Genomic DNA, 576,716 nt, shown 5'->3' on the forward strand with positions numbered 1-576,716 from the left:
TCATTGCACCAAGTACCTTCGAATAATATTGGACAGAAAGCAGCTGTCGCAGAACAACGTGGAAGAAAGAGTGAGGAAAGCTAGCAACTCTCTCCGTCCGTCATGCTCTGGTATTACACAGCTGTTGTAAGACCAATTCTGCTCTACGGTGCGATATGGTGGTCAGGCGTACGGAAATCCACCTACCGAAAACCAATGGGAAGGGTTCAGAGCCTCGCTGCGCTGTGCGTAACAGGATCTTTAAGAACAACTCCAATGGCGGCTCTTGAACTGGTACTAAATCTGCCACCGATAGACCTCTTCGCTGAAAACTGCGCAGCAAAGTCGTTGGAACGACTAATGGCTGCAGCAGAATTTACATATAGAACCTTCGGGCACAGCTCTGTGGGTAATGGTGGTTGGGCAAACACCGACTACATGATCCCACTTTTCAACTGGGAAAGAAGGTTCAAAGAAAACATAGGAGAATATGCCTGGCTCATAGGTGTGTTAGCTACACGTAACATCTATACGGCTGGCTCGAAAATGGATGCTGGAGTTGGTGCTGGAATATACTGTCCGGAGTTGGGCATAAGGCAACCTTTTAAGTTGCCGGACCACTGCAGTATATTTCAAGCTGAGCTCTTTGCTACTGCCAAATCTGCGGAGCTGGTCCCCAATGCACCTGCAGCCAATTCCAAAATCAACATCTGCGTAGACACCCAGGCAGTAACATCGTATCGCATATCGACCAGAAGTCTTTTGGGAATCAAAGCAACAGTGGAAAATGTTACCAGATGCAAGCAACTTCACTTCTTCTGGGTGCCAGGCCACAAAGGCATCGAAGGCAATGAAGAAGTGGACGAGTTTGCAAAGAATGGTGTACGGTTAACATCCGAAAACGTGATCAATGATGGGATACGTCTATACGACGATCTTGACAGAAGCATGGTAAAGAAAATCAAAACCCGATTGAACGAGCTCCCTGTGTGCAAAACTCCAAAAGTCATGTGCAAAACGGTAGATCGGAAGTACACAAAATTCCTATTGGCACTCAATAGAAGAGACTGTGGGAACAAAATGGGAATACTGATTTGTCCCTGTCTGCTGGCGACACACACCCGCAGGATGGGGCTGATAGAAAGAGCAGACTGCAGGAAATGTCTAGACCAAGGCACCAGAGAAACAATGGAGCATATCTTGCGCACTTGTCCCGCATTGGCAAGACTGCGCTGTAACCATCTCGGTCCCCAAGGTATGATACACTGAAGAAGGTATCGATAGTGATACGCAGAGTGTGTTAAAATTCGCGTCAAGCGCAGGCATCCTGAAGGAGGAGTAGTCATCCATCTTGGACCGTAGCAACTGAACTTCCATCAGGAATCGCAAAGGATCAAAACTGACCTCTACCAGATTAACCTAACCTAACCTATACATATTTTAAATCGATATCAGAAATGGTTTTTTCCAAGATTTCCTTGAGTTATTACTTAAAGACGAATGATCTAACCTTTGAGCTTATATAATAGATCACGCGCTCAATATATTAATCGTATAAATTGCTGTATAGCCGAAATATATATTATAAAATCAACTCCACTAACAAAAATTTGCAATCATATTAGTACTATAAAAAAGTATGGACCGATACCATTCAAATTTGGTATACTACGAGGGTTGCTATATATATTCTGGCCTAGGGCAACACTAAGTGTTGCCAGGTGCAATCTGACATTTCGATTGGAAAGTTTGACATTTTTTAGCATAACATCACTCAGAACGTTTTGTCATTTAATCGTGAATTTACAAGGAATTAAAAAAAAATCATCTCGGCCAAAAAATGGAATTAACAACGTTTTCGTGCGATCATTTTTCACAACTTTCGACGTGGATTATCACGACAAGAGTGCATCGATGAACTAAAATCTTTGTATGGCTATGAAGCACCATCCTATAGCACTGTGAAAAACTGGTACAACGAATTCAATCGTGACCGACGCTCGCTCAAAGACGAATTCCGTGAAGGTCGTCCAAAAACAGCCGTTGTACCAGAAAACGATGCCGTACGTGAACCGCCACCAGCATACATTCGATATTGCATGAACACCTGGCCGTAAAAAAAGGTTTGTTCTCGTTGGATCCCGCACAATTTGACAATCATGGCTCGTGTGGATTGGTGTAAAGAAATGCTGAAAAAATACGATCGTGGTGCTTCAAAAGACGTTTATAAGATCGTCACAGGTGACGAATCATGGATCTATGCATATGAGCCCGAAACAAACCAGCAGTCAACATAAAAAAAAAAAACATTTTCGTTGATAAATATGCCTATTTACATTATTAGGCCAGAAATATATATAGCAACCTACGTACATATATGTATATGTATAGCATGGTCTAAACACTTTTAATCAGGTTTTTGCACTAAACTAAGATTCCGTTAAGGAAAATAAGTCTATTAATACGCAGCACTAAAACAATTTTCCTAATTAAAAGAAGTAAAATTCCTTCACACCACAAAGCCCACAACAAATTGCTTGCTGTCAAGCTAATAAATCAAATCTCAAAGCCAGCTGCCAATTTCCAAATCGACGTCCGCCATCTCCGTAACATTCGCCCTTAACACACACACACACACACACTGCCATATAAATTTTAACTGTGTCATAAGTTGTTTCACCACTTTATTCATTTGTGCTCTCACGACTTTTTAGTACATAAATTATGCTTATGGCCTTTGTCTTCGCCCCGAAAAGATCTATTGTAAATAAATTGAGTACTAAATTTGCATTTTAATCGGTTTTCATGTTTTATTTTTGCCAAAGCTCGCATGCGTATGTAAATACAAGTCAATACAAGCATATTTATTCAATACTTGCTACAAGCATACGCAGTGCTTGCGTTCATATAAAGTGAGAGTAGCTCCTAAGAGACTCTTCACAATATTGAAAAACTCTCGAATTTCTTAAATTATTAACATATTTCAATTAAGTTGACAACTTTTAAAATTTATTTCAACTAAGATGGTGAAGCTGTGTTGCAGCTAAAGCTAAGGAGTCAAAGCAATTTAAGCGCTACAAATTGCAATTGCGTAAGAGTTTAAGAACAGTGTGTGATGAAAGTATTCGAGGAGTTTAGAGAGCAAGACATTTCTGTTGAAATTGAAAAGGAGTCCGTGGATTCGTTTCTTGCTCTGAAATTTGAAGCTGATCCGCGATTTGGGATAATAATGTCGATGAATTGAGAAGACTGCTGGAAATGTCTAGAGCAAGGCACCAGGAAAACATTGGAGCATCTCTTGTGCACTTGTCTCGCATTAGCAAAACTATGCTGTAAGCATTTGGGGTCCCCACGGTATGATACACTGGAGGAGGTAGCTAAAGTGAGACCGCACAGTCAGTTAGGATTCGCGTCAAGCCAAGGAATCCTAAAAGATGACTACTCCTCTTGGATCTAGCAACTGAACTCGATCGCACGGGACCAAACTAGTTTATGCGCGACTTATTGGCCAACCAGATTAACCTAACCTAACCTAATGTCGAGTTTTTATGCCATTAAAAAAACTTTTTTAGAAACCGCTATTTTCTCAAAAATGAAAATTGTGACTGAAATGAAAGGAAAAAGAGAATGCCACCATGGTTGGGATAATTAAGACTGAAATAAAAGTGATAACATTGCCACCTATAAAAAAAAATTAAAGTAAAATACACACTAAAAGCTTAAGGCTTACAATTGTAGAAAAAAGTTAAGAAGGGTTGCCACATTTTTCAATTAAATAATGAAAAAACTACAATAAAATGCGTATTAAATTAAAAAGTGCTAAAAAACCAAAAGTTAGATATATTTATGCGGAAGGTTGCCACATGTTTTAATATTTTGGATCAATAACTCATAAAATATAATTACTAATAATAGCATGAGTATTGAACTGAAAACGGGTTAAGAAAGCAAAAAGTTGAAAGTAATTTTTGAGAAAAGTTGCCACCTGTTTTTTATTTAATTCAGATAATAGAATTACCAATAATAGCCTGAGTATTGAACTAAAAACGAGCTAATAAAGCAAAAGTTTTTAAAGTAATTTTTGAACAGAGTTGCTACCTGTTTTTTTTAATTGAATTCAATTAATAGAATTACTAAAATTAGCATGAGTATTGAACTAAAAACGGGCTAATAAAGCAAAAGTTTTTAAAGTAATTTTTGAGCAGAGTTGCCACCTATATTTTTTAATTTAATTCAATTAATAGAAGTACTAATAATAGTATGAGTATTGAACTAAAAATGGGTTAAGAAAAGAAAAGATTTAAAGTAATTTTTGAGAAGAGTTGCCACCTGTTTTTTATTTTTAATTTAATTCAATTAATAGAATTAGTAATAATAGTATGAGTATGTAACTAACAATGGGACAAGAAAGCAAACGTTTGAAAGCAATTTTTGAGAAGGGTTGCCACCTGTTTTTTTTATTTAATTCAATTAAAATTAAAATCAATAAAACTGTTCAAACTAAAGTTAAAATACAATTTCACTTCAAAAATAAAAAAGCCAGAAATATTTTTTTGAAAAAAGTTTGAAAATATTTTTTGAGGGGGCCACCAACTGTTTAAAAAAAATATTGAATAAATTTTTTAAAACTAAAAGTTACTGCATTAATAATAGAAATTCAAGTGGTTTAAAGTTGTTTATAGTGCAAAATATTTTTGAGAAGCATTGCCACCTGTTTCAAATATTTTATGCAATGAAATTAATGAAATATAAACAATTAAATTGCCAAAATATGTACATTTTGAAGCCTGAGAATTGTCAATTCGTACTGTATGTAGACATACTCGTACATATGGAAGTTTATGCAAATCTTCTTATGTAGCTTTGTATTAGTATACCTACATATGTATTCATACACCTACGCCTTCACATGCAATATGTTAAAAGAACCGCTTAACTTAGAAGATGCTAAAATTCCGTACGGTTTTCCTTCTCATATATTCCTTTGTAGCATTTCATAAGAAGCTAAGCAGCGTACAGCCACTTTAACCAGAAAATCTCAACAAAACAAATAACCAGAAATTTATATTATTTTTGTCATGCAAATTGCGTGCGTGTGTGTGTACGTTTATTTGTGTGTAGTTAGTTAATTAAAATAACGAGGATTTTTGTTGTTGGCTGCGTTGAAGATGGACAGTTAGTTGACCTAAAGCATAGTTAAGACACAAGTGACAAGACGAGCGCTTGATTGCTGATGTAGCTTTGAAATATTTAGTATTCATATACACTATATACATACATATATATGTATGTATATACAAGGTGGCAAAAAGCAAGGCAAGTTTCAAAAACCGATTTTTTTTTTGATTTTTTTACAAAGTTCTACAACACCTCTAATATATTGTCCTAAATTTTCAAGTTGATCCGAGTAATAGTTTCGGAGATACAGCCGTGAGAACTCGAGGTTCGAGAGTGTATGTTTATAAAAATAAAAAATTCTAATAAATAATAATTTCATTTACAATAAAAGAAAGAAAAATTTGAACAAAAACTGTATTTTACCCGAGGAAACCCATTAATTAAAAATAAGACATTCGAATCTAATCCTAAATATTTCGTTATAAAAAAAAAATATTTTTAAAATAAAATAAAATAAAATAAATAAATTTATTATTTGAATTAAAAATTGAGAAAATATTTTTTTATATTATAATTGGAATAACAAATAAGAAAAATATTTTTCAAAATATTTTGTATTGAAAATTTAACGAATTAATTGAATAAAATTTAATTTATTTTTAAATCCAAAATCATAATTCGAAATTCCAAATCTAGCTTTTCATCCAAAAATTTATGAGTTTAAAAATTAGCACTCCCGTATATACTATATGTACTAAGTATATAAGTTTAAGTATATTAATGAATTAAAAACGAGATTCAATCTTTGCTAAAAGTAAACATATTTAGATAGATATAACAAATGGCACATAAGTTAAGGTTAGCATCTCCAGCATTTAAACAATTTCCAGACTTTGACTTTAAGCAATAACTACGCCATTCAAACTCAAACACAGCCACACAATTTGGTGTGGAATCCTAACTTCCTCTATATATTCACCACACTTTGTTGATATACATGTTTGTATATGTATGTATATAAATACATTTATGCCGTTATGCAGCCTTTGAACACTTCGGCATGCTTGTAATGCTTTAAATATTTCGGAATATTAAAATATTAATATGAACTTGCTTAACGCCATTATTAATATTAATGGAAGTGCAGTGAAATTAAATTTACAGCTCATTTCTTAAATAAATAATAGTTTACATTAGAAATAACTAAGCGTTAATAACCGCAAGTAACATGACCAACTGTGCGACAAAGCGAAGAGCTCACTGATAATTGATGACCTTAGGCTGAGCGCATACTGAAGCGAAGCGCCAACAAACAGAGAGAGCAAAGGCAATACTTCAAAGCAAAATAAGTTTACAAAACTTTTTTCTATTTATGAGAATCGACATGGTTTTAAAAGTTAGCAACGAAAAGCAAAGGCCTAATTATCAAGCCTTTCTCAATTAAAATCGTAATATATAGTGAGATAAACCTCTTTTACCAACATTGTGGAAGCTCTGGGAATAGCAAATAAGCACAATATTTTATATATTTTCCGACCGAAAATTTGAAGTGATTCGATTACATTTAATCTACTCACGAATCTATACTATATGTCCTCACTATTGTGGTGCGCCAACTACCGTGGGATAAGCCTGCTCAACATCGTCTATAAGGTTCTGTCGAGCGCATTGTGTGCAAGACTAAAGCGCACCGTCAACAAACTCATGGGACCTTATCAGTGTGGCTTTAGGCCTGGTAAATCAACAACTGACCAGATATTCACCATGCGCCAAATCTTGAAAAAGACCCGTGAAAAGAGAATGGACACACACCACCTCTTCGTCGATTTCAAAACTGCTTTTGACAGCACGAAAAGGAGCTGTCTTTATGCCGCGATGTCTGAATTTGGTATCCCCACAACATTAATATGGCTGTGTAAACTGACGTTGAGCAATACCAAAAGTTCCGTCAAGACCGGGAAGAATCTCACTGAGCCGTTCGATACCAAACGAAAATAGAAATAGAAAGAAAGTAAGTCCAGCTGCAAAGCTAATTACAACTCCTGGCGGGCGCCGATGATATTGATATCAGAGCCCTCATAAACGTGCCGTTAGTTCTGCTTTCTCCAGACTGGATAAGGAAGCGAAGCAAATGGGTTTGGTAGTGAACGAGGGCAAGACGAAAAATCTCCTGTCATCAAAAAAACTCGTCGCACTCGCGAGTAGGCACCCACGTCACCGTTGACAGTCATAACTTCGAAGTTGTAGATAACAGCTTAGCCATACAGGCAATAAAAAAAGTTGGGATAACATTTCTTACGTCGTTAAATAATTTTAAGCATGCCTTAGCGCCATCAGTGGCCTTGAAAATGTCTGCTATAATGATATTATGCAAAAAAGATATTTTTGCAAATTAATATTTCATGCACTCTTCCTTTGATATCCTTGCAGTGGCAAAGTTTATCCACTCATCCATTTCACCACTAAATATTAATTTTTTTATTTTTATCAAGAATTTTTGAGGCGTGCAAAGTCTTTTAGATTACTCACAGCAACGAATATTTAGTGAATATGAATTTGAGATTTCTCTCATTGTCATTGCAATTTTATTTTAATCAATCAGGAAAAATATTTTTTTTTTTACTTTTTTCACATGTGTGCGTATGTGTATGTGTGAGTAAGTATGGTATTTCTATTTTTCCGATTTCAGAAAGCGTTTCATTTGAGCGTTAAGATATTTCTAAATAAATTTTTACGAATAAGATATTTTTGTATATATAGTATGCATTTATTAGGGTGGTTCGATTTGATTAACTTTTCTTTACAGCTCTATACTTGAAAAGCAATTAGGGACAGTGAGAAATCAGAATATTAAAAAAGAGTAGCTGAGGCTAAAAGTAGTATTGATGCTTGCTGCTAATAAATTTCTACAGACTTTCGAGAAACTTTTCGAAGATAACCTAAAAAAAATTTCGGGTACTTTAATTTATGTGTCAAGCAAGCGAGCTATATTAGGTGAAGTTCTCTTTTGGAGACTAACTATTAATAAAAAAAAAAATAACTCGAAATGATGAGAAATCAGGCATTATGGATAGTAAAAGTATAAACCGAACTTGGAGCATTTGTATATACATGTACATATATCGGTTTTAAAGTTGGTTTTCAATTCATAACAGCGAGGAAATAAGCTAAAATATAACGCTCCAGCAGAAAGTGAGTAGCATGAGCCTTAACGAATCGAACAAACCATTTGTATAAATCGGATTTGGTGGCATAATAAATTTGAATAGAATAACAGGCGCTTATACAACTTTTATGAGGTCTGAACCTTAGACTTTTTCCTATAAAATAGGACTGTTTCGCGTATACCGGAAATGTTCCAGGGATCATTCTAAAGAACTTGGCCTATGCAACGATGGGTCTAAAACCGGCTTGGAGCCAGCAATTTTTAAAGTGAAGTATAAAAAATCTGAATAATCGGTTATATAGGCGATATAGATTATAGTTGTACGATCTGAGCGATTCCAACATACGATCAACAGATAATCAAAATGCACCTACATATTAAATTTCATTCGAATATCTCAAAAACTGACAAAAAAAAATCGCTGACTCGAAACCGGTTTTGGACCCATAGTCTTCAAAGCAAAGTTGTTCGGATTGATCCGTAGAACATTTTCTTAATAAGCTTCAATCAGGATAAATCTCTTAAGCCCCCTGCCGACACTGTCAAAATAGTTGAAATCAAAAAATAAACTCGTCCACTACCCATATAACGGCACTGTTAAAAACTACTAAAAGTATGTTAAATCAATAAGTAAATATGACAGAGAAATTAAATTTTATTTCCGAGATGTTATAAGGTACAATCACATATCTCCGCACACGACCGATGGATTTCGGGTAAATTTGGTATTGATAAATTTGACATTCTCCTCTTATTCTTATGTCACAGTGTGAAAATGAGCTAAATCGGACTAGAACCACGGCTACTTCCCATATAACACAATTTCAAAGACCTTTTGATCCTTTCACATTCCAGTACACAAATCAAGAAGCAATTGATATGACGGGATAAAATCTTGCACAAATAATTCCTTTAAAGTATACCACGTTATGACCAAAAATTTTCCAAATCTAACTAAAACTCTTCAAGCTCCTAGGTACCGAATATGTGGACGCCAGTACCTATATTTGACTTTTGACAGAAAATACCGGTGAATGTATAGGATATACAATTGAAATTCAGAGAAACCTTTCCTGCCAATAATAACTCTGTGTATCAAAACAGGGTTGAATCTGGTCAATACTTCTCTGAGCCTCCATATACCTAATATTAAGGTTTTCGAAATTCCGGATGACTTTATACTGCATATATCGGCCTATATGTGAGTTATTCCAATGAAAATAAGAGAGGGCATTTCACTCATAAAAGTGGATCTTCGTGCGTAAAATAGATACAATTTGGCGAAAACTTGACCTAGCCCTTATTAATAGTTAATATCAGAAGTTTCGAAAAATTTACTCCATATGATTGTTTATTGTATTTAAGGTACCTTAATGAAACCCGAGGAATTTTTTTTTAGTATGTGGCATGTTAGTAGTATGTGTTACTGGCAAAAATAGTTAAAATCGGGCCAATACTATCCCCAACTCCCATATTTTCCTGAAGGAATTTCTCAGACTTAGATTCTGGAAAGCTGCAAAAGTATAAAATGTTCGGTTTCACTCGAGTTTAACCCTTCCTTACTTGTTTTAATTTGTAATTTAAAAAAATCGATGAAGTTAAAGAAGCTGACAAAAAGTAGACCTCTATTTTTGATTAGGCGCCAGTTCATACAACAATGACATTTATATTAGTCAAGCATTTGTAATTTTTTTGTTTTTGATTAACCGCGAACAGGCCGCGGCCTTTTTCTCTTCAACTCCTCAATGACGCATACTTTTATGAAGTTTATTTTTCCTTAAAGAAGGTATATTAAGTTGACCATTACGTTTGCTATACGGAAAGGAAGAAGTTGGAGACTATAAAAAAATATATATAAAGGATAACGTTTCGAGCAGAGTAAACTGATCCATAGCCGTCTGTCTATCTCTCTGTATATACGAGATACACGTTCTTTTCTTCACAAGAGGTTGCTCATTTCCGCCTTTATCGGACTACTATATCATATATATATATGCCGACAGATATATTTAAATTCTTGTAAAGAAAGCAGTTTTATTTCACAAAATATCTTTATGAAATTTGGTATAGATTATTACCCAAGCCTACGCCACAATCTCCGAATATCTTGTTCAGATCGGATTTTTATAGCACATAAATAGCTAATATATAATCTGCTCAATCAAAATCAAGTCCTTGTATGGAAAAATTGTCCATTTGAGCAATTATTTTCAAAAAACTTGACATAGATAATAGTCCAGGTCAAGACTACAATCACCTAACATAGTATGCAAAGCGAACCACAATTAACTTAATATAATAGCTGGCATGCAAACTGAGCGATAAAAATCTCCGAAAAGACATCTGGTTTTAAAAAATATGACTTCATTTTAAGCTATTGCTGATACGTAATTTTTCTTTATTTACGCCACAATATTTATCAGCACTTCGCCGCACCTTAATGCCGCAACATTTGTATACAAACATGTAGCCAGAGCCCTTCTATGCGTTTATTTGCATGTTTGAATATTACTTTATTTATTTACATATGAATTTATATTTTATTAACTCATTGGAGCGCGCACTGCTATCATTGGCATTGGCAGGAGTAAAAGCACAACAAAGCGCACATACATGCATACAAATGCAGGAGTGCATAAGAGATTGCGTATACGCCTCGCTGGTCCCACAAAATGCACTCTCAACTTGCATGTCGAAGTTCGTAGTGCGCAAAGACTCTTCTGCCTCAAATATGTTGCATGCATTGGGAATGAAAGATTTTGAGTATATATAGGTATGCATATATATGTATATATGTATATTCATATTTATATTTGTGAATATGATAGCTCTAGAAACATGAAAGCAGCGGCACAACAAATGTGAATGCGTGTGTAAGGATATATCTATATGATATATATATTTTACTCGCTAACAAACGTGTGCATCTTCAGCTGGTTGCTGTTCGACTTTGGCGAGCAAATAGTATGATCGTGCTTCATTGGAAATTTTCACGAACATCAAAGCGTTATCTGTCGCTATGCGCTGCATGTGTGCCTGTGTGTTCAATGAATGGCGCACTGCGATTCGCATCTAATTTTCATTGAGGCACACCACAGGAATTATAGCGAGAAGACGCACATTTGTAATTTGCTTATGTGTGTGTTGATGTGAGTTCAGTTAAGTGAGGCGCTCATTTGCCTGGCATTGGATGCGCTCAGCTAGAAAGTTTATATTGATTATGGCAGCGCAGTGCATTGAATTGCTTTCACCCGAATTTGTAGTGGTGATAGGCAATTACTACGCTGATAAGCTCAACTATTATTTTGGATTGCATATATTGCGAAATTTTCAACTATTCGCCAAGCTAAAGGGTGATTGCGCAGCTTTATCAAGCGAAAATAACGGTGTTTTTCTGGTCGGAAAATTAACTTAATAAATGCAGTTTATTACGAAACTCAACTATGAGTGAAATTCGATATTAATTACAGGGTGGAAACCACGGAAAAAATAAAAGAGAAAGATGAAGAATGGATATAAGAGCGGAACGTAAAGAAATATGAAGAATATGTGTGCGATTATAGTACAAACAGTTAATGCTTAGAATAAAAGATAAGGAATAGAAAGAGATAAAAGATAAAATTCACAGGTTACAATTTTGAGATTATCAAACAAAATATTAAAAGTATATATAAGATAATAAACTTCAATCTAAACTATATCTATCTATATTAAATCTTAAATCTATATGATAAAATATGAAATTTGTGAGATATTAGATACTCGAGAAACTAGATGCTAGAAATTGTTTGTTAAATATTAGACATCAGAAATATTATAATATGCTATAGGTATGCGTGGATATTAGATGTAAGATATTAGGTATAAAATTTTAAGTTTTAAACCGTAAATATTAAATAAACTACTGTGATCAATTTCAATTTGATCACTCATCTTTCTGTTTGATCAATTCACCCTTCAAATTGATCCTTCACCTTTCAATTTGATCCTTCACCTTTCAATTTGATCAATTCACCCTTCAATTTGATCAATTCATCCTTCAATTTGATCAATTCAACGTTCAATTTCATCAGTTCGCCTATCAATTTGATCAATTCACCCTTCAAATTAATCCTTAACCTTTCAATTTGATCAATTCACCCTTCAATTTGATCAATTCATCCTTCAATTTGATCAATTCAACGTTCAATTTCATCAGTTCACCTTTCAATTTGATCAATTCATCCTTCAATTTGATCAATTCGCCTTTCAATTTGATCAATTCAACGTTCTTTCATCAATTCTCCCTTCCATTTGATCAATTCGCCCTTCAATTGGACACCACCGCAGACAAACTAGGGTCTCGATTCCGAAACTAATTATTACGAAACCACAACAACAGCCTTGGCATAATAATCGATTCCAAAGGTAAAGACCCACGCAAAATTTGAAGGCCAACGATAAGAGATTTTCGGTATGGAGTATAAGGACAATGTTACAAGCCGGAGAAATGACAGAAATTGCAAAAAAAAAGACAGTATTGCTTAGTAAGAAGAGGAAGAAGGAATATCTAGTACTTTAGGTATTCGAATTTATATAGTAGACATTAGCTAAAACTGTAGAATTTATTTTTAGCAATTAGGTATTAGGTACTAAATATAAGAATTCATAACGGCTGATCTATTTTACCATGCGAACGTTATTGCGCCATGATAACCGACCATTTGATGCCTCAAATTGAAGCTCGTGATCTCGGCAACATTTGGTTACAACAAGACGGCGCCACTTCCTACAAATCGCATCAATCATTGGATTTATTGAGAGCACATTACGATGAACAGACAATTTCACGTTTTGGGGCGATCATTTGGACATCAAGTTCGGTTATATTACACCGGCAGACTTTTCCTGTGCGGATATCTAAAGTCTATGCGGACAATCCCGCTCCGATTCAGGCTTTGGCGCAAAACATCACGCGCCCAACATTTGAAAGAGGTAATCTTCAAAAAAGAAATGCCAAGGAATGTTCTTTCGAACGATAATAAACATTCCCCGTTAAATTTAAAGTTTCTGTATTTTTTCTTCAATGTAGGGAACTTTGAGAGGGATCACCATTTATATTAGAGTATTGACTTGAACAGTGAATCCAAAGGCAACATTGAGATATAGGTATCTGAACTTAAGCTACATCGATTATGTGTGATATGTAATCACTTGGATATCAAAGCTTTCCAAAATATCCAGCTCAAGTTATTATACGAGGATTTGAAGCTGGGCTTAAGTTTGGACTTTGGTAAATTTAGACAAATTTTTTGGAAATTAGCACTCAAATCATAATTTGAGCTAGGCTTAGACATGGAATCGAAGCGAAAACAAACGCCGCGGATCAAAATTTTTTCATAGACATCAATTCTGATTTAATCGTCGAATATGTCCGAACTCAGGTTTAAACTTAAACACCGAATAATGGAGAGTAAGAAAACAATGCAACAAGCCCCATAATTTTCCTTAAACTTTGTTGAAAAGCACATAAGTTAAAATTGAAAAAAATGTGTGTTTCGACTTAGCCATTAAATATGACCGAGAACTCGACTTGAGCTTAGGTTTTTATTAAGACAAATCTTTCGGATTCTGCCGCTAACACAAGTCCCCTTTGCAACCGAAACAATAAGTATGATCATCCGATTACTACTTGTTTGCAAAAACGTATCTAAGGAATAATACGCGTATTTTCTGTTCATTTGCGCAACAAAGCGCGAGCGCAACAACAACAACAATATTAAGGCCAACTTGGCGCGTGCATACATGCATGTGTATTAGTGAAAAATCACGTAAATATGTGTTTTTGTGTGCGCTATGTGTGGTAATGGTGATAAGCTGCTAAACAGTCAACGCATTTTCACGTTGAATGCGCGCTGGCACACCTGGGCGTATACGCAACAGTGCAATTTAATGCCGCTCTATTATTTATGGGTTGAAAATTGCAAAACGGCCACAGAAAAAACGCGCAGGCAACGGAAATTACGTAGCGCAGAAGCTGAAGCATTGGACGTGGCAACAGCAACAACAACAACAACAACGACAGCGACACCGGCGGAAAAAGGCAACTAAACGGCGTGTTGTTGATATTGTTTCGGCTTTTGTTACTCAATTTTTCTCTGTTTGTTGCTGTTGCAGCATTTCTCTTTTTTGTTAGGCTTAACCCTCGCGGCTTTGGCGCAGCCAACTGGGAGTTGCAGCAGTCGCGTGCTAAGCTTAAGCGTCACTTTTGTTGCGACCGCATTCGCAATTGTGGTGCATTGCTTTGTAATTATTTACACCTTTTGTTTGCGTGCATGTAACGGTTTGCATGCATACATACTTATAAACATACAGACATATTTTGTGAATAAGTAACCTGCATTGGAACTTGCTGATTTAAAATTGAATAAGTTCTGGTTCGCTTTCATGCTCATTTTCATTAGTTTGGAAAATTCATAACTACGGTCCAAGGTCCATGGATGTTTACGATAATTTCCGACAGTTTGAAATCAAAAATAGGAAAAATTCTTAACTTAGCCTCAAAAATAAAAAAAGTTTCCGTACAAAAATTCGATAGTGATTGATCAGTTTGTATGGCAGCTATATACTATAGTGGTCCGATTTAAAAAAATTTATTCGGAGATTGTACCATTGGCTGTAGAAATAATCCATGCAAAATTTCGTGAAGATATGTTGTCAAATAAAAAAGTTTTCCATACAAGAACTTAATTTTGATCGATCACTTTGTATGGCAGCTATAGCCCAAGTGGTCCTATATCGGCGAAACCGATAAATAATCAGTTTTTCAGAGAGAAAAATATGTGTGCAAAATTTCAGATCCATATCTCTAATATTGAGGGAGTAATTTGCGATACAGACATGCCTAAACCAACACAGCTCGTCACCCTGATATATTTATGTGTATGCTTTATACTACATAGGCGACTACACGTCTTCGTAATTTCCTTCCGAACACATTAAATTGTTAAATGAAGGAAGTACTCGCTTAAAACAAGCGTTTTAATAAATTATTGCGTCCAGTGTCCCCCCATTTGGCATGCTAGTACTTGTTCGAATTTTTCAACACTACATGTGGTTGCAGCAACAAGAAAAACAAGTAATTATAGGCACACACACTTTCGCATTCTCACATGCATTTACCGTTACATATGTATGTATGTATGTATATACAAGCAAGCGGCCTCAAACTCATTAACGCGATACCAACGCGCTGTAACAAAACTGTCAATTTCATTTTCACACCATCATTTCGTCGCTATGGGAGTTTGCACTATAATTTTTGCAATATATTTTTTGTTGTTGTAATTTTTATTTTCAGTTTCAGTTTCGTTTTGCCGGCCTGAGGCGGCCGCAGCTTGATTTTTCATATGAAATCGTTAATTATTGAGCGAGTGAGAGTGTTTGAAAGCATGTATGTGTCGGTGTTAGTGTATGTGTATAGGTGTGTGTATGTGTTTGGAAAATATAAATTTAATAGACATTTCAATATTAATCAACCACAGCATAATGTTAATTAAGTGCCAGGAAAGCGATTTAAAATACCATAAAATATCTGAATAATAGAACGAGCTGAGGCAGCTGAGCGTGTGTGTACCACATGGCGTATGAGCGATAGCGCACGCTGTAATATTGATGCGATGAAATGAATATTAAATTCGTGGAATGACGGCGATATTTTATTTGGTGCTCTCAATATATTATATGTTGGTGTAGATGCATATGTGTGTACATCATATGTATGTAGGTAGGAAAACTGAGATCGGGCGGGCACAAGGGGCATTTAATATTCCGGAATATCTATTAAAATGTTTTGTGATGAAAGTTGAAATATCGTACAACGAATTTAAAGCTCAAGTTATTGTACATGGACACAGAGTCGGACTGAAGTTCTACTACTGTTAATCAGGCGTATAAAAAATATTTTGATATATAAAAAAGTCTACATTAGACATTCAAAGCTCTGTAATTAATAAGCTTGATACAATAGGCTTAAATTAATAGAGAATTTCAATATCAATGGAATATTCTGAGCGGATTAGATTTTTGTCAGCTTATTGCTCTCTCTCTTGCTTTTTTATTCCTCTAGCAGGGTTTCCAACTAATCAAGAGGCCAAAGAGACCTGTTTACGGTAGTCTTTTTGAAAGAAATTCAGCTTTATCTGGACGAATCGACGAAGAACGCCGGGTACTTAGTGCTTAGGTGACTGTCGCGCCGCGATGAGATGTGATTTAAAAATCAAGCGGCGACTTTAGTGGAAGCTGGTCGACAGCTGGCTTTATATAAGAAAGGCAGGCAACGTGCCTGGCCAGTGCTTAGGTGACGGTCGCGCCTCAGTGAACACATATGAAGTACAATATATTCAAGAACGATTATTTATAAGCCGGTCGTATGCTGGTATGCATTCTAACCTAACATTTTAATTAGCAAAATTCAAATAGAAATTGTTTCATTCAGTTATATGCTGAAGCTTGTATGTATATATGTGTGCAAATCACCTAAATCACAGCAAATAAATAATAGATATTTATTGACACAATCAATTTGCCAATACAATTCCAGCACAATCGACGCTGCAGCGCTTAAATTCACACACATGCTCTATATGTGCATATATGTAGTAGTATGTATTTATATAAATATAAATGTATGTATGGATGTATTTATATAAACATACATTTCAATGTTCAAATAATACATAATTTTGGAAATAATTCACAGTTTCAAACACTTAATTTGCCTCATAAGACACTTGTGGAGTGTGTCACTAGTTTAATTGAAAATGCTTATTTAAATGAAGGGACATATGTTCATATGTAGATGTATACTCATACTCATACATATATATATTTAAAATAGTGTATTAGTTGAGTTAATAAAATAAATATATAAATAAAAAAATAAATAAATAAATATATAAATAAATAAATATATAAATTTTATATAATTGGATGGTCGAGTCGCGATTTGCGTCAGTTGTGGCTCGTGGAAAATATTGGCTAGTCGAAAAAGTATTTTCGTATTTTGTCAATAGATGTCGTTGGAGTTGTATATCTCCTGTGCTACCAATCACTTTGTGTCATACCATATAGTGTTGGAAAGATGAGATTTTAAGCTTCATTTAGCCAAAATTTAAATTAATTTCGGTGAAGTTGAAAGAAGTTACAACTGTTCAAAAATTAGAGAAAATAATTAAGAAATTCGCTATATTTTGACTTTTTTTTATAAAAAGAGAATAATGCCACGCAAGCCACCAATGAAAGTTGAGAAGTTTACGGAGACGATGCTGTGTCAGTTCGTGTAGCACAACAATGGTTCGCTCGCTTCCGTGCTGGAAATTTCGAAATTTCGATTTACACTGATGGAATAATGTCTCTAGCGGAAAATGGCAAAAAGTGGTCGATCAAAATGGTACAAATTTGTTTATTTATTTATTATTATATATATAAAGAAAATAAGTTGAAGTTTGATTAGAAATACGAAAATACTTTTTCGACTACATCAATATAGGAATTATGCAAAGTGGTGAAAAAATTATCTACACTTTTTATAAAGAAACATAATAAAATATCTCTTTCATATAGTAGAAAAATGCACTCTTGGAGTCAGAAATTAAGGACGAGTACAGAAGTGCACACTAAAACTTCTGAAGAATGAACGGTAAAGATAGTGTTGTTGTTGCTGTTACTGTTTTTTTTTTTTTTGCAGTTATTTACCTTATTTGGTTATATGTTACCGTAATTGACTCGGACTTTACTTTAAACGATCGGTATAAGGGAATGTATGGCAATATACTGAAGTAGCTGAAGACTACTTAAACTGAAGAATGTACTTGGATTAGCTTTAGCAATTTGGTTCCGATTTCTCAGCTTCCAATTTTTAGACATTTTTAAAGTTATGCCAGTTACACAGAGTAGTTGATCAGAAGAGTTCAAATTTCTCTCATTATCTCAAGTGGACTTAAGCTACCTTGACATATCACCGCAGATATACTCATATAATGCTTTTATACAATTGCTACGTGACTGACTAAGCTTCGCCTCTCAATTGCAGTGTGCGCTTTGATATAAACCCACAAATGTAGTGACTTTTATAACAATTTTTTTTTTTATTTCAACCATTATTTTCAAAAAAACCTTTCATTAAAAGCAAACCACCAAGAAGTACAAAGACTAAATCAACCTTTTCTAATAATATAGTTCTTTATTCATTAATTTATAAATTTTAAATAGAACTTATTAAAAACAGCACGCTCTCTCGCTCTCTCATTGAAATGATTCGTAAATCATTCACACTATTCTAGCTAACTCTTTCACGCTCTAATTCGATTTCTTCTCTCTGGCGCACAGGTGCCGTTAAACATTAGCTGCTACTATTTGAATTTATTTAATACAGTTATGTTTCATTCAACTAAATAAAAAAATTTTTAAGTTAACATAAGTTATTAGTTAGTAAAATACATATGTATGTATATATATACACATGTACTTTTTATATTATTTTATTTTTTTTTAATTTTCTATTCTCTGTATTATAAATATATATTTTTATATAGTAAACGCAAATAACGGAAATTTTTAATTTTACTGTTATGTTTCTCTGATTATATTTTTTTAACTTTTTATATTTTCATTTTCGCACACACGCTACATATTTTTTTATATATTTTATATTTTACTTCGTTAAGTAGTTTTATTGCTGTTGTAACTAATAGTTTATACACATATACATATACAGTTGTATACATATATATCTATCTGTTTGCCTTTATCGTTTATCTGTTTTTGCTATGCACTTTCAACAACACTACTACATACATATATAGGTATTTATATATACATATCTACTAACCAAATATTCTCTATATATTACATATTTTTGTATGTATTTCTGCTATTTGCTACATTTGCTCATTTTACTCTTAATTTTAGTTTTGCCGGTGTATCAATTTCCTCACGATATATACATATATATGTATATGTGTATTAGGGTGGGTCAAAAAAGAATTTAATAATATATTTTGTTTAGCTTGATACTGGAAAAGTAGTACCAAGTAGTCATAGTTTTGATGGAAATTTACTGCTCTACAAAATTGGACTATTGGAATATTCTTAAATTTTTTACCCACCCTTATATGTACATATAGTCTTTTTTGCTGCTTTTCTCTAACACAATTTGCTAAATTTCTTTGAAATTATTTGTGGGTCGTTTGATATTTACTTATTTTAAATATTTTGTAGTTTAATTATATAAAATTGCTTCTTTTTTATCGTCTTTCAGTAGCTTTAGGAGCATTGCATGCACTCACTGGTGTCTTTTTAGAGTATTTATTTTTGGGTAATAACTGTTGTTTCTGAATTGTCAAAAATAAAATATGGTTACTTATTATATGGTTGAAAACATGATACAAACGTGGGGATATCAATGAGCAGTTTCAAAATTAAATAGAGAGAATTAGAACACAATATAATTTAAAATGTCAAATTTTGGATAAAAACAAAATAATTTAAAAAAAATTGGAAATAATAAATAACAAAAAAAAATTATTTGAATAAAATATAATATTTGAAACAGAATGAAATATTTGAGAAAAATATCCGAGGAAAAATAAAAAAATAAAAAGAATATAAAAAATATAAAAAATATAAGAAATTTAAAAAAAATATAAAATATTCAAAATAAAACATTTGGAAAAAATGAAATTAAAAAATAATTTGAAAAAATTAAATAAAATTTTTTTTAATAAAAAATTAAATATTAAAAAAAGATATTTAAAAAATACAAAATTAAATATTTTATGATCCACAATCAACATAGCTACATATGTATGTATGTATGTTTTCAAAATTCATTTACGTATTGAAATGTCAAAAAATAAATACAAATAAAATAAAAATAAAAAAGGAAAAATATTTCACTTTAATATACATACATATGTTCCTTTCAAAAAAAATTTGAGTAATTGATAATTTTAGAAAAATATATACATATGTACATAGATAGCTTTCCGTAAGAAATATAAAAATTATTTTAAATATAAAAACAAATTACAAAAAAACTCGGATTAAAATAAAATATTTGAAAAAAAATAATAAAAATATTAAAACAAACTAATATAAATATTTTTGAAAAAATTAAAAATATTAAAAAAATAAAAATATTAAAAAAAATGAAAATATTAAAAGAAAATAAAAATACTTAAAAAAAATAAAATTTATATATTTGAATATAAAAAATAAAATATTTGAAGAAATATTTAAAAAAACATATTTTATAAATCACATCAATAATAAAAAAAAATTCAGTATTGAAAAATTTATAAAAAAATATTATTTAAATTTTACTTATTAATTAAATTTAATAAAAAAATACTAAATAACTAAAACTACCTATCGAAAATCACGAATAATAAAAAATCATAAAAGCCAATTTAAATTTTTAATATATTTTTCGAAAAAGAGGACTAATTGAATAAAAAAAATTAACTATAAATTAAATAGCAATAAATAAAACACAAATATTTTTGCAAGCAAACAATTAAAAAAATAACTAGTTTTTTCAAAATTTCCTTCCCAAAATCTTACTTAAAAAGTATGTGGAAAATTAAATGCAAAAAAGTCATAAAATACAATATAATAAAAACTGGGAAGCGCTCACAGAGATTGTGTATGGCAACTTGACAAAAAATTACCAAACTTAAAATAAATACGAAAAAAATATAACAAAAAAAATTACAAAAGGGTATAAAAAAATTACAAGAGTATAAAAAATAAAAAAATTACAAAAAAATAATAAAAAAAAAAACAACAAAAAAAATAAAAACTAATAATTTACAAAAAAAATTAAATATACATAAATAAAAACTAATAAATAGATAAATAAAAATAAAAAGGAAATAAATAAAAAAACGCAAATAAAAACTAATATATAATAAAAAAAAAAATATTTACGGAAAAAAATATTAAACTATTCAAAAAAACCTTAAAAATAAATAAAGAAAAATTAATAAAAAACAAATAAAAATGAATATATGTATGTATAAAAAAACTAAAAAAAAAATTAAAAATATTAAAAAATATTAAATATATTAAAAAAAATTAAAAATATTAAAAAAAAATTAAAATTATTAAAAAAAATTAAAAGCATTAAAACAAAATTAAAAATCTTAAACAATTTTTTTTATTTAAAATTAATTAAAAATGTAATTTAAAAAAATTGTTTTTAAAATAAATATTTTATCAAATTATGTACATATACATATACATATGTACACACAAATTACGTAGTTAAAACTGTTTTACTCATTTAAAGAGCGAAAAAAATAGCAAAATATATACAATTAACCCAAAAGAAGACAATGCATGCGTAAAAATACCTAAACAAGCAAGGCGGCTCTTATCTAATTAAAAACGAAAAATTAAAAATTTCGTTAAAATATTTTAAGCGAAATAATGCAACCAGTTAAGCAATACGCAGATTTAATTTAAAGTAAGCGCACCAGTAAACCATTATAAGAATTTTAGACACCCCAAAAACCAATACACACCCATTATTTGTTTTTGTGATATATTTTCCATTATATTTTTAAAATAAATGTTCGTTAACGCAGATTGTTTTCGAATGTCTTTTGCCAATAATTATACATATGCATTTTTACTTAAGTAATTTCAACAGCTTAGCTTACATAACTTGCTAAGATGCCACCACATATACATACATACACGCGTACACGTTTGTATGTATGCATAATAACAAACTATCAAATGTAAATTAACATAAATATATGCCATTAACGTGCGCTATATACAAATTTAAAATTAAATTACGCCAATTTAATAAAATATGCACAAATATATTAATATATAGTATGTATATGTATGTATATATGTATGCTAAAAATGATATTAAATTAAAGTTAGGTTAGATAGGAGCATGTGCTTACTGCAAGACGGCAACGTTACTATGCGATAGTTGAGAGCACATACACCCACACACACACACGCACATGAAATGTGAGCTTAAGTATATGTTGTGGCTGTATGTGTGTGTATGTGCAACTACATACACACAAATGTGTTTTACATTTCGTACGGTAAATGTATAACTGATTAAAAACTCCCTACATTTGCATACATATGTATATATATAAGTATATAATGTTATATTTTTTAAGTTCCTAAAAAATGAATAATAAGTCTAATATATTTCTAATACAATTAAACAAGCGCTTATAGTTTTTTGTTTGTTTGTTTCGTTTCAATTTTTTTTTTATGTTTGCTTTCTGTTTCCCTTGCACAAAAACAACGAAATGATATGCGTTTGAAAATAAGCTTAGCAACAACAACTGCGCGCCAATAAGACAAATATATATATATGAATATATATAAAGAATACAAAACAAAAAAATCACCACAGATTTGTTTATACACACAAGGAGCACATATATGCGTGTGTATGTATGTACATGAAAAACGGAACTCATACTATGTAATGTACAAGAATATAATAATGACAGTGCGCGCGCATTTCGTTGCATAACAATTGTGATTATATAACGTTGCAAAAATATTGTTTGTTTTGATTACAACAACGCACCGGCGGCGTTGTTTGTCAAACCACATTCAGCCGCTTAGTCGTTTAGGCGCTCTACTCTTGGCAGAAGCCCTCAGTCTCTTCAATGGCAAATGTCAACTTCTCCACCAGCTGATCGTAGCTCTTGTAGGGCGGTAAGTCCAGCCGATTGAAGCAGGTATGCGAACGCGGCAGCCACGTCTCCTTGCCCACCTTCTCAATGCAGAAGCGCTGCGGCCCGTTGGAGCCCATAAGTTCCGCAAAGCCGCCGACTGGCACACGACATGTGCCCGTGACGAATTGCAGCAGGCGCGCACGCTTCTCATTGTCCGTATCGCGCACGAACTGTTTGTGTGGGAGAAAGAGAGAGAGATAAAAACGTATGTTTATATAATATATTGTTACTTGTACAACAACAAATTGTCTACGCACCTGCCAGAACCACATAACTTGTTTGGAGCCGCGATTGTAATGTCGGTAAATTGTGTTGCGTTGCCAATCGTCCACGTCCACATCCTGCATGCCGCACAGTATGAGCTCTAGTTCGCGTTCATCGAAATATTTGAGCCACTCTAGCGGCACGACCTCATTGAAGCCTTCAAGGAACGTTTTCGTCTGCTGTTCGATACCTCTGGAATGCGATTATTTTTTGGTAAATTTTTTTTGTTATGTCGCAATATCAGCGTTAACTCTTTTGTAGGTGTTCACTCTACTCTCGCTCATTCGTGTCTCTCATTCTCTTGTTACTCTTATCTCGTTGTATTTGAGTTGTGTTACTGTTGCTGTCTCACTCACACTATCACACATTTTCATAGTTTGCAATTGCTGATTTCACTAATTCTCAAACGGTTTATAATAAACAATAAAATTGAGTTCTTATAGACTCTAATTAGTGACAATGAACTCTTTTTGAGAAAACTATGTTTTTACGGAAATTGAACATATCTTAAATCAACGACCCGTAATCAATCTGGATCAGTTAATTTAATAGAGGCCTCCAAAAGTTTGTCGGATATTAAATTGAATTAAAACTCCAATTTATTGAAGAATAACTTTAAAACGAACAAATACTTTGAAGGATGCCAAATGCAACTCTTGAGGGAATCGATCTTTCATCTACAATTAATATTTTTCGTTTTGCGCCGAGAAACTTGTGGAACTCAATGCAACCCTGATAAGCGTTTACACGGCTTGTTTTCGGAATTTTAAAATTTCAGGAGGGAGTCGGAATACATCGGTCTCGACGGTTCGAGAGATCTAGTATGTGAATCACAATTCATCTAATACTCAACGAACGGGCTCACGGCTTGGCCTGTCGAAATTTCTATAGAGACATGACAATCAAGTAGTTTGAATTGTGGGACAACATCAAAGCGCACAAAGAGAGAGCGAAGCTAATGCCGTTCCCACGTCAGTCGGGTCTAAGTAACCGGAACGGAGGCGGATTTTTATCCGGGCAAGGACTAACAACTCGGCACCATTCCTCGAAATTACTTCAGAAAGGTTTTCGGCCACTACAACAACAACAACATGAGAAATGCTGAATTCAGCCCTAATACATTTGTATACGGGTTTCTTTCGCAATTTTGGGGAAGCATCTTCATCGTCCTGAATTTGGAGTTTTAGAAAGATAGCATCTTTTGGTTATTCTTAATACAAGAAAAAATCCAATCATTTTCATAGACTTGGTTAACAAGTGTGTGGTCTAAAAGATTTTAGCCCGCAGCAACCACCCTAATGAGTATAATTTTACTAAATAAGCCAACAATACAATTTTCACTCCCAAACTACACTCACTACATACAAATGCATACAATTAGCGAAATGCACTTACCTCGTCATACGCCATTCCGTCATTAATGTTATATACTCCTCTTTATTCTCTTCGGTGACGCGCTCTTTCTCGCCATTCTCCTTCAATTCGTGGTGTATTATCTGGCCGAGCACCTCAAAGTCCACGCTGAACCACAGCTCCAAGCCACACTCGTCAATATTATTATCACGCACCCAAATTAATGAATTATAAAACTCCGGATCGATGGTCTCAATGTCTTTTATGGTTAGTTTCTTGTTCAGCATACGCTTGTAGAAAGGCATCGTAAAACCGGAATAAATGAAGCGACCATGATACAGCGCCATCGCAATGAAACGGCCGATGAATTTGAAATATTGCAAGTGATCGGGATTCACATACGAGGCCGGATTAATTTGTAGACTGTAGTTATTTTTGTTTGCATATTCGAAGAGGCAATACATGGGGTTGAGCACTTCGTGTGATAGTAAAAAGAACCATTCACGCGACACGCCACCATAGTCGAGACCCTCTTCGCCGCGGAATATAATATAGAGGCGGCGACGCAGTTCGTAGGCAGGCAAACGCATAATTTGGTGGTATGAATCCTCGAAGAGCGTTTGACGCGTCACCGTGATCTTAATGTGCGACGGCAATGCATTGCTCTGGCACAGGTAGCGGAATTGTGAGAGCTTCCAGCGGAAGGAGCGCTCATAAGCGCGCGGCACACCGTAAACACCTTTAGCACCCTTCGGTGCACCCGGTCGCGGATCATCAAATGTGGTGCGACGCGTATTGTGATCGACAAAGAAACGTTCGCCGGTTGTGGTGTAGCGTATCTCCCAACCGGGCGGTAATGGACCCTCATTCATCAGACTGACCTCTTGACCTATATTTACAAGGGAGAGAATGTATAAAAAAAATAGTTTCAGCTATTTGAAGGACTCACCTTGTGTGCGCGGATCTTCCCACTGTGTGGTGCGGTTCTTGTGATTCACAAAGTACACACGATTATCTGATTGCACCTTCTTCTCCCAGCCGTCGGGCAGCGGACCCAGCGCATCCTCATCATCTTGCGTCACAGCGGCTGTTACCGCTGTAGGTTGTTGTTGCTGTTGTGAGTAGAGGAAACGTTGATTGCCCTGCGCCACCACATGCGCACGCTGTCCCTGCCAGTGTTGGAAATGCATGAGCCGTTCACTGTTCGGTCGCTGCCAGGTAGTTGTGCGCGTATTGTGATCCACATAGTAGACACGCCCACGTGGATCTTTGCGTATCTCCCAACCGGGCGGTAGAGGCGTCGGTTTCTCCCAATATGTAGAACGCGTATTGTGATCTACGTAGTAACGGCGACCATATTGATCGAAACGTATCTCCCAACCGGCTGGTAGCGGCTCATCATCCGCTTGAGCAGCCTGCAGTTACAAAAAAGAAACAATATTAAAATTTTATAATTGGTTGTATGTAACAACTGTGACCACTACTTACCTGCAACTGCTGATCGGCCACATTGGACACAGGCATTGCGCCTTGCGCCAACAGCGCGCCCTGATCGCCCGCCGCGCTCAACAGCGCGCTATCCATCAGTTGCTGTTGCGTTTGCGATGGTTGTGGTTGTGACGGCAGCGGTAAGGGCGCCAAGCTGCTAGCACCACCACCGTTCGCATACATTTGCGACATTGGACGCACTTGCGCACCGGCGGCGTTAACCGCCACGGCGCCGCCATTCATCGATGGCATGCGTTGTACTTGCATTTGTGATTGATGCGGTTGCTGCTGCTGCTGCGCCTGCAACTGCTGCTGTTGTAGTGCAACATGTTGTTGTTGTTGCGTTTGTGGCATTGGCTGTTGCTGCTCCCAGACGGGTGGCGGCAGCGGTGGTGCGGCACGTCGCACGGCTCCACTCTGCACGTTACCACCACTGCCGCAGCGCTCCAAATTGCCATTGGCAACAGGTGAGCGTGAGCCACCGCCGACCGTCAAGTGCGCCATATTGCCACCACTGCCCGCCGCCGCTGATGTAGCCATAAGCGCGCCATTCTCAACATTGCGCATGCGTATGCGTCCACGTACGCCCGCGGCTGGCGTGAATATCGAGCCGTCGCCGCTGATCGTTGGCGGCAACATTTGCATGCCATTACCGTTTTGCTGCTGTACGCCGTTGGGCATTTCCAGCTTAAGTCCATTTAGCACTGCGACGAGTTCGCCGATTTTTGTTTGCCGGTTATCTGATTTGGAAGTAGCCAGCAAATCCATGGTCAGCTCGAGGTACTCGAACCGACCGTTTAACTGTTGCAGCACATGCGCTAAATTGATGATGCGCTCGCCTAGTAGAGTGTCTTTCCGAAAGCTTGAGTGATCGAGTACTTTGATGTGTAACACGGAGTTTGGTGTTACCTGAAAAGACGGGGAAATTCTTGTGTTTATGTATGTATATATTTATCGATATTTATTATGTTTAAGCAGTTTCGGTCCATCTGTCTTTGGTTTAGGTATACTAATATGAACTTGCCACATCGACGACTTTCATGAGACCTAAAGTTCATGATAGCCTACTTTACTCCTGTGACCAGGTCTATAAAGTAGCAAAAATCTTCTCTTGAATGATATATCAAAATATTCAGAACTCGGAGACTTTGGAGACCATTAATGCAGATAAAACTTGTCGGACTAAACTCCATCGCGTTCATCTGGTTTCATTGAAGGAATTTTTTGGCTTCTGCTGAAGAGTCCGTGTACCAAGCAAAAGAGTTATTCTTCAATCAATTCTATAATACTGAATGAGAGTGCCATTGGTATGTTAGAAAAAAAATAGAAGGTTATTGTGCTCTCCCCTCTTGCAAAAGGTCTAACCTAGACTCATCAATCTTATACATTCAAGGGTCGCTAGGGAGTTTGGTATGTTTCAAAGATTTATGGATTTAATGGAAACCAAAAACACGGTCTTAGTGACTAACTCAACAAAGGTACTACCTTTTAAACCAAAACAATAAAAATAATATACTAGATTATATCGTCAAAACAGCTTCCATAAACTCCAGTTATTAAGATTTCGATTCTAATTTTAGCAGAGGAAAAGTAATGCTTCGGAGAGAGCAATAGGATATTTTGAAGCTAAATCTAAGCACATGCTAAGCTCCTTGACAGTCCCCATAACTGGCACAGATCCTGATTTATATGAACCAAGTTTTGTCAACTCGACAGCATTCCTCAAAACCATTTCGGAAATATTTTCTGCCGCTACAACAACTGTAGTTATAGACAACAGAGTCACACTACCAACCCAAGCCCATTTAAAACTCTGGTGCAAGTGTAACCTAGAAACAATTCCAGTAAATTATATCCTAACCTCACTTAGGCAGTAGAAGTCCCTCTCTTTCTATTTATTTAAAAATAAACTTTATAAGCCACGATAATTATACAAAAGAGCTAAGTTGTAGATCGGCAGGGTAGGAATGAGGGTAAGGAGCATTCGATACAAATAAACTTATTTGGTTTTGTTTTTTTTTCTGTGACACTCATACTTGTCGTACTTTTAAGTATACTATAGCATATACGCACGCACAACAAAAACAACAATTTGCAATCAGATCTTGGTATTCAAGCAATTATTGTCGCACTTCGCCGATAAAATTACAAAACAAACAACACAAGTGTATAATGGCACATCTTCAAAAACAATAATAACAAGTAAGGAAGGGCTAAGTTCGGGTGTCACCGAACATTTTATACTCTCGATTTCATTATACGTCATTTACATATTTTTCAAATACCGTATTTGTGTAAAGTTTTATTCCGCTATCATCATTGGTTCCTAATGTTTATACTTATTATACAAAGAAGGCATCAGATGGAATTCAAAATAGCTTTATAGTGGAAGAAGGCGTGGTTGTGAACCGATTTCAGCCATATTTCGTACATGTCATCAGGGTGTTAAGAAAACATTATATATGGCGTGGTTATTATCCGATTTCTTCCATTTTTGAACTGTATATGGAAATACCTGAAGAAAACGACTCTGTAGAGTTTGGTTGACATAGCTATAATAGTTTCCGAGATATGTACAAAAAACTTAGTAGGGGGCGGGGCCACGCCCACTTTTCCAAATCACTTTAATATCTTTATTTCATCGAACTTTCCAACCTTCTTATGGAGCCAAGGAATACGTGTACCAAGTTTCATCATGATATCTCAATTTTTACTCAAGTTACAGCTTGCACGGACGGACGGACGGACGGACGACGGACGGACGGACACGGACGGACAGACGGACGGACGGACAGACGGACGGACAGACAGACATCCGGATTTCGACTCTACTCGTCGCCCTGATCATTTGGTATATATAACCCTATTCTGACAAAAACAACCGTTAATGAACAAAAATAATACTAGCAACATTGTTGCGAGAGTATAAAAAAATTATCATAAAACAATAAGTAAAAAGAAGAAACCATAAAACCAAGGTGTGGTGGGTCTGAAGTGTGCGCAGCTTGTTGGGAGAATAAGGAGTGGGCACGCGTTCATATTTACCTGCCCATCAAAACCACATAAAAGTCAGAAGTTATCAAAAATATGATTTTTCTAAGAGCTACTCACTTTCAATCGATGCTCTAGTGAACAGACAATCAATGTGAAGTGAGTTGAAAAGCAATTATTTTGAAATCAATAAAAAAAAAGTTGAAGTAGCGGAAAATAGCAGAAATGAGTGAATGTGTGTGTGAATGTGTAGAATATAAGTATTTCCGTTTATTTATGCGCGTACATATATACAAGAATATATATATATGTACAAACGTACGCATATACTCGTATTTACAATAACAACAACGGATGAATGAGCGCCCTTTATAATTTTTAATAATAACAAGCTATTTGTATGTAATTACAGCAATATCTACTTCTACTAACGGCACAGAATGACAGCTGTCGAAGTTGACTTTTAAAATTCTCAACAATTATTCAAAATTCAATGAGTATTTACAAATTATATGCATGCACAAATGTATATGTGGGTGATTTTGAAAGGTCAGTTTGTTTGGAAGCTATATCCTATAGAAGTTCTATTTGAACGCTATTTTCTGTATTGCCTGCATTGTTTTCCGTTTCCTGTTTGTCCGTGTACCGTTAATAGAAATTACATTTTCTATTTCTAAACATACTACTCATCAACATACCAGCACTGTGAATTCCTCATTCCATTTCGGTAGATAAGTATTCTTCACCACATCAGTTTTGCGTTTACTTTTATTATCGATTACTAGTTCCACGTAAGGATTAGGCTTTAGAAATCCATTATTGCGCAGTGAAGCTTCCTCAACTGTGACAAGTATACAAAAGAAAGTAGTCAATAAATAATTTAGTTTATTTATATGTATCTGCGTATGTGTTGATATTTGGTTCTACTTTTAACTTACTAGTTACACTCAACTGGTGATAACCTTGATTGTTGGCAGTGCTGCCACTGGCCGTTGTGCCCGCTGCCACCGCAGCAGCTGTCCCTGACGCCATTGAGGGTGCATTCAAATTAATATTGCTACCACCCATATTGCCACCAATGCCACCGCTGCCATTGCCGCCACCAATGCCAGCAATACTACTACCACTGTTATTAATACTGCTGCCCACTGTTGAAACAGTAACGCCGCTACTGGTCTGCATGACGCCACCTACACCGGCATTCCCAGCCATGTTGGCTGCCTGTGTTGCTGTTGCTATTGCTGTTGGTATGGGTGTTGGTGTTGATGACACTGTCGCTGTTGCTGGTGCTACTGTATAGTAGTCAGCAGCTGCATGCCCTATGGAAGCTGCTGACATAACATTTCCATCGGCCATTAACGTCCGGCACTAACTCTATTTTAGCACTTTAGCACTTGTGCGTGCAGCAATTACTGCGTGCTAATGCTCACTTCCACACCACCGTATGGTAGTAAGTGAATTGAGGCTTTTAACAGCAACAAAAATGAAATAATAGCAACAAAAAACGTTGAGTTGAAACACTGCCAAATTTTTGTCACAATTTACGTGCTAATTGCGCCAACTGCTATTATCGCTTTACTATTTTTTTGTATGTTGTTGTCGTTGTTGTTGTTTTTGCAATTACGTACTATTACCACGTTAAATTTATTGCGTATATTTATTATGCAGTTGACACAATTTTTTTTCTCACTCACTTATATTTATTTCTACACGTTTGGCTGAAGCTAAAAAAAAACACTCCACAATTCAGCTGTTGAGCACCGTCGTCTGGCCACCACCGCTGCCAGCAAACAGAAAACAACCTGTAAAGAAAAGTGAGTTGAGGTTAGTTCACATTCAGTGGATTACTAGCATATAGTGCATCGTTATGTCTATGACGCCAGTAGGTAATAAATATTATCGCGACATATTATTTGTTATTATACTAAATATACATACTAAAGAAAACAAAAAAGCTTGAATAAAATAAAAAGATTCTTTACAGTGGTATATAATGTTTTTTTTTTTGTTTATTTTTAAGCGCTTTTGGCGCACACCACTATAACCTTCGGGAAACAAGAGTAAATATTTTATTAATAGAATGTAGTTGCGCCTAAATAGGCAAGAGAGGATTATAAATTTATTGTTCCCCCAAAAGTTATTAGAATATCAGTCGTTGAATATCGTATAGCCATTCCGACCTTCATCGCTTAGACCTATTGCTAACTAGAGGAGCCCTTATGCCCACCAATATTACGACTACCTAGCTTCAATATTCTCACCAGAAAGGAAACTTGAGAGAACACTTGGCGACGAATATCGCAACAGGAACGGAACAAACATATGTTTTTACTGAAAGTTCGTTCTTATCGATTTGGTTTAGTAAACCAATTTCAATTGGACCACTAACCTCCCGAAAAAAATACTATGAATACCACAATTATTGTCCAGAAGTTGTTTAATTTATGGTATGTTACACTTTTGAAACACACTGTAAATAGTTGTTCGTTATTTCGGTTGCCGAAATACATACTTTCGCCGGCATAAATAAGTTCGTGCGTCATACTAGATAATTTGCAACATGAAAACAACAAAAAAAATTGCTTATTATTTATTAAAATATTAGTTGCTATTTTTTGATAAACACGTTAATTTTCGACTTTATGACAATTTGGTTATATGATAAGCTCCGCGTTGGCGTTTAACATCACTTCATAATCATAATCGTGAGCTTAGATAAGCGTAGCGAATGTGACATATTTGATGAGAGCTTGGGAACAATAAGTAATTTTTTAGGCAAATTAAAGTCAAATTTTGCTTATATAATGATGAAATACGTATAACACGAGGGTTAATAAAGTGGTATAACAAAGAGATGAGTGTGTGAAAGTAAGAAATGTGATAAGTGAGAACCACGGCCGTGGAGAAACTTTTTAAATAAACTTGAATAAAAATATTTATAGAAGCTTATCTGAGAGATTTAAAATTTATAACATTGACCAAATAAGTTTTATATATATTATGTATGTACACATTTATTTAAAAAAATATTTATTTTTACATAGCTATCTTTCCGTTAATTAATATTAAATAGACCAAGGAAATATAGTAAAGTGTCTGCTAAATACCCTTCATGAATATAAAAAGAATACACTGAATTTGCTGGTTATGGTAGTTCTATTTTAAACAGAATCTTATCAATAAGATTTCCAGAAAAATCGGAAATGCTTTTGCACTTTGGTGTGCTTATTGTAGTATCAGCTACTGTAAAATCAGTGTAGCAACTACTATATTTATTGTGCAAAGCAGATAATAGAAAATCAAACGGTCATTTGACTGATGGAAGAGTTTTTCTGCATGATTAATCCACCTGTGCCTATTATATACCCTAGCGCTTTTTTCGATAAATATTAACCGCCAGCAGCGTGATTTTAACCAATTTTATCACCAACAAGAGTTGTGAGCACATTAACAACTGTTATCAAGCCCTATCACTGGAAGGAAGCTAAACATTGCAAAAGTAAATTTTATGAAAGTCAGAATGAAAAGAAAGTATAATCAAAGAAAATGTAAAGTCCATGATAAAAATTAACGGATATTGATAAGTGCACATAAATAAGTATTTATGTAAGTGCATGCAAGGATCATTATGCCAGCAACACGCAAATCGAGTGAACAACTCATCAAAGTCACAAAGTCGATAGTGTAGGTATTTTTTGTGAAATGATTTCGTAAGCAGTTTATATATATGATTATAAGCGTACATACATATATACAATTGCACTTATTTATATCAGTTTCATGCCGCTGAAAGCCTTTACAAACATTATAAATACATACATACATATAGACAAAGGCAAAGGCGGAGTCATGTAGGCGGCAGGAAGGCAAGTTATAAGTATATTACCGACGAGTCATTGATAGCGTACACTTTTAGTTGGCAAAACGAAAGCTATGTATATAGTAACACAGAAACAAAGGCCCCGCCACCCCGCCGCCATAGTCAATGCACTTTACTCAGCAGTACATATTTTTAAGCTCAGACAGGAGATAAGCTGCCGAAACAAAGTATGTGCAGGCAAATGAAGCGCTACAAACGTAGCAAAAACACAACCAGCAAGTAAGCAAAGTAGTGAATAGTACATATGTTCGATTACAGCTACAAAGGAATCTTGGTTCCTAAAACAATATAGTAGGTATATAAAATATTTAGGTATTTCTTTAGATTACATTTGTACATTGTCCAAAGAATTGCCTTAGAAAGCTGTCGTTAGTGCGTATGTTATACATATATTCAAGTAAATATTGCAAAGGCGTAACCACAAATGTTCTCTTGGCCAGAAAGGCTAACAAGTGAATAGCAACACCTGGCCACTTTCAACCCCATCCAAACCTAAAGACTATATGTAACTATGAAACTTGGCTGCCAAACCATGCGAAACGTTTCCGACCAACTGACCAACTAAGTAAAACAACATCATGTCAAGTTAAATACCATACCACCTTAGCTGCATTTACATTCCAATGAGAGGGGTACCTCACCCTATATTTTGTTTGCCAAGTCTATGCGCGACATTTATATACAATTTGCAATAAAATGAAGGCAAAGGTCATACCAAACCATCTAAATTGACCAACGTATACTGGCTAAACAACAATATTGTCCTAATAGAAAACTTTATGGTATTGTAGATGGAAAATTTATACGCTTAACAATCCAATTGCACGAATACTTACACATCAATTTTTCGTTGTATATTGTAACCAAGCAATTTCTAGCACTTTAGGCGATAATAAATTACAGAGATTATTAGTTATTGCTGATTTATAGTTTAGGCTTTTTAGGGCCTTTCTTTGTTTTTTCTTCGATTAACAATTTAAAATGTGAAAGGTTTTTTGCATTTATGATTTGATTACAAGCAGAAACTTTTACAAGAAGATTTCAAGCAACACTTTTCACTAAATGTACAGAAGTCACCACGTCAATAACTGTTTTCTATTTTAAATATGTCAATAATATTATTTTTGTTTTTAAACCCAAAAGTTATTATTTTTCACAAAAAATTTTCAGCTTCTCGACCCGTGAACACCACAAAAATTCTTTCGTTTCAACGTCTGTTCTCTATCTGACATTCGCAGCCTTTTTATTTTCCTATTGTCACAGATTCGCTAAAGTCAACGAATATGACGATGACTCGTTCAAATTTAACATGGTTGTATTTTGACAAAAATTTTAATTGCCGTACCAAAAATATATATGTATACAGAAAAAAATAAGTTTAAACATTTTCTTAAACCCACTAAACAAATATGATAAATAAGGTTTGCAGGAAATAATTTAATTAATTATTATTTAAATTTTAAGAAATATTCACACATTTTCTTTTGTTTTATAAGATTTTGTCCACTTCTGCCCACCGTGCAAGCCTTGATCAGCCGTTTGCCCGAACATACTACGCGGTAGTATTTGTACGTATATATTTTCATTGAAGAAATGCCGTGTTTTTGTTTACATTCAATAAAATGACTGAATTGATAAATTTGTTTAAGAAATTAAGTGAGTTTTTTGATCGTAAATTACTTTGGGAAAACATTGAAGAGGCTTACGAGGATGATGCTGAAAAAGAGCAAAACAAGAATAAATCGAATGCGGAAGAGCAGCCTCCAACTACTTCTCGGCAAGCTAAGTCCACTGTACCTGAATTGCCATTTGTGCAGCGTGCACTCAACGATCCGCAGGTGTTGTCCACTCTACTAGAACTATGCTCTGCCATACGTATTTTGCGGAGTGAATCAAGTGCCAGCTATGATAATACCTATGATTGCTGGGATGAGGTGGTTAAAGTGTCACCGCGTGACTCCTACTTAAGCTTCGTGTATGCTTTAGCGGGTCTAGCAACATTGGATGCTGCTTGTGCCGCATATACAAAGCTTGCTCTTGCTGCCGTCAATACATATTTTCTTTCGCTAACTATCCCTGGTGCAAAAGGATTTCATATCTTTGAGCCCGAGGTAATAGCGCATTGCCTTCAGGTATTCGGTTTGATAGAACGCATACAACATCCTGACATTCTACGTCGAATGTCGAAACAGCAACCTATCGAGATATGGGTACGATTCTCAACGTTCTGCGATGACTTCAAATTGCTGCTAAGATATGTGCATTTCAACGATCACAAAGCCACACGAGACATCTTGCTGAAGAAACTAGTGAATATATTGTACATGAATTATGAGCGTGGTTATGCCAATATGTGTAAGTGAAATTTCGTCATGTTTCCCACAAATCGTATTAATTTCGTGTTTTATTTATAACCAAAGTAGCAGAACATTTCTATATATCTAAAATACAAAAACTGATAATCATTGTTATTGATATTTATACGAGTAACTTAATTGATAAAGCCATAAAGTGTTTAGCCAATAGCACGTTTCATAAATAAATTTTTTATAGGCGAAATAGTGTCTGTGAGCTGTAAACCTAGGCTGCGCAGCAAAACCACCGGCGTGAATGTGGTCGAGTAGAGTGTATGCAAACCATGCACACCCACCATTATAGGCACGTTCTTCGACAAGCTACGTTGTTCGTATTTAATAAGGTAGTGATTGTCACTGAGTTTTGCACCAGCATACGCCGCCTCAGAAAGCACTTTAACAAGTTCACGCACATCACTGAACCCTAAATTCACACCTTGACCTGCGAGTGGATGTACTCGATGAGCGGCGTCTCCAATCAAAGCCGCACCGGTGCATACATATGATGAGGCATGTAAAAAGCCCAAAGGAAATGATGCACGTGATTTTTCTATAACTCCATTTACGGCAGGCGGATATTGTCTCAGCATATCGGGATTACGTCCAATAATCGAGTTTAATGTATTCATTGCATTGACAACAACTCCATTCTTGGGGTATTCCTTGAAAAAAGCTTCATTTAATGCTTTAGTGAAATCCGCGTCAGGCAATTCCAACAAATGTTTAGCATGTGGAATGGTTGTACTCCACACCACCGAACTGAGTGTGTCGCTTAATGGTAATAAGGCAACCGGTCCGGTAGGTAAGAAACGTTGCCAGGCCACCGTATTATCACAAGCGTCTTCTAATTGCACGGTGGCTACCACTCCACGACGTTGATACTCCAAACTAAATACATCGATATTCATTTGTTTACGAACCAACGAATTGGCGCCATCAGCGCCTATCAGTAGTTCACATGTTAATATTTTGCCATCTTTAAGGTTCACTTGCGAATATTTATCGCCAGTGTCTACAGAAAGTTGTACGCCTTCAATGCGCGCATTGTTACGTACCTCCACATTCTGCGCATTTGTGTTATCAGCCAGTTGTGCATACAGAGCATCCAACATTAAATCATTTTCAATAATGCAAGCCACATCAGCGGCGAAATGTTCATCTTGAAATTTGATTAAGGCATCACTACATGCATCCCACACTTGCATCTGTTTAACATGTTTTACTCTACGTTCTTCCATGTAATCCCAAGCGCCGATCGATTGGAAAAGTTCTACACTGTTATTATTAATAGCGGAGACACGGTTGCCATATTGCGCTTCGACATTGAAGCCTCTGAAAGGCGGTGCGCCCTCAAGCAATAATATCCGTTTGTCATTTAAAACTTTATTTTTGCCCAAAGCAACTGCGAGTGCTGTGCCGACGAGTCCACCACCACCAATTATGATGTCATAGTGTTCTGCAGAGGATTTCGGTTTTTGTCCATGGTCATCTGCGTAGCTCTTCGAACTGACACAAATTGAACGCACAGCATGCAGCTGCTTGAAAAGCATACGCAAATTACGTGTGCCAGTTGGTTTTCTTAAAGCGGACATTGTTTTGATACCGCGGCTAAAATTTAAAAATATTTGAAATTAAATTGTGAAATCTTTATTTTGATTTTCTACCTTTCCAAAATTATGCGGCACTTTGATTACTTTCGGTCTTTTTCGGTTCTCTTTTGATTTGTTTCAATGCTTTGATTTCTAAATTTTCTGAAACAGCTGATGCGAAACACAGTGTTGCATTTTGTGCAGGAACTGATTTCTTTAATTATATCGAATGCTCTTTTTATTTCCAATTTCCTTTTAACCATTTCCGTTGTAGCAAATTTAATTATATATTTTTTAACGCTTTTAAACGATTATGTTTTTAGATGCTGCCAATCTACACGCCAAATGCTTCGAAATTTTTGACGAAGTAGTAAACGCGCATAACGGCGAACCGGAGGATACACTGAAGAAGCTAATGAATATGACAGTTTTCCTGCACACTTACCCGCCAAAACCGAAAAGTACAAGCGGAACTGTCATTAGCGGTGATTGCGAACATATCTCCGATTGGTTTATCAAATGTATTTCGAAATATCCGCGTCTGCTTGTAAAAGTTTTGAATTTCTATATCGAATGCATAGTCACCAATCCAATAAAATCTTGGAAAACAGAGCAGACACAACGCGCGCTAGAATATGCCGCAAAATATGATGCTGCACTTTATACCACCTGTAATGAGTCATCAGTGGAGTTCTTGTGTGAAGCCATCTATGCCGATGAGGTAATGATACGTACACGCGCCATAGAATTAATTTCACGGATTTTGCAGCTGGAGGCTCATGTAAATTGGCAAATGTTTCGACACGAAGTATCGGACATACCACGCGAAGTATATCTCATTAATGAACTCATAAAGAGTTTGCAGGATTTTAACAACACTGTTAAACTGAAAGCAGTACAAGCGCTGCATCTTGCGCTCACCAAAGGCTCACCAAACACTGTGAAAATACTAAACGAAGGTATACGCTATACACTTTATCTCGATCTTGGTGTCAAGCTGCCAGATGAACCACGTGTACGTAAGAATGAAATACGCTACGTGAAACCCTCTGCGCTGGAGCCGAAGTACAGTTTCGAAGGACATGGTTTGGTAGAGTTGTCATTCATGCATTTGCCAGAATATGTTTATGAAAATCTCTTTCAAAGTCCCCAATCATATATCAGACGTGCGGGTGTAATGTTTATGGAGCAACTAATCAAACTAAATCCACTTATTATTTTCAATACAAATTTTGTAAAAGAAACAACGCGACTCGTTGATGAACCCACTGCCTTAGTGCGGAAACAAACATTAATCAGCATCGACAGCATTCTCGGCTGCTATCCGAACTGTTATCCGGTTGTGTGGGTGTGGTGCAAGGTTGTGGCGCCCATGTTGCGCGATGGCGATCCAAAGAATATTGAATTGGCTATGGATGTAAGTGGGTAATATTGTGTGCATTTATTTATGTAATCCAAAATTTGTTTGATGACAGTGTTTTCGCGCACGCGTATTAGCAAATATGCGCGGTATCGATCAATCCAATCAAGCGGAACACTTTATGCCTTGGGTGATTATACGCACAATGCTGTCAACGCAGCCGCGGCTCTATCTGCAAGAATGCTTTCACATGGCTTTACAGCAACGCTTGCTAAAGTAAGTGTTTTATAATTTGTTTGATTTTATACGAATTTTATCAAAAAGTTAAATTTAAATCACATAACCTCAACATGTAATCTTTATAAAATCTTGCAGTCCACAAATACTCAGCATAATCGAGTCACATTTACTCACCTCGAATTCCACAGAAGCTTGGATCGTACTCAACTTCGTTTCTGGAAAGTTGAAGAGTAAAGAACCCGACGCACTCATACATCTTTTCATATCACTGAAATCGGTATTACACAATATGTTCCCACAACTATACATACTAAACAAACATTTTACTATGTATTTCTTCTCCATAGTGGAACAAAGAACAAAATATGCTTATTGCTCTGGAAGTGCTCGCCAATTGCATACAAGACTTCTCGCATACAGCACTCAATCAAGCTTTCAATCACATACTCACGCAAATACGCGAAGGTCAAATCTTACCTGTACTCATTGGCAAAGCATTTGATCTGCTCATACACATCGACAATTGCTCGCAATCGCAGGCGACCAAAGGCAAAAACCTCAAATGCAATCCACTTGAGTTAACCGAAAAAGCTTGGTTGCTCGAATTGCATGATTTGCTGGAATTTCGGATACTCTCGGGCATAGCAGATTTTCCCGATAACCGCGCCACATTTATGTCTCATCTGTACTCCTACTCAGAAGTGAATTTGCAGACGCGTTTGCGCCCACATCACACTATTGTCTCCTTCGTGCACAAATACATGAGCGTGTGCTTGAAATTGCCGGAGTCGGAGTTGGATTTGGAAAATGAGCGTCTCTTCAATTCGATGATATTGATTGCTGGTCGTCTATCTCTACGTGATGCCGTTACGGCCGGCACTACTTGTAAACTTTATGGTGCCATATTGAAAATCATCGATCGTCCACCAATCGTGAACACAATAATCGTTTCATTAACGGATCTTTGTAAGAAGCATACGCAAATTGTGGAACGTATCATTGAGCACGTGCTGGCGAAGTTATCATCGCCGTATGTCATGAATCGTGTGGAGACATTTAAATGTTTCGAGAAATTGGTCTTGCAGGATCAGTTGAAATTGCGTGGTTCCTTGTTGTTGGCGCTTATGTCTGCTATTTTAGATGAGAATAGAGAATTGGCTACGCGTGCTTGTGATTTTTTTGAAGAATTTCTCAGTAAGAAGAGTTCAACGCTCTTTCAGAAGTGTTTAATCGAATGTCCATTCGTCTTCAACGAATACGAGGTGTGTCCGGGCGCATGTGGATGCTTGGGGAATATAATATTATCAAGTTTGTATTTTTTTCTTTTACAGAATTTCGACGGTTTGGATAGCTTTTCGGATACAAGCATTAAGTCGCCTTTGAAAGGAGAGGCAAAGCGTAAGAGTCGTCAATTGCTTTATAATCACATGCTGGCAACGGTGGATGAGGTGAATTTGGTGCTCTATTTTGGGCAACTCAAACTGATTTCAGGTAAGTCGGAGTAGCAAAAGTTTGAAATCAAGATGAACTTCTTTATATACCCTTTTATGCTATAAGAAATGTACCTGTGAAGGGTATTATAGCTTCGCTCCATATTGTTGTTTATTTTTTTAGAAAAATCACTACGTGACGCCTGCATGAAAAGCCCTGAAGGCATCGCATTACTCAAGGATGTACTATTCATTTTAAAACGCGTTTGCCAACTGACCAAGGAGCAAAAGCCCAACGCTGACAACAAAGAGGGCGACGGTGAGGATAATGCTACGGATGATGCAATCGCGCAAGCAAACGAAGCAGGTGTGGCGGATGAGGCAAGCACAGCAAAAGCTACAGGTGCCACCACCGCTGGTGGTGTCGGTCGTGGACGCGGGCGAAAACGTGAAATAACTATGCCGGATGCGGTAAGAAAGAAAAAACCAATTTCATAACAAAATTCATTCGATTTGTTTCCATTTTTAGCTGAATCTACTCGAAAAGTCTTTGATATTCATACCCACCATTCACGGTTGCTTCACTGCCCACGCCGATGATGCATTGCAAAAAGCGTTTGATGATTTGGGCTTTGCATTGGCAAAGCGCTTTCCCAATCTGGTGCATTATGCGCAGCCAGCAAAGTTTTGGTGCAAGTATCGTGAGAAAATAATCACGGATTCGCCGTCGAAACAAAAGAAAAAGTCAAAACGAAAAGGCAAAGATGCCAAAACACCCGATAAGCCTAAAGCGAATTCAACGCAAGTCGAAGGAGATCTGGTTATGGCTGAGGAAATCGATGATGATTTGGAATGTGACTCAGCGGATGAAAGTGATTTTTGTTCGGACGATGACATGCCATTGGCGAGCACGATGTGTGCCGGCGCTTCACCACAGAAACGTGTGCGTTTAAGCGATGCCGAAATACCGATGGAATATTTATTTAATCCGAATATCTGAAAGTTGGAGTGCTCCTCTAGCGCATGTGTTGACACGTAGAGGAGCGATGGGTAATAATACTTGCAATATACTTATGTATCAACTATGTTATATAGAATGATTTAAGGTTATGCAGAGAAGTTTGTTACTATTATTTGATTGCCTTAGTTTAATGCATTTATTTACTTTTATTTTATTTTAAGTGACAGAAAAGACTCGAATAGTTGGTATGCTTATATATTTTTTTATATTCAATTAGTATTCTAATTTTTAATATTGACAGAGGAATGGAATAAAAAGGAATACGTACGTAGACGTAAATATTATGTATAATATAAATGAGGTTAAGTTTCTCATACAATTTATTATATAAGTGTTATATAATACCAATTTGTTATATATTAATAAACTAATTCTCGAATTAATACTTACATATATACTTGAGATACACTTACATATACATATACATATATGCATGCCATTACATAAATTATATATTGAATATTTATAGCTCAGTAATATATTGTACGCATTAAATTTCATATAATAAAATGTTATATTAGCAAAATTTTAAGTTTCATGCATAATACTATTTACATATGTATTTCAAAAATAATTGTTTTTTATAAGAAAAACTCAACGAATTTAAACAAAAAAAATAAAAATTTATTAGAAATAGTATAATAAACATAGAATATATATTTTCAGTTTAAAAAAAGAACCCAAAATTCGAAAATCTCCAAGAAACATTAACGCGGAAACAGTGATATGTATACAAGAAATTTAACACAAAATTATATTAGAAACGAAATACGGTTCTGGGATCAAGACTTTATGAAATAATAAGACCAAAATGGAATAACAAGGTAAGAATTCAACGTAAAACATTTACATATATACAATTTATGGAGACAATGTTTTTATGATGACTGGAAGTAGCTTAGATTTTTGTTATTGGAAAGCTTGCTATGACGTTTGTGTATCAAATTTGACATCAAAATTGTGATGCTCCACCAAAAAGATCAAGAGAAAGCCATGTTTTACCAAAGAGCTTTGAGTCTATACCCAAATTTTTTGAGGCTGTTAATAGAAATTTTTTGTTGTTTTTGTAGCCGCAAAAATCATTCCTGAAGCAATTTAGTGAAATGGAGCTGTTTCTAATATACACTCTCGTGGGTCGAATTTTTCGCTTCAAATGTTTCTCAGTTTTTTTGAGAGTAGTTGTGCGCAAAAAAAATCATTTGTTAACCTAATTAACGGCAATTTAGTGTCATCAAAAGAGGGGTTTCTCATCCGAGGCTGTTTGGTCTTGCGCGTTGGCGAATAAAATTCGATGGAACGATGAGCCATTCGACGTTAATTTCAGACCAGCGACTCGCTGGTGGTTGTCCGAATGGACGAAAACACTCCAGCTTCAAATGTTTCTCAGCTAGCCCGCAGCGAGTTTTTGGATATTATGGAGAGAACCTGGCTAGTTAAATATACAAACCAAAAATAGCCTCAACATTGTTAACCTAATTAATGACAACTAAAAAGAAGAAGAAGGCCGTTCCCACGACAATCGAGTCTAACTAATCGGAACGGTCCCGGATTATTAAACGGCCAAGGACTGTCAACTCGGTCCCATTATTCGATATTACTTCAGGAATGTTTTCTACCGCTACAACACTAACAACACTATTTCCAGGACAGTTGAGTCTACGTAACCGTAACAGTCTCTAACTTCTATCCGGTCGAGGAATGTCAACTTTACAGCCTACATGAAAATTATTTACTAATGCAACAACAAGAACATACTTCTAGCAAAACTTCCAATTAATTAAACCCTTTTCTTTGGTGTATGTTATTGTAGAATGCGCGATGTACTCGGACATTAGAGATTTAGTTGGTATGGGGATTAGCTGGACTGATGAACGTTGAGATGTTAGCAGTGTGATCTCCACTAATCAGAATGCCCTGCAATAACGGTCATTTGCGCATGAATTGTTTAGACATCGCCTTTTGACTGGGAATTAGGGTTAGCTTCTTGTGTGAGTGGTTTGTGCGTATGGGGTTCAACCCTTGGTCAGCAGTCAAGCAGTATGCAAGCTCAACTGGTATTAGTTTCGGCTAAGAAATCTGAGCGGAAACTTAACTCTGGTACCACGGGGAGCAGGAGCCCTTGGAGTTCACTCCAACATGCTCATGCGTACTGGTCTCTCGAGGAGTATCGTGGTGGTTGTGGTTACGAGCGTGAGAAGAATTGACACTTTGTCAGATGAATGTGGAGTTGTAGTGCAACCGGGTGCCACACACAAAGTACAGCCGAGGTTTTAGATGGGCCTCGAACCCTACCAAGGTGGTTAGTGTGTCAATTCCATAATGCTAATTGGTACAGAAAATGCCAAGCACTGATTTGATACACAGTGCTTTTAAGCGCCGTTGGGTAGGGCTGTCGCTAGCAGGTACCCACTTTAAACACATCGTACGTTGTCTCTCCCTTATAGCCAAGACCAAAACGAAGTTTTAATACCATTTTCTTTACTGATCTCAGATTATAGTCCCAAAAAGAAAAAAATATTGAACAATTCACGGAAAAAAATTCTGAATACCTCGTAGCCCTCATTCAAGTACCCAAGTCTCGTTAGTCTCCAACCCGGAAAAAACTCTTTCAATTCCACTAACTTCGTAGTTTCAACAGTTCAGTCCAGGTAATTTTTTCTCAAAATAATTGACTTAATTACTGCTAGGTCAATATCAATCAAATATGTAGACATATTACTGCAGCGGAAATTCTGTAGAAAGAATATTTGAAATAACAAATGAGCTTTTTTACGGTCCTAATGATTTCGGATTCTGATGATTATATTTATACATCTTATCTTGAACTCCTTTAAGACACGAGGGAAATCGCTGAGCCATCTACGAGTAGTTCTATATGCACCGAACGCTACACCCTATACGAGTTATTGTGGCGTTTATTCTAACCTCTATGATTTCCAATCGAAAAGTGGTTCGCGCTTAATTTCACGTGTCTCAATTCAGCGACTGCGGCACACTTCCAATTGACCAGTATTTACCTTTTCGCAACTCCTCTTTCCGCACAGATTCGTGCAAACACCCTAAGGTGATAGCCAGAAAGCCGTTGCCGGTTCGTAATACAATACGAGTTGCTAGTAGCACGCTGCAATGGCGAAGGCGTACGAAAACAAAACTAGAAATACCAGACTAATTAGATTAAATGCTATTTTTCATGTCAAGTTCTACAAAACAGAAATTATTTGAATGCATCGCAAAGTGAATTCGTTTCAGTGCGAGATGGACTTTACTTAGCGACGCGCGCGTTCAAACCACACACACTGCTCAGTGTAATTATTAATGAGCTCCAGTTAGTTGTTATATAAATATCCAATTATTTGGAAACACCCCAAATTATAATGAATAATAACGAATATTGCTTCGATGTGCAACGGAAATCTTACGAATACGAGCAGAGTTACGAAAACGACTCGAAACTAAGTCCGGACACTTACGAAAGCGCGAGTGAAAACTTACTCACCGATTATGAAGTTGTGAGCAACGAGGAGGCGGACGACGACGACACCGTCGAAGTCGCATATCGAAAGTTACGACGCGAAAAGACGGAAAGTGCTGTGCTTACCAAGAACTCACCGCTTCACGCAAGCGGCGAGCGCGCTGAACTCTGTAAATTGCACCTGAGTTTGAGCGCAGAAAAAATATCGTTGAAATCACAGTCGGAGAAAATCGATAAATCGAACGCGTCGCTGGCAACGGAAATTGCGCAGCAAAAACAAAGCGCAAGCGGTCGCGAGCGTTGTGGACGTGTGGCGAAATCTACAAGCGCAAGTGGGTTCTGTCCGCGGCATAGACGCCAACAACCACAGACGCAGCAACAGTTGGAGAAGAATAAGCCAAAACAATATGCGCCGATTAATTTCACAATAGTGCCGATTAATGTGGCGACGCAGAGGCGTGTTAACGAGCGCAAGCAATACGAAAATGGGCGTGATTTGCCAGAAATTGTGTTGACATCCTTCGAGCAGCAACAGCAACAACAACCGAAGCAACAAAGCTTCACAACTGGTAAAGTACCTGCGTCGCCCGGTTACGAAGCGCCCGCCACGTCTAAGCGTGGTACAATGCCGAAAGGCGGCAATACAACGTATTTGCAACAAAAGGAACCGCAACAACAATTCCCGCAATCACAGCAATATCGCAGTGTAATGTTAACGAAAGCGGAAATAGCAACCCCACCACCATTACCGCCACCACCACCATCGCCTGCACCCTCACCAACAACATCCGCAACAACAACAAAAGCAAAGAAAGTCACCAGATTTTCGCGTGCGCCCGAATTCGCCAACAATCATTTTGAGCTGCTACCAGCTGCAAAGCTCACCCCCACCGCCGACGCGGCGGCTGTTGCACCCGCGTTACCAGTGAAAAAGCTACCGGATGCCGAGGATACGAGCATAAGCGAGATTAATTCGCAGCCTGGCAGCTCTACTTCACCGGAATCCCTAATGGATAATGTGCTAAGCGCTGCGTCATCGGTCTCCGTGCGCAGCAGCAGTCTGAGCAGCGCTGGCGGCGGCAGCGGTAGTGGCGGCAGTGAAATTCTAAAATTTCTCAATGTCACACAGAACGAAAGCTTAACGCGTAATGTGCCACATGTTGCTATGGCAGCCGTGGCCATAGAACAACAGCAACAACCGCAGTCACATCAGCAACATGTCGTTGCACAGCAGACAAAGGAATTGTACGATAATCGCTCATTGAACTTAAAATCGCCCGTTACGAGAGGCTTGTCGCCGTTAATGACAATAACGGCGGTAAAGCAAGCCACAACAGCGGCACTCACACCCGTGCCACCAACGCCAACCGCAACAACGCCGTTACAACTGTTGTCGCCGGCGCGCACTCTGACGCCCTCTCCCTCCACGGTGTTGGCATTGGGTGGAGCGTCGTCATCGCGTTCGGGTGAGACGCGTGCGCTGCAACCAACCGAACTAATCGAGGCGTCAGCAAATCGTTCAAGGTGCGTTAGACCGTATACACTTCAGTGGGTTTGCGTATGCGTGCGGTCAGGGTCGCAGGGAAATAGGGAAATTAGAATTATTCATATGTATGTATGTTACATACGAGTGTAAAAGCATGAAACGGACATAAAACAAGTAGAAAGTAAACAAAAGAGAACAGTGTTTTGCTTGGAAACACTAAAAGATTCTTTAGCGGCGATACTGAGCCGAAGATCCAGTTAGTCTCGGTGCGCGTTTAATCATACCATACAGTTATTTTTAGTGCTATAACAAAATTCGAATCTTAAAGTCCTCCATTTCCTTTGTTTTATGCAGAAGTCCATCGCCAAGTTCCAGCATCTTGATTCGCGTTACTCCGGATGCCTCGTTATTTCCCGATGATTTGAAATGCCGCATCTGCAGTGAAATATTTCGTGATCCACGCACCTTGAATTGTTTACATTCCTTTTGTTTCCAATGTCTGGTTGATGAAAATTTCAAACAAGACTCCAGCATACCATTTTGGTCGCAACCTGGCGCCGAGGACCATGATTGGAAGGGTAAGCGGAATATAATTTTTTTTAGTTCTTTAGTTTCCATAAGCTATGAGATGCTTACAGGACATTTTTTGTTAAATAACAGGAATACCGATGTGGGAGAAAAGTGAGTTCCCAACCGATGACAGCCTTTATAAAATCTATAATAAGGGTCTTGACTATATTGTTAATCTCAACTATGAAAACTGACATAAAATTACCTTTCCTAAGACCTAAGGTACTGATCGGAGATCCTATCAGTGAACTCTAGCCCTAACTCAGTAAATAAGGCGAATTCAAGAGTTCATATCCATTGTCACGTGTATATCCTAGTGAAAACTATGATTTCATCGGTGCCCGCACTTTTGGCCAGCTTAAAATTAAGACCTGCGCAAATTTTTTATTCGCGTTCCTTTGAAATGTACCATGTACCTCTATCTCATGCCAAGCTCTTTAAATAGTAACGTAGGGCTTAAGAAATATTCGAAGTATTTCCTTTTAATGCAACATCCGCAAGCTTCCCCGTTTCATAAACTATAAACTATATGCAAGCAAATATATTGACTTCGAAGTTTGTCAGCGCAGCTTGCACCCACTTCGATTGGGCTCTGGGAATTTTTCTTTCGGCATCTCCCTCATCCAGCACACCAATGAAGTTGCGGTTCCGGGCCACACCGGCAAACGATTTATCGTGTGCCACACTCATTTACTTCGCCACTTTGGCTGACCCCTGTCTCTTGGCTGCCACTGCTGGCGTTAAATAAAGTAGAGCCGCTTTCGCACAATCAATGGAATCCTGAAGCTGCTTTGTAAACTTATTATTGTTTGGTGGTTGCAGCTGTACCCTTCTTAGCAGATAGGCAGACCGACACTTCTCCGCGTACCTGGCTTTCACTGTATCATTGACCCTAAAAGTAGGCCATTCTTTGGCAGTTGGACTACTGGTAGCTCCACTTGTGGCATCACCATTCCCTCCCTTCTTTGTAGCCATACTTTGGCTACTGAGTTTGGTTACAGCTGTCGCTAGTCCTTCCTGGAGCTACACTTAGCTTCAGCTCCAATGTTAATGCCATTACTTGCACCTTAACCAAGCTTAGCTTCTGCTTTTGTAATGGCTACTTCGAATCTTGTTAGGAACGCAGCTCTCTCCTAGGAACAACTAGTTCCCTCCAATTCACCAGGTATCCGTAAGATCCATCCGAGTCTAGGCTAGCCAGGCTGATCCTCCGCATGGGTCGCAGCCCTTTTTGGTAATTCCAACCGAAGTAAGATTTCTTATTTGAATGTTATACTATTAACGGGCAAAGACCACTCAACTAAGAAGTCAAATCTAAGCTAAATACCTCTCAACTGCAACAGAGGCGAACTATTGCCGTAGAGCTGTGATACCTATTACCATTCGGCACCCAAGCGGAGGGTTCAGCGGAAGATCTTGTTCTTCTCTCTTTTGTCTTCGAAAAAACTCTCACAATTTTTAACTGTTATTTTAATATTTAAATTTATTTATTTTTAGTCGCGCTACACTATTTAAAGCTATTGATATATGCCTGTATTTATATATTATATAGTAAAGTACTTATGTATGTATATGTATATAAGAGTATAAACGAAGTTATTAGTATTTTAGTTATAGAATAATAAAATTTGAAATTCTACAAGGTTTCTTTATTTCTCGTAGAGATAATGATAGTGTGCATGGTTTATGCTTATCAGCAGAGTAGCTTAAGATTTCCTTAAATAATTGATTGAATTTGAAAAAGGTCCACTTTGTGGCTCAAACTTTCTTATAACAAGTGATTTTACTAAACTAACAATTGCTTTCGAATGATTTTTCGACTTTTTAATATTATCTTAGTTATATTGCGATTTTATTTAGAATATTAGAAGAATTTACTTTTCATATATAAGTAATATCTATTAGATATTATGTAATATAAGAGTAGCTAATACAATTGGCAATTATTGGAGTTGATTTAACACATTTCGTCTTATATAAATACGTGAGTATTTAAGTATTGTTGTAAAGTATTTAATAGCTTTATTTCGCTGTCTTCCAATCGCCAAAAATTTGGAAAGTGGCGAATCGAACAAACAGCTGACTTACTGACTTACTTATAGCTTGTTGAAATATCCGCATACTGTCTTGTATTTATTTTGATTACCAATGTTAATGTCTTAACACGGGAGTTTAATGAGCAGAGTAGTGGCGAATCGAAGACGACTATTAAGAGTGTGTGCTAGAGCAGTTGGATGGCAGAAAATTTGATTATTTGAAAATATATCTGGCTATTAGATGCTTAGAGGTCATTTTATGTTAAATAAAAGGGAATATCAATGTGTGAGAGAACCGATAGCAGCCTTCATAAAGCGTATAATCTTGGGTCCTGACTATATTGTTAATCTCTGCTATGACCACTGTGATAAGAAATCCGTCCTAATGCCGTACCAAAATTAAATTATACACACTTGGTACGTTCTCTTATCGGTCTACGTTTAGTAAAAATGCATATAATTATTTATATTCGACTTAGGACCTCACCCCAGCAGCGGCCAAAAAAACATAATGAACATTTGGAAGGAACAAAATTGTTAGGGTTGATTTTTTCACAATCTCTATACTATTTTACATATATCACTCACAAAAATCCTCCTTGAAAACCTGGTTTATATTGCTAGACTCGAGAAAGCTGACCTTGCACTCTCTATTATTTCGAAAACTTTCCCTTTAATGTTTAAAAATACTATCTTAAACGTATTAAAATTTAAAATCTGGTCTCTCCACGATTATGGAACATAGATCCTATCATTTATTGAATGATCTATTTTGGTACACAGATTATCTGATAAATAACCCAACTTTGTTTGATTCACTGTAGAAATTTCATTGATATATAAAAGGAAGCTATCAAAAAGGACTTAAGTAACCAAATATATGTAGCTCAAAGGTCAGTAGAAATTTCTTAACTCAGTGATACTGAACGGAAAATAAGGAATGTGAGAACCCAAGCTCGCTGTGGCTAAATTGGGCTTATTTCTGTTATAGACGTTTGAATCCACGCTTAACATCTCTAAAATTTACCTTTGGACATGTACTTAAGAACACAGTATAGTTCTACTATTACAGCCTCCATAAAGAAGTGGAATTTTTAGAGAAATAATGAAGCCTCATAGTTCAAAAGACTCATGGTGGAAGCTCTCACTTTTTTTATGGCGTAGATTTGGCATCAACCTTACACTGAAGAAGTGGTTAAGCATTTTAACGACTTAGAGAAGCTCGAGGGGGCGATCATAATGGAAATAAAAGAATGCTTTCTTTCAGGATTCGCTGAGAAGTTTATTGTTACTTTATGGAACCTACTGGAAATTGCACATTACGTGGAAATCTCAAACTTTTTGCGAGAAACATGATTTAAAAAGGCGATATTCTGAATGATTTGAGGAAGTTTTCGGCAAAATATATATTCATCTGACATTGATTGTTTGGTAGACGAGGAATGCACCGCGACGATCTATTGCGCCCTCTGCTAAATCACAAAGTCTCATCGAGCCCCGGCATATTGATAAAGTCCAATATACTGCTGGGTGCTAGCGAAGCGATCTGATCCCTATTGGAAACATGAATCCAATGAAGGTTTATATATTTTATATATTGATACAATATATGTATGTATATACCAGTTATATGGAAAGGGGTCAGCAGAAAAAGAAGCATAATAATCTCTCCCTGTCACTACAGTCTGTACAGTCACGCCTTCAAAAGCTCAAAATTGGGAAAAAAAAATTATTAACTGTCTAGGAAACCACCCCGTTGAGAACTACTTAAGGCTCTCTAGCACACTTGCTCAGACTACCTACTATTTATAATAATTTTTATAAGTATGTATGTAGAGTATATAAATGTTTAGTATACTAGTTATTAATATATTTAATCTGCATATTTTAGTATAAATATAAAGTTTCTAATGCACAGCAAAATGTTTAATGGCGTCGGCCAATTTAATATGACTTCATTATATAAAGTTATTGTTTATATATATTTTATATATGTATATATCTCAATTAATTTCGAAGAAAGTAATATGATCATTGAACTTTTGTTGTTGTTGCCGTAGTTGCAGATAGTTTACAGAGCTCACTTTTAAGCAAAGTGTTAATTTTTGTAGTTAATTTTGGATTTTTAAAATGTTTTATATATATGTTTTTTTTATTTTTAGATTTTTAATTTCATTATTTAAACTGATTTTTTATTTACTTGTATATTTAATTCAATTTTTATTTGTATTTTTATTTAATTTTTTTATTCGTATTTTTTAATATTATTTAATAATAATTAATTAATTATTTATTATGCTTTTCAACTTTTTTGTCGATTTTTTTATATTGTTTCCTCTTTCTGATTTTTTTTTTTAACCCAACTGGCATTCAACAAATTGTATTATTCAAGAATTCATAACAACTTGGCTGGCCGAGAACAGCAACAGCAGCCGCCTCATGACGCGTCTTTAAGAAATTACCCACCCAATGTGTTGTCAAATCGATATACTTAGTTTTCGCCCCCGGATTATAGTCCAGAAATCCTGCTTTCGGTATGACCTCCTCGATTTGACTGCCATCCGGCCAATTATTGTAGCTGGCGATGTTAATGAAACCCACGTGGTTGAGTATGGCTGTGCGCCAAGCGACGCCATAATACTGTAGGCATGTTGAAGAGAAGCAGCGTTATTCGGTTGTTATCATTTTGCTACAATCTTTTTAATTATGCCAAATATAGCCCTCTCCACTTACCCTGCCATTGCTGCGATGCCTTTGTATATCACCGTGTCGTGGGAATTTATTGCGTTCCGCGAAACCTGGTCCCACTGTTGGCACAAATAACATTTTGTATGTTAATGCGAAGGACTTCAAATATGACCAGTTCTTCCAGGTGCTCGCAAATGTGGCGCCATTACTTGGTAATTTATTGTAGAAGCCCTCGAAGCAGAGTCGTCGCATGATATCCACATGGTTTTTGAGACTGTGGGGGGTAGGAAAAAATATTTGAACTTTGTTTATTTCATTAACGGTTGAATGGTTCAATGTTCCTTAACAAAACTTATGTGTAGTTAAGGAGTTTTGTGGGATCTCTGAAAAAAAGTTAATGTTGGGTAGTCGAAAAAGTCTTTTCGTATCTTGTCAATAGATGTCGTTGCAGTCGTTATCTCCAGTGCTACCAATCACATTGTCATCATCATCATCATATCATATAGTGTTAGAAAGGTGAGATTTAAGCTTCATTTAACCAACAAAAAACCTTCCCCGAATTTAAAAATAATGTGCGAAAAAATCTTGGTCCAAGAGTGGTGAAGCTCAACAAATAGTCGCAAAGCCATGATTGACGCCTCGAAAGGTTATGCTGAGTATTTTGTGGGATTGGAAAGGAATCATCCACTATGAGCTGCTCCAGGCTAGTCGAAGGATTGATTCTACATTTTACTGTCAACAACTGATGAGATTGAAGTAAGCAATCGAAAAAACGGCACCATCGGACTACCATTTGTTTCGGTCAATGCAGAACTCCCTTAATGGAGTAAAGTTGGCTTTAAGAACTATACGACTTCTATACCAAAAAACTATATAGTCATTGATAAAGTCTTTAAATTTATGGAATCCACCAACTTCTTTTCTTTTTTAGTACTACAAATGAGAAAAAAAGGCACTCCCGAAAATCTAGCAGAGTTCGGAACCCTTGATTGTAATTTTATTATCAGTAAGGGTCGTCTCTAACATTTTCTTGCTATCATCAAACGACTTTTCTTTCAAAAATATAACAAACTTACCGAATATGCCCAATAAAGTAGGCATCGAAAATGCGCCTCAACGTCTCCGGATGCGTTTGACACAAAGCACGACCAGCCGGCGTTTCATTCAACTTATAAGCGTTGCTTACGTAAATCACTGGCACCAAGCGCTTACGCGCCAACGAATAAACACGATAGAAACTCTCGGCGGTGGCGTAACGACGCACCGCCTCCAATTGCTGCTGCAAAAACTCCACGCTCTGATTGCCCGCCACACTGATCTCAAAGGTAATGCTCAAATTGTAGCTAGGCGCCAGTTCCAACAGCTGACGATAGAGTTCCACCTCGCCCGCTTTGCCGCTACAGCTGAGTATGAGCACACCAATGCCGCAATTGTGTATGTTATCGAAATGCTTCTGCAGCAAACTGGTTGTGGGCTTGTACAGCCCCAAAGCCGGATAGAATGCGGTGTTAAGTATACGCACTGGTTTCACCGTCGTGGTCGTAGTTGTTGGCGATGTTAGACCTGAAGTTGGTGATGATGAAGCTGATGATAGGACGGCGTCGGAAACATCGTTCAGCAACTCTTTGGCGGCGCCACGCAGCTGCAACTGAGGTGCGACCAGCTGCGGCTTCTTCGTCTTATACCAGGCGACAGGCGCGCTGTAGAAAATATGCACACCCGTCGTGACGGCATCCAGTTTGGTGCGTTCCTCACCCGCATCAACGGCGTTACGCTGCTGTTCCTGGCGCAGCTGCAGCACACGCTCCTGTGCTATGCGCGCCTTCACCTTGTGTTCGTCATACTTCTCGGGCACAATAACGCCATTTTGGCGCGGCGATTTCAGTGGTGGCTGCTCCAAGCGGCCGTCTTGGCTGCCCACACCGCTGACAACACCACCGCCGCCGCCACCGCCATAGATGCGCGCTATGAAGCGTTCGTCGAGCACGCGTTCAGTGGAGCTCACATTGGGCGAGATGTTCAGTATGACCACGGTAATCACAATCAGCGCTATGACCATGAGCAGAAAGAGTATTTTCAACTTTCGTCGATTTTTGACATATTTTTTCAGTAGCATTTTGTAGCTGCGCTTGCAATTGATGCAGCATTTTACAAACGTTTAAGTTAGTGTGGCAACGGCTGGCCGTCCCGCGCGCGGTCCGTGTGAGCGACTGACGAAGACTGCGTTTGTGCCGTCGCCGACGTCCTTGCGGAGGACTATAAAATCACTAGATTGCGACGTTGAGTGCGTCGTGTGTATACGTGTGTGTGTGTATGTGTATGCCCAAGTGTTTTGTGTACTTATCTATGGTGGTATGTGTGAAGCACTCGAGCGTTTTATTTTTAATGCACAGCGTTCCGCTTTGCCTTTCAACTTGCTTTTTTTAACTTTTCGTACACATAATTATGCTTGCTTGCTTCCTCTTCTTTGTGTGCTACTTCTATTTTCGTCTTTTAATGATTGCCTTTTTTTACTGCATTTCTTTTTAGCGCAAACACCCCTGCTCGGCTTAATAGCTATATCGCTGTTCGTATGTATGTGTGCTTGTGTGGCTGTGTTGGTGTGTACCATGTGCTTCCTGTTTACGCTTTTGCCGTGAGTGAATGCTTCCATTCCTCTGCCGGTGGACCATTGTTTACATGCAGTGCGCAGGCGCGCTTCCAGTCATAAAATTAAGTTGAAGAGAGCAGGAGAAAGAGAGAAGTAATCACTTAACTGTCATAAGTATTTTAGAGGAAAATGACAAGCGGCAACTGTTATAAAATGCTGTTCCATAAGTTCCGGGTCTAAAAAAAATTATCAGCCAAAAATTTGAATATGTTTGCTTGCCCAGATCTTTTCAACCGTTCAGTGTTATTTTGTTTATTAGATATATATATTTGTATATAGGAGTTGGAGCTCAGAACAATCCTGTTTCTAATTTTGCTTAAATTCCGTTTTAAAATCCACTTCCTCATAACCCACTTTCTCACCGATAAAAGAGTCTTGCTGACGAAATCTGTCAAGAAAGAATGAATATCAGAGATTCATATATCGGTTCAACAATGTGAACAAAGTCTAATTCATTATTGTCACTGAAACAGTCTAAAGTCTAGAAGAAGTGGCCTAATAAAGGAGGCATTGCTGTTTTGTCCTTCAAGCCGTTCTTTTTTAAATCTAAGCAACACTTTTTGATCGCGATCTAAGATCTGCTGTGCTAGAGTAATACTACATTGGATATTAGAGCCATCATTTCGTTCGATGCTGAAAATGATTTTTCGACAGATGTCATTGCTTTCAAAGACTCAACGCATAAAGTCATCTTTCATCGTCGCCTCCATTCGCATTACTTCCTTATCTAAGTAGCTGAAGCGACTCTCATGAATGAGACGTCATCAAAGTATGCTTAGAACGATATTTTAAGGTTAGAAACCGCTTGTTTCAAGATGGACGTTCATTACTGGCGTTTTTTACGTGGCGCGTCCCAAACCCAGCGCACAACTCTAAGAAGGGATGGTTTGCCTTCTCACTTTACTCGCCTTCAAACGGATGTTTTATGACTACCCAGAGGATTCTTGGTCTCTATATATCGTATCGGCTTTTCTAAAACTCTCTCTATTCCAGTCCTGACCTTTGGGTTCCGACGAGTTGACAACCAAATCTTTCGCCTTTTTTTTAAATAACCTTTTCTATGATTTTTAATTCATTCTTTATTGAGAACTGTCATCTGATATATTCTAGCACGAACTCTACTACCCAGCGGGGGAAGCCAATTACACATCCATTGCATTAAAACCGTCCGAACTGGCTTTAATCCCCAAAAGAACACCCTTACATTTATCGGGTTTACAAACTCCTTCCAAGTCCAACGTTCAGTTTATGACAGGACTAATAATAATTATCTAAAGTAAATTTCTCTTACTCTTTGGTATGATTTCTTACAACTTCCGCGTCTAATGCAAATATTACTTTCTTAAAGCCACCAACAAGTCCAACTGTAGCGCGCAATCGTCTTCACCGGAGATGTCTGTGCGTAGCGGTTCCACCTCACCTTCGCGAACACGACAGTCGTCATTCAGCTTTAGGCGTAAAAAATCGCTCGAACGGATTTTGCTGAAAGTAAGGGTGAGTAAAGCAACAATAACAATACAAGTACATTGAAAAAATATTAAAGTATCCACTCCAACAGTCAAAATCGGACGGCAAGAGCTCGGAAAGCTCCACATCGCTGCGTTTAAGCGCTCCGCCCGAAGAGCGTCTACGCTACATCAGCTGTAAGATTTGCAAATACGCAACCGTAATACCGTTAGGTGGCATACGTCAGTTACCGCAGAACTTTCTGCTTGTGCGCAAGATCGAGACCATACAACAGGAGCTGGGCGATGAAGTGATAACAAAGGTTTGGTGCAGTCTCTGCTTCGAGGAAACCAATGTGAGTGGAAGAGTGTGTATTAAAAGGCATTTTTAGTTTTAGAAAAGTCTACTTTCAGGCGATCTACCACTGTGTTAGCTGCACGCTGAATCTCTGCTCGCTCTGCCGGGATTCACATGAACGGCAGCGCAACACAGCCAACCATAGTATACGGAATATAATGGAGTTGAGACGCGCGCGTAAAAAGCAACAAACTCTACTGGATGATAAAACGAAATTTACGCTGAAATGTGGCATGCATCCGGGTTTCGAGATGAAAGCATTCTGCAACAGCTGTTTGCAGGTGAGTATGAGATGCTTAAATGCGCCTAGACTTTTTCTTACCGCCTTTCTCCTTCTGAAGATCGCTTGCGCCGATTGCCTAGTGCTCTTACACAAAGGCCACAAACATGAGCCGATACCAAAAGCCTTTGTAAATTACTCTAAATTACTGCACGATGCTGTGGATCATACGCGTCCGCTCTGCAGCTATGCCGAGCATTCGGTCGAGCGCATGAGCGATATATCCAAGCATATAAATAAGAAATGTGATGACATACAAGCGCAGATAGAGGTGTTCATGCGGCAATATCTCGAAGCGATCGAAGTACATCGGAAGACTTTGTTACAGCAGGTGCATCGTGCACGCGAGACCAAAGTGGAGATGATACTCGAGCAGCAGTTGGACTTAGGTGTGCGCTGAAATAACTTTCTTTTCTTACTTAGTGCTTAAATGGAGTTTTTTTGTTGTAGAAAAACGCAATAACGAGTCCAAGGAGGCTTTGCTCTTCGCGCAAGAACTCACCGAATGCGGTTCCCATGTTGAAGTGCTTTCTTTTCTCAATATTTTGCTTAAGCGTTTCGAATACTGTCAACAATTCAAAATGCCCACAGAACCAAGGGTAAGGAATATCTCATATATACTGACAAATATTTATAACGAGGTAAGCAATGGGCTTCGATGCCTGCCTCTTTATTTTTCTGCTGTCACACATGCTGTTGACAGTTCTTGATCCGTTATAAATCCGGGTCCGTTCTGGTTATGAAAATTCGGCCGTGGTCAGAACGGGCGTGAGCTCAACTCTCAAAGACTTCCTATTCCAACTTGAATTTTCTCTAATATAATTTATGTGTTAATTGAAAGATAGACTCGCTTTTGTGAGACAAACGTTTAAGCTCAGAGCCTTGGACTTTCTTAATGATATTTTATCAATACATGAAGGCTTGCTCTCTCATCAGGATATTGTCAAACATGGTCTCTGTTCCCTCATTTGCTGCGTTAGTCCTCGGTACCAAATATGATCTCGAAATCGCGATTTTGCTTAAGTATACAAAGAAGGTTTTCTGATCTTCCCTTTTCCCATTATAGTTTACGGATACTCTACAGTTTTTACCACATATCCGCGCACCTCCGATGAAAGCCCAAAACGACATACCACTCTTCGGCATTATTACAATGCAAACTGTTGAGCCTTCACTGTGCACGCTGCAATGGGAGGGTGAGCAAATGAGATTTCAACAACTTGTACTTCATAACCCTGTTACGACTTTCAGGCTTCACCCAATTACGTCTACATAAACGTGTAGAACTTCTGCTGCAGTCACGTGACACTGATGGTGCGGGTCTATGCCATGGTGGCTTACAAATACAGACTTTACTTAAGTACAAAGAAACGAGTTCAAAATTTTTACCAGTGGAGGTAAGGGAAAGTGAAAGTCTAAGATGCGAATTTTTTAAATCCTTCTCTTTCACAGATCGCAGATAATCGCGACGGCACTTATGGCATCGGCTTTACACCCGACGCTGAGGGGACACTAGTGCTGCAAATAACTATTAATGATAAGCCCATCAAGGTAATTATTTTTATGTGATTTTCAAAATCAGACTTGAAGCCTTCCAAAATTATTTGAGTTGTTCCTCTAAACTCAACTCTTTCGTTTTCAGGGCAGTCCCTTCACATTCCTCGCACGCAATGCACGCCCGCACAGTGGCATCTATCATTGCTGCACCTTCTGCTCCAGTAAGGGTAATAAGATGGTGAAATGTTCCTGTGAAGGGCGCATGCCTGGTTATAATGGCTGTGGGCATGGTCATGCCGGTCACCCAGGTTGTCGTCATTGGTCGTGTTGTGGTAATATTATAGAGATTTCCGAATGTAATATGGCAAATAAGTTGATGAATTCATGAGTCTATTTTAAAGTAAGCAAATACCATAAATATTTAAAAGCGGCGTTGAAATAAATTCAAGAAATGGATTTCACAAAAACTAAGTGGTAAAGTATATATACCATATTATTATTTTGCTTATACGACTTATGCAAAAAGTCTACGAAAACCCCAAGGGTTCAAAATTAGGTATTACTAACTGCAAATTCCCATCAGCTTCGTTTTCTACTAAATCGGAGCTGTCTTCTAAATACACAGTGGTTTCGAAACGATTGTTTGATAATGAAAAAGTCCCCATGAAATATCAACTGAAGGGAAGTATATAAAGTGGTCTTAACAGATTAAATTTGCAGTTAGTATAGGCGAGCAGTTCATACAATGAATACCCATACAGAGACGCACTAAAGAAACTTGCAGTTTTGTATTTATTAGAACTCTCAAGGAATTTAGCACGAATTACTACACTAGCAATATTATTCGCGATTAGAAACTTGAAATTAAGGTTAAGTTTGTGGTTATGATAGCAGCAGAAAACATTCCCCAAATACTTTTGAGGAATGCGGTCGAGTTGAAAGCTCTTGGTCGGATATAAAATCGGCCTCTTATACATACCATAATGATTAATTTGTGCTTGAAGCTATGAAATAATTATTGCGTTGAGATTCTCAGAATATTTACTGTAACATATAAATATGAACAAAGGCGTCTTATCTACATATGTATAATACCGAGTAATGCGTAAAAAATAACTCTGACTCGTCTTCGGCATGTAATCTACTGTTAACCTATATTATAGGTCTTATAATTTGTACAAACATTAAAAACCGCGCGGAAAAAATTTTTTAGAAAAATTACAATACATATCTTAATTTTTGCCACCAACATTACTTCTGAACGCGCTGTCAAAATCGCATAAGCTTTACCGTCGCCATTATTTAGGTATGCACCAGAAAAAATCTACGGGCATGTGGAATTTTTGTCAGTATTTCCCCGCTGCCGCTTTCATTTAGGGGCGGCAGTTAAGGCCCATTCACATAAAATTTTTCTCGCTTTGCGTGACAGTTCATACTGAAACAACGGAGCGCTGAGAACTAATGGCTAACCAGAATGAACGCTTTATTTTCAGAGAATTTATCTAATAAAAATGGTAACTGTTGCTTGACAAAGCGTAAAAAGTCGAAAATTGCTTGGTTTCGCGTCAAAACTTTCTATGTGAACGTACTCATACAAAAACGTACTTCGCACTGTTCTGTCAAAACAAATGTCTGACGTAAAGCGAAGCAAAAGTTCTATGTGAATTGGCCATAAGTGAGTATATTAGTAATACGCTGAGAGTTGGATAATAAAAGAGAATATCAGAGGTATCTTAAAATTGAGCGTATTTCGAAATGCAAATGAGGTACTCGTAATAAATATTCTCAATACCACTCACTATCCAAAATAATTTTACCTACAAAACTATACATATGTATGTATGTACATTTGTAGGTAAATATTGTTTATATTCAAAACAAAAGAGCTAGGTACTGCTGTTAGTAGAGTACAAGCAACGGAAGTGAGCGGTTGTGTGTAACGCGAAAGACTGTGAGTTCACGTGCCTACCTACGGAAACTGTTTACGAAACACAAGAAAGCGCTGCAGAATTATTCCTTTATTGATTTTTAACTCGAAACTCATAAATTTCAACAAATTAAGTGCGCGAAAATCTTCAATTTATGAGTCGATGATTATGTAAACGTCAAGTAAGCGAGCAAAACAAAGAAAAAGTGTGGAAAAACACTTTGAGTGGGAAAAAACAGAAAATACAATTGTGTCAGAAGACGCCAAATTCTCTTTACATGCAAGCATTTGTGTGTACACAGTTGTGTTCGAAGTGACAGCGCTGGTATTTTACAAATGTGACAGTAACAATCACTATTATCAGTTCTCGAATATAGCAATACCAAGAGAATATAGCAAGAACCGTAGATAGTTTTATCTTGAAGCGTGTTGATAATACTGTATCTATTTAAATTCAATAGATTTCTGCTACAGTAAGCGCTTGATTTCTAAAAATAGTGTGCAAAAGTGGCGTTTGGTTTCTTTCAGTGCTTTTCCTATTCTTTGTGTGTCACTCACTTGATTAATTAACTCAAAGTGCTGTTTTTTAAAGATGGGCTTCATACTTTCAATTTTGCTTGGATTTTTAATAATTTTATTTTTGTGTTTGTTTATGTTCGATTCCATTCTTGTCTATTTGTTGGTTAGGGCAGTGATTCGTTCCAATGGTTTTGAAGACTAACTCTCATAGTGGTTTGCCTAACCTGCCACGAATATGAAAAAAAACCTAAAGTGTTATGTATTTATTTATAAGAAATTATCAGGTGGTTTTCAGAACTGCAGTTATGTAAACAAATCTCCGTATCCACTCACTTCCGTATCTGCTCACTTCCGTTTAGATAAACGAGTCTAACATTTTTATTGTTGTATGATACGTTCAATAGAGCGCAAATCTCGACAAAAGCCACTACCAGAGTATATGTACCTTAGTTCTTCGTTCGTAAAACATTCATCTAAGAATTACATGGCCAAACTTTGGCTCTATAATTCGTCTGGGTTTTTGCTTATTGCCCGATGGTTAGCATCCGACATCTTGTTGTTTAATGTTTGTCAGTGAATCGTCATCATAAGGTATATAACCGATCAGACAGAATAGTATTTACATAAGTCTCTCATCAATTTGTCAGCCTTCTTCGCAATTCCAGTGGTCAGAAACTGAGCAATGCTCAAAAACATCATAGAACTCATAGCAACTGTAATTAAAATAATTTCGAAGGAGAGATAGTGTAATATTTTGTTCCTCAGCACTTATGTGTGTATCTCAGCTAAAATCAATTTTTGATCCAACATCCATTTAGAGACGATCTCAACTACAGACCATCACAAAGCATTTTTGGAATTAACGTAAGTTATTTGGGATCCTAAAAATGAGTGAAAAGTTGTTAAAGTGGAGTAACCGTGTCCTACTAAGCAAGCAGCGTTTTTACAGAAGCTTATTATCAAATCCTGAAACTACTGAAAATACCGAAGTTCAAAAAGCCGGCCCATCAAAATACCGACAAAATTCAAATATGCAGCTAAATCAAAATACCGACAAACCAAAATGCCGACATATCCAAAATATTTTATCGCGTCCGTATTTTCACTTTGTGAGGCGAGCCCTCATTTCTGCCGAAGCACAGAAAGAGGATTCTTTTGATTAAGGGTTATAAGCGTGTTCGTGGCCGGAGGCCGAAAGCCGCCGGTCCTCGAACCTAACACGCCACCTTTCATAAAATATAACTTTTTTTAGTTTTTAGTTAGGTTAGGCTAGATGAGGTTAAACTGGTAGACAATAAGCCACGCATAGACCAGTTTTGGTCCTTGCGATACCAGCTGGAGATCAGTTCCTTGGTCCATGAGATGTAGACATCCTTTAGGATTTGTTTTTAATTACTCAACTAAAATTCAGAAATTAAATATTCGGTTAGTGGTGTTTTCCACTTTGGGATCTAGGAACCATATTAACCACTTTTTTCATAAGAGTAGTACCTTATTTTAAAATTTCTCTTGTCCATGTCTAGTTGTCTCTGACGGTCTGTATATACCGAACTAATTTCTAAGTTTTTGTGATATCGATCACCTCACCAAGAAGCTGCTCATTTGTCGGAACACCCAAAATCGGACATGTACAACACATAGCTACCGTAAAAACTGACCGATCAAACTCAAGTCCTTGCATGGAAAATGTTCAAATAGACGAGATATCAACACAAAATTTAATTCAAGAAAAAGCGACATTCTCTGAACACATTGTTCAGCTCAGACCACTGCAGCATATAGCTGTCTTTCAAACTGACCGATCAAAATCAAGGTTAAGAACTTTATGCTATAAAAACGCACGTGTGAAGGGTATTTTGTTTGCTTATACTTTCACTTCAATTTGAAAGGTATTCCGACCGGCGTACCTTCAGCGTAGAGCCAATGAGCTGCCGCAAAGAATTTACGCATATCTGCACTTTATCGCCATGAGAGCATCAGGGCTTGTTAAAATTTAATTAAAAAAGCCCAATTAAAGTGAAAGCCTGTTGGAGATTACAGATCTGTCACGTTTCAATTAAGTTAAAAGCACAGAGGCCTACAACAACAACACCAGTTGTGTGTATTAAGTTGCAATTAATATTTGCAGGCAATCGGCGAGCGCCACGCCATTCCCCAAAGGCACTAACAACAATTGGCAACGTGTTTAACATGTGTAATGCTGAAAACTGATCTGTAATCTCAATTAAACTTCGAAAAAAACTAAAAAATGCAATAACAATTTAGACACGTTCGTTGCCTGTCCAGCCATTCAACAGCTTTGGCGACGCTGTTGCTTCTTTTTGTGGTAGGCATATACCACGTCCGTGCATTTGCTGTTTAAAGTCACCAAATGTTGCTTTGCACTTTACTCGTCATATTTCCCTTGCTTTCTGCTTTCTGCTTTTATTTTTTGTTTTGGTTTATAATCGAAAAGGTCTCGGCAAATAGCTATCCACCATCAATCACAGCCACGAAAAAACTCTCACTTACGCATGCGCGCGCATTCCGCTTACGCTCGACTCATTTGAATGAATGCAATATGCCGCTAAACGCTTACCCACTGGCCATTTGCGTGCGTTGCGTACCGAAGTGGTAACGCGAATTTCACTACGGCGCTTAAGCGAAGCTTCCGTTTCTGTTTTGTTTGGCAAATTGCATAAGAAAGAAGAAGAAGACATACATAAATAGTTAGCATTAAGACGAGCTTTGTCGCTAGTTTTCGATACATAGCTACCCTGACGATTGTTCCAACCTACCTTACACATTCGAAAAACTAATTTTTAAACTTTAGATTTGGTCTTAAAAAGGGTATAAGTTAGTCCGTGGGGACTTTTGATCACATATCAGCCCTTGAAAATCACTTTAGGTAACTGATACGATCCTTTCTTTCACTGTCACTACCAGCTGGGAAAAGTTACTTCTGATCCACGTTCGCTGGCAACAGTCTTAAGTCGGAGGAACTACCATTGTCTGCATTTCTTAAAGATTATCCGAAGGTTTGCAGTTCATAATAGCGTTCAAATCGTTTCTTCTTTCTCTCAAACACTTCAAGAACCAGTTCGTCGAGTTAACCATCGTTCCCACTCCTAAACAATATTGATATTGGGGTACGCTTTAAGATAAAGAAAGAACTATCAATTGTCAAGACTAGACTCCTTTACATTCAGACTCCTGCAGTTTTACCAAATTTAGTAAGACAAAATGTTATCATTGTCACTTGAGCTCTTATAAAAGATTAACTTACGCAGACTTGAACTTTTTTAGAGACTCGAAGTTTTTCATACATACAAAGAACCTGCAGAAAAAATATCAACAATGCATTAAGCTTCGCGATTATTGGTCTTTTTTGTTCGAATGCAAACCTAACCTTCTATTCACTTGAAAAAAAGAGGGCTCAATCTTCCTCAAACCAAGACATATGTAATCATGCCTTAAGACACTTTTTTCTATATCCACTCTAAGAAACCAAGGTCTCAATCCTCCATCAAACACTTTTTCAATATTCACTCTAAGAAACCGAGGTCTCAATATTCCATCAAACACTTTTTCACTATTTACTCTAAGGAATTGAGGTCTTAATCTTCCCTCAAGACGCTGTTTTCACTATTCACTCGAAGTTATCGCGGTCTCCATCAGATTGCGAATGCCAGGAATCGCATAGGAATAACATAAACCTCAAATTGAGTAACCATCGCATGGCTTCTTTTAGTAAATTATATCGAGGAAGGCCTGGTGTGTCAAAAGATGGATACAGTCTTATAGTATTCCGAAAATAAAGCATAGTTACATAGCTTTAAGTGAATCAATTGTGATAATAAAAAGAAATTAAGTAGAATAGCATAAAATGTGTACAACAACGACGCAACAATGTACAACAGTCGTTCCGAGCTTCCTCAGGACCATTTCGATTATAGGTAAGAAACCCAAGTCTGCCTAATATTTTACTTCCTCAAAACCAGAATTTATTCTTTTTGTTTTGTAGTTATATTTTCACTAGTCAACTGCCATGCCAAGTCATTTCTCAATCAACTCACGGCGGTGCCAACGACGACAACCCCAGCGCCGAGCACCACACCCGCGCCAACAATGCGTGATATAGTAATTGGACCCTGTCGTTGGGTGATCGGACGCAAATGCCCCGATAAAGATGTGCGCTTCTACTTGTACACTCGGCGCAATCCACAGCAGCCTCAGTACTTGAACATCGACGAAACATTCGATAAGTCCAATTTGACCAACTCGAACTTTAATCCGCGTTATCAGACAAAGATCATCATACACGGCTACAATGCGGATATGTATATGAACACCTTGCAGCGCATGAAATATGGTGAGTGCGCCTTACTGGCAGAGTCTCTATATCTTAGTTCGCTGGAACGCTTACCCGGCTTTGCCGTTGTTCTGTATTTTTCTAGAATATTTAATGCGCGGTGAGTATAACGTCATCTTTGTGGATTGGGCTGTGCTGGCGCCCGGTCCATGTTACGTCAACGTCGCACATAATATCAAGCATGTGGGTGCTTGTGTAGCCCAACTTGTGGAACGTATTTTGGAGACGGGCACCACCGATATGCATGTCATCGGCTTCTCGCTGGGCGCACAGTTGACGAATTATGTTGCGCGAAATTTGGGCTCGTTTCAATTGCCGAGAATAACAGGTTGGTACAAAACTCAAATACTCTTTGAACCTGAAGTTCATCTAAAACCAATCTTCAACTTCTTTAAATGTTTATTTCTCGAAAACATTCAAATTACAACATAATTTTTAACATTGGCTGTAAAATTTTCAGGTCTCGATCCGGCCATGCCTTTTTTCATCACCTCCGGCATCGATGACAAATTGGACCCCACTGACGCTGCTTTCGTCGACGTAATACATACGAATGCCTTGGTACAGGGCAAAATAGAGCGCTGTGGACATGCGGACTTCTATATGAATGGTGGCATACTACAGCCCGGTTGCAATAAGCAAAACACAAGTGAGTACGCCGTGAAACTATATTCAGACCATTAAAATTACACACTATAAATTTTTTCACGCAGATCCATTTGCCTGCAGCCATCAGCGCGCTGTCGAATATTTTTCGGAATCGATACGTTCACGTAAAGGTTTCTGGGGTTGGGCTTGCAGCTCGTATATCTCATATTTGCTCAACATGTGTCCGCCTACGAATTATCTACTCGAAGCGGGCGAAGATATAAAGCTCAGCACAAAGGGCATGTTTCTAGCCGAGACTAATGATACAGCGCCGTACGCCTTAGGCAAGTGGACCGACTTACCGACATTGGGTAAACATAAGCCTACCATTAACAATGGGCGCATCACAATAACGTTGCCACAACCGTCGGGCTTCCGTGATCCCTTGTTGCAGCAAGTGGATCAATGGAATAAATTGGACTCACATTTCAATGGCATTGAACCCGAACCGACGCCGTTTTCACAAGATCCCAACGGCGAAAATTGGACTTACTTTAGTGGCGTTGGCACTGGTGACATAACCGATACTTCGAAGACCGGTAACGAGCTTGCCGGCTCGGTGGAAGAGCAAAGTTCGGAGGATGTGCAGAAAGTGCATGAAACGCAAATTGAATGGCTGGAGTATCGACGAAATCTGACCAATGGCCATATAGAAAATAGTATTTTTAAAGTGCCTCATATTGAAGGTGCAGAGTTGAGTAGCAAGAAGCTAAGCAGACAGCCACGTGGAAATGAAATAAACTGATAAGTTATAAAAGTGATTAAATGTTTAAAAATATAAATTATTTGAAAACAGTATTGGATTTATAGAAGGTATAATGTGTGAGGGTAGTAAGCCAGATGTCTATGGAGTTTAGTGCTGTCGTAAATCTATAAAGCGTTTTTTATGGTTCGCTGCTATAAATTCGTGTCGTTCTAGTTTTTTGAGCCCGAAAGCATTATGTGGAAATTTTGAGTCGGATTTGGGCAGGATTTTTCGAAGTCTTACAGTTTTGTTGAAGTAATTCCAATTGAACAACTTGATAAAATCTGAGATACTGTGTGCATTCGTAAAGCTTGAACCACAGATTGAAGATTTTTAGATGTGATCAAGTTAGGACTGTGCCGAAATTATATTCTGATTGAGAACAGAAAAGAAATACTCGACAGTGTTTCCGAATTCTAAACGAGACGAGAGTCTTCGTACAATTCTCACAACAGCCGCTACCACGTTCCCGAAATTCACCCGGATTTCATCCCGCCAAGGAATGTAATTTGTTTCTGGTAATTACTTGATTTCGTTCAGTTTATTTCAGTCACCATCTTGAACGAACACAGAGTAGGGTGCTCCCACCTCCTCCAAAAACTATTTGGGGAATGTTTCCTGCTGCTACAACTACAACAATAAAGATTTTTTCCAAATTACAATACTCTGACCATTTTCCACTTATAATCCCAACTCTTAAAACTCTCCAAAAATTAAAAAATAAAAAAATTAAAAAAAATTAAAAAAAAATTTAAAAAAAAAAAAAAAAAAAATTAAAAAAAAAAAATAAAAAAAAATTAAAAAAAATTTAAAAAAAAAAAAAAAAAAAAAAAAAAAAAAAAAAAAAAAAAAAAAAAAAAAAAAAAAAAAAAAAAAAAAAATTAAAAAAAAATTAAAAAAATAAAAAAAAAAAATACAAAAAAAAAAAAATTAAAAAAAAAAAAATTACAAAAAATTAAAAAAAATTAAAAAAAATACAAAAAATTAAAAAAAAAATAATTAAAAAGAAATGCAAAAAATTAAAAAAACTACAATAAATTAAAAAAAATACAAAATATTAAAAAAAAAAATTTAATTAAAAAAAATTAAATTAAAAAAAAACTAACAAAAAGTTTAAAAAAAATTAACAAAAAAACATTAAATAATTTAAAACAATTAAAAATTGAAAAAAAATTAAAATAAAAAACTCTCTCTTTCTTTTTTGGAGTACTTTCTTTATTATCGTCCCTTTTCTTAATTTCAAACGATTTTTTGTTCAGTAAATCAATTAAATATGAAATTACAGTTTTATGTGAAATGTCAATAAATGTAAACAAATAGTTAAATACGCTCCTGCAATATGGGTAAAATTCTTAATACGTATACATACAGATATACATACATATGTATGTATTTGTGAAATATTAAGCTTCCAATGACTTGCTTCTTTTTAAAGGGTAATATTATAGCAGGAGGTTTTTTTAGTTTTTAGTATATAATCAGTATATATATATATATATAAATAATGTGTAGATAAAACTATGCATAACGGCATGATGCACGCTAGAGAAACTTACACATATGCATGTGTATCTTTGTGTTAGTTAAAAATAAGCAGTTTACTTTCTTATTGCGGCGGCAACGCCTCGCTTAGACTTTGCGGCGGCTTTGGGAGTTGTTGTGGGTGTGGGAACAGCAGGAGCAGGAGATTCGGAAGTCTCTTTTTTAATCGCCTTTTGCGTCGCCACGCTCTCTCTGTCGCCCAACGAATCGACAACAGTTACCTCGTCTTCAGCCGACTCCGGCTTCACATCTTCATTATCGACTAGCATAGCTTCTCTGGAGGGTTCCGGTGATGGTGTGCTGCGTGCGGCGTCCGGATCATCATCTTCGATTGCATGCTCGGTAGATTTGTTTGGACTCTCTAATACGGCTAAATGATAGAGCGCCTTCTCTTCATCTGAAATGGGTACGGGCGCATTCGAGAGCGGATCACGTCCGTTCAACGATTTCGGGAATGCAATAACATCACGCATTGAACGCGCTCGACATATAATGGCAATTAGACGATCAAGCCCCAGTGCGATGCCACCATGTGGCGGACAACCAGACTCCAATGCGTTCAACAGATGATTCAAATGCTCATGTGGAATCTTAAGGATTTGTTCAAGTACGAAATGTTGCATATCACGATCGTGTATACGTATTGAGCCGCCACCGATTTCCTGTCCATTCAGTACTAAATCGTACGCTTGCGAACGCACCTTCTCCAATTGGTCATCTTTGGCATTCATGAAGACTTCCATATCATCCGGGTGTGGTGCAGTGAACGGGTGATGTACACTTTCCAATTGATTTGTTTCTGGATTACGCTCAAACATTGGAAAATCGATTACCCAAAGGAATTTGTTCTCTTTACGCTCACGCTTAACATTTTCGGCATTGAAATTGTGATAGTCGAGGCGTATGCGTCCCAATAGTGCTTGCTGTAATTAGAGAGCCGAATACAGAGTCAAAATGAGTAACCAATTTATACTCAAATTCAATGAAAGACTCACAGTTTCACGCTTTTCACCGATACCGAGGAACAACAGGTCATTTTCTTCTAAATCGAATTTCTCAATCAATTCGTGCGCTACTTCATCGCCCAGTAATTTGTTTAAACGATCGAGCACGTCCTTATATTGCTGTTGGTAGAAAGCGAGAAGCTGATTTAGGAGAACGGAGTGGAGAACGTCAGCGGCCTACTTACCAAAAATTTGCGTACAAATAATGTGCCGTTAAATTCTCTGCTGATGCTCTCGTAATGTTTGCGTGCCGTGGAGTTCCAAATGGCCTCAGAGCCACGTATAACGATGGCATAAGCACCCAAATTCGTAAATTTCTCAGCGAACTTCTCATTTTTCTCAATTATATCTGTAACATTTTGCAACTAGGATTTTGAGCATAGAAAAAATGTTTTTTTAAAGCAAATTTTATGGATAAAAAAGCACATTATGACACTCACTGTGAAGCCGAAACGTATATCTGGCTTGTCGGTGCCATACTTCTCCATGGCTTCCTCATATGTGATGCGTCGGAAGGGCGTCTGAATGCCGTGGAATTGTTTCGGCCACGAATAACGCAACAATTCCTCAATCAATTTCATGACGTCGTCACGTGATGTGAATGACAACTCAACATCGAGCTGTGTGAACTCCGGCTGGCGATCCGGACGCGTGGCCTCGTCACGATAGCAACGTGCCACTTGGAAGTAACGATCAATTGCGCCGGCCATCAACATTTGCTTGAACTGTTGTGGACTCTGCACCAGTGAATAGAAGTGACCCGGTTTGCGGGTGGGCACAACGAACTCTTGTGCGCCGCCTGGAGTACGACGGAAGAGTGTGGGTGTCTCCACTTCGACGAAACCCAAAAAATTAATCAGATACTCGCGCATGCGCATTATGACGGCGGAACGCATGCGAAGATTTTGCTGCATATCGGTGAATCTACGAGAAAAAAGGAAATATATATATAAATATGTATATGAATTTCAAATCAAATGTGTAACGCACCTCAAATCTATATAGCGATGTGTCAAGCGTAAACGCTCACCAGCGCGATTATAGCGCCGCACTTCAAATGGCAAATTCTTCTTAGCCGCATTGAGCACTTCCACATTTTCAGCCTCGACCTCTATGTGCCCGGTTCCCATATTTGCATTTATAGTGGCGGCTGGTCGTGGTATAACCGTGCCTTCGACACGTATTATGGACTCCAGCGAGAAGCCATTTGGATAATTCTCTAAACCTTTAGCTTTGCTTGTCATCAGCACTTGCGTTTCTCCGTAACCATCACGCAATATGAAGAATTTGCCCATACGTTGAAACTCCAGCCAGCCACAAATTGTCACCTTCTCGTTGACATTATCTATTGTCAATTCACCGCATGTATGCGTACGTCCAGCAAATTTATTCAAATCGGCTATTTTCGTCTTTTCACCAGCACCTCCTTGACCGCCGGCGCCGTTATTAGCTGTATTGCCATTATTAGTTGCATCTTCAGCTTCTAAATCATCGATTGACATCTTTTGCACCTTCTCCTTGTTTTTAATGGGTCCTTCATATGGGTCATCAGGATTTAAGATTCTTACATTATCCACCAATATCTCTACTTCGCCTGTGTCGTATTTCTAAATTGAAATTAATTAATTATATAAACTAGGCTGAAGCATGTCGCACTTACCAAATTTATATTGGCACGCGGCCGCCCCAAAACTTTGCCTGCAACTAGCACAACGGTGCCTTCAGGTGCACTGAGACAAGTTTCTTGCAACTGTTATGAAAAAGAGTTAACAAAAAAACTACATTATTGTTTAAAATATATATATATTTTATAATCGTCTACCGTTTGGTCCTCAACTATGATTTGCGTCTGTCCGTAGCCATCTTTCAACTGTAAAAATTTTGCAGTTTTGGATTGTGGTATCCACCCGACTAGCGTAACATTCTTGCCTATATCTTCCCGTCGCAAATCATTGCATGTAAAATCACGATTTTCAAAATACTTCAGTATATTTTCGCTCTCTGCAGTTTAAAAAATCTATTTAGTACACACATGCGGGTAAATTAATATTTTTTACTCACTAGCTATCTTGTATTCTGTGCTGGTGATGCCACAGTTATTCTGTTTCGCCATTGTGCTGTAAGTACGCTTATTGCCCATGCTTTTAACACCGGTAGGAAATTCAATATTTACAATTTCTTGAACCTCCACTTCGATTTCTCCGGTCGGCATTGTTTGATTGCAAGAATTTTGTGGTCGTCGGTGTACTACGCCAGTTATGGTTAACGTAGTATTTTCCGGCATATTCTGCATGCGACGTGCTATACGTGGATACTATGGAGAATAGAAATGACATTAGCATATCAAATCATATTTCAATGTGTTTTTTACGCGAGTATACCTTATCTTCCAAAATAACCAATTGCGATGCACCACCGTGTCGATCGCGTAATTCTACAAATCGCGAAACACGTTTTTTAATAAGCCGTCCCGTTAACTCAACCAACATGCCCATATGGTTGGCGCGCAGCTCTCCGCATGACATGCGCGCTGGTGGTGGAGGTGGGGGATTCATATTGAAATTGTTCGCCATTGCGCTCATCAATTGCATGAGATCGTTAGGTACTTGCCCTATACAAAAAGATAATTTCATACAGTACATATGAAATAATTACATCATAATCATACTCACTGTTAAAGGGATTGATATCGTTGGAGCCGCTATAATTGTTATAACCGTTATTAAAACCACCGTTTCCACCATAACCACCACCTGCATAACCGCCGCCACTATTTCCATAACCACCGCCACCTCCTCCATAACCGCCGCCATAGCCTCCACCACCATATCGCCCACCGCCACTTCCAGTACCAACACGATTGCGACCGCTCATTGACTGCAGTTAAATAGAATGTCCGATTTTCAATGTTAAAATTCGAGTACTACCACCCTTAAATCGAAGCAAGTACTTACGTGATTTACCGGTACTGCTGCTACTGCCGCTTCAGAGATTTTTATGAGCGCAGTCTGCTTTGCTGCTATTGTCTCGACTGTTGTAAGTCTATTCAAGTAACTGAATTGCTGACTACGCCACAAACTCCTAGAAATTAAGAGCATTGTTTTTACATAAACAAAATGTATAACAAAATAATAGAAATATATTTAGTAATATGTTCCCCAATCACATGGGGAGTAACTAAATATCAGTCAGCGATAAAAATGTATCCCCCTCGTAAGCGCTGCACAACGAAAAAGCGATGCAAAAGGAAAATAAAAAATTAAGCAGAATAATACAAACGTTGACGTCGGCGTCGACGTACCTTTCTTGAAATTTAAACACTAATTTAGTGCAAGTTTATCTTCTTATTATAATCACTAATCGCTTATAATGTTTGTAACTTCACTAATGTATGAAATTATTGCTAAATTGCACAATAAAAACAATTACTATCAGCAAATAGCGAATAAATTAAGGGCACAAGAGCGGATACCGAAAAATCGCACAGACAGACCAAACGACGAATCACGAAACGAAACAGAAACGTAGTGAACGACGTTTACTTAAACAGAGTTGCCAATTTTCCTTAAATTCTTGATAATTTGCCCAGTAATAAATTAATCTATGAAATTTTGAGGTTTTTGATTTCGGAATCTTAATTGTTAAAACATATGCTTATTACTGTGGTGTTATTCTTTAGGAGTGTATGCATCTCTTAAGAATTAGGGAGTTGTTTCTTCCATACTTGTCCATGTACATATATCTTTTCTATTCCCTTACCAAAAAGAAGTAAGGTATTCACTTAATGAAAAATCAGAAATATTATCTCGTTTTTGAGACAAACAATTTGAGACACCTAGGGTTCTATTGGGCCATCGAGACAAACAATACTTTACACTCTATTTTTTGAGCTATAAAAGCATATATTTGCAAAAATTTTAAATTAAACTTGTCTTGGAAAAGTTATGGAATTAGTCTGCTATGGTTCTGACAGAGGTTTGGCTGATTCACTTCAATTTTTTTTTGACATGGTAATCGTTAGGAAATGCCATCACTAGTAACGAAAATAATTTTTGTCATCACTAACAACTGTCAAAAATCTAATCAGTCATTAAAAATATACGCTGTTTCCTGTTTTCATAATTGAATTAATTTTTTTGAAATGCAAGTTGCACATATGTATAATCAAAATTCTATACATTTACTAAATATATCGTAGCTTTGCAAAGTGTTAGAAAATTAATTGAAAGTGGTTTTGAAAGACGTCTATTAATCATTTTGTATGTGAGTTCAGACATATTTGTAGTTGTGCCATAAAACGGCCATTACGAAAAGCGATAGAATTGCTATAAAATGATAAAATGAAACAAAATGTTTTAATTATACATATATTTGTACGTGTAAGTACTCTATATGCATATTTATCACTCTTCAATTTTATATTTTCTTTTTAATGTGTGTATTTTTTTTATTTACAAAACTTAATTCAACACTATTACATATGTATGTACTTTAGTTTAAAGCATGCAGTTTAACTTAACAATCAAAAATTTCTTTAAATGCAAAACAATTCATTTTATGTCTAAAAGTCTATCAAGTAACGCTAAAATGTGCTTCAAAGTCATTGCCCTTATCAAATTTGTTACTTTCTTTGTAGAGTGGCAAAAGTATAACAGCTTAAATTAACATGCATTATTTTTTTTTATAAAAACAGCAAATAATAATAACAATTTGCCGACAAATATTTTAGCCGTTTGCCTATTAAAGCAAAGTCTGTCATTCACATGTGCTACCGCTCTCACAAAGTTTACTTGCATTACATTCTAAGTACTCGTTTCTAATCGCTTTCCAATGTGGTATAAAACGTATTAAATTATAATATCTAGCCTTCAGTGTAAACGGTACTATTCAACGCATCGTGATAATGCGTCACAACGTAGTCGTGGTAGTACATCATTATACATAACGGTTGTCCCAATATTATCGATGCCCAAACAATGATGTTGCCCATGCGTGGACCCATTTTACGTTCAATAGATTTTGAAATCGCCGATAAGGGTATCTGACCCATCATACCGAGGAAAGCCCATATTTTGTGAGTTTGCAGTGGTATGGATACCTGAGGCAGGAGAAGTACACAAATAAATATGTATGTATATATGTATATGAAATAAGAAACCAGAAATTCCCTAGAATAATTTCATACCAAGTATTCATGGAAGAAGGCGCTTATTAGGAAAACGATCGTAGACGCTTGAGCGGATGAATATCCCATCTTCACAACTGGTACATATAAATGCCTCACACACCATCTAAACGATATAGACACGAACTTTGAAATTATTTATGTTAAACATGAATATGTGATTCGAGTTACCTGTGCACTGGCATGTTCCATGTGCGCCAGAATGTATCAATATTGTTTGCATTCCACCAATCGCAATAGAAATTGCGATCAGCGAAATGTAATAATTCACCAACGGCATTCAAAAATGAATGGAAGAGCAAGTAAAAGAAACACAACCAAACCAGGTGATTAGGTAGCTGTTAAACAACAAAACGTTATAAGTAAACCGTATAATTATTTAAACCTTTCACGCTTACCGCCAACTTAAGCAGCCTTTCAGTGGCCAACCCAATTTCCATGTTGGAGAAGGGTATAAGTGAATTGCGTACCGACGGTATAATCCACTGTTGAAATAAAGCCATAATAACATTGAAACCGAATAGCACTTCCAATAGACGCTTCAACAGGAAACGCTTGCGTACACGCGTAGTTCTGGGGAAGTTTAGCTCATAACACAATGTTGGTGCAAGTAGAAAGTAGAATAAGTCTTTATAGCAGAGATTGTCAGGATACTGCACCAGCTTTGGTATATCCTCATCAATTTCATCACCCAAGTAACCATTTTCTGCAAGATTAAAAAGGAGAAATGAGTTTAGTGGCTTTTAAAGCGGTTCGCGTAAACAAATGGTAGGGACTTACGCAATTCCGCCACTGTTATACTTGGTCGCCTCTCACGAGGATTGTACTGCTTAAGGTAGTAGGTCTGCCGACACCACATATTCGTCTGAACGTAACTCCACAGCTTCAGAAACAGTAAGGAATAAATAAAGCATACAGTAGAAGCGCCCACTAGGAATAAGATAAATTTTTAATGCTTAATTTTAAAATGTTTTACAATTTGTTTATTACTTAAACTGAATGCTTCACCCTTCAGGTGAATTATGATCACCGGGAAGAAAACGACCAATATTATATTGGTTACTTGCACGAACATTCCAAAGGTTTCTGAAAGGATTTCCTGCAAAAAATGTGTAATTGGTTTTGTTTATTATTTAATAATATTATATATTTTTATTATTAGTACTACTGTAAATCTAGTGAAATTTATTTTTAATTATTTAAAATATGTCGCGATGATTTTACATCCATTTCCTGTACACCGTTTTCTAGAGATGTGTTTATATTTAGAACGTATTCAATAATTGTTTGTATATAATTCCACAACATATATACATACATACATATCTTCCAGCCAACTACGATAGCTGCTTTTATTGTGTAGAGATACCACATACATAAAGTAAAGAAACGAAATATACCTATATTTTGAAATAAAAATTGAAAATTTCATACAGAAATTAAAAATATTTCGGGCACAGAGTGCACACTCTAATCTAACAGCTGCCAGTTATCGGTGGCATCTCAATCGCAGCCAAGTTCATATGCGGTCGCGCACAAAGGCGAATATGCGTGTAAAGTAAAATCGCAGAACAACGGTTTTCGCTACACATTTTATAGCGCGTTTCACATTTCTGATCATTCGTTTGCGACTCGTTTCTGATTGTGTGATTGGCGAATTTCGTCACTCGTATATTTTCTAATTGTGTGTAACTAAGTGAAATCATCTAAAGGAATTTATATAAAATATAAAGTTCAATAAGTATACTTATAGTTGTGTGCAGTGTATTCTGTAAATAAGTAAATAATAAAGAAAAGATATGGAAATTAATGAGACGAATTTGCAACAGTTAGGCGGCTATTTGCAGCAGACGCTCAGCCCTGATCCCAATGTGCGGCGACCAGGTGCGCGAATTTTTAATCAAATAAAATTGAAATCAAAATATTTATTGTGCTTTTTCGGTTACAGCGGAAAAGTTATTGGAATCAATTGAAGTACAGCGTAATTATGCGGTACTATTATTGAATCTCATCGACAAGCAAGAGGTGGATATGACAATACGTATTGCCGGCGCCATTGCATTCAAGAACTACGTGAAACGTAATTGGGCAGCGCATGAAGTAAGTGGTGCAACACAAAATACGTTACGCATTTTAAATTGCAATTTTTTTCCTAACATATTACAGGATACAGATGGGCCCGACAAAATACATCAAGACGATCGAAATACGATTAAAACACTGATTGTTACGCTTATGTTACGTTCACCTACGGCATTGCAGAAACAACTTAGCGACGCTGTAAGCATAATTGGCAAACATGATTTTCCAAAAAAATGGCCACAGCTTATCGACGAAATGGTGGAAAAATTTGCTACTGGCGATTTTAATGTGATTAACGGCGTTTTGCAAACGGCGCATTCACTCTTTAAACGCTATCGTTATGAGTTCAAATCACAAAGTTTATGGGAAGAAATCAAATTGGTTTTGGACCGCATGGCCAAACCGTTAACTGATTTATTGCTTGCCACAATGCAATTGACTAAGGTGCACGAGAATAATACAGCAGCGCTGAAAGTTATTTATGGTTCTTTGGTGTTGGTTTGTAAAGTATTTTTCTCATTGAACTCCCAAGACTTACCAGAGTTCTTTGAGGATAATATGCAAACGTGGATGAAATCATTCCATGAGTTGCTCACAGTTGATGTACCTTGTTTGCATACGGGTGATGACGAGGATGCAGGGGTTTTAGAACACTTGCGTTCACAAATCTGTGAGAATATTGGTTTATATGCACAGAAATACGATGAAGAGTTCGGTTCGTATATGGAGACCTTCGTGACAGCCGTTTGGGAATTACTTGTAAAGACCGGCAATCAAACCAAATATGATGCGGTAAATATTTAAAATAATACATACATCAAATTGTAAACATTAAAATATTTTAAATTCATTTTAGCTCGTTTCTAATGCATTGCAATTCCTATCGGTGGTCGCTGAGCGCAATCATTATCGCAAAATTTTTGAGAACCCAGAAATACTCGCCAATATTTGTGAGAAAGTGGTCATACCTAATTTGGATTTCCGTCAATCCGACGAAGAGTTATTCGAGGACAGCCCTGAAGAGTATATACGCCGTGATATTGAAGGTTCCGATATCGATACACGCCGCCGTGCAGCTTGTGACCTCGTCAAGACTTTGAGTCAGAAATTTCGAGGCGAAAATATTTGCCATATTCGGTCAATATTTAGAAATACTCTTGGCTAAATATAAAGAGAATCCTTCAACGAATTGGCGCGCCAAGGACACAGCCATTTATTTAGTCACCTCGTTGGCATCACGTGGCGGCACACAAAAACATGGCATTACACATATTTCCGAATTGGTGCCACTACCACAATTCTGCGCCCAACATATTGTGCCCGAACTGGAGCGTCCCAATAGTAAGTATGAAATTAGTTTTTGAAGTGAAAAGTAGCCTAATACACATTTTAATTTTATTACAGTTAATGAGTTGCCGGTTTTAAAATCTGCCGCCATTAAATTCATCATGGTATTCCGCAGCATTTTGGGCCCACAAACTCTACTAGCTTGCATTCCACACTTGATACGTCATCTGCCGGCAGAGAGCGTTGTAGTGCACAGTTATGCGGCCTGCGCTATAGAAAAAATACTGGTGATGCGCGACAGCAATCAGCAACCGTTGATTACGGCACAACATTTAGCGCCATTTACAAATGATTTGCTCACCGGACTCTTCGGTACATTGTCGCTACCCGGTTCCAATGAAAATGAATATGTGATGAAAGGTTTGTATGCGTAAATATATTTTGTGTGGCATCTAAGTGAGTCCTTGACATCTTTTGCAGCTATTATGCGCAGTTTTTCCACACTGCAGGAGGCCACAATGCCATATATGGCCGTTGCATTGCCGCGTCTAACGGAAATTCTCACTTTGGTTGCGAAGAATCCATCGCGTCCGCATTTTAACCATTATCTCTTCGAGACGCTCTCTTTGGCAGTGAAGTGAGTGAGATTGGATTTGCTTTATTTCATTTTTGTATTTGAAATATATTTTCTTGCTCTTTTCCAGAATTGTTTGCAAAACGGAGCCCGCTGCCGTTAGCTCCTTTGAAGAGGCACTATTTCCCGTCTTTCAGGGCATATTACAGCAGGACATTTTGGAATTTATGCCTTATGTGTTCCAAATGCTTTCCTTATTGTTGGAAATACGCGAGGGTAGTGGCTCCATACCCGAACCGTATTGGGCGCTTTTCCCTTGTTTGTTGGTGCCTGCACTGTGGGATCGCCCAGGCAATGTTACGCCACTTATACGTCTAATAACGGCATTTATCAAGCAAGGCTCAGCACAAATTGTAGCCTTGGGCAAATTGGTAATATTTTACAGCAAAATTGATATCTTAATTCCGAAACCGTTTAACACACTTTTTTGTTTACAGAATGCCGTTTTGGGTGTATTCCAGAAAATGATTGCCTCCAAATCGAACGATCACGAGGGTTTCTATCTCATGCAGAATTTACTCGCCTACTATCCCACCGAACAGCTGCAGCCCAATATGCGTCAGATATTCGCCTTGCTCTTCCAGCGTTTATCACTCTCGAAGACCACCAAATATCTGCGCGGCATTATAGTTTTCCTCTGCTACTACACGGCCAAAATGAGCGCAGTCGCTTTGGTGGAACTCATCGATCAAATACAAGCGAATATGTTCGGTATGGTAATCGATCGTGTCTTCATACCGGACATGGCGAAGGTCTCATCGGAGATGGATCGTAAGATCGTTGCTGTGGGCATTGCCAAGATACTCACAGAATGCCCCGCAATGTTGGCACCACCCTATGTGCAACGCTGGTCCCCACTGCTGCAGGCATTGGTTGAACTCTTCGAGCTGCCACCCGATCAAACTACTTTGGATGGCGATCATTTCATCGAGGTCGACGATGCGCCCGGCTACCAGGCGGCTTTCTCACAACTAAGTTATGCACAGCCGAAATCCCAAGATTTTCTCGCTGACATAACAGACGGCCGCAAGTACTTGGCCGAGTCACTGGCCAAGTTGGCGCAAACACGTCCGGGCGAAGTGCCCACCTTGGTGGCCGCCATCGGCGAAAATCACAAGCAGGCTTTGCAAAAGTACTGCGATCAGGCTGGTGTGCGCATAGTTTAAAGGCGTAAATTGTTAAAAAATTTAATAATAACGAATATATAAATAAATCCTAATAAAGTTAAGCTGTAGACGGCGATAAATTGGCCAGTTAAAAATTATTAACCTTTTTATACACACACGCGCATTTGTATGCATTTATTGTTATAATTATTTGTTGTAAGCGTGTGAAATTCTATATATTATCACATTTATTGTCGTAATCTGTCCGTTACTTCAAATATAATTACTGCGTTAATTTTTAAAATTTAATTTAAAACAAAATTAATATAATAATAACTGTTGGCGAGCAAATTCGTTACTTAGTCTCCACGTGCGAACCCATGTGCGATCCGGTTATGCGATTTTGCCAAGTTTTATTTTGTTTCTTTCAATATTTGATTTTTCAAAAAACACTGAAATAAACTTGAAATCTCTCGCTTGCTTTCAACCAAAATTGCAGAAACGAAAAATAATAAAAATTTTCCATTAAACATAAATTTTTCAAGTAAACATTTTCAAAAAATCATAAAAATTTCTAAAAAAAAACAAACATTTTCAAAAAATCATAAACATTTCTAAAAAAACAAACATTTTCAAAAAATCATAATTTTCAAAAATAATAACAAATTTCCAAAAAATCAAAATTTTGAAACATCATAAAAATTTTCAAAAAACTAAAAAAATTGGAAAAATCATAAACAATTTCGAAAAGTTGTTATAAATTTTCGTGTTACAACAATTTTCACCATAAACATTTTCAAAAAATCAAACATTTTCGTATTATAACAATTTTCAAAGAACCATAAGAATTTTCAAAAAACCATAACAATTTTCAAAATATAACAATTTTGAAACATCATCGAAATTCAAAAAAAGTAAAAGTTTTCAAAAACATTTTCAAAAAATCATAAATTTTATCATAACAAATTTCAAAAGCCCATAAACATTTCCGCAAAATTATAATAAATATTCCAAATTCAAAATTTTCGCTCAAAAACAAAACAAAAACACAAATTGGAAAATAATCAAAACACCAAAAACAAAGAATCGCAAATTTTACTTGAAATCAACAAATACCAAAACTCAATGCAACTCTAGGAAAAGCCGAAATCTTCAGTTAATCATCATTTTCTAACAAGCAATGCATAAATTTTGGATACAAATTCTATACAAGTCAAGAAATATTCTCAACCGCCAATTATCGTGCATGCAAGGTGGAAAAGGTAAGTAATAACCTAATTATTTAATGCATTTATTGTAGAGTAGGGCGGTAATGATGAAACACACAATAAGCAATAACCAATTATATACTGTTATTTGTTCTAAAATATATTTTTCTGGTAAACTATTTTTATGTGAGAATGCTTAAAGGAACATGTGACTTGGTTTTTGTTGTTGAAAGAAACCATAGTGAAGGTATGATCGATATCGGACCACTATAGCATGTAAAAACTGAACGATCAAAATTAAGTTGTATAAAAAACTTTATTATTTGAAATGATATCTTCACGAAATTTAGCACAGATTATTTTCCAAGGCAATGTTACAGTTACCGAACATATCATTCAGATCGGATTACTATAACATATAGCTGCCCTACAAACTGATCTATCAAAATCAACAAAAATATTTTTTTATGCTATAAGAAAAGGTGCAAGGTCAGTGCTATATGGTGGATGCATCAAAACTTCCCAGCCAAGCTCTTCCAGTTTTTGCCGAGTCATCAAAGATGTGTGTGGCCTAGCGTTGTCCTCATAGAATAGCCGCTCATAGCGGATGATCTCTCAGCATAACCTTTCGAGGCGTCAATTCTGGTTTTGCGACCATTTATTGAGCTTCACCACGCTTGGACCATGATCTTTTTCGCACATTATCGTATTTGATCCATTTTTCGAATTCTGTTACCATTCGCTTCAGAAATTGTTCGATTTCATTTCGTTTCAGCTAAGAATCGCAGATGTTTTTCACAGACAATTCATGTGGTACCCAAACTTCGAGCTTCTTTTTGTAGCCAGCCTCTTTTAAATGGTTCAAAATCGTATGGTGATGAATGTTAAGTTCCTTAGCGATGTCATGGCTGCTTATGTGACGGTCCTGTTCAATATTTTCCATAATTTCATCGACTTTCAACGATAGGTTGACCAAAGCGAGGTATATACATACATATTTCACATCGAAGTTTCCAGAACGGAAGTGAGCGAATCATTGTTGTGCTACACGAACGATACAGCATCGTATCCATAAACTTCACAAATTTCATTGGTGGCTTGCGTGGCATTCTTCCCTTTTTATACAAAAATTTCAAAATATAGCGAATTTCTTCATTATTTTCACTCATTTTTGAACAGCTGTAACTTTTTTTCAACTTTTCCGGATTTTTTTTTCTGGTTAAATGAAGCCTAAAATCTCACCTTTCCAATACTATATGGCATGACACAATGTGATTGGTAGCACTGAAGATATACGACTGCAACGACATCTATTGACAAAATACGAAAATACTTTTTCGACTACCCAATATGTTGAATAATAAAATCGAAATTGCCAAAAAAGAGCATTTCTTTTGAAGGATACCATATTTTCAGCCTGTTTGGTATAATTTCTGATGATCTTTGAGTAAAGATCACATTGACATGCAATGCTTATATTTTAAAGTATTAATTTTTTACTTATTACTTAACATATTCTAAGCATAGCGGTCCCTATATACATACATATGTATGTGTACGTGTCTAAATTCTAAGCATGCTGGGTAAGTCTAGCTTATCTCGTAATACGCTGCCCAATTTCTTTTTAAATACATAAGCATTCAAATATAAGAATTCAATGAAATTTGCTTACTCACCATGGCTAGACCCTTTTCCACAATTAGACATATTGAGATGTGCACGAAAGAGTCTGGAAATAAATATTTTTGTTTTTTACAAAGCGAATATGTAGTTATGCAAGCTTTATCAAATTTGTTACAATCTTAAACTATTATAATTTCTTAACTGTTTGTTCTCGCTGCCAATATCGCTGCTGTGGCAAAATAAACTCATTGATCCATTTAAATGAACATTGAAATATTTAATTTTTTTTTCTTATCCCTTACTATTTATATGTATTTACTACATTCGTAGAACTTGCTTCAGAGCTTCTGTACGTTGGTCTCATATATGTAAGCGATATTGCCTTCTTTTGGCTGTATGAGCCGACTTACTGCCTCTTAGCTCGCACTCAAAATTTAACGATTTGTTATAAAATTTACTGAAGTTATGCTTCTTCTTGGAAAGTTTATTAAAGTTGTTCTTTCGTACTTAATACTTACATAAAATCAATAAAAGCGAAGCGTGACCTTCTTGTCCTTGATCTTTGCCACTCATAAAGTAATACCAATCCAAAGGATTTATTCTGATGCCATATCTGCAAGATTAAATTAGAAAAAAGCTAATTTATAAGGCATATTTTCGATGATTATTAACACTTCCTGAACATACATATGTACATATGTATTATTCACGCATGAATCGATAAGAAAACTATTTTTTTTTTTAATTTATCGGCTGAACGTTTATCTTTACTATTCTTCATTAAACTTTTTTTCAAATCCATTATTTGTACATATACTTACTTGAGCAGGTTTTCTAAGCACAATCGGAATCCCCCAATTGTTAAAAGCAGGAAACCCCAATTAACGAGACCTGTGAAATTACTAAATCCCGAACTCCATGAAAATAGTGAATCACGTGGGCGGTGGCAACTGAAAAGAGCAAATGTATTGTTTAAAGAAGCAAAAAGCACAATATTATAAAAATTTCGAGAGAGCTCAGTTAAGTTCAGCCTCGTCCTTTTCTAATTTGAAGTTGATCTCTTTAAGAATTCCACTTTAAATTCTGCCAATTTTTTCTAATTTTGATAAGGAAACGAATAGGTAAAACTCAAAAGTTTTGAGTAAGCTTTCACTCAAAGTTTATTTAACCTTTTACTATTTCTAAGCTTCTGTCATATACCATAAGTTCATTCAAAGCTCATAAGTTTTTTTTTTTCAAAGCTTTCAGCGCTTCAATAAACCATTATATACACTTAAAGCTACCAAGTCTAATGCATACTTATTTCAATCAAGCTTTTGATTACGTAAAAATTTTGTAACTATTGAAATATTTGTAAATTTTAAAGCAAGAAATAGATATCTTGCATAAAATGTTCACTAAAAAGCTTTCAGTGGCTTAAATTTAAAGCCTTAAACCTTGCTTTACCAGCTTTCGCCTATCTAATAAGCTTTCTATACAATCGCACTACTTACGGTTTATCTGGCTGTTCTTTACGTTGTTTCTCCTCTTTGCTTTGAATCTCCTCGGCACGTGTCACACTCTGCGTCCGCCGATATCTCTGCTTCTTTTCACCATTTCCATTGCCATTGTCGTCTTTGTCCAAGACTTTTCTATATTTATTTAGATCTATGGGTATGCCATTTTGATCTAACAATGCCGAACTGGATCGTCGTTTGCGCAATTCACTGAGATTGTGTTCGGTGGCGGAGGCAGAACGACGCAGCTTTTTAATGATGCCCATACCGCCATTTTGCTCACGCTGCGGCATGTTTTGGCTGTTGTGGGGGAGAGGGCGTTCAACAGTTAAGGTAGTTTTTTCAGTCTGGAAATAATGAAAAGGGAGAAAACAAATTTAATATACCAGAAAATACATTCTTTGATTTTTCAGGCATTGGCGACTATTTTTTGGTTGGATTACTGATTATTTATAGTTGTACAATCTGAATCACAAACAAAAACAAAATAGATTTTCATGTATTTTTATACACAAATTTATTATCTTCTCAAAATAGGCTCTCGCGATTAGATTTCTAGATTGTTGGGACAGATTCGCCGATATATTGATTGATAAGCCACGCCTCGTAGTTTCATGAATGTATGGTCCTTAGCTACAATGTCTTTTTTGAAATCTCTACTCGGAGACATTTTCGCAAGAGATTCAGGGCTTTTTGGTACGAGTTTTGCATTGACTTCTTACTCAAAGCATTAACCAAAATTTGTTGAGCCGATCTATGCCCATAAGTCAAGCTCCGAATTTGATCTTAAACGATTCATGTGGTTGTGAACAGTCGCGTTAGACAAATTTAATCTCTTTACAATCTCTCGAGTTGTTATTCGACGATTTGCATCGGCTTCAAGAGCTCTTTCAGGACGTGGTGCTTCCTCAAGATTGAAATTGCCGGAATGAAATTTCGCAAACCAATTTTTGGCATTCGGTCCACACATCTCCGTACATATCACATTACTTTCGCCTTGCTTGAACTGCATTTTATCCCTTTTGATCATAAAACATTAAAATATGTCGAAAATGCTATTTTCGATCTTCCATCTTCGATAGGGCACCAAACCAAAATTGTTCTAAAAAAATGTTTTGTTTTCAAACAAGCCTTACTATATCAGCTGTTCAAATATATAACGGTAAATCGGTTAAGTGTGAAGTTGGTTGCGAAAAAGTTCAATAAGATCAGCTGTTGTCATCAAACGAAATTACTTAGTGAACGAGGCAATATTTTTATTTCTTAATGTATGTATGTATATAAACGATTGGAGTTATTTTTCAAATATACTATTGCAAAATTGCAGTTAAATATTTTATGAGCGCTTCTGGAATGCTACATTTTAATGATCATGTTGTTTTGCTATTTTTTGTTATATTTTTAGCTAGTGGCCGATTAGCCAAAAAATAATTATCGGTTTACTTAATCAGCACTTGAAAAAATATAAACTCTGAGTATTGTGTTAAAATTGTATAAAAAAACAAAGGCAAAAAAAGTATTTGCATTTTTAATCTTTATTATAAATGACCGATAAAATTCCATTCCTATTGATAAAACCTGTTAAAAATTGCAATTATATTGACTCTAATATTTTTTTCAAGTTTACTCGCTTGCATATGTATTTTTCTTCTTTAAATTACATTGATGAATCGACTACTTACTTGTATATCTATTCATGGAATATCACTTAAACATGCCTATAAAAATCGAAAACGAAGAAATAATTTTTTTTACTTCGTTTAACCACAAATTATTGCCAAATAATAGAGGAATCAATACCCCACGAGCATAATATCTTATTATATCAATGTTGTGGCTTTTTATGGGATTGCATTTAACCACAAATGGTTGTGCCAGCTTCATTTCATATCGCATATCACTTGAAAATTCGCTGCTTTTGCATGGGATTCTCCTATGACGTCATCACTAAGCGATACTCTCTATTGTTTGAGAGGTCTCTGTCAAAGTGTGTAAGCCACTTTAAAGTGTAGCTTTCGTATTTATTAATTTTTTTTACAGAATTTTTATTTGTTTGGTTGCTTGAAGGGGGAAGCACAGTGGCGCCAGATCGCAACTCCATTTTCATTTACTCAATTAAGATTATGCTCTCATAAAGCTCATCATTGGCATTTTAAATAATCTTTTTCAATTCTTCAATTTCAATATTATAAATACAACTTTACAATTTTCTGAAATAATGGAATCTTTTTTTGAAAATATTGTCTCCGTGAATCTCGAACTAAAATCCACAATACAACATTAGACTATTTTATACACTCAGAACATATCGTATCTATTTATACCCTGAACAGGGTATATTAAGTTAGTCACGATGTTTGTAACACCCAGAAGGAAGCGTCGGAACCCTATAAAGTATATATTTTAATGATTAGTATGTTGAGCTGAGTCGATTTAGCCATGCCCGTTTGTCTGTCTGTCCGTCTGTATATATACGAACTAGTTTTTAAGATATCGTTTTGAAATTTTGCAAACGTCATTTTCTCTTCAAGAAGCTGCTCATTTGTCGGAACGGCCGATATCAGACCACTATAACATATAGCTGCCATATAAACTGAACAATCGGAATCAAGTTCTTGTATGGAAAACTTTCACATTTGACAATGTATCTTCACCAAATTTGGTATAGATTATTTTCTAAGGCAACAATGTAATCTCCGAAGAAATTGTTCAGAAATGAACCTGTGAAGGGTATATTAGCTTCGGTGCAGCCGAAGTTAACGTTTTTTCTTGTTTTTATTTATTTTTATCTGACTAAGTGTGGCTACTTTTCGCTTGACCCAGTTTATTAATGCATTTCTGAGTACTTAGTTAGAATAGTCAATATTTGTCCCTCCGAGGGTAAGTTACTACTAACCTTATCTTGAATGTATTCAGATGACAGGGATGAAAATCTGAGAATTTTGGCAACACAAAAATTTTTTATGGAAGTCTAGTGGGATCAGATGACATAATATTGATGATTTCTAGTCTATCATCTTTGTTTTTTGTGATTTTGCTTAAGTCCTTGCTAAAATCGAAAATGATAGCAAAAATTTCTTAACACATAGAATTTTTTTGTTCTAGTCAAAGATCGAGGGGATCAAACCATTTTTTGCACTCAAATTCGTTTTCAGGACACCTCAAATACCCCTCAGACCTTCTATCACATGAGTCGCAAATTTTTCCTTCAGATTTTTTGAGTAGTGTAATCAGTTCAGGCGCCAATTATATTATTTACTAAATTTAGAGAGTAAATGCATATAAATATTTTAGTAAAAAGCCATGCAATTTCAGAGTTCATAACACGATGTAATTGCCTACATATTTATTAGAAGTAACTATATATTATTATTATTAATATGTTATCAACGGAGTCCCTAGAATTGCAAGTCATTTTCTCATTTAACGCGAAATTGCGTGCGTCATCCGGCGGGGTCTTTATAAACTGAGAGCAATACGTATACATTGCATATACACATATACGTATAGCGTATGACAATATTTCTGCATATATCGAACAAATATATGTTCATATGCATATATCTTATGTTTTTTTAAAGGTCACTGCACTGGGATTTATATTTAAAAATAAATTCCCGTGTATATTCTGTATCTTAATATTTTTAATCAATGTTTACATTTTTGAGATACATTTAAGTAAGTGGTTGTTTAATTATCATTTATTCGCTTGACCACAATACGTTACAAATGTGAAGTGGCAGCGTGCTCTCGGCACGTACACAAGTGTTTACTTATCCACACACGATTTTCATACAAATAAGTTCAAGTGAGCCATAGTCATTATCTCAGTGACGTCACTTGAAAGCGTTCTTAAAGATCATGAATCATTGACGAGGCTCAGACTCAGGCTCTTTCAACAAAACAAATAATGGTGACGTTTTGGAGCAATAAAATATTTAGTTAGGCTTGCCATGAGACGTTTGAACTTGAGATGTCTTTTCTTTATCGAAACGATTGATTTTTTAAGATCTTTGTGATTGAAATAGTTCAAAATACTCGAATAAGTGATGATTTTGAAGAAATTGGTACCCTAAAAGTGTAATTAACGGAAGGTACGATTAATGTTTCCAGGACGATCTGAGATCGGAAAACCGAAGGATGAATTTTTAATATTTTTTTTTAATTTAGCACAAAAATTTTGAATTTAAAAATTCTCATTCAAAAGTTATAGATCTTTTCATTACCTACAATATCGCCTATACCTTTTTCCATTCTTAACCCTTAAAAATTCAGCCACGCCCCACTTGGTTTTTCCGACTTGGTTTTTCTTATTTTTTTTTAACAATGAATTTCAAATTGGACTGAAATTATTTTACCCACATTTTATTTTTTTTTTTAAGCAATGAATTTCAATTGGCAACCCTTCTCAAATGGTGTTAAACTTTTGCCACATTTTATCAGTTTAAGTGAATGAAAATTTTGTAAACAGGTGGCAACCCTTCTTAATATATATTTTTTATAAACTTTCGCCACATTTTATCAGTTTAAGCGAATGTAAATTTTTTTAAAATGGTGGCAGCACTTCTTCAAATTTATTTTGTATTTTTAAAAATTTATCAGCCTTGAAATTTTAACAGGTGGTAACCTTATCAAATTTATTTTTATGAATTTTCTAAACATTTTTTATTCGTTTCTCTTATCTTCTTACCGAATTAAAATTTTCTGGAAAGTGGCAACTCTTTTCGAAATTTCTTTAAGGTTTCTTAAATCTCGTTAAGGCTTCTTAATCTTATACATTTCTTGCTTTTAAATTTTGCTTTTAATTCTAGAAACGGGTGGTAACACATTTATAAAAACTTTATGAAAATAACTAACCTCTATTTTTAACACTACTGTTGCGCAGTGAGAGATTTAGTAAAAAAATAATGATACCTGTAAAAGTATGTTAAAAATATGTTTGAGAAAAAAACAGACTTTTCTCCATACTTTAACTCTTGTTCTTATTCCTTATTAACTAACAAATTTTTTTATCGCAATTTTACACAGTTTTTGCTGCCACAATGCTAATAAATGTGTAAATATATAGTAGTAAGAAAGAATTTCGAAAACATCCTAATTTGGAGTTAATAGCTCTGGAATATTTTTCTGGATGGCTTAGTTTGGTTCCCTAATGATTTGAGTACACACCGCATGTCTAACATGTCTATATATAGAAACGTGTACCTGCACATGCTATATAAAAGAAACCATAGCAAATGATGCGAATTTGCCGGCTGTCTGCCCGCCCCATTTCATTACCACTTCAACCCCGACTGCATAATTTCGTGAATACAGCCGTAGCAGCAATGCAGCGAAGCGACACGTCTTCTGCGCGGTTTGTTGAACCATCGCTGCCTTTCAAGGGCACTTCTTCTCATATTTGGCGCCGTGCCGGTACGCAAGTGCGCAAAAGCACAAATATTAAAATAAAAAGGAAATGAACATTAAAATTAACGAAAACGAAAACAAGCGACACCTCGTTTTCTCAGCTGTCGGTGTATTCTTTTTTTTCGTTTTTTTTTCTACTTTTGATGTTTGCATAATGCATTAAATGGTAAATTTGAGGTGCATAACTTGAAAAGTTTTGCATTTTTCAAATTAATTTTCAAATTTATTTGAGTATAAAACATTTTGAGGATCGTCTTTTAAGTTCTTGAACTACAACTCGAACTGAATCTACTGCGTTGTTTTTTTTTACAAATTGCCTTCAGAGCTCATATATGTGAATAGATCTTATTAAGCGGAAGTAGCTCACCAGAAATTTTGTGATGCACTCAGCTCAACATAAACCGCAAAAAGTTTAGAAAACTTCCATCTTTTCTGCGCTTTCAGAAGACGCGGAAGTCTTTATTTAAAAGCGCAAATTCTTTAAGAAATTCTCTTGGCAGCGCGGAGATCCTTATTTACAAGCTCAACTCCCGTGTCCATAATTTTTAAATTTTTGTATATTTTCTTTACATTTTGTTTACATTTTTATAATTTTTATTTTTTGCTAATTCGATCCAAAAACTTCAAATTTTTTAACTTTCCATACTCACAAGCTTTTGTCCAAGGTCACTTTCATGTCTTTTTTGTAACAAATGCCTATGTGCCTTACAAAACCCTAATTACAACATTTATATGCTGTGAAATCTGTACAAGAAAAGAGTCTGACATACTTCGGTCATTTTATGATAAATAGGTCAGCAAAACAAGCGAAGCAAAAGCCCATGGGTATATGGACATTTTGTCTGCCTCCTTGCTAATTACTACTTTGATTGGCAAGAGAGCTGGTTATACCTGCATTCCATACATGGTGGTGGTCCTTTCGCAACGAGGTTACTTTGATAAATCAATAATCTATTTACTAAAAAGTTTTTGCTACCAAATATATCGTTTTATTTCTGGTCCTAGTGATTTTTTACATTACTAAAGGACATTTGTTTGTATGTATTCTTCATTCGACACAAATCTACTAAGAACTCTAATCATTCTAATAATTGGCCTTATAAACTATGTAATTCATGAAGTATCAAATTTGTTAATATTTTTTTTTCGAAACTTGTCTATGCTTCTGTGGTTTTACAACCATTAAAAATCTCTATAAATAAAACAGACTATGAATGTTAAGATCTTATAGTCAACGACCTTGGTATCTGGCATATTGACAGTCCTTCTGTGAATATAAATCTCCGCATGCTTCTGCAAGGTATACTAACTCTCTTGCGAGAGGTGAATTCATGTCCCATTTGCGGTTTTCTTATTTTAAAATGATCGCCTAGCTATTGCTTACATATACGGCTGTGTAAACTGACGTTGAGCAACACGAAAAGCTCCGTCAGGATCGGGAAGGACATCTCCGAGCCGTTCGATCGCAAGCTATTGCCTTCGTAAAATTTACAAGTCTGGTTTACTCTATACTAATTCTAAGTCGTGTAGTAAAACGATCATTAACATGTTAATATTTATTAAACAAATGGCGATTATCTAAAGTGCTTACATCACAAAATATTGTTTAAACATCGCAATAACAACAAGTGATCATTAAAAATTGTAGCTATCAGTGTGAACGCCGGCTTCTGTTATGATCGCATAGTACTCGGTTTAACAACCCACCAAAGCATGTGCAGTTCAAAGCCATAATAGAACCAGTGTATTTCTGAAAGATACTATATAGATTTCTGTCGTTTATCTGCTGTTGAGAGCTTTGCTGGGGTTCTATCTTAAACAGCGGGTTCTTTCGTAAACAGTAGCAGATGACAAGAGCTGTGCGGATCGGATACAACAGAAAAAAGTTCAATGGTAATCAAAACAACACAAAATCGCACAAATTACCCAATGATGAATGAATTTTCAGTCGAAAGCCTAAGGTATTCCGTAATAATCTCTAAAATTTGATTCATGATTTTTATACCATGAAGTTGGCAACACCCAAAAGGAAACGACGGAGACCCTATAGAGTGTAAATATACAAATGACCATCATAACGACCGATTTAACCAAGTTCTTCTGACTGCATATACACGAATTAGTCTCTTTGTTTTTGAGATATCGGTCTGAAATTTCTTATACTCCTTTTCTCTCCAAAAAGCTGCGAAGAAGAAGATGATATCGGACCACTTCCATATGCTTAAACTGAACGCTCAAACCCAAGTCCTTGTATAGAATATTTTGTATTTATGAAGGGTATATAGACTCGGTGAATCGAGGTTTAAGTTTTTTCTTGTGTCAACTGCTATATAGTCCAGGGCGTCAATATTAGTCGCCCGCCGGTTTAGAAATTAAGGGCACCTTTTTTAGCTTTGCTTGGTCACTTCTATGTTCTTCTGTTCTCTTTTATCGGCTTTGCTATTAAATTTCGATTTGATTAAGTCAATATATTTTTATACCAGTTTGTTCGGTTTGTCACTCTGCAAGTTTTGGTCTTGTCTTTAGTATTTTCAAAGTAATCTCAGATTTATCACTGGGTATGTTCAACAAAGTATCTGATTGATCTTACATGCGGTGACGAGCACATGTTGTAGATTATAAAGAAGCTGTGCATATATAAATGAATATAAGCATATCGACGAATATGCATATATACATATATAATATATGAATAAGTGCATATAAAAACGTGCTTACATAAACAGAATATGCTGTGATAAGAGAAAAATGAATGAGCAGAGACTTTGCTAGTGTCGTTTTTACTACATATGGCGACCGTAAAAGTGAGTACACAAGTAGGTGTATTACCTTGTTCAGCTTGACAAGTCCGTATAGGATTGCTTTTCGGTAATAATTAGTTATTATTTTGCATTAATACTGGTTAAGTTGTTACTGCTCGGCCTCAATTAGACTTTTGGTCGAGCTTATAATTTTTACTTGATGATTTTGAACCATTAAATTCTACTACAAGTTTAAAGAAAAGGTTGAGTCTATGATGTATTGATACCAATATTGATTTTTATCAAATCTTGCATGTTCTTTTTTATAAATATGTATTCACTATCGTAACTGCTCAATTTCTGTATCATTTATCCAATAATAATAGTATAAATCTCACAATTTTCTAACTAGTCCGTTTTTAGTCAGGAAACACTGTTTTAAACTGGTAATTTTCCTGCTTACATCCAAGTTTTACTTATGGTACATTTAGATACCCAGATAGCTAGGTGTTACGTATTTATCTGATAGCTGCTTATTTCTGTTTGTTCAACTCTTTAAAATCATATCTACGTCTCATATATTGTTTACACTAAATTAATAATGATGCACTTAGCTCACTCAATCAGCACAGGCAATCACGGAACTTATGTACATATGTATGTATATATATTCTCTGTTCATGGAATATCTTCCAAAGTGTAATAATAGTATTTACTTGTTGCACAAGTTGGGTGGCACAATTGGCTCACGTAATGTCGTGAAGCTTGTTGCAATAATACTGTATATATGTATGTTTGCAAGTAAGCAATGATTGCGCCGAAAATGCGCGGAAGTTTCATAATTCTAAAGAGTTCTAATTACCATACTTCTGTAACTGAATCAATTATTGTCGTATATACTAAACATATGTACATACATATACATATGTGGAGTGGAACTGGTGGCGAATTTAAACTGTAAGTTCTAGGTTGTTTCGAGAGGCATATGTTATCAGTGAGATAGGAATAGTTAAAGAGAAATGACAGTTCTTTGACTGTTGACACAGCAATTTAAGTCACACATTTTTATTAAGCTCTGTCTTTGCTAACAAGAAGATTTTTCTTATCAAATAGCTGGGGAAAAATCGGGTTTGAAAACCTTTCTATCAATAAGCACTTATGTTGATAAAATTTTTGTCACACTGTTATCAACATTGGCTTTATCAAATTTTTAAGTGTTATATCCATTATCGGCTCTTGTTTTTAAAGCCAGTGACCTTTATATTCTTATATTCGGTGCTTATGTTGATATATCGATTTCTTATCTTTATTTTTTATCATTATAAATACAGAGTAAGTATGTTTGTAAGGTATATATGTGACCACTTCAGTGTTGTGCATTTAAGTGTTTACTTACTTGCATATTTTCAAGTGCAATAAATTTCAAACACAACAAAGATAAGCTTAATATTCTTTGCGTTTAAAGAAATGTGATTAGTGTGAAATAAATATAGGTTTATCAAGGAAAAGATCGGTGTAGCAAGTTGGAGACTGACAATGTGCTGATTACTCCAAAATAATGTGTTCTCTCAAAAAAAAAAGTATTGTCTGGAGGGGTTACATGGGTTTACGGGTTTCAAAAACTCTACTTTTTTAATTGTCTTATTGAGATCTGCAACACCTCTAGAATATTGTCCTAAACTTTCAAGTTGATCCGAGTTATAGTTTCTGAGTTACAGCTTTAAGAACTTGTGCGCTCGAGACTAGCTTTTATTTTCACTGAAATCTTTAAACACGTTTTTCTCGAAACTGTGTTTTTGAAGTCGATTGGCAAGATTGCTCGAGAACTACTCAACCGATCTTCATGAAATTTTACACTGGTCTTTGAGATACAGTTCTTAAAGACTTGGACGAAAGATTTTTTTTCGATTACAACTATTTGGAAAAAAATGTCGCGGAATTTTTACTGATTTTTTTTTTTTAACCCGGGTACATGGGTTTCGCCTTAAAATAAGCTGATACTTAAAATACGCCATCGATCTGATAACGATCACTAATTTCCGACGCCACATTTTTGCAAACATCCCCAAATATCTGACGCTCTTAAATTCTCATAATTTAAAGAAAGGAGTTCACGGTATAGTCCCTCAGTTAGTAAGAATCGCCAATATCGCTTTACTATAGCATATAGCTATCATACAAACTGAACAATCCGAATCAGGTTCTTCACAAAATATTTACGGTAAATTTCGGGTTTTTTCTGACACACTGTGCGAGTAATACACTTGTTAAATTTGTATTAGTATAAATTATTTCAAAATCCCAAAACGGATTCTTATACTTTTTCCAGACAAACCGCTGTAGTGGTGCTTAAACATTACGACAACAATTAAAAGTTATGCTCACTTTTTTATAACACACTGTAAGAGCTATAAACTTGCTAGTTAAATGAAAATTTTGAATTTAAATAGTTTCAGGTCTCGCGCAACTGATTATTTTCTGTTTGCCAGACAACCCTGCGCAGTGGTGATTAATCATTACAACAACGTCGAAAGAACTCAATTTTTTTTATTAAACTTATTATTGATCCATATAAACAAACTATATTAACACAAAAACAAAACTAGCGATTTAATTAGGCAAAGTGAGCCTTATCAATTGTCCACCGCCACTGTCTGGGTCGTTCAGTTCCGTTTGTTACAGAAACCTTTGTTATGCGCGCTTACATTTTTTTAATGGCGCGTTCAACAATTGCTGATTACATGCATATATAGCTGTGTGTTTGTGTGCATGCGTGTTGTATTTGAGGAAAATTTCTACGACGATGGATTATCGCTCTTCTGCGCAAGTCTATGGCGTCGTGCCGAAACTGAAACTATGCGGCTGCTGATAGCCGCCTCTGGCTACCTTATCAACACTCGTCTGACTAGCCGGCCGGCCGGCGTGTGCACGAGGTTTTTATGTCCACGCCGTTGCCACCACACACCGTAAGTGTGTATGTTGGGGCAGGGCTATCTATTGACCGATAACCGCGCCTTGATAAGCGGTAGCGCTAGTTGATTAGGCATGATTACAAACGAAAAAGCAACAGTGTGAAAACAAAGCAGCAGTGACAATCAATAGTAGAAAGTAAATATTGGGAATTAAATTGAGCACTCGCGGATGCTTTAAATACTCTATTGAATGACCGTTTTGTAGGTCAAACTGTTTTACAATTAAATAAAAAGAAGAACGAGGCAATGCAATGAATAGAAAACGACATTTGCACAACTGTTCAGAAAAATTTAGTAAGCATAGGAAGAGCTTTTGGCCCGAGGCGGAGCTTGTATGCAATTTTAGTTAGAGGTTTTGGGTATTAAAGATCAGATTTGGTACAAGGATTTCCTAAAAAAGCCCTGATGTTTTTTAGATATCTAATTTGTTATGCAAAGTGATACTAATATAGATATGCCGCCCTTGTATAATAATACAATTTTTGGTCATTGATCCTAATTTCATTTATCCGGTCTATATTTATTTGAATAGTGTTAGTCGAAGTCGAGTTAAAGAATTTGTGTTTAGGATTATATCTCACAGATCTTATTTTTCCTTAGACTCCTTAGAATTTTTTTTGACCGCACAAATGAATTCTATCTTTGAAAAAAATCTTTAAACATATTTTAATGTTCTATAAAAATCTCGGTAGACAATGCTAAACCTTCGAGCTTTTCCTAAAAACAATTTGCGGTTGGGAGAAAGAGACTGGAGACTGGACTATTTAGATACATTATATCTCAGAAAAAACGGTTTATATCGGCATTTTCACGTTGTAAATAGACATATTCTTCCATCAATTAGTTATACTGTGTATCTAAAATTCGATTTAAAAATATTTATTTACGAAAGGTAAGATTTAGTATAGTTGAAGAGAAACCTATAAACACATAATCCGCTTTTACTGCCTCTAACTAGACAGGAGTGTCTTAGGCATGTCCTGCTCAAAAAGCAACAAAATTTCACTTCAAAATCTGACAAAATTTCAATTAGTTAAGAATAAATATGACATGTACAGTCATGTGATGCACTCCAAAGAAATTCTTCTATTCTATTTTTAATTGATTAGAATTATTTCAAAATTTCATTCATAATCTGGATTTCCTACGAAGGTGACACTGAAAGTTTAGTGTATTGGCTATATGCTATAATGATATCTCAAAAACTGATGACTAAGACAGACAGACGAACAGACTTTACTCGGCTCGTCACTCTTGTCATTATATACTACTGCGCTCAAATTGAAAGGTGAATTTTATCCATTTCATCTCCTTCAAAGTAATCCCCTGCGGTGCAATACACTTACGTCAACGAGTTTTCCAGTTTTCATAGCATTTGGAAAAATCCTCCGTCGGGATGGCCATCAGAACCTCGGATTGGTCATGTGAATTTGCTGAATAGCCAGAAGTTACACGAAGGTAAATCAGGCGAATGCGGTGGTTACGGCACGATATTAGTAGAAATGTGGCGAAATGATCACGAATAACCAATGCAGTATGAGATGGTGCATTATCGCACTTCTTTGTTCAATAAATTCAGACATAGTAAAAATCGAAGAATTCACTTTTAGAGCCCCACAAAATGACGCGTATCTCAAATACTAATGAATCTTTTGACGTGAAATTTAGCATAGATGTCACTGGTAGTTAAGCTAACCCAGAAAAAAATATTTCGACGAATGGGTTTTCGCGCGAAATTTAAAATAAAAAGTCTTACTATTTTTTGCTCAAACGTTTCCTTATATATGTTACAAATTTCTTGAACAAGTTAATATACACTGTTCAGAGTATAAATACTTAATTCTTTCACGAGCTACTTTTTGTCAGAATATTAGTACACTTATTTAAAAATACTTTAATCAATTTCTTTTGACCTCTCACATAATTTCTTACTATATTCTAAAAACTTAGAGAGTGACCCTAGTATTTTTAATTTTCTAATGCTTTCGCTATAAAAATTATGGTGCTTATCAAATTGAAATAAATATAAATAAATGCGATTATACTTATGTATGCTTTTATTATTGCATAAGAACTTCTGCATCCGGGATGCTCGTATATGCGCAAGGTCGCAAGGCCAATTGCAGATTGTTATTGGCAAATGCGTTCACTAACCTTTATGCTATTTGCTTTAACGCTGAATTTAGTTAGCAACTGAATTTCATTCACACATTTCATTCCACATTGGTGATACATGTTGAATGATTGTTTATTAGGGCAGTACAAGCTTATATAAATCGATATAGACCCTTTTGTAGGTGGGCTCTAAAACAGCTAAGTGGCTTATAAGATTTCGGATATTTGGCCAAACTGATCTACTTTTAGTTTAATTATTATAAATAAGTAAACAGTGTGGGTTTTCTTTTTTATATATTCGATTTCACAATTGGTGAAATCTTTAAGATTATGCATTTTTTGACACAGAGTTTTGAACCTAATATGGTCCAACTCTTAATGGACCTTATTTTGAAATGTAAGGCGAGGGATCTGGACGAAAATTTGTTGCTTTTTATTCCAAGAAATTTTGAAGAAATGGAAGGAAATTTGATCCGAATAGTATTAGTCCCGCCATGGTCAAGAAAACTGATTTTTACAAAAAAATTAACACCAAAAATTCTATTTTACAAAACACTTGCAGAAAATCTTTATTTGACTATTACCATCAGAATTTCAAGTAGCAACACCAGCTGTTTTACTTTTAAGATACGTATCGATCGATCCTCGTACAGTATAATAATTATATGGTATATATAATATATTATACATATGTATATGTTTTGGTATGTGTGTTCCTAAGTAAAATACCGGTATTTATGAGTTTGTAGAAACGCTGCTGTTCTTTGTCCGTTTGTTTTTGCGCTGTTCATCATCGTTAAGTACACGTGCATGAGACAGGTTTTACAACTGACCAACTGACTATAAAAACATACTGGATTGACCGTATTCTACATTTTTCATTTGCCGCTTTCAATTACGCATACTCAAAAGAAACCACCAAAACGAGCAGACATACAAAAAAAGAACCAAAAAAATTGTTTGTTTTACGTGCTTTTTGTTTGGTACGCAGAAGCGTAAAACTTTCTGTTGTTGTATATATGTACATATGTATGTGTAAGAAACTTTTGATATTCTAGTTTAACTTCCTAATCAAACATATCTTGAGATACGTACATCTGTACATATGAACAGTCATAATAAATGTCTACAAATGTTTTTTTTCCATGTTTCTGCTTCTTAACACTTCTCGTTTCTTGTTTATGATTTTAATATTGACATAATGAATGAAATAAGTTTGTTGTAGTATTATGTTTTTTTTAGGTGTATCTTATAGGTATATTTTCTTCAAGTTAAAATTTTTTGTTTAATTTTCTCATAAATTCGGTAATTTATTTTCGTATATTTATTGGCTTAACTTATCTTATTTTTGCATTTATAAAGCAAAAAGTGTTATAATTTTCTGAATTTTATTTTTTTATGGTTATTTCTTAAACATACATATTTTGTTCAAGTTTTTTTTGTTAAATCTTTATGTTAGTTGATTTTTACAAAAATATAAATATTATGTTTTATTAACTTTTATTTTTCATTTATTAAATATATTTACCACATTAAATATATTTACCACATCTGTATATTATTTGCTTTTTTTTAGTTTACGTTATTTATTTTTTTATTTCAATTTTGCATTCTTTATTTTCATTTATTTTTATATTTTTATTTAATGTTATTAATTTTAAAATTTCTGCATTTTTGTTATTTAGTTTTTTTTTCAATTTTTTTTCAATTTTTATTAATTTTTTATTGTTTTTAATTTTAATTTTTTTGCATTTTAATTGTTATATTTTTACTTTTTTAGTTACTTTTGTTTCATTTTTAACAGTTATTTATTATTTTTTTTTGCATTTTTATGTTTATTGTTTCATATATGTATATATAATATATTTTTAATTTTTTTAACATTTTACAATTTTTTATTAAATCAATAATTTATGTTTAAGTAATAGCTAACTTATAAAACTCCGTTTACTTCCATATTATATATATTTTGCGCCTAAAATAAAAAAAGAGAGATTTATAGCCAATATTTCTTTGTTTTTATTTTCGGATTGTATATTTTCCGTTTTTTAACTTTTTTTATTTATTTGTCATAATACAAGATAAATATTATGATTTTTTACTTTTTGTTTAAAACAATATGAAGGTATTGGATTTTTTTATTTAATAAATATATTTATATATTTTTTGATTTATTTTATTATTTTTGAGATTTTCTTAATATTTTTGGATTTTTAGTTTTTAATTGTAATTCAGTTTTATACTGTTAATGTTTACTTTTTTACGAATTTTTAACTCTTAATAATTTTTGTTTGTAGTTTTTTAGTTCTTATTATTTTTTTAATACTTTTTTTTATTTATATCTTATGTTCAGTTAGTTAAGTTTGTTATTTTTGTACTTTATTTCTTGTTTATTTTTTCCATTATAAATTATTTTATTGTTAATGTCTAATTAATTTTTAACTTTTAATAATTTTTTATTAAATTTTTTTAGTTTTCCATTTTTTCTTATTAGTTTTTTTATTTATATTTTATGTTAAATTAGTTACTTGTGCTATTTTTGTATGTTATTTCTATTTTTATAATTTTTTTTATTTTTTTCTATTATAAATTATTTTTTTTGTTAATGTCTATTAATTAATTTTTAACTTTTACTAATTTTTTGTTACATTTTCAAATATTTTTAGTTTTTTCATCTTTTTATTTATAAATTATGTTTTCTTATTTATTTTTAGGATTTTTCCTAATATTTAGTTTTGTTTTTTTTAGTTTTTATTTATTAACTTTTATTTTTATTTTTATTTATCAACTATACTATTTTATTTTCTAATTTTATTATAATTTTTATTTATTTAATTCGCCACTTTTCTCCTGTAATATGACCACTGTTATCTAATGTATTTATAAATTATTCTTCTTCATTTATGCCAACCACAATTTTCGCATCAAATCGCAATCTGCATTCGGTTTTATTCCAATTTATTTTATCGTCACTTTGGTGGCACCTCTTTGTTTAAGCAGTCAATTTTGCATATTTACTTGTTTATTATGCCATTGTTGTTGTGGTTTGCCATAATTTATAAGTAGTAAATATACACTTCCTTGCTGTCTGTCAGTGTTCTCGCTCTTGTCATGATCGCCTAAATTGTCAATTACACATAGCACAATCACATAAAAGCCAATTGTTCATTAAAAAATCGTTTTATCTTCTCCAGCGCAAGCTTAATCCGGTCGCTGCCAATTATATATAATTTACATTTTATTTCTACCTTTCATTTCGTGTATTTTCCCAGATTTTGTTTGCTGTAGCTTTTTTATTGCGCTCGAGCGTCTCATTTAGCTGTCAATCTGCTCAAACAACTACAGTGCGGAAGTGAGGCAATGCCAAAGTTCGTTGATACGAGTACCAGCAACATAAACAAACGTTAAATAGCTCGTTTGTTGAGTGTCAAAGGTCGTGCAAATAGCGGCTTTTAGATCAGTTAATAGAAATGTGAGTTGGGCTTTGTTGACACATATCAAGAGTATTTAAGCAGTTAAAAGATTTACTGTTGTATGTACTTATGTATATGGCTATGTATGCATATCCAAAGATTATTAAATTAAAAAGGAATCGAGAGAGGGTACAAAATGTAAAGGATCAACCGTACCTGTTGACTTTTGCATTATTAGATGTCATTTAAATTTTGTTGATTTAACATAAAATTTTAAAATTTTACTTTTATTGATTGGCAACGTCACAATTTTGACTTCTTCTGTGTTAATATTCCTAACGGGTATCTTTAGTATTATTGCAAAAAGTTGGAGAACATTATCATTAATAACTGTGCGATAAATAGAGTCATTACTGATAATTATCACTGTAAATATCGACTACCGAGCTTAATTTGCATAACACCTGCTGTGCTTTACATATATATGTACATATGTATATACTTCTTTCGCTTTTTTGCTTATTCTCTGGAGGCAAAAATAAATAAATGAGAAAAAAATCATAACAAAATGGAAATAAAAGTACTTGGGCGCACAATAGGCCAAGAAAAACGTTGCTATGGATTGTGATTTATTGAATGTTCTCCGACATAGAAAGTGAAATTAGTATTGCCTCATTTAACTATTAAAATCCGCGAGCTAGGTTGTTCGGGAGCTCTTATTGTTTTTACCGAAAATTGTTCAAAAAATCGATCAGTCTACATATGTATATAGTTAGTAAATTTTTAAGATTCAGTAAATTTGTTAAAAACCCCAAATATTTGGTTATGTGAATTTTTCACATAAATTTTGAGGTTATGTGAAAAAAGTCTATACACAAAAGTCATATACCTTTTTATTACCTACAACATCGCCATACAACTTCTTTCTATAGGATTCGTAGTTTGGCCAGAAGTCGAGATAAAGCATTCCTAACCCTTAAAAATTGAAGCACGCCCCTTTCCTTCCTTTTCCAGACCTCAGATCGCCCATAAATTATTTTCACCCCTAATGTTTGCTAGTTATCTTTCGTTTCTGAAGGGTTTCAATATATAATACTATGAACATCTTTTTTTAAAGGCTCTACACCTGTCTTCCTAGTATAAGAAAATTGAACCGAAGTTTTTTTTCGAAATTTGGAAACTAGTTTTCAGAAGTAATTCTGTTTAAGACGAAAGCTTTTGCAAGAGCTAGTCCGGAAAATTACTAGTTGTTTTTGTTGTAGCGGCATAAAACATTCCTGAAGTAATTACGAGGAATGGGGTCGAGTCGAGAGTCCTCGGCCGGTTAAAAAACCGGATCCGTTCCGGTTATTTAAACCCGACTGTCGTGCTAACGGTGCTTACTGTTGTTATAACAACATTTTTACTTGCCTTTCGAAAGTGCTGTTAAGCCACAACAATAACAATATAAACCAATTGTGGAAAAATGAAATATACATAATAAAAAAAAGCTAACAATAAAAGCAAAAACAAAAGTTTTTTTTGCAAAATCATAAAAAAAGTAAATACCGGTATCCAAAAATACGTGTGGAAGCACAAATGTAAACAACAAGGCAGTACGTCTGCCGGAAAGCTTGCTTGCTTGTCAAAGCTCAATCAAGTTTATATGGGTGAGGCGTCCAATTATTACTGCAAATAGTTCAAAGTACCACAGAACATTTGATAAATTATTGCTTGTTGTTGTTGGTGTTGTTTGACATGTGTTTTGTTGTCATAAATGTCAGGGTAACGCACGCACGTGAATAAAGGCACACGCAACGTAGACGCGATCACGCAACAGCTGAGTGGGCCTCAAAGTAGAAAAAATATATAGTAAGAGAGGGAGAGGAAATAGAGTGGAGGCTATGTGGGTGGGTGGTAATTTTTTGTTTTACTTTTTTAATACTTTTATTATATTTTTTTCATATGACGAGTTTGTTTTAGGGTTTATTCCAGAGCACATATCCAAACATTTATTTCTGTTCATGCTTTCTTCAATACATTTCATATTTACCGCCTTTCTCTATACTCTTCACAACAAGCGAAATGAGCACAATCGAACAACTTACTTTTGCACGCGATAAAATTAACACAAACGAAGTCGGCAAAAATATAGATATGTATATAATTAAATCAACAGTAAAGTAAAAATAACAAAATAACTGTGTCAATTGATCGACGAAAGACGGCAATCACCGCGAACAAAACATATCAACTCATGAAATCAAGTGAATTTTATTTCTCGTTTTCGCTGTTTTCTCTTTTTTGGTTTATCACCAACAAAGGGGTGGCAGATATCGCGCTAAAAGATACCTACTTTTGTTTCGTCGCTTTTATTATTTTGTTTTTAATTGTTTTATTCACAAATTTAATGCGCGAACACAAGCGCCAGCTGCCGCGTAACCGTGCACAAAGAACCGAAATACAGGGAATTACTGCAATGCAAGTGAACTGTATGCGGCCGTTGGACGGGGGCGTCTAAACGAGAAGGCGACTAGTTGTGGCTGGGTACCGGACTGTGTGTCCCACGAGCGAACTGCTATCGACAACGCTTTGAAAGCAACTGAACTAAACGTGGGGCGAATCGACCAAAAGCGGTATGCGTCTCCCGGTATGGAGCCCATAAAGCGACGAGAATGAAAATGCCGACAGCGCAGCAGAAGAAACAAGTTGGCTGCGCGCGATCGGCGAGATCAGCTGGCAGACGCAAATGCTGCGGTGCATGTAATCAGGCATGGAGCAGTTTTTAAGCTCTTTCGTTCTTTGCTCTTCATTCTGCATTCTTCTTTTTCATTTATTGTATCTTATATGCCATATTTTTCAATTTCTGTATATACTATGCATATTTGCACACGCTTCTCCTCAATCTGTCTCGCTATCAGCAATGAAGCCGCGTGTGAATGCGTGCTGACGCCGAGAAATGTTCAGAAGTAGGCACATAGAGTGCGACCGGTCGTCGATTCCGTTTTGTGCTCCTCATTCGTTATACTGTTTGCATGCTGCTGCTGCTGCGGCGATGGCAGTGAGCGCGTCGTCATAGAATTGATACGGAGGTCAGAAGGCAGTGAGATGGATGAGAGATTGAGGCTTTTGATATAAATTTCTTTTGTTTTTTGTCGAAAATAACGGAAATAAGATGCCCGCAAGAGTGAATGCAATAAAATTAAGTAATATAAGTGATAATTTTGTTTAAAAATCGAAATAAAATATAATTTGTTTTTTTTTTCCGTGGCGTCTTTCATTTTGAAGCGATTTATTTTTTAGAATTTATTGTAATAAAACTATAAATTATTATTACGTCCTGAGATACTAAATACCGTTAGATTTCTAATATGGGAGAATATAAAAAAGCTGAGTTAAATGCAAATGTACAGTGCTATTCATTGAAATAGAGCGATATTTAAAAAAATCTGGAAAAAAATGAGAGATTTCTTCAGATCCTGGTACCGAAAGTTGTGTGTTTCTTTAAATATTATTCTAGTGGGTTACCAAATCCAATCTCAATGGATTTCTTCATATCATAGTCGAGTTTTTTCTCCTCCAACGCTGTTGTTTCATTTTCATTGGGGGAGTTTTTTACGTGGCGGTTCTCAAACGAAGCGCATAACCCTGGTTAGGATGGTTCGCCTTCTCACTTTAGCTCTCCTTCAAACGGATGTTCTTTGGCTTCCCAGAGGATACTTGGTTTAAGACCGGAAGTCGTGATCTGCTTGAGCCATATGTAAAAGAATCGTTTCTGGCCACTCTCAAGGGAATGGCAGTCAGAGGACTTTCCCCACTTGCGTGAACTTCCACATACATATGTACATATGACTTCATCCTTCATCAATTTCTTGCCTTTAAGAGTATAACCAATCACCGATTCTATTTTTTTTTTAATTTTTGTGAATTCAGAACTAGTTTTCCATTTTATTATATATCTTCTTCGGTTGATATTATCGAAATCTCCGTGAAGTAAATATAATTATTAACTATTCTGCGCATGTTCACATAGTTTTATGTTTATTTATCATAAATGTTACAATACGCTGTCATCACTTACTGTCTAATAGACCTTTGAAACCTTCTGCTATCGCTTGATGTGGTTCGTAATGTTCTATTCCGCTTAATTTGCTACGTCATTTTATTTATTTCTGCTTAACACATTTTAAGTAATTATTAATATGCGATGTATAAGCTTTCACTCTTATCTGTGTTTCCCATGATTCATCAAAAAATATATAGTTACTTATCCACATACGTCTGTACGTGTTGTAAAATCCGAATCTGCATGTGCAAATAGGGAGAGCGCGTAAACCGATCACTCTGTCTTTGATAGTGTTGACAAGGCAATACAAATTGCTTATGCCCTGAAGTATGCAATGATTTTAACACTTAGTGTGCAGGAGGGATGTTAATCCCGAAATTATATATTTTTACCTTTTGGCGATCCCGAAAACCAGTGGCATTATATTATATTATTATATATATATATTATTCTAAATAACTGAAATAACTATAGAGTTTGGCGGTGTAAATAATGCGTTAAATTGGTAAAATCTACTAAAGCAGCACCCTTTATATTTAACAATTTTTGATGCGTAATCGGTCCATAACTACCATTTTCCAAATATATCGAATATGAGTAGTTTTTTTTGGTCTTTGAAACTGGTTTACGCCTTTCTGTAGCACTCATATAGCAAATGTAGTATTATAATGTTGCTTCAGTCGATTTTGGGAGCAGTATGCTGACAATGTTTTGCTTAGGTAGTAGGCATTATGTACCAAAAAGGAAGGAAACTGTTTATATCTTACCTGAGATTTGCCATTAATTATTTCTGTTATCCTAGTTCTATTTATATCGGTTCAAACCTTCCCCAGCCCCATATTGCTAGTCGAGAATAAGCAACACATGGAAAATCTTCAGTCCTGACAGATAGGTGTAGCCTGGAGCTCTTGCAATATAACTCATACAACGAAGCCTTTTACTTCCCTAAACTCTTCTCAATATAACTTATATAACGAAATGTTTTACTTTCGCGGAAATCAATCCAGGAGACACCTGCTCGAAGTACAATCCTCAGCCATACATCTCAAGTGAGTTTTATTACAAAATTTTTACACAGTTTTTTGGGCGAAATTCGTTTTTTATTTACCATAGTTGCCTTCAAGGATGATACACTAATTATAGCGACCTTCCATCTTATCGATACCATTTTTGTCGTATGATTTGTACTTTGCTTCAAAATAGTCATAAATAAATTATTAAATGCGCATCCCAGAATACAGACGAGATAGCCTTGCCAGCTAAATGTTGAGTTTTCCACGCTTTAGAGCGAGTTCATCGATTGCAGTCCACTAGAATGCCTGTCCCAATCGACAGGTTCGGAGTAAAATGTAGCAAATGCCAAATACTTTCAAACACTGCTCCGAATCGCCGTTGTTTTTGGTCAAAAGTGAGCACGCGCAGCACCCACTTTGCACAGACTTTCTGAAACCCAAATATTCGTGAAAGATATGATGTACAGATTCGGTTGATATCCCTAGAGTGTCTGCCACCTCCTACAACTTCACTTTCCTGCCATCCAAAATTATTTTGAGGACTTTTTTGGTTTTTCCGTCGGTAACAACCTCTTTTGGTCGTCCACTGCGTTCACTGTCGCTGTTCATTTCCCACCTCTAAACTTAGCATACCTAAGATCCAAACAGTACAGGCCTTAGCTGGATAAAATCCGGGTCAACACCAGTAACGTAGAACCGGCTGTTGTCGCAATTGAAATTTAGCATACCAATCCTTGATGATTGATTTGCCTGGGGCAGTGTCCGGAAACTTGTCTTCAAACTCAGTTTTTGCTTCAGGTGTATTTTTCTTTTTAAAAAATAAAATTTATCAAACGCGAAATTTATTTGTTTTCCATTTTTTCATAATAGCAAAAGTTAGTTCATTCAAAATGATATAATTCACAATTTATACAGGCGCTTTTTGAAGGTTAGGGCTTACCATAAATAATATGGACCTAATTTTAAGGCCGCCATCTATGTCTCAGGCCGGATAGTTTTCAATTGAAATGTTACTTACGCCATCTGGTCCTTATAGAACAAGACTAAGAGCTATTGAATTCCTGCAAATAGTGAGGTTCAGACTGTTATCCCCTTGCTGCCTTTCTCTCAAGTCTCTTCTCTCTTTTGTTGAACCCTGTTGAAATACCTTCTTTTCTAGATCTTTTGCAGGATCGGTTACAGCACAAAAAATACGCATTCCTTGATAGAGCTTAGGTAAACTCTCGACATATGTATGATCTCAGCGAAGGCAAAATTTTTTGACAAAGCTCTATTAAATAGATACTTACTAAGGGCGATAGAGGAAGAATGCATAGCATTGTAAGTACTAAATAGGGAGGTTGTATGATACGTAAAAATATATTTTTCTAGAGACACTTAGACCCTATTCGACAACGAATCGATGCTTAGTCCCAAAAAAGCAGTGATCCGCTTGATCTATTCATAGTCAGTCCGTATGGTAACACACGGCTTGATTTCATCACCTCTTCGTTCTTTACTCTCCACTGTGTTCCGAGCCTTAGTCAAAACCAACCCTGCAGCATTTCTTGGTTTAAATAATTTAGTTTTATTTCGTTTTTGAAAACCTTATAAATAAAGATGACAGCATAGAATACAAAATAAATAAGCTTAAAATCTAAACAGACATTTAAATAAATATTGAGTCACAAAATAATCGCGACGAAACTTAAGCGTAGTAAGTGAGTAAATCTTTGCCACAAATAAATAAATACAATACATAAATAAATAAATAAAGCTGTGTTATGTACATACACTAAAATTTACTCGGAGAAAAGCAAACGAAGACGCTTAGTAAAAAGTTGTGTCTAAAATACAAGTTTAAAAAATAGATTTGGTGTAGACCAGTACGTAGAGTGTAAAAATTCCTAAATGCAACTGAATTTTCCATATTACATACATATTGAAATGGTTTGACTGTACGTCTGAATGACTGAAATGCTGCGCCGAACAGCGGCAACGGCGTCTACAAAGTTACGCGAATGCATGCGATTAGTCTTGGTCTCATCGAAAGGTTAAGAGTTCAGCATTTTCGCATTAGCTGTAGCGGCGTGTATTTAAGCGCCCTTGGCGTCTGGCGGGGGCATGTCTACGCCATTTTCGCTTGTGTGCGCACAAGTATGGACGATGGCGCCACATCACTCATACCCAACTCCTCCAAATCCACATCCTCGTAATCGCCCACAAACTCACCCTCTTCGCCATCGACAAACCGATCCATGCGCTTAATTGGCAGATCGCCATTTGCACTATTGTTTGCGCCCTCTTCATCATACTCCTCGAATTCATCATCGTAGAAAGCGGACGACGCTCCCTCATCATCGGTTGCGTCGCCATCGAAACGCTCAATTACGAAATCCTTAAGACGTGATTCCGGGCGCTGATCATAATCGAATACTTGGCGCACCTCACGTGGCGGCATATCTGTGGTGAAGCTAAACTCTGCCGACCCCGAAGCAAAGGTGTCGGCGGCGTTAGTGCCAATGCGTGCATCTGGTACGACAGGTACTACCGCAGATTGTGCGGCAATTGACGCGGGAGTGGCGGTGTTGACTGCCTTCAAAACAGTGCTGGGTGAGCTCATCACCGCAAGTTTGGTGGATGCCGTTTGTTTTGCTTGAGTTGGTGACGCAGGCAGTTCAATTGAATCTAATGGCTGCTCGGCAAAGAGTCCGCCTAGCGAGGAGTCAAGTAGGCTGAGTAATCCCGACATGCCAGTTGGTGGCTCATTAGGCAGCTCGAGCTTTAGCAGTGGCTCGCTTTGTGTAGGCTTTGCAACAGCTGGTGTTGATGTTGGCTTAAAGTCTTCAGACTTAACAGTACTTTTTGTAGTTGCTTTTGTGGTAACTGCTGCGGCTGTTGTGCTGATGACTTTAGAAGATACAGTGGTTGCTGTGGGTCGTGCTGTTGTTGTCGTTGATGTCACTGGTTTCGTTGTTGATTTAGCGGAATTAGCGGTTGTATTCGGTTTTGTGGTCATTATAGGCTTTGAAGCAGTTGGTGTGGCTTTCATTGTTGGCGCAGCTTTCGTAGGTTTCGCTGTTGTGGTCGTCGAAGGCTTGGCTGTCGTCACAGATTTCGGTGTCGTTGAAGGCTGTGCTGTTGTTGTCGTCGTCGTCGTGGTCGAGGTCTTCACATGCAGATGTTCCACATGGAAGGTTTCGGGCGTGCCACGCTTCTCCTCTCCTGGTTCCGCTACACGCACGACAGGTTCACGTTTCGGTATGACGGGCACTATTTTCGGTAGATTCAAGTTGATACCATTCTTGCCATATTTCTTCACTTTCGAGTGACCTTCAATAATTAGGTACATAGGGCCTCTGAATGGCGCTTCGGGTTGTTTGTAGTGTGAAAATAAGGAGTCGGTAGTCATTTGCATTGGTGCCACAGTCGGTCGGGATGCCAAATTGCTGGTGGTTGGTATCAGTAGGCGTGAAGAAGTCGTCGACGTAGTAGTGCGCGGTGTCGTCGTTGTTGTTGGTGTAGTGTAAATGACATGCGTAGTGGTGCGGGGGGTATATGGGGCCAGTGTAGGGCTGATAGTTGGATAGAAAACGCTGGGTGTGATAGCAATTGAGGATGCTGTTGAAGACACACGTGGTGTAGTTGTTGTTGTGGTCCTCGTTGTAGCTACAGTTGGAGGCGCTGAGACGTGCGTAATCGGTGTTATTGGTGTGAAACCACCGCTTATTGCATTGGTGGATGGCATGCGCTCATAAATGGGCTTTGTAGTCTCGTACGCATACTTATTGGCGGACATCGAATAATTAGGCTTGGCTGATGTTTTTACGACCTCCTTCTGTAAGAGCTCATGCAACCATGGCTTGCGTCCAGCACTGCTTTGCTTTAGACTGTTCGGACTATGGCGTACCGAATTGGCCGTGTAAGACTCTTGTGGAGGATGCGAAGTGATGCTATTCGAGCTGGGACGTGCGTAGCTGAAGTAGTGATGGGAGTCCTGCGGATGTGAGTCGTAAATGTGTGAAACTGGCATACGCGATGACTGGGCCGACGTTGAAACGACAGCTGCCGAACCGCTGGGCATAGCATATTGATGATTTTGAGGCTGCTGCTGATGGTGATGCATGGTAGGCGGTGCATGATACATCCACGACGAGGACGAAGCCGTTGTGGACATGCTTGGATGGTGCTGCATCTTCATATGTTGCATTGCGAGCGGCGACAACGATGACGAAGATGGTCCCATGCTTGACATTGTGGAAGCGTGCGCTGGTGGCGCCGCCGACATGCTGTGCCGATACTCCGTATGCGCTTGCGAGGGTTTCATGGGCACATTGAAGGTATTGATTGGCGGTGAGTTCAACTGCATGGGTGGTGGCATTAGACGTGTCGGTGGTTGTTGTGCATAATAGCTGCGACGCACTGAGGTGTATTTCGGTTGTACTAGTGGTATTTCACCTTTTGCATTTTTAACGGCGCCCGGATGGTGGGATTGATGGTAGTGCTGATGTGGCATAACAACATGTTGGTTCATATGTGCATGTTGTTGGGGTGCATGCGACGATGCATGTATGCCACCGTTGCTGCCTCGTAAGTGTTCATTCGGCATGCCGTACTTTGGACTGTCCTGTTGGCCGGGGTGGGCAGCAAAGCGCACGCTATTTATATCCTGCTTGCCGCTGTCGCTCTCCTCTTTGCTATTGCCACCATCCTTTGTGGTTGTCTCCGCCCAGTAGCGTACATGCTCCAGCGTTGGCGGGCTGTAATCGAATGTTGGATCGTTTTTCAGTGGATCTCCACGGCCCACAGGTCGCCATTCGTTGCTGTAATCCAAGCGCGGGCTGAATGCGTGCGCTGTGTGTGCGCATCATACGTAATGATCGTACGGCATGAGTTGAGTGAGCGTAATAAAGAAGAAGAAAGAAGAAAAGATAAGCGTGTTATTAAAAATAGAATTCAACCAGTATAACTAGCATAAGATTCTCTGTGCTGCTTTAGAATATTCGTTAATGTATACCCAACATAGTTGTAGTTGTAGTCAAACTCTCATTCAACATATCAATGATTCATCGTCTTGCAGCTGTTAAATCAGAAATATAAAAAAACTTACAGCGAGGGCAACAAAATTACAGCTTAAGTATGAAATAAGTAGAGTTACTTGAGTCCTAATTATTATCTTGTCGTTATTGTAGTCCTTTTATTCATATTCTTCATAGAGCTGTTGGATTTTCTAAGCTTTTTTCTAAAACTCGTTTAAATCTTTCGCTGAACTTGTGATAAGGCGACTTTGTGCCACGTATCATTCGTGAGTTGTTTCTAACTTTAGATCTCTAGTACTATTAGATTGTATTTTTGGTCTCTTTTGGGGCTCTATTTCGCATCTACAATATGTTCATATTTTTATTCGAATTTAAATGAGTATATCTCCTTACGAACTAAAGGCAACTGTGGTTAAACTGAGGAAGAAGTGCTGAGAGATCATTTCGTCCCATTTCATCAGTTTCCTCTATTTCTCCGTCTCTATCGCTAAGATTCTAGAGTTTTGTTCTTAGTCACTATTCTCTATTCTAAAACCCTCTCCTTTTTACCATGTTCAATAGTTTTCTAAAGTTAGGTTGTACAATAACATTTTTGTATTTTAAAGCTTCGTTATTCTTTTATAAATAAAAAAAAAAATCAAAAAACTCGTGAAAACCAAGTCCTACTTCGTTTAGTTGATAATCCCTCAATTAATATTCCTAAATAATAATATGCCTTTAAGATTTGAATAGACGAAAAATTAAAAGAACTTATCTTTGTCTTTTTGTGGTTTACGTCTCGGCTACAACTTCTAGCCACATTCTGAAGGCTACTGAAGTTTTACTAGTTTTATGAGCAGCTCTAACAGTTCAAAAATACTACAAAAATGATCTTGGCTTAATGAAAGACGACACTGGTCGTCGACAGATTTTAAATAAATTTGAATCTTTTTTTGAATTTATGGTATGTGTCCTTGCTACAACTTTTAAGCTGAACGAGTACTGAAAGCTGGTATATAGCTTGATATTTCTTAAGCCATAACTCTATAAAAATCCTGCCGACTACTATTCGGTTATTAAAATGAAAATGAATATTGAAAATTGAGGTTAGAACGATTGATATGTGTTCCAATATGTGATTACCGGGGCCTGTGAATTCGATAAAGAAATTAAGGTAATCGTCCTTTTGGGAAAGAAACTATTAAAAATATTTTACAATCACTTGGGGGGGTTAGTTCTAAAAAGATCACATGTGGACTACTATTACTCAAAAAGGAAGTGTTGTGTTGTTTCCACTTCGTCTTTTCCTATACAGCTTCTGCAGATGGCGTTTGGTAAGATTCACAGCCTTACAGCATGTACGCCAATTGGTCAATGACCTGTTAAAACCCCCACAACCAGGGAGAGGCTAGCCTTACTGAGGGCAAAAAGATCACTAGATATCTTGCGATCGATCTTGTGCCAAAAGGATTTTGCGACAGGGCATGTACCGATGGTAGCTCAGCGCTGGCCAAGCTCCTGCGAAGACCAGCTGTCCAGTAGTAGAACATGACAAAATACGGCAGCACCAACCCGCTCCCATTCTACTGATAGCGGTTCCTTGCAAGCTCATAAGCCAACTTGATCACATAGTATTCACAAAAAAACTCAAAATATTTTTGGAAACCCATTAATATTGCTTGAATTTTAATATCGCATTTCAACAAGAAACAGAGTCCGTCTTTGTATATCTAAAACTAAAATATATGTAATTAAAATTTATGTATTGGGTATCAACTAGGTCCGGCTGGTCCATTAATATACTTGAGCAACTTACTTGCTCTCCGTCCTTTTTTCCCAAACTTTACACTTGCATATCTACATTTTCAATGCTCCATTTAATTATTATATATTTTTTTATTTATATTTGCCATATGTTTATTGATGATTTTTTATTACATGAGTGTTATAATTGCCCATGCTAATGCGTACAACGTTGAAAACATTGAAAAACATCAACGCCGTCAACGGTGCTGGTTTGAAAAGTAGCCGGGCGGGCTTGTGTGGGCCACATCAATGCCACAATGGGGCGCTGAAGTTGCTACTCGACTTAACATTAACTCGCCTGGCCGACGGTCGCTCACGGCACCGCCACAGCCATCACCACGGCCATGGGCAAGTGGTTCGCCTGGCTTGCGCGCCATGTGCTCCATCACCCCAACTGCTGGCCGCCAGATTTGACTTGCTGCAGAGCACCACAGCATTGTTTATACCATGCCGTCTGTCGGTCTGTCTGCCTGCCACGCTACAGTTTATATCTACATATTTTGTTTGTCTAAAATGCATGCGTCGATGCATTGGTGTGGCTGGCTTGGCTGTGGCCGTTGCCGTTGCCGTCGCCGGTTAAGCGTTCGCCTACTACGCAATAATAGATATTCGCTGCGGTATAATCATAACTTGTTAAAGTGTTAACAAATGTTTCTGCTACCACCTCACCTTGCAGCAGCAGCAACTATGATGGTAGGCCTGCCGCAGCCTGCCTCAGCCAAACCACCACCGCTGGTCCCCAGCCATCATCACCGTCTTGTTGGCTGGCCACCTTTCCGCCGCCTTCCGCCAAGCTCAGTGGTTTCACTGTTTGTTTGTCTGTCGTCGTTCGGCCTGTCAGTTTGTAGTCTGTGCTCTGTGCTCCGTCCGTCTGTCCGCCTGCCCACTTGCCAGCCTGCCTATTAGTGCAGCCCAGTTATTGCCGCTGCTGCATTTAACAGCTCTACTAACTACCTGTGGTATCAAATGTCGTCTTCGTTTTCAACGTGGCCGTGGCATCGCGTCGCGGGCAATCAGCTCTGCGCTGCGCCGGCCGTCCGGTTCGTCGTTTCGTTTGAGGCGTCGAAGCGAAAAAATTGTGCAAATTATTTTATGATGTATCTACAATTGCCACAACAATGTTGATTACCACTTTTAGTGCGTTAATAATGCCAGTCAATGAAATTACTGGTTGCTGTGTTAGTTGATTGTTCAGTTTGCTCGACTCTTTTTGCTTTTATGTGTGTGTGTTTGTTATTGTTGCTCTTGCTGTTGTTGTTTGATTTGATTTTTGTTTTCATTTTCGCCGATAGCTTGAATGTCTTCTTTATTGCTGCTTTTGACTTGTCGCTCTTGACTGTGTTGATTAGTATTGGCTTGGCGCACACATATATGACGTTTGTTGGTTTTCCGAGAGTTGGACTTTGAGAAATGTTAATGGTTGTCTCTATTGAATTTCTTCCATGAATTAATTTATATGTGTGTGCATGCAATAATTGTGGAAAACATCATGGTTCACAATAATTATATTAATTTTCACAATCGGTTTATTTCTGTGTGTTAATCAGGGTCGATTCAAATTATAATTAATACTTAAACTTGTAGCGTGGGATCTTTATGTCTATTGAAATTGCTTTATTTTTGTCGAATGTGGATGATAATTGACAAGAAAAAGCAAATGTTATTCGTTTTTTGCCGTGGATTGACCTTTGTGTTGATATTTGCCTAACTTACTTTGTGCACCAACAACACCTTAACGTAGATCTTGTGTCCCAGAACAGTACCAGACATAGATGCACTGCAGTCTTGACTTACTAATGCCTCAGCTATGACTTGTATGAACTCAATACTTATTTGACGAAATAGTTAGCCTGTCGTTTTTACATTTATAAGAAGTCTCTCTCACATCTTTATACATGTAACGGGTTTTTTAATAAGAGCGCAACAATTTTTTTCGCTCTTAAAGTTGAGGCCACTGACTCCAAATTTCAGTAGTGATTTCTAACAAATTCGGCTAATTGTTGGGTCGTATGTCTTTCCATGATAAAATGGCAAACCTTGCTGAATAGAAATGTCAAAAGAGCGGGAGAAAACATGGCGTCTTTCGCTGACCCTATCGGTCTACTTTTGTAGCGTCCCTATTGGAAAATCCGGTGTAATATTATAGTAATCCAAGGATATTAGTTCAAGCCATTCAACCATTGTCGCGCTTTGATTTTTGATAAACCCTTTCAAAGCAAATAACTGCTTCTTTTGAAAAAAAGAGATATCGTCTTAAGTTATGCCTATCCAATAGAAATTAATGGAGCTACTAAATAAGTCCACTTTGTATCTTTTAATCCCAAAACTTCGACCTAAAAGAGAGTTGTAGTCGCTGAGTTTGAAGCTATATTTTATTTATGGCTTACTAGAGAGCAATACTTTTTGCGCCCGATTCGTACTTTAACACATATAGAATACATCGTTGATACCTGAAATCGTTGCATCATTGGTCCATGCAAAGTCAACTTTTGTAAGTACTAGAGGTTAAACTTCTGCAAGTAGAAACAGCGTGCCTTACTCGTTTTTACATAAATATATTTGGCTTTGATTCTTGTGTCTTGCATAAACTACTACTCAAAAACACTGAGTGAGTGTATCTTACAATAGTTTAATTCGCCTAAATACCAGTTTTGGGGTGTTTTTGGGGTTATAACTCTGCTTTGTAGAAAACTTCTGTTTTTGTTTGCTTGTAAATACGCAATATAGTGCCTCAGTTCTCGAGATATTGAGCTGAAATCTTGCAAACATCCTTTTCTTTCCAAGGAGCTGCTCATTTGTCGAAACCACCGATATTGAACCACTCCACGATATGGCTGCCGTACAAACCGAAAACCGAAATCAAGTTTTTGTATGGAAAACTTTTTATTTGACAAAGTAACTTCACGAAACTTGACAAACATTATTCTCCAAAACCACGCTACAATATCTGAGCAGATTGCACAGATCGGACCACTATAACATATAGCTGTCATACAAACTGAACGATCAAAATCAAGTTCTCGTATGAAAAACTTTTTTATTTGCCGTCATATCTTCATGAAATGTGGATTTGGATAGTTTTCAAAGGCAACTCTACAGTTTCCGAACATATTGTAGAGATCGGACTACTATAACATATAGCTGTCATTCAAACTGAACGATCAAAATCAACAATGCAATAAAATATCTTCACAGAAAATGAAGTTACACATGTAAACAGTGCTGAAAAGCGCAAAAAATACATGAAGAAAAATGGTAAATACAACAAAATATAAACAGTAAAGCAAATCATAACAGAAACTAGGTAAACAAGCTCCTGCCGAGCGACTTGACTTGAACTTGAACTAACAATGGCCACAAATGACGCGGCGACAACAAAACGCGTGCCACAGCAGGTACAGGTGGTGCAAGTACTTGTGGCGAATGCAACATATACTATATTACATATATGCATATTGTATATACAGTTATATGCACAATATATTTGGGTGTGTATGTGTTGCATGTGTGTGTGAGAATGTAGCTGTGTAAATATATCTGTGTAATTTTTGCTATGATAAATGTTTTGACAACAAAGACGAAAGATCAGCACCAAACTGGCAACAAAGATTGTGTATTTATGACTGTATGTATGTGTGTGTGATTTATGTATGTATATGGCGAAGATCAGTGCATCAAAAGCCATATTGGCCAATCACGCTAATGGCTAAATGGCTGTGACTATGTGGTTATGCGGTTATATGGTGGCTGGCATTGCAACATTTGTGGCATTTGTGTTGTTGGAATTGTGGCAATGCAGCGCTGAGCAAAAAGCCGAAACGTCGAAACGCATAAAAGCGAAATAAAAACAAAAGTAGAAATGCGCAGCAATGTTCAATGGCCGTTTGATGGTCAATCACTCATTCACTCGTACACTTGTACGAAAACAAACACACCAACACACGCACACATGCATGTAAATACGAGGCAAAGTGGTTGGAGCTCAGAAAGGATGCGTTGCAAGTAAGCGCGCGCATGTGGCGGCCGGAGCGGGTGAGAGTGCCGGCGCGGTCTGTGGTGAACGACGGATGAGCAAATGGTTAGATGATTTAGAAATAACAGCAACAAAAACAAGAAAAAAAACAAGTAAAAGAAGTAGTTGGCAAAGCGGCTTTTTATTGGCAAGCGGCATAAAAAGCGGAAAGTGAACGCGTGGAGGGTTTATGTGCGGTTGCACTTGCTTTGACCATCAAAGTACTTTACAAATACACAGACACATACATGCGCACACACACACACATACATGCACGTATGTATAGTTTATGGCGAAGAAGAAAACAAGCGCTGCTGCGCTGGCTGATAAATTATTTGCTAAAACCTGACAAATCGCTTTCCATTTTAATACGACAAATACACAGAGATCGACGCACGCACACACACACACGCAAACGCATACACTCAATTGAAATATGCCACAAACACACACATAAATCATTACATATTTACACCAAATTGCCAGTGTTTTGACGAGCAAACGAGTCAACTGGCACGAAGCAAACAAAAGACTTAAGACACGAACTCGCTTTTGGTGCCTTCGAACGCGCCGAAGCATGCAAAATAGCCGCGCCGTAGTTGCAGTAGACCCGCTGCCCCAATCACGGCGGCAAATTTGTCATTACAGCAAGAAGGCTTCATAACAGTCAATCGCTGGCGATTTAATAGACTTCAAGCGGGGCAACTGCGGCGCGCGCAAACAAGGATCTGCTGCAGTTGCAGCAATGTGGACTGGTAGCTGGGGCAACTGCCGGCAATGACGGACAAATCAGTATGCAAATAGTGCTAGTGCTGCAGCATGTGCTTTTGTTGAATACGTGAAAAAGCATGAATTGTCGATGCGACGACGAAAACAAACAACAGCTGTTGCAGCGGCAACGGAAAATTAAAAAAAAAAAATACAAAAAAAATAAAAAAAAATCCGCCACATTCACATCATAACAACGTAAACAATGCATTTTATTGTGCGGCGCAACAAATTTGCAATGTGCTCGTGCGCATGCGCATGCGCGGAGTCTGTGTCAAATTCGATTAACGTCACACACCGACGGAAAACGAGCCACATACACATATGCATACAACATTAAACAACAGTTAAGCTGGCACAGCTCGTTTCGTGGAGACACACTGCGACCGCTGACGTTGCCACCGCCACCAACAACGCCACCCCGTCACAGCTAGCGCGCTGTGTGCCTCTGGGACAGCGCTGACTGTTATGACTCTGCGGCTGTTGCGCACGGTCATTGCTGCCACTTTGTCAGCATCACTTTCAATTTTTTCGCAGCGCGCCGCCATTCAAATTGTTGCTACTTCGGTTTTTTGCCAACTTTTTTCGGTTTGTTGAAAAATGCGCCGAACCGCCGATTGTCTCTGGAAATTTCGTCATAATTATATTTTGGTGTTGGCATTTCTACTTGTTCGCTATTTATATACAAACAATGCTAACCTCTATAATAGTTGTCAGCGCTATTGTTGTTGTTGCTTTTTCTTATTGTTACTGTAGCAGCTGCTGTCAATGCAGTGCCATTGTTTGTTGTATTTTTTGTTGCGACTGAGTTGGAGTTTGCATTTATTTTTTTTTTGCTTTTCTATTGCGACTTTTTCGCATTACGTAATATGAGTATTGTAAAGCAGCGTTGAGAGAGTTTAAGGGAGTATTAATCGGCTACAAACAAAATTCAATATTTTGTTGAGTGTTTGAGACTTTTGAATGGGGTGTATCTCCTTTTGTTTACTTTTCATCGCTTTAGGCGCGATTTAAGCTACAATTTCTTCTCTTTATGGATCGCGTAGAAATCATCCTTCTTTGGTGCGAACGATTTCTTTTTATAGTCAGCCGTTTTTAAATGGGTCAAAACCGTTTGATGATGAATGTTAAGTTCCTTAGCGATGTCATGGCTGCTTATGTGACGGTCCTGGTCATAATTTTATCGACCAGAGCGAGGTGCATCTTTCACAGCAAAATTTCCAGAACGGAAGCGAGCGAACAATTGTTCTGCTTCACGAACTAATACAGCATCGTCTCCGTAAACTTCACAAATTTCATTGGGGCTTGTGTGGCATTCTTCCCTTTTTTATACCAAAATTTCAAAGTATAGCGAATTTCTGCAATATCTTCACTCATTTTTGAAGAGTTGTAACTTTTTTCAACTTCCCCGAATTCAATTCTTTTTATGTTTAAATTAAGCTTCAAATCTCACCTTTCCAACACTATATGGTATATGAATATAATAAAATATATTATCACAAAGTTTCACTTTTTTGTTGGCATGCTTACTCAGAACGTTTTTACATACGAGCGCTATTTGTGTTGTTTAGAGTAACTTAAAATAATCATCTCGATCAAAAAATGTCATTAAATCGGGAAACTTTTCGGCGGTTATTTTCGATTTCCTTTATTGAGATTGGGACTGTAATCATTCAAAATTGCATGAACATTTCATTGTAAAAAAAGTCTTTTTGGATCCCACACAATTTGTCAATCGCTCAAAAAACGGCTCATATCGAATAGTTGAGAAAAATTAAAAAAAAAAAAATCAAAATAAAAGGGTTGACAATATGAGTATTTCAAGATGAGCCCAATTCAACAACAAGAGTTGTTCGCGGAAGCAGTAATTCCAAGCAAATTATTGCTTTGATTTTGTGAAAACTGGAAATGTCCCAAACATACCAATAGAACACTGCAGAATAGTAACTTTTGAGTTGTCATTTAAGAAATTAGGAAAACCAACTACCGTTTTTGTTCTCTAGTCCTAAGATATGAAAGGCAACCCTAGTATACAGACATTTTTATATTACATTTTTCGGTCTGTAATCGCCAGATAATGAAAAAAAACAAAAAAAAGAATATATTAGAAAAACGTTGGAAATGGTAATATTGTCCTAGACATCTTCCCATAAATCCTGAGTTAAAAAAAATTTTAGAGTGGAACATTTGAAAAAATTTTACCTTTTCTCGTGAGTCGAAAACATTCGCTAATAGTTTTTGTTTTTAAATTCACATTGAACTATTTTGTTTTTATTTTTTCTCATTCGCACACCCATTTCATAATTCTATTATATTTATAATACCCTTGGTGTACATACCCACATCGTTTATTGGCTCATTTAAAATCGCATTAGTCTTCTCATCTTTGTTGTGATTGTCCACCACTGTTATAGTTGCGATAGCCGCCTGGTTTTGCTCAGACGTTTGCAGCTGCTGCTGTTGATTTGTCTCCTGCTGCGCATTGCTCGTTGCTTGCGCGGACGCCACGCTTGCGCTGGTGAGCAGGAAGCTTAAACCAATGCATATCGTAACAAAATTGAATTTGTTGCGATCGGTAATCATTGCTGTCAGGGGATCTGTAATGGAGAAAATTGAAAAATTATTACCATTTACTATTTGTGGGCGAGCACAGAGAGAGAAAGGGGAGTTGTGCTTGTATATTTGATAAGTCAATAAATACATTTTGGTGTATGCTATATGGCTAAGAAGCTAAAGAAAATCGTAAAAAAATAATGTAGATAGGCTTTGAAAAAGCTCTGCGTGAGAATATAATGTGACCGTAAATAAATGTGGAATCCTTAAGTTACAAATCTCTCGGCTTCCATGGTAACCCGGAGATAAAATAAATTTAAGACACTTTAGTTACAATGCGCCCGGTGCCAGGGTAACTCAGAAAGGAGATAAGGTCTGTACGATTAGGGTCAGTATGTAAAAGTGTATTAGTGGACATTAAATGAAGGACTTGAGTCTTAAATGGATTCTGCTAAAACCGTACGGCCTGTTATTGATTCGTACAGTTCGCTTACAATTTCTTCCTTAACCACTCAAGATTCACAAGGAAACCGAAGGTAACGGTGTACGGCTTTATACACCTCGAATGGTCTGATCCTCTGATTTTCCCTTTCTTAGTGACTGATGTTCCACAAGGAAACCGAACATAACTGGTACCGCTTCAGAAGCCTCGAATGGTTTTCAAAATTCAAGGACATGAATCCACTCAGGAAGTTCCTATTAGTCTGGGAATGTTTCTCTCCCTCTTCTTGGGAGGATTCTAAGGAAGGAGACTAATACCCACCTTAGTCAACTTAACATCAGGCTCTTATGTACGAGGTCTTTTCATCAATTTGAAGTGCAGGGAAGTGAATAACGTAGGAATCCGAAAACTCTTACAGGGTGTGGGTCTTCTCTGTTGTCCTCGAAGAATATGTACTAAATATACCTTCATGATCTTGAAGAGTCCTCGAAATGATTATATACTTTCATAGGCTTGAAGATTAATTTCAATCTTTGCCTCGAACAAAGTTTGCAAAATCAGTGAGGTGTCAAAGAAGATGGTGAAGACGATATTAGTATCTCTTGTGAAAAGCCTAAATTTTTAAACTTCTTGTTAGAATTTTGGTTACGATGTACCGTTCTCCCTGAGCGCCATAATCCATTGATACCGAATTTCTCGCTGGGCTTGGCGCCATACTCACCCAACGAGATTGCGCAATTTCTTTTGACACTCATGTAAAAAGCGCGTATTTTAAATTGATTACATCTTTATAACTTTGCCGACCGTGTGCACTCGGCTGGCAAAAGCGCCGCATAGTATAGCACGGTTCGGCATGATACAGCACAAACCGACGCGCATGCACACAAAGGGAACAGCCCACCTTTTATAAGCCCAAACGGACAAACATACACATATCGAGCATGAGCTCTGGTGCGCGACTATCCTCCTACCGCATGTGTTCGTCCCCTATTTACGAGTGTGTTGTTGCCTGGCTTATCGGTAAAGTATGTATATTTTTCTGCAATTCTTGTCAGGACAAACATGTATGACAACTTTATTAAAATTTATTGCGTTATCGAGAGTTGGCAACCGGAGGGGAAGAGGAGCATTAAGTGAGAGGAACATGAAAGGGCAGGCAAGCGCAACTAAAGAAGAAGGCTAGCATGGCGGTCGGTACTTGCAGTGCTGGCTGGTCAGACAGCGCGTCGGACGCCGGAGTTGCAGTCCCACGTTGTGGTGGGCAGCCACAGACTCGTGGTGTGCCACACACGCTTAACGAAGATGCGTATCTCATTTTGATTTTCTCGTTTATTGCGATAAATTGCAAGTAAATATTATAATCAGTTGTGCGCAAGGCAGGTACTGTTAAGATATTGTTGATTTAGAGGCGGCGAACAATTGTGAGACCGAAAATAAACGAAAGATGCGGCATATAAAGCTGCAACGATGCGCGTAGTAGTATTGCTTTTCTTTGAAGAATATCGTCAATGGCGGTGGCGCTTGTATTATGGTCCAGCATATTTCGTTTTTTGCGTTTTTTACTCAATTTGTTTTATAGTACCCAGCCAACAAAACTAAGTTCTTGTAAATTCGCCAATTCTAAAAGCTTGTTAGCCAAGTCCTCCAAATAATCACATAAAGACAGATGATGCCTCTGTTCTTGTTTAAAAATCTTACTCAAGCACGATAGAGGAATGCTCAGACCTTACTGCCGAAGGAAAAGGAAGGTGATATCTCTCTTCTCTGCTGTCACAAATCGATTACTCAATAAATACTTTTAGAACTTATATCCATATCCAGCTTCAATGTTGGTCAAGTACCTCTTCGCTCTGCTCCAACCGTTGTCTCATCTGCCGAACTACTTTTTTGCTCCCTTTTGTGATGTACTTGGTTTTTATCTTACAGTTCCACCTTAAATCATATCGCCATTGGCCACACCTAATCCAAAATCTAATTGACCTACTTTTCCTCTCTTTAGAGACGCATTTCGTTAATATTTGTCATAATAATGTCATACATTATGCTTCCGGTTTTATGGTTGTAATCATCAAAGAATGATGCCTCTTCTAGGTCACGCCTTATGTCACGAAAAACTCCTCGACCTCCTAGCCACGACTGACCATATAGCGTGCCGAAAGCAGATATAACTGACCAAAGTTGAAAGATTTCAAAGCTGAGTTTTAAGCTACGAAATTAGTAATTCCGAAAATCGCTTTTTTTAATTTGCAAACTCCTAATCGATCGAGTTTTGACTTCTTGTTATAGAGGCAATTCAAAACTCATTGTCGATATTTAGGATATGGTAGAGTTAGCAACGTTTTTTTTTCATAGGGTTGCATAGGACTTTGACGTTAATTTTTGCGTAATTAAGCACTAATTGAATAATTAGTTAATCCTTCTATTGTATGACAAATTGAGAGAAATTAGAGCTTTAATTGCTGAAATGCTCTTAATTACCCAATCAGGGGTCTGTTTGGACTTTTTTCTTTCTTCTTTCATCTTTCTACCGAACTTATTATCAAATATTTTATTATTTCAAATCAATACTAAAATTGTAGAAAACTAATATGCTAGTCCTTATTTGTACGCATTTCCATTATTTCCTTAAAACTGCCTAAACTTTGTATGAAACTCATTTCACTTTTAGCTTGCTGGGTAATCACACCATGCCGCTCATTCATTGGTGCTCATTGTCCATAAGAAATTCATGCCCGTCATTTTTAATACACCCAGGTGGGCTGCTCACTGTGCTGTCAAGTCATTTCAGCGCACAATTCATTCTGTTTCCTGTTATACGCGCTTCTTTCTCCTACTTTTTTCTTCTTCTTTTTTGGTTCCAGCCTGTATACATTTCATGGCATGTTGCATTTTCGATTTTTTCACCCACATTGTGTTTGGCTCTGTGCGAACTCGCGGTGTTGCTTTAGAAATTCACTTTTCAATTTTTCAACCTATTTATTTTTTGTGTCCTCCTTCGCTTGAATTTTTAATCAAGATCAAGTGTGGCCAACGCATGTCCTTAGGGGCAGCGTGCATGTCGACTGACGTGGCGCCATTCAGTAAGACAAATGTAATTTTGCATAAATGTAATACCCTGTAGGAAATGCTTGGGGTTATTAAGAAGTTCCTCGGTGAATATGTTTTATAATTGTTTCTGAGGGTGTTAGCCCTAACGATCGGGTGACTTACGAGTACATCCGGGACTTTGGGTTTGTTGAATGTAAACCAGACTCATGGGCCTCTAAATGAATTTTTGCATCAGAGGCACCTATCTGATGGGTCGGTAGGTCGGTGTTTGTGTGGGGTTCGGTCTGAAGACTGAAGCTTTGTGATTGCAAAGTGCGCGATGTCCACGGACACTAGAAGTCTGATGGACATTTAGATGTTAGCGAGGTGATCTCCACTAGTCGAAATGCCATACAGTTAGGATCGTTTGCGAAGGCATTTAACCGGGAATCAGGGTTAGTTTTTATGTGAGTGATGTGTGTATAGGATCCAGTCCTTGGTCACCAGTATAGAGCAGTATGAAGGCTCAACTGGCAGTAATTTCGGCTACATAGTCTAAACGGAGACTTAATTCTGGTACAACGGGGAGCAGGAGCTCTTGGAGTTCGCTCCAACCTGCTCATGCGGACTGGTTCCTCGGGAAGTATCATGGTGGTTGTGGTTAAAACCCGAATGCGTGAAGAACTGACACCTTCTCAGTTGAAAGTGGCCGGACCCAGAGTACGGAAAAGGTTTTAGATGAGCCACGAACCCTACCAAGATGGTTAGTGGGTCCATTCCACACTGCCAATTGGTACTAAAAATTGCCTGATATTTTAAAGGCGCTATATGCAACTTTGAGAGTGTTTAAATATCATTTATTCACATATTCCAAATTTCCTTCAGGGCATACATGCATTAATCTCCAGTTTTGGGTTTACGTATGTAAGCGCCACACGCATAATTCTTTCTTCTTGTGCCGCATTGCTGTTGTAATTTTTTTCTTCGGCACTGAAAGTGAAAATGACCACACAACAGCGGCTAGCATTTCGTTTTCAACCGATCATTTAACCAAAAATTCGTTGTACCGGTACTTTGAACACATGAAAATGTTGCATCCCATCGCCAGCGCGGCCAGCTTTGTCCCGCTATAAGCGCAGGCGCGGCTTGACAGCGCAAACCCTGTGAATTGGCACATTTTGTATGTGTGCGTGTGTGTTTGGGTTAGTTGTCAGTTGGCGCGCAGCATGCGCCCGTCTTAAAGGCACAAAGCCAAATATAAATATGTAAGTTCATGTCTCTGAATGGGTGCTTTATGATTTATTTTCGCTTTTGTTCGCTGGCGCTCGGCACAATGTTGCTTATTCGGCGATTTTCCCTATCTTTTCCCACAATTTTGATTGCAGGCGTCACAAATTCTCGCCGACGGCATGTAAAAAGTGAAATTAAATTAAAATTTTAATATTTTAAATATATTTTATATGCTTCTACTTATTCACTGGGGTGTTCTCTTTCCTGTAGACAAGCAATTAAGCAGATCTTACGTTGCGTTAACACTTAATTAGCTACGCGTTGTGTAGGAAATCCCTTTGACTTTCGGCCGTGTGCTGCGTTGTGCCGAAATAATTTTGCTTCACTGACACTCCACACTTTCTAACTGTCATAGAGGTACATGCAAATTTATTTATTACCCCCACGTGTATAGTTAGTCCAAAATTAACTTTGCAATTTATATTTATATTTATATACATTTATGGCTATTTTACAAAGATAACTTTCATCCAACTAAAAGTGAAAAGGTTGTCATGACATATCAGATTATTATATTTGCTTGATTTGATTAATAAAGTCATGCTTATTGAGAGCTTTTATTTAAATTAGAACTTATTAGGTTTATATTGGACTTTGTAGTATCAAGTTTACCATTGAAAAGATGAGTGCGAGGCATTCGAAGAGAAGAAGAAGAATATGCTATATTTTTATACTTATATCTGTTTTCCACTATCTTGATGCGCACACATTCCTTAGGCTCCGAGGCGAGTCTGGTATAGTAACTTGGCGCCATTGACCCATTTTGCAGAGTTAATCTTCAAAAAATAGCGTGGATTCAACCTTTGATGGGCTGAAAACAGAAACTTCTGTCTATTACAAGCAAAATCGGTGACAGCATTCGGATTTCACCACTTAATGCTACATTGTGGCAATAGACAAAATAGTTCTAAGCAAATCCATATATCAGGAATAATGTCTATTGGGGAAAAAATCATATAAGGGATATTTCGGCTCAGGTCAAAAGTTGAATAATGGCTACGATACTACCTATTTTTGCGTAACATTTTATATATTTGTTCTGAAATTGATACAAAATTTTCCTGGTCCAAATGATTCTCTGATAGTATACATTAAAATTGGCAGTGCTCTGACATCAACCACGCCTACTTTCCAAAGAGCGTCATTTTGAATTATATTACTTTTCTAACGAGAGCGGTTCTAGGGTACTTTTCCTTGCTAGCTCATCAGCTTTACAATTTCCTCCGACCATACCAGTCTTATCGCAAAAACACTTGATAAACACTATAGATAGAGACTCTTCGACCAACACTGAACGCACTGTTAATGAGTTCAATGCTAGTATCACCGCTCTGCTATCTGACTGACTAGTTCTTTCTCTGAAGGAGGCTGCACTCCGGAGCAGTATATTTGCTGCTACTTTAATGGTTACAACTTCCTCTTGGAAGACACTGCAATAATCAGGAAGTCTAAAGCTGGAGTTGATGGAGATAACAATCTTCCCCCTAAGTTTTGATCCATTCGTAAAGAAGCTCACTGCCCTTCTCCTCCAACGGCTTCTTCCAACCCACAACTCCTTCGTCGGTATATGAGCAGAGAAAGAGCCGCTAAAGTTTGGTTTGGTGACTCCATGAACCACGTTATTCGGTATGAAGTCAAAGTGTGTGAGGATATCCGAGTGTTTAGATGCGTGTTCTTTTAAGAACTTTCGGTGAGAGACCCCACCTTTGTACAATGTACTACAGCAGTATAATATTCGCCTTCCATGAGAGCTTCCTATTCAGGATGAGCCCTAGATATTTCACTGTATCCGCCGGTTGCAGACGTATGCCTCCCATTTGCGGCAGCGGTGCCACCGGGATCTTATATCTTCTATGAAATTTAATTCGGTTCATGACGAGACCACTTCCGACTGCCCAATTTGTTCCGACGCCCCTTGCGTCAACTCGTACATGTTATTAGGAAATTTCCTTTAACCATAAGTGCTACATCGTCTGCAGGTCGTTAATGACCAGGATCCATATAAGAGGACAAAGACCTCCACCTTGTGGGGTTTCCCTATTTACATCTCCTTCCCCAGTCTGTTTCAATTCATTCAATTTCATTGCTTTGTCACACAGATCACTGAGAATGAGGTGTTTTATTCAATCCCAAGACGTCCAGAGCAGTAACGACTGCCTCTGGCAGAACGTTATTGAAAGCTCTCTCAATATCAAGTAAGGTCCCAACAGAGAATTTCTTAAGTCTAATGGCTTCCTCAAGCCATGACACGATAGTATGCAGGGCAGTATCTACTGTCTCGCCTTTACAATAAACATGTTGCGCTTCTGAAAGATAGTCCCTTGGAATGCGACTCCTTATGTACCATCATCAGTCTCTCCAAAACTTTTAGTAAGAAGGAGGAGAATCTGATGGGCCTAAAGTCCGTAACGTGTGAGCCCCTGCAAGCCTTCGGAATGAACATATATATTATGGTGATATTGCCACCTTCATTCAATTTATACCTACATATATGTATATAATAAATATGGGTAAGGGGCTGAGTTATTTCGACAATGATGGTGTTGACGAGGACCAAAAATTTATCAGTTCTCCTAATATCTAGTTTTCGGCTCGCCCTACAGTGTGAAAAAGGTTAGGTAAGGCATACTTTTAAGCTAAAGATAAAGATCAGGCATAAAAAACGGCTTATTACAACAACATAATCATTTATTTTTATTGAAACAAAATGTCAATAGCTTTTAACCATAATAATTTTAATATTAATGGCACAAATAAACGTTTCAATAGTTTATTAAGTGAAGAAACTGAAAAAGCTGAGCGGAACCGATTAATACGGAATAAAGTGGCTTGAGCCTAAATCAATAACTATGAAAATCAATATTGAAAAAGCTATAAAAATAAATAAAGAGCAAACAAAAAACAAATGGAGAAAATACAAAAATCACACACACACATATAAGCTCACGCTACTCGAATTGAAAGCAAAATGTAATAAATGACAAAAGTCAATAAAAGCAATGGAAAACCACGCGAGCCACATTAGCTTTTCAACGACTGCAATTCAAATAAAGTGCAAGTGCAATGCTGGTTCAGCCATATTAACAGCGTTTAAAGTAACAATAAAAACAAACACACATATATATGTACATATATACATATATATATACATATAGTACATATGCGAGTACATAAAATAAGCAGCAGCGCTTAACTGCAATTGACCAAACGCTGACGGTAGCTAATTTCATTTGAAGAATGTCATCTTCACTTTAAGTGAAAGAAGTTAACACATAACACTTGTCGCCACCGTAAAGGGAGTGGCTGTTGGTGTTGGTGTTGCTGAAGCTGTTGTCGCTCTGCTTCGATGTGCTGCTGATAGCTGCTGTGCTGATAGTGTGTGGTGAAGACGTAAACGCAGCAGGCAAACTTATGCATTTTTTATATATAGGGTGCTATTTTAGCGATATAGTAGTTCTTTGTTGAATAATTATTATATCAGCCGTCAAAGAGAACAAATTCGTTTGAAATATAAGGGCTTGCAGCTGTTTCAAGTTTAAAAATCTTCGAAATTCTGTGATGAAAATTTACAAATCATCAGCGTTGGGGTATGTTCTTGGTATAACGAGTACGTAGATAGATGAATTTGCTATATTTTGAGCGTTAGGATCATGAAGAGACTCTCTGGGCCTTAAATCCAAACAAAATGTGAATAGTTGTTTATAATTTTATTATTAGTCTTCAGGGGGAATGTTGAGCCCTGCAAAGAAATGATATCCGACCTCTCACTTTCCCACGTTAGAATCAATCCATGTTTCATAGGAAGGCTTCAGGAGTGTTATTATCGAAATAATGGCGACTATAACGGAAAAGCGTTGTACGATTTGACTTTCAATAGAAAAAGTCAATATTTCGTCTTCATTGGACGTGTATGCGTCTCAAATGCTAGAAATGTTTAGTGTCCAGATATTGGTTATTCCATTAATTTTTCTGGTGTTCTTTTTATGTCCTGAACAGGGCACATAAGGTTTGGAGGTAAATTTTAAACACCCAGGAGGAAACCTCGGAGACCTTATAAAATATTATATATAAATGATCAGCGTGTCGGGCTGAGCTGACTTAACCACGTTCTTCTATTCGTTTGTCTGTATATACGCGAGCTAGTGTCTCATAGTTCTTGAGATATTAATCTGAAATTTTGCACACGTCCCTTTTTCCAGAAAAAGCAACCTGAGCTAACGTTTTTTATTGTTTAACTTAAAAAGTATTCATCAATTTATTAATTTTTCTTCGCTTCATTCCAAAAATAGCTCTATATCTCTCAAAGAAACACCCTTTAAGCACAAAAACACACATACACTCCGGCACACTTAAGTACATTTGTTGCACTGCACTTAAGAGGCATTAGTGTTGCGGCTGCCATTGTTGAAGTGGCCACCTAGCGTCAAGCGTCTAACGTCCAGCGGCAATAGCCAATTGCCATTTGTTTGATTGTTGTTATTATTGTCGATATTAATGGTGCTTAAAGCGTTGGGCTGCCTACATGCCGCTACTAATGTTACTGTTATTGTCGCTTCTGCACTTACGCCTGCTCTTACTTTTTTGTTATTGTTGGCTGTGTTCGGCTATGTTGTTGTTGCCACTGTGCACCAGCGCTTCCTCCATTCAATAAAAATGCATAAAATAGCCACTAAACGCTGCACTACGTGCTTTTGCTTTGCTTTTCAGCTTAGTTGGTGGTAAAAACCAACCGCCTGGCCGTCTATCTGTTCGTCTGTTTGTCCCTCTGTCTGTCCATCAGTCAGCCAATCCATCTATCTGTTGATTTGCCTCTCAGTTGGTCGCCAAAGCTTTCGGTGGCTAAGTGAAACTAATGTTAATCACATTGGCGACGGCATGCCAAGTCAACTGAGTGACAATCAATGGACGTGCGTGCGATAAGAGTTTTGCAGCGACTTGAGATTAGATTAAGGTATACTCTCAGGAGATGTGATTTCGCGCTTAATAAGGTCGTTCACTGCCTTAGGGAGTTTTTTTTTAAGTAGCCGTAACTATTTTTATTAGAAAGGTTGTTGTTTGCCTAGCGCCAACTAAGGTAATGGTAAAAACAATATATGAAGCTCTGGTTTGAACTAGATGGCAATGTATTTCTTCACAACTTTCTTTCCTATCCCTAAATAAATACCAATAAATACCACGTGATCATTCCGAGTTATAAGTAGCACTCTCTATGATGCTCTACTACACTATCCAGGTAGTACGGGTTCGGTTAAAGTTTTAAGCCAATGTAATAGCTGAGTTTCGACCGCTCACCCTTACGTTTTAAATGCAGCACTTATTTCATCCCCTACCCAACTAATTGATTCACTTCGAGTTGAACGAAAGCCTTGCAAATCGACTTGATGAGTGTTGACCTCCGTTTTCATCATGTTTATTTGTCGCTTACAGCCACAACAACCTGCTCGTCTCAGTCCTTGTGCCGTCCATCGCACTTCATGGTCGGCGGTGATGTCAGCCTTTATTTTTACGAGGACATCAACCACCTGGGCAGCGGCACCTTCTCAATTAAGGGGTCGGACATTCCAAGTGCAAACCTTCAAATCGTAATCTTTAAGCGTTTGCCATGGTCGTCATCAAAAGGGGGTTTCTCATCTGAGATTGTTGTTTAGTTTTCATTGGGGCGTTTTTTACGTGGTGGGTACCAAGCCCAGCGCAAAAAAATCCTGCTTCGCCTTCTCACTTTAGCTCGCCTTCAAACGAATGTTCTTAGGCTACCCGGAGGATACTTGGTCTAAGACCGGAAGTGGTGAGTTGCTTGAGCCATATGTAAAAGAAACGTTTTTGGCTACTCCCAAGTGAATGGCGATCAGAGAACTTTCCTCACTTGCGTCAACTTCTACATATGACTCCATTCTCCAGGAGTGTCATTAGATAACATTTTTTCTAGCATCGCAAATTGTTGAACCGGTTGCTTTTGTCTGAAGTTGGGAACAAAAAATAGTTATTTGAATCCATCAAGACGTGTTGGTACCATATAGCATTTCGTTAATCGAAAAACTTCTATTTCGACAATATAGCAGAAAAGACCCATTCTCTAATTGAAATATGACTATTTTTATGTAGTTTAATGGAAAAGGGTGCAAAAACATCCAGATCTAACCGATTCACGGTACTTTTATGATATTGTTGATAGTGAGAAAATATGTGTTTCTCCTTGAACAACTCTCTTTTGAAAGGACTCATTGGAGCACCCAAGAACTGACAGATTATTGCTTTAGTTCGAGCACATGAGCTTAATTATGAATGGTATCTACTTTCACTTCCGGAAAGTTTATGAGCCGGACTAGTTTTGAACCGTGAAAAAACAACTTTTAGTAAAATAATTTATGAAACCATTAAACAAACCGAAATTCTCAACAAAATACCAATTTCAATATGAAGAATATATGTATGTATATTATTATCCATTTCATTTTGTCGAATGAACAAAAAACCTTACTGCTTCACAGGGTGGACATATAAAAGGGTACTTATCAAAGGAATCATATTTCGTATTTGAAAAGCGAATGTAAATATAGTAACCATTGAAAAGAGAGTGTGTAAACTCTAAGCAGAAATGTCTAAATTGATATTTGCACAAATTAGTATACTAACAGGAATCATAGAATTTTTTGTGCTGATCTTAAATTTTGGTGCAGCATCCCTCAGAACTCTACCGAAAAAATTCCTCGGTTTATATACCTGATCCTTATTATACCCTACAACTGTATATTTCAATCACTAGAGCAGCGTTTTGCAATGAGTGTCAAACTTTGCAAGGAAAACGTCGGATGAGCGCTGACAGCACTAGCATTACTCAACACTAGATTAATAGATAACAACCCTAAACCCGAAAATATATTTTTGTGCACTCCACCATACGTTTTCTGAAGTGGAATTCGAAAATATTTCCAACGATTTATTTTTTGATATGAACGATTGCTCGGCACCAACCGAATTTAGCTCCTCCTTATCTGTTAATCATTTACTTATTTATTTATGACTTGTAATATTACTTATTTTATAGTTTTCTTGTTATTTAGTCAGATAATGCCACTTACCATAAACTATACAAATATCCAAACAATTTTCCTTCGCTTATCGGCGCTTTATTGTCCTGTTTTACAAAGCAATTTCGCACTTTTACACTTCGTAAAGATTTTTTCTCCAACAAATTTCAAATTTCTTTATTTACTTTGCACTTTTTTCGCACTTGTTTTTCTTTATGCATGTATTTTCACACTCAATTAAGCGAGCAAGCACTTACTTATGCACACACATATACACACATGCATGCATACAAACATGCAAGCACGAGCTTGGTGGTGGATCCTTTTGGCTCGCTATCAGTTTGAAATTAATTTTTTTGCTGAAATTTACTTATTTGTTTATATGCGCGGATGGATATTATTTATATGTATTTGATGCACTCAAATGCGTGAAATTATTGCCGCTGTTTAAGTGGACTTTTTGCTGTTGTCGTTGTTGTTGTTTTGCCTAGTTGACAATTCATTGAGTAAAATTTCACTTTTGTTGTGTTGTTTTTTATGCACAAACGCACCTAACAAGTGTCCGTCGACACGGCAGAGCCTGTCTCTGGCGTACTACGAAGCGGCAGGCGCAGGAGGGGGGTGCGGGGCGTCGCGGAGAAGCGCAACTGGCCGTCTGTCTGGCCGTTGGTGATGTCTGTTTTGTTAGGCGCTGATTATCAGATTGAGCTTGAGCTCTTAGCGTATTTTGTTGTGTGCGCGTGTCGGACTAGTCCGCGTTTGCGCTTCTATTTGGCTTGCGGAGTTTGATGGTCTTCCTGCGCGGCTGCAGTTTTATTGATTTTTATATTCTTTTTTCACCGAAATATTTTCTGTTTAGTTTGTAACGAGATTTGGTTGTTGTTTTAGTGCGCTTAAATTCGCGTTATCAGTATATAAATATATGTATATGTGTACTGTTAAGCGATTTTCGATTTTCAACACCAGAGGATTTCCGTTGTAGCAGCCGTTTCGGACGGCGTTCAGTCGATAACTGAATGCGCGGTGTTTCCCCACGCGGCCAACAACTTGTCACGCGAATTTCAACCGAAAGAAGAAGCAACCAGCGCGCAAGCGCTGCGTCAGCAGTGCCGGTAACAGCGCGTCATCACAAAAACAGCAACAATAACAGCGCGCCATCCCAACAGCAGCAGTAACAACCGAGCGCGTCGCAACAGCAGCAACACAGCACGCGAAGCAGCAATTGGCAGTGACAACAAATGCGGCGGTTTGTGGAAAAAAGATGATTTGCAGCGCGGCGCGCAAACGCATGAAAAGCATAGTCGAACAACTTAACAACGGTAAGGTGGAGAAGAAAGAAGCTTCGGCAAATAAACAACGACATAAGCTTCAATATTGCTTTGACTGGCTGAGCGTGCGCGCCCGCGATAACGAGCGCTTTGCCGGCAGGCGCGCAAATAGCCAAAGCCAATCGATAGTAGGCTGTGCGCAGGCAGACAAAATCGCCAGCTTTGGCACGCGCAACGACGCGACGTAAGCGTGGAAAAGCGCAGCGCAATAAACGCTAACTCGCGCTCACATGCTGCGTTCGACGAAACTGCTGCCGCGCTGCTAATGACAGTGACAGTGAATCGCACGAAGCGGTGAATGTGGCAGCGCCCGTGTTGCTCGCTGCTGGTTGTTGTTATTGTTGTGTTTGCGTGTTGTTGCACCTGCCTTTTTGGCGTAGTTTTGATTTCTGTTTGACTACTCTTCTGTGCGCTGTTATCGCTTGTTGTGTTTTCGGCGCTTATTGATTGAGCGACTCGTGCGTGTCGCTATTTCTGCCGAGACTTCGCGCTTGTGAACTCTCTTGCCAGGCAACTCGCTAACATCACCGATAATATGAGCGTATGCAATGGCAATGCGTGTTGTGCAATTTCGTTATTCCCAAAGAAATGTTTGAAGAAATTTGTGTGGTTTCTGAATGAATTTCATAGCCCATATATGGTAAAGCATAGATTTCCTCATTGGTTTCCTTATACATTCAGTATTATTTGGCTTTTTTACAGTTAAGGTGTATGTTGAAGTTCGTTAATATTGAAAGTGTTTAGTCTGGGGCCTATCGAGGAGCTGTTAACAGACATTTAAGGTAGCTTCAAGATAGAAACAAATTCCTCAAAAAGGTCTAGGAAAGTCATGCTAATATCTAAAAGATTTATAGAGAGAATGCTTCTCAAAATTTAGCCCAAATATAAACTTCCATGCCGTTATCCCAAATTTGGTATACATTAGTATGGCTTTAGACTAATTCTCCAGTTAGAAGTATATAGGAAAAAGCGTGCCGAAACCAACCGACTATTTATTTTGACATGAAAAATAACATCCTTTATGACATTGAAATATGAATATCAATGAAATGAGCGAGTGAGAACCATAAAAAAATGAAATAAAAAAAATGAAAATGAAATGAATCAATGAAAACTAGTAGGAAATGTTGAGACACAGTAAGAACCGGTTGGAAGAGAGCCAAATGAGAACCTGTAGAGAGTCAGGGAGAATGACCCAATGAGAACCCTTGAGAAAGAATGAGAGCCAGAAGACCCAGTTGGAACTGAAAAAAGTCAGTGAGCAGAGAGTTACCGAGAGTGCCTGAAGATCGGTGAGGGTGAGAATCAGTTAGGAATGACGATGATGAGAACCAAGAAGAGAGCAGAGAAGAACCACTTAGAACCATAAAGAGTTAATGAGGACCAGGGAGTATTGTGGACAGCCGGGGTGACTCAATGAAAACCAGAAAGGGAGAGAGACAGTAAGAACCGGTAGGACACATTGAGAGGCAATAAGAACCTGGATAGAATCAGTCAAAACAATAAAAAGCAGATTAGTGCCAGGGAGAATGACCCAATGGGAATCTGTGAGAAAGGATGAGGGTCAGGAGACCCAGTGAGAATCGAAAAAAGTCAGTGGGAAGAGAGTTAGCGAGAGTGCCTGAGGATCAATGAGGGCCGATAAGAACCAGGAAAAAACAGAACTAGAAGAACCAATGAGAACCGGGGAGAGCCAGTTAGAATCTGGGAGAGCCAATACGCCAACTGGATAGCCAATGAGAACCTCTAAGAACCAGTAAAGTCAGTGAAAACCAAGGAGAGTCAACGAGAACCAGTGAGAATCGTTTTGAGCCACGGATAATCTTGAAATGTCCTTGCTGTCTGTTGGATCTCAAAAATAATATTTTCCTCAAAGTTTATGTCAAATCTCAAATGATCGCTTGATGGCACAAATCTATAATACCTTAAATCAATACATTGTGCTCGGGTACAAATATCACAAATCAAATGACAGCTGAACCAAAGCTTTTAAACAAATAAAAAAAATCGCAGCTAGTTGAAATAGAAATTACTTTTTTGGGCATACATAAATATTTATAGATAAATTTTAAGTAAAAAATATTGTTTTGTTTTTGTTTTCGCTTTCATTACTTTTCTGCATTACAGCATTCCAGTACAAACACACCTCAAAGCTTATTCTTCCTTTCTTCATAACAGCATACAAAGTCCGCTTGTACACATTAACACACATACATACATAAATACAAACATATATTTATGAGTGTCTATAAGCAGAGATGTGTTCATACATATTGTCACCTGTCACTTGTCAAGCGAACATTATAACATCGCCTTTCGGCATACATGAAAATAAAATCAGCTAATGAAAAAATCATTACCCACAGACACACACACACACATACGAACGGTGGGACTGAAGCTGAGGCTGAGGCTGAAGATGATGGCGTTCACTTGCTTATTGCATATATTGATGTTGCTGTTGCTGTTTGTGTGATGCCACTCAAAATGTTACTGAGCTACTGGCAACAAATGACATGTAGATATATATGTATATACTACATATATATATGTTTGTTTGAATGTATATATATGTTTATTTGGATGTATGTAAGTTTGTTTGTTTCGCGATTGCTCGCTTACGTTGTACCGTTGCAAACATTTTATTAACTTTCGTTTTCTTTTGTTTCGCTTCGACGTGATTCGACTTGCTTCGGTTTCGTTTGACTCCACTGGGAAGGCATGGGAATTATTGTTAAGTCTGCACAGAGGTCAATCATTGATTTTGCACGTTTCGTAGCTGCCAATAGTCAAAGCCAAATGCAACAACAAATACAAATGTAGCGTAATTTTTTTCGTAACAATTTGTATGACTGTGTGTCAGTGCAAAGGCAGGCAGTCGAATAGCTGTGATGTGAGCAATGATAGGCAGGCAGGCGGGCAGACAATGGGAAGTTCACAAATTTTTACAAAACTTCCAGTAAAAAGTTTGCGAGAGACAGTTTTTTTTTGTAAAATTATAGCAACTTGTTTTTTAAGGCATGAAGATAGGAAGGGCAGTAATAGTTCTTTACTTTTATATAGTTTTTTTTTAAACTATCGGATTGGGTATAGTATGTTAGAACAAGAAGAAGTGAAAATATATACTTTTCATAACATCTCTATTTACTCTTTAAAACCATATCTTATTTCTGTTGCTTCTTCTTTACATCACAGTTTGGCTACTTAAAACTAAAGACTTAAGCAACGAACTTCATTTAACCATAGACATTAAAAGGTAGGAAGGACTAAAACAAAAATAATATAATATTTTGAAATTTTATTTTTAACAATATTTAAAAGAAATATGAAATTTTAAATTTTGGATATATATTCGTATTTTAACTGGTTTAAATAACCATTTCTTATCTTTTGTCCAGGGTTTTGAGCACTTTTTGACGCAAATTCTTAGCAGTGATTCAAACATAAGTTGTGAATATATATTGTGAAGTAAAGCTTGAATTTTTCTATAACTTATTGTTTTTTTTGTGCAAGTCCGAGAGCAAAATTACTAGCTTTCCCGGCCGATACTACTGCAACTTCCCGTTCAATATTCGTACGAAGTTCATCAATGGTCATTGGCTTGTTATGCCATAGATTTGACGTAGCCTCACAGGAAATGGTCTACGGTGTCAAGTCGCACGGCCGAGGCGGCTCATTGACTGGGCCATTTTGTGAGATAACACATTCACCAAACTTTTTTTTTCAATAAAAAGATTGTGCCATTCGCGGTGTGGTTTGTGTCCTGTTGGAATCACATATTGTTCAAGTCCATATCATTCATTCGGGCCAAAAATATTCGGTTATCATTGAGCGGTAGCGATTTCCATTCACAGTAACGTGCCGGTCTTAATCATTGTGGAAGAAGTACGGCCCATGAACCGCACAAAGCCGTAATTTTTTCGGGATGCAACGGTGACTCGTGGATTACGTGTGGATTTCTACCTGACCAATAACGCATAGTTTGCTTATTGACAAAGCCTTTCAGTAGGAATGAGCCTCATCGCTGAAAATGATTTTTCGATGAAAATCCGGATCATTTTGAAGTTGTTTCTCAGCACAATTTACGAACATTCGACGATTCTGGTGGTCAAAGGCTTCAGTTCTTTCATCTTGTAGAATCTAGACCAAGATCTTTTCGCGAAATTTGCGACAACGACGTCACACACACCCAACGCTATAACGAAGTGTGAGAGACTGATTGGGTGTTCATAAATTGATGCGCTGGCGGCAGCAATATTCTCGACACTACGGACACTTCTTTGTCTCACTGGCATGGGAAGATTGTGTACTGTGCCTGTGGATTTTTTCACTAGACGTTCAATTGTTGATCTGAAGGAAGAAATTGCTCTTAAAGTTGAGGCCTCTGATTCCGAAGTTAGGTAGTAAATTTCGACTCATGGTTGGATCGTATATCTTTCCATGATAAAAGGGCAAACTTTTCTATAGGAAATGTCAAAAGACTTTTGTAGCGTCCCTATTGAAAACCCCGTTATTTACCATACATATATTTTTTTGCCCTACTTCTTGTAATTGCTCAAGATCACACCTAAATACATAAAGTAGATTCACTATGTGAACTCCACACTTTCCCTGTCTGGCTGTCCCTTGGTCTCTGGTGTGTACCTGCTTCGTCGATGATGAAGATGTGTAGCAGATATGTCACACACTGTCTGGAGTGAGCAAACGCTTTCTCATAGGCCATATTTCAAGCAGGAGATGACAATTATGTTCTGGGGCCTACTTTCTTACCAACTAAAATTCTGAAAACTTTTCATGTCCGCTCCAATGTCTTATCCAAGATTAGTGGAATTTCATAATCGGAAGTATAGGAGATTACTTCTATAATGTCCATCAAAGTGTTGTCACTTTACCATATCTCAAAAACTAACTGTCGGCCATTGCAACAACAACTACAACAAACATTTCTATATTGAGTGAAAGTAAGACGGACAATGGCTGCGAAATTCAGTGAAACTCGACTTCTAAGCGAAAATTAGCTGTGTCAATCGATAAACGCGTCCATTGGGTGCATTCTAAAACAGCAACAAGAGAAAAATTAAAAGTTTAAACAACTGTTTTCATGGCTGTTGTTGTTGTTTTGCGCATTGCAAATGCACACTTCCTTCACAAAAGCAATAAGAGAGCATAACAAAACCAATAAAGACGCGCTGAACAAATAAACAATGTCTCAAGCGAACTAGTAGTTATTAGGTTTACATGCTTGTGCTGCTGCTGCTAAAAGAAAACAACACTTTCGACAAAAACAAAAGTGTGACAGACTCTACACCCAAACCTAGCCACACCCCGCGCATACCAGCACGTTCTCCCGCGTTTAGTGGGTTCGCATAAAACTCAATTATGAGTGCAACAGCACACACACATCTATATATGTTTTCAGTTTGTGTTTGTCTGCTGCTGCCAGCCAACTACTGGCTGCCCATTTCTCATAATGCAAATTCGTATAATTGTAGTTTGAACTAAAATGCGTGCATTTCACAAATTCTGCTGATCCATCAGCGGTGCTTGGGCACACTTTTCAGTTTGTCAATCGGTTGGCATAAAGCGCTTTTCTATATAATATTTATCTACATCGTTTACTAAGACGACTGGTAGTTATTAGCTAATGATTGCCCTGTAGGACTGTGAGTGAATTATTTCGCATGAATACCACTTTTCAGTAGTTGATCATCTAGCGAGTTGCAATGACGATTAAGTTCCATAAACTAACTACTTTATACGTATATCAAATTTTGTAAAATTTTTGGGATTTTAGACGTATACTCTAATTATAAGGTTATTTAATGACTGATCTTAATTTTAAAGTCCTTTTGCCTGCTGCTCTAAATTTCCGGTTCGAAGCTCAAGTGAAAGTTAAGATCACGAACTTTATATCAACTTTAGTTTTAAGTTTCCAGAACTCTACAGTGTATTGACCTTAGAAGTGGCTAGCTTCAGGGAGATTGTTTAGAAGTCCCTTTCAGAGAAGTAGGCACCGATAGCGAGACAGCTATTGACCCATTACTCTTGGATTGTTCTACCAAAAACAGTTAAGCATTTCTTGCGTTTACATTCGATTGGATCATAAAACACATTTCTGAGCTAGTGCCTAAATTGCTGGGAACTTCAATGTTAAGCAGATTGCAAGGAAAGGGCACCAACGAATCATTGTAGGGGCGGATGAGAGTTCTCTTGCCTTTTTCAATCTGCCATGAAACGGCTAGGTCTCAAGTAAACTAAGTGAACGATGAACACTTGCCATTTTAAGGTGTTACGTGGATTTTCTCAGAAAAAAACAAAGCATTTTTTATTGTTAGACTGATATGATTAAAATTAATTAATATTAAAAATATTTTAAACTCGGCCATGATAACTCCTTATAAGATTATCTAAAGTGAAAAATACATGTTTAAGTTAAAACTTTAATTTAGAACATGGACGAAGGAAAAAAACTTTGAAAAAATGGGATTTTTGGCGCACATTTTTACAAAAAAAATAAAATTTCAGTGAAAATTTCGCGAATTTTTTTTTTTTAATATTATCTCAAAAACCTGTGTAAAATTTCATGAAGATCGGTTCTTTTGATCTCGAGAAATCTTACCAACCGACTTCAAAAACACATTTTCTAGAAAAAGGCGATTAAAGATTAAGCCTAGTCAGCCTCGAGTACACAAGTTATCAAGGCTGTATCTCCGAAACTATTACTCGGATCAACTTGAATGTTTAGGACAATATTCTAGAGGTGTTGTAGAATTTAATAAGATAGTAAAAAATCGATTTTTTGAAATACGTAAACCCTAAATAGTAAAGGTTTAACGCTTTTGATGCTGAACTGTCAAACTTCCCCTACACTACAAAAGGATAAAAGAAGTCTAAAAAGCAAGCAATGATTATCTCTACGCAGAAGCATCTTTCCTCTAATTTTACTACACTTAAGTGAGATTAGCTGACCAACTGATGGTTTTTATACGGTTTATCTTCTAGCATGTAACATACCATCTATTATATTCTTGATGCCTCAGCTACTTCTAAATTATTTTTTTAATTTGTTTATCGAAAAACCAAAACATCCACGAAGCAACTTGCTCACTTGCTCCTACTGACGATCGACTATACTCCGCTCTCAAAGCAGGAAAGTAATTCTGCATATGCGTTTGTGCGTTTCCAATTGTTGTTATCACAGCCCCCGCTGCATGCACCATTTGTATTTTTATTTGTCGTGGAGATGTCCGTCAACAACTCGAAAATGATTTGCTTTTTAATTTTATTGCTTTTGCCGCAAACGCACTAGCTTCTTCGGTTAGCCGAAGGCGTAGAGTGTGTAGTTGTGTTAGTGAATAAAATTGTTGTTGTTATTATTTTTGTTGTGATGAACGACAATGGCACATTACTACTTTGTACGCAAATTTGGTCGAAAAGGAAAGTGTGAGGCGTAAATGGAATAGCACTCATACATTTCTATTTTTGTTTGTATAAAAGTGTGTATGTATGTATATGAGTATTTATGTAGCATATATATATTTGTATGTGCCTAGCATGATCGATTTTATCAGATGATATGCATGTCAACTTGCAATTATTTTGGTTTAAAAGTGCTTTAAAGTGGCTGCTGCTTAAAGCTAAACTTTGCTCATGAAACAAAAGACTTAAGCAACGAACCCGGAAACTTTTATGAACTTCTGAAACAGAATCAGTTTGTACTTAAATGTTTACATGTATGTAAAATATCAGCTATATATGCTATATCTATAGAAAAGTATCAAACTTTTAAAGGAAAATAACTCTTTTCCCAACATTCGATTTTATTATTCAATATAGTTACCAACGACTTAATATATAGTAGTAAACCGATTTTTGCGTTCGTCCGCCTTTTTGATACCATTACAGTTACAAATAAGCTTTTACTTGAAAGTAGACTTCAATTTCGGCTTTTACCATTTCATTATTTCTAGCGAGTGATTTTTTGAGTTCTCAGAATCTGGAAAAGTCTCCGAGAGTCACATTTGGAGAACAAGAACACATTCGTAAAACAGTTAATTAAATTTTGTTATCGTTTCCATGGACTTGAAGCATGTCATGAACGATATGATCAACGCCTTCAACTTCTTTTGGCGGTCTTCTAAAGTCTTAAAGCCTCCTTATGAGAGTTAATAGTCTCTCTCGAATCTCTTACAGGTGTAGCATATACGGAATATGAGTAGTTTCTTCACCGAGCGCCAATACCGGACTCCACTCATCACCGAATGTTTGGTCGGTCTAAAGAACCTTCCAGTCATAAAAAATCTTTCATAAAATTTCGAAGACGGTCCAGAACTCTTAAAAGTCCCTGTTTTGTAAATTGATGCCTAAGTACAATCAGCTTATTTCGACATTCATCCAAATCCCATAAGTACCAACTTCCTTCACCTCTTTCTAAATACTCTTCATAAGTCTCGCACCAATTCATCCACTCTTTCTAATTGTACATTTTGCATATGTGACAAAGTAAAACCGAGTACGCATGCGCAGTTTCAATAATTTTCCTGGAATCGGCGAAATTGCGGGTGTTGTTGCCAACAACAACAGCAGCAGCAGCAGTAGCAACGAATTCAACAACAGGCACGGAGTAATTGCTGCTATTAGCAGCGACGTAATGATGTATGGTGGTAATGAGTACGAGTGCCAAATACACGTTTCGCTGGTGTGTGTGTGTGTGTGTGACCATCGTAGTGATGAATGAAATGGAAAATTGCGCGTACGAGTCAGGCAAGCAAACAGCAAAGAAAATAGACGAAAGTACCTGTTTTTGTGGCATATCGATACAATATACAGGCTTCCGTGGCTTCCCATCAATATTATTTTATTATGCGATTGTCGAAATAATTCCTTTTATCAGCGTTTCATCTCACTTCGATTAGAAATATTGAGAGAACACGAGTCAATTTTCATTTGGTTCCTTATGGAGAGGTCCATGCGTTGTCCTCACTGTTTCTGAGCACGTTTTTTTTTTATTTTTGCAAAGAATGTAGGTCACGTGATATATTTCAGCTTAAGTTATTTCACATTAAAATAGTTCTCTTCGAATTCGATCTAAGTAGATCAGTTTTTGATTCCCAGCTTCTCTTATAGCATCAAGCTTTGGTTGGCTCACATAAGAGTCTTGAAATTTACGTAGATTGAATGAGTTCTATTCGAAAATCAATTTCTACTTCAGCGATGAGCTTTGCGCCATAGCTTAAGCCAGCAAAAGACTTTGATTCTATATCGCTATCATGTTCTCTCACCCCTCTAAAGCTTGTTTGGAACCACCAACTCAGATCTAGAACTGACTAATGTATCTAAGCTCACTCAATTCCCGTCCTGCTATGTGCTGCAAAGGCATGGACGAAGACAATATCTGATGAGTTTTCGACGTTAAGGTTTTCGAGAGATTTATGGTCTGACCTTGACGAATATCGCATTCGATGGAACGATGAGCGGTATGAGATATACGACGACATTGACATAGTTCAGCGAATTAAAAGACAGCGGCTACGCTGGCTAGGTCATGTCGTCCGAATGGACGAAAACACTCCAGCTCTGAAAATATTCGACGGAGTACCCGCTGAGGGAAGCAGAGGAAGAAGAAGACCTCCACTCCGTTGGAAAAACCGGGTGGAGAAGGACCTGGCTGCACATGATAACTCCAATTGGCGCCAAGCAGCGAAAAGAAGGAACGTCTGGCGCGATGTTGTAAACTCGGCAAAACCGCGCAAGCGGTTTGCGCCAATCAAGAAGAAGAAGCTTTGTGATAGTATTTCTTCTGTCTTCTAATGTTTTCGGTAAAGTTTGTAAGGCAGGTGAGTCCGGGATCTTGTGTACACTCACACAAACCTTGTGTAACATTTTCAAAAATGGCTCCGCGGTTCCTGAATGTGCAGTATAACGGGTTAACGTTTTTTTATGGTTCTCCAACCCGCAGGTTCTGAAGATTCTGAGAACTTACATCCTTCTTCACGTTCCTTTGAATTTTTGGAGAGCATAACTGAATATTGCAAGTCCAAAACGTTCCGTTCCCATGGCGGTTGGACCTATGTAATCGAAACGGATCTGGACTTCATCCATCCATGGACTGTCGACTCGGCACCAATTTTCATGGCGGTTGGATCTACGTAATCGAAACGGACCTGGATTTCAGCCGTCCATGAACTGTCACCTCCACAACAATTACATATAAAAACTATTTGGGAAATGTTTTCTTACACTACAACAACAAAAAATACCGAAAACAAAGACAATGTCAATAGACCCGGTCAGAGTTGCATCTGCTGGGCATAGATTTTGCGTAACTGTATCAGCTCTGGGACCTACAAAGCCTTACAGCTGTATGTCTGCGGATATATAATATATACTTCTTTGAATGGATTCGGTTATAGTTTGTATATGTGAGACGCAAGTAGATATATGTGTGTGTGAGAGAGAAAAATCTTCGACTACAATAACGTGCATTTGCAGCAGCAACCACCTACTGCCCGCTGCAACTGCTGCATTGTTGTGTGTAGCCAGCAATTGAACGCCTGCATTGCTGCTGCCGACTGCTTCCCCCATAATTAGTCATATTTGCTTAGCTGCGTTGCATGCAACGAATGACTGCGCGTATTTGGTGTGGCAAAGTGGCAACTGCGACATGGCGCACTTATGGCTTTGAACGCTGCAGCCAGTTGGTCCACCAGCTGTTGCGCACAAGCACACACACATACAAATACAAACAAAGCCAAACACCGTGAGGAGCAACTCGAAAGAAGCCAACGCAGATGGAATTCTTCGCCGTAAAATGCGCTTCTTCAATGACCATTGACCAATGCCAAAGCGCAAGCGCAAGCACGCCGTGCAATACCGTGCCGCCTTATGTATGGATGTGTATGTATAGAGTTATTGATCGTTAATGCAATGCGGAAAGCGGCTGAAAGCGTCGCGTTCGCGTTCGCGGTCGTGGCCGCCTGGCTTCTTGCGCTTATAAATCTAACTTTCACTTTCAATTAGCAAATTTGTCATTAGCAGCCGCGTGTTCTTTTTGGCATGTACCCACACACTCACGCACATATACACGAACGCTTCTGCGCATGCGCACGCACATTTGCATAGTACGTGTCGACGTTCATAACACTCTCTGCGTTGGCTGGCACCCCACTGCTTGCTGTTTCCTTTGTATTTTTCCACTTTTCAAAATTTTCTAAATATTGGCGAAATAAATTTCTAACAATATATTTGTTGTTGTTTTTCACGTTTTTGGTCGGTCACTTTCGTTGTCCGTTGCCAAAAGCGCTACAAATTGTTTTGTCACTTTTGAGACGTGTCTTCGATTTTTTTTTCCTGTTTTTGTTTCAAAATTTATTTTCGTTCAAATATTTCACCCAAGAAAGAAGTGGTGAATTACGCATTCTTGTCAGCTAAATTGTTTCGCGCATTTTCACTTGTCGCCGTCGTCGCCGTCGTCGTCGTCCGTGTTGTGCGGTACTCCGCTTTGCTGGCCTAACGGTTTCGCTCATTTTGTATGCATTTTGCGCCGCGGATTAATGAGACAAAACGCGAGTTGTTGTTTGTAAATGGTAGCAGCGCTTAGCACCGAGAGGGGGGCGAGTTCGGTGGCGTGCTGACAAATGGTCAACAACTTGCGTACATTATCAAATCAAATGCACAAAACTGCTTGTGCGTGCTGATGAAAATTCAATGGCTTATAATTAATTTCTAATTGCGCAGAAACTATGTGGGTCCGAAGAGCGCGTTGAAATATTGGCCGACAATGCGAAAATTCTATGCAGCGATATTGAAATCACACTAATGAAGTCTTTACAGCCACAGCGGTCTATGAAGAAAACTGGCTTTTAAGTGAAGCCGAAGACCGCCAGTGCAAAAGGCATCGAAAGAATCCTGACACGTTGGTGTAGGACCGACCAGGGTTATGGTCCTCCAAAGAAATTCGAACACTAAAATCTCTAAATTGACGAGGCCTTAGAGCAGTCTTCCAATTCCAATTGCCTTAGAATAAGTTCTCTCTAGGTTCTTTCAATAAAATGCTGACGTTAAAACCAAAGTGCACCGGTTAAATTTTGTTTAGATCGGATATATGTCTACTAGGCGCTAATGCTTTAGAAAATACCCGTATAAACTCATTGGAACCGATTATATTTTACAAAATAGTTTTCTAGAGTATCGATACTAGTTAGAAATTAATAGTTTATGTAAAATATCCCCCACTAAGAAAGGAAGGATTGACATCTGAATAGAACTTCTTCAAGTTAATAGATGCCAAGTGGAGCTTCAATAGTTAGGAAGATCTTCAATGATAAGAAATGATAAAGAACTCAGAAAGTTAAAATTTGATAGGGAATGCTTATTATCTGTCAAAATTACATTCTTTGAGATTTATTTTCTAAATATTGGCTGCGGCTACGTCTCAGATGGTCCATCTGTTGAGTCCAACTTTCGATGACTCGTTCGAGCATTTTGACTGGTTACTGGCGTGGGACACGCTTGATATTTTGCTCCAAGATTTGAATCGAAGCAGGTGTTGTCCGCATAGGCTTTAGACTTTGCATATCCTGATCCGATCTTGGTGGCCAATCGACGTAAAATTATCTGCTCATCCATTGATTGATACGATCTGTGGGAAGTGACGCCGTTTTGTTGAAACCAAACGTCGCTGAGATCATCAGCTTCAATTTGAGGCATCAAATAGTCGGTTATCATGGCACGATAACGGTTGCCATTGACGGTTACGTTCTCACCGGCATCATTTTTGAAGAAATATGGATCAATGGTTCCACCAGCACACAAGCCACGCCAAAACGAAAATCTCTTCGTCTCAAATGTGGCAATTTTGCTTGTTTACATACCCAATGGAGCCATAAATTGGCATCACCGCTTAACAAAATTAGGCTCGAAAACTTCAGATTTTCAAGAGCACATTGAGCGAGCAATGTCGCTTAGAAAGGTCGACCTAAAATGCGGTAAGTCGTTCCAGTCCGAGTTGCTCCGAGTTGCTCGACTCTCCACAGTCTTCGTGTACACTCTGATCTCCGCCGCTATATTTTCTTCACTGCGTGCTGGACGTGGTCTATTCGGTCGAATGGTATCCTATAATGAATGCGGGGTCTCCGAAAATATGATAAATTTTGGAGAATTTGGTGCATTCTCGAAATGCACTCGGATTGCAGAAGTGACTGCTGCTAAGAAATCACCTCAAAGTATTGGAAATAGGGAAATGGTTATATGGCCAAGAGATTTTTGTTGTTTTTGTAGCGGGAGAAATCATCCCTGAAATGCTGCCGAGTTGACAATCCTTGGACGGATATGAATCTGGGTCCATTCCGGTTTCGTAGACCCGATTGTCAGGGGAGGGTATGATCAGGAGGTCTCTTTGCTTCCCTCGCTTTACCCGAAACGTAAAACTCGGTGATGAAGTTTATATAGTGAGCTCATTGAAGAATTAATGGAACAATTGGTGATTATGGATCCTAATGTTTCCCAGCACTAATTGAAAGTTCTGCTAGGTCAATTTTAAAGCACGTACTTCTGATAATAAGCAAGCTTTCTTAATGAAACTAACAGTCAATAGGACGGGGCATTATAAACATTTCTTAACCATATCTGGCATACCGAGATTTAGTTTGAATTTGCATTTGTCTATACTTTGAAGATATTTTGCTCCGACAGGAATTTTAGTTCATTTTGACAATAGAAAAAACGTATACAACTTTAATTTGTCTAATTAAAAACTTCGTCTGTGCCTTTCAGTATGTCCTTGCCGCGACGCCAAACCAAACGCCGAAAGCAATGCCGAAACTGCCAAACCTTTACGTTGGGGCATGGCGCCGGTGAGTTTAATAGCCGATGATTTCGTCACCGCACTGAAAGTGCTGCCATATCAGCATCACGTGGTCACCGCTTGCACATCCACCTATCATTCAGTGGCGCAAGCATTCGCCGCCAAACACAACATACCGCACGTCTACAATAGCTTTCAAGAATTGGCGCGCAGCCCAAATGTTGGTGAGTAACAAAGTATGATGGAAATCGATATCAGAACTAAAGTGTATATTGTACCGACACCAATAGATGTTGTTTACATCTCGTCCCTTAATCCCTTCCACCTGGAGATCTGTCGCATGATGCTGGACCACGGCAAGCACGTGCTCTGCGAGAAGCCACTTTGCATGAATGAGGACCAGACGCTGCAGCTAATTGGACACTCGCATAGCAAAGGCTGCTTCCTCATGGAGGGCATATGGTCACGTTGTGTGCCCGCCTACCAATATATACGCAAACAGATTGAGGCGGACGCCTTGGGTGATGTGCTCAACGTGAAGTGTACACTTGGCTTGCCCATGCAGAAGGTGGGGCGTGTAATGTGAGTTATTGTAAACTATTTAGTGGTTCGAATGAACATATGAACAACATGTAACGTATTTTGTTGTATTTTTTCGCAGGCGTCGCAGTCTCGGTGGTGGCGTAACACTGGAACTAGGCGTCTATGCGCTGCAGTTTGCATTGTGGGTCTTTGGTTATGCGCCGTCCAACGTCGCCGCCAATGGCAAACTGAATGAGGATGGTGTCGATGAAGAGGCGAATATATGCATGAAATTCGGTCTGGGACGTGCAGCAGAGATTATGTTGAGTAGTACGAAACGTTTTGACAATAAGGCGGTAATACAAGGCACAAAAGGCTGTATAACTGTGAGCTAGCTGTTGTTTGTTTTGATACAAATCAAGGTATGTAATTTCGTATTTTTATTTCACAACTCAATAGGTGCCGGACTATTGGTGTCCGGTGAAGATTTTGGACGTTAACGGTGCGGAAAAAACGTTTCCATTGCCTAAAAGCGATTTGTCTACGTATTTTCCCAACCGCTTGGCGTTAAGTTTTGAAGCAGAAGAGGTGCGTCGCTGCATATCGGAGCACAAGTCGCAAAGCGATTTGTTCACGCACAAGGAAAGCTTGGAATTATCATATATTGAGGATCAAATACGTCGACAATTGGGTGTAATTTACACAGAGGATGCAGTGGCGAATTTCTTTAAATAGTTCAAAAACAAATTAAAAAATTAACTGAAAGTCTATTAAAACAACAAGTTGTATGTTCAACAATACAATGTATTTCACTTTTTGTATCCCCTTTTCCCCTCCCTTTCTTCATCTTCATCTTCTTCAGCATCATCTTCTGCTCGTTGCAATTCACGCTCGTATAACTCTTTAAATGCCTCGTATTCTATCAGCGTGACATGACAAACCTTGGTGGCGAATGTCTTCTCCGATGTGTTGGTTATTTGGTATAAACGTGGGTTTTTCGAAGGCTCATCTGGATTTGCTTTTAACGGTCGTGGCACAAACAAACCCAACCGCTCCAGAAAAACATGTCGACAACGTATCTCTTCCAATGGTTTCGACAACGCTTCTGATTTAATAATTTCGGGTATTTCAATGCGCATTACTTCTTTTAAATAATTTACTTTTTCTTCTATACGATGTTCTGACTGTTCCATAAGATCGGGGCAGTTCATGAGCAACTTCCAAACGTTCTTATCTGTGCCCGCAAATGTTTTCAAGTAACTTATATGTTTGCGTAAGCGTAAACCGTCACTTACGTTCAATAATTCTGGATATTTCGTTAGCAGCAAGAAAAGCAACTTCTCACCGAATTGACAGCTCCGCCAGTTTTCAAACGCATCGATTATACGTTGTTTTGGCCGTGCAAGCACATCCGGATTGCCAACGGCAATGCGCAAAAAGTTGCTTGTATTTAAGCCGTGATTCAAGAAAGTTTCATGTGTCTTTTGCCATTGCGCTTCAGGTACTCGGGACAGCAGTGGATTCAAACGTACCGCTTCCTCAATATGCGACTGTTCCAGTTGTGTCTGCTCCTCAGGCGCTGCAGCGACGTACCGCAATGGTGTCAACTGCCGTTGTATAAACTAATGCACAAAATATGAATAACAAAATAATAGAAATTATTTGTCATATAGTTTACCTGTTGATTTCTGTGCATAAATTCCACATTTTGTCTGAAATTAATTAAATATCTTCGAAACATTACGTCTGTTTGTATTGTTGAGTGCGAGCGAACATATGTAACAATCCGGCGAATTCAACAGCTGACCAAGAGGAATGCCCAATCATATTAAATGTAAATCAGCTGATTAGAAATTAATCAAAAGTTTATTTATTAATTAATCCATAAACATTTCTTAAGATATAATCAGGGTTTGGATTAAAAATGTTTAATTTTTTTATTTTAATTTTTAAAAAGATTGGTACTAAAATTATATTTTTTTCTTGATACGGTATTTGTGAGAAAAATTAAAAATAAATCCTTCATTTAGGATTAAACATTTAAAAATAATTTTTCATGAACGGTTTCGCGAAATAATGCACTAAAAAAATTGATTCCTGATTCATTATTTCTTCGACGCAAGATCTTCAAACTAAATCTTCTGGCATCTCTTTGGCACATGCTATTGTGAAGTTGGAATTCTGTACTCGTTAGAAGAAGCAGAAAAATATCAAATTTGCACAAAATATATTTTAATTGTGCGTAAAGTTAACATAAATGTAAGTTGAGTATGAAATTATTTTTTATAAGAGCATTTTGTTTTAAATTAATTTATTAGGTTAAGTATAGTAATGTTCAATTCTAGTAATTAGCAGTAGTTAATGTAGCTGTTTGTATTATATGCTTTCAATGACCTTGAAAAGAAGTTGTACGCTATACCGGTTGAAGTTGTGATAATCTACAGCTGTTTTTGTTGTTTTAACATTTCATGCCGTTTTTTTATTTAAATTTTTTTTGTGATATTAAATTATCTAGGGGAACTTTCCACTCAGATGTTTTGACATTAATGTTTATGGAAGGTGTTGTGAAATTCATCGAATTCATTGATCTATGCTTGTACTAATATTTAATATCAAAATTTGCAACAAAATATGTTCGTATGCAAGTGCACGTAAAGTAGTATATATAAATTTTTATTGTGTTACTCGGAAGGGGTCACTTCAAAAACCCATATCATTAGTTGGCATACTATATCAGTGAGCGCAGCGCTCCTTATCTCAAAACAACAAAACCCAATAGCAAAGAAAGTAGCAATAAAATGCTACGTGTGCGTTATTATCTTACCAATTGGTGTAGATTACTTTGCTATTTAATAAACTTACTCGAGTAAATTCATTCAGTTTTAACTTTATTCTCTAACAGCTTACAGCTTTCTACTCCGCTTTAATATATAATAAATTATAATGGCTTTGCGTTGGGGTATTGCATCTGCTGGTAAAATTAGCCACGATTTTGCCGTTGGTTTGAGCACACTGCCAGCGAGTGATCACAAACTTGTCGCCATAGCGGCACGTCAAAAGGATCGTGCGGAAGAATTCGCCAAGACACATGACATCCCAAATGCATTTGGTAGTTACAAGGAATTGGCTCAATTTGCTGATGTTGGTGAGTAAAAAAATTGCTTTGGAATTGCTGCCGTGAAACAAAATATAAAATTAGTGAAGTGAATTGTTGCAAGAAATATTTTTAATACTTTATAAGTGCATATTATTTTCATACTTCGAACAAATTTAAGTTAATTTTTCCATACACTTGAAATATTGTTTGATTAGTACTTGTTCATTAAAATTCAACGCATACTCAACTTAAAATGGCGTAATTAGCACCTCTTAAGTTTACAGTGTAGATTTTTGCTAGGAGATAGTTAAAAAAAAAAGAAAAAACTTTTGGTGATTTAGGCCTACCAAAGTTCGATTTTCGATCAGATCAAGAAACCGGTAGGTTATTACAACGTATACGAAACTACAAACAATTCGTTAGTGATCGGATAATTTTTCCGTGAGTAACATTGCAGTAAATTCAAAAAAATGTTGTTCGAGAAAAAAATTTAAAAATTAAAATAAAATTGTAAAGTGCTGTTTTTAAAGCTACTCTACTTATGAAAAAAATACAAACATATTTTAGTAGAAATTCCACACTAGGCATATATGCCCCTTAAGGAAGTTTAAGCTTCATATACAAATAATGTGATAATTTGAAAAAATAATATTGAATATAAATCAAAAGAAGTTTGTCAATACTCGAACTCACGACTCAGCTAAGTGTTCGATTACTAATATTTTTGAATTCATCCACAGATGTTGTCTATGTTGGTGCCTTGAATCCACAGCACTTGGAAATTGCTTCGCTCTTTCTCGAACATGGCAAACATGTTTTGTGCGAGAAACCGTTATGCATGAATTACAAGCAAGCCAAGCAACTGACTGATCTTGCCAAAAGCAAAAAGCTTTTCCTTATGGAAGCAATCTGGTCGCGTTTCTTCCCTGCCTATCAGTACACACGCCAGCAAATCAAAAACGGCGCCTTGGGTGAAATTAAAGAAGTGGAAGTTGCATTCGGCTTCGACTTGAGTGGTGTTGATCGTTTAACGTAAGTGTTATTATATGAAATATTGAAATAATGCATTGTTTTATTTTACAATTGCGCTTTCTTTTTGTAGTAAGAAAGATTTGGGTGGTGGCGTCGTGCTGGATTTGGGTGTTTATACCATTCAAGCATCACAATGGGGCTTCCAAGAAGCACCAGAAAAGGTCATTGCCAAGGGAGAACTCAACGAAGATGGCGTGGATAAATATGTTGAAGCCGAATTACAATATTCGGGTGGACGCGTTGGCAAACTGACGTTCGGCGCCAAGGAAGAGCTGGCGAACAGAGCGATCTTCAAGGGCACCAAAGGCCAAATTACGGTAAATTATTGTTTGAATTTAAATTTTTACAGTTTTTAACATTTACTTTTAACTTACATAACAGATCCACAACTTCTGGTCTCCCACAAAAATTGTTGACGTCGATGGTCAAGAAAAGGAATGGCCACTACCAAAGGCTAAACTTACTACAAATTATAGAAATTCTGAAGGTTTGAGCTATGAAGCCGAGGCCACACGTAAAACCATTCTAAGCGGTAAAACCGAAAACGAGTTTGTTACACATAACGACAGTTTGATTATTGCCAAAGTACAGGATGACATCAGACGTCAAATCGGTGTAGTCTTCCCCGAAGATCAATAATGACGTAAATGAATTTGTTTTATACTTATGTATATACATTTTTATATAAGCAATGTCTTTGAGACAAAAGAAAAAAAATGTAAAGTGATTTAATTAGTTTACCGTTTTTGCACGTAATAAACAAAGATGCTTGGCATTCAATTACCTGCTGCTAAAAACAGTTCAAATGATAACCTTAATTATACGTACTATTTTTTTTTGTTTTTTTTTTTTTTTTTTTACTTTGAACTGACAGCGCAATTTGTTGTTGGTGCATAATCAATAACACTAAAATAAATTTAAATCAAATTTACGTACATACATACATACATTGAAGTGCTAATGCATACATTAATGCAGTACTCAAGATTATTTGCATTGATAACGGCACAACCGACCGTTGCATCACATTAGTCCAACGCCTCTAATTTGCAGCGTGTAAAATGGTGTTGCTTAGTTTTTCAAAGGCCGTCTAGCGTATAACTGCGAAAGATATACCAAAAAATACATACAAACATCCGCATACAAACATTATGCCAATGCTTAAGTGGGGTATCGCCGCAGCGACTCGCATAACGCACGACTTCGTCAACGCCTTGTCCACCATCGAAGACAGCCAGCATACCGTGCTGGCTGTGGCTGATGTGGAAATGGTACGTGCTCGCGATTTCGCCGAACGTCACGAAATACCGAAGTGCTATGACGGTTTCGACGCCTTGTCACTGGACGCGGACGTCGATGTGGTCTTTGTGGGCACATTGAATGCCTATCGCTATCGTGTGGTGCGCCTAATGTTGGAGCGCGCCAAGCATGTGTTGTGTGAGAAACCGTTGTGTTTGAGTGTGCCACAAGCCGAAGAGCTCTACCGGGTGGCAAAGGAGCGCAATGTGTTCCTGATGGAAGGTGCGTTTGAGTGTGTCTAGAGTGTTTGAGCGAAATTTAATTTTTTCTTTATTTTTTTTTTGTGCTGCAGGCATGTGGTCGCGCTGCTTTCCCAGCTATGCACGCCTCCATGAACTGCTGCAGTCCGATTCTGTTGGCGAGATAACACACATACAAGTGCAGCACGGCTGTCCAGCGTATGTGGAGCGCTCACTGGGCAGCTCCATCACGCTGGAACTTGGCTTGTATGCGCTGCAATTGGGACAGCTCATCTACGGCTGTGCGCCGCTGCATGTTAAGTGTAATGCTCAGCTGAATAATGTTGGTGTCGATGTGGAATGTGAATTCATTTTGGATTATGGTCAGAATCGCAAATTGGCTGCTTGCATTTCGGGTTTGGAGAACTTGGAAAACTGCGCCAAGTTGTTGGGCAGCAAGGGTGAAATCAAGGTTGGTGCTTGCATGCTTTTATCATCCACTTTAATTGTGATTTTTTGTTTTTGTTTGCAATTGATTGATAAATGGTACAAGTATCGGCTCGCTACTTATGGTAAATACATACATACATATATTCCACTTATGTGCGGTAATAGCTTTCAACTGTTTAGATATGTGCTGTGACGAAATCGGCCTTATCTCTTTGTGTTGTTTAATGGATGGGATTGTTGTTGTTGCTCAACAAGTATGTTATTATTGAATTACTATTTGCTAAATATTGATGAGAGATGAGATAAGTGGCAGCTTAAGACTTCATGACCTCCAAATGTGAAATGTCGGTTATAATATGGAAATAAAGTTTTTAGGTTATGTGAAATACAACTTAAAATCGAAAACTTTTAATGGGAAAATATTATTCTTGTAACAACCCAAAATACGCCGACTTCGTGGTTGAAGTCAAAATTATTGCAGTCGAAACTCAATAGTTTCAAAATTCCTCCCTTTACAGTTACTTGTGCTGAGTTTTTGCACACGATTCCACAGCCGAGCAGAGAGCTGCAACAAGCATACAGAATCCAGAAAAATGCCTTCACAATTCAGTTGTGTAAATGTTTTTAGTCCCGTCCTACGTTAGTCAGATCAACATAACCAGGACGGAAACGGATTTTTATCCGTCCAAGTACTGTCAACTCGATGGTATTAAGCATAATTATTTGTGGAATATTTAATATCGTAACACAACCATCAGCAACAAGCTAAAATTTATATCCGGCTAAGTAATATTAGGATATCTCCATACAATTTGGTGTATGTTTTTGTTTTTGTAGCGGCAGAAAACATTCGTGGAGTTATTTCGATGCAAGGTGTCGAGTTGAGAGTTCTTAGCCGGATATAAAACCGAGTTCGCTCCGGTTACTTAGGCTCGACGATCATGGGAACAGCAATTTACGTAATTTTTTATACCGTTACAACAACAATTATCACTTCACTGATCTTTCAACAATTACTAAAATTATATTTACAATTAATTCAATGGTATTGCCTTCTTTAATTTGAAATTGGCTTTTAGTCCATGTTTTCGATTTTTAGAAGCATACTTTCAGGCGTTGGAAGTCGATTTTCATAAATTCTTACCAAAAATTACTATTACTACATGCAACTGCGCATGCGATACGCGTGCAAATCTACAGTAAATTTATAAAAATATTCAAATCCAGGGTTGCCATGACTTTATAAAAATAATTTTATAATATTATTATGTTTAAAATTTGTGATATTTTTTTCAAACTTTTCACTCTCTCTGCCGCCATATTTTCCTTCATGTTTGCACGCCTTCATTTAAAATTTTTTACTCTCTTTCATTCAAATTTTTGTTCTCTTTTTGCCTCTCATTTACAGCTCAATAACTACTGGTGCTGCACATCGTTAACGAAACCGAATAATGTCAACGAAACTTGGCCGTTGCCCACCGCAAAATATGAATTCAACAACACAAACGCCTGTGGCCTGCGCTACGAAGCCGAAGAGGTGCGCAGATGCATAGAGAAACGCCTACTCGAATGTCCATTATTTACGCATGCGCAAAGTCTCGAGTTGCTACAAATCGCCGAGCAGATGCGCAGACAAATTGGTGTTAACTATGACGATATTGTTTGTTTGAGTTTGTAAGTGAAAGTTCTTTGAAATTAGTTTTTGAGAGTTTCTTTTCGTAAATCTCATGAATTACATAAATATATATGTATGTAAGTAGTTGTTGTTGTAGTGACTATTTACAGCCTGAGTAGCTAGATAACCCGCTTTGTCAGCACTTGGTGTTGAAATTATTTTTGTATCTATTAACGTTTACCGTTACACGCAGTTTTTGCAGTAGCTTTGATAATTTAACGCTAATCTGTAGTAACTTTTAAGATTTTTATGCTTTTTATTTTATTATTATTTAAGTTTTTGTTGGATTTTGATTCTCCAAAGACTTAGTTTAACTACGTAAATTGCTAGTTGTTATCGGTAATCGTTTGCTACGTAATCCTAGTTAGTTTTTAAATATATTTACAAAGCTTAGTGTATGTAGGTATGTATTTTTGACTTTGCCTTGATTTGAGATTATATTTTGTTATCTTTTGTAAAAAAGTAGCCAATTTCGTAAATTAAAAATCAATTTTTTAAAGTGTATTTATTTGCTTTTATTGGAAATTGTGTTCCCCATTCCCTTAGGGGTTTACTTATATGTGTGTTGGTGGGTATATACAAACTGCTGTATGTCTGTGTGTTTTTATGAGTCATTTTCAAATTCGCATGTGTGTCCTTACGGTATTTTTCGCTTAAAATACAGCTTGCTTAACACAAAGATTTTAGTATTTACTTAAGCATGTGTGTGTGGGATTTATAAATATTTAAATTTTCCAAAAGTAATACAAATAATAATTATTGAACAAATAATCATTTGGTGTAATAAATACTTTTTTATTAATTTAAATTTGTAGGGTAGAATATAATATACATACATATGTACATACATACATACAATAAATAAAAGTAAAAAAAAAAACAAAATAAAACGATTTAACGCACAATCGGCAGTCTGCAAAGTTTAATGGCAAGATATACATACATATATATTTTTTTAAATAATGTAAGTCTCATATAGAAAAAAAATTATGAAAATCTTAGTTCGTTAATACAATAAAAAATTACTTGCTTGAAATGCAATAACATTTATTTAAATTTTTTTAATATTTATTATTTTTTCGAATAATTATTTTATGCTTTAATTATTATTTTTTATTTTAATAATTATATTCAATAATTCATTAATTTTAAATAATATTATTTATTCTTAATTTTTTTATTTTATATTATTTTTTTATTGCATTTTATTCTTCATTAGTTTGAAATAATATTATTTATTCTTAATTATTTTATTTTTATATGTTTTTTTTTTTAGTAATAATTATTTTTTTATTACAGTTTGTTCTTCATTAATTTTAAAAAATGTTATTTAAACTTATGCAATTATTTTTTGCCAAATCGATCAAAATCCAGTTTTTGTACAGACAACTTTTTTATTTAACAAGATGTCTGAATGAAATTTTAGATAGATTATTGAAGTAGGCAACGGTACAATCTCCGAAGAAATTGTTCATTATTATTTTTTGTTATTTATTATTTTAATGTTTATGTTTTAATTTATTTCAAGTAAATTTTTAATGCTTTTTAATCGGTATTTGTTTTTATTTATTTCTTATTCCTTCTCAAGGATTTTTATATATTATTTTAGTTTTTATTATTTAAATTTATGTTTTCTTTTATATTTTATTTGTATTTGAATTTTATTTTTTGTTTTAATTATACATTTTAATATACATATATTAGCGTTTAATTTTTTTTAGTGTTATAAGTGCTATTATTTATTAATATTGGGTTGTTCACTAAGTATGTATTTTCTTTTGTTTTTTGTGCAATTCAAACACAATTTTTTTCATTATGTAAAACATTTTACAAGTATGAAATTATTTATTCATTTTGATCCAATACCTTTTGCCATCGCTCGAGCAGGATATTGATTCGCCGCTCATAGAATTTTTGCAGGCAAAAATCTGATCCGAGTCGTTTTGATGTCCTAATTTGAGGTGAAGGTTCTCCCATAGAAAAAATGTGTAGAGACAAAAACAAGTAATAGTCCGAAGGTGCCAAGTCTGGAGCATATGGTTGGTGTGTGTGGTAGCAAATTCAGTCCTTCAGCATTCTCTCAAGCTGTTATTCGATGATTTTCATCGGCTTTAAGAGTCCTTCTAGGATGTGGTGCTTCCTCTAGATTGAAATTGCTGGAACGAAAGTTTGCAAACCAATTTTGGCGTTGGCGTTCGGTCAATAAATCTTCCCCACACACATCATTTCTTGCTTTCATACCCATCATCCCTTTGCTCTAAGAGCGTTTTTAACCCTTTTGATAATAAAACAGTAGAATATGCCGAAATTGTTGTTTTCGATCTTCCACCTTCGAAAATAAGCAAACACCAAGCAAAAATTATTCCAAAAAAATATTTCTTTTTGTCATATAAGCTTTACTATTCAAATATATAACGGTAAATCGGTTAAGTGTGAAGTTAGTTGCGAAAATATCAGCAATATCTGCTGTTGTCATCAAACGAAATTACTTAGTGAACGACCCGATACATTTTCTATTCTAAGTTATTTTGTAACTGAGTTTTGAATATATTATTTTCAATTTAATAAATTAAAATTTTTAATTTACTTTATGTATACACATTTATTTAATTAATATTATGTTTATAAAACTTATAATTATATATAATCAGGAGAAACAAAAACTAACAAAAATAAATGTCAATATTCCGCAAAACAAAGGAAAAAATGAACACAAAACGCAATGATATTTTTAGCAGAAATCTTATTTTATTAATTTCAAAAATCGTGTCATTGCGCCGATTACCCCAATCAGCAAAAATAATTTTATAATAATAATAATAGTAATAATTATCAGTTAACTCATTTAGACCAGCTTATGCTAATAATCTGAAACAAAAATTTATAATTACCGTAGCCTAACGGTGGTAGCCTAATTAGTTGGAAGCAATAGTACTTAGAACTTACATACATATGTACATACAATAAAATAAAGATGTGTGTTGAGGCAGAGGAGAACAGCGAAAATTTAAAAATTTAATAAAAGAATAATAATTAAAAAAAATAATAATTAAAAAAAATAATAATTAATAAAAAAATAATAATTTAATATAAAAAATAATAATTTAATATAAAAAATAATAAAATTAAAAAAAATAATTTTTAAAATAACAATCAAATAAAAAAAATATAATTTTTAAAATGAAAATTAAATAAAATTTGAAGAATAAAATAATTTTTAAGGTTTGGAGGTAGATTTAAAAAGTTACAAATACACTGGGAGGCAGAGTTTAGAGACTTTTGTGTATGTTTGTGTTGAAGATATTCAAATATTCAGCTCATTATTCTTTTTCAATTTGATTTTGATATCAAATAGGGGCTTCTTATATTTTTTGAAAAAAATAAAAATAAATAAATGAAAAATAATATGGAGGTTATGTACACTTTAAACACCTGTGTCCTTAAAAAGATATAATATAATATAAAAAATAATAAAATTAATTAAAATAAAAACTAAAAAAATATAAAATAAAATAAAATATATAAAATAAAATAAAATATAAAAAAAATATAAAAAAAATAAAATAAAATATAAAAAAAATTAAATATATTATAAAAAATAAGATAAAATATAAAAAATAAAATAAAATAAAATTGAATTAAAAACTAAAAAAAATGTTATTAAAAACTAAAAAAAATTAAGTAAAAAATAAAAAAATAAATAAAAAAATTTAAAGTGAAAAGCATTATGGTTAATTGAGATATTTAACCTTGCTGCGAAGGAAAATATTACCAAACAAATTTATATTTTTTTCTTAATGTTTGCTGCTAAATGCGTCATTAAAATTTCCAAAAAATGGAAAACAAATATATCGATTAAAAAAGCTGCCTTATGGTGAGTTCAAACAAGGTGAAGTTGAAAACTTATAAAGTGAGGTTACTCTAATTCCGTTATTTTTTCCATAAAATGAAAAATATTTTTAAAATTCACCGTCTTTAATAATTTACTGAGCTTCAAATGCCTTCCACAGCTATATTTGCTTGCTGCTTTTCTAGCTAAATATGGAATTTACTGCCAACACACATAAAATTAAAAAAAAAAATTTAAATAAACATAAAAAAACTTAAAAGAAAAGCCAACAAAAATTTGAGGGAGGTTACATAACCACACACACATTGCTTTAACACACATATGCATAATATTATAGATAGTAGTATTTTCATTTATTAGCCATAATTTAAAAAGGAATATGAACTTGTTTATATATATAATTATATATTATACATTAATTAACACTATAGTATATATTATATAGGTATGTATAATTCAAACTGTTAATGCAGTGTTGGAAATTACTAATTTCGTGTGTGATAGTGTGTGTGTCTTGTTGTTTTTTATACAAATTCTATACATAAGTTATCTCGTGTGAGTAGTGAGTGCAACAAAGAAGAAAAACTTAACATTACTTATCGAAGCAGACTGCTGCTTGGCTACAAAAAATTCATTCATTCATTTCGGCTGCTAGTCAGCTTAGCTTATAAGTATAATTGTTTCTTGCTTTTACTTTTTTTGTAAATATTTTTCATATATGTATGTCATTTCAATTTTAACGTTCGATAGCGGCATAATTCACTTACGAAAATGCGCTTAAATTTTTTTGTTTCGTTTCATACGCTGCCAATGTACTTTTCCTCATACCGTTTTATGCTTACCACAACTAGAGGCTAATAGAAATCAAGTCTTGTCTTAAAAATTGCTAAGAGTGACGCGGGTGTACGCAAGTGTGTGATTGTGACTGCCTGCAAAGCATCTGATTATTGAGTGCCTCTGTGTTTGTGTTGCCACCGCTTTTCGCTTCTTAATTGCTGACCAAATGAAGAGCGCCTGCAACCGTCACAGCAGCTCAGACTGTAGTTGCAGTCACAACAGTGCTGTTCTCTGCTTGCTCGGCGTCGCTAGCTGCGCTACCAATTCCGTTCGAAGCAACCGCTTGACTAAGCGTTTTAGTAAGCTCGTCCGTGTTGTGGCTTGTTGCAGCAATGCTATCGACATCAACACCCATCGGTAGCTTTATGTTTTCTGTGGCATTATGGCTAGCGATTTGCGGTGCTTCCAATGCTTCCGGTTTATCGGGCTCCACACTTGGTTTGGGTGTAGCATTTGTGGCGCAACTTTTCGTCGACTCGATTGAGTTCGTGGCTTGTGTTGTTTTGGTTTGTATAGCGACTTCCATCTTTTCTGCCTTCACCTCTATTAATGTCTCGCTTTTTACCGCATCTTGACTATTGCTGTCGCTGTAATCACAATCGGTGGTGACGGTACGGCTGCTGACGACGGTGTTGGTCCCGCCATTTGCGTTCAAACACGTTGTGTGTGAGACGGACACCAGTGTGGCGGTTGTATGGCGATTGTGTTGTAGTAGATCATTGATTTGTGATAGACGTGTTGCACTGGAAATCGGCGTGCTGAGTTGTATGAAATTGCTGTCGCTGTCAGCGCTAATGTCGCTTTTGCTGGCATTTTCGCAATCCTCAGCAGCTGGGATGTGCGTATTAGTATCGCTTTTCTTGCAGGAAGTATTATTGTTGTTGTTGGTAGTAGCGATGGTGATTGTGCTGTTGGTGCTGATGATGCTGGTGCTGCCTTTAGTGGCGTTGTTGATGTGGTTGATGCCTTCTGCGTCGCTACCCATTTCGCTGCCGCCGCTGTCCTCCATGCTAATGCAGCTGGGCGCTGTGGTGTCGACAAGCGCATAGCTGCTCGTGTCTTGATACTGCGCTGCTGCTGCGGTTGTGGTAGCGGTGCCGTAGGGTGGCAGCGATGGTACGGCGCAAGAGCTGTAGGTCGTTGGTGGTGGCGCTAGGGTTGGCTGTGCTGGCGCTGCAGCTGCCACGGTTGCGCTTTGCTGGTTGTGCTGCGGTAGGTAGCCGCCAGCGCTTGTAGTTTGCTGATAGGCAGTGTAGGTGGAGACCTGCAATGGTAAATATTTAATCGTCCGATAATAAAAAAAAGTATTGTTACAGTTTTGAAGAATTCAGATTTCTGAAAGTTTTAGGGTTATTTTTGAGTATCAAGGCTCGTATTTAATTAGTAACAGACATCCGAGACTTGATCCCAGTGGGGTCTAAGTAACCGGTACGGACCCGATGGTATAATGCTATAATCTTCGAGCGTATTATTTAGTTCGGACCCTACCAGCGGACCGAAATAACGATCTTCTTCGAAAGATCCGTTTATAAAAAACAAAGGAATAAACCCTAATTTGACAATTTCATGTCACAGTACTTACCTGTGTTGAATAGGTCACATTCTGGTGATAAGCGCTCACTGAGCCGGTGCTGGCCGACACACCAACCGCACTGCTGTAAGCCGGCATCATTTCGCCATACGCTGTGGCTGCCGACGCGCTGCCCGCGAACAGACCCGCATCCAATGTGTCCAATTGAAAACTTTGTTGTTGTTGTTCTGCGGTCGTTTGCAAATCGTTAGAGCTTACTGCACTGTAATGGGTGGCTGTGGCGGTGCTTTGTTGCTGATAGTAATTGGCAGCCGTTTCACTTGGATATGCGGGCGATGCGTAACCCGAACTATAATTTGATTGTGTTTGCATGGCATAATAGCTGCCCGGTAGCGTATTGGCGTACGATGGCGTAGGCGGTAGGGCGCTGGTGTGTGGACCCACAACGGTGGCGGTGGTAGCGCAGGCGGCTGACAAGCTGTAACTGCTCATCGTGCTGCAGAGTGGTGGATTCTGTTGTTGGCGATTCTCCATTTCCAAACGCATAATTGTGTGTATGAAGTGTGTGCGTACGCGCGTCGGATTGAATTCAACACGGCCCACTGTGTTGAGGCAAGCGTCACGCGTGCAACCGCAGGGAAACATGGCGCGATCAACCTGAAGTGAGTGCAAATTATTTCCAACATTAATGTAAGCATTAGCAATGATAATTTTTAAATGCAAAGAAAATCTATACAGTTCACTCACCTGACATTTGATGCCCGCTTGGCTGCAGGCACAAGTCTCCGGATCACAGAATTCCACACACGCGCAGCCGCACACCTCACGTGAGTTGCGTATGTCGCGGCATTCGATTTTCTCGCCAGCATCGATTTTGCGCACACCAGCCGCTTTGAGTAATGCGCGCCGCTGCTTCGGCGATACCGGTTGCAGAAAGCCATTCGATTCGGCATCCAAATCGGAGCCGCTACCCTCACTTAAGTAATCCTCTTCGGACTCTTCACTGTCATCGCTCGATGAACCGCGTGGATTGATTTCTTGCAGCTGCAAGCGATGCGCACGCCGTAATTCGGCGGCATGTTCGGCCAGTGTAAGCGTTTTGAAGCCGATGTGACGTGCGCCCATGCCCAGCGTACAACCGCCCGCCGAGGGCACACAACCGAAACCCTGTTGCCGTGGAAAGTAGTAAACTTGCACATTTTCGAAATTAATCGAGCGCTTCAGCTTTTTCACTTGCGTACCCACGCTGGTTGTAGCCAGCTGTGTTTCGTGTGCGGCGTCGATGAGTGCATCGTCCTCCTCGAGTCGTCGTTTCAAATTCGAACGCAGCGGTTTCGCTAACGCAGCTAGTGGTGGCAAGGCGGCGCTAACAGCAACAGGCACAATAGCGCTGGAGTTGGATCTCGCACCGTCTACGAATGTTACATTGGCAGCATCAATGCATCTGTCGCCGCTGCTGCTGCAAGCATTATTCGTAATTACTTTGGATCTGTTAACTGTGGGCGTATTGACGGCACTGCTGTCGTTGGGCGCCGTCAACTGGCTGGTGTCGGCCAGACTGTTCAGCGTTGTCTGCAGCGCCGATGTTTCACTGCCCAGCCCCGAGTCGGAGCCGTCGCTACGTAACTCTTCGGCATTTTCATCACGTTGGTCGCTTAGCTTTGTCGCACCAGCACTACTACTAGCAGCGAGTGTGCTATTGCGTTTTTCTTTGCCCATTGTCGTAGTGGGCAGCAGGCGCTGTGGTGTGCTTGTAGGCGTATTAATACGTGCCTCACTTGGTAAGTCTTTTTCTGCATTTGGCGTTATAGTATTTGTCTTTAGGTCGTCTATAGTAATCCAAAGTAAATCGGCGCTGGTGGAGGCCTCATCATGAGTGGAGGAATCTAAAGGATTCGACATATCCTTAATGCCCGAAATCGATGGTTGTGTGAAGTCATCGATGGCTAATGGATCTTCCGAGTTCACATCGGACACAGTTGAAGAGTTTATGTCCCCATCGTTTAGCACGATTATTTCACTGTCTGAAATATTCAAAAATTTTGAAAACTTAATATTCGATTCGGAAACATTTTTAGGACGTTAATTTAAAATTTAATTCAGTACGTGAACAATGACAATAATAGTCGTAGGGATAAAGATTTAGGAGTAAATATGGTTTGCGGTGATAAAGTTTTAATGCGAAGAACACATAATTCTAATTTTCAAAACTTAGGCCCTGCATTTAGCTCCGATTCTCAAAAAATATATCGATAAAATCAATATCTACTATAGTTTACCTTCAAAACGCTGCTCTTGATCACTCGGTAATTCAAGAAATATGTCTCCAGCGTCCTCTTCTTCGGTGTTAAATTCTTCGTCAGCTGTATCCTCTCCCCCAGTGGCTGCTCTATCATCGCTGAGCAGTGAAACTGCCTCTGCACCTTCCTGCTGATACTCCTCATATTCATCTTGTGAATCAATGCCGATGGCATCATTGTACTCATGTAAGGAACCTTGCGATTGCACGTCCTCCAACTCACCATCTACTTCATCCGTTAGATTTTCCACCAAAGAACCGGCACGTTTTAATGGTGGCCGCAGCATAACGCTGCTCTTTATCTGCATTTCGATGTCATCGTCGGCATCACAATCGTCACCATCATAAACTGAAATGCCCTTCGGCTCATTACCGTTAATCACTTCAACAGTTGCATTTTTACAATTAATAACACTTAATTTATTCACTTCTATGCGCTTCATGTTTTTGTTCTCTATTTGTTCATTCAAAAGTTTAGAAACCACTTTTGTCTCCACTACACGACCGTCTTTCGCACTCTGCTCTCGTGTCGCTTCACTTTCGACACGAATGTTTTTTGTTGTTTCGGTGACAATCTCTTCGGCACCTGGTTCGGTTTCGCTGTCGGCTATTGTCGTAGAGCTGCCAAATATCGCACTGCCACTTGCATTCTTCTGAATATAATTGATGAAATTCTTGATTGGTTTAAACATTATCTCTGTGCGAATAACGTTTAGCGAAGTAAGTCCCGTCTAACGTACTGTGCTGCTTTAGCAGCTGCAGCTGCAGAAATCCTTTTGGACTTCGGCACTAAGTTCTTGACGTGGTTACTAATATATAGAGAATTTCACGTAACTTAGCCTATCGCATCTGCAAAACAAAAAAAAAAAGCATGTTACTGGAATATATACATATGTATTTGAAAAATAATTTTCAAAAAATTTGTATTAGAGAAATTTTTGTTAGTTTTAAATAACGTAAACTCGCAAAGCATATTTTTTTTATAAATCATCCTAAATTAAAGAAGATTATTTGTTCATTTCCACTACAATCGCATCTATGTATGTAACCGGAACGGAAACGGATTTTTATTCGTCCAAGATTTGTCAACTCCTACAAATTATTTCAACGATGTTTTCGACCATTGCTTTTTTCGTTCCAATATATTCCGATGCGGGAATAATTGAGACGTTCTATCACAATATTCCGGCCTGCGTAATGGACTGCTCTAAGGTTCTTTCTTACGTAATTGCAACATACCCAAATTTTTATTCGGCTAATCATTTTTAACCTACAAAGAAAATAATTCATTCTCCGGGGCAATAAAATGACAAATAATCGTTTCTATGATTAACGTTGTGTCTGTGTGAGGGGAAAACTCTTGAATTCATATCTGCTCAATGATTGCCACATCACCATCATATCCGAATTAATTTAGCTTGTTAAACTCTTTTGCTACAATCAAATTGGTGTAATTTGGAGACAGTCCAACTTTGTCCGGCAAGCAAAATGTTCCTACTAATACACAAAGGAAGCTGCTGAAAGTCCAAGCATTACATAACAACATTATTTTGTGTGTAAAATGTCTTGATTCTATTATAGTATTTCAATAAATATAGCATAATGAAGTTTTTGCAAACCATAATAACAATATAGCGCATCCTTGCAACCATTTTCGCTGACAATCAATATTTTAAAATTACTCATATTTATGAAATAATTAATTTGAAATCATAAGAACTTTTGACAGTCTAGCTAGACCTACTTACGTCATTAATTGCGCAGCGTTTTTCAATTCGTTATAAATATGTACATTAAATATAAATTAATTATCCTTGCTGATAGCAGTGTAGAAAGTAATTCGGTAGAAATGCAGCTGTCTGATGTACTTTGCAATAAAAACAAGTCGTATAAATGTAAGTATATCAACACATTTGCAAATAACAAAAAGAAAACGTAGATGCCACTTGTGTGTAAACACACACAAACATAAAATATGTATAAATGTGCACTCTCCGTTAGAAACCTTTTAAATAAGAATACATATATGAATGCTACTTGCTACGGCAGACTGACGATGATAGTTGTAGTCTAGTGATAACTGCAATGATTGCACGGATAAATAAAAAAGAGTGGGTGATGCATTTTTATGTGTGGATACAAATAACAATGTGCGTGTGTGCAATGCGCGCCAATGCAGGCGTCCCATGAGCTGGGGAGTGTGTATGTGCACAACTTAGCAAGAGTATTGGGGCGGACGAAGTTACTATAGGTATGAATATTGAAAGAACTATAATAGCTTGAGCAATAAGAAAACATTTAATGTGCATATGTATACTACATTGAAGTTCTATATACTTTCTTTAAATTTCAAAGCTCACATAAAACAAATGAAGGTTTTTTGCTGCCTGTCATTGAGATCAATTTATGATGGGCATTGCAAGAAGTCGTCGACAGGTAGGCTTAGATACCGATATTTATGCACGTATGTAAATTAAATTTCTATACAAAGTGCTTTCGGCTTGGTTGATGTGCCATTCATTTGCATGAGATGCCATGAAAAGTTGAAACTAATTAGTATTGATTGCTGGAGAAATATACACATTAAGTACATCAGTTATAATAGCGAGCACAATGTTATTTGAAGCAAATATTTTTTTAAATAATGAATTTCTTATAAATTTCGTAAACATCTAAAATGTTGAAAAGCTTAAAAAGTAATGTTGAACAGACTTATTTATGTAAAAAAATTTGAAAACATTCAATTAATGTGGGGGATAATTTCAAAATAATTTGGAAATTTACCTACCAACCGAGAACTTGGTGTGTGGTTTTGATGTGGTAATACTAAAACAAGAAGTAGTGGGATGTAGTACAATAACATTTTAGAGTAAAGCTAATTGCATTCAATTTATATGTACATACCTTCGGAGAAAATATTTATTCCTTTTGCCTATATAATATGCAAAGTTTTTACTATTTAAATCACCCGCTACAATTGAAATTCATTACGGCTTTTGCCAAAAAATATTTGATTAAATTTAAGAACAGCTGTCTTATATTTGCGTCGCTTGTGAACTTTGCTTGCGGTGCTGCGGGATTTTGATTTATCAGCGGCTGTTAACTCATTTCGTGAAATTCCTTTAATTAAGCCTTTTAATATTTACATAAATTATCACTCATATTTTTGCGATCACTTAAGACTATCCTGCAAAAAGCGCAAGTGTCGTACAATGTGTCGAGCTTCCCTTAGACCGATTTTTCTCTTCACTTAGGCTCTGACGTTTCACTTTTTTAAACCGCACGTCTTTTTTCTGACACTTTTTCGACCTTTTGCTGGAAAAATATATTTTGTCACTTTTCAATTGATTATTTCTTTTAAATTTGATACGACTTTTTTATATTTTTCTGCTCAGGTGTTGCAGTTTCATTGGAATAAAACTTTAAATTTTCTTACGGTAGTTTGTGGTACGACTCACAGCTTCTTCATTGTCGCAATTTTCGGCCAACGAAAATTTTACTGCGGCTCAACCTTTTGGTTATATGTTGCATTTATTGATTTTCTATTTTTTTCAAACAACTTGTATTTATTAAAGTTTTTCGCGTCTATAGAATTTATTCAATAATTTTTTTTGCATGAAAATTCGCAGGATTTGAATTTTCACAAATTTTCTTACGACTTCTCATTTCCACTCAGTACGTTTTCTATCACAATTTGCCACTTCTGCTTCTACGGTTGCCTTTTTGGTGTTCATGTCATTCTACGCATATTCGTTCTTTAGTTTTTCGGACATGCAGCGTTGCATTCGATAAAGTTTCGGAGCAGTCGGTTAAAAATTGTATGTAAAATTAAAAAAAAAATATTGTTCTCACGAAATTACTTAATTATTAAGCTTCAACTAAGAAGCACAACAACATAAAGTAATATTCAATTATTTAGAAAGTGTATATTTGAGTAAAAAGTAGCATTTGAACGGAGAACGCAAATTAGGTACAGGGAACGTATTTCATAACGTACGTTCTCTGATATACGTTCTCTCTTACCTAGTCTCGTTAGTTTTCATGTGGAGCGTTTAATTCCTAGATTTTTAACTAAGTGAATATATTACAAATTAATATTTTGCTACTGTACGATAGATGTCGCATTGGCCGGAAAACGTCATAATTTGTGCGGAAATTATTTGACATAAGCGGAAATGTTGAAGAAAGTGAAATAAAAAGTTTTGTGAGCTTTGTGATAAGTGCTTGTAATTAGTTGCTAAGTATATAAAAAGTGATAATTTGCTGGTTGCTGTAGTTCTTAGTGCATAAAAAATACAGTTTCTATGAAAAGAAACGCATGTGTAGTGCTTTGCATTAATAAATCAGCAAGTGTGCTTCACACGGCCTGCCGGCTGCGTCGCTCGTCTGCTACGCTCCTCAACTTCGGTTTTCTTGTTTCGGAACAAACACGCCATCATTACAATGACGTCTACCAACAGGCAAATTAATTTTCTCCACAAGACTACCGCTCCGCCACAGTAACTCCATTGATCAAAGCGCTTACATAAATCTGTAAATTTTTTGCGCAGCAGCCTTCAGCGAAGCTCACGTAGCACTACCCTTCTTTTTCAAGGCGAACGCGCGAAATTTCGTATTCATTTTGGCAAGGAATCATTGATCTCCTTGGAATTTTCTCAGTAATCAAAGTAATCCACAGCAGTACACAATCGCCTACGCACATGCCGCCAAAGTGTTGTTCAGAAAACAACGCAACTACATATAATAAATACAAATCAAATGTAAATAAACTTACCCCTGCATAATGCGTAGCTAAACATGTTTATATGTACATGCATACATGTATGCATGTGTGAATATTGTAAATGTGCGCCCCCACAGCAGAAACACCTCATGGCAGCATAGTCAGCGCTTGAAGCTAGACGCGCGTTCCAACGCTGAGACCGCTTTACGCACAAGGTGCGTGATAGAACCTATACATATGTGTATTGTTTTTCTTTATGTCGTAAGCGCTATTGTGGCGCGAAGACGCCACGGAATCATTGATTTTTGCCAAATTCAAATGAGCATCTACGGCCGCTGCGCAAAAGGCATTGATCTCGGCGGCGTTGCTGGGGCGGCGACAGCGGTGCTGAGTGCGTAAGGCGTCGTGAAACATGTGCTCAGGTATGCGGCAGTAACGCTGAAACGCAGCTTCCAAAGGTACGTTGACACTTTTAACAATTTCCCTTAACCCCACCGCGTTGCTCCAATGTGTGTGCTTGGGGATTGTTTTCGTCCGTGTTATTTTTGTGTTTGGTGTTTTTGTAGTGCTCTAGCTGAAAGAATTTTACGCGCGCTTTTTGGTTTGCTAAATTTTGTTTTTGTATTTGCATAATTCATTACCACTAGGCTTGCTTATAAAATTAGCTTTTTTTCAAGCGCCCAAAGGCTATTGACATCTTTCAAGGATTTTTGTTTTATTTTTAAAGTGTAGCAAATTGTATGAGCAAATTTTTTGTGTTGTTTGACTTTGTAAGTTTACGCATAAAATACGCAATTCGGTAAATATTTTAATTGGCGTGGAAAAATACGTATTTTCGCATTGTTTTTGCATTTCAAATTTACTTACATAAGCACGTAAGCATACAATTTGTTAGCCAGCGGTAAGCTGTTCTGATTATAAGTATGTACACATACATACATATGTACATATATGTATGTATGTATTATATAATATATTATATGTACGATATGTATGGCATATATACTATAATTAAACGAAAAAAAATCGGTTTTCTATTGCTTCAATTACAAAAAAGTTATACTACTTTTTTTAAATTTTAGAAAATGAAATGAAAAATTGTATATTGAGCCAATGAAAAGTTGTGTTTTTTGGAAGCAATTGCCATCATCTCTAAATAATCATATAATTATCTCTAAAACTATCACGCTGGCTGAAAAAGTAGCATCGTTTTAGGCTGTATTAGGTCATTTTTTTAGGGTAGATTTTTGACCATTGTGTTACCCAAAAACTTCTTCCAGTGCATCACCTCATAGATCGACGAAATCTTTTGAGCGCTCCACAAATTTATTTAATTATATTTTAATCTCAGACACTCGCTGGAATCTCCAAAGGTGTGTCTACTGAGCTATTTCAATCTCAGTTTGGCAAAAGCCTGAGAAACAAAAGAAAGATGATTTCTTCTCGCCTTTCTCGATATAGCTTTGGTAAAGAGCATCTGACAAAGGGGCATAAGTTCTAGTTGTTGTTGACCAGTGATTGCCGAGCTCACTTGTTTTGAAGTAAAATAAAAAAAAAATATCGATTTTTATCAAGGTCGATAACTTTTCGATATCATTTTGTAGCACGATGTTTCTTTTGTTTTACAATTGGCGATTACTGCTTTTTTTCTCTAAATTTCTTTCCACAGAGTATTCTCTTAAGGTTTAAGCACTAGAAAGAGCCTCTGGAGGCCATATACGGATAATATTTAGAGAGGGGAAGTAATTCAAAGCCCAGTATATGAAATTTGGTGTATTCATTAATTTGTGATAAGGACTTGATGAGATAATGCTTTCTTTTTCTTCAAATTAATGAATTAAATGAATTCCAAGCTCCAAGAAAGACTGCGCCTTAATATAGATAAGACTGTATTTGCTTCATTTTGCTTTCAGAGCTTTGTTCGGGAAGCTCTGGCTAGATTAATTCTACTGGATATATTCTAACAATTCTCCGGTTAGGCTCACACAGGGCTCACATCTCTGTTTATATTATTTTTAAAAAGGATATTACAAGATGAGTCTGATCCCACAGTCATCTTCCTCATTTTCTAATAAAAGCTTGTGGATCAAATCATCAATATTTTTGTGATATTTTTTTGTTCAAGTCTCTCTGAACTCTACATTTGTCGACTGCGTTCAAACGGTTGCCATTCTTTGACAGAAACCCCCTCACAATGGCTGTGGATCGTTGACGTAAAAATATTTGACTTTATTTCCGCATTCAACGCTTACGTAACGGTGCATGAATCTTGACGATCCACACCAAACAATTATGCTCTCGATATTACCCAATCAAGGAAGCTATTTTTGTGTAGGCATTCAAATTACTCAAGTATGTATGTATGTATGTATCTCGTAATTTGCGATTGCAAGCCCAGAACCAAACCTTCATGGCGCTGTCATAAACAAATATTTGACAATTGACAAATTTTGACTTGCATAATTACGAAGCCGGCAATCAGCGTCAACGAATCGGCGCATTTTCTCAAATTATGCAAAATGTCAATGCGTTCCCGAAAGAATCAATCAATTTGCCTACTCCGAGCGCTGCGAACAACTTATGATCGTCAAATGTTGATTAGTCACCTACTGTGGCGTCAATTATGCCGCAATTGTCGCGCAATGTTGCAAGTTGCCAGATGAAGAGCTGAGTACTCACAAGACACAGACAAATGTTGGTTGGTGGGGGAGCAGAAGTGTCAAAAAAGGCAGCTACTGTTAGCAACTCGTTTGCTATGTATGTATGTGTGAGTCTATGCCTCAATGCGCTACGTGCCCTAACATTGCACGAAGTCGCAGAGAACATATATACAGACATGCATATATAGCTAGGGCAAAAACAGAGCGGGCCAACTGAAAATCAAACCCTAATGTGCACCTTCCGTTCGCAGCGAATGTTTATGCAGCGCGGCTACCGTAGCGCTACTGTTGCCAAAAAACCCAACCTCAAATCAAAATTTTTTTGCTGTTTTTTTTTTTATTTTTTTCGAACTAAAGGTGTCTTGCAAAACAGTTTTTTTCGCACTGTCGAAATTTCGTCTGAAGAAAAAATACCAAAAAGAGTCCACAAAAAAGAAGTGCAAGCAGCGGCGGGCTTCGACAAATATTGCCAGCGCATTAGATATACTTAAGGCATATTAGACGGCCTGCGGCTGACGCAATTTCCTTCAACATTATACCCGAACCCACTTATCGGCGCGTTTGAATCTTCTTAATCAGCTAAAAAGTGAAGCAAAACCACTGTCAGCATTGCAAAGGGTGCTACTAAGCTGAGCTTAAGTGTTGTTAGTGTTGTCAACAAAACCATTGATTTAAACTCAAGTAAGGTAGCGCTAAGTTCGGGAGCAAATGAGTATTAGATATTCAGGTTTTTAACATATTATTTCTCTTATGTTTTCGAAAGGTCATTATTTAGTACGAAGAACAATTCTTCTTTACGTTCTTTCGCAAATCTGATCAACGTTTGCTCAGCTCGCGTGAAGCTTAGGGATCCAACGGCCGAGTACACGAACACAGAGGAACCCCAGTTCTTTCCTATCCTAATGGAATTCGGGTATATATGCCTCTTTTATTACAATCTCATCGGCTTTACAATTTTTTACGGTTCCACTGTGGCTAGGCACCCAGACAAGTTTAATATGGAAGTAGAATGTAGAATAACGCTACTGCTGAGAGGGATATGCACTCTTTTACCAGCTTTGAGATCACTGTCAGCGACCTTAAGGCCTTCGAAGCAGCTATAGTATCGGAGTAGATAAACAAGTATACTTTTCTAGAAGAACTTCGGAAAAGTACATCTGCTGCTTCCTCGACGACTGCCACTTCAGTTTGAAAGCCACTACAGTGGTCTGGCAGTCTAAAACAAAAGTTGATCAAGAGCTCCTCTCAGAAGATTTACTAAGCTTCCCCTTGAGTTTCGATTAATTTGCGAAAAAGCTCACTGCGCCACTCCTCCAGCGACTTCGCCTCATCCACATATCTTTCTAAGACTAGATTCCAAGTTATCAGGGATTCAGTCGAATTGTGAGATGATTTCGGAATCTTCCTCTCTGCTGTTGGTTACTTCTGGCTTTTTTTGTGTTAAAATATTTAGAAAGCAGCTGAGGATGTTTCTCCAGCTTTGTAATGAGGCAGTCCACAATATTTTGGCTGGAAATAAGTCTGCATATAGAGTGTGTCTATGGCCCAAAACGTTCCTACATACCGAATTAAGCCGAGTTAATTTACGCCCAACAACTCTCTCTTCAGCAGCTCTGCAGCCAAGAATACGCAGTCTCTCAGGCCAGAATATGTCTAAGTATTATGACTAATACAAAACCCTTGTGAAGCACAGTGTGCCCGGTTATAAAGACTACAACCCAGCTAAATTTAATATTGAACTTTTGAATGTAGTACGAAGTGGCAAGCGAAGGCTTGTCGTCAACCGCCACTGCCGAAAATGTACGATCAATGTTAAGTAAATGTTCTTGCTACACACTATTTGCCATTGCTGATAGCTGTTCCTTCACACGTATATAACATATATGTATATATGTATATAGCATATAAATACTTTTGTATGAATATTTTAACTTTGAATTTTTCGACTTGTTGCGCTTGTCAACGCTTATCATTAACGCTTTTGTTGACTTAACCTGTACTTGAACCCTTTTTCGTTGAAGTGCAGACTTATTCATGCACTTTTTGTGGCGGAGCAGCAACGTATATATATAAATAAAATATTTAAAGTGGTAGTAGTATATATATTTGTATGCAGAAAGGGCATGGCTCAGGTTAAACGTGTGACAACATTGAAAAATTCTGCGAAATATTTTTGAAAGTTTTGCAAAATATCCAAAAATATCAATTTACTATACACAAGTGTTTGTATTTTTTATTTTATTTTTTATTTTTTACTTAACTTTCTCAAAATATTCGTGATAACCTATTGGCAATGATTTTTGAATCCCATTTTCTAAGAGAGCCAAAAGCTACTGGATTTATATTTTCGATATTGTATGTCCCAATAACTGCCATCATCAACTGATGATCAACACGTCAATAAAATAAAGGAACTCGAGCTTAAGATTAAGTCAGAGATCCTACTGGCATCGTTGGAATATCGCAAAGATCAGTAAAAACCATTTTGAAAGATCATTTGGGCCTGAAGTGAAATACAATTGGTTCCGAAATCACTAAATTATTGCGAGAAACAGCGTCGCTCTGACGACTGTGAAACATTGCTTTCCGACTACCAGCATTGTCATAAAACATATTATTACTGGCGATGAGTCATGGATCTATGCTACCCGGAAACAGACGTTCAATCGGTCGATTATCATGGCAAAGGTGAGTCGAAGCCGAAAAAACGACGTCAAAGCAGGTCAAAAATCAAGGTTATGTTGACAGTTTTCTTATATTATCGAAGTGTGGTGCACTCCATATTCCTTCCCCCCGGCCAAACTGTTAACAAGGATTACTACCGCTTCGGGGTGGAATATGTCCAGTCTTATAGGGCTGAAGCAGACATTCACATAGGTAATCATCTGATCTTCCTTCGCGTATGCTTTGCATTCCGCCGAATCTGCTTCTCATTTTCTCAAATCGGGACCTTAAGGTTAGATGTGGTAATCTCTACAATATTACTAAGTTTGCTATTGCCTAGAAATATAAACTTTTTGGTCTATCCATCATCAACACTACGCCAAAGTAACATTGTGGTATGCGCAATGTTACCTTCGTTCCAAGACCTAAGTTATTCATCATTCATGGTCTGGAGCAGGAATTGTGTCTTCAGCTGTCCCAGAGCGGGCCAGCTCGTCTTCCTTTCCATTTCCGTCTTTTCCCATGTGATCGGGTGTCCAGATGTTGTTAACTGGTTTACCTCCTGAGAGTCTTGTTATTGGCTGTTTGCATAACCTAATGCAGTGCGACTTAGTTTTGGCTCTACTGATATCATTAATTGCCGCTTGTGTATCGACTAGAAGGTTTATGAACTTGTTCGTAAGAGCAGAAAACCACTTAGCCCCTTCTGTAATGCCCGCAATTTCAGCCTGAAAGATTGAATTGTAGTCATTTAGTTTGAAGCTACGTTCTTTGTATGGACTACAACAGAAGAAGCCGGCTCCTCTTTTTACTATTACCACCATTTACTATAATACAAAATAGCTGTACGTGCTAGAAAATTTTGAACTCAAATTCGTAAACAGGACACCTCAATAGACCGCTTAGCATATCATCCGCAAATATTTTTCCTTCGGATTTGTTGAGTAGTGTTCTCTGATAAACATGAATTTGAAGTAAAATACACTCCACAAGTAGTCTCACTGTCTGAGAAAGCCATACGGCTTCACTGGGCGCGCTTGCGGAATATAGTGTTCTATATACTTATACGATTTTGTGTACAAACACATACATATCTCCATACATGTTATATTTACTTGTAGCTTTATGTGAAAATACGGCATTTGGTGTTGCCACTAAGTGAAATTTGACGCGCTAATCCCACTTTTGATTGATTGGTATACCAAAATCACGATGAGTAATTAAATATGCGAAAATCCGGGCATATTATGTAACACAAACGCACGAAGCAATGCCATTTTTTGTGGGTTGCACGGAATATGAATATAAGTTTCCCAGGCAGCAGAAACGCTCGGTATTCAAGTGGGCGCGCAAATTCCAAACAATCATTCCTTTTTTACATAACGAAAAATTGCAAAAAGCAAAATAATCAATTTATCAACTAAATACAAATGCAAATACCGTTAAACGTTTTAATGGATTAACCAAATGAGTGGAAATCGATTTGAAATCGAAGCGGAATCAAAACATAATCACTGTGATTCATACAGTCGATATTAATGATCCTAAAAATCAACAACAAAAATATTGACAACAACAATAGTAGCAACAACAATCATAACACAGTAACAACAACAGTAATAATAATATTAACAACAACAACAAGAACAAGTCAAAGAACAAACACGCTGCCATTTGCGCCATTGAATGCAAATCATTGTGTCAATATGCCAATATGCCGTTGCATTCACCAACATTTATCACCATCGATTTGCATATGTGTGTATGTGCGAGTGTGTGTTTGACTAGAGAGATACCCGTATCTGTATCTATATCTATGCCATAAGATCTGTAATGCCTTAATTAATTCAGTTCATAAATCGCGCAGTAATAATTTCTTGTGGCGAAGCGGAGGTGTTGAGGTGTTGCCAACTGGTGGTGGCAAGAATGACGGCGACGGCGACGGCGATGGCGCTGCTGATGGCGGTGGTGGTGGTGGTGACGGCGGCGCTGTTGTTGATGGTGCTTACTCAAGCCAAACAACCGTAAGAATATAAAAGTGTCACTTGTATGCGCATGCTAAATTCATTGAATGAAAATTATAATGGCAAATAAGAAACAATCACGTAAAATTACAATGTCTGCATATGCATTTCGTTTACTTAATAACATAAATTAATAACATGTGAATGCACTGGGCGAAACAAATATAGCAATTCAACTTGTATTATCTAATCTAACAGTTCAGGCTTGGCAAATACCAGCTTTTATAAGGAGGCCGCGCATTCTGGAAGTATTAGCAACAGCTTATTGATTTCCGGCAAAGACCGAAGAACTGATTTATTTCGTGTGTTCTTGTTGTAGCGACGTTAAATGTTCCACAAATTATTTTGAAAAATCTTCCGTGTTTACGATACTTCTTTGGTTATAAAGCTAGGTATATTCTAATAACGAAGATCGGATAGACGAGGGAACGGACGATGTTGCAATATTTTTGAATGCTTGCAGTTCGTCTAAAGAACAGAAAATTTGTAATCTAGGAAAGTTGGGCTGAATTATTCAAATTTGGTGCTTATCTTATCACGGAGGAGACTACCGTTAGGAATTTCTATATGCTTTGCTCCATATGTGACAGTAGTGAGTCTATAAAGAAAATTTAAAACTTGGCAGATCCAATTTTCTTGGGTGGTTGTTTGGTTGAAAAGAGAGGCGCGGTCACGCCATTCCGTAAGGGATCGTACTTGTGATTGAAATTTGACAAAGTGTTTGATTTTTTCGACTCTGACGGCTCAATATTTTTTAAGTTGGAACATTAGGAACCGTGGAAGATATCCTGTCCCAACCGGCAGAAAGCTTGGTATTCACAAATGTAATGTTCTAGCGTCTCATCATCCTTCGACCAAGTAGCTTAAAAGTAGATGCCCTTTAATGACCTCAAAATTGCTTAGTTTTGTCCAACCTAACAGTAGAAGTTTTATGGTCCGTCCACCATCAACACTGCCTACTTTTGTGGTATGGCCTGCGTTGCTAGTATTCCAAGATCTGAAGAGGTCCTTTAGAGTCCATTGCTTAAAGCAGCCCTTGAAGGAGTGAAATTGTTCCTCAGCGATCGAACTCGTTTGCCTTTTCAACTCCTTCTATCCACATAGCTGGGCCAGAACCTGTTCAGTAAAAATATATAGCTCTACCGATCTTATTATGCAGCTTTTACTTTCTCTATTCGTGCACTAATTGGGTATTACACGAGCTTCTAATCTAATTAATATATCATAGTTCAAGAAATAATACACCGTAGAACTTCCGTTTTCTTATTTGAGAGAACGATGAAGTCCGTATTAATTGCTGAGGAATTATCAACACTGGAACAAAGGAAGGCAACGCATCAATAATCTGCCGTATCTACGTATTTCATCCAAGTTTCGAACCTTTATAATAATCTGTCATGCAATGCTAAGTTTCAAACCTTGTTCAGTTGAAGTGTAGAAATATCGTACAGTTATCCAGCTAGAAATGATTCATTCTAAAGGTGGAGTAATGAGCTGAAAGAGATCTATATGAATCCTGAATAGTTACGAAACCTAGTACAGAGTCTTGAGTTCCCGAATGACATAGAAATACTTTCTTTAATCCAAGGTGAGGAAAATAATGTTTCGATTAGTGCTAAGAATTGATCTACTCCACTGCCTAGATAGAATTTGATATAAGTCTACGTATAGTAAAAGGTTCATTCGCTTGTTATTCGGAACTACGTGGACATACGTGGACATATCTTCTTCTTCTTCTTTATTAAAGTAGGCAGTGATTACGCGGTTAAAGCCGAGTTTACATTGGCGCCAATTAGAGATTGCAAGTGTAGCTAAGTCCTTTTCCCTCTCGTCTTTCCAATGGAGTTGAGGTCTTTCTCTACTTCTGCTTCCCCGGCCTTCTGCACCATATATCTGGTCAGGGATGATGAGTGACTTGTAGAGTTTGGTTCTTTGTTCGTCGAGAGAGAACAGGTTCTGAGATTTAAGTAAAAATTTATATGTAGTATACATATATGCGTTTGACTATGTAATGGATATTTTTCTTATTTACTGGCGTAGACACCGCTTATGATGTTATATCCGAGCAGCCAGATCCTTATCCACTTGATCTCTCCAACGGAGTGGATGTCTTTTTCTTCCTCTGCTTCCAACGGCGGGTACTGAATCGAAAACCTTCAAAGTTGGAATGTTCTCTTCCATCTGGACAACATGACCTAGCCAGCGCAGGCGCTGTCTCCTGATTCGTTGAATTCTGTCATTGGCTTATTTATTTTTCATTGAAAGTGGTTTCTACGTATCCCAAAACCAGGTCCCAAACCCATCGCACAACCTCCCTAGGCGACTATTATAAAGTTTTATACACATTTGTATAGCAAGTCGCTAGTTTCAAGACTAACGCTCGCTCGGAGCCGCACCTCTGGTGTACGGACACTGTAATTAAGCTTCAGGGAACCCTTAAGTAGCATATTTCGGCGAGGCTCCGCTAAAGCTTCCTCTCTTTTAGCCGTGACCACAGACTCCACATGGTTTGGCTACCGCATCTTACACAAAAATCCAACTTAATCAAACAGTTTTCCAACAGTTTTTCTCCAAAAAAGGTTTACGGTGTATCTCCATCAGCGGGCGCACGCCTTACAGCCACTTACGCCCACTTCAAAAAGCGCAAAGCACAAAGCGCCAAATCGAAAAATTGAATAATGATGTTGCATGTGGCAAAATATTGCATTTTGCATAATTACCGTTGCACTTGGCATGTCAAACAGTCAATACACATGTGGCTATTATGAAGAAAATACAGCAGCAACAACAAACACCACGTTCTCGTCACACACCGGTATATGGTCGTTAAAACAAAAGCAAAAGCGGCAAACTATTGTTGATGCACATAAAACATTGTTGTCTCTGCAAATAGCGGTTTATAAATAAATCGCGTGAATATGTAAATTGGCAAGCGAGTATTTGCTTAGCGCTGAGGCGAAGCAAAAAACGGCCGGCAAACCCAGCAACAGCTGCCCCCAGCAGCCTACACACGCAACTCGCGTCTGGCTGTGGGGCGCTGCGCATGCGCCGCGAGTATTTAAGCGGCAAATCTATATTTGTGTCTACACGTGTGTGTGTTTGTGTCTGTGGTGGTGGTGGTGGTGGGCGCAAAGCGTTCGCTATTTATCGGCGCAAATTTTTATTCACTTCTTTTCAATTGTTGTTGTTGCTGTTGCATTGGTTAGCGTTGCTGCGGCGATGACTCATGTGCTTGCAACTCAGCGCTGCAGCTGGACTTTGTACACTCGTTGCATTGATTGCCATTGATTTGTTGTTCCCACTATTGTTGTATTTGATTTTGTTGTTATTGTTGTTGCATTTGTTGCTATTGTCTATCGCAGAGGTATGCATTTCTATGACCAGAGGTGCAGCCACAATTGTTGGCGCCAAACTCGCATTGTTGTTGTGTCGGTGTTTAGCTTTATGCACTCGTTAACTGTACAGTTTTGAGCGAAAGAGAGAGTGAGAGAGCAGTAGATGCTGGAATTGGTATTTTATACCACTTATTAAACAGCAGAAGCAAGCTTCTGGGTCTATGCTGGTTATAGCTTCAAGAAGCTCAGGTCTTCTTAGGTTCTTGGGAATAAAATTTGTGTTCAAAGGGTTCGAACCCGGTTTGTGTCTACCGTTTTCTCAACTTTCTACAAAATCAATAACCCCATAACTCCTATTTAGTCAATCGATTTTGACATTCGCTGTGTGGCTTGTGGCGCCGTCCTGATGGAACCACATATTGTCCAAGTTCATATCATCATTCAGCCAGAAATGAGCCTGATCGCTGAAGTTGACTTTTCGATGAAAATCCGGATAATTTTCAAGTTGTCGCTCAGCACAATTCACGAAGATACGACTCTGGTGGTCAAGCGGCTTCACTTCTTGCGTCAATTTCATCTTGTAAGAATGTAGGCAAAGATCTTTTCGCAAAATTCGCCACAGATATCACCAACGCTTGAAAATAACGTGTGGGAGACTGATTTGGGTCTTCCTCAATTGATGCGATAGCGGCGGCAATATTCCCGATACTATGGGCACTTCTTGTTTGTCTCACTGACACGGGACCATTTAGTACTGTGCCTGTGGATTAAAATTTTTCCACTAGACCCTCAATTGGTGATCTGACAGGACGATTGGGCGTAGCGCTCTTAAAGTTGAAGACACTGACTCCGAATTTCGGTAGTAAATTTTAATAATTTCGACTCGTTGTTAGATTGTATATCTTTCCATGACGAAATGGCATGGCCCTACTGAAGAGAAATGTAAAAAGAGTCTCTATCGGTCTACTTTTGTAGCGCTCCAATTGAACACCCAGTTATAAGATTCAGGCATTTTGGTACAAGTCTAGAATCGACACGCTTCATACCCAAAACGCTAACCAAAATGTGTTGAGCCGACTCAAAAGAGATGTTCAGATTCTCAGCTTTCTCTCTGATGTTAACACGACGGTTTTCATAAACTTTTTCTTGAATTTTTTCGAAGTTATCGTCCCTGACAGAGATGGAAGGAAGACTCACATTATGTAAGTCTGCGATAACTTCAGGCCTTTGTATGTAGCCGGACCGGAGTCATTTCAAGCAAGCTCGTTGTTCAATTTTTTCCATAGTAAAAATCGCCAAAAATGAGAAACACATTCTATCGATTCGGTTCAGTTTAAATGAATCAGTCCGAGTCAAATTTGATCAGATGGTAGTTCTTGAGGATGTGTCTGGAATTCAGAGATTAATGATGAGAATCGTTGGAAACACTCAATAAAGACGTTTGGGACATTTCTCTAAAAAGCTCTGAGATGCCATATGAAGAGAGGCTACGTGACAATGTAAAGCCTTGTCTATCACTTTCTTGCTGAAGAAGTCTAAAGTCATCTGATATATATCCTCACGATTTTAATAAGATCCTAGCTACTGTTCCATTATTAATTCCCTTGTATATGTAGATCCATAACGGTATTTTTAGATCCTGGCCGAAAACTGTGACGTCCTTAGATATTTTTTAGAAAATGTGAAACAAAAGTGTAAAACAATATAAATTTCGACTTCTTGTTGTTTCTCTTAAATTTAGAATTGAATTTGTTGTTGCCGCTGCGAACGCCAGCTCGGTTGCTGTGAGGGAGTTTTCCGCTTGACAATTGCTTGTCAAATTCTGCCTTGTCTGCGATTTTATGGCAGCCAGACATGTCATGCGCTGTTGTTGTTGTTTTTACTGTCATTGCAACTCAACTTTGTATGCAAACACTGGGTCACACACACACACTCGCACAGACACGTCGCTCAATTGTCCGTCGCGACTTCGGTGTGGCATTTTGCACTTTGCGCGCTTTAAAACCTCGCAGTTTTATTGCAGCTGTTGTTGTTGCAGCTAACTTTTTATTACAGAGATTTCCTACTTCTTCTCATGACTTTTTTCGCATTTGTTCGATTACTTGCTTGGTCAACGCGACGTTTTAAGCTGGGCTTGGTGACAACATTTTTATTGGCTTAATTAAGCCGGTTGTCGGCGGGTCGCGAGCACTGACGACGTAATGATCGGTCGGTTGGTTGGGCGGTGTGATGGTAACAGATCAGTTGCTGCAACCTGAGTATATGTATGTATGTGTGAGGCTTAACTTGTGGAAGATCGCAAAATGTCTAGATTTGCGAAGACTTTCGCAATGCCTGACGATATCGTTCATATTAATTCAACTCGGCATCTTCTGATGGTTTTTGCGATTTACCCACCCGCAGTCTAATCGTGTAATCACTTCAAATATAAATTTGACGAAGTTCGTTAAATATAGGCGGCACGTTGGTACCCAGATTTCCTTATTATTCTTATTGAAATTACCCTCGCTTTTGAATTTTGCTTTGAATCGAGCTTCCTATTGAAATTATTCGCATTCCGACCTCTTTCGTTAAATACTTTAATTGTTAAGCTGTTCGCCGAGACGAAGATGAACAGTTTAAGAATAATCCTTTGAGCTGCCTAAAATCTTCTAAAGATGGGTTTAATTTCTCATGTAACGACAAAAGCCTTATAAGTCTAGTCGAGTGATTTCGATCTCAGCTTGTTCGTCCATATGGTTCGCGGCTTACTTCGGATGGTTACTGAAGACTTCTACGTAAGAGACTCAAGGTATTATTAAGCGGAATATGTTAATTGAGTACGAAGCGCATAGATGATGATATCTCATCATATTTGAAACAGGTCTTACTATTGGCTTCCAATCTCATAGCTTCGATGACTGATTAGAGCCTTAAACTACTATAGGAGTAAATGTTCATCTTTCTCAAGAAAACTGCAGTTCGGAGCAGTAGATTTGTAGTTACCTCAGTGATCCATAAGTCTAAGATTATAGTCAATAGGGAGCTCTCCACAATGGACCTATTGCTTTCTTTATTCTTCTCAATTTTTGACCTCCAAGAAAGCCCCCTATCTAGCATAGAATTCAAATACTTCCCCTCGTCCGTATGATCGAGAAATAGCCATGAAGTGGGAGGGAACTCTTAAATTTTGTATTCTCTAGTAAATAATGTACTACCCAATGGCTCTCAGAAAGCTGGAAGCTCGTCTTTTCTTTATCGCAATGCTTTCCATTTCTTTGTAGGCATTTTGATCCCGAGATAGTATAAGTCCATTACCGAAAGTGGCGGTTGTTTTTTTTGGGTTCTCGGGTAGTGGGACCAAATTCTACAAGTCACTATCCTGCTATATGGTGCAAAGGCATGGACGATGGCAACATTTGATGAGTCGGCGTTACGAGTTTTCGAAAGAAATGTTCTGCGGAAGATTTATGGTTCTTTGCACATTGGCAACGGTGAATACCGCAGTCGATGGAACAATGAGCTGTACGATATGTGTGATGACATTGACATAGTTCAGCGAATTAAGATACAGTTACTACGTTAGCTAGGTCATGTCGTACAAATGAATGAAAACACTCCAGCTCTGAGAGTATTCGACCTAGTACGCGTCGGTAGAAGCCAGACAAGAGGAATACCTCCACTCCGTTGGAAAGTGGAAATATAGAGTTATATTCGAGAATTCTCTTTAAATATTTGGTATCAATTAATATTCTCTGCTTTATAAGCATTTCTGATGAATCCAATTTTATATTTTTGTCTTAAATTAAGTGTTTTGTGTGCTCTGAAAATAACTTCGCTCAATTAGTGCAGCATTGATCTTCTCTGAAAAAATATTTCGCAATATAAGGAATACGCGATAAGAATTATGCGAGGGAGGAGGATATAACAACTTCCATCGGAGAGATGTGAGTAATATAATGAGTCATTAAATTTCCACTAAAAAGACTTTCAAACTTTGCACAGCTCTGGTCTAGGGTATCATTAATTCTGAGTCTATCTTATGCCAAGCTCCTTTTATCTACATTTGTCTTTAATTATTATTGTCCAATCGCTTTTCTATGAATTTGAAATTTCCTGGTAATATATTACCCGCGCCACCATGTCTAAATAAATATGTGGAACTTTGGACTGCTTTCCACCGCTCATTGATTATTGCCACACCATTGTCGCTGACTTGTTATTTGCGCTGTTGCTTTTTTCGTTGCTCTTGCCGCTGCTCCCAACACCTGGTTGCAATATTTTCTACTCACGCCGTGGCGCCCCTTGTAACTGCCTCCTTCTGCCTTGTAACATTTTATTTCTAATATTTTTATTAAGTTTAATTTGGTTTTCTTCCAAAAAACGCTTTAACTCATTGACTTCATGTTCAACATAAGTATCCTGCACGTTGTTTGTTATACTTGTATATGAGCCTTTTTTGTTGTTATTGTATATCATTTGGTGTTAAACAATTCATTCCTGTTGGCGCATGATGCAATTACGAGTGCCTACATAGACACTTACATGTACAATAAAATAAAAAGCAATCGTTTGACCCATTTTTTGTGGTTAATATTTCACCAACTTGAAATTTCAGCTGATTTTGCATTACAAGCATGTCATCGTATTATTTATCTATCATCTGTATATTTTTTGTCGAAATTTTTTTAATAAACATGGGTCTTCGTGAGGCAACTTTGAAGTTACTTTTAATTATTTTTTAGTATCATCCTCTTATTATTCTTTCATTATCACAAAAACGCTCGATGCCGATCGATTCGTTTGGTTTCTAGTAGGTGTGGCTAACGAGACGTTTCAATCTCCGACTACCAAAAGTTGGACAATGAAGAAGAAAGCAGCCACACCGTATATCGCTTCTCGGCCTTATGACTAAGATCAAAGTGTAGTATAAATACCCATAGGATTTTGTCCACATAGAAAGCCCACAATTGCTTCGACATTCACTAGACCTCTTACGTTTCACTATGGATCTGCAGAATTTCGCAATCGCACATGTCATGATCCAATCTCCATAGAACCACTTTTATTTACATACCTTCAAAAGACTAAAGTCTTAGATCTAATGAAGATTTTCAGAAAAATTGATTTTTATATCTTTGAAGTGTTTAACATGAAATCTTCTTGTAAACCATGCGAAATGGCAGTAAGCTTTGTCTTAGCCTAGAATCCCTACTTCCTCGTCTAACTTCGAGAGACTGTTTAACCCCGAAATCGTATTAGTTAAGGACCGACCACCTTTTCTCAATTTAGCGCCAATTCGAGATACCAAGTGCAGCTAGGTCCTTCTCCATCTGATCTCTCCAACGAAGTGAGGGTCCTCTTAATGTCTCTTAATTCACTGAAGTCCATATGTTAATGTAGTCGTATAACCCGTTCAGCTCATCGTTTCATAGAATGCAATATTGCGCAAACGACCATAAATCTTCCGCAGAACCTTTCTCTAGAAAACTCGTTTCGTCGACTCATCAGATGTTGTCATCGTCCAAGGAGAAAGCAGAACTAACGGCGCGGTTATTGAGGCCAATGATATCAATGTCAACGGCATACGTCGTGCCTTCTCGATTCAGCTCTACAGATCGAATGATTTTCTCCAGCAGTAGATTGAAGAAGTCGCCATGTCTGAAACCTCGTTTGTTCAGTTCTTCGCCGCCGTATTTGAATAGCTCGGCCGGCAATCCATCGGTTGTGTTGTTCTTTAGACGGGTAATTGCTTCGAATTTTATCATGATCGGGCAATGGAACGTTCGCTCCGTCGTCATCGATTGGAGAGAGCTTTACAGTATTATAAAAAGACCCAGATGGTCAGCGCAAATATTCGCATTGAAACTCCATTATAGATTAGTAATAGTTTTCCAATTTCGAATTGTTTGTCTAAATTTTTTCATGGATGAGGGATTTTATCGATTTTACTAACCTGCATGCCACATCCAGAAATCGAACTTTTCCCACAAAAATCTTGTGTGGCAAATATTTTTAGCGCATTGTTTTAAAGCATTTTCTTAAGTTTCCGGAAGAAATGACTATCCATGTGGGGGTAAAATGTAAACTGGGCCAATTAAAGCGAAATAGCGTTGCCAGATTTTCAATAATTGGCTAGCGTTATGATTGTTCATAAGCATAACCAGGTGTTGCTGCAACAAGATATTATATTATGCGATTACAATTAGTCAAAAATAGCCACGGCAACAACAGCAACAACAATGCTTGCAATATTTTTTCGGGTGAGTGAAAGAATAGCCAAGTGTTGACTCGGCACGATCTGTATCACCAACGGTAGCAATGGCTCAGAACAGCAGTAGCAACAATGATAAAGGCAACAGCAACAAAAACAGCAAGTACAACAACAAAAACATGCATTAAAACCACGGTGTGATTTTGATGTATGGATCCAGTACAGCCGTCTGCCACAAGCGGACCCCGGTAGAGTAACACGAGGCCATAAAAGCGCCGGTGGCACCGGCAAGGCAGCAACAACAAGTATAACAATAACACCGGTCGACTGCTAACAGCGAAAAGCCTTTATTCCCCCAGCGATTTGCCAGCTACTTTGGACGACTGAAGGCGTTCGCTATCGGCGTGTTGCAACATTGCGCGGTTTGCCACAAGCGAAAAAAATCAGACACACTCACACTCACAAGCATGTTTTTCGGCAGCCGCAGTAGTTGTTGTTCACGTTAAACGCGTTTAAATGATTGGGTGCTGCTGGTTTTGGCTTAAATAAATTTGACTGGACTGCCATAATTTACACCAAAAACAGCAACAACAAATGCAAAAAACCGTAACAACATGGACACAAAGGCCTGCCTGCCACAAATGGCTGCAAGAAACTTGAAACAAAAAGCTTTGTTTTCACTTTTTTGCAACGCCTTTGCCTTTTTGTTGTGCAACACGTTAACGGCTGCACTTGTGCACCTCCAAAAACTACAAAAACAACTGCAATAAAACAAAGAATGGAATTACACAAAAATTAGCAACAGTCAATATTAATACTCGCACGGTGCATGTCACGCTTCAAGTGGCAAACGAAGTTGAAAAAGTGAATTTGGCGCGTGCGCACAAATTAGCAGCAAGTTGCAAAAAAAAAAGAAAACAATAGCAAAAAGCCAAACAAAAATGTGTCGAGAAACAACACGCAACACTTCAGTAACATGTTGCGGCATGTTGACAATACGCGCGGCATGCTCGTGTGGCATGTGTCGCTTTGAGGCTACACATGACTAACACATACGAGCACATAATTATGTGGGGTGTTCGAAAAGAACTCACAAAATCAGTTACGGCACCTGAGGCTTTGAAACACACGGCTTAATCAAAAAATGGCTTTTCAAAATTACGACAGTAAACCGATACTACAGCGAACCGAGTCCTACGAGTATTATTTTGTATGAATGTTCTAACCGATCATGGGTTCCATTAGTCGCTAGGTTAGGTTTGGTTGGGTAAATATCCAAATTACTTGTGAGGCCACAAATAATCCTTCTTGGAGCTCCTAACTTCTCTCTCTTGCTGTAGGCGGAATATTCGTTAAGTTTTTCGAAAACACCTTAATTCGATTAAATGATTTGGGTCATCAGCAAACCCATACTGAAACCTGAACTCCTTAACTCATGGTCGTCGACGTTCACAAAATTCTGCTCTTATTAGGCACTCGAAGTACCTTCTAGGTATGCAAGCTATGATGTTTCGAAATGATAAGAAAGTTTTGACTATTCCTTCTTCACGTGGGCTCTCCAAACCTTTATTATACTCGAGTTCAGGAAACGAAATAATTCCTTTGAAGACTCCTTAAATCTATCTGTCCGGAAAGTAACGGGACTGAGTCGATTAAAAAAAATTTATATAACCAATCGTTACAAATCTTTAAAAACTTTCAAAATAGGCTATTTTGGCGTCGATGCAGCGCTGCCAGCGCGATTTCCAAGCTTCGAAGGCGTCACGGAAAGCATTCTCCAGAATAGCCTTGAGATCTGAGATGCATGCTGCTTGGATCCCATTTCATCGGCCTTCTCAGGCAAGGAAACAAAAAAAGTCTGGGCGGCGGAAAGCGTTGGAATGCCGGTTTTGGTTTGGTAGCTGTTCACAAGAAAGGCGGTGTGAACCAGCGCGTTATCATGGTACAAATTCCAATCGACAATGTCTTGTCGGATCCGATTGACTCTTCGCTTGAGTCTCTTGAGGACTTTCACGTAAAACTTGGCTTTGACGGTTTCTTCAGGAGGAACAAATTCATGGTGAATGATTCCTTTCACTTTGGATTTGCTCATTCTTCTGGACTTCATCAGCGACCTCTTCCAGGTCCTCCAAAAAGGCCTGGTCCCACTGAAACACACCACTTTCTACTGCTCGTTCGTTAGCAACACCCTTCCTCCAGTCGGTCAGTCCTATTACTTTCCGGACAAACCCTGTATTCAAGCTATGAAGTTTCGAAATGATAAGAAAGTTTTGACATTTCCTTCTGCATGTGTGCTCTCCAAATATTCATTATACTCGAGTCGGGAAAACGAAAAAGTTCCTTCGAAGACTTCTTCAAGGTATCCGTCGAATTAGGCCCTTCGTTCAATGGATTTTAATTACTAAGGAACGGACAGTCCGAAATTAGAGTAATAGATCGAAGGCAATGAAAGAATTAAGAAGAGAAAGAGAGAGAGGAAGGGGATGAGAGAGAAAATAAATTAATTACGAAATTATTAGCCCGATTCGAAATGATTGCGGGTCTTTTTCTATCAGGTCCTTCACAATGATCTACATATTTTCGTTCATAAATGGACTGTGCTTGAGAGATCGCCCCAAATTACATACTTACATATTAATGATTGAAAAGAGCATATTTGAGAGCACGATCTCGTCCTCAATCTTAATAATTAGTGTAGATATTAGTTCAAGGACTTGTACGCATATAATTCTGGCGATCAGCCAGTTTATTACACAATGGCTTTGGCTTTTTCGATTTTCTGGTACTTATAATAATTCCTAGAGCAATTTTCCACTTCTTTGTATCAACTTTGATCACCCTCAGTCATGTTTATATCGACTTTTGCAACTCAAGCTCACTGGTCAATAAAAATATATCGCTGTAATACATTGGTACACGAATACTTGTACATATTTGTAGCATCATGTTGCCCCATGGGTGTTAAGCGCCTGCGTTGTGGCAGCCTCTCCCCCACTGTCTCACGAGTGTTGTAGTTGTAGTGGTATTTGGTATTTTTGGCATATTCGATGTGCCAAACATAAAATTTCAATTAACCACTGCCCATAAAATAGTACACTACAAACAACAACAGCAAAAAAGAAAAACTACAACGATGAAATGAGCAGCAACAACACGCATGGGTGGCATAAATGACACCGATTAAAGGTATCAAAAACCAGTTGCCACAAAGAGCGTGAAGGGAGACCGTGCGTGGCAAGTGTTGTTGGGTGCAATAGTGATGACACATCAAGGTTTGAGAAAATCCGGCTTAAAGTGTAGGATTATATAAAACTTAGATTTGAATTACTATATATAGGGACTTGCTTTAAATAAAGTTCGGTTTAGCAAGGTTCAACTAAGTTTAGGACGATTAGTGGTGCTACGATGATCCATTTAAATAAACTAGTTATCATAATTTATAGAGAGTTTCTTCTATCCGTTCAAGTAGGAAGTAGGCAGTACGAGATATAACGACATCGACATAGTTCTGCGAAGTAAGAGACGCTAGCTAGGTCATGTGTCACTCTAGCTCTAAGAGTATTCTACGCAGTACCCGACGGGGGAAATAGAGGACGACCTGCCCTCCGTTGGAAAGACCAAGTGGAGAAGGACCTGGCTACACTTGGAATCTCCAATTAGCGTCAAAGAAAAAGAAAAAGTGGCGAATAACGCTTACGATGGTGTAACGTGCTCAACAAGGAGTGCTCGAGAAAAATTCTTTGGTTAAGCTAAAATCGCCTGGTGTTTCGGGCCTTCGAAGAACGACCCAACATCAGATAATTCTTCAAGATTCGTAAGAATTCTAAAAGCTTTCCACTTTTTCTATTGAGAAGGGTACTAAAGGAAATTTATTTTAGGTTTCAGGTTTTCAAACCCAAAGATACCAGTTTCCAGTATTAAGATTAAACCTCATCACGTGAGGTTTTCTTGCAATCAGTTAATAGATTTGGTCAATGAATTTATAGTTCTTATTTATATCTTTATAAAGTTTGGAAGAGTCAGAGTGAAACGATATTGAAAACCCTATAAGCAAATAAATCTCCTTTAGATGTGGGATTTTAGGGATATCGAAACAAATTTCGTCTGGAGGATTTTAGAGACACAGTGAGAAGTTATCGGCTAGTGCAGACGAAAACTCAAATCAAGTACTGGTTCTCTTGTGTTCTGAGCTTCTTCGATAGACACTCAAATTTAGGCTTTGAGAAACTCGTAATATTGGAAAATGTTCTCGAAGTTCTAAAGAACCCTCTTTCGGGATATTATCTACTGAAAACTCAAAACATTTGCTGTTACTTAAGGACTCTAATAATCATTTTGCAATGTACTCATGTTACTCAATGCCACATTTTGTTTTTGCAAGTGATACCACATATGAGTACACATACATACATATGTACCTATGTGCAAAATTCACGCGTGCGTTGCCGCTGCAAGGCCTCTACATAGAGCTATAACCACGTTACAAATTCTCCGCTACAGTAATGGAAGCCATTGGCAACAGCCCATCAGCCATTGCAGCAGCTGCTGCAGAAGCAGAAGCAACCAAATCGGCAGCAGCACTAAATGCGATGTTGTTGCAACATCCAGCTATTACTCCTGACGCTGCCACTGATGCCTCTGCTAAGTGGCTGCCACAACTATTGCTCTGATATTATTGCCACACTTTAGCTGCGTTAGCATTTGCTTGCACTATTTAGGCGCGCGCATGTGGCATGAACTGAAAAATAGTGTTTAGTTGTGGCACATTGACGCCGCCAGTTAAGCAAACGCACCGTGCTTTGTTCGTGTGTATGTGTGCCGTGTGTTGAAGAGTGTTAAAAGCTCATGTGTTGCAACTTACAACACATGCACTCACTCACTTTGTGGCACGAATTGCCGGATCAAATGATCTAACTAAATTGTTATGTGGCAAATGTTGCGCAAATGTTATTGAAATTGGGTTTTTATGTTGTTATAAACAAAACTACTAACACACATTAGTACATACTAACAGTTATTTATATGGATGTGTGCGTATGTATGCACGGAGTGACTTTAGAGTTGATACCTGAGTAGCGGAAAAGAGTTCGGAAGCAGTTTGCGATGCTAAGTTGAACTTTTCAGTGAGCTTGCTATTCTCATGACTTGAAGACTGGATTTATTAGGAAAAGCGCCCATATACTGCTAATAATCTAGCTTTGGAGATCGTGAAGATAGATGAAAGATTAGATTATAGATGAACTATTCACTATAGTTATTCCGTTTATATAGTTTTTGAATGCGTGAAAAAGTAGTAGTAATATTCCTTAGAAATTTGAGGTTAGAATTGAATGTAGGCGAAACCCATAAAACAGGGAATCCTAACCAAAGAATACCAGCGTCAATTGAAGATTTCAAGTGTAGCTAGGTTCTTCTCCACCTGGTCTTTCCAACGGACAGAAGGTCTTCCTCTTCCTTTGCTGCCACCGGTGGATACTGCGTCGAACACTTCTAATCGTCGGGCATGCTTTCGTCCGACCATATTCTACAAAGAAGCAGATGCATGCTCTTTATCAGTTCTTCGCTATCTATCGCGGTATTTATCCCATCCCGCATCACAACATTATCGATCTGATTGGTGGCTTTTCGATCCGGAGTCAACCAGTTAGTTTGATGAATTTTTCTATGCTGGAATCTAGTACTACAGATAACTATGTTTATTTCGGGGCAGGCCGAAGTCGATCAGCCTCAACCCATTTGGCGATTTTTAATCATGGAGGCCGATTTTACCGACCGTTGTGTTAAAAATACCTTCTTTGCCCACACTGGCGTTAAAGTCGCCAAGCACGATTTTGACATCATAGAAGACATCGTCATTCTTTTCCGTCGGTGCGTGTGTGCAAATCAACGATATGTTGAAGAACTTCGCTTAGACGTTCATCCATTGGGGTGAATGACAGGACTCGACGACGGAGTCTCTCTCCCACCACGAACCCCACACTGAATCCCACGGAGGTGCTGTTAGCCTTTACTTTTACGGAGACGTCAACCAGCTGGGCAGCGGCAACTTAAGGGAAAAGGGGGTTAAGGGGGGTCTCTCGTCCGTGGCTAATGTTTGCTTTTCATTCTGGGCATTTTTTACGTGGAGGGTCCCAAACCCTATCTATTAATCATTTCGATCACCATAGCTCACTGATTTTACGATGGACACACTGATAATTCATGATTGGCTTTCTTACGAAGACCTTTGTCGTTAGTTATACCCTGAATAGGGTATATTAAGTTTGTCACGAAGTTTGTAACACCCAGAAGGAAGCGTCGGAGACCATATAAAATATATATGTACATAAATGATCAGTATGTTGAGATGAGTCGATTTAGCCATGTCCGTCTGTCTGTCTGTCCGTCTGTCCGTCCATCTGTCTGTCTGTCTGTATATACAATACGAACTAGTCCCTCAGTTTTTAAGATATCGTTTTGAAATTTTGCAAACGTCATTTTCTCTTCAAGAACCTGCTCATTTGTCGGAACTGCCGATATCGGACCACTATAACATATAGCTGCCATACAAACTGAACGATCGGAATCAAGTTCTTGTATGGAAAACTTTCACATTTTTCAATGTATCTTCACAAAAGTTGGCATAAGTCATTTTCTATGATAATAACGTAATATATGAAGAAATTGTTCAGATCGGAGTACTATGGGTATGGAATATGCTGGTATGGAAAACTTTCACATTTGACAATCTTCCCGAAATTTGGTATAAATTATTTTCTAATGCAACAATGTAATCTCCGAAAAAGTTGCTCAGATCGGATTACTATAGCATATAGCTTCCATGCAAACTGAACGATCGGAATCAAATGGAGATCGTTTAGATCAGAGGAAAGGAGGATGGGGGAACTTGTCAAGACAGATTTCATAGCAGTATTAAGGTTATTTCTATTACTGAGGTTCTTTTGAATTCTTTCTACCACGAGTCTTCTTAACTCTGTTCATATTGTGGGAACTTCTGTAGCTATGTCAATTCTCCGGTTTTGGTTCGCAGATATTATTGGGATGGTTCTCACTGATTTTTGTCGAGCCTGAGGATTGATATGAAACAATTTTATAATCCAAAATTGAAATGTACAATATTTTCAGCTACCTAGAAGCTGATGAAGATAGCAGGTGCTCTCCGATATATGGCAGATACTCTCTAAGCTATAATCCTTCAGTTTATACGAGTATACAATACAGCTTCTCTGGTATGTATATCAATGGCATCTTTGGCACCAACTACAATTTGCACAGCTTTCACCATTTTCCCCACCATGCGCTTCTTTTCTAATCCACCAACTATTCCTTTAACTTAATATGCCAGCCATCACCCTCAATTTTAACTCGAAATCTCCGACACAAATGGAAAATATTAACACGTAGCCACTGCCAGACCTTGAGAACCATAACAATCGATTAAATGTGAAGCAATTTGTGCAACATCAATTACCCATAATAATAATTGTGTCCATTAACAGCACATTCACACCAGCAACACCACCCAAAGCACCAGCACTTTTACGCCAATCACTCAGCACTGTACTGTTGGACCGTCGCCGCTAGTTATGGCTAGAGAGTGGCGATAATATTCTCACAATTATCCATAAAGATTTCTGTGGAAAAAATGCAACGAAATTGCACAGAAGTCACTTAGCGGGCCAACACTGGGTCGAGCAGGCGCAGAGTTGCTCTGTCTGAGCTGGTGGGGGAGGAGCTGCTGATCGAAGGTGGGTTGAAGGAATGATAATTACATAGAACAGTAGTGTCTATGAGTGGGAAATATGGGCGTAAAGAGAGGTTGCTGGTGGAGCGGCAGCGCAGCAATAAAAGCGGGGCTTCAGTGGCTACTGCTCGTGGAGCTCTGCGATCAAGGTTACCATGGAGCTGTGGAGTGGTAATTTGTGGGCGATAGGGCTGCTTTAAATTAACCAACCGGCAATGCACCTACAATGGAGCCAGCCAGCAAGTTAAAGAGCAAAAACAATTGCTGTGTTGCAACAGCAACAGCGCTGATTTGCACTTCGTGTCCTTTACACTCGCGTAATTTTACGAATTTCATACAAATTGTTTTGATTTTCTGTTTTAAAGCTGTTGTTTTTTGTTGTTTTCGGAATGCAGCTGCAAGGTGTGAGTTGCATCAGCAGCCATAATCAGCCGCGAGAACAATGCGCAATGCGCAATGTGCCAGGCAAGTGAATGAGTTTGGTGAGTGAGTGATTGCTGCATGCAACAGGTTAACTCCAAGCGCGCAACCTGTTGTCTAGCCAACTAACCGTTGGCTAACTAAGTAAGCGCAAATTGAGTGTAGTGTTGTTGGTGTTGGTGTTTGTTGCTTGTTGCCGGTCGATCGACCAACTGCCTGGGAATCTAGGCGCGCAAATTGCTTCGCTGCCATCGCCGCCGCTGATTTTGATTTTGAAATTTGAACTTGAGGCTAAAGGTAAAAATTGTTTGTCGAATAATTGCCAGCAAACGAGCTGCAATAATGTGGAGTATACTGGCTTGTTACAACAGCAATAATATGTGCAAAATACGCTTGCAACTGCAAGTGTTGTATATCAAATAAAATAAGAAGGTGTTTTAAGGCATTTGCTTGTAAAGTTGCAACACGTAAGCGAGCGGAAGATTTGTGTAGTTAGCAATCTTATATAAATTTGCAGAAGAAAAGGGTCTGTCGAAAGTATTTTTAGTCAAATTTTACTAAAGTTCAAGTTAAGTGAAGTTCAAGCTTTATGTCTCTAAGGGCTGCCGGACTAAGATCGGTACAGTAGGTTACACTCAAAGGCAGCTCAAACACCGTTAACGAAACTATCATACCATCCAGGAAGTCTTGCAAGAATGTTTGTCTTTTATTGCTCTTATCGGCGATGGATTGCTTGGAACAATCTATGGTTGATAACACCCCAATTTATGACTTTAGTCAAGCTTCACTGGGATCATCGAAAGACCAGCTGCTCCAATATGACACCAAGCGATCACACCTCAGACTTTGACTTCTCTTCTCATATGGAATACTGCTTTCATATCTTCTTTTCTTCTTCTTCTTTATTGGCGTAGCCACCGCTTACGCAATAATAGCTGAGTTTACAACACTGCGACAGTCGTTTCTTCTTTTCGCAAGGTGGCACCAATTGGAGATTCCAAGCGAAGTCAGGCCCTTCTCCACCTGGTTTTTCCAACGGAGTGGAGGTCTTTCTCTTCTTCGCTTCCCCAGTGGGTACTGCGTCGAATACTTTCAGAGCTGGAGTGTTTTCATCCATTCGGACGAAAAAGCATAGCCGCTGTCCCCTAATTCGCTGAACTATGTCAATGTCGTCGTATATCTCAGACAGCTCATCGTTGCATAGAATACGGTATTCGCCATGGCCAATGCGCAAAGGACCATAAATCTTCCACAGAACCTTTCTCTCATCGGATGTTGTCATCGTCCATGCCTCTGCTGCATACAGCAGGACGGGAATAATGAGTGACATATAGAGTTTGGTCTTTGTTCGTCGATAGAGGACTTTACTTCTCACTTGCCTACTCAGTCCGAAGTAGCACTTGTTGGCAAGAGTAATTCTGCGTTGACTTTCACATAAGCACTGAAAATAAGGTTCGAATTTGTGGATGGAAATTATGATTGTACAATTCGCAAACGTTGGACTAGCATGTCAAACTCCTCTTGTTCTGTTTTTATTATAGCTCTAATTAAATTCATCGAAACCTTCTCGTTTTTAAAGCGAGCATCTCTCGGATTTTGAGTTATTCTCTTGTACCACTCCATACCTATTGAGAACACAGTTTGACCCAAAGTGAATCAGTCTTCCATGACCATTATTCTTATATTCTGGAATGGAACAAAACTGTATAATCTCTTGAGAAACTAGGTAGTACTTTTGCCATCTTTTTTGTCATAACGCTGAGGGTATCACTTTGAAGTGGTCATCAAGGAAGCCATTCGGTCTAAAAAACTCTCCAGAAAAGGTCTTGAGTTAAAAGGAAAATAAAATGCCGTTATTTGGCTGTTGTCTTTAGTAAAAGTTACTTCCACATAATATCGTATTCCACTCAAATCTCACCTTCACCTTGGCAGTTCTAAATTACGTTACTCCTATTAGGAAACCCTGTATCTTAAATATACTTAGTATTTATTTGTCCGCCTGCAACAATTTTGCACTTATTTGTTGCTACTTAGTTAGTTATGTTGTATATAAATCGTTGCCAACAGTCAAATTACGGCAACAATTTGCGGCTTAACTACAATAAAAAAGCTATTGCCCTGGAACTTGTAAACGATATGGCTGCCGCGGGAAGGATATATGTATGTAGTTGAAGCTTAAAAATAAATGAAAATTCTTAAAAGGTATTAAACTACTCAAAAAAGATTTTGAAGTATTCCAAGATATATCAAGATGTAAGGTTTTGATATGAATTGTTAAAATATTTGTTTACATAATAGAGTTGCCAACGCTAAACAAATTCGAAAATAAAACTATTTACAAGAAAAAGAGGCCGAACGCGTTGGGCGACTTGAGTCACGAACAATAATAATATTGAAATTGATAGTAGGTTAGGTTATGCCGATTTCACTTGGACTGCTAGTGACGCTTGTTATGTTCAGAACTCCTAAGTATGTATCAAAAAGACCGTCGCATATCTACACAGCGTCCAGAGCCAGCCAAAAATTTATTGAGCTGGCCAATGTCCACTCCAGCCAATTCGCCGATTTCGCAGAAAGCAAGGCAACCAAGTTACTTCAACCTTAATCTGTACTGTACTGTGAGGTAGAATGATTCTAGATGTTTTCACCTAAACTTCTTCTATGAAACTTTGACAAGTTGTGTCATTCAAAAACTTTAGCCTCACCGCGTCAGTGTCAAAGTGTCCAATTAGGATACCTGGTGATAGCTTGCTAAGAGCTAGAATTTCATTCAACCTTTTGCACTCAAATCTGGGCCAGAAGGCTTTCGCAACCCTACAAGTGTTGTTTGCAGACCAACGTTTACTGAGCTCGTGCGGAGCCCATGGACTAAGCGCTCGAGTGCATGAAGACAGGGAAATATCTGCTCCTTCATAGCTAATGGGGTTTGAGTATACAAGTAGGTGCCCTTTCTTGCAATCTCATCGGCTGTAAAATTTCCGCTGATTTCACTTTGGCCGGCCACACAGTGGCCAAACTTTATATGGAAATAGCTTAATACCACAGCTTTTGAGGTCATGTACTCCCTGACTAGCTTTGAGCTCACTATCAGCGATCTCAAGGGCTGTATAGCAGCTCTGCTCCCTAAAGCAGCCACATCTCGTTCAAGTATATCTGCTGCTACAGCAGTCTGAAACAATAGTTGATTGAGAGCTTCCTTTAGAAGATTACTCATCCTTCCCTTTGAGCTTCAATTCATCCGTGAAAAAGCTCATTGCGCCTTTTCCCGAGAGACTTCGTTCCCTCCACGTGTCTATCGGTGGTATGCGCACAGAAAAGATTCCGCTAGGACTGGGCTCCACGGCGCAGTGCTCCAAGTTATCAAGGATGCAATGAAAGTGCGAAAGGATTTCGGAATATTCCACTCTGGGACCCTTAATATGCCCTCTTCACCCTCTTCTGAACATTTCACTTCACTTTCTCGACAGGGTGAAGCCGAGAGCCACCTAAAGGGAAGGAGTGTAGCGCGGATTTTATACCTCCTGGTAAATAAAACCAGTTCAGCTTTATTCGGATTGACAGCTAAGCCGCTTTTCGTCCTGATCCTTCGAGAAGTACCTAAACAAGTGAGTTCTCGCACGTCTTGGATATCACCGCTAGCCAGCCAGTGACTCCACGCTATTTGGCAACTCTGGTGGTCACACAAAATAACTGTTTCTATAAAGAAAATAGGGAATTCGCCCGAAAACTCGCTTAACAAGCGAACATTTTTACTCACCAACTTACTAAGTTACTCGCCAATTCATGCGCATTTGCAAATCGTGCAAATACCAGCAGAGTCAGGTGCATTTCCATCAAGATAATAGGATTGCGCCGCCAACCCTCGCTGTAGTGGCGGCAATTGGCAACACTGGCCAGCGACTGGCGACCAAATCCAAAGTCAGCTTGGCTTGATGGTGATATTGGTAGTGAAGTTGCAGTTATATATGTATGAGATTGAGTGTGTGGCAAACAGTTGCACATATACATCTATTGTTGCAACTTACTGCGCGCTGCAATCTTGCGCACTCCTATCAAGTGCATAAAATCGCGCTGAGACAAGACAATTGGCCGGAATAAGTGCGCAAATTGCTCGCGCTAACAACTGGCGGCCAACAACACACAGACCGATCCGCTATATAGCTGTTAATGTGCATATACCATGCATATATACAAACATAGATCGCGGCGTGAACTTAGATACCCGAGATGTGCGCGTATGGGTGTATGACGCGGCGTAGTGGCAACGTCAGTCCACTTGTTGCGCGCAACTGCCAGTCGGCAAAGTCTATTTCGGACGCGCTATATTATTTGCACTTTATTATCACGTTAGTAAAATTAAGGAAACGTGCAACAATAATCAACCGACAAATGGCAAAGCCAAAGCCAAAAGCCAAAACTATTTTTACCCGTTTTTGTTGTAGCCGAAAAATAGCTGTGAATATGCTGCTTGGAATGTGAGGGAGTACTTTTTTTTGCTGCAAATAATATTTGCAATTTTTTATTTTATCTAACAACAAAAACGAAAAAATGTTCAAAGCCACTGGGCAACTCAGGCGCTATGTTGCAACATAGTGCTTCTGGCCATACACATGTAAGCACAAAATGTTGCATATATTTATTTTCAAATAACATTTTAAGCACACAAATACATAGACGCTGCGGGTTACACCCAAATTATCGGTCGGACATAACTAGTTCAACCTTGATGATGGCTGCTCACTGAGACCTAGTGAGGTCCACTATGCGAGGCGGCTTGCAAGCTCATTAAGTTGGCCAAAGTACATATGTATATGCATGTGTAGTAAACAGTTATGTATTACTAATATGACTTGCTTACTAAATAAAATTATGACACAAAATTGCGACCTTTGATCTTGCCACAAAAGTTCTTTATGGGATTTGTGTTACTAATGACAGATTTTTGGGTGTACTTTAGCTTTGGAAAAAGTCAACTTAAGTAACTTAACTGTATAATTTTTTATAAGCAATTGTGTACCGTTACTAATTTTTAACTTGAAAATTCAAATGGTTTGATTTTTCCAGAAAATAAGAGTAACTAAACTGATGAGTTTAAAAATCGGGCCTCTTTTTCTGAATCGTATTAAGAATCTTTATGAAAGCAATTAGTAAAGATGCAAGTAAGTTCTTCATCCTTTGAGTTTTGTTATCGCATACGGGAATTTTCTCGTCTTCTGTGACTTCCTTGGAAATCGCTTTAGCCATTTTACTGCTTCCGTATTATCCATATGGAAATAACATTTATTTATTAGCATCTGCCATTCTCTTTGAGATGAGGAATTTGTCGTTTTTGTTCTCCCGCCATTGTATACATAGTGGCGAATCGAACAAACAACTATCACAAAATATATAGAACGCCAACGTCAAAGCGATATAAAATAAATCTTTATTTAGACCTCCGCATACTTTTTTTCATTAATAATGTTGGGTGGTTGTCTTCGAGCAAAAGCCTTGGAGAGTGGTGATTGATTCGCTGGAATGAATCAGACACTGCAAAATAATCTAAAGAAAGATAATAGCAAGCGGTTATCCACATACTAACGTTTTTTTCAATAAGAGCGATATAAAAGTTTTTGACTGTGCCATTTCGTGAGATAACACGTTCACCAAACTTGGTTTTCAATAAATCGTTTGTGACATTCGTTTATGGCTTGTGGTGCCGTCCTGTTGGTACTACATATTGTTCAAGTCCATATCATTAAATTCGGGCCAAAAATATTCGGTTATCATTGAGGGGTACCGGTCTTGATCATCACGAAAGAAGTACGGCCCAATGACACAGATGACTCATAAATCGCACCAAACCGTAATTTTTTTGGTATTCAATGGGGACTTATGGAGTACGTGTGGATTTCTGCTTGACCAATAATGCATATTTAGCTTATTGACGAAGCCATTCAGCCAGAAATGAGCCTCATCGCTGAAGATGATTTTTCGATGAAAATGCGTATCATCTTCAAGTTGTTGCTCTGTCCAATTCACGAATATACGACCATTATGGTGGTCAAGCGGCTTCAGATTCTGATTTGGATCTTCCTCTATTGATGCGCTAGCGGCAGCAATATTTTGGGAACATTTTGTACGGTGCCTGTGGATGGACAGGACGATTGTGACGACCATAAATTGAACATGGAAATGTCAAAAAGCGGAAAAAAATGGTGTCGTTTGCTGTCTCTATAGATCTACTTTTGTAGCGTTCCTATTGAAAACCCCGTTATCTTCTATTCTATATAATTAGATAATTTTGTTTTTGCATTCACATGTTTTTGAAAAATGGGAGCAGAAACTGAAGCATAGCGGGAAGAGTCGTGTCGAATCAATATAATTTTCTATCAAATCTAGTAAGGTTCTATTGTTCTCTTTATTGGCTATGCTATGCTCTCTCTTGCTCTTATGGAGTATATTTCACATTTTTGTTTTGGTGGTCTTTCATGTTTTGAATGGTTTTTTGGCTTTTAACATTTTTAAGAGATTTTCACCAATCTCAGCGATAGTCTTCAGTTCTCACCGGTTCTGCATGCCACTGCATGACGGTTCAGCTGGATCTCAACAGCTTTTAGCTTTCCTTCTGGGTTGTACCCGTCACTAATTGGCATTCTTCTCAGGAGCTTAAAGACGGGTTCTTGCCAACTTTCAGTGACTCTGAATGGCCTACAAACGTTCTCAAGGCCTTTCAACGGTTGCACCGAAACGTCTCTGGAATATCTCTGGAATTTCTCACTCGTCCTTTTCTACCCAAAATGTTGCGAATTTATCAGAGCCGCCAATGCCGAACTACCAGCTGATAGATATACAAGTATATGGCGACAGCTGCCACTTAACTGATAGATGAACACCTAGCTTTTATATGAAACATTTTTCATTCGACGAGATATCTTTGGGAAAATTGGCATGATAATTCAAGGCAAAGCTCCGAACATATTGTTGAGATGAGATCTCTGTAGTATGTGTATAGCTACCATCTAAACTGGCCAATCAAAACCAAGTTCTTGTATGAAAACGAAAGTAGGATATTAAAGGTTTGGTGTAACCGAAGTTAAGGTTTTTTTTTATACCCTGAACAGGGTTCATTAAGTTTGCCACGAAGTTTGTAACACCCAGAAGGAAGCGTCGCAGACCCTATAAAGTATATATTTAAATGATCAGTATGTTGAGCTGAGTCGATTTAGCCATGTCCGTCTGTCTGTCTGTCCGTCTGTCCGTCTGTCTGTATATATACGAACTAGTCCCTCAGTTTTTAAGATATCGTTTTGAAATTTTACAAACGTCATTTTCTCTCCAAGAAGCTGCTCATTTGTCGGAACTGCCTATATCGGACCACTATAGAATGTAGCTGCCATACACACCGAACGATCGTAATCAAGTGCTTGTATGGAAAACTTTCGCATTTGACGTGGTATCTTCACGAAATTTGACATGAATTACTGCTTAAGGTAATAATATAATCTCCGAAAAAATTGTTCAGATCGGATTACTATAGCATATAGCTGCCATACAAACTGAAGCCGGTTACGTCTTTAGATTTACTTAAACACATAGTTACTAAAAGAAATGCACCTGTGAAGGGTATATTAGCTTCGGTGCACCCGAAGTTAACGTTTTTTCTTGTTTTTTCAAATTTCGATTTTTTTTCGATTTCATCGAAAGGCAGGCAGAAGGAAATTAGTTCGTCTCGTCACCTTGTATACCCTATATCGATTAGCTGTAGGTATTACCAAAAACCATTAGGTGAATTGGTGATACCGCCAATACTGCTCCTTACTCTAACACAAGCTTATTTCATATGTCTACTTTGAGTTCTAAACATATAACGGTTCTCATTTCAGCTTTTTTCTCAGTGCCAGTGCACTCGTTCTGTGTTTCTGTGAGCATTGATGCTAGAGCCGCGATTAGCCAACAATTCTTCGAGCGTGCTCCACCTTGATTTCAGCTGAAAGCTGCTCGCTGCTTTGGTTACTGGGATCAAATGGCAGGTAATTTTTTTAAATTTAATACGCTGCATTAATTTTGTTAAAGAAAATGTCGAAATTCAAATCATATTCATATTCATGACTTCGCTTATAGCTTTATCACATGTGAGCTCATAAAAGCTCATATGAAAGTATGTATGTATGTGTGCTTGTGTCAGCATATTTCATGCATAAATTTGCCAAATGCAATGCTGATAATTTCCATAAACGCGGCACTTGAGCACTTGTGTTTTGTTGTTTATATATATACATACATATGTACATATATGTATATGCCTTGAAATCGCTCCAAATTCGCTTTGTGCCTTAATGCGATTTGCTGGCGTCTGATTATGCGCCAGGGACAAGTTTAGCACAAAGGTGCGCTTGCACACACACAAACTCACACATATGACTCTTTCGTATGGCCAGTTGCAAGTTGCAAGTAAATGTTATGATTGTAATTGACCGATTAAATAGCCACCAAACTATTATAAATGCTTGTAAAGTATTATTGCATTGTTTTGTTGCGAGTTGTGATTGCCAGTGGTCTTTTCGAGTTTCGTTGCTATGTTTTTCGAGTTAATTTTTCCAGCTTTTGTGGGTTAATTTGCCCGCTGCCTAATTGTGAAATTATGCGCTCGATTACATTTCGGTTTCGTTTGGGTAGCAGCAAATGTGGCAGGCAATTACTAATGTGCAACATGTTCGCCGGTGTGTGTGTGCGTGTGCGAAAACGGTTGCAAGTTGTTATTTCCTCGTTACGGTGATTGTGGGCTGTCCGGTGGGTGTACCTGTTGGCCAAATTTACAACTTGTCTTGCTCGCTGCTAAATTGTGGGTCAGTGAATGTGCCACTTTTTGTTGGTTTTCGAATTTTCGGTAATACAACACTTGAGGTTGCATTAATATTTTTAGATTTTATAAATAGAAAAAGTATAAAAAAGGTTTAACCTTGAGGCTTAGAAAATGACAATGAGTTGTTTGAATGTACCTTAATGGTTTTGAGTGCTATCACGAAGCAGAGGAACAGGAATATAACTTCCTACTGTGACTTTTGTGACCTTTTATTAAGTTACATAACTTATACGAGATGTAGCTAAAGATTCTAGCATCAGGATCAGCATATGCATTTTTTAAGACTTCGTGATTTTCAATTCACAGAATTAATCTACTTGCAAATCTATATTAGAAGACACGGAATTCTATTTTTGAATTAAATTAACCTGGCAGGCTTACTTTCCTCTTTCTAATTTTCGAAAAATTTCAATAGCTTAGAAGTCTTTTTCAAAAATTTTCCAAAATTTTATCCCAAAAGTTTGTCAAGGATTTTGAAATATATTTATTTTTGCAAATTCGCAATTTCAGGAATTTGCCTTGCAACTCTGAAACTTCATTTTTGAAATTAATTGATATCTCGGTGATTATTATCGTTGGGCAATGTTTTCTTAAGTACAGAAGTACTAATTCCGAAATTCGAATAATTTTCAAAGAACTTGAAAATTCCGATTGAAAACTGTCACAATTTTTACATATGGAACTCTGTTTTTTGACTACCAAGTTTTTACTAAGAATCGGTTGCCCAAAAACAATCAGTACGTCTATGTTTTAGAAATTTCAAACTTTTGTCGAAGATTCCTTGATTTGTGCTACGTTTCCTTGAAAAATGTTAACTAAAAGGGAAGTTCAGGGTTTGCTGGCCTCAGAACACAAATTCTTTTTAACGATCTGATGTTAAAGTGAAGCTCTTTTCTAGTATTCGCTAACCTGTTCTTGCACGCCATCTCTCCTTGCCGACGACATTTGTCAAGTGCCCAATTCCACTTTTTCAATCGAACACATTCTTTCTACTTAGCTATTAAGAGAGCTGTTCCACCACTTTACTTGCTCGTTAACTCGTGAGGTTTACGTATAACAGTAAATATATTCGATTAGTTGTTGGAAACACAAAAAGGAAGATCCCGCAGTTTGCGTTAACTTCTCGATATAACTTTCTCTCGACTATTGTATGAAAAACTTAAGCCTGATTGTAAATAACTGATAGGACCTTATCAGTGTGGCTTTAGACCTGAAAAATCCACTATAGACCAGATTTTCACAATACGTTAAATTCTGGGGAAGACTCTTTACAAACAGATCGGCATTGATTCTCGATTTCAAAGCCACTTTCGACAGCACTGGTAGGAGCTGGAAATTCGAAGCCCTGTCTAAATTTGGTCTCCCTGCGAAACTGTATGGCTATGCAAACTCAAACGGCTATACACTCATGGGTGACGTTAAGCACAACCATCAGCTCCGTTAAAATCGGGAAGAACCCCTTTCTAGCCGTTCGATACTAAACGAGGTTTTAGATAGGGTGATTATCGCTCGTGCGTCTTTTTTCTGTCTACTCTAAAAGTACAATGCTACTGAAGTACGCAGATGATATTGACATCGTAGACGTTAACAACAGAGTCGTCCGCGCAGTCTTTTCAAGCTAAGAAAAAGAAGCGAAAAAAGATGTGGCAATATAAAGTCCTATGAAGGCATGTACAAAGATTCTGCGCATCTTGGGAACTACGTTACTGTTGGCAGCTATAAATATAAAAAAATGTACGGACTTTGTATAACTCGGAAACATCATAAGTTCGACCAATAATCTAAGCCTAGAAATCTTGCCAACAGATATTACTTTGGAATCGGTAGGAAATTGAGCAGCAGATCCACCCCTCAAGTAACGAAAATTACGAGTCTATTATTAGTCCAGTCCTACTAAACGGCACATAAATATGGACGATAACGGCCCGAGATGAGAATGCGCTTGGATCTTTCGAAAGAACTGTTCTTCGCAAGATCTTTGGAGCCGTTCGCGTGAGCGATGAGTATCGAAGAAGCTGGAACTACGAACTTTGGGAGCTATACGGCGACATGAATACAGTTAAGCGAATAAAAATTCAACGAATGCGTTTGGTTAGGCCATGGCCGACTCACGGTTGTAGTGCTAAAGAAGAAAAAGAAGAAGTTGGAAATAATGACAGCATTTTTTGGAAGTTTTCCGCAGAGTAAGCCTTGCGCTTTTGGACAAGAAATCGTTAACTAACCGTTTGGAAGTTGGAAATAATGATGACATTTTTTGGAAGTTTTCTGCAGAGGAAGCCTTGCGCTTTCGGACAAGAAATCGTTAACTAACTGGTTAGAAATCATCCATAATAAGTTCAACGATACTGCGAACTAGTTCACAACTAACTCTAAACGGCTCACATCTGCTGAAAATAGAGAAGCATTAAAAGTCATACATACATATGTATGTATTATACAATATTATATACAAATATGAGTAAATTAGTACAGACTTCCTCGCAGCTGTTCATTGGCTTTCTCAAAAAATTGTCTCATATACTTGTAATATCATTCCTGAAGTACTTAAAAAAAGGATACAAGTGTGTGTGTATACTTTGCCTAACGACAACGGCCATCAATCATTATATTTGTCCCTGAAATCAAAAACAAAAAGCATCCGGGCGCTTAGGCAAACAGCAAAAGTAGCAAAGTGCAAAGCCGACAATTTCATGCCGACAAAATGTGGTATTTCCGTGAAATAACTTCAAAGCAACAACAAAACCAAAAAATGAGAGCATCGAAGAAAAAGGAGTTGAACAAATGCGAGAATTCGGCCATGACATAGAAATAGCGGCGAATAAGGTCAGGGCTGAAAGAATTTTGGCAACGAGCCAAAAAATGATGCGGCGCCAAGAGAACACATAAACAACACCAAAGCGCATTTGAAAGCGATTGAAGCACCAAATACTGGTATACACACCTAATTACTAAAGGGTTAGGCAGCAAGAGTAGAGAAAACGCAGGCAAATGTAAAGTTGCTCTACACGCAATGCATACAGCGCCCGAGCAAGGAAGGAAAGCCAGTAAAATATTCTGTATACGCCACGGCGAGACGCACTGAATGTACCTATTTATACGAGTAGTATATGCCGCTTTATTAGGGATGCTTTGCCATAGAGTATATAGAGGGTTGCTGGGCGGCTGCTGGTTGCCGTGTAGAGGCATGAGGTGTGTGGTGTGGCAAGTTACTGCGCAGTAACAGCCAATTGTCAACCCCCAAAAAATAGAGATACATACTTGGATACGACTTTTGTTTGCCATTCATGCACTGCGCTCAGCTGAGCCGAATACCATATGTAGATGTAGATGTGTAGTTGTTGTAGAAAACATTCCCGAACCAGCTAAACATGTGACACGCTACCGCTGCTTCATGCAACTAAACACCGGCTAACGCTTTGCTTTGCCTACGCGAGCGCTTGTGCGCCTGGTAGCCGAAGGCGCCAAAATTCAACATTTTAGCCTGCGTTTGGTTCACGAATGGCATTCGTGAGTGGTTGAAGGCGATGCGCACATGAAAAGGCAATGCGAGGTAAGAGCCAGAGATAGCTAGGAAGGGTCTGTGCTGACTGTATGTTGAGAGCAAAAAACTGTTTCCCTGTAGGAAAACTTTAGCTGATAATGGAAAATTTATTGCAAATCCCAGCCAAAAACTTGATTTTAACGAAAGATATTAAGTCCTTAACGGCATGAAGAGAGATTTTGAAGTTGTTGAGAACATTAAGCAGTTCTGAGTGTATCTGCAGCTCCATAAGGTATTAGAGAAAGAGGAATAAATTTCTCGGATGGAATTACTGTATATTTCAAAAATGTGTCGGGCTTACAAATGAAAGAAAACCGTTGGCTTAAGTCATGAAAATGGTAAAATTATTTCGAAAGTTATACTTTTCAGCAAGATAAAGTGTGGAGCTGAGCTCGAAGGTTCAGCTTTTAGAGGTGAGCTAAAGTATAATTAAGGCGTGGCTGATTGGCGAGTTGAGCACGGGATCTGAACTCAGTCCGTCCGAATTCAGTTTTATTAAATATAATCTAACCTAAATGTTTTGTGAAAAATAGTAAGCACCCGATTATTTGAATATGGGGAACATTCCGAACGAAAACTCTGTCGAAGTTGAAGTTTTGAATGCGAGAGCTGAGTTAAACTAACTCGAATGCGGCATAAAACACAGTTTAGAAGATAACTCAAAGCTCGAGTTCAAAGGGAATAGTTAGAGGAGGTCTTTAGTTTTCCTAGATGAAGGTTTTCAATATTGAATTTAATTAAACGTTCGTACCGTACCGCAATACCAGAGGAAGAGGAACGGCCGCCGTTGAATAATGTACTTCACAAAGAAAATACAAACAAGCTATGAACTTTAGGTAGCACTATCCTCAATTTTTCTGCAGGGATGCCTCCATATTTTAATATGTTTTTTTGTGTATTATACGGATACAGCAATATGAAACTCATTTTTCCCGCAAAAAGTTTAATGCGCTTAAGAGTTTATTAACCCATACTATACTCAAAATATAATATAATTAAATTGTATGTGTGTATGTGTGCGTTTCCAGTTATCCTTGAAAGCACTTATGCTGTATGAGTGTGTTTCCGAAGAGCTTTCGAGATAATATCAAGTTGATTTCAATATTCCACATTACTTAATCATTTGCGTGTGGCTGCAGCGGGCCTTGCCTTTGTAAGTTGCGGATTATCTCTTGTTTACACGATTTAGCTCAATTTGCGGCTTATACAGCAGCCATTTTGCCTTTGCTCCATTTTTTTCACGTCACTCAAGTGGCTCAACGTAGATTTCTCTTCTCAATTGGAGCAGGCGACCAGCATGCGGCAGCTGGTGGCGGCATAGTTGTAGGGAGTAGAGAGTAGGTCAGATGCTCGTGGAAAATCCAGCCATTGACAACGGTTTTAAAAGGCGCGAGAAAATATGTTTGTGCGCGAGAGTACCGCGTGAAAATGGTGATAAAATGCGTGACTGTGTGGGGTAGCCGGGTGGTCTTTTAGTTTGTTGTTTGTCATACATATAGTTTAAATTTGTAAAATATATTTAGTTTTAGTTACATACACCGATTTGTTGATTTTCATTTTCCCCATGTTTTTTACTCAGGCTCTCAGAGATAGAATGCTGGAGGATATTTTCTAGCATATATAACAAGAAATTGAGAAACCAAAGATATGACATAACTTTGAACTTCAGTACCAATTATTTATGTACATATTTATTAATTGGTTAGTTGGGTCCTAAAGAACCGATACACTGATTGAGTTGTTACCGAATCGGGACCCTGCTGAATACAGGGTTTGTTCGGAAAGTAATAGGACTGACTCGATTTAAAAAAGTTCATTGAACCAATAGTTACAATTCTTTAAAAACTTTCAAAATAGGCTCCTTTTGCGTCGGTGCAGTGCTGCTAGCGCGATTTCAAAGTATTGAGGGCGTCACGGAGGGCATTCCCAGGAATAGCCTTGAGAGCCGAGGTGCATGCTGCTTGAATCCCCTCTGTCATCTCAAAGTGCTTGCCTTTCAACGGCCTTTTCAGGCAAGGAAACAAATAAGACTGGGGGGCCACATCTGGGCTGTAGGGCGGCTGCGGAAGCATTGGGATGCCGGCCTTGGTTAGGTAGCTGTTCACATGAAAGGCGGTGTGAGCCGGGGCGTTGTCGCGGTGCAACTTCTAATCGGCTGCGATGTCTTATCTGTTTGTCCAGGAGGAACAAATTCATGGTGGACGATGCCTTTGATGTCAAGAAAGACAATGAGCATTGTTTTCACTTTGGATTTGCTCATTCTTCCAGTCTTCAACAGCGACGAGGTTCGGACTAAACGTATTTATATCTCCTGTAGCTTAGTCAGACTGGTTTTGGTACTTGGCCATAGCGGAATTTCAGGAAAGCTCAAGGCAGATATTTTAGTCTATCTAGCTGCATAATACAAGTAGGAACGAATAGCTCCGATGGCTTCCTGTGGTTCATTGCTAGAGATTTAGACCTCAGTTGAGCTCTAAAGCGCTGGTCAGTAAGTAGCAACTGTGCAGTCACCCGGTCTGTCTGGGTTAGGGTAAATCGTAGGTGATCTATTGAGCTCTTCGCCCTTAGCAAAGTTCACCTTTCAATAGTTGAAGAAGTTCTAACTGGATAGGGTCCAAGATGCCAGTTGCAAAAGGTGATTGGAAGAAACTAAGATGGAATCATCTAAACACTACCATTCCGAATGTACCGCCATTGCCAAATCATGGCTGAAGTACTCCGAATATCATACTTTTAGACATACAAGTGAAATAGTGAAATAGGAATAAAGCACATAAGCAGTTTTGTGTTAGGTTCAAGACGCTTTATGGAGAGTTAATATCCAACTACAAGTGTTTCCATCTGGCTGCGCCAAGGAATAAGCTTTCATAAAAAGCAAAAGCTCAAATTTCGCAAATTTGTTATAACTTTTCTGTCACCCAAAACTAAGCAGAGCAAGCATTCGTTAAAAAAATTAAATTGCCCACTACAGTCTCTGCAATATCATGGTAGTTGCCGTGTGCTTTTGTATTTGCTGGTATCACTTGTTGCCTGCAAACACCCGCCACTTTTCCTGTTTCTCCATTATTTTGTATTGTTGTTAAATGCTTGTTGTGTGCCGCGGTTTTTTCTGTTATCAATGACCTCCGAGTTTCTGGTTTGCACTCCCTCCTCTTCGCGTTTGCGTACAACACGCTGATTTGTTGTACCGTTAGTATGCTCGGCACACACAATGACGGGTTTATCACACTGACACGCATTCATTAGGCACAGGCTAGCAAAATTGCCTGGAAGTGACGCGGTTAGAAAAAGAAAAATTGTGGCAAACAAAAATATTCGCTGTTCCCTAGTTTTCCAGTCGCGTCACATCTCTCTGGTGTTGTGTGTATGCCATAAAAAGAAAACAACAGTAGTAATAATAATAAGTATAGTGGAGGAATGCAACTAGGACAGGGTAGCAAATAAAATAAGAGAATAAGTCAGACGTATTTATATAAAATGTTTATCCAGAACAGAACCTTAGCGCTGAAAAATAACAGTACTACTGCTATTGGTAGTCAAAAAAGTCTTTTCGTATTTCTAATCAAACTTCAACTAATTTTTTTATATTTACTTGTATTATGAACTTTAATGAACCAAATATATACCATTTTAGTCGACCATTTTTTTCCATTTTTCCGCTAGAGACACTATTCCATCAGTGTAAAACTTTTCTGGTTTCTCGGCGAAAAACTGGGGAAGTAATTTTCGCAGGCATCTCTTGAAGGCAATTTTACTCCATTCTGGGAGTTCTTCATTGACCGTAACAAATGGTAGTCCGATGGTGCAAGGTCAGGACTATATGATGAATGTATCAAAATTTCTCATCCAAGCTCTTCCAGTTTTTGCCGAGTCATAAAAGATGTTAGTTTTGCGGTTAGTTATGTGTGTGGTCTAACGTTGTCCTGATGGAACCTTTCTGTTTATCAGTTCTGGCCATTTTTTTTTGATTGCTTGCTTAAATCTCATCAGTTGTTGACAGTAAAATGTAGAATCAATCGTTTGACCAGGCTGTAGCAGCTCATAGTGGATGATTCCTTTCCAATCCCACCAAACACTCAGCATAACCTTTCGAGGCGTCAATCCTGGCTTTGTGACCATTTGTTGATCTTCAACACGCTTGGACAATGATCTTTTTCGCACATTATTGTCGTATTTTATCCACTTTTCGTCTCCTGTTACCATTCGCTTTAGAACCCCTCCGATTTCATTTCCTTTCAGCAAAGAATCGCAGATGTTAATTCGGCCCTTTAAATTTTTCACAGACAATTCATGTGATACCCAAATATCGAGCTTCTTTTTGTAGCCAGCCTTTTTTAAATGGTTCAAAACTGTTTGATGATGAATGTTAAGTTCCTTAGCGATGCCATGGCTGCTTATGTGACGGTCCTGGTCAATCTTTTCCATAATTTCAAGGATAAGTCGACCAGAGCGAGGAGCATGTTTCATATCGAAACTTCTTGAACGTGAGCATAAAATCTTCTTCACCATTTTTGTAGAATTGTTGTAAGTTTATCTACATTAGACAATTGATATATTTTTATCAAGCTTCTTGTGGATGTTGATTTTAGTGATTTCATCATCAAACTAGCAATATTGCAATAGTGTTCGATATCGGTCGGAAGACTTTTGTATTTGATAAGATATCTTCACGAAATTCAGCATGCTTTGTGCAAGGTAATGGAATCTACAATGAAATTGTTCTGATCGGACGACTATAGCATATACATATGTGTCAGGCAAACTAAATGATCGGAGTCAAGTACTTGTGTGAAAAGCTTTTTTGACGAGATATCTTCAAGAAATTTGGCATGGATTATTGCTTAAGCAACATTTTCATCTTCAAAGACATTGTTCAGATCGGTTCACTATATCATATAGCCGTACAAACTAACCGATAAAATCAAGTTCCTCTAAGGAATATTTTGTATTTGTTAACGTTTTTTTTGTTGTTTTTAAGACATTTTGGCATCCGTTGACGCGTTTTTTTTACTACACTAGAGCATTTCCGATTTTTCGTTGTTTCTCTGCTTTATTAGTCTTTTTCTTTTTCAGTTTTTCACTTTCTCAGTGTTCTTATTTACACATTTTTCTATTGACTTTTGCGTCACCTTATCACATACAATTTGTATGCATAGCTGTGCCCTTGCGCATCATGCCCGTGGCGACTATAACACCACACTAGTCAGCAGGACCCGTACAACATTGAAATGCTCGCATGAAAAATGATAAGAATGCTGAACGTTTCAGGCTGGCATAATTTCAGAGAAGCTGTGTGTTTTTCTTCATGTCCCAGTGCCGGAATGCCCGAGAGATTACACAAATATACTATATACACATGTAGTATATGGGCATCCATATGCATGCACATATGTACATATGTATATAAGATGGTATATATGTGTGTAGAAAACAGACCTATTGACACAGAAATAAACAAGTAGTCGGCAAGTTATGCTTTCTTTTCGTTGCGTCGCCTTATGGAGAAAATCAATAAAAAATTCTTTACCCAAAAAATGATAAGAAGTGCTAACTGTTTATGTGTTGTTGTTTAGGTTATACATAGCAGTATATACAGATGGTTTAGAAGTTGTGATAGAGTCAGTTTTCAGATATACTCAGCGTGAATAGTGTGCAGGAAAAAACTTATACACATGCATATATTATGTACATATGTATGCGTGTAGGTACATATGTATGTATTTTTTATTCCCTGTAAAAGTATTAAAATATATTGATTAGCTAAATATGTATGTATATTCGAAATTGCTATTGCTATTGCTGGGAATACGCCCATTTTTTCTTCCTCTTTAAAGAAACCCTAAAATTGATAACAACTGTTGTGATAGCCACAGCCATGGGAATAGGGAAACAAGGAACAGAAGAAGATACTCTCTTTTCAAAAATTTCGAAACGGTGAACTGGCACGCAAGTGGATGTACCGCTTATGATAGACGTGGAATTATAAAAAACATAATCTTACTTAGAACTAAAAGAGTTGTGTATTGATAAGGGAAAATTATGTTGACTAACGGCAGGGCAAACGCTATCACGTACTTTTAATCAAGAGTAAAACGAGCGCTTTGTCATTTGAGTTGTCATTTATATTCAGTATACTTTGGTAGACATCGCTTACACGTTTATGGCACCTCACAGCTGTTTCTTCTTTTCGCTATTTGGCGTCAATTCGAGATCCTTCTTCCCTGATTTTTACAGCGGAGGAGAATTCTTCCTCCTTCTCTGCTTCCACCGGTGGATACTGAATCGAAAACCTTCATGACCTACATAGCCAGCGAAGCTGCTGTATCTTGATTCGCTGAACTATGTCAATGTCGTCGGATAACTTATACCGCTCATAGTTCTATCGAATACGAAGGACCATAAATCTTACGCAGAACCTTCGTCACGTAACGTCATCTCATAAAGCAGGACGGGAATAATGAGGGGCTTGTAGAGTTTGGTTTTTGTCTGTTTAGATAGAGGACTTTACTTCTTTGTCTACTCAGTCTGAAGTAGGACCTGTTGACAAGAGTGAGTCTCTGGTTTCAATCTTAGGCGAAATTATCTACGATTTCGAAGTTATGACTGCCAACAGTAACGTGAGACCCAAGTCGCGAGTGCGTCGACTGTTTGTTTGTTGACAGAAAATATTTCGTTCACAACCCGACAAATACGCTTCGCACCCTTATCCAGTCTGGAGAAAGCAGAACCAATGGCGAGGTTGTTGCGGCTAATGATATCAATATCATCGGCGTTCGCCAGTAGCTCTACACTCTTATAGAAGATTGTGCCTTCTCTATTTAGCCCTGCAGCTCATATTATTTTCTATAGCAAAATATTAAGGAAGTCGCACTGTACGGAGTCTCCTTGCCTGAAACCTGTCTTGGTGTCGAACTACTCGGGTCCTTTCGTGTGGGTCGATCTTCTTTTCGCAAGTCTTTTTCAAGATTTGTTGCATAGTGAAAATCTGGTCGATAGTCGATGTTCCAGGTCTAAAGCCACACTGATAAGGTCCAATTAGTTTGTTGACATTCTTTCACACACTATGGTCTATAAGCTTTTATATGCGTTATTAAGGAGGCTTATCCCACGGTAATTGGCACAGTTTGTGGATTGGTCAGAGTTCACTTAGGTTTCAATTGTCGGATATGCTTTCATCCGACCATATCTTGCAAAGAAGCTGAGGCATGCAACTTATCAGTTCCTTGCCATCAGTAATTTGCGGCCAGTAATGGATCGACACCTGCTTTTGTTATTTCTCAGGCTCATAATAGACGGAAAAGAGAACATCTATTAATAAGTGTGAGAAAATATCCATCATATGAGAATAATAACTGTATAAGCATAAAAATACTCCACTCGAAGACCATTGCTGACAATCGCACCAAGTCACAACTTACAAAAGATACTCCAATTTCGCTGTGCAACCTCACAGAGTTCCATATTGGTTTTAGCGCTCTATCACTACCACCCGCACGTACATACTCATTTCCGACTCGGTGCAATGCCCTTAAAAATATGAATACCTGTGCTTGTATAAATATATACAAACGAAATTTAATGCAAATGCTGATAGTTTGGGACTTGCAACAGGCACTCAAGCAAAAGCCAGTCACTTGAGCCTTTGCCGGTCGCCAACATGCTTTGCTTCCTCTCCATTGTTGTTGCTCTTGGGGAATATTGCCGCCGCCGCAGTTCATAAGCTTGCTGCTCTTGTAACTACACCTCGGAGTCGTGACAACCCATCAAGAGTTTGTCATTAAAAATTTCGACAATAAACTGTGCATTTGTTGTTATTATTGTTATTATTTTGCTGATATTGTTCGTTAATATTAATATGGTTAATGTTATGCTCATTGTTATTTGGGTTGTTATTGTTGCATTTTTAACTGTAACCGGAGACTCCCTTGTAGTAGCAACTTGCTACAATGAGCAGTCATGTTTCTTCTTTTTTTTGTTTGGAAATATAAAAAACGCAAACAAAAAATTATATCATATTAAATACTGTAATTTTTGGCTTTGAGGATATCCGCGGACAGAAAAGAGATTTACACTGAAAGAAAAGTTTTAGCTGTTGGTTTAGTAGATGATATGTTTTATAATGAGTTGTTGTGTTGGTGTTGTCATCGAGATTTTCTCAATTTAATAATAGTTGTTTATTTTTCGGTTCTCCCTTTGAAATCAATAATAACATCTACTTTATTTATTTACTCGAGTTTCCTTAGAACTTTCGTATCAAAGAGACTAAATCTCTAGAAAAAATATCAACTTGATACTCTTGTCGCATATTCTTTATACTAAAAAAAAATCAGAGTCGTCATTGTTTTGAGTTAAAAATCAAATTAATTACTTGCGGTCTCTGTTAGACTTGTGCCTCACTTTTGCCTTCAAAACCTTCTTGATTGGCTTCTTCCGGGGCCCTTTCTTGTTACCTGCTCGCCTGCTCAGGAGAGCGAAGAAGTTCTTCTTCCTTTTCTGCGTTAATGCTTACAGCTCTTTCTTGGTCCGAGTCTTCATAGACTGAGGCACTCGTGCGCTGAAAAGCTGGTTTGGGAGTACCAGCAACCAGCTGCCGTTGCAATTTATGTGTGGCCCCTGGTAACACAGCTCATAAGATCGCTTTGACCGCCGCTGGTAGCAGCCTCACCTCCCACCGACGTTTGGACTGATATCCCAGTCCGCTTCGTTCCTTTGTTGGCCAACATGCTGAGTTTATGATTCGGGGGTCTCTACCCCTAGCATTTTATACCTACTTCTGAGGATGTACATAAAGTAGTTCATCACAAGGAGAAGATTGTTAGGAGCCCATTGCCCAGTCGCCACCCGTGATGCAGCTAGGAGGATTTTTTGTCGACCGAGCAGTAAACTTAACGCCTTCAAATATTATTGATTCATGGCGTCTGCCACCTTTCGGCCACGCTCATAAATTTTTTGATTCTTGTTGGCACGAAACTAGTCCAAGTGGGTTTTTACGTCCTGATTTGTGGTCAAAGTTTCCCCCATTCAAAATTTTTTGCAGAGACCGGAACAAGTAATGATTCGAAGGTGCCACGCTGCAAAAGCTTTTGGCAAGTCATCAAACTTGTATGAGATCTCGTATTATCCTGGAGGACCCCTACACTTTTACTATTGATAAACTGTGGCCTCTTCTGTTTGAGTGCATCACTCAGTTTGTCCTGCTGATAACAATACACTTGAATTATGGTATTGTCGAGCAAAAGCTCAAAATAAACGATTTGTTTGAAATCCCAGACAACATAACCTCTTTTTGGTGACTTTCGGCCTTCAATGTGGTTTGAGCTGGTACATTTTTGTTAGGCCATGATCTGTTCCGCTTTGCATTCTTGTCAACAACCCAATGTCGGCAGTAACGACGGGCTTCAAAAAAGGTCACTTCTTTGACTTTGGATAAGCAAATCACAGTCGTTAATGCGACAAATCAAATTTCATTCTGTAAGAACATGAAGAACCATTATCTCATGCTTAATCCTAGAAGTTTCATGTCCTTGTGAACGGTCTTCTTAGACAAATTTAATCTATCAATAATCTCTCGAGTTGTTAGTCGACGATTTGCATCGACCAACCACTTTATTTTCTCCATATCAGCTTCCAGAACGTGCAATTACATTATAAATTTGGTCATCTCCTTTTAAGGCTCCAGCGTGCCCTAATTTTGCTTTAATCAAGATTATAAGCAAGGCTCCCGACTATCACTGCTCCGGTCCCACAGATGAACTATAAAGTTCCAATACGTATATTTGTGGTTTGTTGAACAATGCATCCTCAAAATCGGAATTGACGGAACGAAATTTTGCAAACCAATTTGACTTTGATGTTCGGTCAACACATTTTCTTCGTACACATCACCTAAATTTTGCCTTGATTGAATTGCATTTTAATACTTTTGATAATAAAACAATAAAATATGCCGAAAATGTTGTTTTCGATCTTCCAAACACCAAACAAAAATTATTCCAAAAAACTTAAAATTTTTTTACAAAAAATCCTTACTAAAAGTATATCAGCTAAGCCGGTTAAGCGTCATGCTGGCTGCAAAAAAAATTCAATGAGATCAGCTGTTGTCATCAAACGAAATAACTTGCGAATGATTTTGTGTACACCCTAGCATTGAAAAATATTAATTTCAATTATAAATTCTCATGTACATGTATATGTACGCACTACTGTTAATTACGTCCAATATAAACTGAGCTTTGCAAAAACAACACAACTTGCGAATGCGTGGAAAAGCAACACCTGTTTCATGTGCGTCGCCTCAGTTGTCGGCTTTCCATCGGTTGTATTGCATCGCCTCGTCCGTGTTTGCTCATATTGTTTGTGAAGTGTAAGTGAATATTTAAAAGAAAAAGAAATTAAAATATGTAAATAGTGCGTGAGTTGTGTTGTTGTTGTAAGCAGTGTGTGTTGTGCAATGAAAATATATTATAAAGTGCATTAAGTGTGTGAATAAAAGGTGATTAAAATATCTCAAAGTGAAATGAACCTAAAATGTAATAAGTGCTCATAATAAAAGTGTCGCTGTCGGTTCGGTTCGGTGCGGCTCGTGTTTCAATGCTCGCTTTCATTCATATGCTAGTAACTGTTTGTGATAAATACTCGCATTAGGGAGGTGTGTTTACTGAAATTAATTGTTTGTGATTTTTACGCAGTATGCAAAATGTGAATATTGGTAAGTCTTTTCGGTTATTATAAAATATAACTTATATTGATGCACTCTTACACTACATACTTATATTGGGGATCACAGAAAATTTACTACTTTTTATTTTAATACCCTAAAAATAACCAAAAAAAAAAGAATACAAAAACTTCTTATCACTGCACAAAAATCAGATGTCGATCTTCTCCAGCGTGGCTACTAACCCTGACCCGCTTACGATACGGCAGTGACGTCGGCTCATCAGTCAGCCGTTTAGTTTGAGTTCAATCTAGCGGCAGTCAGTTAAAAGTCAAGCAAAGTAAATAAAAAATATTCCCGCCACAATTGTTCGGTTAGCTTAAACATCAAACGTTGTGGCACAAATCTATAGGAAAAGTACAAAAATAATACAAAATTAAACGCCAGTATTTAGGTATGAGAAACGGTTAGCAAAATGCGGGCCACTAAGCCGAACACCCACCGTTGCAACCGTCGAGGATGCAATCTATCCAACTAAGCCATCAGCTAAGCTGCCAAGCCATCACAGCCCTCTGAGACAGCGGCGCAATCGCTTTCAGTAAGCATCAAAGCTTTGCCACTTGGCCGCCTTATCAGCAACCATCATCGGTGGCCATCAGACGCTGGCAACAATAATACACGTATTTGAACAATTGACTTTGTTGCAGCGAGGAAGCTGTCGAAATGAGGCAAATATTATTGCCGCCGGTGTTTTTGGTGGCGCAGGCAGCTGTTGCTCGTTGCAGCAACTGTTGCTACAAAATGGCTTTGGTTGTGCGGCATTTTGCGTCTCTATTAGCCTGACAGTGAGTAATTTGCAATTTGGCCCGATTTCGCTGCGATTGACGATTGACAATTGCATGACTCAGGCAATCACATTGATGATTATGATTTGTGGAGGGAAAATTTGTAAAAATCGTTTTAAGAGACTTTTTAGTGCATTTTAGTAGATTTTTGAATATTTTTCCGCGTTGGTCTCATAAGCAAGTTTTATTAGACAGAAAGTGATGTATTGGAATCTTATATAGTACATATGTATATTTTCCAATAATATATGTATTTCTTCTCGTACTTGTTTTAACCGATTTCAAAATGAAGCAACAGATGGCTTTTAAGAAGCGCCTTTAATCTCCATTGCGATTTCTCTTTTTGTTTCTGCACTGGATGGCCGAACTATATCCAATTACTGTTAAGATATTGCGTTTGTTATCCTTCGGTCGTATCCATGGTATGAGGTTGGAATTTTATTGTACAGGGTTTGTCCAGAAAGTAACAGGATTGAGTCCATTTAAAAAAAATTACTGAACCAATCGATAGAATTCCTTAAAAACCTTCAAAATAAGCTCCTTCTGCGTTGATGCAGTCACGGCATTCTCCTGAATAGCCTTGATAGCTGAGGTGCATGCTGCTTGAATCCCCTCTGTCGTCTCAAAATGCTTGCCTTTCATCTGCATTTTCAGGCAAAGAAGCAAAAAAGTCCGAGGAAGGGCCACATCTGAGCTGCAGCGTGGCTGCGGAAGCGTTGGAATGCCGGCCTTGGTTAGGTAGCTGTTCACAAGAAGTCTACTCTCTTCCTGCTTTTAAGGACATTCATTGACTTTATGCAATGTGAAATTATTGCCGACTGGCTATTAATTTTCTTAAGTTGTTTCCTGTGTTGTTAATTATCTTCTCCGCTTACAGGCAGTACTTAGCAAAGTTCCATACCTAATACAATGCATTACCATTGTTTGTATATTTTTTACAACTATATTTGATTAGCTTGTTACTATTTTATTTTCTCTCATCATTTTATAAAGTTGGGACACTTTTTCAGCATAAATAAATAAAAAAAAATGTCAGTGAAGACAAATATGCAACAGGCGTGGTCTACACTCAGGCGTGGTTTAGCGAAGTAGCAAACCCATTATTGTAAACTTATTGTTAGAGACTTCATTTTAATTATATTTCTATAAAAATTTGAAAACATTGAAGGAAAATGAATGATTGAAATAAAAAAATCCTGGCTCAAGGTAATTTAATGCCTCAACATGTAAATAAACCACTTAGTCTAAAGCTATTTCTTTACAACACTAAATTAAGTACTGAAGGAAAAACAAAACAAATTATTTGTATTAATCCCAAGCAAAGTACACATTGACTTATAAATCCGCCTTTCAGTCGAGAAAGGCTCAAAGCCAAGACGAAAAAGGCTCGTGCTGCATTTTCAACTAGAGTTAGCACTAAAATACACTTACTTAGACTTAGAGAACACTCCAGTCAAGAAACTAACTGTTTACGTTCTCACAGCTTCACGCACATGATAAATAAATATTTCCACAGTCAGTACCAACAAACAACAATAACAATCACCGAGGGATTTTCGTTGCTTGAGCGCTGGTCAGCATTAATGCAATTTAGTCAGCGAAAACAAACAACAAACACAGTAAAACAAACTAAGAAATGCCCACATATGTGTGCGTTAGTTGTTGTTGTTCATTGTTGTTACAACATTCTGGCTTCAAAAAATACATGCGATTTTGACATTTGGTCAAATGGAAAAATCCTGCTTAGCGCCATGTGTTCGTGATATGACGTGGTCTTCGTGTTAGCAAGCCGATAATGTTATCAGCATTCGGTGCCATATGTAGCTGTTGTTGTTGTTGACTATTTGGAGAAATGCTATTTGCACGTTGAGGCGCACTGTGGGAAAATTCATTAAGTCTAAGGCGCGTTGGCTATAAAGTACTTGCCACATATGAAGTAAGTTACATGGAGTGCCTTGTTGAACTCATCCACATGCATGAAATCTAGTGAATGTGCCTCAATGTCCTTATATCGCATACATATGTACATATTTGTGAGCGGTTACGCATGCGCGCATGTGTTTTTGGCAATCTTTTGGACACGTGCTTAAGAATGTGCCACCGCTAAGTGGGAAATATTGACACGTTCGTCAAAGTTGGTAGAGTGTGCTAAGCAGAAGGTGCGAAAAGCGGCAAAATACCAAGGGAATCGGTATGAAATGCTCAGCTGCAGTTGGTGCGAAATAATGTTGAGAACTTTAAAAAACCGGATCTAAGTGGCGGTTCCGTTATTTTGATATTGATATTGTAATAAAGCCCCAGTCTATAAGCTGATATATTGGAATTATTTTTAGGACCTCGTTTCCTTAAAAGTATAATACCTTTATGGGGATCGCAAATGATCTTTTTATTCGCTGAGGATTAGACTTGTAAAAAGAAATTAGATATGTTGGAGGTTTTTTATTGACTAATTTAAATTACATTCAAAGTAATTCCTTAAAGTTTAGGTAACAAATGTTTTTTCTTCGATTTACTTCTAAAGTCTTATCCGATTTACTATCCCAAGATTCTTAACAATTGTGTTTAGATTCGAAAGTTTCATCAAATTTCATATTTCGGAAGGTAGAATAATCGTAGCTAACGAACGAGCGGCTGGTCAGTTGTCTCCGAGCAACTGGAGAGTCAGGACAAACATTTTCACAGGAAGAGGTTGCTGATAAATGAGCAAATCCAAAGTGAAAACAATGCTCATTGTCTTTTTTGACATCAAAGGCATCATCCACCGTGAATTTGTTCCACCTGGACAAACCGTCAACGCCAAGTTTTATGTGGAAGTCCTCAAGAGATCCAAACGCAGGGTCAATCGAGACCGACTAAGCATCGCAGCCGATACAAGAACGTCGCGGCTCACACCGCCTTTCATGTGAACATCTACCTAACCAAGGCCGACATCCCAACGCTTTCGCAGCCGCCCTACAGCCCAGATGTGAACCCCCGGGACTTTTGTTTCCTTGCCTGACGTACTGATGCAGAAAGAGCCTATTTTGAAAGTTTTTACAGAATGATAACAATTACTTTCCGGATAAACCTTTAAATTATTTAGTCGACAGGAAATTTCAAATATTCCTATCAATCCTGACTATGAGAACCGAGTTCTCACCTCTCCGGAACACATGTAACCTTACGCGAATTGTATCCACTTTTGAGGAATTTCTGCTTACCACTTAGAGAGAGAATAAGTTCTGAATTACCGTAGCTCAGACACATAAGAACTGCTCAGGCTTAAAATTTACATTGTGGCTCTTATTAAAGAGATTATTCTGACCTAAGCACTTTAAACATTGATTTGTTGTTGCCTCCCAGAAGCAGCGGTTGCAGACTGATACACTGTTCAGCGATTTAATCTCATAGTCATAGATAGATTTATTGCAATTTTGAGAGTGTTAGGTCTGGTTGTGTTTTATAAGATTTCGGTCAGAGATTGCTTTCGTTAATTGTTCAAATATTCTTCTTCTTCTTTTCTGGCATAAACACCGCGTACGCGATTATAGCTGAGTTATCCTTTTCATTTGGGGCGTTTTTCACGGGGCGGGTCCCAAACCCCGAGCACAACCCTGGGGAGATATGATTCACATTCTCACTTTAGCTCGCCTTCAAACGGATGTTTTTTGACTACCCAGAGGATACTTGGTCTAAGACCGGAAGTCGTCAGCTGCTTGAGCCATATGTAAAAGAATCGTTTCTGGTGGCTCCCAAGTGAATGGCGAATAAATATTGACTCCTAACAAAGAAAGCTCTAGTATGTAACGAATTAAGAAGGGTTGTAATGGATCATAATCATAATTTATCGATATAATGAGTTTGAAGGAATTTTTTATTGCACTTCCAGTTTTCATATTGATCTTCTTCTTTGCATGATATGCTCTAGTATTGAATTGAACCGATCCCACCACAATTTGGGACCACAATTTTTTTTCGATCAAGGAGTGTCAACATTTTTTGGAGGATATTTTTTTATGAAAATTTCACATTTGAGATTATGTTTCACATCTCTAATCTTTTCATGCAGTTCTGGTTGCCTTCTCAGCTTCAAAATGCAAATATGGTTATATATTTTTTACAACGAACACAATCACCTGACTAGCCACAATATGCATTTCTGGAAGCAGAAAATGAAAAAAATACATTTCTTCAGAGAAACCAAACAAATTCATACAATTTTCAAAACTTTGGAATATTTTACAATTTCCAATCACATGAACTCGCTTTGGTGCATAATGCATAGTGATGAAAATGCGCCAGCAAAAGCGCAAGTGTCAATGTCAAGCGTTGAACCCACAACACGTGCCTTGAGAACAAGCCGGCTTCATACATATATTTGGGAGTTTCGCCTGCACAGTGGCACCTCCCACCGCCGTCATTTGCCTGTAGACGAGGCGACAAGCACTTATGGGCGCTTATTTTCTAATGAAATTCAAATGCTGTATGTGTTCATGTGTGTGTGCGTGTTGATATGCATTTATTTATTTCAACTCCGGTCATTTGCAAATATTTGCGAGAATTTGGCTCCAAAATATTTTTTTCGCCAACACGCTGGCGTCGAATTGCAAACATACATACGTACCCGCTGGGCATGCGCATCATCTGAACATTATTGCAACTTTGTTTCTGTCTTACTATGCAGAATAAAATAAGCGCGGATTCTTCCCAACAACTTATTCATGCACCAAATACTACTTATACATACATATGTATGTATAAATACATATTTGCATTTGAATAAATTCTCATTGTGCATGGCAGAGATCAATCACATTGCATTCGTTAGAATCTGCTAAATTCATAGAATATTTTGCTTACGGCTTATTTACCCGCTCGTCTACTCACTCCTTAGATTTTTTTGTTTTCGAATATTTGCATCTACATATGCATGTTTGTATGTATGCATGAGAGTATACTGCGTCTCGGTGCGCCAGCTTTTAAATTTCTAATCATTTTGTTCTACCCGCAAATTAATACTTTTTCACATAGGTTCAAGGTTATATAATGGTAGTGCTCCTACGATGTCTTGTTGTTTGGAAATTATGCTAAATTCAAATACAGAGTGTGTTTTGGAAACTTTTCAAAATAGTAAAAAGGTGTACATAATTTTTCCAAGTTTTATAGTTTCCCTACGATAAAGGCTCCAACATAAACTCAGTCGGCTGAAAATGCGAATATTGTTTAAAATCCTAATACTGTAATAGCCAATCATGCAATATTTTGATTTCGGCGATTTCGTTCCGATAAATTTGATATCGATAAAATATGGGAAATTGTCGAGTCCGGCAGTCAAAAGCACTTCAGGTGGCCCAAGAACCAAACATTGCACAACAACCCACTTAATAATGGATATAAAAAGAAGCTTGATGTATTGGTGCCACTCGAGTTAACGTGCCTTCTCATAGGTCGAGTTTTCGAGTCGAGTGAAGTTAAATCGCAACAAAATCTATACATTATTGAAGCGGAAAAACCGGTTTCTTTAAGGCAACTTCAACTGCGGGGAGCTTGGGAAAACCTTCACCAATCCAGGATTGACGGAAGGGAATGATTTGCTGGGTCTTTGGTGGAGTTGTCAACGAATGCTCTACCTTCTACGACAAAACTCAAAAGTTGGGCCGTCTGCTAAAAGCAATTGTCCAAAACCGGCCAGTTTTAGCTAATAGGAGAGGAATTCTCTTCTTGTCTTCAATCAGGACAACGACAGGCCACACATAACGATTGTAACATGGCAGCAGCTCCTTGAGTTCGATTGGGAAGGTCTCAAGCCTTCACCTCATAATGTTGTTAAGGCTTGTTAAAATCGATTGACCCAGTTTATTTTACTGATAGGGAAGAGTTTTTATGTAGGAAAGTATTATGAAAATACCCTCCAAATGGCAACAAGTTTGCGAACAAAACGGTGCATATTTTCGTGAAACTTGGTAGTTTTAACTATGGTAAATTAAACCTTTATTAACCAAAAAATAACATATTTCTTTATAATAGTCCTTATATGAAGGTATATTGGTTATACCGAACTGACCCTATTAGAATAAAAAAAATGAATTTTGTCTCAGCCAAGACTAAAAACTCATTTTGCTTTACTTTCTTGAGTCCATTGACCTTTGGCTTCTTTATAATTTTTCCCAAAGTCCTTAGCATATTCTACTATAACAATGTTTTTGTTTTTGTTTATCGACTTAGCGATAAAGTACTTCAGCCTTAGAAGTTTTCGTTTTATCATATTAATGAACGAGTAAAGCATACTGAAACCAACTGGGTGAGAGTTTAGAATGGTTTTGCTGAACGCTGTTTTTAGCAGTTTCTTGCACTTGTACTACGCGAAGCTAAGATCTCATACAACAGTTTCTTTCTGCATCACCAAGTGGAGAATCCTCAGATCGTTCGATCTATTTCTTTAAATTTTGGTTAAAATGCGCATTCCATTTGGGTTCTGAACTTGCTAGGTATTCAACTGCTTTGACAAACAACCTCTCCAAGTCAGCCAGAACTGATTATATAAATTATGTATGATGTGTATTTTTGCGAAATAACTTGATTTGATGAAGTTCTTTAGTTCTGAAAAAAAAATATCGCGTGTGATGTTTTAGCGTAGTCTGTGTAGCGAACAGAGCCTCGTCTATCTCAGCGAATTATGATCTAACAACGTCTTGTAGTGTCTGAATAGTTGTGTAGCAGTCGTGCGTACAATTGGAAAGACATTCATTGGACCACTTGTCAACTTTGGAAGTTTGTAATTATCCCTAAAGTCTCTAAAGTTAGGGAACGCACCTACTGGTATACTTTGAAGATGAAGTTTATAAGAGAAAACAATGATCGCTACATAATTAAGATCAATCCAAGAAGATAAAAAATTAATTTGGAACTTATTGCTACTGAAATCCATTCGACACCCTTTAATATTGAAATAATTATGCAGTTACATACTATCGTAGCGCTAGACTTGTGGAATGTTGAAGGAATGCTCTATAATTTAAACTTCGTGACATTGCGCCTTAGCGTGTGCTACAATTCTTGAAAAGCTTTAGAATTTAATATTGATTCAGTATTTACTATACAAGTATATATCCGTAGGTAGAACATAAGCGTTTCCAAAGAACTTTTTTTATAACCTCAAAAGGCTAATTGTTCTCAACAATAGCCGTGAATTTCATCAGGAAATTATTTTGAATATTTGCAATGTGTCTCCCTGTTTTAAGTTTTCTGGAATGACCGTGAAATAACTATATGGTCATTGCACCGAAGACTCAACTGTCGCATGGAATAGTAGAAAATATCACAACAATAATAAAAACTATTTCTAACTGCGTTCGATTAGCATTAATTGTACGCTTCTTTGCAATTTACGTTCCATCAGATTTGCATTTCGCATAGTAAAGATGCATGACGCAATGACTTGGTTGTTGTTTTAGCAAAATATTCACATATGTATGAAAATAATGTAAATATGTAGTCAGATATAAACACATTTTAACAAGAGTTATCTGCTTATTGGCATTTTTTTCACTTCTTCAAAGAAAATAAATCGTAATAAACTCAACAATGCCTTTTTCGTATGTCTGAGCTCCTCTTTTGCTAAAAAACATTAATTCGTTACTAGAAAGTATGCAGTTACTTCAGTTACTTCCTAAGGTGCTGTGCAGTTTTACCAATTATTTTCCCTATTCAGCCCTGCAGCTTGTATTATTTTCTCCAGCAAAAGATTGAAGAAGTCACACTATAAGGAGTCGCCTTGTCTGAAACCATTTGGTATCGAACGGCTCGGAGAGGTCCTTCCCCGGCTTGAAACCCTCTGTTAGTCGCCGCATCATTTCGTAGTATTTTCAGGCCATAATCCTGCATTTCAGCCTCTCTCTTTTTGTGGTCTACAAACGCGTCTCGCTTCCCTCTTCAACTCTCGGTATCTATCTTATCCACTAAGTGTTGTGGTTGATTGTAACGTTGCGTGGTCCGTTTTCTCTCTGCTGCGACACGGCCCTCAGAGAGCAGGAGTGCGAGTCGAGTAGAAAAATATAATAATAGCTGGAAGCATAAAAATTCCCTTTTTTTCCGGATTCTATTATAATTGAGGATTTATCGTGGAATAAGACTTTAGATCTACTAAAAGATGAGGGAAATTCGGTAATAACCTGAAATAACTTTTATATAATGATGTGTTTCAGAAATACTAAAACTGCAATCAACTTCTTAGGTATAAGTGGGGATGAAATAAAAAACGTCCTAATAATTGAAACGCACACTTCTAAATGAAGTTCCGTATCTCCTAATTTGTCTATTTGAGAGACCTTAGAAACCTCGATTCGCAGTAGATTTTGACCGGATGCTGAATTCTGAACTCAACTTTTCTGTTGAGCTGCTTAGTCGAAAAGATCGACACTCATATCGTCGCCTTCTAACTCCGATTCCTCGTTTTTGGCTTCTGCTTTATTCTCAGAACCCTAGCTCTTGGAAATCACCTGAATCTTCTTGCTGTTTGCGGCTTAATATTCGAATGTGGGAAGTGTTAAGTTTGTTTAAATTTTAGACGAGTCTCAAACCCTATCCAGGTATTTACTGTTGACATTTCACAATTCTCTTTTATACCAAAATGTGTCTTGCGTTTAGCAGCTGGTGACTGAGATTTAAAATGTTTAAATATTCACAAAATATTTGAGTTTGCTTGCTCGATTGCCTAAAATCTGAAAGCTATTCTGGCGTTGCATTTATTTCGTAAATCAAACTTTACGAATTTTTCTCGAATTTCACTTTCAACACGATTTCATTAAATACTGACCTGCTTTCAGCGTGGAATATATAAAGACTTGCCTGGATTTAAATTTTACATATATTCTTTTTATTATTGTTGTGGCAAGTCATCTCCATAGGCTTCATTGGCATCGGCAGATGGGCTGTGACGTCGCTTACTTTGCATTTGTGTTTTGTGAGCGTGTATGTGTGTAGTGTTTTTTGTAAAACAACTTCATGTAGTGTTGTAAACTAACATTTACATATGACGAGAATATGTATGTATGTAAGTGGCTGCTCGAGTTTCGAAAATCAATCGAAACTTACAAAAACTGGGCCACAACTTCCCATTGGTCTACACAGACACACATACAAATGTGTGCAACACAACGACATATATATATGCACATTAAATTTAGCATATACTATATATATTTAGTATATATATATACATTCACTGATTTGGTATGCAATTTGCTTGTGAATAAAAAGCTTTGCAACTTTAAGTGTGGCTGAAGATGCGGCTGCTGTGTAGTTATTTATGAGCATCATCGATTGCACACCTTCATTCCTATATCTGCATATCCCCCTGACACTAAATAGCTTACCTCCAACAGGGTTGAATAACCTCAGATCCCTCTAGGTCATTCGATTTTACGTTAGGGTCTTAGAAGCACTTGCATGTTTGAAGCCCTACCGCGTCATATACATATTGATATATGCAGATACCGTTATGTGAATTCATTTCATGCTTGCTTTATTAACAAAGTTGACTTCTGTTTCATTTACATTTGATCATTAACGATCGTTGAACTGCATCTTCATTAAACATAAATATTTTCGACAATACGTGCATACAGATATATTTAGATAGATAGAAGCTCATTTCTCACTTCTTCAGCTGGGTGTAGCCTGAAATTGTATAGATGTATGTGTATCTTATAAGCAGAGTTGAGTGTTTCATAAATTTTTAGGTCGGTCAATAGCAAAGAAACTAGGTTAATTTTCGTTTAGGACAGAAACTACATGCTGGATTGGAACTACAATTGAAGCCCGAATCATATAGAAGGTCTACCAGAAAGGAAGCCAAATATATTTGTATTAAATTGAAGTTTAAGTTCAGAATAGTCAGAAAGATCCGATTTAGTTTGGAGACTCCAAGCAAAACCAGGACCTTCTCTGTCTGGTATTTCGAACGGAGTAGAGGTCTTCCTCTTCATCTGCTCCCCCGGCAGGTTTGATGACAGAAGATATTTCGTTCACTACCAGACCCATTTGCTTCGCTTCCTTATTCATTGTGGAGAAAGCAGAAATAACAGCGCGCTTGTTGGGGCCAATGACATCTATATCGTCGGCGTATGCCAGCAGCTGTACACTTTTATAGAAGATGGTACCTTCTCTGTTTAGTTCTGCAACTCGAATTATTTTCTCCAGAAGGTGGCGAGTTTTCGAGAGAAAGGTTCTGCGAAAGATTTATGAACCTTTGCGCGAACGGCCACGGCTAATATCGCATTCGAAGAAACGATGAGCTGTACGAGATATACGGAGACATTAACATAGTTCAGCGAATTAAAAGACAAGAGCTACGCTGGCTAGGTCATGTTGTCCGGATGGACGAAAACACTCCAGCTCTGAAAGTATTTGACGCAGTACCCGCCAGAGGAAGCAGAGGAAGAGGAAAACCCCCCCTCCGTTGGAAGGACCAAGTGGAGAAGGACCTGGCTTCGCTTGGAATATCCAATTGGCGCCACGTAGCGAAAAGAAGAAACGACTGGCGCGCTGTTGTTAACTCGGCTATAATCGGGTAAGCGGTGTCTACGCCAATTAAGAAGAAGAAAGCCACACTGATAAGGTCCAATTAGTTTGTTGACATACAATATGCTCGATAGAACCTTATATGCGATATTGAGGAGGTTTATCCCACGGTAGTTGGAGCAGATTGTCGGGTCTACCTTTTTGTGGATTGGAAAGAGCACACTTAAATTCAAACCGTCAGGCATGCTTTCGTCTGATCATATTCTACAAAGAAGTAGATGCTTGCGCCTTATCAGTTCTTCGCCGCCGTATTTGAATAGCTCGGCCGGAAATTCATCAGCCTCCGCTGCTTTGTTGTTCTTTAAACGGATAATTGCTAATAGAGAACACTTCATAGTAGAAGATTATCTGACAGTTCCAGGAAAAACATAGTGAAATCTCCTTCACCGTAAAACTTAGCTTGGTGACTATTTGCGCTCACCGCGATTCATCACATCTGCTTCGGAAATGGATCGATTTTGCAGCGTTACAACAGGGCTTCGCAAATTCATTCCATGAGGTTTTCTTACGTTAACTGTTGTAATAACTATTCATCGATCTTCCTTTGTATGATTCGAAACAGTTTGTTATAGAATGTTTAGCTTGCCATTGGCTTCCGGGTCGTGGTCCAGCTTTTAAATCAAAACTACCGGAACGGATGTTACGGTATTATTTTCATACAAGAATGGATCAATCAATCACAAAACCGCGCTGATGGGCTGGAGTCTGCTTCGTACCTCCGTTTTCGACTCCAATAATTTGGTTCGCTGATCTTTCGCAAGAGATTTTAGAGGTTAGAAAAAGTTGAGAAGATTTTTTCGACCCGTATCGGGGGTACGAAAATCGAAAAAAAAATGTTCCAACTTTTTCTATCCTCTAAAGTCCTAAGCTCCTATAAGTGCTAAGTAAAACTCTAAAATATTATACAAAGAACACTGGCGATGATAGAGAAGATAATCGCTTGACTAAAGCTTCATATTAAATATTATGCTGTCGAACAGGTAGTGACGTGAGCTTGTATTTGGTCGGAAGTATCCGTATGGCCTTCGTTTTTTGGAAGTTCGCCTTTTGCTGGAAAGAAGAAGAGGCCAGCTTTCTGAAACTAAGTTAACAAAGGGATTTTAACAATATTATTTACTCCACTCCGAGACCCAACCCACTCAGTTCCACTACTACAGATGAACGCTTTAGCTGTCAATAGTGACGTTACAGTCTCGTGACGTTGAGATCTGTTATATCATCCAGTTTTTCCACTCTTCGAAACAAGTAATGACACTCTGTTTCAAACTTCGTCTACGATCTAAAGGGACAACTACGTTATATCGAGCTCTGAAGGAACCACGGGGTCTACTTTTATAGTGGAGATGCCAAGTTGAGGGATAGATCTTGAAATAACTTTTTTTGGGCTACAAAGGTGCGGTTTGCATACATATATACATATATTGTTATTTGTATACTTATGCATAAAATGCTTGATCAAAGTCATGCAAAAGGGTTTATTTGCCAAAAACTCTATTTTCCTAAGAATCACACGTATGAACTTGATTTCCAGCCTGTGTGTACACATATGTACATTATATATTATTTACTTATATGGAAGTGTGTGAGATTTCTCGCTGCTGCACACATTTTATACAGATGACGTGGCCTAATGGAAATTTCGAGTAGTGCCGTGCCATACGTGCAACAGCAACTGCACTCCCGTATCGCTGTTTATCCGTATGTTTGTGAGTACTTGCCGCGAGAAATTTTCGCTCACCTTCATTCAGTGTGAAGTGTACTTTAGAAAATTGCGGGAAGCAAAAAACATAACAAATAAATAGGTGAAATGAGATTTTCACACACGTGTTATAGGCGTACGTGCTACAATCAACGGTGAGGTCCGTTAGTCGAAGGTAGTATGATACAACACGTGTGTGCCAATTGAGGGCTGACTCCATGTACATATGTACATACATTCATCTACATATGGGTCCACACGTGCTGGCATATATTTATAAATGCATATGAGTATATAAATATGTACGTTTGCATGTATGTATGTGTGTGTGTCTAACTTTCACATATGCATTCTTCATATGTAGGCATTTTTCGGTGCATTAATATGCCACATGCTAATTGCAATGCATTTGTTGCACCTCAAAGCATCACATGGATACACACACACATATGAAAGTCGGTATACACATATGCACACTAACATAGCTCAGCAACAGGCGTGCTAAAGGCGTCTGGTAGGCGCTGTTGTGTGTGCGGAAAAAACGACGTTTCCCGTCGAAAGCATGAATGGTCGGCTGATTTGTACATATGTATGCCCGATTGCGGAAAGTGAGCAGCGCTGATTTTTGGCCATTTTCTCACACAGTCATTTAGCTGAATAAACAACAAATAACAATAGCAATAACAAATAAGCAATTGGCAAGCAGTGGCATGCTGTGCTTTTGGCGCGTTCTACTTCTCACAGTGATACATACATACTTACAGTTGTCCACGGCAACACAACGAATCTTTCGATTTTCAGTAATACTATTGATGATTTTTTCTCAAATTGTTTAGAGTTCATATATTTAGAGTCCTTGCTTTTAAAGTTCCTTGCCAGTTTAATCACCACTACTGTCCATAGGATAGCACTCAACCTTGGGCAGTATCTCTACAGACTTGCTTGGTAATCTTAGCGTCGTTACATTCTGATTTTATCCATCTAGAGGTGAAAAGGCTTCTGATCCAGCGTTGTATAGCGAGATCAACACCTATTGACTGGATACTACTCAGACGTTAGAGACGTTGTTGAACGCTCCAGAAATGTCCAGGAATGCTCCAAGAGCGTATTCCTTATATTCAAGAACCCATTTGATAATAAATATCAGTGTATGTATTGCAGTCTCTGACTGATCTGCCCTTCGTATATGGGGGTTGCGCCTTGGGAAAGCTTCTAGGAGGCGCTGCGGCCCTTATGTGCGCATCAAAGATCTTCTCTAGCGTTTTCAGCAGGAAGAAAGTTAAGCTTATAGATCATTTGAGTAGGCTGGGTTGTTTCTACCTGCCCTCGGTATGAAAACTGCTATAGCTTCTCTCCATGAGTGTTTAAAAGCTTTTAGCCATGGCACGGCAGACCGCATTCTGTAACATTGCTGGAATGATTTCGTCCGTACCGGGAGATTTGTATGGGTCGAATGAGCAGATTGCGCATTCTATTTTATTCTCTGTAAAGATGTGTTCGAGAACGTCTAACGCACTACTCTCTTTGTAGCTAGGACTTATCGCATCTTTACAGCCCGGAAAGTGCACACTTACTAGGTCTTCTAATGAGTCCTCGCAGTTGTCCGTCCACACTCCGCTACTTTTGCGTATTAAACCTCGCGAGATGGGATAATAGTTCCCTAAGTCTTGTCACCTCGTTGGTCTTTTCAAATTCACTACAAAAGTTTTAACAGGATTCTCGCTTAGTCCTGCGCACCAACTTCTTGTAATCTCTTAGAAGATATTTAAATTCATTCCAACAGTTCTCGTTTTGTGCTAGCCTGGCCCAGTTGAAGCATTCCCGTACTTTGCGGCTGCATGACTCAAGCTCCTAGTTTCAACAAAGAGGCTTCGTTTTGTGCTTGAGTCGCAGCGAAGGGCATGCGTAGTGAAGAGATGTATTTAGGGCATTAGTAAATACAGTAACGCCCTTTTCACGCTTAATAATATCTGCCTGTAGAGATCCCAGTTTTTATTCCTGGAATTTCTCCTAACCTCGTTTCTGTTCTTTGCTTCCGACCTCACGGAGGAGTGACCCATGTACCCAATTTTTTTTCCTTAATTCAAGGCGTTTTCTACCATTTGAAACTACCATACCATTGAAAACTCGTCGATTTTTTGGATCTGCTTATACGTTTCTCCTAGTATTCTTATTTTCCCGGAACCTTGTTTGTAAGACCTAGAAGGAAACATACATCTAAATGATCAGGTGACGAGTAGTTTTGACCTTGCCATGTCCGTCCTTCCGTCTGTCTGTATACTATATATTCAAATTATTCAGTTTTTGAGATATCGATCAGAAACATTTTCTCCAAAAAGCCACTCACTTCTCCGAACCGCCGATATCGAACTATTTGTGAAGGTTATTACAGCTTCGGTACAACAGAAGTTAACAGTTTTTCTCGTTTTTTAATATAATCTATCGCTTTACCTCTGTAGAATGCTTTTACTATACTCACTGAAGATAAATCCAATGACTAAATTAACAAAAACTAATTCAAGTTGCAGCTGGATTATGGAATCCTACTTGCTTTTCTAACTTTGTTTTTAGGTTAAATCTTATTTTAGAAAAAAAATTTAAAATTGTAGGTATTTGCAAATGTACTTACGTACATATGTATATACTGAAGTTCTTACATACATATATATATCAAATATTTACAACAGCAGTGTATGTATGTGTGTACATCTTTAATGACTTTTCGCTGCGACGCGTTTTGCTCCTTGAACGGGCTCGCGCTTCATCATCTTCGCTCCTCGAGTGCTATCTCAGGCACTCATGTGCAATGAGCCATGTCAAATGCACCTTAGGCGCCTGCGCCCCTGGCAGCCTCATATACTTAGTTACATGTGTGAAGTCCTTGCGCCGCTGCTGCTGTTGAAGAATTTCCAGCATACCGCTGGCGTCATGCTGTCTGACCGCTGACTGCGTTGCAACGCTACGTGTGATGAATCAGACACAGGCACACATACGTCGGAATCCCGAATTTTGTTTCCCAAGTTTTGAATGAAATTTTGAAATTTTCCAAAGTGCATATTTTTAAAATGCAGTCACTGGCGGCCAAATGTGATGCACACGTGAGGTGATCGAACATGTTTGCTCATATAAATTTATGCATTTTTGGAAGTAAAGATTTCTGCGCATGCTTATGCATACACGACGCGAATTAGCGCGTCAATTCACAATTTTCGGCATTCTAGGCCCTCGCGCATACATATGCACCTAGACCTTATCACACTTTCAAATCTGCTTTAATCGTTCTCATGACTTTCTCGTTATGTTTTCATTGCATGTTGGCTTCATTGATCTTTTCATCAATCACCTTAGTTGGAGGCCTGAAGGTATTTACTGCTTTCGACTTTTCGCGGCTCAGCGCTCAATCAATTTCCAATTCACTTAGTCAGCAATCCTGCTGTGTTAGTCTCTGCAGCTTCTGATTGCTCAAATTGTGAGAAGAAAGCGCAAATATTAATAAATAGCGATACTCGAAGGTATTGTATTACTTGAGAAAATCCAATCATTTGAAAGATATCGCTTTACAATCAGAATTGTTTTTGGTGGAAAATTCCTTGAAAGAAACATATTATAGAACACAAGTAAAATTCTGAAAAGTTGTAACTTAAGCAGTTAGTTTGAATTTTTTTAGCGAAATTTGTTTTTGAATTAAATTTAATACATTTCTTCTTAATCTAAAATATTATCTTCCTACAATTCATAAAAAATAATAATATTCAAATTGCTATTTGCTACCTTTCGTGAAAAATTAAATATATGATTTGGCCACTAAAAGTTGTTCAAATATAATATTTAATAGGTTTATCCACAACCTGAGCAAGACCAGAATATAACAATATATATACATAAGTAAGTTTAATGGCGTTCTATTTCGGGATTCCCTACTTTTTCTAAGAAAAACACAGAAATTTCAAATTTAATAAGGAATGTTTATTGTGATTTGGAAGAACTTTCTTTGGCATTTATTTTTTGAAGATTATCGCCTTCAAATGTTAGCCACGTCTACATCTTAGATGGTCCATCCGTTGAGTCTAATTTGCGATTACTGGGTCGAGTATTTCGACTGGTAACTGGGGAATGACATTCGCGATATTTTTCTCCAAAGCCTAAATCGAAGCGGGATTATCCGCATAGATTTTAGACCTTACATATCCCCAGAGAAAAAAGTTTAATGATGTGATATCACACGATCTTGGTGGCCAATCAACCTGTAGAAAACGTGAAATTATTTGCTCACCGAAGTGTTCTCTCAATATATTGATTAATGTGATTTGTGGGAAGTGGCGCCGGCCTGTCAATTTCAGACATTAAATAGTCGGTTATCATGGCCAGAAATGAGCCTCATAGCTGAACAATATTTGGCTTGAAAACGTTGGATCTTCTTGGAACTTTTCAAGAGAACATAGAGCGAAGCGATGTCGCTTCGGAAGGTTAAGCGGTTTCAGTTCTTTTATAAACTGTCCACTGTACGCTTTTAATTTAAGATCTCGACGTAAATTACGCCAAGTCGACGAATCGACTCTCCATAGTCTTCGTTTACATTCTCAGCTACGGCTGCCATATTTTCTACACTGCGTGCTGAACGTTGTCTATTGGGTGGGACGTCAATAATGGATGCTGGGTCTCAAAATGTGTGTTTGTGTTGCAAAAAGTACGCTCCGTAGACCGATTATGTTGACCAAAAGTTGAGTGAAGCGCGCGAAATACATTCTTTATAGAAAGTGAATTTTGATAAGAAAGTCACACGCGGTGTGAGCCGGGGCGTTGTCGTTTTGCAACTTCCAATCGGCTGCAATGCCTTGTCAGACCCGATTGACCTTTCGTTTGAGTCTCTTGAGGACTTCCATGTAAAACTTGGTGGACTATGCCTTTGATGTCAAAAAAGACAGTAATCATCTTGCACCACTCACAAAAACAATTCGTGCGAAAATGTTTGTTCTGACTCTCCGGGTGCTCGGAGACAGCTGACCAGCCGCTCATTCGTTAGCTAGGAACGCACTCAACCGAATCCAGTCCAGTTGCAAGATAAGGTTGTCTTAATTTTATGAGTAATGTAAGGTCTGGTAAAACGACCGATTTCGCATTTTCAAGTCGCTGCTGTATCGCAATAAAAACAAACCGTTTTAAAGCGGATAGTTACTGGTTGTGAAACGTGGTCGAATAGCGGTGAGTCGGCGCAAACGGTGACCAAGCCATAATTGATGGTTATGAAGGTTTCTCTAAGCTCTTGGTGGGATCGGCAGCGAATCAACTACTAAGAGCTGCTTTTCTATGACAAAAACTGTGTGTTCGGGCTGCTACTGCCAACTGTTGGAACATTTGAAGGAAGCAATCGCTTAGAAGAAGCTGGTAGGAGATAAATCCTGTGTCCTTAGCAAAACGCCAGGCTACATACATACATAGTGAAACACCAGACGCTATAGAACCTTAGTTAGGAGTCTTATACTATATATTCACCTTATAGTCCAAGCTTTGCACCAGGTGAGTGCAAACTGTTCCGATCTATGGCGCGTGATTTTGCTTGCAAAAAATTCGCCTTAAGGGAAGCTTGTAGAAAATGACTGTTTGGTTATTTCTAGAAGCTGAAATCAATAAAATATACAAGCACACTAACGACTGTCATCGCACGCGATATTAATACAATAAATTTTAGTAAATAATGCATTTTACACTTTGTAATTGCCAATAATTATCAACAATTACCGACAATTACCATACAAATTAGCAAGAACTCGCAAAACAGCCACTTGATAAATACACACACCCAACCTAATTACACATGCTCGTACTACGTCACAGTTGGGCGATTCACAAGACAATGCAAGTACTCGACCGGACAAGCAAGCGATCTCACATGCCCAGTGGAGATTTGCGCAGGCGCGCAGACTGCTGAGTCAAATAATAACAGGTAGCAGCGCGCAGCAAGTGCCCGAGTTGGTGAGTGCAAACGCAACGACTACAATGGCCGAACACAAGTGTTAAAACAAAACGGCGAACACTTGACACGCGCAACGACACTAACAGAGACATCACGCACCGTCCGACAAGCCGAGGCTGAAGCAGCACTGGCCGCTGCCGCCTAAGTGGCAGTTAGAATTGGCAAATATTTACCTGTCAACATGCCATAATGACGCGGTGTGTATGTGTGCACAACACCAACAGCAACAACAAAAGCAAATATGAGTAGAGCTACGCATGCGCAGTCGAGATTCAGCATACTGACTTGGTCACATCACGAGCGAGCGCTCAGGTTGTTGTTATGCAGACAACAATGGTGTTGACGCTGTCGGCTACTTGCCGCTGATGGGCACAAATTGTGGCAGGTAGCTTGGGTAGCCGAGTAGTGGCAGTCACTTGACTTTAGGCTGCTTGTTAGCCACTAAGTAGGCGTTAAAAGCCGACTAAACGTCCGCTTCTCAAGTACCTGTTTCACATCAAATTACCACAATTCCCAAACAAATTTCCTCGTCTTAAGGGACATTAGTGCCGGTGTTTAGCTAATGCGAGTTTTGCGTTGTTGTTTTTGTTGTGCTTGTATGCGAGAAATGTGCATGGCGGACATTAGAACTGTGAACTGTTGTTAGAGATTTGAATAGACGCAAGTGGTCTTGCGGTTTGGTCGGACGGTGGCTGGCCGTAGATTGCGGCTACAGTCACGTGTTGTCATGTTGTGCGGCTCAAGTGCGTTTTGCGTGCTTCCCGTCGCTTGCAGCGTTCGGCTGCTTGCGAATATTATTGAGTTGTGGTTTGTGAGTGTGCGCAGGCGCAGGCGCGTTGGCGGGTGGTAGCTAGAGCTATTGCTTGAAATTTAATTGGTTTTGGTGGGAAAATTCTGGGCCAGCAAAATATTTAATATTTTCTGGTTCGTTATGCAAACTCAAGTGCCGCAACAAATACAGTCTTGCTGAGATGACAACATAATTGCGGTTTTGAGTGCTCCGAAATAATATAAGTACTTACATACTATAACAATTCTGAGTTGAGAATAATATAGTTATTATAAGCGACTCCCGCAGTTTGGAAGTGGGTTGAGCGGATGGTGCCACTTGGTCGAGTGCGGACTAGAAATTTAGCTAGATAGAAATTTGATGTAGAATATATCGAGAATTTTGCAAAATAGAAAGCACAGCGTGTAGAGGTGAACATATTTTAAATAGATTCTCATGAAGATTAGTCGGAAAGGAACATATGAACTGCATTTACAGCCATATAAATTCGACAGAAAACGACAAGTTCCACGTATATCTGCACGTACATATGTTATTTGTTCTATAACACTCGCTATTCGAAGTCAGGCCTCGGAACTTGAAGCTATTCGAGTAACTAAGAGGAAATTTTGAATTAAAAACTAAGGCTTTTGCTTATCAAACTTAATTGAGTTTTGTAGTGTATTTGGGTCGTTAGTAAGACGGATGTGCCTTCGGGTCACTGTACCCTTATACTACAGTAATAATATATTTCGATATTAAATGGCTTGACAGGTTTCTTCTTTTTGCTATTTGTCTTCTTCTTTACCTGATCTCTCCAACGGAGTGGAGATCTTACACTTCCTCTGCTTCCACCGGCGGCGAGTGAATCGAAAACCTGGATCTGGAGTGTTCTCCTCCATCCGGACAATGCGGCCGTTGTCTGCCGAACACCTCGTAAAGGACCATCAATCTTCCGCAAAACTTTTCTCTCGACTACTCCTAAGACCGACTCATCAGATGATGTCATTGTTCATGACTCCGCACCATGTAACAGGACGGAAATGATGAGGGACTTGTTGAGTTTGATCTGTGTTTGTCGGGAGAGGACTTTATCAACTTTTTCAATTGCCTACTCAGTCCAAAGTAGGACCTGTTGGCAAAAGTGATTCTGCGTCGGATTCTGGAAAAAAATCTGGTCGATAGTAGATTTTCCTGGTCTAAAGCCATGCTGATAAGGTCCAATCAGTTTGTTTACGGTGAGCTTCAGTCTTTCACACACTGCGGTCGACAAGACAAGGTAAAATGTATAGACCCGGGTTTTTATAGGTAAAACATGCCTGAACAACTTACCCTAGTTAGTATCAGTAGTACTGTCAGACTTTGCCCATTGTATTATGTAGCCCTCTAACTATTTTTATGATTTCCAGTGTATTGCCGTTTTTGATTATCTCTGCATCACCTCATTTTGTGACAGAATATTTTTACCGATACATAGTTTTCTTAAAGAAAATGTATTCTCCAAGTTATGTATGTAAATATTTCCACTGAATGCATGTCATTTGAATATTTCTCACAAACTCATACGAAATACTCTGAGAAATCGAAGAATTAGATGCAGTCATTAATTACAAATAATTTACATATAAATTGTTTCAATTTTCCAAGCGAGGCGTGTGGTCCACAGCATTTCGTCAAAAAGGATAATCCGCGCGTAAACATTTGTTCTGTCGATTTTGACAAATTTACAGGCAATCAATGAGTAATGAATTGTCACAACAAAAAACAAAAAATGACAACAATAACAACAGTCGAATATGTAATTGTGGTGGACCAAGCAGCTTGTGTGGGAACGGCGAATTAATGTACGCACATTAACAACTAATTTTAACGCCCGCGTGAACGGCGCTTCACGCTCCCGAATCGCATTTGTAGATGCTCCCATTTTCACTTTCAAGATAGAAAAGTTTTCTGAGAAAATGAAGATTTCAAGCGAAATCATTAACCCACAATGAAAGGGTATTGTTTGGAAAGGAAAACATTTTCCTGTGAATTAAAGCGAAAAGCGTAAAACATTTACAAAATCACCAAAATCTCCAACAATTACAAAATCTGTATTGAGTAATTTGTAAATGAAACAATCAAAATAACAAATTGATATTCACCAGTCAGAAGCAAATTTCCGTGAGTCCAATCGCCATGAAAAATGACCAACGTCGAAGAGTGGCCACGAGCTGTTGTGCCCTGTAGGGTAAGAGTGCATTGAGTTTGCTGGAAAGTAGAGATGGAAACTCTAATCAATAAGTTTTTCACTTAAATACGTAACTTGATTCGCTTACCTTTCCTACTTTTTCCTTTTAACGAGAAGTAAAGTTTTTATGTCAGCTGTTTATTTTCAAAAACCTATTTATTATTCTTTAGTTTTCAGAGGGATCATTATACTGTCCTATAAGTGAACAAGCTATCAACTCGATCTCGACACGAATAACGCAAGACTGCTCCATTTGTATGGAAAAGAATCGCAACTAAAGAGTCGAGGGTTTCTTCACGGGATAATTCAGAGAAAAGTGAAGGGATTTTAGTCCCGGTGGTTTCAAATTGGATCTCTTAAAGGCCTAGAAGTGTCGTCAGACAGCCACATCTATCCCCGGCAACCTAATTACTCTTTGTACTTCTATTTATATTTGGTTAAACCAGTTTTTAGTATTTAAACCAGTTGTCTGTTCGATTCGCCATTCTAAAACGTTTAGCCATCAAAAACAGCTATTGTGATTAAGAACGCGACAAGAAGGATAGACAAAACTTGCTAGAGAGTCAGCTGCATTATGCTTTTACTTAACTGTTTAAAGGTCTTCTTCATTAAGTCTACGCTGGGAGGAAGAACTTAAATTCCGATTCGGCATCCCCATGGAAGTTGTCAGGTTATATAAATCAGGTGTTCTCAAACCCTTTAGACATGAGATCGGGGTCCACTGTTATCAAATAGTTTCGGAGAGAATGCGATTAAAGAATGAATTTATAAATATTCTTACCTAAAGTGGTTACAAACTGTTCTAAATGAAACTAGTACGCAACTAGTTTTTTCTAATAAAAAAAAAAAAAAAACAATTTTATGCCTTTAATGCCTTCTTCGTTATATTATTCCTACTAGCCCTCAGACAGAGCGGGTGCGAATGCAGGAAAACGCTGTGAACTGTCACATTGTTTATTTGATTATCAGCTATCCATCAATAAATATCAAAGCGTGGAAAACAATCAATCGAAAGCAAGAGTGGCGCATACGCGCAACAACAATTTACATATTCAATTTCAAAGCGTTGAGGTGTTGACTATTGTGTGTAACACAAACGAGTACGTGAATGCGTGAGTGTGTGTGTGTGCTTAGCTCAGCGGATATTCACGCATTGTGTCACCATCGAGCAACCAGCAGCGTTGGACATGCTAAACTGTTGTCTATTTGATAACGCTGGTGGTGCTAATGTTGTTGGCATTATTGTTGTATCTGCTGATCATCACAACTTGATAATGTTGATTATAAATGTGACAATGTTCCTCCAAGCAGTGGTGAACGTTCAGTGTGTGTGTGTGTGTGTGTGTGTGTGTGTGTGTATAATCGAGTGACAGTTTTAGTGTTCTAAGCTCAACGTCCCGGCACCTCATTGTTATTTGCTTGTATGTTTGTCATACAAAGTAATCAATTTCACTTTCGTTTGTCACATTTGACACCTGGTTTTACACAGACGAACACACATACGAATGGAATTTCTTCACTCATATTTATTTATGCCGAATTCGTCACGCCTTGCTTTCACTTTTCTTCAACTCAGTCAATATTAATTGCGCAATTGGATGGAAATAATTTAGAATGGATTTTAAAGAAGTGTTTTCGAGATCATTAAGATTCTTACTTTCGATTTTCAAGGAATTTTAAGACTTTTGTTGCTCGATTTTTTATCGTAGATGAACGATTTACGAAATATATGTACATATACAGATATTTGTCTTAGATTTTAAAATTTAGACTTTCAAAGCCCCAAAGTTTGGTTGTCTGAATTAGAGGTTTTTGAACAGGGTTGAATTCATCTCAATCGTTTTATTAACGGTAAGACAGTTTAGTGAAATCTGTTACTTAATTCGACTGAAAAACACTTTTTCCTTCGCCAAAAGAAATCTTTTGATAATTCGCCACTAAATCGGCCTAATAATTTGGCATAGTAGTACTGAGTGATCCTTGGGCTTCACTTCTGCTTCATGTTTTCGCCATTCTGGGAGCAAGTTCTTCACACAGAGTCCACTGTTTCGTCTGCTACTTGGCCTATGGTGTATAACAGTAGATCCATGATACGTCGAGGCTTACGACATGACATAGAAACTCCTACAGATGGCGCTTGAAGAGCATTAAACTGGTGTAAAGTGTTCATACGAGTAGTGCTTGATGCCTGACGAGAATACGTGACACTCATGGCACAGACAACTTTTTCATATCTAATATTTCAGTCAGGTTACGAACCGAGCATTCTTTTGAGATGAGTCAGATACCAGGGCACCTGCAATTGCGTTTTGACATTCACGAGCGAAAGACAACAGACCCCTTTTATAGCTCTAGACTCGTCAGATGCTGTCTTCGCCCAAGCCTCTGCGCCATATAGCAGGCTGGTGATGAGTGACTTATACAGTTTGGTCTTTGTTCGTCGAGAGAGGACTTTACTTCTCAATTGGCTACTCAGTCCGAACTAGCACCTGTTGGCAAGAGATCTTCTGCGCTGGATATCGAAGCTGACACTGTTGTTGGTGTTAATACTGGTTTCAAGATAGTCGAAATTAACTACGACTTCGAAGTTTTGACTGTCGTGACGTAGAAGCCAAGTCGCAAGTGCGATGACTGTTTGTTTGCACGATTAAGTTCTGCAGATCGAATTATTTTCTCGATAGGGAGTCGCCTTGTCTGAAACCCCGTTTGGTATCAAACAGCTCGGAGATGTCCTTCCTGATAAGTTTACACAGCCGTATTAGTTTTGCGGTGATACCAAATTCAGACATATGTTGCGACATAAAGTCTGCTCCTTTTCGTGCCGTCCAGCTTTGAAATCGACCAAAAGGTGGTGCGTGTCGATTCTCTGTTCACGGGTCTTTTCCAAGATTTGTCGCATGGTGAATATCTGGTCAGTTGTTGATTTTTCAGACTTCCAAGACACACTAATAAAGTCCAATCAACTGCAGAGAGTACCCCGACTTTGAGTTGCAGGTTCAAAATGATATAGTTCCCCCTCCCAAAATTCTACTCTGGAACCGCGCCTGTACTGAGAATCGCTGGACAAAACGTCTGAAAAGCAAAGGAAAATAAGTTCGACCGTTAAACATACACACCAACACATACAAACTAGAAATCGAAAATTCCATATCTTTTGACGACAATCAGTCTCATTGTTTTCTTTCCCACCGCAACTACAACCACTGCGTGCCAAGGACCGTGCTCAACCCAGGCAAAGCTTGTCCCAAAGCCACACTTTTGCTTTTTTGTTGTTTTCGTGGTACTCAATCAATAACGGTTTGCTTATCAGCGCACTAGAGACTTAGTCTTGTAGTATATATTGAATGTTCTTATTTACAAGCTCTTCGTTGTTTTTTTTGTTTTGCTTGCCAAGAACAAAATCGCATCCAGGTGTGTGCATTCACCACTCACACCCCAACAAATACATTTATGCACCAGCACAGTTGTAAACAACAACACGTGAGACCTGTGGGGTGGAAAATAATAACTTTCAAGTATTTCAAACTCAAGAAAAAAGTTTATGAAGAGGGAAACGCTTAGCATTACAAATAAAATCAAGCGTGGTAAAAGAATTATGAGATTAAATGCAAGTACATTTTCAAAAGCGTTTATTTGTAATAATTTCTACGTAAGCATTTGTTGTGGCAATTAGAGCTGAGCTTCCTTCCTACGACTTTAAGTAGGGGTGATGATTAGGTTCGCGTAACTACTTTGCATATGTGTGTGTGGGTATGCGTCAAGTGTTGGTTAAGCCCGATAAAATGCAGTGACTTGTTGTTTTTCTGAAATGCCAAGTGTTTCATTAAGCAGTACAATATGTAGATAAGAAACTTGTAAATTTTAGGGTTGGTAGGGTAGTTTTTAAGAAAAACAGATGAAAGTTGACGATGTTCTGTGGATCTAAAGATTTCAAGGATTCACTAGATCCAATTCAGAAAAGAAATTATAGGCCTTCTCGTCGGTCTCACCTTCACGTGGTTGGCCTTGCTCTATATGAAGGTCATCATATCCACGTAAATGCGGTAAAATCTTGCTATCAGCGAGGAGGAAACTTCTACGCTCTTACCATTCCAAAGGTAATACCGGAAGCCCTCGAACAAGCCGTACTTATCTAAATCTCTTGATTACCGAAGCTAAGACAAACAAAGATCCACCAATCGGCTCTGTGAGTACAATATTTATTCGAACTTATAAATATTATGAAATACTCTTATAGCTTCCACAGTATCTTTGAAAAGGTTCTGTATGGGTTGCAGGATCCTTTGAGGTATTTGTGCATCTCACAGCGCTTTCTAAGAAGTATTTTCAGTATTTATATCCGATCCAAGTAGAGATACTTTTTTGAATAGTTTAGTAATGTTTGGCATTTCATCATGGAAAGACTTACGCCTGAAAAACGTTTATAAATCTTTCAACTTTGCTACGAACTTTCACGTTCTGTAAAGAACTTAGTGTCAATATAATCGGCCTATTGGGCATACCATTCGCAACACCATCACCCATCTTAGGACCCAGCATTATTGGATAATATTCGACCGAAGAGACTACGTCCAGCAAGCAGTAAAGAAAATATAGCAGCCGTAGCTGAGAATGTAAACGAAGACCGTGGAGAGTCGATTCGGTGACGTTCGCAGCAACTCGGACTGATGTTTGGAACGACTAGGCGCATTTCACGTCGAGATCTTAAATTGATAACGTACAAAATACAGCATATGCAAGAACTGAAGCCGTTCAACCTTTCCAAGCGACATTGCTTCATTCTATATGCTCTTGAAAAGTTTCTAAAGTATTCGACGTTTTCGAGCCAAATTTTGTTCAGCGAAGAGGCCCATTTCTGGCTCAATGTAAACAAGAAAAATTGCCACATTTGGCTCGTTGAGCATATTGATTGATTTTACTAATACCTGTTGTCATATCACTTTATGGGCAATAAATGGGAGTGTTTGTGGTTATTATCCAATTTTTATGGAATGGTTGACTCTTCTTGTATATGAGGGTTTCTTTATCCAGAGCAGGGAAGTTTGGTATCACATAAGATCTGTGTTTCAACTGTTGGTTGACTCTTTGTGTACTATATATAAGGGTTTTTGTATCAATAACAGGGAGGCTTGATGTTACAAAAGATCGAGTTTTCATCGGTGCAAGTAAGATCTTTATGATCTTCGTTGCTGGTTTCAAAAATAAGCTAGTTTTAACCTTGACTGAACTATGAGTGCTTAGTTAGGACTAACTAAAAATCATGTAAATTTAATTCTAGTCATTTGTGTATCAAGCCGGGGACTTTTCGATGGACCAGTTTGAAAATTATACACTTTCAAGTTCATATAGGGAGGTTAGGTAAGGTTAAGAGGTCGATCCTAGCATAACTTGAACAGCTTAAAACTGCCTCCGTCGTGTGTCATCTTCAATTAAATATTACAATTTTTCGTCTCATCATGAAAAATACGAATTTAGTTCACACGTTTTTCAGATTCCGATACAATTATAAAATATTTTATTAAAAAAGTTCAATGAAATTAAAAAAATAAAAAATTGCTTTTAAACCCAAAAATTATTTACATGGTACATCAAGTCAAAATCACCTAGTGATTTTCAAGTTTTCTGCCAGTTATGGGATTCATATTTTCCTGCGAGTCCCATCGACCGCCGCCTGCGGATCCTTTGGGGTAGATAAGGGAACGACAATTCAATATCAATTTAAATTGCTTCTTCCTGTTCTGCTGCATATTTGTTGACATACCGTTATAAACGACATTATTTGCATTTCACTGGCACTCACAAACACTCACACACACACACACACATATGTATATATATATGCAATGCACAAGCACTTTCCGAACAAAGCCCCTCAAAAGCATTCACTTCACCTTCGCAGCACTCGAGTTGTACTTGTCGTTCATATCTAAATCATATTATTATTACTTTTATTATGTATTTCTGCTCTTATTAATCCAGTTGTTGTGTTGTTGCGTGTGTATGTGGCAGCGTATGTTGCATCCTTGAGCAGTACAATTGCATGCATTTGTATGGCCCGACGTCCGCCAGGTGATTGACGTTTTGATTAATCGTTGTGCTTAATATGAAAGCCATGCATGTGTGTGCGTGTATGTGTGGTGTGGGTATGTGTGCTTAGTGCGCTCGCGCATGCGCAACTCACCATTGCGTTTGTGTTGTCACTGAGGGGTTGCTTTGCACTGCATTGCAATGCGGGGTCTTACTACCGTTTAGTTGTTGACATGGAAATGAATAGGCACTCTTTGTTGTTGGCAATTGCAGTTGCTTGTTTGTGTGTATGTGTGTATGTATGCATGTACTTTATGTCTATTTAGTTGATTGCTTGCTTACTTGTATTTGCATTTGAATTTATTTATGAATTTGATTGAGACCTTTTTGCCATTAAATTGCAATGAAAATAATTTGCCATGTTTTATAAGTGTGTATATGTGTATGCCTGTCTAAATAAGCATAGCTCATTAGCTTGCTTTTGGAGTGGAGTTTTGTTTAATTATTTTCCGCTTTGATTTCAAAATAATTATCTGCAAACTCATCCACATGTATACATATATATGTACATATGGTTCTTTTTCATATTTAGGTGATCGATTAGAAGGGATTGCATTAAGACCATTCATTCTTAAGACACAGTGTCTGCGATTGTTCCTGAGTTTTGGCAAAAAAAAATCATTTTCGCTTGCAAAGTGTCAGCGCGGTTTGGGAAAATAAAAAAGACTGAACAAAAATAAAAATAAAAGTTTAGTTCTTCCTCACTGAAGAATGCCCTTTACCCTTTACCCTTACCCTTATTGGGTATTATGGTTCTCACTGGCTTTCGTTGCCTCTCTTCGGTTCTCCCAAGTTCTTAGTGGATCTATTTGATTCTCAATGTTTCCCCAAAGTGTTCATTGGGTCTCCCCAGTTTCCCTAGTACTTCCCAGTTCTATTTTGTTCTAATTGGCTTTCAGTGGCTATCGCTGTCTCTCATTATTTTTACCTACGTTTTGTATCCAACGGGAAAGAATTATCTAGATCTTGTTCTTTTGTTCACCCCAGTTCTTTGTGGTTTTAACTACTCCTTCCGATTCTCATTGGCTCTCCTAGGGTCTCACTGCCTATACCTGTTTCTCACTGGTTCTCATTGCCTTTCTCCGCTTCTTATTGGGTATTATAGTTCTCACTAGCTCTCGTTGCCTCTTTTCGGTTCTCATTGGATCTGTTTGATTCTGAGTTGCTCGCACTGGCTCCCAATGATTCTCAAAGTTTTCTTATCTCCAGTTTTCTTGGTACTTCCCAGTTCTACTTTCTTCTAAATGGCTATCAGTGGCTATCGCTGACTCTCATTATCTTTACCTAAGATTTTTATCCAACGGAAAACATTTTGCAGGATCTTTCTCTTTTGCCTCACCCAGGTTCTCATTGGTTCTAACTACTGACTCCGGTTCTCATTGGCTCTCCCCGATTCTCACAGACTATATCTGTTTATCACTGGTTCTCCCCCATTCTCATTGCCTTTCTCCGCTTCTTATTGGGTATTATGGTTCTCACCAGTTTCGTTGCCAGTTTTCGGTTTTCGGTTACTCCCACTGGCTCTCTCTGATCATCAAAGTTTCCCCAAAGTGTTCATTGGGTCTCCCCAGTTTCTCTAGTACTTTCCAGTTTTACTTTCTTTTAACTGCCTCTCAGTGGCTACCGCTGACTCTCATTATCTTTATTTAGTTTTCAATGGCTCTCCCTGGAAGTCATTGCCTCTATGCCGGCTCTACTGGTTCTTTCTGATTTTCACAGGTTCTACCAAGTTCTCATTGACTCGATGACTCTCCCTTGTTCTTCTTCTGGTTCAGAGGAGATCTAATTGCCTCCCTTGTTCTCCTTTTGGTTCTAAGTAGCTCAGATTTCCTCTTCCTGTTTATATTGCCGGTTCTTACTGGTTTTCCCTGGTTTTCACAGGCTATACAGAGTTCTCATTGGCTCTCAATGACTCTTCCTTGTTCTCCTTCCGATTCTTAGCAGCTCTGATTGCCTCCTTTGTACTCCTTCTGGTTTTAAGTAGCACTGATTGCCTCTTCCTGGTTATCAGCAGATCTCTCTTTGGTTCACATTTGCTTTTACCGGATTCTCACATGTTTTACTTGCCTCTCCCCGCTTTTAATTGATTGCTATGGCTCTCATTGGTTCCTATTGGCTCTCACGACCAATACAGCGCCCATTGTCCAATTTTTGAACCAATTCACATATGCTAACTAAATGACCTAGAACAGCTACAAGACCAAAAACGGGTAGTCCGTTAAATGTTCAATAGGATATCGCCAGGAGAGGGTTTATGACCTAAAACTTTATTTATGTTAGTATTTGCTGAGAAATTAGCTCATGTTCGCGAAAACCGCTCAACGATGTTTGAGGTTCTTGAGGTCGAAAAGTCAACTGCCTATAATTTTTTTTATTATCACTAATAATTGCGCTGATCTTTGGTAGCAAAGTTTCTCAGAGTATACAGGTCTTTTAAAGTGGTTTAGATTGTCTTCAAAGAGAAATTAAAATTTTCTGATCTATTAGGAATTAGACCTTCTTTGGTAAGTTGGAAGCAGTACATACGTGGAATTTCTGATCCCCTATGAAGTGTTAGTTGACCAAATAGTCTGTAAAGTCTATGTAGCACAGACAAGTGTCTTTAAGTAAAATCCAAATGTAATGCCTTCAGTCTCGACTCTTTATTTACTGAGGAAGCGGTTTATTCCTCTGACAGCACACTTAAATATTATAATTACAGGAGAATTATACGCTTGAAGTAGAATAAAAAACTCAGCTGCTCTTTGGCGGGAAATATTTTATTTGCTTCAGGGTTCTAACCAAGTCTGTGGTAATTTGCATACCTGTCTGCGATTCTTTTCTTCAGGAATTTACGATATATCTGTGATGTAATATTCTTCATTGTCAAAGCAGCTGCTACACTTTTTTTAAGTGTGACGTAGGAGGAAACCCAGGGGTGCTAATGGGCAGGGAGTTACATCGGTCGCCAAGCAAGGCACAAGCGTATAATTCTGTCTGTGTGTATTTTCGCATATGATCTCTACATCAAGCAAATAAGCCGAAACGCATAATCAGCTGTTATGCAACACCCGAACCGGAACCATGTTGCACGTGAAGCATGCGTCAGCGCAAACAAAAAAACGCATAATTGAAAATGCAAAATTTGCAAGGATAAACAAGGAAATCATTGCACATGCCAAGACAGCGCGCCAAGTAGCATATACTTGTATAATTCCAACAACAACAACAACAATGCTAAGCATAATGAAATGCAAAACAATTGCGGTTGCATTACCCAAGCGTGGATGCAGGGAATAGTTGAAAAGATGCCAAAGTAGCAGAGAATAAAAGGAAATAGAGCATGCAAAAAATGGGTGCGCTGCCAAAAAGGAGACGTTGCACATGCGCGTGGCAGCATTGCATTGGATGAAGGAGCCGCAGAGCCACACGCTGGCCATTAAGTGTGGCGAAATTTGAAGGAATCTTTGTTGCATGCATTGTTTACTGTAACATTTTTGCTTGCTGTTGTTGTCATTTTTGTTGTTTTGTTGTTTTAGTCACAAAAATATAACGAAATTGATTGCAAAGAAAAGTAAACGCAGATGCAAGTCAACGGCCGAGACGGCATAAATTTTGTTTGCGGAGTACAAAAGGCGTAAGTGCCTATGTGTGTGCGTATGAGTGTATGTATGTGTGGATATAGTATCCATGCATAGATGTGGCGCACCGGCAGTCAGCAGCCAGCTGGCAGACGCTCTTACACATACGCAGACATGCTGAGGACATCAACGTGGTGGCAAGAAATCAAAATCAGCATCAGCATCATCAACAACAATAACAACAACATTTGCAATTGCAATAAAAGGACATCTTCGCCTGCATCAGCAGTGCAGCCGAGCGCTTAGCAACTGAACGCCAGTCTTAGACTTGAAAAGTCTCGCTTAAGGGATGAAGGGTGCATGGCTGGTTGCTAGTGTTGTTCTTGTTGTTGTGGTGCATATTCAAGTTGCCACCGGCACAGCTGCGCCAAGTAGAAGAATAGTAGCGAAAAAAAATCAAGAAACCTTAAGAAATCAAAGTGCAGCTAGCGGTGTCTGCTGCCAAGCGGGTAGCGGGGCTGCAATTATTAGCAGTGTTGAGAGTGTGTGTGTGTGGCTGCTGGAGGCAGTTGTCATTAGCACCACCAGCGTCACCAACACCAGCAAGCAGCAGCCGATCAGCTGTGTGCACCATCGATTTGGCTCCGCGCCTTGAACGCTGCCACAGAGATTTTGCGCACACACATATATTCTCATACTCACTTCTTATTACTTATAATCATTTTTATACGCTTTGTTAATAATTTTGTTTTTTACCTCTCGGAAATGTTCTTTCAGCTCAGAAATAAATTGATTGCGTAAAGTGCGTTTGCGTTTGTTCAACGCCTCAGCTGCTGCGTCTGCGCCGGCGCAGCGGAAGTATTTGCTATGTAATGTTGCTAAAGTATGTGTGCATGCATGGTTGTGAGTTCTCTTTCAACACTATTTTTTGTTGCAAGCAGAAAGGTGACAAATTTTTATTTTTTATTGCTTTGTGTTTTTTATGATCACCTTTGGCGCTCGACACGGAAGTGTTTTTTAATCCACAGACTCCATTGCGTTTACCAGTGCTAGATAATCCGATCGAATTTGATCCGCACTGCTAAGAAATGAAATTTTTGGTGTTGTTGTTTGGGCTGTGAAGCCAAGAAAATATAGGTTTGGCTATGCACTTTCCATGCCTTTGGCGAATGTAATTATTTGTCCACAAACAGAAAAAAAAGAGAGGAAATGTCGCTAAGAATCATACTTGGCCAAAAATTATTGACTTTAGTTATTTTTCGACCCATACCTGAATTTCTCTTTAAACTGGGTCTCTATAAAGGTGTAATTTTTGGGACAAGAAACAAGAACACACTTTAACTTCGTCTGCACCAAAGCTGTAATAACCTTTATAGGTGCGTTCTTCATTGCATGAAGTTGAATGGAAATACCTATATTCTGATTTTGATCGTTTAGTTTGTTCATTTCTCAGAATTGCCGATATCGGTCAACTACAGCTTGTAGTTGTCATTATAATATCGGCAGTTCTGAGAAATGAACAGCTTCTTGAAGCTTTGAAGCCCTGCACTAAGTAATTTTAAAGTGAATTACTTTCATTCTGTCGGTACTGTTACGTGGCTTTGAGTCATATCGACATTTGAAGAGGGCTTCTCAGATTTCTGGAGACTCTGACATAGAGGAAAATTGTGTATAAAAGTTTTTTAAGGTAGGTAGGTAGAGTGGCCGTCTGACGACACATCTTTCCCCGCTATTGGCTATCATAGTTCTTACTGGCTCGAAGTTGCTTCTCTTCGGTCCTCCCTGGTTCGTATTGCACCTTTTTGATTCTCATTTGCTCGCATTAGCTCGCTCTAGTTCTCAAAGTTTATCAAAAGTTTTACTAGGTCTCCCCGGATTCCCTGGTACTTAACAGTTTTACTTTCTTCTAATTGGCTCTCAGCAACTCCCGCTGACTCTCATTATATTTACTCGGTTCCCAAAGGCTCTCCCTGATTCTACCTAGTTCTCATTGGCTCTTATTGACTCTCCATTGTTCTCCTTCTGGTCCTAAGTTACTCTGATTGCCTCTTCCTGGTATCAGCGGATCTCTCCCTGGTTCGTACTGGCTTTTACTAGTTTTCCCGATTCTTATCTTTGCCTCTACTCGCTTTTCATTGGTTATCATAAGTTTGATTGGTTTCCGTTGGCTATCACTCACAGGGGCTTTAGGAGGCCGATTGTGAAACCTAAACTAAGAACTAAAAGTCTCTCACTCTGTTGTCTGCTCTCTGAACCACCCTGAGCTTCTGTTGAAGTTCATTAGTACAAAATGTTATATCTGTGCAACCATCGAAATCAAGGAACTCTCAACCTACATTTGAGATTCTTTTCCCATACAGAGCTACATATTCGCATAGAAGGTGGTTTATAGTCTCTTCTTCTTCTATCTCCTGACAGTTTTTACAATAGGCATTATATGGTGTTACTAGTCTACTGCCATACCTGCCTATTAGACAGCGACCTGTTAGTACTACCTGTCGATTAAATATCTGCAAGTAGCCATATAAATTCCCACTTTTCCGGAGTCTAATTGTAGGGTGATGCCTGTTCTGGCTGGTTCATCTGCTGCACAGTTATCATGAATATCACATGTTCTGGAACCCATTGCAGGTTTACCGCGAAATAGGCCGTTAAGTCCACTAAGAGATCAAGGCATTCCTTCAATGTCATCGTTGAGACCATAAAATACCTTAGTGGTTTTAAAGTTGCTTGGCTATCAGCATATATGAATATATTCCTTGTTGTGAGCACTCTTCTTGTCAGGACAACAATGCTTCTTTAATTTGCTGTAATCTCCGATTGAAAGACACGGCAGTGGTCTGGTAAACGGAGGGTAATTTTGGTGTCCAGCTTTGCTGAAAAGGCACCACCTCTCACTCGATTATGCAGTTTGGACCCATCCTTTTAGATGCTTATCCCTTCGTTTCTGTTGACTTCAATCCTTTTCCACTCTTCTGTGGAAGGGAGGGCAATATTGTGAACCGGATTTAAGTTTAATTCCATAAGATAACAAAAATCCGTGAGAAACCGGAACTTAAAAAGTATTCTGCCATGTCTGTTGTTAAATTCGCTCAAGTAGGAGTATTCCCTTAGTCTGAAACCTGACTTCGCTGCCAGTTGCTTACAGAACACGTCTGTTGGCAGTAAATGTAAAATGACTTTTTGTGCCTGGATTGGCGTTGTCTTAACAGCTTCACTGATGCATATATTGGCTGCTCCTTTTATGTTTTGTATATGCCTTACCGCGTATTTCTTTTGTAATATTGCCTACCATGCCAAAATACCGTATTTCATATTCGCCTTACCACTGTCGTATAGAAACACCCATTTCCAGCATCTCAGCATGCTTTTATAGGTGTAAAGTCTTGTCTTTACCCCAGTGTTTAAGTTTAGTTTTCATGAAAGCTTCCTGTCTAAAATAAGCCCTAAGTAGCTTTAATGATGGCGGCATAACTTCTGTGGCTCTGTGTTTTCCAATGGACAATACTGTCTCTATCTAGTCTTCCAAGTGAGAGCAGAACCCAGATGAGTTCCAGAGGTCCTTTGCTTAACCATGACGAACATCGCTGAATCACTCACTCTCTTAAATACCTGATTCAAAATGTATTATTATTATGTATTGTGAAGAGGGAAAAGGGGACTGAGCTAGAGATGGCACTAGGTATGAATACTAGTCATAATTAACTTGATATAAAAGAACCTTATTCAAATTCTGAAACCAAAATCTATGACAAAAGTGAGCAAACATAGTGCAGATAAAATTACAGCAACATTCGGATAGATCTCTCGTTAATATAAACTAAGCACGCGTGTCCAAGTCGAATTCTATGAAAATCAGCGCTGAATGACAACAATAATTTCCACGCATTGCGCGGCTAACGCGGCATGCAAAGGCAAGTCACCGACATCAAAGACTTTAACGAATTTTTATTCAAAACGATTTGATTCAAAGAACAAAAACAAACTAACTAACCGACGCAAGTCATAAACATTAACTTCTTTCTTTTATTTACCGAATTGATAAAAACCCAAAAATGAATTGCGAGGAATCAAAGCGGCAGCTGCGCGCCAGCAGACAATGGGCCAGTGTCCTTTGTGTGTGGCGAGCGGCCAAATTCATCGTTAATAAATATGATATGTTGCCAAAGGGCAAAGTATGCCAGGACTACTGTTAGGGGGTCAGCGAACAATAGCGCCGAAGTCAGCCAGACAGATAGACCGACAGCCGATGGGGGAAGATGACACAGGTAGCTGCGCAGAGCTGATGTTGGCGCGCATGCGCAGTCAAGCGTCAAATAATTCACCGCGCAAGTCAGTTTGTCAGTCACCGAGTGTGCCCGCATACATTCATAGAGGTATTATGTAGCACATACAAGCGCGCTTCGTTGACAGACAGTTGAATTGGGATCACCAGCGCGCCACCACCTACACCAGGACAGCGTCGGCCAGGTGCGCCATTATATAAGCAACTTTTTGGAATTCCAATTCAGCGATTTTGATTGCGCCAACACGTACACCAACAACAACAACTCGGTGCATTCACTTTTCTTTTGCAGCGATCCGCATATCTGCTGGTTGCTTTGTTGTTGACAATTCCTGGAAGCAATTCCTTTTGCTGGCTTTTCAAAACATTTACTCCACTGTTGCGTTCGACGACTTTGATTTGGCGTTTATTTTCTTATTTATTTATTTATTGCTGCGGTGGTTGTTGTTTGTTTGGAGCGTTAGCGTTATGTCATAATGTCCTGTGCTCTTCTTATCCTCCTCTTGTTGTTGTTGCTGTTGTGTTTTTTCTTTCCACTTCTTCCAATCTCCTATTGATAATGCTGCACCGGCCCGTGGCAGTGATTTTCTTCTTTCAGCAATAAAAAGGAAGCAAAAAATTAATTGTATTGATCCTTCTGCGCATTGTTTTTGTTGTAAAGGAACCGTAGCCGGCAGGATGCTTTTGTCCTCGAGCTAAAAGGCAGCAAAGGCAAAAATAATAACACTGAAAAAATAGCGTGATTTTGTTGAATTGACATGATTGTTGTTCGGCACTCGTGCAGCTGCACAGTGGGACGAATACAGTGGTATTGGGAAATTTATAAGAAAAAATATTAATTTTTCTTTCAGAAATGCAAAAGGTTTCTTACAAGAACTGGACTCCGATCGTTCAGTTTGTATGACAGCTATATGCTATGCCAATCTGTACAATTTGTTCAAAGATAGTATTATTGTGATTCCGTGAAGATATTTCGTCAAATGAAAAAGTTTCGATGTGAAAGATGCACCTCGCTCTTGTCGATCTATCGTTGAAAAAGTCGATGAAATTTTGGAAAATATTTACCAGGACCGTCACATAAGCAGCTATGACATCGCTAAGGAACTTAACATTAATCATCAAACGGTTTTGAACCATTTGAAAGAGGCTGGCTACAAAAAGAAGCTCGATATTTGGGTACCACATAAATTGTCTGTGAAAAATTTAATGGACCGAATTAGCATCAGCGATTCTTTGCTGAAACGAAATGAAATCGAACCTTTCCTGAAGCGAATGGTAACAGGAGACGAAAAGTGGCTCAAATACGACAATAATGTGCGAAAAAGATCGTGGTCCAAGCGAGGTGAATCTCAACAAATGGTCGCAAAGCCAGCATTGACGCCTGGAAAGGTTACGCTGAGTGTTTGGTGGGATTGGAAAGGAATCATCCATTAAGAGCTGCTTCAGCCCGGTCGGACGATTGATTCTACATTTTACTGTCAACAACTGATGAGATTGAAGCGAGCAATCGAAAAAAACGGCAAAAAATTATCAACAGAAAGGGCTTCGTCTTCCATCAGGACAACACTAGACCACACACATCTTTTATGACACGGCAAAAACTGGAAAGCTTAGCTGGGAAGTTTTGATGCATTCACCATATAGCTCTGACCTTGCTCCATCGGACTACCATTTTTTTCGGCTATGCAGAACTCCCTTAATGGAGTAAACTTGGCTTCAAGTGAAGCCTGTGAAAATTACTTGTCGCAGTTTTTCGCCGAGAAACCAGAAAAGTTTTACGCTGATGGAATAATGTCTCTAGCGGAAAAATGGCAAAAAGTGGTCGACCAAAATGGTACATATTTGGTTAATTAATTTTATACTTATGTAAAAGTTAAAGTTTGATTAGAAATACGAAAGACTTTTTCGACTACCCAATATACATATCTTCTCCTCGAGCTTCTCTCCATTTTTGAATGCTGTCACTGTTTCTCCTTCATATTAAAGATTATCCTGCCTTTCTTTGCACCTATACTCGGAAATCATAAATAAGTTCTGTTGATCTTTTGCCATAAAACTTCCTGGAATCTCTTAATTTCGAACTATATTGGAATACAGTTTCAAATCTACCAGAAGAAAAGCGTCGCTTTTAGTAGGGAAGTATAGACGATCCTTATATTATTATCTCCGCGCTAAAAAATATGCTATGATTTGAGAATTTCGTAAACATTAATCGGTGTGGACCTATATTTAGTTTTCCTGGACCTCCTGTATCTTTGCCACTTAGTTATGGTCCGAAATTTTTGATCAAAATATTTTTTTTTTATTTTCTGTTCCTTTCTAAAAAAATTTTGATTGCCTTGCGCCCACTGTGCAGCTGCATAAACGGCTTGTTAACATGCGAGAAAGGTGGGGCAGCATAATCAGAATCGCCCATTGTCAACGACATCACACATCGTATATAATATGTGCTGGTATTGTGCCTCGAGCGGCTGATGGCTGTCGGCTGATCGATTTCGTACGTTGACGATGATGGCATAGAACTACATACATACATATGTATATATGTATGGGTGTGTGAGTTTGGCAAAGAAGTCGAAGAAGGGCCGTTACTCGAGCGCATGTGCGAGCAGGGAGATATAGTGATGTTGGTGTTAGTATTGGTGATGGTGGTGTCTTAGTTGCTGGCAAGGTGCGGTGGTTACTGACACCGGGCGCAATGTCTCGAAGCTATTGAAAACGGTATGCGCCCGAAGTAAAGACGAAGTATTCGCAAAAACAACATACCATATCTGTGTGTGTGCTTGCTTGTGTCTATGCAGAGCGTTTGCCCTCAAGCCGCTTGTGGAACACCGGTGAGCTGAGTGTGTGCAATTTTTATTTCAGATCTTATTTTTTATGCTACCGCACGTACGATCAGGAACGCTTACAGACACACATACATATGTATATATGTATATGAGCGAGCAAATTCATAAGACGCATACTTGTTTTTGTAATGCTGCGCACACTTCGCCTGCAACAATGGCATGAGGCAAGGTGCAAAAATAGGACGAACCCTATTGTTTGGCGCAGTCAGCGCTGATGTCAGTCGCTATTCAAGTGTCAAATACCGTAAACGCTGGCAAAAAAGTGTGCGCTGACTGGGTCAATGGTGCGCGCGCAGACGCATACATACCAACACAGTGTTATATGTGTAAAAATATGAGTGGCACACCTGCCGCAATCACTGCTACCACACCAGCAGCAACAACAATGTTTGCAAAAATTTCAACTCAACATTCACTCAATTATACACACTGCCGCGCTCATGACTCAGCGGAGATGCTGCTTTTTTTTGAATGAAGCGAATACCGCATGCTCCGCGCTCGTCAGCGAAAATCCCGCGCTCTAACGCTAATAACAGCCATTAAGCAGGTAAAGCAGACTGCGTTTACGCGACTAATATCGACCGTCGTCAGACACTTGTCGCCGCGCGCTCCACTGACCTTTTTTCTTGAGCGCGTCCGAACAAAAGGACACGCAGGCGTCCGCGCTTATTAATTTGCTTAATATCCGCGTAAATATTAGCTTAAGCGCTTTGTCTGCCGCGCTAGACTATGTTATGACTAGCGCGCACGGATTTTCCACACCGTCGCGACCTGCCGCTCGGCGCGCTCTGTGGGAAATTTCATTGCGTGGTATTTTCGCGTTTCACTGTTTTTTCTCGGGGCTTTCGCCAAGACAAGTGTTTGCTTTGTGCACATTTTGTTTATCTTTGTATTTATTGCGTTGACCGCGTAATTTGATTATTCCGTTAGTCGTTATTTACTTAGTCAGCGACTTGCGCTCGTTGTTGCACATGTATGCTTGCGCGCAGGCTCGCTTCATACTTTGCTCTTCCGTGGTTTTCCCTCCTTCAAACTCGGGTCTACTAACTGTCCGCGCTTGTCTCATTTTCCCAGTTTGAGAGGAAATTTCCTGGCTGGTTGCAGGCTTTTAATGTTTTTGTCCGATTTGCCTGGCTGGATGGCTGGCCGGCGATCTGTCTGCATGTCTGGCTGGCGGCTGGTTATTGCAATGACTTGTGTGGAAGGAATTCCGCGTTCTGTCGGATTTTTGTCATTGCCCGTATTTTTATCATAGTGCAATATGTTTGAGCAATTATGATCGTACAAACATATTTTATGCAGCTCGTATTGCTGCATCACATGTGTATGACTCACGTGCGGTGTTATGTATGAATGTATGTATGTATGTATGAATGTATGGATGTATGCATGTATGCGCGTATATTTTGAAATTTTATGGATTTCTTGGATTTTTGGTCAATTTGGAAAATCTTCACTGACATTTGGCAACTTGTGGCACCGTTTTACATTTGTAGGCCTGAATATGGAAATGGGAAATTTGTTTGATTATGGCACGCCCCCTAATAGAACAGTGTCTTTGTTCAATGTGGGAAAAAATTTATTGAATACAAATGACTTTGCGATTCATTTTATTTCTGTAATGTGTGAGCGGGTGTGTACGTCAGTGAAAATATTTTTATTGTTTTTTGGTTGGTGGATACGAAAATATTAAAGAATTGTGCAAAGTTTGTAATTCCGAGAAATAAGTCGGGTTACTTAAAGATGTTCTTAATTGAGAAACAAGTTAAGACGAAGGTTGCATTGTTCATAAACAAATATTAAATTTCTTCTGGCAGATTCTTCTGAAATTGTGACCTTGACTTAGAATCGCATCTTACATTTAGAAGAGATATTGAAAAAGTTTTCTGGCAAAACATAGCCCCAAATTGACAGCTCTTTGTAAAACAAATATTTTGGCTTACATTTTCCTTTATATTTTTGGTTTTCCTGTTTAAAAAAACTATTTTTTTTTAATTTTTCTGTGATATAAAGAATTAAATACTTTATTAGATTTTTTTATTCTTACATACAAACACTATTAAAAAAGGAATTCTGAAATTTTTGGACCTCTCGGAAAAAAGATGAACCCGCGTTGCCAGGACAACTCCTTACAGAATCATCTAAAGTGAAAAAAATACTTAACTTAGAACTTGGACAAGAGAAAAGAACTGGAAATTGGATTTTTGGCAATCATTTTTACAGAAAAATGAAAATTTGAGTGGAAAACATTTTTTTTCAAATAGTTGTATTTGAAAAAAAAATCTTTCGTTCGAGTTTTTAAGAATTGTATCTCTATTTTATGAAGATCGGTTGTGTAGTTCTCATGAAATCTTGCTAACCGACTTCAAAAACAGAGTTTGGAGAGAAACGCGTTTAAAGACGGCGCACTTAGCCTAGCTAGCTTCTAGTGCACAAGTCTCAAGAACGTATTCTAAAGGTGTTGTAGAATTTATTAAGAAAAGAGTTCGATTTTTTGAAACCCGTAAACCCATGTAACCCCTTAAAATATGAAATAGTCCGCAAGATTAGAAGTTATTTTTAAGGTCAGGTCTTATTTTTCATTTGACCACGTTGTAATGAGTTTTATTTTAAGGCGATTTCTTGATTATATATTCTTTCTATCTATGAAAAGTGATAGTCTTTAAAAAATACACTTTAAAAAACCTCAAACATTCCCTGTAAGTGGTTTAACTTCATTTTTGTCTCGACGTCATAACGATAGCGACATGTTAAATCATGACACATTTACTGTATTGAATAGCAAATTTAAAGCAGGTATTCATATCTTAAAAACTCTAAACACTAATACTGGGAAACCCTATAATATTATTTATTTTAAAATTTTACGGCTTGTTTTAGAGGGAGCAGCGTCCTCCGGCAAGTGGATGTCCTTAAATACTAATATTGTGTAGGTAGCCATTTTATCATAATAAAAAAAAAAAAAATTATGTAAACAGTTCTTTCTTCCAGAAAAATTATTAAAAGAGTCAAACAAAAAGTGTAATAAAATATAACTCGCTTTTTTGAGTCAATATAATGGGTTGTCAAAAAAGTCTTGCGGTATTTTTATTGAATTTTTTTTTTATTGAAACTGAAATGAATTTTTGATGGCTCATGCCTAGCTCTTGACCGATTCGACCAATTTAGCGATTTTATCACAATTTTCGACGACAGGCCTTCCGGAACGTGGCGCATCTTCGACCACCTCTACACCAGAACGAAAACGTTGAAACCATCGTTGTGCGGTGGAAATGGAAACTGTATCGGGTCCATAAACTGCACAAATTTTATTGGCGGCTTGAGATGCATTTTTGCCTTTTCGTAGTAGTACTGTACAATATGCCGTATTTTCTCTTTATTTTGCTCCATGTTTGCGACGCTATAACTCACGAACGACTTAAAAGAAACGACAATCAATCAAACACGTGTTAGCGCGTGAAATAGGCTTTCCAAAAAGGTATTGCATGACCCGATGCGACGAATAAGACTAGAACTACGCGCTTTCAGCGCCAACTAGCGAAAATACCGCAAGACTTTTTTGACAAACTATATGTGTAAAATCTGGAGTACATGTTTGCATGGATTTTTGGTTGTTTTAGGTGAGTTTATTGTGATCCGAACTTTGGATAGGAACAGCGATCATTTGCTATAGTTCTTTAATATTAGTGCAATCATTGCCGGGAAATATTCAGGAAAAAAAAATTAAATAATAATAAATTCTATAATATTAAATTTTTTCAATAAATATATAGATAAAACAACAAACATGATAATAGTTCTTAGTGAGTTATAAAATTTACAACTACAGCTAATTATACCCTTTAAAAATACAAACGATCTTTTACAAGAACTTAATTTCTGTCGTTCAGTTGCAGTCGGTATATAGTATAGCGATCCGATCTTTACATTTTCTTCGGAGATTGTATAACTGGCTGAAACCATAACCCATGTCAAATTTCGTAAATATATCTCGTCTAACGAAAAAGTTTGCTATGCAAACCCTTAGCTTAATACTCACCGATCCGAGTTAGATCGCCGAAAAAACAGCCCTTGTCCGGATATAATCCGGGTCAATTCTGGTGCGTAGAACCGGCTGTCGGGGAACACTTCGTTGCGATTGGTCAGTTTGAATGGCAGCTGTATGCCTTAATGATCCGATAGCGGCAGTTCCCACAAACGAGCAGTTTCCTCTAGGGAAAAGTACGTGTGCAAATTTTCAGATTGATATCTCAAAAACTAAGAGAGTAGTTCGCGTATATACAGACCTACAGCCAGAGAATAAGGCTAAATCGAGGAGCTCTTACCTTTTCTCCTAGGTGTTACAAACTGCGAACTAAAGTCTCATACTTGGTGAGAATTATTTTCGAAGTTCTCGAAATATAAAGTGAAAAAAAGTAATACATAGATATAAATTGATAAAACAAAATTAACGAAGAGTTGGTGATTCGGAGCATTGGGTGGAGATGTTCAAGCGTAATAAGCCGGAGATTTTGTGTCGATATGTGAATATGGGTTAAACATGGCTCCATCATCCAAAGCCCAATCGACAGTCATTCGAGTGGAATGCATACGACGAAACCGCTCTAAAGCGTGGAAAAACAAAGCAGTCGGCTGACATGGTTATGTTGTCTTTATTTTGGAATGCGTATAGAATCATTTTTATTGACTACTTTGAAAAAGGAAGGACCATCAACAGCGACTATCACATAGCGTTATTAGACCATTTGAAGGACGAAATAACCGAAAAACGATCACATTTCAAAAGAAGAGTGCTGTTTCACCAAGCCCATACACCGCGTCACACGGTTACTAAAAACGATGGCAAAGATCCATGAATTCGGCTTCGAATTCTTATCGCATCTAAAAGAATGCTCGATGGGCAAGAAATTTTCGTCGAATGAAGAGGTGATCGCCGAAACTGAGGTCTATTTTTCACAAAGGACAAATATTCTACACAAAATAGGTATCGAAAAGTTGGAGAGTCGCTTTTGTCAGTAGATCAACCTTGAAGGGAACAAGGTTGAATAAAAAGAGGAATTTTGCTAAACAATAGAGCAACGTGTCTTCATTATTGAGGTAATATGTCAAGTATAATGGAAGATTGGCGGCCGCAGCTCGAATATTTCATACAAAATATGGTCGGAATATAATAAAAATTTTGTATCAGTATATAACGTACATATAAAGGGTCTGCCAAGAAGAAGGAGGAGATGTTAAAATCAAACCAAATAACAAAATTTGACACCGAAACCGAACTAACGAATAAAATCAAAGTCTATTCCCTTGCTTGAAGCTATTGTTGTCCAAACACTTGAAAAATGTTCTACAAGCAAACATCTTTCGCAAAATTGTCAAAGAAACAAGTTCTGCCTTCTAGAAAGGAGTCAGAAGAACACAAAATCATTAACTCCTTTAAAAAATTAAAAAAGTGGCATCCGGAAGAAGGCACGCAAAGCAGTTGATTGACGAAAACTTCCATAAAAACTTAACACACACACGCACACATATGCATACCACATACAAATATAGCACATTCATACTTTCCCACCAAAAATTCGGAAACTTTCCGTGGACACGAAAATGCTCAGCTCATTTAAAACAGATGTTGCATGACAACACTTTTGAGGTGCAGCGACTGCTGTAGAATGACGTTCAAAATGCAATAAGGAATTGACGAGGGCAGCGCGGAATCACTCAAGCGACTGCACCGATAGTTGCATCATCGTATGAGTGCAGCGTTTTGAGGCAGCAATTGGAATAAGCAGCGGGCATATAGCACTGGAAGCAACCCCAAAACGACGTCAAAACAGATGCAAGTGTGTGTGTGAAGGTAATACGTGAAAGTGTCTGTGTTTTTGTAACACGTCTGTGTGTGTTTGTGCGTGTCCAGCAAATTCTTATTCGAATGAGGCGAGTCGTGTATAAATGTTGCACGTTTAATGTGGAGTAAGGGGAAAAAATAAATAGAAAACTCATTACAAGAGTATGCGGAACGCAATGGAAGCGGAATGGCTTTTTGAGTGTTTTTCTGAAGTGGGAAATTGACATACCTGCCGAGGGGGATTCTCGCCTATAAATATATTAACATGTATGTATTGCATGCAACAACAAACACAATTACTGTAGCCCCCTCATAGTGTCGTACATAGAAATCCATATTTTGGAGTTTGGTTGTATGAAAATTGTTGTCGCGATCACTTGGGGAGCCCCAAGCAGATGCCGCTGGATCACTTTCTACTTTCACGCCAATCAACGCACTCGGGGGACACATTTTTGACAAGTTATTACAGCCAGCAGTCAACGTGTGTAATGGAGATGAAAATGTGTCAACGAAAAATATGAGATCAGACGATCAATCGATCGATCGTATGCCGTTACGATACATATATACATGTGTAGATACTTAGTGCCTCGCATGACACACATGGGAGGCATAAACACAGGCGAACACTGATGCGAAGAAGGTGTTGCGGTAATGCCTAAATTTCACACCACACAAACGATCGCAGCTCAGGTGTGCGTATGTGTGTGTAATGGTTGGAAAATGAGAGGCTTCCCGTGAGTTATTGGCAGGATCAGTGATCTACATAAGTTGGCAATAAATTGGAGCCAAGTTGTGTGTATTGTATGACTACTTGTATGGCACATGACTAAACTACGCGATCAAACGATCGATTTGGAGGTCTCAAATATGTAGTTTGGGGACTGTAAGAGAGATGGATCTTCGTGAAGTTGGATTCTCGGAAAATCGCTGCATTTCTCATAATAAGAATAGTAACTGAGCTTCCTCTATAGGATGGAAATTGCTTCAGTTTTCGCGAGGCAGGATCACTGATCTGCCAGAGCAGGCAAACACTTAGAGCCAATATGCGTGAATCCTGAACATTTCGGTATATACAAATGTACGCTAGGCAATTGGCATGCCTAACGAATGCGGGTTAACCACCGCACGATCGTTTGAGCTGTTCGCAAAGGTGGTAGCGATAGTTAGCCGATTGGCAGTGTAGATCGGAGGGTTGCTTATTGGTAAACAAACGCATTTCACTCAATATTTCTATGTATATATGTGTGTGTGTGTGTGAAAAGTATGACTCAAACTCAGCTGGCGCGTCTGTAAAATGCTCAACCTCACACATACACACACACACACAAAAGTTATAGAGCGTTGCACGATGCTGTCTACGCGGTGGTGACTAGCATGCTGGCTGTCTGACGTCGTCTACGCATGCATTAAGGGATTCCGTGTGTACGTAATTTCCCAATGAATGGCCACGTGTAAACGCCTATGTATGAGTGTGTCGCGTAGTACGAGCTAAGGCGCTAGGCACGACTGCGGCGACATTTTCTGCAGCTGAGCGTATGGAAATACCAAATGACGAGGGGAAGGCAGCGCAGAACTATTATTGTTTTGAATTGTTAATAGTAGCAGTGGCGGCAGCAGCAGCCGTGACAACAACAACAACCGACAACCATTTGAGGAACTACCCGAGTGATTTTGGAGTTTTTATGCCGTGTGTGTGTGTGCATGGTTGTGTGGTAAAATGTGTTTTCGTTTAGTATTTTCTTCGGTCAACAGAGAAGAACAACCACCACCACCAACAACAACCATATACGCTGGCCGTGGCCGTGGCAATCAATTGAGTTGAATCCGAAAAACTCTGAGTTCACCGAGACTGACTCTGATAATGTATAAAAGACCGTGCCCGTTGTCGAACCTGTCATAATAGCAGCAGTGCTCGCAGAGTGTAGAACACCAAAAAAAGAAACGGAAAACACAATTAGAATTCAGTTCAAAACTTCGCTAAAGATCTACAACAACATCCACAGTGTTTTTGTGTATGTGTTAGAGTAGAGTGAGCAGAAGAAGCAAGCAATAAATAAATAAGTGCGCAATAGAGTTTGTGAAAAAGACCTTAAGAAAGACAAAAGAACACATAAAAAAATAAACTAAAAGTTTATGAACGATTTTAAGTTCGAAAATAATTTTGCGAAAATCCCGGAAAACCCAAAATAACATAATGGCCACTACAGCAACAAAGTACAAGAGCTGTCCGCTCAAGAAACGGCCCATCGTTTACGAGGATACAACCGAAACTGAAGCAGAAACAGCAACAGTCACGGTCAGAGATCCCATGCAATATTATGCCGCAGCAGCTGCTTTCGCCACAGCCAGCATGATCAAGCACGAGCCACAGCCAGTTGCTGAGTACGAGCTTTTGGCTGACGAGCAGCCGCAAGATCTTTCGCTGAAACGCAAAGCCACAGACAACTTTGAGAATTATATCGTGCCAGCAAAACGCGAATACGTGCTGAACCTCTCGAAGGACGGTTACGAAGCAAATGCGTACGATGAGTCCTTCTCCAAAGCCTATCAACAACGTGCCAACTCGCCAACACACTCGATCCACTCGCAACACTCCGTCGAGTTGGGTACTTGTTCGGCGTTGATGTCACCCGTTGAACCCTACACCTCAGACTACGAATCGGACTATTACCAACAATTGCAACAGCAAACCGCACCAGCGGTCGCAATACATTTGCGTGGCTTGACAGCCGCTACCAGCGGTTATACCACAAACTCGACGGACTACAAATCCGCCTTCATGCTAGCCGCTGGCGGCGCTGCGCCAATGACAGCGCTTTGGAGCGCCTACCAGCCATCCAATGGCGGCAATTTGAATGCGATCTTTCCCTCGCCAGCCTCCTCGATAGCCACCTCACCACGTTCGGTGTACTCATATCATCAAATGACACCACCATCCAGTCCCGCTTCGGAAGCAGGCTCCGAGCCAGAGGATCTGAGTCTACGCAATGATATACCATTGCCGGCGCTAATGCATCATCAAAACGAACCGTTGTCCAGCTTTAGCTTGAACACCAAATCAACGAAGTGTGCAACGAGTAGTGAGGCGCAAGCCGCCACAGCCGCTAACAAGGCTGCCAGTTACCGTTACAAATGCGACAAATGTAATAAAATGTACTCGACTGTTATTGGTCTGTCGAAGCATCAGCAATTCCATTGCCCGGCCGCCGAGTGCAATCAGGATAAAAAGCAGCATTCCTGCCACGAATGTGGCAAGCTCTACACCACTATTGGCGCCTTGAAGATGCACATACGCACACATACCTTGCCCTGCAAGTGCCCCATCTGCGGTAAGGCCTTCTCGCGTCCATGGCTGCTGCAGGGTCACATACGCACACACACCGGCGAGAAGCCCTTCCACTGCAGCGACTGCCCGCGCTCCTTTGCCGATCGCTCCAACTTGCGCGCTCACCAGCAGACCCATGTGGAGGTGAAGAAGTACGCCTGCAAGGTCTGCCACAAATCCTTCTCGCGCATGTCGCTGCTCAACAAGCACACTAGCTCCAATTGCACCATTACAATTGCGTAGACTAGTGTCGCAGGAGCGCGGCCTTCGCGCCGATGTCAGTCGATGTCAGTGAAGCTTGACCAGAAACGAAAACCAAGTGCCAGTAGCGTTGCGTAAACAGTGCGTTGACATATTCAGTATTTATACTTAAAAGAGTTCAGTTTACTTTTTATTAGTTTTTAGTGTAAATTACAACAATTTATTGTTGCAACTATGTAAGCGGTTGTAACAGCAGGAGTTTATGTTTTCTAAGTTCTAGTCGTTTTTGTTTCAATGAAATCATTTTTAGTTGAAGACGGAAGAAAATTTTATGATTTCAATTAGTATTTTATTACTTGCTTGCCATTTTTTTTAATTTTTTGAAAAAATTATACTGGAATTTCGATTTTTTTCTTGAAGATACTATATTTTTAGTTTTAAGAATTTTCGTATAATTTTTGCAAATTTTTATGTTTAGCTGGTGCATTTTCACCAGCCCATACACAGCGACAGCACTCAACCAAATTAGCTCTTATGAAAACCCTCACGGAAGCTTAGACTCTAATTATTATATAATGAATGGAAATTAATTAAGTGTTTTTGTATGAAAAAACTATAAAAACTGTTGGAATATTTTATTAAGTTACCTAATCTTAAGTTATTTTTACGAATTGGAGGACACTAAACTTAAATACAATACTCAAAGAAACTATAAATAATATCTCTTCTTATTTACTATCAAAGTCGGTATGGGAATTGGGAGATTTTGAAAATCGTACACGATTCTACTTGTTAAAAGCCTACAAAATTTAGTCCACTAAATACTAACAAGGATTCTGAAACGCAATCCCGCAATGTAGCCTGAATACGTCATACAATATTTATCAATAGTACTGAATTTGAGACTAGTTATGTCTGTAGGGTGTGAAACTTCGATGAATTTCTTACTTAGCAGTAAACCTTTGATATTTTAGGTTCGAAAGTTGACTGAAGAGAGATCTAGAATTAACATCAAAGGACCAAAGTTTCATATCCAGACATACTACGAATATACTTTTACACTAATTATTATTCATAACAGTTTTAAAAAAGGACTTCACCATTATCTGAGGTCTAAATTTATGTAAATCTTTTTTTCATTTTAAGAATATTTTATGAATAAGTGTAGATTGCGGTAGGCCCTTAAAAAACATGTATTTTATTAAAGGCTTCCTAAATTCGAAACCCACCTATGTACCGATTCATGGAATCCCACTTCAAATGAATTATCCTCACTTCAAATTAATACAAGAAATCTCCCATAAGTCCGTACTTTCAATTGACTTGGCTTGATCCCAATATCTTTCTGAATACCGAACAAGTGGACTACGTTTGGTTGAACCTCACCTCATCCATTGTAACAAATATGTTTTCAACGAAGTACAGTTAGCAACGTTCGAAGCCCCTAAGCTTTTTGAGAGTCATCAGTCCGAGAGGTAGAGTATTTTTACAAGTGATAAGTCTCTCTCTTATAGCATGATGGATGTGTTCTCTCATCGGATTCAACTTTTCAAATGCCAGTGTCGACTTTTACTAGCCATTTCACCTTTCTGAAGCTCCTCTCGTACAGTGTGTGCTTGCCGCAGCTTCTTTCGCCTGGAGATTGGCTAGCTCAGTTCCACTGATTGCTCTATGCTCAGGAATCCACGCTTGTAAGATATATTTTTCGGTGGAAACCCTGTTAATCACTTTTGTACACTCCAGTACCATAGCTGATTTGATTTCTGCCGCTTGACTATCACTGAGTATGACAATTCGTTAAAAATGTTAAAATTCGTAAAAATTGTAAATATGTGCTTATGTCTATATAAGAGTATAGATGATGCCATTAAACCCACACTACTCGCTTAAACCCCTTGCAATCAAAGCAAATATTTGAAATCACTACCGTGAGCAGCACCTGCTCTTGCGCCAATATAGAACAAGCGAGTGCACAATATCCGTAACTAATGCCACACACTCATCTATATAGTAAATATATATTTAAGATTTTTATTTAACAAATCGTCTTCTGCGGCATGCCGAAGTCTTTGTGTAAACATTTTTTGCTTTTAAAGAAAAATTAATACAATATTCATACAAGTATCAGCGGTGGTAAACAGGGAAAAAGGATTGCATTGCATTGCAATGTGCCGAATACAGGAAATGTGCGCACGTACGCACTCATACATACATATAAACCTAGAATTTGAAAGGATTTTTCCTTACAGTAGCCAAATGCGCATGCGCTCAGATATATATATATATATGTTTGTATGCTTAAGCAAAGGAGTGCATGTGCACGGCGGAGTAAAGGCTTTTGTGATCCTCATCAGAGTGAATGTAAAGTGTTGAGTTGTGGTTGAATGATGGATTTGTGTGCTGGAGGGGGAAAGCGAAAGGCACCTACACAAATAGAGGATGTGTTCGCAGGTGAAGGTGAAAGTGAAAGGTGCAATTCTGCGTTGGTGCAGTGAGCCTTTCAAGTAGACAATATGGTTTAAGTGGCTTTGGTAGAATAAAGGAGTAAGGATTGTGGAAAGAAGGGATTGTATAAAGAACGATGTTGGATTATAATATAAAATTCAATAATTGGAGTGAGTTGGAGGAAATCATTTCAAAAGAATATAAAAATACACAATTAGTTCAAAAAATTAATTTTTATGTCAAAAGTTTTTCTTTATTATCGCCTTTAATAAAAAATGAAAAATATAATTTTGTGCAATCTAGCAAAACGCATAAGTGTAGCCAATGTTCAAATAAAATTTATTTTTATTTTTCAAAATATCATACAAAATTATTGCCCACATTTAGGGTGATATAAAATTAACCTGTTTGCCGATTGCATTAAATCTACTCTTATCATATATGTATGTACTCAGTACGTTTTACAGTCTAGCTCTGCGCCAAAATGTAGAATAAATTAACCTGAGTACCGGTTATATGAAAATTAAGAAGAATTGTGTTTCAAAGTTATTTTAGATGATATTCCAAAAAAAAAATTTTAAGTTGGATACCTTTTTGTTCAGTCCAGCACTACGCCTAAATGTAGGCAATGCTCAAATAAAATTAATTTACTATTGTTCGAAGCTCCATAAAACTATTGCCTACATTTAGGGTACCTTGAAGTCTACTCTTCTCATATACACCCTGAATTTTACAGTCTGCACCAAAATGTCGGCAACGTTTAAGTCATATTAATTTATCAGCGTTTAAATTGCACATTATTTCTGAAAGGCCATAGGGCAAATTTTGACTAAATTAAAGGCACATTAGCATGATTGCGATGACCATGTTGACCATATATTCAACTAATTTATACTCGAACACTGTACCCAAATATAGTCGACGTTTAAATAATTCTTATATGTAGGGTTACCATATTCCCTGACTTGTCAGGGAATTCCCTGATTTTGACCTTTGGCACTGATTCCCTATTTTCGTGAAAATTCTCTGATTTTCGTGAAAAATGCACTGATTCCCTGGGGAATCATATGCAACGGGACTGATTTTGATCAAGACCGATATGATAACCCTACTTATATGAAAGTTTTATGGAAGTGTTGCCTACATTTAGGGTTCACCTAAATAAGTTGTATGGAAGTGTTGCCTACATTTAGGATTCAACTAAATTAATTTGAGCTCCAACCATTGATCTCTTTAAAACTTAATGGCGGTCTGATTCGATTTGGTTCGAAGCTTAATAAAAAACTAGCTGAATTTTCTTTATTCTGATACATCTGAAGACTTTATTTTATTCATAAAATATATATGTATGAAGAAGGTACACAAGTTGGCTCCACTCTCAGTAGTAAGGTCCAGACTATCTAGCAAAGGATTCAAACTGTGTAACCCTGCAGACTTAATTAAAACAGCTTTAATACCTCATAGGAAATAGATTTAAAGGGCGACACGGGACTTTAATTTGAGGTCAGATACGGATATGGAGAAAGGAATATTAGGAAAATGTTTTTTTGGCCTTACAACAGCACAAAGAGTTTATTTAATATAATTCCGTGTCTATGTATCTCGGTTCATTTAAGTTGAGTTCAATATCCATTAGATAAGAAGCGCCATGTAGGCTTCTATATTAAATTAATAATTAAAATTTTGATATATTTGCTAATACCGAAACACCTTGCCACACTTCCTTTTCTTCAAATTTAAATTCTTGTGAATTCTTTTTACAGTTACGGCATACACCAAAGAAATTAATGAAATGTACGAAATTGTCATTAGGTTGCAGCAAACAGTTCTTAGAATTACTAAATCTGGTCATAGACGCACAAGTCGAGCATTTCGTAGAATCCTGCAACAGCCACCGGCATGTGTAGCAAATGAGAATGCAAAACAACAAAAGAATTGCAACACACAAAACCGTATTAACGATGTTGCACCTTGTGCAACATTCATTCAGCCAAAACAATACAAGACAACCTGTCTGTCGTCTATTTGTCTCGGGCGAGGCAGACAAGTTGTCCTGATTTTGCGCGCCAAAAGAGTAGAGCCAGCAGCAAGGTGACATAAAAAGTGTATACTTTATCGAATAATGTGTTGCTAAACGGCTGCTGTTGCACAGTTACTAATTCACTCACCGACACATCCACACACACACGCACACTTGTTCGCCTACTCGCCCGGGCAGATGAGTTTCCTCGGAATACTTTTGTCCAATTGCGCCTGTGTTTGTTGGTGTTTTCTTAGTTTTACTCTTGTTATTGTTGTTGTTTTTGTTATTGCTCGATAGTTACTAAGCTATTGCAATTTTGTTGGTTTGTCAATATTGTCCTGTGCGCAGGCGCTTCTCTTGCCACAACTACAAAAGCATGCCGCCAACGCGCCGCAAACGGTGATCAATGGAATTGCAGTGAAACAGTTTTCAGTTCTTCTTTTCTTATGTTTTTTGTTCGGCTCTATGATGACTTCGCCTCAGCTGCGCCAACTGCTCTGCAGCTTTCTTTGATTTTTCCTACTTTGCACTCTTTATTTTCTATTATTTTGTGCAAACAATTGCGGCCTGCTGTCTAACCAATCTTGCCTTTTTGTTCCATTTGCTCTCGTTTTTGTTTTTGTTGTTTTAGCTCTTCTGTTTTTCTTGCTTCTTGCGTTGGTATTTTTTGGATTCTGAGGCAGTTAATCAGCGCGCGCTTCGATGATTCAGCAGCCTTTGCTTTGGATCTTGGCTTGTTGTGTTGTTGTTGCTGGTATCATTGCGCCTCTGTTGACAAGTCAGGCGTTAAATGCGCCCAGCCTTCCGCTGCTACAGTAGTTCATATCTCTAAGGTGTCTCATCTGTCCTTTTTGTATTCTTTGCGGTTGCAATCCTCACTCTTGACTTATTTATCCTCTGCAAAGGACTGTTTTATGATGCTGTAATGGGCGGCGCGGTTTCTTCTACTTTTTTGACTTCAAAGTCCTTTGTTGGCTGTTAGGTAAAATATTAAATGAGACGGTCATTATTACGTGATTGCTATGCGTGATTGAATCTCCAGTTTGAATACTTGAGACTGACTGTTGACTGTTCGGTGGCAAGTAGTGTTTTTCGGCAGATGATTCTTTTTTAACCTCACTGATTTATCAGCGGATGATCTAAAACTGTTTAATAAATCCCAGCTACTGTGGACTTTCCATATTCATGATGAATGCATTGGCCTAAATATAATGCTTAAAGACTTACAAACCCGTTGTGTCTTTTGCTTATGAAAATTTGTTGCCACAATCAAGCTAGCAACACTGTTCTTGTCGGACCCGTTTAGCTTTTCGTCCTTTTATTATTCCGCTTTTGAAAGAGATTAAGCTGAAGAAAACATGATATATTTATTCAAAGAATATATTTATTCGAAAACCTTATTCAAAGTACACTTCTTCCAATTTCAGGGAAACCGCCATTTGGATGTTGAAAACTAACTAACGACGCTAATATGAAATCCAGAAGTAGTTGCGGAGAAGATTGAGACTTTTTTTCGCTGTGAGTATATTATCAGATTTCAAATTGTAGACTTTTGGATAACTAGGTCAGCATAGGTTCATCCGGTAGGCCAATAAGCCACGTACAGACCAGTTTCAGTTATTTGCGATACCAAATGGAGTTGACTTGCAAAGTTCAAGAGAAGTAGTCATCCTTTGTGATGCCAGCGCTTCACGCGAATTATAACAGACTCTGCGGCCTCACTGTCGATACCTCCTCCAATGTATCATACTGTGAGGACCCCAGATGCTTACAGTGTAGTCTTGCCAATGCGGGACAAGTGGACAAGAGATGCTCCATTGTTTCCCTGGTGCCATTGTTTTCCTGCAGTCTTCTCGATCTGTCAGCCCCATCTTGCGGGCGTGTGTCGCCATTAGAGAGTGACCAGTTAGTATTCCCATCATGCTCCTACAGTCTCTTCTATCGAGTGAGTTTTGAATAACTAGTTTACTCTTTAAATTTCTTTCTTCGGAACGTATTACAATCACTTATCATATAGAAAGCTTTGGTAACATTGAAGACAAAATAATACTTGTTCTAATAGAGACTTGTACTTCAGCACCTAACATTAAGATGGCTTGTTTTCCTCACCGATAGAACTTAACATGGACGTCCATTTCATGATGAAATCTGCAGACCATACACAATCTTCTATCGGATGTAGTCAGTGCGGTATTTTTTACAGGGTTTTTAGTCTTGGTCCCTTAATTAATCGACCGCATGTATCAAAATTACGTCAAAGCCATCGTTCGAGAAAATAGCTTTTCGTCGCTTTATTTACTATGTAAGTAAGATCTCAGTTCCTTTCGCAAGTTCTAAAGCTCTTATTTCTGAGTCAGCCTAAAGATACATAGGTCACTCTTATCTATCTTTCTACATATTTACAAGCCCAATAGATATCCTGGCCTCCCTAACAAAAACTATTATTAAATGCTTCTGAAGATGTCTGCAATTAAGGCTCTAGGTTTGATACTCAAAATACCCTTCTTTCTAAATTGAAAGCGCTAGAGGGTTCCGGCTGTTGTTTGAACTAATTATTCCCTGGCTATAATGTGATGGATCTCAGAATGTTTTGAGTATAGTGTTTCTGGCACTATAAGCTATTGCACTTTCTATATATTTTCCAAAAAGATTGACTCTACCGAATTTGTTCTTTTCTATTTATTTTTTTTTAACTCCATTCTTGAACACAATGTTAACTCCTTGATCCATTTCATTGTTTTGATCAATTGCCTCACAGTTCAGTTAACAAATTTGCTTATTCATCGCGGCCACGAAAATATGCGAGTAACTGACGTTATCGCTTACCAACCCGACATTTTGTAATTACTGACTGATTTGCTGCTAACAAACTGATTGCTGTGACACATACCAGCCATACATCTCTCATAAAACAACAACACTGACTAATTTCTGTCAATCGTTCTGCAAGGCAATGCGCCTTTGTGGAACCCTTGAACCAAGCCACTGCAACTGCCTGGCACAGGTGCTGCCGAGCGTTTCGAAGCTTGGCGCTTCTCCAACTCTTTTATTATTTATTTCTTCCCCCCACTGCTGTTGTTGTTGTTGCTATTTGTTGTGGCAAGTGCTGCTTTCTTGTCACCAACTTGCTGCCGTTCGCATTTGTTTGTCGTTCCAGTGATATGTGATCTCGTCGCTTGCTCGTTGGCGCTGTGGCGAGCACTGGACTGGCTGCGAGTCGGGGCAGGCTTGAAGGCATTGAAAATTAAAACCAACAAATGCATTTCTATTTTGTTAGAAATTGATTTGGCTTCCTTGATTTCACCTTAGTTGCACAATAATATGCATACATACATACATACATTCATATATGGTGCATGTACTTGTTGCAAGTACTTGTGTGGCTCGGTGACAGTTGTGCGGTTAATTATGCAACCGCTTTGGTGCGATTGTGTTGCCGGTGGACCTGACACCGATTTGCATATTCACGGTAATTAAAATTCCTCGCGAACACACGCACACTTGTTACATATTTACATGCATATTGACATAGATATTTACATAAATAGTACTTTCTAACCGATAGCTAGCTTACCAGGCGAATATCTAGGCACAGTGACGGAGGTAAATATATTTCGGCGGGGGTTGGGGCTGAAAGTTGTTGTGGTAGTTAGAGATTGGCTGGTTGTCACGGAGTTGTGCTGAGCCCCTGAGTTGAAAATCAGTGGGTGTTGGAAGTCAGGTCATTGAAGACATCACTGACACCGAGAGCTGATTCAATAAGTCTTACTAAAAACCCATGAGGACCCCCGGGGGACCAAGAGCTGATTGTATAAGTCTTACTAAAAACCCATGAGAGCCCCCAAGGACCTATAAGGACCTCTACCATAATTTAGTTGTTATATAATATACTCCTTTTGGAGCTTTGGTTCGAAGAAGTATTTGCCTTAGATAATAATCTAATATGGTTCTGAGTTTGATAGGCTTGAGGTTTTAGTAAGATAATAGAATGGGGAATCGCTGAAAATAGAGACATGTACTAGACATTCAACTTTATTAAGTAGGCATCATAGTTTTAGGCTTCCTAAGATTTAATTCATATTTAGCTCCGTCGGGCAGCTCGGATTATACAGAGAGGGAGCTAACTCAAAAATAATCTAATGTTTTCCCATACGACATACCTACAGACCGCGAAATATCTTCTGTTGCCTATTAGAATATTAACTTTCCGAGGCATTTTGGAGGATTTATAGAATTAGTTGCGGCCCTGAGGACACGATACCTCAGGAGATACTGCTATCTTTCGTTTATAGTGAAGATCCGTTGATTTTTAAAATCGGGCGACAAATGAAAAGTGTCGTAAAGTGGGAAAATACTAAGGAAGAAAGGTTCTTAAGACAGTTTCAAATAGAGTAAATTTTCAAATCTTAGACATATGGCTTGGGTTTTTACTGGATCTACTTGATCGGCCCGGAAAGGAGACATTTTTCTTGGTTCGAAGATCGATCTGGAGTATTTATATACGTACCAAACACCTGGAAGAGCGGGAACCGAACACAACCACCTCACTTATTTTACGATAGACAATATTGCAATGTCTACGGCACTGCTGGCTGCCACTGTCACTGTGGCTAATGGTGCACTGAATGCACCGCTGATGGTGATGCAATTTGATATTCCGTCGTGTGGATAGAAAATCAAAACAAGCTATAACACATGAACTCTCCATGCCACACCGTGCCACACCAAGCCAAGTGAAGTCAAGCCGAGCTTAGCTAAGCCATACCACACCGATCGGGACCAAGCGCAACCGCAATAAACAGTTGCACAAACAAGCACAGGAAGGAAAATATTGCACTCGTATGTTGTTGTCGTCGTTGAGGTGAGGTGACAGTTGCCAATATGTGGCTGTGTCTGTTTAGCGGAGTGTTTGTGCGCTCAGGAGACGAGTGGCGTGCAGAAATATTTGAGGTTTGTGCTCATGCGGAAGGGTATGCCGGCGGAGCGGTGGCGTGCTGAAGGTGCTGGCGGTTGATGGAAAGCAGCAACATGTCAAAAATGATCATAGGGAAAGCGCTGAAGGCTAAACATAATCGAAATAAGCACATACACAGCCAGCATGCTGTGTGCAATGTGTTGCATGCAACATTTGCGACATGTACAAGAGTATGAAAGCTGAAACATGTCAGCCATAACCACCCATCGATCCACAACGGCCGCTGTACGGATTGACAGCAGTTGAGGAAGCGCTGCAGCGCTGGAACTAAAACCAAGTCTATTGCATGGAGGATTAGAAAAATGACGAAAGGGTTCGGCGGTGGAGAGTATAGCAAAGAACGTGGTGACAAATATATGAAAAGGAAGCTTAAGCTAGCATTCTTGGCTATTTTTCTGTATAAGAAACATAAAAAACACAAAAACAATGAAGTACAGCGCCTTGGTTTTCTGCTTGAACGGCTGTAACGGCGCTTTCGGGGCTCTAATCAGCGTTTCCAAATCTACGAATAAACACATGAGGCTGTGAAGGCATAAATCCATTAGGCAATGCATTCGATCAGAGAAAAACACAAGCTGACGGAGCATATGTGGTAACAAACCCAATTAGAACAGCAAAGCAACAAAGCCAAAACCTTCCGATAAGACTAACAAAACAAACAGAGTAGAGTAAAAAGAGCAAAACCACCGAGGCGCCGCCAATAGTCGTGGCAACAATATCGCCAATGTGTCGTGTGACTAAATGAGACCAAAGAAGACCGACCAAGCAGCCGCACAACAGTTTGACCAACCAACCAACCGACCGACCAGTCGACCAAGCGACCGACCGCTCAAACGAACGAACCACCGTTTGTCCAGCCGGAAGGAGGCGGTGCAATAACCGAACCGCCGTCCAACAAAGGCAACACTTCAACAGGCTTTGGACTCCAGTGAACTTTGTGTGTTTTTCAATATGTAAGCATTGCTTTGCGGTTATTTTTGTTATTCTTGTATACATTATTTTTGTTCTTATTTGTAATTCTACACGTCACACTTCTGCATTGTTCATCTGCGCCCACCTTCCCGCAACTCCTAGCCGGTCGTGGCTTTTCTGCTAGTAGATTTCCTTGTGTACTATTCTGCATGGAATTTAGCCTAGTAGTTAGGTCGATCATTGGTTTTTATTTACCGTTAAGGTCGTAGCCACAAAAGATGATATACCGCAAGGGTTGTGGCAAGTATTGTTGACAGGTTGTTGGCTGCCGAAGCTACGAACACAAGAAATCACTATTTAGAACAAGTAGTAATAAGGCATAGATGAGGAATGTGACCACAGTGACCGCAAAGAATCAGCGTAGGCAAATTCAGTAGTGGAATAATGAATGATAGAACTTGAAGTCTAGTTAGACTCGGATGTACAGATAAGAATGAAGACTTCAATTGTTGTGAGTTTAAGATATCTGAAAGATAACCAAAGATAGAGGAAGATCAATTTTACGCAAAAATTACGTCAGATTAGTTATCATCGTTATTGATATATATCGTAGAATGTGGTAGATCGAGAAGACTGCAGGAAATGTTTAGAGCAGAGGACCAGGGAAACAATATAACATCTCCTGTGCACTTGTCCCGCATTGGCAAGACTACGCCGTAAGCATCTGAGGTCCCCAAGGTATGATACACTGGATCAGGTATCGATAGTGGGGCCACAGAGTCTGTTAAAATTCGCGTCTCTTGGACTTAGGAACTGAATTTCATCTGATATCGCAATGAATCAAACTGGTCTATGCGTGGCTTACTGGGATACCAGTTTCACCTAACCTAACCTATTGATATATATGACCGTCTTGCTGTATAACACTCTGATTATCCGACGATTGCAGCAAAACCATTCTGCTTTAAAGGATGGATATGATATCTAAAGGCCTTCCAGTTTTGAGTTGGGTCAAAATTTGTAAGAATCTTCGACTTAATTTAGAAGATATTGAAAGATATAGCTAGACCCTTTGCCGCGAAGTACGAAGTCGGTACAAAAACGAAGGGATCTAAGGTCAGACGAATATTTGTTGGGTTAGTTTTCTGTATGGAACTCTTCATCAGGCTTAGTTTTATGCTACCGTATAACCAGAGTGTGTTTCAAGCGAATACCTGAAGCTGCTGACATTAAGCCATCATGAGATGCATAGCTTCGAAGTGCTGCCTCTTGCATCAAGCATACAGCCATGTGAGACTCGATTCGGTGTCTGGTCATTCGGAATGGCAGGAAACTGCAAAGTCCATGAGCTCACAAGAGGCACCCATAAGGTGAGGTTAAAAATCTTATCAAACGCAAATTGTGAAAAACATTTTTGTTAACCTCAAAGCGCTTTACCGATATGTTAGGGTTAGGATTAGGGGTATGTAGGGGAGTTTTAGGTATCACTATGGACTCAACTTCCAAGTGGGATCTTTTTGGCGGTTGTAAGAGAATTAACCCTTTAACCTAACTTATGTAGCCTTCTATAATATCTCTCTCTCATTCCCGATTGGAGTCAGGAATTAAGCTTAGTTTAGGGACAAGGGGTTGGGTTCCCAAAATGAACCCTGAATACCATATGTTAATACATTGGCTTCAATGACGCCCATTATATCTTTTAGAAGATACCATTATTATAAATAGTGTTGGATAATATCGAGAAACTGTAGTAAAATTGTTATTCTCAAAAGAAACAATAGGAATGGACATTTGAAAATAAGAGAAAAAATACCTAAAGTCGGTGCACACTTATCCATAAGTACTCAAAACACCACATTTTCCACTACCGCGGTAGATTGATTGTTTTCATTGCGTTTCCTAATTATCAGCTGACCGATTTTTTCATAGAAAATCGTGAATAAATTAGCAACAACATCATAGACTCTGTAGACAAGTAGCCAAGTAACCCAGCTATATTAATATCGGTGTCAGCAATGCTCAGTGTACCTGTTGCTGGTATGTCAGTTAGAATTTCGACATAACTAGAGCAGCGAGTAAGTTCGTGTCACCATGTGACATGTTTTGCTAATTTTCATTGTCTTTGGTGCTGCTGAATTTCTTGACTTAGAAACGCTTGACAGTTAAGAAGAAACATTGACTTTACTATATATATGGGTATATACAAGTATACTGCCCTCTGCGCGCCACAAATCTTATCTCCAACCATCACCACTCCTACTCCACTTTGACTGCCGCTCGCTCATCCTGCCACAGCCGCCCACCGATCGGCACACACTCATTCGTTGACACTATCAATCGTTCGCTTGGCATTTTTGCATATCGACATCTCTGAATCACACCGCTCGAACACTGCTGGCTCACTGCAGCCGGATCATTCCAAGAAATATATATTTTTGTTTTAGACTCGCACATATAATTGCTCAAAAGCGCAGCGCTGCTCTGTGCTGGGTCTTATCTTGATTTTACGAAATTTCAGCGCAACCAAGATTAATGTTGATGCTTTTTCAATTACAACGGTGCAGCAATTACAACAAAAACAACTTGAGTTTGCATAGCAGCCCATATACCTATATATTTATGCGTGTCTCTGTGTGAGTGCCTGTGTGTGTATGTAGGCAGCAGGGTGCGATCGACAGCAATTGGCAGCAGTTGAATAATTTGGAGTACATGTAAGCGCCAACATCCTCGACGTCATCATCTATACTACATACAGTTATATATATTCATATACCTATGAATACATACGTACATATGTGTGTCAGCTCTTAGAATTTAATTTTTATTTTCTTTTCCGCTCGCGTATTGAATTTCCTAATGCTTGTCGAACATTCAAATTCGATTTTAGCCAAACGCAAAACGGCAACAACAAGAAAAAAATCTAAGTCTACCAAAGACAGTTTTCACACTGGTTTGTCTACTCTGGGGTTGCCAATCTAATGTTACTTATTCGTGTCTTAGGGTTCTGAATCTTAGTGAACGACTGTATCTAATCGATATTGTCTTATTTAGCCGCACGTTGGCTTTAGGAGATAAAGCTAATGACCTTACATATTTTTGTGGAATATACCTATATAGCTTCTTCTTCTTTATAGGCGTTGACACCGCTTACGCGGTAAAAGCTGGGTTTATAAAACCGCGCTAGTTGTTCTTTCTTTTCGCTCCGTGGCGCCAATTGGAGATTCCAAGCGAAACCAGGTCCTTCTCCATGTGGTCTTTGCAACAGAGTGGAAGTCTTTTTTTTCTCTGCTTCCCCCGGTGGGTACTGCGCCGAATACTTTCGTAGCCGCTGTCTCTTAATTCGCTGAACTATACCTATATAGCTAGGGGTAAATTATTTATATCGCCTCTAAACCACATAAGTCCATAAATAAGGACATTTTTCGCCTTTCTTTGATGTTTTTGACCCTCATCAACATTTCTTATTATCATTAGTCACATATGTATCTGCATAAGTGAACTTTAACTAATGACAGATTTGTGAAGTTTTAGCGAAGCCAACAACCCTTCCTGAGGTCAATTACCTTTGGTGGAGTCAACAATCTTTACTGAAGTGAATGACTTAGGAGAGGTTAGTAATCTTTTTTTACGTTTAGCGAAGTTAAAAACCATCTTTTTAATGAGGTTAACGACCCTTGTGTTTACATATAAGGAGGTCAACAACTCGAGCTTACTAGGTGAGATCGGTGGCTTATTTTATAATTAGTGAATGCGACTACCATTTCTAAGGTCAATGATTCCTTTGTTTACCTTTACCGTTGTCAACAACCCTTCCTGAGGTCAATAAGCCTCTCTTTTACCTTTAGCAAGTTCAAAAACCCTAAGGCAAATGAACTGTGGTCAGGTCAATGACCTTTTGATAAATTTAGATGAATGACTTCGCTAAGAGGCATACACCATTGAGGGAACTTTTTTTCTAACTCTTCAGTTTACTCAAACGGATGACCAAAGATACTGGTAGTCTCGAAATTCCACTCATTACAATCAAACGCACAGAACTTTGTGGTGAAAAACTCATGAAATCTCAGCAAATATATTCTTGAGAGTTGGACTTCTTCTTATGAGGGTAAAAATTGTTGATTCCACAGCCACATTACTGAAAAGAAAAGGATCATCTTGACAGTATCAGTCGTATGCTAAAACTCGAACAAAATAGACATGGCAACCCTATCACACATCGCCACAGGCATACGAGTGCACACCTCCTTCACATACAGCTAACTACCTCAGATTTTGCAATTTTACCCCACTTGTTTTTGTCGTCAATATTGTTGTAAATTTGGCTCACGCTGTTGGCGATTTCCTACTAACCATTTGTAGCAGCACATTATCATTTCATCCAATCGATTTGCTGTGATTTTGTATCGATCGCTTACAAATTCGATCGCATCTCGTTGGCAGTGCTCCATTAGCGTGCCCCGCCGCATGCGCCACCGCACTAGTAGCCCAGCTCGTATGCGGCTGCTGTTGTTGCAGTTTGGCTGCAACTGTTGCACGGCCGACTTGATTGTCAATTGCAATTTGTTATGTGTGGCGACCATTTAATGGCTTAAATGCCTTAGAGTAGTTAAAACACACACACACACATACACACAGGAGGAGTTTGGTGTCGAAGCACCTAAATGAGTGCATTTGCGGCACACGTTGCATGCAACTTGCACATTAGACAACATTAATGTGGCAGCAAGCGCGTAATTTGTTGGCGATCATTGCCGCACTGTGTTGCTGCCTATTAGATTGGCGTTAGTTGTCGCTGGTTGTCGTCAATCGATAGTGGTGTTTTCGTTCGCCTTGTGTTCTTTCTCTCCTGCCTCTTTGATCTGATTCTCATTCGCTTTAATTGCTTGCTTCGGTTGTCACTGCTGTGATTGTTGTTTGGCGATTTCGTTGCACTTTTCTGGGAGATGTCTCTTATAGATTTGGTTGCATGTATGGGACAAGTGATCTCCTGGGGTGTATGTGTGTGTGACTGTAAAGTTTTGTGGATTTTCGTAGAATAAATTTGTTGTCATTTGCAATATCTTGTAATTATTTGGTTGCAGAATTAGAATTCTTTGAAGTATCATGTTGATATTAGAAAAGTATTTCTACAGTTGTTATAGTTTTTTTAGCAACTCTGTTAAGAATACATTTTATAGCCAAAGAAGACAAGAATTTTGAGCATTATGCGATTTATTGGCTTTCTTTGAGGAATATCTTTGCTTGAGAGATAAAGGTTGCATTTACTGAATGATTGCCCTACGGAAACTGATTATTTTGACATTTTTTCTTGAGATACAAAGTTCAACTAATACAATAAATTTCGAGCTTTTGTTCTTATATAGTGGTCTCATAACCCACTTCGTGTCTTAATTTATGCCATTATGCCTTAAATTATGTCTTATTTTTGTCGAAAGCATGGAATATGTTTATTTGATCTTTATCAATTATACCCATTATATCACCGACCTCGAATATGCTATCAGACACAATGCTCAACATGACAAATTATTATGAGTTATGCTCCGAAAAGGCCACCAATATCGAGAATTTCTTTCTAGTGATACTTTTTTTTGAGGTCTAGGTAGAGTGACAGTCTGGCGACGCACTTACATAGGTTCTTCGGAGGCTCATTGTGAAACCACCGAGACTAAATTTCACCACTATATAGTCTCCTCTCTGAACCAACCCGTGCATCTGATAAAGTTCATCAGTATAACATTTTTATCTGTTGACTCTCTGAAATATCGTCAAGAAACCCTCGATCTATAATTACGATTTTTCCTATACAAAGCTACGTGATCTAAGAAGAGGAAAAAGTTGGTGAGACCAAATCTGGAGAATGAGATGCATGCCATATAATGAACACCATTTCTAGAACATACATACCTAGATCTTTAGAGTATCAGCTATTTCGATCAACTTTATTTTACGTTCATACAAAAATCATTTGCCGACTTTTTGAAATTGTCAACAGTAACAACTTCTTTTGGACTAGGCTCGTCGAATTCGGTGTTCACATGCAATATAAGATATTTATTTAACAATAGCGCAATATTGATGTAGAGGCAATAGTTGTATTCAGATTAGTTAGAGAGAATGCTAACAGTATACCCCGTTCTTTGCCGAAAATTTAAGAGTGCCGAAGCGAACAAACAATTGGTATAAATCTTATAAACTCAAGAGGTTACTGTCTTTTAATGAGGTCGCTACGTTTGACTAATGTGTAAATTTGTTGGTATTAAGAAGGTTTTCTCAATAGCGAGTAGAGAAGTGACGAATCGAACGTGTATTGTAGTTCGTTTGATGGGTCTGAGGTTTGACTTTAGTACAGTTTTAGATGTGACTTGCCTAAATACATTTTTACATCGTTAAATATCACCGAGAGTCTATACAAAAATCTTCCTTACAACTTCCGAAGTTTACAGTTTAATAAACTAAATTTTCAACTCAATTTGTTCCGCAGTCGCGTGACAGTTGATGGGTTCTTTGCACACCCTTTCTTCTATTTAAGTTGCTGTTGTTACTGTATGTCCAATGTATTGTCCATTCATTGAATTGTCATTCATGCCATGCTAAAAATATCTTTTTTTTTTGTATTAGGAATAGAATTTCTCTCATGAATTTCTTTACATAAATTCACCATTTCAAGTGTTTGTTGTAATATGCAAACAAGATTTGTGAAATTTTTCTTCCGCTTCCGACATAAGTAGGTATACGTGAGTAGGTACAGCAATCGCAAATTGTGAATGAAATTTAATAGTACTATAACCGATACACTATAGCGAATAAAGAAAGTAAAAAAAACTAAAATTCGGGAACATAAGAAATTCATAGGTGAATGATCGCTGAACTTTTTCTGCGCCAAAATGGAAAGAAAGAAACAAAACTGGCGCTAGAATAGGGGGTAAAGACAAAATTACCAAATCAAACTGAGATTTAAAGAAGAGTGGCAAAAGAATGGTGTATACGTATCAGGTCTTAAAACTTTGAATATATGCAAAGGTTTGGGTAGTAACAATCATAACTTAGGTAGTCAGCAAGAAATACCTGGAAAACAAAACGAATTTCCGAAAAAGAGTAGGTAAGCTCGAAAATTAAGTTATGGGGAAACCCCGACGGCAAGCAAAAACTTAGTTGCAGAACAGGATCTGGCATTCTCAAGGGCGGGAAAATCCCTGTGTCTTCAAGGAAAATTTTTTCTCGGAAATTCAAAATTTGTTAATTACTTTTCTTAGAATTCTGATGAAATCTTTGTTCTGAATAGGGGTCTTAAGTAATTATGATGAGTAATTGTAATTGATTCTTACTCTGTTATTTAAATTTTTAGTACTGAAAAATGGCTTATGATGTGAGAAAGAGAGTATTGTGCAGACCTTGAATACCTGATTTATTGGATAGTTGAAAAAGTATTTCCGTATTTCTAAACAAACTTCAACTTATTTTTTTATATTTAGAATGAGCTTTATTGAACAAAATATGTACCATTTTGGTCGACCACTTTCTGCTATTTTTCCGCTAGGGACATTATTCCATCAGTGTAAAACTTTTCTGGTTTCTCGGCGAAAAACTGCGACAAGTAATTTTCAGAGGTTTCTCTTGAAGCCAACTTTACTCCATTAAGGGAATTCTGCATTGACCGAAGAAATAGTAGTCCGACGGTGCAAGGTCAGGGCTATATGGTGGATGCCTCAAAACTTCTCAGCCAAGCCCTCCCAGCCTATTGCACGTCAGAAATATCTCGAAGATTGTTGTTGGTGTTGCAGCGGCAGGAAACATCCCTGAAGTAATCAGAATAAATACCGCCGAGTTAGTAGTTTTTAGTCGGATAAACGTTCCGTTTCGGTAACATAGACCCGGCTGTCGTGCATTGCCTGTCGTGGATCGACCACCGTTATGAATAAACTTTTAACACTTCGTGTTTGACGGGATTAAATCGGGCATAACTAAGTGGTATGTTCGTAGAACCATTAACTTTAATATCCGGGTGACTAAGGAATATATTAAGTACTTTGCTTTCGTTTTGCCTGAAAGATTGAAAAATATATTCGACAAATACTTGAAAGATGCAATAAATAAATTCTAGAAATTTTGGAAAAGGTGGACTTAAAAACCATGTATCTGATGTATGTTAGATCAGTTGACTATAGATTTGTTTGCCTATCTGGTTTCAAGAAAGTCGACTGAACGTTAAGTAGGTCTCTGGGCACAAGGTTCCACTCGAAACACTCCAGATCTGACATTTAGGGGTACTAGCACAAGGCATATGTGCCTTCACCTTCAAAATATTTTCATAATAAACAATTGATCTTGTCTTTCGATATGAAGTTGCATTGAAACTTAATAATTGACTAAAAAAACGGCTGATGGTATAAGAGGGCTTCAAAAATGACAAAGAAGGGTTGTAGGTCATAGGTATAAGAAACACTTGGTCTTATGTGCTGAAGCTTCAACTTTCTCTACTATTTTATGTACTTCCTACTCTTTCTGTTCGTTATTCTGATCTAGAGTTTTAACACAGATCACTTATTCTCAAGGCATGTGACCCTCATTAAGGTTTATTTCGAAGCGTCTTGGTTTCTACGATCATCAAAGCAGTTAGTACGTGTACTTCTCGATCATAATAATTATTTCGGCATGATCTCTCCTGTAACAATTTGAGCGACTCTCATTAGCTTAGTTTTCGTGATTCTTCCAAAGTTTACGACGATTCAAATTGAAGTTTAGAAATCATAAATGCAAATCTTTAAATCAATATCTATAACATATAATATTCCATATGAAAAGTATGCAGAGCAACAGGCTGCGTGTGCAACGAAAGCTAACGCAATTACTTTAGAAAGCGCCCGAGAGCGCAGGCTGCGCTGCCGGCAGCACTAATGGCATAAATTATTAGAGAGCAGCGAAACCGCATGCGCGACATGTGAATCCGGTGAAAATTTGTCGTCTGCCAGCCACACAGCTTGCATAGATTTTCATAAAATTTACGTTGCAAACGCAACTCACAACAAAAACACTAACAAAGCAAAGGAATCGTTTAAACGCGTTGACTCAGCGCCTGCCGCAGCTACAGCTGAACCAGCCGCTCTGTGCATTTCTATTTTTATTTACACGACTGCAAACGTTCATTCATCCCACTGAACAGCAGTAAAAAAAAGAAATAAATGATTTTCAACAACAACAGCAACATGCTACACATTGTGGCATGCCATATAGCAACTCTCAGTTTCGCTCGCTACGTCGCCAAGCGCCAAAGCAAATCCAATCAAATGAAATCAAATTAAAATTCGCCAGCGCTACCACGTCACGCGCAAGTCAAGACAGTCCAATGACCAAAATAGCTCCAACAACTCGGGATGCTAATGGCCGTTGAGCTTCTGCAATTGCGCGCCGCGCCACGCCGCGTGGTAGGTTCACGTGCGGTGATTGCCCCACCCGCACGGTCACTACGCCACTGACCAAGTGACGGCCGGTGATGCGGCCATCAGCATCAGCGTCGCCACCGCCACCACCGCCATCACCACGATCACCACTGGTGTAACTGCTCCTGCCGTGCCGCTGATATGTGTCAAGTAGATGCAGAAATGATGGAATCAATTTGCTTGTAAAGTATCACCATCAACGTCGGCGTGATCGGCCGCCTGTGCGATTCGCCAATCTCGCCTCTTTCACCCTGCACTTACGCATAATTACCCACACCACGCGTACTTGCTTTCTCCTCCTCGGTGTGTTTGTTGGTGCGGCTACTTTGGTTGCTTGCTGCCCGGTTGAACTGCTTCCATCCAACTTTGACTAATAGGAATTTCAAATGACGTTGAAGATGTGTCGCACGCAGCTCTAGTGATAGTTGCCATTGTTGTTGTTGTTGTTATTGCTGGTTGTTTTGTTGTAAAGCAGCGTTGCTCGTCGGTGGTAGCATTGTTGCGCACCACGTGCTTTCCTCAACATCTGACAGACTTTTGTCGCCTGATGACGTCTGTTCTTTGTGTTGTTTCTGTTGTTTGTGTCTTGTACAGTTGCTGTAACTGCTCTTTCCCAAGTTGGCGTCCAGGAAATGCGCGTATGTATGTGTAATTTATAAAACCTTATTATTCAGCAGAGTACATGCTTATTTTATGATGTCTTCCGGTTGCTATTTATGATAATTTTCGCTTGCAAATGTTGTAAAGAGAGTTTGGTTGTCAAAATTCAGAGTTCCGGTTTGAGTGATTATGCTCCAAAACAACTAGAACGCGCAGTAAACGCAGCTCTACAGCACACAAACCATTCAATTGCCATGCCGTAATCATAAACGATCTGCAGAGGTCTCAGGTCCAGGTTCTCAGTTGCTTGCCTACAGCAAAGTTTGCCTCAAGACGTTGGTGTTCCATTATTTGGTCCACGAAAACGCGTATGAAAAGCAATCAGAAAATGTTAATTTGTACCATCACAATTTTAGGACCAAGGCAACTAATCTTACGACTTTTTCAGACCAACCCATTGAACAATTGAAATTTTTTTCCAAGAATCCCTACAATAAGAGACGGTCAATATGCTCAAAAAAATCGGATTGTTGTAGGGATTACTGACACAAGTCCGATCAAAGACTGTCAAATCGGCATCTTTACTGAACATGAGTTGGGAAATGTTTTCTGCAAAGACAAGAAAAGCCGTCCCAAATTCTTGTTAGTTTTTGAATCTCGTCGTTTAAATGATTCTTTAAGAGAGTCCAAGCTTCAATACTTTGGTTTAAAATTTTACAATAAAGGTTTCCCAAATACCCGGATAGTATGGCAGAGATTTGAGTGGATCTATAATAAAACCCTAAGTAACAAATCTTATGTCTTCGGTACGAAAGTGACCTCCTGCGATTACTGCAGTGTATAGAACGACTGAATAGTCTACGAGTATCAGATCGTAACCAAGTGCAGCTTATTTCGGTAATGAACTGGCTGATCAGCTTGCCCGCTCCGCAGCATCCACCAACATAGTAGGACCGGAACCTTTAATTGTGGTTGGTCCCCACACCATAAAGGAACTGATCTGCAAGGATGAAGACGTGGGTAGGGAGAAGCAGTGGCAACAACTCCTAGGCGTGCGCTATGCCAACTTGCTAATGGGTGGTTACAACCTTAAAAGATTTAACTACATATGTAATCAACCTCCAAAAAAAAAACTCAGACCTTCTACAATGGCCATTGTAACCTCAATAAGTACTTATATAACATGGGCCTAGCTTCTTGTACGAATTGCCGGTTCTGCGACTTGGAGTTGAAAACTACAGAAAACCTGCTAATTGACTGCACAGCAGTCTGCATGCGCAGTATAAAGGTCTTTGGATCCATGTTACCAAATAGGGTTCACATCGCCTTAATAGCATCTAGGAGTATATTGGAATTTATCAATTGAGTCGATAGATCTTACGATATTACTGCCTTCGGCTCCCTCAGTTCGCCACGGTGGGTGTTTTAAAGATACCCTGAGCTTTTGCATATCCTTGGTAATTGCGTGTCAAGCAATTTGCTTCATCATTCCCTGCAGAATACTTGTCACAAAGTTCTTTAGTCATTCCATGTATATTTTGCAGCACAGTCTGTGTCGTTGACTCAACCAGCTGTCTCTAAACTCAATCGGCTGTCAGTCAGTACATCATTCTATCGGAAGCCAACGATTCAACAAATCAGGAGCTGCGCCTGGTCAACAGTTGGACAGTGCGTCGGTCATTCAAGCGCTCGCCTACCTTTGCGTGGACCGACCGAAGTAAGTAGGTCCACCTCTGTGGAGCGCCCTTTGCATGGCACTCGTTGCACTGATTGTCCTATTTCACCGACTTTTTTCGCCGTTTTTGCCGCTGCCCGCAACCAAAAGCATTACAATCGATATCTTGTTGTAGCTTTCTTTGCACTTTTTATGCGCGCGCCTGTGTGTGTGTGTGTGTGTAGACGTGCTCGCTTTCTTTTCGTTTTTGTTGTGGCAACGGTACGGTCGGCAAATGCGTTGACTTTTGTAACCTGATACGCTCTATTACAATTTGTCTTCCTCGTTTGCCGCGGCCGCAACATGAGTAACAGCAAATGCAACAACAGTCCCAACAACAACAACGCATACAACCATAACAATGCCGACTAGAATTTGCAATAAAAGCCCACTTCATGCCACAAGTCGACATCTTTCCATCTTTTTTGCATGCTGCTGCCCCACAACGCAGCATTCGTGCCACGACGCAGCTGTGGAGCTAAACGGCGCGCTCGAGACTTGCAACGCGGCCGCTTGGCCGACACACGATACACCATCACGAAGTGTGTATATGCGTGAGTGCGCCGGTTGCACGTGTGTGTGTGTCGGCGTGTGTCTAATGTGCGCGCTCGTGTCTCTTTTGTTGTTGTTATTGTATTTTCTCTTTTTTTTGTTTGTTTGTGGCAACGGCATCGCATTGCGTTGCTAATAGTTGTAACGATCGGTGTTTTTGTTTCTGTTTTATTTGTTGTTGTTCTTGTTGTCGACGGCGGCATTTTAACGTTTTGTTAACATTGTCTTAAATTGTTTTCAAATTGATTTTAACGTCAAATTTTGCGCTGAGCAGCCTTAAATATACGAGGGCAGCAGCCAGCAACCAGCGATCGGGTATTAAAACAACAACAACCACAACAACAGCAACGTTGCCGATATTGCTGGTAATAACACCAGCAAATTATTGCCAACACAGCGAAAGCGTACAACAACAACAAAGTTCAGCTAAAATGCATTAAACTGTTGCATGCAGCAATTTGTTGCAAGCACTGTGCATTCGCGCTTTGCCTGGCGGAGTTTTTTTCGGTTATTGCATTTTTGCTATTATTGTTGTTGTTGTTTATTGTTGTTGTAGTTGCTTTTGTTTATCTATGGTTATTGCACAGCATTTGTGGCACTATTGTTGCTCCTATGTTTGTAGGCGCATATAATTTTCTTAATGTTGTTGCTATTGTTGTTGTTACAGCTCGTTTGTTTATTCGGCGCATTCGGTGCGCCTCATTTCAGTCGCAGTTCGCTAATAGATTTAAATTATAAGCTTCGCTCAGTTTTTGCAGTTGTGTGTCTATAGTTGTTGTTGCTGCTTTTTTCCCTTCATTTTGCCTTACTGTTCCAAGCCCCGCCACTTACCCAGCATTGATTTCATTTGAACGCATTTTTGGTGGGCGGAAAATCGTTGAAAATGTTTGGTGATTTGCTTTCTGCAGACACGTCGGAAGCGGCTGATTGTCGGAGAGTCTTTCCTGATGAAGCTTTTATTTCGAATAGGCTGTCGAACTTTGGTTATCTATCCCAACATCAGCGTTTAAATGACAGCAGACAGAACGGTGGAAAAAAATTGGAAAAGTCACAATTTTTGAGGAAATATTCACTTAGGCGGGGCCTTGAGGCCGAAAGCATTTTGCAGCTTACATTGGTTGCAGTGGTTTCGTATGTTAAGCTTTAACTCTACAACGACTCCGGAAGCCGAAAACCACTATTTAGTTTGAATCGGCAAACAACTTTCTCTTTGGCAGAGGTCTTTAGCAGCTCAATGGTTGAAAATAATGTTGAGCTCGACAACTATTTATGTAGTTTATCCGTTGACGTGATTTTTGAATATTCCTTACCTTTCTAATATGCTAGTAGCCTGTTTTCAGTTAGTAACCAACTAGGAACTTAGCACTTTTTAATGAAAAAAGGATGGCAAAACTGCAGTAAAATTGTCTTAAGTAAAAGTTCTTTTTGTCATTTGAACGTCTTTAAGGTTATGTCGATGTTGTGGTAGAGTCAAAACCATATCGCATAACACAGTTCTCGACAGTTCTTGCCCGAGTAAAATTCGCAATCCTTTCCGTTTATTCAGACCCGATTGTCGAACGGAAAATCCTTAGTATGTAATATTTTAGGTTGCCTTAGAGGAAGAGAGCCTCATTGTTATCGTTTTCAAGTTATTTCAAGGCAAAATAGGCAAATTCACGACGTTTACGATGATCCAGTGGCTTCAGTTCTTGAATGAGAATAATTATATGGGAATGCAAGCACAAATCCTTCCTCAAAATCTTCCAGTTTGTGGTTCGAGACAGTCCGAATTCTTGAGAACTTCATGGGGTCGACAAATTACGGTCTTCAACCACACTTTACTTAACACAAGCAATTTTTTCATTACTTAGGGCGGTTCGTTGTCAGAATGGCGCCTGAACATTATTTAAAGAAAATGTATGCCCAAAATATTCAACAATTCGACGAATAGCGAACACACTATTGGAACGTTGTTCTCGCCGATAATACATTGAAAAAAAAATTGCGGATCATGAAATATTAAAAATGGCCGGAACGACACATAGAAGTCATATCATCCCCATTGGAAAACCCGGTAATACTGTTGCCTCAAGACTGTCCATCCATGTGGAACTTTCCGAAAATAAAGCTTTAGATCAGGAATATTTTTTGAGTAGTGGTCTTGATTGTTTGAGGTACTAGTTATGATTGGAAGAAAGGGTGTTTCAATCGGTTTGGCCGATCCGAGAGATTGTGGTTGTTGGTTGACTGCCAACTGGCCTTTATCTTGCTCTGGAGATATGTATCACTAGATTATTTGAGAATCCGCCTTTTCTTATCAAGAAAGGCTGTCAAATACTTTTTCAATGACTCTAAACGAAGGAGCACTTGGGGCTGAGGTAAGAGGATATTCTTGAAATAACTGATCGCTAAATGATATCTCGATGAATCACCATTGAAAGAAAATAACATAATAATAATTTTTAGTTCGTAAAGATTCCTCTTTTAAGTACTTAAAGGCTATATATACACCAGTGCACTGGCTAAGTTGCAAGAGTTCCATGGATATTGGATCTGAATTTCGAAAATGTCGTTTTTATGAAAAAGAAAAGAAGAGCCATGGGCGTAAAACGCAATTACGTCTGGGTTCAAAGGCTTCTGTTAAAAATTATAAAGGCTGAAGTTTTAGATATGAAAGTTTGTCTACGTTGAAATTAGGATAAACATGGATACAAAGTCAAAACTGAAGAACGATCTAATACCATACTTACCAACGATTCGATCAATCATAAAATATTTATTGCGTTATCAGCAGATGAAAACAGTGGACCTTAGCTTCTATTGGACTGATTAAGTTATGAAGATCTAGATTTAGCGGGATTGAGACATAATTAATGAAAAGAGTCTATCGATATCGGATGAGAGACCACGAAACAAATCAAGCAGCATATGCCTTTGGATTTCTTAATTTTCCCAAACAAACATTGGTTGCGTTCATTTCATAGAGTCATTATTATGGAGAAGGATGCGAGAATATATACCCAATCAATCGGTCGTTACATAGGGAAAAGTGGATGTCAACCACAGCTCAAACTAAACTCATGTCATCGAGTCGATCCATTTATTCAGTTAAAGTCTGTAACGCACCTCTTTTCTCTTGCTAAAAATAGGACACCCGCCATGCCACCTACAGTATGTACGCTTCAACAACTCCACCCACCAGTCAGACACACACACACATAAATGACCGCATGCCTCACACATTACGGCAAGTTCCAGCTACGCATTCACTTAATCATATTCAATTAATAGCAAATAGCGAAATTGTCTTCCTGGTGCGTCTATTTACGTACAATAAATACCGCAGTCATTGTTGTAGACGGGCGCATTGTAAGGCACACATGCCACACGCGGTAAGTGCACAAGTGCATAGCGGACCGACACACTTGGTTGGGGCGGCATGCAACAAACGAAGCAACGAACGGCGCGCGAGCTCCAGCCGGCACAGGTAATCCAATATGACAAGTAACACACGGCCAACAACAGCAACGGGACAGACAAAGAACAAAAGCACAAAAAAGGCACCGCGCCGCACACTGCCGATGGACAACAAATTGCGAACATTAGAGCAAACGTGCAACATTTGTGGTATGAGTTCATTATTTAAATGCTGTTGACCAAAAAACAAATTGACAAGACAACAAGTATGAAAGCGGCGACCGCTGCCGCGTAGGTGCTGAGCGGTGAGGCGAGCGCGCGGTTGGGTTTTGGGCGCTGCCGCAGCATAGCGCTGGCCAACATTGGGTGGCAACGCGTTGGCGGCGCTTAGCCACATAGCCAGTCAGTGTGGCGCGCCAGCCAACGCATGTACCGTGCGCGGGCCGAAGAGACGCGCGCATGCGCCTATGTCTTGCGGTTAGCCGCCTCAATGTGTTTTGCATGCCACCACGCTATGACTACGTCATATATCCACTTCATCATCATAAGCTTGATCATTAGCGGCGTTGTAACATCTGGGCGCCGCTTGTTCTAACCTCATTGCAGGCTACATCTTCTGACAACGCTGCAGCGATGCGGACTTACTGCAACGCTTTGTTGCACACTCCAGCAAGCAATGAACTGCGCAAAAGCACCAGCATGCAGCATGACAACAACAATGGCTTGCGCATGCCAAACAAGCGGGCGTCGGTTGGCACATCAAAAGCCAAAGCGCCGCCCAGGTCCGCGGCCGAGATTTACTCCGGTCGCTGCGTGATGCGACGCGCGGCGAGTGTTGATGCGGCAAGTAGTGAGCGTAAGGCGAAGCGTCAACCCGCACACGACACAATGCTTGAGCGGCCACGCTGCGTGCTTGTTGCTTTTCGCGGGAATCGTGTTGTTGTTTTACGTCGGCTATGCGCTTTATTGTTTTCACCACACATCTTTGGTAACAGCAAAACATCAGTCAACCGCTGGGTCAGTCGTACGGTCAGCAAGCGTGGCAGCGCGTCCACTTGGCTGGCTGTTGCCCACACTTGTTTTCTCTGTAACTGTTGTGATTTTCCTTGCTTCGCGTGTTTTTGTGTGTTGCATGTTGCATGTTGCACATTGATGATTTTCCGCTTGTCAATAAACGGCTGTTTAACTGACTTCGCTTTGACTGACTGCCTATTTGCCCAGTTGGAGCGCCTGGCCATAATTCGCCTGCTTATTAGCGGTTCTAGCACCCAACAACCGTTTGTGTTCTTGTTCTTTAAGTTGTTGTTGTTGTTCGTTCGCTTGTCGCTCGTTTTCGTGTACCTGCCTTAATGATGCCTGGCTAAAGTCAATCCGGCTGATTTGCCGTGATTTATTATTAATAGCAGCATCGGCAGTGCACCATGCACCCAAGCCTCATATGGCGACTTGCCACATATCGTTTGCCGCTTATTTGTTCGCAAATTGAGCACAACGCCATTTAATGGCTGGAAAGTCGATCGAGCTGTTTTTGTTGATTTGATTTATCACAAGGTGCACCAGAAGACACAATATTTTTTGGTTTTAGAAAGGCGCACACTTTTTTTCGCTTCTGCTACGTGGTAAGTGGTCTTCAAAATGACAACCGCGAAAGCGCCACATATATACCCGCCACCATATTCACTGGACTTTACATAACCATTTGAAAAAACTGGATTTTGAGACACTTTTTTTGTAAGTTGTAATCTAAAGTCACTTTGGCTTTGGAAGAAACCCTCACAAGTTTCGCGGCAGACATTTAGAGCTCTTTTAGTCGTTGATAAAATATTTACCCACTGATCTTGTAAAAAAATAGTTCGGGAGTTTGGAGTTTGATGGCAGCAAAACTCCCTCTGAAGAGTCCCTACAAGAACTCCTCAGATCTTGGAACACCAGCGGCACAGGGTATAGCACAAAGTAAATTCGATTAATAAATGCTTTTTGCAAGTATTTTTTGGATCGAATTTGTTGAGTGGAAGGGACATATTCCGGGGTTCGAGGGCGATCTGCCGTGTTGTGGGTCCGGCACCCGGCCGCAGTGAAACTCCACACTGAATTGAATTTTTCAATCCTACCTGCCTTAAGGTTTGAACCGCAAACACCACGAACCTCCCCAAAGGGCCAAACACAATGAGCAGATTGGGCTAACTGCTCCCCATGCAACCAGACTTCAGTCTTCGGTGGGACCTTGTTGCTTTTGCTACTACGAGTTGAGCACCCAACAAACTCAATGACTGCTGCAATTTGTCGCTTGAACTTCAAATGTCTTTTTATTAGAACGAACCTCAATCAAAGTCTATAATATCATTTCAAACTGAAATTTCTAGGCAAGCCACAGACATAGTGCATATGGATACTAGTCGCCTTTTACGACAGGCATACCTTACCGGGGGCAAATTCTACACGCTAAAATTGAAAATTGGATTCGGTGAAATGCAGAGCAGACATGACGGATGATGATAAGCTGGCATTATCTTTGCCAAAACCGAAACTTCAGCCGGCTGAGGCGGGATATTTTCCACAGCTTACCACCCGGGAGACCAAGGAGCCTAATGCAGCCGCCTACGGTCTGGCGTTTTTGTGCCACTCATTTCAATCAATCAATATTATTGAAATTTTATTATTCGGGTTAGACATCAAATTCATATCGGCGGAATTTTTCCGGCGTCTTAAGTTTCTTTTTACCTCTCAGAAAATCTCGTGAATTCGGAGCCTACTTCAGACCAAATCCAAAAGTTATTACAGCGTTGAAGAGGGGACGGCTTACGATGCACTTGGGGCTTATTATCTAGTTCATCTCCCGAACTTGACTTTTAGTCGGAAGTAAATATTGGACATCAGTAGAGCTTGAGGGACTTTTATGAGTTAAATAATGCTTGAATCACCAACGATAATCTACTAGAAGGATTTCATACGTCCGACTAAACCGTCGAAGCAACTCAGATCTCTAAATATCTCTATTAAAACTTAAATCTCTTTGAATGAAACAATAAAAAGTGAAAAAGCTATTTGGCTGAGCTTTCAAAATCAAAAATTTGTTGACTATGTAGGAATGCGAACCGATGAGAGGAGAACATAATGATCTTGAACAAGTCAAGAATAAAAATACTCAAATCTACAGTTCTCTTATTATAGATGGACCCTAACAACTCTAAAAACAATCAATAACCGTTCTTTAAAATATTTACTTTGACTGGAACTATTAGTTACATTTGTCTTTGTTTGTGGAGACTTTACTTTTCATTCGAATACACATTTGTAAACACTTAATCCTAACTTTTTTTACAACTTTTCGAAGCATTACTGAGTACTTGGTAAATGGAAGACTTAACATGGTTAAAAATCACGTTGAAGCAGTCTCATAAGTCTATGACAGCGTGATCTATCTGTATCATAATGTGCTCGATATAACCTTGATAAAACCTAGGGCTTGTTAGACGTTTCAGTTCAGTTGTGAGTTGATGTTTGGTCTAAAAGATATGACTCATGAGTTTCTTCCACAAATATTTGAACAGTTTAGACATTAGTCGTTCAAATACTGAAGTTTTTTTTATTAATATTCAATAAGAACCCTGCTCTCATTTACTCCCCCAAACATTAAGTTATACATTATATGATCCCTATTTCCATATGGATGAACCAAAAACTAAAACAGATGTTATTACATCATAAAAATTTATATTTATTTTTTATTCATGAGGCGCAAACCACCAATAACACAAACAACACGGGAACACGCGTCGTCGCCAACATAACCCTTCTTACAGGTCATATGAATTGCTGGACACACCCAACGAATTCCAATGATGCTTTGCAGCAAAACATGTAAATAAGTTAAACTGGGTACAATATTAAAAAATATAAATAAAAAGTGGAATACTAGAAATATAGAAAACAAAAACTGGTCTGAAAAACGAGTGTAGTCCCGGCTTAGAACCTGACGCCAAGCGTAAAGGCTAATGAACTCTGTTGGAAAATATAAATTCCAAAACGATTAATAAACAACAAGGCACGTCGGAAAATAATAAACAACAAGGTAAGTTTAAATTGCAGCCAGGATAGTGGATGAAAACAAATGAATTCATTAGGGAAAACCGAAATATGAATATATGAAACGCGCTTCTCTTCAGGGGCTGCACTGGCGCTGCAGCAATTTGACCAACTGTCGCTCGCCGCTAGCCAAACACACGATCGGCGCACGATGCCACGCATGGTATGCGCCGAGCCGCAATCGCCGACAGTACACCACGGTGTTAGACGACTGCTCGCTCGCCACACTTACCGACGCGCTCACTTGTGGGCCGTGGCGTGTTAATTGCGCGGCATATCCTTATCGTTGGATCAGGCACATGTACGCTAATAACCTCATCGCTGTCGGCAATCCGCTACACTATCCGTATGACTGTTGGTGACTGGCGTGCAGTGACCATATGGCGCGCTCACCTTGCCTCACTTGTGGCATATCCTGCGAGAAGATGAATCTATTTGTGCATCCATTTAATTTAATTCTGACCAAAGGTTGAGCGAACGCCAGCGGCTCATTCACCTATCGAGACACTCAAACACCTGATGGTCAAACGCCATCGTCGTTATCCTTACTTACTTGCAACCTTTTTTTCGACGTTTTCATTGCTTCAATGCTTCGTGTGGCGTGATCCTTGTTGAAAATTTACGGTTTCACTTTCAGCGCGCAAATCAGAACAGGTAATTTACAGGTAGTCCAATACATGGATACCTGACAGCCTGTTGTCGCTGCCACTCACCGTATGTTGTGCGCAGGATAATAAATAAACGCCGCGTCGGTAGATTGCCTTTCGCTTTTCTTGCGCCTCAAACTCTCGAAATTAATTGCCGTTAACGTTAATTGCTTAAATGCGCCGCTTTGCCTCTTCATCAAAGTAATAATTATATAGTTGCTGCTGCGTCCTCTCCGCTGTATTTTCCTTTTCTGGCAGCTCGGCTGCTTTAACGATCTGTTAGTTTATATAGCGAGTTCTGACACTTCTGTGCATTTCTTACATGTATTTGTCGGCGAGCTGGCTTCCAGTTTCTTCGCTTGGAATTCGTTATGCGTCTGTTATGCTTTTCTTCCTTAGAACATACGTTGAATTTGTTGTTGTAGTATTTTGGACGCAGTGTTTTATCTGTGGTTGTGCGCCTTTTGGCACATCATAAAATTTAAGGCAATCAAAATTCATTCGCTCATCTGTTACGCGCGGGCGTCTTCTGGCCGCTTGCTGTCTTGTTCTTCTCGCAAAGTGTTTGCCTACTTCCTCGGAGTATTTTTTTAATTGAGTAGTTCTCGTATACGCCACACTTCTGGCGTCTGCCACTTTTAATGTAGGACACTACTATTTCTTTCGCTTTCTTTCTTATGTTATAGTCCTTTTGCTGCTTTTGATTCTTAAATCGAGTCATATGAGGCTAACGGATTGTAATAAAAGGTGCTTATATAGATCTTACTCGCTTCTATTTTTTTAATAGTTCAATCTCAACACATCTTAAACTAACTTAATAAACTTGATCATCTGGCACATAACACACAGATTACTTAGAAACTGATCTAGATATCCCTTGTATTCTTATTATACCATTGTCAGGTTATACTGACTGAACCCATCACGGACCAGATGTCATTTTCGTAAACTGACATATTTTGAGAAAAGTCAGGGAAGAAAAGTTTTGCTTTGCCTTCTCTTTCTTTCCTGTCGAAGCAGGCGATTTAAGCACATCGAACCAACTTTCTAGACATTTTGCTAAAACCGTTTTAGATCTTTCACATAATCTATATTTTGGGGTCCTACCCCAAGTCTTCTAAGCGTGGAGCTTAGCTTTCAAATCATATTCTAAATTATTATGGTCTTTCCAACGGATTGGAAGTATTCCTTATCGTATGCTTCGCGTTCATCCACCGGGGTGAATGCCAGGACTCGGCAACGGAATGTCTCTTTCACCACCAATCCCAGACCGAATTTTCGCTCCTTTATATGACCACTGCAATAAATGCCACAATGCCTACTCATTTTAGTCCTTGTCCCGTCCATCGCACTTCTTAGACGGCGGTGATTTTAGCCTTTATTTGTACGAATACATCAACCTGGTGGGCAGCGGTACCTTCCCAATTAAGGGACCGAACATTTCAGGTATGTACCCTTAAATCGTAATCCTTAATACGTTTGTCATGATCGTCATCGAAAGGGGGATCTCTATTGCGAGGTTGTTATTTACTTTTCATCCGTAGTGGTTTTTACGTGGTGGGTCCCGATTTCCGCACACAACCCTGTTAAGGGAATCGTTTCTGGCCACTCCCAAGTAAATGGTGATCAGAGAAATTTTTTCACTTACGTGGTATATGTATTTACATATATCGGGAAATGGATCACTTAACCCGTGGATGATATGTTAAATCTAATTCCACTCGCATTTGGTCCGCCTATGCAGGATTTTCTTTTATTTATTGTGTTTCTAATTTAGTTCAATTCTACTCTTTTCCTTCGCTATTCCAAATGGCCAGTTGCCCGGGTTCTACGCTTTTGCTTAATTCATTCGCTGTAACTTGTCGTAATTAATGGTTTCAGCGAAAGTAGAGGCGTTGCCTTTAGTTGCTTGCCGACTGACACTTGTATTCACTGCTGTTCTCTAAGCCGTTCTAAGCTAAGTTGCTATGTTAGTAATTGCGACTTTTATTGCTACTTTAATTAATTTGTTAAGTCAGACGTTTAACCCTGAAAAAGTGCATTTAAGTGAATATGGGTGATTAACTACTGTTATAAAGCTTTCATATAAGAAGAAAAACTTCATTGACAAGTTTACTATTGAGGTTACTTGAATACTAAGCTACACCAGTTGAATGCTAATGAGACATATCAACCAACATATACAGGAAGCTTTAAATTGTTTTTAAACAGCATAATAATCGCAGACTTGTCCGTTTCTCGGGATTTGCTGAGCAAATAGGCAAGGCATCTCAACATTCTCAACAAGACATTCCAGCATTCAGCCATCCGTCTTCTGGCCTTGGGAGTGCTTAGCTAACTTTTTGCTTGACATTGGACACCTATATTGACCGAAAAGTAATTTAGAAAACTTTATTTTCCCTTATGTGGTAATACAAGATTTCAGTTTCTTAAATATCGAAGTATTTTTCCTTTATTCTCGAAGGAAAACTTTTTAAATTTCGAAAATCTTAGATTAACTAGAGATCTCTTAAATTATACAAAAGTAACGGATTTGATGTTTTGAGATCATACTCTAACTCATCCATTTGCCGATCTCGAATTTGCTTCTGTGAAATTGCTGAGTTCTATGTTTTTTGAACAATCGAATTCGAATATACAGTTGAACTTCTCTAACTCTAAATACCATATTCCACAAAAAGACTTCGAGTTGTTGAAGGAGCCGGACCACTCCAGAGTCAACATCTGCGTAGACAGCCAAGCAGCAATCAAGGCAAAGAATGGTGTACGGCTAACATCCGAAAACGTGATCAACATTGTCTATACGACGATTTGCTCAGGCGCATGGTAAAGAAAATTGAAACCCGTTGGAATTAGCTTCTACGAATAATAAAGCACGAACTGAGAGAGAACGACATCTGACGGCAACGGTTAATAGCCAAAAGACATTAAGAAACTTGCTCCAAAAGAAGCGGTGGCTTAATAGATCATCTTAGTGGGATTTCAAATTTGGAACACGTAAATGGTGTTAACTTGCTTTAGATGGCCATTTGAGTATTCTACGCTAACCCAAAGCTATAAAAGTCAAAAAAATCTCTTAGAACTGAGCTCTATATGGATACAGATCCGCGTCTCAACTTGTTTCAAATCCCGAAGCCACCATTCAAACGACTTGCAAATAAATATATGAGCTCACAACGTCTATAAATTCACCAATAGCCGCAACTTACGCGAAGTAACTCCCTACTGCGCACGAGTGCTTGGCAAAATTAGTGCCGCTGCAGCAAAAACCAATAGAACTAATTAATAAATAATGAAATTTACATGTGCTGAGAGCGTTTAGCGCACGGCACGAGTGCGATTAGTCAAGTTGAATATATTGTGCAACCGGCTAACTAAATCAAATGAATTTTCTGCACCATTGTGACACATTCGGAGCAAGGCGATCTGGCGTTGAGGAGAGGCAGCGGGTTAGAGCGCGGGGTACGAAGAAAAAACATAAATAAATGGCAGCTAACTCATTTGATGCGGTCTCGCAGAGGCTAATAAGCATTAAGTATGACTTCGAGCGCACTTTGTAGAATTAAGTTGGGAATTATTGTTGGGGCGAAAAGAAAACACCTACACAAGTGGCTAATTTGCATGCGAGCGCGATAAACACAGCAAAGCGGGCGGATACGTTGATGCAGCGCATAAAGAATATATATGCAAATATTTAAATATAGTATATATACATATATAAATGTTATGTGTATATTTCTCTAATTGTTTGTTTTTGTTGACCATTCACAGCTCTTTTTCTTCATTTTTCGATTCTATTTAATTTTTTTTGTTCTTTGACTGCTGGTGGCGCCAAATGTGGGTTCGGTTGTGCTGCAAAGCTGCGCATGCGTCTTAAAATTTTATATTCGTTGCATATATGTATATGCAAATTTAGATGTGTGCATAAATATATATTTATACAATTCTAACTATGCTCTATGTTTTGTTTGTATGGTGCAGATATTTTTCTATATATTTTTGTGTGTGCTTTTAGCTTGCGACTGCCCGGGGATTTCTCAATTAAAATTCAAATTGATGCAAACAAGTGGCCAAGCCCAACTTGCAATTACAATAAGAACAACAACTTCATATAATAAATGATTGTGGTATCATTTCACGTTAAATTGTATTAAGTTTGGTAGCCGCAATGGTTAAGTCGAGCAAAGCGAATTCGAATACGGAGGTATGTGTCTAATAAAAACAAAAAATAGTAAGTGAAAATAGCTTTTTAATAATAAAAACTAAAATTACTTCGTGGTTCAAACAAGCTGTTTCCGTATTAAAAAATTTTTAATTCGGAAATTTAAATTTCGAAAATAATTCGAAAATCAAAATTCTAAAAATATTCTAAATTTTCAAAAATTTTGGTATGTTTGTAATAAAAAAACAGCTTTTCTATATAATTATTTCATAGGTCAAATAATATATTTGTTAAGCTTTTTCCGAAAATGTCTCATTAATTCGAAAATTGAAATTTCGAAAAAGAATTCGAAAATTAAAATTTCGAATTTCTTCAAAAATTGAAATTTCGAATTTCTTCAAAAATTTTCGAAATTTGAAATTTTCCAAAATTTTGGTATGTGTCTAATACAAAAAAAATAGTAAGTAAGAACATTTTTTTAATATAATTATTTTGTAATTTAAATAATGCACTTTTTCCAAAAATGTTTTTGTTTTTAATTCGAAAACTGCAACTACGAAAACCTTTTTTCGAAAACCAAAAAATTCGAAAATCGAAATTTCGAAATTCTCCGAAGACTTTCAAAATTTGGAAATTTTTTGAAAACTTTTATAATTAATACAAAAAATCTTTCCCAATTTTAGTTTAAATACAAAGAAAAATATAATATTGCGAAACATAATCTAAGTTTTCGAACCTTCAATTGAATTTTGGGAAACTCTTTTTCAAATACCAGGTACTGACTCTATATTGTTCATGTCTTTATAAAATATCTCATATACATATGTATTTTATTGTTGTTGTAGAGTTAGGAGACATGACCTAAATAATTTTGTAGAACTCTCTAGAGAAGACAGCCATTTTGTTAATATAATTCCAGTTCAAGCCAGGGACCTCACAAAAATAATGCGAGAATGAAAATCAATTTAATCGTAAATCGGGTCACTAGGAGAACTTTAACATAGATTTTTGGTATCAGTTTCCATAAAATGTGGGGTCTATGTTAACAAAAAGTGCCGATTTCAACCATTTTTAGTAAGCTTTCAGTTGAAAAATATATAACATTTTTTCTTGGTATTTCTTGAGATTCTAAATTAATGAAAAGTATTTTGAAGCGGTGTGTGTCTAAAGTTTAGAAAATATATTTTTCAAGCACTTACGGTATAGCTTTCAACCAACGATTATATAGATTTTGCCTCGTCGACTGTGATATTATTATTTGGTTTAATGACAAAGCTTTCTACTATTCGCTCTGGAGATATTTTTATTGGGTAGCAGTTCTCGGTAGGTTGAGTCTTTTGTTGGCAACTCGCCATCAAGTCTAATTTCAGGCTGGTGAAAATCATGTAAATGTACTTTTCCGAAGTGCAGCCTCCTTTAGAGAAGTGTGCTTTCACTGCGACAGCCGAGCGGCTATATTGGCATTGAGTTCGCTGACTGGGTGCTCAAAACTAGTCAAGCAGTGCATGACCTCATTAGGAACAGCTTCAAGCTTTGAATTTGCTAGGCAGGGATCCTTACTCCATTTTCATCCGTTTGGAAATGAGTCAGTTGTCCGATGTCTTCTTGTGTTCTAGCCTTGAACCTATGGACCTCCAGTGAGTTAAGCAGTTAACAGGCGCTAGTCAACAACCAGAACTTGCGAGACTGTAGGATCCTTCTGGTCCAAACAGAAGCTTTAAAATTTTTACGCTAATTTTTCCACATATTTGGAGGTTATGTTTTGAAAAAAACAGTTTTTTTTAAGTTGTTATTCTTTGAATACCGAAATTATGTCAAATTCTATTATTATACTAAAGCATATTTTGCCTCCCAGCTAAATTACATTTATTTATTATTCACGCTGTTTTCTATGATTTTATTTAATTTTTCAAAAATAATTATATGTAATTTCCGTCGTCGACGTGCAACAATTAGACAGAAGTGTGATAATATCTGCGCAAAAACTTCAAAACCTGTGGCACATACATACATTACAACAACAAAAAGTATATTTCTAATGAATCAAAAAATAAACAAACGCCAAAAACCGCCAACAAGCGTACACTTGAAAGTCATAACAGCTGCAGCCGGCCATTCAACCAAAAGCCAACAAGTCGCCCAGTCACCCAGTCACCGAAGCTAAGCGGTGGTGGTGGTGGCGCTTACGCATGCGCGCCACCTCAACTTTGCTTATCAGTGAATCACAACAGTGTGGCAGCCAGCCGCACCGGCGAATGCACGCCGCGGCCGCCGCCGGACTGGCTAGCTAGCTGTGCGAGCGCGTTTTACTTCAGCTGACGGCTTTTCGCGCTGAATCAGCGTTATTTTATCAGCGAAACGCTGACGTTGGCGCTGGCGGATAAATTAATTACAATCACCAAAAAGCAAGAAAGGCGAAGTGTGGCGCCTTTAGGCGGCCGGGCGGTACCGTTCGGTTGAGGGTGAGGACAACAAGTGTTGCTGCAATGCAAAGGTGCCAAAATGTTGCACAAATTTCGCACATAAGTGTGTGTACATATATTTATGTCTAATGCTCAACTGATTTGCAAATATAACGAGCAAGCGGTGAATATGGAAAAATAATATGAATTGTAAAACACGGCGCTGCATTGAGGAAAAAATAATGAAACCATTTCTTGGGCTTGTGTATGTGGCTTGAAGTCCAGCATTTGACCAAAAAGTCTGCGAATAAAGTTTGAAAACTGACAATAAATTCACGCGTTGCAATAATTTAGCACGTGCTGTTTGTTGTCTCGGCCTGCTTATTGCTATTGTTGTTGTTGCACAATTTCTTGTTTTTGCTTTTGTCGCCTGTTGCCTGCCGCCAATTGTAATTTACACGAATTTAAACAGATTTACCGCATGCAATGCTTGCTCAAACAGCTGCTTAGCGGTAAATGCATTGTGTCACTGTGGGCCATAAACGAAGTTTTAGTTTTGAAAGCAACCCTTAAAACCATTTTCGAAAACTTGGAGGGGAACTCGCAGAAAGCTGAGGGCGTCTACCGACTGAACTTTTTAAGGACGGAGATGCTGATGGGCGTCCGATTTACTGAACCGATCACATATTACAGTTATTGATTTCATGGGCTTCCCCAGAGACAAATACTTAAACATTTCAGAATAGTTTCAATAAATTAGTTTATTATTCAAATACATTCAGACTATCCTATCCTGAAGACTCCGATGAGCTAGCCAGAGGGGATACCTTAAGCTCACTCACTACAGAATATGATCGAGCTGGATCTTCAATGGCATCTAGCACTGAACCAATGGACCTTGCGTGCGCTTAGCATGCGCTGGTTGAAGACCAGCTCCTATGTGACTGGGAGATCTTTTTGACGTAGAATATCTACCGAAATAGTTGCCTTGAGCTAAGTTCACCTAGCTGTTATCGTAGAAGTTTTTATTGGGCACTGTCCATGCGGTAAGGCTAAGGATCTTGGCGGCACCTAGTTGTCATAGTCGTATGCAGGAGGATGAGGTGGGAACATCTATTAACTTCCTCCCCCTTTGCCCAGCCCTTTCAAGACTGAGGGTGAAAAATCATGGCAGTTTACCTTCAGCGAATCAGAAGACGTAGTCGAGACCGAGGCACAAAGCGCTTTGTCGAGTTGTAAGGGTCTTAGTCAGTATATGAATTTTTTCAGGTGCCACAACGAACCGGCGTTCTAAGCTGTTCAAGTTATATCCCTGTTAGAATCGACCTCTTAATCTAACCTAACCTATATCGAAGAGAAAGCAAATTAAATATGCTTAGCGATGTTTTCAAAGTTCACTTTAAATTGGAATCTATTGAGTTTTTGAAGAAATTATCGCCTACTTAAGTGGTTTAGTTCTTCTTCTAATAAGGTAACTGATAACTGGTACTTAACCACTCTCGAAATCGGATAGCTTTTGACCCATTGACTTGGTAAACATAACACACTATTTCTTTGTCTTCTCCACAGAACGCTCTAACAAAACTTTGTGAGATCCGCAACTGTTACTCTATGCAAGAAGTTCAGTTATCTTCGTAGCAAACTTTGGCTACCTTCCTTCAGAGGATATGAAATACCTCACAGCTTCACTGTTCAAATTTATACTAAATCCATTCGACTATAGAGATATTACCTTCGATCTTTGTATTTTAACAAATCTGGGCTGTTATTTCGAGAATAACCAGAGTAGTGAAGGCTGGTAGCAACAAAAAAAAAATGATTGTAAGAGTATATGCGAATCTAGGACTTGAATCAAGTCTTTGAGTTATCTACTGAATATTTCGTTTAATTTTGAAAGCACCTTTGAGACTTTTACCAATGAAGGCAGCTTCAGCCAAACTAGTTTGTTTTACACCTTGGAATCACAGAGGATCTCTGAAACGCTGTACCAACATTGAGGTATGACTCATTTTTGGGCAAACGGGTATCCGGGGACTAGAGCATTTGTTTTCACACGACGATCACCCAGCCGACCTGTGGGATCTCTAAGGTATTTTTTTTTATCAACTTTAATATTTTTTGCCATATCTAAGATTGGGATCTCTACCTAAACCGTTCTGTGTGTCCAACATGAAGATTACCAAGGAGGCCTCTGAGATCTAGGTAGTTTCTGTGATTTCTTACATATCCATGCTTGGGTTCTCTACCAAAACGATTTTGGGTGACTAATATGTAGATTGCTCAGTTAGCCTACGGAATTTCCGAGGTATTTTCAGTGAACTCTTAAATGTTTTTTTCATATCCAAGTTTGGTGTCTCTTTCTTAGAGTTGCTGAACAGCATTGTTGAGACCTGAGGAAAATGCACCTTTGTAATGCTGTACTTCTGTAGTAAAATAAGGGTGTGACGAAGAATTGTTTTATACCCTAAACGGAATATAATAAGTTTGTCACGAATTTGGAGAACCCAGAAGGTAACGCCGGAGATCTTAAAAAGTGCATATAGCTATAAATGCTCAGTATGATGAGCTAAGGAGATTTAGAAATATATCTGTCTGTCTTTTTAATTTGACGAGATATCTTCACGAAATGTGACCGGGTTATGGTCCAAGGTAATGAATCTTCGAACATTTTATTCAGTTCGGACCACTATTTAGACTCTACACTGATATAAGAAATACACCTGTGAAGGGTATTTTAGCTTCGGTGAAGTTTTATCTTCTTTTACTTTTTTTCGTGAGTCCATAATTAAGTAATCACCAAATACGCAATTCGCATAATAAACACTTTTAGTGCATGTATGTATGTAAGCAAAATTCCCAGCAAAAAATCAACTGATAATACTCACGTAATTGATATCTCAGAAAATGCGAGATGTGAAGTTATCTATTTGTAAAACCCATAAAGCGTTTGCGCATGCGCATAATAGTCGGTGTTAATAGTGGATAATAGAAGTGATACGAGTACAAGTAATGCAGCTATGCTTGCAAACCGATATATGTATATATGTGCTGCCAGTTGAATTGCATGCAACTTGAGCGGAGCTGGACCGACATACGACACACAGCGGACTCATAGACATAGACGCGTCTATAAAAGCTCACGTTACACCATTTGCTGCTGTGGCATGCTGACTACTAGCTGTGGTTGCTTGTGCTGCAGAGCACAACAGTTGCACAGGTCGGTAATTCAAGTCACGTTCGGACAATCGGAGTAATCGCGATATGCGAACAGCTTTAATTGAGATTAAATTCATAATTACGAGTCTCGGCGACACTTTTATGTGTGCTTTAATTAAAATGCGCAAACGCTCGTATATCTAGCGAGGAAACTCGCCAACCACCGGCTCCACTGGCACACAGCACCACGGCCGATCGCCGAAATGACTGATCTGCAGGCGAAAATGGTTCGATCGAACGCTGCCGAGCAGCTTAACACTTGAATCGCCCCCAAAAACGAACGCCTGCCGCAATGGCCATTTGTAATTGAAACTGATGTTTATAATTTACTTATGCGCCTGCGCGTACGTGCCGCATGCCGCACCGGTGTCCGCATGTGACGCGCCGCTTGGTCCGCCCGGCCGGTTGACGCTGAGCGCTGCGATTTTCAGCTCTGTGATTTCGCGATCCAAATCAAGCGTAATCGCATAAATTTCTGACTTTAGCTCTGAGCAGCTTGCAACACGGTTGTCGACACGACAATAAAGTGGCGTTTAAGCTGCGCTTTGTGGCACTGCGTCGTCGTCGGCGTCTCGGAAGCCGGCTTGGTGGTGTGGCAGCAATTAGGCAAATACTTTTGCTCTTTCCCGCTTATACTATTGCTGCCCATTGTTGTTGTGTTTGCTAGCAGCGCGTGTGATTTGAGTGATTTCATTGTAATTGCAATTAATGTGATTAAATCGGCTAAATGACTTATTTTTCGGTGCAATTGTCGAGCAGTTGGCCAGGCAGCGTGCAGCGTTTGTCATTTATTGCTGAAGAAGTGGGTTGGCTGTCGGCCCACATTGTTGCAAATTGCTAAATTTTAAGGCTTTTCTTCTGCAAGTGTGTATATTTATTTGATTGCAAAGGGGCTTTGTGCCTAGATTGAGCCGAAGCCTGAGGAAAGTGTGGTGGGAAATTATTTCAAGAAGACTACTGTGTTGAAATGAGAAGCTTGATGCACAATAAGTTGTAGATGCATTTGGTTGAAGTTCGTTGCAGATTTCGATCAGTTAGTATGGCAGATATATTCTACGGTTCGACCCGAACAATTTATTTGGAGAATAAAGCGTTACCTTGGAAGATTATTTGTGCCGAAGAATCTGAATGAAGATATTAAAAAACTTTACATGTAAGGACTTGATTTTGATGTATCAGTTAGTAGGTTAGGTAAGGTTAAGTTAATCTGGTAGGCCAATAAGCCACTCATAGACCAGTTTGGAGTTCACTTGCTAAGTCCAAGAGCAGAAGTCATCATTTAGGATGCCTGTGCTTGAGACGAATTTTAACAGTCTCTGCGGCCTCACTGTCGATCCTCCAATATGTTTATCATACTGTGGGAACCCCGGATGCTTCCATCGTAGTCTTGGCAATGCGGGACAAGTGTACAAGAGATGCCCCATTATTTCCCAGGTGCCTTGCTCTAGGCATTTCAGTCCCATCTTTCGGGCGTGTGTCACCAACCACACCTGTTAGTATTCCTATCATGTTCCTAAAGACTTTTCTATCGAGAGCCAATAGGACTTTTGTGTACTTCCGATCTAACGTCTTGCACATGACTTTTGCAGTTTTGCACCCTGGTAGCTCGTTCCATCGGGTTTTGATTTTCTGTTGAGATCGTCATAAAAACAATGCATGGGTTTATCAGTGTTGATCACGTTTTCGGATGTTAGCTGTACAGCATTCTTGGCTATCTCGTCCACTATTTCATTGCCCTTGATATCTTTGTGGCCTGGCACCCAGTAGAAGTGAATTGATTGTAGGTGCATCAAAGGCCAGCTCCGCTGCTTTCACATTAGCAAAGACCTCAGCTTGAAATATACTACAGTGGACCGGCAACAAGGTTGTCTTATGCCTAACTCTGGGCGGTATATTCTCGCACCAACTGCATCGTCCATTTTCGAGCCAACAGTATAGATGTTTAGAGAACCTTATTGTATTTAGCTGTATTTAGGGCATTCGTAAATGCAGTCAGGCCCAAGTTTTTCATGTGAGTTGCACACGCAAGGTCTAAGTCCCTTGTCAAATAGTATCTACATGTATAGACCCCATTTTGTGTTCCTGCGATTTCTCCTAACCTCGTTCTTGATCTTTTCCTCCTATCTAGTGAAGAAGTAGATATATCTATGGTCAGAGAATGACTGTCTGCTTAGAATTTTCCAGTTTTTTCCGAATGGCTTTCTACTTTGTGATTTCAGCCCAGCCACCCAATTACCCGATTCAATTGAGAAGAAGTTCGGCAGAGGCGATCTTATTCTTAAGAAGGTTCATTTGGAGCTCTCGGTTTTGGACCATCACTGCCGTATAAGCAAAACGACATCAACACTTAGAGTGATCTCTATAATCATTTTATGTAAGCCGGTTCCACTTGAAAAATCGTGCAAAGTGCCGGAAATTCTTAAATAAAATTACTTTATTTTCATTATTGCTCAAAATATTTCTGAAGGTGCAATATTATCGGTTTACTCCAAGCGTAAATGCCTTTCCTCAAAATCAAATGGAAATCACATAAAATTAATGTATGACAATAAAAGTCTCGCTAACAGAAATTACAACAACCATAATGCTAAAAACATGTAAAAACGAGGGTTGCTTGATTCATCGCTAACCATTTTCTAGTCTAACACCAACTGCTTTGCCGATATTACAGCTCAATTGAAGAGTCCCCGGCCTAGCATAGTAAAACACATTTTTTTGTAAAATTAGTTTTTTTTAATCAACATAAGTAGTTCTCTTCATGGTTGATACACTGATTATAGCGACCCTACAATTTGTCCATAACATTTTTGTAGTGCGATTTGGCTTTTGTTTCAAAATAGGCCTCAGTTTCGGCGGTCACCTCTTCATTCCACGAAAATTTCTTCCCAGGGAGCATTCTTTTGAGATCTGAGAACATTAAATAGTCTTTGGGACTAGATTTGGACAAACTGATGCAATATGAGAGGCTGAATTTCAATTTGATGCAGATTACTCTTTCACGTATCTAAGTGGTTATTCTTAGACTAATTATATGATTTTTTGGTAGAATTACTAGTAGATAGATATAGCCAGTAGGAAGAATCAGATGAGCTACTGAGGTCTCTGTTGTTTTTGTTGTAACGGGTGCCAAATTCCCGTTGGGATACTAAGGATTAGATAAGTTGTCATCGACGTCACCCAACGGTAGGCCCAAGAAACGTGCTGTTTCGACGGGATTGGACCAAAGGGAGAGGGGTGTCAGATAAGTAGGGTTAATGGGGCATGCAAAGAGGTGGCCAGTGTCATCAGTATCATTGCACGCATGACACTTATGTCACTCTTGTTTCTCGCGGCAACTCGAGCTCTTCGTCTGCAACGGGTGTTGGTGTGACTCCAGGTACGCCACTCACTGAGAGGGAGTCGGTGAAGGTGTTAATGGCAATGACTGGCGGTCAGTGCTTGATGTGGTTGAGGAATGACCTTTTGATGCGTCTAGTAGGTGTTTTCGTTCCAAGCATATGACTACAGGGTTGATTTCTGCGAAAGCACCCCATTAGGTACTGTTTAGAGAGGAGTTAACTTTGCTCCTAAACTGGGAGCATACGGGCGGAGATATCAAGAGGCATACTGTCGCAGTTCGGAGTGCTATGTTCTGACAAGTCTGGAGATTCCTCGTCTGCGTTTCACTGTATCCATACTACCATATTAGCGCGGCGTAGTTAAAGACCGTCCGGCCGATAGCCTTGTAAGTTGAAACAACGCTTCTTTATCCTTTCCCCATGTGCTGCCGGCTAGCGACTTGAGGATTTTGTTGCGACTCTGTACTTTGGCGATAGTCGGTCACAGACTGTCAAAAGTCACATCTAAAATTTATGGATTACTGACAGCCGGAATCTTAACGCATTCGACTACAATATTAAGGTCAAGAGGTCACTGAGGTTTCTCCTCTAAATCTGTGATATAGTAGAAGAATGAAATGTTTCGAGAAGCTCCTTAATAAGGCTGAAATAGAAAAAGACAATAGAATTACACAGACTAACCAAACTATAAGAATTAAAATAATATTATCTAAGGTTTATTAGTTAGGGATCGAGATTATTTTAGGTAGTAAGGTTAAAAACTCCATCAATGGATTGAAGGGTTTGTTCACGGCCAGTAAAGATATGAGTTTCGTTAATCTGCCGACCTCTTTTAGAACAAACTGCGTACTTCACTCTAACATTAAGCTTTTTGTGAAGAAATTGTGAAGAATTTTATTTCCGAAACGCCGAACCGTCCTCGTATTTATGTGCGTTTAAGAAATTAACAAGTCAAGAAATTATAATAAAAATTGCGACACGACAAATGGATATAGGCATTTGGCGGGAAAGTCTCACAAAGGTGTGGCATCTCACTTTTTAAAAGACCCAAAGCACACGCAACGACTGCGCCGATATGAAACCAATATATAGTACATACACATATGTCTGTATGTCTGCAGTCTGTATCAATATGTTTGCACCAAATGAATATTGATTGTGTTTGTGTATTCACATGAATTAAACAAACTTTGAATTAATTTCCCATAATCGTCACATTGAAATCGAAAGGGTGGGGCAGAAAGGGGCGCAAAGCATAAAAAATAGTCTGTATGCCAGCTAAAAAAAAGAATTAATAATAATGCTGTGCATAAAGCGTAAAAGAGCAATAAAATCGCTCTACAAAGTCAACACACCAACTTTGCTTCAAGTCAATGGTGACGACATTTCAGCGGAGTATTGGAGCTGATCGGGCAAAAGGTGAAACGATCGCAATTGAACGGTGATCGGTAACAACAGCGAGCAGCAGGTTGACTCATACGCGTACGAATTTAATACTTACCGCGACACTCAAGCGGTGCTGGTATCGAAATGGAGGCGGAAGTGAGCATACAACACAGAGAATGTGGCGCGATCACTGCGCAAGTCATATGACTTAAAGAAAGCGGAGAGGCAGCGGCGCTTAAAAGTTTCGTAAGCGCAAGCACTATGCGCGCGTGTAATTAAAAAATGGAAACGCGATCGTTTGCTGAAGCGCGTCGCGCGGTCTAAATTGCAAGGTAGCGATCCTCTGGCTGCGATCAGCGATCCTCTAGCTGCGATCAGCTATCAATATGCAACCGATCGATCGATTTACGCTGTTGCTGAGCTGGTCGATGGCGGCGTTGGCAGCGCCTTAATTTCAGCTACACAGATGAGTGTTTTTTACTGCCGCGCTTCACTTTTTCGCTGCACTTTTTACAGTTTATTGCTTTTAATTTTACACTTTTTTCGTCGAATGACTTTCGTGGCACCAGCACAAGGCGCAACATAAGCGCGCTCGATATGCGATTGCGTACAACTTGAAATATGCCAATACATACAAAAGTTTCGGGTTGTCCGTGTGATAAATATGTATGTGCACACACATTGTGCGGCCACTTAGGTGGAGAAAAGATCGGTGATCGGTTCGTAAGACGCCCGTACGGCTTGTCCGACAGCCTGCCTATTTATTTATTTATTGTATTTGCTGAATGCCTGCTTGCGTTGGTGCGTTACTGAAGCGAAACAAGTGTTTAGTCACCCAGTTGTTGTTAGCCGCGCTCGTCTGTCCAGTGCGCAGCGTCTGTCCCCAGCACTCAGGCAGGTACTCATTCGTAAAATGGGTGCTCCTCGCAAGTCGCTGCGCTGTTGTTGGGCTTGTGAAACAACTCGTAAATTCTTACAGCCGCGACTTATGAGCATGTCTTCGCGTCTGCGCGTGTATGTGTGTATATGTTGGACTTGTGCTGTCACTGCGCGTTGTGGACGCACCCCATTCAACCGAAATTCCTACTAAGTTTAAGACAACAGACAAAAAAGCGCACACATATGAGGTAATTGTTGTTGCATTATATAGTATGTTGTTTATTTTTCTTTGCTGCGCAATACACCTTGAATCGGTTGTGGCGCTAGCGTTCACTGCCTGCCACCGGTGTTCCATCATTTGAGCTGACCATATTTGGTTAGGCTTCATTGAAGGTGCACCTTTGTTACGCTTGTGCGCAACACAGCCGGCAGCAAGTACTCATAAGTCTCGGGCATACATATTTACATAAAATGTGGCAAGTACGCGTCGTGGTGTGCAATGAGGCGTCGCATAAGCTACACATGCTCACAAGCTCGTAAGTTTGTCTTTGACCGCTGTACGCTGTCTTGTCTTCGAGTCATCTCGAAGTCAGCTCATTTCAATATCCGTGCTCTACTGTTCGTTTGGTATTTAATGCGCTCGGTTGGTGGGGAACTGCGTCTGGTGTAGTGGGTGAAGTCTGATTTCCGGCAAAATAAATTAAACTTTTAGAATTTTCAACGCTCAACCGAACAAGGGAAGCATGAAATTAAGTTGGCTTAATTAGTGTGCTCATAAATGGCTTGCGGAAGTCGACTGAGCTTTGCCTTAGACACATGTGTAGCAGACATTTATTGAAAGAAAATCTAAATCTTCACTTAACAAATTTTTTTTCTGTTGACTAGAGAAATGGAATTTGAAATTTCAATAGTTGTAAAATTTTATAGAAGGATGGCTTGGTTAGGTTAGATGACTGATTTAGAGAGATTACACGTGGACTGCTATAAATAATCCTTTGTGAAGCGATAGAAAAGAAGAACTCATGTGTTCGATGCTACAAATTAGCAAAACGCTTAATAATAATACAAATTTGCACATTCATTTCCATTCCCGCCAGTTCGGTGGAATGTCTGAAGGTATGCGCTCCCAAGTGTTTAAGTCTTGACCTCCCAAATGCGAGAAGGAAGTATCCGCCTCATCTTCTTCCATACTGCTTGAGCAGATGGCGTCTGGTAAAATTCCCAGCCTCGCAGCATGGACGCCAATAAGGCAATCTCCTGTTAAAAGCCTCACAACTAGGGAGATATTAGCCTTACTGAGGGCAAGGAGATCACTAGATCTCTTGCGATCGATCTTATGCCAAAAGGTTTTTGCAATAGCGCATGTACCGAAGGTGGCCCAGTCAAGCTCCCGCTAAGCTTAGCTATCTAGTAGTAGAACTCAAGAGGATACGGGAGCACTGACCAGCTCCCATTCCACCGATACCGGTTCTAGGGTGCCTTTCCTTATTGGCTCATCAGCTTTACAATTTCTAAATTCCCTATGGTCTGGCAGAATTACTAGTCTTAGCACAAAGACACTCGATGCTATTGATAGCGAGGCAAGGGACTCTTTGACTAACCCTCAACGCACTGTTAATAAGTTCAAGGCTAGTCTCGCCGCTCTTATTTGAGTGGATGGTCACCTATCTGAAGCAGGCTGCACTCCGGAGCAAGAAATCTATTGCTACCTTAAACGCTGCAACCTTGTCTTAGAAAACATTGCAGGTCAGGAAATCTGAAGCTGGAGTTGATAGAGAGCTCCTGACAGTAAACTCCTTCAGAGCCGCTATCCATCCCCCGGAAAGGTAGTCGGGTTTAAGGGTCTCAAGGTTGTCTTAGTAACGAAGCCAAGGCGTGGGTTGACGCACGCCCTTATGAGTCTATACGTTTAGAGCCAACCAGCCCAAGGAAGGAGTCGTCTCAACTTAGACGTACTACACCTTACGTGACGACGACGGGGGCTGTGACATTAGTTCGTTAGTCATTTCTGATGGGTATCACCCCATTATACTCAGATGTCAGAACGCCGCAACCCCAATCCACTTTCAAAGTCGTTCAGGAGTTGAAATGGCGTGAAAGTCGCAGGTCATTTAGCGTTACTAAGGATGAACCAATTTGGAGGCGAGCTGCGATCCAAAATGAGATAGGCCGCGAATGATATTCCATACACTTCAAAGACTACAAACTGTATTTTATAGAGCTAAGAAAGTAATGCTCAATGACTCCAAGTTGAGACGTTGCTCAGTTTGATATGTTAAAAGATAAGTCAGACGTGAAATTACGATGCCAATTTAATTTTTTATTCGAATTTGGAGAGATATTGACATAACAGAAAAATTTTGAGAGGAACTCAGGGATGCGAAGCTTTTTACAGTTAACCACATTTAAGACAGTCTTCAAAATCAATACAACTTCGACGAGTACGATTCTGCTGGAGTCAGTTGCGCCCAGGTGAATCATTCTGCTGATATGTTGTCTTTTTGTATACCCCCTATCTATATTCAGAAACACGCTTAGGTCAAAACAATCAAACAGTCGCTCCCACAACTCGGTCTATCAATAGTTTCCATCTGCATTTAATTGGGAGCTATTAAGAAATTACATGATTTACATGTGAGAAACCAAAGAGGCGACAATTAGGCAACGGAACAGGACCACAAAAGTAGCAAATAAATTCACGGCAACAACAAAAAATAAATAAAATACTGTCATTGCTAGATAAAAAATTACTAAGGCAGCCAAATTTGAGAAGAAATACACGCGTAGACATACCCATACATACATACAAATATATGTATGTATGGCTAACCTATGAGACTTTGCCCGCCATAAAACACCGGACGATTTCATAAAGACACATTAAATAATTGTATGCTGTTGCTATTGGTTGTTGGTGGCACGGTCGAACGGCAGATGCTGCCCGTGATGCCACGCCAGCGATAAGGTATTAAAAAGCAATTATAACAACAAATCTGTAAACATACGGAAAAAATTATTGTGGATTTAACGCAACATTTAGAAGGTAATAAAAACACGCCGAAAAATTAACATAAAAATGTCACAAGATTTACACGGCTTTGAAGAATGTGTGGAAGGAGCGCTGAAGGGAGGCAAAGTGGGGGTTTGGCGTGACAAGCAGCGACGCTTGAGGCCTGTAGGTAGCAGGAGCTGCACTGAGGCTGAGCAAAATGAGTAATAAAGTGAAGTGGAGTGTGGTGGCATATACCACATAGGTATATAGGTATATATATTATATATATACATATGGATTTGAGGTTGCCACCCTGCTAATACTGCGTCATTCGCAATTTTATCGCTGTCGGCAGATCTTTTCAGCGCTTCCTAAGACCGTCCTAACGCCTTCACCGACTCTACAGCTCTCCCTACCTTCCACAGCCGGTCGATTCGCTCACCGTTCGAAGCTGCGATCAATCGAACTTCATGGCGTTTCAACACAGCGCCGAATGGCAATCAATTCAAATGTAAACTTTGTGTTAATTCGGCTATAAATTAAACGTTCGCATACAATAAATCCTACAAATGTACAAAAATACACGATTACATAAAAATTATTGATGACAATATGGTCTGAACACATGTGTATGTGTGTGTGTGTGTGTAAAAGCCATAAAATTCACGCCAGCACACACACACACTCAATCAATTTTTGTATATAAGTCACTTTTGTGCGCTTTTAATCCACAAAATGCCTCGAGACGTCAGAGTTCTGCCATAAAAGTGGGGAAAAAAAGTAATACTAAAATAAAATATTGAAGAAAAAGGGAGAAGTTGGCAAAGTGAAGTTTGAGATTTCAGTTTCAAGTCATTAAAGTGAGGAGAGGCACTAAAAAGTGAGTGAGTGGAGCACTTTTGCTTGGCGAAGTGCGCTCTGCGGATGCTCACAGCACCATCAAGCAGGTAGACAGGATTTTAGAACACGACACTCTATAGAAAGGTGCAGGAGGCGGGTGATCGCTACAATCAAATTTTTAATTTCTATTTTTCTCATATTCTCACATTTATTTCATTTCTGCTTTGCTTTGGCGCCACAGCAAGTCTCCCAAAAATCTCATCACAATCTCTGTCGTAGCCGCTGTGCAGCGAGTGTTGAGCAATGTGTGGCACTTAAATATGATTAAATATGGATTTACTCATCATAAATGCGCTTTCATGAAGTCATAAGCTTAATTTTTATCGCTAAGCGCATGTGTGTTTTGTTAACGCGGCACTTAAGCAAATCTTTGAAAGTGTCGAAAAGTCAAGTCTTCGGCCGATTTGTTGATGAAGCGATAAAAAGTAAATGCGAAAGCCATCAAATCGTATTGAAATGTGTTGAATAGTGCTGTGAACTTGATATATTACTCCAACAACAACAATATGTTCTTAAATAATTAAATTAATAATGTGCTTAATAACTTATTTTTTTATGAGAGCAGGAAATCTTCTTTAGTGATAGGTGCGCCTAAGCTTTGTGCTCTTACTTTGCATAAGAGACAGCAGAAGCTCAGTGTTTGCTTTTTGAATTCGTTACAACCATTTCCAGGGCTTTAAATAAGTCTCATTGATCATTACTCAGGTCCAAAATATGTGCATTTGCAGCTTTTCTTCCTGCCGATTCTGTTGCAAGTCCAACTGGCATCTCATCTAAGCAACTTAGAGCGCTGGTCCGTTGTGATAACTAAAATTCGTATACATTGATCTTAATTTGACAAGCTACGAAAAATTGATAGAGGAAGCTGATATTAGCCAGTTTCGGTTTTCTCTTTTGGTTCGTCGAAAGTATGACCGCCGCGATGTTTTAACCTCAGTCTGGCTAAAGCTGGACTATGGAGAGAAAGTGCTTGGATGTTTCAATCTCATCTTCTCAGTTCATTTTTGACAATTTACGTCCAAAAAGGTTTTGTGCCAATTGGACAATGTTTCGTAAGAATATCTAACTAAAATTGTGACAAGATGAACCTTGCTAAGAGCAAATAGTTCATGGATCTACTGCGTTCTACTCTATGTCAAAAGGATATTGAAGTCGCACAGAACTGATCATTGACCAAGTAATGGGGATAACGAAAAAGAGTAACGGGGATCATGAGAGCTCAACAGTGATTTTTCAAGTATGATGGCCAGACACCAAATTGAGACTGATAATGAAGTAGCTGGGTTCTTACCAATAGAAGGAGGAGGAGGAGTGAGGAGAGACACTCTAAAACTTTTCGATCCAAATGAGGTTAGATATCCTAAAGTTGGCCGGATAAAATCAGGATCAGTTCCGGAAACGTAGAACCGGCTGTTGTGGGAATTGATTGACAATATGCCGACCAGTCTTCAGACGCAACTAACTTCAAACATGCACTGATCTCCATTCACAGTGCAGTCAAAAAAACCTTCACCGACTTCCTCTCAGAGAATAGTGTACTGAAGTCAAAGCACCACCCATTGCAGACGACGAGCTCGAGTTGCCGGGAGAATCGGGGGTGACTCTTGCGCAGCTTCGTTTTGGAAACTGTAGCCTACTTATCCAGAATCGACCTCGAATATCAAATATATATCTAGCATGCAACGACTCCCCGCATGACACTAACCACCTCTTTACATGCCCAGCTAACACTATACATTTGACATCCCTCTTCCTATGGTCCGAACCCGTTGAAACAGCACGTTTCCTCAGAATACCGTTGGACGACCTTGTTGACAACTTCTCTGAACTTACCATCCTAACAGGGACTAGATAACCGTTACAACAACAACATGAGAGACACTCCTTGACTAACTTTGAGCTCGTAGTGAGCGATCTCATTACTAGAATTGCGAATATGTTGTCGAAGTGAATGCTCACTGCGGAGCTAACCGTCTACTGCTACATTAATGGACGCCACTACTACTTAAAAACAGTGCAGTCATCCGTTAGATTAAATAGACTGAAAGATCTTTGAAAACGAGAACTTACTTAAGATGTATAAGATATTCCTGCAGAAAATCTCTCGATTGTTTTATGAAGTTTATGAAGCTTCTTGACGGATGGCTGCCAGTCAGTCACGTCAATCTGCTGCGAAACTTATTCCTTCGCTCTCTCTCTCAAATACTGTTTACAGTTCTACAAGTAAATAGCCCGCGCCGGTCGCGGTCGTAGTTGAGTTGGACGGTCTGGAGTAAGATATTCTTAATCCTTAATTTGGTCATTTCTTGTTTTGGGACTCAGAAACTCACGATTTTATAGATAAGCTTGATTATCTAAAATTAAGTTTTACTGACGAAATTAAAAAAAAAATAAATAAAATTCAAATTTTAATTACTTTTATACCAGCAATATTCTCAGCACATCCAACTATACATTTTTTTTTTCAAAATAAGCTTCTTCTCACCCGACCACGAGCTAGAAGCAGATGATTCTGATAGAAGAGTACCTTGAAAAAATATTCCCACAATTTGCCAATTGGCTTGTTTGCATAGCAAATAGTCATCAATCAAAATAACCCAAAAATGCAAGTCAAAAACAACGACGACGACGGCAATAACAACAACAGCAGCAACAAAGCTGACTTTAGTAGCAAGCTAAGTGCCTCACTGCAACTAACTGTATTTCCATAAACAAGGTGCATCTGCCCGGTTAGGCAATGAACCGAAATTATCGACGAGGGAGGATTACCTAATTGGCGGCGGGGCTGGCGGGCAGGGGCAGCAGGAATTTGCTGATTATTTCATAACTCCCGCCAGCAACTTGTTCCACAAAAACAAATGCAAAGTAAACACTGCCTGTGCGATGGCTGATGAATGCTTAGCAATGATGACTGGCGGCTAAAGAGAGTAAACACAATCAAGCTTACATATATTTGTGGGTACAAAAATAAGAACAAAAGCCTTGAGATTGGCAGCATTTTAGGCAACTACAACAAAAACAACACCAACAGCAGGCAAATAGGGAAGGCAGTGTAAACAGTAGTTTGGTGCAGGAACTAAGCGAAAAAAATGTAATACTCAAAACCAACAACAACAACAAGGGATTACAGATCTTTTTAACAGTTTCAATTTGTTTTAGTTGCCAATCGATGACTCGTTTGCGGCACTCTGCCACCACAGCGCCTTCACCGTTGCTTGTTGCAACCGCTACCATTGTTTTTGTTGTTATTGCTGGCTTTCGCGACGCCAAATTCAATTTGATGGCGCATTGATTAAACGCCACCGTCGCCAAAGTGGTCGCCAGTGCTGCCAGACCGCAAACTGCCAAACTGCAGCAGCAGCGACATGACAGCTCAATTTGTTGCTAACATTTGTGGCAAGCACAAGTTGTCGGTTGCAAGTGGCCAACAGCGCTGCCGTCGTCACAATTGTTGCACACGACAAAACAGTTGCAAAAACAACAAGCGAATGCCAAAACTATGATTAGGCCGCTGAATATTGCGCAATTTGAACTCGCCACAAATCGTGGCAGGCAGTCAACAGCGGCTGCAATAACAACAACGACAGCGCTGGACATGCAAAATTTGAAATTTATAACAACATTGCTTTTGAGCAGTACTTTGACAACGATCGCGTAATCGCCCTCAATCCATCAATAAAATCGGCCATCACGAGCGACTTGCCCCTGCCACCGTCGCCCCGAAAACCAGCAACGCCACTACTTCTGAACGCGCAAATATTTGTACAGACAACGGCGCTTCCATTGGCCCTTTTCGCTGACTCAACGCGTTCGCTTTTACAGTTATTTCCATTTTTTGCTGATTGTTGTTGCTGTTATTGCCGCTGCAGGAGCTCACTCGTTATACTCTGCCGCGCCACCATCGGCATCCTCAACCGTAGCGCTGCAATCTAGCCAACTTGTCACTTCGACATATTACCGTTATTGATAAAATAAAGTGGAAAATATCAGCTGTAACCCACAATGTTGCATGCAGCATATTTTTTCTTGACATTTTTTGCTGAAAACTCTTATTTCTTCATTGTTCTTGTGCACTTTGTGGCGCTTGGCTGCTAATTTGGAAATATTTGCTGTAATTTTTACTGTTTCCCCTGTCTTCTCCGCCCTCACTTGTTCAATTTGGACATTGTTAAGTATTTGAGTTCATCCTTGAGGCGTTGCATGAATCTCATTAGTTTGCATTAGACATGTATTTGCATTTTTATTTCAGTACCTTTACATAGTTCGGTGTAATTATTGTACATAACAGTACTATGCTTGCAAATATTATTAATTTTTCTGTGATGAAAATTTTTGTGACTGCTTCAAGGATTTGTATTTTGAATTCCAATTGATGTTGTGGGTGAAGAAGGTTATAGTAATTAAATTTGCAATTATGGTCATAAGGAAGTCTCTAAAGCAACTGGATTCAGAGACAGTGCAAAATAAAATATGTTACTAAAAATCAACTTTTGCTCCTTTCTCGACATCAAGGGATCTTTCGAAAAGTTTGAGGTGAAATCGAATCTCAAGCACCTCATATATAGTCTTCTTTCCAACAAAACGATCGTGGCGGAGTGGTCTAGTGCTACGATATACCGAACAGTTAGCAGGGGTACCTCGCAGGGTGGGGTACATTCCACACTACTTAGATCTTGGTAATTAACGACCTATTTAGAGAACTCTTGGAGCGAGGCTATCAGGTGACAACCTGTGCTGAAGTCGTTGCCATTGTGGTTAAAGGACAACCCAAGGTGGTACTGAACTAGACGGCGGAAGCTGCTTACCAGTCAGCCCAAATAAAATTAAAGTTTTATTTATCAAGAGGTATAAAATACATGCTTATCCCCTCATTCAGAGGCTCACGTCTTCAACATGTACATAAAGCTCATTCGTGATAGAAAACTTTCATGGAGACTAAACGTTAAAGAGGGAGTAAGGAAGACATCGGTTGCCTTATATTGCTGTAGAGGACCTATCGAGAAAAGATGGGGACTCTCTCCAAAGGTGGTGTTTTGGCTCTACGTGAACAAACAGCTTTAATCCACTTCATCAGCAGACTCATTTGAGTGCCTGGTTATAGCGGAATCACAAGCCACTGCAAAACCGGCGAGCTAGCCAGAGGAGGCACCCGTTCTCATCTCTCATTGGAATTGGACCGGATTTAGAACAATGGGAACAGAGCAACGTCGTTTGGTGATTCCATTATTGTTATTGGAAGGGAAATCGCGTAATTCTTTTTATTCTTTGATATTTTTGCATCGACGACTTTCAATGTGGTTGCATTCATTTTTGATGAGTTGCGAGGTGCCAAAACTTGACCTTCTTCGATTAAAAGGGCAAGAACACTAAGACAAAGGACATCTCAAAAGAGCTCATAAGCCATAATCCTGAATGAAATATGCATTTTACTTTAGAAAGCTGTCAGTTTCTTTATCGATGAAACTTGAAATCCCTGGTGTGTACCAGAGAGCAAGTATTAGTCGCTAGATTTTATTACGCCACTGACCCTAGTCGGAAGAAGACAAAGACTGTCGTATCGATTAAAAATCGTATGACAAACATTTTCTGGAATTCTGTGTTTTAGTTCGATTTCTTGGTGAAGAGGCGCTAATATGCCGAATTATAAGTCTTAGTCTACGCCGACACCACGAAGAATAACTCTTGCCAACAGGTTCTACTTCGGACTGAGAAGTAAAGTTCTCTCTCGACGAAGTAAGACCAAACACTACAAGCAACTCGTCATCCCCGCCTTGCTATATGGTGCAGATGAATGGACGATGATAGCATCTGATGAGTCAGCGTTACGAGTTTTCGATAGAAAGGTTCTGCGGAAAATTTATGGTTCTCTGCACATTTGCAACGGCGAATGTCGCATTCGATGGAACGATGAAGTCTATGAGATATAAGACGACATTGACATAGTTCAGCGAATTAAGAGACAGCGGCTACGCTGGCTAGGTCATGTCATCTGAATGGATGAGAACATTCTAGCGCTGGGAGTATTCGACGCAGTACCTGCCGGGGGAAAAATAAGAAGAGGAAGACCTCCACTCCATTGGAAAGACCAGGTGGAGAAGGACTTGGCTACAGTTGGGATATTCAATTGGTGTCAAACAGCGAAAAAGAATAACGACTACGCAGTTGTAAGTTCAGCTATAGTCGCGTAAGTGGTGTCTGCTGCAATAAAGAAAGAAATAGAGAATTGCACGACGACGACATTTGACGAAGAAAAAAGTGAGGACTTTTTGGTTGCAGTTTTTGCCTTTGCTAATGCCGATTTCGAAATCATCGATTAAAGTAACCATCCCGTTAGTTCTGCTTCCTTTTACGAGACTCATGCGTCATTTTCGTTAACCGCCAAAGCTTTATAGTTAATTGCGTTTAACTAAGCACCCATTAATTCTTTCTTTAACACGTCATTTGTTAAAAAAGGGTATTATTTCGTATACTATATATAAAAAGACAATTAGTTAGCAAAGCTGAAATCAACTGTACTATCCACATTCTACTTTTCAACGCTGCAAACACCACTATAATAACCCACTCCACCAACACTGGGCACAGTAGCGCCGCGTGTCTGTCATAATTAAAGCGCTCCATTAGGCACACAACTCTCCACGCCGCGCTCCACACGCTCGCCCGCAGGCAATTGCATGTAGAATATGGCGCAGCCGCAGGTTGTCTCGCAATCAAAGCGTAGCAAGTCGCAGGCTCGGCGCGGCAATGCAAGCCGCCTGTGCGTTGACCTTAATCCCTGCCATATTTGATTTGCGTTGCAGAAATCGATGCACGCGTGCGACACTAATGATGTGAGCGCAACGCGAGCGCAAGTGCGCAGAGACAAAAAACTAGTGACAATGACGGTAACGCAGACGTTGCTCTTGATGATGTTGGTGACGCTAGCGGCGCTGTCGGTGAACGCACCGTCGTGTGGCGCGCGTTGGTGCAACGCGTCGCGTCGAGCAGCTTTATGCGAAATTAAACAGCTGAAAGCAGCGCGAATTGTGGACAATTACTGGTGATGGTAAATGTTTTTTTTGTTGTTTTGCGCGCTTGCATCGTTGCTGTTACCTGTCGTTAATTGCACAGGAAGTTTGGCATGCCAACGCGATGACGCGTTCAGGCGCCAAGCGGCGGCGGTCGAGCGCGCTACCCGCGCTTACCACGCGTCGACTTCTGCTTCGGTTTATTTTCTCTTTTTCTTATACTTTTGCCTCGTAAATGGCAGACTTAAGCCACGAACTGGTTTGTCATTAAACACAAATGGACCGAGGTGACTTTGGGTCCAATATACGGACGCCACTGTCAACATATCGCATTGTTTGTGTCACCTCAGTCGTGTTGCAGGCATTTTTTCGCCTTACTGTTGGCGTGATTGTTGCAGCTTTTCTTGTAGGCAGTTCTTGCCACTTGGGTGCGTATTAATCACGCCGATTTGCTTGATATAAACGCATGATTTTTGCGCCTTTTCATGGCGTACGTATTAATAATTTCACTTCGCTTCTTTTAGCTTCTTATCTGTATTTCCCTTGTGTTCCCTTTCTCCTTGCGCCTTGAGTGCAATTTATCTCTAGCACCTTTGGCGACCATCAGCTCGTCGTAGCCATCTCTTAATGGCACACTTTTGCCACTCGCTTGCTTATTCTTGTTTTTATTTGCATGGTTGTTGTTGTTGCCATTTTCACAATCTCCAAGCTAAATTTGACACAAACACATGTGCAGCACTTGCCAGCAATTAATCAAATACAGTTGCCGGCATAATTAGTTGATGGTGTCCCACCAGCGGCCGCTGGTTGGCTTTAGTGTTGGAGAGAGAGGAGCGCTTCACTGATTGAGTAGGCAAAGGGCGCTCACATTTAATGGATGAAATTAAGCTGCAACGGATTTACCGTATGTGCCACAGATAAGCCGCGCGCGACTGACAAGTGATACAGGTGGTCGCCATTAAAGGGTGCTGCTTGTCGCGTATGTCGCGTAGGTGTTTTGGTGCGGACTCACCGGAGTTATGACTGCGATAAGCCATAATGGCAAAGTTAATAAATAAGGTGTAGGGATTTAAGTGTATTGAGAACTTTTGATTTGCTTCAGGCACGCGGCGTACGGGATGTGTAGTGAAGAATGGAATTTTGTGAAGTTTCTGCAGATAAGAAAGGTAATTAAAAATACCTTGATTGAAGCTTATTTTAGTTTGAAAGGCGAAAAGTCTCCGCTGTGTACCAATAAAAGGGTGGATTTCTTATTTGAGTTGAGTTTAAAGTCTTCTTGGCATTAAGTTCTTTTGGTAAGTGGGTTATGATACTGAAAATTTTTGAGTAAGATAAGATGTTTTTCAGTACTTTCTTTGGTCTATTTCGGTAGAGTCTCTTTTTCCAAGTCAGAAGTAAGAACGCTTTTCAACAGTTTAAAAACTATGAATGTAAGGATAGCCAAAAATCCCTCTGCCTCCTGAAAAGAGATGCTCTGGATTCCCGCGGATATAACAGTTAGACCTGCTTGTTGATCTCTGCTGTCAAAATTTAGCAGATTAGACCCTTACAGGGTTTGTCCGGAAAGTAATAGGACTGATTTTCTTTCGCCGCGACTGTACTTCGGAGCGTGCGTGCACCGACTGGATTCGGTAGAGGGCGTTTCGGAAAGAGGACGCTGATGAAGACCGTGTTGGAAGACCTGCGATTTCGACAAACACCAACAATTGAGAATTTGTTCCTCTTGGACAAACCATCAACGCCAAGTTTTACTGGAAGTCCTAAATCGCAGTCGATTTGAAGTGACACCACGACAACGCCCGGTTAATCAAGGCCGGCATCTCAACGCTTCCGCAGCCGTTCAACAGCCCAGATGTGGCCCCCGGTGACTTTTTTGTTTTCTTGCCTGAAAAGGCCGATGAAAGGCAAGCGTTTTGAGATGACAGAGGGGATCCAAACAGCATGTACCTCGGTTCTGAAGGCTATTCTGGAGAATGCCTTTCATGACGTCTGCAATGCTTGGAAATCGCGCTGGCAGCGCTGCATCGATGCAGAAGGAACCTACTGTGAAAGTTTTTAAAGAATTGTAACGAGATTCAAGAATTTTTTCTAAATCGACTCAGTCCTATTACCGAATCCGTTAATTTCAGAAAAAATAGAAAAATAATGATAAAATTGCGTACTGAAATCAAAAAGCGTTTGGACAACATCTAATACGGTGATGCTTTTCGTTCGGAGGAAATCGTCAAAAATTTCTGTTTTGGCGTGGTCGCACTTCGATTTAGGTTGAGCCATAGCCCGGCGTCTCGGAAACGGCTACCATGTTATCTCGAAAACCTAGTACTGCAAGAAAGTCTTGGCATGAGAAATCTGTATGCGTTCTTGGAGACGTATTCCTTCACTTCGGACAAGAAGTGTATGTATAAGGTTACTTCCATGAATACACCAGACACCTAAAAATATTCAAAATAATCGATTTTAACCCACGAACCTGCTCTGAAGAAGGTGAAGACTGGCCAATCGATCGAAATGATGACGGTCACCGTTTCTGGGATTCATATGGTGTTATCGACATTGTCTAACTAGAGAGGGGCGAAATATTCATTTTATTCCGAAATATTAGATCGATACGACAACAGATTTTTTTCTAAATGTTTGTACTTCTTTTATAAGCTTAATACTTATCGGACCACTTTCACATATAAGTATAGACTAAAGTGAAAACCATGGTTCCTGGCCTAAGAGAATGGATACTACCAATCTACCTTTGGAAATTCTTGTTTTGAAGTTCGAAGGTTACTCATTAAATACAGATTTTATGGATTTAAAATGAAAAGAATTCTCTGTTCACCACGTTCTCGGCGAGGTTCGAAGTAAGTAGCTTTCTGTTATATAGTAGAAGGCTTTCTAACTTGATTGTGGATATGACTTTGAAAGGACTTGTGAACTTCAATACAGACCTGTGGGGAAGACCAAAAAGATTGGAACCGTTAGGTCTATTTGTTGACAAAAAAAAAATCTCCAGCTCCAAAAAAAGGCAGACCTGTAAGGGAATTATCCTTAAAGCATGAACATTAGAGGCCCTCCTCTTATTTAAAGAGGAAATGAGTTCGCTAAACTCTAAGTTGCACCGTATTGAGTGAAACTTTTCAAGGTCCGGAAGAGATCCTTAGTAAGAACATACCTTCAATGCAACAGAAATTATAGTATGAATATTTATAAAATTATTATCCGTGCCACAAGATTTGCTATGATAATGTGAGCATGTGTGCGTATTCGTCTGAAAATTGTAAAATCCAATTCCACAATTCAAAAAATCTTAACCTTTACACCCTGAACAGGTGATGCTAACTCACCCCCGTTGGTCGGACCCCTTCACACAAACACAAATACACTGTCGAGCCATATAATATGTGACATTAATGAGTTGCAAGTCCGGTGAAGCAGTGCGGCTGAGCGCCTGCCAGTCGTGTGCCAGCATCTCTCGGCTGACAGAGCACGAAGAACACAACGAAATTAACGACAACAATTAAAACCGTGCAGAACAAGTCATTTATGAGGAATAGTCATGAGCAACAACAATAACAACAAAAGTAACGCCAGTCAAGCGAGAAAGTATCGAATTCCCATTGGCACCAGCGGTCGCCACCAGCCAACAACTCTTTCGAGCTGCCGCCTGCAAACCGAAGCAAAGCAAAGTGAAATAGTGTAAACACGAAGATATGTGTGTGTGGCGCTGCGTAGGTGTGAAATATGTTTGTGCACCAACAGCTGGACACATGTCCTTAATGCACTGGCGTGCCGCATGCCGCATGCCACATGCAGTGCAATCAACCCCCTTCCCCATTTACATACTCCACCAGGCCAAACGCTGGTGGTGGTGGTGGCGGTGGAGTTGTCAGCTAGTTTTAATATGTACATATGTGTGTGTGTTTGTGTGCCTGTGTGGCATATTGATTGCTATTGTGTCGTTGACGCCACTGCTACGAAAACAAACAAAACACAAACAATACAAGTACAGCACACAATCGACAAGTAACGGAAGACCAACAGCAGCAAAAACAACAACAATAACAGTATGCGTAAATGGAGAATGAATAGTTGCACCGGTCTGATTCACTGATTTCCTAGGAATTTCGGCTGGCAGCTGTGACCGGTGTAATAGTTGTTGTTGTTGTTTACTGAAAATGAATCAAAGGCATCAAAGTGCTAAAAGGATAACTATTTTGAGGCTGCAAATGACAACAATTGTTGTGAACCTTTGGTTCTACATATAGTATGTATGTATGCGGAGTATATGTATGTAAGTTTCTATATACATATGTATCTGTCTATGTGTGTGTTTGTGTGTGTATGCTGTGATTTATTTGTGTGTACTCAATTATCGGGGATTTCTTTCCTCTAACGACGTTAATTCGTTGGCTTAGTGGGCTGGCGTCTGGTTGGAGTTAAGTGGCCAAACTTAAAAGGGAAGCCAATGATTTAGAAATGTGAAGTCGTTTAATTTATTCAACTATGTTAGCTTTGGAACCACACCAGACCCAACTTGGTAAGGGTCTCATGTTAATGACTGCGTCATTATGTCATTTCTTCTCTTTTTTGATTTCAAAACACCTAAGTCACCGCTGACTTAAGTTATTTCATATAGTCTTTGATGATTCGCTATTATGTAAATTATCTTGCCACATTTAGAACGAGTTTGTTCAATAAGCAGGTTATAAGGCGTCCATGTTTCAACAACAAGGAAAAACATTAACTTCGACTGCACCGAAACTAATAACCTTCATACTTGCCTTTCATATAGCATAAAAGTGTAGAGAAAGATATTTAGATAGATTTTGATCAGTCACTTTATGTAGCAGCTATGTGCTACATTGGTCCGATCTGAACTATATGTTCGAAGATGGTAGCTTTGTCTTAGATAATAATTCATGCCAAATTTCTTGAAGATATCTTGTAAAATATAAAAGTTTTCCCTACAGGAATTATGTTTTGATCGGTCAATTTTTATGACGGCTATATCGTAAAGTGGTTCGTTAGCAGAGATTTCGACGAATAAGCAGCTTCTTGTGGAGATCGATAACTCAAAAACTGAGGGACTAGACGGACAAATGGACGTGGTTAAGTCGACCTGGTTTATCGCGTTGATCATTCCAAAAATAACAGGTATTTTACAATTTTTCTGGTTTGGAGAGTCCAATTGTCATTATGTTGATGTACATACCCTGAATTACGATAAGATTTTTAGCTATATTTTTATTGCTTAATTTGATTGTCTGAGGCAGCCGCTAAGGTTGGTCGCTTTTTATGAGCTTGGCGATTTTCTTTTATATCTGTATATACATGTACTTTATAAGGTCTCCGACGTATAAACTGTGTAAACCGTGTTAAAAACTTCGTGGCAAGCTTAATATACTCTATGCCTTGAATACATATTGACATCTCCACGTTATTGCTTTTGAAAGGAAAAGGTTGGACGAAACGCTTCGTGCTCTTTTTGGAACACGGCCGTTTACAGATTTGGTCTAAGATCCAGTATTATGTACATTTATCTCAGTGCATACTTCTTACAAAATATCTTGCCTTAATGAAGATACGTTCTGGACTTTTCTCACTATCATACAGTGACTCTCCAATCTGCGTATTTTTTCAGTCTTATCAAGTTTTTTGCTCCCAAAGATTTTTTTGATTAAGCGATGACTATCGTTTCATGAAAGAAACTCCAAAGACTTTCCGTTTTTATTGAGTCAGATATTTCAGAAAATTTGCTTGATTATCCGTGATATTTTTGTTGAGCTTTTTCAGTATGAATATTTATACTCCTGGTCCTTTAAAAACATTTGATCCAAGCTATAAATAACCATCCAAACAAAAAGACATTGTCTCCGTCTCAAAAGAGTTTCAGGAAATTATCTCATCCGACGAATTAACGGTACTAGGAGACATTGTACGCTCAAGTGTGGTTCTCAGATATTTTTCCAAACTTAAGACAATAGTCTGAAACTTAAATAAGGCAAATCAAACACCCAAAAATGAAAGGCACAAAGTCCACAAATCCGCGAATTATAGATCTTTAGTTTGAGAACGCGAAATGTAGTCGACGATAAAGTTTCCAAAAGAGTCTGGATTAAAGTCTTCACGGCTTCCTACTTCTAATTCTCTAAATTCTGAAGAAAAATTTAACAGAAACGAAGCTTTTCAATAACGTAAGGAAATCAATCGATAATCCATGGGCTATTTGAAGTTAAGCAAAGCCAAAGGACTAAAAAGCAAAAGCCAAAATTCGAGAGATGATAATTGAAAGTAAAAGATCACTAATTTTCGTGATAAAGTGTAAAAGAGGTATACCCTATTGTTGAGGTATTGCCTGGAAGAAACTCATTTGTCTTTAATATTAACTCTCCAAGCCAAGCAAACTGAGGTTTTAATACTTTTCTCTTTTTCGTTCCCACAACAGTCAAATTTATGCAACCGGAACCGTTCTGGAATTCGATATAACTAAGGCTTATCAATTGCTGATAATCACCAAAGCTGTTCTAAACTTTTCTTTGTCGGTACTACAACAAAAATATTCCAACTCATATAGCTCGCATAGCTCGAATTGGTTCTAAGGTGACTTTCAAGTTCCATAATATCATTTAATACAAAAAGAGAGTTAGCAGAAGAGTAGTCATCATAATCAATCGAATCTGAATCAATTCTTAATTTAAAGCATGGACAAATAAGTCTTATTTCGTCAGGATCTTGTGTAGTTCTCTCGAAAACTATTGTTTCGAAATGGAATGACAGAAAATAAAGTAAAAGTGAGATAAAGTCAGAATCGATTCAAATTCGGATTGACTAGCCAGCTCTGATCGGTATATTCTTACGATAGTAAAATCCATAATAGTAAAGGGTTTCTGGATATATCTATCACAAATTCCGTATAAATTACAATTGTTTTTTAAACATCCTCCTTCACATTTTAAGCAAACATTCAACGAATTTATTGCAACAAAATCTCAAAATTGATAAACAAATATTTGCTATTATTAAACTCCTAATAACTTAATGACCATACAATTAAATTTAATCTCCACTAATAAACACATTTTGCATTGTTTCGCCAAGAAAAAATAGTTTGCACCTCGGGCTACCGCAAGCCGACTAATGCACGCTTAAGTATAGATGCTTGCCACTTGCGATTTCGCATTGTTGGCACATGCAACGTGGCAGAAATTCAATAGACAATTTTTCAAATAAAACTTTACGCAAAACTGCAGCAGAGGCAACCGCAGCCAACAGCCAGCCACAAGCCGCGCGTATGGGTTAGGCAGACAGGCGGTGAGTGTGACCGCACGCCTACATGCATACGCCATGAAAACACGAATATGTGGCGCTGTATGCGAGAGTGTGTGCGTTCACACTTCTTGCCCACCAACGTCTGCGTGTCGGACAGTTAAATTGCATTTTGCAACCGTTAATAAAAACATCAACTCTATTGGGAAGTCGAAATCGCCAAGCGACTGCCAACAAATGCCCCTTGCTTTGACTCACCATACACACTCTCATACACACGCACACACGTTGCAAGTGTTGCAGAAAATAAACTCATCATAATCATTAAAAATTGTGGGTGCTAAACAAACGTCAGTTGCATTGCTGGGGCCAGCGTTTGCCTTCGGTCGATTGAACGCACAGCTGAGAGGTTGGTTAGTGGCTTGACCCCTGTGACACCGTGTATCGGTAGTCGGACGTTGGTCGGAAAATGAAGCTGCATTATTGAAGCGATTAGTTGGCTGCAGTGAGAGAAATATTTCTGGAAAATTTTTATGTGCTTAAATTTTTGATTAAGTTGATTGGTAAGTTGAGGCATTTTCAAGAAACAGCTAGATTTTTTGATAGCAGACGACAAAGCATACTCAGTCGGATTGATAATTAATGTAACCGATTTTCTGACCCATTACTAGTATTACACACAATCCAAACTAATCGTAGGATTCATTCTAAAGAGACCCGAAGAAATTTATGTATCGCGAAAATACTAAAACCTTACTTATTTGAAAGAATTAATGCAAGAAGGCCCGTGTAAAAACTATTTCCGTCAGTATTCTATGCCCATTTTTTGATTTTATCTTCACAGAATCCACAAAACAATCCTCAACAAACTCAAGTTGTCTAGACGGCCAAATGGCTGCCATAAGATCAGGGGTGAGATCCAGAGTAGAATTTTTGGGGGACTCTCTGGGAATTTTAGGCGGGGAAACTAAATAATTATGTACTTTATTTGAGAAATATGTAACTGTAGACTATAATTTGATTTTTGATCCATAATGTGTAACAAACTTTTATGGAGGAGGGTTGAACTCTCCTGTAGGTACATCAACCCCCCGTGGGTCCGCCTCTGCATAAGATTTACTAGAAAATAAAGAAATGTTTCGTTGTTTTTATCTTTTACCTCAAAATAGCACTAAGAGAGATCTATAAGTTTTGGAACTCTATCTTAAATATTTTTAGGCCGTTAACTCCCATAAATATTAGCTTCACTGTTTTAGTGCCAAATTAAGTTCTTACCTTTATAGTCACTATTTATAATCCCACCTCAAATTTTTTCTTTCCATGTACTCACCAGCTATAGTAAACAGTTAGCCATTATGCGCCAACTCAAAACATTGTGACCAGCATTCAATAAAAAATATGAATGGATTTGCGAAAAAATTGGTAATAATAATAAATGTGATTGCTAACAAGATAGTGGAGGAGCATAAAAAATGAAAATTATGCCATTCAATTGGATAGAAGATAAATGCTAGCAGGCGCTAATATTAAGAGTCCATGAAAAAAAGAATCCAAAAGCAAAATTACAACATCTCGTGGGTATACAACGCCAGACGCTGATGCTCTGAGTGCACAAGCACATGCGTTGGCGGAGACCAAGAGAAGGATACTCGGACTCAGAGTTTATTGTACAGAAAATCACTGCTGGATATTGCAGCTGATGGAACAAGTGCGTTGTGGTAAGTGGAAAAGTTGAAAAATTTATGTGTTGCCATTATGATTTGTAGCTATTAGCTAAAACTATTATTTTGAAAATATTCGAATATTTTAGTTATCGAAAAATACCCGAAAATGTTAAAATTATGAAGATGAAGATTTAAATTTTAATTGAAAATATTTTGTAAATAAGTATCTTTGATCTAATGAATTAAAACTGCCTAGCCGTTCACATAATGAAGCTAAACTGCAATTCCAAATTGTGAGTTTATAATGAAGCGTTCCAAATCGAGATTATCTCCAGTCTCAAGTTTATGGTGTATTCAAAACTTATACTTAAAATATAAAATAGCAATTTTCTGTACAAATTTTACTTTTTATTCGAAATTCTAAGTCATGGGAATCGTTCTTTGCTGTGTTTTGTTTCCCAGTAGGAAAAACACAAAAGTATACTTGAATTCCTCTGTTCATAAGATGAACGCAGAGTAGCTTTTCTTAAGTGAAGTTAGAGATATTGGCTTATTTTTACTATGAATTTAAATGTTGAGCCCAGAGTGTCTACTGATTTAAATAGATAATATAATTTTTAATGTTCTTCGCATAAAATGACCTCGTTTTCATTGCTAACCCTATAGCATGAGTGGCTCCAAATAGACCTGTTTCGGTTGGTTCTTTATAAAAATCTTTGAAAATGCTCCAAATATATTTTTCTACAATAAAACAACCTCCTTTACATTGCTAAATGGTATTTATTTCACGGACCATCTCTTCGTCTGATACCTATTTAAAATTTACTTAGAAATCACAGACAGCAGATTCAAATATTCTTGAGCCTGAGCCTGACCCAGCCACTGTGCCGCAGTATCGTTGGAGAGGAGACGCAGTGAGCTTTTTCCTGGATGGATAGAAGCTCTAGGGAAAAGGTTGGATTTGGAGTCTTCTGTTGGGAGCTCTCCATCAACTCTTGTTTCAGACTGTTACACCATTGTCGTGTCCTTCAAACAGAAGTGGCAAAGCTAGTCACTAGTGTATGATCTCACTAGCTTATCAAGCTACTTTTATACTAAACTAGGCTGGGTGCTTGGCCACAGCTGAATCATCGGAAACTGTAAACCCGAAGAGCTCGCTTGAAAAGGCACCGTTAATAACATAACATTAGGCTGAAAACGAGTAATTTTCCCTTGTTTTCGTGTTCCCAGGCGCTGGATCTATGAGCCTCGCCCAAGCTCAATAAGTGTTGGTCAGCAACTAACACTTGTGGGATTGCTGACAGCCTTCTGAGCCAAAGATCCATGGAACTACTAGCTAGCATGGTTCACATGGCCGTAAGGAAAGGTGTTCTAACTGAACACCGTCCATTGGCACATTGAGACTAATGATTTTGAAGAACACAACTTGTCAAAGTTGCAGGAAAGAAGTTGGACTGGAAACATCTAGACATTTTCTACTATTCAGCTTTCGCCAGACTCAGGTTGAAGCATCTTGGTTGCTATACTTTCCACGAAATCGCCGAATTGGCTGGAGTAGATACAATATTAACCTCCTTAATAAATTTGTGGCAGGCTCTAGGCCTTTTATAGGTAAATATATGACGGTCTTTTTGATCCGTATTTAAGATTTCGGGGCATCAAAACAGACAAGTGTCTCTAGCAGTCCAATTTGGGTTATTCGTGGTCTCACGAATTTCAGAATATTTTCTTAGCCTAACCTAGTTTACCATGCACTGTTAGGGGACTTAATCTTTTAATGCACGTATTAGTAACTCTAAAATATATTATTATAAACCACAGTTAAAGAGTTTTTTTCGGAACCCAAAATATACAAAACAAAAACACTTATATTTAGTGTAGAATGCCACTTCCATGTGGAGCTACGAACAGTCGAAACTGTGGAGGAAACTGTTTCAAAGAAGATGAAGGTTGTCTATCTATTTATCGAATTATTGTATCCGCCGTTTTCTGGGAACTACTAGGTTTGATTTACATCGTATATTTATGGAGGGATACAACAGTCTCAGGACTTTTTTTTTTGAAAAACGCTCACATGTGACAATGAAATGTGCTCTCCAACATGACAATGCCTCGTTTGTCATATTCGCCATTCCCACGGCCAAATTATTCGAATTGGGCTAGATGTCTTATCCTCCGCATTCTTTAAGTTTGCACCATGAGATTTAGTTCTGATTCCGAATTTTGAAAAATTTGAGTCGGATAAGAAAGGAGATCATGACCGTCAAATGTGGTCCTATATTTTAACTAATTTAGGGTTCTTGATCTGCGGCTCTTCGATGATTTTGTATAAAAGACTTCCGGTTTTAATATGAAAATAATAAGAGGAAATCTGTGCAAGCTTTTCATCTTCATTCGACACAATATTTGTAGTTAAAGTTTACTAATAGCTAATAAAGCTTTCTCTTTCATATTTGTTTGTAGTAAGAGAGATCTAGAGAAATATTTGGTAATAAGGTTACTGGGATATCAAACTGATGCCAATATGCTTGAGCGAAGAAGAAGCAAGTGTTGTAGTCAATCAGAATACTGGGCTACAGGAGTGTCATGACAACCTGAATACTCGTTTTGTTAGAAGCTTTTCTCGCAGGGTTGCACTTGAGTATACATTCTTATTCACTTGGCTCAAAGAAAAAAGCCACTCAGCGTATATTCTCTGCCAAGAAGCCCTCAGGATATTTTCTTATGGTAATTTATTGTTGCCACAAATGTTATTTTAATGCTTTTCATTGCGATTTTGGCATTGATTTGATGGGCGCTGGCTGTGGCTTGCTCGCCACATTTTCGAAGTTGTTTTTAGACCGTTTCAAGTTTTTCATAAACTATTTTTCAGCGGCAGCATTTTGGGTTAGTTTAGCTAATTGTGTAATGTTTTGCATTCGACATTTGATTCTACAAAATAATCTTGAATAATCAAATAGGAAAATGTGTGCGTTGCCAGTGGCGCTTTTTAGCGATTTTTCCAGCTGCTTACCAACTGTGCGTTAATTCATATAATTTCCGAAATAATCTGCGCTCAGAGGCGCAATGAAAATATCGTAATACAACAACGCCAGCTAATATTATGTAATTACGTGAATGGCTGCATTGCCCAACAACAACAACAGCGATTTAAATGTAATGAAAAAATTATAAAAGTAAATCGCGAAAATTTGTTGCCGCTGCCGCTGCTGCAACACAGATGCTGGCCGACCGATAATTGCAGCTAATGCTCACATTCGCTCATTCATTCATTGAATATGCAATTTTCTTTCTATTTTTGGACCTTTGTTTCCACTGTGAGCTTATCGCGTGGCGTGGCGGCTTTTGAAGTGCAAACATTTGCAGATCGCGGTCAAGATCACAAGCTTACCGTTATGCCAGCAATAAACATTGCTGATAGGTAGGCATTTAGCCAGCGCCGGCGAGTGATTTGGCTGCGGTTCCGCCAATTATTGCATCTCTTTTTTGCGCTTTACTTCCGATTGCAGCGCCGCAACTGTTTCGATAATTTCGTAGAACTAATTGTTGCATTTGTGAATCGTAATGTATGCATGTGTGTGTATGTGTGTACTTGAATGTTAAATGTTGCACTGTGTGGCCCAACCGTTTGGCATTTATTCATGGTTAATTGTGCGCCGCTTGCTTTGGCCGCAAATAGAGGTCATGAACAAGTGTTGCTTGCCGCTTTTATGGATCAATTCATAAATCGATAATGAGCCATTGTATTATGTTTTTCTTTCATCAATGACTTGCTTGATATGCCTTTGTTTATGTGCCCAAAAGTAATACTAGGTGGTTAGCTAGTGTATTATCAGAATTAATGGGCATTGGCATTGTCTTCTCAGAGGCGACATTAGCGAAGATTCGAGGTAATATGATTTGTGGAATAGGAAATTACAACCTACTACGGACAGTGTGCGAGACTTTTAGGTGGAACTTGTTCGAAAGCTCATCTGTTCTTTTGTAAAGCTCGGTTATACTTGAGTTAGGATTTTGCAGCGTTTATCCATATCACATGTACTTTCATCTTGCGTCTGGAATTCAGGAATAGCTCTCTTTGTTGGTTTGTTCTCAGTTTGTTCTAGCCCGAACGCATATAAAGTATTTCTGGACTTAGTTGCCTACTCACTAGTTTCTGTATTGATGCTTATCAACTTGTGCGAAGAAGAAGTGAGTGTTGTGTGTATCTACGCAGAAGCAATAAGATGGGAGATAATTGCTCCGGGGCGTTACCATTTATGGATACACAGACTTTTAGGGACACTTATTTGGATATGATCTTTGAAACTTAGAGAAAGGTTGCTTTGAACGTCTTGTTTACTTACTTTATGTACAACAAAGATTGAAAATTCCTTGGTTTCACTGAAAGATCGGGCCACAATGAAAAGATCTCTAACCGAAAATTTCGCAGTTTACACAATTGAGTTCACCGGCAGCACGCAGAAAGTCGGATGACTTTTCCAAAATGCCAGAAAATCCCAATCGGCTAGGAAGTTTTAACTATTTTTTTTGGGCTGATGAAATTGGAGTGTCGGGATCAAAGCCATTAGCCCTTATTTAAAGGAACCACGTTATCAACGATATTGACCATCTCCACACTCTTCGAAATCGCTTTGTCCCCTAGTGATTATGTAATATGCTCCAGCATCAACTGCCCTAGATGAGTTTACTCAGAACGTAGCAGCAAGTTCTGCTATCAAAATAAAGTAATTAGGATGTTAGAACCGGAAAGAAATTTTAGATTTTAACAGTAATTTTCGAGTGAGTTTACCCTTTAGACGTAAATGGAGAAGAGTATACTACCAAATCTATACCGACAAGTTCAAGAACTGCGGGCAGAGGTATACTCCAAGAATCTTGACATCTCTCTTTCTATCCGTCAACCAAACTCAGCCAGCATTTTCCGAGCGGTCATCGGAACATTCTCGGCATCGAAAAGGGAGACGAGTTGGTAAAGCAAAAGGTCTATTTGGGCGGATCTGAGCCAGAGTTATTACTAAAGCCGGTGGAAACGTTCAAAATAGAGCTCTTTATGCGTTTTGATAGATCTCAAGTTAGATGAAAATCAAGCTGAAAGATAATAAAGCAGATATGGTCCAAGTATGACGGAAATACCACCAATGACCTATTAAATTGGACCAGATAGTATATGTATATAGACCTAAAGCTACTATAAAGGAACACTAGAATTTTGGAGAGCTAGAGCAAAAAATGGATCTATCTTGCAACAATATTTGCCATAGCTGCAAACTAGAAGGGAATAAGGAAACTGTCTTTTATGTGCCCAACTCTATCCCAAGTCCGAAACAAGACACTTGGAACTCAGGCATGGGCTTAGATAAATACCGAGAGTATCCATGTAAACAGTTTCAAGGTAGTTGGATAAAGTTGTGACGAACTGTATTCTTTTTAAGGCTTGCGCTTTTCTCAAACGTTGAAATTTTATTGAGAAATAGTTGGCTTAAAGATATCTCGAGCTTCCAACATAAGTCACTTTAAGCTTTTGGTGAGGATTAGTCATTTGAAAGACCGGACGCTGTGGTTGGTTCACCGCATCTGAGGAGTCATCACGCCATACACGCACTATAAAAATCATCACAAGCCCGTGCTTCATTAGGTCTAGTTAGTTTCAAATAAATAAATATTACTAAGCACTCATTAAAAGCAAAAATAGCGTTTTTATGAAAACAATGAAAGGTGCCAAATGTCAAGTTGTTGAAATATTACAAAAACAAAAGCAGCAGACAATCGAAATACCCTAACACGGGGAACCCTTTCAGACAAATAAAAAATCTATATTTACTTCTAAACCCTCTTTTGTTTTAGCTCCTTTATTATACGCTGGCGTTGCATATGTGCGTGCGTGTGTGTGGCAAGTGGCGTCAAGTGAGGGTTGCACTTTGCGTTAAGTATACTTAATTAGAGAAGTGCGCCGTGTTTTACCCCGACCAAACGCTGCCACAGCGGCTTCAGCTTACGGTCGAGTCATGCGCCGTGCACGCCAGTCACGCCGGTCACGCTAAGCAGCCAGGATCACAATTGGTGCTTTATGCGCCATATGCCCTTAGTTATTTATATTTCTAAGCCGCTAGTTAGTTAGTTAGTATTCGCTAGTGAAAGGGTGCCGTTGTGATGAACGTCGAATGGCGCACGGCCGACGCCATCAAAACTAACGGCAAACAAACCGTTGAACCTTACTAAGTGCGCGGCTTAATTGCCAACAATGCAACGGCAACGCCTCACCAACAGCCATCCAACTAAAACCTCCATCACATAAGGGTTAATTTGTGCTAAATGTTTGAGTTAGGCGAAAGGTAGTTTTAGTAAAACAAATGTTGGCACGTGTAGATTCCTTTGGGATGAAAATTAATAAGCGCGGAATTTAAGTATGATATAATGGTCATGGCAACAAACTATTAATTATTTGATTGATAACTGAAGCCTTTTTTAATGCTGGGATCTCACATTAATACTCGAATAAAAAGCTTATTGGTTAGTCCATTAAAAATCAATAATTGGGGGGTTAAGTTCAAGCCTACAGAAATAGAGAAAAGGTGCATAGACCGTAAGGCGTGTAATGGTGTGGTGGAAATGCACTATTGAAAACACAATATTCTAAAAGAAGTTCTTTTTACTTTTCGGCATTATGGATATTTTATACAGAGAGGCATTGACTGTCAGTGTAAACTAAGGTGAACCGCGCAAATCCAGTGGATACAGAGAAAAAATAGTGAGAACCAGGGGGAACCAGTAGGAACGATGAGAGCCAAAGAGAGCTAGTGAGTACCGAGGAGACCTAATGAGAACCAGTAAGATTCAAGGGGAGCCTGTATTCTGTATTCAGGGCATTACAGATGAGCTTATTTATAGAGTGTTTTATTTTTTGAAAGAAAGATGTAATTTTTGCATGCTCAGTAAACTCTTGATGAAGGGTTCGATCCAAGACCGGCGAACTAAGGAGCTTATTAAGTAAAACTAATTTGATTTATTTCTTATGTGAGAAAATATGATCCTTTTGTATAGAATCTTATACCCTTTATATCGTTATCTAGGGTTGCTACCTTTAGACAGCTAGATTTATGTATATTAAGGAGAGTTTTTATTGAATATAGGATGTAAATGGTGAATAAGAGATGTTTTAAACGAAAATGCCTCCATGCCTCTGCAAAAAATATCAGGACGGAAATAATGACTGACTTCTAGAGTTTAGTCTTTGTTCGTCGAGAGAGGACTTTACTTCTCAATTGCCTACTCAGTCCGAAGTAGCACCTGTTGGCAAGGGTTAATCTATGCTGGATTTCGAGGCTGACGCTGTTGTCGGTGTTAATACTGTTTCCAAAATAGACGCAATTATCTACGACTTCGAAGTTACGACTGTCAACTGTAACGTGGGTTCCAACGTGGTGTAACGTGCTTGTCCTCGTTCACTACCAGACCAACTTGCATCGCTTCTTTGTCCAACCTAGAGATAACAGAACTAATAACGCGTTTGTTGAGGCCAATCAGCTTGTTGGTGGCTTTAATCTTTCACACAATACGCTCGATAGAACTTTATATGCGATGTTGAGGAGGCTTACTCCACGGTGGTTGGCGCAGCTTGTGGGGTTTCCCTTTTAGTGGATTGGGCAGAGCACACTGAAATTCCAATTGTCGGGCATCCTTTCGTCCGACCATATTCTACATAGATGCATGCTTCTAATCAATCCTTCGCCGCCTTATTTGAATAGGTCGACCGGCAATCAATCGGTCATATTTGTTTTGTTGTTCTTCAAACGGGTAATTACTATTCGAACTTTTTCTTAGTCGGACAAAGGAACGTCTGCTTCATCGTCATCGATTGGAGAATCGAGTTCACCATCTCATGGTGTTATGCTTTCACTGCCATTCAGCAGGCTGGAGAAAGGTTTTCTTTATAATTTTGGTATGATCTGGGCTTCAGTCGCGAGATCACCCCTGGGGGTTCTACAAGAGTCTGCTCCGGTCTTAAAACCCTCTGTTAGTCGCCGCATCTTTTCGTAGAATGTTCGAGCATTCACGCATTTCGGTCTTTCCCTCTCTCTTTTTCTGTCTGCAAATGCGCCTCTCTTCCCTCCTCAACTCTCGATATCTACCCCATCCCCACGTCTTGTGACCGATAGTAACGTTGTGAGATAGGCAGTCTGCTTTCTCTCCACGTAAGGAGCTTGAAATGTCGTCCCACAATTCCCTTATACCGGATTGCTGACGATTGCTCTCAGAGAGCAGGAGTGCAAGTCGAGTAGAAAATCGTTTGGAAATCTGTTGTGATTGCAGTTTTTCGGCGTCGAACCTTCTTTGTGTTTGTTAACGTGAGTTTTTTTGCTGTACAGAGGCGGGTGCGTGTCTTGGCTGCAACCAATTAGCAACATGATCGATCTGGTGGTGGCGTTTCGATCCGTGGATACCCAGGTAGCTTAATGAATTTTCCTATGCTGGAATCTTGTACTGCAGATAACCATATTTCGGGCGAAGTCGATCAGCCCAACCCGTTTGGGGATGTTTCCTCGTGGAGGCTGAATTTACCGACCGTTGCGTCAAAGGTCGACATATTTTTAACTTATCTGCATTATTGGCATTAGGATTAGCTTATTCTAACCGTGCAGTCCTTTAAGTCTGAAGAAAGGAATAGTTTTTGCAGTTATTCGCTCAGGGTGGCTTAACGTTATTATTTTTTTTATATAAAGAATTGTAAGTTAAGCTTAGTACTAAGAATATCTACCAAAAAGTTTTCTCTTGAGATCCTTTGGATAAGGATCCAATTTCTGAGGGTTTCAATCGTTTGAAGATAAAAAAAACCAGGAGTTCGAAATTTCTTGAAGTTGGCTACAGCTCAAAGGCTTCCAAGAAACATGTCGAATGTTTTGAGGAAACAGAAAGACTGCAGAAATGATATTAAAAGTTTTTCAAATTAAACCAAGAACAACATAGAAAAATTTTTGAAAAAAAAAAAATTTATTGTGAATTTCCCTATTCACCTACATATTCTTGAAGCCACCAAAGAATAAATGCACTATACACTTTTATACAGCAGGGTTGCATTTGAACATTTTCTATAACTCAGCGATTTCTCACGCTAGCACCATAAATAATAATACTTGGCGACCAGCTGTAATTCATTTACGTTGCGCGGCTCATTGAAATAAAAATAAACATAATCCGATGGCTGTGGTGCAACGCCATAAACAGCAGTTTTACTCGCTGCTTCGACGAAGTGCTTGGCCCACTTGAGCGCTCACACACACACGCACCATACATGCACAGTTGATAGCGGGCAATTCATTACAATGTCGTCTTCGTGTATGACAATTCATTACGGCGCGTGAATCCAAGCCGCTTAACGCTTGCACCTTCAAAAAGGATGCCGCCAAGCTGCAACACAAAAAGTACACACACACGAGATAAAAGTAAAGAATGACAGAGGAAGAAGAAGTGGCAGACAAAAAAAGGTGAAAGAGTGAAGTGCTTCCGTATCTGCTTTCATATACCGTTTGTCATATATCCGCATTTGCCCTGCAACTTATACTGATATGTGTATGTGTGTGTGTTTGCAACAGCTGTTTGGCGTTAATATTCATTGCACTGCTTTGCTAGTAAGTGATGCATGTGTCTCCCGCTGCCACAGACACACAAACACCCATACAGCTAAGTGCAAATGAGCTCACCTAACTCATACTCGATATTTGTTTACTTGCCACCGCTGCTGGTACTCGCTGCTGCATTGCGTTGCATTTGTTGCTTGAAGGATGGCAACCAGCTATTGCCACTAAATCATCGCTAATGCTTATGATTAGACTTTCACGGCTACTTATGTGGGAGAATTATGAAATATTTAATGATCACCTCGCTGAGTGCGTACTCAGTGGCACACACACACACATTCACACCCATACATCAATGCATATGTTCTTCTCCACCGCCGGTGGGTGGCTGGTTGCTTGTGTGAGACATATAAATGCAGTTGTTATACACCTCTTTTGGCAGTTTTCCCCTGAGCTCGTTGACGGGTTGGATTATAAATGATGTTGTTGCTATTTTTAGTTACTTTTAGCTCATTTCATTTACTCCTGCCTCCCAATTTATGCGTTAGAGTATCGAATTTGTAAAATATATACATATATACATATATATATACATATATATTTACATACCCACCGATCTGAAACAGATCTGCATAAGTGATATCTTCCGAACCGAAAAAATATTTTTTAATGGTGTTTATTATACAGCTACAATGGAGGTGGAGCTTTGGGAGCCGGTGTGGTCTATGCAGAACCAAGAAGAGCTATAGAAAACCTGGGAGAACTAGACAAAGCAGTGAAAACAAAGCAAAACCCGGAAGAGCCGATAAACCAATTGCAACCAGAGCGAGCCTCTGAGTAAGATGAGTACCAAGAGAGCCAGTAAAAGCGGAGAGAACCTTATCGATCGTGCGAGATCCGAGAGAATCAATGAAACTGAAATCTCTGGAGAACCGGGGAGAATCAGTGTGAAGCAGTGACAACCTAGGAGAACGGACAAAACTTGAGGGAACCGGTGGAAACCAAACGAAACTAGTCAGTTAGAAGTGCGGTGAACCGAGGAGAACCTTATAGAGTCAGTAAGATTAGAAGAGAATAATTGAAACTGCGATTCCGGGAGAACTAGGGATAGTCACTGAGACGCGGAGAAAACCTAATAGAGTCAGTGAGATCCGAGAGAATAAATGAAAATGAGAAACCGGGTGGAACCGGTGAGAGGCAGTAAGAAGCAACGAAATCCCAGGAGAACGGGGCAGAACTTGAGAGAGCTGGGAGAGCCAGCGGAAACCTAACTCGAGAACCAAAGAGAACCCGGGAAAGCCGAGAAAAGTTAGTGAGAACCAATGAAAACTAGAGAGATCCCGACAACCAATGAATATCGTGGAGACTATGTGAACAAGAAAAATCGAATACATGAATTTAATGGGACCTCCCTTCCTTTTATTGGTTAATTTCTTGAGTATTAAAATGAGGAATGTGATGAAGATGTCCAGAGGTTAGATGAGCCTTTCGAATTACTCGTCGCTCTCTTAAAGGACTACTTTATTGATCTTTCTGTGGTTTGTTTGATCTTAAGCCGTTTAATATCTTGTAGTTCTTAGTTGACTAGTGGCGTACAGGTTCCCTCCGAACTGTTGTAGTCTAAGGTTTTTTTTCCACATATATTACTCAATAGCTTTGCTAAGGACTCGCTTCAATTATATGAAGCCTTGTTGGCATATGGGTTTTATGACCGGAATAGAAGTTGGTTTTGAACCTGAAGTCTAAATGGCAGACTCCCAAGAATTAAACGAACTGTGAAACCTATGCAGCTTTTAGATCTTGTTTGTAGTATCATAATGGGGTTATGGTTAGTTTTTGGGACTTCGCAAATGTAAGAGGTTCTTCATAACCTTATTATGTCATTATTTTCGAAATAGCTCTTTAAAAAGCCCTCAATGCCATGGGTTCAGAGTTTTTTTGCATTTAAGCATAAATTTGTATGGGTTTTTGAGAATCCAAAACGAACCGTAGAGCATCATAGCATCATATATTTGAAAGTCTTAGCACAGGCGGTCACGCTCCATTCTTTCGCTTAATTATTTCACTCATATTTCTTAGCGAGTTGGTACACAAAGTAACCCAGTGTCCGCAAAGCATTATATAGACAAGTACACATATGCATAAATCTGAGTACTTAAGCCAAGAGTGCGCCATAATGTATGCCAGCTTAATGCAACACCCTTTATTAGCCTTATACTGCTACTCAAACACTTACTAATTGGTTGTAGCCAAGTGTTTTCGGGGACCGCGACATAATTACAAGTTGCAATATCGGCAGCAGCCAATATAAATACATTCATATATATGTATGTATGATGGTGCCTAGGTGTGTTATGCAGCCATCAAGTGGCTCCATTGCTATTTATGCGCTCAAGGTGTCATTCACTGCTCACTTCGCACGTAAAATCTCCGAGGCATTTACATTTCTTACTACACGAGCGATTTAGTTTTACGTGGAAAATCTTTAACAGCGCCCATTCTTAACGCAATGACTATGGTTGTTATTGCTGTTGTTGTTGTTGTGTGTTGCATTTGTTTATGTGACACTCAGCGGCACATTTTCATTTTCATTTGTATTTCCACCGGCTCTCGGTCGCCCCTTCGAGAATTTACCCCATATACGAGCGAAATGCGCCTATTTATACACACACATAAATAAAGTGCGCGCACACCAACACATGCATACATACATGTACAAGTACTTCGACTGGTGTTTGCTTGTTCCCCTTTTTTTGGTGCGCTTATTCCCCCTTTCGATCCCAGGGAGTTGTTGGTTGCACTGCACTTTGGCTCATCAACTCGTTGGAGCTCGTTGATTGCTCGGCTGGCAGCTGTGTGATATAAAATTTGGTTATTAACTCGTGTAGCATGCAGTTCCGACGATTAACGTTTTACATTAGCGTTGATTAATATGAATTACGCAGCGATTGCGCGACATTAGGTCCATGTAGTTGCATAGGTGGATATGTAACGATAGGCGAGGTGTGGTTAATGGCGCTGGGCGGCAGGAATAAAATCATATTTCATTGCTTCATTTAATTTTCGTAGAAAAACTCGATATTTTCATAAGCAAATGTATTGAAGATGCTTTATTTCTTGCAATCTTATGGATCTAATTGTCATTTCACAGAGCTGCTACCCGAATCTTCAGTAAGTGTCAATATTTCTTTCCATTAATATGTGTAACGCATGTTTTAAAGCAACTGAGAGATATAGTTTATCTGAATATCTCGCTGAAATCTGAAATAACTTTCAATCCACCATCCCTAAACGTGAAATTATCACCGAAATGTTCTCTCAATAAATCCATTGATTGACACGATGTTTAGGAAGTGGCACCGTCTTCTTGAAACCAAATGTCACCGATCTCACGAGCTTCAATTTCAAGGCATCACATAGTCGGTCGCCATGGACGGTTACGTTCTCATCGGCATCATTTATGGAGAAATATGGACCGATGATTCCACCGGCACACAAACCACACCAACCCTTGGTTTTTCTGGACGAAGTGGCAGCCTTTGCTTGAATCTCTTCTAGTTGCTCTTCGTCCCAAATGCGGCAATTTCACTTATTGAGCCAGAAATGAGTCTCATCATTGAATAAAATTTGACTCGAAAACAACGGATCTTCTTGGAAATTAAACATGACAGATTGACATAACTCACCGGTGATTTGTCAAAAAAGGCTATTGAAAAAAGTACCTCTATAAACAAGTTAAAGCATGGGTTAAAGTTGTGGATCCAAGGAGGATTACTTTGAGGTGGATGACATAGATTATGATGAAAAAATTAAGCATTTTATTATGAAGAAAGTCCTATTATTATATTTTTATTATAATTTTGCTCATGGTAGTACAGTTTGTCAGCTCTTACATCCGTCTTACTCTGGGTACACTGCGTAACCTTCCACCAATACTATGTGAAATCGAACCTTAGTGCACTCTTCAAAAGATTCCATTTTTTTAGTCAACTGAGGTCCGAAGTCTGAGTGCTAAAGCTCTGCTTCGAAATTGGACGTGGCTGAGGATTGACAGCTGCTTGTGGTCTTTAACTGGGTGAATTATGTTAAAGGAAGGAAACATCTTCATCGTCAGCTATTTACGGGATTACTTTATTTTTTTATCAAAAAAAATTTGAAAACTGAAGCACTCAGTCATAACATATTGTAGTTATTGCTATATTATAATTTATATCCCCACAAAGTGACCGCACCACGAAAAATATTTTAGAAGTCTAATTTAGTGTTTTTATACACTAACCAACTAATGTTTGCCTACATTTAGGCTGATAGTCAATATAAGGATTATTAAGGGTCCCAAAAAAGGAAATCTTATATAAAATCTTTAGACAATATCCTAAAAACTTGCATATATTCGCTTCAAATGACTATTTTCTGCGCAATTTTTAGTCTTCTACTAATACAAGTATAAATGCCTTATAAATATTTGAACTAAAGGCCTAATTCTCTTCCCAAAAGAAATAAGAAGTCCAACAAAAAAAAAAATCAAGCAAACAGATGCGAACCGCATTGATGCGATCGCTTTACATGTGCAGTAACGGAACTTTGCGACAAGCGGCAACAAATGTTTGACCCTTCTGACCTAGTCCAGGCCAAGCAACATGGACGCGGGCGCACTCATCACCGCAACGGAACACGATCGCCCGGCCCGATCACATTGCAATGAGTCAATTGAAAATTATTGACAACGCAACAACACGGCATTTGCAGTAACAACAGCAACAGCAACAACAACAATGGCGACTAGACAATTGTGTATGCTCGCCGCTGGGCAACAATGAGACGAAAAATTATCGATGAACCATTTCGTGCCGCAGCCGGAGATGTAAACTACAATAACTACAACAGTTGGCAATAAAGAAAAAATAAACAAAAACCAACAACAATTACAACAAATGCAACAAGGATGTTAATAACAATGGGAAAGTTGTAAAGCTTTGATGAGGCTGCGGCGCTGAGTTGTGGGTGTTGCACGAATGTTGCGCTTGCAAGAGGCAGAAAGGAGGTGAGCGCGGCTTATTGGATTTTGTGTTTGGGGAAAATTGCCCAAACAAATTAAGTGATTTGCTGTTGACATTTCGCCGACTATGCGCTGCAACGCGGCTTGTTGTTGTCAATACTTTGTTGTTGCGTTGACCGCGTTGCATGAAGCGTGAATAATGAAGTGCCAAGATCACTTACACGCGGCGCGCGCATCACCAATGGAGCTGAGCTGTGCGATATGTACCGCTGCTTGTGGCATGTGGCAAGCGATGGTCGAAGCTCGCTCATCTTCCGCCGCCATTGCGGCCGGCAATTTTCGCCTCCACACTGACCCTGTCAGGGTTCAGGTTCAACGGTTGTCTGCCACTCATCTTGCCATTGTCCGTCCATGGTGGTGTGTGTGTGTGTGTGCCACAGAAAGAGTGACATGAATTGCGCACTCGATTTGCTATTGATTGCATGCCATCTCCATGTAATAGTTGTTGCTGTGGTTGTTGTTGTTGATGCTCATGTGCAATTGTGGCGGTGATTGTGAGCGATTGGCAGGTAAATTAAATTTGATTTGGTTGTTGTCCATGCTTGTACTTTGTAAGCACTTTGTGTTGTTGTTGTTGTTGCTCGCTGCTAACCACTGTTAATAATGTTGTTGTTGCTCTTCGTCGTCGTGATTTTCACCAGCTGCTTTGATCTGAATTCGCATAAATTAAAATGCATTTGCTTTTTTGTTGTTGTTGCTGTCGTTATTATTGCTGTAATTTGCTAGCACTTGTCTTCGCCATGTCCATGCGCATGCTTAGAAACCTCTATTGTTGTTAACTGATTTTTTGGAGAGTTCTTCGTCTACTCATGCAATTATTTGTAATTGTGTTAATGAAGGATTGCTTCAGTCTGTATGCGAAGAATTCTCATAGTGACTTCAATGACTTAAAAAGAAATTGAAATCGACTATCAAAGGGTCGTACTCAAGATGGTAAGAATACCGCTATAAAAGTGTGTTTACACTCGAATGAAATGCAAAAAAAGACGTCACTATACGATTCCAACCTGTTATTTCTACAGTTGTTACTGATTTAGGAGAGGGCACAATAGACCTAAGGTCGCGGCGCAGTCCTCATCGATTTATCTTATGATACTGGTTTGATCTCCTAGAACTAGCAAAACTTTCACCTGAGCTATAGCACAGACACAAACCTTTATACTATTATGTTTCAATCATTTCGGCTTTGTAACTTCGGAGAGTATAATAAATTTTATTTCTATTTATTCTGACGATTTGAAATTCTAGGCACCGATTTTGATTTCGTTTCAAAACCTGAGTCTCAGTTTACTTAACGAGCTCTTAGCTTAAGCGTTGTCCACGCAAATAAAGAAGTAGAAGAGATGTCCTACACTTTTTAAATAGGAACATAAGAAACTGACGAAGATATCCTGTTGCAACCCACTGAAGGCTGAGCTTTCGTAAAGACGATTTTACTTCAACTAGTTACTGAAGGATGGACCATAGAGGCAGCTCTATAGCTGTTAACCCCTTTTACAGAAGTAGTATTATTGGTTGCCTATACATCTTACCGGAGATGAAAAGTCGATTGGTGGGAAGTTGGTTCGATTAGGTTAGGTAGTGGGTTGGTCCAAAATTAATGAATGTCGCTTGGACAGAAATTCCTTCTTTGTGCTTCCCATGAACCCCTAAAGGTTGATCACCAGATCCTCGTCAATCGACGAATTGCGTTTGCTTTCCACTTTTATTAAAACGGTTAATATCAGCTTTAACAAATTCGCTATGTTCACCGAAGGTGTATCTACCGAAATATTTCAATATCTATGGGTCAAAAGCTGGGCAATAGACAAGATGATTCCACCTCGCATCCCTCTATTCAGCATTCGTAAATAGCGCCTGACAGAATATTTAACTGCATCGCTTGTAAGCCTATTGGACCGTGTCCAGTCAGAACACCTATATTTTTGGAAGAGATTGGCTTTCCTAAGAGCCAGTAGTTCGGATCACTCTGGGCAGAAGACTCTCGTAGTCTCCGAAGTTCTGGTTGTTGACCAGCGCTTACTGAGCCCACTGTAGATTCATAGATCCGAAGGTCCAACACCAGAACTCAAACATACCTTCGAGAGTCGACTCGACTCCAATCGGATGAAATTGAGGAAAGGGTGCTTTACCTAGCCAGTTCACTGACTTGCAGTTTCCAGCGTTTCCACTGTAAGACTTAGCAAAAAAGATTTATGTGCTATAATCTTACCCTCCTTTCTACCAATTCTTCACCTAATATAGATTCCGTAAGTGATGTTTCAGTGATATATTAACAACTTCTGCAAAACGCGGTTCCTTTTTTCCTAAAGATAGTACTTATGTGGTCTTTTCACCATCCACATCTTATTTACACCATTTATTGGTGAAGTCATAGGCATGACACATGGATCTTTGGTAAATAAGATACATTGCTTAAAGTAATCGAAAGCTATGTAGTATTAATCAGTTTACCAGGACTAGTTCCCTGCAGCTTCGTGGTGAGACAAGCTGATGGAGTTATTAATTACAATGGAGCTCCAGTTGGCGCCGGTTTTATACCGACGAACTCGTTCTGAAAGACGGAATTGTAGAAAAAAAATATTGCAAGATCTCTTCTTCGCTTTTTTATTTTGGTAATGGATCATGGAGTTCAATAAAAGCTCTTGATATTTATAATATTAAACTAAACTTCACTTCACTAGACACAGAGAGCCATCCACCAACTCAGCTCTTAGCTGTCAAATTCAGTCAACCGCGAAACTAACCAACTGTCAAATTTACCGATATTCGTTACAATATACTTGTGCAACGGTAGAAACCTTTCGTACCTTTTGCCTGCAGCAGAACATGCTGCACAATGGAATTTTTTAAAAAGATTACTAAAAAAGAAATTTCCTAACATCTTTTAGTTCTTCTTGAATTTATTGGTTTCCAACAACAACAACAAGTTTTTCGGCTTGTAAAAGTTCTTTTCATTTTATTAGCCAGCAACTTGTCAGTTGTGTAAGTGCAATTTTCGCGTTTGTTAAAATTTGCTCTTTTGCCTTTTATATTTATTTCCTTTCTATTTTCTTACTTTGCTCAAATTCTTCTATTTTTTCGAGCCTATACTCGCGCCTGATCGCCCGAATGTATCACGTTGTGCTTTTTGGTTCGTTTACTATGCACGACGATCAATCAAAAATCGTGAATTGTCGTGCAACAGTCGTCAAAGGCCGGCAACAACAAGCAATAAGCAGTCAAAGCCAAAGCTAACTGTAGTTGGTAAGAAGCCTTCATAAGCCTTGCAAGACACTGTCTGGCTGCCTGGTCGGCTCTCGCGCTGGTTGGGCGCGTGATGTGCTGCACTAACTGCCCACAGTGGGATGAGTGTTGCCGCCAGTGCTGTTGCTGTTTGCTGCTGTTGTTGTTGTTATCGTTGTATGCAAAAAATGTGCACCAATGCTCGTGCTGCGGCTTGTCTTCGTAATTCGCCGCGACTGTAAAGCGTCTCAAATAAGAATTATTACACCTGATTTTGATCTGTTTGCGGAAAATGTGAAAAAAGAAATATTTTACAACAAAAACAACAAAGCAAGTGGGTATATGTGCTTTCCTATGGCTGCACTTGGCTTTCGTTGGTAGCTGGAAAATTTCGAATTTTTAAATTGGAGAAAATTTAAACTTGCCACTTTACATGAACTTGGCCACCTACAAACAGGCAGACGGATTCGTTCTGGGGTCGCAAAAATAATAAAAAATGCTTAAGAGATAAGGCATAATAGAATGTGGGGGGCAGTTGGAGAAAATAGAGCCACTATGAGTGGCTTATTGGAAAACACATTGTATATAAATTGTCATTGTGACGATATGAGTCGATGTAGCCATGTCCGTGGGTCCGTCAGTCTGTTTGTATGTGTATATCCGAACTAATCGATCTGAATTTTTCCAATTAACCTTTTCTCTCAAAGAAGCTCTTTTATTAGACAAGGTATCTTCACTTAGTTTGACACATATTATTATCCAAGGCAACGCTACAATCTCCGAACAAATTTTTCAGATCGGACCACTAAGGCATATATGTAGTATATAGTGTATAAATATATGTACATATCGTGTGTATATAAGAACATATCATGCAAGCTGTCAGACACAAATCAAGTTATTTTATGTAAGTTTTTTTTATATCAGTGAATGGTTTTATAGCTTCGGAGCACCTAAGTGAAGTTAGGTTATAAACCTACTGGTTCTTGGTAATATCAGAAGAAGATTCAGTTTAATTTGAGCTGAAGTATTCGTTATTCCAGACGTCAACGCTATTTTCAAACTTTAAAAGCTTTATATCTAATTTTTATATTTCATCTAGTTTGTTGAACTGCGAAGCCTTAGGTATCTAAGACGAGTTCTTGATAATGCTAGAGAGAAGCATAGGAAGTGTTCCAGCGTCTCTCTCATGTCTACTTCCCTACACTTTCGACTTCTATCGTCATTTCTTATGCCCATCCGGCTCGCATGTTATGCCAGTAGGTTGCGACTTGTCGTTCGGCCAACAACCGTCCTGCCGTCCTTTCGAGACCGCGTGAATAAAAAGCATACGTATTTTCCTTTGGGGATCTTGCACGTGATCTTGGCAATTCTGCATGTTCTTAAAGCAATCCATTTCGCCCTGATCCGCCGGTCAGTCCTTTGTATATCGTTTTTAGTGTCTACTGATCTCATATCCAGGCGAAAGCACTTTCGGTATTCTCAACAGCTATCTCGTTTCCACGAATATTTTTTCGTCCTGGAATCCATTATATATTATATGCAGCCACTTGTTTCTGTTGACAATCTCTGAAGAATTTTTTTATAAAAAAAAATCTACTTCTTTTAAGACAGTAGATATTTCAACTTCTGTTTCTACCAACATTATATTATTAGATGGTTATGGTTGTCTAGTTAAATATTGAGATAGTTTATGTGTTTGCATGTTAGACAAAGTTAATCGGAATCCTTCAATTTGGAACTGTTGGAAACTAAAGCTGCGATTTAGCCGCTGGAGTCTTAGAGAGCACTTGAGTAAGTGTAGAAAGATCGTGACTTTCACTTTTCTTCTTTCTTTTTTTATTTGTTTAGGTTTTTCTACCCAATTTCCACTTATCAAAATTTAAATTGGTTTTGTAGGGTATACCTAGGACATCTACCTAATATAAATGGCTTTCTCTAACGGTCATCGGTACCAAAGCTTCGTATTTACTAGCTCTAATGCGCGGTGCTTTTGTTATTGTTGTTCTTAGTATTCATGCCTTACAGTTAGCCGCATTTATTAGCATTTTGACTTTTCGACCAGGGTTACCCACTTCTGCCATTTACCACTTGATAACCACAACTCTTTTTCATTTTCCAAATTTTTCACAAAATAAAAGGCGACACAAACTTTTCGAAAGTGCTTGGCAGCCTAGGCGTAGCAGGCATTTATGTTCTCTTGCGCGGCATTTTAATCGATGAATGTTGATAGGCAAATTTGCAAATTGAACGTAACCTGCTGCTGCACGGCCACTGCCACGGTCACTTCTGGGCCGCAAAGCACCGGCAAAAATAAAGCAGCCGACACACATGTGCACTTGGTGGTGGGAGTATGTAAGTAGTGCCACGCTAAACACGCTGTCAGTGCTTCTGACCCATTGGCTGATACCGCTATTAGGCGGCAGCGAAACTTAGAACGCTTTACGTTATGACTCTTCCGCTAAATGGGTCGGGATACATTGGTGCATAGCGGCCGCTTCACTCGATGTTTGCCCTAAAAAAGAAAAATTTCGCTGCTTTGCTTAATCCTCTGCGAATTTACTTTGAGAAATTTTGCTGTTGTTGTTGTATTTTTATACGGTTATCCACTGTTCTGGCTTGCAAGTAGTTTAAGCTAAATTCGTGATGAGTTTTGGTTGCAGCGGGCGTTGTTTGCTCTTCATCCTTGCACCGCCTCCTGTCATCCTCTAACCGTTAGTTCTTCACTTGCTTCGTCGGCTGCCTCAGTGCTTCCTTGTTTGTGCGTCGTCTGATGATTGTTATCGCCGGCGAAATGTGCCAAATGCCCCGCACCGGCAATATCTCAGTTTTTTGTTGGTTCGAAGTTTGTTGGACTTTTTGGGTACTAGTATTACATACCGTTTTTTGCATAGCTTTTTGCATTTTTCTTTTTATTTCATTTTACTTTCATGTGAGGTCAGTTTGATAGGTCAGTGGGGTACATTCTTATTTTTTTTGTGATCAACTTTTTTACTTCTAATGGTCACTATAGCTGCGTCGCCAGAGTCCTTGACCACCATTAGGTGGTCGAAAGAAAATACGAATCTTAATGTTTTGATGATATATCTATCAGGAAAGGGGGAGTAGTATTCTAAAAATTATTGTAGTTGTTGATGCGACTGGAAACATCCCCAAATTATATGAGGAGTGTTCTCAAGTTGACAGTCTTATAAATCCCAACCGGACTCTTATGGAAATAAACCAAAAAAGTGTACCGTAATCGTAATCGATTCCTCAATCTTTCCCAGGATATCTTCTTTCATTTCCAACGGAAACTAATTTCCGAGGGACTTAGATCAGAGATTTTACTTCAAGCCTTCTTTTTCTTCATCTTCCTCCCAACTAACAGCGAATCTTTGTCTAAACTTATCAAACTCTCCTCGTATCTCAGTTCATCCAAAACTCCAGTGGGCCCTTTTCCTACTTTTACAACCTTTTTTCCGCATTTCCATATTATTTCCCTTTTGTATAACTTTCTGTACGTTGCACATTGCAAAATGATCGTTAAATCACGAATATTTAATTGTCTTTATCACCTGAGGCTGCTGCGCGAAATGAGTTTAGTCTTTCCAGTCTATTTTGTAGTTTTTAACAGCAACTGCTTGTAGTTTCCATGTGTCCGTCTGCAACATCAAATGTCATGCCTTAATATGCCCCTCGTTTACCTTCGTCACCGCTTTCGTTGGCTTCGTCTCGGTTGCTTTTGTGCTCGCATTACAATTTCATGCCTGCTTTCGAGCTCGTTCGTGCGCTGTAATATAATGAAGTACCGTTCGTTCGTCACTTTGTTCGTTAAGCCGCTTGACATGCATGCAAATTTGCTAGCAAGATTTTTTATTTCCTTACCGTTATGTGCCCTTTTTACCCCCCTTTGTGTGGCTTGTTGCTGCAGTGACCTGTGTGTAGTTTCGAAATGCCCAACAGCTGTTTATTGATGAGACAAATTAGATTTTAGATTTTAGAGAGAAATTCTGAACTTTGGAAACTTCAATTATGTGCTTGGTCGTAAGTTTCGATGCCGGATGTTGTTGAAATCTTCAGTGTCCCCTTTAATTGGTTGGAATGAAATTGAGACTACTTCTATTATCGATCTTTTCAATGTTACATACATATAGTATAAATCCGCAAGTCGAACATTTATTTCTATGAACTACTTGTACCGTTAAAGGACAATTACAAACGTTGGTGACTAAGGATTGAAACTGTCGGTAAACCGACGTTGATAGGTGTACTATAAACTGCCAAAGAGAGCTAGCTTTATCGAAAATAATAGCTGGGCTATGCTGAAAAAGTCCTCTATGGTTTCATTCAGTTTGATGCTTGGAATTAAGGCTTAGAATAATAGCTCAAAAGAAGATCCGCCTTCGACTTAACTATCAAGTTTTTGTTAAATAAGGCCTTCTTATTCCTCTCACGTATCAAGTTTAGAACTAAAGCTTTGTAGCCGTAACTAATTAAAAAGAAACTTCTCAGACAAGGCTGAGACAATCGGACCGGTCGAAACAAATTTCTGTTAACTGGTCCCGATAGATAGTAGATAGTAAAGATTGAGGTTTTGCACTGCGACTCACGGTCCATTGTGCCCTCCCCTATATCAGATATGGTCACCAAGATTCAGCATCCTGAACAATTTCAGGAGCCTGCTGGGCGCGACTGAAGTGATGTGATCCCTGTCCACGTAAATGGAACCTAGGGCCTTTAGCCTGCTTCTGAAAATTGCTGGGCAATCCAGAAACAGATGTTCTAGGGTTTCCTGTTCCAGAACCGGCAGTTTGCGCAAGAGATTAAGCCCATATTGGACGTGTGCTTCCTGAGCCGGGGGGAGATTGATTATGTCCTTAAACCTTGCGAGGTTGCACCCTTCTAAACATGGCTTGTCATGGCGCACTCCTGCCGCTTGTACCAGTGCTGTTCTCACCCCACTCTCTCTTCCGTGCGGAGCAGCTTCTTAAGAGTGTGGGACCCCACTGCAATGCATGGTTCTGGCCCGGCCATCCTGGAAGCTGTCACAGAGCGGGCTAGTTCGTCGGCCAGCATGACACTCCTTTATACTGAATTCGAGATTTTTCCAAATTCTACCACATTTAAGCTCATCTCTTATATGTATGTATATGTACTGAACCTGTTGAGAATTCCATTATTTCAAAATGGTACTTAAATGTAAGCCAACCTGTTCCATTAAAATGGCTTTGATTACATTGAGCTTTCCAATTACTTTTCCTTAACAAGTTCATAACTACAACAACAACTCAAGAGTTTAAAGCTCACCAGAGTGTAAAATTTCAATGAACTCGTCAGAAGTTAACTCATTCCACCAGCGTTTCATTGCCAACTCATACCATTCGAACTCAAACGCAGCCACCACGCAACCCACCACCTTCTCTAGCCGATAAGCGGCTTCGTTGAATTTCGTGTCTAATTAGCTCCATTTGAAAGTGACTTCTACGCTGCGACTTGTCGAGTCGGGAAGCGGATTATTTGAGCGCGTTCGTTTATTGGTATGTGTGTGCCAATAAAAAGGGTGTGTACTCTTCTTCGAACTGTGCTGCACCGACAGTAATGTATGGCCCACACGACTAACCCTTGCAGCAGCCAGCTCGACCGCCTGTCGAAGGGCCACACATTCGTACACACACACACGCGCGGGCGGTCATCCAAAACGATTTAATTTCCGATAGCGCGTCACACGCGTGTCACCCGAAAGGAAAACAGCGCACATCAACAAAAACAACAAAGCCGAGTAATCAGCCAAACAATGGAATCAACAAACCAGTAAATAAGAAGTCAAAAGCGGAAAACGTCAGTGGCTCGTCGTCGGGGGTGTGAGAGTGTGGGAAGGCGGCAGTCGGCAGTCGGCTCGCGTCATGCGCCTGTCAGCAGGACCTGCGTTGCCGGAATATGCAGCAAGTTGTTGCACGCATAAATAAATTGCGATGCGACATTGTCAACCAGCCGAAAGTGCTCTCATCCATGCATACGGATTTGCCGATAATGGACACAGTTAGTTCGTGGATAGGGCGCGGGGGCGCACGCCGAAGTTAAAGATGTGCAACATGCGCGACAACGAGGGCGAGTTTGCAGTTTCAGACTCGTTTTATGTTTGTGCATTGTGTTCCATTGAGTTTATACGAGGGGAGTTTGTCGAGCCCCTGAGTTTTTAGTGCAGTTTCGATGTCCATATCAGTTATAGAAATGTTATCAGGCGTATTTGGTTACAATTATACCTTCCTTCTTTAGGTAACTGAAGAAGATCCAGAAATCAGCTCAATCTAAAGTCTATATTTTCGACCATTCTGAAGGGGTTCTGCTTGTTCAACCGAGGTTCTATGTTATATACCTATAACTGCAGCGACTCGATTGACTGAGTGATCAAGGTCCACTGATTGAATTTTGAGGAAAACCGCGTTTGAAAAATTATACATCATGCAGAGTTATTGATATTTTTCTGCGGTGGCTTTGTCTTGCGGTCATTAATGAAAATCATATTTCCGACGATATTTTCGAAGAAGTCACCTGAGAATCCTGGTAAAGCTAATTATCAAGGAATATGCTTTCTCCTGAGGAGATCCGAGATAAAAATGTTTCGGGTTAAGGTTAGAAAAGAAAATTATTTGAGGGTCTGGCGAAAATACTCTCAAAATATATAGTTGGGCAGGGGCTTGACATTTATCATTGCGTGAATCTAAAGTATAATAAAAAATTCACTATACCGCTTTCTGGTATAAATATGTGGAGGTCAAAACAGATCAAAACACGCCCAAAACAGAAGTCTCGTGAAAACTCTTAGAGCCAGGACTTTAAACACACAGTCAACTTATTCACCTTTCAATTAAAAATTCATAGACTTATCAAGCAGTGCTCGTATTTGGGCTGTTAGTTAGTTAAAGCCTAAAACTAACGGTGGTGGCAAGTCACGTGCCATGTGTTAAAGGAGTGGCCTTAATTGACGACGCTCGAGGTCGAGGCGTGTGCTGTGACAGTGTAAAATGGAACAAAACGTATGTCAAATGTCCTGTTAGTTATACGTGTAGACTGTTAGTAGTTAGCGGTCTACACCCTCTGCACGCTCCAATGCACACAATGCAAGGGGAGTGTGTATGTAAGTAAATTTGGTTACTTGCTTTTAACGCCAGCGTCTAAATATTTGTTGTACTTGTTTTGGCAGTGAAGATTCCGAAAATATGCGCGAACTCAATACTCTACGTATTCGACTATAATTTATGTGGCATGCAACAAATTCGTGTTGCACGCGCGTTTACGTAAACGAACCGATGACTCGCACACGTAATCTTATGTATGTATGTATTGCGCCTGCGCGTATGCCTCGACGTCGTTGCTTAATTTATATTAATTTAATTTTTAAATGGTTAAATTGAGTGGGTTGAAAGTTTTGGAGAAAGATGGATGAGTATCTTAAGTGCTCAAAAAAAAAAAAAAACATATAAACATTAATCGCATTATAAATTTAAGGAAGCAGTGGAGAGGACGGAGCACTACTGGCCTTAACTGAGTATGGTTTCTAGAAGTTAATTGTGGGAAACTCTGTTTCTTATTCTTATTCGAAAAGGCGGTTTAGTATCTTTTGAGGGGATTGTGGATCGTATAGGGATTTTTTCTTAATTTTATGAGAGTTGTGCTTTCTGTTTATTTTTAATTGTAAAGTCGGGATGTTCTCATAATCTCATATCTCTTGTCCTGTTGCCTGCTCTTGCAGATTGTTTTCAATCAAATTCGTTAAAATTATTCTTGTCCTAAGTTTTTGGAGATTCATTACCACGCATTTAACGTGGTCAGAACAGTATTGTTATTGTACATATTATTCATGCAAACCGTATATATGTAACTACGATTGATCAATAGTCCTAGAGTGTGACAAGCTTTTTCCAGACCAAGAAACAGTCGGAATAGTATTTTTCTGGTACAGGCTTTAGGACCTCAAGCGATTCGGTCTTTATCTTCTTGAATATATTTTCTATTGAAGCTGTAATGACATGGTGCACTATCGTGAAGGAACCATAATTGTTCGCCTACTACTGGATACTCTTTTTGAGTACATTTAACAGAGAAAGTCTCAGTACTAGATGCCATAAACCAAAGGAGTGCAAAGCCCTGTTTACCCAACCGTGACAGTTTGACAGCTAATTTCGAATACACGCTGAAATAACGAAAGGTTTTCAACGAAAGAAGACAATCGAGATTTCTTTAGAGTACTAAGTGACTGAAAACGAAGAGTCGCAATCATATAAATCATCTCATCTGTAATGATTCGAACAAGTAGTTTCACTGTCCGCAGGAAAATCTTAAGCCAGTTATGTATTTTGAATCTAGTCTTGCATTTTTTTAAACAAAAAAAAACAGGAAAAAATATTTTAAACTCGGTCATTGCGACGCCATTTCTGCTGACCCCTCGGAAAAAGATGAGTCAGCGTTAGCAGCATAACTTCTTACAGGATCATCTAAATGAAACAAACTGAAAATTGGATATTTGGCAAACACTTTTACAAAAAAATGAAAATTTTGGTGAAAATTTCGGGAAACTTTTTTAAATAGTTATAATCGAAAAGAAAATCCTTCGTCCAAGACTTTAAGAATTGTATCTCAAAGACCTGCGTGAAATCGACTGAGTAGTTCTCAAGAAATCTTGCCAACCGACTTCAAAAAACACAGTTTCGAGAAAAACGCGTTTAAAGATTTTAGTTACAACAAAAGTGGGATACTAGTGCACAAGTTCTTAAGGCTGTATCTCCGAAACTATTACTCGGTTCAACTTGATTGAGGACAATATTCTAAAGGTGTTGTAGAATTTAATATGACAATGAAAAATTCGATTTTTAAAACACTTAAGCCCATGTAAGCCCTTAACTTCGGCTGCGCCGAAACTACAATAGCCTCCAAAGTGCATTTCTTGTAGTAAAAAATAATTTAAAAAAATATCTTTAATTTGATTTTGATGACCTAGGTCTATATGCTATAGTCGACTGATCTTCAGAAATTGTAGCGTTGCCTCACCAATAATCTATGCTAAATTTCGAGGAGATATTCGTCAAATAAAAAACTTTTCCATACAAGAACTAAATTTGTATCGATTAATGTGTATTTTGGTAATTGAGCTATATGATTTGGCGGTCCAATATTGGCGGTTCGCACAAATGAGAAACCTGTGCGTAAAATTTCTAATCAAGATCTCAAAAACTGAGATACTCTCATCATTTTTATGTATACAGTTGAGCTTACATAACTCGAACTCTTGAATTGGCAATAGAAATAAAATTTCATTAAAATTTCCTTCCATAACTCGAAGTCTCTTAACTCGAAGTTTTTTTGTGTATTATGGCGATTTGAGTTAGGGAAGTTCAACTGTACTTTATAGCGTCTTTGACATTTCTCTCTGGGTGTTTCAACTTAGTGGCATACTTATGGTAATATACGTTGTTCAAGGTATAAATGTAGAACTTATATTAGAACTTTCAGGTATGCTTAGGTTATTATCACTGCAATTCTGCTATATATTTATTTAACTCATTCCTTCTTCTTTAAGTTAGTTTAGTTGAACCATTTTTTAGAAATATTTAATATTATTTTACAAATATTTATTTAGTATGGTCAGAATAATTTTCTTTTTTATCTTCTGTACTCTTGAGAACGAAAAGTATTCGACCCCTTTGTGGCCTTCGAGTGGTTGTCTGATCGAGTGGTGATTGTATTTGATAAATTCCTTTATTTCTATTTTCTGTATAATTTGAATTTAATGGTTTTCATTTGAAAATCACTTAAACGCATTTAGATTGACTCAGCTTTAAGTCAAGTATCTATCAGACCTACTGTAAATCAGAAGCTATTGTTGATACATAGCTGTTTACATGCAAGCAATCATTAAAGCCTTCTACATTCTCTATTCATGTCTTATGAGTTAAGGTTTAATGCAACACTATTTTTAGAACTATGTATATCTAACCAGGATATATATATGCAGGTTTGATTAAAGACTTATTCTCAAATTTCTAGTAAGCCAATATATGCATTCGCTCGCATAACATATTTCACACAGTTCCGTTTTAATGGAAAAGCGTGTAATCCAATCAACTCTCAACCAAGCAACCAGCGCAAACCACCGATTAGTCTACATTTTGTATATTGGCTTAGGCAATATTTGATTACCATTTTCCCAGCCTCTCAGCTCAACCACGCATTTATTTTAAATATCAACTCGAGACACACATCCTTTTGCGGCGAGTCCTTGCGACTTTCGCATTACAACTAATTGTCCAAACATGCGATACGCCCAACAGTTAAATGTTTGTTGTTGTCATTAATATCTGTATTTGTGCTGTTGTTTGTGGCATTGTTGGCAAATAACAATTGTGGGAAACGCGACAATATTGTAAATGTCAATCAGTGGCAACCACTTACCCCGACCACTTCGCCAATGTTGCCGAGAACAACACACCAGCGACAAGCAACATATTCCGCAGCAATTTAAGGATTTCACACGTTCTCACTGCCAACTTGGGCTGCCAATCGGGTGGTGGTTGCCGACTGCTCTTTACGCGTCGCTGAAAGCAAGCGAGCATTCAGCCAAACCGATGAAGCATTACTTAGCGTTCACTTACGTTGGCTTGTTGTTGCCCTTTTTGCCACTCGCTGGGAAATAAAAGCACACAAGCGCGGCCGAGCGAAGGGCTGAGGCAGCGGAAAATTTCTAATGTCTAATATTCGCTCAAATACATTGTGATTCACCAGAAATTTCGGGTTGTTTCACACGCATCAAATATCGAGGTATACTTTTATGCGTCACCGCTCTTAGCAGCGCCCCTGTGTGTGTGTGCTTGTGTGGTGTTTGTTTGGTGGTGTTGTTGGTAAATGTTTTCGGCATTATTCGACTCGTTTTCATTTCTATTATTCTTTCGCTGTTTGTTGTTGCTGTTGTTGCCGTTCTTGGGTGGAAAAGTCAACGTGGTGCAATAATTGTCGGTAAATGGTGATTAGTCATTGTGTTTTCGGGCTTATAATGCGCAACGCCGTGGGTGATCATCAAGCCCATCATGTATTGCCTCTTAAATGCTAGTAAATGTTATTATATTATTGCTATTGTTGTTGTGTGCGTAATACTTGTGATTGTTCTACTTGAATGCGCTTTTCGTCCGGGACCCGGGGTTTTATGGAAATTGTTAATAATATTTCAATTTTTGAAGCGCTTAGCGAATTACACACCCAATACGTGCATACATACAGACATACTTACGCTTTCGAGTGTTTTGTTCGTGGTCAGTGAAGAGTGTGTGGGAACCAAATAAATAAAGATCAGTTTTTGAAAACATGAAAAAAGTACGAGCACTTTTTAAAGTGTCTGTCGAAGTGGAAATTTTAAATCGCACAATTTTTAGTTACAATTAATTTAGGCAACTTACATACATACACACACTCGTGTGAATATTGTTGGCCTTTAAGTTCACAATATTTGATTTATTTGCTCTGGGATTTTTTTCAATCAGATTGAGTTCTCATGAACGCTTCATTGATACTTCCTGTTGCCTGAATTGAAAAAGTTCTAAGTGCTTTAACTAACAATAAGAAAAAATGTCTTCTGTTGCACATAATGTATCGCAATTAGTAGCAATTTGGCACAATCGTGGAGATTTATATTTAAAAAATTTTAACGATGAATGAAAATAAATTTCAAGCAATAATAAATCTGAATTTGGTCTAAAAGCTATGAGAAGCTTAATTTATATTCTCATTGAGCCAGAAGCATCTTGTTCCGCCGTTACCACTTTTCATTACCCCGCTAAAATGTTAAAGAATCTTTGATCAAACTTGAGCTCGTACGATTAAGCCGATAAAATACCCGTTTACACCATTTAAGGGTTAGGTTAGTGCGTTGGGTTGAGCCCAAATAATGACCTCGCATCCACAAAAGAGATATTTCAATTTCAGTCTGGCAATAGCTGAACAAAATAGAAAGAAAGTACAAGATGTTTCCACCTCGCCTTCCTCCCTGCATGTTTGGCAAGAGTGCCGACAGAATATTTAGGTGCATCGCATGTAAATTTATTGGACCACTTACAATGAATTGACTTTGCAAAGACTGCAGACGTTTTGGTTGTTGAACATTGCTTGCTAAGCTCACTGAAAGTCGCAAGGTCCAACGCCAGATAGCAAGCAGACAAAGAACCGACTGGATGTAAGTGAAAACAAGTAAGGAAGAGCTAAGTTCGGGTGTCACCGAACATTTTATACTCTCGCATGATAAAGTGATAATCGAGGTTTCATTATCCGTCATTTACATATTTTTTAAATACCGTATTTGTGTAAAGTTTTATTACGCTCTCATCATTGGTTCCTAATGTAAGTATATATCATACAGAGAAGGCATCAGATGGAATTCAAAATAGCGTTATATTGGAAGAAGGCGTGGTTGTGAACCGATTTCACCCATATTTCGTACATGTCATCAGGGTGTTAAGAAAATCCTGGGTGCAGCTTCCTTCTGCCACTTCTTCCGTAAAATTTAGTGTTCCTGACGTTTTTTGTTAGTCGGTTAACGCACTTTTAGTGATTTTCAACATAACCTATGTATGGGAGGTGGGCGTGGTTATTATCCAATTTCTTCCATTTTTGAACTATGTATGGAAATGCCTGAAGAAAACGATTCTGTAGAGTTTGGTTGACATAGCTATAGTAGCTTCCGAGATATGTACAAAAAACTTATTAGGGGACGGGGCCACGCCCACTTTTACAAAAAAATTACGCCCAAATATGCCCCCCTTAATGCGATCCTTTGTGCGAAATTTCACTTTAATATCTTTATTTATGGCTTAGTTATGACACTTTATAGGTTTTCGGTTTCCGCCATTTTGTGGGCGTGGCAGTAGGCCGATGTTGCCCATCTTCGAACTTAACCTTCTTATAGAGCCAAGAAATACGTGTACTAAGTTTCATCATGATATCTCAATTTTTACTCAAGTTACGGACGGACGGACGGGCAGACGGACGGACGGACAGACAGACATCCGGATTTCAACTCTACTCGTCACCCTGATCACTTTGGTATATATAACCCTATATCTGACTCTTTTAGTTTTAGGACTTACAAACAACCGTTATGTGAACAAAACTATAATACTCTCCTTAGCTACTTTGTTGCGAGAGCATAAAAATTAGCCATAACTATGTCGGCTCATAGGCTTTCTAGTTTCCAGCTACCGAGACATCCAAAGAGTCTTATATGGAATAAGCTTGAGCTTGCTAATGAGGTCCTGCAATCCTTGACTAATTTTGAGCGCACGGTAGTCGGTGAACTCAAAGCCTGAAAAGCCACTTGGCTATCTGCGTGAATGCTCACCTCTAAGGCAGTTGCACTTCGGAACAGTACATCTACCGCTACTTTAATGACACCCACCTCCGCTTGAAAATCGCTACAGTGGTCTGGTAGTCTGAAACTAGAGCTGATGGAGAGCTTTCTGCCAACTCCACCAACTTCAGTCCTCCTTGACTTAAACACGATGTGCGAAAACGGTCCATGGTTGCTCGAATTACAGACTCTGCTGGGCGATTATGTCGACTGAATATCGAACGTATCAAGCTCCCGTCTAAAAACAAGCGTTAGTATATGTAATATAATTCCAATAAGAGCGCTACAAATGGATATAAGTAAAATTCTTTATTTCTGTGAAAATACATGCGTTACCATTATGTATAGAACTCAGTTTCTTTTGCATGGCCACCACGGGCACGCTTGCAGAAGTCCAGACGCTGAACCCAATTTTCGACGGTTTTCAAGCATAAATCGACGGATACTGCTGCAATTTCTCGTTCGATATTCGTACGAAGTTCATCAGTCGTCGCTGAAGTGTTGGCATAGACCATATATTTAACGTTGTTCACAGGAAATAGTCTAACGGCATCAAATCGTTCGACCGAGGCGCCCAATTGAATGGGCCATTTCGTGAGATAACACTTTCACCAAACTTGGTTTTGAATAAATCGATTGTGACATGCGCTGTGTGGCTTGCGGTGCTGTCCTTTTGGAACCACATATTGTCCAAGTCCGTATCCTCCGATTCGAGCAAAAATTATTCGGTTATCATTGAGCGGTAGCGATTACCACTCACAGTAACGAGCCGGTATTGATCATCAGGAAGAAGTACGGCCCAGTGACGCCGCCTTCCCATAAACCGTACCAAACCGTACTATTTTTCAGGATGCAATGGTGACTCATGAAGTATGTGTGGATTGTGTTGCCTGTTGACTGACCAATAATGCATATTTTTCTTATTGACCCTCATCGTTGAAGATGATTTTTCGATGAAAATCCGGATCCTTTTCGAGTTGTTGCTCAGCCCAATTCACGAACATACGACGATTCTGGTGGTCAAACGGTTTCAGTTCGTGCGTCAATTTTATTTTGTAAGGATGTAGGATAAGATCCTTTCACAAAAGATCGACGTGGCAGAGATGCACAACGCTAGAGAACGACGTGTGAGAGCCTGATTTGATTGTTTCTCAATTGATGCGTTAGCGGCAGCAATATTCTCGACACTACGGGAACTTCTTTGTCTCACTGCAACGGGAACATTTTGGACCAAATTTCGGTAGTAAATTTTAATAATTTTGACTCTTTGTTAGATCGCATACCTTTCCGTGATGAAATGGCAAACCTTACTGAAGAGAAATGTCGAAATATCTGTGACTTTTGTCCCTATGAAAAAACTCTTTCTACCAAGTTTTAGATCTGAAATTTCGGAAACCCGTAAAGACTCGATTATCGATTGTGTTTTCTCCAGCGTTGCTCGTTAAAGTCAGTCCATATTTTCTTCAAGCATCCATAATTTACATTTTATTTGCCATTTTCATCTATTTTAATGACATTATACTTTATTTAGACTGAGTTGCAAAGTAGCATAATTGGTCGGCATCTCTTTCTAGCTTTCATATTATGTATACAAGGTCTGTCGCAAAAGAAACAGAACTTTTTAAATATAACTGTTTCTGGTGGCGCCACCTATTGGTGGGTATATGAAATAAAAAGTTTGATCTCTTGTTGACATTTCGTAAAAATTTTAAGACTATTGGATAACTACAATCGATGTTATCGATCAAAAAGTGACAGCAGCTTTTGGTCATCGGTCGTAAAATGCAAAGAGCAAATATAAAGTTTTGTTTTAAACTTTGGAAAACGTTTACTGGAACATTTCAAATGATGAAAAAAGTTTATGGTGATCAGTGCCTATCCCGTAGTAATGTGCATGAGTGGTTTAAGCGATTCCAAGAAGGTCGTGAGGACCTCTGTGACGATCAGAAGTCGGTCGTCTTCAGAAGTCAAAAATAAAGACAATGTTGATTTGTTTTTACGATTCCGAGGGTATTGTACACCGAGAGTTCGTCCACCTGGCCAAACAATTAATGCTGTTTTACCTTGGTGTTATGAAGCGTCTTTTGTCACGCATTCGTCGTGCTCGACCACAATACCGTGAGGCGGGGTCCTGGCGCCGTTTGCACGATAATGCGCCGTGTCATCGGTCGACGCTTGTCACTGATTTTTTGACAAAAAACTCCATATTAACCATTAATCACTCACCCTACTCACCTGATCTGGCACCCTGTGATTTTTTACCTATTTGGAAAACTTCATTTGCCCATGAAAGGACACTGGTTTCAGGACATTTCAGCTATCCAAAAGGCGACGACCGATATTCTCAAGCGCATTCCGAAAAATGACCTTAAACACTCATTGAAATGCTAATTGACCGGGCTAAACGCTGTATCGAAGCACAAGGAAACTACTTTGAAAAAAGAAAATAGAATTTGAAAAATATTAATTTTTTGTTGTTTTTTTAACAGTCCTGTTTCTTTTGTGACATACCTTGTATACTAGCTTCATAAGACCGTGTAATTTTAAATTATATATTCTGGAGCTTAAGATCTCTTACTAAAAGTAGTAGCAGAAGTTAGTGCCCAATAAGGAAAGGTAGTTCGCATTACATAGCCAATTTCCGCATACTCATTTCATATTTTCATTCTTGTTTTTCTTGTTAAAACAACTTAGTAATTCGCCGCCATAAATTGTAAATAATTAATTACATTACACACATTCGATCGCAATATTTATAAATATTTTGGAGAAATCTTTTCCACCATTCATATCGAATTTTTAACACCTTGCGCTTATCTCATTACCCAAATCACCTCACAACAGATTATTTATATTTATCCGCGTCTGCGCAATTGCTGACTAAAATTTTCGAATTATGTATTTATTAAGCGCATAGCTTATCTCAAGCGCTTTCGTGCAAGTGAAATATGAAAATCAGCTTAAATGTTTGTATTATTGCTAGTTAAGGGGTTTGCGAGCGCGATATTACGTGATAAGCGTGGCCGGAGCACAATAAATATTAGCAGACCAGTTTTGAGGTGAAAAAAATTTCAATATTTTTTTCGAATTATTTTTACTCAAAAATATAAATTTTGAGCCGAAATTTGCCACTTTTTGCTACCATTTTTGCGAGTTTCGCCGAAAAACTCAAATGCAAGCGCATAAATAAACAATAAAACAACGGTAAATGAAGTATGAAAATATTAGAAATACCCAAAATCAATATGTCGACACACACACACACACAGATACACACAAAAATGATTAATATTTTTATGGCAAAAGTTGTTTAAATCATTTAATATACCAATTATAAGCGCAGTAAAAGTGAGCATAAATAAATCTGCAAGTTGCATGCCACAAGAGCGCCGCACGGCCGCTGCAAGCGCGCAAAAAAGCTGTCAGCCCATGCAAGTACCCTGTAAGTATATGACTTTAGTTTTGTTGGTGTGTGCGGGGGTGTGCATGCCACCAATCAGGCAATCCGACAATCAGCCAGTTAGTCCAGAGTTTAGCGGGTTAGCAGGTTTACCGGTCGCCCCGCCAAGCAGAAGAAAAAGTAAATAGAAATAATAAATAAACACGCCGCCTGTCCAAATACTCATATGTGGCGGTTAAACTCGCGTATCCCTGTGTGTCAAATGTTGCATGTTCGTACGTGGACAACACTTGGCTGTGGCGCACTCATGCTTTATGAATGGCAGCACAACTGACGCAAGCAATTTTATATTATTTATTTGATGGCCATTAATGCTGGCGGCGTATGCTGGGTAAATAACGTTATATTGCACTAAAGGCACATATTGACATACATATGTAGAAAATATACATACTTACACCTATTTTACTTAAGTAAATGGTAAGGAATTTTCTTGACTTAAATTTCACAAATATAGCATCTCTTCGAAAATTACGTCAAAAGTTTGAAATTGACTCTGAGTCTCCCCAAACCATAGAGAGATGAGCTCCGTAGTTCAATTTTAAGTGGAATCCCATTCACTTTTTGTAGAAGTAAACCATAAAAACTCATCCAAGAAGTACCAAATATGACTTGCGCTTGCAGGCTCAAGAATTCTTGTGGAGCTTCATCCTTTTGCATTAATGACTTGAGACGCATTGTTTCTGACCTGGTGGAATAAACAATTTGAGACCACCATTTAAGACCATCATCGGCTTACTATATTCCAGTTCCAATAGAACGATCTTCAGGGCTTAAAGTAACTATAAAAACCTTTTGAAAAAATATTTCTCAACACAAGTTTTACTCCGTCACATTTGTGCCAACCCTCCTCCAACTTCTTTACCACGACAAACCGTTTTCTGACTGTAACATCTTCATTGGATTTAAATATCTGGGCGACTAGTGAGTTTTCAAGTTAAGAAACAAAAAAAGTCGCAAGGAGTAAGTCCAAAGAATACGGCGGATGGGACAGCAGTTAGCACAGACTTCGTCTGTTTTGGATTGGTTTCAATGTACAGTCGACGGCGACACTTCACTTCTCATCTTTCCAGCTGTTCTTTTGCCTTTAGCGAAAACTAGAGCAGTAGTGCAAGTCGAATAGAAAATCGTTCGGTTATCTGTTGTGATTGTAGCTTCTCGACGTCGAATCTTCCTTGGGTGTTGTTGTGCGTTTTTTACTGCACAGAGGCGGGTGCGTATCTTGGCTGCAACAAGATAGTGGATCGATGTTAGGGCCTCGGAGCGTCTAAAACACTGGAGATGTGTCTTCCGTCTATCACAACATGATCGATCTGGTTGGTTGCTTGTGGATTCGGAGACAGCCAGGTAGTACCAGTCTAGTACTAGATAACCATATTTCGGGACTCGCTCAGGTCGATCAGCCTCAATCCATGTGGAGATGTTTAATCATGAAAGCTGAATTTATCGACAGTTTTCCGACGTGGCGTGCGCGGAAATCAGCGATATGTTAGAGAACTTCGCTTTGATACGGATCGTGGCTAGATGGTGTGAATGTCAGTTCTCGGCCACGAAGTCTCTCTCCCACCACGAATCCCACACCGTATTTGCGCTCCTTTATATGCCCACTGCATTAAATGCCACAAGGACCTACTCGTCTCAGTCCTTGTCCGGTTCATCGCATCTCTTGGACGGCGGTGATGTCAGTCTTTTTACTCTAACGAGGGCATCAACCAGCTGGGCAGCGGCACCTTCCCGATTAGTGAACTGAATATTCCTGGCGCATGCCTTTAAATCGTAATCCTTAACACGTTTGCAGGGGTCCTCATCAAAAGTAGGGTCCCTCATTTGAGGCTGTTTTCTTTTTTTCATTGTTGGTGGTTTTTACGTGACGGGTCCAAAATACAGCACACAATTCTGGGGAGAGATGGTTCGCCATCTCATTTTAGCATATGGACGTTTTCACTCAAATACTTGGTCTGCGACCGGAAGTTTTAGCTTGAACCATATGTAAAGGAATCGTCTCTGGCCACTGCATGAATGGCGCTGAGAACTTTCTCACTTGCTGTTCATACACATGGCTAAATCCATATTTATTTATTCACCATAAAATATAGCAAATTCTCTCTTATTTGTAGTAAAAAACAACCTAGTACAACGCGACTTCCTCAGCTCTTCAATACAACCATTCAAATTCCATCAACTACACAGAGTAAATAGTGGAATTATGCCTTGAAATAATATTACTCAGTCCAATTTGCTTTGCCCTGCGTTTGTGCAATTTTCTACCTCACCGCGCAGCATTCAACCCACACCCACTATATACATATGTATGTATATGTGTAAATCTGTCTCGGCGCACTCGCATTGTTTACGTGCGGGTCCAACAGGTTGCTCGATCGGTCCTATTGACCAACTTCATGCATTTAAATCTATTTTAAGTGTTGTTATTATTGTTTTTATCAGCACTGAATCACTGACTGCCGACACACCGACGCAACTGCCGGCTCCTTGCCAACCTGATGGCTAGCCAGTTTATGCGCCTGCGCTGTGCCGCGGTTGGGTGGTGGCGACGCGGGCGGTGTTGGTGGTAATGGCGCTGTTGATGGCGCTCGCTGACCACTCACCGCCATTCATATATCAAAACAAACGGCAGGTAGACTGCTAGACTGGCAGACAGGGACCGGCAAGCCACTCGCCCCAGACGTGGTATGCAAAATGGTGAAGGAAATGTGGCATACATATGTTGCATGCAGGCATTCAAGTGTTTGCTGTTGTTGTTTGGCGTGACTTTGTTGTGATTAGAGGTTCGACTAGCTTTCAGTTAGCGCTCGATAGCGGGTGGTGGCGTGTGCTTTACATAAATTTATACATATTTATATTTTATTGCCTCAATGGACACTTGGCGTTGCTTGTGTACGTATGTGTGTGTGTGTGAGCTTGTTGTCTGTCTGCCTCAAATGCCGGAAAGCGTGTTAGTATTTGCTAATCAGCAAATCATTGCCATGTTGAATAGTTGAAATTTTCAAATTAACACGAGCACTTACAAAATACTTTGAATACGAAATTGTCGTCTCGGATTTCTGGATTTTGCAATGAGACATACAGAGATGTTTAAGAAGAAGAGTTGCCTGAAAAAAAACTTTTTGAGATGTGTTAAAATGGCAAGCTATACCCTTTAAATTCATATAGCTTTAAGACCTACGACATTATGATACACATAAGTAGACTTTCTGTCTGTTTGAAAAATATTGTAATGTGGCATTGATTTGTTTCAGTTTTTCTCACATATCGACAACTTAAGTTTCCAATTCCGCCTGCGTTCTGAGAAAATAAACAAATATAGTAAAATCGGATCCTCTAAGTCGATAGTTCCTCTTTTTAATAAGAAATTCAGCCTTCTGAATATTGCATTAATTTAAGTTTTTTATATTCACTGGGCTTCACAGGTTAGCTCACCACAGGATTAAGTAGGTTTGGTTATATCATGTTAAGTAATAAAAAGAGTAAGGCAGGGGTTTGACTTCCTTGAAATACTGTCTGCAATTCAAATTCGGTTGGAAGTCCATAAGCAAAGAGAGCCTACATTTGGGTAGTAGATCGCTGATTGCCAGAAAGAAAGTTCTGAATGAAAAATGAAAAGCTTCGATAAAGTGTAAACCTCGTGACGTAATGTTAGATAGCTACCCTCGAATATTTGTATATATTTACTATCCTCAATCAAGCCCTAGTTGCTTTGTTAAAGCGTCAAAACCCAAATCATTCTCACAAACCTTTACTGATTGAGTTTTGACTATCGGATCCCTTTTGGAAACGTTTCAGCAGAAACATTTATTGAGTGTACGTATTTTACAAATCTAGCTAAGTTATTCCAAAGGTCAAAGGAAATCAAGCTTATGTTCGAGAATGGTGAAGTTAGGTATCACGGAGTCTAAGTAGGTATACTCTACTCAATCGTAGGAGCCAGGCAGAGTATACACTGACCTAAAATAGGTCCATCTTGGAAACCTTGCTCCATAGTAATGCGAAAGGGACCTCGGGGCTAGGGATTCCATAATGGGAGGAGGAGAGTGTATTAATGAATACACCATCACGTAGGATGACTATTTCCATATGGTGCGTTTTAAACCCTCCTTACGGCCTAAAAAAGAAAAAAAAACTAAGGTCACGCAAGGTCCAGCAGAGAGTCAAGATAAGTCAAGCTAAGGCTCGAAGGAAGTCACTTCCAATATATGTACTGCCTTGAAGAAGGTTGGAATATTAAGTCCTTAGCACCTTTCGTTGACTTGTTAGTCAGTAAATTATTGTAATGTAACTAAGGGAACGTCTTTCGCTGATTTTTGTATGCCTAGCAAACTGATTTTCGTTATCTCTATTAGTAAGATATCTGAACAAAATTATCAAATATCTTCCATATGCTGTAGTTAGTGCTGAAAGTGAATGGTAATTTAGCAGATATACTAAATGTGCTGATTGTCGCTATTCTAGCGGATAGCGGTCCAGTAAATCGGTCATTGTGTGAGTTATTCTATTTAATTGAGCAAAAATATTTGCTCTAACATAATTTTCTATAGGGCCAAAAGTACATAACCAGTCCAAACCTTCCTTTAGCCCCAATAAAGTATTTTTCGATTTTCCAGCTGACTTTTTGTTATTGTTGTTGTTGTAACGGGTACCTAATCCCTGTTAGGATGGTACGAGTAAGATAAGTTGTCATCGACGTCATCCAACAATAGGCCCAGGAAACGTGCTGTTTCGACCAAAGGGAGAACAGTATTCAGAAAAAAGCTGCACAAGGGTCGCTCTCGTTTCTCGCGGTAGCTGGAGCTCTTCGTGTGCAGTGGGTGGAGGTTTGACTCCAAGTACGCCATTCACTGAGAGAGAGCCGTTGAAGGTGCTCCGTTGTGAATGGAGACGGTTCCGCTCCAATCGGGTGACTGCAGGAATGATTTCTGCAAAAGCACCCCAGCAGAAACTGCTTGAAGAGGAGTTCATTATGTTCCTTAACTGATAGCTTACGTGTCTCACTATGCGGGTGTTTGATGGGAGACATCAAGAGCTATCCTGTCGTAGTCCGGAGTGTAGTATTCTGACAAGTTTTGAGCTGCCTCGTCTGCGTTTCACTGCATCGAGGTGACCATATTGGTACGGCGTAGTTAAGTAGTTGGCTTTTTGTCAAATATCTGTAATATCTGAGTTATTTTATTGGCATTGACTGAAGTTTTTATTTAAGACTTAATCGAGTTTGGTGCTAGAAATTAGTGGAATCGGTCCATATCTTCCCCTAACCTCCAATATAAAAAGTCATAACATAAAATCAATTAGCTAATAATCAAATACAAACCAGCCACAAAAACCCAACTTCATAGATTGTCATGACCGGCGGCGAAGTATATGCAGCATGTGGCATGGACTTTAAATATTATGACACCTGGCCTGTTGTGGGTGCTAGGACTTGTTTTAATTTTGGCCCACTTTTTCATTAGTAACCTGCTTTCATAACGATTACCAGATCGCTCCAGGGGCATTGTGACTGTGGCTTAAACAGCTTTTTGCGGTTATTATTATCAAATATTATTTAATTCCCTCCTTAAGTTCAGAAACTGCGTTGCGACTGTTTTAGACTGGCTAATTTATTTATATTTACTTTTCAATCATTAAGAGTATTATTTTTGCCTCTCTTTTCAATATTTTTATCGCTTATTTAGCTAATTTTCTGTTCACTTTTGTGTTTCTTCCAGTTTTGTGGCACCAAAAATCGGCAAAAAAAAATCCGAATGGCGATTGCGTTGCAAGTGGCACGTTTTAGGCGCACATTTACTAGCGAACACACCCGCATTACGGCTGCAGACGGCGGCGCGCCTGCGCAACCAGCTGACTTTGTGGCAGCCACAAAAACTTTATGCGCCGACTTAAAACTTGATTAGCCGATTTTGGGCGCACCAAAACAAGCAATAAAAAACCAACAAACATATGACAACAGCCAAAACAAAACAACAATAACAACAACAACAGCTGTAAAACTACAATTCACTAAGCGCAAAACAACAAAGCGTTATGCCATATTGTACTGCAACAACAACGCAGCTGGAAAATATAGATTTCGGTAAGTGACTTTTTAGTGTTTGCGTTTAAGTGAGCCGAAATATTGAATTTGTCGCAGCCGCGCGCATGTGTGCGTCGCCCATTGGACAGTGCCACAATGTTGCAAGTAGCCGCATACATGCATGCGCACGGGCGTGCAACGCTGTGCGCTCGTAATCTAGTTGTGAGTTGGTAGAAATATGGGATGACATGTGGGCTGGGCAGACGACAGGCCGAGGCGCTGCTGGGCAGCCGACTGACTGACCAAACGACCGACCCGCCGACCGACCGGGCGATCACCCAATTTGCGCGCCTGTGGAGCTGCTGTCCAACGCTCGTTGTTGTTGTGCACCGTGCGCATTGACGCAAGCTGGCGCGCGTGTGTGCGTCCGCTGCCGCCGAATCGCCGTAAAGTGCGATAAGTGGCAGCAATAATATTTTGAATGGCCCAAACCAAGTTGTAAAGTAAAATGCACGAGTCAGCTATTATTTGCTGATTTTTTGTGGCTTCGTTTTGTGCTCTTTGCGGCAGCTTAAGCACAAATTTCGTAACGAGCCTATGCGCACATGTGTTGGCTGGTGGCATGTGATAAGCGGCCAGCGGCAGCCAGCGGCTTTGTTGCATTGACAGTTGACCTCGGTGCGCGTAGCGGGTGAGCTTTCACGTTTGTCATGCTTGTTGTTGTATGTGTTGTTGGTGCAGCTATTGTTGCTTTTAATGACATTTTTTTGCGCCTTCTCCAAGCAGCACAGTTGGTAGGTGGCCCGGTCGTCGGCGATCGATTATCCATCAAGTGTACGGAAATTGTGAGCGCCTTTGTGGAAATTCAAATGCCCGATAGTTTATGGATTGCACTTCTATAAACATTTCCATGTCACAGTGGATTGGGGCACATGAAAATGGAAATAATGGTAATCAGCTAGAGAGAGGGATTATGGGTCAGCAGTAAGTTTGAACCTTCTGGGTCTATTGCGAGTATCTTTCTGTATAAATTGCGGCCTTTTGATCATCGATGAGTTAGAATTTAGTTTTGAGGACTTTATTCTGATGAACGATGATACGACTTTTCATATGTAGTAGAAACGAAACACCAAATCGGCCCAAGAGATCGTGTTCGAGGATTTTAGAGAAAAAGCTAGGGAATACCATGGGTCAGGACTAGATGCCATAGGTTTTAATTCTTGAATGGATACTAGATCAGTGGCTCTTCTTCTTGGATGGCGATAGAGAAAAGTCGTTGTTTTCATGAGCCGTAAACGAAAGTGACAAAGGTCGTCTTGTATCGCATAGGCACACTGCCGGAGTATTTTTTGTTTGATCTCGTACACCACGCCCAACCAGAACTTGCGGCACAGTACGCCTACGCACTAAACCCTGAACATAATCGTCATTGCTTGTATTCGACTCTCGGGACTACCGCTAGGCATTACATCGTGGGGCCAAACTTAGCCATTCGGCTCTTCAGTCACGTATTTTCGCTCTATGGCCGGTTAATCCTTCTGTTTTCGCTGCTTTGCCATTCTTTTCTCCTTACGTCCTCACCTGATCGTTTTTCAGGTTTCCTACTTCAAAGATGGAGCAATTTGTCTCATCATCGTGTCCATATTTGTAGAGATATTCTCTGTGTGAACCATGTTCTGTTGAAAAACTGCGTAAGATAGAAATCAGTTTCCCCATATATCCGTTTTACCCATACTTTCTGTAAAGTCAGTGCGCCCATCTCCCCGTCTTTGCTTCGTCCTATCGTTTCTGTCATTCCGTTGGAAGAAAGAAGAGAGGAAGTAGCAAAGAAAAGGAGCCTAAACGGAGTAGTATCAGCATTGCTTTGTGAAATACGAATCCACTGGTATACCTTGGGCAAAATAGTGGACTCCACCGGCGAACCTTTTCCAGAGAAGGTGAAGGCTATCTTATTGGCCGGAAAGTGATTCAGAAGGTATGATCTACCTTGGCTACTTGAAGAAGAGTAAAACGGTCAAAGACCAAATTATTGGACCAATTCTATACCGAAATATGCGAAAAATTATACCATTTGGCGAAGACAAAAGTGATCTTCCAGCATGTCTCTGGTATGCAAAGGCTCAAACCTCTTCCATTAACAATGTCGAATTGTTCGAATTAGACCATAAACTTTTGTTCCGTCCATCGGATTCTTCAAAACCTTTCTGTTGTATTTCGTTTTGCTTCCAAACTTGTAAAACGCATGCATCGAGCAGAAATTTAAGTCGAATAAGAAAGCTGCCATCGGGCTACTTTGCGCATTTTATTGATAAGTTAAAGAACTTAGAGTATCGCTGAGTCCAGTGCATCGAGTTTTTATGGAACTATTTTAAAAAATAAATCGCCAATTTTCGAACATTTTTGTTATTATTATGGTACATCTCTGCCATTCTCCCATTTTTTTTAATTTTGCACAGAATCTCTGCATTCCTCACCACAGTGCCAGCTTCCGTCTATGAGCATTTTATTCGCCTTCCGAGCAGCTGTTAATGCTTTATCAGCTTCGGCAGCCGCAAATGTCACTCAGTGCATACAAAAGAGCCTATCTCAGGGCGCTTAAGCTGGTTGTAAATAATTTATTAGTGAAAAGAATTTCACTACCGTAGATATGTCTACCAGTTAATGCCACCCACACGCCACATGCCACAACTGCTTGCATGAATGTATGTGTGCTTGTAAGTGGCCCAGCAAGGCAGTTGCAATTTTCTTTGCAATCACCGATAACCCCATTCAATAATTTTCTTTTTATTTGCTCACATATATGCAGCCATATCGCTTTACTAATAGCCTGTTGCATGCAACAACAATGGTCGCATTAAATGTCGCTCACATTCGCATTAAAGTCATGTCAACTTAATAAAACCCATACACACATACAAATATACATACATACATATGTGCTTTTGTTGCTGAAAACAAATTATAATATGCTCTTGTTGCTGTTGTTGTTGCTGGAAACAGCAGCAGTTCGTTAATTGTGTGCATAAAAAAGGCAAACGAAGAAACTTGCCATTAGAGTTCGTGCACGCGTAATTGTCGGCTGAAAGCTTTGCACATGCTTTGTTGTTGTTTTTGTTACTAAGCCATTCAATTTGTGCCATACAAAAGACTTCTGTAGTTTTGTTTAGCATAAAATTTTAATACCAAAACGAAACATGTTGATTGAGGAAGCTGAAATTTTACGTAAAACTTTTATTTGGAATTTAGAGTCTACTGAAGCAGCTTGCTAATATGGTTCAGGGAAGGAGTAATTTGGTTTAGGGGCGTGCCAGTGAGGCGTTTAAGTTCAATTGCTTTAATATTGGTCTATAATGCCATTTCACTACTTTGGTATTCGTTAGAGTGGTCCAAAATTTAGTTTTGAGGTTATCACTTTAAAAATTATTCACAAAATTTATGCATTTCTGCGAAAAGTTGATCTAATATTATATATATGTATATCGTTTGCTTGACTGTCTACATAGAAGTTGACTCTGGAATTGCCTGCAGGTGCATTAGAATCCGCTGCCTTCGCGACAGCAAAGCCCTTTGCTTGAAATATACTGCAGTGATTCGGCAACCTTTTAAGCGACAGTATATTCCAGGTGAACCTGTCCACCATACTAGTGCACCGTAGAGCAGAATTGGTCTAACAATAGTTGTGTAGCACCGGTGCAGAGCCCAGGTTGTGCCGAGCATCTGCCATATAAAGCATTGCTGGCTTTCCTATTTCTTCCACATTGTGTTTCCACAGCAGTTTGCTGTCCAAGACTACCCCAAGGTACTTGGTGCGGTCCTTAAGAGAGTGTTTTGTCCCATTTATCAAAGGGAACCTCCATGGAGAAATTTTGTGTTTCTTCGGGTTCTACCACAGACCCGATTCCGATGCCCAGTTCTGGACCGTATTGAGACTGGTGGTCATAATACTGCTAATGTCATCCGCATATGCTACTATCTTAGGGGCTTTGCCTTCAAAATTCCTTAGCAGTTTATTCATCACTAATGTCCATAGAAGCGGAGATTATACTCCACTTTGGGGAGTAGCTCTACAGACTTTCGACTTCGTTCCATTCTGTTCTTGTCCGTCTAGAGGTCAAAAGGCTTCTGATCTAGCGTTCTATAGCGAGATCAACACCTATTGACTGGATACTATTCAGAAAAGATTCCGTAGAGACTTTGCTAAACGCTCAAGAAATGTCCAGGAATGCTCAAAAAGCGCATTCCTTATATTGAAGATCCCTTTATGGCCCTAATGTGCGCGTCCAAGATCTTCTCTAGCCTTTTCAGCAGGAAGGAAGGTAAGCTTGTAGGCCTAAACTCTTTTGAGTATGTTGGGTTGTTTCGTCCTGCCTTCGGTATGAAAACTAACCTAGCCTCTCTCCATTAGTGTAGTACATAGCTGAACTTCATGCATTCCCTGAAAATCGCCATTTAGCCATGTCAGGTTAAATATTGATAAAATCTTTGTATTAAAATTCGAAACTTTTCGAAGAAATAAGGAAAATGACAATATATTGCTGACCAGTAACACTTTCTAGGTATTGATATATTTGTCTCTTTAAATTTATAAACTCTCCCTGGATTAACAATATTTGTGATTAAGTTTATATGCGTTTATCTCAAATGGGTGACCTTTAGTCTAATATGTAGATCCAAACGAGGTATCATATCACTCAGAACTTAAAGCTAGTGATAGAATTTTTCATTTATTTACAAATATCTATTTTTGGAACAAAGTTTTTACATTTTTTTGAAGAGTACATTTTACTCAACAAAAATGATTGTTTTCCAACTTATAAATACTAAAAATGGTTAAATTTTCCTTTCTTACTCATCTAAATCGAATTACCTTTGGGAAGTGTTGCCTTCAACTATTTATGCATGCTAAATTATCTGTTAACTGTATACCGGACCACCCTAATGCTTGTACTTTGGCATGTAATCTCCTACTTTAACCCATTATTTAACCGACTATATAAAGCTATTCTTTTCAACAGTAGTCAATTAGAATAAATCACGTTCCATGCGCCTACTGTGACTACGTTTGTAGTTATAATCAAGCACTTATTATTGTGGCGCCACTTATCTGCTAATGGCTTCCTGTATTTACAGCAAAGTCAATGCAATTTTTATTGCCAACACTATATTACGTTATAAATATTCCTAAATACGCCTGATTGTTATTTTTCAGTAGCGAAAAAGTGGCCAAGGCCGTAAATGTCAGGTAATATAGATTATAGAGTCCATTTATGTGTGAGTTAAATATTTAAAGAGGCGTTAAAATTTGTACTGAAATTCTTACGCAATATTTGAATTTAAAGGATGTTTTGACTTTAAATAAAGCCTCTTTCAGTAAAGTTGTGTGGGTAAAATTTTGAAAATGTACTCAGATACAATATTATTAAAGGTTGAGTACCTTATAAAGTCTGCAAACGATGTGTTGAAGACCTTCGAGTTAAGTTTAAGGGCAACAAGAAAAGCTTTAAAATATCCGATTTCAAAGGTATGGTCAGTCTGTACACCTTAAGAAAACATACAAGAACTTAGAACTGTTTTTTTGGCAAATGTAAATATAAAGACCAAGGATGGCAAGTGTGCGGTGATTCCAAATAATGGAGATGGGTTTATAAGGGCACATTATACCTTAGGTCGCGGTGCAAACATCATTTATTGTCTATTCTACGGGCTAACCATATTCCTTTTCTTTCCTCTCCTGCATGAAACTTTGGTGCCTCCTCATAAAGTTCTTCTACCACCGCTTTACAAAGTTGGGATCGATGAAGAAATTTATATTGTCACATTCCAGAGGTGGAAATTGATTCGTATAATTAGTAACGAAGTTTCCAGGTCTGTCGGACGCAATGTTTATGGAAAATGTTTTCGTTGAATCAGCAATACGACGGCTTAAAGCTGATCCACAGTTCATCACAATTATGACGGATGCTCAACGAAAAGGCTGGATCGCTTTTCGAAAGGTCAGAGAAATTTTTTGATAATATGAAAGACCCTAACTACAAAAAATCGGCAAAAGAATCTATAAAGCATTTCAAGCTTTAGGTTGTCCAATGAGTCAAAAGTAGAACACACTCTACATTCCCATTTCGACTACTTTCCAGAAAACTTAAGAGATATTCGTGAAATGCAAAAATATTAAGGAAATGGAAAAATAAACCAGGAAAGATTTAGAGTTTCATAGAATTTGACAAAGATTTTGGATCGATGACTGAATAATGCAGATAATTTTTTTGTATCAGATGAACACAGTGGAAACGGATATATTTATCATCAATATTAATCAGTCTCGGGAATAGAATTATTTAACACTGAACAGAGTTTCTTCAGTTTGAAACGAGATTTGTAATACCAAGAAGGAAATGTCGGGGTCCCTGCAAAGTACATACATAAAGCGTTACTAGCTTAGTCGATTTAGTTGTGGTTCTTGTAGCGGGAGAAATTATTCTTGAAGTAATTTCGAGGCACGGTACCGAGTTGAAAGTCCTTGAGCGGAGAAAAATCCGGATCCCTTCTCATTACTTAGACCCGAGTGCCGTGGGAACGGCAAGTCGATTTAGTCATACCCGTTAGTCGTTCTGCCCGTCTGTCTGTATTGATCTGAAATTTTGCACACGTAACCTTCTTTCCAAGACGCAGATAATTTGTCTGAAACGTCGATTTCGGACCACCATGGAGTAGATTAGAGTTACCACACAAAATGATCAACTAAAATCAAGTCCTTCTATGGAAACCTTTGTATGTGACACTTCCTTCTTTGGAAAACAAGGTCAGGCCAAGGGAAATCTCAAATTCGTTTTACAGAATCAAGAAGGTTCCACGTAAGGATAGTTCTCGTGGTAACAGTAGCTTAGCATTACCCAGATGCACAGGAAATAACATATCAAATTTCACATGCAGATATTTCTTCAAAAAACTTGAACTCACCTCACCACTTATGACGTCATCACCCCACTTGCAAACGCCAAAACATTTATTCCGAGTAACCACTTCATAAAGATTTTCAAAATGTGAACACAAATCTCAAACATTTCAAACAGGTACAGTTTGCCACCCCAAAACGAGAGTCAAGCAATCGGAAGCGAAGAAAAAGTCACAACAAAATCACAGAAATTGATAAATACCTCAGCGAACAAATCGCTGCAACGTGAGGCAAGCGGTAGGCACATAAATCATACAGACACAGGCTCAAAAAATCGAAATACGCAAATAGAATTATTTCGAAAAACTGAAACGTAAAACGTATGCTGAATACAACAACAATGGCAAACAATAACTGGGTATTAATGTGAGCAAGCGCTGATCCCGTGGCAAGTTGGGTGATGGCCTGAAAATGGAAAACAAAAAATATTCCCATGCTTTTGCCACCCTTCATTGCTGCTGCTGCCGGTGTTACCTATGGTTGTTGTTGTTTTTATATTGTATTTGCTACAATAGTGTTGGCATTGATGCCAGTGCACAGCTGCTGCTGCCGCCGCTTGTGGCGAGGCAACAAATGCCAAAATGACAATAACAACAATGCCGGCGCTTTTGGACGCACTTTCACACAGAGAGGCAACCAGCGGCTATCACTTAACTAAATAAACAGTAATGACGTGCAACAGCAAACGAAATCACAGCAACAAAAACACAGACACACACCCATACCAATAGCGGGTAACAAATGAGGCAAGCGTTTAGTGGCGAGGGGCAGTCACAGAGCGGCGGTGGAAAGGACGTGACGCCTTGTCGACGTGCAACATATTGCAAGGACACTCGCTGGGAGTTGGTGGCGTCGGCCGGTGCGCAAAATTTCAATGCCAGACATCCCTTAAACTATACCTAGGAGGTACCAGCTGCCAACGGTGCGCCTGCCACACAAAGCTGCACATGTGTGGCAGCATGTCGGGCTTGGAAATCTGCGTTGTCAGTCGTTTTAGGGGTGTGTGTTCGTGCGGCGCATAAAAGTTTCTCACAGTTTGCACGGATTTTATGCTTGTTATTGCTGTTGTTGTTGCCAGGTATTTGGAATAATAATAATGCGCAGGTATGCGCACATGTCGTTAATGGCGTTGCAAGTACAATTGTGGCAAGTTCGTCTGTGAAGCGCTGGTATTTTTCTACTTTTCAACCTCCTGCTGCCGCTCGGCGCAGCACACCCTGTCTGCAGCACACGGTGGCAATGGTGGTTCATGCCACGTAAGCTCTGCCACGCACCGCGTCACCCTCTCGCTACCAGCTGCGAAGGTTCGTCAGTGGAAGGTTGTGTTCGGTGATTTTTGCAAGGTGCGAAACTTGTTGTGGCACGTTGTGTTGGTTGCTTCGCGTCCCTTCTCGTTTGTCGTTATGCGTAATTTGTTGTTGTTGCTTTTGCGCATGCGAAAAATCTCGGCCGCCCGACGCTGTTGAATGCTAGCAGATGTTCTGAGTTGGCGATTAAATAATTTGTTTGACTTAAATGAGTTCACTTTGGCACGCTTGATTGAGTTCGTGCTTTAACGGTTTTAAGTGTGCTCTTCGGTTGCGTAGGCAACACTCATTTATATGTAACTGGATACTCAGTTTTATGTGCTGCGTTATAAGGTGTACGCAATTTGATAATTGCAACGAATTTAGGAAGGCTTCTGGGCGAAAGGGTGCGCGTTGGGTTTTAATTGAGCGATGCGTGACGATAAATTTACGATTTATTTTCGACAGGAGTGAGGAGAATGATGCTTTCTCAATGGCAAAATTATCTAAACTTTGTTGGATCACTTTGACATATTGCCTCTTGAAAACTATGCTATAGAGAGTCGTGCCAAATAAGTAGAACTACCACCTTTTATGGAGGAATTTTGAGGATTCCATTTTTGTTTCTTCTCCATATTTCAGGAGTAGTGCTTTTGAATGCACATTCCTCTCTTTCGCTGAGCAAAACATTAGAGCAAGCCTTGCTTTCTCCGCTTGATCTTTACGAAGGTTGGGTTGTTAGCCAGAAGTTAATGAATCTAGTAGGAATAATACTTATCTCCAGATCTCCTTGAAGTATTACTGATTACAGTTCTTAAGTTTTCTATTCTTTGTTTTTGGTATGAGCAGATACTTGGTGTCTTTTATGCTTTCGCTTCCAAAGTGGTATCCAATTGACTGAATTGATTTTTGGTGTAAGCACACTCTGTCCAGCGGTCGCTATTAGCAAGTTTTTGGATTGGATTTGGTTTAGCAACATAATAGTTGCCTAGATCCAATACTTCTCGGTCACTATTCTCATTAATAGAGGCGTTTAATTTATTTACGTCTAAGTGCTCGCCTGGTTTGAGTTTAACTGTAAGAACTATGGTGAGACAACAACAATAGAAGGTGGTGTCTTAAAAGTGTACCTTCTAAATCTTAAAAGATTTGCGTGGTAGAAAGCAATAGCATTTTTTAGGCTTTTTCAAGCGGGTTAAACTAATTGCGTTATCTGGCAAGATCATAGTTTGTTCCGCTAGAGCCTAGAGTGGGATGGTGCTGAACACTAACCCCTCAAAGATGACCAATGTCCCGTTTACGAGATGTAGGTCCCCAGCTGGCCTCAGGAACCTTACCCTTCAGGGCAGAGAGGTAACGATGACTAACATGATTAACTATATTGGTCTCAAACTTGGTCTGGTTTCCGATCTGCGGTGGAAGCATCATGGTGAAATCGGCCATGGTGAAATCAAAAAAATCGCAGACTTTGGTAGGACTCCAACTCTCCCAAGTGATAGCATTACCAAAAGGGTAAACTCCACCAAAAAGTTCAAGGTTACCTTGGGCAGTAAGGCTGAATGGAATGACTCCACTCTGGAACTAGTGCTTAGGGATAGTATAAACAAGTGGTATGCCAAGTGGCTCCTGCTAATATGACTCCAAAAACGTCGGTGGGTATTTGGGGGGGATGGGGGTTATAACCAACAGGTTTAAATATGTAAACAAACGCAGGCTACTTGGCTATAAGAAACTGAAGAATCACTTATATAACATTGGCATAGCTTCTTGTGCAAATTACCGGTTCTGCGACTCCCTGAAATTTGAGAAAAGCTGATAATCGACTGCAAAGCAGTCTACAGACGCAGGATAATGGTTCTTGGATCGATATTTTGAAATATAGATCACATCGTTTCACTAGAACCTAGCCGTGTTTTGGAATTTATCAATATGCTGAGGCTAGGTGGGTCATGGTGACTTAGGAGACGGCACAATAGACCTAAGGTCGCGGTGCAATACTCATCTATTTATCCTTTCTTATCTTACAATCTTTATCTCCGGTTGTACAGTGCGGTCCATTATGCAATAATGATAAGTAAGGATAGCATTTCGTAAATATATTTTTAGACAGTTTTGTGATTGCTTGACTAGGTATTATTTATTCACGCGTCAAAGATGGAAGCCAGCAAAGAGACAATACGCCATATATATATATTTTTTGGTGGGATTGGCATAGAGTCATTTGCTATGAGTTGCTCACCTACGACCAAACTTTTACTTCGGATCAATATTGTCAACTATTTGACCATTTGAAAGAAAGAATCGTCCAGAAGCTGCCAGCATTGGACAATTGGTGAGCAATTGTGCTCCGTCAGAACAACGCCAAGCTGTACACATCAATGATGACCCTCCAGAAGTTCCGTAAGCTTGGTTGGAAAGTTTTTACGTATTCACTTTATATTCCGGGTCCATCGCTAAGTGATTACTGCCAATTTCGGTCTATGCCGAATGACTTTGCTGCTTTTGGTCGCCTCAAGAAAAGCTTGTGAAAATCAGCTGTTCCAGTTTTTTGCCATTCTTCGCTCGTTTCTGCGAGTGTGGCATTATGAAATTTTCTCCGAAATGACAAATCTGATCATTCTGACTGTACTTCCATAAAACTTTCGATTTGTTGCAAAAACAGTGAGTTTATTTTTAGTATTAAGTACTGATTTCACCAACTTATTTTTTAGATGCACAAGTTAGACAAAATCGTTATATCTGCAACATATCTAAAAATTATTTAAATATAACGGTGTATAATTTAGCTAAAAAAAACTAAAATTTCCAAAAAAAAAATCTTAAAGCTATTTATATAACAACACTAAATGTTTCTTGTTTTGCTAGTGCTAGTTGTTGGAGTTGTTGCATGCGGCATGTGCGAAGTGTAAGAAAATAAAATTTGCATTAGTCATCGACGGCGCATAACGAAGCATTTTATTTGCTACGATTTTTTTGCAACCTTTTGGTACTCGCAACCACAACAACAACAATGCGATTGGCTTGGGGCAAATGTGAATGCCACTTGTTGGTCGTGGCGCACAATGCGGCAACGTACGGCGCACATGTTGCATGTAAATGAAAGGCACAACGAGCGCAAGCAAATTGCAGCCAACGAATTTGGAAATGATAAAAGCTACAATAACAAAAATAAAAATAAAAACACCAATAACGGCAACAACAATGCAGTGGCATAAATAAAATAATAACAATTGCAATAATAAAAACTTTCCAACAAGTTTCCGGCAAATTGGCAGCCGAAAAACTATTAAATTTTGACAAATATGAAAACATTTATACATGTTGCACAGTTGCACATGCGAGTGCCACATAAACGGCGCATGTGTGTACGCTTGTTTGTACGCTATTATTGCTGATAGCCTGCGCTCCACATAGCGTTAACCTTTGCGGAAGGCACACACACATACAATGCTCTTGCCACTTTTTGTGGCAGCCAATGTTGCCATGCAAATTAAGATATAAAACGCATATAACCGGCGGCAACCGGGAGGCTAACATTTCGCTGCGTCTTCGCCCAGCGTCGGTGAAATTTACGATTTGCCACATTTGCATTTTTTCTGGCGCACCAACAACCAACTTGCCACACAACAGTTTTTTGCATTTGAATAAAAATCATAACTGCTGGCGCTTTTCCGTTTATCTTCGACATTTCTCAATTTCGCTGCATTGTTTTTAATTTGCCTGTTGCAAGTTGTTAGCCGCTGCAGTTGCATCTAATCAGTAGCCGCAAAGAGAGTGCCACTTGCAGCCACACTGCCGCTGAGTGCAACAGCAAATCAACACATTATTAATGCCACCCCATTTTTAACTCGCCCACCGCCAACAACAAGCTGTGCTAAAGTGTACTTGCTACTTGCCACTTGCAACTTGCAACTTGCGCCTTCCAACAATCACCGAAGGGTTTGTGTTATGTTTGTTGCTGTTGTTTCTACGCTTGCGGTTGGGATGTTTATCATTTGAAAACTACTTGCAACGCTGTGGCAAGTAGCAGCATTGCTACATGCTGACACACATGCATATAAACATATTATCGTATGTGTGTTGGTATGTGTGCGGCCGCTTTTTCACTCGCTAACTGCTACAAGCGGCAAGTTATTCATGCTTGCCACGTTTGCTGTGTCACTGGTGTTTGTTGTTGTTGTTGCGCATTGATTTCTATTTGAATAACAAATATTAATGTTGTACCCCGCAGTGTTTTGTTTCAACGAATTTCGCCCATTTCGCTGCGCCACTCGCTTTCATGCGCTGGACCGCCATCCAGCTCTGTGGCCGGTGTTGGTGTTGGCGTGTTGACGTACAAATTGTTGGAATTTGTCAAAACTATTGGCTGTTTTTCACCACCCCCCACGTAAGCTTTGATTTATAACGGTATTCCGCTGCAAAGCTTGTTTTTGATGTTCGCGTTGCAGGTGTTGCACAAATTGAAAGTTTCACTATATTTTTCTCAAGAAATGAAGAGATTTTTTATAAATTCGGGTGAAAACTAAATTTAGAATGTTAAAAAGTGCTGAGTATTTTTTTATTTTAAGTCTTAACTACACTATCGACGCTTTGCTGACAGCCTTCCAGTTCTCAATGGACTGGCCCATGAGTGTTGTCAAATTTTCCACTTCAAAACTGCCACCGATCGTAGTTTAAGTTTTTCCCTTGAATTTTATGTAAAATAATACAGGTCTGAGCTCAAAGCACTCTGAATACGATGGACAATTCGGACTAATGTCCTCCTGGAATCTGTACATGTGGCCTCTAAGCCACCCATATCCACTTGGTATTTGGGTTAGGTGGATATCCGGGTGCCCAGGTATACCCACGAATGGGTATCCGGTATCAGTCTGTGGGTCCACCGTCTTTCGTGTGAGGTTTGCCACCGCTGCTGTCATATTGTTAAGCTTTTGACTCTCTATTCTCTTTTGGCTCCTATAAATGGTTCTGATAATTTGTCACCCTGGATGTCAGTGGGCATCATACCGACTATTTTTTCAGCAGCGTTACTTTATATTTTTCGGAAAGCATGTATAGCGCCTGGATCGCCGGCTGGAACGCATACAGCCTTTATTTTCCATCATTATTGATAAGCGTTTAGAATTTTATTCGCTTTACCTGCAGTGTATTCTAGGTGATCCTTAAAGTTGAGCCTTGAGTCACCCATATACTTTAGTTGTGGATGAATTGTGAATGACATAGTGATCGATATTCTTCCCTCCACTTTTCAAGCATTTATGAGCAAGGCTTCTGTCTTTTGTTCAGCCAGTTCTAAAGTCATAGAGGATAACCACACCGTTTATGCGCTCATTGCTTTTGCTCCGGAGGTCATCTATGTGATCACTGCTACCACAATAAGGTCATCTGCGTATGCAAATAATTTAACACCTTATGGTTAATGTCGCCTCAGCAAGCCATTATACATTAGGTTCCTTAGAAAGAGGCCTAGAACTGAGCCTTGCGCTAATAATAGTCGCTTGTTTTCAAAAGAGCTCAAAAGATATTGAGGAGCGCATATGTCATACAGAGCCTTGATTATATTTGCAGGGTGATCAGCCCGCAATATTTTTTGCTCCGCCTTCCCAACGCTTGGCACTTACGGCGCATTTCGCAACAGCGACATTGTTTAGGGCGCCAATGGTGGACCTCTTTTTCATAAAGCCGTATTGTTTTTCTGATAATCCCCTGGCTTTCTGGATCACTATGCTTTCGACCACTTTGCCAATTGAATTTTACATCTAATCTCTATATATATGATACTAATAATATTGATAAATGAATAATAATAATTTCCACTTGATCCACCTTGCTGGGTTAAACAAAGTGACAAACAAGGTAATGGGAGGCATCAAATACCTGCTTCTAAGAGATGGGGTCAATATGGAAAAACATTCCTTACGTAAGGTTTGATATAAAAGAATTAAGAAAGGTTTTCAAATATTAATTTTGGTTACCTCTCGATTGCGATTCTCTTTCGCAAATGTTTTATAAAGAGTTTTTAGAATCTACTGTCATAAAAAGTAATAGATATATCATAAAGTTTGAAAAAAATATTCAAACGGACCCAAAAAATTAATATGTGAAACTGTACACACATAATTCGTAAAGAGGAAGAGAATATTAAGAAACAAGCGTTTAACTAAGTTAAGGACTTAAGAATATTCGCTTGATCAATTATTTGTGTGAACTAGCTAGCTTTAGAGCGATTGTTTTTATGAATAGCTGACAGCTCACAACAGCTCTTACATTAATGGCATTATTCTTTCTTTCTTAAGCATGAAATAGAGCTGTGTTAGCAAATTTTACATATTGGCACCTAGTAAGAGAAAGAACTATGAATCATTGAAACTTGTACCGAAAATTGTATCCCTACAAAAATATGACTGGTCCGGAATGAGCCCGCGATTAGTCAAAAAAGAACATGTTTCTAACGGTATTTTTTGATATTTTTATGCGAAAGAAAGTTTTCAATTTTACTTGATAATGTCTTATTGACCTTTTGTTCCTGAATTCGGTCAAATTCTTGTAAATGGTTCAACAAAACTATCTGCAGTATAAACTAAAGCTATGCATTTGTGACTAATAAATACCAAGTTGTATCGTATTGTATTGATATATGTTGGAGGCTAATAAATTCCCAATTATACCCTTAGAGAGAAGTCGGGGTGTACTCTCCTTAAAGATTACTCGCACAATTTTCTTCAGAGATGGTTTTTAAACTCTTGTCAGTAAATGCTTCTTGGAATTACATACTTAAGTAGCTAACAAATCGTAAGCTATGTTGAAGGGACGAACCTTTTTGGAGATGCCAATGAAAAAAGTTTCAAGTAACTTCCTCTTGGGTGTCGGGCCTGAGATGCTAAGGTTTTGCATAACTCCTGTCGTTAATGATTTTTCAGCACTTTATCTTCTCATAAGAATAAATGGTGGCAGGGACCGAATACTCAAGGGACTTTTTAGGTCTTTTAAAGGCACCTTATTGCCAAAGATTATGGGTTTCGAAGCAGGAATAGCCAAATTATTTTTTACAAATAAATTAAATCATTAAAAATAAATGTAACGGACAAATGCCCACAAATGTGCCAACATAAATTTATATACAACATACTTACATATGTATGTATATAAATGTTTACAAGTACTTAAATACATATATCCATGTGTACAGTAACTACAAGTCACACAGTAAACAATAACGAAGACATGCGACTACTCATCAAGTCAAGGTGCGCAACGGCCAGTTCTAATACTAAAGAACCACACATCGAAACAGTTACATATATGTACACATATATAATATATAAATACATACATATGTATATACACGTACATATTAAATATATAAGTATGTCTATATATCTATGATACAAACGGCATTTCGTCGTTACGCCAAATCAAGCGAGGCTTGGTCTGTTTTAGATTACTGTATTTATAAATGCATATATATACATACGTATGTTTGTATGTGTGTGCGTCTATTTTAATGTCGCTGCCCAATGTATGAATATGTATTGTGTTTAGCTGCCAAGCAGCCAGTATGGCACGGGGGACGACGACAGCATGTCTTAGCGAACACCTGGACTTTGTTTTCCTACGATTGGCGTCTTGCCACAGGCACATTGATACGCGCCGCAACAAGCCTTCAATGGCGGTGTGGACTATAACCGGTGTATTTGTGCAAAGTGAGTGGTGGTTTTTCAAAGTAACGCTTTATAAAATACGTGCACACATACATACATACAAATATGTGTATATGCGCGTATGGATTTGCAGTCTTACTATGACTCCATACTCATACATAACGATTGTATAAATACTATTATACTTAAATAAGCAACCTTATAGATAGCAGATACCGTGAATAATAGCTTAGCAGTGCAAGCGCACCCGGTGGCACAAGCACACATACACACTCACACACATGTAATATTAATACGTGTATGAACGCCGTGAAGTCTTAAGGAAGTGAGCTGCTTCCCCTAAACTTCGTTCTAATCCACGACCGCGCTGTGCTCATTAGCGATGACTCGTTCTCGGCTGGTGCTGCACACAAACCTGCCTTCTTTCAGACATATGTACATACATACATATGTAAATATACAGACACATACAGCGATTTCGTAATTTGTCAGCAAAATAGCGCAAAGATTCTGAGAAAAGCTTTATTTTTACAATGGAATACTACAACAATTTTATTTGTTGTCAAACAAAAGTGCAAATGCCGTTAAATAAGTAGCTGCACCGCACAATGACTGACGCAGGAATCAACACTTGATACCTGATAGTAAATAGTACCATAAATTTGCAACAAGCAAAAAGTATTGCGAAATAATGACAAAAAATGCAAAATAAATAAAGTGGAAATTGCGCGCAAAAGCGTTTGTTTATATTTACAAATAACATGACGCGCTCAAATTAGGTGAATTCGAGCAAATGGGGGAGATCTAAGCACCTAAGCCTTACTTGCAACTGCAATTGGCTTGCGAGTCTTCATAGAAATCGTTGACGCACTTCAATAATCAATAAAACTAATAATCAATAAAGCCTTCGCACTCATTTTTTATATGTGTCATCCATTTCCAAGGCTGTTACTTGACAGCTGTCAAAATAAGTTGTCAAATCGAACGTCATTTCGTAATCAATTCATTAAATTCAATGTCTTTAAGGTAGTAGTCTGGTAACTTGGGTTCAAAAAAAAATTTTTGCTTAATTTGAAAGTACAATGTCTTGAGAATATACTGTGAAAATTTCAGACAGAAATCCGAAATATTTCGGGAGTTATAACGAGTTTCCTAGAGCGCCGCGGCGTCCTCTCTCTCGGAGTTGTTGAACTTTAAACGCGTTTTTCTCAAAACATTGTCCTTATGGTCGGCCCGGGTCTTAACTTTTTTTATACTAAACCGATTGCTTTGAAATTTTAACATGCTGTTCTACACACTCATAGTTCTCGTCGGTACTAACGAGAATTTTTTCACCTCTAACTTTTTATTTTACAACCCTTTCTTTGCTAAAATAAAAGGACTATTTTTTTCAAAGTGCGCCATTTTGTTATTTACCCTTGAAATTTAACTTCAGTATCCGTAACTCGTTTTTCTCCAAACTGCTTTTCAAAGTCGGTTGTCAAAATTTCTCGCGAACAACTCTACGATTGTAAAGAAATGTTACGAAGGCCTTTGAGATATAATTTAGTATAATTTCCAACTAACCAGTGATCCAAGTAGAGATACTTTTTACAATAGCCGTTTTTTGGAAGATCACTCAGGAGTAGTCTCACGCTGTCATGTTATTTTTTTTCAGTATAATTTGGCAGTTCATCGTGAAAAGACTTACGCCTGAACAACGTTTACAAAACGTTCAACTTTGTTACGAAAATTCACGTTCTGTAAAGAATGTACTTCGATGTTTCGAGCCAAATTTTGTTCAGCGATGAGGCCCATTTCTGGCTCAATGGGTATGTAGACAAGCAAAGTTGCCGCATTTGGGCGGAGCAATCTGAATAAATTCAAGAACTGCCATTTCATTCAGAAAAAACACCGCTTTGGTGTGGTTTGTGGCCCGGTGGAGTTATCGGTATATTTTTCTACAAAAATGATGCCGGTGAGAACGTTACCGTCAATAGTGAACCGTTTTCGCGCCATGATAACCGGCTATTTGAAAACTGAAATGAAAGCTTGTGATCTTAGGTAGCTTAAAATGAGTACCAATACGAAAAAAAGTTGAAGCTCATGAAAAAAATTAAATGAAATAAAATCATTCGAGATACATAGGTTCGACTGTCCCAAAAATTCATAATTAGCCGAAGTAAGGACATGTTGAGATCAGTTGAGCAGGCCTTGGTTATTAGTTAAGTCCCGAAAATATAATAATTCACAACCGAAACTCTCCCAAAATTTCAGAAAATAACTTCGACTTCTTTTGGGCTCACAAAAAATTTTTATATCCGCGTAAAAGGTTTACGTAATGCTTAAAGGGAGATACAAGAATTTTGAAAAGAATACTAAAATCCTTAACTCGCATAATCAAGTTTTGATTTATGCTAGTATTCGCCAAATGCATAACCCAATATTTGTTTTTATCGATTGTGCATTTGTCATATGAATAATATTATGCTAACTGCAATCGCTGTTATAAGCTTTGCTGCGTAAAAACCCAAACTCACGTGATTTTTCCACATACGCACACATATTTATTACCTAGTGTGATAAGGCTTATGCACCCTTATGCTTTAATGCAGCCTTGGCGATTTGCGGGTTTTTGAATAAAGCACTTTCCTTGTTCCAGTTCCAAATAAGACGCGACTGCGCATTGCACCTGCATTTAATTAGAATGCATATACATACATATGTATTTTTTACGTAAATAAGAGTTATGGAAGCATTTGTGAGTGAGGTTATATATTGACTCATAGGTATGTACATATGAATGTGTTTTGGCCCCAAGCTGACTCTGTCACCCCATCAACACGAAAACGTTTCTCACGTACATACAGCGGAATCTAAGAATTGATAAAAAATTCAAAACAGAAGCTCATTTGCAGAGTCAACGTCGATGTTACTGTTGTGGGGTAAGAAACCAGGAGCTACTTTACTAAACTTTTTTGATTTTTGTGTATGTTAATATTTCTTCTTCTTCTTTACTGGCGTAGATACCGCTTACGCGATTATAGCCGAGTTAACAACAGCGCGCCAGTCGTTTCTCCTCTTTGCTATGTGGCGCCAATTGGAGATTTCAAGCTAATCCAGGTCCTTCTCCATCTGGTCTTTCCAACGGAGTGGAGGTCGTCCTCTTCCTCGCTATATTTTGAGCAACATTTGTACACACTGAGCCACAGAAGATTCTGAACGTTAACTGTCATGGATTGAATAGATTTCGTATTTGTTCAGTAAACGTTGAAACTCTGAAAGTTATCTGCTTAAGTTACGATCAGCGTAGTTAATCCAAATACAGATATAAGCTCTGATCTGCGCCTAGATTTCGCAACTTACAGTAACTTCCTTAGGCATATCCTTTTATGAAAGAATGAAAAAGTTAGTTTACTCCAGGCCAGAAAATAGTTGAACAAATTCTATCATTGGCACATTTTACTACTCTGTAAGCTTAGCACTCATTGCTAAAGTAATTCTTTATTCAATATATTTAATTTAGTGTTCGTTGGATTTCCTAAGTACTAATTTTTATTATTTTTGCAGCCTTACTATCAGCACTGGATGCTTTGGATCTTTCCGCTAGAAAATTGTGACACCTTTTGCTTTTAATTTCGAGTTATCATTGGAAAATTGCTGCTGATTCTGTGTCAGGTCCTGCGAAATATCCAAGAATGACAAATCGACAGACGCCATACCAAATAAATAACGTAAAATTAAACCTAAATTATCCTAAATGATTTGATCGATTTTGGTAGGAATTTACTGAAATTGGGTGCAAGAAACAACAATTTAAATGTTCTTCCCTTTATTACATGTTTATTAAAAGTAGTATATGTATGTATGTAATTTAAAAAAAGGCAGACAGAAAATTTTTTCGTTTTCCAACACTGGAAACACAAACCAAAGAGCGCAAAATAGCAACCAGGCGACCATAAATAGAAGCGGACAATTGTTGATGCTCCTTTCGATGCTCTTCCTAATTATACTTATTATATGTGTACCTATTGCCTATTGGTCAAGCAATGCTGGCGATGAGTGGCCTTGAGAGAGCCGATTGTGCAGATTAAGAACAAAAAGTATGTAACATGCCAAGAACAACTCAACGTTCCGAATGTCAAGTCATACTCAAGTACGTTACAACAAAAGGTAATAAGTTAGAAGGTTAAGCTCTATGTGGAATGTCGCGATAATGAAGGAATTGATTTTATTAGAGTCATTTGATTTTTGCTGGTCGCCTGGTGAACAAAATCTTAAAATATATGAAATATTTGCTTGTTTTCTTTCTTAAAATTTGTACGTAAGTGCTCTTGTTCTTCTACTTTTTCAGAGAAAATAAATTGCAAAATGCAAGCGAGGTGCGATCTTCGAAAAGTGAATATTTAATTAAACATTGGTTTACAACAACAAGTATTATTTATATTTACTAAGACCCTATACATATTACCCTAATGTTCCTAGTATGTAGATGTTTTATATATACATATATGATAGTTATGATATATATTGTAATAATCAAAGGTAAACAAATAAATACTATTTACTTCCTTATGTCTTACTTTTACTTCATTTATAATCATGTTCGCCTAGTACTTATTATACAACTCATAACCCTGATGTGATCAAAAATCGAGAAAGTCGAAACTGCATAAACCGCACGGTCAACAAGCGAACATAAAAATGAGCTAGTTGATTGCTACTTATATTAAAGTACATATTTAACAACGCAACAAGGAATATTGAAGGCGAGAAGGAGCGAAAAAGAAAGAGCGAAACCAAAGGAGCGCAAAGCGCTAAAAACACTGTGAGCGAGAGCGCAAAGGATCCTTTGTTTTTGTATAACGTATATCAAAGACAACAAAGTAATGATTGTAATTTATTTGCCAGTGCATCTCTGACTGTTCTGTTCGCCTAGTACACCAGCTCACAAAATTATAAATTTTACGGCGTGAATCTTGCACGACATTTAATTTTTTTTTTCGGAAAATATGCTTTTGTCGAAATTAAATACTTGCTGAGTTATTAGGCGAACAGCAAAGGACCAAAGGTCGTCGCCTAATGCTATAACATATATTACTTTCGGGACTAAAAGTTATCACTTGCTGGACATTTATGTTTACCTGGTGCATTACAAACGTCAAATATTGCGTCTTTAAATATTTTTTTTAATTCCAAGTAGAAGAAAACTGAGAAATTTTGCCAAATTTACAATTTTAAATTACTAGGAGAACAGAAAATGCGCATACGCAGGCTTGAGCATCCAGCCACAACTAATATTTATTTTCTAATTTCGGTGATCTACCAACAAATTATTCGTTCCAATTTCGTACGCAGGTATGCTGGCTTGCATAGCGGCATTATCACATTGGAATGTGAAGAATGTGTAACAAGCAACAATTTGCATGAAGTATTATTTGCGATGTGCAGTTAGTGCAATGCAAAGACAAAAACAGAGAGAGAGCAAGTGGAGCGCATACACATACCTGCATATTTTACTTTGTAAGCAAAGTGAGCGCATAATTGCTTTTGCTGTGTTGATCGTGATTTTTGTTTTTATTTGCTATGCATTACGAAACAAAACAGCAAAAGCAATTATGCGCTCACTTTACTTACAAAGTGTTAGGAAAGGATATTTTACAATTGCTGCATTGAACAAATTATTTATATGATACTTAGGTAAATTTAAAGGATAATAATAAAATTATTTAATTTTGCATCTATTGAAACTGTTTATTCTTTTCGGATACTTACCAGTTTTTATAGTAATGAAATTAGATGCAATGAATAATAGGAATCATGATTTTATTTAATTATTTTCACATAAAGTGTTGAGAATTTTATTCAAATAAAATAAAATGTTATAAATACAGTAAATTTTGTTTTATATGTTTCTTCTGTTTGGTAGACTTGAGAGATGTTTTAAGAGTGTACATACATATGTACATATAGTATATGTATGCTATATACATTTTCGGCTTGCCTTATCTGAAATAAGAAAGTAAAAGATGACATTGAAACAAAATTAAATACAGCTAGTGTTATAGAATCTTTTTGTATTTCTGAGTAATTTATAGGACTATACATATTACATATGTACATACATATATGTATATTAAATGTAAGTATAAACTGATCGGCGCGATCGCAAGTTTCCGAAAGTGGATTAATTGCTGTTAAAGACTGGCTAATAAAATTAAAAATAAAATGGACCGTTTACGAGAAAAGCATATCATTGATACTTTATTTTTTATGAGAGAGTGATCCATTTCGAGGTTCCCAACTTTTTTAAAGAATTTTTATTAAATTAATTCATAAATGTAGACACATACATATGTAGAAAGTTTATTTTAGGACAGTTACGTATGCAATGTAAAAGAGGAGACAATTGTCTATTCCCCAGTAAGAGTTTCTGTCGACGAAATTTATAATGCTCTCTTGGGTATTTTAAATACATAGAATCCGACTGTAACACATTTCCGACTTTTGAAATAAATTGATTGTTATTTCAGGCATTTTTTACATGCCAATTTGGTTTGTAAATTATAAGACGGCAATTTTCGATTATTTAGGTAGGTGTATAAATACATTAGAAGAATCAAGGAAAGTTTTATGATGACTAAGCCAAGAATCACAATATATTTACCTCCTCAAAGATGGAGCAAGAGCTTTACAAAATCTTTGATATACATACAAATAAGCACCCAGAAACTGGAATCAAACTCCCCGAGTAAAAATGCGTTGCGATCTTTACAATGGATTAAAATATCGAACAAAGAATTTGTCTCAAATTTTGCATTACTAACCCAATTTCATTTGCGGAATCGTTGCAAATGTTAGAAAAGCTTACGGTGATTCAAAACACAAGCCTACGACTGGAACAAAGAAAGTCGAAAGATCATTGAAGGCAACTCTCGTTCTCGACGACCTCCGATATGGTTCTTAAAAATCGTCAGGCAAGTGTTAGAGAGATGGGAAAAGAGCTCGACATCGCTCGTGAGTCCGTGCGAATGATTTGTTGGATGTTTTGGGTATTAAACGCGTTCGTGTTCGTGCGAATTCCGATCCCACATTCATGGAAAGTATTATAACTGCTGGATTCAACCAAGCTAAATTATTTAGAATCATTGGAATGACCTGGCAGTGTAGAGTGAAATCAGAAGCTTATCATAATTCTGCATATATAATAATCCAACGATTTCTTTTCCCCATCGAATGTTTTTAAGCTTCCGGATCTAAAACTGCCCAGCTCCGAAAACCAAAATTTCCACAGCTAAAAAATTTAATTTAAAATTTCGTTCTCAAAAATTTTTCACGATTTTATTTATCAAGAGTAAGTAATATCGTATTTTTTTCATCATGAAAAGGGAGTCAGACAAATCAGATATGCAGAAATTAGAATCAAATCATGACATATGCCGACCAAAGATTTGACTTGTTGAAAATTTGATCTAGATGATTTTAACGGTAAGAGACTAAACTGTCTCCATAAACGAACCAGGATATTAAATATGTCTGGTTACAAGAGAAAACGAAGATTCTAAGAATATATGTATGTATGTGTAATAGAGAGTTTCAAGACAATTTCTGAATATTTAATACTTTTTATATTTACATAAATCGATTCTAACCTTACAACACGACAAGACAAGCCTACTTCTTATATATTTAAAAAAAAATCTCACGCTACACAACATATTAAATTTTGTTTTTATAATATCTGTAAATAAGTAAAGTTTAATTACTGAATTAGCATACTTCTCGGATTCCCCCCAAAACACAAGGGTTGCCAAGGATTTAAGCAATGTTGAAATAAAAAAAAAAAAAAATTTGTGAAATGAAAGCACTCATCGGCAATAAATAGTCTGACTTATGATTGCAGGTGTGCAAAACTGCAGGCAATCACGCTTTCCATTGGCGCGGCAACGCGCATTTGCATTAAAGGGCAGCTACTGCGCGCATAAGTGAGAGTGTTTCCAACGCCTTGCGTAAGTGTGTGTGCTTGTGTGTTGTGAGTTAAAAACCGGAACAATTATTTCGCTAAGCAAAAGTAATCAGTTCGCTTTCGCTGGCGGGAAAGGACACTTCTAATTGAATGCCACAAAGCAGTCGACTGGGTAAGTGAACTTGCAACAGTGGCTGTAAATGCCAACGGTCATGTGTGCTTGTGTGCGAACGTGCGTGTGTGTAAACAAACACACACCCTGCAGAAGTAAACCTGTGGGAATAATTTTTCAAGTGAATGACCAAATGCAGGCATTTTCGCTTTTATTTGATTGTTGCGAAGGCAATTAAGCCGCTGCAGATTGCTTTGAAGCTGTTTCACATGAATGTGTGTGTGCGCTGCATGTGTGTGTGTGTGTATGTGTTCGCATATCAGTCAGTGTCAGCAGTGTCACTGTCACGTGGATTTGCATAATTTCAAAATAAATGTCTGCCGAGGGAGGGCTTTTACTTATGTATATAAAAGTTTTACATACATAAATGTCTACATATATTTATACCCCGCACAGAGTACATACATATATATGGTATGCTAAGTTTGTCACTACGCTTCTAACATTCATAAAGAAGATTAGCGACGAGCTGAGTCGTTTTAATCATGTCCGTTCATTCGTCGCCTATATGTGTGTATTAGTCCCTCAGTTTTTGAGTTATCGCTCTGAAATTTTTTAAACGTCTGTTTCTAGTCAAGAACCTGCTCATTTGTCGGAACCGCCGGTTTCGGGACACTATAGCATAGAGCTGTAATGCAAACTGACCGAACTAAGTCAAGCTCTTCTATGGGAAACTTTTTCGTTTTAGAAGATATTTGCACGAAAATTTGCATGGATCATTGTCTGAGGGAATGATATAATCTCCGAATAAATTGTTGAGTTCGGATCACTACAGCATATAGTTGTAGTACAAACTGACCGTTCCAAATCAAGATCTTGTATGGGAAACTTTTTATTAGACAAAAATATCTGCACTAAACTCGGCATATGAAATTGTCCGAGAGAATTCTAGAATCTCCGAATATACCGTTCAGATCGGACCACTATAGCCCTCTGCTGCCATACAAACTAACCGATAAAAATCAGGTTAAAAATGCTTTTATACTATTTGCTGTAAGAAATGTAGCTGTGAAGGGTATTATCACTTCGGGTCGGCAGCCGAAGTTAGCATTTTGTCGTACATGTATGTAGAACTCGGATACAATGAAGGGATTATGCACTCTAAGAATTGAGCGACAAGTAAGAAAGCACCGAGCGGCTGTTAGCAAAGCATGTATGTGTGCATATATGTATGTATATATGCCTATATATATAAGTATGCACATACATACATAGGTGTAATGTGCTGTTGTACTCTGGTGACAATAAAAATCACATCCGGTTTTTGGCTCCAACAACATACACCTCAGCTACTTAATTGTTGCTGAAAGCCATAAACATCCATGTATATGTGTGTGTGTGTGTGTGTGCGGGTCTGGCCTGCCCAGGAAGTCTTCAAATCATTTAAATAATAACGTTCGCGCTAAGCAAATAGTAACAAGCCGAAAAATATCCCTTTTCCGAAGTGCAGAACACACACATATTTACATATAATTTCACATTTGTGTGTGTGTGTGTGTTTGTTTAAGATTTGTAATGTCTTCTTGTGTCACCAGTCGCTCCAAGTGTTCAGCTTATCGACGTTGCAACAACACAACAAGTTCAAAGCACGCTAACACTTCCGCTCGGCACCTAGAGAGGTGTATTAGCACACGCATACATATAAATATATAAATATATACATACATATACACACACAAATGCATATATAAATTGTAAGAAATCACACGTGTCTTGCACTTTTCACATAGGCCTAAAAGACAGCAAAATAAAGACACACACACCGCCACAAATGCCAAAGCACTGCTCACACACTTGAAACCGATAAATGAAATAATCCGTCCTTTTGATATGAAAATTCATTATCATACACTAACAATGCCATTTGCTTTTAATTTGCTTTCGTTTCACTTTACGCCGCGCCATCGCGTCTCTCTCAGCGGCAAGAGCCGTCAAGGAAGGTGAATCGCACTGTGTTGTCGCTGCCGAGCGGAAATGAAAGGTTAATGTATGCAAATGGCAAGGTGTGCAATGCAGTCTCAGAGCCTCCAGGTAGGCAATATGCAAAAAAAGTACAAGGAAATAAGAAAAAACAACACAAACAAACAATAATGATAATTCGAGCGAGCAAAAGAGCTATCGAGTTCGCACTCCGCACGTCTCGGCGCGGAATTAAGCAGCAAGCGCGGTGCCATAAAATCATAAAAAATGTTTCTTCGGCTTTTAAGTAGCCTATAGAATATAACAGGCACAAGCAAAAAGGGGTGAGCACAAATATTGATATTTATGTACTTAGACACTTACTTACATACAGACATACTCGTATATGAGCACCTAAAGCGCGTTGCTTTCTTCGAGCTGTTTTGTTAATTAGTAAACCTTTCCCATAGTAAACCACTTTTGGCCTGTGATTGTGGCAGCTCAAGTGTCCGTGTAGCGCGCTTCCTGGCACTTCCTCTTCCAGTCTCTGTTTATACCTGCGTTTGAAGTGAGAATACACACTTTATAATCCATTTGCAATGTTTTGTTGGGTATAAAATAATAGTTATAAATTTATTTAATTAAATAATATTAAGAAAAATTGTTTACTAATTTTAAATGGTAAAAATAAAAAAAAATAAAATTTAAAAAATCTGAATAATCGGTTGTATGAGAGATATGTGGTATAGTTGTCCGATATGGTCGATTCCGACAAATGATCAATACAATATCCAAACATTAATATTAATAGCATCTAAGTATTATATTTCATTGGAATATCTCAAAAACTGATGCCACAATTTTTATAAGCCCAAAAATAGTTCGCATTAAAAATCTAGATCCAGCGATTTTTAAAGTTAAGGCTAACCGGTTTTAGACCCATAGACTTTTGCGCAAAGTTCTTTGAAATGTTCCTTGAAGTATTTTCCGCATGTGCGATTTTTTGTTTTTTTTTTTTTTTTGCCTTCAAGTGAATAGCTCTAATGTATATCCCCAAATGTTTGCTTATCAGTAGCCACACACGCACTAAATTTGAACCCCTTCCTTCTTTCAATATTTCCAACGAACCGCCCCATTCTTAACTACGCATGTGTGCAAACACTTTGCGGAAGTCCATTGTCGTCTGAAATTTTGAATAGTTTCTTATTTGCACAAGCAATTGAGTTTAAGTAGCAACAGTTCAAAGCGGAAGTGCCATTTTTTTATTGTTTGTTTAACCGAAACTATAAAAATTGATTTCGAAGGCTTCATGAATAAATCAATTTAATGAATGAGTCCAAAAATGTATTTAATATTAAATTTTTTATAAGTAAGTTATATGCATCTCTAAGATAGAGCTATTTTATGATTAGATGGCTGCCCAGAGCGGTATTGAAATTGAAACTGTAGGGCTGATGAGCTTGCTAAGACAGGTATTTCAGCCTCAATAAGTGTCGAATGGGAAGGGGTTAAGAAGCCTATACTTCTTAATGGTTATTACTGAACTTGTGGGCCTCAGATTAGCTCAGGAAATGTTGATCAACTACCAGCAGCGCTTAGTCGCAAGGTTCTTCTGGCACGAGGAAAGTCGGAAAACGTCTAGGAAGCTGTTCGCTTTCAGCAATGTTCACCTTTCAATGATTTTAGGAGTTCTAACTGAGTACTGTCCGATCGCGTTTCACACAATACGATTGAACATATTACGGGATGCCAGCTGTATCCGCTGTTTCGAAGAAGATGAGACAGAATCATCTCTAGACTTCATCCTCGAATGACCCACTTTCGCTAAGTCAAGGCAAAAACACTTCGGATCTCTTATATTCAGATATAGTGACTTAGCGAAAATAAAAATAAAAGATTTGTGATAGGGTGAGGACGCTTGCCGATAGCTAATATCCAACTACAGGAGCTTTTTGTCTGGCTTCACAAAGGACTGAACATAATAGTCTAAGTGTGAACCATCCGCCATGATGAGCGATTCCAATTAGCCTAACCTAACCTGTGTGTTTTTTTTAATAACCATAAAAAATTAACTGGTTAAATGCTAATAAAGTCGAACGAAAAATCGGTGTGGTTAAACGAGACTTAGAAAAACCAACAGTTTATGTAACAAAACAAAAAAATTTGGAAGAAGTGAAGCTTTAATCTCCTTCATAAACAAATTCCATTCATGAACTTGATTTGGATCGATCAATTTGTATGACAACTAGATGCCATATAAGTCCGATTCTTCGAAGATTATACAATTGTCTTGAACAGTAATCCATGCCAAATTTCGTGAAGATATGTCGACAAAGAAATCAATACAATAACCTGATTTAGACAGGTCAATTGGTGACCCGATATCTCTGAATCGACATACTGACTGATATCGACAAATGTGCAGCTTCTTGGGACTTGAGAAGGACATGGCAAAGTTTAAGATCGACTGACGACGTTTCTTTCTATGTATTAAAATCTTCGTGACAAATCTAATATAAAAACCATTTGTATATAATATTTTTAAGTAATTGGGCATATAAGCCATTCACAATGATAAAACTAGTTTAAAACGAATCTTAGTAGTATTGGAGGTAAGAGTTATGCCAATTTAATGAGGTATCCGCATACTCTCTTATATTAATTGAACTCGCTAACTTCGTCTCACAAAAGAGCTAAGCGTAAAGATAGAGTGCAAAGAAATGGCGAATCGAAGACGCCATCTTCAACATTTTTGATATGCCCCGTCTAATTTTGTTTTTTTCTTCTTATTTTTGTGTCGGAAATATATGTCAAAAATTCAAATTAAAATGTCAATCTAAATTCTATGAAATTTAAATTAATTGGTACACAAGCCGACAGATTTTTTAAATTTAAAATTTTCTGTAAGCTAAAAATCTTTCGCTGAGTGCAGAGACTCAATTGCATGGCATATTTATACAGGCAGTGTTTTCCGAACATTTGCGAATTTCATTAATTTAAATCAATTAATTTGTTTTCAATTATTATTCACAGGCTTACCGAATTACAGTTACGCGTACTTCCCTTCAATTTTGCTGTGATTGTAATGCAATTGCTGTTCGGTAATTATTTCGCCGTTTATTTCAATCAAAGTATTAATTTATCAAATGCGAACAAATTTGTGAATATGTGTGTGTGAGTTTGTGTGTACTTTATACACTCATCCAATATTGCAATTATAATCTAATAGACCACTACTGACTACATGACTACATTTGATGAGTGCTCATCAAGCCGAGACAATAAAGGGAAATGAACGACGAGTGACGGCCGCTGTGGGTGAATTGAGCAATATTGATATACAAAAATTTGTATGCATGTGAGTGTATACAAATATACACAGATGTTGAAAGCAAATCACTTTTTAACGCAACAACTTTGCTTAAAGTGCTAGGCAACAACAACAACAACTCGTTCGAAATCATCAGCGCATGGAACAAATTGCAGCGCGTTTTATTGGCGAGCATTTTCCCATATCCGCGCAATTTCCAACTTCAAACCGACTTACAAAAGTGATATTTCCTCGGAATTGGCAGGCAAACAGACACTTGATGCCACCGGCAGCCGTCGTCCGTCGCCGCAGCAGCAACTTTAAAAGCAACCCACATTAACACTAGCAGCGCTTCGTTGGCTGAGCAGCGAGTGGTAGGGGTGCCAAGGCAGTAAATCATTTTGGTTGAATATTTACTTAATGCATTGTCCTATGCCGTCAGTCATTGAGTGTCCGTTTCGAGTGCGAATAAAATCGTAATCGACCTTTTCGGGCCGACGCGTGAGAAAACGCCGCAACAATCAATGTTTAGTAGCAATTAATTCAATAGAAAGCGATTCGCTCAATGTGCCAATTGTCAGCACACAAACACCAGTAACAAGCGGCAGTTAGAGCACAAATCGCATCCCTCACTGAATATATGTGTGTACACAAGTTTTCTCATACTCTGTTTAAAGTGCAAGACAGTGGCTTATGAAGGAGGGTGCGAGAGGGGTTTTATGGGCCCTCTTATAAATAGTAATGCATTTTAGTATGACATTGAATTTCATATTAGATTGAAGTGAAAAAAGTTAGTGCTCTGAAGTAGTTTTGAAAATCTTTTTTAATTGGGTTTCTAAAGATCTAAGGCGAAAAGTCTTCTATATATAACGATTATTTAAAATCTAGACAGCACATCTCGTTCTCAGTTGAACTAGTTTGACACAGTTTAGGCTAAAGGGAAGCACTGTATTTGCAAAACTTTCATATGGCTGTCCTTTATCGATTATACATACTTCTGGGCTGTAGGGCAGTTGCGGAAGCGTTGGGATGTCGACCTTGTAGCTGTTCACAAGAAAGACGGTGTGAGCCGGGGTGTTGTCGTAGTGCAACTTCCATTCGGCTGCGATGTCTTGTCAAACCCGATTGATCTTTCGTTTGAGTCTTTTGAGGACTTCTACACAAAACTTTGTCCAGGAGGAACAAATTCATGATGAGCGATGCCTTTGATTTCAAAAAAGATAAAGAGCATTGTTTTCACTTTGTATTTGCTCATTCTTTTGGCCTTCATCAGCGAAGGCCTGCTTGATCATATCAAAAGTCTCTGTCACAGATTTACCGAGTTTCACACAGAATTAAATCGCGTATCTCTGCTCTAATGAACGCTGCATTTTCGGCTTGCACCACTCACAGGAAGAGGTTGCGCGAAAATGGTTGTCCTGACTCTCCAGGTGATCGGAGACAACTGACCAGTTGCTCCTTTATTAGCTAGGAACGCCCTCTACCGAATCCAGTTGGTGCGCGTACTTTGAAGTATAGTCGCGGCGGAAGAAAATCAGTCCTATTACTTTCCGGACAAACCCTGTAATATTTCGCATCTCGATCTTTCATTGAGAACCGTTCTTTGAAAAATTTCGTTAAATAAAAACCTACTATCAAGGAATTTCAGTAAACTTCGAGCGCAATATTTTCATGTAAAGATTCTGAGGGGGTTCCAATTATACTTTTCCGAAAAATATGCATCACTCATAGAAAAAAAAACTCTTATAGAAGAAGACGAGCAAGAGAGCGAACAATCCTCCCTACCAAAAAGTCACTACGCCACTGAACGCCGATAAATTTGCTTTCGTCTTGCTGATTTCCGCATTGAAACATCGTTGAACAAACTCATAGAAAATAATTTACCCACGCTTTTAGTAGTTTTCGATTTCCATAAAGTACGACTGCGTGTATCTGTGTGTTAAGCATAGTTCCGGGGTGCGGCGTCGGTCAGTGCGCCCGAATGCTGCACATTGCACTCTATCGCGGCATCATCAAGCCACCTCAACGGCAACGCTGCGCCCTCAATTCAATCAACCTCAACCGAGCGCAGCCGACATTTATCCGCCGGCCGAGCTTAAGGGATGATCCCTTGCTGTGTTGCGTGGCAGCTATTATTATTTGTTGTTTCAAACACGTGACAACCAGCGTTGCTTTCGTGGCCATAAACTTGCTTAGCATAATGCCGTTAGTGTAATGTGGTGGCAGGCTGCCAGGGTATGGGAAGAAATCCTCCCACGGGACTCAATTTATGCGCAGTTTTCGAAGAATATCGCTTGATTATAACCAGCGCACGGACGGCGCAATGGTTGACGTTTGTTGGGTGTTGGTTGTCGGTTGATGGTTCGATATGCTCATCCACTTGGTTGTTTGTTTGTGCGCTTGGTGGTTTGTTTGTTGTGGATGATGGTGGCCGCCGGAGTGGTTGCCACTGCTGTGCGTCACACACTGACTTCGTGCTTAGCTATTGTAATTGTTAGTGTTGTTGGGTGTTTGAGGTTGTTGTTGTATTGCAATATCATTACAACATATTTTACCACTCAACATTCGCTAATGTAGAAATTTGTTCTGGTGTTTTATGTTTTTGTTCCCTTTCCATGTGCTTGCCGTGCTTCCTGTTGTTCCTGACCGTTTTTGTTTGCCTCCTTGCCGCATCCTTGTTTACCATTGCGCCATTGTGCTCTTTGAAATTTGAGCGTCGTTAGCGGAAAGCATCGCATATCTCGGCTATCTCGGCCGCCTGCCCTCGCAAAGCACAGCAATTAAGCTGACAGCATTTCACTCGCTTTCAGTCGGCACCGTTTCGTTGGCGTGGCAACCACTGCAGCCGATCGGCTGTGCCTGCAATGTGTGTACTTGTGCTTGATTGCGTAAGTCAAGCGTGGTTGGGTGTCGGTGGGTGTGTTTGCAATGCATCCTTTGAGATTTCTAATTAAATAAATTTGATAGCGTTTATAATGTTCGCTTAAGTCGAAAGTTGTATGGTTGCATTTGTTGTGCTGACAACATGATTGTATGCTTTGTTGTTGTGATTAAGCTTATGCTCATAGCGAGACAGGTTGTAAGCTTTATATTGGTAAAGTCAAATAAATGTATGTTGATTGTCGGAAAGGTAGTGTTAAGGGTTTCATCTCCCTTTGGAAATTCAATGGAAAGATGGACAAGTTTCTAGTTCGAAAAAAAGAGTTAAGCTTTTGTTTTGAAGGACAACAGCCGCTGCTTAAGCTATTGAAATCCGATTAACAATTGCTAAGAGATAAATATTTTCATAATTAACTGATTAAATGAGATAAATTTGCTGAGTGTTTTACTCATAATTAGTTATTGCGGAACTATTATATGAAAAACCTTTTTCGCCAAACTTGAAAGTGGGTCTAAACCACGAACGGTGGAGATGGCATAATTTCATACCTCGTTCTGAACAACCGGCTACATCTTCAACTGATGAAAATATTAAAACAATGAAGGATATGGTGCTGCAAAATCGTCAGGCAAATGTTAGAGAGATGGCAAGTCCGTTCGAATGATTTTGGTGGATATTTTGTGTATGAAAGCGTTGTTAGTCAACTCGTGCCGATAAAGCTGATTTTTTTCAAAAAGAAAGTACTGCAAACAGGTCTCTTTGGACATGCTTGATCGTGCGAATTCTTATTGCACATTCATGGAGAGATTTTTAAATGCCAATGAGATATAGGTTTATGAGTTTGTCATGCAAACAAGTCAACAATCATCAGAATAGAACCCGTTTCCCTAAAATTCAATGAAGGAGCTGAAGGCCATCCCAAAAAGTGTTCATGAAAAGTGTTTTGAGGACTGGAAAAAAGAAAATTAAATAACTCTTAGGCAATGACATGACATCAGTTGGTCTTTAACCAAAGAAAACATTTTTTCCTCAGAGCCTTTTCATATATTTGTATTAAGTATTACTAACAGTAATCACATTTTTGTTTCTTGGAAAATTTACACATATTTTGTAATGGCATATCTGTCAAACAGAATTTTTTCGACTTTGATGCAATAGCAAAGAATAAGTACCTATAAATTTAGATCTCATTTCGTTTACTTCAATTTTGAAAATTTATTTATTTATTTATTCTCAATCCAGTATTAACTTTTTAGTACTAAAAATAAACTTAAGGCTCAACAAGGTTCGGTGGAAAATATTCATCTTTTTGAGAAACTTGAGAGCTTTTGCAATATTGCGGGTGATGGCTTCGACAATTAAAAATGAATATTTGTAGTTGCCATTTAGTGAGCTTACTCTAATGAAATAATGCAGAAAGAATAAAGGTAGCAGAAGATTTGCAGTTCCAGATTGCAGTTGATTACGGGAAGATGAGAATCCCGCTCACAACGGAGTGGCAACGATCTATGGATGTATGAACCTCGCGTGCGCTTAGCAGGCGTTGGTCAATGACTAGTTCTTGTGCGACTACGAGATTCTTCTGGTCTAGAATAGCACGGTACAGATCTAGTCAACTGCTTGATTTTAGCAAAATTCATCTGACAGTAACCGGAGTTCTCATTTGACATTGTCCAATAGGTATTCATGTCACAAGGCTAAAAATCCAGTCCGAAGCAAAGTGTCAAAGTTGCACGAAATAAGTTGAGGTGGAAACAGGCAAGCACGTTCTTTTCATTGTCCAGCCTTTCCAAAATTGAGGTTGAAAAATATCGGTAATCAAAGCGGGTGGTCCAAGTAGAGTCGATTGACCACCAAGTATAAAGTGTAAAGTCTATGAGCCTTGGAGCAAAACATCACGCGTGTCATTCGTCAGTTACCAATCGAAAAGCTCGAACGAGTCTTCGAAAATTGAACTCGATGGATCTTCTTTAATATGATAATAAATATGCCCAATGAATGTGAAGTGTTTCTTTAAAAAAGTAGGGAACCTCGGAATGTATCACTATTTAGCTTCGATGAATCAGCAGCCAGAGCCGCCATTCAACAAATTTGCGTTCAGCTCAAAGTGCTTTGTCAATTAATAAAGGTCTTTATGACATATTATTATAGAAGTTCTAGGTACAACAACGAACCGGCGTATAAGCTGGCCAAGCTAGATCACATTTTTACGGTCGACCATTTATCCAAACCAATCAGTCTAGAGTCCTAAATGTGTTTAGAGTGTTCGAAAGAGTTTTATATATACTTTTTAATACAAAATGGTGTCTACTTGACCACTTCTGAGGGTGAAACTGTTCAACATAGCTCCAAATTTATTAGGAAGTTAGTTTGGTTTAATCCACCAGGAGTTCCTTCGAACTTTACTCCTAGAGTTGGGACTGTTCGTGAATGAATTACATCCGCGGCTGTTACTAATAAATTTGTGAATTTGTAGGCAAAATTAGTCGGTTATCAATACCTAGAAGTCGGAATACATCTGCAGCTAATTCATTAGTTGGAACTATGTATGAGTCGAATTCAACATTTATAAAATCTTAATATTCGTAATTTCAGTATCACTGATGTCCGATAGTCTTTAGGAAGACTCATTAAATTCATATAACAAATAAAATAATCGAAGAGAGGGGAAGGCAATAAATAAGAGAGCAATATTTCAATTGTTTGTCCATGTAAAAGATTTCCGTTGGTATATGAATTGAAAAATAATATAAATACCAAGTAATTAACTAGTGTTGTAATTAATACTAATTAAGCTATCCAAAACAAAGTAAAAAACGCAACAATGGCTGGTTAGCAGTCAACTGTCAGTTAAATTTTGGTTTAATTAAGCAATACTCTTTCTTTCCGCCTTCTTTCGGTAAAAAACCTTTTCCTTATCAGAACCTACCTGACAGATGAGTGCAAACTAGACATTAAAAAAATGGTCCTTAATATTCATAGAAATTTCAGTTACAGTTAAAATTTGAAGTGAGGATTCTTCTTCACAGAACCATCATAACCCATTTAAAAAAAAATCATTTTCTAGAAAAAACACCGATTGAATATGGAAATGTTTCATGTTCACACTATTTTTTCTACCAACTCAACAATATTTCCAGGAGCCTAAAGTTACTTTATCCAACAAAATTTTTTTTTTGTGAAATTTCTAGACAAGTCCAACGTTTAGAAGCTATGACGTGATTATGAAAAGTTTCTAAAATTTGGCAACTCCTGAGGTTGAACCTTACAAAACTTTTTGAATTACGATCTCGCTTGCTTCCAACGAGAATAAGTCTTTAAAGACTGGTTCTTGATGTCAGCAAAGTGAAATTTAGGTTAACTTAAAATTTCAAACCCTTTACGAGACTAAAAAGGAATTTGTCGAACAGACCCTCCAATGATTACTTAAGTGTTAATAACCCAATTCCTGCAACACAAAATTTTGTTATCGAAAAAACAAGCAACTTTATGATCCTACCCAAAACGGCTATAAAACCAAAGAAACATATGAAGAATTCTTTAAGTGTAGTTAAACATTTTGTGACAAAAGTTTTGTGAAAGAATTTTATGGAAGAAATTGTTGCACCGCAACAACATGTCGACATTTTTGCTTTTATGACGCAATTTAAAATCAATAAAATCGGTGGCATATAAACGGCATCACAATATGATAAAGAGAAGGTAGAACAAATATCATATAAATATAGATGTATAGTATATGTTTAATTGTTGGACTGGCATTAACTCTTTCTGCTACCTTAAATTTATTGTGGATGCAACATGCAAACGTCAAATATGTTAATTATAGCGGCAACGAAGCGTAACGTGAATAATATTAGCTGAATGACTGCTATCTGGGGTATTTGTGGCATGCAGCATGTGGCATGTGGCATATGGCTATCTCTACTGCCTAACAGCAAGGTATTCTATTCCATCGCCCGAAATGAACTGTACATTTAAAAGCCTCTAAAAAGCGTCCACGAAGTCGGTATGCAAATAAGCGACGCGACGCGCCGCGCCGCGCCGGCAGCATGTGACAGTTAGAGTAGATGCGCTATCTGATGTGCTTTACTTGTGCTGGCTTGTGGCATGCAGCATGTGCCATGTGGCATGATAATCAAACTTTTATTTATGCAATTCAATTCCATGCAACATTGAATGATTTTGCGCGCATGATTGAACGCCATGACTTTGTTGCAAGCGCTGATAGCTTGTGGCACCGCCAGCGTTGGTAGTGAACCAAAACGAAGCAACCACTTATGGCCACACCCAAGATAGAAATTTAAATATTTTCTTTGTAGCGAAGAAGAGTGCTTAAGATTTGGAGCATTTGCTTGTGTATTTAAGTGCACGTGTACTTGCCACACAGCCGTAAACACACGACAATAAAATAAAGTATTATTTGAAAGAAAATATTTGCTGCAGCCATCACTTGCCTGTGCTTACACCCCACCGCATCGGCTGAATAGTCGTTATTTACTCATTATTGCCACCTTATTTCTTCTGGCGTCCCTCAGCGATTCGCTCACTTAGCCGAGTTGGAGTGAGTTGCTCGCTTTCTTAGAACAATTTAAATAACCATAAAATAACATTGCGGCAGGTGATCGATATTTCTGGAACTTGCATAGTTTTCCCCAAAAATTTCATGTAACTGTATGCTCATTTTGCCTCGGTATAGCACACTTCCCCCATTGGTCCCTGTGCGTATTTATTTTGAGTGGCATGCGAGTGACAGTCGCGCCGATGTGTTGAGTGAGTCTTTCGCCTTTTAGTGGCAGTCTATTGGGCTTGTCTGTGTTGAAAATGAAGCTATGGAAAATTAAGCATTTCAGAAGCAATTAATTTAGGTAGTTTCTTTCACAAAAGGCAGCGAGTGGCAATTGTGAAAGAGAGGTCCGCAAAACCATGTATTTTTCAGGAATTCTTTTAGCTTAGAATTTTTCAGAAATTAATGTTAATATATGTAGGTCGGAGGGGCTGTCTTCTCTCGTGAACTCGCCAACAACTCAAGTTTCAGGCTAAAAGTCCACTTTCTGTCTTTCAATCAGAAGTGGCATCTAAGCAACAATATACATATGTATCCATGTGCAGCCTCCTTCAGTGAGTTGAAAATGCACTACGATAGTAAAGTAAGAATGGCAAATAGTTTCTGGTCTTCTAATCAATTGCTTCAACCTACTTCGTTTTGAGATTTTCCTAACTGCCTAGTCAAAGCGGAGGCTCCACAGTCAATGAGCTTTCAAAAGTTCTATGTACCCTTACTCCTATTTCGTCAGGCTGCAAGCACCGTCTCCGTTGCTCATGCCTTCGACCACTAGATCTATGGACATCGCATGAGAACGGTAACCGTTGGTCAAAAACCAGGGTTTGAGTGGCAGTGAGATTCTTCTATTCCAACGTAGAATATCATGGGAGGCCAATTGAGCTTCTTTCTCGCAGCAAGAAACATATTTCTGCGATATTGGGAGTTCTGCCATGACACTGTCCATTAGTAATACAAGTGGCAATGTTTAAATTTTTGACGGACGCAACATTCTAAAGTTAGAAGGTGTAAGGCGAGGTGGAAACATCAAGACCTCGCCCACTATCCAGCTTTCACTCCGCCAGCGGGGAGGGGGCCTGTCAAAAGAGGCAACTAAAATCCAATATGCACAATAGCTATATTTGTATTTGGCTTGCGTGGAAATTTCAACATAGTCTTGTCAGAAATAGTGCTACAATACTCAGCTTGAACTGAAAATATAGATTTTGAATGAGATTTCTTCTAATGAAAATACTTTTAAAGTTCAAGCGACAAATGTCACCAGTCAATGAGTATCATAAGTGCTCAACTAGTAGTAGGAATAGCTACAAGGTCTGACCGGAGAATTCAATCTGGTACTACTGGGAGCAGTTAACTCTTGAGTTCACTTCAATCTGCTTATTGGATTTAGTCCTTTGGAGAGATTCGTGGTGGCTGTGGTTTAAACCTCGCCAGCTCGGCAGAGGCTTAAGATCGGCCTCGAACTCGACCAAGGCGGAAAAGGCGTCTCTTCCACCCGACCAATTGAAACCAAAAATACTTGCAAAAAGAATGCATTATTTGGAGCGCTAATCAACGCATTGTGCTTTGAAAAAGTATCGTGAAGTTAGGCCGTCGACGGCACACACTCACGTAAATCACAAAGATTGTTGTCCAGCCTTAACTAGAGTAAGGTAGTCCCGGTAGTCAATCTCTGGCTCTTCAATAATTTATGAAAGGTTCGAATTGGATATTTCGTGATCTTTGTCGTTAGGATCAGCCTAGTAACCAGTTTTAACTTCCAAAAAGTACTACCAGTATTAAAAATTTCTATAATTACCTTATGTAGTTCTTGACTAACGCTTCGGAGACAGGGGAAAGTGGTCAAAATTACTTGTCAAGAACTTTATTCTATATATATTATAGTAAGAAACCGATGCGGTAAGATTGGTTTTAGGAAACTGTAATTTAGCGATCTTTATAATAAGTCGCTAAAGGTAAGATCAAATTTCGATTTGAAATGAAAGTTTGAGAAACGCTGGCCTCAAACGCCGTCCATTTACGCACGTCCCACTCACAAAGCCATTCAAATTGTATTAGAAAATCATTTACTTGATTTATGCGAAATGGATTGCTGCCAACGGTACTTCCAGTGTCGCTGCCGACCCCCCAACAAAATTGTTTTGGTGCGGAACACACAATTTAGGGCTTTCAAACGACAACAACAGCAGCATGAGCACTTGAGGTAAATACTTTAAAGTACAAAATAAGCTGCACGGCACACGTATTGACGCCACACTTGCCACATCCGAAAGCAAAGCATTGCATTCGCAGCTAATTCCGAAATGCTAATGTACAACGGTACATTGTTTTTGTTGTTGCGTATTTTTGTAACACTATGTGTACTACGAGCTATTGTGGCAACTTGTTGTGATTGTTGCTGTTGCTTTTGTTAAGTTGCGATGTTATTTTGGTTGGTGTCTCTGTTGTTTTGAAGTTTTGTCACGTTCACGGGCAAATGTTTTAATGATCATGAACAGATCGATAGACAAACAAATGGAAAACGCAGCGCAGAAGGCGGGGAGGAGGGTGGTGGTGCGGCAGCGCTTTGTTGCATGCTGCAGGGTAGACGCATAACCGTGCGCTGGAGTTGGAGTTGTCCATCAGTGGCACTTTAAGTTGATGGCATACACAGAGGTGTTGCATGTTGTTGTTGTTTTTGACATTGTTATTGTTGTTTTTGATATTGTTGTTGTTGTTTTCATTACCTTAGCTGCTGTTTGCTTATTTTCATTGCTGCGGTGCCGTCCGTTGCCGCTGTGTATTGTTTTCAATTTTTGTGGGTGGCTGTCAGGCCCGCTAATCGTACTTGCAACATGCTATCGCCGGGTATATTTAGCGCACGCGTCAACACAAATGCATAGTACAGCGCGTCAGCAGGTAGAATTATAGCCGTGCCGCTGGACAGACGCGTGCAACAGCGCAGATTGTTAAGTTGTCGTTGAGGCACTCATGCATGGCGAGGGTGGCAATGCTGGCCCCCCTTAAGTGCGCGACACTCACTATATACGAGGATGCGTGCATTTATGTGTGTGTGCATGTGTGCGTTAAAGCCCATCTACGAGTACTTGTATGCATTTCTAAATAAGGTGTCTCTGGCGTAAGATTAATTGAAAACTCGTCAGCGTGCCATTAATCTTGCTTAGGACGAGCAAAAACAAAAAAATATATATGAAACAACAACAACAAACTAAAATTACTTTTTTTTACACTTTGTCGCTTTCTCTAAACTGTTTGCTTGCCTTTTTAAGTTCTGTCGCTTAGTTTGTTGTTGTTTCGGTGGGGCAGCCTGCGCTTGGCATTGGCCCTGGGCGAGGCGCAATTGCACATATTGGTATATATAAACATATATATATGTATATAGCTTGCTAAAAATATTCGAATGTGCACATATGCACGGCAGCGCTTTGTTGTTAGTGCGTGCCACTCGGCTTTCTGCTGCGCTTTATTTTGAAAATATTTTTTTAGTTTAGTTTTTCAAGTGTGCCACACAAAGCCAAAATATAAAATTTTGTCAATTACTTGTTTTTCTCACAGCATCTGTTGCATTACGTCAAATGGTGGCGTTTTTTGCTGGGAGGGGGAACCTGTGCGCTTTCCACCTTCTTTGTCCGCGTTGTTGCCACTAATTGCCTTTTTCGTCTATGCTTTGAGCGCGCGCCTTGCCTTTGCTGCTTGGTGTTGAAAAATTTTACGATTTTTTAAATGTCATTTTCATTTAGGCACTCACACACGCATACATGCGTCAATACATTATTGCTCCCCCCAAGGCTTAAGCGTTTAGCTTGTCGCTTTTTCATCTCACTTTTAGTCTTTAATTTGTGTTGCGCTTTGGAAGCTGCAATTTTTTATTCCAAATCACATGTGTCACGTTGATTAAAATACGCTCTCAAGTGCTGAAACTTATTTATTTTCTTCCTTGAGTTGCCTTTAACTTTGTCAAACGGAGTCTTTTGTGTGGCACATTTAGGTTGATATTTTGATAGGTTGATGCTGAGTTGTACCTGCGTTGGGGAAACGTTCTCGAAGATGGATTGATGTGGCGCCAACTAATTTTATGCTCTCAATGGTTTTTGATTATTTTTATTTCAAATCGAAATTCGAAATATAGGTGGGAATGTTTTCTGGTTAATTTGGGTTTTAAAATATCTTATGCGGTTATGATATTATATTTTAATACAGAACTATATACTACATTTTTATCGAAATGTGATTATGTCTTAAAAAGGGTAACAGATCACTTACATGGGAAGCTAAGCAATACCTAAACGCGGAGAGTTCCTGAAGAACACTCGTGCTGTCAGATACAAAATATATGATACGAAAATCATTTAGATTCCTTAGGTTAAAATCTTAACACGAAGAAATAATAATTTATTTTACTTTTGCATCTCGATTTGAATCAAAAGAAGATAAATATCCCTTTCGATGAAAGGACGAGATGCAAGGTGCCTTAGTTTCAGTCTTAAGAAAGTTGAAAAGTTCAAAATGGAAGAACTTAGGTGATAATGTTGCTTCAGTCCGCACAGAAACCTATCAAAAACTACTCTAGTATTAAAAAATTAAATCTTTAACAACTCAAGTAGTGAACATTGGCGGGGTAATTGTAAGTTAGTATTCTCTGAGTACCTAATCATATAAGAAAAGATATAAATGAAAAGATTGTCGAGTTCCCTAAAGCCGCCCTTGACCATCCAGCTCCTTCAAGGGTTGCTTGAAGTAATTGACCCTAGAGAAACACCTCATGTCTTGAAACACTAGTCACACAGATCATACCACAAAAGTACATTGGGATAGTGTTAATGATGCACAAACCAAAAAAAATTAACTTTTCGTGAAGAATGAACTAAATAATACCGTAGGTATTATCACAGGGCATCTACCTCTATGATCATGTTTTCAAAATTTTTATAAAAATAAGTCGACAGAATGCAGAGCTTGCACGGAGGATATTAAGACGCTAGAACATTACCGTTGCAAATGCCCAGCCTTCAGCCGATTGAGAGAAGATATCCTCCATTGCTACCAATGTTCCTATTTAAAGGACTTAGGTAGTTTCAAGAATACCTTTGAAAAATTAGTGACAAAGAACCATACCACATGAGAAGAAGACCAAAGTTATCAGGTATATGGATTTGTACATGCATTAAGGACCTCGGCCATAGTAATACGTATTAAATTCTTTGCAAATTATCTCTAATACTAGTAAAAATCTTTTTTCAATTTGATAATAATAATAAACAATCCCCATCTACAACTTATGGTTGAAGGTTTGAGAGTCTACTTCCATTCAGGCGGTTTACCCCAGATGGAGTTGATCAGAGAGTTTTAAGTCGCAGAACTAGAATAACATCGCCATGGAACTCTTTATTCCATTATAATCTTGAACAAAGGCGCAGGTTTATAAAACTTCGCAGATTTTTACCAATACAACGTTGGTACATAATGTTTCTGGGAATCAAGAGAGGACTATCCCTTGAGTTGCTGACTCAGTCTGATGATCCGTACTGATAAAATACTGGTCTACACTCTAAGGTCTGTCAGCTAATCCAAGGATTGTCCGGAAAGTAATAGGACTGGTTTCCTTCCGCCGCGACTATACTTCGGAGCGTGCGTATACCGACTGGATTCGGTAAAGAGCGTTCCCAGCTAACGAACGAGCGGCTGGTCAGTTGTCTCTGAGCACTTGGAGAGTCAGGGCACACATTTTGAAACTCGGTATATCTCCGACAGAGGCGTTTGATATGATCAAGTAGGCTTACCCAGATGTTGCTTTCGCGAGACAAATAGGCAATATTCCAAGTGGCACACGCCGGCGTCTCCTCGTCGACAAGGAAGAATGAGCAAATCCGAACTAAATGTCTGTTTGACATCAAAGGCATCGTCCCCCACGATTGGAAGTTCCACCACGACAACGCCCCGGCACACACCACCTTTATTGTGAACAGCTACCTAACCAAGGCCGGAATCCCAACGCAGCCACCTTACAGCCCAGATGTGGCTCCCCGGTCTTTTTTGGTTTTCTTGCCTGGTCGATGAAAGGCATGCATTTTGAGACGAAAAAGGAGATCTAAGCATCATGTATCTCGGCTCTCGCGCTCTTTCGGCTTGGAAATCGCGCTGGCAGCGCTGCATCGACGCATAAGAAGCCTATTTTGAAAGTTTTTAAAGAATTGTAACGATTGGTTCAATAAACTTTTTTAAATCGATTTAGTCCTATTACTTTCCGGGCAAACTCTGTATGGCTGCTTAGAAACAAGCGTTGCGCCTTTAAATTCGATGAAGGGAGTATATCAGCTTGCTCATCTTGGTTCCATGTCTCTTAAAGTAAACAAATTGCTTCCAGATATTGGGGTTGCTATCAGATGCTATTTACTTCACCGTTTTACTCAAAACACTCAGGCCAGAATCAGAATAACTTTCAGCCAAATGATGCAGATTGTTTTCTTAATGATTTTGTATAGCAAATTTCATGGAAAAGACGTCAGATTGAACAAAATTAAAGCTTTCGTCAAATGTGTATTAATTACAGAGCTTATCGATAACAAGCTCTCTAGTTTTCCCTCTATATAGGTCTATGAAGACTGTATTGCCTTTTGTTATAACAAAATGCCAAAAAATTACTGGAAATAGTGACCAGTATGCATTATCTGCATCCCATCTTGTCTAAAATAAGCAACCAGCTGCAAAAATTCAGTTTCCAAATTTAAGTTAAAATTGTACAAAATTTATTGCTTTCCAATATAGGTCAACTAAGATTCAGTAGTTGCAATAAACCAAACCAAACCTTTCTCTACAAGACGTTAACATTTTCAACAGCTGACCTGGTCCGAGCGCAATCCTATTCGCCATTATCTCTACCACAAATCAAATGAAACCACCGAAAAACGGTAAATAATGAGAGCAACCCACCCAAAAGTGAACGATTTCCCAACAATTAACAAAATTAGACAATCTACACATCTCATCAATGTCAATGGGAAATATTGAAAACTGTTGAAAAGCTCATTGCGGTCGGCGCCTGCGCAAACGACCAAGGAAATGCGAGTGCGATAAGCGAAGGCAAAGAAAAATATCTCAAAGATTTATAGAAGGCCTAAACAAAAGCAATAAATTGTTGGAGGATTATTGAGTCGACTTCGAACACACAAGTAAGATTCGTAAAGATCTGTGTGTGTGTGTGTGTAACTAGTCGAATTGTCATCGAGAAATAATTACAAAGGAATGTAGGTGAGAAGCGTAAATGTTACACAACGGACTCCACAGCAAAGCTGACAATCAAAATAAGATCTCGGAATTATTGGCGCCTGATACACAATGCCACAGGGATGAGCACAATATACATACATATATACAATGTATGGATCTTCATATGTGCAACACAGGACTGTGAGTCAAAATAAAGGAAACTTGTAAAGCAAAGCAGAGGAAAAAGTGCAGCCAAGCGCAACAGAATGACAGCGGCAGCGGCAGCATAAGCCAGCAGCTGCCTATAACTGCGCAGCGCCACACATTGTATCATCTATACATATATGCACTGTTTGATTACCAGGTCACTAAGCATGCAGCTAGATCTTCTAAAGCGGGGTAGCCGCAGCCTCAGCCACACCAAAACCAGAGATGTGCCGCTTTGCTGTAATGCAACTAATGCGGCAGGCAGGCACAGCAACCAGCCAGCTTGCCAGCCAGCCGTGGAGGCAGCTTGCAACGCGGTGGCATGTGGCAGCACAAATCAGTGCTGTGCGCTGCTGCATAAGTCATATGGTAATTTGATATTCTTATCACCGACTTAACGGTTATTGCTTGCTGTTCTATAACAACAACATTACGAACAACAACAACAACAATGACTCCAACATTGTCCAGCAGCGATAAAAAACTGTAACATTGTAATGGACAGGGAACACACAGCCCGCCAGCAACCAAGAGTTCTCTTGCCTTCGTATTTGTCGCTCGTTTGTTGCCATTAGCACTGCGCAGCCGCGCCGTGTTGGTGGTGGCATGAAACGTTAGCCAAACTAATTTCATATGCACACCGTTGGTGTTTATTAGTATGTGTTTACCTGGCTGCCTCGCTAATAATTCAATTTAATTTGTTTTATCGACAGTTTAAGCTGCCGTTAGTTGCCGTTACGACATCTTGTTCTTCAACTGCAACATCTAACTCAGCTTCACCTTCGTCGTTCACATCGCAACCTTCGTCAAAGCTACAGCTTAACAGCACAACCGCGACTTGCCACGGCTACCAGGGTTCAGTCATCTGTTATGTTTTTGTTGTTGCATCCACTACTACATAGTTGTGGTTGTTTTTGGAGATTTCCATTGACTTTGAATTATGCAGCCACAAATTGGTCATAATGGGGCAATATGAAAAAAGGCGTTTCATTAGCCACACAGTGACAATAAATTAAATTAGTCGCCGTCAATGCTGTCAACGGGGCAGCCACTGGTGGCGCGCGGCAGCTTCAGCTTCCATGTTCTTTGCCATGCTAGCGCAGTAGCTGGAGCTTAGCAGTGGCCTGAGAAGCGCTTGAATGCGGTCTATTGATCACTAATTAAAATACGATTTAGTCTCTATTTGGTTGGCGCGAGATATTAATCTTTGTTTGGAGCATCTTCAGCGACTAAAGCCACACACAGGCCACCAAGCAGAAAAGGGGACCACACATACAAAGCGTTGGAAAAAATGAATTGCTTAGTTGACCGCATAAAGTAGCGCGATTAAGTTTGTAATTTGTGTCGAAATGTTAATATGTGTATCCCGAAATTTCGGGATTTCACTTAAATGTTTTGGGGATCCGAAAGAATATTCAAAACTGTGTTTCATTACAATTAAATTGTGATTAATATTACTAAGGTAGTACTGAAATTTCGGGATTTTACTTTGCGGTTTCGGGATTTCAAAGAGTAATCGAAGACAAATTTTTAGTATATTAGATAAAATTGTAGATTCTATTATTTAGAGAGTACCGACATTTCGGTACTTCACTTTAGCGGTTTCGGGATTCGAAAGAAAAATCAAAACCGAAATTTTAAAATAATAAAATTTTGTTTTATAACCATGTATCGATACTAGCATTTTGGGAGTACCGAAATTTGGGGATTTCACTTTAGCGGTTTCGGGATTTGAAATAAAATGGTATGTGACGATTTTCGAATTGAATATGATTGCAGTTTTTTATCGCTTTCAAAATATAAGCATGAGATTTTATCGTAACATCAATAAGAGGGTTTGAAATACATACATACATACATGTATGTACATATGTATACCGAAACTTCGGAATTTCGTTTCCTAATGTCAATATTGGAACTAAATGGTTATTTAAAATAAGTTATAGCTGGTGTGGGAAATACCGAAAGTTCGAGATTTAGTTTTGGAATATCGGGATTTGAAATACGGTTTATTTGAATAAAATTACAGCTTTATTTTCAAAATGTAGATAGGGTAAAAATATGAATATTCAAATTAACCCAAAATTTCGGGATTTTTTTTGGAATTTCGGGATTTTGTTTTGGAATTTCGGGATTTGAAAGAACAAAGTGAGTACTCAGAGTTTTATTTGAATAGTACTTTTTCAAAATTTTAGGTTGATAAAGTAATATCCACGTTTTTTCGCATACAGCGAAAGCATACGAATTTTCGAATCACTTAAAATGCGATAAATTTTTAACGGGTTTCGGGTTTCATCGATTGTTTATTTGTCATCATTGCATAGCTTTGGTTATATTCGCTTATTTGAACATCAACAACATACAATCCCGAAATTTTGGTATTCACATCTCTAGTCTTAGTTTTTAATTTTTTCATGCTTTTTTTCCATAGCAAATGAAATAAATACTCGTAGGAGCTTCTGCTAGCTACTTATAAATTCATATCGCCAAGTTTTGTCGTTCATAATTTAGTTTCAATTTAATTTCCTATACATGTTTATAGGAATACATATATGTATGTACTCGTATATGTACATATGTGTGCATATTTTCATAGATATCTACGTATGAATCATGATAATGAATTGTTTATTGGTGTTTTGGGTTTCATGAGAAAAATCGAATTAAAATGGTTTATGAGTTGTCTATGGTTAGTTTGTACCACCGTCCACGTATTGATGAAGAAGAGCAAAGAGTAGTAAAACGACAACAACAAAACTAATAATTTGTCATAAATATGTGAGAGAAACTATTAAGCAATACAAATATGAAAATTATGCGTTCAATGCCACAAACTCCTGTCAATATGGATAATAAATATATTGTGAATCATGAGATTAAAGCAATGACAAATGCACTTGTAGAAATACTGCTATGAGCAAAAAATAGTAAGACTTTTATTCTTCAAAATCTTTGTCGTCCCCTTCCAAGCAAAAAGTCCTACTATTTTTTGCTCATAGTGGAATATTTTATATATACATTTGTAGTAAAAATATACATTGTAAACTGCAGAAGATATGCGGAATTACATTAATAAAAAAATTTTGATTAGCGAGTGACAAAAGAATGCGCAACTCAGCTAAAGTTTCAGTGAAGGCGTTCATTAAGAGCAACTAAAATATTCTGAATTAAATTTTTACAATTTTAAAAGAAAAAAGTAGGAAAAAATTAAATTAGATGGGATCCGATTCAGTTACTTTTTAAAATTTTATTTTTTCAAATAACTATTTGGTTAACTGGGTGACCAATTACTTTCCAATATTTTTTCTTTCATAAATTTATGCAATTTGTTTGCTCACATTTATTCTTGCTCTTCTTCTACTTTGCTTGATTCCGGCAAGTTCAAGGTAATTCCCGAATTTTGAAGTCAAAGTCTGCACTTATGCTTTCTTATCGTTCAACAGCAAGTGTCGCAAGTTTTTTTAGCGAGAAATCAATAAAGCTTAAACTCAAGTTAAACACTTTTTCTGAAGATATTTTCGTTAAAGTAAACACACATGAACTGAACCGAACTGCATGCAGTTTTATGAAACCGAAACCAGGTTCAAAGGCTTCAAGATAAGATTAAATTTGAACACAAATTTGAGCAAATATTGCAGTTTATATCTTGCAATATTCGCGTCGAATCAAGTCATAAATGAGTCAGTGGATCGATTTTGTTTGCAAAGTGAGACTTTTAGTACAAAAAAGGGAAAAAGTGCAACGATTATTGATTATTTCTGCATACTATAAATGGAGTTTTAAAACCCATGCGTTATGGTTAAGTATAAAGGGTTACGTATATCAAAATATACAGGATGAGTAGAGAGTTTGAAAAATTAACTATCTTTCTGAAACTTGGTGTACATGCACCTTGACACTTTGAACAATAATCCAGCGTAAATAGTGATCCCGATATTTGATAACTCACGTATCACATAATGGGAGCTAGTTCGTAGTAAAGGTAAATCAATTTAAATTGGAGTTATATTATATAGTATTTATCAAACCCGGTTCGTCCATTTACTCCTGGAGAGTTTTTGATAATAATTATGTATCCCTAAAGAAGCCTCACCATATTGATTTCAATCAGTCAAATGCTTTCTAAAATAGGCGTTTAAGATAATAAGCATAGAGTTTAGTTAAATAATATAATTCTACAGTTTTAATCGGTGGATTATTCCGGAACATTTATTTTCAGTTTTATAATAAACACATGCGGTAAATTTTTGCAAAATCGAAGATGATCGAGGAATTGTTTAATAGGATTTTGCTAAAGGTTGTATCTAAGGCTTTTTGAAACTTTCCTTGCCTGTCCTGTCCTGTTGTCCAATCTACTGAATCTCAAAAGGAAATGGGCGGAATTAATTGCTTGCTTTCAGTAGAGAAAAGCTTTTCATGGATTATTATCAACTTCTTAATTTTTGCATTAGCACATCCCGGAATATAGAACCCTTGTAAATTGGAATAAAGTAACTGACAAAAATAAATCTTTTCGTACTAACTGCTAGACTGACTGATTGATTGTTCTTCGGCTAATCATCTTTGTGTACATTATGGGGTTACATGGGTTTCCTCGGGTAAAAAGCAACCTTCGCTCGACTCGTTAAGAATTTTATCTCTAAGATCTGTGTAAAATTTCCGAAGATCGGTTGAGTAGTTCCCGAGAAAGCTTGCCAACTGACTTCAAAAACACAGTTTCGAGAAAAACTCTTTTAAAGACGGAGCTCTTAGCCTTGTAAGCCTCGAGCGCACAAGTTCTCAAGGCTGTTTAAGACAATATTCTAGAGATCTTGTAGAAATTAATAAGACAACTCGAAATTGGAAAGGCAATTAACTAAAAATTTATTTTTAGAATAAGAGATCCGTAGTAATCGTTTGAGAATATAAACGCAGAAAATCAAATAAATCAATTTTGGGAACCATGAATACTTGTGCTCCCTATAAGAGAAACTTTTAATGCAATATCGGAGGAAAAAATTTGAGTTGAGAGTAAATTTAAAGTTGTTTCTGTCGCTGACATCGACTGCAATTTATACGATATCGGGTAACTATAGGATATAGCTGCCATACAAACTAATCGATACAAGTAAAGTCCCTTTAATCCGGTCCCACGACAGTCGGTCAAGAACTGTTAACTCGGTAGGATTCTGCCACTACAAAAACAAGTCCTTTTACTTATGGTATTTAGTTGACACAGTCCTCGCTGTATACATCGTAAACTTTGCATCAAAATTTATGAAACCGTTATTTATTACAATACAAAACTGCACACAAATCACACGAGATAATAATAATTATGGAAAAAGTGCGTGTAATTTCTGTGACTCCCTTCCCATCGCGACACATTGAAGTGCTTGAGAGCAGAAGCACACCTGCGCCTTATTTTCGAAAACGTTTTTGGCACGTTACAAAGTACTTAGCGCTACAGAATATCCTCAGTGAAATGCGAAAAGAAAATCAGACATCGTAAACAACAAAGCCAGCAAACAACAACCACCCCGCTGAGGAGTTGCAAGGAGTTTCGGGCGCACCGGTTACTTGATTTGGCGCGAAAAAATCACTGTAACGGCCAACATTACCAGCGATCAGTTACTTTCATTCACGCCACACAAGCACACATACGTTTGCCTTTTGCGGCGCTTGGGTGACTGCGAAATTTCTTTAAGGTTTCTCAAACACACGTGGACGCGCCGGCCTTTGTGAGCGCAGCAAAACGAGCTCGAGAGCCAAGTCGTCGTCGTCGTCGTGGTGGTGGTGTTTGTGATCCTTAGTTGAGGTGGTGCGGCAGCTATTCGCTGGTGGCTGTCTGCCGCTTAATGATCATTATGTTTGCGCGACTTATGCGTCTTGGTACGTGCTAAGAAGGCAACAGATGCAGCTGAAGAAATTTTCAATATAAAATGTAGCTTGGCAGATCCTTTGAAAAGCGGCATAGAAATTGTAAAAGAAAAAGTAAAGTTAATGCATAGTAAATGTACGCGTATGTGTGTGTGTATGTATTTGCCTATAAGGGTTGCAAAACAATCACAGCTTGCCGATCAAAATCAAAATCCGGCTAGCGAAAGGGGATGATGACGGCGGAATGCCGCAGCGCGTTGCAATATTGCAAGCTGCAGTCTGGCTGCGAAAGGTGGTGGCATGCATGTCCTGTGCCAGTTTGGCAGTTTGCTAGTGTGGCATGCCTGCAGCCGCCCAAATTGAGCGCCAGGTACTTTTGCAAGGACCTTTCGTTGTAGTTTGCTCGGCGCCAGGTAAAATGCGTAGGGTTTCGTGGATGGTGAATCAAAGGCGCGTTATGTGATGAGTTCGTTTGCGATTGTGTGCATGTGCGCGTGTGTGAAAAATTCAATTTAACCGAATTGAGCTACTCGCCTCACTTTTGGGGTGGCAGCTGACTGTTTACATATTTTTTGAAAAATTTCAAAACATTCTTGTGATATGCGAGCGCGCAGCGGTGTTAGTATTCGTAGGAAATATTTCCAGTTTTCTTGTTTTTGTTTTTGATTTTTTTTTTGGCTGTGGCATGTTTGCGCACCTTGACATTGTCAAACTTGTAGGTAATTTCTTGAATTTGTTATTTATTGTAACTGCTGCTTGTTTATACTCAGCGATGTGTTGATTATTCGCATTGTATTTAATGAGTTTTGCATCTTTTGCTTGAAGAGCGGAAAGTGGCGATCTTGTCTCGTGCTAAAATCATATTTGCAGCTGCAACTTCCTTTTAGCGGGGGACACTACGAGGCGGTGCACTTAACGACGGTTTCATTTGGCATGCTCTAATTGATTGCAGGATTGATGTCGATTGTACGGATATAGAATAAAGTTGTTTTGTCAATAGATTTATGTGATCAAGAGAGTTATTCGAGTGAATTTATTTATTATGGTAATACGTAGATAAAAATAACTACAAAAAAACTAGAAAAATAAAACAAATATTTCTTGAAATATTTTTAGATCAAAAGGAAATGCACTGATGCTTTGAAACAGAAAAATGTCATCAAAATGAAAACTAGTTGTTTATTTATGCTAGAAAGAGATTTTACCATAAACTAAAAAATATTATAAAAGAAATCTAAGGAACCTGTTTAAACTTAAGCTAGGCCAGTATTTTAATATCTCTCATCTCCACATTTGTAACATGATTTCAGATTCCCAAATTAGCCTTTATAGCGTTGTTTTCAAAATATATCAATATTTTAAGGGGTTACATGGGTTTACGGATTTCAAAAAATCAATTTTAGGTTTATCTGATTAAATTCTACAACACCTCTAGAATATTGTCCTACATTGTCAAGGTGATCTGAGTAATAGTTCCGAAGATACAGCCGTGAGAACTTATACGTTCGAGGCTAGCCAGGCTTATTGTCCCGTCTTTAAACGCGTTTTTCGCGAAACTGTGTTTTTGAAGTCGTTTGGCAAGATTTCTCGAGAACTACTCTATCGATCTTTATGAAATTGTACACAGGTCTATGAGTTAGAATTTTAAAGACAAGGACGAAAGATTTTTTCTGTTACAACTATTTAAAAAATAAAAAATGTCGCGAAATTTTCACTGAATTTTCCGTTTTTTTGTAAAAATGTCTGCCAAAAATCATGTTTTCAGTTTTTTTCCTTCGTCCAAGTTCTAAGTTAAGGTTTTAACTAAAACATGGATTTCTTCACTTAGATGATCCTGTAAGGCGTTAACATGCCAACGCGGGTGCATCTTTTTTCTGAGGGATCACCGGAAATGGCGTCGCAATGGCCGTGTTTAAAATATTTTTCCCAAAAATTTTAGAATTTCTTTGTTAATACATATGTAGTGTAGGATTTTAATAATAAAAATTCGAATAAAATATTTAAATTTTTATATGAGAAAAAAATTGTTGAAAAAATGCTGGAAATCCATGTACCCCCTTAAACTAAACAGTCATGCAAAATAAAATATAAGAAACGTACTAAAACCTGTCTGCATTGAGAAGAATCTTTATACCGCTCATTTAAAAATTTTCACATCCGTACCTTTTTATTATGAATTCAGATTCCATCATCAGTTTTTAAGGGGCTGTCTTCAAAATATATCAAGATTTTAAGCTAATAAACAATTTTGTCTCAGATTTTTTATAATGGTGTATTATCTTTAATAAATTATTTTAATACCCGAAAAGGGTATATATTAGTTTGTCACGATATTTTTAACACGAAAGAATGAAACTTTGGAGACTCTATAAAATATAATCTAAGTAATCAGTATGATGAGCTGAGTAGATTTGCCCAGCCCGCCTGTCTATCCATCAGTGTGTATAATATACGCGAACTAGTCTCTCAGTTTTTGAGATATCGATAGAAATATTACATATGTTCCTTTTTCCTTACAAGGATATTCATTTGTGGGAGCGGCAGATATTGTACCATTGCATCGTATAGCTGCCATAAAATCTGCACGTTCTGAAGCAAGTGATTCTATGGAAACCTTTTTCATTTCATAAGATATCTTTACGAATTTCGGCATGGGTTATTGTCTACGGCAATAGTGTGATATATAGAAGCTAGCTGTCATACTAGCTTATCGACCAAAATCAAGTTATTTTAAGGATTTTTAGTGAAGGGTATTATAGCTTCGGTGCAACCGAAATTTACGTGTTTTCATGTTTTTTGCTAGATATAATTTTTCCATAAAGCAAATGTCTGTGTAAAATTCTTCAATTGAGCTATCCTCTTTTACTATAAATATAACATTTCTTGCAAATCCAGAACAATCTTTAAATCACCAAGAATCTAGTATTCCCATACAAGTTTTGTCTTAACAAAAACTGTGCCCAACCCGAAAGTCTGTTGTTTAAAGTTAAAAATTTCCAACCATTTAAAAGGATTTTTATATTTAGATCTTATAAATATGTATGTATATGCTTAAGTCTCAAAATCATTTAGGATCAGAGTTCATACCCAGAATTAAAGGTTTTCCGAATCTCTTGGCGTTTATGAAAGAAAAAAAAATAACTTTATTTATTGCTAGGTTTGATACTTCACTCCAAAAATTTAGAAAAATATCTTTGAAAGTAGTCAATACCTATAAATATATGTATAAGTGAAAAACTGATTTTTAAAAAGTCCAGGAAGAAAATTCATTTCACTTGCTCATTCAACTCTTAGACTCAAGTAGATAAGGATGAGAGTATGAGGCTTCCAAATTTAATACTTAACTACAGGCTGAAAATTACGGATCATGGAAGTATGTAAGTCCGGAACCTAAATTAACTATGAAATGTTTCTTTGGCATGACATCGTATAACTTTATGATTTTATGAGGGTCTACAATGGCCCGACTAAAAGCTGTCCACGCAAGAAACTTTAAGGATCGACTTTTTAACTTAACCTTTGATCAATGCCATCGCATATGGTTTCGTCGAGTATCTTACGATGTATTTAAGTATAAGGAATTTTGTAAGAAGATTTCTCCATGAATTAAAAACATATTTTGGGAACTTCAAATGAAATCTTGTATTGTCTTGGATACTGTTTTTATATACTGGTGTATATTGATGTATATAATAGGTATAAAAATATGTAAGTGAACTCGAACCTCAAACAGTATTGGGAAGCCTGAAAGCTTCAGTTCGAAGTTTTCATAGGCTCGAGATCATCTTAGTTCTGATAATGAGAATACCAACGACTACCGAAGCCCGACAAAACATACCTTCACAGTTCAATCCAAGGAGGAATCATTTCTTATGGTTCTTTTAATCGCATTTATGCTGTTCTGAGCATGTAAAAAGTAGTATATATTGGTAGAAGGACTGGCGCAGTGTTGTTAAATAGGCTATAAACGGGTAAACGGTATCTACGCCAATAAAAAAGAAGAAAACGGTCCTTTTAAGATATATCTAATACTTCCATTTTAGACTATACTTTTAAATAGATTACTTTTTCGAAACTATAAACTTAGTATATTTCGTCGAGCAGGATTTTTAACTTCCTAACTTAAGTGTAATAAAACTCTGGCATCAAGCAAATCAAACGTAAAGCGAACCAGAAGATGTTGTCAAACGAAATAAATAAAATATAAAGAAGTATGCGATCCCAAACAAAATTATACATACATACTATATACAAACACATACATATGTATCTCTTCACTACATAAAATGTTATTATTATTTATCTATCGTATTTGTGTCTGCGCAAAAGCATGTAAAGCTCTCTTTTAACCGGTAAGCAATATGAAATCTTTCCAACAGAGCTCTTAGCTAACTGTAACTTTCCAGTGGAGCAGAGGTACAATGAAAACGAAACAATTTAAAAACTTAACTAAGAGCGCCAACAAATACATTTGCCCCAATGAAGAGCGTCAACAACTGAAAGGAGCATATAGATCTAGCATATACCTACATTGAACTGTATACAAAGTGAGCTCTTTTCATTGCAACATAAAAATAACAGAGAGTACCTTAGCTTGAAAGCGTAGGCTGAGCACTCACCTGTACGCTTCAAACAGCGCTGAGCGAGCGCGATTCAAGCCAGGTGTAGAGCGCAAAGCGCAAAGCTCACAACATAATAAGCTAAAGTAAATAAGCAACGAAGAGCGCCAACTCCACCCATAAGTGAGCACAATAAAGTGTGAGTGTGAGCGTTGAAGTGTAAATCCAACAAAAAGCACTAGCGAGCGAGAGCTTGTTTTGAAACGGAGATACATGCAGCTGCACACGGCGGTCACCGGCCAACGCGTAGCACTATGCTGAGCGTTAGCGCTCGGTGATCGTGATGCGTGAGCGCTGTGGTAAAAAACACAATGACAATAAGAAATCACGGCAAATAAATTGACAAAAGCACCGCTACTAGCGGTGACGCTGTTGAAGCCACGGCAATCATTGGACGCCGTCGCGGTGTGAGCGATCGCTGCACGAAATTACAGAGCGCAACGATCGCTAATACGTTTGCTTATCGAATTTTGCGCCTACCATTGCGTTGTGTTGTCGTGCTTTCCTTGCACGCCACTGCCCCAGCCACAGCAGCCTACCTACTTAATGTAGTCCGCATATGCATCTGTCTGTCTGTCTGGCTGTGTGAATGCGCCTCGAAATGTGCCATAGTTAGTATGTGTATTTATAATCAATGTGGCATGTCGTGGCGCATGTGGCACGTGCTGTAAATTCAGCATCCACTCACGCATACACATCACAAGCCGAGGCGCACATCTGTTCGGCACTGCGTCGCTGGTGGATGCTGTACGCTATTGTTGATGGTGGTTATTGTTGATAGTGTGCGGCTGCTGGCTGACTCAGATGGCGATCGTGTGCGTTGATGATCATTAACACATATCGGCAGTTGTAGGCTACAATCATAATGATCTTGTTGTTGAACTGAGTTAGTGGTTGATTTTAGGATATTGAAAAGATTCCTTTCATTCCCCTTGCTGTCGGCAGTCGCATGGGGATCAACGGACGATCGGAAGTAGGTACCGCGCTGCAGATGTACATATGTGTGTATGTATGTGGCGGCTTACAAATATCCTTGTAGTACGTGCTATGCCGAGAGGGGTGAATTCGCTGGTGGTGGCGATCATACCGCACCAGATTGCTTGCCCTTACCCAGGGGGTTGATAATTTCAAATATTTCTATGCGTCTGACATTGACTTGGTATAAAACTTAAAGTGATCGTGTTCCATTGCATCATTCGTAAACGAAACTGCAGACGTGAAACGTGCGACGTGACGTGCGGATGGTACAGCGAAAAACTAGTGATTATTTCCAAAAAATATCCATAAAACTATATGCGAACTGAAAGTGTGTTGTGAAATTGTGATGTTTGATGTTTGAGATGCTAGAGTGATTTGTTAGAAACGCAAATTGTTGAAAAATTTTCATTGAAAGCGCAAAACAAAATATTTATGCCAAGTTCCTGGTGAACAAAAGTGCTCTGTGATTTGTGTCTTTAAAACAGTGATCATGGATAAAGTCAACTATAGCAAATGTCCACTCAAGAAGCGTCCCATAATGATGCTGGAGCAGGAGGAGCAGCAGCCAGAACACATGGATTGCTTGGATCAAGGTGAGTACCTTTCAGATATAGATTAATTATATGACTTTTTAACCAACTTAAGCAGACTACGACTCCAGAGTTGAACTTTTTATAATTCTGGCGCAGAGCTTTCAATATTTTGGTTTTAAAACTTCATAGATTTGCTCAAAAAAGCAACATAAAACATATTGAAGACTCAGAGCTCAACGAGAACTAAAAATTTATTTGAGTAAGAGTTATTAAGACTAAATAAATCTGAATGCTGACAGTAAACTAATTTTTTAAATAAAAATTTTTAAGATTAGTTAAGTCAGTCGACTAAAAATAAATCTCATTAATCAAAACTACTCAGACTATTAGTCTTTTCGACTTAATCAAAGTCATTAATCAAAACTACTCAGACTATTAGTCTTTTCGACTTAATCAAAGTAATTTTATTGCTGAAATTGACATTAAAGATCAATGATTAAGTATTAGATTAGAACAAGTGAGACTTCAACATTGCGACTAAAATCAGATTAATAAAAACTAATCACTATGAGTGGACCGAGTTAAAATTGACTGCATTAATAAACCAAATCTCGAAATACAATAAACTGCATGAAAATTTTATTTAAAAACTTTCTTGCTTTCCAGACGAAGGACCCGTTGATCTCAGTCTTGCTGCTGGCACAGCGCCGACACACCAACCAGCTTCTTCACCGCCACCAGAACCAGCGCCTGCGCCCTCCACCTACACTGCGTCCTATCAATTTGGTCAAGACAATGCCGAACAGCGCACGGCGCTACCCACACCGCCGCCGTCAGAGAAATCTGTCGGTGTTTTCACACAAAATAAAGAGGAGCTGGCGCGACGCATTTGGGAGGAAACGCGTGAGATCGCGCGTGCCTTTCCCGATGTCTTCACGCGTGAGGAGATTGCACGCAGCTTGGCGCGTTTGGGTTATGGCGATTTTCCGCTGCCGCCGGAGGATGAAGCGTGCGGTAGGGAGGAAGCAGAGCCGAGACCCGAACCACAACGACAGCAATATGATGGCATAACACCTCCGCCACCAGCAGTGAATGCGGAATTTGCGGCGCGTGAAATCAAGCAGGAGATAATTGAAGTTGATAATTATGTGCCGACAGCGGGACTTCGGAACTACAATAACAATTTGTTGAAAAGTATTGCTGAGTATGAAGACTGCGTACAACCGCAAGCTTACGGCATGCAGGCGGAGCAGATGCTGTCACAACAACGGCAGCAGCAACAGCTTATTTCAGCGGCGCCACAGTCCATGCCGCAGGCGACACAAGCGGAGAACTGCTACTATCAAGTAGAGCGGCGCGATTATGAGCCACAGGATTTGAGTGTGAAGAGTGATTTGCCGGCGCGGCGCGTGCTTGGTGAGAATATCAATCTGCACAATGTTGCGCGTGCGCTGCTAAGCATGCAGCAAATGGGCACTAATAACAATAACAATAATGTAGCGTATGCACCCGGTATGCACGAGGAGCGTCGCACAGCCGACTCACCAAATGCCAACACGCTGAAGATCAAGACCAACAACGATCTCTACTACCAGTGCCAGCAATGCCACAAATGCTACTCCACCTACGCCGGCCTAGTGAAACATCAGCAAACACACGCGTACGAGAGCACCGAATACAAGATTATACGCAGCGTGAATAACGCCGAAGTGCCAGGCGCGCTCGAGGCAGCTGGTGAATTCTCCAGCGACAAAGCCGCAGCGCTTATACATTCCTCCAGCGTTGCATCTGCGCAGTCGGCGCAAAAGCCTGTCGGTGTGCCGCGCTACCATTGCAAGGACTGCGGCAAGTCATATTCCACATACTCGGGTCTGAGTAAGCATCAGCAGTTTCATTGTCCCGCCGCCGAGGGCAATCAAGTGAAAAAGGTTTTCAATTGTAAGAACTGCGACAAGACCTACGTCTCGCTGGGCGCACTCAAAATGCACATACGCACACACACGCTACCCTGCAAATGCCCCATCTGCGGCAAAGCCTTCTCACGTCCCTGGCTGCTGCAGGGCCACATACGCACACACACCGGCGAAAAGCCCTTCAGCTGCCAGCACTGCAATCGCGCCTTTGCCGATCGCTCGAATTTGCGCGCACACATGCAAACCCACTCGGATGTGAAGAAGTATTCGTGCCCCTCGTGTACGAAGTCATTCTCGCGCATCTCTTTGCTGGGTAAGCACTTGCAGGGCGGCTGCCAGCAGTCGCCGCACTCAGCATCGCCAACATCGTCCACCGAGAATTTGGCATCTTACGCCGCGTCGGCTACATCAGCTGCGCTCAACGGCGAGGGTGGCTTCAGCCAACAGCAGCTGCAACAGCATATGCAACGGCTGCAGCAGGGCGCTTACAATGATGAGAATATGCCAGCCGAACGCCAGCAGCCGTCCGCTTACTATTACGCCGACAGCTTGGGTAGCAGTGGTGACGATCAGGAGGAGTTGGAGGAAATGCATTACAGCAGCACGACGCCACCGCTAACGGCACAGTCAGCGCAAGCGCAACAACAGCAATCAATGCCGCTAATGGCGGCGCACGGCGGTGAATACTGAGTGTTGAAGTGGTGTTGTATGTATGTTCGTGTAGCCGAAAAGTCTATTTAGGTATTGAAAAAGGATACTCATAATTTAGGTTTTAGTTTTTAGGCTATAGTCTTTAAGGTTTCAAGCAAGTTAGGAACTCAGGTATTAATATTTAAGATTGTGGGGAATACCAAAAAAGTATGCAACAGTGCCAAAAATTAGCGGTAGGGTATGACAGGGTCGCATGTTGGTGTGGTCAATCGGTTGTGACAGACAATTAGGTAGGTATTTATTTATTTATTTGAAATATTATAACTTATTTATTCAATTATTTATTTATTAATATAATTTAATTTATTTATTTATATATTTATTTAATACCATAATTTATTTATTGTATTTATTTATATGGCATTTATGTGACCTCAAAACATATTTGCGACATGTAGCGGAATTTATAATCGCAACTATATCATTTCTGAAAAAAACATAAGAAAAATAAAAACTCGAAATTAAAATAAAAATTTTAATATTTTTTAAAATTAAATTAAAAAATTGCAACCAAAAATATTTTCTACCAAAAAAACATATAAACATATACATTTATATAATTTATTTAATTTAATTAATTAGTTAATTCTTAAAAAATATAATGTAATTATTTTATTTATTTATTCTATGATAATATAATTTATTTTTAACTTAATGTTTTGTTTAAATAATTAATTTAATTTATTTTATTTTAAGGCAACTAAAATCGCTCGCTTAAAAAACGAGTATTCTTTCAGTCAGTTGTCTAGTCAGTCACTTAGTTGTATTTTAGATCTTATATTCTGATATATTAGTATAAGTATATTTATTTATTATTATTTTTTTGTAGAATATGGGTATTAGGTCTTAAAATATGTACTAGTAAGTATGCTAAAATGGACAAACAAATAAACAGTGAATTCAATAGTGTCATATAATAAGTCCAATGCTGAGGTTAAGCATGGCAATTAGTAAGATATTTTCAAGATTATTAGAATAAATAAAAAATTACATTAAAAGACTAAAAATCAAAAAAAAAATAAATAAATAAATAAAAATGGAGTTCAAATTGCGTTAAAATATTTGAGATTTCGAATACAGGTATACAAAACAAAAAAGTAAAATTTGGAAATAAAAAAATATTTACAGTTAAATAAAAATATTTAGAAGTAAAAAAAAACAAAAAAAGTTACTTTCGTCCTATTAGTGAAAATAAATTTTCATTGAAATGCTAAAAAATATAATGGAACATTTTACATTTACTAATTTTATATGTATAATGATAGCATTTCAAGTGAATTTAATTTTGCTGCATATGACATCTATTGTTTGTTGTTGTTATATATAATTTATTGTTGTTATATCCACTCTACTTTTATATACAAACACATTTAATAATGTAATATATACCTTGTATAAAAATATTAGCATAAAAAATATAAGTTTATGTTGCCTAACATATTATTTATAATTACATATCAAAAAATATATATATAAAAAAAAATATCAAAAAAAAATATTTTATATCATTAGTGTGTAGATTCATCGAAATGTATGAAAAGTATACTATATTTCAAAAAAGAAAAAAGTAAAGTTACTTCACGCCTTCAAAGTACTATAGACTTAAATAAATGCTGTAAATCTCGCCTTAGCAAGATGCTGTCCAAAATAATAAATAATTTATACTTTATAAAATTTAAATCTCTACGATAAATAATTATATCTAATAAATAAATAGAAAAAAGAAAGTTATATGAGCGTTTTTAATAGAGATATTTTCTCTCATGTGGAATCCTTTGGCAGTCTTAACATTACAATATCAATAACAATAAATTATATGATACAGGTGTGTACGGAAAAGATTTGTTGACCGAACGCCAAAGGTAAAATTGGTTTACAAAATTAAGTTTCGGCAGTTTCGAACTTGAAGATGCAATGCACCCTGGAAGGATTCTTGAAACCGATGTGAATAAAATAAAGTCATTGGTCAAAGCAAATCGTCGACTCACAATTCGAGTGATTGGTGAAAGCTTAAATCTTTCTAACAAGCACATGAAACGTCTAGGATTGATTTCGAAGCTTGACATATGGTTTCCTCATATTCTTACAGAACAAAATTTGCTTCCTCGCTTTAGCGACTGTGATTTGCTTAACAAACGCTGAAGAAATGATTCATTTTTGAAGGGCATTTTAACTGGCGACGACAAATACGTTTTTTATAAAAATGTGAAGCGCAAGAGATCTTGGCCCAAAAAGGATAAACCAGCTGCTAACCACTTCGAAGACTTGTTGTCTTTTTTTCTTGCATTTCAAAGGGATCGTTTGTTTTAAGCTCTTTTCCGACATTGAACCATGCTTCTCATATCAGAGTATGGATGTGAAGATTTATAGCCGTTTTCATGCTTCTATTGGGTAGTCGAAAAAGTCTTTTCGTTTCAATAGTTGTCGTTGTAGTCGTATATCTCCAGTGCTGCCAATCATATTGTGTCATACCATATAGTGTGGAAAAGGTGAGATCTTGAGCTTCATTCACCAAAAAAACTAAATTTGGAGAAGTTGAAAAAAGTTACAGCTGTTCAAAAATTAGTGAAAATATTGGAGAATTACTCCTACCAATATAAATATGTAAATCGGTATTCTAGAATATCTGCTGAATTTGTACTACTGCGTCAATACACTCAAATTCAAGCCGGTAAATTGAATATGTTCATTTATATTTTCTGCAGAGGTTTGCTTATGTTCCTCGCATTGAAGAGCAAACTACTTGATTCAACATTCTACAGAAAAAATCTTTTTCCATCAGTTAAATTTTGACTTTCTCATCGTTACTGAATATCCATATCATTACTTCAATTTTAGCGAGAAAAATCCAGTCTGCCTATACAATTTTACAAACTTTTTAATAATGCTTTCAAGAAGTTTGTTCCAATATGAAAAACTCAACTTTAAGGCATACTCATATAATTTGTTTAATACAAAAACCCAAAGTGAGTAGTGACCACTTGTTTCAGATAGTAAAGGAAACTTATCAGGATTTGCGGTGCTTTAATACCAAAATTTACAGAAAAAAATATGAAACATGTCTTTTGATGTGTGAGTGAAACCGATTCAAATCGATTAATGAGGAAACTAATAATGGGAAATGCTTAAACGTCACAGAAAGTGTAAAATAGCAAAGGTTAAGTCATTTGAAAGCTCTCTCTGGTGGCGACAAATACCGCGCCAATTTAATTTTAGTCAACATCCGAACGACTAATGGTTTTTTAAGAGGATATGAGACTTTTCATATCAAATACATACCATGAGGTGGGATTTGTTTTAATATATTTTTTATTTTTGATATTAACTATTAGAGGTCTTGCCTGTGCAAATGGCACTCGCACAAAAGAAATCACATCAGACAATAAAGAATATTGGTTGACCTTTGATAAAATTGCTTTCTGGCTTTAGTAGATTTTTCTATTAGTTTATCTAAAAAATTCTTTCTTAAAAAATATTTTATAAAATACATAACTCTCTAGGAAGATGATTCCTAAACGATAGATTAACATGGTTAATTAGTTGGAACATACCGAAAAATATTTCAAAATAGAAGTTAGGATTAAAAAACAATTATATTGAGATAAGATATATTATGAGCCAAGATGGTAGCAGTTATACATAAAGCGGCAATTTAAAGGACTATTTAGCACCCAATTTGTGAACTTCGAAAAATTTAGGAGTAGGCAAACTCCCGCAAAGTTGGACTACCTAGAAAGTTTATTCCAGTTCTAATCTATCTCTTAGATTTTAAAGCATTCAGTAATAAAATATATATAAATTTACTGACAAAATCCGCATTGTTTCATCATCATTACAACAGCAGAATTATCAACGCTCAATTCATTACAGACTTAGCTTTGTGCCGTTGCTCAAGCGCAAGCTTACCGCCGCTTATAGAACGGGTGTCTGCCGTGTGCTGCTTAAATGAAAATAGAAATATTGCGCTAAAAGCAATCAACACAATTCTCAAAGACTATCTACCTATGTTGACTATGTTTTTAATCGAAATTAATTGCAAGAATAATCATTATTATTATTTAGTATATCGCATTTGTGGTCGGAGCATATCGCACGGTTGTTATTATTATTGTCGTTGGATTTATCGACGACTCGTGTGCCGGCGGCAGACAATATGCCGAAACATGCTAAAGCACACGGCAGCAACAAAAAACGACTGATCAGAAATCAGAAAAACCTGAAAGCAAAAGCGCGCGCACACACGCACACTCACACACACGTGCGCCAAGCGGCGATGGACAGACAGAGACACGGACAGACGTGCGACTGCGCGGTGTGCGACATTGTTTTGGCAGTGCAGCTGCAAGATTTGCACACCAAACGAATGCAAAGCCAAGCGGCAAGCAGACAGCCAAAACAATATTTAAACGCCGATAGTGGCAGTTGTGGCAACAACAACAACAGATGACTGCCAGCCGCGTAGACGTAATAGCAATAGCAGCAACAACCACAACAACACCAGCAGTGGCGTATTAATATATAGTTGCATACGCGAAGTAAGTAATAAACAAGCAGCAGTGGCAGCGGCGGCAGCAAATTGGCGTTGCGGTGGCGCGCGCGGGTGGGCGCTGGAAAGCGAGCGCGGCTGCGCGTTGTACAGCATGTGCGCGTACATAAGTACTTGCTGTACATGTACATATGTATGTGTTTGGGTAAGCGTTTTAGCCGGTTGCCGCGTGCAACTTGCGCCACACTCACAACATGCCACATGCGCATGCGCGCAAAAAAGCTCAACGCGATGAATCATCGCCTGCCTAGACTGCGCTTAGCCATAGCAAGCATAACAAGAAACACAACTGCAAGATTAGAGCAAACAAATAATGCGAGTGGTGTCGTGAAAATACGTAATCGGAAATTGGTGCATTTTGGGTTGCCAAAATAAAGCGTTTGGTTTAGCGGTAAAATTTTGGTAACGGCGTGCGGTTTGTAAAAGGTTTATAGGCGTTTTTGGGGGAAAAATTAACTAAGTTTCATTGCGAGAACAGGATAAGATCTAAGTTTCAAAGATATAGTACTCATTGACTTCTTGTAGAGCAGTTTAGAAGTGACTATATCTGCCTGTTTCGTTCTCAAAAACTTTAAGGGGTTACATGAGTTTCACGGCTTCGAAAAATCGATTTTTTTTATTTTAATATTTAATTCTGTAACATCTCTAAAATATTGCTGCAAACACTCAAGTTGATCCGAGTATTAATTTTGGAGATACAGCCTTGAAAAGTTGTGCGCTAGAGATCAGCTATGCAGTCACTGAAAACTTTAAACGCATTTTTCTTGAAACTGTGTTTTCAAAGTCGGTCTTTCGAATTCGAATATATTTGTAAAAATAACTGCCAAAAATACAAATTTCACTTTTTCTTACTTTTGTCCAATACATAGTTTAAGGTCTTAATACAAACACGATTTTTTCCTTTTTTCCTCATATCATCTTGTATTAAGTTCAGATGTCAACGCGGAGGCAACTTTTTTCCATGGGCTTGCCGGAAATGAGGTCGCAATGACCGATTTTTGAATTTTTTACTTTGAAAATGTCCCAAAATCTTTATAAAAACGTATCTTTGAAATTATGATATATTTTTATAGAAAAAACAAATACTGAAAATAGGATGCTTTGTGCTCGAGGAAACCCATGCTACCCCATAAATCAACTACTTTATCATAAATCCGGAATGATTTGATGGAATTAGATTTTAGAACTTATAAATTCAAAATAACGATTGTTTCAATCTTTATATATAAAAATTGGGTATCACGTTGTTTGTCCGCGATGGACTCCTAAACTGCTGAACCGATTTTAGTAAAATTTCGCACACAGTGTCCAGTTTGAACCAACTTAGAAGATAGGATAGTAAAAACAATTCATAAATAAAATACAGTGGAAGCTCTATTAAATGAACGCTCTATTAAGTGGACATCTCCATTAACCCTGCACATTGGCCGGTCCCACAATTTGTTGATGTTTATTAAGTACAATCTATTAAGCGGGCAACTCTGTTAACTGCACTGAAAGGCTGGTATCCAGACATCGTACGTTATTTCGCATTTTAGGTGACGATATATATTTTTGTGTGATGATAAAGTATTAAAATATTCTAGATAAAGTTATTAAAATATTTTTCGCAAGTATCAATTCCCTTAATGCAACGACCTCCTAATCTTAAGTAAGTTCGCTTTGAATTAGATTCTTGGAACTGAGCTCACTCTCAAAATATGATAATACGTAATATCGGCACACGAAGATCCTTCGAAACATTGAGCATGTTAAATAATGGCATAGGAAATTTTCTGTTCAGGGAGTATTGAATAAGTTCCTAGTAGGAAGAGAAAGACCTCACTGACAATTGAAAACCTTATGGTGCATGTAGGAGGCTACCATAGAGTACAATCTACTTCAGACAGCTAAATATTCGAAAGTAGAACGACAATGGGTTAAAGTTAAACATTTTAACTAACGTCAATAGCAAAAGTTTGTTTGAAAGGAAAGGAGGTGGAAACAGCTCAGCTTCCGCTAGACTGAGCTTGAAACATGCCTACCTGTGATTAAGCAAATTGCCTTGAATCGACATCAATTGTCCCATTAAATTTATAACGAGTTCAGAGAGCTTCGTCAATACATAAGGGTCTCTTGATCCATAGATCAAAATACCGGATTTTCAGCAGTACAATAGCGTGAACTCCGTCACAGGAACCAGTGTGCTGAGGTTCTTGTGATAAGATTTAGGTGGCAAGTAAGCAATACTTTACAAATTTGTCATAAAACTATTGGGACACCAGAAGATGACGAGTGTTATAATAATGAAAAAATATATATACTGAGCTAGACTCGATTTTTAGTTAAACATTGGAATTATCTAAAGGCAGAATAAGAAGAAACGTAAGTGCTTACTAACATAGTATAGGCGATTATTTAATCGTTTCTTTGCTCCACTTTTTAAAAAACGTTTCTTAGTTTCTCTATTTCACAAACAAAAATCGCTATAACCTCAAAATTTAGCTACAAACATATTCTAACATTTTCATGAACTCAGAAAATAAACAAAAAAGAACAAAAAACAGTTTTTGGCAAAAGAGCTGCAGCCTAGAAGTGTGAAATATTGAACGACAAATGCGACTAGACAAATCAGCGTGTGGTCAAAGGTTGGGCAAGATATATGCATACACAACAACTACAAATACGAACCAAGCGGCAAGCGGCCTGCTGTGGCAGCGACTGCACGGTGACAAGTGTTGCGCGATTGACAAGCCGCAAAAAGCACAGCCACCGTATGTGCCACCGCCAATTGGCGATTTTGTATGTTGCACTAACCGCCGACGTGTGTGTGTGTGTTTGTATGTGAATGTCAAGCTTTTGTAGCCAGCGCGGCCGTTCTTACAAATGTGCCGATTCGGCGCTTGTCAATTACATTTAATTAGTTTTCAAATTTATTTGCGCGCGGTCGAATGTGCCGAAGTGTGGCAATTGCTTTGAAATATATACATTTTTTTAATTTCGATTTTTCGTTCACACCTTTTTTAAGTAGGTTGTTTGGTGGCTAAAGAGAAGCGCTTTAAATGATAATTAAAATATTCAAATTTCAAGAACATTATCGTTATATACCGTCAGAATTTTTTTTATTTTATGTAATTTTTTTTTGGCTGGGATTTCGTATTTCCTTTTACCAAATTTTCGAACTCATTATTTTGCGGCAACAATCTGCCCGCTCACCGCACTTTTGTTTTCTAGGTTAATTGGCATTTATTGGCAGGTTTCTGGTGACGGCGTCGGCGGCGGCGCTAGCCTAGAAACACGCCTTAAATTCACTTTAAATTCGGCCAAAATTCGTTTTTGCTTCCTCACCAGCACACATACATACATTCATACTGTATATATATTGCTTTATATTTATTTATACCTAAAGTTTTTGTTGTTTTTTGTTAGTAGCTACAGTTGGCAGCACATTTCTCATTCGTTGTTGCAACATAACGGTGTTTTTGTTAGCTTTTTTACAGCGCGCGCCTGCGATTTCGATCGCATTTCACAAGTGGCCGCCGCTGACGCCGTCGCCAACGCAGCCGTACAAAATCTGAATTTTAAATATTGGAGTTTTTTATAAGTAAGCTAACCATTAATGTTTTGTTGCAAATAAATCAACGTTTAAATTAGTAATGCCAAGGTGGCATTTATTTCTTGGCGTCTACGTCCATTGTTGCGCTGCTACATTTTGGCGGGAAACAAATCGATTTCATAGCGGATAAGTAAGGTAGTAAAGGTTTATCGAAAATATATTTATTTGTTTTCGCAAAATAAAAAATTCAAAAAATAAAAATAAAATAAATAAAAAAAAATTGAAAAAAGAAAAATTGAAATAGATTTGAGAAAAAAAATATATATGAAATATAAAAAGCTATTAAATTAGCAGTTTGGCACCGACATTGTACATTTGGGGAGCAGAAAGTAGAAAAATATATATGTAAGTGAAAAATATAATTGAAAAATTATTACCCACGTAAGTTACCAGTGACCTTTTAACATGTGTACATATTACATTAAAATATGACGTCACATCAGTTAAGATGCAAATGTATGTATGTATATAATGTTGATTTTGTTTCAAGTAAAAGTAACATTTCATATGAAGCCATTGATTGAAACTTACACACGCTTCAATGAAATCATGTGCCGTTATGACAAATAATGTAACATCACGTGATTTCCTATGTAGTGTCTTATTGAACCAAAAAGTTCAACTTTATAATTTTTGATATAAAATTTGAAGTTAAGACGAGAAAAAATGTCATCATTTGATATTACGTCATATGATCTATCATCCAATGATTTTTCATGAGGACACTTTCCGACTCAAAAAAGCTTAAAATATACTATTTTCTAAATATTTTTAAGCTAAAAGAGAAATGTGAATTCATGTGATGTTATTTTATGTGCTGTGACATCACATAATTCTCTGTAAAGTGATTTTGTGGTAAAATGGTCTTGAAAAATATGCAACATCGCATTGTTTATAATGGAGGGACTTATTGACTAAAAAGTCCAAAGTTTTGAAATATATGCAAAACAGAAAAATTGTTCATGTGATGTTAAGTTTTTGCGCGTGATGCAACATCCAATGATTTCCCATGACACATTTTGAGACTTAAAAAACCTCGAAATTTAATATTTGCCAAGCAATTTTAAGCAAAAACGAAAATGTAATATCAAGTGATGTTATTTTATGAGCTGTTATATCACATGACTAAAGTGATTTTGTGGGTAAAAAGGTCATCAAATGTCTTAAGACTAATAACTCAAAATATAATGTTTAACATTAATTATAATAACATCATGTGATATTATGTAATATGATGCAACATCACATGTTCTTCTATGTTATGATTGAGATAAAAAGATTGCATTAGAAACAAATATTTTGTGTTTTTTTTTGAAACCAAATTCAGTTGTATCACATCATATGGCTGCAAGTTGTCATGACACATCGTTGGATATTTACATATTTGTAATATTATATATTACCATACCCCTTTTTATGTAGACAAGAATACATAAGTTTATATATGCATATTGAAGATATTGTATTTTATGCCATGAATATTATAAAAAAATATTTTTTATTAAAAACATTAATTATATCATATGATACGAATGTCAGCGTGATCTGTGATAATATACTAAATTACATTTATTTCCAGCATAATTTGTTTGAATTGGAAAAAAAAAAAACTAAGTTAAAAGTCATATGATGTCATATCATACCAAAACTTGTGATGTGAAATCACATGATATTCTCAAACATTTCGAACTTACATATATTATCTGTAGTTATTTTTCATTAACTTGTGTTAATACGATGCGATGTAAAATCATGTGATGTGATGTCATATGATTAATTATAAAAATGGAATTTTTTATATATCTTTAATAATTTTTGGTTCAATTGAGTTTGAAATTATTCAATTCAGGCATACATATATGCGAATCAAAGCATAACGTATAAAACACGAACCTCATATCATCTTGTGATTTCAATAGAAATTTCAAATAGTTGAACACATTTTTAATGGATACTATATACGGAATTGTGGTGTTTTGGTGATTATTTTATACTGGATGCGCAAATGCATGTCCACTTTAACTTTAAAATTATTAAGCATTCATAGCATGTGATATCAGAGCACATCAAAAATATAATTCAGAAATTTTTCAACGCACAAATTTATGCATTCAACAGCATATAAATACCTCACAACAAACTATTCGAATGAATTTTAATACATCAAATGATTGAAATCATACGACATGATATCACGTGAATAAAAATCTATTTTTCAGAAAAGTCGAACTATATTAAATACAGTCTGCAGAGCTTGATAACTTTTTATAAAAAGTGTTAATTGCAAAAAAATCATCGGTTCTTTAATAGATTTTTTAATTTCATTTAAATGTTAAGTTAACTTTTTTTTTTACATTCAATAATTTTTGTTTTAAATGTCTTCCAAAGCTATCAAAGCATATATAAAAAACAAAAATCGCATCTTGTGACATGATTAGAAATTTCAAGATGAATTGTAATAATTTTTAAAATGGCCATAGAATTCTCGCGAGCTGTGATGGAATGTTATTGTTGAACCACATGTATTAGTTCTTCCATTTTTTAAAACTATAAAGCATTCATAACGTTGTGAACAGCATCAAAAAACCAATGATTCCACCATTACATCACTTGAGTGCATTTAAACTTTCGTAAATATAATTCAGATTTTTGAAAGCCAAATTTATTAATGCATTTTACCTTTCGCTACGTCAAGTCTAAAGTCTACAGAAATAAGCCAATGATTTCCGAAGAAATTCGGGCTTTTTAATACATCAAATGATTGAAATCATACGACATGACATCACGTCGTTAATAAAAATCAATTTTTCCTAGAAAAGTCTGAAATAGATAAGCATTGAATATATAATAAAAATGCTAGTAACTGATAACTAATGCTTCCGCTTCCACACATACCCACGCTTGACCCACTAACCAGCGCAAAGTGTGTAAAAATTAACCTGCCACAACTCAAATTGTGAAACCCAAGGAATCAACTGAGTATATGTTGTGATAAATATCAACAGCCACATAAACCAATTCGCGTACACACATGCGCACATGCAATGATATGAACTTTATCACATCATCTGTGTCGCTCATCACCTACTTTGAGTTTCTTACTTCCACGCTGAGTTGACCCAAATTCGAATGCGGCACAGTTACGGTTAAGCTGCTGTTATTGTTGTTGCTGTGACGTTTTGCAACAAAACGCTTGAGAGGCGTCAGTTGTTGCAGCTATCCCGTTGTGCACAGGCAAAAACAAAGCGCCAAAAACAATTTACCAATTTATGTGGCATGTTGCATAAACATACATATGTATATACGCAAATGCGCCGTAGCACCGATGCACTGTAATGGGATGTGATGCGGCTGTGATTTGGCTGCGCCTGTGTAGCCGCCTTTTTGCATTTTCCTTATTTTAAGTTATTCATTTTACTCGCCATCTTCGCGTCGCTGGCAAATCACTAAATTTATTTGTTTTCAGATTTTAAAATATTTATTGCCGCGTTGTTGCATGTTGACGCGTCGCGTCGCTCTGCAGAAAGGGCTTGGAGCGACGCGCATGAGCACACTTATGCATACGAGGTTGTGGGATGACAGCTCGGTGGTGGTGGTGCAAAGAAGATGCAAAGGAAGTGGGCTTTTAGGTGTTACAAAGGAAGAAAGGAAACAAAATGCGATGAATTTTGCTTAAACCACAAAGAAATCAAGAAAAAAAGTAAAAAGTAATAATTCTACGCCTGTTGAACCGCGCATGCGTACAATTTGCACGCAAAAATCCCAAATAAATGGGCGGTGGCATTAAACATGCGTCGCTGGTTTTATTACAGCACCAGAGTGATGCATTATCGCTGGTGATGCCAACAGTTGTTGCTGCTGTTAGTTATCTCAAGTAATATTTTGTTATTGTAATTATAGTTATATAAGTAGAATTAGGCGCTTTTGAAGCTAGTATTTGAGATATGCGTCGTTTTGTGAGGCTCTAAAAGTAAATTCTTCGATTTTTACTATGTCTGAATTTATTGAACAAAGAAGTGCGATTAAATTTTATTTGCGGAATGAAATTTCGCCTGCAGAAAGCTTGAGGATGTTGCAAAACGCCTTTGGGGATCAAACTCTGTCTTCTAAAAGTGTTTACTAGTGGTATAACGAGTTCAAAGCCGGTCGTGAGAGTATTGAGAAAAATGTGGTGTCAAATCGGCTAAAATCATCGACTGTTTATCACGTCAAACAAGTCAAAGAAATGGTGCTTTAATATCGTCGATTAACTATTAGCGATATCGCTGATAGTTTGGGCATATCATTTGAATCGGTGCAGGCGATTTTGAAAGACAAATTGGGCTTGAGAAAAGTCAAATCTCGAATGTTTCCAAAAATACTCATTTTTTTCGAAAAAGACCGTCGTATTAACATCTGTGAAACCATGCTTTCTGATTATCAAAACGTAATGAAACGCATTATAACTAGAGATGAGATTTGGATCTACGCTTACAATCCCGAAACAACCGATCAATCGAACGAATATCGTGCTAAAGCGAGCCGAAACCGCAAGAACCACATCAAAGTCGCTCAAAAATCAAGTTCATGTTGACAGTTTCCTTCGATTACCGTGGTGTGGTGCATTATGAATTCTTTCCGTCGCGCCAAACTGTCAACAAGAAATATTACTTGATTGTTATGCGTCGTTTACTTGAAGCTATTCGCCTCAAGAGACCAGAATTGTGGGCCGAAAACTCTTGGTTTTTGCACCACGATAATGCACCATCTCATGCCGCATTGGTTATTCGTGATCACTTCACAACAAATATAGTGCCGCAACTACCGTATTCGCTTGATTAACCTTCGTGTAACTTCCGGCTATTCAGCAAATTCACATGACCACTCCGAGGACACCGTTTTGACTCATTTTAGGATATAAAAGCTGAATCGGAGAAGGCTCTGATGGTCATCACGACGGAAGATTTTTCCAAGTGCTATGATGACGGGAAAATTCGTTGGCATAAGTGTATTGCAGCGTGAGAGGATTACTATGGATTTGCAAGAAAAAATAAAGATTTTAAAAATATAACAAAAATCACATTTCAATTTGATTACAGTAGTACAGTGGCTTTCCTGAAGTTAGAGATGTATGTAGCTTCCCGCATATTAAATTTTCGGTGCTTTGGTTCTGTAACTTTCAAAGATTTGGCAAATAATATGGATGTAAAAGAGATGAAATAGAGGTCTATAACGCCTCAAAATAATCTTATTGGCAGTTGCGTATACATATAGGGTATATATTTTGCATTGTGTGGGAGGTTACGAAAAATTCAATTGTCTCGAAAAAAGGCAGCATTTAAGCGTTGAAGAAATACAACAAAAGTGATTAATAAAAAAACAACAAATCAACAACAACAATAGCGCATCACAAATGCCACAAAAATTACAGGATGCGACTCGGCGCAAAAAACATAAACAACAACAACAAACGGCGAAATGAATGAGCCGAGCGCTGCAGCGCCTTAAAACCAAATGCGAGCCCGATTGCTTGATTTTTTATTTAAACATAAATTTGTATGCATATATTTGGTGTTTTTGTAGTATTTTATAGAGTTTAGCTTGTTGGCTGAAGCCCTGCGGCTGAATTATTTAAGCCGACGAATTCAATTAGGGGCACCGCCGCAAACGCAGCAACAACGGTTAAGTGAACAATAACAACAACAACAATATTGAAAGCAAAACAAAGTATACAAAACAACAACAACAATGTGAGAGTTTCAGTGCCCTTACCAGATGAGGCGTTTTGACTTGATTTCGACGCGACCAAATGCAGCGAAGAAGAAGAAGAAGCAGACGAAGCCGAAAAAAAAACAAAAAAACAATGAGTGGACCAGGACTGGGTACAGCGGAGAGTTGACGCAGCAGCAGGCGTGCTGGGAGTGTTGCAGTTGTGAAGAGGCGTCTCATCAAGCTGTTGTTGCAAGCTGTTTGCGATTGTTGCAGTACAAGCGCGAATGGTTGTTGCCAGCGCGGCAGTGATGTGGACGACAAATCGTGCGTTGGCGTTGACGAGATTTACTCTTTGATTTGTTTTGCTATTTTTTTTTTGTTTTCGTTTTTTTCCTTTTTTTTTGGCTTTTTATGCTAATGTCTTTTGGTTTCTTGTTTGTGGCTCTGCAGTATTCAACTCAGCTGCTTTATGATCGTCTTAGTGCAGCTGAGACAAGTGTAGTGTGTGCTTGGCGAACACTTCGTTCCGTTGCGCCGCCGGCTCATTTCCATTTCCACTTGATGTTGCAAATTGGCACTGCTTATATAAACAACACATAAACAGGGTGCTTGGTAATTAGGCGCATTAAACCAGGCAACGAGCTGGAGACTACAGAAATGCACGATAAAATGGGTGACATGATATTAGATGTGAGGAAAATTTTTTTTCAGGCAATTGGAGACTGAAGGCATCACGCGGCACGTGGCAACTAAGAAACTTCGAGTGCCCAGTGTAATATTCTATAGAACGGTCAAAAGCTCAATAAGTTGTTTAAAGAGTAAAAGTTAATATAATTTTTTCTAGTCACAAGTTATAATAATAAAATACAAATTCAAATATTTTCGATTCTAAGATAGGTCGAATGTGTTCGAAAATGTTCCGGTTCCATGTTCTTTTATAGACCATTTGAAAAATTATTTCAGAAACTAGTTGCGGCATGTTAGATGTTGTTATAACAACAAAAACAATGAATTTTATCTCTAATTTCAGATTAATCGATACCGCTATTCAGTTATCAAGTAAGTACTCTCTTGAGTTTCGGTGAAAATTATGTGAATTTTGCTATGAGAAATTATTCTACTCACGATTTTTTATTGTTTTTCTTTCAATAAATGATGTATGCTTAACACAACTACTGAAAGTGAAAAACCTTTAAAAATCTTGAGGTTAACAGACACCCTTTATTTGTAGATTATTTAAATCACCATATTCAATATGAAATATGGAACAGTTCATTATTTTTATTGGTTAGGTTGAATCAATTTGTTGTTCCTCTTTTTCTGCAAATTTTGAATTATTCAGTTTAAATATCTTTTGTTTGTTAATAATTTGTATTTGAAGACAAATGAATTTTTGAAATTCACACACCTCAAACTTCTTGAGAAAAGACGAATAAAATTTCCTGGCGGTACAACAGATGTAAATTAGTGTCTAAAAAATTTGCACTACTTGGATCTAATAGACTATTGAATATCATTAGCGACTCAAATGAGTGAATTTGTATTGTATAATCGGTACTTTGTTAAACAATTAGACTTTTTACATAACGCATGCAATAAAATTCTGAATTGAAATTGTTGCGACTAAGCTATTGAAAAACAATGATTGAATTTTGACATTTATTACAAGGATTTGCAATACTTGACACTATAATATTCTGCGAAGAAACCCAGAATTAGCACTGCCGACCGGGTCTGGGGTTAAATTCGGAGAAAACTGATCTGCTTGTGTTCACAGAAAAATACAAGATACGTCCACGGATGCTCCTTTCGATAAATGGAATATAATTTTCTCTCAAGGACCACACCAGGTATCAAGGGGTAGTATTGGACAGCGAACTGCTGTGGAAGCACAATGTGGAAGAAAGATTTAAAGAGAGGTTAGCAATGCTGTATATACTATATATGTATATAGACAAATGATCGTCTCAACCTGAAGGCTTTCTGCCTCTCTCATGTACCGGTGCTATAAAACATTTGTAAGACTAATTCGCTAAAGTAGTATGGTAGATAGGTGGAGGGAAAGCCATTAACCGGAAACCAATGAAAAGGATTCAGTCGCGCAATGCGCTGTCTATAACTAGATCTCTAAGAACCACTTCATTATCATCTCTTAAACTGGTACTAAACCAGCCACCTAAAGACTTCTTTGCTGAAATATTCGCAGCAAAATCGGCGTGACGACTACTAGCTGTAGAAAAATTTACATATGAAACTTTTGAGCTTATCTCGGTGAATAATGGCGGTCTGGCAAGCACCGACTATATTATACACTTTTTAACTGGGAAAGAAGGTTAAGAGTAAACTTAGAAAAATATGTTTGACGTAAATGGATGTTAGCTGCGCGCAACACGCTAAACAGTTACGCAGTTGGCTCGATGATGGAGCACTGAGTTAGTGCGGGGATATACTGTCCAAAGCTAGGCATAAGGAGGACTTTTAATTTCCGGTATATTTCAAGCAGGTCTTTTACATTGAGAAAGCCACGCATCTAGCTTCTAATGCATCAACAGACAACCAGAGTCAACATCTATGTAGACAGCTAAGCAATAATCAAGACAGTAATCTAGTATCGCACATCGGCCAGAAGTGTATTCGAAAGCAGAGCAGCAGTGAAAATTGTCGCCAGTAATAAGCGACTTCGCTTCTAATGAATGTCAGATCACAAAGGCATCGATGGCAATGAGATAGTAGATGAGATTGCCAAAAGTGGTGTACAGTTGTCATTCGATAAAGTGACCAATATGGTAAGCCCTTGCAATGTCCTTACGATGATCTGAACAGAAACATGGTAAGGAAAATTATAATGCAATGTAATGAGATAACTGCGTGCAAAACTGCAAATATCATGTCAAGGCCAAGGTAGAACGGAAATACACAAAATTCTTACTGGCATTCGATAGAATGGACTAGACAGGATAAGAATACTCACCCGTCACAGTATGTTGACGGTGCACGCTTGCAGAATGAGACTGACAGATCGAAAAGACTGCAGGAAGTGTTCAGAGCAAGGCAACTGGAAAAACAGTCATCACTTGTGCATTTATTCCTCACAAGCAAGGCAACACTTGAGGCCCCACGGTTCGAAACCCAGGAAGAAGTGTCGATATTGAGGCCGCAGAAGCTATTGAAATTCATGTCAAACGCTGGAATACTGAAGTATGAATACATTTCGAGAACTACGCATGGGGATCCCATTTTCAACGCTACAGATCAAAACTGGTCATCTATGTGTGGCTCATGAGCATAACAGACTAACTTAACCTAACACTTTGAGAAATCTAAAAACCTTATAATACACAGCAAACTGTTTAACAGAATACATATTCAAATTGGTACATACTTTTATTTTTATGACAAAGGAAAGTAAAAGCTTAGTGAATAATATTGGATTGAAATATTTCCTTCACCTAAGGCCTGATTCTAACCAAACATTTTTCCTTCTATTATTTCCAGAATTCAATTTAAACCGAAGGATTTCAATCAATTGGTCTCGGCAGAGACCTTGAAATATCTATCAAATATCGAGTCATAAAATTATTGAGAGAAAAAAGTGTTTCTAAGAAAAATTACAACAACGCAAATTAAAACGGAACTTATGCCCACAACAAATTTTTAAAATTGAGAGCATTAAAAATGCCTTCCAAATACTTACTGAGTAGATAAACGAATGGCGATCGAAAAGTGTTAAAACCCAGTGAAAGAGGCGAACACACAAAGGTCAGTAAACCAATTAATGCAAAAACAAATTGCGACAGGTTGAAACAAAAATGTCTACGCATACATACGTACATTACGAGGATACATTTACATAACGTGAGTTTCTTTTTTGTTTCTTTTTTTGGGTTAAATACTGATGAGGCCTTAAACAAAAGTAGTTGCTAAGCCAAGGGCGGTTGACAAATTCGCTACAATGTGAGCAATGAATAACAACAACATTTCAGACAAAAAAACAACAAGAGCAGTAAGAGACAGTGAGGCATTGACAAATTTACAAGTGAACACAAATGCGTGCAACTGCCAAGTGGCGACAACACGGAAATGTGTTAATGGCACTTGCACTCCGCCAAATATGGCTGCGTAGTGACAGCGCCACAGCGCGCAGGTAAACGCGCATGCAAAGTGCTGTTGTTGTACATAGTTTGTGGCGATAAGGTTTTCGGTGTGACTTGGCATGTGGAGTGAAATTAAGCGCATCGCGGCGGTCAGCGAGCGCGACACGAGTGAGCATTGATATGTGCTGAGCGAGAGCGCGCGCCGCAACACAGACTTTTACACATATATGTATATATACAACTTAAAGTCAATATATGTATATATATATATGGGTATATGCATGCCAAATTGATTGCTGAAGGCGAAAAATGTTGCGCTGCTGGCGCAAATGACGGTAGCGCTTCGCACGCCAACCAACCGCCCAGCGGCTACTCAAAGGCGAAAGCGCTAACACCAACAGAAACAACAGCAAAAAAGAGTAAGGCCAAAGCAATGTGGCATGCGATCGAGTGTGGCAATGCAAATCGTGTCGATTTGTTCAAATCAAATTGAAATTTACCGTAAGGTTGAAGAAGATCAACGCGCCGACGACGACATTTGCGCGCGACGCTGCACGCAAAAGCACAATAAAAACAACAAAAAGCCGCTGATAAACCGTAAACAGCTGCAGCATTAAATACAACAACCAACAACAACCATAAACAACAAATCAACGGCAAGTGACCGCATTTGCAGGCGTGATATTTACTTTTAAGGTAGCTGGCGTGTCGCATGTGCCGCTATGTGCCGCGCGCCGCCATGTCACTAGATTTGGGGGTGGCGCGGTGTGCGCATGCGCTTTGCATGTCGATCGCGCAGTAGTCGGCGCGCGTAAACACAAGTCGTGACAACATGTTTTTCGGCATTTTTATCACCGCCGCCGCTTTAAAAATACTTTGCCGTTCGCGGTGACATCTTCGCCGCGTTCGTTGCTTAAGTCTTTGCTTTCTTAACAAATTTGTATGAGTATTTGCTGGTGTGGCACAACAAAAACAAACCGAGAGCGTGCTTCGCTTTCCTACATTGATTTGATGGCGTATTAATTAGTGACCGTTGGTTATTGCTTATACGCACTGACAGCTGCCGATTGTCGGCGCAAGTGGACGCACGCGCACTGCTACACATGCCAAGGCATTGAAATATGTGGTGGTTTGTAGAAGTTAGTGGAAAATGTCTTGATATTTGATATATAGTATATATGTATGTATGAAATAGCAATATATTTCGTTGGTGTAGAATTTGTATAAGCAGTTACTTAAGCTAAGCGAAACCCTTCTCAGTTCAAATAAAGCATGTTGAAATGTATTAAATTATTTTAGAACTTACCCAAACAGTCACTCGTGTGTATACACATATTTCTGAAAACAAAAATGCAAGAAAATGTAAATAAGAATCAACTTCAATTTGGAATTTTAACTTATATTGATCTATACGATAAATTTATATGAATTTAATAAAATGCAAGAAAAATATCATATTAAATAAAGTAATTAAATAAATATAAAATTTTATAATAAAAAAAAACAAATTATGGTAAAAAATATGCTCGCTTTTCATTTAAAAAGTTTGATTAACTTTTGGCAAATACTAAATGAGTTAAAAAGGCTTGGTCAGACCTCATATTGGATGGTGAATTCTTTGAAATTCACATTAAATTATTTTTATTGTAAATGTATCTCCCTTTCTTTAAATATTTGACTATACACCCTGTCAAGAAAGTATCGGGAATTCTTCACTTAACTCTCGCGCTTATATGGAAGAGAGGTTAGGTTGGTACAACTATCCTTAATTGTGATGTCAAAAATTGGCGTGATCTGTCAACCGGTGTGTTTAGAGCAGTTGTTTATGTCAGTCGATCTCAGTAGTGTTTGTCAAATTTTACAATGACCGAAAATATTAATCAATGTATTTGTGTTAAATTTTGTGTTGCGAACGAATTTTCGTGTGCCGATACATCGTTCTGTACGCCCTCCAACGAGTGTGACCGATGATAACGTTGAAAAAGTGAAGGAAATTGTTGCCGAAAACAGCCGTGTGAGCTTGACAGAGATTGACCATAAATTGGAGATGTCACACGAGAGCGTACCTACGATTATGCATGAACAATTGGGCATGCAACGCGTTGCTGCAAGCATTGTTCCGATAGACCAAAGTTCTTTATTTCAATTCTGATAGATCATTTGATTAGTTATATTCATAGCATAACCAACCTTTTCTTATTATTGATGCCAATTTCACGCAAAGCTAATGTGGGACTTCACTTACCGCGCACTATTTGAAAATTCTTGGTGCTTGGGATTCCAGCTTTCCCCACACTAATCAGCATTTGGTTGCCATAATTTCTATGAACCTGGTAAATTGGTTGGAGTAGATACTAGCCGGTTCAATAAATTGGTGGCTTGCTCTACGCTCTAAGCTCTTTGTAGTTATGTGTCGTTCTGTTTGATCCGCTTTGATCCGCATTTAGGAGTTCAAGGTATTACTATTTACAGGCGTTTAGCTGTCCGAGTGTCGTGACCTCACGAAAAATCAGCATATTTCCTATCATACCTATCCTAAGATTCCACAATGAACATTTTATGTTCACAGCATCAGATATTGTTTTATAAGGATTTTCCCATAACCATCTTTAATCACAATTTCGTTTCGAGTTGGAGATTTAGGATGTTATTGAGACTTTGTGCTTGATCTTCCTATCTGGCAACTCCAAGCAATTTCTTAAAGTTCAAGTGGGGCCATTGAGACAGTCTAAACAAAAAGTAATTATTGCCTTCTTTGGTAAAGAGCATATTAAACACTACTTAAAACCTAGATGATATATTTCGTGCTTTTAAATATTTTACTAGAAATGTGATGTACATGAGCATATACATATATGTGAAAGATTATTTGTGTTGAATTGAATAAAAATTGCCAAATGTCTAATCGGATTGCAAATTAAGTAAAAATTAGATAAAAATTAGAAAACTTCCGGAAATGTTTGTGCGGTCTCAGCCGAGACTCCTTAGCTACTTAGAAGCTGTTTCTAGGAACTTTCCCTTGTCAAGCAACCGACATCTAACCAATAGTTTATTATTATTTAGATATTCCTCTGAATCTTTATAATTAAATTAAATTAATTTTTTAGTATATATTTATTTTTACTCTATTATTTAACATACAATGCGAAAGAGAATATTGATTGATTATCTTTAGAAATAAATAAGCGCAGCAAAGTCGCCACTTTCAGCGGAACGAAAATAACAATGACCGCATCAAATCGTAAACTGGCTAAATAAAATGTCAAAACTATTAAACGCAAAAAAGTATAAAGAGCTGACACCAAAACCAACAACACTGCCAGCCTCAACAGCGCCACCACCAGCGACAGAACAAATATTAAACTCATTGCTGCAGACGACAACGCCTGCCGCTACGCCTGCGCTGTCACTCACACACGTCGAACATCAAAGGCGTCAATGGCCACGGAGCTGTCAAGTGTGCTGGTGGCTGCGGTGACTCCATTTAATATTCATAAATATAAGCCATAAGAGTTTATGGTAAAATTCGCAAGCCACATTTGTAAAAGCAAAACCAAAAAAACTAGCGTTATAGAAACAACGATAAAAGTACAACAACAACAGATGTGATTAACGAACACATTGTGTGTGTCAAAGCATCGAAAGGGTACAAAAGTAAATAGACTCGTGTTACTAAATTGCTGAAAGCATAAGCGCCAGCTAACAGGTTGTTGATGTCTAAAGGCAAATAACAAAAACAAAACAATGCAGAAAAGCGTGTGTAATTATAAAAAAAATCAACTTAACTGAAATCGATTGATCAAAATAATAATATAATTTAAGCAAAACCACCAACACGGTAACCATATGTATGTGTGACTGACGTGTACGAGTACATGAGTAATGGCCCAACAGGAAAGTAAGATACAAATGCAATGAAATAAATGAAAAGTGAGATTTTATTAAAATAATAATTTGGTAAAGAAAAAGATATAAATATGTGACTAGTTCAAAAATAACTAGTTATGTAACTAGTTTGCTTGAAATTTATTTTGGGTATGGTTATGAAAACTTTTTTAAAATGACTAAGTTAAACTTTAATAAAAAAATTAGCTAGTCCGATAGCAACTAGTTATGAACTAGTTTGCCTGAAATTTATTACAGATACATTTTGAAAACTTTTTTAAAATTACTTAATTACTTTATTATACGATTTTTTCTCCAAGTAACTAGATATGTAATTAATTTGGACTGAACTGTTCCCAATGTTGGTTTTAATATTTTTTCTAAACTTAGTTTTGAAATGAATGAATTATGCATCAAATATATTAAAACTTTCCGCGCTTACAATTTCCTACAGGGCTAGGCTTAACAGTACATGCATGCTCGCTTAACACCAACGACTGTGCTAGATGTATGTGCGTTTGCTTGTGTGTGTGTGTCAACATGACAAGTTGAAGTTTACACGCGTTCATTTGCGCTGTCAGGTGGTTTCTATTGATTTTTCATTTATTTTTGTTATCATAATTTTTTTTTGTTTTTGCTTGGCTTAGCGATTATAGAACACCGACAGGTTCAATGTATTTTTTTACAAGTTAATAAATTTTTTTGCGACCGTGCTTCCTATGATTTAATTTGATTTCCAAACGCCTTTGCATGTGCCTCGCATTGGTTTGCTGTCAATATTTCTATTATTATTGCTTTTGCTATTGTTATTGTTATTGCCGTCTTAAGCATTATACCTGTTGCTGTTGGCAGGCGCTTTTTGCCATTCAAATTTCGAATATTTTTATTTTTTATTCTATAAACCGCTTTGCTGTACTTTATTTTTTTGTTTGAAGCAAAGGTGGGTGGCTGGCTCTTAATTGCTCAAGGGGCACTCACATCATACAATGCGCGAAAAAACCGAATTCTAACGACTTGCCGGGCTGACTCAAGCGCGGTAACTTGGTTTCCACCACACTATGGACAATATTATGTAATTATTTTTAATGTGATTGTTTTTGTTGTTGTTGGTGTTTTCTTGTTCTTTGTTTTTGTTCTGCACTGCACCGCCTCTATTGCTGATTAGCATTTTGCAGCCGCTCGCATTAATTGAATATTAAATCGACTTCGCGTTCTCAATATGCTTTAGCCGTTAAAAGCGAATCAAAAGGAAACGCGCGAGTGTTTATTAGAGTTGCGAATTAAAGCATATTTCCTTAAAATAGATTTTATTACAACGGTTTAAGCAGACAGCGCTGGGAGTGTTGGGATAGCAATGCTGGCGGGTATGATTGACGGACTCGTGAGGCAGTGTGGGCTTATGTTAATCACAGGTTTCTCTACGACAATGACTTCATGCTAATTTTGCTAAGATTGAATGAAATATTATTGTTTAAGGTCAGTGGTCGTAGTTGTTTATGGATTTTTTTTTTTGAGTTATTATTTTAGTGGGACCAAATCAAAGTATTATTAAATTTTTTTGTCAGTATTTACAGGAAAGTTATTAACTTTTGAGCTTTTACTAAAATAAAAATGAACTAACCCCCTTTATATTCAGGTTATAAATTACATCTGGTGGGTAATTTATATACTTAGTTAGAAGAGCGATTTGCGTAATTTGAAAAGCAAAACCATTTATGGCTAAAACTCAAAAGAATTATTAAGAAAACCAGATAATTTTAATAAAAAAAGGTCACAACTAATGGTTCTAACTGTTGAAGTTGTTGTTAATATGTTTAAAAGGAATATATACGTACATATATTATATAACCCAAGTGTTAATGCTTTCATCACCCCCTGTTCTTTTCAAGAGTGATACCCTCATTTTAGCGACCCTCAAACTCTTCGATATCATTTTTGTAGTACGATTTGTCCTTTGCTTGAAAATAGGCCTCAGTTTCGGCGATCACTTCCACATTAAAATCATCGCGTGAGGCCAAATATAGAAAATTCGGCACATGTGGAAGAAATTCATATATTTTTGTCATTATATTTACAGATTTATGACACGGTGCATTGCCTTAGTGAAACAGCACTATATTTTTCTGCAAATGCGGCTTGTTATCGTTATCGTTATATTGTTATCGATTTCCTTCAATAATTCTATGTAATAGTCGCTGTTGATGATTCTTCCTTTTTCAAGGTAGTCAATAAAAATTATTCCATACAGTCATTCGAGTGGATTCATCGCATGTGGTGAGATGATGGAGGCACGTTCATCCATTGTCAGATATCGATGCAAAACTAGGGTTTATTACGCTAGAACATCTTTAAACACTACTCCGAATCATCAGCTCATAGGTGTTTTTGGTCAAAAGTGAGCTCTCGCGGCCCCCACTTTGCACAGAGCTTTCTCATAACCGAATATTCGGGAATGAATGTGGGTTTTATTAAGCTATGGTTCTAGAGAAAACTGTGATTGACCCTCAATAAGATTGAGTACAAAAGTACGAAAAGTATCCTATCAGAATTTTAGAAGGACGATTAATTATTATATTGTTAGTTTTGTGTCGATTTATTAGCAAGGGAAATTTGGAAAGTTTTTCATTATCAACCGAAACTTATTTTGAAAGTTTTAAAAACATTACTCATTAACAAAATTTTTCGAAACAAAATTTAAAAAAAAATTGCTGGATAATATTTTTTTTCATTACAAAAAACAGTGACACCAATTTAAAAGTGCAGTAGCACTCAAAATGTTAATAGACAACAAATTTCAAGACCGTGAGATTTCCTTCTGAGTAAAATTATACGAACTTGGCAATAGCGCTCATTTGACCAGAGATCTTACGCAGGCATGTATACATCCTTTGAAACTATCCCGCAAACTTTAAAGATAATCCCTTTCCTAATTATGTAAGATTAGTGTACTAAAGTCTCGTTATTTTAAAAGCTCTTCAAATTTCTTCAACATTTATTTCCATCCAACTGCTGTGATGGTATGGTGAGTCTCCTGCAAAGCCGTTGTACCACTTCACTTCTTTGAAAAGTGTGTTAAAACTGTGGCAAAAGTACTTGTATACCAGCAGGTTGTTTTAGTAGGCGGTTAAGCCATACTCTTTTCCATGAAGAGCATTGGATCTTCCAGCGAGATTCTGATCCAGCATATCGTCGCCTAAATACGTCACTTTTCGTAAGTTTACAGGCGATGGAAAAACCATATAATAGAAAGTACTCACTTGAAACAATATTTGAGTATTGGTTACAAAATGGTGATATAGTGGTTATATCTGGCAGTGGAAGCTGATAAGCAATTTGCAGAGCCTCTAAATGTTTTTGTTTCGAGCAGCGTCGTCAATGTTTTTGGTTCGAGCAGCGTCGTCAATAGAAAATGTGTGTGCTGACATTGATGAGTAGCTGAATCGTTTGAGGGCTTAAGTGAAGTTAAAAGATGACCATTTGAAATAAAATTTTGTACATTACTCACTTAATATCTGTATTATTAAATAAAATTATATTTATTACAAAATATATTTTAGATTCTTCTTTATAACACACTGAACTTGTAACAGAACTTATGGCAGGACTAAGTAAACACGAACAAGCATTCAAAGAAAAATTTGTTTTCTACCAAAACCGATAAAAAATTCGATTACTATAAAGGTAGACATTAATACTGGATTCTTAAAACATTTCTACTCAATGAAATATATCAGCCCAAGACCCTTTGACAGTTTTTTCAGGGCAGAGTATAGCATGATATACGGCTATTTGGTCAATCTAAAAAATAATTTTTATACTCTCGCAACAAAGTTGCTAAGGAGAGTATTATAGTTTTGTTCACATAACGGTTGTTTGTAAGTCCTAAAACTAAAAGAGTCAGATATAGGGTTTAAATATACCAAAGTGATCAGAGTGACGAGTAGAGTTGAAATCCGGATGTCTGTCTGTCCGTTCGTCCGTTCGTCCGTCCGTGCAGTGCGTTAACCGACTAACAAAATACGTCAGAAACACTAAATTTTACGGAAGAAATGGCAGAAGGAAGCTGCACCCAGGCTTTTATTAAAAATTGAAGATGGGCGTGGCGTCGCCCACTTATGGATCAAAAACTATATCTCAGGAACTACTAATCCAATTAATTTTACAGCAAAATAAAAAAATATGCAAATGACGGATAATGAAATCTCGATTATCAATTTATCATGCGAGAGTATAAAATGTTCGGTGACACCCGAACTTAGCTCTTCCTTACTTGTTTAATTTGATGATGATTTTAAGTATTAATTACAGATTCTAAATATCTATCTATACATAGATATGTATTTTATTTTTAATGCAGTGAACCAAACTGCTAATCGCAATGCATTCATCGAAACTATCAGATCGTTAAATAGAAATATTCAATTCAGAAATGAATAGAGATTTTATGCCATTGCAAAGAAACTGAGCTGACTTCAATTGAAACAGTTCCTGTGACTTCATGGATAATGAAGCTAATACCTAGACTCTTCAGTACCTGATAATTTAATCTATTTAGACTTCCAGTATTTTCCATCAGCTATACTGCACCTTGAGTATTTAAGTATCAAAACGCTGTCCAAATTTAGATCAGAAGAAGTTAGAAATTATTTGTTTTGAACAAGCATTAATGCGTTGTACATTTCAGCTAAAGAAATGCATTAATTATGTAATTTTGAAAATGAGTAAAAAAATTAATTTCTAGAAGAAAATCTCTCCTGCTAATGACTGCTGCTGCAATTAAGCAGACGAAATTCATACATAATAAACTAACAATAAACTTACTTTTTGCAAAAAAATATTAAAATTTTCTGTTAGTATTCATTTCCTCATTCCGTCTGGGCTTATCAGACGTGTGTTATATTTTTGCTGTTGTTATTTTTGTTATTTCTTTCATTGAATATGCACTTTGTGCTTGTACAATATATCAGATATCGGCAATAAATAACCGAAAATATCTTGTCACGTTAATCGACTTACAAATAAATTGACTTAGGCGTATGTGCCAGCAAACACATGTAAAATTAATGTACGAACACGCTTATGTAAATACACATGCATACATACACATGTACAACTGTGCAACGGTGTAATGGAAGAGGGCATATGTGCCCACATGAAGTTCAGCACACGGCTGGAAAGACAGTTGCTAGAGAAAGTTAAAGACGCCAAACGAAAATCTAATTTAAAAATCTTTGCTGCGCTAAAATTCGCTGCTAACTACACACGTACACACATACAGAAATCGAGCGCTGCCGGAGCGCTCCAGAAAGTAGAGTTTAATTATAGAGCATGTTAATAATTTCTCAATTGAAATTTTTATCATTCGTCCGGGTCGACAATCAATCATAATCGTTAAACGCCAACAAAGTTGAGGCGTGGGCCGCAACAACAACAGCAACAACTTACAAGAGCATGAGGAGTTACATGCATGCGTATGTGTGATTGTGTGGCTGCGTAAATTTTTGTTTTAGTTTTGTTTTTGTTGTTTTTGCTTCCCGAGAAATCATACGCAACAGCGCGAACCAAACCCATTCCGTTTCGCTCAATCGCATCTAATTAATCACAAACAATAATCGAACTCTTACGATCCGGCGCGTATCGATGAACAAGTTGTGAACGCTTTACAACGATGTAGACATGTCTCTCTACGTATGTACATGTATTTGTGTGTGTGTGTGTTTGTGTAAGTCATGCGAATAGTCATTGCTCGCGCAATGACAATGGGTTGAATGGCTTGAACAGGTCTACAAGCTTGTTGTCAGTTAGCTGCTGGAGATCGAAATGAATGGGTGTACATTAGGTTGGTTCGAAAAGCTTTACAAATTGATTGGTAGACAACTCAAAAATATTCCTTATAAGGATGAGCTTTTGATACTAATAGGAAAGTCCTCCGCTTTCGTTTGTGTAAATAGATACCTCGTCTTAACAACTTAACTTTCTACAAAATTAATTATTTCCAATTTTTTCGCAATAATATAGTCTAACAATCAAAAGTTATTAAAGTTTCATTATTTTAAGGCATATTTCTGTTTTTCATGAACTTCATAACTTGCCAACCAGAAGTAGATACAATACCGTAAATAACTTGTGATCGGTAAGGAGAGAGTTCAATTTCCAAGAAAGTGATTGGTAAATTGAAAATAATATTTGACGTTTTTCACCCACCCTAACGTGCCTACTATGTATGTAGAAGTGTATACTTTTATACAATTTAGAGATATTTATAGGTTGGTATATCACATTTCTTCATTTCTTTTCTAAAAGTTTAGTTTCTTGAAATTAATATATATATGTATATGTATTAATAAATATATGTTAAAAAATAAGAATAAGTTCCGAAAAGACCATTTTGAAGCGCAGTATGTTTGCTTTTGCGCTTAACGTATTACCTACTCTCACAGGGCCGCACTGAGCCGTTTGAGACTCTTAAAATCAGTTAGTTAAAAGTACCAGCCTGAGCGATGCTTAAGCATGCGGAAACGCAGGCCTGTACTGATTTAAAAAATTAAAATATATAAATTCTTACATATACTATTTATGACGGGTGATCCAAGTAGAGGTACTTTTTGCAATAGCCTTTTTTGATTGATCACGACTGAGTCGTGTCCAGCTATTATGTTAATTTTGTTCAGTATTGTAGCATTTCATCACGGAAAAACTTACTCCTGAACACCGTTTACAAGTCGCTCAACTTTACTACGAATATTCACGTTCTGTAAATAATGTGTTTCGCATGCTTCGCTCAACCTATGGTCAACATAATCACTCATCTTGAGACACAGCATTCATTATTGGATAATATTTGACCGAATAGACCACGTCCAGCAGGCAGTTAAGAAAATATAGCAAAATATACATAAAGAGTACAAAATACAGCTGTTGCAAAAACTCGACCTTCCCAGGAGACATCGCTTCACTTTATGGACTCTGCAAAAGTTTCAAGAAGATCTGATGAAACTTTTTTCAGCCATGAATCCCATTTCTGGCTCGATGGGTATGCAAACAAGCGAAATTGCTATATTCTTTACGAAGATCAACTTAAAGAAATTCAAGAGCTGCCATTTCATCCAGACAAGAACAACGGTTAGTGGTTTGTGAGCAGATAATTTCACGTTTTGGGACGATTCAAGCTTTGAAGCAACACATCATGTACATATGCTATTCACCAGTTACTTGTTGAAATGCTCGAACGAGTAATCGAAAATTGGACTCAATGAATGGATCATCTGAGACATAGCAGCTGCCAACATTTGAAAGAGATAATCTTCAAAAAATAAATGTAACGAAATGTCATTTCGAATGATAATAAACATCACCTTTAATATATATACATATATGTATATATAACTTATATTAATTTTCTAAAAACTTTTTTTTATTTTGTAACATCCTCGTCTATATTTTGATTTAAGTGTCCAATTCATCGATGTGGAAAGTTTCTAACCTTCAAGCAAGTATTCTGATAGGAGAATTGATTGAAATATGTTTAGCATAACGTCCTAAGTGCTGTCGATAGTGCTGCAGTCTTTGCTCAACCATCTACATGCTGATATAATAATTCATAAATATTTTTTTAAATAACCATACAATGAAGCATGTAAGGAAGAACAAAGTTCAGGTGCAGCTGGAAGTTGTCCCATAAGCAGACTTTTCATAGATGTTTGTTCTAGCTCCTTGCCTTTCATTCATGTTACTGAATATATTAATTTTTATAAATTAGTAATTAATTTTAGCCTCACAAATGGCAAGTTAAGAATTGTTCAATTTATCTGTTTGCCACTGTGCTGCTCAGTCATTCATTTGTTTATCGTGCAAAAGCCAATCATTGCTCGGCGACTGCTGTATTGTATTTCAGGTGTATTTTAAAATTTAACGTCCATATATGGTGATATTTTGGATAAAAAACATATACATATTATTTATGTATATTTGTGCGATTTTTGCTAAGAGCTCTGATGGAGATTTTTGTTCATTTTCAGCTAAAATTGCATAAATTTGTCTTTTGTAATTCTAGGAAATGGTTAGATTGTTGGGAATTAGTGTCAAAGTCATATAATATATGAATAAAATTTGAACCTGTCATCACGTTGTTTGTTTTTATACTTTTATTTTATAATTAAATACATTTTTAAGTACAGTAGTGTGCTGTTTGGTGGCTATTGATATTTTAGAATTCACAAAATATTATGCGAATTCGTAAACTATGGACATTGCTTTGAAAAAGAACATTATAATTAAAAAAAATAGTTACAGGTTTATAAAAGTATCTTTCTTTGTCAAGAAAACTTTCAGGGATTTCATGATGAATTAAAGGCCAGTTGGGAGGGGACTAATGTGGTATTTAATCTCTAAACATAGTCGCATAGAAATATGTGTAATATCACAAGCTAAGAAAGAGCTATTTGCCCATTAGTTTGAGTCACTTTTTGGAAGGAATACTTCTTTTTCCTGTATAAGTATACGACATTTCGCTTTAATAATTACTGTTTTTTACTGGCATTGCTTTAACTTCTTGGAGGCATTGTATCTAAAGTAGTCAGATAGCCGCCGGATTACTTTAATTCCTTAGGTAAAAGACAAGACTTTTGTATTTTTTCAAAATTTCTGCGGACAATTATTGTCATATTTGAAACCTTATAGAACCTCTGTATATTTTAACTGACCCTCGTGGTACTGTTTGTGAGAATAAGTATGGTTTTCTAAAGAGTTTAGCTGAAGCGTGTTGGAAGAAATGTTTCAGCCTTCTAACAAGAAAGGGCTTATAAAATATAATAGTCTTCTCATTGGGGTTATTTTTCAATTTTATTGATTTTTTTCTGTTTGAAAATAGTTTGATGTATTATTATTAAGGAATTTTTACCTAGTTAAATTAGCACGAAGTAGAATTTCATTGAAAAACGTAAGGCTCACTAAGAGCGGTGTGTGGCTTCGCTAAAAATTCTGTTGAGTTACAGTCGCCTGAATGTAGGCTATCTTTCATTATATTATGTAAAAACAGTTGATTCACTACCTCTAAAAAAGCTGCTTGACTTGACATTTTGCTAAGGCGTGCCTTAAAATTATATTAATTAGAAAGCATTTGTTGCGAACATACATTATTTGTTCTAATAAACGCCAATTTAATTCAATATATACACAAAAACTAATAATTTTTGCAAATTGACGATCAAAACTAAATAACATTTCTAATAATTCACTATCGATACTAGAAAATAATAGAATAATAAAAATAAATATAGTTTTGTTGTAAAAAATTTTTGTCCATGAATCTTGGCAATTAAATATTTGCCGAGCATTAAAGCCTTGCCCAGTTAAAATTTACAGCTTTTTGCACAACAACTGACTTACCAGAATCAATCGATCAGCCATCAGCTTCGCCATTGCATGATTTGCATACACGAAATCGACAGCCGAAATCTTTGTCGTTATTAGCCAATATGAGAACTTTTCGTTACAAATACTAGTATTAAGAACATTAATTAAACGGCGATATCAAGCACGGCATACAAATATACATAACTACATACAAAGCGGCTACAAGCGTTGAAGCTAAATGACAGCCAGAAAATGGCAAGTAACACGTTAAAAGCAATGACATTTTAGTTGTTTTTTCGCTGTTGCTGTTTTATAGATGGATAGAAGTTCTTTTTATTTTTTAATAATTTTTTTTAGCGCTTTTTGCATAGCTCTTTGGTTATTAATATTATGTCCTACCTGTCATACTGACATTAATTGAGTAATTTATATTGATGGCGTCAGCTTGTGAGCACGCTAGGCAACTTTGTAGCATCGTATATAATAAAGAAAAATATGCAAGAACAAGCGCCGCTGCAGTGCGCTGCAATGGCGATCATCATCAGCGACAGCCACGCTGGACGATCAAGCCAAGAGTTATCATCAACGCCGCTGGCAACAACTAAAGTGCACCCTTGCTTCACCGAAGCAGCTAAATATCTGTCTTTACTTGCCAATTTGCATATATATATGTGTGTATGTGTGTTAAAATATGAGTACAAGCTGGCGATATAGCATACTTGTATATTAATTCAGTCATTTAGTAAGCGTGATTATGATAATGTTGATTACGCGCGACATGAATTCAATTAACACTTGTCAGTTGTGGCAGTTGCATGACTGCGCGCGCTTTAAAGCTTTGTTACGCTCATACATATACTTGTACAAGCACACAGCGCTTATGTATTCATATCTACGAGTAAAGAGTTGAGCGCAGCACCGAGTTCGTTGCTTAAGTCTTTTGATTGCTGTCAGTTGGCGCTGCCGCGAATCTGAGGGATGGCTGGCAGCGCCGTGTGGCGATCACGAATTTTTGATTTTGACATTGCGGCGCATAATCTTTACATGATTTCGGCATGTACACTTATTTTTTTCAAAATAGTAATAATAATAATAACGGGCTGTTTTATATTAAAAAGGGGCGGTAGTTGGTTTAAAGCCATCGTTTAGCATTCGCTGAACTGATGACATGTTGATAGCGCATGTTGTAGTTGTGATAAATTTTTTTTTGTTCATTTTATTTTAGATTTTGTTTTAGGGTAGGCTATTTTCAAGCTATTTTTGGAAGCTTTCATTTATTTTGAATGCTGAAATTGATTTAGGTGCAACTAAGAATCGCTTTGGGTACGGCATTATGTAATAATTCTGCACTGACAAGGCCAGGCTGTTGAACACGCTGTTAGAAAATTAGAACACAACATTTAAAGGTTTGATTTTGTTGTGAAAGAAACATTGATCGCTAACTTAAAGGTAAGGTTCAAGTGTTTGGAAACTAGGGTGGGAATATTTGGTCAGGAAAAAGGATTATTATTATTAGTACGGAAAGCAAACCAAAAGCAATACTTTTGATGAAAATAATTAAAATTGGCTTACATAAAAGAACATTTTACAATTTTTAATTTTTTTTTTGTTATTTTCTCTTATACAGACGGATGAACGGACATGACCAAATCGACTCAAGAATTAATAATTTTTTTTTTTTGAAAAGAAAAATTCTGCAAAGGGTAGATTCTGAAAAAGACATAGAATCACAGCGACTCTTTGCTATTCTTACATCTCGAAAGAATGCTCTTTGGCTAGCAAGACAATCGTCGAAATTGTGGTAAAGCAAATACCAAATCAATTCACAAAAATGATGTCGAAAAGTTGAACGATCGCTTTGATAATAAAAATATTTAAGGAAATAGGATAATTGATCAAAAATACATCTCTTCATTTAATATGGATCCTATAGCGTAATTCATTGACTACACATAACGCTTTTGTCTCAATAAATCGGTCGGGATTTTATATATTTTTATTTAAATATTTTTTTATTTTTATTTTGTTTTTGTACAAAAATGTAATAGAATAGCTTAAAGATATCTTAGAAATTATACAATATCTAAATTATATTTTCCGGCTAAGTTGTTCTAAAAGAAGCTCAATGTTCTGGGGATTACTAATATTAGGTGCGAGACTTTGATAAATTAAGTAAAATACACATGCGCCTAAATGTAGACAACATTGATCATGGTAATATTATAATACTAGGTGTGGGACCTGAATAAAAAGAACTAAAATTCAAGTGCTCCTAAATGTAGGCAAAATTTTTATTTTATTAATTCAAAATAGCTTATAATAATGACTTATAAAGGTATTTTGGCTACAAAAACTTGTTAAGGAGATGTAAAATATGTTCTTAACCGTAAGTAGGGAGCACAAACAGTCTGAAATTCTTTTAAAATAGTAATATGTGGTTTCGCTCGATCTTAGAACAAATTTTAAGATTATAAAATGGGGGAAAATTATAGGAGAGCTTGATTTTCATTTTGGTGTACTTTAGAATTTTTAGCAAAAGGGTGAGGAATAATCAACGAAAAACAAAATATACCCGTTATAGTCACTCAGCTGATAGCAAATTATTTATTATCGAGCGTTGTAAGGACATATAATGATTTCGGAAGCAAGTTTGAAATAACTATTCAAATTTTTTTCCCCATAAATGAAAAAAAAAGCATAGAATAAAACAAATTAAATATTTTCGAAAAATTTCAAAATTATGCTAAAAGTTATCTATCATTAAAAGCCAGCTCTCACCGCAATGTAGGTCAGCGCCTACTTTAGCTTCATGCCGATGGCCTAAAGTACAAAACCGCATTTAATTTAAAATTATGAGAATATTTTCCACAGCACACCACCTGACCCATTGTGCTTGGGGGTTAGAGTAATACCTCAATAACGCAAAAACCTGCTTACGAACGCCAAAATGTGCCACAAAACTATAGAAGTTCTAAGCGCTAAGCATCCTGCGTCGCCAAACAGACAATTTATTGCCAGAATAAACCATTCATTATGAAATATTAAAAATGTGTCAACCATAACTTCCAATCAACGCGCCAAAAACCAATAGCTAGCTATGAGAAGAGAACCTAAACACATATATACAAGGAAATTGCATAGAAGCAACCCACAGACGTCTGCACTGAGGCCTAATGGCCAACAGTCACATGTGATGATCAGCCAGGCTTATAAATAGTTATTTGTATTTATGTGAGTGTGGAATATATGCGCCGCTTAAGACTCCCTTTAAGCTAAGCGGCGCGGTGGAACCGCGAGCACTCACATTTCATAATAAAATTTATTGCCATCATTTAACTTCAGAATCTAGTGGCTTTCGTTTATTCTCCTGCCTCGTGTGGCATTTGCGCAATTTTCCGCAACTACTGTTTGACAGCCACTTTATTGCAACGAAGGAATAAGGCAAAAACAAAGCGCAGGAAATTGCGCAGAGGAAGAAAGAAATTGCATGCTATGGCAGTGACGCAGCTAAAGGCGGCGCAAGCGCGGTCGGCCTGTAAGCGCTGCAACGCTGCTAACGACCCAATGCCCTCTTTGCCATCTAACCGTTTGAGCCGCAACAAACACTATACAGCCGCTCAGCGGCTTTCAACTTGCAACGCGAAGCATTTGACTTGACTTGGCCGCCACCTTGCTTGCCACCACTTGAAGCTTGGCGAAGAGCAGCTTGGCGCGTGAGTGTGAGTGTGTGGTGGCTTCATGGCGCTCGTTGCATAAATTCATTTAATTCAATAACACCAATTCACATGAACAGCATGAAACAATAAATAACGTTATTAATAAATAATAATGGTAATAAAAAGTGTTGGCTACCTGTTTTCATCATTGCCACCAAAGCACTGTGCTAAGACGTCAGTGCGGCATCGTAGATTTGTAAGTAGTTGGTAAGTAGTGGATAGTTAACAAGCTGATGTGTATGAGTGTGTTAGTATGCTGCAAAATATAAATTTATATACATATATATTGGTGTGCTGTCAACAAGCATAAGACTGATAGCGTCCGGAGACTTTTCCAAGCTTAAAGTCTTCATTAAATTTATTCACGAAATTTCTTTTGGAAAAATAATTCTTTCCACTTCCTATTGTTGAGTTCGACGTACTGTATAATTGCTCATGCTGCCTGTCTCCTCAATAAGTGTCAGCTATGATAAGTCTAAAATCGCCCTTGATCCGCTGCTTAGCTTTAAAAGAGGCTTTTTTTTATGAAATGTACACTCAAAAATTGTATAAAGTCTGCCGAAACATTATCGGCATTACAAAAACCTACAATTCAGATTTTGTCGTCCTAAAGTCTTGAACCTCTTACTCATCAACCAAAATTTGGTGGCATTTGCTTAATAAAGACAAATTGTAGCCGACATTTAGGAGTTCGTTATCATGGACACACACCAAAATTAAGTTTCGTTCTATATAACCAAAAACCAATCTCAAGACCACCGTCGGGGGGAAGTTTTCAGATAGTTTTGTATAGACAATAATACTAATCTGTTGTGAAATCTGCTAGACTAGGACTACTAAGCCTACAAGAAAAGCGTACTTATCTATTCTGGTTGGTCTTCTGTGACAGTGCTTCTGTAGTTATGTCAAAGCTAATGAGAGAAGTCAAATAATTTGACAGGAGGTATGTTTTCCACACATTTTTTATGGTTTTTAAAAATGATTTCTTTTTCTCAAGCCACTACAAGCCTGACAACGGTTAATACAACTTTCCAAATACTCCTTAATGGTCTCTAGTTACTTCAGTGAGTTTATTTTTAAGTTGCAAAATGAAAAATTTAGCCGAAGAAAATAAAAGGGGTCTCAGTTGGAAGTCTTTGAATTTTGGTTGTCCTTTGTATTTACTTGTTTCCTTGGCGAGTTGATTTCCAGCTGTCTATCGACAACATTTTGAAGTAAATCAGCGTGGCATTACAAACTTTTAGGTGAAATCACATTTCTTGGCAGCTACACGATCAATCTGAACCATATCTGGAACGTAGAACTTGCTTTGTATTCCCTCGAAATTGCCAAAATTGGACTAAAACTATACTAAAATATGATTCCAAAATATTTCAATTTTATATAATTTATTTCAATTAGAAACACATGACTCAAGAATCAATGATTATATCGGAATATAATTAAGCATCAAAATTTGATCGGACTGAACCGTTCAAACTTTATGATACCGAATATGAAACTCAATGTCAAGGGTTGAAATTATACAAAAAATTATAGTAAATTTTCAATAGATATTTTAATAATAACATAATGAAGTATGGTACTAAAAATTAAATTTTTAAAATATGCTACAGGAAGAAAGTTAGTTTTGCCTGGTGATAATGAGGTCTGGTACTAACAATTACCCACACATTGCTAATGTAAAAATTTTCTAGTATAAAACATATGATAGACATTCCACTATGTACAAGAATAGTCAAAGAAAATTCTCCTGTGTCTTGATATTGTCAGGTTATATACATTTTATAGCATTTCACATGCATGTTAAAAATAATTACATATCGTGATTGCTCGCATCTGCCGCCAATTACAATAATACGTTTGCGGAAACACGCTTCAAAGTTTAGAGATGCATCAAAGGTGTCAACATAAAATATTGTAAAGTATTTGTTGTGAAAAATCAGCTTAAAAAATAAGATACTCATCTTTCCTACACTAATAAATATTCAATTCATAATTAATAATCTTCCACAATGCGTGCCATCAATCATCTCATCGATGCAAATCATCCTAATCGACATTGACAATGACAGCTTTAGCGGCAGCAATGTGTGGCGGCAGCCTCTAATGATTCATAAATGCATATGAGAAAACGCTGACAATTGCTTTGAGTGCTGATCGCCGGCAATTAATAGCATTTAAAGCCAGTCAAAGTGTTAATGCACTCACGTTCGAAGTGTCATAATTATTTGTGAATAAATACATATTTGGTATATGTACAACATATACATAGTACATATGTATATAGGGTATATTGTATATCTTTTAATTAATGTCACTGCCAGCGCATCAGCCGTCGACAACTGCTACTAATTAAGCCATCTGTGGCGCGCACACAGCGGTTGCAATGCTTTAACACTTGCAACGACTTCATTAACAGCGCATATATATGATAACTATATAAATAATATATATATATATATATATGTATATACTTAGCAATTAAATGCAACTGTTGCTGTTCTGTCAACATTTCAACTGGTGATGCGGACGCATGAACGAATCGTTGATGAATGAATGAAGGCTTGCATATGAATGAATGACTGATGACTTATTCAGCGCGGCGCAATCAAGTGTGTTGCACTTGTGTGAATCAACGCGCTGCCAAGTAGTTGCCTGTGTTTATATGTGCATATAAGTTAAAATGTATGTGTGTAGTACGTATGTTGATAAATATAAATGCTCATATGTTGATGCCTGATCGTGTGATGGCGATGACACTTGGCTTCACGCCGCCGCAGGTGGCATTTCGCGAGCACATGTGCCCCCACATGCCAACAAACTAGAATAAAAGTGCAACGAGGTTCCGCTGATAAGTTCGTGAGTTTTATTTTCAGAAAAGCGCATAATAATAATTACATAACATGCAATTTCCAGTACTCTTGAAAGAATTACTGCAAACTTTATTGGTATCCAGAATAATGGATATATAATTTTCCACTTTAAGGATAAGTATTTAGATCAGAAAATAATAGAAACTGTCTGAATATTTTTGGCAGATACTGACAGATAGAAAAAAATTTCGACTTTGTGCGAAAGTGTCTTCTATGTAGAAGTAGGAAAAAGCTATCTGAAAGATTCAGAATTTTACTAATATTAACTTTACATAAAACATAGCCTACATCTAGGAAAATCTTAACGAAGACACACACCAAGAACGAAGTTATGAGAAGAAAGTGTCTTCTCTGACGAAGTAGGAAAAATACTCTCTCAAATATTCTGAATTTTATAAATATTATCAATGAAACAACAACTTTACATAAAACATTGCCTACATTTAGGAGAAATTTACCCAAGACACACACCCAGAACAAAGTTACAAGAATTTTTTCACAGAGTAATTGATGAAAGTTTGAAACACTATTTATAGAAAAACGAACCATATAATGTTTGAGGATTTTTACATTATAAACCTATCTTCATCTTTATAAATATATGGTGCATGATAAAGCTATGAGGTTTGAAGACCGGCACGCTCGTAAAATGAAACTGTTATCATTACCAAATTTTTTTTAATTTTTTTTTGGAAATTTCGCGTCGATTAAGAATACATTTGCTATTTCGTCGTGTTTAAATGAGGTTTACCTGGGTAAACTGATCTTAATAAGACAGCTTAATTCACCTGATGACACCAACACAACTCACCATACCTATACACCCACTCTTCAAAAAGGATGGACAAGGAGAAAGCGCTCGTAAAATGCGTCGCGAAACACCTCACGTTCCCTTATCATTCAATCAAATTTTTTTCTACAATTTTTTTCAACATTCATCAAGATATTCGAAATTTTCTACAATCGCTCAGCGGTCCGGTCGGCAAATCATATCCACTCGCTCCGTACATTTGGCTTTCGACTATAACTTTATATTTTGTAAACATAAGTACGTCTTAAGTAAACAATAAATTAAAATTAGTATACATTTAAAACGTGTGAGCATCTGTATTTAAGTGCGAAAGTGTGCGAAAGTGGTTAGTATTATTATCAAAATAAACACGTCGAATATTTAGATAGCCATAGACTTATCTTGTCGTCCTCTTTGCAGAACTTTAGGGTAGGTTTGTATTATTTGTACTTCAGTAAGCTCATTTTACACATTAAGCTTTGCTTTTCAAAAAGACAGCATTCAAATTTATACTCATTATTATATATTGAAGTGTCAATAGTATTGTGCAGTTTTTTTCCAGAATTGTAACTTGATATTAAAAAAGTAATTTTCAATTACTGTCAGAACTTTGGTTATTGAATGGTTATATATTTATTATTTTTAATATTGTGAAACCCACAATGACGTTATTATCTGAGTACTCTTTCAAACAAAGACCATAATTTTTAATAACCAAAGTGTAGATTCAACAGAGAAACTGACTTATCTTTGCTTTTATGTGTTTATTTAGTTTTTAATTTTCCACTGGTCTACCCACACCCTCTATTGAACAATTTATTTGAGTGTTTTCAAATCGTGCCCGATGACAACAATTTCATGGTCAACGTCGATCAGTCTCATACTCAATGTATAAGTAAGGGCTTTGTATTTTTATTAAGTAACTTTTTTATTCCAGTCTTATTTAAAAAGAAAAACTAGTTCTTGTTTGCTATCTTTTTTCGCACGGTGAACTTAAAAAGTGAAATTTCACCAGAGAGTTTCATCCTTACTCAACAGCTCATACGCTTAATTACTTAGTTCGAAAAGGGTAACTATCAAACCACAGAAGGATTAGGATAACAAATAGAATATAAATTGCTCTGAAATAACGCTCGAACTTTTTAATGACACTTTTCTGCGCGCCGAAATGTAGGCAACAAATATTTCAGCAGCAAGAAGATAGAAAATATACAATTTCAGCATACCGGGACAGAAGCTGAACGGAACCTGAGGAAGTAATGTAAATAGAGCTGTGAAAGCTAACGAATTTCAGTTCTCGTTTTTTATTTTACTAAAGAGAGAAAAAATAATGAAATGTACATATACTATAATATGAAAGACTTTTCTACTAAACCATAAGGCATAAAAAACTCTAGAAGTGACTTAGACGTGGACCTTTGCGTATGATTATTTATCGAACTACCGACTAACAACCATCTCAACAGTACTAAAAACTAGACTCAAAGCTACAAGAAAACAATGATTTAATAAAAACGGATGAGGGTAAACAAAGTCCTATCACCTTGATTGAAATACCAATTTTGTATCATTTGAATATTTCTTCAATACTTCTAATTAAGATAAACTTTTCAAGAAAATTTATAAAAAAATAACTAAGACTTCAACAAATCCAAAGTACTTTTAGTAAATTTTTACAATCGCTCAATAATTTTTCTAAGCGCTTAGGCGTTGCTTTCCTCCACTCCTCTGATTTTAAACTTTGTGGTGCGCACGGGACAGTTCGAAAGAAATTTGAATAAAACGTGACTCGAAAATAGTTCATATCTCGTCGTCGCCGGACACTTGTATGCAGGCATGTACACACATAAATACCCGCAGTATATTGATAGATCTATGTAGATATATGTGCATACATATGTACACATATGCTGCTTGTGGCTACCTGATATTTAGCAGCATGCAAAACTATGATCTTTATGTACATAAGTAAGTATGCATCAGTGCCATAGAACGCGCTGCTGCCAATCGACGATCGCCAACCGCCAACTGCCAACTGTGGCCTCCTGCTGTGCCTCGTAAGCCTGGTTGCTATTAAATAAGTCGGCGGCTGTTACTGGCGGCCGATTTGACTCGCCATCATCGACGCGTCGGCGCATAGGTGCGCGCTTAGTCAATGCTTGTACGAAAAAATATTTCATCTAATGTTAGCAATCTGCACTTGTGCCATCGACCGCGCTCACTCAACAGACCACGCTTTAGCCACACAAACGCGCTGTGTTCTAGTGGCGCGCGGCTGCGCTGGGCGCACACGTCAACGGCTGTGCAGCTGTGCGCTCAGATGAGCAGCCAGCGATATCCTCTTCATTATTGCCGAGATGCGGTGCGGCGACAAAATTGGCTACACATACGAAGGTGTGTATATGTGTCGCTTGCGGTGTGTGGGTTTTCCGTTATCGCTTTTGATTTAATTTTAAAGCTCCTGCCAATTCATTGCTACCAATTTCGCCACAAACTTCAAGCAATTTTCGTTCTTTGGAACTTTATTTGTTTTCATTGCGCCAAGTGTGCTGGCCCACTGACTCTATGTGCTCGACTCGCGTACATACATACACACAAACTCATGTGTGCCCAGCTGCTGTCCGTTACATATGTTGATGTGATCATGTAAATTAGTGCACGCTTCACAGTTTCAACTGTGAAAATTTGAAAATCTGCAATGCCAAACGCCAAACGCTTGGAAAGTTCTTATTTAGTAAGGCAGCTCGGCCAAGATTTGAACTTCACGCTGCCGAGCAAATGCAAATGACAGCAAGTTTATATGCAGGTATCCATAAGCGGATGTTTAGTGGTGCATAGAGGGTGGTTCGTTAGTTGGTGAGGTAAATTTAGCAGAAATATCGAAGCGTTGGTTCGCAAGATCGCATATTATAAACGCACTTTTCCAAGACCAAGCCACCATAGAGTTCACTAACGAACTCTGTCGGTTTGAAAAGGAGAGGTCTCTGAGTGCGAATTGTGGTAAGAGATGCGTTTCGGTCAATAGATTTAAGGAATGAAACTTTGCGGAGATAATTTGACATTGCTGAGATTTCAATCCGCGTCAAATGAACATTGACTTTTAAGCTCTCAACCAGCAGAGCGCTGTCACTGTCAAGTTACCATATCATTCTAAATGCAAAGGACCACCCTGTATATTGCAGAAATCTACATGTACTCATACACAAAAAGCGCACTCGCTGGCAGCCGATACTCTTCTGCGACCGATATCTTCTGCGATATGTTAAAGCGCCGTTTTGTAGTTAATAAAAGCAAAGCGATTGCCATCGGGCTTAAACGGGCAGCGCACCGGTAGTGGCAGCAGCTTTAGTGGCCATCACGCGATAAGGTCAATAGTAATAGCGGCAGGGAAATTCATTAGATGCAAATACGAAATCTGGTTCACTAGTTTACGAGCACTTTTTTGCCGATCGCCAAAACTGCGACAATTTTTAGTTGACTAAATTAACATTTCCAAACATTACGAGAACACACATACGCCCATACTCTGGTATGTAAGTATGTATGAGAACACATGCGGAAGAATTTTAAAAAATATTTAGCTTAGTGTTATTGTAGACAGGTAATACTGTACTTTATTGAATATGCACTCAGTGTGGCTTATGTAATCTGATTTGATGTGATTTGGAATTTATTACTATGATTTGAAGTATGGAATACGGCTACTCTTTAGGATAGACTTTTGCAGGGCTGGAACAGTTGTTAAGGAATAGAATGATTTAAGGGATGCCCATGTCTGTTGTTGTCCCTTAATGGCTTTTAAAACATTAAAAAACTAGTTCAGAAAACTTATGATGCTTGAATGAACTCTAAGCTAAGTAAGTTTGTGGAGTGGCTATTCAAAACAATCAAACGGGTGAATGCCTGTGAGGAATTTCGATCCAACCTCATATTATATACCATAGAAGTAACAAATGATGAAACCACTAACTTCAAAAAACTCTTTCAGGCCATCACTTGGATTCAAGATGCGCTTAAGTTACTCTAAACTGTGGCTGAAGCAGCAATCAAGATAATATTGACAGTAATGCTACCTGATAGAATACTATCAAACAACTAAGAGATTCCTATTCTAAAATTGAGGAAAACTACGCTATAAAAGCAAGAGTGCCAGAGCGGAGACGTAGTGGTCTTTGTCGAAATCGAAAGTGTCTTTGGCAAAGCCTCAGATACAATGCTGATCTAGGCACTCGTGATGAGAAATAATGAAAAGAGTATAAGAACTATAATTCGCACAAAAATAGTGACACTATGACAGGTTTTATCCAAAGTAGCGCGGGCGGAGTTTTGAACACCTATTGTGGAGCATAGTTGTGGTACCACCCCAGCTAAACTGCTGTTGAAGCGATAGAGCAGAATTATTGGTAGTTGTTGTTCTCATTACTTGCTTCTTTAAGGATGTATCATTATATGACAATATCATGAAAGCAAAAGGTCAAACCAAAAGTACCTTATCTGATATAATTTTATTGACAAGGACGTAAAATTAAAACTGTGAGGTCAAACAGCAACATCATTCATGTTAAGAAAACCTTTGTCAGTCCTGAGATGTTTACTACGAACCGGTAAGGCAAATATAAATGAATTAAGGGGTCAGTAGGGTAATCTGACCTGTTTTTTTGAAATTTTTTTTTCATAAAAATTTTTATTCTACAATAGAAATTTTTCACATATCATGAGGTATATCGTGGAGTGTATAAATAATTTTTTTTTGGAATTTTTTGATGACATCTGTTGGAGAAATGGCTGGGTGAATGAGATACGTTTTTTTCACTAGAAGACACGATTTCTCATGTTAAGGTCATCTGAAAGACAAAAACCCAATTTATTTTTAAAAAGTACGTCAATGGTTATCGTTCCTAGTAGAATCATGAAAAATGTTGATAAATAAAAAAAGCAATTAACGCTTTTTTTTAAATTTCTCCCCATGTTTTTTTTACTAAATTTTGTCATAACATTGTCAATTAATTATAAAAAAATATATAGGGACGATAGCCAGCCGTTTTGTGAACATTGAATTAAGCAAATCGGTTGAGTAGTTCGACCGGAATCACGTCCGCCAGTATAAAAAAGTGTGTAAAATTGTAAAGTTTGAGGTGTGCACTCAGAGCGCTCCGAACGTTGAGCGGTGTTATTATTTTTGGGCCTTTTTCGAAACCTTTCAATGGTAAAGTGGGTTTCTACATGAATTCTAAGGTATAAGGGAACAGCAAATGCAAACAAACACATTTTTTTAAAAAAGATTACCATACTGACCTCTTAAAATATATTGGGTATTTTTATTGAAAAATTGGAATGAATTTTTGATGACTCATGCCCAACTCTTGACCGATGCTACGGCTGCTACTATGCCGGTCTCTTTCGACCAATTCAGCGATTTTATCGCAATTTTCGACTACAGGCCTTCCGGAGCGTGGCGCATCTTCGACCACCTCTACACCAGAACGAAAACGTTGAAACCATCGTTGTGCGGCGGAAATGGAAACTGTATCGGTTCCATAAACTGCACAAATTTTATTGGCAGCTTGAGATGCATTTTTGCCTTTATCGTAGTGGTACTGTAAAATATGCCGTATTTTCTCTTTATTTTGCTCCATTTTTGCGACGCTATAACGAACGACTTAAAAGAAACGACAATCAATCAAACACGTGCTAGCGCGTGAAATGAGCTTTCCAAAAAGGTATAGCATGACCCGATGCAACGAAAACTAGAACTACGCGCTTTCAGCGCCAACTAGCTTATTGACAACCTATTATATTGGACTCAAAATTATGGTGAAAAAAACGTAGAAGCTAGAATGCTCAAGAATCGCGGCAAAGAATCCTATGATCTTAAAATTGACTTTACAGCCTTCAAAAAATACTTAATGCGCATGGTTGTTTCACTTGTGCTACAAGTATGTGTCCGATTGACCGAATGGATGTGACTTTGAAGCTCAAACGGCTTCATATATTTGTTGAGTATGATGTGGAAAGGATATGACGAATGTATAGTAATAACAGCTAAGAAGTGGAGATATATCAGCAGGTTGATGAGGTAGGCATAACAACGGAAGGAACCGAAGCCAAAATAATGTGATTATGAACAGAATTCATTGTATGAAATCAGATCAGCTATGGCTTCAGAGACACAGAGGAACAGTAAAACACTGAGAAATTGTGCATCTCGAAAAGATCTCTCCCACCCTCTCGGGTTTCAATACATCGATATAGAATGTTTTATCCATTTATAAGCATATTTTATCCGAAATATTATATCTTTTAAATACGGTTTCAAATCGACGAGATGCTGAAAAGTTACTCAGAGCTTTGGACCGAAAAATATTCTCTGGTTTCTATGTTTCAGAATTTTAGAGAGTCCAATAGGTAGTATATACGACGCCATTGATATATAGTAGTTCAGCGAATCAAGAGCCAGCGGCTGCGCTAGCTAGGCCATGTCGTCCTAATGGATGATAACATTCCAGTCAGCCGACAGGCGATCGTAAATAAAGAGAAGTAAAACAGACATTGTTCTCTACTTCGATCATATGAGGATTTTTCAGCATCAGTTATTAATTTTGGTGCTTAATTACAGCTGTGACCTTTCGTCTAACAAACTTCCTTGTCACTTATTGAAACTGTATAAGAAAAATTTGATTGATGCATTATAATGATACGATTCATAAAAATATTTAAATTTAACCTGAGTATGATTACTAACAAAGCTCATTTGAAGATATCATTAAAAAATATATATTTTTTCTAGAATTTCCATTTCAATAGAACTCGAACTCATTTATGGCCATTTAAATGAATGTAACAAATAATTCGTCACACCTAAACTGTTAATTTGAGCAAGCACTTCAAAACCGAGATAAAAACACACGAAACTGAATAATATTAGCATAGCAACAACAATAGCAATAACAAGCAACAACAGCGAGTAGCGAGCAGCGTAGCTATCGGCAATTAATACAAAGGTGCGATAAATCTTGTTGCATAAATTAAGCCACAAACCGACGACGGTGCGTTTTTCTCTCTAATTCTCTAATTTTACAAACAGTCTGTGTTTTTTTCGAATTCTTTTTGCTGTTGTTAACTAATTTGTCGCGGTCTTAAACTACATATTATTTAAATTGAAACTGAAATACAACGGCGAAGCAGAAGAAGAAGCTGCACATCGGTTTGATGAGATTGAATGGGCTGATGTGATGCGCGGCGAAGTGATGTGATATTAATTATACACACACTCATTTAAATTTATATATATGTATGTATATAGACACTCTCGCTTGCGGCAGCAACTTCAGATATTTTTGATTTTTCCACCATGATTACCAAAATAGAATGATGTGATTCATTACAATTTGTATTGAATAGAAATATGTATGTGTGTGTAATATGTGGAGGGTGCCAGATGGGGTATGAGAAATGAATGAGCGCCGCTCATCAGCATAATACCGAGAAATCGTCACGCTGGACCATAAACAATTTAACCACCAGACGCAACAACATAATAATAATATTAGTCGTTATAGCGCAGACAAAGCGCGCCGCTACAACCGCTATGTATGTGGCCATGGAGGCTGATGTTGACGAAGCTGCGGCAGATGATGACGATGACGGCGTTGACCATATCAATAAGATATCAAATGAGCGTAACACAGCGTTGAATAATTAATATCAAATGAATAATTTAAATGAACATAAAAATACAAATTTAAATTATTGATTGAGATCAAACACAAGATCGTTGTGTACTATACCCAACTTATTGTTATAAAGGGTGTTCAAAAATCTCTGTAATGCTGATATCACAATTGAGTGAGAATATCTAGTAGATGAGGAATGCTTATTAAAGTACGAACGCTACGATTGCACTGAATTATTTGAATCATATCAGAACAGCTATAACAACAACAATAATGGTACATACTATACATATATGCACCGTGTTTGCTTTTATCGACAGAGCGCTGCTATTCTGGTTTATGAGCGGAAATTCTTAGTAGGAAAGCAATCGATTGATGAGCCCGCTTGAGACCAAACCATCCAGAAGTGAACCATAAGAAACCCGTGGAGCACCTATCTACTCCGATTGCAGCTAGACAGCCTGAAATACCTAACAAGAGTATCACCTGGCAGTTTCGTGCCTGGATACTTAGCTTCAGATGAGAAACCTTGCGCCTTATTTATGTGTAAGGGTTAGCCGGACGAAGAAATGTCCAGCATGTGGAAACTAACTGTAAATTTTAGCAACTCATCCCTTAGTAATTAGCTTTGAAATGTCACTTGTAGTGTTGATCAAAATACTATATCAAAACTGAGAAAGAAAAGACATAATTTACAAGAAGGATAAACTCTTAAATGGTTGTGTTACGTACAATCCATATTATTTTCAAAGTTATTCCAGCTTAATTCCAACCCTTGTCGCTTAAAACCAATACCAAAGCCTTCTTATGAATAGTTTTTGTTTCGGATCCAGAGTGTCTCTAAAAGTTTAATATTCAACAAAGCTGTAATTTTTGTTTTCTATTTCCTTCACCAGTCTTGCAGTATGACTGTGAAACTTCAGGTAAGAATTTGTTGAACCTAAGCCACGTTGTTCATATGAGCCCTGAACCTATCAAAATTTATTCAATAATTCCAATTGTTGATTATTTTGAATATTTCCTTTAACTCAATGGGCAGCTTAGAACGCCGTTCCGTGGTGGGACCTAAAAAAATCCTATATACTGGGTCATAAGAACCTTACAAATCGACAAATCGCTTTGAGTCTAACACAAGTTTGTTGAGACAGGTAATATCAATTCTAGCTTTGCCTTTTGATCCGTCGAGAGTAAGACTCCGAGATATTTCAGTCTCAGTTTTGAAAGGGAGCAGAAAGTGCCAGATTTTGTTAGCCTTACCGCATGTAAGCCTATTGGAGAGTGTCTAGTAAGAACTTCTACAATAGCCTCAAGAAGCAGATGAAGAAGCTACATACTTGTCAGAACACTGCACTCCGGACTATGACGCAACTAACATCCGACAAGCACTGACCGCCATTCACAGCGGAGCTATCAACACCTTCACCGACTCCCTTCCAGTGAATGGCGTTCTTGGAGTCAAATCACCACCCATTGCAGACAAAAAGCTCGAGTTGCAGCGAGAAAGGAGAGTGACGCTTGTGCAGCTTCGTTCTGGATATTGTAGCAGGTTAAACTTCTATATGTTCTGCTTGCAATGAGTCTCCGCATGATATTGGCCACCTCTTTGTATGCCCTGCCAACCCAACTCATCTGACACCTTTTTCTCTTTGGTCCGAGTTGAAACAGAGGGACTAGATGACAACACTTAATCTAAATAATTTTCTATGTTAGCCAGCGATTGAGCTGGAACAGGCGCCCAAACGAGTCTGATGATCCAACGTTATAGCATCAAATACATAAAAACATTTAAAAAAAAAAAATATATTTTATTTAACTTTGGAACACCTCATAAAATGTGTACTCTAAGCAGAAATGTTTAAGACAAATTTATTTGGACAAAAGCGTAACAGCATGCGGCAATCTAAGCACGATGCGAGTCATAAAATCAAAAGAACATCAAAATATAATTTGAATGGCTGTTGGTACAACAAAGGCTTAAACGATTCAAAGCGGCAAGCGGCAAGTTACACATGCCACATACACACACGCGCACACATGAGCGCAACACAGCAGCGGTAGCCGCACAGCAGCGACAACAAAAGCGGCCAGCTACTTGCCGGTGGCCACTACCGCAACAACTATCCACCAGCAGCACCAAAGTCACCACCGCCACCGGCACTCACATCATCATCCACAGCTTTGCGCAGTCGGTAGTGACAATATTAATTTATTTAATTTATTTTATGATTATGGCTTTTTGAACGTTTGAGATAAGCCGCCACAAAGCGTTGCCACTTACATATATTTGCATTTTAATTTGTATTTGTATTTGTTTTATAACTTATGACCGCCTAATCAGTTTGTTGCTCTATTAAAATTGACTACAGTGATTTGTACAGGTAAGAGTGTGTGTGTGTGTGCGTGCGTGTGCGATAATTTGTTGAAATTATTAGGTCTGAATGCGTTAGCCGACAAGGTAGATTATGCTAATCTAAATCCAAATTATTGCTACAACAGAAAGAGCATTGGAAATAGTTCGAAAAGCATGCGTAGAAATGAAAGGGTCGCTGCTGCGCTGGGAGACAAGGGGAGTGGCATTCATGCAACAGGTAAAAACTATGGTGAGTGACAGAGGAGAGCAAGTGTTCTACAAATGAAAAATGGGAGTAACAACGAACGGTTGTTCGTTCTTAGTTTTGTCAGTTTCGAGATCTAGAGTCGCATTCGTAAAAGTTGAATTTCGCTTGTCTCTTTTCATTATCATTACCTCTATATTCGCTTAAGACAAAGCAGTAAATTTGCTGACAAACGAACTAGCTTTCAGCGTCGGCATTAGGCCGTTAGTTACAGATCTTTTCTACCAAGTGGGTATCCATTGGTACCAAATGAAAACTTCCGGAATTAAAGAAAGACTGAGACAGGATAACTGTTTCAACATAACATTTCCTCATTAAATATGAAGTTTTTTATTAATCTTCAATATAAGTATATCCCCAAATTCAACTCATTCTAAAGAACTGCCCATATTTTACCGATTTTAGCCTTATTATTTCAACCAGCAAAATCACTTCAGTCGCTAGCTAACTCAAGTGCACTCCAGCCAAGTCAAAGAGCAAACATCTTTATTAGTGTCCTTACACACTTATTCGAACTTCACACGCATGCGATGTGAGCGCGCCAAGCCGTCATTTAACTCATCTGAACGGTGTCTCATTAAAATTGAAAATATCGACAACAATGTCATATAAATCTTGTTTCCATCAACGCGCCAGAAACTCTTGTTCAAGTGATGTGCTCTCTCTGACTGTGGTTACTGTCAACGTACAGAATCGGCGAAGAACATGAGTGCAAGTGGAGAGCAAACGTCGGAAGTGGGGCGTTAAGCGGGTATGTGGTTGGCTGACCATCAAACTAGCGACACAGCACAGCACCCAGAATTTGTGGTGCGTAAAAGTGGCAATGTGAATTTGGTAATAAAGCAGCATATGTGAATATATGTACATATGGTACACTTATTTGCCTTTTTTGTTTATAGAAAAAAGAGAGAGTCGAATTCTATACTATTAAAATTGTTTCATATTAAAATGAAAATTAAAACTAAAAAAAATAAAATATTAATTAATCAAAATTAAAATTAGTTAAAAATTTAATTTTAATTAATTAGTTTTACTTTTTGTTTGATGTTGACTTCAAATCAAATTTTACCTGTGACTACATTTTAATTGTAATTTAAATTAAAATCTAATTTTGTTTTGAAGCAATTTGCATTAATTTGTAATGTTTTATTTATTCCTAGTTTAAACTTTAATTTGAGTTAAATTAAGATTTAAATTTTAATCAGTTATTAAGACTTAAGTTTTAATATATTAAAAATTTATTTTAATTTAAAACAACAAATTAATATTCAAAAAAAAATTAATATTTCAAAGTAAATTTAAATTTTAATTTCAATTATTACTAAAATGAAGTCTCAGGTAAAATTTGAATTGAAGTTAACATCAAATCTAAAATTATAAATTTAAGTACAAATTAATTAATTTTTAAATTTAATATTTAGTTAATTTAAAATTTAATTAATTAAATTAATTTTTAATTTTATTTAAATTTTAATTTGAGTTTTATTTTCAATTTTGCTTTTAATGTTAGTTTGATATTATTTTTTAATTAATTAGAATATGTAATAAATAAAATTGAAAATAGAATTAAAATTTAATTAAAATTAAAACTTCAACTAATATTCAATTAACTTTAAAACTAATTAACTGTAAAACGAATTAATAACATTTAATAAATAATGAATATTATTTTCAATTAGAATTAGGATCAAATTATAATTAAAGTTAAAATTGAAGTTAACATTAAAAATAAACAATTTAATATAAAAATTAATTAGAATTTGCATTAAATTAATTTAAATTACAATTAAAAAATTAAAAAGACAATTAAACCTGCAATTAGAACTTAATTAAATTTAAAATGAAAATTGTTGTTAACATTAGACTTTTATCCAAATTAAATTTAATTAAATAAAATTATAATTAAATCAAAATTAAAAATAATAATGAAATTAATATACGTAATATGTAAATTAGCATTAACATCAAATTTAATTTATTAAAATTAGAATAAAAAAATAAAATTTATAATCGAATTAAAATGAAAATTAAAATTAATTTTGAAATTATAATTCCAAATATCTCTCTCGGCTAGCATCTCAGTAGAAAACGTTTGGAACTAGTTTACTCGCTAATTTTATTTTTTCTTCCCATGGATATTCCACATTTTTTCTTTTCTTTCTTTCCTTCTGGGTACGATTTTTGACAACAACTAAAGACTTAAGCAACGAACTTGATTCAAAAAATACACTTGAAGCAACTAGCAGAACACTTCCAGCAACTGAGCATATTCAAAATTTTCATCCTAAGACTTTTCGAAGAGAATTTTGTAAATATATTTAAAGATTTCACTTTATATCGTCCAAATATAATGCAAAATATATACATTTTATAAAGGGTGCACCTAAGTGCATATAAGAAAGCAAAAAATTGCGACCAAAGGAAGGAAGCGAACTCTTTTGCAATATGTCAAGCGAGTAGTAAGTATTTTCATGCTAACAAGCAACTAATGCATTACGTTGTCACTTACCAGCCAACAACACACACACGCACGCCTGCTTGCCACCTGCCCAACAGCACATAACTACACGCACACACACACACACATATATAAAAAAAAAGCACACAAATAGCAAAATCACAAACAATGTGTGCACAGTAAAGCGACATGACCGAACCCACAAACGAAAAACGAGAAAAAAGTGTGTGGCAACACAAAAGAAAGTGCATAAAACGCTTGCAACTTACGAAATAAAGAGCATGCGCAGCAAATATACGCAAAAAGGCAGTGCACAATAGTACAAAATAAATAGTCTACATTTGTAAGCGTATGTGTGTGTGTGTAGAGTTGAGTTGAGTAGGCAGAAGAGGAAGACAACGACACTTTTGCCACATTGTGTCGCCACATTTTCAAGTGTCAAACGAGCAAATTGCATACCATGTTCTAGCTCTTTGCCAAAGATCTGCGCGATTGTTGTTGTTATTGCTGTTGCTGGCTGACTGTTGGGCGCAACAGTTGCATTGCTACAGCCAAGTCGATTTACATGTACTTGTGGGCGTACCGCAGATAACTGAAATTCCACGCGCAGCCAAACACATAAGTCTACTTCTGCGCACACACACGCACAAACATATATATATATATATATGTAATCATGAAAGCACCCATACACGCACACAATTATATCATACGCTTGGTGACAACAAATGTTGTTCTTTGCCATGGCAGCGCAGCAACAACAAGCGCAGAAGCAACATTTGGTGGCAGAGCGGCGGTGCGGTGCGCAGTCGGTCGGTTGGCAGCAAAGTGACTCAGCTCAGACATGCTAGCCAGACAAGCGGTGCGTTAGCGCATTCTACGTCGCTTTTGATTGTGCTGCTTCTGCGGCTGCTGTCGCTGCTACTCCAGCAAGCGCTGCTATTGTTGTCACTATTCGTAAAATAGATTTGCACCGACTACGTGCACTGTGGTGCAGTACTTAGATCAACAGTTGTGGGCATGACATTGGAAACGCTGCTGTTGAAATGAAAAAAAAGTTCCTTATACCAACATTTCTACGCTTCTTGAGAAATTCCAAATCGAGCTCAGTTAGGCATCTCGAGAAATACGCCAGAAGTGAAGTTCGTAGTGTTGATGAGTTGGCAATTAGCATGCCAAAGAAATAAAGATCAAACTGAGATTAAAAATCAATTGTTCTTACTCAAGAATTGAAGCCATTGGACCACCGTAACTGTCGTGTATATGCTGATTTTGCTGGAACGACTTGAGAACTATAACGATTTTTTTAGAAAATCATCATCTCAGAAAAGGCTTACTTTCTTCATATGAATGGTGCGGTAAATAAACAAAACTGTCGATTCTGGTACGAAGAAAATCCACAAATTATTCATGAACAACCATTACATTCACTTAAATTGACGGTTTGTTGTGGGATCTGATCTGGTGGAATCATCGGTTCATACTTCCTTCGAAATAAACGACACTGTTACTATCAATGGACAGCAGTATAGATAAATGATAACCAACTTTTTATGGCCGTAATTGGACGAAATTGATCTTGATAACATCTGGTTCCAACAAGGCAGGGCTACGTTCCACACAGCACGTGCAACAACTGGATTATTGCGAGAAAAGTTTAAGGATTCGATTATTTCAGGAAATTGTGACATTGAATGGCCTCCAAGAAGTTGTAATTTAACACCATTAGACTAATTTTTGTGGGATTATTTGAAGTCATTGGTCTTTAGCAATAAACCGTACTCTCTTCAAGCCGTAGAAGTCAATATTGAACATGTTATTCATGACATACTAAGGAAAAAGTACTCAAAAATTAAGTTCATCAAACAAAAGGAATCATGGAGGCCATTTAAATTTCCTTAATAATTACTGTGTGTGTGTTTTTTTTTAGAAATCATGCCACTCTTTTCATTTCATTTTTATGCCCAAGAAGCTGTTCATTTATCGGAATATGTCACTATGACATATCGCTTATAGCCATATATACCGAACGTACGGAATCAAGTCCTTGCATAATAAACTTAATCATTTGATAAGGTATCTTGAAAAAAAATGGCAGAAATTATTATCCAAGGCATTGCTATATAAATCTGCCATACTTCTGTTCGATCAAACTCAAGTCCTTGTATGGAAAACACTTTTATCTTCACAAAATTTGGCATATTTTTCAGATCGGACTATTATTACTTATAGCAGCCATCAAACTGACTGATCAAAAGCAGTTAGGTAGGTAGGTGGGAGTGCAGCCCTGTTGTCTTTCGGGCTCAAAAGAAGCACGCTCTCATTTAACACAACTTAAGACTACAAAAAAACTCTTGGTTAAATTACCAGTTAACTACCTAATTTCACTACCAAAAATTTCTGAAAAATGAGTCTATGACTTTCTTAAGAGCCAATTGACAGTTCTGAATGAGACGCAAGTTTATGTGAGATCGTTCAGCCCTTTCAGTTTTCAACGTGATTTCTTTCAATATATTGGAATTTCGCTAGACGTGACTTGTAAGTATATGGTTTCATCAAGGCTAGATTGTTTGAAAATACAATTTTGAGTCATAAAAACAAAGAAGAAGAGATGATATTACTTTTTTCCAATATTTTAAAATCTCAATATTTAAATTTTGCTTATATATATTTATAGCACATAGCTGTTTCACTCAGTCGCTTTTTAAATAATGACATTCTCATATTTGCGCCCAGCACTGTTCAAAAACCTAATTCGCCCTTTGCTGTGGCTTGCCTGCCGCTGCAACTGCTGCTCCACCTACCCAGTGCCAGTGTCAGCAATGCATCTCTGCGCTGTTGCTAGCAGGAATTCGCGAAAATTGTCACCAAGATTTAAACATGCAACAACTAGCATACCGATCAAGTGCAGCCGTTGTGGCAAGTTATTGAACTTGGCTCTGTGAAGTGCAAAGTGCGCGGTCGCGCAAGTGGCATGCACTAAATTGCAGCGAACACATACAAACACACACACGCACAGACGAGTGCGCTTAATGGCAGTCAAGTGGCTGTAAGCGAGTATCGAATTGTGCGCGGAGCAAGCAGCAAAATATTTATGAGTGCTTTTTGAATGCGTCAATTGAGTGCGCGAAGAAATATTTGCAGCGACGCGGTGGTGGCATAAGCACTGAACTCATCAAAGTGCGAGGCGCAAGCAGAATAAAACGAATTCGTTGTGTATTAAGTTCGTTGCAACCTGATTTGGTCTGTAGTAAACACCGTGCAACAACAATTTGCACGCGGACGGCCGCCTGGAGGCTTATCAAATATCGTATATCCCATGCGACAACAAACAACAAATATGTGTACAAATTTGCAACAGCAACAACCACAAAGCCGAAGTGGCAATGCAACGCATAGTGGCCATAACAACAAATAAACTACCGCTTGACATTTGGCAGTGGTGTTGGGAAATCAAAGCCTTCAGCCTTCCAACGGACAATGGACAGCGCGCGACACTTGTGGCAAGAATGGACGCCAGCGCCAGCGCGTCGAGCACACCACCTACAACAACAGCGCTGTTGGCGTAAAGTGTTGCGGGCTGTTGTTGCGCCAGTTGCTGCCACTCGCCGTGATGGGCAGACACTTTATGGGCTTTTACAGGCAGCCCTGCCACGCTGTGGCAAACGCTAAAGTTCTCTGATTTTTCAACATATCCGATATGTTGTTGTTGTTGTGTTTTCATTTTATTCGCGGCTCTGCGTCCTCTAGTTTGTGCCACAAGCACACATGGGCTGTGTCCGTCCGCGCGCTGCAACGCTTGTCACCGCGAATGTATGTATTCATTTCCAAAGGGAATAACTTATGTACGCTTCGGGTACAATAAATTCTTCGGCAGAAAATGTCAATTAGGCGCGCGAGTGCGAGTGCGACTTTTCGAAGCGAGATTTTCGCCACAAACCCACAAAACAAATCAACAACTGGACTTGTGGCTTAACAAGTACAATAACAACACTGCTTTTTTGTTGTTGTAGAATCGCACAATCAATTCTTTTGGTATTGTTGTTAAATGCAACTGATATTGTTGTTGTTATTGGTGTATGTTATGTGTTGTTCTTGTTATTATTGTATGTAATGTGTTGTTGTTGTTTTTGTATGATAGTTTTTGTTGTTGTTATTACTGTATTCTAGTTCTTGTTGTTCTTGTTATTATTGTATTCTAGTTTTTTGTTGTTGTTGTTATGTGTTGTTTTTGCTATATTTGTTGCAAGTGTCATATGTTATGTTGATCAGGTTGTAAGTAGGTAAGAAAGAGTTGCTCACTGCTGCTGCTAATGCCACCATTACAACTTGCGTTGCTGCTTCTGCCATTGCTGCCACATGATATTGTTGTTCGAGGCATTGCGCCGTCCGTGTAAAGGGAAGCACGCAGAACTTGTGCACTTACACTCAACCACACACTATATACCCGCCTTCAGACATTTATGGAAGTGCAGCTGGTGCTCGTAGAGAATTCGTTCTGATTTTATTGTTGTTGTGGGTGCGTTATTTTATGTTATGTTCGAAGCAGAGAAAGAGAGAGATTTTCTATATTAAAATATTTTAGCTAATACTCATTAGGTCTTTTTCAATGTACATATTTTCATTGGATACTCCAGTTTATGATTGGTTCAATTGATTTCTCTACTGAACTCGATATGGACCTTCAAAAACTATTCGTATATTCGACATCATTCCTCTTAATATTATCCAAATGACAAATCATCGACAATGCAACTTCTAGTGATGTGTTTGTTACTATGAGGGACCCACTTGAACAGAGAATAATAAGCTGTTTCATGACAGAAACAAAGAATCTGAAAAGATTGGTATTGGAAGCTCTTTACCCGTCCAAGTTCAGGCTTCAAGAAACTCTGTGACGTTTTGCTAACGGAGAAGATCGCCATTAAAGTGTCAGCAGAACTACTTCTCTTGTGGAGTTCAATCTCCTTTAGCAAGGAGTGGTGTGTTTCGGTGGCACGAGACCTTTTTGGAGGGTCGCGAAGAGGTCGCTGATGAAGACCGTAAGAATGAGAAAATCCAAAGTGAAAACGATTCTCATTGTCTTTTTTGACATATACAGCATCGTCCACTATGAATTTGTTCCTCCTGGACAAACCGTCAGCGCCAAGTTTTACATGGAAGTCCTCCAGAGACTCAGACTCAAACGAAGGGTCAATCCGATTGGAAGTTGCACCACGACAACGCCCCGGCTCACATCGCCGTTCTTATGAGCAGCTACCTAGCTAAGGCCAGCAACCCAGCGCTTCCGGAGCCACCCTACAGCGCTGATGTGGCCCCAGACTTTTTTTTCTTGCCTGAAAAGGCCGATGAAAGACAAGCATTTTGAGACGACAGAGGGGAACCAAGCAGCGTGCACCTCGGCTCTGAAAGCTATTCCGGCGAATGTCTTCCGTGACGACGCAGAAGGAGCCTATTTTGAAATTTTTTAAAGAATAGTAACGTTTGGTTCAATAAATTTTTTTAAATCGACTCAATCCTATTACTTTCCGGACAAACCCTGTAATTGGTCATTGGGCAAAGAGCCTAAGGTTTAACCGGACTTCGACTATCTATATTACATTAATGAAGACGAAGTTGAATCATTTTGAAATTTTTGATCTGGTTTAAATATTTCGGATATGGTGCGAACCAGTTGGTTTGAAACTATTTAACACCAAAAGTTTATGATATGCCCAAAGAACTCTGTTCTTATGTGGCGTTTTGTATCTTTAAAAGCTTCGGTATTCCAAAGGAATCAAAAAGACATGAAAGCAATGGAGATCAGCTATAAGTAGGATTGCTGAGTTTTAAACTGAACCCCATTTTTTATATCCTTTCCACTTCTCGTAACGGTTAGAGATGTACAGCAGCGCTCCGCCAGACCTCAGTTCGTCTACATTCTGCCTCCGAAAAATCATTTAATTCTATATGTCTGTCGCTGGCAACGGCGATTTCCAGACAATTTATTTTTAACTGCAACGAGATAAGATCCCATAACTTTGGTGGTTTCTTAATTATGTTCAATAATTATTTTTGAAAGAAACTTAAAGAACTGAACATAACAAATCTTTCAAAATCGAGTTCTTCAATATTTTTTTTATTATTTTTGTTAGTTGGAAGTATGAGAAGAGTACGAGTTTCTTAGTGAAGGCCTGTAAATACTTACTATTTCAAAAAGTTGCCTATCTAAACAAAATTTGCTTCGCACAAACTGCTTCGATCCAGATAACTGCTTAAAATTCTATATTTATTTGGCAATCTTCATAACATAAATTTATCTTAATTCATTTATTGGCTTTAACCACGTTTAATATTATATAATAATCAGTTAACGTGATATCAGGTAAATATATAAATGTGTACTTAAATAGTTGGCATGGTGGACGTGCTTTAACACCACCAACGGCACCGGCATCGTTACTGGCACCGCCACAGTCAAGTGCCGAAGCATATCGGTTTTCCTCGCAGCTAAGAATTTGCGATACACCGGCTGGAAATTCAGCCAACAACAGTTGCTTCTTCGCTATCTTGTCATTATTTGCAATTGTTGTTCTAAAGGGAGCTATTGCCTTTGCGGCAAGTATGTAGACACTGGCTGCCATTGTTGGCTATCAGCGCTGAGTGAATTTGTATGTTCACAGTTGAGGAGCAAAAAAAAAAAAATATAAATATAAATAAATACAAAAAACGAAGGCAGTGAAAATGTATATGTGTATCTGGAAAAATTCACAGCCTAGCCGAAGCACAAACGGTGCTGGGACTAGCTGCTTTGGCTACAATACGACCTAGTGACGAGAGAGATGAGCGTGGATGAGCTAGTGATATAGAGTTGAGTGAGCTCTTCGGGTTTTCGAAGCAAGTATCAAACGGTATTTGTACTGTGATGAGCTCTGAGGAGATATTGTTAGCAGAAAAGAAGTTAGACACTTATACTTAGAGAGATAATAAGAAAAATTCGCCTTACTTCGAAGATCAAAACCATATGAGATTGGAGTTTGCTCCAATATGAGATTTCAAAGAACTTGCGAAGTGGGTTCGGAAAGTGTCGGAAGATATAATCAAAGTTGTAGATAAAAGCGAGTTCCTTAAGAAGTAAATCTAAAGCGCTGTGAAGAGAAGCAGAGCAACGGCTACTACGATTATTCCAGTTCATTTATTCATCTGAGCTAAAGTGCTGGATTGCATTGAGCTGACTACATAAAAAATTAAGTATCCACGATCTCCGAGATACTCTAGAACTCCTTATCATGAAAGAGTAGATCTTTATGTATTTTAGATAGATTAGAGACAGATCTATGTGAGGTTACGTGGATCTGGCAGGCTAATGAGCCCCGCAAATCAACTTTTGGTTCTCTGCGATATCAGATATAGTTCCGTTACGAAATCGAACCAGTTGGTCATATCTAGATCTCGACTGAAAATGTACTACTTGATGTAACCTTAGAATGTGAACATCGCTTTTGGTACCCAAATCGGTTTCGGGATCGGTATTCAGAACGTTCACGCATAAACAACACTAGCGGCGACCTAAAAGTTGCCAAACTAACCTCTTCCTTGTGTAACTTAACCTCAAACCTTTTGAGTGTGGTACCGGCCTGCCGACAATACAGCGGCATTGCTGTCAGCAACAGAGAAAATTCTTTGGCGCGAAAGTGTTCGCCGCATCAGTTGCAGGCGGTGTTGGATGGTGTTGCCTTTGTTATTGGTATTGCTGTCGCTGGCATCATAGACTCGCCAACGTTGTTGCTGTTGCACCCGCTGAAGATTACCGCTATCATTGTATGTGCTTAAGCCATGGCAGGTAAGCAGTCAGCCAGCCAACTACCACCCGCCTTTTTGTTGCACTTGCGCGCCTTGCCACATTCGCCATACGAGCAAGCAGCTCTTGCCACACAGTGGCTGTTGAACTGGGAACTACTGTAGCGACTGCTAGTTTTTAATGAACGTCGTTCTATTTTTCGCTGATCTTTCGCCACTAATAGCAAACAAACTCAACCGTCAGGCTGTAGCGGCTACAAAGACGCTTACAAACTACGCTTAAGTGATTGTCAAGTTGGGCTTTTAATTTATCATCCATAGACAAGACAACACTGAAGGCACACACACACACACACATACTGCAAACGAAGCATATAAAAAATACAAACAATAACTAGCGAGCACACTGTACTCCTTATAGCCTTCTCGGCAGTCGAAACTTTGAACGAACGCACCAACGCCGCCACCACGGGCAACGCCAGCGAGGTCGCCACAAGTGCTTCTCGGCTGCCTCCGGGCTGCCGGCAATCGACGCTGCCACACTTGTCGTCTTTGCTGCCCGTTGTGTCGACTGACGTTGCCTCGCTGCTGTTACTGTTGTTGCTATTGCTATTGCGCTTGGGTGATCGCGTATATCGCCATAAAGTTCTGCATTCCAGCATAATTGATTTTGAGCTAAAGTCGCTAATAAATCGTAACTTTATCGCGTTCTTCTCTTGTTCAAATCGTTCTAAGCTTGCGTACTTTACTGCTGTGCAGTTCCTGCTACGCCAGCACACCCCTGCGCTGTCAACTGATCACTTCGGTGGGTTGTTGTGTGCCTCACCAGCGGTAGTGGGCTATTGATTTCAACCGCCCTTCTTGCCGGCCCGCCCCGAACTCCAGTTCGCATTGACTATAGCGGGTGGGCTAATGTCCGACGAACAGTAGCCGGTGTTCAACAAGTCGACAAGTGGCCTCCCACCAGCAGTTGTGGTGGCCGCTGCTGCAACATTGGAAATTTGTTCGCTCGCAATCAAACAACTTATCGGCGGGCAGCATAATAAAAAGCTTGTCTTTCATCGTCGTTCATCGTGAAAATTAATGATTCTTCGCTGTAGCGATTAAAAGCTGGCAAGTGCCTCAATCTTATTTCATTAATTTAAGTGAAGAATCAAGATAATTTTGGAAAAATTTTAAAAATGTGAATGCAGCAAGTAAATATGTATATACAATTGTATGAGTACTTTTCTCCAACATGCTTATAGCTCGTGTGAAACAAGGTTTAATTGTTTCAGACATTCCTCTACGTACAATACGTAGGACACCCAGTACTATTGGAGTCTTTTTAAAATTTCCCGACATTCTAGGATGGAGAAAACTGTGTTTTCAAAACATTCTTTAATACGCCGATGGCTAAAACTTCTCTACGGGCCTACTTCCATGTGACTGTTGGGGCAAAACTGACTTAAACTATAACTATTATCCAAGAGGTTTTTAAGTTGTATCCCTTAACCTTGTTGTATAACCTCAGCTTGAGAGTATTTACAGGAAACTAAAACCGGACCGAAAGATAATCCTCATTTCAATGTGAAATTGAGGAATATTTTCAAAATTTCTCAAAGAACTATCAATTATCTTATCTGCTCACCGAAGTGTTCTCTCAATAAATCCATTGACCGAAACTATGTGTGGGAAACGGCGCCATCTTGATGAAACCAAACGTCAACGAGTTCTCGAGCTGTAATTTCAGGTATCAAATAGTCGGTTATCATAGCGCGATAACGGTCGCAATTGAGGGTTTCGTTTACACCGGCATCATTTTTTAATAAATATGGACCGATGACTCCACCGGCCCACAAACCACACCAAACCGTTGTTTTTTCTGAATGAAATTGCTGCTATTGAATCTGTTCAGATTGCTCTTCGTTCCAAATCCACCCATTGAGCCAGAAATTGGCCCCATCGTTGAAAAAAATTTGGCTCGAAAACGTCGGATCTTCGTGCAACTTTTCAAGAGCCCACAGAGCAAAGCGATGTCGCTTGGGAGGGTCGAACAGCTTCAGTTCTTGTGCAAGCTGTAGTTTGTTCGTTCCATATGTCAGTCAAGGCTAAACTTTACCCGATTCCTTTCTTTTTCATTTTCTTCTACGATTTCCGGCGTGGTTCAGATATTCATTAATTAGTAGTGGACTAGTATAGGTACTGTCCTAGTACAGAACTCTTAAATTTCTCTTCTTTACTAATGAAATGATGCAGTTAAAGACCTGAAAGTTCCCCAAAGATGATCATCTTATATAATTGATAACTCCTGGACCATATTTGGTTGTTAGGGATGAACAGAAAAAAATATCTCCTAAATTCGTCTAGGGGAACATGATTAGATGACAGCTTCAGGTAATTTACAGGACCCGTTCTGGTACTGGTTACTCTTGTATGACCGCATTGTATCTCAGTTTTAGGAACTTTAATCTCTACTTCCTTAAGGCATTAAGATAACACAGAATTAACTAACCCAACTATACCACCGCAACAAGGTACCTTTGTCAGCCCGGAGGACCGAGAATAATTTTTCCGCAAATTGCAAAAGTGGTCACAACTAATGCAGTCGGGGTCAGGATTTAAATTAATATTTTTGCAAATCGGTGGGAAAGAGAGTTTTATCTGGTATAATTGCTCTAAATGCAGCCTTTCCCACACGATTTATTCACAACAAAGTGGAAAAATTTAATGAATTACCGTCAAAGTTTCCGACCGAACAAAAACTTTATTAGAATTATAATATCCGAGGCATAAATCAAATGTATTTATTGTGGTGGAAGGTTCTATGAGCGCACACAGACACACCAATACCTAATGACACACACACATACATACTTAACTGTAGAGCAGAATTAACAAATTTATGAGCTCGCTTAATCCACTAGAGCGTGGGACCAGCCAATGAATTATATATGTATTCTTGCCCCTGCGGTCCTCCCTTTCCGTGCACCTTCTAGCCGAAATCTCTTGCCAATATTGCATATAGTTTCAAACTTGACGCACACGTACACATACTAACAGTGTAGCCAGTTGAAATGCAAATAAGTGAGACAAAGAATATGAATAATTTTCTGTTGAAGCTACCTGCGCCAATTTATATTAATTTAATATGTACGCCCGCTAAACCAATAAAGTTGCTACATTTTACGCTCGTTTCGGGTTAAATCACCGCTCGGACGCTGTGTGCGGTACGCTGGCCAGCCATGTTGTTGGCATTGTGGCGTCGCTGGCGGCTTAAATCAAAAGTTTCAACCTGAATCTTAAGTGCCGGATTAAGCACAGCAGCGGTTGGCGTTAGGCGGTGCTGTTACCCAGCGTTTGAAGACACCGTTGGGCTTTGCTGGCGGCGAGCGAAGGAGGAGTAAATTAAATGTTAAACAGTGTTGCTTACAAATTAACAGGAAATATATTTCAATATTTTTACAAAAAATGAAAGCAAAAGGAAATAAAAAACAAGAAAAAGAAATCATAAATAAGTAAACGAGTACCTTTTATGAATGAATATTATTTGAGGTTGAGCAATGCTGGGCGAAAGCAGAGAAAGAGGTGTAGTTACCGGCTGAAAGTCTGAATCAAAATACACAGAATGAGATGACTATAATATATTGACTATAAGGAAAAGATGATTCCGCGCATTTTTTCTGCTGTTCAAAAGTTCTAAGCCGAAATTTTTGCATAGAAACATCGCAATAAGTGAAAAATAATACCATAGATTTACCACATGCAAATCCGGTTTAATTGGATAAGGCAACTGTCATTTGATTATGGGTATATTTTGCTAGATGCAATACGAGATCCCGAACAACGTATTTAGTTTACAGGAAGTTTGCAACACCCTGTAGGACACGTTAAAGGTCTTATAAAGTATACATAGGGGTTTTCAATACGAACGCTACAAAAGTAGACCGTTAGGGACAACAAACGACGCCATATTTTTTCCCACTCTTTTGACATTTCTCTTCATTGAAGTTTGTCATTTGATCATGGAAAAACATACGATCCAACAACGATTCAAAATTATTAAAATCTACTCCCGAAATTCGGAGTCGGTGGACTCAACTTCAATAGCGGGATTTTCAATACGAGAGATACAAAAGTTTTTTTTTTAATAAAAAAACGGTTTGGGATATCAATGAAATTATTTATTCCTGGATAAGTGCATTCATACGTTCTCCATGAGTCACCAATACATCTCGAAAAAGTAACTATGAATGGGAATCGTTATCGCTCATTGATAACCGAATATTTTTGGCCCGAATTTGATGATATGGGCAATAAGTGGTTCAAACAAGACGCCGCCATAAGACACACAGCGAATGTCACAATCGATTTATTGAAAACCAAGTTTGGTGAACCGGTTATCTCACGAAAAGGACCAATTAATTGGCCGCCTTGGTCGTGCAATTTTGAAATTGAAAATTGTTCACTTTCGACAAAAACAGCATCGCGACGACCCAGATCTGCTTGAAAAGGTCATAATTGGGGACGGATCATGGGCTTATAGTTATGACGTGAAAACCAAAGCTCAATCATCCCAATGGAAACTGGCGCATGAGACAAGGCCGAAAAAAGCGGACCAAGTTGGGTCCAATGTGATGATTTCACTAACAATTTTTCTCAAAGAAGGAGTTCAATTCTTATCAAATGGTCGTTGTGCGAAGTAATCCGCCAGAAATCTTCCTGATTTGTGGAAAAAGAAACATTTGCTTTTGCACCGTGATAACGCCCTGTTCACGTTCATAATGTTTTTTTGCGCGATTATTTGGTCAAAACCAACACAGCAATTATGCCGCAGCCATCTTATTCCCCAGACTTGACCCCCTTTGACTTTTTTGTTTTCAAACTGAAGCGAAGAGAAGAGAACGAAGCTACGCTACGATTGATGAGACAAAGACTGCATTGAAGGTGGAGCTAAACAAGATGATAATATACTTTTTCAAGTGTTTTGAGGATTGGAAAAACGCTGATGGCAGAAGTGTAATATATCTGAGCATGATTACTTTGAAGAGGACGAAATTAATATTTATGAATAAATAAATACTTTCTTAAGAAATACAAAATTCAAAATATTTTTTGCACACATCTGGTGTTGCTGCCGTGAAAAGTCAACTTGACGAGATATCTTCACGAAATTTGACTATGGCAATATGGCCATGGAAATGATGTAAACTGAGAATGCATTTTTAGGGACGGAGCTGTATAGGATATATGTTAGGTTACGTTAATCTGGTAGGCAGTTTAGTCTTTTGGTATACCAGATGGAGTTCAGTAGCTAACTATATAGCATATAGCTGTCATGCAAACTTATCGATCAAAATCAAGTTCTTGCAGGGACAACCTTTTTTATTTGGTGTAGGGTATTATAGCAACGGTCAAACCGATATTAACGTATTCTCTCGTTTAAAATCAATATGTATATTTATCAATTGCTATAATCCAAAACCACAACACCCGTGACTAATAAAAAGTATTAACCAAGTTATGAGCGTGATTAAATATTGAAAATAAAAAATTAACAAAAAATAAACAAAAAACAAAAAACTTTATAACTTAAATAAAAACATTTAGAGCAACTCAACAAGTCGCGGATTAAAAATATTCCCATGGCAAGAGCTGCGTGCGATGAGCCATAACGGTGGTGGCGAAACTGACCAACGAAGCAGGTTATTAATATTCATAATTCGCGGAATAATTGGCCGAATGAATAAATAAAAAATATAACAATAATCAACAGCGAAAATCGCATACATCGACGCTTACGACAAAGAGCTATTAAAAAGACACAACAGCAACAACAACAAGCGGAGTCATTATCAAGCGCTACACAAGTGAATGCGCGAGTGTAAATTAGCCGAACGTTTGTGCGATTTAAATGAGCTGCTAACCGCAATTCTTTCATTCTTAATTCGGCGTTTATTTGTTAACGCGTGTTTGTTGTTGTTGTTGCTCTTGATTTAAAAGCCGCGCTCAAGTAGGTATCAAAAACATTGTACGCCGAAAAAAGATACAAAGAAGATCGGCGGTGATTTGTGTTCATGTGTTGTTAACAAGATCAACCGACAGCAGAACAACAACAACACAAAGCATGAGGCAACAGCTACCAGCAAGTCCCAACTGCAGGCGATCGTTTAGTCAATGTTTAATAAGCAACGCGCTGGATGTGGATATAAAAAGGCGTTGCGCAAAATCTGGCGGTAGCAAAAGAAATATCGGAGTTAGATGATACTTGCCGGAGGGAGGGGAGCAGTAGCAGCAGAAAAAGTTTGACAAAATTTTTGCAGAAAAGATCAAACATTGACGCAGAGCAGGCGGCAGCCTTTGATTTATATCCTATATATGTGTGTATGTATGTTCATATAGGAGCCTCTATAAAAAGCTATGCTTACTTGAGAAAACGACATAAGTCAGCTTACTATTTTTATCCTTTCAAGCAGTAAATGACGTTCTACTCATGCTATTTTTAAATAGTTTACATCACATAACTGTCTTTTATGAAACCAGCCTCCCATAAATCGTTGGATAATACTAAATTTTTCTATGAAAGTTCATATCAATTGTGGTTAGATGGAAAACTACTAAAGTTAAATATGTTGTTCTTGCAAAAGTCCATATATATTAGTATTTTCTGCATTTATATATATAGTATATACACGTATGTAGGTTTGTTGTATAAAAACAGAAGACTCTGAATATTCGATGCGAAATCGAAATAAAGTTTTCGCAATGATATTTATTAATGGACGGCATCATTTGTTATACCCAATAAGCAATGGCAAGTATACGTTTTTTTATGTTGAAGATATAAATACTATCTATTGATGATTGTATTGGAAAGGATATGCCTGACAGAAATCAGACAGCGCTTGAAAGCTGTACAATTGACATCTCTACTTCGATCTCGACCATCGAAACGGGTTTAACTCGATTCAGGCTTTTGATAAGCTACACCCAGGTATCCGAAAATCAACTACCACGGAAGATAACGGGACAAAGGGTCACGATTTCGTCCCGACAGACCACCGATTAAATTTATCCTTGAGAGAGGGATGTTAGGAATTTCCAAAGGGCGCGTGGGTCTTATTCTGCATGAAACTTTGGGTATGATAAAACTGCTTGCGCGATGGCATGCTTAATTTCGATAGACATTTAGGTCTTTTGAAACGGCAGAGACTTACTCTAATAATATCGGATCGCCTCTTAAAGTGTTCTACAGCTAACTAACGAACTCTAATATCATCCAGAGAAAGAGCTCTTTGCTAATAAGTATGTTATCAAGGCCTCGGCATCGCAAATATTAATCATGGAAAACTGTTCAGTGCTAGGTAGTGTCTTTTCAGCATAATTAGAAACCAAGTACCCCCTGTGGCTATGAGATCACAGCAATTAAAGAAAACCGTCTTGCTGTGACAAGCAGTGTGCCCACAACACGGATTATATTTACATATATAAACAGATAGCCAAACAGCATACAAATCTTTAGAGTCTCTTGAGGCTTTGTCAAAGATAGCGAAAGAATGCCCTCATCTATTAGTGAATCTCTCACCCTACATCATAAATCTGCAATGGGTTCCTGAACTCGGCGATATTCTTGGTAACTGTGAAGCAGATGAACTAGCCAGAACTGGCACCACCTTACAATTAGAGCCCAGAAAAGAGGCGAAGTTTTGCGGGGAGCAATCCCTAACTTGTTCAACAAGCAGGAAAACGTGGCATGAATGGTATATATGCTGCATATGTGGACTATTAAAATTTGAAATAAACGACATAAGAATTTTAGTCGGAGTGCCAACAGATCACTGTCTAATCGGCAGGCATGCCATTAGGCTAGGAACACCATATAATGACTATTGTAGAATATGTCAGGAGAAGAAGAAGAGACTATAGTTCATATTCTGTGCGGATGTAAAGCTCTGAATAGGAAAAGGATCGCAACCATCGGTTGACAGTTTCTTGACGACATTTCAGAGGTTGCACAGAGAAAACTTTTCGTGGTGATGAACTTCACTTCGGGGTGGTTCAGAGAGGAAATAATGAATGAGGGGATTTTAGTCCCTTCATTTTCATATTGAGTCTCAGTGGCTTGTTATTTTTGCCACTCTTTAAGCTGAAGTCGGCAATTATTCAATATACAAGTAAATTAACCTTCTCTTCTTTATTGGCGTAGACACCGCTTATGCGGTTATAGCCTAGCTAACAACCGCACCCTAATCGTTCTAAATTAACCTTAGTTATATGGAAAAGTAGAGCTTTTTTCATGACCTATCACTAACGTAAAATATCTATATGAACTTCGAAATTACCTACAAATTTGTTGCTTCCAACAAGCTTAACAAGACTTCAGATCTATACAATTGCTAACTGGGTGTACCAATTTAGATCCCATTTATATTGGTGTGGGTGAGAGTGTTGCGGATCGTTTGTATAAAAAAGAAAAACTAAACTTCATTTTAACGTGAAATTTCAACATTTCAAGGTTACTAACCAAGTTAAAAACAAAAAAAAAGCAACAAAGCGAAAATAAATGGACCAAAACTACACTGCAACAGTAGCGACCGTCAGCAGTCCGTTGCGACCGAAGGTCTTATTAGCAGCGTAGACCGCCAACAAGCGCTGGGAGTGGCTGGCCGAAAATTGATGAAACAGTTGATGAAGAAGCCGATTGTCGATGCGGCATTGTTGCTGTCACAGCAACAGGTTGTTTACTTGTTGTTGCTGTTTGATCTTCTGCTTGGTTCGTTTTTCGGTTGGTTTTTTGCTCGCATGGTCGAGGAATTATCGCCATTCACGCGGCGCGCTCTAATGAGCTGCCACAATGCCTGCAGGCGGCTGCGGCTACGGCGCACCAAACGGCCTACAGCCACCGAAACCGCCGCCGCCAACGATGATGCTATCGTCGCCACACTGATAATGCGTAACGAATTGTTACAAGCGTAAGTAAATTAGAGCGACTAGCCAACAACAACAAGCACGAAAATACGCGGAGTCGCATGTGAAAGGTGTTGCTGATGATGTTGTTGCGATAGCTCTTGTTGAGTGTGTTGTTGCTGATTACAATGTCGTTGATGTTGCGTTAGAGCCTACCTGTTGTTGTTGCCACTTGCGCTCTTATTTATATTTGGTTAATGAGTTCAACGGCTTACAGCCGCAGCCTAGGCGAGCATTCAGTTCCCAGGCACTTGAGTGGAACCAATTGGCGGGGAAAATATGTGAATACATTACAGAAAGCTCGCATTTTCTCATTAAAATTCAAGCAAATTAAATTGAATCAGCTGGATAATTATATTTAATTTTATAGCCTTCATTAATTGAGTTTTGGGGCGAAAAGTTGAAGTTGAAAATTATGTTCGGTTATTTGATGCGATTAATATTTCAATATCTGGTCGGAATGATTCCAATTGATTTGGATCGACATATTTAGGTATTCTTAAAATATTTTAGAGGTCATTTAGAGGTATACAGAGAGATATTTAAAATATCAGCGGTATGAATAAGTGATCTTCCCAAGCTAACTTAACACCGAATGCCTTCGTTGAATACGAAATAAATTTCTAGTCAGTACCAAGTTCTCTCCTCAAAACGTACGCATCCCTTCCAACCTTCGAGAAATGACTAATATATTTACTCCAACGACAGTGCTAGAGGAAACCTTAAGTTCGCTGACAGTGGGTTCCAATTTAGTTTAGGAATGCATAAGCTCAGTATATTTGGTATGAAATTACTTCGTGAGAAGACTAGTATGGGTACGAAGCCACACCGGAATCGCATGATGTTACAAACCTTATGTTCTAGCAAAGAAAAGTACCTCCGCTACACTAACAGTAGAATGGGAAGAGGTCGGAGCTCCTCTGAATTCTTGTATATTAATGCCGAATGGTTGAGCTTTACTTGAGCTTGCAAGTGCTGGAAAACTAATACTAAATGGACATTCGTAAGATCCTTCTGAACCAACAGGTCTCATAAGAGCTTTTGTGAGTTCTTCGTCCTTATCAAAAGTATCGTTTTTATAGATGAAGACGTCTCAAGTGATGTCTCAAAGACGACGATCTCACTGTATTCTGTTCAGGGTTGAATCTTAATCGCCCATCCCGATTCCCGATTCACAGAAAGGACCCTTGAGAACTTCGCCAATTGAGATGGTCACGACCTAATAGTTAATTCGGAGGAAATAGAAATCTGTATTTCCACAAGAACTTGATAATTGAATATCTCGTCCTTAACGGGTAGTCTTATTTTAATCTTGGACTCTGCCAAATATCTCGGACTTATCCTAGGCTGGAGAGAATATAGCCAAACTTCAATAAAGGCCATCTGTAGTGTTAATACTAAGACTTATTGCGTTAGATTACGCAAGCAGGCAATAGCTAGACTTTTAGTAGGTGACTCTGTGAATATCATGTGCCTGCCCGTCATATAGGAATAGAAGCAAATGAAAAGGTAGCTTAGGAACAGCTCTAATCAAGGAGCACAAGCAATACAGGGCACAACACAAAGTTATTTTGGGGTAGTGTTGATGGTGGACAGACCAAAAAGCTGCTACTTCTTCGCAAAAGGGATCTTAGTAACATTAATGGGGTCATCGGAGGCCACCTACTCTTAAGATACCACTTTCAGAAATTGAAAAAAGTGAAGCCGCGCAATGCAGTGCGGGCGGAAGATGAGGAGACGCTGGCACCTAACTATGCGAATGCTCAGGCTTCAGCTACATGAGAGTAGACATATTACACCGCTCCAAATGCTCCAACTTAAGAGACATTGGACAGCTGGGGTGAGAAAGACTCTGGTCTTTAAACAAATCCATAGAGTTAATATTAATAACTTTTTATGGAACAATCAGTAGGAGTTTACTAAAATATTATCCGAATTTTGTCAATTTGTGTAGCTGGAATGCTTTGTTCGATTCGGTATTCTCTAACGCTTGGTCGCTCGAGCTAACCTTCAAAGGAGACATAAGCTAACGTCGATTAGTCGTTAGAGATTATCAAATTGGTGATAACTTGTGTATAACGTTTGAAGATTAGGTGTAACCTCATATGTTCCATACAATTTTATAGATATCGAATATACATAAATGTATGTGTGTACCTCCCAGTTCCACACAAACGATGCGGCTAGACGCCATCAACACTCCTACTAAACAAGGCTATTCAATATATTTAATTCCTATCAAAAAGATATGCACTTCAACAGTTTACACGCCGTTCAACGCACACAAGCGGAAAAAGCTTATCTTAACTCCACCATTGCGCACAATAATGATAAGATAGCAACTGAAAAAGAGGCAAGAAAATGTGGCAAACCAATCAACTCTTTTTTCCGGCCAATTTGTGTTGGCAAACGCTTTAATAGCGCGACTAATAATAATACAAGCGAAGCAAATGTGAAAACAGTTAACACACACACAGACACGAACACAGGCGGTTGCCTAACGACAACAACAACGAAAAAGCCACAAGCTAGTCATAACAAATGTGGAAAAACAAGGCAGTAAGCCAGAAAAAACAGCAAAAGCAACAGCAACAACGGCGCATAAAAATTGTCAACACCTGATTCGCTGAGTGCGCGCTGCAGTGGGTTGTTGTTGGCGCAGCGCCATTGGCAAAGCCAGAAATGGTGAACGTGATGCGAAAGCAAATATGAGCTAAGCGCGCGGCGATGGACGCGTTTGGGGTGGGCGCGATGGCGGCAGGTGGTGGCGAGGCGAAGCAGGTAACCAACTATGCTTTTAGCCAATGTGCTTAAATATGTGTGTGTGTGAGCGTGGCGACGCTTCACGCCAAAGCCGAAAAGCGACTAGCGGTCGTCATGTGTCGTCTTCACAATATTTTTTATCGCTTGCCTTTTTAGCGCTACGGTTTTCTAACGACTTTTTATACATACGTATGTATATGTATGCGGTTGTTGTACTTTTTACGCGTCTATTTGTTGTTTTTTCTACTTCTATGGTTGACTTGTTGGCTAATGAGCTTTGCCGTTGCGCATTTCTAAAACAAAATGGCACTTTATTGTTGTTGCTTCGAATGGCGCGCTGCTTTTAACATACAAACATACACATACACATATACAAACTTACATATACACACATGTATATCAATATTCACTGTATATTTTTGCTTTGATCAGCCAACAGCTGGCTGGCCTGCCGACTGGCCGCGAGTAGAAATGGCGACGCGGCTTGGCAGTGGCGTTGACAAGCGGCGGCGCGTGATTTAATTAATTAATAATTACATTAGCAGGCAATAAGCGTTAGTTAATATAGCTACAGCTACATAAATTAAAGAATTTTATTGCCTATAAGTGGCATTTTATTCACTAACACACACACACACACTTACTCATGTGTGTAAACAAACCGCTCATTCTAATTCGTGGCGAGGAAGGACGCGTGGGCGGCACGAATTTTACTTCGAAAACACATTAGCAGCAATTAACAAAATATGCAAAAACAAAAAATGGAATTTTTTCCATTTTTATCATGTCAATCGTGCGGCAGTAGAAATCAATTTACACTTTTTGCTTCCTTTAGTGAGGTTTTTTCCCCCAAATTAGCATTTCTCGCCACTTGCACAGTCTGTTATTGAAATTCAAATCATTTAGCAAATAAAAAAGTATAAAATAAAAATTGCTGCTTAAGTATATTTAATTAGAATCAAGTAGCAGCTGCTGATTTTTGCTAATTAAGCGTTGACATTTGTTGCTTTTGTATTTATGAAGCCGCTCATCTGTGTCGTTAAGCAAACAAAATCGACACTAAAACTTTGCAACAGGTTTTTCAGGACAGTGCTTCACTATTTATAGCTTTCCAATAATAGTTATGTTAATATTAAAAATTTGATTGAATAAAATTATATTAAAAATATTTTTATTAAAAAAATGTTTAAATTGATATAACTATTGTCGAAAAAATATAAATAATGAAGCTCTATTATTTATTTTTGAAGAAATAAAATAAGTAGTTTTCGAATTACACGCGATCTCGTTCCGTTTGCATGGCTGCTATATGTCAGTTTTGAAAAATGTATTTAAATTCGTTTCCTTCTGGGTGTTACGAACTTACTCAGTGTGTTCCTCACTGCAAGACTCGAAAATAATCAAAAATTGACAAAATGTCCGTAAAATTTGGTCGCCTTTGGCCTACCAAAATTCAAATAATTTTCATCCAAGTAATCACTAAAGCAAACTTAAAAAATGTACTTTCGAGCAAAACACATTTAAATATAAACTGATAGAAGTGTTTTTGCTGTTGTTATAACGACAGAAAATATACCTGATGTAATTTGGAGTAATAATGCCGAGTTAACAGTCTTTGGCAGAATAAAATGTCGGGCCCGTTCTAGTAACTTAGACGCCGACTGTCGAAGGAACCGCAGATAAAGCTGATTGACTTGAGCGGTTACACTTTAGAAAGTTGTAACTCAAATACTATTTCAGATATCGTTTTAAGCTTTCAGCAAGTTACCTTTAATAGTGTAGCCCTTTGAAATATGAAAAAAAAAATCAATTTAATATACAAATTTTACACTAGGCGTATCATTAAAATGGTGAGATTTTCGGAAATAATTCAAAATTCTTTTATTCTTTTTCTATTTACAGAGCTACTCGGTCGTTTGAAAACTGTTATTTATTTAAAGGTTTAGGACATTCCAGCGCACCGTCAAAGTGTCTAATTCTGAAGAAAGATATACAATTTTTCTCTTGTGTGTATTTCAACAAATAAAAAAACGCCATAAATTGTCATTTTATTAAAAATGACGACTTTTGAACCAACATTCGGAATTAATTTTATTGCGAAGACCTTTACGTGCTATGGTGATTCAACGAAATTGTGCAAAAAAAGGAATCTTTTTCTACACAAAACTTGCTACATCACGCTCTACTCGACACTAATTCATCATAGTTGACTTGTAAAAAGTTTTCAAGTTGCACCAGTAAATTGTAATTTTCATCTTAAAAAATAAAATTAATAAAGAAAAAGTTTCAATAAATAAGTCCTTCATTTACAAGTAGATCTAAACAATGTTGTAATAAAAGCGAAATCAGAATTTTTGGTGGATACGCCCAGTAAGGTGTCTACAGTACTCAAAAATGGACGTACTTTAAACCAAAATATAATATATAATAGAATTACATTGCCTTAAGGGTTTACCAATTTCATAAAATAAATGAATTGATTTACAACTTTTGAGAATATTAAAAAGCAATATTTGCGTAATATTTTTGTGAATTTTTCATAAAAAAAAAACTTTTGCAAATTCAGTTATTGGCAGCTAGTTTCTAGAGACTTAGGTGGTGTCTCGTAGGGGTGGTCAGCATAACACATGCCAATCTCTTAACTCCTTCAGAACTAGTACGAAATTGTTAAATATGCTCTAAACTGACCCTGAACTTTAAAACTTTCCTATAAAGATCGAAAATTACCGTGCATCACGTTATGTAGCAGTCGATCGTATCGTCCTCCTTAGTTCCTTTTCTACTAAAACTTTCTTGAGTAGTAAAAATATTGTTTTTGTATCATTATAATTAACTATTACCAAGTCGCCATTTAATAGAGCCATCTGACAGAGCTGAACAATTACGCCCACAAACAAATACTTAAGCCACTTACTTACTTAAACGTATTTGGTTGCATGTTTGCTTGCGTCTTGTGGCATCTTAATGAACCCAAACTAAGTTGCAGCTAAAAGGCCACACATATCAGCTTGCACTTACAAATGAAGGCCGTAGGTGCAACAACTTAAGTGGGAAATGCCTCAAAGCTCAGCGCTGATAGCAGACAAGCGCTCAACTAAAGTTGCACGTACAACTCGAATAAACATATACACACAGCTACATTTATGTGTATGAGACGTATGTGGACAGTTGCTCACTTGCCACAGTCAGTTGCATGTGCAACACACACGCCAACAAGGGCAGCAACACGTGCTAATGCAGTGCAACGGCTGGGAAAAAAGTTATTTAAGCGGTATGCGACGCATGCAACATATGTAACAGTACACCTGACCGGCTGGCAAGGTTGGCAGCGCAAGAGACCTGGCACTCTGTTGCTTGCAACGCCTGTTGCTGATGCTTTTGTGACACTTTCTTGCGTTTCGTTTTTGTAGTTGCTAAATATTTGTCACATTTTTCACCACGAACGGCATGCGAACAACAATCAAAACTGGAGCTGGCGGCATGCCATGCATGCACTCCACATCGGTGTGGCACGAACGTCACCTTTTGCACCAACAACAACATGCACTTGGGTAAGTAGATGTTGCGGCGACACTTTTGTGCGCAAACACAGGCATTTGTGCTATGCTGATTGCATGTTGCATGCTGCACTTGTGACATGTGGCATGTGGCATGCGGCGCACTATTTGGCATAAATGCTCGTCTGCCGCGTGTTTATGATAAAGTTATTGCCATTTTGGAGACATTTAATAAATGACCAAAACATTAGCTTCAGTTTTGGTCATTCATTTGCCGCAAAATGGCAACACGGGTGTGTTGCATGCAATCATGCAGACGCGCCTTAATGTTGCAGGTAGCGAACGTTTAATAGCATGCAACATAGATTTACATACTCGTCGTTGTGACGCAAAAGCTGTGTGATATTAGGCGGAAGAAAGTTGTTGTTGCTGTGGTGACTGTGGTTGTTGGTTGAACGAAGACTGCCCAATTTGGGTGTGACGTAATGACAACTTGGTTATGGAAAATTGATTGTTTGCGTCACTTATGGTGCTTACATAAACATTACTTCGGTACAAAGCTTTCGCAGTGCTTAATTGGGCACACTTCGCCTTTATTTTTCCGAATATTATTTAAGTTTTCGGTTAACCTTTATCAACTTTTGGCACATATACGTATGCCCTGATATCTCACAGTCGCATTAGTGTAACCTCGAATCTTTCTGTTTGAAGAAGCTTTTGAAGAAACCCTTAATATGTTTCAAAAGCTCTCGGATTAAGGATGGTCAGGTCGAATATCTTTAGTCTTTATAAAGCCTCAATTTAAAAACTTCCAGTTCGAATACAACTTTGTTACCGATCTGCAACTATTCTCGGGTATTCGTCCATTTTTACTAACTTAACTTACTAAATATTGTCAGCCTAGAGTTATAGACAAAGCTCAGCTTATAGCCGTAGCCAATTTGGCAAACTAGTCCTTCTTCAGGAGCTTTTTAAAATACATATTTAAATAATCTTATTTCCCGTTCATACAACTCTTGCATCCAGTACTCTTCAAACAGTCAGTTGCCCTTGGTCAATTAGTCAATTCCCTAAAAATTTGGTTTCGGAAAGTTGTTTAGCGCTTTTATTCAAAATAAGAGCTTTCGCAAAGCTTTTGGGAATAAACGTTTTTCGTGATTTGCGGATGTAGTAACAAAATAAGTCCATCCTTTTATATTATGTAAGAAAATGAAAACATTGTACAAAAATAGTACGAAAGAGTAAGCCCTTTATTTCCTTCAACAATGTACACATTTCTTGTGAAAGTTTTAACTATAATCCTAAAGAAGAGCTTTCTGGAAGCTTTCGGAATACAGTTTTGTCATGATATGATGTTATGATGAAATGAATTAATCGACTCTTGATTCTCTTCAGTGATGCACAAATTTATTTCGTTTATTTAGCTGTGAAAAGCTTTACTCTACTTTAGTCCGCCCCACTGATAATAAAGCCTTAAGTTTATTTTATAGTTCAACTTTCTGGGAGCTTTTTGGAACAAAAATTGTTATGAAATAAAAGTTATAAGGAGACCATGAGACCGACGGACAAAAAGTGTCGCACAATAATCATTTCTTGCGAAAGCTTCAACATTATTCCTAAAGAAGATCTTTCTGGAAGCTTTTCGGAATAAATTTTTGCGATGAAATGATGATATGACGACAAGATAAATCCAATAAAATTAGTATATTTTAAAATGGGATGTTGAATCGATCGATAATAAAGCCTTATGTCCATTTTATAGTAGAACTTTCCGGAAGCTTTTTAGTTCTAACATTCAATCTCTCAACCAAAAAAAAACCACATTCTAATAAAACTTCCCGTATACTCAAAGTTGAGCTTTCCCGGAGCTTTGCGTCACAAATATTTGTTATGGAATGCAAGATAACAGCATTTATTCTAGAATGAGACGACAACACTTTAGCGAAAGAAGCTGTTTCGTCGTAGCTTCCTTTCTCTTTCGATATGTACAGATTAGTATAATATAGGGTCTTTTCACACAGTTCTGGCTCGAAAAATTAGTTTGGTTGGTTTTATTAAGCTTCAACAAAAGAACTGTGAAGATAAGAAATGATTTTTCTCTTTCTCTTACAACCAACATAACGTACATTCCGCTTGATGACCATGTAAGGTGAAGCCGATAATTACAACAACATGTATAATAAACTATTGATGTAAAGCCAGATAATCTAGTGGAAAAACAATTATTTTTGTTTACAAGTCCTGCTTCAAAGACACCTTCATTTGTAGCTTCTATATGAGTACGAGTATGCGCGCACTTGTAAATCTCCTGGTTCTTGTACTCCACTGATACCGTATTGCTGCGACACTCGTTTATTGGTCAATGTCGCACGTCCCAGCACAGCGACCCAAACCAATCCGGGTCGATGAATGTGAGCCATAACATAGGAGTACGCGGATATGAGTAACCATGTGAAGTGTGTTTGTATGTATATCGGTAGATATGGGGCTGAACGTGTGCGAAGGAAGAAACCTAAGTGCGAGGCGCACTTTATTGTATCACAATCGCCATATTTTCTCATTACGAGCGGACATGAAGCCTGGAATGTCGGAGACACGCAATGCGATGGCGCAGCAATGCTTGGCACTTGGCAGTGGAAAGCATTGTACAGCAACGCGAGTCAAACACGGTGCGGTTCGAGGAGTGCGAAGCCGCTGCGTTGATGCAAGTGGCCACGGACAGCGCCGAGCTGCGATCCATTCGCATTTGCTGTCGCCAATTGTGATCGCAAATAATGCGGAATTAAGTTTGTTGCTGCGAGAGCAACAGCAACAGCAACAACAACTAACCGATCAGCAGCAGTGAGCTGACAAGAGTACATGAAAACAACAAACAAAAAATTGAAATAATTAAATCAGTCAAGTGTTGGCGGGTGGAAAAGTGAGCCGAGCCGAGCTGAGCCGAGACGGCCGTTCAGGCGCAAGCGGGAAGGTGGCACATTCGCCACAATCAAGTGGCACGCAGACGCCTGTGCCACGTCTGGCGCAAATGTGTGAATGTGAATGTGTGTGTGTGCGAATATATTTGCGAGCGTGTCGCGAATTTGTTTTTGTCAGGTTTTAAATTGCGAACTCGCATCGCTCGCCGTCGGTTTGGTTTATTTACATGGTGGAGGCATAAAGCAGCTGGCTGCAAAGCGAAGCAATGGACAGGACAAGCAGCGGAGTGGGAGCGCTACAGCGGCTGCCAACAGTTCACCATGAACGGACGACACCAAAAACAACAGCAAATATGTATGCCTTGTCTTAGTGCGGTGGAGAGCGGGAATAACCCCTACTTGTCCGCGTTTGAAGCGTCTTGCCGGCTGCTGTGGCAACTCTGCGGCCGTTCACTTGGCCTTTGCGGCGAATTTATGCGTATGTAAGTAAAGTTTATTTGGCACCTGAAGATGATAATCGGTTACAAATTAATTGCACAAAGCACACATTGACATTGTGACACTTCGCGCAATGCGACGCCACAAATCTTGACGGCTCTAAAGTGGTACGTAGAATGCACTGTTGAGCTCCTTTCATTTCATGCATTCCGTTGGCACTTGCATTGATTGGGTATATTTATTTTTTGGGTATATTTATGGACGTAGTTAGATGCATTTGCTAATAGGGAAAGGTTTGTAGAACAAGTGCATTCTTTAAAGGTCATATAGTTCTAGATATTTTTAATATTAACAGTGTTTTGTTCCAGTTTACTACAGATGACCAAACCTTGTTGGTTATACTTCCGGCATAATGAATTTTAACATTACATTATTCGACTTCTGAAATGTCTTCCAAACCGATTAAAATGAACTAGAACACTTCGTAAGACAGTCGGGTCTCGGTGAGGACCCAGATTTTATGCGGCCAAGAACTGTAAACTCGGTACCATGCCTCGAAAGTACTTCAGAAGTTTTTCTGCCGCTACAACAACAACAACGTGGAATCTTTGGTACTCATACCAATGTTACGAATGGTATGAGCTTGGCATTTGCTCTTCGGTGTCATATCCAGAAAACAAGAGTAACTAGTCTCAGAATAACTAGTCCCTAGACCAGTGTTCGACTTCCCCGGTGCCCGAAATATAGTTATCTGTAGTACTAGATTCCAGTATAGAAAATTCACCAAGCCACCTGTCTCCGGATCGAAAAGCCGAAAATTCTACAAAAAAAAAAGCGGCAACTAACAGAAGGTTTCAAGACCAGAGCATACTCTTGTTGAACCCCCAGAGGAGATCTAGTAACCGATGCCTAGAGCATACTAAAATTATGGAGGGAAAAATTTCAGCAGACTGAATGACAGTGAAAGCAGAACGCCAGGAGTAGGCGATCCTAGGTCGGACGAAAGCATGACCAACGATTTGAATTCAAGTATGCCCTGCAGAATCCACAAAAAGGGAGACCCCAAAATCTGCGTCAACTACCGTAAGATTATTTCGTCTATCTTGGAACCAGTCTTAACAGCAACAACAATGGCAGCCTCGAAATTCAAGGCAGAATAACTATTGCCAACAGGTGCTACATTGGACTGAGTAGGAATTGAGAAGTAAAGTCCTCTCTCCATGAACAAAAACTAAACTCTATAAGTCTGTCATTATTCCCATTCTGCTATATGGTGCAAAGGCATGAACGATGACAACATCTGATGAGTCGACGTTACGAGTTTTCGAGAGAAAAGTTCTGGGAAAGATTTATGGTCCTTTGCGCGTTGGCCACGGCGAATATCGCATTCGATGAAACGATGAGCTGTATGAGATATAAGAGGACATTGATATAGTTCAGCGAATTAAAATATAGCGGCTACGTTGGCTCGGTCATATCGTAAGTATGGAGGAAAATGGCAATACCTGCCGGGGGAAACAGAGGAAGAGCAAGACCTCCACTCCGTTGGAAAGACCGGGTGGAGATGAACCTATCTTCGCTTGGAATTCCAATTAGCACCAAACAGCGAAGAGGAGAAACGACTGGCGCGCTGTTGAAAACTCGGCTATAATCCGTAAGCGTAAGCCGTGTCTACGCCAGTTAAGAAGAAGAAGAACTTGGTACACGTTTGAATTAGGCAAGTTATCTGCGATTTTAGAACTCCTACTGAATGGTGTATATTCAAAAAATACTGATTAAAGATTCCTCTATTACACAACACTTTTAGTATCAATTAAATTAGAAACTCAAGGCTAAAATACTTATTTCTAGATACCTTCTCAGGTCCTCAGCTGGAAAACGTATACCGTAATCCCCTATTTCCCGTCTTTAACGGTAAATTAAGTTAATGCATTATGTAAACGTCTACTCCAAGGCATTTAAGTACAAATGCACGAAGCGCCATTACAACGCTTCCACTGCAGCGTCAAGCCCACCATCAAGTTGCAGGCGAAAATCGATTAAAAATGCGTGTCGAAATCCCCAGCGAGCCATTTGGTGCGTAATTTACTCGCGTGGCATGGCACAGCCCACAAACGTGCTCGCCTAGCTGCAAACACACATATAGACACTTACAGCCACATGTGGCATGTATGTAGTTGAAGTTGTATTCACAACACGCAGAACTCATCATATTATTTTCATATTGAATTATTGTCACAAACAACCGAAATCGTTCATTATTAATTTTAATGGCTATCGCCACATCGATTCTGTTGCAAAGGCGATTGAGGACACGCGCAGTGGCGCGTCATGACAAAAATCGTGGCGTTGACATTGGCAGTGGCGAAGTTAAATATGGTCTAATATGGGTATGAAAATTATATGTGTTTGTTTGTGTGTTGGTGAAAGTCGTAATGGCCGGCTGTATTGCTTTTGTTGTTGTTATTGAAAGCGTCAAATTAAATAAGGAAAAGCGTCCGTGCATGCAGGCCAAGCACCGACAAACAGCCGCGACGACGTCACGTTGCAACAGGGCGTTGTGGCACGCGAGGCAGCAGACCACGTGACTCACACCTACGCCTGCGCCACTGCAGCGGGGACACGCTTGAACCGCTCGAAAGCCGCATGGCTACGAATGTGCCAGCATACAAATGACGAAAAATTATTGTTGGTGTAATTTGTTATTGTTCTCATTGTTGTTTTTGTTATATGTTATAAAGCAAAATATTATGCATACTAGTAAGCAAGCGTGTTGAAGTAGCGCGTGGGTGCGCGCAACAACAACTCCGCCCTTTCAATTTAACCCTAAACGCTAAACTTTACACTCCGCTTTGTTGCGTTGCCTCAATTCACTAACTGCTTTTCATACTTTTTCCTTGTTTTCCTGCATTTTTTATATTCATGCTTTATAGCTGTTGTTGTTGTGACGCTCCGCCACTCATTAATTATAAGTTTTCGGTTTGTCGGCAAAAGTTGCAAGCCAAAGTTGTTTACCCATCCTATTTGACATTGAATTATAATCGCATGAACACATTCTAATTCTATGTAAATATGTCTGTCCACTACTCTGTATTCCATGGTTGCATTTCCTGCATGTACTTCAAATTGTGGGGTGTCTTTGCTGAGCAAAGTTTTGGCCTCGTTGGCTTAGGGTTCGTTGGCAATTCAATTTTCCTATTACAGCCAGCAAAATGTGGCGGCGGCATGTGGCAAGGAACAGGTATTGCACCACCAGCACTCACAACTGCCACCCTTATCAACACTGTGCGCTTAACTGCACCCACAACGCGGTACTTGTTTCGACCATTCACCAGTCACAAGGCACCAGCTGACGCCAAACACGCAAACGTCATTCAACACGCGTCATCTCCGATATGAGTATTGAAGTCTAACGGTGTAAAGTGAGCAATGAAAGCGAACTGACGTTGAACAATACCGCAACAATCAACTGACATGCAAAACAACAACAACAATTTGCTTATATTTACGATTTTAATTGAGTATTATTCAATTGTTGCCTCATCCATTGTCCAGCATGTCTCGCGGGGGCACAGTGTGTCGAAACTGTCGATTCTCTATTCAAACTATTCTTAATACATATATTAGCTGTCTAAAATAAAAATATGAACCCGATTAAGCAAGCGATGATGATGACCTCACAGTCTGCGTTAACCACCGAGGATTGCGATCGGGAAGGACCGCTCCGAGCCACTCGATACCAAACGAGGTGCGACTTCTTCAATCTACTGCTGCAGAACCAAATGGGGAAGGTACCATCGTCTTTAAGAGTGTACAGCTGCTGACGTACGTCGATGACAATACGATACAACCGCCTTGTTAGTTCTGCTTTCTCCAGACTGGATAAGGAAGCGAAGCAAACGAGCGACGAGAGGAAAACGAGATATCTTCTGCCATCAAACAAACATTCGTCGCAATCGTGACTTGGCTACAACGTCACTGTTGACAGTCATAACTTCGAAGTCGTAGATAATTTCGTCTATCTTGGAGCCAGCATTAACAGCAACAACAACGTCAGCCTCGAAATCTAACACATACTAAGTCTTGCCAAGAGGCAGTTGAGAAATAAAGTCCTATCTCGACCAACAAAGACCAAATTCAACAAGTCACTCATCATCCCCGTTCTGTTATGTGGGGCAGAGGCATGGATGATGACAACATTTGATGAGTCGATGTTACGAGTTTTCGAAAGAAAGGTTCTGCGGAATATTTATGATCCTTTGTGCATTGCCAACAGCGAATACCGCAGTTGATGGAACGATGACCGTCAGTTTCTAGAGAGTCATTATCGACGTGTGGGTTCTGATATTGTTCTGATGGAACAAAATTCCCCGCTACACAACAAAACCCTGCGTGACAATCAATTCTGGTTCAGTAAAACATACACTGCCAATCTAAGAAGTTACTGAATTCTTAGCGCAAGGTTGAACCACAAGTGCTTCCAGTAGTTTATATTAAGTGCATAGTATAATACGTTCGATTCGCTGTCTGCGCCGTGGGATCTATGCTTGAGGCATGATGTTGTGTTCACAACTAAGAGGTTCAAAACTATGCAATCCAAAGTTATTCGACCTTATAGATGTTAACCTTGCTGCTATGAGATGAGCTCACACTGTTCTATTGCTTCTCAAATAATGAGACAAAAAATTTTGGAGGGCGTAAATTGTCAAGATTGCTTGGAGGAAGACGATGTGTAAGCTAGACACTTTCTCCTCTAAAGCGCATCTTTTGGCAGGCCTGGCCATCTCTATTGTCTTACCTTCTTCACACACCTTCAACAAGTTTGTGACAGGCTCAAGGCAATTTGTTGATAAGCGACAGTTTTCCATACTTTGGAGGTCTGGGCAACACCACGGACCAACGTTTCCAGCTGTCAAAAGGGAATCATTCGTGGCTCCACAAATACCAACTTGATTACCGAATCTGCCTAACATAAATGGAAAATAAAAAAATAAAAATAAATGTTTGGACGTGTTTTTATCACCTCCAACACACTGTGCATATACAAAGTAACAGAAATGCCACAATCCAACGCCGTGAGTTTAACCTACAATTCAGTTAGTAGCGCTAACGCTTTGCTCGCAACAAATGGCAAGGCAGAGGCAGCCGAAAATGACTCATCTCTTTGCCATGCCGAGGCATATTTGTATCCATTACCAATAGCGCAGCCGGTTGTTGCCGGTGTAATTAAAATGAGGGTGCATCCTTCGGCAACACCTACAAACTGCAGCGCGAGCAATATACACGAGGCATGTATTTATGGTTATTTGGACTAATATGCAGAGGCTACTACGCTAAAGTCTACTTTCGTGGCATGCGGCGCTTGGTGGCATTATATAAACGTATGTATGTGTGAGCAACTTCTGTCGAGCTACTGCTCTGCATATCTGGCGGCGCGTTGCCGCTCTGTGATGGATGCGCAAAAGTACTTAATCATGGTGGTACGCTAAATTAATCAAAGACGCAATGAAATGAGGCAAAATAGGGTATGCCGTGAACAAGTTGCCGCAGCTACTTAGTTACATGCTTGCAACAACTGACACGCGGCTGTGTGTCTAGCTGTGGTGTGCAGCATGCAATGCAGCAATATTTTAATATTATCTACGACTAAAAGACCAACTTCAAAGTAGCAGCGCGGGTGTGTGCGTTGATGCCACAACTTGAGTGAATGTCTGCATGAACGAGTGAGCGCATGAGGTGGCATTTGAGGCGTATCCTTTCGTTCGTTTTTAATTCGTGGCTCATGGAAAATTCATTTTAATGACTGGCGCGGCGCAGCATATGGCAAATGGATGGCTGGAGCAGAGCGGCGTTGACTAGCCGCATCCTGCCGTCGCATGCCGAAATATGAATGTGTCGGGTGCATAAAATTAACAAAAACAGTGATAAAGAAAAATTATACACGAGCGCAGCAATTACGCGAACATACAAAACGATAAAAACCGAAAATAATGAAAAACAAAAAACTTTTTAGAATAAAGTGGCAAGGCATTGCATGGGATGGCAGCGCGTTGCAATAACTGTGCGTGTAAATCCAAAAGGCGCTCTGACCAATTTTCAATTTTCACAATTAATGGAAACTTTATGGAAATATGAAAGTGAAAAGGAGCACACACACACTCACAACATGCAACAAACAAATAAATAAATAATAAATGCTGCCACAGTCGCTCTGCTTGTTCGCTAGTGTCATATGGCGTGAGGTCACAGTTCGACGCTGTGTAGCCGCCTCTACTCTTTTCAATGCTACTTATATATGGGTGTATAAACGAAAATATGAAAATTTTCAATTTCATATTTTTTATGCGCGCACACAAATACACACACACGCACAGGCGCGCATAAGGAAGGCTTCATTCCGTTCCGCGTCTCAATGATTAATTGCGTTCATCTGTTAGACAATTTGCCTGTCCGCTCCTCGAGTGCTCGTCGGCTTGTACGCCCTTTCGAGCAATGTTGCCAGCACTTCACCTTTGTTGTTACCTGCTTATCCTGCGCGCTTGGCTGCGATTTAATACGCGTGACACAATAATTTTTGTCTGTCTTGACAACGCGGCTTTGTTCGCTGTGCGCGCTTGTGGTTAGTTTGTTGGTGAAATTCGCTTTATTTGAACAGTTGTGATGATTTTTATTTTCATACGCTTTTAATTCGATTTTAATTCAGTGAAGTGGAAGAATTCTGCTGAAGCGCCATTTGGTGGGTAACAGGTTTATTTAAATTGGAAATTGGGGGACCAGATTGAAATTACTGAAATGAGGGTGCAACATGTGAGGGAGCTGAAACTCAATTCGTGGTATTAAAAATAGTCTTAGAAGCTCTGTTATATTCAAATGAAGAAAACGCATGAATTTCGTGAAGTTTGTGTCTTATAAAAAGGATTTCTCCAAACTGAGTACGTTTAATTCAAGTTCCTTGAAAATGAAAGCTTCTTATTGCATAAATTAACAAAATTTGATGAAATCAATCGTCATTACCGATATAGACCAGTCTAACGCCAATAAACATACTACATTTTTACAATTAATTCTGAAAGTAAGAAAAATAATCAAATTTCTCTGATTCAGGCCTTCTTAATAATGTATTTGAGTGTATTATGTTTAATGATTTATGAGCAAAAGCTGATGATTCTCACCATTTTCACCTTTATACCAGTTCAATAAGGTTTTTGAGAGTCCAAAGTATAATTTAAGCCAAAAAAGACATTGACAGTAGAGACAAGAAAGAAACTTGTACTAAGACACATCAATGCGAGGCATTACAGGGCCCAATATATTGCATATATAAAGGGTTACTCATAGAATTGGGATTTTCTCGTAAAGCCTCAGAAGACACTAGAATTTCAAATCATATTGACTTATTGAATGTACTGAACCTGTTGTGGCTTTAATTTTGGTATAGGTTCCTCATAGAAACTAAACAAAAACTTAAACCTCCCTGATTGTCCTTTTGTACACCTCTTTGAAGCATGCTTGCTGCTATGAGTTGGACTACAAAAATAGACGCCGTTGCTTAAGCCAAGCTTTCTTGACTAACCTGCTATATCCACTCTCCTGTTTTCAATTCCAGAGAGTTCAAAGAATGACTCAGCGCGAAGAGATAGAGACTGAGCTTGAAAACATTCTTAAAATTTTACGAAGTGTCTTCAGAAAATGACGGGAGCTTTAATTTTTTTTTGTATTTTCGCGTGTTTGGAGAGTCCAACGGCCAATTTTTTTGATATGCATGCTCCTAAAGTACGACACAATTTTGAGCTGTACTCGTATTCGTTGCTTACTTTGTTTGAAGCAGACGCTATTTGAAGACATGTTTCTGTAAGCGTCAAAATTTTCGTTTGTTAAAAACTCACACTCCCTTGTTTGTTGGTGACTTCGTGGTCAAAAATAATACTGTCACAATGCACTTTTTGATATTTCCAAAAATAAAGAGAACCTTTAATGTCTTTGTTCGTAAGAAAGTTGAAAATCACTGAAAGAGCTAAAGGTTATCCCAAAAATCGAGTTTGCGAAGTATTTCGACTAATGGCATAAGTGCATAATATCGAAAGTTGACAATTTTAAAATTTTCCCACTATTTTCTGAACACAACTTGTATCCTCGCCAACCATACTTGAAAGGAAGTACTTAAAACGAAGTTGCTATTTCTATAGGAGAAGCAGAAATTACTGGTTGAAATGAAGAAAGAACGGTAACGGGTACTAAAATTAGTATTAATAAGAGATATGTGTAAGAATTAAGGACTGCGTCGAATAGAATTGTCCGCTACATATTTTCCATACTGTGGTATTAAAAATTTCAATTAAAAAAACATTATCTTAGTGGCTCTGAAGGAAATGCAGAAAATATTATGCGTCCGTTCGAGTCAATAAGAATTTATTAAATTCGAAAAAAATTATTAAAATTTTTTAAACGAAACCGCGTTGCCAAATAAGTAGGGCTAACCCTACAACCATTTATATATGTGAAGGAATGTTTACAAAAGAGATTGCTCCCATTTCTAAGTGTCCACGTTTTTTTGGCCTGACCTCGCTTCATGTCACTATAACAAAAAAACCTTAGAGTGGTTCCAACTGATTGGAGTGATTTTATTACCTAGAGAAGCGAAGCTACCTAACTGTCCAGAACTACGGCCAATTAAGAGATACTGGGCTTTAGTAAAAAGGGAGATGAAGGCAACAAAAAAGTGACCAAAAACGTTCAAGACTTTAAAAGAAAGATGTAAGTGGTAAAATTTAATAATCTTAAGAAGATTTTTTTTAATATTACTATTTTACTACTTTGGACTATATATACGGTATATAAACAGAATATAACCATTCTCATCCATTTTTCACACAATTTTTTAATGATGCTTGACTAATATACATACTCAAAGGATGCATAATAACCCTTTGTGTCTCTATATTCCATTCGGTGACCGCTTGAAGTTGTTACATATAGAAAACAACAGTCGGCTGCAAATGCTGTGACTCCTTAAGTGTTTATCATACAAAAAACGGCTCCCACAAATTGTTTCAGTCATTCACAAACTGATTAAAACTTTCGGTAGATTCTAAGCTGACCAAGTGAGATTGATCTTATAACCTAATCTAACCTAACCTTGCGGTAGAAAATAACATCTTGGCGTGTTCCACAAAGAGTTCGAAAAAACTGCTAACGTAAGCGTAATGAAATCATCCTAGAGATGGACTAAAAGGTGGTCAAATGAGACGATAGATATATATATAGTACAAGCAGAAAGAGCTCTATAGATATGTATAAGGTATTTTATAAGCACCATTATGCTCTTAATCTAGTAGTTGTTAGGGTATGGAATAATTATGTTTGCCTCAAAAATGCATATGCAGTATCTTCGTATAAGCGAAACACTTGTTCGTAGACCCCAACAGGTCTCCCACTCTCTGCCAGCCTTGCATATTTAATGCCCACTCACATTTTTTACAACCACTGCTCGCCTATAAACAGTTCAATTGCTTTCGCGATCACTCTGTAAGCTGTCAAAATGTTTTGCCTCGACGACCACCGGACACTTAGCCGCTATCATGGATGCGGCCATGCGGCCATTAATGCGCGAGACATGTGTTTGGAGGCAAGTATTCCTTTGAAGTGAGCAGCAGCTACAACCATGCGGTTTTACATGAACCCTTGTGCGAGTGTATGTGTGTGCACCCCACAGCCTAAGTCCAGTACTCCAATTGAATGCGTGTAATAAAAATCATTTTATGGTGCTCTGCGTCTAGCAACAGACATAAGTAGATAAGGACCACCTTGTCGCTGCGCAGCGCCGACCAGGTGACCATTGTGTAATGCTGTATTGTCGCATTGTTGCATTGACATGACATCGATGTCTTTATAATAATGCGCAACAAAAGCCGCGCATGCGCAAACTAGCTACAAGGAGGAGTGAAGATACTTGCATATACTCGTATCTGTAACTAGTTAGGCTGACTCTCGCTGCTGGCATAGCGTCTAGAAAGATGCTGAATACCAGCACTGTTGTTGTTGCTGCTATACTTAATGTTTGCTTGTTGGCGTTCTTGTCGTCGTTTCGACTGGATCATCAATTAATATTACAAACAAACACACACACTCTTGTATGTGGATGCGCATAGGCAAATACATGGCCGTGACAAGTGCCACTTTTCATACACTGTTTTTGTTGTTCGCTGCTTGTGTGTTGAACTGTTGCTAGGCTGCCTTCGCTGTGTGCGCGACAAGTGTGTGCGGTCTTGGGGCGGGCGCATTACGTGTTGGGTCTGGCGATCACAGCGGTGCGTCCGTTTATTGTTCTGTCACATTTGGGTGTTAATAATGTCATGGTCGCCGCCACTTGTTGCCAGCTTGGCAAAGCGACCGCACAAGCAAACAAACACCAGCAAGCGCGTTTCAAATAGTCCATTTGTTATTGTAGTTGTTTGTTATTATTATTGTTTTTATTGTTATGTTAATATGTGAATGTTTATGTTTTGATTCTAATTTTCGAATTTCCAGCGGATTTCTCAGCCATGTAGAGATATTTATTAAGTCGTTTGCTCAACAATTCACTGGGCTGCCAAATTGCTGGACTTTTGTTTCTCGTAAATAAAGAAAGAAAACAAGAAACTACGGCTGCACCGAAACTGAAATACCCTACACAGGTGCATTTCTTAAGCATAAGAGGGATACGAAGATTTTTGTCTAGATTTTGATAAGGCAGTTTGTATTGAAGTTATATGTGATAGCGATCTGGTCTGAACAATTTATTCGGAGACTGTAGAATATAATATATTGACAAATTTAGTATTCCGAGACTGTAGGAGATGTTATACGCCAAATATTGTGAAGATATCTTGTCAAATAAGAACATTTTCTTAACAAAGACTTGATTTTGTTGGACAAGTGTGTATGGTAACTACGTGCTATAATGATCCGATCCGAACGAAATGTTCAACCATTGCAGCGCCGTCTTGGATAGTTAGCTATGCGGAATTTTGTCAAGATATCTCATCAAATATAAAAGTTTTACATACAATAACTTTATTCTTATGGGTCAGTTTGTATGACAGCTATATGCTATTGGGGCCCGATATCAATATTTTCAAGAAATTAGCAGCTTCTTGAGACGAAAAGCCAGTGTGCAAAATTTTGGAACGATAACTCAAAAGCTGAGGCATTAATCCGCTTTTATACATACGATCGATCCGATTCAGTTCGTCATTTTGTGCAAGGTATATAAAATTATAGAAAAAATCACTACAACAACGAAGCAAAAAGAAAAAAAATAAAGTAAATAAACAGTCAAATTAGTTGGTCTAACGCAATTGCTGACGCTTGCGTTTGGTCGCTACGAGCAAGTTCGAGTCGCTCTTTTGCGGAAGACGCTGGAGTCACATATGCATGTGTGGCTGGTGGTCCAGCGCGCTGTTTGCGTACATACATACATATTGTGTACTGTGTTTATATATGTATGTGTATATATTTAAGTAATCAAATAAATATATCTGTATTTGTTTTTGTGGTTCCGTCAAGTGTTTAGCTATCGTAATTGGAACGTCAACTTTTGGAGTATTTACACTTGAAGTTTTATGGCATTTCTATTCTTTCAAATACGCATGAATAAACACACTGCCGCAATTGTTTATACATATTTTCAGCTATGTGAATTCGAACAAGTAGGCAAATTTGATTTTTTTCTGTTGAGTTGAGTGTGGGAAGCTTAGTAGTTAGTTTATTATGAAAATCTGTTAAATGGCGAATCGATCGCTCTTTCTCTGCTCGCTAACTGAGAGATCTACTCTTCCACGGATGTTCGAAAGTCCTGATATTAGTTATATGGAGACTAGGTCAAATTTTCGCCCAATTGTATCTATTTTAGGCACAAAGATACACTGTTATGAAGTACTGAGGTCCACATATTCGGTTTCTAGGGGCTTGAACGTCCACTCTTTCAAAAATTTTCGTACCCAAATTGCTACTGCGATCCCCTGTACCAAATTACAGTTCTGCGAAGGACAGAAGGATCTCTTAATCGCACAAATTCTGGTTGTTGACCAATGTCAGTCAAGATCGCTGAAGGTCTAAGGACGTCAAACAACCAAGTCGCTTCTATTCGAATGAATTTTGAGTAAGCATACAATACATAACAAGCTCATCGGCTTTGTAGTTTCCAGCGATTTCGCTGTGACCGGGCATCCATGAAGTCTAATATGGAAAAAGCTTGAAGCTTTTACGAGGTCATGCACTCCTTGACTGGAACTTGAAAAAATATGTAAGCAAAAAGTGGGGCATGGGATAGAACATAAATTTTCTGCGGAAAGTTCGAGCGATCAGCCTGGTGTACACGATCGGTTATTTAAATACGTGATGCGAGTTAAAGCTTTGGCAAAACAACGAAGAAAGTGGAAGCCGAAAGATATTTTGTCTTTTGATTCTGGTTTTGTTGTACCGGGGAAAAAATATTCCCAAATTAGTTAGGTATGGGAATATTCTCGAAATGCCAGGTCTTGGCCGGATGAAATCCTAGCCCGTTTAATAACGAAAACCTGAACCAATTAAATACTTAAGTTGTAGGTTGAATTGGGTCCCTGGTCTAGCTACCGAATCAACCAATCACGCGCAATTTCGGTTTCGTGAATTTCGTTCCAGTAATTCTGCTGTCAAAAATGCCCCTCTGGGAAACCTGTTGCGGAAAAATAATTGAGATCGTCGAGTTTCACAGTCATTTAAATGTTGATTCAATGGCACATGAGTTAAAAATTGTATAAAAGAGGTTTGAAACACTTTAAAAAAACGTGTATATAAAAACTTGATAGCGGAGTGCCACCCAAGTTAACGCAAAAAAGTCGCATGAATCGAGTTTTCAACCCAATGAAGTGGATCCATTTCTGATGTAGATCACTTACGGCAACGTCTAGTGAAAACGGTGACCAAGCTAGTATTGACGGTAAGGAAAGATTTGATGTGTGTTTCGTATGATTAACAAGAAATCATCTACTATGAGGCACTCTCTGATAGATAAGCTCTTAATTTGGAATTAAAGTGTCAACCATTATATCATCTATAAAGGGAGCAAGCGCCCAGAAGCGGTCTGCTTTGGTCAATAGGACAATAATTGTATTCCATCTGGAAAACGTCAGGCCACAAACATCCGACTAAGCGGAATCTCTGGGAGCGTGGCTGGGAGATTCTTAAACGCCCACCTTATAATTTGGATATATATACATATATAATTTGGACCTCAAAAATTTTTTTATTATTAGTTCTTTGACACTAATTATATGCTGAAAAGGGTTCATTTAGTTTGCTAAGATTTTTGTAAAACTCAAAAGAAAATATCTAAATTATTTGCGAGACGAACTTGTACGATTTAGCCATATTTGTCTGACTGTCCCTTCATCTGTATATATACGAACTAGTCCCTCAGTTTTTGAGAAATCGATCTGATATTTCGCACGTTCAAAGTTCTGGTAACGAATCTTTTGTATTTGTGACGTGTATTATAGTTGCGGGGCGACCGAAGATTAAGCACAGCTTCTACAGAGTACTGAAGTATACTTTGGGCAAGCGGTACAACAAAAAATCCAGATCTCAGTTTCATTGAGACAAATGCAATTCTTAGATTTACCGTCCAATCATGCAACAAAGTTGTTCTTTTGACTTTCTGCATCCCTCCTCGTCTGCAAAAATTACAAAGTAAGGTTCCCAGCTTCGTTGATCGAACGACCACTCGCCCGGTCGTCAAAAAAAACTCCTCACATATCGCCAAGTAGTTTATGTTAACATCACATGTGGGCTTAAAAGTACCTGTTGCATGTTGCATGCGCGCACGCGCTAAAATTCTAATTTCACCCCACTTACATTGGCGAAATGTCAACAATGGCGCTGTCAACGCATTAATTTCATTTGCATTTCCGCTTGAAATGGGCCACAAGCAGTAAAAATGCGCATGCGCAAAAACCGCCAAACAACAAACTTGCCACACAGCCAACAAACGTGCGCCAGCAACACTGGGGCAATGTGCAACATGCAACAGGCAAGGCGTACAAGTGTTAAACAGCTTGTACAACGGTTGTTTTCCGCTGTTGTTGTTATCGCATATTGCCGCAACTTAGCTAACATGGTTATTGTTGTTGTTGCTGCTATTATTTTTTATCATATGTTTGGCTTTGTTGCTGCTGTTGTTGATGTATTTGATTACACCAGCAGAAATTTGTGCGCCATTACCCGCATTGCAATCGCAGCGCATTTATTATACACAAACAACAGCAATGCAATGTTTGTTGCAACAACTATGTGTGCGCTCTGCAGTTCCAATAGTCGGTCGCGCGCATGCGTGCCTGTCCGTCTGTCACTGACAAATTTCGCGACTGCGTGCGCGCTGCGTACATAATTATGCGCATGCGCATGCACGGTACCGAACTCACTCCTCCCTCTCCAACTCCTTCTTCCGCCAGCCTCTGGCAACACTCAATACGTTGGGTCCATCTGTGCGCATGCGGCATTGCCACGTTTTCGTATTTGCATTTCAATTTAAAATTGTTGCAATTGCAATCTGACTTTTCGTGCGTTTGTTGGCATTGTTGTTGCTGTTACAGCATTCGCAAATTACTCACATACTTGCTCGGGTGCATGAGGAATATACACACACGCCTGCAACATGTTAATGGCCGTGTAATTGATGGCAAATGCTCGTTAAATCTGGCGTAATTAAGTCGTTAAGTGCTTAACGGGTTATTTATGCTCGGCAGCGAGAATTTTCGGTTACATTGGTTGGGTATTTTCGGCTGCCAAATCAAAACTTGGCAATTTTCTATTTTATTTTATTTATTTATTTTTTTGTAGAATATTTTTTCGACGCAGTGTAGTTTTGCCGTGTTTCGCATGTTAACAATGAGGCAGAATTAATTGCTCACCAATTGCATGTGGCTAGAAGCAGCTGTTGCACCATTGGTTGTGCGTCTTAATTTGTTGCCACAGATAAATGGTTTTTGCAAGCTAGGAGGTAGTTTACTTGTAATGACAGGGAGCGGTGAGAGCCGTCAAATGATTTTATTTGTTCACCATTTCTTAAATTACATCACGTTTATGGCTAATTGAAGAACTAAAAAGATTTGTATTAAGAGAATTGTATTATATGTTGCATATAGCGAATTAGTTCTGCTTTTTTGCGAAATAAAATAAACGAGAAGTGAAAAGACAAAGAGAGAACCACTTAAGTAAACATTTGAACTCTGAATGAAACTTGTCTTAGATGAAATCGGAAAAAGATCACGCCCAAACTATAGACTCCTCTGTCGAACTCACTGTAAATACTCTCGATATTTACACACGACTTGTAAATCTTTACTGGGTCTATAGAGAGTCACAATATTTTTAAAACTATCAATACTTTAGGTTTGAAGCTACCTTCTAATAAATAAAAGCTTGTACTTGTCTTACAGAAAGAAGAATCGCTGAAAGGTTACTTTTAATATAAGAAACCGAATTCCACAAACCGCACAGATTTCATATTCGAGGTATTTGGAATCTCAAGAAAAGTAAGTTTTTTTCTCATTAACGAATATTCTGGCAGCTCATTACATCTAGCAAAGTTTTCAGTAATACCTTGAGGAATGGAAAATATATTTAGACAAAGCTTAGGCTAGGTGGATCCTAAAGCGTTAAATCTCAATCGTCGTTTTGGTTATCCATAAACTTCTAGAAGATGCTTCGCCAGATCCTCATCGAACAAGGAAACCTTTTGTGCTTACCACATATTCATTAAGGCGTTAATATCAATACCAGCAACTTTGTAGGTTCGCCAAAGATGTCTCTACCAATATATTTCAAAATCAGTCTGGCAAAAGCTGGGCAATAGAGAAAGAAGTGAAGAGTTGTTTCCACCTCGCCTTCTTCCACACAGCTCTGGCACAGAGCGCCCGACAGAATATTTAAACACACCACGTGTAAGTTTATTGAACAGTTTCCAGTCAGAATACATACAATTTTTGGAAGATTGATTTTGCTAAGTGCTAGTAGTTCGAATGGCCTCTTTTGGTTGACTTTGGCCCAGAAGAATTTCGAAGTCACACAAGTTCTGTTCGTTACTCAGAGCCGTTGAGCTCACTGGAGGTCCGAAGATGTAACAACAGAACGCAAGCAGAAATTGGAGAACAACCTGGACTTCAACCGTATGAAACAAGGGTGCCCTCCAGACAGCTTATCGAATTTGCAGTTTCCAGCGTTTTCTCAATGACTGGGCATCCATATGAATCTAATATGGCAGCTTAATACGGTTGTTATCTTTAATGTGATGCAATAACACTGGTTCAGTCGGATTCTCGACCTTCAAATAGTGATTCTATTGACATTTCAATGATTTCTCCAGGAATCCGAAAAGCTTGTTAACAAAAAGCTTACAAGCTATAACAAAGATAAGGAACTGAAAAGCGAAAGCTAAAAAAATTCACACAATGCTTTTTAAAAGTCAAAAAGTTTAACTTAAAGCGTCGTAAAACATACACGAACAATCTTCTAACAGAAATAGATGGAGGAGAGAATGCATGAAGAGAACTCACACTGGATCTATGCCGTTAGAGGCAGAAATGTAAAGGTATGTTACAACAAGAAATTTCAACTAACAACTGAACATCTCTCTCTCTCTCTTAGTTTCAGCCCTTTATTGAACTAATACAGCATCTTTTAGATGGTAGTACTATGTAAATATTAGCTATCAGAGACTTGTGAGGCAACAGAGCACCAATTTCGACTGTTCAAACAGTCTGATTCTACAAGTGAATATTCGGTATTAGTTATTGGAATTTTACCTTTTTGCTCGCAAAGAACTAAAATGGTATTTAATCGAATTACCGTGACATTAGACGAAATATCAGACTGGTTCTCATGCTTTGTAGAGCTCTCTAAGCTGTGGTAGGAATTTAAGACTTCACACAGTCGATCTCTAAAATAGTAATTCAAGTAGAATATAAATATGTATTACTTGATAAAGCGAAGAAAATCTGAGTACGAAGAGATCCATGTATGTATGTAGAGTGTGTACTACTGTGATCAAATTGAAAAGTGAATTTTGTCCATTTCATTTCCTTCAAAGTAATCCCTTCCCGCTGCAATATACTTATGTCAACGAATTTTCCAGTCATCATAGCACTTGGAAAAATCCTCGTCGTGATGGCCATCAGAGCTTTCTTCGATTCAGCTTTTATATCCTCAATTGAGTCAAAACGGTGTTCGCGAAGTGGTCATGTGAATTTGCTGAATAGCCAGAAGTTACACGAAGGTAAATCAGGTGAATGGGGTGGTTGTGGCACGATATGTAGTTGAAAATGTGGAAATGTGATGAAATGATCAAGAATAACCAATGCAGTATGAGATGGTGCATTATCGCACTTCTTTGTTCAAAAAACTCAGAGCCTCACAAAACGACGCGTATCTCAAATACTAAATAATATTTTGACGTGAAATTTACCACAGATATCGCTAACAGTACTACCAACTTACAGAACAAAAATTTACATATTCGAAAAACACGCGAAATATAAATTAAAAATTCACCTTTCAATTTGATCACAGTAGTATGTGTCTGAGAACAAAACTAATTACGAAGCAAAGAACAAAAAAAAAACATAAGTCTAGTAACTTGATTCAGCTATATCTGAATAATCAGCAAGTATTTAGAAAAATATATGTATTTTTATAATATTATATTGAATACATTTTTTACTATCTTAAATATTCTTCAAGAATATGGTAAACGGCTTCAGCGTTTCCCTTATTTAGCATGTGTTATCAACTTTATTGGCAATATGCAGTTGTGTGTCTACAAAAAATATGCTATCAAAATGGGCATATCTTTATAGGCTTACAAATTGGCATAAAATAGCATTTCTCTATTCTACACCAGCGTCACGTTACCCCTGCTATTTTAACAACGTTCTTTGCTCCCTCAATTTTTGCTGGATCTGAGCTTGATGCGCTGTTTTCGATTTTCCATGCCCGCTTTTGTGTAATAAAGTGTCTAAAAATAAATATAAATATAATATGTAGCAAGCACTTAAAGCCACAGGTAAAAATCACCTGTACCCGCATAAGATAATGAACCTGCTGCGGGCAAAATATTATGACCAACATTAAATATCAAAAGGCCAGAAAAATGAACCAAACACACGCACACACACAAATGAAAGAAAAACAAAATTTTATTCTAAACAAAGTGGTGAATGTGAGAAATATTGAGTGGCAGCGAATATATTGCGGAGAAAAAAATCGAAATAAATGAAATAGAAATGAAATCAACAACAAGATCGGCACGATCAGCCAGCAGCAAAATGCGGCGACGCAACCGCGCTGTCATACACTCAAGTCTAGAAGAGAATGAGGCGAGGAAGATGGTGCAAAATGCCAACAATAATAACAACGAAGTACTTTGGCGCAGAGTGTACGCAGCAGCGACGGCAGCAGATGAAGCAACAGGTACACGAAGCATACGCCGATTGCGGCCTTACCTTGGCACCTTGCCCATAATCCACGCAACGCACACTTAAGGCAGGCTATAGTATCAACGTTTCAGCGCTTACATGGCGAACAACAACAGACTCACATACTGTGAGACAGGCAGGCAGGCGAAGCGTTCCACAACACATTCTACATTGACCCGAAGCGGCTGCGCAACGAATGGGGCAAATGATCGTGCGGGTGAATGCGCATGCGCTGCCCTGCTGTTGGTTCAAGCTGGAGAACCTGGGAACATTGTGCCAGGCGGCAGCGTGTGTTGCTCCAAGGGCAAACAGACAGGCGGCGGCGGCGGTGGCGGCGCAAAAGCAGCGAACGGCAGGCAGGCGATTCCCGCGAAATGGAATTATAAAAGAATTCCATACAACTTGCCAGACGGACGGATGGACAGACACGATTTTTAACGAGTTGCGCCAAAGGGGAAAAGCAGCAAGCAGAAAATATAAGAGCTACAGATAAAAAAGAAAAAAAGAAGAGTGAATAGAATCATTCTTAAGAACGCACACAGGCACATAAAGACATATATACAAAGAGCGTTACTTCATGGCAACGCAAATAGGAAGAAGACAAGCAAATCGCGTAAAGTGTAAGAAAAACAAAAGAGGCGAGCCGAAAAAACGACCTAAACGTTCGGATAAATAAAGGCAATGAGAACAAACGCGCACTCAAGAGGCCACCACACGTATACATATATACATAAAAACAACAATAATAATAAAAACATATAAATGTGCGGCACTCCAACGGACGGGATACACATGCACGTCCATGTTTTGACCACAATGAGCGGCCGCAAATGAATGCGTGTCCAACTGAAAGGCGCACAATACACAATGAACCGCCGACCGACCGAGCGCTCGCCCGCCCGCCGCAATAAAAACCAACACAGCGTCGGGTCCGCGATTGCACAGACATATCTACGCGTAAATGGAGTGAAAAAAAACGGATAAAAAATTAAAAAGAATTAACTAAAATGCGAGCGACCGCAAAGCCGCTGCAACAAGTGTACAAGTGGCGATCATTGATCGCGGCAATCGATCGCGCACGAACGGCCGACACATACAACAGCACACAAACGGGCATAAGTGCACTGGCGTGTTGGCAGTGGTGGAGGCGGCGGCGGCGCACCAACGCTGTGAAGAATGAGCCCTCATTTAGAATTGTTTTGTATTTGTAACGATTTGTGGTGCGCGATCGTTTTCTGTTGGCGTTGCTTGATTACTGTTTACCGGCTTGGTGCCGTAGTTTGGCGGTTTGGTCCTTAGCGCTGTTGTTGCTAGGCCACTCCAGCATGGCACTGGCAATGAAGTTGCCAAAGAAGATGCGCTGCGGTCATGCTGTTGATGTTGAAGCGCACCTGAGTGTTGCACCACAACGCAGATTGATTGTTGCTTCTCGCGCCGCTGCCACCAACTATAATAATATCAACAATGCCAGCATAATACGTTTTTCTAGGCATCCATATTGTTGGATCGTTCAGTGGGTGAACACTGTAATAAAATATTGAGCAATTTCAGACGAAGCTGTGGTGAATGCAATTTCAAGGCTCCATAAAAGTTATTTGCTTTCGTAATACGAAATGGAATATTATTTAGCACATTTTGGAAGGACTAGAATAAGTATGTTCGAAACAAATATCCGTTCATAAACCTATCTATTAAGAGCTCAAAAAGAGTTTCAGAAGAAGCTATTTGCATAAAACCTATCTGTAGGCATCTAACCATGATCTGACATAAAATTCAGTAACATACATATATTCTTCTCAGCCGAGCCTGTAAAAAGCGATTACAGAATAATATTGGGTTGAGTTCGAGCTCTTTTTATGTTCACTAAAAAATTCAGTTACGGCTCCGTCTCTTTGGAAAGGCTAAGTAGCTTTTGTACTGTCCAACATAGTAGAATAATTGTTACTCCTTTGCTCACGGTCTAGTACTGGAACACTCCGACCTGTCATACAGAAATCAGACCAATGCAATTAACATAGATATATTACAATAGAGTAAAGAAAGAAGTAGAGCACAGCAGAGATAAATACGAACGTAAACTTCGTGATAATCCAAATAAATCTTCCTACAGTCCTGTAATCAAACCCGCTTATAATGGAAATATCTATCTATCAGCCTTCTAAAGAATAACGTACCACCAAACCGACTCAACTAGAACCTTGAGGTTGTCTAGTTTCAAAAAGACTCAAGATTTTATTATTTATTGTAAAGCTTTGATCAAGAAGATTCAATAAGTAAATATACTTGTATAGTAAGAGAAAATAGGAATCAAGCGGGTCTGTAACCACCCTTTAACGGCTTTTAACTCCACTGAAGTATTACTACAACTTCCTTCATTGCTGACGGAATCAGATATATAACATTTTTAGGGCATCGAAGGATTGATAGAACAGGGAATTTAGAATGTGGACTCAAAGATATCCATATAAAAGAAATAATAAAGACGTCTCAAGTCTCTTTCAAGATAGTTGAAACTATATTCACCAAATAAAGATGATTTGTGAGTAGTGAATCAGGGCAAGATCTTCATAAAGATCTCTTGCGAGTAGAAGGCTGTAATATTAGTTCAAGACACTTTTTTTTGAAAGAATATGTCGACACTTCAATACTCCTGCTTGTGGGTGACACGATCCCGTTAAAGATCGAAAATGGCATAGGTATGTATAAAATATAGGAATGGAAAACATGATCAACCTAAAAAATTTTATACTTATGTACTTCTTACTCTAACATTCAGCATAGTACTAAATTAAGCCCCAATACGGCGAAAAGTGGTGACGCCAATGTTCTACACGTGCCTTACTACAGAGGATATTACTTTTAAGTAAACGACAACTAATTTCAGGCTGAAGTTCGCTTGTCTCAGAAACCAAAGATCAGGTTGCAGAGAGCTTTGACTATTGAAAACATGCGGCGAATAGGGTGCGGCAGCTTAATAATAGATGCAGATGCCAAAATTACAACCCTGCAAGCACGGCAACACAATTACACGGAATAAGACGCTGACAAACGCGTGACGACGCCTTAAATTTTACTCCTTAAGAGTAGATAAAACATAATTTTACATAAGGATACGCGAAGAGAAGAAGAATTATGTGTAAGAGGTGTGTCATTTCGCTTAATGAGCACACAAAACGGATCATTGAATAGTGCATCTCTGACTCACGGCGGCTGTCAGAATAACCACAAAATATGTGCAACGGCTCAGCAATGGTTCGCGAGGTGGATGCGCTCGCTGACATTGAGCTTGAACTGAGTTCACATGCACGATAACAGGAGGTGCGCAAAGCCATGTCATCTCTTTAGTTGCTTTTTCCAGCCCATTGACCGTTAATTAACCGCCATTCAATGCAGCACTTCCGGCCACATTAAAATCGCAGTATTTATGGCACAACAAACGACAGGTAGCTGCGCAACACAATGGCTGAAACGCCGTCTGAAGGGTTTGACAGTCAACTCCTCGACGCCGCGCACTGCCAACCGCCGCACACACAACTTTAGGCGGCTTCTGACACTTGCGGCGACAACGATCCAACCACAGAGAATACAATATTTTCTTACGAATTAAACAGACGCTTGCGTGCATGTGTCATTGCATACATAAATTGATCAGTGATCGCTGATCAGTGTGATCATGTGTGGAGGACGCCGGTTTGTGTGATCGTGCTGCCCATTTTTGGGCATTGCAACAAGTGCGTTGTCGCGCCAAGCGCTGACACCTGATGTGGGTATTTTGTCGTTATGCACGACAAGCTACACAATTCAAGCCACCGCCACCAACACTCGTGCACAGCGACAGCGGTAATAAACGTACGAGCAGAGCTAGAGCAAGAGCAAGAGACTGCGAGCGGCAGAGAGGCTGTGTAGACATGGCGATTGGCGAAAAGTAAAATCCACAAAAATAAATAAGACAGCGAAAAATATTTAAAAAATGACACAGTCTCTGCCGATTCTTGGCAATTCATTTTATTGCCTGGTATTTCGTTTATTCTTATTCTTCCTGTCTCGGCCAAACTCTGTATTAGTGTATGTGTGCGTCTTTTGTAGCCGACGGGCTGATTAATTCTTTGCTACGTCGCCGTCTTGAGTAGGCGAGCGCGCGTCGCTTAGGGCGAATTTAAGTGCTGTCACAAGTGCGGTTGGCCAAAGGATGGAAGCTGCGTTACCATGGCTGTCGCCGCTTTGCGCTTCGTTTCAAGCTTTTTTGCTTCGCCTCGCTGTATTCTGCGAATTTAATTCTTTTCGCTGGTTGGCTTATTGCTGTTTCCTTTGTGACCGTGGCACATGCTATGCGGCACAGGTTTTCGTTAATGAACGCCCGCGCAGTTAACCGCAGGAAGTAATGCGCTGGTGCTTAGCGTTGTTGTGAAATGGTTACAGGGTATTCGGTTTTAAGTTAAATGAGTTTTAGGGAGAGCGCTAAAAAATCCAATCAGCTGAGATTGTGTAAACGATTTCTTCGCATAGGTGCTTTATACTAGAAGCTTAATAGAAAAGTAATGAGGGTAGTATTATCTGGTAACCGCTTTAAACCTCTAACTAATCAATATTCGGATTATTTTTTGAAAATGAGGTTAGTAGTATTGGTTTATGGTATCTAGTATTTCAATTACGAGACCGAATACCTTAGTGGATTGCTTTCAACTTCAAATCAGGCCAGTATATGAACCGATTACTCAGTAACCTTAGATAAATCACACATATTGAGGCGTTATATTAATTTTTCATTTGTGGACCAACGTGTGTGGTCTCATAATTTTTAAGAAACATTAAAAATTATTTTAACAACGGAAATTAAAATTCAACATTGAAAATTAACATTATGAACCAATAACGTTTCATTAAACCGATGGATTTTGCAAATTTTATTTTTTTTTTTTATCATTATAACATTAACATTAACATTAACATAACATTAAAATTATCTGGTAACCGCTTTAAAACAAAATCAATTTCGGATTAAAAATGAGGTTAACATGGTAACAATTAAGACATTTAACATTAAATCATTAACATTACTCAGTAACATTAACAAATAACATTAACATTAACATTAACATTAACATTAACATTAACATTAACATTAACATTAACATTAACATTAACATTAACATTAACATTAACATTAACATTAACATTAACATTAACATTAACATTAACATTAACATTAACATTAACATTAACATTAACATTAACATTAACATTAACATTAACATTAACATTAACATTAACATTAACATTAACATTAACATTAATTAACATTAACATTAACATTAACATTAACATTAACATTAACATTAACATTAACATTAACATTAACATTAACATTAACATTAACATTAACATTAACATTAACATTAACATTAACATTAACATTAACATTAACATTAACATTAACATTAACATTAACATTAACATTAACATTAACATTAACATTAACATTAACATTAACATTAACATTAACATTAACATTAACATTAACATTAACATTAACATTAACATTAACATTAACATTAACATTAACATTAACATTAACATTAACATTAACATTAACATTAACATTAACATTAACATTAACATTAACATTAACATTAACATTAACATTAACATTAACATTAACATTTACATTAACATTTACATTTACATTAACATTAACATTAACATTAACATTAACATTAACATTAACATTAACATTAACATTAACATTAACATTAACATTTACATTAAAAATCAAAAAAAAAATTGAGAGCGAACATATTATTGTTCTTTAAAACGAATTCCACTTGCATACCGCATTTCATATGGCTTCAAATACATTCTTTAGCGCTATTAGCTTTAGGAACTTGAAAATGAAAATATTGAGGTCGTTAATACCGCTATTTCTTCTATACATTAACTGCAACATCCACGGTCTTCACTCTTCTTCGACTGGCATTGCTTTAACACTTTTATTTTCCTCATGTGTTGTTGTTGCTGTAATTATTTCCTGTTGTGGTCATATATCTAGTTGTATTGCCATTTAGTTAGCACTAACTGCGCGTTTGTCGCGTCACTTTATGGTCAATTAATGACTTTTTATTCGTCCACTTTGGTGGCACCACTATCTGCGGCTTATGGTCTGGTGGCGTCAACGCTTTTTACACAGAGACACACACATACATACCCGCATAACCGCTTGTGTGGTGTTTTGGCGTAAGCTTTAGCTGTTGTTGTTGGTGTTGTTATTAGTTGGTGTTTGTTCGGAAAAACTGATCTTTTCAGCTCAGATTGCACTTAAGCATTTTACGATCGTTTAATGTTCTTTTCGCCGAGTTTTATGCCTCAATGAGTGCGATTGCGTGTGTGATGTGTGATTGGAAAGCGTAATTAATTGTGGATTTATTATAGTTTGAGCATGAGTTCATACTAAATAATAAGTACTGGTGTAAAACTTGTCGGCTTAGCGACGCTGGTATGCGGTTTATGGAAATCTTTGGAAGAATATGTGCTGGACTGAAAACTCTTAGAAAAAAATATTTTTGGAATTAGAGAAATATTTTCAAGGAATTAAGAAGGAAAATATTAAGAATACTAAATTGTCTCTTTGTAACCGGAATCTTGGTACGTCAGTAGGGATTAAATTAAATCCAACACTTAGAGTGATTTGCCGAACTACAGCCATTGAAGCAAAAATAACGAAGGATGCGGTAATGTTTTCCTAAACTGGACTATGTTAACAGTTTTGATCTCGTTCGGAGTCACTTCGAAAAGCCAAATTCTTAATTCTTGACCATTGAAAGAAATTCCAATAGTTGTGTGAAAATATTAAAAACAGTAGCTGTAAAAAATAGTTGGCCAAGACAAAAACACTATCAATATTTCATAGTATTTTACCATTTTTCAAGCACCTAACGGAACCCAAGCTGCTCATTCGATATCTACGAGTATACTTTGGTATGCAAATCAATAGAGAAAGTGCAATATGGGGTTGCCATTCGAAAAAATTATTTTTGAAAACAAAGATAAAATTGAAAAATTTTGTAAAAAGTGGAAAGATTGTTTATATTGATACTCCGAAATTACTCCGAAAGCAAAAATGTGGTTGCCATTAAAAATAAGTATATTTGAAAAAAACAAAGCAATTAGAATTTTTGATGTCGAAAGCAAAACTGCGGTTACTATTATTCGGAGTTACTCCGAAAGTAAAACAATGGTTGCCAATACAATTAGTATATTTTAAATTGACAAAATAATTTTAATTTTCGATATCGAAAATGCGGAGATACTCCGAAAATAAAAATTTTGCACCAGCCTCGCCACAGTCTGCAATTTGAATGGTTGTATGAAGTATTGGTGGGTTCTATAAGTTTTAAGCTTTCTTCAAAAATTTTTGGTATTCCTAACAGTTATCATCCAAGCTCTTAGTTCCTAACTATGTAATCAGATAGATATAGCATTTTGCGAAACGCTGTTGGACAAATAGAATTTTACGCAATGAGCTCACATGTTTTGGTACACAATTTTACTCCATCGATGGAAGTAAGTCACACTTTCGAAGACTTGTTTACAGTGGTTATAAAAAAATCACCTCACTTAGTAAAGACTTACTAATATTTCTATTATATTATTTGCTGCATGATTAGAGCATTTCATTTTGATCTGATATCCACATCCTTACAAGTGCAGTATCATTCAAAAACCACTTTCAAATTATTGCAGTAAAAGCTTTCACAGCAATTCGAAAGTCATGAATTCTAACCTCAAATAATCATTTCAGGCATAGAGGTGCTAAGACTGCTCATGAGTGCCACAGGCAACCGATTAGCACAAAAGAAATTTTGAAGTCATTCTAAATGATATACACCGCTCAGATATACCTACTATATATGTACGAGTATGTATGTGTGTAAGTGACCGTGAAGTTATCTGCATATAAAAGCTATGATGCTGGCTTAAATCGCTGCCCAGTAATTTGCCCGTCAGCCAGCGATTAGTATGTGGTTGATTAAATCACGCAAAGTGTCAAACACGCATACATTCAATCATGCCACATGAGCACACTGACACTTACGTGATCGCAGACGGCATTCTAATGCCCAGTAGGTGGCAACCACTTAGGAGCTATTACCACGTTTAGCCGCGAGCCTCGGCTGTCAACGTTACAGCGCAACATATCAAATCAAATCTGAATCACTTAAAGATCTTCTGCTTACAGCTAGAAATAAGTGTATTTATATTCTAGACAAATCGATGGCTAGACAGGTGAGCGAGTGCTCTAAGGCGAAGACATTTATGGTTGGAAAATATGCACATTCATCGATTGCATGCTGGATGGGCGTGAAGTTATTGAAATTCCTTCACTAAAGTGAGGAAGATGGAGGTTATGCTGACGTAGTCGTTGCATGCTTGGACACACGTGATCGACGATAATTTTAGACCATACATACCTATCGAAACGAAGCAGGTGATTGGTGGTGTGATGCTTGGTGAAAATATGTATGGGTTAAAAGATCGTTGCCCATGACTATCATACGGCGATTCAGAAGTTCGATATCCAAATAGTTCAAAAATGATTCTAAGTTTTTTTGGAAAGGTCTCTGAATATTTTTTCATCTAATCAATCGATTAGTTGGGAGCATTACATAGTTTTTAAAATCCTCTATTTTATGAACACTTGTTATGAACTTTCCCCTAATTGCGTACTTTTAGACACAGGAAATATCGATAGTTTCATGGAAATTTTCGAGGAGAGAACGCTTAACTAATTCGATGAGTTCTCTTAGTTTCGCCACATAGTAAAGCTCGTGGAAATAATAAAATCTTCGTTTGGGCACCCGGCAGCACTAACTGAAACCTTAGACCTCATTTATCTATTGAAAACCTTGAAAACCACTAAAATTATCGCAGGTTGGGGAACTCGGTAGCGCCAATTAGAATAAATCGTTCGAGGAAGCCTTCGATAGCTATTGTTTTTTTTTTTTTTTTGAGACAGAACCTGAGACGTCTTTACCTACTTATTACCGTGAGTTAACCTAAGGAGGAGGAAACACTCCAGCTCTGAAAGTATTCGACGCAGTACCCGCCGGGGGAAGCAGAGGAAGAGGAAGACCTCCACTCCGTTGGAAGGACCAAGTGGAGAAGGACCTGACTTCGCTTGGAATATCCAATTCGCGCCACGTAGCGAAAAGAAGAAACGACTGGCGCGCTGTTGTTAACTCGGCTATAATCGCGTAAGCGGTGTCTACGCCAATTAAGAAGAAGAAACCTAAGGAGGGACATTTTTTTAGTGACTTGGTTATTTTCAAGAGCCTTCAACTGATAACTAGTAGTTGACATTACTAGAAAGTCCCACGGTTTAATTTATGGTGGCTTTTATCACGTATTTGAACTTCTCCTTTATACTCTTTACTTCTGCGCTACAAATACGGGGTTTTACTTTAAAAATTTATGTCGAAAAATCTTTATAGACAAGTAAATGTCCTACATTTAAAGTCATTTTCTAAATGTCTCTTTTTTTGGAAGAAATATAAAAAGTAGGATAAGACCTCTCTTAGATTTATTTCACAATAACAAGCGTCTCTGCTAGACCATAATTGAAAAGGCTTAAGAACGCGATAGTTCATCCATTGTTCCACTACGGGTAGTTATGGATGATATCGAATTTAAAAAACACGTTTCGAGGGATATTTGTACTTGAAAGTTGCCTTATAAGTTTTTAGAACTGCTGGTGTTAGAACTAAAGATCCCTCGAGCGCTTGATGCTTAGGGTTCCGCGACCTAACTATATTAAATAGTAGAAAACAATCAGAGTTCAACCTTTTCGTACATGAGGAGTGTTTCTGGTAGCTGTGAAAGAGACTAGTCTAAAGTGACTACGAATAATGCATTTAGATCGGATAAGTTAAAAAGCAGATCATACGATTTTGTCCTTAGATAGGGATGACTTTTATTTAGCTGCTCAAGCTAAAATCTCCGATTAAGTTCGCTTCTGAAAGCGAGGCTCCATAACAACCCAAAACTTTGACGAAATCTATTTCGAGTGGGAGAATATTCTTCATAGGTTACCAAATTGTTCTTTCTACAAAACAAGTTTTGCCTTTAGAAGCCCCTACTGTGCCATAGATAATCGCATAAATATATAGTATATATGAGCATGTACTCAATGGCCCACTCGCCCAAACTGTCAGCATGATTGATTCGTTTGATGGATTACCCAGCGCATTGTCGGCTAAGTGAGCGAGTAAGTTAGTAAGTGTCGGACCAAAGTATGTATGAATGTCGGTTTGTTGCTGGCGCATCTAAGTCGACACAAGTTGCCACATTTGCCGCAGACACAGCGATTACGATCGCTATTTAACGCAGCAACAACAGCAACGGCGCATTTGCACAACTTTATATGGGTGAGGGGAGTAGCTCGAGCGTCGTGGTTGTTCACACGTAGGCAAGTGTGAGAAGCTGCACCGAAACAACAACAACAAACATTGCGATTGCATATTTGACGAGCGCAGCGCTCCAAAATTGTGGCGCTTTTTATTGCCGTTGTTGCTGTTGCTGGATTTACCATTTACACCTTGGCCAAGCAAGCAATCGCTGCCGCAACATTGTGCTGGAGCTGTGCGCCACATTGAATGCCAGCGTATGTGTGTTGCATATGCGTGTACTTGTGTGCGTGCAGCGCGCGTCTCCACATGCAACAGGTACATTTTTCTCACCCCAACGAGGTGTCGCGTCGCCTAGCAGTTAAAGCGAGTGCCTGCCGCTTAGTTGGCCACCGACGCCGCCACTTTTTTTGCTTTGGCTGGCTGACCAGGTTGCTGCGACGACGCATATCTCATGCGGCATTGTACAACGTGCCACATGTTGTTATGCATGCGCGTTGCCACTTTAATGATCTTGTCTGTGGCAGTTAACAAATACCAAAAGCGAGAGAAAAAAACGGAATAAAATCAAAATAAACACGGGCAACAACTACAACAAGTGTGGTAGGTGACCACCAACGGAGCTTTTATAGGCTTGAGTGAGGCCTATTAAGTCATAGCGGTCATTATTGGCCATTTCACGGCTGTGAAATTTTTATTCTTTGTTTCAGCTGCGTTGTTGTTGTTTTTCAATTTCTTTGTTACTGGTAATGATGTAGCGACTTGCAGCACTGTTGTTGAGGCTTATTTGAATTTCAATTTTCGAAATTTCCATATTTTTGCTCAGCAAAAGTAACCATATTGCTGTTGTTGTAGTTATTATTGAAACTTTGTTTTCAGCAGCACAGCATATGTGGTTGTTGCTGTATATATTTTATTCATCTCATTGCTGTTGCTGCTGCTTCTTCTTCCCAGTCTTCGAAACGATTTCTCATAATGCTTTTGTTATTGTTGTTTTATTTATGAATAATTACCTTTTATATGCGTTAATAGATTATGTTGTAAATACACAAAACACAACAGCCAAATTCAATCAACGCAATCGTTACAACAACAACAACACACATGTGCTGTTGTGTCTCTGCGTGCGGCCCCACAGGAGAAGGGCCAATCATTGGAGTCAAAAGCCTTTTAGTGTTGATTAATATTTAGACTTATGTTTTGAGCATTTGTGTTGTTGTAATGGCTTTGTAAATAGTTGGATTAAAGTGTAATGAAAAATCATAGTCATAATCTGGTAACCGAGACATGTTTTCAGGGTTGTAAATGAAAAATAGCCAATCGTAAATTATTTGGTTTTTTGGTTATTTTTGGCTTGAGAAATCAGTTCAGTTAAGAAATGTAAACAAAGCTATATATGATGGACAAATAATTGCTTTTGTGTTACAAAATTTCTCTATTTATAGGTTAGATCGAATATGTTTCAGCTGGAACATGAATAATTATTTTTCAGAGTAGATAACCTGAAAAACCTGATATATATATACATATATATATACAAATATATCAGGAACTATCTAGTTTCAAGAAAGAAAACTCGAGCTCATTCTCTCTATCTCTTCTTGTTTCTATTCTATTGGGTAGTCGAAAAAGTCTTTTCGTATCTCTAATCAAACTTCAGTTTATTTTTTTTTATTTTTTCCGTCGACCACTTTTTACCATCTTTCCGCTAGAGACATTATTCCATCAGTATAAAACTATTCCGGTTTCTCGACGAAAAACTACGACAAGTAATTTCCACAGGCTGCTCTTGAAGACAACTTTACTCCACTAAGGGAGTTCGGCATTGACCGAAACAAATAGTAGTCCGATGGTGCAAGGTCAGGGCTATATGATGGATGCATCAAAACATCCCAGCCAAGCTCTCCCTGTTCTTGCCGACTCATCAAAGATGTGTGTGGTCTGCGTTGTCCTGATGGAAAACGAAGCCGTTTCTGTTGATCAGTTCTGGCCGTTTTTTCGATTGCTTGCTTCAATCTCATCAGTTATTAACAGTAAAATCAATCGTTCAACTAGGCTGGATCTGCTAATAGTGGATTATTCTTTTCCAATCCCACCAAACACTCAGCATAACCTTTTGAGTCGTCAATCCTGGTTTTGCAACCATTTGTTGAGCTTCACCATGCTTGGACCATGATCTTTTACACACATTGATGTCGTATTTGATCCACTTTTCGTCTCATTTTACTATTCACTTCAGAAATGGTTCGATTTCATTTCGTTTCAGCAAAGGATCGCAGATGTTAATTCGGTCCATTAAATGTTTCACAGACAATTCATGTGGTACCCAAATATCGAGATTCTTTTTGTAGGCAGCCTTTTTTTAAATGGTTCAAAACAGTTTGATAATGAATATTAAGTTATTAAGGTCCTGGCCAATCTTTTCAATAATTTCATCGACTTTTTCAATGATAGAGCGACCAGAGCCAGGTGTATCTTTCACATCGAAATTTCCAGAACGAAAGCGAGCGAACCATTGTTGTGCTACACGAACTGATACAACATCATCTCTGTTAACTTCACAAATTTCATTGGTGGCTTGCGCGGCAAAGATCCCTTTTTTTACAAAAATTTTAAAATATAGCGAATTTCTTCATTAATTTCACTCATTTTTGAACAGCTGTACTTTTCTTTCAACTTCCCCGAAGTTAATTTTTCTCACCTTTCCAAAACTATATGGTATGACACAATGTGATTGATAAACTTTTTTTACAATATTAGATTGAACTAAGCTTTTAACAACACTTTGTGGAGTATTAAAATTGTGCTCCCAGAATTTGTATAAGGTACCGCAAGAGTTTTTTCTTTCCTGACAACTTGTCTGAGAGGCTTAAAGAATCTTTTACTCTAGTATCTAGACTAATTGGACTTGTTAAGGTGCCTGGTCACAGTGCTACAGGAAACTTTAAGGCTTATGCTTTCTTAGCACATGTACTTCAGTCTCAATAAACGCAGAATGGGAACGGGAGGAGCTCCGTTGGCCTTTTTCACTACTGGATTGTTGGATCTCAGACCAAAACAGCAAGCGCCGGTGGACTATCATCAGCTGTACAGTCGCAAACTCTCAGCTCTCAGCCAGGTTCAGCTTGAAATGGTTGCTGAAGCTCTAAATGAACGATGTCCGGTCGGGATTCATGCGGTAAGATTGAATAACTCACCAAACGTCAGCAGCATGAGCTTTTTGAAAGAAGATGAGATAGAAGCATCTAAACACTTCCTCCTCGAATATCTCGCTTTTACAAGATCAAGACAAAAACGCCTCGGAGCCCATACTTTTGGACATCCAAATGAAATAGCGGAAATAGAAATAACACTCAAGAGGATTTGTGATACGTTCAAGTCATTTTAAGCGATAGCTGATATTCGGCAACAGAAAAATCATCATCAACTCAAGAGGATGACATCACAAAGAACTGTACACAACAGTCTAGTTTTACCGCAATTGTCAACTAACCTAAATACAAGAGTTTAATCAGTTCGTCACTTTGGTGAGAGGCTGTTACTCTTTTATTCTGCTATATATTACTTGTAGCAGTGAAGCCTTATTCTGTACTAAAATCTGTTTACAAAAATAATTTCAACTAAACAATTTAAATTAGTACCAAATTCTTAAAACATATCTGAAAATTATTTCATTATAAACTGACCTTTGTTTTAGGTTAGGTAATGGCAATTTTCACCTCAATCGACTACTGAACTCTGCTCTACATTTAAAAGAGGCAACCCAACACAAGAAAATCACTGAATTCAACACACTGACGCTGTAAGTGCGCATTATTTCACACCTGATCGAGCGGCGCAATCAAATGTGCAATGACACGCACATTAAAGAGAAAGAAAAACGCGCAGCCGGAGATTGTAAAAATGCGTAGAGATTGCGAAATTCCAAGCGTGTTCGCAATAAAACATAATTTAATTGTGAAATTTTAATTGATTTCGCACAAAAAAGTGGTTTCCACCTGTGCGTCCAACTGCGTGTGCATGCCAAGGGGGCTGAATGCGGAGGCCTCATTTGAGCGATCGCTATTGCTGCTACGCTAGCGTTGCTAATTGACGAAGTACGCATGCGCCGACAGTCAGTCGCTGAGGAACGAGCGTGTTGCGTAGCGTTGAAGATGCTGTAAAGCGTGTGTGTAGCTTTGGCGTTTGTGGCGCAGACAAGCACGTGGGGACTTGCGCCGGCCTACTGCTGTTAAATTATAATTAAAAAATTTCATAAACCCGCCTCATCTGCCACTGTTTTGTTTTGAGTCGCTTTCGAACGGTATTTTATGTGTGTGTGTCAGCTCGACAAGCGTTGTAACTCTTGTTTATAGAGCTTGTACGGTAAATAGTTTAATTATTTACAATCAACTAGCTTCGCTGTCATAAACAGAGCTGTTGGAGAGATGCGAGATTTGATTTGCAACCGACAGATTGAACGATTTTCTTTGATGCAACTCTTCACAGTTGCATTTTTTTAAATATAAAAGAGTTTGAAGAGATTTTTATTTGGTAGTCGAAAAAGTCTTTTCGTAATTTGTCAATTGATGTCGTTGCAGTCGTATATCTCCCATGCTACCAATCACATTGTGTCATACCATAGAGTTTTTTCACTTAACAAAAGAAACTAAATTCGAGGAAGTTGAAAAAAAGTTACAGCAGTTCGAAAATTAGTGTAAATAATGAAGAAATTTGCTATATTTTGAAAGGGAAGAATGCCACGCAAGCCACCAATGATATTTGAGAAGTTTACGGAGACGATGCTGTATCAGTTCGTGTAGCACAACAATGTTTCGCTCGTTTCTGTTCTGGGAACTTCGATGCAAAAGGTGCACCTCGCTCTGGTCGACCTTTCATTGAAAAAATCGATGAAAGTAAGGAAAAGATTGACCAGGACTGTCATAGAAGCAGTCATGCCATCGCAAAGTTTTACACTGATGAAATAATGTCTCTAGCAGAAAAATGGCAAAAAGTGGTCTACCAAAATGGTTAATATTTGGTTCATTAAAGTTCATTATAAGTATAAAAAAAAAAATAAGTTTAATTGTGATTAGAAATACGAAAAGGCTTTTCAATGAAGAGTCAAAATACTGATTTTCTGCTTATCATAGAGAGCATATCTTAGAGGCTTTGATATTCTTCATTTTCAAACCAAACGTCACTGAAATTCTAATAAACGGGCATTTTTAAAAACAAAACACCCAAGAGTAAGGATCCTGAAAAAAAGCTCTAGCGTTAAGTAAATAAAACTAGTAAGAAACTGGGTAACCTAAAACCTTTCTTAACTTAACTAATAAAAATAATAAAGCTACGCACAAACACAGCAGTCCAGCATCTTCCACCGATAGCTATGTGACACTTACATTAGACATAAACAAGCGCACACTTGATGCGAAGTTTTTGCATGTCCTTCTTACGATTTAAAATTCCTCAAGCTTTGTTTGCAACATTTTTTCCAGCAACTCAACTCAACCACTTTAAGCGCTTACGATTTACAGCCAATAAATTAATAAATTATCGTATTAAAATAAATTGCATCTAAACGTTCTTAGTTGCACATTAATTAAGTAGATTGAATGATTTATTGGCGGATCAAGTGTCGCGCGCGCATGCGCAGACCGGAGCAGGCTTGCTGGCTGGACAGCCATGCACAAGTGCACAGTTGGAGCAAGTGCCGCGGTCGGAGGCAGACGAAGAGCCGGCTTAAATTGATAGTGTGGCAAGCAAAAAAATTGGCAAACACTCGCGCGAGGCAGGAGGAGGCACAGCTAACTTGTTATGCCTCATTGCTGTCCATTCGACACTTGCCGCGCGCTGGAAAGGAGGCGGCAGCGCTGCAGACGCAAGTGCGCCAATTATGGATGGTCAGCCGTTGATTGCGCTGGGTGGTGTTACACTGCACCAACTAAAGTGTGTGAGTGTGTGTGCAACACAAAATAATAACAATAACATTAACGAAGCGCATACACACGTCCGGATGTGTGACAAACTTGGCGACTTGCCGACTTGCTGACTGGCTGACACGCCGTTTGTGGCTGTGGTGTGAAAAAAGTTGTTTGAAGCACATTAAGTGGCGCTCAAATGCTACTGCCACAAGTGCCATCACATTGCGCTTTTGCTGATTGTTATCTGCAAATATGTGATATGAAGTGTTGATGTTGTTTGCATTGCCATCGGGAGGCGAGCACACACAGTCACACACAATCACACTCTTCCACACATGTGTCGTCTTCGTTGTTGTACGCATACTTTGGGCGCTCTCCGTCCACTTGCTGCGCATCGTTAACTTGTGCACAACAAAGCGGTCTCAGCGAGCTTGTAACAACAACCAGAGACCTGTGAGTGAGTTCTTCAGACCAAAAGCAGCAAAGTGTTTGACGTGCGAGTCGTTGACGTTGACAACAGCATCATTTGGCTTTTATTTCAATTTTTCCTCCATAATGTGGTATTTGCTACGGTCTTAGACAACTAAATAGATACACTGCACTGACTTTTGTTTTTCGAAATGGAGTTGAGAATAGAAGCGGCTTAATTCTAGCTAAATTTGGGCTTCGTTAGTATAAGAATATGTCAGCTTTTGGTGATCAGTTATAGGAAAATCGCCTTGAGAGTGTCAAAGTCAGCGATGAGATGAGATTTCTTACAGTTACTTATCGGTTATTCGATCATTTCATGTTGGAATTTACTGCCTTATAATTCAATAAGATTTTTTAACTTTCTGACATAAGGAGAAAATAATGCTCACTTCAACAGAGTCTTCAAACCAGGACTATCAAGAACTGTTCTTTTATCTGGAACGTCTCAATGCCGGTCCTTGATTATTATTATTGAATTATTTCTCCAGCAAAATTCAGAAAACGTTCACAAGCGTTTCTAATAAGTTGTCAGCGTACTATAGCGTCTACATCTGCTTGATGTGTGTGTGTTTGGCAGGCGTCACACATTTTTATATGCAGCTAAAATTGCATTTATTAAAAAGCCATCTTCGATCGCACTGACTAAGTGAGCTCATCAGTGTATTGGTTGTTGTTGTTGCTGTTGTTCACCTCACCACTTTTGGTGTGTGTTTTGCTGTGTTCGTGCCAATTACGTTGTTGGTCGCGCATACCACAATCTAAGTATTTGCCATGCGGCTGGCCTGTTTAGCCTGTTGCATGCATCATCGATAGTCACCAGTAGCCAGCGGCAGCTGTTCGCCGCCACAGCAATGTCTTAATAATAATTACGCGAACGTTTTTGACTTCATTTAGCAAATTGTTGTGATGAGCTGTAATACTGGAGTCAGTGTTGTTGTTGTTGCTATAGTGTTGCAGCAAAGCGGTGTTTACAGTGTGTACGAAATTGAGTCATTATCGAAGTGTTTATTACTTGCAGCGCTCCGAATACATATTTACAAGTATGAGTGGTGGCATTGGTTTGAAAGTGTATGTATGTGTGTCTCTATTTGTTTGGTCAGTGTGTGATAAGTGGTAAATTAGCATTTTATTGCCTTCCAATTAGGCAGTTAGTTAACGCCAATGTCGTTGCATAAGCCTCACCATATTCAGTCATATTGCTGCATGCACAAATAAGGTGCACAGTGGCAAGTATATAGTTGTGGCAAGCTCTCAGCTATTATTGATTGTGGGAATATGCTTTTTGAGTTGATTTAATGATGAGCAAATGGCTTTCAATTAGATCGTGATTTATTACTAACTTTTTGTTCTGGACACCTGTAAATGTGGCAGGTGCTGCAGTTAATGATGTGTTAGCAAGAAGTATTTATGATTATATGAATTCATTTGGTTATAAATATTAAGGCAGCTAAATTTTTTTGCGAAAGCTTTTGTAAGAAGAGTACATGAGGTGCTGTGAAGAAATGGTTTCAATGGGGTATGTGCTAAGTTCTCTCGCGTCAAGCCAGAAGTGACGTAAATAAAGAGGAACTATTTAGATTTACTAAATACTCAAGCCTTTGCTTATTGATACTTTGTAAAATTATTCTCAAACTCTTTACTCTACTCTGTCCAATTACCAAAGTATGATTCTTACCGCTTCCCTCGCCACTTAACCAAACTTACAATTTGTATGGCAGACAGCGAAAATTTACATCGTTCGAGTCGAACATCGAAAAAGTTAAAGAAACAGTACTTCGAAATCGTTGTGTTGACAGAGAGATAGCAGAGGTTGTCAACATCTGTAAAGGATCGACTCAACATATCTTAGTTATTATTTCGGGTAAGAATTATGTTAGTGCTAGAGTCGTACCTGACCTGAATGAACACCTGACTCTTTTTCAAAAACGGCTTCTAGTAAAACTCGCAAAAGATATGCTAGATTTGTAGCTGAGAACACATTACTTAGTATGGTGTCAAAATTGTTCAATAATCTAGCAAAGGGAGCTTCAAAAATTACCCGAAATCAAAAAGTATAGATGATACTTATTTTATTATTTGTTTAACGTGGTTCACCTTAAAATCATTCCCCAGGGTCAAACTGTTAGCAAGGAAAACTACTTGGCCATTTTGTAGTGTTTAGATGAAGCAATTCGTCGGAACCGACCTGACTTTTGACAGATAATTCGTGGGTTTTTCAAAACAATAATGCGTTTTACTTTCTAGCAGTTCTTGTGACTCTCTTCTTGGCCAAATACGAAAGGACAGCCACCATATTCACCAGATTTGGCTGTCTTTACCTTTTTCCTATTTTCGAAAGTCAAAAATCCTCTTTAGGGAACGCCCTCCTATCACAGCCGAGATTTAAAACAGGTGTAAGTTAAATTTTCTTCATACTTCTTTACCCTTAATATATCTCTTCCATACGGTCTTCTCCCTCACCTATAGATCACATCTTTTTTAGCGGTATGCTTCATTATCTCATTATCTTTTCCGTTCAATGTACTATTGAGCATTGGTTTTCCAAAAAAGTCTACCTTCGCTTACTTTTCTGATTCGGCATTTAACTTTTTAGAAGTTTATTTTCTTCCACGGAGTTTTTGATGGATGTGTAGATATGGCCGTGGAAATTTAAACAAGTTTTACCTTTAGTTTCACATTTTATATGGATTTTCATATTTCGGCCATGCGATAGACTAGATCTCATGTAATAAAAGTACACTAAAGAACGTTTATCTTTTAAGTTCTCAACTGATTGTTTAGATCGAAAATAACAATAAAATAAATAAAACTTTTCCGAATTTTCTCATATTGGCTTTTGGTTTAATTAGTTACAAAATATACGGCGCCGCTTGAGGGACGAGTGCTTGACCTACTATATGAGATATCGTGAACTCAAAGGCTTGTGCAATTTGTTTTTCTAAGGCGGTCATCTCTCTGCAGTATGTACATATATTGTATGTTGCATCTATTAGTGTTTTCTGGGAAATTTTTGAAAATGCTAATATTTTATTGTTATTACTGATACATATCATGTGGGACCCACTTTCAGTATTTATATAATAAGCGAATACTTGAGTTTGCAAAAAAATTTCCAGCTAACAGTACTTCTAAATTTAACCGCAATCTCAAAAACTAACCTATAAACGTCACCTACAAATGGTAACGGGAGCAACCTGCCACAGAAGCGCTAATCAGCAAAACTGTCGCAGCAAACGGCTTTCACTTAGCATATTGCAAAAACAATCAACAAATATTACTAAATAGATATGCACTTAATGGTTTAAGCTACACAAGCTTACCACATTAATATGCCACTTATTGCAACTGACACTTCATATGCGCCAGCGTCGCCAGTCAGCTGGAAAATGCAACACCCCAGCGTTGTCTAAATGATTCCATTATAGAAACATGTTAAAAAATTAGCTAAGAGCCTGGTCGTCAACACCCGAGCATATAAATCAAAGTTGAGAAAAACAACAATAAAACCATGGCAAGTGGCATGTGGCAGGATCTGGCGGTAAAGGATGAAGGCATTTTAAATGCGATAGTGCTATGTGCACGTCAATTAAGATACGAAATGGATAGATGCACGACAGACAGGCGACGCGTCGCACAGACGACGGCGAATGCCATGCCATGCGGCGAAGTTGTGGTGTAACAACCTGTCGTCAAGTCGGTCACTTTGTTGTTAAATGGAGAAATAAAAGTGTCCCCTGATAGCTGCGTACTTTCGTGCTAATTTATACGCCTATTTATAATGTTTGTTCGAGTGCGTGTGTGAGTGTGTTGTGCGCATGCGTAGCGTTGTGCGAGGCGCGCGGTAATAACACCCTCAGCGCCAAAAGTAAACAGTAGTGGCGAGTGGCAGCATCATTAGCAGCCAGCAACAGTAGCGAAAACAGTAGATTGAGCTGCCAGTTAGCGGTTAGTATGTCTGCGAGTTTTGTAGTAGAGATTCTGTCTTATCATGATGTGCCTAGAAGTGTGGGTTTTGATGCTATATAAAGTTGTTTAGGAGAAAAAGTTGCTAAGGTAGACCCTGCCAATACATAGATTTTATGCTTTCTTGAAAAGTTGCCAGAATGGGTTGCTGGTTTTTTGAGGTGTTTTGCAGTTTCGAGCAAAATTTTTGTTTGTGAATCCAAAGTGTTAGAGAAAAATCGTTTTGAGTAATCTTGTTCAGAGACTCGGCAGTAAAGAGAAAATAACAAAATACTTAGTTACGGAAATATTCAGTATGTCATTGATTACTTGATAACTAGTAATTTAAAATTTAAACTAACACCGAAAATTCTGCATGCAAAAGAGTTACGGAAAGTATCGATTATATATTAGATTACTAGTAATGATTACATATATAATTACTAGCAGCGTGAAGATAGGCGTTAAGCGAAAAATTTTCGTTAGAATTATATAAGGCATCAGTAATGATTACATATTTGATTACTAGTAATAAAAAAATAAGCAATAACCGAATTAAGGAAGGAAACAACATAAAAACATAGTTTGATAACAAGTATTGATTACTATTACTTTAAAAAATAAGCGTACGAAAGAACCAAGGAAATTATTTTGATTACATATTTGATTATATGTAATGATACACATTAAGCGGAGGATCTTCACAGCAAGTATGCAAAGCATCAGTAATGATTACATGTTTGATTACCAATAAGGTTAAAAATCTTCGTACGAAATATGTCGGTAATGATTACATATTTGATTACTAATAATGTTGAACAAATCGATAACCAAAAAATCTTCTAATGAAGGAATTGTATAAAGTTTGTGTATTCATTACATATTCATTACTAGTAATGCAAAAATAAGCAATATCAAAACAATCTGCCAATCGAATAATCATTTAAATTATCAGTACATTGAGTACATATTTGATTACTAGTAATATAAAAAAAGCGATAACCGAAAAAACTTCTTAGGAAAGAATTATTTAAAGTGTGTGTACTTATTACATATTTAATAAATAGTAATGATTACATATATGATTACTAGTAATGTAAATAATTTGTAATGATTACTTATTTGATTACTACTAACGTAAAAAATAAGCGAAAACCGAACAATCTTCTTCGGAAAGGATTGCTTAAAATATGGTAAATGTAATCATTACATTACTAGTAATAATGCAAAGCTAAGTTATATCAATGTATCAACCAAATAATTATGCACAGTATAAGTAATGACTACTTACTTGTCTACTCTTGAGTAAGATACAACAAGTAAACTAATATTATTACTACGAAAGAATTACAAAAAATATGAGCATACATTAGAAGTTTGATTACTAGTAATGCAAAAAAATTATATAAAATAAAGACAACAAAGGCTGCTCGTGGATATATTCTTATATATAACTCTATATATTCACATTTTGATGTATTGAAATCCGACAAGACGACGGATTTTAGGAAGGATATTGAAACTAGCTAAGAACTAAATTTTTCAAGTTATGTAAATCAGAGTGAAAACATATTGATATATAAAATTTGGCGAAAAATATATATAAAACTCAAAGAAAATTTGCTACCTTTTTACCAACAAATCAACTGATATTTTACACTGCCCCAAGCTATAACAAATTTTTATGTAATTCTATTTAACACACAATTCGAATCGCATTAAGAACGCGATTGCGCGGCTACTATAGGAAAACGCTTATAGAAGTGCGCCACGTCCGGAACAAAGCGCGCGCCGCGGCGCCACCAATGCAAACGTCGAACGTGCCGCCGGTGTGCGCCCAGTCATTGACACAATAAAGCGACAGCAAAGAACGCCGCCGCCGCTGACGCCAAGTGTTGGCGCGTGGGCAGCTGTGAACTTACACACAGAAATTATGCCAACACTGAGCATTATAAACGGATATAAGCGCACAATTACGCGCACTTAAAGTTAAATGAAAAGAATTGCATGGAAGAAAAGAAAAACCAATTTTACGAAATCTTGGGCTGACCAGCAAAATTTAATTTTTGCCCAAAAAAAAATATTTATTTGTTTATTTATTGAGCGTTTTGCGCAAAGTTTAGCAACTATTTGCATTTTGTTTGCAATTTATTAGCGTCATAAATCGCATGCGATTTTTCTCAACTGCCATTGCGATAGCGCCGCGGCACGCGAGATGCTGTGACAAACACGATTGCTTATGTGCCGGTATGTATGTATGTGTGTGAGTATAAATGATAAATATTTTTATGAATCACTTGTTTGGCTTTTGTTAGGCGCCTTTGTTCCATGCAATTCTTTTTGTTTGTTACTTTTAGCTCTTTTTCTATTGGTGGCTGATGCCTTTTGCCTTGCGTCTGTGGTCAAACGTAATGCTGGTAATTATGATGTAGATAATTTTGTGTACAATAATTCACCGAAATGCTAGAAATGTAATTTGCCAGCTGAGCTAATTCGTCGACACAATGCTACTTATGTAAGTTGAGTGATAGGAATCAGTGTTTGCATGGCTGCAAATGCAAGTGTATGTGTGATAGCTTGTTTGTATGTGTGTATATATGTGACAGTGTGTATATGTATGTGTGTGCGTGCGAGTGGCCGCTTTGGTCCAAGTGTAAGGGATTTTAAACTGATTTAGGTTAATAGCATTGCGATAAGTGTCGCGCAGACACTTTGTGGCATGAAGCAAATTAGTGGTAATATTTCGGTGAACTCAATAATTTTTAAGCTGTTAGCTTAATACACAAGATTTTTTATTTTCTGCATAAAAGCAGTAAAATATTGATTGCAAATGACAGCAATAAAAAGTATTTTCGGTTTCTATTTTTTTCTGCGTCAGCATAAGATTTTATAGAGGGCTCTTAAATCTTAATAATTAAAAAAAAATCAGTCGGATTGAAACACCTGCGAATTTCTTTACTTAATAGCACTTATAGGAATATATCATAGCATTAAATGTATGTAATTAAAATACAAATTGACGACTCAAATTTTAATTAGACTCACCAAATTTTCCTTAAATAATGCAGAAAATTTCTCTGAAAATAAAAAGAATAAGAATATAAATAAACACATAGTTACGAAGGGTTACCAACTGTTTAAAACATTTTAATCAAATTATTAAAATTTATAAAATATTATCATTTGAAGTCGAGCTGTTTATATGTAAAGAACATGACTTTTGAAATTTTTTTTGTGAAGAGAGTTGCCACCTAAATACACTTGTTTTTTTCCAAAAAAAAATAATTACTTATAGATTTAGAAACTCTTCGTCATTGCAATAATATTTTATGAAAATATTTTTGCGAACAAAGTTGCCACCCCAACAAAATTTTATATTAAAAAAAAATATTTACGTACAGATTTTGAAATTCTTCGTCATTTCAATCAAATTTTATGAAAATATTTGTGTGAAAAGAGTTGCCATCCAGATAAAATTCTATATTCAAAAAGAATACTTATTTATACTTTTAGAAACTCTCATTATTGAAATCAAATTTTATTAAACCGTGCTTAAAAAAAGTACTAAAAAGGTTGCCACCTGCTTGAAATTTAAAGCATTGTTTTGATAGCTATAATATTTATTAATATTAATATTGTTGAAATATATTTTTATTAAAATTTATAAAATATTATAATTTGAACTTGGACTGCATATGTGTAAGGTGGATGGCTTTTGAAACTATTTTTGTGAAAAGAGATGCCGCCCAGATAAAATTCTACATATAAAAACAAAATTATTTGTTTATAGATTTATAGCTTCTTCGTCACATTTTATGAAAATATTTTTGTGAAAAGAGTTACCACCTAAATACAATTTTTTACTCAAAAAAAACTGATTTACCTTCAGATTTAGAAACTCATCGTCATTGAAATCAAATTTTATGAAAACTTGCTTTGTAAAGTATATTGAGAAGGTTGCCACCTGCTTGAAGTTTACAATCAAATAAATTGCTTTGAAAGTTTAAACATTAACAAATATTAAATATATGGAATTTGTTAAAAAAAAAACTATTTAGTGTTGTTTCCTTGTGGATAATTTTTTTTTATTAATTTTTATTTAAGTTTTTTTTTCAATTAATTTACAATCATTTATTTAAAAAGCTACATCAAATATATTTTTCTCATTTAAGACAAGATTACTGCAGATTTTCTCCACAAACACAATTGCTCTAATCAAGCTCCACCCGCAACAATAGCCACTCAGGTACCTGTTTACTTAAGACAAACAAAAGACTTAAGACACGAACTTGTCAAACAACAGCCAGTGCAATTAAACAGCTAACGATTATAATTCGCACCGAAAGCAAACCAGCAGCTGACAACAAAGGGAGAACAAAAAAGCAAACGCTGAAAAGAATTAAGCTAACTTGACAGGCAAAAAAAGAATTCCGCTAACTACTTTGGCAAATTTAAATTACTTCTTTTGGCATTTTTTCAGCTGCATATAATTCAATTTATTTACTCTTGGGTACTTCTATTTACTTGCGAAAGCCGCGTCGCCACTGTCAGGTGCCGCTTTACGCTTACGGTGCGCCCTGTTGAGGGGGTGTTGAGTTTTTTCCATTAATTGTCACAATGTCGCGGCAAACACAACAAATACGTCGATATTATTTATTTACTTTTTCTTTATGTCAGTCAGACAAAAAAGCATTTGCAAGCGAAATAGTAATGAACTTGGCTTTGGTATTAATGGCGTTTCTGTTTTCTAGCAGCATTCTAGCTGCCAATTTTTTTGTGTGGTCACATTTGTTACTTTTCATGTTTGTTCGTTTGCGCATTTCCTTTTTTGGGCTTGTAACGCGTTTTTGATCACCTTTCCGCTTCTCGAGACACTCTTGATACACCCTTGTAGCCCGCCTTGCAAGTACGATTTCACAGTTGTTGGCTGAGTTGAATTGATCCTTATCAGGCATCACGAATATTTGTTTTCCAACCTGAGGAAGTTGTGTTGTAGCGAATTCGCTTGTTGTTGCTACTATTGTTGCTATTTGAGTTGTTTTCTTTAGCTCACTTGTATATTTGCACTGTCGTGGAAAGAAGTCCATTGAAGATTTTTTTAAGTCTACACAATTCATTTCATTTCTTTGTGTACTAAGTAGAAAAAGTCATTTTCGGTTATTCTTGAAAAGTAATTTCGGTCCAAGTGTGGGAATAGTATTTGTACTATGATATAGATGTATTATTTTAAGCAAATATGACTTGAAATCTGTAAAAATATAAATAGAAGAGTATCCTTTCGTTCTTGGGACTTAATGGCTACTGCTTATGTAACAGTGTATATTTGCCTTTTTTTGACGTCTATCCTATGTTTCCATTATTCACTGAGAATTCCATTTGTGGCCTTGCTAGAGAGAGTCAGGCCATATTATTATATTTCTTAAAAAGTTTTGTGAAAATGAGACCTATAAAGTATGCTTTTTGGAGTGTGGAGGCATATTATACAAAATTCGAAGCCGAGTTGCTTAGATCTCATAAGGACTTGAAGATATATTCGAAAATTTATAATAATTTCTTTCATATGAAGTTTCTTTTGTTATCGCAGGAAATTGTATCACTAGAAATTATTAAATTAAAAAACTCGATTTTCACATTTCATTAGAGAGATAGAGAATCTATTTCAGTTACAGAGTTGCCAACTGTTTGAAAATGTAAAGCCTGAAAAATGTATAACTTTAAAAATTAAATAATGGCATATTGATTTTTCCAAAAAAGTGAGTAAGAAGACAGATGAACATACAGCTAAGTAGGGTTGCCACCTGTTTAAGAGATTTTATTAATACAATGAATAAGTTTAAAATTATATAAAGTCATATTGAATTCCAAAATAAAATACGATAAAGAAGAAGTTGTAGAGTTAAGAAAGGTTGCCACCCGTTTAAAATATTTTTTTTTTAATATATTACATAAGCTAAAAACTATACAATGCCCTATTGAATTCCAAAACAAAATACAGCAAAGAAGACAGGTGAGCGAATAGTACGGAGGAGTTTAATTTTAAAATAAAATAAATAAGTTACAAATTCTGCAATTCTACATATATTGTGTTCGCAAACAAAATACGCCTAAGTAGATATGTGAAAAAGTATTGCCACCTTTTTAAAATATTTATTTTCAAATTATTAAAATTTATAAAATATTGCAATTTGAGCTCGAGCTGTGCTTCAGATCGATGTCTTTTGAAAATATTTTTTTAAGAAAGCTGCCACCCAGATAAAATTATTTACAAATAAATAAAAATAATTAATTATGAATTCAGAAACTCTTCGTTATTGATAACATATGTATGAATTCTTGCTATTGAAAATATAGTGTGTAGGGTTGCCACCTCTTTGAAGTTTCAAATCAATTAAATTATTTTCATGATGAAATATTGCAATAGAAATACTAAACTTTAAAGATGTAAGAAATTTTACAATTGAAAGTAGTGATTGAGCAGAGTTGCCACCTATACGAATTTTTCAACCCTAAAAAATTTACGAGATCATTAAACTCTACTATATGGTTATCAAAACTGATGGGGACCAGGCTTTGAAAATATGCAATAAAGAGGGTTGCCGCCTATTTAGAAAATTTCATATTTGATAATTGAAAATATTCATGAACTTTCTAAAAGTATTTAAATGAATAAATTTGCCAAAATAAATGATTTTGATATGGTTTCCTGTTTGTAAGTAAGTAAACGAATGCAAAAATGTCACCTATACATCAACAAAAATCTGCAAAATAAAATAACTATTTTTTCGACTGAAAACCATGCAAATATTAGAGAAATAAATTGCACCGCAAATGACCATACAAATTGGCGTAAACGAAAAGTCCATTAAGGCGCTGAAAAATTAATTTAATTAAGAACATTTGTACGAGTAAAAAAGCAGCATAAATTTGTAAGGCAATTTGCTGTTTAATTGACAGAACATTAAGGCTAAATGCAACCGCTGCGACAGAGCAGTTTTAGCTAAAATTCAAAAAAAAATATACAAATTAAAAGAAAATATAAAAAAAATTTAAAAACACACACCGGTTCGAAAATGCACTAATAAATAAATCCAAACCGAAAAAAGTACTCACAACACATGGCGAACGCGAAAAATACGAGGCGCACAAACAAACATTTATTTTCGCTAATAAAATCATAAACAACAAAGTGCCTAAGACAGCGAGAAACGAGCTAAATCACAACAAGAAAATATCAGTCAGTGGAAAAATAAAGAAAATCACAAGAAAAAAGTAGCAAAAAGGCAAAATAACTCTACAGGCACACACTCGGGCATTTGTGACTCATGCGCCAGTCTGACTTGGACACGGCAAATAGACGCGTTGCAGACATGCAACCAAAAACATATTCCGTGAGGCAGTCAGTCATAGACCGGCAGCCGGTGAGCCGGTTTGACAAATAGTAAAAAAAGCAAAAAAAAAAATAAACAAAAAATAAAGCAATAAAAGAATGGGTTAGTAACTTTTTTGCAATGAACTCTTTCATTAGAGCTTTAATATTGTAGAAAACGCATTATCCAGAAATCTTTTTTACTTTCGTATATTCTTAGATTTAACATAACCAGTTTTGTCAACTTAGCTTTTGAAGAAAAAACACCGACGAATGAAATCTTTTCATCTAAAGATTTATTCAAGGATGGCTCGAGAAGCAGTTAGTGTACAAAAAAATCAAAACTTTTCGAAAAATGACGGTTTATATGACACTATGTTTTATTTTTGTTCGTTATCTTTGAACCAGCAATGTTCAATTTTTCTTCTTCCGTTTAAAAAATTCGTTCTCTGGAGTTCTGGGTTTGTAGTAACCTTTGGCGGCTAGAACATCGTCATTGGATCTCAAACCGCCGAGTAATGTTTGGAAACAAAAGGCGGTAGAGGAGCCAATATAAAGCATCACTTCGTCTCCTAGCAAATTCTTCTTTCGACAAATTTGATCATTTCTTTTCCAGTTCGGCGTCAAATCGAACCAAGAATTTGGTAAAGTACCATATGATTTCATGGCCTTTTAAGTTTTAATCGCTTTCATGTAGTCAATATAGATCTCGCCTCGTGAGAATCAGAAATATAGTTTTACCTTTCTGGCCGAAAGAGCAGTCTTTGCTGTCTTCAGAGACGCCGGCTCTTACTTTGTCTCTGGAGGGTAGCAATGGATTTACGATTAAACGGCCACACAAAGTAGAAACTCTATCGAATTGCTCTTTAATAACATCAAGTTTAGCTTTGAAGTGATCTCAGGATTGCTCCTGTTGTCCGTAATGAGCAAATACTCGTCATAGCTTTCATGCAGCATATGACCCTTATGGTCCCGTCTTTCAATCAGTAGTATGGCAATATGAAATCGGAACATCTGTTAAATTATACTCCATATTGCCTTATTTCGGCTCTCACTTAGCATACTGTCCTCGTACAATTCGCCCAGAGGGCAGGGAATAGAATTTGTCCTCAGTAAGGTATGCCTTTCTTAAGAGGCAACTAAACTTGAATATATAGTACACTATGTCTGTTCAACATAGTCATATCAAAAATACTCGTAGTAAAATATACTCAGCTTGAACTGATACGAGTATTATAGACTTTGAATGAGATTTCTTCTAATGAAAAGTAATTTTAAGTTCAAGCGACAAATGTCACCAGTCATTGAGTTGTGAGGTGCTCAAGTGGTAGTAGTAGAAACTACAAGGTCTGACCGGAGACTTAAGTCTGGTACCACGGAAGCAATTAGCCCTTGGAGTTCGCTTCAATCTGCTCATTGGGTTTGGCCCTTTGGGGAGATTCGTGGCAGTTGTGGCTTAAATCTAAAGGCAGGTGGGATCAGCTCGTAAAAAAAATGCGATCCAAATGTTTTCAAGGCAGCCCATTGAGATTTAGTCGAATTTTTATTAAATAATCTCAAAAACTGAAGACTTATTGAAAATCACACAATGGAAGTGTTTTTGGAGGCATATTATTACTTAAAAAGTTTTTGAAGCAAAAGCAACGAATAAAACTAAAAGGTTTGTAAGGACCTAACATAGTCAACTAAATCAAAATTAAACCAACATTTGGGCCATACAAGAGTTCACAATCTCTCCACTTTTCTCTCCAAGTAATGCACAAATTCGTTGGTAATTGAATACTTACGAAGTACCTGCACGCTTCCGCATTGAGTGAGCACGTTTTCGCACAACCAAAGAAAGGCGAACGAAAGGCTAAACAATAAAAAAAATTTAAAAGTTAAACCGAAGAAAAAAGTGCAAAACTCAGCAAAAAAATGCGATTTTAGCGAATTTATGATGATTTGGAGCAGCGATGCCCAATTGGCGCTGGCGGTTGGGGCGACATCTTCGGCAATACGGTAGCGCATGAGGTCAACGGGTAAATCACGAGCGGGCGCACGCCTGCGCTGCCGCCTTTAGTGGACATGAGCAACGCGGAACGCTTAAGTGGACCAAAATTATAATGAAACGTGCTTAGGAATCGCAAATTACGCGCCACAGACTGCCGCAATTCTCTTAAATGCATATAAATATTTAACAGTGCGGCGCTGGCTAAGCGATGTTGTGAAATGTACAAATATGGTGCAGCCATGGAATTCAAAGCGAACAAGAAGTGTACGATAGAAAAAGTCACTGCGCGCTGCTCAGCAACAAATGCAACTTGCAGTGGCATGGAACTGCAGGGCTGGAAAACAACGGAAAAGCGAGACCCTGCACCTGGCGGCCAATTAGTGCAATTATTAAAAATCCATAAACGCTCAGAATTACATAGTTTTTATTATCGCATAATTGTCGCGCAAGCACAGCGCACTTCACGTTGTGGATTTCCTTGTTTTTTAGTTCCTCGTTCCTTGTGTGTTTGTTGGTGTGTGCTGCATAAGACCAGGCGTTGTGTGACACATTTACAGTGGCATAAACCCATAAAATGGCATTGCCAGCGTTCGGCCTCACTGCTGTTGTTGCATTGGGTGGCGGCTCTTGGGTGTTGCTGGCAATAAAACGCTTATTTTGTTGCTTTTGTACTAGTAAAATGTACAACAATTGCCTGTGGCAAGTATTATTTGTTGTTACTGCCACTACTAATGATTCAGCGAGCGCTTGATGATGCTGTTGGTGATAATGACACTGAGTGCTGGGGGCTGAGTCTGGTGCAAAATGCTCTAATTGGCGGCAAGCGTGAACAGGTAGTACTTTTATGGTGCCTATCTTTTTTTGGGAAAGGAGAAAAACTAAGCAGAAAGTCTTTCAAGTGTAGCGCGGTAGCAAAACTATGACAATTCAAGACTACAGGCATATGTTTATAGTAGTATTTGTGGAGATTATATTGAAAACGTACACTGCAGCATATGACTTAGTACTTTTGTAACTTGATAGATTAGATTTTAAAGCCCTTAATATATATGTTTTTTTTTAATTCCAGCGATAATACTCCAAGGAAAACATAGAAAATGTATTTTAGAACGAACTCCAACTACTGGACTTCACAAATATGGTACCACTGAACAAAATATCTATATGGCTCTGAAAAAAGTCGGAAATTTATTTTTATGGATCTCCAAAATTGTCTAGGCCATCTTTTAACAAAAGGCTCAGATAGCTCTTAATATCAATTTGCACAAAGCATTGCCATATTAAAATGAAATGAATGAATGATGAAATTGATATGAGTATGGAGATTATTTTTCGTGGGGCTACCTCAGACAAACTCATTTTACGTTATTATTTTAGAAATTTTTTTGATTTTTTCCAAGAAATTTTAAGAGCAACTCTTGGACGTCCATTGAAACTGAACGCTTTCATCATTTGATATCAATATCTTTCACCGTAAATTTGGTTTGTTAAACCCTCGGTAATTTTTTCTTATCTATGACAAGTAAAAAGGACTTAAAAAAAACAGAACAAATGGTTTTTTCGGCAAAATCAATTTATTTTATTCAAAATAGTCTCCTTCTGCTTCAATACAGCTTTTTGCACGGTCCAAAAGCATGTCGAATGAGTGTTTTAGCTCGTTGGCCGCCAGTATGCCGGTGCAAGCCTTTTGAATGGCCTCTACGTCTGCATAACGCTTTCCTTTCATGGGCAAATGCATTTTTCCGAAAAGGAAGAAGGCGCTCGATGCCATATATGGTAAATACGGGGAGGGTTAATGGTTAAAATGTGATGTTTGGTCAAATAATCGGTCACAAGCGTCGATTGATGAGACGATTCTGAGCAATTTTTGGTCGTCAGTCAATTTGTGCGGAACAAACCGTGCACACACCTTTCGTTTGCCCAAATGTTCGGTCAAAATGCGATAAATCGATATTTTGGAGATGTTCAATTCCAGTCCTCACGACCACTTTGAAAACGTTGAAACCACTCGTGCACTCTGCTGCGGGATAGGCAATCATCGCCATAAACTTGTTTCATCAAACGTTTCGATAAAAGTTTTACCAATTTTAAAAGAAAATTTAATGTTGGCTCTTTGATCGAAGCTCATTTTCGCACCGATAACACAAACATACTGACACTTAAAACGCATTAACTTCACTTCCAATCAATGAAATGTCATGAAATTCTCACTGGACAATTGATAAAGATAACAGATTCTAACGCACCAGTCGACATATAGATGGCGCAATCAAAACTCCATTTTTTATGTCGGTGGACATGATTTCTCAAAAACTATAGACCGATTTAGTTCGAATTGTGTACACATCTTTAAAATAACATTATCCAATTATTGACCCCACGACTTTTTTCATTACAACTTATTTTTTTAAACCAAAAATGGCAAAAATTTTACCAAAAAATGAGATTTTTGTTCAAAGTCTGAGAAAAAATTAAAATTTTAAGTTTTTTTCCTTCGTTTAAACACGAGATTTTTATGTGTATATGAACTAAAGGAATATATATATTTTTTTTACTTTTAGATGAACCAATAATGCTGTCCACGGCGAGAGCACTCTTTTGTGAGACACCCAGTGAGATGAGGTCTCTACGGCTGAATTTTCAACATTTTATACGAAAATTTCAGGAGACATTGTCCAAATATGTATCTTTGATATGCCATACGCCTGCCATATGCTTGTAAAAAGTAAGGTTTCTGAGGTATTTATCTTTGAAATATATGATTATGTATATATAAGCCCTTAAGCTTAAGAGTACTTATCAAGAAAAATTACAGCTTTTTCCTTCTATGCAAGCAGTTCACCATTTTTTATATAAACATGCTCGAGTTCTATGGTTACTTTTATTGCAACTCCATGTTTAGCATATATATAGAAACCCACAAAATGTCTTTTTTTCACCCACAACAAAAGTATTTTACTTCTTATAATACTCGAGGTATATATTCACTGTTAAATGAAGACTATTTGAGGAGTTCAAGTTAGTTACTCGCCATAGTTGAACATTCAGTTTTTAGATATAACTAGCTTAATAGCTTCAGCTTTTCCCTTATATAGTCAATGATTTGATTTCTTTTCTATATTTGGGTATACATTATATTATGCATTCATATTTGATCGCCAATCATTTTCTAACCCAAACATTTTTACAAAAATATAAATATATTCTCGTATATTCGTATATACATATTATATTACGTAAATTTGGTTAATATTAATGAGTTGCACTCACTCGAATGTTTCCGTAACATTTGTGGTTCTCCACAAACAAACTGTTCGCTTAGTCGTTATCGCCAAAGCGAGCTTCTTATAAAATCTTATTAATGCTGGAATATAAAACGTTATTCAACGAGAATTATAAGAGTCTATATAATTTTGGGAAACGCTTATCACAATTCAAAATAAGCAGAAATAATTTTTACGCATACATACATTTAAGAAAATGCATAGAGATGTTGTTTTACGTATAAATACATATATAAAAAAATATATGAATGGAGACTTCGATGCAAGTAGGAAAGCTTATGCCATCAACATAAATTTTTTTCATAGTGCGCCAAAAAATGTTATTTTATTTTTGTTTTTTTCTTTGAAAAGAGTAGAACCATTGACATTTTTTTTAAAAAGTATTTAAGAAATTAAGGAGCAAAATTCTGTATTACTACTGTGGGCAAAAAAGGCTTTTTAAATTAAATTTCACGCGGAAATCTATTGTTCAAAGAAAATCGGGAACGCGTTGGCGACGAACCATGTCCAGGGCGGCCATCAACGTTAACTGATGATCAAAAGTTCAATTAAATAAAGGAACTGGTACTTGGGAATCGACAATGAACAGTCAGAAATCAAACTGATATCAGTGAAAACCAATTTGAAAAATCAGTTGGACCAAAGACAATGCTTTCCGCCTACCAGAATGTCATGAAGCGTATTAAGACTGTCAAGTAGTCGCGGTTCTATGTTTACGATCCAGAACCAAACGATCAATCGCCCGAATATCATGGCAAAGCAGCCGAAAACACCATTGATTTAGCTCCGTGTAAGTTCTTGCTGTTCAGCAAACTCAGACGATCCTTGCGGGAGAACCGGTTCGAGTGTTTCGAGGATTGAAAAAAAAACCCTTGGAACAAGTGTAGGGGGATTACTTCTTGTCGTCATAGATTTTGAAGAATAAATTAAGAATTTTAAAAAAACTTTTTGCTCATAGTAGTATGCTCCAATCAAAGATTCTGTATTCTTAGCTAAGAATTTAAAAGAAATAAGAGTTTCATCTCAGTTATAATTCCACAATGTAAATTATTCCTAGTGGGGAGGTAAAACAATCTTATAATGTAGTGAATGGATATAAGTATATGAATTACTACAAAAAATGAGCGAAAGAGAAGAGAGATGCGATAATTTAGAAACTTAAATTTATTAAGAATATGGAGGGTCAAGTTCGACCGAAACCGAATTATTATAATATAGCAGCCTTTCAGGAATAATTTTATGTACATACCATAGTTCTTAAGAAAAAATTTTTAAATAATGTTGGCTGGTTATAGCACTTTCATTCATTTTAGAGGATATACTAATATTTGAATAGGAGCTGCTTTCATCCTTACAGATTTCGAAAATTTGGAAAACGATAATATAGAATTTTCCAAAGCTTACCGTTCCGAACTAGGTTAGATCATCGAAATAACAGTCCTTGGCCGGATGAAATCCGGGTATATTCCGCAGAACCGACTGTCGTTGGAATTAATGAAATGCGCTAATTGAGTGAAGATTAAAGAGATTTATAAAATCATCCCTAAATTTGTGATAATTAAATTTTTTAACAAATTTAAAAATTATTTTTATTTATCATTGGATCATGTCATGTATTTTCTAAAAATATTACATGTGTCATTCCATTTGCCACACCAGCAAACCAAGAGTGAGTCAGAGATGGGCTGATAGTCATTGGTTCTGAAAATAATTTGACTAGTCACTCATCGTATAATAATATATATAACAAGTGGCGAGGGTATAAAAAATAACCGAAAGTTTGGTAATCTCCGAAAAAGCTGTGGCTTACATAAATCATTTGATAAAATTAGTTGCGGCCTTTAAGATTCTAAAGTCAGTTGTATTTCAAGCGCGTCGCGCAACATATTATTTTTCCGTTTTTATCGTGGAACCGAAAAATGTTAAACTCAACGCGCATTCAAATTCTAGTACTGCTCTTCTATATAGTAGCAATTTGTAGGCAACCGCACGTCAGCGGTTTCAAAATCGAGGATTGCAGGGTATTGAATGAAACGGCCAACGTCACGTGCTACACACCTGACAAGCAGCAATTCAACATCGATTTTAGCAATGAGGAGCACATCAAGATCTACATCTTCCAGGACAATGAGTCCGATACTTCCACTATATTTCTAACATGCCAAGGCAGTGATGAGGAAGTCTTGCATATCAGCGATAATCTACCGAGGTTGTTATTGGAGCGCGCCAGGCTTATCACAATAGATGGCTGCTTACCTTTTGAGGGTATATTTAAGCGGCTTGGCCTCAGCATAGGCACGCAAGTGAAGCTGCAACGTGGCGTTACGGATGTGCCACTTAAGCGCGAATACCTCAGCAGTCTAACGAAGGTCAAGAGTTTTCTGCTTGGCGGCTTCGAAGCGTTGGACGAGCATGTGCTGGCAGATTTTCAGGATTTGGAGACACTCGATTTGACCCGTATTGAGACAGCGCTGCCAAGTGGTCTGCTGGCGCCAGTCAGCGCTCACTTAACGCAACTAAATATGCGCGAGAATGGCATGTCAATGCCGACGAAGGGACTTTTCGCGTCGCTACAACAGCTCGATGCGCTCGATTTGAGCTATAATGTATTGACCACCATACCGTCGGGCACCTTCGATCAACTGTACAATCTAACCGTGTTGGATTTGAGCAGTAATCACTTGAGTCATCTGCCAGCTGACGCCTTCAAATCGTTACGTAAACTCAAGCGTCTATTCCTCTCTTACAATCGCTTACAGCAATTGGAGCCGAACACATTTGCGACGCTCTCCGCTTTGCAGGATCTCAAATTGGAGAATAATACACTAGATATCGCGGCATCCGTGGCCTGTAGCATCTTCGATGGACTCACGAGCCTAGAATATTTGGAGTTGAACAATAATTCGATCAGTGTTTACTGTCTACCCAACAATATGCGCTCGGTGAGCGTGGACCTGTCGTTTAATAGACTGGAAACATTATTGCTACCGCCTGGCGAGAGCGAGCCACGCCAATTGGTCAACTTGAATGTACGCCATAATCAGCTGCAGTATCTGAGCGATGAGACTTTGCAATATCTGCACGACTCACTTGCGCAACTCTCGTTGGCGCACAATCCCTGGCAATGCGATACTGCGTCATTCCTGTGGTTGGACTTTATCAAACTCAATAGCAGGCGTATTTTGGACTTAGCGGAAGTGGACTGTTTCAATGACAATGCGTACTGGAATGTAACCCTATTCAAGTCCAGCAATGTCTGTAAATCAGTGACGTCACTCTATTATATAATCGCTATTGCGGCTGTGTCTACACTGGCAGTGGCGGCACTGATAGCGGCGGTGTTCTACAAGCGCAAGGCGATAAAGAGAGTGGATAAGTTGAAGAACGCAAAGCATGTTGAGAATACGTACGAAAATGTGGGATATCAGGTTGATCAGAATGTGTACTAATTTTGTGATTACATACATTATTTTAAATATTTAATAAGTTTTGTTTTATTTTAAGAATATTTCTCCAAATATTGAGCTATCGAAAATATATAGTCAAACATTAACTGTAGAATGATTGTGTAATTTGCGACGAATATTAAATTCACAAAATAAATTTAATAAAAAAAGCTGAATCCTGCAGTTTATTGGTAGGAAAATTGATCAATTTATAAATAAAAATACATTGACTCGTTCAAACGGGTGGAAAAAGCAGTAATAGTAAAACTTGGATTAAATTTTGCTAATTCCAGCTTTATTTTACATGCTATGCTTTTCTAAAAATAGTCTAGCGGTATGAGATATTCCATAAAAATATTAACATTCGTTTAATGTCTGACAAAAATATTCAGATATGCAATATTTTTGCTCATCTTGGCTGTAATAATAATCATTACTACTAGTTATATATGCTATTTTCAAAAAAGTAATGGGATCAAGTACAGTTTTTAAGTAATTTTCAGAGGCGCTTACAATATGAATAGCTTAGACTGAGGCCAATTTTAAGTACTGATTGCTTAGACTGTGTTTAGATACAGCAACTTTTCTCGTGGTGTCTCGAAGTGTATTTAGGTAGGAGCGGTGAGTTTTCAGTTCACTACCATTAGAATTTGAAAAAATAATATTAAAGATACCAAAAAAATCTCTAATGAAAGTTGCTCCATGGAACACAGCAAACAAGGCTTATATATTATAGAAATATACAGAATGAGCTTAGATATGTATGTAAGTAAAACGGTAGCATAGTACAAGTACTAGAAGTACTAGAAAGAAATAGTTAGTAAAATTTCACAAATTGTTTTTTTTTTCAGATTCTTGGTTCTTCTTCACCAAATTTCACTTCTGCAACCATTTTTTCGTGCCTGAATAAATCAATTCAAAATGTTTCCAGTTTTTTGTCTTCGATTTCGGATCGTTACAAGCAACACATCTTGCATATTTGATGACTTTGTCGGATCGATCGCCTCTTTGGCAAAAAACCCAATTATAAATACAAATTTGCACACGGCTACGATGGGTATCTTTGCTTTTCTCGCTGTTTCCTTATTTTTCCAGTTTTTCGCCCATTACCTATCCCGAATCCCGAATATGTATTTACCGCGATAGATCCATGCATGAGCGATGCCAGAATTATACGACGGTATTCTTGCAGAAGTCCAGACGCTGAACCCAATTTTCGACGATTTTCAAGCATAAATCAAAAAAACTTTTGTAGCGTTCTTATTGAAAAACCAGCTCTTAAAGTTGGGGCTTTCGGTAGTAAATTTTAATAATTTTTACAAGTTGTTGGATCGTATATCTTTCCATGACGAAATGGCAAGTCTGACTGAAGAGAAATGTCAAAAGAGCGGAAAAAAATCTGTCGTCGTTTGTCACTTGAGCTTTTTGAACATTTAAATATAGATTAAGAAATTATTTGAATTTTTAGAACCCAATGGAAAACGTTTTCTTAATCATTTCTAAGAATGTTGCTTGATAAAAACAAACACCAGGACGAATTAAGGGGCTAAAACACTTTCAAAAAAACTTTTTTTTCTTTTTTTATAGCTTATATATTCAAAAAAAATCCATCATAATCGGCGAAGCTATTTTAAATAGTGTATAATGGTATATAAATATAAACCGTTCTAAATATTTTATTGCCATCGCAAATTTGCTGACATTATAAAATTATCTATAAACTGCTTTTTATCGATAGAGTGAATTTACATTTGCTATACAATGGCGTACGCTCCAGTGACGGTGTCTGAAAATGAATATTAAAAAACGTCGGGCAAAAATTTTTAATTTTTGCAATTTTTCAAAATCATGTAGTCATTGATATATATTTAAGAATAAACATTTTGTTTTTTTTCTATTTTTAACCGGAAGATGTTGACACTTTTTTTTTAAAAAACTGGCAAAAAATTACTTTATTTTGCTATTTTGAATTTTATAATATAGCAAAAATATCCTGCGAAATCCATAGATTTGCTTCAATGGTTTTTTTAATAGTTCCGAAATATACCGCTCATATCAAACATATAGCATGTAAAAACTTTAAACGCGTTTTTCAAACGACATTTTTAAAATTGCGACATTATAACTCAACGAGATATAATGACCGATCGACTTTTGCGAAAATTGGATATATTTGAATACATTTGCGTAGACTAATCTTTTTGATTGGTTGAAAAATTGTCAATTTGGCATTAAAAATAGGGTGACCACCATTTTTTCTTCGTTTTAAAAATGTCGATTTTTTTTTTCAAAAGCTTACGCCATTTTTTTATATACTTTTATCAAAGATCGTTTTGTATGACAATAAAAATCCGAGTTTCTCAGTCATTAATTGTTCTCCTCTAGCTACCCCTTTATATGACCAGGTCATCTGTATATATTTCAAGATTAAATATAACATTTTCAATTTTTTCGTCCCAACTTACGAATCGTACTTCAATATGCGAACAAGCTTTGAGAAAGTATTAAAGACTTCTTAGTTTTGGTCTGTCTGCATCATTTGCTCTGCTTCGGATTCATTCGAGTGCAGAAAGCAGTGTACTTTAAAGCCTCTCTTACTTTAATCTTTGGTGCTTGATGATTTTCACAAAGTCTACAGGCAATTGAGGTCCTGCCGTGCTATTTTCGTTAGTGCGAGTTTTTTAAATTTTTATGCTTAAATATTTTACCACTTTTTGGCTCACAATGCCCAGCATCACCAAAAGTTAATTTATGTTGAATGGGAATTGGGAGACTAACTTTTCGTTTGAATTTATTTCGGAGGAAAATGGTGCGAAATAAAGCAATAACATTATTTAAGGATTCTGGGCATTAAAATAATGTTCCCACCTACAGGCAGTAGAGGGAAGATTATAAGATTTTAAAAGCGTAAAAACTAATTCAGCAATTTTAATCGCTTTAACGGAAAAACACTTCTTATAATATAAAAACACGCAATTAAAAAATTTTCTCATGAAGACGCCAGAAAATACCGTAATTAAATGTACATATGTATGTATTTATACCGTTAAATACACCTAAGCGCAAATTAGTTGCAACATTTATCGCCTATAAATCGAAATAATTGCTTTTGAAGAGCAGACACAGCAAATAATACAAACTAATACATACCAGCTGGAATATGTGTATGTGTGTGACTTCGTATTTACAGTGCTGTTCGCAACAGTTGCATAAATGAAGAATGATGAGCTGTTGATAATTGAGAAACCAGCAAAATGTGAAATTTACGCATAATAAAATACAAAACAATATTGAACACTTCAGCGGCAGGCGGACGAGCGCACAATGGAGGGTGCTTCAAAGGACCTCTCGGTAAGGACTAAGCAATTTCCAGCAAGGGTGTGTGTGTTTGTGTGTGAGTGGCGAGGTTGGGAAATAGCTAAAACAGCAAATAATGATAGCAACAGTAACATTTCATGCAAGCACACACGCACAAAAACATATAAATATATAGAATGAAGTGTTTGTTGTTGAAACGATGCCAGCAAGGGATGATCCTTAACGCTAATCGCAAATAAAAAGCAATGCAAGCAACACAAAATAACACAAATAAATGAGCATAAATCGAACGACACACACACACAGCTCACTCGTAGAGATCACACCCCCGTTCGCCCCGCGCTGCAATTAATAACCACGGCAAAGCCCGAAATGAGTTGCAGCAAAAGCTGAGACAGCCGAGGGGCAGCAGACGCCGCTTGCAACCCTTGCGCCGATGATGAGCCATGACCAACGAACGAGCGCTGCAGGGCTATTGTTGTTTCGATGACTGCGCGGAGACATCAGCAACACTTCCGAGTAAGTGACTCGGGTATTTGTTGTTGCAGGCGGAACGTGGGAAAGTTTTTGCGCAGCAGACGCAGAGACGACGCATCCGCGTGCCTGCCACAGAGTGGGTTGATTGGGGTATGCGCTGGACGAGTGCGCGCTTGTACGTAATTTTCGAGAGATTCGAGAGCTTGTTGGCACGAAGTGTCTAACGACCGAGCAGACACCAGCCAGCGACCAGCATTCACCAGCGATCAATGCCAACGACCGGCACTTCAATATGTTACAGTGTTGTTTCAAGTGTTCGTGCGCGCGTGTGTTTGTGTGTGTGCGCTTATTGTAACGGTTTAATTTTTAATGCCACATCCTTGTGTTATCCTTGCCACTTATCTGCGATTGTTGCGTCGTTTGCGTTTCGTTTCGTCGTGGTTTTGTTATCGGCAGGCAAGTGATTGCCGCATTGGTTGCAAGCACTGTGTGCCACACAAATGCTTGGTTGGGTGTGGCGTGGTGTGGGAACGTTTCCGTTTGTGAACTAACAATGGCTTAGCATATGCTTTTCCGGCCATCTTACTCTCACCCTTCACCATCTTTCTCCTTCAGTCATTACTCAGTCGGTGTGTTTGCATTTAATGGGTTTTCGAATTTTCCACAGTCGTGATGTTGCATTTTTATTTGCGCTTCTCTCTTTTGACACTTTCTGGCTACCGCTGTGCGTCAACACAGCTAAGTGCGTGTGCACTATCAATTTGATATTTTGCCTGCTTTTACTTCATCCGGCAGCATCTTCAAGCGCTTCATTTGCACGCCGCGGCACGGCAGGTCATGTGTGGCATGCAGCTTATGCACGTGTCGCGGCGAACACCCCCTCGGGTGTATCTACGCGCTGTGTACTTTCCAGCGTATGCTACCTGTCACATCCACGCACTCGGCACTTTGCGCCACTCGCCGCCCGAGAATTGCAAATAAAATAAATTAATATTTTCTTTAGTCGCCATGGGTCGAGAGTTATCCTCGGCTCTTGTTCGTTGAAATTGGCGGATGGCACGCATTAAAGTTTATGATGAGATTGTTAAGCGACAGGAAGTGATAAGCTGTGTGCGCAAGGTGGGGTTCAAGTATATGTGAAGGTACACTCGGAAAAAAATTAGTCAAAAATTTGGACTTATTGGTGCCAATGGAAAGAGCTGAGAACGGAATAACAGCTTAGGAAAGAGTTTGCGACCCTGGACAGACAGACTTTAAGGAGAAATTCTATAACTTTTTACATCATAACAATTGGAGGAATAGTGACTAAAAAGACGTTGTGAAAATAGATACTTCATTTTCTAGACACTTTCCTTTCCATTGTGCAGCATTTGCCAGACTCATGTTGCAACAGCTTGGCAATCATACCTTCAATCAAAATGAGCGAATCCGTCCGCTACTGCAACATCAATGTCTCTTGCTCCATATTTAAAGTTCATAGCATCACAGAGGGCTCCCGCTATCACCTGTTTAAGCTGGATCCAGCGTTAAATTTGTTGCCAGGATCAGTCCCGTAACCGAGCCCAATCTGGGAGGAGTGAACGGATCTGTTGACGGAATCTTCTGTATAGTATAGGTATAGGTATGTCTTCTGGCTAAAAGCCTCTTCCGGCACCGGTGAATTATTCACATCTAAAAAATTTCTGGTAAGAAAACACTAGTGGCTCTGATATACATACCTCTATTAAAAAGATGGTGCTTTTAAATTATTGAAAGTTGAGTTAATAAGAAGGCTCATCCATTATGGATGAAAAAAATCGGAGACTATTTTTCAGCTGAGCTCGAAATGAAATTCCATATAAAAACTTCAATTGTTTCAAAGAAAAATTTTTACGAGAAAGATTTGAGAAAGAAAATATTTTGGAAAACAAATTTTAGAAAACAATTTTCGAAAAAATAAACTTTTGAAAAAATTTTCGTAAAAAAATTGTATAAAATGTTTTGGAAAAAAATTTTCGAAAAAAATTTTGGAAAACAATTTTTGAAAAAAAGTTTTAGAAAAAAATTTTGGAAAAAAATTTTGGAAAAAATTTTAGAAAAAATTTTTGGAATACAATTTTGGAAAAAAATTGTATACAAATATTTTGGAAAAAAATCGTTGATAAAAAATGTTGAAAAAAAATGTTAGAAAAAAATTTTGAAAAAAAAAAAAAAAAATTGGAAAAACAATTTTGACCCAAAAGCTTGTGGCGTTCACAAATACAAATTAGTGAAAAGGTTACCCCGGTTTTTATAAAATTTTAGCGCATATGGATGTTTGTTCAGCTCCTAATAGATTGTTGGAAGGTTTTAAAGAAGAGTAAACAGTAAAGAGAGTAAATTATTGAGTTCAAAACGATGGAAATGCCTGTGAATACTTTGAAATCAGTCAATATATATTTTTTCATGGTTATCAGATAGCTAGAACCCATGAAATGTCAGTAGCACCAGATTCAATAACATTTATCAAGAATATAAGCTTTTCTACAATCAAAAGTCTGTAGTTTCGTGAACTTTCAAGCAATCGTCTGAAATAAATTCAATTTCAATCGCCATAGTTCCACCAACAATTTCTCTCACTGTACCAACCCACAACAAACGCCCGCGCCATAAATCTTTTGTACAAACTAAACCGCACACTTGCCGCAGGATATTGGCCGACTGCTGGTGGCAGGATGCGCTGCACTTTAGCTGCGCTCCAAGCGTAGCAGGCGACGTACGCATTTTTATTTCATAGTCACGTGTCGACACAATGACAAATCTGCGCCAACGATTGTCAACGTACATATAATAAAAGCCGAGCAAAGTACATTTGCAATTAAATTTGCTATTTGTTAAATGTAGCGCAGAATAAGAAAAATCTGCGAACCGAATGGAAAGGTGGATGGACCATATGCTTTTGTAAGTAAGTTGCTGGCATTGAGGTGATTGTCCTTTGGATTTATTTACTCTCGTTTATTTGGTTACTGAGAAGGGCCACTTTAAATGACACAATGGTAATCAGGGAAAATTAAGCCACAATTGATTTGTGCTTTTTGTGGCCGCTGGCAAATTTGGTTGTCTTTTATGTACAGGGGGATGATTTTGAATTGGCGTACAGTTAACTGTAACTGACAGCCGATAAGTGTTGAAGAAGGGCTGATTTATGCCAAGGACTTCAAGGAATGATAATGATGACAAAATGGTGATATACGAATATGGTATGATCCAAACAAGTACTTGAAGTTTACTTAGTTTACGCCATTTTTTTATTTTCGAACTGTAACTGAATCGAAACATTTTGGAGGTACTCAAAATACAATGCACTTGACCCAGCGATGTTCCAACATTTTATTTTTCTTCTTTATTGGCGTAGACAACGCTTACGTGTTTATATCCGAGTTCACAACAGCGCCTCAGTCGTTCTTCCTTTTTACTGCTTGGCGCCAATTGGAGGATGGAGTCATGCGTAGAATTTCTTGCAAGTGGGAAGAGATCTCTGAACGCCATTCATTTGGGAGTGGTCAAAAACGATTCTTTTACGTATGGCTGAAGCCGCTCACGTATTTCCGGTCTTAAACCAAGTATTCTCTGGGTGGTCAAAGAACATCCGTTTGAAGAAGAACCATCTCTCCCTAGTATTGTGCGCTATGTTTGAATGAAAATGAAACAACAGCCTCCAACTTATTTAACCTATTTGAAAAATATGTTTTGTGGAGCTCTGCAAAGTAAGCTCTTGTATGGCAACAGCCATCTACAGAGTACTTTTTTCACCCAAATAGCCGCATTATATCAGCAATCCGGCGCCGAGCCGGATTGTATCGCCTTTATCGTAGCAGTTTTGGCGGATGAAGCCGATTGTTTTGACCATCTCTTAGTCCCTAGTGTGTACCAATGGATCCTTGTCTCGCCGAAGGTTCCCAATTGACCAAAACCTGCTTCAAATTGGGTTTAGACAGCGTCAAACTGGGCTGTGAAGCGTTCTCACGGTTGCACTTGTTGTACGGAGTGAGTAAAAACGGCAGGCATTGTTGATAGTTTTCAATTGCCTGATATGTAGAACATGACTCACTTCTCACACTTGCTTTCCGCCAGTAGGCATTGTCGCAAGTACCACACAGACCTTTAAAACGAGGAGCTGCCAGTACGATATCGTGAACTTTCTTGCCTGCTACACAACGAGACTGCTTTACAAACACTTCCATACTAACGAAAGAATATTGCACTCTACAGATTTTTAGCGAACTGAAAAGCATTATGCTATACATATTTCAGCACAAGAGAAAAAGTCGGAGCATTTTTCCTTGTAGACATATGCCGCCTTCAAACCTTGGCAGCCAGTGAAAGACTTGCGTGCAACAGAAATGCCACTTTTAAACGCATAAATAAATTAGAATCCAGGAAGTTCGTGAAACAATAATAAGTCCACGTGAAAACCGCACAAAAAGGCACTATTTATGATACGCTTGCCACCACTGATTTCAAAAATGAAAAGAAGAAATTTGCATGCAAAGCAGACGCAATAAATTTCCGTAATTTCCCATAAATTTTCTGCGCCTAAAAAACCGTAACGAAAAAAACACGCCAAAAATAATAAACAAAACGCAACAATAGCAACCAAAGATCATGCAAATTTAAATGGACTGGTACAAAAGCGCACAACAACAAAAGCAATAGCATCCACCCGCGCTAATTTGGCAGCGCCTGCAACAGCGCGGCTGTCATTCAATCCGCTGGCGGCGCTGGCTTTCCGCAGCTAAGACTAAGCAGCATAGAGCTGCTAGTGGCTTCGTTGGGGTACGCTGTTAGACAGGCGAGCTTATATTGGTCTATATACTCAGGGCAGAGTGAGTGGGTGAGAGTGGGCGCTAAGCATCAAGCGGCAGGCAGTGAGTGGAGTGGCTGCCCTGCGGATTCGCCGACAAATCTACATATGTAGGCAAGTAAATATGTATGTTGGCATATGGAGCGCCATAGAGCGCAGTGACACAATGGGTCCCTTGCACAAATGGACTACGCTTACGCGGACGGACAACGGACAGCTTACGCAGCGTGTCGATGAGCGCAAGTGTGGATGGATGGCTGGACGACTGGAGCACTTCAAAGCGTTTGTGGCGCCACAGGCTGTAGGCACCAAATCGGCCAGAGTCACAAATAAAGTAAGTGTTAGAAAAGCACAATGGAGAACAACAAAAACAATAGTGTCAAATAAGATATGCAAAGCAGCATTTTATGGCTGACACCAATCAACTTTATGTCGCCAAACCGTGCTTTGGAACTGCCCGCTTTTGGTGGACGCGCGGGTTGCCGTGTAAACCACACCTTTTTGTGTGTGTTGCCAGGTTAACTACCGTTATTTGCAGCACTAATCAGCAGCAGAGGTGTTTTCTTTATTATTTTGCTCTGCTTGTGTCAGTTAAAGTCTCACTACAAGACATGCGTAACGGTAAAAAATGCCATTTCGCCATGTTCACATAAGTTAAAAATGTTACAGAAGAGCCACTTGTTAATTATCTCTCCTTCAATCTCGCTAATGTAAGCACCCAAAACAAATCAGACACTATCTTCTAAGGATACTGCGCTCAAAAACGCTCAAATCTTGAATCGAAAAAAGTCCAAGGCGGTCACAAGGAACGCGAAATAAAATATTATTCGTTATATGAAATGTAGGGATGTATGACAGGTTCGCTTCTGTGCGGTCCCGTCCCTGGTAACGCCAAATGGCCTGCGGCTTTCGCGGCCTTTTAGAACTCCTACAGATCATTGAACTCTGACCGACATGGACTATTTTTAGGATACCGTTTTTGAATTTGTTTGAAACCTGGGCTGGTAGCTGTGGCTTTTGCAATCTTAATAAGTAAAGGTGACACTCACTAACTGTGGCATCAATCAAGCTACTTCCATATAAAACTAGTCTAGGTGGTTGGCTACAGCGGGTTCATCTGAAATTATAAAGCCGATGAGCTTGCGAGAAAAGGCACCCATACCCAAATACCATCAGGAAGGGAACGAGGATGTGTTTCCCTATCGTTGTGCACGCGTGCGTTGAGCTTGTTGGCATCGCGGGAGCTCAGTAAGCGTTGGCCAGCCACCAGCATATGTGGAGTTGCGAAAGTCTTCTGACTCGGAGAGGATTGTCACAGGTAAAGGGTAAGGTAACCAAGGTTTACATAGCCGCAATGACAGATATCCTAATAGGAGACTGCCCCATTGGCACTCACACGGTTAAGACTAAGGAATACGCAACTTTTAAAAGTTGCAGGAAAGAAAGATGAGGTCGAAACATCTAGACACTATTTCCTTTACTGTCCAGCTTTAGCTAGACAAAGGTTGAAGCAGCTTGGTTGCCATACTTTCTACGAACCGGGCGAATTGGGGGAGTATATATTTAGCGACTCAATAAACTTGGGAAAGGTTCCAATATTTACGACGATCTTAGTAGGTCTGGGCGTCGCAATGGACAAGTGTTTCTAGCAGTCCAAATGGAGTTCAAAATGGCGATCTCATTAATATGAGCCCGTTTACCCGACCTTGCCAAGCCTAGCTGAATTCTAAAAATTCAGAAAGCCTTCGGAAGCAGAAGTAATAAGACCATACCATCATAGTGACAAGCCTGATATCCTCTTAATGAATAGAATTTCATCTAGTGAAGCCAATCACAACCGAAATCGTATAGCGAGACTTGAAGAAGAAAAAGATATGAAGCAACAACGACCAAACACTTATAGCGGGACTTAATGAGGAAGAAGATAATGAGGTGATTGTTCCATTGGTCTTTTCCTCAGGCTCATCTACTCCACATTCCCTCTCCTACATCCTGGTTCACTGCGATATTATAAATCCCTCCCTGTATTTGAATTCAATTCGAGATAAAGAAGAGATTCAGAGGATTCAAGATATCGATAATATGTAAAAAACAATGTTGACCTATAATATCTATCGAGTATTAGATTAGGTGATAAATTGGGGAAAATTTTTGAGAACTATTTTGATTTGTCCTGTTTTGGCCTGATTTTCCATTGAAACATAATAACCTTGAATACTTTACATATTTTGTTGTTGTATCCTAAACTTTTTTATCACTACTCCTGTAGAGCTAAAGATATTTGAGATGAGAGTATGAGTTTAATTCTGTGTAGTCTAAATATCGGATGTTTCGTTATCCTAACTGGGTCACCAGTTAGCGAGTCAAAGAAGAGCCAGAGAAATCAAATTTGAAATTCACTGAGAATCGTTCGTTCGCCCGTTCTCAATACAAAAAAGGATAATATATAAAGCTATACTATTTTGGATGTCATGCTAATGAACTATGCCATTAGTCTACATACATATACACATTTACGTATTACAATAAGTTTCTTACATAAGTATTTCGTTTGTTATTACGTAATAGGTCCCTGGGATAACCAAATGGAAGAAAATAAAAAAATTGTACACTTCAACTGAACTGAGACAAATTTATTGCCACATGTTATGCATTGTGGCAGGTAGTAACAACGTTTACTTAAAGCTTTCAATTAAATGAGAATATATGTAATTTGAGGACTTAAACTTATATGTATAAATATATATGTACTATATATATATATACTTTCAGCAGTAGTAATTGAGATTTCTGTCCGAAATCGATGACTTCCTTTGCTGTGATTTGCGGTTTCCAAACGAAAAATCAATTGAATGTGGTGAATTACTATTTGTACTGAAATTTTGAACAGTGTTGTGTAGCTTAAAGGACCGCATTTGAAATAATTTAGCACAAGTTAACCAAATCATAAACAAAATATTATTGAGAGAGCAGAAAATCTTTGGTAAACTGCAAAAAAAAAACTTTGTAAAACTGAAATCACATCTTCCAGATCTTGCTATTCAAAACTCACCATAGATTTATATATAATTTGTTTCGCCACAGTTAATATTCTTAAAGAACCAATTTATTTGTCGATAACTTTTTGTAAAGCATTACACACACAAATTTCGCAATATTAAGTTCTATGTAAATACAAATAAAGTTCATTTTAACATAATATTACTGTACAATATTTAACTCACCCCTGTGAGTGTGTAAGTATGTTGGTAGCTGTAGGGCATTGCCTTAACTCAATTTTGGCAATAAGCGAGTGCACGCCTTCAGGCAACAAATTTGCGCTCCTTTTTTGCTTAACTGAAACACTTGTTTGTTAAATTCGAACGCCTCACTCTGCGACTCGCTTATGCCGTTACAGCACGATGCATGTATCGGCTTTGTTGCACTATATTTGATTGCATATCGATGTTTGCTGATATAATGCCATGTTATTAATTTCAAAGTGATAAACATGTTTTCTTTTGTGAACTGAGCTCGCTTATTTTTCGAACAGATTTCAGGCGATCGTAATTGCTCATGGGCGGAAAGGTTATACTCAACTTTTGCAAATGATTTATATGGATTTACTTTACGGCATGATTAAGGCATTTTGCATTGCACATATTTGTTTTTGTAGGAATAAGTACAGTAAGGGTTGTTGAAATTCTGAACAACTTAAAAAATTGATTCGAGAAATCTTTTGATAGCACTTTGTCATTTAGTGTGGTTTGACAGGCCATTTAGCAATACGAATATGCTTAGGGATTCCACAGTAAAAACGCTGAACGTTTTCGACGCTTTTTACAAATTATACGAAGTTTCGGAAATAGTGCATCATCAGATATAGAGAATAATATAGATATAGTCAAAACGGTTCATGACTCCATTGTTATTGGATGAGAAGACGAATAATATTTATAATAAGTTTCAATGTTCTTACGCTGTATCAATCAAACATTTTGGAAGCAAAGCTTTCTTGAATATCTTAATATACTTATCAATATATTTGGAATGGGTTCAGTGCTTTCGATAGCCTCCGCACATATAATAAAATGATTTTCAAACTTTTCTTGACTTTAAGATATGTGTATATTGACCAGCCCTTTTCCCTTTGCTCTGGTCCTAGTAGTGATCAACCTTTTGAAGAAACTTGAGGAACGAGATTGTCAGGTGGTTGCCTTCGCAGACGATGTAGCTCATTTGATAGAAGGAAAATTTTTGAAAACCGGTCACGACCTAAGCCAAGGGTGTCTAATGTGGTTTCCTAGTGAGCAGGAAGATATGTATTAGCCCTAAATACCAAGAAAACTGCGCTCTTTTAGTTAGCTACTTTTATTTTCTTACAGGTACCAAGTTATTGAGATTACTCTTCCCTCGTTGGGAAGCCATATTATTCAAATTTCTCAACTTATTCGATTGCATCCCTTAAAATCTAGATCACAGCATAAGATAACCTTCTCCTGGCGGTTTCTTCTCAGCTCACTTGGAGAAGGATTGCAATGATCTTTTTCACGAATCAATGATAGTTAGGAGGAAGACTGAGTAGTAGAGTCTTCTACCGAAGGATCAAAGTTAAGAGGAAGTAGTAGAGTATTCTACCGGAAGCTTTCCATCAACCCTAGTTTTAGACGACCAGACCAATGTAGCGTCTTCAAAGCGGAGGTGGATGCCATCAAGGTAGCAGCAGATGTACTGCTCCGAGGTGCAGCATTCACTCCGAGAACCGAGTGGCTATACTGACTTTGAGCTCGCTGATTGTGCGTTCAAAAGTAGTAAAGGAGTGAATGACTTCATTAGAAATATTTCCAAACTTCATCTGGCCGGGAGTGAACCGTAAGAGGTTCTTCGAATTAATGGATCTTGGCGAAGTCAATATCGACTCAATTGTAGGTGTTCTATGCAGTTAAATATTATGTCGGTCGCTCTTTGCCGAAGATGTATGGAGGAAGGCGAGGTGGAATCATCTTGTTATTTAATTAGGCTTTGTCGAACTTAGATATTAGGTTAGGTTAGATTTGTCTGGCATAGATCAATTTTGGTCCTTTGCAGTACCAGATGGAGTTCAGTTACTAGGTCTATGAGTAGTAGTCATCCTCACTATCGATACCTCTTCCAGTGTATTTTACCGTGGGGATCCCAGATGCTTACAGCGTGATCTTGCCTATGACGGCCAAGTGCACAAGAAATGCCGCATTGATTCTCTGGCGTCTAGTTTTAGAGATTATCTGCAGTTTTCTCGATCTGTCAGACCCATTCTGCGGTCGTGTGTTGCCATCAGACAGTGACCAGTTAATATTCCGATTGATATTAATGATCTTAATAAATTTGTAGTAAGATCAAAAGGATTCGTCGATCCATCAGAATCTGGTGATCAACCTTTTGAAGTTTATGGGCAAGAAAAAGGACGAATATTATCTGCCCAAGTGAGATCCATCGGTTTCTTACCAAGCCGACCTAACCTTATCTACTTACATATGATATAGGAATTAACAAAGTTAAGTGAACATTTTTTCTTCGTGTACTAGTTTTTGCTGTCGAAAGTGGATTAAATCGTTTTATGGCATATCCTATCGCTCATACGCCTAAACAACATTTTTTCATGCGTTTGATTGTTAAAAATTATGAGAGTGTGTGCTACTCGGCTGCTCCAAAAGCTTAGCAATTCCATACTTGCTTGACTATATTTTCCTAAAAATTACTAAATTAGAAATGAAATACGAAAGGAAGTAATAAAAATCTGTTGTCATAATCAAATATTTGCTCAACACTCCGGAATTTACGAAAACATAAATAAATGTTATTTTTGACAAAAAACAACAACAATAAATGTGCAGAGATAACAGCCGCAACATATCGGTGCTTATGAAATCACTTATGACAAACTCCGTTTAAGTGAGGTGTCACATATCCTTTGGCGTACAGTTTTTCATTTGGCTTACATGGCGTTATTTTTCATTTTTATGTCTTTCAATTTTCCTTTAGTTGATATATAGTTGCTCTATAAATTTTGACTTAACGCAAATTGTTTTGCCAGATTTTCGGTTTGTTTTTCAGTGCAAAAAACAAGTGCGCAGGCGCAGGCGGCTCACTAGCGCCCCGGCCGGTACGCCCTCCCGGCCGTGCGACGGCGACTTGAAATTGACTTGAGGTGTTAATTGCGCTGCGGGTGGGTGTGTTTTTTCGGCTGGTCGACTTTCGAAATTGCATATGACTGCTGGATATTAATGGTGCCAACGTATCTGTGTCCAGTCCACTAAATTAATATGTACAGCAAGTGTGGTAGGTGTGCTTAAACTATATTTTTTAATTTGTCAATGGTTTTGTAGGTCTGTTGGTC

At 38.1% G+C, this 576,716-nt stretch overlaps 18 protein-coding genes across 32 annotated transcripts; 10 read left to right on the forward strand and 8 right to left on the reverse strand.

Moving 5' to 3' along the window:
- Positions 1-21,831: 21,831 nt before the first annotated feature.
- LOC126754084 (E3 ubiquitin-protein ligase Su(dx)) lies at positions 21,832-34,228 on the reverse strand. Its single transcript, XM_050465975.1, has 8 exons — positions 33,841-34,228; positions 30,063-30,926; positions 29,823-29,965; positions 26,134-27,042; positions 25,595-26,060; positions 24,688-25,534; positions 23,286-23,484; positions 21,832-23,198 (listed from the first exon to the last, which is right to left on the reverse strand). Exons 2-8 carry the CDS (start codon positions 30,478-30,480, stop codon positions 22,929-22,931), a joined length of 3,252 nt encoding a protein of 1,083 aa, XP_050321932.1. The 5' UTR covers positions 30,481-30,926; positions 33,841-34,228; the 3' UTR covers positions 21,832-22,928.
- A 293-nt stretch (positions 34,229-34,521) lies between these two features.
- Positions 34,522-41,816, forward strand: LOC126754080 (uncharacterized). 2 transcript variants are annotated; one of them, XR_007666254.1, is made up of 9 exons: positions 34,522-35,359; positions 37,271-38,364; positions 38,423-38,583; positions 38,683-38,824; positions 38,895-39,809; positions 39,879-40,038; positions 40,162-40,448; positions 40,507-41,027; positions 41,665-41,816. XR_007666254.1 is itself a non-coding variant. In XM_050465969.1 (8 exons), exons 1-8 carry the CDS (start codon positions 34,627-34,629, stop codon positions 40,975-40,977), a joined length of 3,963 nt encoding a protein of 1,320 aa, XP_050321926.1. In that variant the 5' UTR covers positions 34,522-34,626; the 3' UTR covers positions 40,978-41,525. The 2 variants fall into 2 exon arrangements, 1 of the variants encoding a protein (XP_050321926.1); XM_050465969.1 differs by lacking the exon at positions 41,665-41,816 and having other exon boundaries at positions 40,507-41,525.
- Positions 35,380-37,109, reverse strand: LOC126754099 (ubiquinone biosynthesis monooxygenase COQ6, mitochondrial). The gene is made up of 2 exons (XM_050466005.1): positions 37,023-37,109; positions 35,380-36,966 (listed from the first exon to the last, which is right to left on the reverse strand). The coding sequence occupies exon 2, from the start codon at positions 36,948-36,950 to the stop codon at positions 35,520-35,522; it is 1,431 nt and encodes a 476-aa protein (XP_050321962.1). The 5' UTR covers positions 36,951-36,966; positions 37,023-37,109; the 3' UTR covers positions 35,380-35,519.
- A 2,422-nt stretch (positions 41,817-44,238) lies between the features above and the next one.
- On the forward strand, positions 44,239-57,962 carry LOC126754082 (uncharacterized). Its single transcript, XM_050465972.1, has 11 exons — positions 44,239-45,994; positions 46,311-46,534; positions 55,249-55,394; positions 55,459-55,701; positions 55,760-55,984; positions 56,045-56,372; positions 56,434-56,582; positions 57,050-57,179; positions 57,235-57,380; positions 57,436-57,534; positions 57,626-57,962. The coding sequence occupies exons 1-11, from the start codon at positions 44,373-44,375 to the stop codon at positions 57,866-57,868; spliced, it is 3,555 nt and encodes a 1,184-aa protein (XP_050321929.1). The 5' UTR covers positions 44,239-44,372; the 3' UTR covers positions 57,869-57,962.
- Positions 47,992-53,783, reverse strand: LOC126754097 (glycoprotein endo-alpha-1,2-mannosidase). The gene is made up of 3 exons (XM_050465995.1): positions 52,327-53,783; positions 51,296-51,524; positions 47,992-51,202 (listed from the first exon to the last, which is right to left on the reverse strand). Exons 1-3 carry the CDS (start codon positions 53,364-53,366, stop codon positions 50,933-50,935), a joined length of 1,539 nt encoding a protein of 512 aa, XP_050321952.1. The 5' UTR covers positions 53,367-53,783; the 3' UTR covers positions 47,992-50,932.
- A 1,405-nt stretch (positions 57,963-59,367) lies between the features above and the next one.
- On the forward strand, positions 59,368-65,723 carry LOC126754098 (pancreatic triacylglycerol lipase). 8 transcript variants are annotated; one of them, XM_050465998.1, is made up of 6 exons: positions 59,368-59,589; positions 63,512-63,861; positions 63,930-64,277; positions 64,363-64,605; positions 64,738-64,926; positions 64,991-65,723. In XM_050465998.1, exons 2-6 carry the CDS (start codon positions 63,792-63,794, stop codon positions 65,668-65,670), a joined length of 1,530 nt encoding a protein of 509 aa, XP_050321955.1. In that variant the 5' UTR covers positions 59,368-59,589; positions 63,512-63,791; the 3' UTR covers positions 65,671-65,723. The 8 variants fall into 8 exon arrangements, with proteins under 8 accessions (XP_050321955.1, XP_050321956.1, XP_050321953.1 ...); XM_050465999.1 differs by having other exon boundaries at positions 63,539-63,861; XM_050465996.1 differs by having other exon boundaries at positions 63,657-63,861.
- Positions 65,724-66,863: 1,140 nt separating this feature from the next.
- On the reverse strand, positions 66,864-71,725 carry LOC126754083 (aspartate--tRNA ligase, mitochondrial). 2 transcript variants are annotated; one of them, XM_050465974.1, is made up of 12 exons: positions 71,518-71,725; positions 71,171-71,297; positions 70,889-71,093; positions 70,598-70,827; positions 70,278-70,530; positions 70,039-70,217; positions 69,877-69,966; positions 69,207-69,823; positions 68,657-69,140; positions 68,402-68,581; positions 68,208-68,336; positions 66,864-68,135 (listed from the first exon to the last, which is right to left on the reverse strand). In XM_050465974.1, the coding sequence occupies exons 3-12, from the start codon at positions 71,088-71,090 to the stop codon at positions 67,269-67,271; spliced, it is 3,231 nt and encodes a 1,076-aa protein (XP_050321931.1). In that variant the 5' UTR covers positions 71,091-71,093; positions 71,171-71,297; positions 71,518-71,725; the 3' UTR covers positions 66,864-67,268. The 2 variants fall into 2 exon arrangements, with proteins under 2 accessions (XP_050321931.1, XP_050321930.1); XM_050465973.1 differs by having other exon boundaries at positions 71,171-71,436.
- An 844-nt stretch (positions 71,726-72,569) lies between these two features.
- LOC126754093 (diacylglycerol O-acyltransferase 1) lies at positions 72,570-102,073 on the reverse strand. Of its 2 annotated transcripts, none has more exons than XM_050465991.1 (11): positions 101,823-102,073; positions 82,835-83,184; positions 82,163-82,291; positions 81,860-81,954; positions 81,395-81,447; positions 74,392-74,500; positions 74,182-74,331; positions 73,800-74,107; positions 73,573-73,739; positions 73,402-73,507; positions 72,570-73,314 (listed from the first exon to the last, which is right to left on the reverse strand). In XM_050465991.1, exons 2-11 carry the CDS (start codon positions 83,128-83,130, stop codon positions 73,078-73,080), a joined length of 1,650 nt encoding a protein of 549 aa, XP_050321948.1. In that variant the 5' UTR covers positions 83,131-83,184; positions 101,823-102,073; the 3' UTR covers positions 72,570-73,077. The 2 variants fall into 2 exon arrangements, with proteins under 2 accessions (XP_050321948.1, XP_050321949.1); XM_050465992.1 differs by lacking the exon at positions 101,823-102,073 and adding an exon at positions 101,036-101,121.
- On the forward strand, positions 74,984-78,668 carry LOC126754087 (exportin-2). Its single transcript, XM_050465980.1, is given in 9 exon segments — positions 74,984-75,285; positions 75,350-75,501; positions 75,568-76,275; positions 76,340-76,585; positions 76,587-76,824; positions 76,888-77,190; positions 77,251-77,407; positions 77,475-77,775; positions 77,842-78,668. Coding segments are annotated over 9 exon segments (2,919 nt in total). The 5' UTR covers positions 74,984-75,200; the 3' UTR covers positions 78,571-78,668.
- On the forward strand, positions 79,374-146,923 carry LOC126754104 (trans-1,2-dihydrobenzene-1,2-diol dehydrogenase). The gene is made up of 5 exons (XM_050466011.1): positions 79,374-79,772; positions 145,570-145,824; positions 145,891-146,182; positions 146,262-146,508; positions 146,582-146,923. The coding sequence occupies exons 1-5, from the start codon at positions 79,691-79,693 to the stop codon at positions 146,855-146,857; spliced, it is 1,152 nt and encodes a 383-aa protein (XP_050321968.1). The 5' UTR covers positions 79,374-79,690; the 3' UTR covers positions 146,858-146,923.
- Positions 106,344-118,711, reverse strand: LOC126754086 (mucin-5AC). The gene is made up of 2 exons (XM_050465979.1): positions 118,468-118,711; positions 106,344-109,378 (listed from the first exon to the last, which is right to left on the reverse strand). The coding sequence occupies exons 1-2, from the start codon at positions 118,709-118,711 to the stop codon at positions 106,653-106,655; spliced, it is 2,970 nt and encodes a 989-aa protein (XP_050321936.1). The 3' UTR covers positions 106,344-106,652.
- LOC126754114 (transcription termination factor 4, mitochondrial) lies at positions 146,906-147,918 on the reverse strand. The gene is made up of 2 exons (XM_050466025.1): positions 147,801-147,918; positions 146,906-147,744 (listed from the first exon to the last, which is right to left on the reverse strand). The coding sequence occupies exons 1-2, from the start codon at positions 147,861-147,863 to the stop codon at positions 146,932-146,934; spliced, it is 876 nt and encodes a 291-aa protein (XP_050321982.1). The 5' UTR covers positions 147,864-147,918; the 3' UTR covers positions 146,906-146,931.
- A 355-nt stretch (positions 147,919-148,273) lies between these two features.
- On the forward strand, positions 148,274-151,069 carry LOC126754113 (trans-1,2-dihydrobenzene-1,2-diol dehydrogenase-like). The gene is made up of 5 exons (XM_050466024.1): positions 148,274-148,381; positions 149,025-149,267; positions 149,960-150,251; positions 150,322-150,568; positions 150,633-151,069. The coding sequence occupies exons 2-5, from the start codon at positions 149,066-149,068 to the stop codon at positions 150,888-150,890; spliced, it is 999 nt and encodes a 332-aa protein (XP_050321981.1). The 5' UTR covers positions 148,274-148,381; positions 149,025-149,065; the 3' UTR covers positions 150,891-151,069.
- A 50-nt stretch (positions 151,070-151,119) lies between these two features.
- On the forward strand, positions 151,120-390,587 carry LOC126754110 (trans-1,2-dihydrobenzene-1,2-diol dehydrogenase). Of its 4 annotated transcripts, none has more exons than XM_050466019.1 (9): positions 151,120-151,772; positions 151,843-152,201; positions 153,588-153,853; positions 200,000-200,146; positions 269,302-269,392; positions 298,215-298,434; positions 329,072-329,456; positions 369,817-370,181; positions 389,570-390,587. In XM_050466019.1, exons 1-4 carry the CDS (start codon positions 151,403-151,405, stop codon positions 200,046-200,048), a joined length of 1,044 nt encoding a protein of 347 aa, XP_050321976.1. In that variant the 5' UTR covers positions 151,120-151,402; the 3' UTR covers positions 200,049-200,146; positions 269,302-269,392; positions 298,215-298,434; positions 329,072-329,456; positions 369,817-370,181; positions 389,570-390,587. The 4 variants fall into 4 exon arrangements, with proteins under 4 accessions (XP_050321976.1, XP_050321975.1, XP_050321978.1 ...); XM_050466018.1 differs by having other exon boundaries at positions 298,215-298,403; XM_050466021.1 differs by lacking the exon at positions 369,817-370,181 and having other exon boundaries at positions 298,215-298,403.
- LOC126754081 (uncharacterized) lies at positions 157,585-166,051 on the reverse strand. Of its 2 annotated transcripts, none has more exons than XM_050465971.1 (6): positions 165,808-166,051; positions 165,276-165,686; positions 162,352-163,220; positions 160,820-162,096; positions 160,124-160,729; positions 157,585-159,805 (listed from the first exon to the last, which is right to left on the reverse strand). In XM_050465971.1, exons 3-6 carry the CDS (start codon positions 163,061-163,063, stop codon positions 158,738-158,740), a joined length of 3,663 nt encoding a protein of 1,220 aa, XP_050321928.1. In that variant the 5' UTR covers positions 163,064-163,220; positions 165,276-165,686; positions 165,808-166,051; the 3' UTR covers positions 157,585-158,737. The 2 variants fall into 2 exon arrangements, with proteins under 2 accessions (XP_050321928.1, XP_050321927.1); XM_050465970.1 differs by adding an exon at positions 165,160-165,197 and having other exon boundaries at positions 165,276-166,051.
- Positions 262,075-263,448, forward strand: LOC126752832 (protein snail). Its single transcript, XM_050463826.1, has one exon. It carries the CDS (start codon positions 262,075-262,077, stop codon positions 263,446-263,448), a length of 1,374 nt encoding a protein of 457 aa, XP_050319783.1.
- A 35,563-nt stretch (positions 390,588-426,150) lies between the features above and the next one.
- LOC126754091 (zinc finger protein 583) lies at positions 426,151-429,035 on the forward strand. Its single transcript, XM_050465989.1, has 2 exons — positions 426,151-426,253; positions 426,860-429,035. Exons 1-2 carry the CDS (start codon positions 426,151-426,153, stop codon positions 428,794-428,796), a joined length of 2,040 nt encoding a protein of 679 aa, XP_050321946.1. The 3' UTR covers positions 428,797-429,035.
- A 131,182-nt stretch (positions 429,036-560,217) lies between these two features.
- Positions 560,218-561,747, forward strand: LOC126752839 (platelet glycoprotein V-like). Its single transcript, XM_050463832.1, has one exon. The coding sequence runs from the start codon at positions 560,218-560,220 to the stop codon at positions 561,745-561,747; it is 1,530 nt and encodes a 509-aa protein (XP_050319789.1).
- Positions 561,748-576,716: the final 14,969 nt, after the last annotated feature.

The sequence above is a fragment of the Bactrocera neohumeralis genome, chromosome 3, assembly GCF_024586455.1.
Source record: "Bactrocera neohumeralis isolate Rockhampton chromosome 3, APGP_CSIRO_Bneo_wtdbg2-racon-allhic-juicebox.fasta_v2, whole genome shotgun sequence".
Taxonomy (NCBI): domain Eukaryota; kingdom Metazoa; phylum Arthropoda; class Insecta; order Diptera; family Tephritidae; genus Bactrocera; species Bactrocera neohumeralis.

Excerpts from the sequence above, each read along its gene's own strand:
- LOC126754084 (XM_050465975.1), bottom strand. The coding sequence starts at position 30,480 with ATGGCCGATGGAAATGTTATGTCAGCAGCTTCCATAGGGCATGCAGCT. Across the intron at positions 26,061-26,133 it reads TGGCCGATCAGCAGTTGCAG|GCTGCTCAAGCGGATGATGA; the intron begins GTAAGTAGTGGT and ends TTGTAACTGCAG. Across the intron at positions 23,485-24,687 it reads ACGGAATGGCGTATGACGAG|AGGTATCGAACAGCAGACGA; the intron begins GTAAGTGCATTT and ends ATCGCATTCCAG.
- LOC126754080 (XM_050465969.1), top strand. The coding sequence starts at position 34,627 with ATGACTGAATTGATAAATTTGTTTAAGAAATTAAGTGAGTTTTTTGAT. Across the intron at positions 38,365-38,422 it reads ATATTGAATTGGCTATGGAT|TGTTTTCGCGCACGCGTATT; the intron begins GTAAGTGGGTAA and ends GTTTGATGACAG. Across the intron at positions 38,584-38,682 it reads TTACAGCAACGCTTGCTAAA|TCCACAAATACTCAGCATAA; the intron begins GTAAGTGTTTTA and ends AAAATCTTGCAG.
- LOC126754099 (XM_050466005.1), bottom strand. The coding sequence starts at position 36,950 with ATGTCCGCTTTAAGAAAACCAACTGGCACACGTAATTTGCGTATGCTT.
- LOC126754082 (XM_050465972.1), top strand. The coding sequence starts at position 44,373 with ATGAATAATAACGAATATTGCTTCGATGTGCAACGGAAATCTTACGAA. Across the intron at positions 46,535-55,248 it reads CGAGGACCATGATTGGAAGG|CCACCAACAAGTCCAACTGT; the intron begins GTAAGCGGAATA and ends ACTTTCTTAAAG. Across the intron at positions 56,373-56,433 it reads CGAGCAGCAGTTGGACTTAG|AAAAACGCAATAACGAGTCC; the intron begins GTGTGCGCTGAA and ends TTTTTGTTGTAG.
- LOC126754097 (XM_050465995.1), bottom strand. The coding sequence starts at position 53,366 with ATGCTACTGAAAAAATATGTCAAAAATCGACGAAAGTTGAAAATACTC. Across the intron at positions 51,525-52,326 it reads TACTTTATTGGGCATATTCG|TCTCAAAAACCATGTGGATA; the intron begins GTAAGTTTGTTA and ends TACCCCCCACAG. Across the intron at positions 51,203-51,295 it reads GGCATCGCAGCAATGGCAGG|TATTATGGCGTCGCTTGGCG; the intron begins GTAAGTGGAGAG and ends ACATGCCTACAG.
- LOC126754098 (XM_050465998.1), top strand. The coding sequence starts at position 63,792 with ATGTGTACAACAACGACGCAACAATGTACAACAGTCGTTCCGAGCTTC. Across the intron at positions 64,606-64,737 it reads TCAATTGCCGAGAATAACAG|GTCTCGATCCGGCCATGCCT; the intron begins GTTGGTACAAAA and ends TAAAATTTTCAG. Across the intron at positions 64,927-64,990 it reads TTGCAATAAGCAAAACACAA|ATCCATTTGCCTGCAGCCAT; the intron begins GTGAGTACGCCG and ends TTTTTCACGCAG.
- LOC126754083 (XM_050465973.1), bottom strand. The coding sequence starts at position 71,314 with ATGCTCTTAATTTCTAGGAGTTTGTGGCGTAGTCAGCAATTCAGTTAC. Across the intron at positions 69,824-69,876 it reads CGCGTGCCAATATAAATTTG|AAATACGACACAGGCGAAGT; the intron begins GTAAGTGCGACA and ends ATTTCAATTTAG. Across the intron at positions 68,136-68,207 it reads TCGGTGAAAAGCGTGAAACT|CAAGCACTATTGGGACGCAT; the intron begins GTGAGTCTTTCA and ends CTCTAATTACAG.
- LOC126754104 (XM_050466011.1), top strand. The coding sequence starts at position 79,691 with ATGCATAAATTTTGGATACAAATTCTATACAAGTCAAGAAATATTCTC. Across the intron at positions 146,183-146,261 it reads CAGAAGGTGGGGCGTGTAAT|GCGTCGCAGTCTCGGTGGTG; the intron begins GTGAGTTATTGT and ends ATTTTTTCGCAG. Across the intron at positions 146,509-146,581 it reads GCACAAAAGGCTGTATAACT|GTGCCGGACTATTGGTGTCC; the intron begins GTGAGCTAGCTG and ends ACAACTCAATAG.
- LOC126754093 (XM_050465991.1), bottom strand. The coding sequence starts at position 83,130 with ATGCCGCAGCGTGAGCAAAATGGCGGTATGGGCATCATTAAAAAGCTG. Across the intron at positions 82,292-82,834 it reads AAAGAACAGCCAGATAAACC|TTGCCACCGCCCACGTGATT; the intron begins GTAAGTAGTGCG and ends TGCTCTTTTCAG. Across the intron at positions 73,740-73,799 it reads AAAGGCTGCTTAAGTTGGCG|CTACCTAATCACCTGGTTTG; the intron begins GTAAGCGTGAAA and ends GTTGTTTAACAG.
- LOC126754086 (XM_050465979.1), bottom strand. The coding sequence starts at position 118,711 with ATGATTACCGATCGCAACAAATTCAATTTTGTTACGATATGCATTGGT. Across the intron at positions 109,379-118,467 it reads TGAGCCAATAAACGATGTGG|CGCACGCATTCAGCCCGCGC; the intron begins GTATGTACACCA and ends GCGCACACACAG.
- LOC126754114 (XM_050466025.1), bottom strand. The coding sequence starts at position 147,863 with ATGTTTCGAAGATATTTAATTAATTTCAGACAAAATGTGGAATTTATG. Across the intron at positions 147,745-147,800 it reads TTATGCACAGAAATCAACAG|TTTATACAACGGCAGTTGAC; the intron begins GTAAACTATATG and ends TTTGTGCATTAG.
- LOC126754113 (XM_050466024.1), top strand. The coding sequence starts at position 149,066 with ATGGCTTTGCGTTGGGGTATTGCATCTGCTGGTAAAATTAGCCACGAT. Across the intron at positions 149,268-149,959 it reads GGCTCAATTTGCTGATGTTG|ATGTTGTCTATGTTGGTGCC; the intron begins GTGAGTAAAAAA and ends ATTCATCCACAG. Across the intron at positions 150,569-150,632 it reads GCACCAAAGGCCAAATTACG|ATCCACAACTTCTGGTCTCC; the intron begins GTAAATTATTGT and ends CTTACATAACAG.
- LOC126754110 (XM_050466019.1), top strand. The coding sequence starts at position 151,403 with ATGCCAATGCTTAAGTGGGGTATCGCCGCAGCGACTCGCATAACGCAC. Across the intron at positions 151,773-151,842 it reads CAATGTGTTCCTGATGGAAG|GCATGTGGTCGCGCTGCTTT; the intron begins GTGCGTTTGAGT and ends TTTGTGCTGCAG. Across the intron at positions 153,854-199,999 it reads GATATTGTTTGTTTGAGTTT|CTTTTTTCTCAGTGCCAGTG; the intron begins GTAAGTGAAAGT and ends TTCTCATTTCAG.
- LOC126754081 (XM_050465971.1), bottom strand. The coding sequence starts at position 163,063 with ATGTTTAAACCAATCAAGAATTTCATCAATTATATTCAGAAGAATGCA. Across the intron at positions 162,097-162,351 it reads TCAAGAGCAGCGTTTTGAAG|ACAGTGAAATAATCGTGCTA; the intron begins GTAAACTATAGT and ends TGAATATTTCAG. Across the intron at positions 160,730-160,819 it reads AAGCGGGCATCAAATGTCAG|GTTGATCGCGCCATGTTTCC; the intron begins GTGAGTGAACTG and ends CACTCACTTCAG.
- LOC126752832 (XM_050463826.1), top strand. The coding sequence starts at position 262,075 with ATGGCCACTACAGCAACAAAGTACAAGAGCTGTCCGCTCAAGAAACGG.
- LOC126754091 (XM_050465989.1), top strand. The coding sequence starts at position 426,151 with ATGGATAAAGTCAACTATAGCAAATGTCCACTCAAGAAGCGTCCCATA. Across the intron at positions 426,254-426,859 it reads CATGGATTGCTTGGATCAAG|ACGAAGGACCCGTTGATCTC; the intron begins GTGAGTACCTTT and ends CTTGCTTTCCAG.
- LOC126752839 (XM_050463832.1), top strand. The coding sequence starts at position 560,218 with ATGTTAAACTCAACGCGCATTCAAATTCTAGTACTGCTCTTCTATATA.